The 576,716-nt window shown below is 41.0% G+C and overlaps 1 protein-coding gene and 2 pseudogenes across 1 annotated transcript; 1 reads left to right on the top strand and 2 right to left on the bottom strand.

The window, feature by feature from the left end:
* Window positions 1–97,791: 97,791 nt before the first annotated feature.
* LOC103297424 (60S ribosomal protein L12-like) lies at window positions 97,792–98,784 on the bottom strand (annotated as a pseudogene).
* EXOC2 (exocyst complex component 2) lies at window positions 98,766–361,480 on the bottom strand. The gene is made up of 28 exons (XM_054721573.1): window positions 361,328–361,480; window positions 301,692–301,852; window positions 288,481–288,657; window positions 270,490–270,616; window positions 239,463–239,576; window positions 235,263–235,387; window positions 222,852–222,932; window positions 212,239–212,384; window positions 212,022–212,103; window positions 211,163–211,265; window positions 205,692–205,810; window positions 190,073–190,198; window positions 185,310–185,434; window positions 176,342–176,407; window positions 176,052–176,209; window positions 175,553–175,674; window positions 173,690–173,751; window positions 167,036–167,116; window positions 166,270–166,329; window positions 165,058–165,119; window positions 160,814–160,880; window positions 157,116–157,232; window positions 148,103–148,244; window positions 112,499–112,554; window positions 112,190–112,312; window positions 103,127–103,188; window positions 100,705–100,764; window positions 98,766–98,859 (listed from the first exon to the last, which is right to left on the bottom strand). The coding sequence occupies exons 2-28, from the start codon at window positions 301,807–301,809 to the stop codon at window positions 98,766–98,768; spliced, it is 2,775 nt and encodes a 924-aa protein (XP_054577548.1). The 5' UTR covers window positions 301,810–301,852; window positions 361,328–361,480.
* LOC103304186 (activated RNA polymerase II transcriptional coactivator p15-like) lies at window positions 241,081–241,450 on the top strand (annotated as a pseudogene).
* Window positions 361,481–576,716: the final 215,236 nt, after the last annotated feature.

Below are 576,716 nucleotides of genomic sequence, written 5' to 3'. Positions count from 1 at the left end.
ATTTCCCGCTTGGGTCCCTCTGAGCTGTTGCAATGCCCAGTGGCCCTTTCCTCTCTCCTGAGGACTTCTGCCGCTATCTGATCACCTAGCGAACACCCTCTCCTCCACCAGGTCTTAGCTATGCCTTCTTCCTGGAAGCATTTCTTCACCTCCCATGCTAGGTCAGGGAGCTTTCTCATTTGTACCTTCTGTGTCTGTGAAAGATAATATTGAAAAAGATGTCCCCCACTGTGGACACCCCTCTCTGTTTACTTCCAAGCAGCCAGGACACTAGTGTTCATTGCTGAAGGGCAGAAAGAGCATAGCCTGCTCTCTGCTCCTGTCTGTTGACTTCCGAAGACACTTGTTCTCAAGGGAAAATAGAGGACTCGTGCAATCCAAGAATTTAAAGAAGACAAACCCTTCCACTCCTCTGGCCTCCCAGCCCAGATTGGGGACAGATGCTCAGAGCTGAGGAAAGAGAATGAGAAGAAATGAGTGTGCAGACTTCAGCTGCCCTGGTAAAGGAGAGCTATGCTCTGCTTCCCAGAAAGAGCCTGTGAGTTGCAGGGGATGGAAAACTTGTGGAAAGAACAGTGAGGAAGTAGAGGGCAGCTAGGTAGGACTGAAGGATAGCTTCATGGTAACCTGCATTGGTCAGTGAGTATGAGACGGAGTGGTAGGCCTCCTGGGTTGTATGTGAGTGGAAACCACCTTGAGGACCAGACTCTTCTTCCCTTCCTTCTCCCTCCACCACCCTCCTGGGCACTGCAGAAGCAGCTCCATACTTAGTACCAACTCAAGGAAAGGGGAGAGACCCAAAGTTTATTGAGATTGAGTTCCATCATCCTAGTGGAATAAGAGCTAAAATGAAAATTACGTTGTTAAAGAAAACATGAATTGTATTTTTTTTTAACTTTAGCTATGGACTTAGGTTTGTACTTGCTGTGTCTACAGTACAACACTGCCTATTCTTTATTTCAATTGCCTAAATATTCTTTTTTCTCCCCTAATACAAACTCCTAGAAAATGAGATCTGAGTTTGTAGCTGTATACCAGTACTTGGAGCAGCGCCTGGCCCTTAATGGGCACCACATACATGGACTCAGATGGAGCTGTCCAATACGTCCAGCAGTGTCCAGTAGGGCTTTAGTTAAACAATGGCCATCTATAGAATGAAATGCTATGTAACCACTTAAAATTTTGTATGGTATATAAGGATTTTGTGACATGAAGAAATGTTTGTTATTTTAAGTAAAAAGAAAGCAAGTTTCAAAACAATGATCAATTTTTTGAAAATTTTATGAAATTCATGCATAAATTTTTAAAAAACGTTTTTATTTATTTTAGAGAGAGGAAGGAAGAAGGGGAAAGAGATAGAAACATCAATGATGAGACAGAATAATTGATCGGCTGCCTCCTGCACGCCCCTCACTGGGGATCGAGCCCACAACCCAGGCATGTGCCCTGACCGGGAATAGAACTATGACCTCCTAGTTCGTGGGTTGACACTCAACCACTGAGCCACACCCACAAGGCCATGCATAAATTTTTAAGAAGAATAGTCAAAAGTGCAAATTGTATCACTAGTAATGCAGTGATGGAGTTTTAAATTTCCTTCTTGTTCTTTTGTATTAAGAAACAAAATGTAATCCTATTTTGGTATGCCCCTTTAAGTGTGTGTGTGTTTTTCCTTTCTTAGGTTGCTGTGTGGGGTCCTTGGTTGCCAAGTTGCACACTACAGACAGTGGCCTTTGCCCACTGTGGGAAGTGCTGGCCAGGGAAAACTCCTTTTCTTCCCTGCCCTCTCTGGGATTCAGTTCTTTTCCCTGCCACTTCCCCTTGGATGCCCTTTTCCTCTTGAGAAGACTAAAGGCTAATTCTTCCTATAGCATTATAAGTTGAACTTTCCCAACATTTGGAGCCTTCCCAAAGAAGCAGAACCAAACTATGTTGTCAACCTGAAGCATAATAACCTCTATTTTGTAAACACTGCTGTTTAAAATACTCTGCTATTTTTAGATGGTCCCTTATTCTGTAAATTAACTTTGCTTTTCAGCTGCTTGAATAACAGGGAAGATAAACTTAACTGTCTGACATAAGGTCCAGAAAAACCCTTATTTGGGAGACAAAGGGCTGGAAAGATATAAAAATGGAAAGCTTCCTCCATGTTTTTGCTCAGATTTTCTTGGAGGTGACTGCACTGAGACCACCGGCGTAATAAAGCAGTGTAACTCCATTTCTCTAAGTGTTGCTTCGTTTTTCTCCAGTCTTCTGTAACACTGTGACTCATCTTTTCTCCAAGTGTATGCTCTGGAGCTCTACTCTCTTGTCTTCCCGGCTGTGGCTAATGCCCTTTCTCTGTCATCTCCACTCCCTGGGGGGACCTCCCCTCACCCTTGTCACCTTCCATTCCCTTTACTCCTCCAAGCTCACTCCTTGCCTTTGGCCCACTGTTCAACTTCAAGTGAATGGTTAATACTTGGGGTTGCTTGAAAACAGAAAGGAAAAGAACACTGATATATAGTTTTAATTGCAGCAAAATACACAAAAAGTAAAATGCACATTTTGAAGTTTGAAGTTCAGTGACATACATTCACTGATGCTGTGCAACCATCACCACCATCCATCTCCAGAATGCTTTTCAACACTGAAACTCTTGAATAATTACTTCCCATTGAACAATTGCTTCCCCTCCCCTCCCCTGGCCACTGGCCCTTGGCAACCATAACTGTACCTTCTGCCTCTCTGAATCTGACTACTCTAGGGTCCTTATATAAGTGGAATCCTACAGTATTGTTCTTTTGTGAGTGGCTTAGTTCATCCATCTTTTAGCATGTGTCAGAATGTCCTTTCTTTTTAAGGCTAAATAATATTCCATTGTATGTATGTAGCACATTATATTTACCCATTCATCCTTCTTTGAATAGACATTTTGGTTGATTTACCTTTTGGCTATTGCAAATAATACTCTATGAACATAGGAGTACAAATATCTGTTCAAGATCCTGCTTTTGATTCTTTGGGGTATATGTGGAATTGCTGGATCATATGTAACTCTACATTTAATTTTTTGAGGATCCTCATACTGTTTTCCATAGTGGCTGTACCATTTTATATTTCTACCAACAGTGTACAAAGGTTTGAATTTCCCCACATTCTCTCCAACATTTGTTACTTTCTGAAGAACACTTACTTTTTTAAAAATTACTTGTTCAACAAACATCTCCTGAGATCCACCATGTTCCCACCCCTCTGCTGGTTTCCAGGGATACACTCTTCAGCAGGACAACATCCTGGCCTTAGGGGCTCATGGGATAGTGTGGGAAGTACCACCAACTAAGCAGGGCTGTGGGCAGGTGTCTCCATCAGCCAGGAAGGGTGATCAGGGAGGGATTCCAAGAAGAAGTTATTTTCATCCCCCATTTTTAAGATGAAGAAACTGAGGCTCAGATTTCAAAGCCTCTCCCCTCAATTCTGATGACAGGCTGTAGTTGAGGGACTGAGCCTAGACTTTGTGGGACATTTGGGCTTTTTTTCACCAAGAGGTACCATACAGGTGGGAGTCCATCACTTCTGATGGGGAAAGAGACCAGAAGAAGAGAGAACAGAAAGACTTCTAGAAAGAGGATCACTATGAACTTGGGGCTGTGCATCAAGATCTGGCTAAACCTCATTTAGAATCTCATTAAATTACCACGTATGAGGGGGCTACCTGCAGCAGCTCTTGTGATCCTTAAAGTAATCCCAAGGGACAGGCCTGTATTTCTCACCTTATAGATGGGGAAACGGAGGGCCATGGAGGTAAGTACCTCGTTAAAGTTGCATGGCTAGCAAGTGTCAGGCAAAAGACATACCCCAGGTCATCCTACGCCTGGTGCTCCAGCTCCTGCTGTAAACTGTCCTTTAGTTTCTTCTGTCAAATGGGGCACTTACTTTATAGGCTGTTGTCAGGATTACAAACTAGAGAAGGTATCTTATTCCCATGTTTCCTAAATTTTAGTCACATATATAATACCGTCTTCAACAATTTGTTTATTATTTAAATATCTGATTAAGATTTGTGACAAATCTTATTTATTCAAATGCTATTATCTATTTAAAATGTGACTTCTCAAAATAATTTACAAGTATTGATATTTTCATAGAATCTTTAGGTGGACTCACTTCTCAAATTTAAATGTCACTGTAGCATCACTGTAAGCAATAATAATTTGTACAGAACACAAAGTTGATATATCTATTTTCCAATACCCATTTAAAATAAGTAATGCTGATTGAAATAAAAATGCCCATCACTGCACCTTCTACAACACTCCCCGCACTACCTGTGCACAGGTCCTAAAACAGCTCCCACCTGGTCCTGAGGTGACCTTGCCCCTCAGCCCACCAGAACCTAGGGTGACTGGTAACCCCCACCACCCACCTCTGGTGCTCTCTAAGTGATCTATAAACTAAAAGGTGGTATTTGCTCTTTAGAAACTTTTTCTCTTATCAAGCATGTGTCACAAGCTAATGAGCATATGGTCTTTGAAAGCTGCTGACTAATCCCTTCCTGAAATTCCATGAGGAGAAATGTGCAGCTGTGTCCAGGTGGGCTTCCTCGGTGCAGCCTTCCTCTAGAAAGGGGAACCCTTGGCCAGTCTCCTACACTGACTTGGGTTTTCTCATGTTGCTATAACGTTACTCTTCTCTAAATGATTTTATGTTAGAGCCTTTTCCTGGAAACACACACACACACACACACACACACACACACACACACACACACAACCAAGAGATTCAAATGCTGAAGTTGACACATGAAGTCTGGAGGCCCTCAAACAGTTCAGTCATCGCTGTCCCCCTGCTGGGCTTACTCACCACTGCGTGGTTTTATCAGTTGCTCCTGCTGCCTCAGGGATTCCTGTAACAGCTGAATGGCTGCTTGCAGTCACATTAATAAGTAACCGCAAGACGGAGTTCTAAGTTTTCTGACAATTAGGACCCCAGTAATCACATGCAACATTCAACTTAAAAAATGTTCAGCTGTAGATAAAGATATCTTTTATTCTCTACTTTTGAAGAAAGGGAATGGGGAGGAGGCCGAATGTGTGCGCTGCATGGTCAGCTGTGGGGTCCCTGAGCTGGGCCTTCCAGTCCTGCTTCTCCTCAGTCTCCTCTGAGTTTGGGGACCTCTGCATCCCTTCTAGCTAGAACAAGTTCTAGTTCATGACTCCCAGCCCACCCTGACCACAATGGGTTAAAGGGGGAAAGATTTCTTAGGAGAGCTCTTTCCACGTAAGGAACTTGGAGGAGTGGAGGGAAGGGCATGAGCAGCAGGGAAGGGCACTGGCTTGAGGGCCCCAGGCTGCAGCTGTCCTCACAAGCAGGCCTGGGCAGGGGTGGTGAGGATCGGGGGAGCTTTCATGCCCTCCACACGTCCTAGTTCCAGATTCTTTCTGCAGGCCTGTGAGACTTTGGGGGCCTCAGGTTGCCACCTGCTCTTCAGGAGGAAGATGGAGAGCCTTCCAAATGTCCCTTTGGAACTGCAGGAGAAAAATATGCCTATAGCTCTTTAGAAAATGGAGAGAGGTTTGTGGGACTAGAAAGGTTGAATTGACATTAGTTGGGTCCCAAGCATTCTGGACACAAGTGTCTGTCCAGAAGGCTTTAGGGGAGGAATAGTGAAAAAGGGAGCAGAGTACAGAATGAAGGGGGGCTTCGAGGGCAAGCTTCAGGGTGAGAAACTTGGCCCTGCCCACGATGTTGTGTAGTAAGTTCTAAGGAACCTCCAGCATTTCCCACTGGCAGGAGGTTAGAGAGACTGGGCAATGGGCAGGTAACTGTTGAGACCCTGGCGGTGCAGGCCCGCATGGCAGCCTGTCTGCATGTTGCGGGATCCGGAGGAATCACAGAGTGTTTAATCGTGTTTGTAGAGGGCAGAGCTCACTGTCAGTGTGACTGTGTGGTTTGCTTCGCATTCCCGGGCGTGGGACCAGGCAAGCTCTCCAGGCCCCTCTCGCTCAGGCCTGGCAGGGCAAGCACCTGACCAGGCTGTTCCTGGGAAGCCCAGCAAAAGTCCCCGCCAGTCCAGATGATGAATAACTTCTTCGCAACTAGAACGCAACACCAGCAACAAAAGCAAAACCTCTGGTCAGGGGAAAAACAACCCTTTACTCATCTGACACCTAAGTTCCTGGGGCTCTCCTGGGGCCAGCAGTGCGGGCTTCCACGGCTCTCTACCCCGAGGTCTGCTCTCAGGCTGCAAGAGGCCCGTTGGCAGGCCCCGGGGAGCCCTGGGCCACAAGCTGCCCCCTGCCCTTGCCAGTTGCCTAAAGTGCCCTCCAATTCCAGGGACTCTTGAGTCCTCCTGCTGCTGTCACTGTCGGCTGTGGGTCTCTGCAGGGAGAGTCTGTTCGCGTGTCAGTCTGACCCTGAGGGAGAGAGGCTGGGAAGTCAGCTTTCTCAAGCTATGTGGCTTCTTGTAGCCGTGGTTCTGGCATCTGTTACCTGGATATAAACCCCCACAGCCGAAGGTTGGGTGCTCCCATGGGCAGCAGGGGAGAGGGGGCTGCAGACTGTGGGGGGCGGGGACGGCCCGACTGGACATTCACGAGGCCTGGGGAAAGGGCAAAGGCAGCAGCAGAGAGGGGTGAGAGCCTGAGAGACAGGACTGTTGGACTGCCTGGAGGCTGTTCTGGGCAGAGCTGGGCATTTGGAGGCAGGCTAGAGGAAGCCTAGGCTGAGGTTGGCGTGTCAGGCGTTCAGAGACCAGAGAACTCGCAGGTCTGCACTCTCAGGTGCGCCTTTGCATGTCTCCGAGTGAGGGTCCCTGGAGGCGAATGAGATGACTGCTCAGCAGGGTTTCCTTTGAGTCAGAAGCTTGTGTTCTCTGTGCCATGAGAAGAGCCCTGGGTCTTCAGTGTGTGTGTGTGTGTGTGTGTGTGTGTGTGTGTGTGTGTGTGTGTGTGTGACAGGTGGAGTAATGGAGTAATGTGGCCCTATGTGGGGCCCTGTGTTGCCATGTGGCACCACTCAGACCCCTCTTCCTCCTTCCCTGTCCAGGCCAGGGTGCTGCTGTGCCAGAGCAGGTTCATGTTGGCTTCCAACAGCCAGCAGCCACCCTCCAGGGGTCAAAACAAAGCCAAATATTGAAAATTAAGTTATATAAATGTACAAGAAATTATGTTGAAAACAAAGGTAACATGTCCTCAAATGCTCTTCCTTCCTAATTATTTGACTAAAATTCCCTATGATCTCTGCTGTGGGGATGATCTGGCACATTGCATCTTCACGGTGGGACCATTACAGGACTGTGGGCTACAGCGCATCCCGTCCCCACTTTGCCTTCAGTGTTGGTGGCTCGAAAGTGACTCTGGTGTCCTGGTGGGAGTACTTATGCCACAGGAATCAGCACACACTACAAATCATGGGCTCTCCACCCCTCCCCAGCAGCCATAAGACATTTATCAGCGCATCGCTGGGTGGAGTTTGGTTTGCTCTTTCACTCCCTGTTCCTCCTACTTTGGATTTAGCTGCTTTGAGGGGTATAAGCAGGTAGAGGAAGGATAGCAGAGATACAAGGGAACCAGGAATGTGGGAAAACTCTGGCTGGTTGGGGATGTCCCAAGGTGGCTTTTCTGAGTGAGTCTGAGGAGGGTAAGGGCAGGGGGCTCACCAAGGACCCCAGTTTATAGGGACAAATGGGGAGCTCTTGGAATTCTTAGACCTGCAGGCCTGACCCCAGGCCCTCATCCTGGCCTCTGGCCTGGCTGGTTCTGTTGTGTCCAATCTTTCCCCACACCCAGATGTCTCACTGGCCCTCTCTCTCAGGCCCCTTCCCCCACCCCCCTACTTCTCAGTGACAAGAAGATGAGCGGTGCAGCTCGCCCTCACACAGGTGCCTTTGGTCTCTGTGTGTTTCTTGGGCACCTTTCATTTGGCTGTGATGAAGGAGGAGCAGCTCACCCTCACACTGTCACAGGCCACTCCTTGCTATGAGGGCCCCAGGCCCTCCCCTCCCCACAGACCTCCCTCTAAAACCAGGACAGGGGGTACAGACCCAGGGCAGAGGAACCGCTTGCTCTAAGAAGGGCTCTGACCCCCAGATTGTTTTCCGATTTCTTTCCACTGTGGGCTTACAGGTGCCTCTTTGTCATCGGCCGGGTCAATGTCCATTTCAGCATCCTGGCACCCACAGTGAGAAGTGGGCCCAGGGGAGGAGGGGTGAAATTGATTGTGTGTTCCCAGAGGGCTGGTGTGCTGGCCCTACGCCCCTGAAAGGGCAGAGTCAGCTGACCATCACCTGTGATACCTCCAAGCTCCAGGTGACGGCAGCCAGCAGGAGAGACGCACCATGGTGACCCAGACTCGAACCCTCTGCATGCTAAAGCATCTGCTTGCTTGGTTAAAGGTGAGCCATTGGTGTCCAACGGAGAAGGTCAAGTCCCTTCTCTTCACTGAGCCTTCAAATACTTGGCTCATGTGCTCCTGTTCCAAGTGAGACTTCTCTTCTCCAAACCTAACTTTTGTTTTGATTCCATACTCATAATTTACTTACTTATTTATTTAAAATTGAATTTATTGTAAAACACTTGGTTAATAAAATTATACAGGTTTGAGGTATAAAATTCTGCAACACATCATCTGTATATTGTATTGTATGTTTGCCAGCCCAAGTCAAGTCTCCTTCCATCATCATTTATCCCCATTTCCCTCATTCTACCTCTTCCTAATCCTAGCCATAGCTCTAGCCCTAACCCTGGCCCTACCCTGACCCTAAACCATAGCCCTAACCCTATCCCTAGCCCTACCCTAACCCTATCTCTAGCCCTACCCTAACCCTATCCCTATCCCTACCCTAACCCTATCTCTAGCCCTACCCTAACCCTAGCCCTAGCCCTAGCCCTACCCTAACCCTAACTGAGAGCAGCAGCAGCAGCTTGGGGACTTTGTGTGGATGGCATGGATGAGCTAGGTCCTGCCCTCTCTCCCATGTTGTCTTCCTGAAATGTTGAACATCACACACAATTCTCCAGGTGTTTATCAAGCTCAGGACAAGGAAAAACTATTACTCTGCTGGTTCTAGACCATATTTCTCCTAAAGTGGCTAAAATAATGTGCAAAATGCTGTGTAAATGAAGGGTGTCCATTTCAGAAGATATGTGTCTGGAATCAAATGGAAAATGTTGCAATGGGTATGAGTTGTTTTCTACATTTTTATTCCAATGTTGTTTGTCTCTTAATTCAGATGTCTTAAATTCAACTTCATATCCTCACCACTTTTATGTCATCATCAGTAATTCCAATTTCTTATTTAATTTCCATCCAAGGTAGGGTTTGCCTGTAAAATGCACTGACAGAGGCAGTATTCTATATTTAGTGAGAGAGATGTTATCTATAAATTACAGGGAAATGATTACATCAAGGTCCTCTGTTGAAGAAATAAACCACAAGAAAGAAAGAAAGTATATGAGAGAAATAACATCATAAAGTCACTAAGAACCAGAGCTAGTTGACTATTTGGCATGTGCGATTTCTTTTGCCGACCTGTCCCTCCACGTGAGCGAGCAGCATGGCCTTTTTTGCCCTTTGGGGGGTTAAAGGAACAGCAACAGTGTTATAACAATTTCAGCTGCAGTCTGAGAAAATGGTCTTCTCTGTGCAATAGTTGTGTATCTAAACCACAAACCACCAGAGTAATTGTATGCATTTAAGGAATGATGAGAAGCATGGCACATGTCCCTTTGGCTTGCAGAAAATCTGGACTTGGGAGGAAACTCACTGCCACCTGTCCTCGCCAACCCACCCACTTTATAAATAAGGAAACAGAGAGGGGAACTGCCCTGCCCCAGGGCAGATGCTGACTGAGCTGGGACCATACCAAGTCTTCAGCCTTTCTGTCCTGTCTCCCCATAAAATACAATGAACTCTATCAGCTTCTCGTAGCAATAAGAGCTGTTCAATAGAAGCACAGTGCGCCCAAACCGGTTTGGCTCAGTGGATAGAGCGTCGGCCTGTGGACTGAAAGGTCCCAGGTTTGATTCCGGTTAAGGGCATGTACCTTGGTTGTGGGCACATCCCCAGTGGGGTGTGTGCAAGAGGCAGCTGATCGATGTTTCTAACTCTCTATCCCTCTCTCTTCCTCTCTGTAAAAAATCAATAAAATATATTTTTAAAAAAAAGAAGCACAGTGCAAGCAACATTGAGCTGTCCAGTAAAAATTAACCCAGAAATATGAATCACTTCTGTAATTTTAAATTTCACAGTAGCCACGTTAAAAAAGAGTAAAAAGAAGCAGGAAGAATTAGTGTTCATAATTTTCTATAGAAACATTATCCTTTCAACATGCGCTCACTCTGAAATAGCCACTGAGATAGTCACACTCTTCTTGTGCTAATCTGGGTGTGCGTGTCACGCCTGCGGCACATAGCAGAGCAGACGAGCCACATTTCCAGATCTGGACCGAGTTGCAGACCAGGAGCTGCGGCCACTTCTCATAGGTGCGACTTTCTAGTCTCCTAGTCTCCCAGAGTCCAGGTTTCCTCCCATGAAAATCGGGGTGGGAGTGGACTGCACTGTCGTGAGGTCTGCATGACCACCCCCCACCTCCCCAATGCCCAAGATGTCCAGGGGGCATCTCCCGAAGCTTCAGGCTCAGAGCTGCCTACGTCTGGCACTCTCACTAGGGCTGGTCTGCTCATGAGGTAAAGTTTCTTCTGGGGATTCTGGGAAGTAAATACACATGTTCCCCAGAGCATCACTCAGGTAATCCCAAACCGCACTCTGGTAGAGAGCGCCATTGGTAAGAAACTTGATTCAGTTTTTAAAGAATGTACTGGAAACTTCCTATGGTTCAGACATTGGGCTTGGATTCAGGAGCTTGCTGTTTAAAAAGACACAGTTCCTGTATGGGATGGAGTGGGGAGAGGGCAACATTTGAGAACTCGCTGAACTAATAAATACACATTAATTCATTATGTACATATTTATAAACACAGATGCAGTGATTATGAGGAGAACAGTGCCCCCAGAGCTGTGCAATGTAAACCTGCCCCGCAGTGCACAGCCACCCATTGGGGGAAGCAGACATGCCAATTAGTCACTAGACTAAAAGGAAGAATGAAACAAGTTCAATAACATGGGGACGATATAATCTTTGGAAGGCAGAGAACGAAGAAGGACCTAGTCCTGGGAAGACCGGTAAATGGAAAAGAAGTAGGTGAATGAGGGGAGAGGCACCATCTATGTTAGCCCAGCTGCACCTGCCCTGGCTCACCACAGCTCGTCCGTGGTTCCGTTGTCCCTGTTTCATGGGAGGTGGGTCCTGGGCTTGTCTATAAGGACTGAGAAGGTCCCAGCCCCACCACAAGGCTATGTTAACATAAGACACTGAGTTAAGCCTCATAACTCTCCCAGGGCAATGCTTGCTTGTACTGAGAAATTACTTTTCTCTCCACTGGGGGTGTTGCCACCCCTGCAACAGCCTGCAGACACACAGTGCTCCCACAGAGGCTGAGCCTGACCTACTTCCCCGGGTGTGGAAGTTGTCCTCCGGTGGTGAGGGTGTCTCTGGGCTCCTGCCTCAATGTGTTTTTCCCAGATGTCCATGGAAGCTAATATTTTGGGGGTGGCTGGTTCCTGGTTGGTACCCACTGGTTTCAATGTCCTGGCATTAGCCTTCTTACCCTTGTTCACCACACAAATAAACTAAAACAGCCTTTGCTCCATGGAGAGCTGCCATCACAGTGCATTTCCATGGTCTTTCCCAATGAATTACAAAGCTCATGCTTGAGGCACAGACCTTGCCCATGGCCTGAAGTGTCGGCGCGGAATCCTGACGTTTCCGTCCTGCCGCAGTGCCAAGGAGAAGGTGGTTCCAGGGAACTCTGCCTCTAGTAGTCATGCAGTCAGGGTCAAATCCAGCAGCCGCCTCAGCCACACCTCACAGGGACAGTCATGGCTTTGCAGAGAACCCAGGGAGACCATGTGGTGTGACCACATCCACCAGAGGTCACCCTCTCACCCCAGCCACCACCTTAAGATAGAGAGACTGTAGAACAAAGGTCGGAGTAGCCGAATGGCAGAACCACACAGTCTTGTCAACCTCACGGAGGCCGTTAGAGACCTGGGCTTGAAGAGGTTGATCTTTAAAATTGGTTATCATCTTAATTTCCAGAAATACTCCATATCATTTTACCTCTCCAGCTATATTGTTTATAGATATCTATATTAGTAGTACATGGACAAAAACATTCATGAAAATTATACAATCAACTTCAGGACACTAACTAAATCTTTTAGACATTCATGGTAAGTATATGAGTGTAGGTTATATTACTATCTGTATGTTTGAACTATTTTATTACTGGTTAAACTTTCACCAAAGAAGATATATAGAAAAATGTACCATATCATTAGTCATTAGGGAAATTCAAATTCAAAAGACAACACATTCTATATGTCTATTAGAATGACTAACGTAAGAAAGAAAACACCCCTGACAATAACAAGTTTTAGCAAAGATGCAGAGCAGCCAAAACTTTCACATGTTGTTGGTAAGAGGCAAAATGCTGCAACTGGTTTGGAAAACAGTTTGGTGCTTTCTTATAACGTTACCTCATAACCAAAATATTCAACTACTCGGTATTTAACCCAGAAAAATAAAAACTTATCTTCACATAAACATGAATTAATCTTAAATGCATTTTTTAAGCAAAAGAAGCCAATCTCAAAAGCTACCTTCTGTAAGTTTCCACTTTTGTGACATTCTGGACACAGCGAAACACTTGAGAACATCAGTGGTGCTGGCGGTGAGGCTGGGGGACTTTGGAGGAGGAGGGGGTCTCCAGAGTCCTGACTCTGGTGCTGGTTACCCAATGTCATGCAGTGTCAACTGTGTAGAACTGTACACCCAAAAGAGTGAATTGTACTGTGTATAAATTTTTATTAATCTACATCAAAAGTAGGCCTTCTAGTCTGTTCCGATCTCAGAAAAATCATTTCCCTTTTGAAGAATGTCATGGAATTCTGTATTTCTATTATATAATATTTCTAAAGGAGTCAAACCTAAATTTTAAAAACTTTTAGAGTCTCAACATTTCAGGGTTAAGAAATGATCAGAAAAGAGAAGCGAGCTTCTAGGTAGCCTCAGAAGGTTCCGGTGGAAGGTTCCTCCAAGACCAAACAGTGGTTAGTTTGTTTCTTCATAAAAGTTAATGCCAATGTCACATTTGGTCTTCACAGAGTTGGGCCTGCACGTCAGCTCTTTGGGTCCAGGTGGCGTGCTGTGGGGTGTCATGAGGAAGAGGAAAGCGGGAAGGGAGTGAGTGGCAGGAGCAGGGACCCAAGCTGTGCACCTGGTGCTGTCTCTGAGTCTGTCACCAAATCAGCATGGCCCTTTCTCTTCCAGACATTTCGGTCTTGCTGGACAAGGTTTCAGAATGCCAGGATCCAGGAAATCTGCAGCAGCCCCAGCCAGGCACCCTCAGCACAGAACAGTCACAAAGCCATAGCCACGCCTTTCCTTGGCTGGCCTGACTGCTAGCTTCCCTGAGAGCCTGTGAGAACTCAGGGCTGTGGTTTGAAGGCACAGTGCGGTCCCCAGGCACTCAACCTCTTCTCTCCACTCTCTCACTGGGAGCTGCTGGTGGTGTGGGCTGTGTTCTGCACCCGGAGAGCAACAAACAGCTGGGGATGACACTGATAATTCATAAGCATGGGCTTGAAAAAATTCAGAGCAGGGTGATCAGACTTGGACTGCTGTCCCTGGCTCTGCCACTCAAAGGAAGGGGAGAACATTCCAGAGACATAAAAGATGACATCTTTGGGAGGAAAGGCAACTAATATTAGACGGATTATTTGCACAGCACCTCAGACCACACACACATCAGAATGGATATTTTATAATTGAAATGGGAAACACCTTAGTTGCAGAACCAGCAAGATGATTTCTAAAGGAAGCCAGTTAATTCCCTTTGGCCCAGTAAGCACACACAGGGCCCTTCATGTGCTGCGCTGCCTTTATGCCAGTGGGGTTGCCCGTGAGACCCTCTACAGAGCGGCAAGGCCAGAGCAATGAAGAAGCAGCCCTGGCCGCCAAGATGAATGGTCACAGAGCATGACTCATTTCTCCGCTGCTGCTCATCTTTCATTCTCCACAAGCTTCATCAACTGCCAGCGTTCAGGGGAAAACGCCCAGGTCAAATACAGTTCTTCAGTTATTAGAAACTCGGTGGTTTCCCCCAATCCTTGGCCTGAGTCACTGGCATCAGCTGAAATACAAGAGGCTATTTGCTCGCAAGCAGGCCTCATTTATTTTTTTATTAGGATTAATTTTGTGTTAGAAAGGGAAAGAGACAGATCTTTGCCCATCCTAGACATTACAGCCCATGGTCAGGCTTGCAAAGCTGCAGAGGCCAGGTTTGCAGACTCAGAGCTTGGGGCATGTGGTTGGCACACGCTGCCATGGCTGCAGCCTCCGTGGCATTTGTGGGGAGAGAATGTCGGTGAGTGCAAGTGTTGTCCCTCAGAGTCGTCACCTTGAGAGACACCTCTAGGGAAGGGAAGGGCCATGCCCTTTAACCTCTGGGCCCCAGTCAGGGTTTGGTTAGGCTCCTGGCCCAGGTGAGCCTTGTTTCATGAGCGCTGCTGCTGACACTGTGGTGGTCACATACCTGAGCATCAGCTCTGGGCTCAGTCCCATCAGTCCATTGCCACGCAAACGTCTGCGCTAAAGCTCTGCTCCCTGACTAACATCTGGCTGTTTTCCCAAACCAACTTCATCAGCATCTACTGTGAATATTCTGAAGAACGTGTCATATTCTTCTCTGGAAAGAACTCCAGGAGAGGAGACCAGGCCATGTGACCAGGCCATGAGAGAGGTGCTGGGAATAGAAAGGAGAAGAAAGCTCAGACTTGAATCTTCAATTTTATACACAGAATATAAAATTTACCATCTCAACCAGTTTTAAGGTCAGTGGCATTAAGCACATTCACATTGTTGGGCCACCATCACCACAGAACTCTTTTCATCTTACAAAACTAGAACTTTCCCCATTGAACAGTGACTCTCCATCTACTCTCTGTCTCAATGAGTCTGACTCCTCCAGGAGCCGCGTATAAGTGGGATCCTACAGGGTTTGTCCTGTTGTGCCGGCTTTATTTCACTTAGCATGAAGTCCTCGAGGCTCACCCATGCAGTAGCATGTGTCAGCATGCCCTTTCTTTTTAAGACTGAGTAATATTCCACTGTATGTATAGACCACATTTTGTTTTTCCAGTCATCCTTCGGATAGACTCCGGTTGTTTCCACCTTTTAGCTGTTGTGAATAATGTTGCTATAGACATGAGGGACAAATATTTCTTTGAAACCCTTCTCTCATATCATCTGAGTGTATGCTCAGATGAGGAATTGCGAGGTCACATGGTAATTCTGTTTAATTTTTTGAGGAAACTCCATACTATTTTTCACAGTGGCTGCACGATTTTACATTCCACCCTGTCTTAGACCCTTTAGGGTGCTATAACAAAATACATCGATGGGGTGGCTTGTAAACAACAGTCATTTATTTCTCGCAGTTCTGGGGGCTGGGAAGTCTGAAAGTACGACACGCAGATTGGATTCTCGCGAGGACTTTCTGGCTCACAGTCGTCTTCTCACTGTGTATTCACAAGGGGAACACTTTCTGGGAAATGTTCTGGGTCTCTTTTCTAAGGCATTACCATGAGAGTGAAGCCTCCAGACCTGACCACCTCCCAAAGGCCCCACCTTCGCCTGCCTTCCCCTCGGGGTTAGAATAGCAGCAGGTGAATTTGGGGGTGACACACATTCAGCCTATAGCACACCATGATTTTACTTTCGTAAAGCTAGAGACAGACAGGTGTAGAAATGCGATTCTAACTAAACAGAGCCGGTGGCACACAGAGGAGCGAGGCAAGTGCTGGGCAGCAGGAACCCAGCAGAGCAGCAGCCCTCGGGCATGTTCAGGGAGATGTGTGCTTAGGCGAGCACTTTGGCAGAGGGAGTGGTGGAAACAAGCATGCTCTGCAGACCTCCCAGGGTGTGCACAACGAGGAGCCCTGCTCTGCGGTCCGGAGCCTGACTAGCCAGCAGTCACCCAGTCCTGGACGGGAAGGGAAGCAAAGGTCCATGACATGAAAGCTGCTGCAGTTTTAACCTGGCAAGAGTTGGAGAGTTTAATGTGCCCTTAGGACAGCTTGGCTTTTCTGCTGCTGCTAAGAATGGTAGATCCAGGAAATCAGCGAAAGCACTGACTTATCCACCTGCTGATGTGGATTCAAACTGGTTTAGGATGAGAGTCAAAGTAATGTATCAATAGCTACTATTCACAGGTATTAACGTACTGATTCATGGAAACAGCGTCATGAAGGAGGCACTATAATCATTCCATTTTACAGATGTGGAACAGAGAGGCCAAGTAAATTCCCTGAGGGCACACAGCTTAAAGGAGAAACTCAGGTTCAACTCCTGGCGATCCCATTCCCAAGCTCATAGTCACACACTTTTCTGTTCTCACTGCAGACGAAGTTGTTGAACACTCAGGCACCTGCCCTCAAGATGTTTGCAGCATAGTTGGGGATACAAATAATAACTAACAAAATAAATACATAAATATGACATATATCTCAATATTTACACTAATGAAAAAGAAAGATGCAAATTGACCGTACCTCCGTGACACCCACCAGCCAAATCAGGAGTGACTATGCAAATTAACCTGACAAAGATGGCGGGTTAATTTGCATATGCAGGTGCCCAGCAGCCTGGGTCCCAGGAACATCCTTGGGACCCAGGCCACTCCGAGCCTGTAGGCCCGCACGTGGGCCCTGAGCTGCTGGGGTCCCAGAATGCCCCCAGCTACTCCTGGCCTACGGGCCTTGGCGCCAAGTGGCTGGGGGTGGGGCAGCACAGGCTTGATCAGAGCTGGGGGACCCTGCCCAAACCACAGCAGAGGATTGAGCAGGGCCTGAGTGGAACCGGGGGTGCTCTGCCCAAGCCACGGCGGAGGCTTGATTGGAGCCGGAGGGCCCTGCCCAAGCCATGGCACAGGCTTGGGCAGGGCCTGAGCAGAGCCGGGGGGGCCCTGCCCAAGCCACAGTGGAGGCTTGAGCAGGACCTGAGCGAACCCAGGGTGTCCCTGCCCAAGCTGTGGCAGAGGCTTGAGCAAGGCCGGAGCGGAGCCGGGGGCTACAGAGGAAACACCTTTTCTGACCGCTCATTGGCTAAGCTCCCTGTATGCCACTGGTAATGTTCTTGGTAACTTGGGTAATAAGAATCCAAAAAGGTGGAGAGAAACCAAGATGGTGACATAGGTAAACACCTAAACTGCTGCCTCGCACAACAATTTCAAAACTACAACTAAAAGACAAAACGGACATCATCCAGAACCAAAGGAAAGCTGGCTGAGTGGAAATTCTACAACTAGAAGGAAAGAGAAAAGCACACAGAGACTCAGAGGAGCTGCAAAAGGCTGAAGTACGGAGAGGATGGGCGGCTGAGTGCCTGGCTGGCTTTCTCAAGCGGGAGAGAGACGGAAGCTCTCGGCTGCACTGAACCCCAGTTCTGGGCGAGTCCCTGGGGACCCAGACTCATACGGGGGGAATCTGGACTGTCAGGAAAATAGAAAAGCACACGGAGACTCAGGAGAGCTGTGAAAGGCAGAGGTCCGGAGGCACGAGTGCGAGCGGAGAGGACTGACTGCCGAGTGCGCCACTGGCTTTCTCAAGTGGGAGGGAAATGGGAGCTCCCAACTGTGCTGACCTCCAGTTCCGGGTGAGAATCTGGGAACCTAGACTCATTTGGGGAGAAACTGGACTGTCTGGCAGTGGGCAAAACTCGAGGTGCTTTCAGCGATTACCGAGGGACACTGAGACCCAGGGCCTCATAGGGCAGGGCTGACTGGAAGCCAAGGCTGTCTTCTCCGCCCTGAGACTCCGCCCCATCCAAGTGAGCACAGAGGCTTTTGCAATTTTGCAAGTCTTGTCTCATAAGGGTGTCTCCAGCACAGAAGTTCTCCCAGCGTAGACACAGCTGATCCTCACATCCAATTGGCCTGGAGGTCAATTCCTCCCAGTGATACCAACAACTATCAAGACTTAACTACAACAAGGCTGTGCACACAGTCCACAAAGGGGTGCACCAAGAGTGTCCACCTCAGGTAACTGGGGAGGCTGAGCCACTGGGCCTTATAGGACACTTAGCACACAAAGCTACTCTACCAAGTCAGGGAAGCAGAAAAAATGCGGAGACAAAGAAACAGATCACAAATGAAAGAAATGGAGGAAAGCAAATGACTGGATATAGAGTTCAAAACCACAGTGATAAAGTTTTTCAAGAATTTCCTAGAAAAGGCCGATAAATTTAGTGAGACCCTCGAGGATATGAAAAAGGACCAACTAGAAATTAAACATACACTGACTGAAATAAAAAATATTATACAGAGACCTAACAGCAGACTAGAGGACCGCAAGAATCAAGTCAAAGATTTGAAATACAAAGAAGCAAAAACACTCAGCCAGAAAAGCAAAAAGAAAAAAGAATCCAAAAATTTGAAGATAGTGTAAGGAGTCTCTGGGACAACCTCAAGCATACCAACATCAGAATTATGGGTGTGCCAGAAGAAGAGAGAGAGCAAGATACTGAAAACCTATTTGAAGAAATACTGACTAAAAACTTCCCCACCTGGTGAAAGAAATAGACTTACAAGTCCAGGAAGTGCACAGAACCCCAAACAAAAAAAATCTAAAGAGGACCACACCAAGACACATCATAATTAAAATGCCAAGAGCAAAAGACAAAGAGAGAATATTAAAAGCAGCAAGAGAAAAACAGTTAGTTACCTACAAGGGGGCACCCATACGACTGTCAGCTGATTTCTCAACAGAAACTATGCAGGCCAGACGGGAGTGGCAAGAAATATTCAAAGTGATGAATAGCAAGAACCTACAACCAAGATTCCTCTACCCAGCAAAGCTATCATTCAGAATTGAGGTCAGATAAAAAGCTTCACAAATAAGAAAAAGCTAAAGGAGTTCATCAACACCAAACCAGTATTATATGAAATGCTGAAAGGTATTCTTTAAGAAGAGGAAAAAGAAGAAAAAGGTAAAGATAAAAATTATGAACAACAAATACATATCTAACAAAAAGTGAATCTAAAAATCAAGTGAATTAAAAATCTGATGAACAGAATAAAGTGGTGAATATAATAGAATCAGGGGCATAGAAAGGGAGTGGACTGACAATTCTCAGGGGGAAAGGGGTTTGGGGGGTGTGGGAAGAGACTGAACAAAAATCATACACCTATGGATGAGGACAATAGCCGGGGAGATAAGGGCAGAGGGTGGGGTGGGAACCAGGTGGAGGGGAGCTATGGGGGGAAAAAAGAGGAACAATTGTAATAATCTGAACAATAAAGATTTATTAAATTTAAAAAAAAAATAAAAGGATCTCAAAAAAATAAAAAAAGAATCCAAAAAGGTGATCTAGGGTTTTTCCACCAAACTCCTGGAGGAAAAAACGAAGGTCTGCTGCTGGAGGGCTAAGAAATGTCATATCCTGCCCTAGCATGTTTGGCTCAGTGGATAATGCCTCGGCCTGCCGACCGCAGGGTCCGGGTTTGATTCTGATCAAGGGCATGTACCTAGGTTGCAGGCTCCTCCCTGCTGGGGCCTAGGTCAGGGCTAATGCAGGAGGCAACCAATCAAAGTGTCCCTCTCACGTTGATGTTTCTCTCTGTCTTTTCCTCTCTCTTCCACAATCTCTAAAAATCAATGGAAATATATACTCAGGTGAAGATTAAAAAAAGAAAGAAAGAAAGAAAGAAATATCATATCCTATGAAAGACACATCTTGAAAATGCCTAAAGAAAGTTGTCATTTTTTCATGGTGAAGGGACTGGAGTCTTTGTTGATGAAAACACCTTGGCGGCTGCAGTGACTGGCAGTGGCTGCAGCAGCGGGATAATGGGGTTGGCGCCTTCCCCAGATCAGCCTGGTCGTCTCCTGCAGAGGGAGGCCAGATTGTGGCTTAGGCCCGCTCCCCATGGGAAGCGGGCCTAAGCCGTCAGTAGGACATCCCCTGAGGGCTCCCAGTCTGTGAGAGGGGGCAGGCTGGGCTGAGGGCCTCCCCCCCCACAGTGCATGAATTTCATGAACCGGGCCCCTAGTATACTATATGCACATATGATATACAGCACAGGGGTGGCAGCAAAGCTTTCCTGTAAAGCACCAGGTGGTTAATACTTTAGGTTTTATAGGCCAAAATGAAAAATTGGGGATTTTATGTGGTCCCTGTTTCAACTGCTCACCTGCCCCATCTGTGTGTGAAATCAACCACTGATAATAGAGTGGGCATGACTCCAACTAAACTGTACTTATGGTCATTGAAACTTTACATGTTTGAGGAGACAGTGCCACCAGAATGGGTCTGCTTTGCTGTCTGGAGATGACTCATGTCTTGATTTTTGTCTTAGACTCATCCCTGCCTGATATTTTGGGCGGGGTCTGTAAACTACAGTCCATGGGTCAATCTAGCTCGCTGGATTTGTTGAGGTTTTTTTTAACTATTAAAAAATGTGTGCCTGGTCAGTGTGGCTCGGGGGTTGAGTGTCAACCTATGAACCAGGAGGTCACAGTTTGATTCCCAGCCAGGGCACATACCCGGGTTGTGGGCTTGATCTCCAGTGGGGGGGCGTGCAGGAGGCAGCAGACCAATGATTCTCTCTCATCATTGATGTTTCTATCTCTCTCTTCCTTTCACTTCTCTAAAGTCAATAAAAAAATACTTTTTTAAAAAAAGTGAAAACTATTCTTAGTTCATGGTATTTGACCTCAGTTAAACATTTTCATCATCAACAACAGCACCAGGAATGACTCTGATGCATGAAATGACCTTGTCTGCTTAAAGTGGAAATAAAGTGACTTTAAACCACTTATTATATTTCAACTGAAAACTAACCCAAAGAGGAAGCATGGTGACCCCCATACTCTCATCGCCAGCACTAATAATTCTTAGCTTTTGGCCAGTCTCATTTCATCTGGGACCCAACACCCCACATCCCCAAGATTATTTTGAAATAAATTCTGGGCATTACACCAAGAAATAAATTAATTTTAAAGGTGCATATGCCTTAGAAAACTTTTTACATTTAACATAAATATATCATGCAAATCAATGAAAGATTATATTAAATCTCAATTTGTATTGTTTAGATTTATCTGAAAAACAAAACAAAAAAAACAAAACAAAACAAAAAACCCTCAACATTTCCTGGTATTAATGCACTCAATACATTTTACTGATCTAGTTGTACTGAAACTCAGATTCCAGTGCATATTCATTTCCCCAAAAATGGCTAAAACGAGCATCACGCAATATTAGAAAACACAATAAAGTTTAATTTCCCAGGAGAGCTCTGTTGATCTGCTGATAAGAGTGAAACAAAACCAGTTTCTGCCAAAGTCGCTGTGGAAACTGAAGGAAACCCAAGGAAAGGCTGTTTGCAGCAGGTCTCTGAAAAGACAGTCTGACAAGATGATGTAGCTGACACATGATGTAGCTGGGATCAAAATCTGCGGCAATTAGCATTTTGTAACCTGTAATGTGATCTGGGTAATAATGAAACATTTAACGTTTGTCAGCACATTTTAGCCGGCAAAACTGTCCCTCGCAGTTCACAGAGGAACCTTGAACCGAAACACAGGCTCACATTAGTTCTTTCTGGCCACCCTGTCTGCGAACATCCATTCCCTCTGCTGAAAATGTGCTTTCGTGTCACATCTTGGTGAACCACATTTATTCCAAACAGCCTGGCCAGCCAGAAAGAGGCCATTCTCCTCAGGGGTTTGATGCTGGGGCAGGGCAGGCACCAGGGTCTTGGAGAGGAGCAGACAGGTCCAGCCCAGCAGTGTCACTCCTGGCTGGGAGCTCAATGGAGCTGGCCCCATCACACAGCTGCCTTGAGAACCTGGGCCACATGTGGGGCCTATGGACACCCTGTTATTCATGATTTGGAGGCATTGTCTTTACTCTTTGGCAAGTCCTTCCCATCACTGAGGATAACATCCATTCCCCTCAATGGGAACTATTCAGGCTGTTTGCAAATACTCTGATCCTATACTCTGCCGGCCCAGGTAAGACTGTCCTCCTTGTCTTCTCTGCAGGTAAGCACAGCCATGTGCTCTACTCTGACAGGTGAAATGTGGGAGGAAGTGACACGTCACCGCGGGTGGACATGTTAAGAGTGAGTGTGGGGTTTGCCGCATTCTCTTTTCCCTGGCCATGGAAAGGAACCTCGGAAGCTTGTGTGTGGATGGAGCTTTCTCTGCCTGCTGCTGGCCCCCTGAGGTTCCCGCCTCTCTCCTCTTTCCCTGCAGCCACCCAGCCATCCCTGCTCCTGTCCTTGCACATGGCACAGAGCTCTCTGGCTTAACTCCCAACACGCTTTCCCACCTCACACACACTTAGGGTCGAGAGTAAATGGACAGGGTGCTGAGAAGGAAAGACAGGCTTAAATGGAAACCAGAGTGGAGCTGTCCTTTGGGCTCCAGATGTGGGATGCATCCCTGCAATCCTTACCATGTGTCCCTTGGGCTGATCTGCCCTCCCTGGCAGCACTATGTCTCTACCAGGACATGCCAACACTAGGATTTCCCAAATGAGCAGGATGACCAACCAACCCCCATTGCCTAAGCCTCAGGGGTTCCAGTCCCTCAGAAATCCTTTCTGCAACCCCAGTCTCAAGAGTGGCCTCTTTATCACAGGCATCTGTTGCTTGGTGACAGGGCTGGCCCATCAGTCAGTTGTTTGTGGATGCTTGGGGTGCAGGCAGGATGCAGGTTCCAAGTACACTAAGGAGGCACGGGCTGTGAGTGCTTGGCTGCCTTTGAGGCAGGGGAAGCGAGTGTTTAGCTGGCAGGAGCAGGTGTTGTTAATTCTCCCTTTAGTGACTCACTTAGAGCAGGTTTTTCACAGCTCCTTCCAGATGCCTCCAAAGAGGCAACCTGATGAGGTCCTTTCATGGAGAGGGATGGAAATTACACAGAGAAACTGCCACCACCAGCTGGAAAATACCAGAGAATAGAGATCCTGCCTGTGGCCCAGTGTGCATCTGCCCCAGGCAGGACTCCCAGCTCAGGACTCCACAGGGCAAAGGTAAAGAGAAATTCCCAAAGATGCAGGACTATCCTTTGTGTTGTCATCTTCCAAGCTCAGAGACATCCACCTGAGTCAACTCTTCCAATAGCTGATGCTGTGGAGTCCACCCCATATCCTCCCAGTGCTCTCCAGGGGCTCCTGACCTCAGGTCAGGTGACAGAAAGGGAAGCTCCAGGCAGAACCCTCAGGCAACAGCATGTAGGAGTGGAGGGTAAATGCCCTAGCTTCCTTGTCTTCATGTTGGGGTGCATTCAGAGACCACCAACTTTTTCTAGTGTCCCAGGTGCCCCACAATAACCTCCACTTTCCCTTGCCTCACTCTCCATTCCCCATCCTGTGACCCCTACCAGACACTTGCTCATAACTCCTGTCTCAGCATCAATTGGCATATGGGGACAACCACAGACTCTTCCTAAGTCATTACTGATGAGTCTACTATCAGTAAAGGTATTTAAAGCTTTGGGAACCTATTTGTATATTCATATTTAAAACGCTTGGAGCAAGTAAGGTTCATTACTTCACTACATGGTCTGTAAAATACTCCTTCCTAAATTAGCATCTTCCAGCCTTCATCTCTTCAACCACCTCCATGGCTTCCTCATCACAGGAATGGCCATTTTCAGTCTTCAGTTTCTTGATCAAAGACTTTGGGTTGCTATAATAGGTTCCTGCTGACTGAGTGGCTGAAACAACAAACATTTATTTCTTTGGAGGCTAGAAGTTCAAGATCAAGGTACCCACAGATCTGGTGTGTGTTTTTTCTTCCTGGTTTTGTAGACAGCTGCCTTCTCACTGTGTCCTTACATGTGTCCTTTTAATAGCTTCTTATAAGGGCACTAATTCCATTTATGAGTGCTTGACCTTCATGACCTGACCATCTCCCAAAGGACTCAGCTCTTAATACTATAACATTTTGGGGTTAGACTTCAACATACAAATTTTGGGGGAGGACACACTTGCTCCATAGCAGAGAATATTTCTCTTTTAAAAATTTACTGTGGGGAGAAGGTCCAAGAAAGAGGAGTAGGTAAAAGCTGCCCTCGCCACCTTTCATGACCACATAAGTATTACAACTAAATTTCACAACAGTCAACCTGGAAAGCCAACATAAGGCTAGATGAATAGAAGTCCTATAACTAAGGGGATACAGAAGAAACCACATTGAGACTGGTAGGAAAGGTGGAGACACAAAAAGTCCTGGTTCTGTGTCCACATGCAATGATTAAGAATTGAGAGGGATATCTCAGCTGCAAAGGTCCCCCTGAGTAGCAATGGGTCTTAACTCTATGCTGAGCTCCCCAGTCCAGAACATCAAACTCAGGTAGAGGAGCCCATATAACATCTGGCAGTGAAAACCAGCAGGGATTCCATCCATCTGAGTGAGACTGGAAGCTTCTGAGCTGCATGCATCCCTTCAAAGAGCCAGTGCAAACACTCTTGCTCACAGGCACTCATCATGGGCTGTGGCACAGAGACGGTGACTCATGGGTGCCAGAGTCATTCGAGGAGAGACTGAGTTGTGTGGCTTCAAGGTGATGGCTGGAGGGACAGCCTCCAATGACTCGGTGTTGGGTCCTCCTACTTCATGGCCCATGGGTGCTGTCTTTTCTGGGTGAAGAACTACCCCCACAGGGTATTAGCCTGACATGCTACACTGACTCCACCCAGCACACCCCTGAGGCCCTGCCCTACCCAACTCATGCAAGGGCCAATGCTCTGGCAGGGATGGCCAGCCTGAGTCTGTGCTGCAGTCTCTCTTGAGGAACTTTTGAGAAATTCCAATAGGGCTCAGGGGTACAGGGAGAGACTGAATTGTGTGGCCTTAGGGAAAGGGTTGTCTTCCCACAGGGTCAAAAGGAGCCAACTCTTCTCCCTCCACACAGCCAAATCTTAATCTGCTTTAGCCTGGTGAACTCTACTAGCTCCACCCTAATGACTTCCCAAGACCCAATGCCACCAAAAAGTCGCAGGCTCCAAGGAGGTGGCAGCTGATCTCTGGTGTCCACTAAGACTTGCTGAGTGGCCTCAAACCCAGCACTGGCACTGAGTTTAAACTGTGTTAACCTGGTGAACATCACTTACCCCAACCTGTGACCCCTGAAAAAGTGTCTCCACAACTCCTGTACCTCTCGAGGCTCTTTCAATGGCTGAGCCTTGTGACAGAGGATTTCAGGGTGCCTCAGGCCTTTTGCCAACCTGCCCAAGGAATAATACTCATGGCAGCTGGCCTTGATTCTCAGCATGGCTCCTGTCACATGCACACAGGTCCAGCAGAGGCTCCTACCAATTGTGGATCACTTTGTAGCTCCTAGGAGGTAGCTCAAGGCTGGTCACAGGCAGTGTCTGATATTGGCCTGCACCAGAGTCCCTCCTAAGAGGCCTCAGTACTAACACATCAGGTGGCTTCAGACCACAGCAGAGCACCACCTGATTAGGCCACAAGCAGCATACCCAAAAGGAGGTCTCGACAGGGACCAGACCCTCCTGGAGCAAATCCTACTTTGTGGAATCAACCTGCCCCTGCACAGCAGTTTATACACTGTGGACATGGTCAGTCCTAACAGACAGCAAGTTTGAGGGTCAACCTCACCCATGAATGTGCCAATAGCAATCAAGGCTCAACTACAACAGGAGGGGACACATAACCTGCACTAGAAACATTGAAGCACCAGCACAGATGATAAGGGAGATTGTGTTCCTGGGCCCCACAGGACACCTACTACATAAGGCCACCCTGCCAAGATTAGGAGACACAGCATATCTACCTAATACACAGAAACAAACAGAGAGCAGCCAAAAATAGGGAGATTAAAGAAACATGCCCAAAGTGAAAGAACAGAAAAAATCTCCCAAAACAGAACTAAATGAAATGAAGACAAGCAATCCACCTCATAGAGTTCAAAATAATATTTATAAGGATGCTCTCAAGAAATTTAATGAGGATTTAAACAATATAAAAAAGGACATATAAACAATAAACAGAAATTGAGAATATAATAACTGAATTAAGAAAACACTAGAAGGAGGCAATAGCAGACGAAATAAAGCAGAGGTTCAAATCAACTATTAGAAAGACAAGCAAAATACAAGATACAGAGTTCAAAACAATGGTTATAAGGATGCTCAAGAAACTTAGTGGGAACTTTAACTGCATTAAAAAAAAGACATGGAAATAATAAAAATTAACCAGTCAGAAATTAAGCATACACTAGCTGAAATGAAAAATAAACTACAGGGAATCAACAGTAGAGTAGGTGAAGCAGAGAATCAAATCAGCAATTTGGAATATAAGAAAGTAGAAAAGACCCAAAAAAATTTTAAAGGTTTTTAAATGAGAATACTGTAAGGAGCTTCTGGGACAGCTTCAAGCATACCAACATTAGAATCATGGGGATGTCAGAAGAAGAAGAGAGAGAGCAAGAAATTGAACACGTATTTGAAAAAAGAATGACAAAATACTTTTTTAACCTGATGAAGGAAATAGACATACAAGTCCACAAAGCACAGAGAGCCCCAAACAAGATAAACTCAAAGATTGCCACACAAGGACACATCAGAATTAAAATGCCAAAGGTTAAAGACAAAGAGAGAATCTTAAAAGCAACAAGAGAAAAGCACTTAGTTGCCTATAAGGAAGCCCAAATAAGACTATCAGCTGATTTCTCAAGGAAAATTTGCAGGCCAGAAGGGATTGACATGAAATATTCAAAGTAATGAAAATCAAGGACCTACAACCAAGATTACTCTACCCAGAAAAGCTCTCATTTAGAATCAAAGGATAAATGAAGAGCTTCCCAGACAAGACAAAACTAAAGGAGTTCATCACCACCAAACCAGTACTACAAGAAATGTTAAAGGGTCTTCCTTTAAGAAAAAGAAATAAGATAAAAAATGTGAATAAAAATGACAATAAAGACATCTATTAACAATTACTTTAAATGCAAATAGATTAAATGCTTCCATCAAAAGACATATGGTGACTGAATGGATAACAAAACAAGACTCTTGCATATGCTGTCTACAAGAGACTCACTTGAGATTGAAAGATACAAAAAGACTAAAAGTAGAGGGATGAAAAAAGATATTTCATGAAAATCAAACAAAACAAAAAAACTGGGGTAGCAATTCTTCTCCCAGACAAAATAGACTTTAAAACAAAGTCTTTAAAACAAAGCCTACAAAGAAGGACTCATCAATTCCACTTTTGCTTATTTATCCAAAGAAACCCAAAATACTAAATCAAAAGACATATACATTCATATTTTTATTGCAGCATTATTTACAATAGCTAATATATGGAAGTAACCTAAGTGTCCATCGACAGATAAAGAAGATGTGGTACACATATAAAATGGAATGTGATTCAGCCATAAAAACAAATGAAATCTGCTGCAACATGAATGGACCTAGAGAGTATTACGCTAAGTAAAATAAGTCAGACAGAGAAAGACAAATGTAGGATTATTTTGCTTATATGTAGAATATAGAAAACAAAATAGATAAACAAGCAGAAGAGAGGCAGGCTCATAGATGTGGACAGTATATTGACAGTTGCAGGTGGCAGAAGAGTGGGAGGATGGGTGAAAGAGGTGATGGGATTCAGAAGTACAAATTGGTGGTTGCAGAATGGTCATGGGGATGTAGTGGTCAGCATAGGGAATATCCTACCTAATAAAAGAGTGATATGCAAATTGACCCTAACTCCACTATACCCACAAGCCATGTCCACAGGCCACACCCACCTGCCAATCATGAGCAAATATGAAATAAACCCAACCAAGATGGCTACAGCCACAGAGAGCAGGAGGGAGGCTTGGGTTTCCCTGGTAACAGAGGAAGCCAAGCTTTCTGCCTGCCCTTGCCAGCCTAAGCCTCCACTCAAAGCTACAAAGTTTCAATTATAGAAGGTAAACAAATTCAAACAGAAATGGCAGCAGCTACAGAGCTGGAAAGAGCAGGAGGCAAGGGTTTTCCTGGCAATGGAAGAAGCAAAGCTTTCCACACACCCTGGCCAGCCCAGGCCTCTGCTTAAGGCTACAAAGTTTCAATTATAGAAGATACACAAACCCCAAAAGAGATGGCTGCCAGCCACGGAGCAAGCAGGAGGCTTGGCTCTGCTCCAGGCTACAAAGTTTCAATTTTAGAAGGTAAATAAATTCCAGATACCAGGGCCTCCTCTTGGGTCGCCAGGGGCCATGGCTGGCCTGCAAACCACCATAGGCCCCTCCCTCAGGTCACCCCACACCCCAAGAAAACCCCCACCCTGATCCAGGACACCCTTCAAGGCAAACCAGCTGGCCCCCACCCGTGCACCAGGCCTCTATCTTATCTAATAAAAGAGTAATATGAAGATTGACCATCACTCCAACACACAAGATGGCTGCCCCCATGTGGTCAAAGATCCTGCCCCCATGTGGACACAAGATGGCCAGCAGGGGAGGGCAGTTGAGAGGGACCAGGCCTGCAAGGGAGGGCAGTTGGAGGCAATCAACCCTGCAGGGGAGGGCAGTTATGGGTGACCAGGCCAGCAGAGGAGGGAAGTTGGGGGCAAACAGGCGGGCAGGGGAGCAGTTAGGCATCAATCAGGCTGGCAGCGGAGTGGTTAGGGGGTGATGAGGCTGGCAGGCAGAAGCGGTTAGGGGCAATCAGGAAGGCCGGCAGGCAAGCGGTTGGGAGCCAGCAGTCCTGGATTGTGAGAGGGATGTCCAACTGCCCGTTTAGGCCCAATCCGGATTGGGCCTTAAATGGGCAGTCGGACATCCCTCAAGGGGTCCCAGATTGGAAAGGGTGCAAGCTGGGCTGAGAAACACCGCCCCCTCCATGCATGAATTTCATGCACTGGGCCTCTAGTAATCAATAATATTGTCATGACTATGCATGGTGTCTGATAGGTGCTGGACTTATCTGGGTGATCATTTTGTAGGAATATAAATATCTATTCAAAGGTTGTACACCTAAAACTAATATAATATTGTACATCAACTACAGTTTAAAAATAAAACAATAAATTAAAAAAAAACAAGTGTGTATACATAATGTGGGTTTTGCTTTCCCCGAGGGTAGGTTACTCCTCAATGAGATAGAAAGTTTGCAGATACACACTTCCCCTTCTCTTTGGGGGCCTAAGTTTTTCTTTATAAACGTTTTTCCTCCATTTAAATGGTATTGCATAGCTCTCATTAGTATTTTTATTTATTTATTTTTATTTATTTATTTATTTATTTATATTTTTGAATGGTTTTTCACATGCTTGTCTTCCCTCTTCCCATAATGATGATAATGCAGTAATACTACTATTGCTACTACTTGCAATACATCCTACCTAATAAAAGAGTAATATTCAAATTTACCCTAACTCCACTACACCCACAAGCCACGCCCACCAACCAACCAGGAGCAAATATGCAAATAAACCCAACCAAGATGGCTACAGCCACAGAGAGCAGGAGGGAGGCTTGGGTTTCCCCGGTAACAGAGGAAGCCAAGCTTTCTGCCTGCCTTTGCCGGCCTAAGCCTCCACTCAAGGCTACAAAGTTTCAATTATAGAAGGTAAACAAATCCAAACAGGAGGCAGCAGCCACTGAGCTGGAAAGAGCAGGAGGCAAGTGTTGCCCCCGGCAATGGAGGAAGCAAAGCTTCTGCAGCCCTGGCTGGCCTAGGCCTCCGCTCCAGGCTACAAAGTTTCAATTATAGAAGATACACAAACCCCAAAAGAAATGGCTGCCGGCCACGGAGCAAGCAGGAGGCTTGGCTCCACTCCAGGCTACAAAGTTTCAATTGTTGAAGATACATAAATCCCAGATACCAGGGCCTCTGCTTGGGTCGCGAGGGGGCATGGCCGGCCTGCAAACCACCACAGGCCCTTCACCCAGGCCATCCCACACCCCAAGGGAACCCCCACCCTGATCCAGAATACCCTTCAGGGCAAACCAGCTGGCCCCCACCCATGCACCAGGCCTCTATCCTATCTAATAAAGAGTAATATGCAGATTGACCATCACTCCAACACACAAGATGGCTGCCCCATGTGGTCAAAGATCCTGCCCCCATGTGGACACAAGATGGCCGGCACAGGATGGCCAGCAGGAGAGGGCAGTTGGGAGGGAACAGGCCTGCAAGGGAGGGCAGTTGGGGGCGATCAAGCCTGCAGGGGAGGGCAGTTAGGGGTGACCAGAGGAGGGAAGTTGGGGGCAAACAGGCTGGCAGAGGAGGGAAGTTGGGGGCAAACAGGCTGGCAGGGGGGAGCAATTAGGCATCAATTGACATCCTGTTTGATCACCATAACTCAATCTTCCACACCTGGCCCCATGTTGATTCTAGAAATTGACAAAGCAATGGCGAGATGGTGTACAATGAATGCTCCTGCACAGTTGGGCTTTTCTGTACAGTCCTGGACTTCCTCAGAGTTTGTAATTGACTAATTTAGAGCCCTAACTAACACAGACAAAGTGGAGAAAATAAGAGAAGGGTAGGAAAAAAGGATTTTAAGATGCCAGTCTTATATTATATCCTGTCCTCCCCCATCCCATGTCATCAAGTAACCTCCTCTGAGCATAGAATTTATGTGGGGTTGGTTGTGTGTGAGAGGAGGGCAGATCTTGCCCTTGGCATCCTCTGTGGTCTCAAGACTTGAGAGGTGAGTGAAGTCACATCTCAGATCCACACATTTCCAGAATGCAAAAACCACCACCACAACAACGATAAAAACAAACAAACAAGCAAACAAACAAAACAAAACAGAACAAAACAAAACAGTTGAGAAGCCCACTTTCCAGCACAGAGGAGTTGAATAAATAGTATCCTGACATAGAGGACATAGCTATTTTTCAAATCTATTTGATTCTGTTGAGATAAAACAAATGAAAATTTATTTGTAATTGTTACTGACTTTATTTTTAGCTCCTTACCTTGCATTTTATAAATCAATGCATATTTAAAAATATATTTAAAAGGGGATAAGTAACTGAAATATGGAAAGACTTCCTGAATAATCAACAGAAAACTCACAGGTGAGAACCCTGATACTCGAGGACTGAAGGTGGAGACCACAAAGAGACTGCTAGGAGGGGCAGAGGTGAGAAAGGGCTGGCCAGGCACCCACAGATAGCAACTGAAGTTCCAGAGAGATCTCTCAGCTGTTGGGGAGAGCCACCAGAACTCTGGGATCTAATCCACAAGCTGGGCTCCCCAGCAGAGAGCACCAAATCTGAGGAGGGTACCTACATAACATCTAGCTATGAAAAGCAGCAGGGTGCTATCTGCCAGGAAGTAGCAGCTGAAAGTTCGAGCACCCTCTTAAAGGCCAATGCACAAAATTCCCTGTGGAGCCAACCACCTTGTGCTCTGACAGAGGGAGGGTAAAGTGGACTGGATCTGTGAAAGCAGATGCCAGGCCTGGGAACTCTGGGGATACAGCTCAGAAGGCAGACACCCCAAGTTTCCTGGGTTGAGTTATTCCCTCATGCAGCAGAGGACATCTTTCCCACATAGACATTTGCCTTGTCTGGGGGAAGACAGTCAACACACCCTATAGGAAAGCACCTTGCCCTGAAACCATTATGAGATTAAAAGTAACAATTAGCCTCCAGGCAGAAGCAACTGCCCCACCCTGTTGAAAATAACGCTCACTACACCTGAGGATGATTGCCTGGGAGCAATTTAAATCGTAATCCTATTAGTCTATAGACAGAGGCAGTCTCAGGAGCCTTTGAGTCTTTGCCTGATCCAATTAGTCAGAAACAAACACCCTTTAACACTGTACTGCACTAGAGACTGAGAGGTGTAGAGGATCTACATAAAACATAGTCACAAACCAAAACAGAAAACCAAAATGAGGAGACAAAGAAACAACCCCCAAATGAAAGAACTAGCAAATTCTCCAGAAGAAGAGATAAATGAAGCAGAAATAAGAACTTTATATGAAATAGAGTTCAGAATAATGATGGTAAAAATGCTCAACAGTATGAAAAAAGATATAGTAACTATGAAAAAGAACAGTCTGAAATAATGACATAACACAAATAAAGAACACATTGGAAGGAATACATAACAGATTAGGGCAAGTTGAGGATGGAATCACTGAATTACAAGACAGAGTTGAAAAATATCACTCAATCAGAGAACCAAAAAGAAAAAAAAAAAAAAAACAATTTAAAAACAGAGGATGGCTTAAGGGAGCCATGGGACAATGTGAAACATAATAATATTAGAATAGCAGGCATGCCAGAAGAGGTAGAAAGGGAGAAAGGAATAGAGAAGGAGTTTGAAGAAATAATGGCAGAAAACTTCCCTAACCTGGTAAAGGAAAAAGTTGCACAAGTTCAGGAGGCACAGAGAATCCAAAACAAAAAGAAACCAAACAGACACATGCCCACACACATCATAATTAAAATGCCAAAAATTAAAGACAAAGAGAGAATCTTAAAGGCAGCAAGAGGAAAAAAAAAAACAAAAAAACAACTGTTACCTACATAGGAGTTCCCATAAGGCTGACACCTGTTTATTTATTTTTTATCAGAAATGCTACAGGCCAGAAGGGAATGAAGTACTCAATGTAATGGAAAGCAAGGATCTAAAACCAAGATTACTATATCCAGCAATGCTATTATTCAAAATAAATGGTCAAACAAAGAGCTTCCCAGACAAAAAAAAAAAAGGCTAAAGGAGTTCATCACCACAAGGCAGCATTACAGGAAATGCTAAAGTGATGGCTGTAAGGGATTGTTGAAAAGAAGAAACAGAGAGAGAAACCTAGCCATACAGAATTAAAATGGCTATAAATAAGTACCTCTCAATAATAACCCTAAATGTAAATGGATTAAATGCTCCAATCAAAAGGTGTAGGGTAGCTGAATGGATATAAAAACATGACCCAACTATATGCTGTCTACAAGAGATGCACCTCAAAACACAAGAAACACACAGGATTAAAGTGAAGGGATGGAAACAATTTTTCCATGCAAATGGAAAAAAAAAAAAGCTAGAGTAGCAATACTCATAATTGACAAAATAGACTTTAAAATGAAGTCCATCACAAGAAAAAACAAAGGTCACTATATAATACTGAAGAGATCAATCCAACAAGAGGATATAATTCTGGTAAATATATATGCACCCAATATAGGAGAACCTAAATATATAAAAAGACTTATAGAGTACGTTAATGGAGAGATTGACAACAATATAGTCATAATAGGGGACTTTAACACCCCTCTGACTTCCCTGGACAGATCTTCCAGACAAAAACTTAATAAGGAAACAGAGACTCTAAAGGACACACTGGATCAGATGAATTTAATAGAAATTTATAGAACATTTCACCCCAACACAGCAGAATATACAATCTTCTCAAGTGCACATGGATCATTCACAAAGATAGACCACATGTTAGGACATAAAAAAGGCTCTACAAGTTCAAGAAGATTGAAATCATATCAAGCATCTTCTCAGATCACAGTGGAATGAAATTAGAAATCAACTACAGTAAAAACATCCAAAAAACATTCAGACACATGAAGGCTAAATAGCATGGTATTAAACAATGAATGGGTTATCAATAAGGTCAATAAATAAATAAATAAATAAATCAACAAAGGACAAGTGCTGGCGAGGATGCAGAGAAAAAGGAACCCTCGTGCACTGCTGGTGGGAATGCAGACTGGTGCAGCCACTGTGGAGAACAGTATGGAGTTTCCTCAAAAAACTAAAAATGGAATTCCCATTTGACCCAGTGATCCCACTTCTAAGACTACATCCAAAAAAACTAGCAACACCAATCAGAAAGGATATATGCACCCCTATGTTCATAGCAGCACAATTCACCATAGCTAAGATTTGGAAACAGCTTAAGTGCCCATCAGCAGATGAGTGGATTAAAAAATTGTTGTACATCTACACAATGGAATACTACGCTGTGGTAAAAAAAGGAGTTCTTACCATTTGCAACAGCATGGATGGAACTGGAGAGCATTATGCTAAGTGAAATAAACCAGTCAGAGAAAAATAAATATCACATGATCCCACTCATTTATGGAATATAATGAACAACATAAACTGATGAACAAAAACAGATCCAGAGACAGAGAAACATCAATCAGACCATCAAACCTCAGAGGGAAGGTAGGGGAGGGGGGGAATAAGGAGGAGAGATCAACCAAAGGACTTGTATGCATGCATATAGGCCTAACCAATGGACACAGACAATAGGGGGGTGAGGGCATGAGTCGGGGGGATAGGGGGATAATGAAGGGATAAAGATACATATGTAATAACTTGATCAATAAAGAAATTTTTTAAAAAGCTATATTACAAAGCCATTGTTCTCAAAACTGCCTGGTACTGGCACAAGAACAGACATATACAGTAGACCAATGGAACCAAACAAAGAACCCAGAAATTGATCCAAGCCATTATGTTCAATTAATACTTAACAAAAGAGGCAAGACCATATAATGGAGTCAAGATAGTCTCTTCAATAAATGGTGTTGGAAAAATTGGACAGATACATGCAAAAAATGAAACTAGACCACCAACTTACACCATACACAAAAATAAACTTAAAATGGATAAAGGAGTTAAATGTAAGATGGAAAACCATATAAATCTTAGAAGTATCCATAGGCAGCAAAATATCAGACATATGTCATAGCAATATCTTTACTGATACAGCTCCTAGGGCAATGGAAACTAAAGAGAAAATAAACAAATGGGACTACATAAAAGAAAAAGAAAAAAAGCTTGTGCACAGCAAAAGAAACCATCAACAAAACAAGAAAGCCCACTGCATGTGAGAACATATTTGCAAATGTTATCTCCGATAAAGGTTTAATCTCTAAAATTCACAGGGAACTCACACAACTTAACAAAAGGCCGATAAACAATCCAATCAAAAAAAGGGCAAAGGACTTAAATAGATCTTTTCAAAAGAGGATATAAAGAAGGCCTTGAGAAGTATGAAAACATGCTTAAAGTCACTAATCATCAGAGAGATGCAAATCAAAACAACAATGAGGTACCATCTCACACCTGTCAGAATGGCTATCATCAACAAATCAACAAAGGACAAGTGCTGGCAAGGATGCAGAGAAAAAGGAACCCTCGTGCACTGCTGGTGGGAATGCAGACTGGTGCAGCCACTGTTTCCTCAAAAAATTAAAAATGGAATTCCCATTTGACCCAATAATCCCACTTCTAGGAATATATCCCAAGAAATCAGAAACACCAATCAGAAAGGATATATGTACCCCTATGTTCATAGCAGCACAATTTACCATAGCTAAGATTTGGAGACAGCCTAAATGCCCATCAGCAGATGAGTGGATTAAAAACTGTGGTACATCTACACAATGGAATACTACGCTGCTATAAAAAAAAAGGAATTCTTACCGTTTGTAACAGCATGGATTGACCTGGAGAGCATCATGCTAAGCGAAATAAGCCAACCAGTGAAAGGTAAATATCATATGATCTCACTCATTTGTGGAATATAATGAACAACATAAACTAATGAACAAAAATAGAGAAACTCAACCACAAGAGCGGGAGCACTGAGGGGCACACTGTGGTCAGTCCTGAAAGGCAGTGAGTGCTCAGGGCTTGCTCAGAGTGGTGGCTGAGCTCCGGGGACATGGCCCCAGTGGAACCCTGGCAGCAGTAGTGGTGGTGCGGTAGGTGACAGGGAAGATGGCGGGAGCTGTAAGGCCGGTGACCGTAAGCACTTGTGATGGCATGGAAAGCAGAGGGGATGGGGCATGCAGAATGCAGGGCTGGCAGTGGCACCAGCACCTTGCAGCACACACTCTCCCTGGACACCGGCCTTTCATTAGGTGATTCGGACCGGCAGAGAGGGTGTCCTTTTCTGGAATGGAAACTGTTTTCCCTGTGCTCTCAATGCCCTGGACCAGAGTCATTTCCCTCCAGTATAGAAGCTCCCTGATTGCTTACTCCAGGGCACAGCAGAAACCAAAACTGAACACGCCCCTCGGCACTTGGAGCCCCACCAGGACTGGTGGCCTGTGTGCTTCGCTCATGGTAATGTCTGTGTCATTCGAGGTCTACCCTGACCAGCAGGGTGCTCGGGTGAGTGGGTTACCTCAACGTGGTCCAGTTTCACCATCTATGAAAGGGGTAGCTGCTGAGCACTAAAGGCCTAGGCAGTGATGGGCAACCTTTTGAGCTTGGTGTGTCAGACTTCGCCAAAAAACTGAGCATAATTCGGGTAGTGTGTCACTTTGAGGAAAAAACTAACTCCAAGACTCTAGTCGCAAATGTTTCATCCTCAGGAGCAGCAAATGTTTCATCCTCGGCATGCGGCCGCGTGTCATCAGAAACGGCTACGCGTGTCAGTGCTGACACGCGTGTCATAGGTTTGCCATCACTGGCCTAGAGGGACCGCAGCCTGTAACAGATGCTTACGAAGGCCTCGTCCCAGCAGCAGTAACGGCAGCAGCTTTATTTGCTGGGCCTTTCATGCCTTCAGCCACTGAACACTCACTCAAGCCTACATGTGACATGGCCAGCCTTGTCCTCTGGGCCTGGTCAGGGCACGCTGGGCTGCAGGCTGGCCGTAGGCACAAGGGCCGCGGGAGCTCAGGTAGACACGCACAGCGGGTTTTCAGGAGGGATTAGGTGAATTGATTTGATACATGCTCATCAAATTTTGCTGAATGAATGTTGAATGATTTTGAAATCAAAGACCAAACTACAATACCCGTGAGGAGGAAATGAGAGGATGGTTCTAGAGAGAGTGAGGATTACAAGGCAGAGAAGCAGTGGAAAACGAGCCTCACTCGGCAGGGCTCAGAAACCCCAGACTGAAGTGCGCTTAGAGCTGCTCTTGCTTTTCCTTTTCAGATAACAGCGAGGACTGTTGGTTCTTCTCTCTCTGATTTTCTCAGTTTGAAACAGTAAGTTAGGGGATTCATAAGAATCACTGTAAATAAACAAAATGGAGCACATCTTCCTGTCCCAGTGGTGGCAATTTTGGTTTCTGTGGTTTTTAACTTTGATGTTATGAAATAGTCTCTGGAAGAAAAACAGGTATGGGGGTTAAAGAGCTATGCTTAGGAGCTCAGGTTTGGACCTTTCCCGACGCCATTGTAGGAGCTGTTCAAAGAAATTGTTTAAAGTGCAATGGCAAAAAAAAAGGATTGACAATGACAAACCTATCTTACTCTCATGTAAATCTAAGCACCTATTCAAATTGCAGAGTTTGTCCCTCAAAAGGGTGTGAAACCTGGAAGAAGGACAAGCACAAGCCTCCTGGAGAGCCAGGGGCAGTGCTGCTTCAGGTCTGCAGTCGGAATAGCTGGTCCCCTCCAGCTCTTGGTCCCCTGAATCTGGGTCACAAGCATTACGGAAAGCGTTGGCAGTGGTAGGGAGTCATGCCAATGCCTTCGGCATGTCTGCCCCTCAGGAAGGGAATAATAAGGATTTAAGAAGAAAACAGTAAGAGCAAGGGCTTGAGGGCGAGGTTCATTCATGTGTTGGTGGCATGAAAACACTGGGTCATGTGGGCTTTCAGAAAGGGCTGCAGTTGGTGGGACGGAGGCTGGGGTAGAAGAAGACCGGGTGGGGTGAGGGGTGGGTGGCTGGATTGGAGGCCCTGCTGGGAGAGGGGAGAGAGGCGGCTGGCCCAGGACGCCCTTGGAGCTGCTGCCCCTTGGGGGCCTCCATCCTGGCCCCAGAGCCCCTGCCTGTCTGCTGGGTGGCCTGGCTCAGGGCTACGCCACATTTTTTTTTATGGAAATATTTGGAACCTACCCCTTAGACTCCTATCCCAGTTCCAACTCTTGTTTCTCCAGATACCTGAGCATGCGGCTTCACATTTGCAATCTGGGCTTGGCGTGATTTCCTGGACCTGGCCTCCTGCCTGCTCTCTCCCAGCCCAGCCAGCCCTGGCTCAGGGCCACTCACACCCCAGGTAGATGCCCTTGGGAGAGATGGAGAATGTCAACGCCCTCTGCTGGGGTGGAGAAGAGACACAGGGTGGAGAACTCTGGGCACTATCACCTACTCACAGGCAGGGCTGAGGGAGAGTGCTGAAGGGCTCTGAGTGGGGGCCAACACGGGGGAAATTGTTCCAGCTGCAGCACCTAGAAAGTTCTAGAAGAGATAAGGAGTTCCATCCTCCCCGGCTGCTCCTGCCTCCGTGTCTCTGGACGCCCTGGGCTAGTGCTGAAGTTCCTGACTGGGATGGAGACCTCCGCACCCAGGCGTCCTCAGCAGCGGGCGAGGGTGGACATTTACTGAATCAGGAGTGGGGCAGCGGTCGGCACAATGATCTCGCCTCCTTTAACCTATTTAGTGACTTATGCAATCTTTAAACACACACACACACAAACAACACGACCTGAATGGCTGGTCCCTGGAGAGTGAAAGGTTTTAGTGGAAACAGTGATGCCGCACTCCTGTGTGGCTGGCATGCAGCTGCTGCAGCCGCCGGAGAGCCAGCGGCGCCTGACTCAGTGGAAGGAAGTGGTGTGTTTCCATCGCAGACTCAAAAACAAGGTGGTTTGAGGAACGGCTTGTGTGTCATTGGCATTTCCCTGTTATGTTTATGAATGAAGGTGGGAATAAATCTTCAGAGTTACTCTAATCTCATCTTTTACAAGAAACCAAGAAGCCCCCAGTGGAACATAGGCCGGGGGGGGGGGGGGGTGGCAGCCCCCAGAGGTGCTGGGGAAATCCAAGGGCCACTGTCAGGCAGGGAGGATGCATGCCCAGTTCTGTGATGCCACATCCTAGGAACGGAAGCCTGGGACCGACCCTGCCAGGCCAGCTGCTGTTTCTCCAGATGGGCTGGTGCCCGGATGGGTGGGTATCAAGGCCAGGGAGAGGCATGGGGTTCCACAGAGGCAACTTGCGAGATGGCTTTACAGATAGAAACTGAGATACCAGTGTGAGTGCCCAGAGCTCACCACCCCTCCGCACTGGTGTCATGGGGAGATCTTACTGAAGTTGCAAGTTTTGTTTTTGTTTGTTAATCCTCACTGGAGGATATTTTTTTTCATAGTTTTTTTTTTTTTTGTTTGTTTGTTTGGTGTGTTATTTTAGGAGAGTGGAAGGAAGGGAGAGAGGGAGAAACATCCATGTGTGAGAGAGACATTGATTGGTTGCCTCCCACATGTGCCTGGACCAGGGCTGGGAGGTACGTGCCCTTGACTGGGAATTGAACATGAGATCCTTCCATCCTCAGGCTGATGCTCTAACCACTGAGCCCCACCAGCCAATCCCACATTCCCAAGTTGAGTTCCAATTTCTCCTCCAGGGAGAGAGGGCTGCATGGAGGAGAGCAGCCCAGCGTGCAGCGAGGAGAGCTGACTGTGCCGTGGTGAGCTGATGGTTGCCTCACGGGTGGGAGAGTGGGCAGCTTTCCCAAATAAAGTTTGATGAAGGCCCAGACACAAAGGCCAAGGCCCCTGGGCAGTGAGGTGTCCTCTCCCTGAATGGCAGTCCAGGCAGCCCCAAGAGTAGCTGTCTTGGGAGTAGCACACCAGGGGTTGTTTCTGTAGGAAACGGCAGGAAACGCAGTGAGCCACGCGAAGGAGCACCCTGAAAGCAGCAAGCCTGGAGGAAGCGCGTCTGCTGATGCTGTCAGGGCCGGGCCCCAATGTTCCACTCACCTGTTTGGGTTGTGATCAGGCAGCAAAACAATGGGAGAAAAAAATCCCCACATTTTCACAAGGAGGGTTACTGGAAATTTTTCTAATAAACAGAGTCGGAAGTATAAACTCAGCAATCTTGAGACCGCCTTCTTATCATTCAATGTTGTTTCCAGAATCCTCTCTCCTGGGCACAGCATTCCCTCCAGAGGCCCTGGAGCTGGACCTCAGCTTGTGACAGTATCACCTATTAGGGGCTCAACTGTGCCCCCCGAGTGTGCATGTTGAAACCCTAACCCAGCACTTCAGTGTGGCTGTATTTGCAGACAGGGCCTTACAGAGGAGATTTAGGTTAAAATGAGGTCATTGGGGTGGCCCTAACCCAAGCTGACTGGTGTCCTTCTCAGAAGAGGAGATTGGGACACAGACAGGCACAGAGAGAAGATCATGTGAGGAAAGACAAGGAGAAAGGCCTCCGAGGAACCAACCCTGCGAACACCTTACCTTGGACTTCTGGCCTCCAGGCCTGGGAGAGAATGAACTTCTGTGGTTTAAGCCCCAGGCTATGTGACTTTGCTTAGGTGGTTCTAACAAACTAATGTATCATCTTTCTGAAGACTCTTTTCTTTTTTAAAAAGAAGCTTGAAGTCAGTGAGTCCCCTCACATCATAGATGAGGAAACAGAGGTCCCCAAATCAAAAGTGACTCATCTGAGGTCACATAGTTCAGTAGCAGCGGACAAATACTGAGCATCCAGGGACCAGGCGCTGTGTTAGCTCTGACAGGGTTCTTCCCCTCACAAAGAGTACATTCTCCTGCAGGAACCAGACAATAAATACATAGAAATATGTCTTGTCAGGTGGTGACAAGTGTCCTGGGAAATAAAGCTGGGTGAGTGCGGCTCTGCTAGCTGAGTCCTCAGGGAGCCCCGAGGAGGCTGTGTGGCAGGGATGGGAGGAGTGAGGGGAGAATGCTGGGAGGTCACACGGGGAGGGCTGGGCTCTGCTGCGGGTGGTGAGGAGGTTGGGATTTGTGAGGCCTGACACTCTGTCCCCACTGAAAAGGGGTCAACGGGGCTGAACATGGGGGGCTTTTCAGGGGATAGACGGAGGAAGGCCACTGAGTCCAGAGGAGGATGAGGGTGCTGGCAGCGGGCCAATTCTGAATATATTTTTAAAGTAGAATGAATAACAATTTCTAATAGATTGAATGTGGGTGCAATACAGAAAGTCAGGAAAGATTCTGAGAGTTTGGGTTGAGTGGTGGATGGAATAGGGGGAGTGGTGTGAACAATCCTTTTTCATTCTGGGCACCTTATGCCGAAGCCCTTACGCAGCCTCTACTAGATGTGCCAGGAGAGCAGCTGCGGGCCCTCCAGCCTGGCGCTGAGGCAAGTGGAGGCTGGGACATCAGAACTTGGAGTGGAGAACAGGGGGAGGTATTTAAGATCCTCAGCTTGGACAGGTGACCATGGAGACCATGTGAACAATGAGACCCTCGCGGGGAGAGGGTCAGGGAGAAGGTGAGAGGCCACGCAGAGCCCAGAGGGAGCAAGGGCTGGGAGAGGAGAGCCAGGAGTGCGGTGGGCAGCATCTCAGGAAGCCGCGAGTGCGGACTGAGCCTTCGCTGCAGAGACACTGACACTGGGACTGAGCGTGGCCATTGGCTTTGGCAGGTAGGGGTTTGGTGGCCTTGACGCTGTTTTGGTGGCAATGGGGAGCTGATAGGCTGAGGTAAACCGTGTGTGAGTAGAAAGGATTGTAAGGATCAGCAGTTCAAGGACTTGGGTTCTCAAGAAAGCAAAGCAAAGGTGCAGCAGCTGGAGGTATGCATGGGACCCGGGAGGGTTTGTAAGACAGCAGGGAGCGCAGCCTGCGTGTGTGCTGCCAGTGAGGTCCTTCAGGAGACAGCGGAGGGTGGGAGCCGGTGCACAGCTGGAGGGTCGGGGACAGCACCCAGCACTGACACCCCCCCAGCCATGGCCAAGGTGCAGCTGCCCCCAGGAACCCCATGTCTTCATTGCTAAGGGATAACAGATAATGTTGATCATCTCTGAGAGGCCACTTCCCTCAGGGGAGGTTGTGACCTGGAGGTGAACATCGTTTGGGTCTCAGTCCTCTTGCCAGGACAGAGCCTGGAGCAGACGAATGACGGGCTGTGGGAGGCCTTCCTCACTCACCTACTGGCACCTGAGACCCGCGTCCCCTGCTTCTTTTGACTCTGGACTTCCCTCTGTTGTAGCAGGTGTTTGGGGACCTGGAGGAAGCATGTTAAGAGGAAAAGCTCCATCTTGAGGGTGGCAGTGCCTGGGTCCCTAGTGATGTCCCTGGGTCCCTCAGTCATCGCCAATCTAGAGCCTCCTCTCCCAGGCTCCCACTGAGGGGAATTAACATGTCCCTGTCTTCCTGATGTCGAGGATTTGCTTTGGTCCATCAGACACAGAGGTCAAGCTCAGCTGGGAGAAAACTGCTCTTTCTGTGGTCACTTGGTGGTTGGAGTGACCCCCTCACAGGAGTGTGAACAAGACCAAGACGTGGCCATGCCCTCAAGTGACACAAGCTGCAGGCATCAGCCAGCCTGAACCACAGGACCAGAACATGTCTCAGTGAGTTTTACATCATCCTCTGGGTCCCCTCCGCAGGACTTGGGCAAGTCACTGGCATTCTCCTTGGGTTTTGATCAGGCAGCAAAACAATGGGTTTCCTCAAACGTAAATGTAGGCTGTAGTAGTGCCTGCCTCACAGTATCCTTTCGAGGATTAAATTCTTATTTGAAAAGCAGTTGAAATAGCGCCCTGTCAATACTAAGTGTGATAATGTTACCTATTATCATAATTAGCCCTTGGCCTGTGCCATTTTTTCTTCTGTAAGAAATATTTAAAGATAAAAATAGCTAAAATTTATTTAAACATGTTTTAAGTGCCAGACATCGCACAGCATGCTCTATAAATATCTCATTAACCCAACCTGGTCATTGGTCCTTGAGGCCTGCTATTAACCTTGAATCACTCGGGGTCTCTGTGGGTCAGGGTCAGCAGACACCCAGCACCTCACATCAGTGTGGTCCAGCTCAGCTTTGACAACACAAACCTACAGGCCTATCCCAGGGGCTACTCTCGGGCCATCTGCACACCTGTGGGGCCTACCCATACCTCCCCTGCCCTCGCACCCCTTCACCTTGAAGAAAGGGCTGGGATAACCGACTCTGAGGGAAACGGGCCCAGGGCAGCAACGTCACCCACTGTCTCTGAGGTGCCCCCTCCACCTCACAGGAGTACCCACACTCCTCCCCGTCCTCAGGTGGCCCAGAGGGAAGGACCCAGAACTGCTTCTCTCCACACCCACCCCACCATGACTAAGTGGAGGCCCCTTTCCTGGGACAGTCAAACAAGCCTCTCAGAAGTGCTGAGCAGGATGCCTTTGCCTGCTGAGGTCGGTGGCTCTGGGTGGTTTTGGCTCATCTGAGGACCTGGGACTGTCCCAAATGCAAGGATGCTCTTCCTGGAGCAGCGGACCTTATGAAAGCAGGGTCCTGGCACCCAGCCTCTCCTCCGAGTCACACTGACATCTGTACAATTCACATTTCAACAACTCCAAACGCCTCCCTGGCCATGTCTCTGCCCTGCTCAGCGACCTCCCGGGGCCCACGGCTCACTGATTTATGGCCCCCTCTGGACAGAAGTTTGAACCGGTTGAGGCAGCACCTTGCAAGGGCTAAAGACACACCATGTGCCCCAGAGCCATGAGCGGAGGCTCACCCCTGTGACGCTGCCCCAACACCCCAGCAAGGCAGCCCCTCCTCTCAGAAGCCTGGCTGGGTTAAGGGTGGGGCACTGCTGAGCACCTCGCCTGCTTCCTTCTATGGCTTATGGCTTATGTACTAATCTTGCCACCAGTCGGGAATGTGGCCAAACTGGACTTTGAGAACTTTAGAGACATCCTCACAATCATGCCCCAGCAGCCCTAGGCTGGCAACACTGTACCCACGGCTCACTGATTTATGGCTAAGGACCGGGCTTCTCAAAGATGGCTGGCATTTGGTAAAGGCCATGACTGGTGGGCAGTAAAGATGCATTCGAATGGAGGGTCCAACGCCAGGGTACTTTTTCTGCATCAATTGAAATGATCATACCCTTTCCTTTTTTTGTCTTTTGATAAGATGAATGCCTGATTACTTTGCAAAGGTTGAGCCAAACTTTCATTTCTGGCCCAAAGCCTGCTTGGTCATATTTTATCCTTTTTATTGCTGGATTTGGTAGGCCAATACTGTGTTAAAGATTTTAGGGTCAAAGTTTATGAAGGATACGGGTCAGCAATTTTCTTTTCTTGTAATGTTCTTGTCTGGTTTTGGTATCAGGATAATGCAGGAATTATAAAATGAATTGGGGAGTGTTTTTATCTATATTCTGAAAGAGTTGGCTATTCTATAAGAATTTGATTCTTCTTTAAATGTTTAGTAGAATTTACCAGTGAACGCACTGAGGCCTAGAGGCTTCTTTATATTGAAAGATTTTTAAACTGTAAACTCAGTTTATGTGCATGTGTGTGGGATTTTTCTTTCTTTTTATTAAATTTATTGGGGTGACTCTGGTTACCAAAATTATACAGGTTTCAGGTGCACAATTACACATTATCTGTACATTGTATTGTCTGTTCACCTCTCTATGTCAAGTCTCCTTCTATCATCATTTGAACTCAATTTCTTTACTAGATATAGAACTATTTAGGTTACCCAATTCTTCTTGAGTGAGTTTCGGTAGTTTGTCTTTCAAATAATTTGTCCATTTCACCCATGACATCAAATTTATTGACATAAAGTTGTTCATAATATTCCTTATTATCTTTATGTCCATAAAACCAGGAGTAATGATCCCTCTTTCATCCCTGACATTGGTAATTTGTGTCTTCTCTCTTTTTGCTATATCAATCATTCTGGCTAGAGATTTATCAATTTTATTGATTTTTTTTCAAAGACCTAGATTTTGGTTGTATTGATTTTTTTCTATTGCTTTTCTTGTTTTAAATTTCATCCATTTCTGCTCTCATATTGATTATTTCCTGCCTGGATTAAGGTGGAAGCTTAGAGGACCCACCTGAGGCCATTCCTGGTTTTCTCACCAGCACATAATGCTCTCCGCTTCCCTTTCCGCTCTGCTTTACTGTGTCCCACAGATTCTGATGTACTGGATTTTATTTTCAGTCACTTCCAAATATTTTCTAAGTTACCTTGGGATTTCCTTTTTACCTATAGTACATTGAGAAGTATGTTGTTTAATTCCCAAGTATTTGAGGATTTTCCAGATATCTTTCTGTTTGTGATTTTTTGTTTAGTGCCACTTTGGCCAGAGAACATTTTGGATGTCATAGTGAGTGGAGGCTATTGCTGGCTTTCAGTGAGTGTGCTGGGCCAGGAATGCTGAATCTCCTGTGGGTCCTATGATGCACAGAATAGTGCTATATGGCAAAGGACTGTCAAGCCTATGGTGTGAATAGCACTCCTTTTTAAAATCCTCATTGGGGGATATTTTTTCCATTGATTTTTTTTTTTTTTTTTTTTTTTTTTAGAGAGAGAATGGAAGGGGGAGAGAAACATTGATGTGAGAGAGACACAGCAATTGGTTACCTCACCTTCACACCTGACTGGGGCTGGGGATTGAGCCTGCAACTAAGGTATGTGCCCTTAACTGGGAATCCAACGCAGGGCCCTTCAGTCCATGGGTCAACACTCTAACCACTGAGCAAAACTGTTCAGGGCAACAACCCCCCATTTGAAAGCTCCTGTAGTAAAGTCCCGGAGATGGCAGGAGAAGTTGGAATCAAGGGCACAGTGACAAGGGTAGACCTAAGACAGAAAAGGAGATACATTTTTTGAGGTCAGTAAATAGGAAGTAAAGAAGGGATGAAGGTAATTTTTAGGTAAAGGTTAAAGGTTCCAGAGAATCATGCCTGGAGACCAATCAAGGGAAGAGAAGGTTGTCTGGAAATAAAGAAGATGAAAGTTGAGCAGATGGCCTGAAGACAGAGGTGAAATTGGTTATCTAGTTTCATCTTTTTGCATGTGTCTGTCCAGTTTTCCCAACACCATTTGTTGACAAGGCTGTCTTTACTCCATTGTATGTTCTTGCCTCCTTTGTCAAATATTAATTGACTGTGATGGTGTGGGTCAATTTCTGGGGTTTCTGTTCTGATTCATTGGTCTATATGCCTGTTCTTGTGCCAGTACCAGGATGTTTTTGTTATAATGGCTTTGTAGTATAGTTTGATATCTGGTATTGTGATCCCTCCAACCTCATTTTTCTTTCTCAAGATTGCTGTAGCTATTAGGGTCTTTTATGGTTCCATATAAATATTTGGAGTATTTGTTCTAGTTCTGCAAAGTATGCCACTGGTATTTTAATAGGAATTGCATTGACTCTATAGATTGCTTTGGATAGTATAGACATTTTAATGATGTTAACTCTCCCAATCCATGAACATGATATATGTTTTCATTTGTTTGTATCTTCCTCTATTTCTTTTTTCAATGTCTTATAGTTTTCCAAGTACAGGACTTTTCCCTCCTTGGTTAAGTTTATTACTAGGTATCTTTTTTTTATTATTGTTGCAATGGCAAGTGGGATTGTTTTTTTAGTTTCTATTACTTTTTTTTAGAGTTCATTATTACTGTGTAAAAATGCCATCAATTTCTGGATGTTGATTTTGTATCCTGCTACCTTGCCAAATTCATTTATTAAGTCTAGTAGTTTTCTGGTGGAGTCTTTAGGATTTTCTATGTACAATATCATGTCATCTGCTAATAATGACAATTTTACTTCCTCTTTTCCAATTTGGATGCCTTTTATCTCTTCTTGTTGTCTGATACATGGAGGCTAAATAGTATGTTATTAAACAATGAATGGGTTACCAATGAGATCAAGCAAGAAATTAAAAACTTTCTGGAAACAAATGAAAATGAACACACGACCATGCAAAACCTATGGGACATGGTGAAAGCAGTCCTGAGAGGGAAGTTCATGGCATTATAGGCCTACCTCAAGAAACAAGAAAAAGCACCAATAAACTATCTAACCCTACAACTAAACGAATTGGAAAGAGAACAGCAAGAAAAGCCCAGAGGGAGTAAAAGGAATGAAATTATAAAGATCAGAGTGGAAATAAATGACATATAGACTAAAAAGCAATATAAAAGATCAATGAATCCAAGAGCTGGTTCTTTGAAAAGATAAACAAGATTGATGAACCCCTAGCCAGGCTCATCAGGAAACAAAGAGAGATGATGCAAATAAATAAAATTAGAAATGAACGTGATGATATCACAACAGACACCCCAGAAATACAACTGTGTATAAGCATATACGATGAACAACTAGATGCCAACAAACTGGAAAACCTGTGTGAAATGGACAAATTTCTAGAAACATACAATCTTCCAAAAATCAATTAGGAAGAATCAGAAAACCTGAGTAGGCCAATAACAACTGATGAAAGTGAAGCAGTAATTAAAAAAACTCCCAACAAACAAAAGTCCTGAACTGGATGGATTTACAGGAGAATTTTACCAAAAATTCAAAGAAGAACTAACACCTATCCTCCTCAAACTATTTCAAAAATTTCAAGAGGAAGGAACAAGATCTTTTTTCGAAGCCAGTATTACCTTAATTCAAAAATCAGGCAAAGACACTACAAAGAAAGAAAATTACAGGCCAATATCCTTGATGAACACAGTTGCTAAAATCCTCAACAAAACACTAGCAAATCAGATCCAACTATATATTAAAAAGATCATATACCATGATCAAGTGGGATTTATTCTGGGTATGCAAGACTGGTACAATATTCGCAAATCAATAAATGTGATATATCACATAAACAAATTGAAAGATAAAAACCACATGATCATATCAAGAGATGCAGAAAAAGCATTTGACAAAATCCAGCACCCTTTTTTGTTTGTTTGTTTGTTTTTTTATTGAAAATATTTATTTACATATGTGTAGAATACATATGTAATGAAACTGTGAGTTGGAATGCCATAGGCCTATCACAGTGGGTACAAATATAAATGTCACTGACAATTTTGCAAATAAATCAAAAGGATTACATGGATAGTAAAAAGTCACGGTCAATAATGACCAATCCCCTTAACCCTCCTTTAATATTCTCAAAAATATCAGGCATTTATAACTAATTTTTCTTTTTTTAAATTTCTTTATTGATTAAGGTATCACATGTTTGTCCTCATCCCCCCATTCCCATCCCCCCCCCCTCCCCACACATGCCCCCACCCCCCTGTTGTCCTTAACCGCCGGTTAGGCTCCAGCACCCTTTTTTGATAAAATCTCTCAGGAAAGTGGGAATAGAGGGATCATACCTCAACATAATAAAGGCCATATATGACAAATCTATAGTCAACATAATACTCAGTGGTCAATAACTAAAAGGATTTCCCTTAAGAACAGGAACAAGACAGGGATATGCACTTTCACCGCTCTTATTCAACATAGTATTGGAAGAAGTGCTAGCCAGAGCAATCAGACAAGAAGTAGATATTCCTTTAGAATGCCATTCCTCTCACACCAGGTATGGAGATAGTGATGAGTAGGCAGAATCCAAGAAGCCCTGTGTGGCAAAGATGGGTCGACAGGAGACTGACCAGGGACGGGGAGGAAAATGAAAGTGACAAATTCAAAACTCTTACAAGATAAGTCCAGGGATCTTTGAAGGGCAAGCAACATAGACCACAAAAGGAAAATGTAGAGGAGAGAAGCGAAACAGATCTGGAGTGAAAAGTCCGGCTTTGAAATTCAAAAATGTTAAATTTGGTCAGCAGTGTAGATATCCCAAAGCAGTTGGAGACAGAAGAAAGAGGATCCTTTGTTGTAGGGAGCATCCACACAGTGAGTTCACACAGGGCCACGCTGCCCTGAGTCAGAAGTGCCTGTGGGACAGAAATCAGGAGCACGCAGATGTGCCACTAGTGAGGGCTTGTGATACGGAGCTTCCACCTCCATCATTCTGCATTCACCCTTACTTCTGACCAGCATGACACTTTGCATATTGTAAATACTGAAGAAAAGTTGTTGAAAGCAGTGACTGAAGGAAGGAATGAGAATAAATCCTATGATAAAATTCTGGTTTGGACACAACAGGTGTAAGCAGAAGAGGGTGTGCTTGCCCCGACCCAGTCCCATCTGGAGATCAGCAAGCCAGTGACAAGAAAGCATAGTGAGGACTTTGAGGTGGTTTAGTCAGTTAATAGTGTGAACTTGAGCAGGGCACATTTTTAGTGAAGTTCCTAGAGCTAATTGGAAAGAGTATGAGCAAAAGTTCAGTTCTGACTGCCTTTCCAAACCACTTCCCCTGCTCCTAGGCCTGTTTTAGACAGAAGCCACTCCCTCTTAGTCCTCCAGTGGCAATAGGAAGAGCTGCTTGGCCATTATTCACTTGTACTTCCAGCAGGTTTAGAAAGTGGTCCTCAATTTTTTTTCGCCAACTATTTTGAAATAATTTTAGACTTAATGGAGGAGTTGCAAAGATAGTATAGAGAGTGTCCATTTACCCTTCACCTAGTTTCCCCAAGTTAATATCTTACATAAGGATGAGAATTAACACATTATTACTATAAAAATATAGATTTTTATTCAATCTGACCTGTCAGTGAAAGCCACTATTGTGCCATTTGCAGGAAGATCATGTCACAAATGACGACAGGGCTCCTTTAACACACTTCTCTCCCCAGTGTCCTGCAGTTATCAGTTCTTGAGGTTCTGGCTGAAGCTCAGGGGATGGAGAGGAGCCAGACCTAGCATTTAGCACAGCAAATAAAACCTGAAGGAAGTTCTGAGGAAGGGTAGCTACTGAATGGAGGAGGCAAATGGAAAGAGGATGGGAACCCAGGGGCAGGCGCAGGAAGGTGGGGGAAGGAGTATTCTTGCCCTTGACATCCCTGCTCCCTTGCCTCTGGCTTCCCCAACTGAAGGAGTGAAAGTGCCAGCACACCAGCTCTGAGGGTGTGGGTTACTGGGGGAAGAGACTAGCTATCCGATAGAGAGATAATGGTTGTGAAGTACTTCACAGTTTACAAACTTTTTCACAAAATGACTAAAGCATGTCCAGAGCTAGACTAATTGCAGGGTAGTCTTAGAGCCCCAACGTGCCTCAGAGAGGATGGGGCTCAGGTCCACATGTCTGAGGATGAAGAGAGGATCAGGCTCAGCTCCTCAGGCCAGAGGAAAGGCACTAGGCCAGAGAGGCTCCCGAGCTGCTTCCATGATGCCGCCTGCCTTCTGATTTCCAGTCCCATTTTTGTTCTACTTTATATTTTCACTCACATCTCCAGAATACCTAACTCAGATGTTAAAGCTCACATCTAAGGAAATGAAATGGTATGACCTGCTTTTTTGTTGTTCTTGTTAATCTTCATCTGAGAATATTTTTTCCATGATTGTAGAGAGAGTGGGAGAGAAGGAGGGAGAAAGGGAGAGGGTGAGAGAGAGAGAGAAAGAGAGAGATAGGCATCCTTGATTGCCTCCTGCATGCCCACATGCCCCTACCAGGCAGGGGATGGAACCTGCAACCCAGATAGGCACCCAATGGGGGAATCAAACCACAACCCCTGGGTTCACTAGCTAGGGCTCTAACTTAGCACACTGGCCAGGGCATGACCTGCTCTTGATGGTATCTTTTCAGTTGAGCTTTGGGTCAGTGCACAGAATTGGAGTCTTTATACTGAGGTCATTGGAAGGAAACCATACCAAAAAAAGGAGTTCTGTGTTGAGTCAAGAAGGGAGAGTTAGAAAACACAGGATTTTGAAATGTGGAATTTTAGCTCTTACATCATTGGAAGGCCATGCATGTGCTCAGAGATGATAGCTTAGAATTCTCTAAAACCCTGACCTTCCATAGGAATTTATTTTTGCCTAATAATTTTCAGGTATCTCCTTGTTTTTCCATGTTCTTTAAATGAGTAGCTATATGTTTTTAGAATATCCAAAATTACTAGAGTCTCATTTATGAGGGCAGTTGTCGAATATATTGCCGATTTTTTTTCTTTAAAAAAATATTTATTGTTGAGAGCATTATAGATGTCTCCCTTCTTTCCCCCGTTGCCCCTCTCCACCCATTTACTGCTCCTGCCTCACCCCAGGTCCTCACCACCCTATTGTTTGTGTCCATTGGTAACACATGTACGCATATAAGTTTTTGGTTAATCTCTTCCCGCCCCCTCCCCATTGCTACCCTCTGAGATTTCTCAGTCCGCTCCATGTTTCCATGCCTCGGGTTCTATTTTATTCATCAGTTTATTTTGTTCATTAGATTCCTTATTAGTTTATTTTGATTTTTAGATTCAATTGTTAATAGATATGTATTTATTGCCATTTTATTGTTCATATTTTCTATCCCTCCTCCCCTCTCCCCTTCTCTTCCACTTCTTCCTCCTTCTTCTTCTAAAAGACCCTTCAATATTTCATCTAATACTGATTTGGTGGTGCTGGACTCCTTTAGCTTTTTCTTGTCTGTGAAGCTCTTTTTCTGATCTTCAATTCTAAATGATAGCTTTTCTGGGTAGATTAATCTTGGTGGAGGGCATTGCTTTTCATCACTTTGAATGTTTCTTGCTACTCCCTTCTGGCCTAAAAAGTTTCTGTTGAGAAATCAGCTGACAGTACTATGGGCACTCCCTTGTAGGTAACTAGCAGCTTTTCTCTTGCTGCTTTTAAGATTCTTTCACCCTAGCAAGTTTTACTCAGTGGTTAGAGCATTATCCCATGGACTGAAGGGTCATGGGTTCGATTCTCATCAAGAGCACATACTTCAGTAGCAGGCTTGATCTCCAGCCCAGGTTGAGGTGTGTGCAGGAGGCAACCAATAGATGTGTCTCTCTCACATCGATGTTTATCTCTTTCTCTCTGTCTCTCCCACTCTCTTCCACTCTCTCTGAAAATCAGTGGAGAAAATATCCTCAGTTGAGGATTAACAACAACAAAAAAAAGATTCTCTCTTTGCCTTAAACCCTTGGCATTTTAATTATTAAGTGTCTTGGTATGGACCTCTTTGGGTTCATCTTGTTTAGGACTCTATGTGCTCTCTGGACTTGTAATTCTATTTCTTTCACCAGGCAGGGGAAGTTTTCTGTCATTATTTCTTCAAATAGGTTTTCAATATCTTGACTTCTTTCTTCTCTTTCTGATACCCCCATGATGAGAATGTTGGTACCCTTGAAGTTGTTCCAGTCTCCTTACACTATCTTCATATTTTTAGATTCTTCTTTCTTTTTGCTCTTCTGGTTGGGTGTTTTATGCTTCCTCAAATTCCAAATCACTGATTTGATTCTTGGTATCCTCCACTCTATTGTTGATTCCTGTAAATCATTCTTAATTTTTGTTAGTGTATCATTTATTTCTGACTAGTACCTTTTCACATCTTTTTTTTTTTAATTATAATAGCTACCATTTATTCAGCATAACAGGTTGGTGTGTGTTTCAGGAACTTGCCAGACATTGTTATTAATTCTTTTTTTTCTTTTTATTTCTTCTTTTTTTATTGTTTAAAGTATTACATATAGTAGTACATAATCTCCTTTTTTTCCCCCATTGACCTTCCCCCAGCCTCCCCACCGCCTATCACATGCCCTCATCCCCACCCCCCCCCCCGCCCCAATGTCTTGTGTCCATGGGCCATGCTTATATGCATGCATACAAGACCTTTGGTTAATCTCTTTCCCCCCTTTCCCAACACTCTCTAGCCTTCCCGCTGTAATTTGACAGTCTGTTTGGTGCTTAACGGCCTCTGTATCTATCTTTTTGTTCAGTTTATAATGTTCTTTATTATCCACAAATGAGTGAGATCATGTGGTATTTTTTTTTCATTGACTGGCTTATTTCACTTAGCATAATGCTCTCCAGTTACATCCATGTTGTTTCAAATGGTAAGAATGTCTTCCTTTTTATGGAAGCATAGTATTCTATTATGTAGATGTACCATAGGTTTCTGATCCAGTCATCTGCTGATGGGCACCTAGGCTGTTTCCAAATCTTAGCTATTGTAAATTGTGCTTCTATGAACATAAGGGTGCATATATCCTTTCTGATTGGTGTTTCTGGTTTCTTGGGATATATTCCTAGAAGTGGGATAACTGGGTCAAATGGGAGTTCCATTTTTAGTTTTTTAAGGAAACTTCATACTATTCTCCACAGTGGCTGCACCAGTCTGCATTCCTACCAGCAGTGCACAAGGGTTCCTTTTTCTCCACATTCTCGTCAGCACTTGTCGTTTGTTGATTTGTTGATGATTGCCATTCTGTCAGGTGTGAGATGGTACCACATTGTCGTTTTGATTTGCATCTCTCGGATAATTACTGACTTTGAGCATGTTTTCATATGTCCCTTGGCCTTCCTTCTGTCTTCTTTCAAAAAGATTCTATTTAGGTCCGTTGCCCATTTTTTTATTGGATCATTTACCTTCCTTTTATTAAGTTGTATAAGTTGCCTGTAGATGTTGGAGATTAAACCTTTATCAGTGATAAACATTAAATTAACATGTTTTTAATTTAACATGTTAATAACCATATTTGCAAATATGTTCTCCCATAATGTGGGCTTTCTTGTTGTTTTGTTGATGGTTTCTTTTGCTGTGAAAAAGCTTTTTATTTTGATGTAGTCCCATTTGTTTATTTTCTCTTTAGCTTCCATTGCCCTAGGAGCAGTATCAGTGAAGAAATTGTTCTGGCATATGTCTGAGATTTCTCTGCCTGTGGATTTCTCTAGTATTTTTATGGTTTCCCATCTTATGTTTAAGTCCTGAATCCATTTTGAGTTTATTTTTGTGTATGGTGTAAGTTGGTGGTCTACTTTCATTATTTTGTATGTATCTATCCAATTTTCCCAACACCATTTATTGAAGACTGTCTTGACTCCATTGTATGTTCATGCCTCCTTTGTCAAATATTAATTGAGAATAGTGGTTTGGGTCAATATCTGGGTTCTTTATTCTATTCCATTGGTCTATATGTCTGTTCTTGTGCCAGTACCAGACTGTTTTGAGAACAGTGGTCTTGTAATACAGCTTGAAATCTGATATTGAGATGCCACCTACTTTATTCTTCTTTCTCAGGATTACTGTGGCTATTTGGGGTCTTTTTTTATTCCAGATGAATTTTTGGAGAGTTCTTTCTAGGTCTGTGAAATATTGCATTGGTATTTTAATAGGAAGTACAATGAATCTATAGATTGCTTTGGGTAGTATGGACATTTTAATAATGTTGATTCTACCAATTCATGAACATGGTATCTTCTTCCATCTGTTTACATCTTCCTCTATATCTGTTTTCCTCAGTGTCCTGTAGTTTTCTGCATATAGGTCTTTTACCTCCTTAGTTAAGTTTATTCCTAGGTATCTTAATTTTTTTGGTGCAATGGTAAATGGGATTGCTTTTTTAGTCTCTCTTTCTGTAAGTTCACTATTGGTGTATAGAACTGCCATAGATTTCTTGGTGTTAATTTTGTATCCTGCTACATTGCCAAATTCATTTATTAAGTCTAATAGCTTTTTGATGGAGTATTCCGGGTTTTTTATGTACAAAATCATGTCATCTGCAAATAAGGACAGTTTTACTTCTTCTTTTCCAATTTGGATGCCTTCTATTTCTTTTTCTTGTCTAATTGCATTGGCTAATACTTCCAGTACTATGTCAAACAGGAGTGGTGAGAGTGGGCATCCCTGTCTTGTTTCTGTGCTTAGGGAATATGGTTTTAGTTTTTGCCCATTGAGTATGATGTTGGCTGTGGTTTTGTCATATATGGCTTTTATTATGTTGAGGTATGATCCTTCTATTCCCACTTTGCTGAGAGTTTTTATCAAGAAAGGGTGTTGGATTTTGTCAAATGCTTTTTCTGCAACAATTGATATGACTATGTGATTTTTATCTCTCAATTTGTTTATGTGATGTATCATGTTTATTGATTTGCTGATATTGTACCATCCTTGCATCACCAGGATAAATCCTACTTGGTCATGGTGTATGATCTTTCTGATGTACTGCTGGATCCGATTTGCTAGAATTTTGTTGAGGATTTAGGCATCTATATTCATGAGGGATATTGGCCTGTAATTCTCTTTCATTGTGTTGTCTTTATCTGATTTTGGTATTAGGGTGATGCTGGCTTCATAGAAAGAGCTTGGAAGTGTTCTTTACTCTTGAATTTTTTTGAATAGTCTGAGGAGGATAGGTTTTAGTTCTTCCTTGAATGTTTGGTAAAACTCCCCTGTGAAGCTCTCTGGCCCCGGGCTTTTGTTTGCTGGAAGCTTTTTGATGACTGCTTCAATTTCTTCCAAAGTTATTGGCCTATTAAGATTTTCAGAATCTTCCTGATTGAGTTTTGGAAGGTTATATTTTTCTAGGAATATGTCCATTTCCTCCAGGTTCTCTAGTTTGTTGGAATAGAGTTGTTCATAGTATTTTGAAACAATCCTTTGTATTTCAGCGGGGTCTGTTGTTATTTCTCCTCTTTCATTTCTGATTTTGTTTATTTGGGTCCTCTATCTTTGCTTCTTGGTGAGCCTGGCTAGAGGTTCATAAATCTTGTTTATCCTTTCGAAGAACCAGCTCTTGGTTTTGTTGATCTTTTGTATTGTTTTTTTGGCCTGTTTTTTTGGAAGGATGCCCACTCTCACCTTGTTGTTCAACATCATAATGGAAGTCCTAGAGCAATCAGGCAAGAGAAAGTATTAAAATGCATCCAAACTGGGAATGAAGAAGTAAAGGTATTTCTATTTGCAGATGGCATGAATTTTTATATAGAAAACCCTAAAGACTCCACCAAAATACTGTTATAAACACTTAACATGTTTTTAATGTTTAACATGTTTTTAATTTAACATGTTAATAACCAGATACAGTGTTGGTGCAGGATACAAAATCAACGTACAAAAAACCCATTGCATTCCTATATACTAACAATATAATATGAGAAGAAGAAAACAAACCCATTTGCAACTGTAACAAAAAGAATAAAACACCCAGGAATGAACTTAACACAAGATATCAAGGACCAATACACTGAAAACTGTAAGACATTGTTGAAGGAAATTGAAGACACAAAGGAATGGAAAGATATTCTATGTTCATGGATTGGAAGAATCAACATAGTTAAAATGGCCATATCACCTAAAGCAATTTACAGGTTTAATGCAATCCTCATCAAAATCCCAATGGCATTTTTCAAAGAATCACTTTTCTTTATTTTAAACAGACTCTTCACACCAGTGGGAGAAAGTTCACCCAGCGTGGCTCTGGGCTCCCAGGCTGGGCTCTCATACTGACCATATGTGGGAACCCTAATCAGTCAGTGTATGCCAGATGTTCAAGGCCAATCTGAGCACAGGAATCTTACTCAGGATGTTCAAGGCCAAATTTCCATAGGCAGGTGCAAGGACACAGCAGTTTCACTGTATACACTGCACAGGCATGCCTTTCTGTAACCCAAGTATTGAGGTCACCATTTGGCAAGAAGCCTCTTTTGTCTAAGTTAATATAAAGTATGTTACAAACCAGCCAGTGTGACTGGCTCCTGTATAGTGCCTATGTTGGGGGCTGCATTGTGGGGAAGATGTATTACTGACCAGCTGGTGCTGGCTGTTTTTATTAGGATGGCTCCTGTGTTTGCTACTGTATTAGCAAGGACTGCTTTACTGGACCTCTTTGTCTAATGGCTCCTTAGTAGCAATAGCTACTTGGCTACAATAAAGACTCCCTTAATATGCCTACAACTTCTTATGTCTTCTCCGTCCGATACCCAGTGTCCAAGGGACTCAGACCCAACAGTTAGCATAGTGGAGCAGGATAAAGGAGTGAGTACTCCCACAATTGGTGCAGTGAGCAGAATCAAGGAAGAACTTAGTCCACACCATAGCTGCTTCCATCTGTTGTCTGTGCAAATGACTTTAATTACTGTTTGAGCAGACACTGCTTATATAAAGAAAACTTTAGACAGGATCTCCTCAAAAAGTATAAAAAGGCAAACCAATCTTATATTAGCAAATTCATCCTCCCCTTTTTAAAAAAAGCTGGAAGTCAGGTGGAGTGAGGGAGGACAACTATCCACATCCATGCTCCTTTAGCTAAGTAATTTCAGAATTATCAGGTGCTTTGGTGGTGTTCTTCAGATGCCTCATGCTCCTGTCTCCTTCCAGGCACGTCCTCTTAATGCCTTGCTCACTGCCAGGTGTGCTCTACCTGTGCTGGTTTCCTCTTCTGTGAGACGCACTGTTGCTCTCACACACCCCAACCTGGGGGTTTTGCTCATGGCTCTCCAGGGCCACATGCTTTGTTCCTCATAGTGAACTGGTTGGAGGAGAGGTTGCAATCATCAGACTCTTCATAAATATATGCCAAAAGCCCAGCTAGCGTCGTTCAGTTTCATCAACATGCTAGCCTATGGCGTGGCCACAGCATTTAACAAAATAATTTAAGATCCTTGCACAAAGATACAAAGTAGAAGGAAACTCTTTTAGGGTGATAATTATGTGGAAATAGTGCTAACAAGGGGAAATGAGGGCAGTGAGCCAGTCAGTTCATATTATTTTGGATCCAAATGAGGTGACACTCTAAAGTTGTGTGACTCAATTTCTTTGTGATTCATAAATTGGTTCTGAGAGCATTTCCAAAATTTAAAATAAACAACAACAATGCTTTGACTTTGAGGCAGCAGAACTGCTGTCCACCTAGGCTGTGTCATTATCTCCATAAACTTAACACTGCTGTCCTGTTGAAGCAGAGCCCTCAGCAGCATGATGTCTAACAGCAGGCTATTTCCTCAGGCAGGAATGAAGCTTTGTCTTCTTATCCCTAAACTAGAGTCCCAGTGCATTAAATTCATGCATAGGTAGGGTCCCTAGGCCTGGCCGGTGAGCAGGGCCGATCGGGGCCTTCTGACTGCCAGCTGAGGCCTTCCTTCTTTGGCTACTGGATGCTGACCGGGGCCTTCCTTCCCTGGATGCCTGCTGCCAGCCCGGGCCTTCTTTCATTCCGTGCTGGCCCCTGATGGTCAGCACACATCATAACGAGTGATCAAACTCCCGGTCTCCCGGTCAAACTCCTGAGGGGACACTTTGCATATTAGCCATAGATAGATAGATAGATAGATATATATATACTAGAGGCCCGGTGCACGAAATTCGTGCACTGGGGGGGTGAGGGGATGTGCCCCTTAGCCCAATCTGCACCCTCTTCAATCTGGGACCCCTCAGGGGATGTCCAACTTCCAGCAGTTGGACATCCCTCTCACAATCCGGAACCACTGGCTCCTAACCACTCACCTGCCTGCCTGCCTGATTGTCCCTAACCCCACTGCTTGCCTGCCTGCTCGCCCCTACCTTGATCTCCTGCCAGCCTGATTGCCCCTACCTTGCCCTCCCCTATCAGCCTGATCACCCCAAACTGCCTGTGCCTTGGCCCCCAGTCTGGCCTCCCTCTGGAGGCACCACCCCCATAACCCCAATGCTGCTGCCACTGCAGCTGGTTATGGCTGCCTGAGCCTTGGCCTTTGTAGCCACTGCGGCTTTGTCTGGAAAGATGTCCGGAAGACAACCACTCTAATTAGCATATTACCCTTTTATTAGTATAGATTTGGGGACCATTACAACCACGCAGAACTTGAAGAAAACACATGGCCCTGGTCAGTTTGGCTTAATGGAGAGAGCATTGGCCTGTGGACTGAAGAGTCCAGGTTTGATTCTGATCAGGGGCACACATGCCTGGGTTTCGGGCTCAATCCACAGTAGGGGGCCTGGGGCGGCAGCTGATCAGTGATTCTTTTTTTTTTTTAAATATATTTTATTGATTTTTCACAGAGAGGAAGGGAGAGGGATAGAGAGCTAGAAACATCGATGAGAGAGAAACATCGACCAGCTGCTTCCTGCACACCCCCCACCGGGATATGTGCCAGCAACCAATGTACATGCCCTTAACCAGAATCGAACCTGGGACCTTCCAGTCCGCAGACCGACGCTCTATCCACTGAGCCAAACCGGTTTCGGTTGATCAGTGATTCTTATCATTGATGTTTCTATCTCTCTCTCCCTCTCCCTTTCTGAAATTTTAAAAATATATATTTTTTTAAAGAAAACACATCATCTTCACTTTGGGCTTTGTCATCTTACAATATCCTTTGTGCAGTGTTTTAACTTCCCTCAACTTTCCTTTACCCACCTTTAAAGTGCAATCTATTTTGGGGAAGATGATCAGGAAAGTGATTCCAGTGGGTAGAAGTTTTTTTTGGAGGGGATGGGTCATGAAGATATTTAAAAATTGAGCATGGTGATGGTTGTACCACTCTGAATTTACTTTAAAAAACCAGTTCATTGTACACTTTAGGTGACATGTACAGTATATGGGTTATATCTCAACAAAGCTGTTCTTTTATTTCTTTTTAAATAAAGACCAGTCTTATAATCAGTTGCAGATGTTTTCAGAGGCCCCTCAAGATTTGCTCACCATGTCCCAAATCACGGCTGTGATTCCCAGTTGCCTCCACTCCTGGTGGATCTGGATGGTGTGGTTTGCAAAGGAGAAGGTGGCAAGAGGCTTATGGAATTTCGGCAACCCCATTCCCCCGGTCTCCTCATAGGGCACCAGGGCCATTCCCACTGGGCCAGCTCTGCTCCCTTTAATCTGTTGGGCAAAAGAATCCTGCGTGCTCTGGCCAGAAAGTGCATTCTTTCTTAGGTGGCCCGGATGCTTTTTTTAAGGTCATTTTATGGATTCAAAAGAATAAACAGAGATGTGGAAAGCTTTTGTCAAAATCCTTTCACATGGTTCTTCCAGTCTCATGGGAAATGAGATGTGGCTCTGAATTCATCCCAAAGTGTGTCTTTGGGCAAAAGCACTCAGAATGGTACAACTCCTGCAGAATGCCCCACACACTTTGCTGTCAGGACTCAGGGGGGCTTGAGGGTGAGCGAGGCGGCAGTGCCAGCACAGGACCTGGGAGAAGGTAGCGCTTTCTCACTGCCCAGGCCACGTGGACTACAGCAGTACCTGCCCAGGTGGGCAGGGTGTTTCTGCTGTTTTGTTTTGGTCTGGCCTCCACCCCGTCAGCCACGGACCTGTGCCTGCACTGAGACTGAATGCTTTGATGGCCCTACTTTTTGGTGGACAGTGGATGCACTCCCAGAGACTGGCAGTTAGACTCTGGTGGCTTCTGAGTCCCTTGCGGGGAGAGCCCGGCCCTAGGTCAAGAACAGACTCAGGCGTCCTCGGCCAGGAGGCCTCCTTGGGCTAGGGGCCGCCACAGTTTGAAGGCTGGCCATGACCCCAATCCTGGCAGGGATCTCCTCTGGGATGCTGGCAGGCCTGGTCTAGGGCTGAGGGCGGTTTAGAGGCTGGTCATGCCCCCGATCCTGGTGGGGATCTCCTCTGGGGCGCTGGCAGGCCTGGGTTAGGGTCACTGGCGGTTTGGAGGCCGGTCACGCCCCCGATCCTGTTGGGGGTCTCCTCTGGGGTGCTGGCAGGCCTGGGCTAATGGCCACCCTGGTTTAGAGACCGGTCAAGCCCCCGATCCTGGTGGGGGTCTCCTCTGGGGCGCTGGCAGGCCTGGGCTCTGGCGCCGCAAAGGGAGAGGTTCCTGAACCTGCTTCCCACACACCTAGGCTAGGATCCATCTTGTAGGAGGCGGCTTCAATGCCCGGGGTCGGTGACCAGGTCCTCCTGAGCCTCGCTTTCTGGGCTGCAGTCCCACGTCTCCCAGTGCCCCAGCCACGGATGCGCCCACGCAGTTGCCCCCACCACCAGCCACCTCAGCGCAGGCCACAGCAGCTGAAGCCAGCCTCTTGGAAGCCAGGCCACCACACCCACCACCCCTAGTAGCTCTCTGCTGCTTGCTCTGTGCCCTGTCCACTGGGGTCAGGGAGTGCTCCCAGCCCAGAGGCCCTCCCTCCCTCCGCAGCCTGGCTTGGGAAGCTGGCCTCATGCTGGGGCTACTATGCCAGCATGCCCACTCGGCTACAATGGGTGCGACACGGGCCCCATGGAGGCCAACCTGGAGAACGTGGACCCGAACTCTGCATCCAGCTGCTGCAGATGGCCTCGGTGGTCAACTACCACCTGCTCCTTCCATTGGCCCCATTGATCCCTCTCAGCACCAGCCATTTAGGCGAGGGTGGCGATCGCCGGGGACCCCGCCCCGGGAGGCTGCTGGCCGTGCCCGGCCATGCCCCCCGGGGTCTCGATGCAGCCCTGGACCCCGGGGAGGCTGCTGGCCGTGCCCGGCCACGCCCCCCCGGGTCGCGATGGGTCCCGGGACCCCAGGGAGGCTGCTGGCCGTGCCCGGCCACGCCCCCCCGGGTCGCGATGGGTCCCGGGACCCGCGGGAGGCTGCTGGCCGTGCCCGGCCATGCCCCCCCCCCCCTCTCGATGCAGCCCTGGACCCCGGGGAGGCTGCTGGACGTGCCCGGCCACGCCCCCCCGGGTCTCGATGCAGCCCTGGACCCCGGGGAGGCTGCTGGCCGTGCCCGGCCACGCCCCCCCGTCGCGATGGGTCCCGGGACCCCCGGGAGGCTGCTGGCCGTGCCCGGCCACGCCCACCCGGGTCGCGATGCAGCCCTGGACCCCTGGGAGGCTGTTGGCCGTGCCCGGCCACGCCCCCCCCGGGTCGCGATGGGTCCCGGGACCCGCGGGAGGCTGCTGGCCGTGCCCGGCCACGCCCCCCCGGTCTCGGTGCAGCCCTGGACCCCGGGGAGGCTGCTGGCCGTTCCCGGCCACGCCCCCCCGGTCGCGATGGGTCCCGGGACCCGCGGGAGGCTGCTGGCCGTGCCCGGCCACGCCCCCCTGGGTCGCGATGGGTCCCGGGACCCCCGGGAGGCTGCTGGCCGTGCCCGGCCACGCCCCCCCGGGTCGCGATGGGTCCCGGGACCCGCGGGAGGCTGCTGGCCGTGCCCGGCCACGCCCCCCCGGTCGCGATGGGTCCCCGGACCCACGGGAGGCTGCTGGCCGTGCCCGGCCACGCCCCCCCGGGTCGCGATGCAGCCCTGGACCATGGCGAGGCTGTTGGCCCTGCCCGGCCATGCCCCCGCCCCCCCCCCCCCCCGGGTGCGATGCAGCCCTGGACCCCGGCGAGGCTGTTGTCCGTGCCCGGCCACGCCCCCCCGGGTCGCGATGCAGCCCTGGACCCCGGCGAGGCTGTTGGCCGTGCCCGGCCATGCCCCCGCCCCCCCCCCCCCCCTGGGTGCGATGCAGCCCTGGACCCCGGCGAGGCTGTTGGCCGTGCCCGGCCATGCCCCCGCCCCCCCCCCCCCCCCCCCCGGTGCGATGCAGCCCTGGACCCCGGCGAGGCTGTTGGCCGTGCCCGGCCACGCCCCCCCGGGTCGCGATGCGGCCCTGGACCCCCGGGAGGCAGCTGGCCGTGCCCGGCAACGCCCCCCCGGGTCGCGATGCAGCCCTGGACCCCGGGGAGGCTGCTGGCCGTGCCCGGCCATGCCCCCCGTCTCGATGCAGCCCTGGACCCCGGGGAGGCTGCTGGCCGTGCCCGGCCACGCCCCCCCGGGTCTCGATGCAGCCCTGGACCCCAGGGAGGCTGCTGGCCGTGCCCGGCCACGCCCCCCCGGGTCGCGATGGGTCCCGGACCCGCGGGAGGCTGCTGGCCGTGCCCGGCCACGCCCCCCCGGGTCTCGATGGGTCCCCGGACCCGCGGGAGGCTGCTGGCCGTGCCCGGCCACGCCCCCCCGGGTCGCGATGGGTCCCGGGACCCGCGGGAGGCTGCTGGCCGTGCCCGGCCACGCCCCCCCGGGTCGCGATGGGTCCCCGGACCCACGGGAGGCTGCTGGCCGTGCCCGGCCACGCCCCCCCGGGTCTCGATGCAGCCCTGGACCCCGGCGAGGCTGTTGGCCGTGCCCGGCCATGCCCCCCCCCCCGTGCGATGCAGCCCTGGACCCCGGGGAGGCTGCTGGCCGTGCCCGGCCACGCCCCCCCGGGTCTCGATGCAGCCCTGGACCCCGGGGAGGCTGCTGGCCGTTCCCGGCCACGCCCCCCCCCCGTCGCGATGGGTCCCGGGACCCCGGAAGGCTGCTGGCCGTTCCCGGCCTCGCCCCCCCGGGGCGCGATGGGTCCTGGGACCCCCGGGAGGCTGCTGGCCGTGCCCGGCCACGCCCCCCGGGTCGCGATGGGTCCCCGGACCCGCGGGAGGCTGCTGGCCGTGCCCGGCCACGCCCCCCCGGGTCGCGATGGGTCCCCGGACCCGCGGGAGGCTGCTGGCCGTGCCCGGCCACGCCCCCCCGGGTCGCGATGCAGCCCTGGACCCCGGCGAGGCTGTTGGCCGTGCCCGGCCATGCCCCCCCGGGTGCGATGCAGCCCTGGACCCCGGCGAGGCTGTTGTCCGTGCCCGGCCACGCCCCCCCGGGTCGCGATGCAGCCCTGGACCCCGGGGAGGCTGCTGGCCGTGCCCGGCCATGCCCCTCTGGGTCGCGATGCAGCCCTGGACCCCGGGGAGGCTGCTGGCCGTGCCCGGCCATGCCCCCCCGTCTCGATGCAGCCCTGGACCCCGGGGAGGCTGCTGGACGTGCCCGGCCACGCCCCCCCGGGTCTCGATGCAGCCCTGGACCCCGGGGAGGCTGCTGGCCGTGCCCGGCCACGCCCCCCCCGGGTCGCGATGGGTCCCGGGACCCGCGGGAGGCTGCTGGCCTTGCCCGGCCACGCCCCCCCGGGTCGCGATGGGTCCCGGGACCCCCGGGAGGCTGCTGGCCGTGCCCGGCCACGCCCCCCCGGGTCGCGATGGGTCCCGGGACCCGCGGGAGGCTGCTGGCCGTGCCCGGCCACGCCCCCCCGGGTCGCGATGGGTCCCCGGACCCGCGGGAGGCTGCTGGCCGTGCCCGGCCACGCCCCCCCGGGCGCGATGCAGCCCTGGACCCCGGCGAGGCTGTTGGCCGTGCCCGGCCACGCCCCCCCGGGTCGCGATGCAGCCCTGGACCCCCGGGAGGCTGCTGGCCGTGCCCGGCCATGCCCCCGCCCCCCCCCCCCCCCCCCCCCCCCCCCCCCCCCCCCCCGGTGCGATGCAGCCCTGGACCTCGGCGAGGCTGTTGGCCGTGCCCGGCCACGCCCCCCCCGTCGCGATGCAGCCATGGACCCCGGGGAGGCTGCTGGCCGTGGCCGGCCACGCCCCCCCGGGTCGCGATGCAGCCCTGGACCCCGGGGAGGCTGCTGGCCGTGCCCGGCCATGCCCCCCCGTCTCGATGCAGCCCTGGACCCCGGGGAGGCTGCTGGCCGTGCCCGGCCATGCCCCCCCGGGTCGCGATGCAGCCCTGGACCCCGGGGAGGCTGCTGGCCTTGCCGGCCTCGCCCCCCCATCTCAATCCAGCCGGGGACCCAGGGAGGCTTCTGGCTTTTCCCTACCACGCCCCTCTAGGGTTGCCATCGCTCCCCAGGACCCGGGGAACTAAGAGGATTTGGCGGCCGCCATCTTGGTTTTCTCAACGGCCATATAGGCACCCAGAGTCCCGCCCCCTGCCTCTCGCAGGTCCAATCATGGGCATAGCGGAGGTGCGGTCAATTTGCATGTTACTCTATTATAATGTAAGAAGATATATATATATATATATATATATATATATATGAAGAGAGAGAGAGACATCTTTGTATAATTCATTTACCAACTATTATATTGAAATATCCTATATAATAAAAGGCTAATATGCAAATTGACAAAACAACAGAATGACCAGTTGCTATGACATGCACTGACCACCAGGGGGCAGATGCTCAATGCAGGAGCTGCCCCCAGTGGTTGTGCACCCCCACAGAGGGTGCCCCGCTCAGCCAGAAGCCAGGCTCACAGCTGACGAGCACAGTGGTGGTGGTGGGAGCCTCTCCCACCTCTGCAGCAGAGCTAAGGATGTCCACCAAGGACTCCCAGACTGTGAGAGGGCACAGGCCAAGCTGAGGGACCCCTCAGAGTGCACAAATTTCATGCACTGGACCTCTAGTCCTATATAATAAAAGGCTAATATGCAAATTGACCAAACAGCCGAACGACCAGTCGCTATGATGCATACTGACCACCAGGGGACAGACACTCAACACAGGAGCTGCCTCCTGGTGATCAGTGCATTCCTACAGGGGGAATGCCACTCAGCCAGAAGCCGAGCTCACAGCTGGCGAGTGCCGCAGCAGTGGCGAAAGGTCCCAGACTGCAAGAGGGCACAGGTCAGGCTGAGTGACCCCCCTCCCCACTGCATGAATGTTGTACACCAGGCCTCTAGTTGTGTTATAAGTTGCATGGAAGGCAGAATTTGTTTTAATGTATACATTCTAATGTGGGTTTTAAAACATTCTTTCTAAACACCAGTCTCTAAAAAGCACCCTCTCTTTAGGGAAGGGCCTAGAGCAAGCATGTCAAACTCAAAGGTTAACATGGGCCAAATAAATAAGGTTTAGGTTTATGTGGGCTGCAAAAAAATAAAAGCTTCAATTTTCATAGAAATGTGCATTTATTTCAGTACAGATATGCTGAATACAAAGGGCTAAAATAAATGAGTAATTGTTAACATAAAATAATAGAACATTTTAATAAAAATTAATATTTTTTCTTGAACATTAACTTACCAGACACTGAATAACTGCCCACTTTAATAAGTATAATGCAAATAAACCTATTTTTCTTGTTCTCCAAAAGCGAAAATATTTCCTGTTGTGCACATCAAACAAGTCAGTACAAGACTAATGATGTGGCAATCAGCTGCTAAAATATTTGCTGCTAGTATTAGTGGAGAGAAATGGTGTGCCTGCCTGCAAGGCATGTAAGGGAAATGAATGCAACACATTATAGTAATCAGTCATTAGCAAACGTTGTAGTTCGTTATTAATAACTAGGAGCCCGTTGCACGAAGTTTCGTGCAATAGACTTTTCCTTCACTTGGCTGCCGGCACCAGTTATCCGCCAGCAGCAGTTTTCCTCTGGCCACCTGCCAATCAGAGCGCCTCCCGCCAGCACGATCGGCCACCCCGAGAGGAACTCCGATCCGGAAGCGCTCCCATCGGGCGGGTGGCCAGAGGAAAACTGCTGCTGGCGGAAAACTGGTGCCAGCAGCCACGCAATCGGCCACCCTGAGTTCCACCACCAGCATCTTTCGCAGCGCCGGCCTAAGCAGCGCTGGCCGTTTAAGCCGGCGGGAGGAGCGGGCCAATCGGCCAGCCAGCCAATCGGCCACCCTAAGTCCCGCCCCCCGCGCCTCCAGCCGGCCCAATCGTGGGTGTAGCGGAGTGGTGGTAATTTGCATATTACCATTTTATTAGGTATGATTATGTACAACAGGATATTGTAAAAATTAAGTTATGAAATTTTTATTAAATCATTTCTTACATACCGTTATATTGGCCATAAAAATATTCGTTGTGGGCCATGAGTTTGACTGCTTGGCCTAGAGTTCCAGGAATTCACTTAGTGGTCTGAAGCTAGGAGCTGATCACAAGGAGCTGTTTCTAGAGGAAGGTAGAAGGAGCCCATTGTTTCTGAGGTTCTGTGCTGCTGTCTTCCCCCCATGACCAGAGAGCTCAGAGAGCTCTAAGGGAAAGGGTTTGAACACAGTGGTTTTATTTCAGCCATTTAACCAGCTAGTTTTGTGATCACAGGAAGCACCAATTTCTTCTGGCCTCAGTTTACCCCTTGGTAAAGTCCAGACATAAAAATATTAATTTGGCTTCCTTCACAATGAGTAAAAATTCTTGTATGTCTATGGAAAACAGTATAGAGTTGCCTTGAAAAATTAAAAATGGAACATCTGTTTGACCCAGCGATTCCACTTCTGGGAATATATCCTAAAAACCCCAAAACACCAATCATATAGTATATATGGACCCCTATGTTCATAGCAGCATTATTTATAATAGCTAAGATTTGGAAACAGCCCAAGTGCCCATCAGCAGATTAATGAAATACTATGCAGCTATAAAAAAGAAGGATCTCTGACCCTTTGGGATAGCATGGATGGACCTGGAAAATATTATGCTCAGTGAAATAAGCCAATCTGGGAAAGATAAATATCACATGATCTCACTTATTTGTGGAATCTAATGAACAAAATGAATTGACCAACAAAATAAGACCTGAAGCATGGAGGCATGGAACAGACTGACATACCTCAATGGAGCATTGGGGAGACGAGAAGAGATAAACCAAACAATGTGTATACTTACATGCATAGCGCATGGACATGGGCAATAGGGTGATGACCTGGGGGAGTGGCTAGGGTCTGGGAATGGGAGACATCTGTTAATATTACCAACAATAAAAATATTTAAAAATCTTCTATGTGAAGGTTCTTGGAAAAGTGCAGTGTGCTATGCCTATGAAAAGTGATGTGTGAACAGAAACTAAGGTGAAATATAGGCGCACATGTGCCGGCACGTGGCTCAGGAGCCAACCTTTTATGATATTGCTGTGTATGATGAAGTCTGTTATTTGTACGTATGAATAATTAGCTTGATATATAACAGCAAACAGATCTCACATCACTGTGCCTCACTAACTGCAACAGTATTTCTCCCAGAAATACTAGAAGATAAATTAGTAAAAACTAAAGTGGCATCAGGTGATGAAAGTTGGTTTGTGGCATTTCCCCCTAAAAATTCTAGGACACCGATCACTTTTTTTTTTATTAAGGAATGAACTTTTATATACTTATTATTGATTTAAGAGAGGAAGGAAGAGGGAGAGAGAGATAGAAACATCAATGATGAGAGAGAATCATTGATGGGCTGCCTCCTGCACACCCCCGACTAAGGGATTGAGCCTGCAACCAGGGCATGTGCCCTTGACGGGAATCGAACCTGGAACCCTTCAGTCCATAGGCTGATGCTCTATCCACTGAGCAAAACCAGCTAGGCAGACACTGATCACTTTAAATGGAAAAGTTTGAATACATTTTCTAAAACGTGAACTTTTATGTAATCCTTTTCTTTTGAATTTGCTCCAGAGTTTGAGTCGCTCTGCAGACCTGTCTCTGAGATCTGCCCCTCAGGCCCAGTGCTCCTCATTCTGTCCTGACCCCTACTTGTAGATGATCTCATTCACTCCCTGGCTTCAGTTAATCTACAAGCTGACTGTGATTTCTTCTTGTGCTCACAGCCATGGGAGTGCTGAGTGGTACATCCAATTTCTTTAGATCCAGGGAACTGGGACACACATCTCATTTGTCCAACTAGGTTTGTACTAGTTGAGACAGAGCTAAATGTGATTCATCTCCGTAACTTCATGGAACCTGAGAACCACCAGCCTACCCAGGGTTACCCTTCATTTCTGTCTTTGGAGCCTGACATGTTTGGGTTCATGTTTTTGCTGTGATTTTGTGACGTTGAAGGTGACCCTCATCCCGTAATATTTGCCTGGTATTATGTCAAGAAGTACAGATGGAGGTCAAGTGCACAAGCTTTGGATTGAAATCCTAGCTTTGTTCTAATTAGTTATGTGGCCTTGGGCACGTTAATTGACCTCTGTACCTCAGTTTCCTCATGTGTAAAATGGGGATAAGAGCATAGATCTAAAAAAGCTGCTGTGAGAATAGGAGCTAATGAACTTAGGACAATGTATGACAAACAGTAAAAGCTCAATGTTACCAAGGTACCAAGGCACATAACATGCCTTCGAGGGTGTGTCACAGAATTGGGAAAGCAGATGCTGAAACCTTACACTGATGCTCTAACCTGGGCGCACCTCAGAACCACCAAGGAGTTATGCAGAGCAAAGCTGTTGGGCCCTCCTTCGCCCCTCCGTGATTTCAATGCACACCAACATTTGAGCACCTCTTCTGTAGACAACACTGGATTACTCCCTTTCACAGAACTAGAGTAAGTAACCAGTCTCTTCTTTCCCCTGAAATTCCTTCAACCAGTGGGAGCTGGTTGAGGAGTGTGAAGTGAAGGGCAAGGGTTGATTCTCCCAAAAGCTGTGCAGGAGGCAAACTCAAGAAATGCAGTGCAGGGAACATCATCATTTATGTCACTAACAACAGCTCTATTCTTAGTCACAGTAGCTTTTCTGAAAGGTTCTGATTAGGAACCTACATTTCAAAACCCATTTGTCATTCAAATTGTCACTGCAGATAATATATCACGAATCTCTTATACATAATGGGATTTCATGTTGTGACTTGTTTCTGTCAAACAGAGAATAATAAGCCTTAAAATTTTATATGTGCTAATTTTCTCCTTCTCAAAAGAATCTTTCTTTTTGATGAGGAATTGTTTAAGTTCTGTCTGAAGTGATTGACAGGACTGAAGTGGGTGGGGGAAGGGCTCACCAGCCCTGAGGAGCTGTTTCCTGCTGGTTATGTTCACAGGAGTTCTAGGGAGCTGGTGAGAGGCTTTCTCATGGGAGACCTGCACTTCTCACAGGTTCTCCACTGGCTGTGTTCAGGAATTCAGTTCGATCACAGAATTATTTTATTAAAAAACAGATGTATGTTTCATTGTGTTTCCCTCTTCATTCCTACTGTCTGTGCTCTCTCCTTTTTCATTACTTTGCTCAATCTCACCAGATTTTGTCTCCTATAATCTCCATTTTAAAGTTTACTCAGTGAACCAACTTTTAGCCTGGTTGATTTGATCATCTCTATAGTATCTTTGTTTTCTACCACTTTCATTTATTTTATTATTTCCTTCCCTCAACTTTCTTTGGGCTCATTCATTTAAAAAAAAATTAATTTCATGCTTAGCTATGTTCAATCTCTTCAGCTGCATTTCACATTTTGATGTGAAATTTTTCATTATTGTTCAACTCAACATTTTTTCTAAATTTTGTGATGGTTTCTTTTTGGACCAATGTGTTCTTTAGAAATCTGTTCTAAAATTTCCAAACATAAATGGGTTTTACAAATTATCTTCTTGTTACTGATTTCTAATAAAATTTTATTGTGGTTAGAGAACTTTATGCTGATTCTTGGTTATTTCTTGAAACTTACTTTGTGGCTAGTATGTGGTTAATTCTCTAATTTATGATTGCAGGGCTATACAAATTTCTGCCTTATTAAGTTTTCTAATTGTGCTTTTCAAATTTTCCTTAAATTTTATAATTATTTTGTCTGCTTAATCCATTAATACTGAGAAAATGTGTTTAAAAACTACCAATATAGTTGTGATCATCAACCTACCAATTTTAAAATATCATGAAGTTATCATTATAAAGTGTACCTAAGTTTAGAATATTTTATCTTCTTGGAAAATTATTATGCATATCATTACTGAGTAGCCATTTGTGTTCCTAAATACACTTGCTACCAACAGAGCACCATGAGCTTTCTTTTCATCAACTGTTTCCTGGCTTGTTTATTTACTTTTGACTGGTATGCTTTTGTTTTCAATCTTCATGAGTCTTTATGTTTTAGGACCCAGAAATGACATATATCTTAAAACACCACATAGGTGATATTTTAGCTGAAAATAGTAGTTGACATTGTGTTAATTCACTTAAAAATAGTTTTACCTTCTTGCATTTTCTACTTACTCTTTTGTGCTTCACTGCCCCGGCCCCTCGTAGTTATTTCTATTAGTTTAGTTTTTTAAATTACTCAACAACGTACATTGAACTGAAAGTTTTCTATTTGATATCTTTTTTTAAATTAAAACACAACTTTTCATTAAAAATCGTTTAAGACTTTAAAAAGTTTCAAAAATAGTATAAAGGATTCCCATATTCCTTCTCTTCACCCATCTTCTCTAAATAGCAACATCTCACATAACCACAGTACAATGCTCAAAACCGGAAATTAACATTCATACAATTTATTATTTACGAATCTACAGATCTTATTCAAACTCCACCAACTGCCTCATTGAAGTCTTTTCTGGTTCAGGATTCAATGCAGGATCACACATCGCATTTAACTGGAAACAGTACCTCAGCCTTTGTCTTCCACCATTTGGCACTAGGGAAGCACATCACTTGGGTATTTTGTAGACTGTCCCTCAGTTGTGCTTGTTTATTGTTTGCTTGTGATTAAATTCTAGTTATGAGTACCCCTTCTCTGGCATTGCTTCTCATGCTGCCTTTGGGAATCTGGAGGTGTTCCAGTATCAATGTGCTTCTTCCTTCAGATCTGCTTATCACACCCTATTCTTCGGTCCCATACCTCCTAATTCACACCAGGAGAAGACTCGGATCCAGGCAGCATACTGAACCTCAAGTCCTGGGCCATGATGGTCAGCAGGCTGAAGAGAGGATCCCTTTAATAGCTCCTGTGTATAGCTGAATGTGAGAACTCTTGGGGATCAGTCTGGAGAACATATAATTTGAGAGTATGTCCAATAATACTTAGAAGGAACAGTGATTTATTAATTCCCTCTAAAGTCTAACATTTTAATGATGTGCTTACTTATGGACATTAAAACTATATTCTAAACTGTTATTTTATGTTATTATTTTTTTATTGTGAATTTTTAATTTTTCCCCCCATTTTATTATTAAGGTATTATATGTGTACATACCTTACCATTGCCCCTCCTACACCACTCCCATACATGTCCTCAACTCCCAGTGTTTTGTGTCCATTGGTTATGCTTATATGCATGCATACAAGTCCTTCGGTTGATCTCTTATCTCCCCCACCTCTCCCTAACCTTCCCACTGTACTTTGACAGTCTGTTTGATGCTTTACTGCCTCTGTATCTATCTTTTTGTTCATCAGTTTATAATGTTCTTTATTATCCACAAATGAGTGAGATCATGTGGTATTTTTCTTTCACTTACTGGCTTATTTCACTTAGCATAATGCTCTCCAGTTCAATCCAGGTTGCTGCAAATGGTAAGAATTCCTTCTTTTATATGGCAGCATAGTATTCCATTGTGTAGATGTACCATAGGTTTCTGATCCAGTCATCTGCTGACGGGCACCTAGGCTTTTTCCAAATCTTAGCTATTGTTAATTGTGCTGCTATGAACATAGGGGTGCATATATACTTTCTGATTGGTGTTTCTAATTTCTTAGGATATATTCCTAGGAGTGGGATTACTGGGTCAAATGGGAGTTCCATTTTTAGTTTTTTGAGGACACTCCATACTGTTCTCTGCACCAGTCTGCATTCCCACCAGCAGTGCACAAAGGTTCCTTTTTCTCTGCATCCTCGCCAACACTTGTTGTTTGTTGATTTGTTGATGATAGCCATTCTGACAGGTGTGAGATGATACCTCATTGTCGTTTTGATTTGCATCTCTCAGATAATTAGTGACTTTGAGCATGTTTTCATGTGTCTCTTGGCCTTCCTTCTGTCTTCTTTAGAAAAGATTCTATTTAGGTCCGTTGCCCATTTTTAAATTGGATCATTTATCTTCCTTTTATTAAGTTGTATAAGTTGCCTGTAGATGTTGGAGATTAAACCTTTATCAGTGATAACATTTGCAAATATGTTCTCCCATACAGTGCGCTTTCTTGTTGTTTTGTTGATGGTTTCTTTTGCTGTAAAAAAGCTTTTAATTTTGATGTAGTCCCATTTTTTTATTTTCTCTTTAGCTTCCATTGCCCTAGGAGCAGTATCAGTGAAGAAGTTCTTTCAGCATATGTCTGAGATTTCTCTGCCTGTGGATTCCTCTAGTATTTTTATGGTTTCCCATCTTATGTTTAAGTCCTGAATCCATTTTGAGTTTATTTTTGTGTATGGTGTAAGTTGGTGATTTAGTTTCATTTTTTTTTGCATGTGTCTGTCCAATTTTCCCAAGACCATTTGTTGAAGAGACTGTCTTGACTTTATTGTATGTTCATGCCTCCTTTGTCAAATATTAATTGAGCATAGTGGTTTGGGTCGAAATCGGGATTCTTTGTTCTATTCCATTGATCTATATGTCTGTTCTTGTGCCAGTACCAGGCTGTTTTGAGAACAGTGGCTTTGTAATACAGCTTGATATCTGGTATTGAGATGCCTCCTACTTTATTCTTCTTTCTCAGGATTGCTGTGGCTATTCGGGGTCTTTTTTTATTCCAGATGAATTTTTGGAGAGTTCTTTTTAGGTCTGTGAAATATGCAGGTGGTATTTCAATGGGGAGTGCATTGAATCTATAGATTGCTTTGGGTAGTATGGACATTTTAATAATGTTGATTCTACCAATCCATGGACATGGTTTGTTCTTCCATCTGTTTATGTCTTCCTCTAACTCTTTTTTCAGTGTCTGTAGTTTTCCGCGTATAGGTCTTTTACCTCTTAAGTTTATTCCTAGGTATCTTAATTTTTTTTTTTTTTTTAGTGCGATGGTAAATGGGATTGCTTTTTTAGTCTCTCTTTCTGTAAGTTCATTATTGGTGTATAGAACTGCCATAGATTTCTTGGCATTAATTGTGTATCCTGCTACATTGCCGAATTCATACATTAAGTCTATTAGTTTTTTAATGGAGTCTTTCGGGTATTTTATGTACAATATCATGTCATTTGCAAATAAGGACAGCTTTACTTCTTCTTTTCCAATTTGGATGCATTTTATTTCTTCTTCTTGTCTAATTGCAATGGCTAATACTTCCAGTACTATGTTGAACAGGAGTGGTGAGAGTGGGCATCCCTGTCTTGTTCCTGTTCTTAGGGGAAATGGTTTTAGTTTTTGCTCATTGAGTATGATGTTAGCTGTGGGTTTATCATATATAGCTTTTATTATATTGAGCTATAATCCTTCTATTCCAACTTTGCTGAGAGTTTTTATCAAGAATGGGTGTTGGATTTTGTCAAATGCTTTTTCTGCATCAATTGATATGACTGTGATTTTGATCTCTCATTTTGTTTATGTGATGTATCACGTTTATTAATTTGCAGATATTGTACCATCCTTGCATTCCTGGGATAAATCCTACTTGGTCATGGTGTATGATCTTTCTGATGTACTGCTGGATCTGATTTGCTAGAATTTTGTTGAGGATTTTGGCATTTATGTTTGTACGGAGCGGTTATAGGGTTAAGCCTCGGACTGACCTGCTGGCAAAAATGCAAACAAGTCCCAGCTTAGAGGGCACCGTCCTCTAAGCATAATTAAACTTGATCTTGTGACTGCTCCCTAGATCTTTCCTGGGTAGCTAATGGGCTGTGGGCGGTGCAGCAAGTGTTGCCAAAACAAGTGAAATTTATAAGAACATTGTAAATTACCTCTGACTATAAAATAAACCATGAGCTTGCAGTCTGGATCTGTTCTGTGGCCTCAGCCAGGCACAGAAGATCAACCTAGACCCAGCTCATTCTCTTTGTCTGTCTTTTCTTCATCCTTCACCAGCCCTCTCTCAGGCTCGCCGAACACTTGGCTGTGCTGGTGCAGGTCAATGTTCATGAGGGATGCTGGTCTGTAATTCTTTCATTGTGTTGTCTTTATCTGGTTTTGGTATTAGGGTGATGCTGACTTCATAGAAGGAGCTTGGAAGTGTTCCTTCCTCTTGAATTTTTTGGGAATAGTCTGAAGAGGATAGGTTTTAGTTCTGCCTTGAATGTTTGGTAAAACTCCCCTGTGAAGCCATCTGGCCCTGGGTTTTTGTTTGCCAGTAGCTTTTTGATGACTGCTTCAATTTCTTCCATAGTTATTGGCCTATTGAGATGTTTAGATTCTTCCTGATTAAGTTTTGGAAGGTTATATTTTTCTAGGAATATGTCCATTTCCTCCACGTTGTCCAGTTTGTTGGAATAGAGTTATTCATAGTATTTTTTAACAATCCTTGGTATTTCAGCGGGGTCTGTTGTTATTTCATCTCCTTCATTTCTGATTTTGTTTATTTGGGTCCTCTATCTTTGCTTCTTGGTGAGCCTGGCTAGAGGTTCATCAATCTTGTTTATCCTTTCAAAGAACCAGCTTTTGGTTTTGTTGATCTTTCGTATTGTTTCTTTGGTCTCTATGTTGTTTATTTCTGCTCTGATCTTAATTATTTCCTTTCTTCTGCTTACACTGGGCTTTTCTTGTTGCTCTCTTTCTAACTCTTTGAGTTGTAGGGTTAGGTAATTTACTACCATTGTTTCTTTCTTTTTTTTTTTTTTTTTTTTGCAGTAGGCTTGTAGAGCTATGAACTTCAAGACTGCTTTTGCTGTGTCCGATAGATTTTGGATTGTTGTGTTTTCATTGTCATTTGTTGCCATGATGTTTTTTATTTCTTCCTTGATCTCTCTAGTAACCCATTCATTGTTAATAGCATGCTGTTTAGTCTCCATGTGTTTGATTTTTTTGGATTGTTTTTATTGTAGTTGAAGTCCAGTTTTATGCCACTGTGATCTGAGAAGATGCTTGCTATGATTTCTATCTTCTTGAATTTGAAGAGACTCTGCCTATGACACAACATATGGTCTATCTTTGAAAATGACCCATGTGCACTTGAGAAGTATGTATATTCTGTGGCTTTGGGGTGAAATGTTCTGAAGATGTCGATTATTTCCATCTGGTCTAGTGAGTCATTTAGGATTGATGTTACTTTGCTGATTTTTTGTTTAGAGGATTTGACCAATGGTGATAGTGGGGTATTAAAGTCTCCTACTATGATTGTATTGCTGTCAATCTCTCCCTTGATATACTCCAGGAGTTTTTTTTTTTATGTATTTGGGTGCTCCTGTGTTGGGGGCGTATATGTTTACCAGAGTAATTTCTTCTTGTTGGATTGCTCCCTTTAGTATTATGAAATGACCTTCCTTATCTCTTTTTATGTCCTTCACTTTGAGATCTAATTTGTCAGATATAAGTATTGCTACCCCAGCTTTTTTTTTCATTTCCATTTGCCTGAAAAACCCTTTTCCATCACTTCACCCTCAGTCTGTGCGTCTTTTTTTCTGAGGTGGATTTCTTGTAGACAGCAGATATATGGGTCTTGTTTTCTTATCCAATCTGTTACTCTATGTATTTTGATTGGGGCATTTAATCCATTTACATTTAAAGTTATTATTGATAGGTACTTATTTGTCGCCACTTTTATACTTTACCCTTGTGTTCCTTCTTCGTTTCCTATTTCTTTTTTTTTCCAGCAGACCCTTTAGCATTTCTTGCATTGCTGGTTTGGTGGTAATAAACTCCCTTAGTCCTTTTTTTGTCTGTGAACCTTCTGATTTCACTTTAAATTTTGATTGATAGCCTTGCTGGGTACAGTATTCTTAGATTCAGACCCTTCCTTTGCATGGCTTTGTATATTTCATTCCATTCCCTTCTGGCCTGATGAGTTTCTGTTGAGAAATCAGTTGCTAGTCTGATGGGGGTTCCTTTGTATGCAACTTTCTATCTCTCTATGGCCGCTTTTAAGATTCTTACTTTGTCATTGGTATTTGCCAATTTAATTATAATGTGCTTTGGCATCAGTCTTTTGGGGTTCATTTTGCTTGGGACTCTGTGAGCTTCTTGGATTTATGTGGGGTTTTTCTTCCCTATATCAGGGAAGTTTTCTGTCATTATTTCTTCAAACAGGTTTTCTCTTCCTTGCTCAGTTTCCTCTTTCTGGAACCTCTATTATGTGGATGTTGTTTTGTTTCATGTTGTCCCAAAGTTCCCTTAGGCTCTCCTCCTGCTTTTTTATTTTTTTTTTTTCTATAAGCTTCTCTACTTGGGTATTTTTTCCCACCTTGTCTTCTAGCTCACTGATGCAGTCTTCTTCTTCTTCTTCTAGTCTACTCTTGATGTTTTCTATTGAGTTCTTTACAGCAGTGATGTCATTTTTCATTTCTTCTTGGTTCTTCTTCATTTCCTCTTGGTTGTTACTCATATTGTCAAATTTGTCTTCCATTCTTTTCAGCCACCTTATGACCATTTCTCTGAATTATTTCTCTGACAGGTTACTTTCCTCCATTTCGTTACTTCCTTTTCTGGTGATGCCTGCTTATTTTCATATGTGGGCTGTTTCTTTTTCTCCCCATGGTCTCTCTTCTCCGATGTCTGGTTATGTAGTTCTCTCCTGTGTTGATTTAAAGGCACAAAATACAACGCAACCAGGTACTACACACAAGGCACTGAACAGAAATGTATTCACGATATTAATAACCCCAAATAAAGGTGACCACCAGAGAAAGGCAAATTAGGGGAAAGGAGAGAAAGAAGAAGAGGAAGGAAAAAAAAAGGAGTGCCAAAATGAAATTGGGAAAATGAATAAAAAGGTAAGAGAGAAAAGAAAGAGAATAAGAAAGAAAAGTGGAACAAACTATATATATGGGGAGAAAACTCCAATAGAAGAGCCACAAATCCCTGCAAATCCCAGCAACAAGTACCTGGAGATTAATACAAACTACAAACAACAACTAATATCAAGCGAGGCAAGGGAAAACAGAAACAAAAAACAAACAAAAACAAAGCAAAGAAAAAACAAAACAAAAAAAAATAAGCAAAACAATCTCATGAAAAATCATAAAAAATTGATATAATCCACATTCAAGCAAACAACAACAAAAGGACAGAGAGAAAAAAATTTTTTTGGATAGTTAAGACAGAGATGAGAGAGGTGTGTATGGACTTGGAGCAAGGGATTGGAAATTAGATATATAAGTAGGGTGAAATTTTAACAGGGGGTAAAAAAAACACTAGGGAAAATCTAAAGCAGGAAAAGGGTAAGAGAAACAGGACACCAAAAGGGGAAAAGTTAGGAAGAGAGTGATGGCATAAAGGTAGAGTTGCAATAGAGTAAAATGATGTTAAAGGAAACATGAAAACAGAATGTAGAACACTAATCCCAAAGTAAAATAAAGAGAAAAATAAAATGACACTTTTTTTAAAAAAAAGGTAAAATAGTAATAGTAATAATACTGATTGAAAATAAAAATGTAATAATCAAAAAGGTAAAATCAAGTGAGGAAAAAAATTTTGTTTCTTAAGTAAAAGATGAAAAATATAAAAATAAAAATGTGCAGAAGTGAAGGTCATTCACTTCCTCTACTGTTCTGTTTGGCACGCCTGTTTCCCAGTCAGGACAATATTGCAGTTCCCTGCGTTCCACTGCTCCTCAGTGTTGTAAGCCAGTCCTGATTTTTAAGCAGGCAATGTCTTAATTTCTTATATTCCTTTATTTGTGATTACACAAGAGTCAATTTGTGATTCAGCGCTGGGTGGCAGTGTTTCTGGATTGACCTCCGGGTCTATAGGTCCTATCTAGCCTGTACTTAGATCCTGCTTTCCCTTTGGCACTTAATACCAGTTTGTGGGAATGGGCTGCCCCAGAGTTGGCTCTCCGATGGTCACTCCCCGCTCTGATCCCCAGGTTGAGAAAAACAACTTTCCCCTGCAGTCTCTCAGGGTGTCCCCAACTGGGTGATCATATGTATTGGGCTTAGTAATCAGAAGCAAGGATTTGAAGAGGAAAAAGCACAAGTGTGCGAACAAAGGGGCTGCACTCAAGTCTGCGCAGTCCCCATTTCCCCCTTCGGTCTAAGTAGCCGGCATACTTTTAAAATTTTTAGGCTGTCCTTTTGCGTCAGATCAAAATGGGTTGCTTTTTAGAGATCCCCTCTGTTAGCAGCTCTGAGGACCCCCTTCCACATCCACGGATCACGCCAGCCCCAACAGCCACGGATTTTTCTAGGCGCAAACTTTCCCCGGTCCTCCAGCTCCCACAGTGCGCGTGTTTCTCTCTCCTACCAGGACCAGAGACCTCACCTTATCCCAGGTGAAATCTGACCTTTCCGTGGTGGAGTGTAGACCTCCTCTGCATCTGCATGTTTGCACCAATTGGGGACCAGTGTTCTGGGGTTTGCAGCTGTTTGGTGGGTGCCGCAAGTTGTAGATTTTCAGGCTTCTGGTAACATCCCCTTTCCCCTTCAAGATGGCGCGGTTTCTGCATTCTAGCCGGTGGCTCTGGGAGGGAACCCAGCAGCAGTGGGGGCTGCCCAGTCAGGGGAACCCCGTCCAGCAGTCCCCCACCTTCTCCTGGAGTATAGCTGTCCGTTAACTCGCCAACAAACACTCCCCGTACGACCCTCAGCTGTTCTTTCTTTCTGCTCCGGGACAAGGTTCGGCACACGTCTATCTATTCCGCCGCCATTTTTTCGGTCCCCTAAACTGTTATTTTAAAAATACAGTAAAAATTTAAGGGAGAAACCTTATTTAATTAATAGGAGCTAAGGTGCAAGTCAGGGATGATCCTTTGTAGCAGTCTTACCTGAATTTATTTTGAGTCAGAGAGCACATTTGGCTATGTTGAGTATCTGACTAAATCTTTAAAATAATGCTGACAACTCATAAAGAGAAAAAGATCCATAGAACAAAGATAATGATTTTCCAAGAGCCTCAGGAATCAAGCTTGGGACCTCTAACCTCTGATTTGCAGTCTAACTACTTGAAAACATCCATTTTTAACAAGCAAACAGTCTAGTGCCTGATACAGAATACTGTTTTTTGTGAGTCACATCTAGGTCCATGGTATATTCTCCTTCTGGATGACCTTCCAGAGGAAGCCAGGGCTGCAGCCGCAGGATCGAGGCAGCCGCCGCTGCTGTGAGGGAGGGATCGAGGCAGCCACCATGACTGCGAAGGCCTACTCTTGCATGAATTTCGTGCATCGGGCCTATAGTTCTATATAATAAAAGGCTAATATACAAATCGACCAATCGGCAGAGCGACAGGTCACTATGACATACACTGACCACCAGGGGGCAGACGCTCAATGCAGGAGCTACCTCCTGGTGGTCAGTGTGCTCCCACAGGGAGAGTGCTGCTCAGCCAGAAGCCGGGCTCACGGCTGGCGAGCGCAGTGGCGGGAGCCTCTCCTGCTTCCGTGGCTGTGCTAAGGATGTCCGACTGACGGCTTAGGCACCAACAGTGCACAATGGTTCCCCTTTCTTTCCATCCTCACCAACATGTGTGTTTTGTTGACTTATTGACAATAGCCATTCTGACAGGTGTGAGGTGGTATCTCATTGTGGTTTTAATATGCATTTCTCTAATTAGTGACATTGAGCATCTTTTCATATGTCTATTGGCCATCTTTGAAGAAATGCCTATTCAGGCCCTCTGCCTACTTTTAAAAAAATATATATTTTATTGATTTCAAAGAGGAAAGGAGAGGGAGAGAGAAACATCAATGATGAAAGAGAACCATTGATTGGCTGCCTCCTGCATGCTCCCTACTGGGGATCATGCCTGCAACACGGGCATGTGCCCTGCACCAGAATCAAACCCAGGACCTTTCAGTCCGCAGGCCTGAGCCAAACCAGCTAGGGCCCCCTGCCTACTTTTTAATTGGACTAAGTTGTATGAGTTATTTGGATATTAACCCCTTATCAGATGTACCATTGGTGGATATCTTTTCCCATTCAGATTGTCTGATTTGATAAGTCTCAGGCCTGTTGGTTGAAACAGGATTCCAGGAACTCCTTATAAAGGCTGGCTCAGATGCAGGAACACAGGCTGCAGATAATTGCAGGAGGCAGGCAGTTCAGCTGTAGGCTTCTTCCTAAAGGGTGGTTTGCACGAAAGGCCCATTTAGGAATGGTTGCTAGGCTCCTTTTTTTTATTTTGTTTTTTAACTTTGAGCTTTAGCCACTAGAGGCCCTTCTTGGGGGTATCTCAGGGTCCTCACTTTTCATTCAGTTTTAGATATTTTCTTATTTCCCTGGTGATTTCTTCCTTACTCATGGGTTACTTAGAAGTTTGTAGTTTAACTTCCAAATATTTAGGGTTTTCCTAAATATTTTGTTATTGATTTCTAATTTATTTCCACTGTGGTCAGAGGACAAATTCTGTATGACTTCAGTATTTTTGTGTTTTTGAGATGTTTTATAGCTCAGTGTATGGTTTATCCTGGTGAATGTAATGTGAAACTTATAGAATATGTTTTGTACAGTAGTTTGGTGTTTTATTTTTAAACTAGAGGCCCAGTGCATGAATTCATGCACCGGTGGGATCCAGCCAGCCCACCCCGATGGGGCCTACTGGGGGGCGGGGCCAGCTGGGGCAAGGGGCCACAGTTGTTCCAGTCATTCTGTTTGGTGGCTGGGCTTTTATTATATAGGATATATTTTTATTGATTTCAGAGAGGAAGAAGGAGAGATAGAAACATCAATGATGCGAGAAAAATCACTGATTGGCTGCTTCCTTCATGACCCACACTGTGGATAGAGCCCACAATCCAGGCATGTGCCTTGACTGGGAATTAAACTGCGACCTCCTGGTTCATAGGTTGATGCTCAACCACTGAACCATGTCGGTCAGGCTGTTTAGTGTTTTATAAATATTAATCAGGTCAAGTTAGTTGTATTGTTTAGACTCTGTCTTTGCTGATTTTTTTGTCTAGTTGTTTTATCAATTGCTGAGGTTAAAACTCTCCAAATATGACTTGATGGAATTGCCTATTTCACCTTTTAATTCTGTCAACTTTTGCTTTATGTATTTCAGTACTCTACATTTAATGTTTTGCTATTAGGCCAGACACATGTATGATGGCTATGTCTGACTGACCATTTTATAATTATGCAAAGTCCCTCCTTGTCTCTAACGACATTATTTTTGTCTTCAAATCTACTTTATTTCATATTAATATACTCACTCCAGCCTACTGGTTGCATGGTATGTTTTCCATCCAGTTAGTTTTAACCTATTTATGAATTTACATATAAAGTGCATCTTTTCTGTCCTTATAAATATTCACCTCTTTTATATAGTTGGGTCATGCTTCTTTATCCATTCTGACCACCTTTGCCTTTCACTGAAAAGTTTAAACATTATTGAAATTTTGCTATAGATGTATCTGAGTATGTGATTTGTTTGTCTTCTATTTGTTCTATTTTCTCTTCTTCCTTTCATGCATTTTAAATATTTGAATATTTAAAAAAATTCAGTTATCATCTTAGTAGCTACACTTCTCTACATTACTGTTTTAGTGATTGTTATGGAGTTACAATATATATCAACTTTTCACAGTCCATTTGCAGTTATTATATTATTGCATACAAGTGTAGAAATCTTGTATTTCCCCTCATCATGTTACATCTATATATGCTACAAGCCCACAGGACAATGATGTAATTCTTGCCCTAAACAGTAATGTATTCTATGTCATTTATATTATAAAATTTTTAAGAAAAAAGCAAAAAAGAAATTTGTATTTACCCAGCCATTTACCGTCACTGATGCTTTTCATTGCTTTCTGAGGATCTGCAGTTCCATACCATGTCCTTTCAGTTTGAAAAACATACGTAGTACCTTTTTTGATAATGCACATCTTGCCACAAATAGTTTTATTTGAAAATATCTTTATTTTGCTTGCATTCTGAAAGAATATTTTCACTTGACATAAACTTGTGGGTTGACAGGTTTTTTTTTTTCTATTATTCAAACATGGTTATTTCATTCTCTTCTGCCCTCTAGTTTCTGATGCCAAGTCAGAACAAAGTGAATTCAAATGCTGTTTCCCTATATGTAATATGTTGCTTTTCTCCTGCTGCTTACTAGATGTGATCTTTAGCTTTGTTGTAACAGTTTGCCTCAGTGTGGCATTCTTTGTGTTTACCCTTTTTTGCTGTTTGTTGAGCATCTTGAATATGTAAACTTATATCTTTTTTTCTTTTCTTTTTTTAAAATATATTTTATTAATTTTTTACAGAGAGGAAGAGAGAGGGACAGAGAGTTAGAAACATCGATGAGAAACATCGATCAGCTGCCTCCTGCACAACTCCCACTAAGGATGTGCCTGCAACCAAGGTACATGCCCTTGACCGGAATCGAACCTGGGACCTTTCAGTCCGCAGGCCGACGCTCTATCCACTGAGCCAAACCGGTTAGGGCGTAAACTTATATCTTTCATTAGACTTAGAAAATTGTCAGTCATCCTCCCACCCAAACTTTTTGGCCTAATGCTTTATTTGTTCTCCTAAGACTCCCTCCAATTACATTTAACAGGGGCCTATGAAAGTATATATTCACCTCATCTTATACCAAATATTTTCCTCTCTATACTTCACATTAGATAACACACATTGATCTACTGAGGTTGGTCTCTGTTGTTTTTCTATTCTCTATGTTTCATTTTCCTTGTTATTCATATGTCTGGTAATTTGAGGTTTTATTCTAAACATGAAAAATTGTGAATAATCTGGATCCGGTTGTTTTCTCAGCAAACTCAGTTTCTTAAGTGTTAGCTTTAATCTCAGTTCAAATAATTGTCTTACCTGTACTGTTCTAAGTCTGCTTCATGCAGTTGTTGGTTAGGGTGTCAGTCAGGGATTTAGACCAACAGAATTTGGGGATATCTTTGCTGGTTCTTTCTTTTCTAAAGTTCTTTCTCTTTCTTTAGTAGCTGCAATTTTCTGGGTATAATTCTGAGTCCTGAGAGCAGGAAGACATCAGTTTTCCATTGGTCCCCCTGCCACCCTACTCAATGTGGCAACTGTACCTTATACCTGGCTAAAAGCTACAAAAATAGGAAATCATTCTATTTACCTTTGATAGTGTAAGTGTAGATTCTGCCTGCTTCTGTTCACTCCTTAGTGCATTCAGGTTATAGCTTTATTACTTGTAGCCAAAGTTTATTGTTGTTATATGCAAAGATCAATCTAATAGGAACTTAACCAGCAAGTACAAGAATTAAAACTCAGCACCTTTTGAAATTTAAAGTTTTACTCTTTATAGCTTTATATTACTACTAGAGGCCCAGTGCATGAAATTCGTGCATTGTGGGGTGTGTCCCTCAGCCCAGCCTGCACCCTCTCCAATCTGGGATCCCTCTCACAATTCAGGACTGCTGGCTTCCAACTGCTCGCCTGCCTGCCTGATTGCCCCTAACCACTCCCCTGCCAGCCTGATCAATACCTAACTGCTCCCCTGCCAGTCTGATTGCCCCTAACTGCCCTCCCCTGCCAGCCTGGTCACCCTTAACTGCCCTGTCCTGCAGGCCTGGTCACCCCCAACTGCCCTCCCCTCAGGACTGGTCACCCCCAACTGCCCTCCCCTGCAGGGCTGGTCCCCTCCCAACTGCCCTCCCTTTCAGGCCTGGTCCCTCCCAACTGCCCTCCCCTGCTGGCCTGATCACCCACAACTGCCCTCCACTGCCGGCCATCTTGTGGTGGCCATCTTGTGTCCACATGGGGGCAGCTGTCTTTGACCACATGTGGGTGGCCATCATGTGTGTTGGAGTGATGGTCAATTTGCATATTACCTCTTTTTATGCCTTAAAGTGTTAACAACTCTAGTGTGCATAATTAAAGGGAAATAACTTTTTCTATGTAAAATGATCTCTTTCTATAGAGATCATCTTTTTTTTCCTGAGATTTACTTTCACAATTTATCCACAATACAGAAGGGAATAAAGGTTTAATCTGCTACAATCTATACCTGTTGTCATAGCAACAACCTTTATCTACCCTTAGTTAACACTTGCATCTATGATTTCTCATAAAGTGATCCATGAGCACTCATCCTTAACAAAGATACCTCAGCCCAAAGTCTATAGCTTACATTAGGGTTCACTCTTGGTGTTGTATATTCTACTGGTTTGGACAAATGTATGACATGCATTCACCATTATAATATCATACAGAATAGTTTCATTGCTTTAAAAATTCTCTATGCTCCAGCTATTCATTCCTCCTTCCTCACTAACCCCTGATCTTTTTACCGTTTCCATAGTTTTGCCTTTTCCAAAATGTTACATAGTTGGAATCATACAGTATGTAGCCTTTTTAGATTGGCATCTTTCAGTTAGTAATGTGCATTTAATTTTCCTCCTCCTCCATGTCTTTTCATGGATCTACTAGTAAATCTTTTCATAGATATGGAAAAGCCTTAAATGAACTGAGTAATATTCCATTATGTGATGTACCACAGATTATTTTATTTATCCATTCACCTACTGAAAGGCATCTTGATTGCTTCCAAATTTTGGTAATTATAAAGAAACTAGAGGCCCGGTGCACAAAATTCGAGCACGGGGGGTGGGGGGTGTACCTCAGCCCAGCCTGCACCCTCTCCAATCTGGGATCCCCCGAGGGATGTCTGACTGCCCGTTTAGGCCCAATCCCGATCGGGCCTAAACAGGCAGTCGGACATCCCTTTCACAATTCAGGACTGCTGGCTCTGAAACTGCTCACCTGCCTGCCTTCCTAATTGCCCCTAACTGCTTCTGCCTGCCAGGCTGATCACCCCCTAACCACTCCCCTGCCAGCCTGATTAATGCCTAACTGCTTCCCTGCTAGCCTGTTTGCCCTTAACTGCCCTCCCCTTCAGGCCTGGTCACCCCTAACTACCCTCCCCTGCAGGCCTGGCCACCCCTAACTGCCCTTCCCTGGCAGGCCTGGTCCTCCCCCAACTGCTCTGCCCTGCAGGCCTGGGTCCCCCCCCAAATGTCCTTCCTTGCAGGCCCGATTGCCCCCAACTTCCCTCCTCTGCTGGCTTGGTCACCCATAACTGCCCTCCCCTGCAGGCTTGATCACACCCAACTGCCCTCCCTTGCAGGCCTGGTCCCTCAAAACTGCCCTCCACTGCTGGCCATCTTGTGGTGGCCATCATGTGTCCACATGGGGGCAGCCATCTTATGTGTTGGAGTGATGGTCAATTTGCATATTACTTTTATTAGATAGGATAGAGGCCTGGTGCATGGGTGAGGGCCAGCTGGTTTGCACTGAAGGGTGTCCCGGATCAGGGTGGGGTTCCCCTGGGGTGTGGGGTGGCCTGGGCAAGTGGCCTGTGGTGGTTTGCAGGCCGGTCACTCCCCCCGATGACCCAAGTGGAGGCCCTGGTATCTGGGATTTATTTATATTCTATAATTGAAACTTTATAGCCTTGAGCGGAGGCCCAGGCAGTCTGGGGCTGCAGAAGCTTGGCTTCCTCCATCGCTGGGGGCAATTCAAGCCTCCTGCTCTCTCCAGCTCCATAGCTGCCACCATTTTGTTGGGATTTATTTATCTTCTATAATTGAAACTTTGTAGCCTTGAGTGGAGGCCTGGGCTGGTCAGGGTGTGCGGAAAGCTTGGCTTCCTCCGTTGCCGGGGAAACCCAAGCCTCCTGCTTGCTCCATGGCTGCAGACATCTTAGTTGGGTTAATTTGAATACCCACTCCTGATTGGCTGTTGCGCGTGGCTTGTGGGTGTAGTGGAGTGATGGTTAATTTGCATATTACTCTTTTATTAGATAGGATGTTGTATCTAAAAAGTTATCAATAAACCCAAGATCATCTAGATTTTCTCTTATATTACTAGTTTTATAGTTTTACATTTTACATTTAGGTCTATGATTTATTTTGAGTTAATTTTTGGGAAAGGTGTAAGATCTGTGTCTATACGTATTTTTTGCATGTGGATGTCCAGTTGTTCTAGCACCATTTGTTGAAAAGACTATTTTTTGTCCATTGTATTACCTTTGCTCCTTCAAAGATCAGTTGACTGCATTTGTGTGGGTTTTTGGGTTATGTAATCTTGTTTCATTGATCTATTCATCTATTTTTTTGGCAATACCACTCTTACGGTTACTGTAGCTTTATAGTGACATCTTATATAATGTGTTATTTCATTTACAAAGAGTTAAAAGATAATGACTTTAAAAAGTCATAACCACATATAATAATTCTTTACTGTCAATAATGTTTAAATATTGTTAGAATGGTGTTTACATTTTTACAATTGTTTAATTTACAAAAATAATTGTTGGCTCAATTAAAAAAATATTCATACAATGAACTTAACTGATAAATACCTGAAGTATATTTTATTATAGAGGACACCCTCTGTTCTCTCCCTCTTTCTTTTAAATTTTGTTAGAAATTTCTTTGCTGAAGAAATGGGGCTGTTTGCTTTAGAGTTTTGTGCAATATAGATTTTGCTGACTATCCATTGTTATGTTCTTCTATACCATGTATTTCCTATAAATTACGAAGGTCTAGACATCCAATTTTCACTTTTTCCAGGAAGAATATATCATTGGTGTATTGTATGAGTTGTTTCTAATTGTGGATTAAAAGTTATTTTCTTTATGCTAATCCTCATTTGGTACCTTTAGCATCCAGGACAGGGAGTAGGGTCATCAGAATAGAAGGCCCATGGCTTATCTCCACTTAACATTCACTTCAATCTTTAAAAGTTGCAGCAAACAATCATATCTAAGCAACAAAACGGAAGACCATACACATGTAAACAGTTTGGTATATTATGATAAAATAAAACAAACAAAAGTTAGTCTGAACTTTCTGTTATAGAGGGCAGATTGAAACCACACATTAAGCTTAGGTCTAACCAAAACTATAAAAATGACAGTGTAGTTGTGTGTGTGTGTGTGTGTGTGTGTGTGTGTGTGTGTGTGTGCATGCACATACACACAGCATAGATACAGTACATATACTGTATATATCTATATATGTGCAGCAAATACACTGCATAGAGTTGTATATATAACTACATATAGTATGCATACATATAGTTGTATATGCAGTTAAATATATATATATAACAACCATAACTTCACAAAGAAAAAGGAATAGGAGAGTGAATCGTAGCTAGAAACCAAGTGTATGGGTAAGTGGAAATTGATTTAATTAGCAGATCTAAAAACATCAGAGCCTAAATTGGCAGTACTGTATGTAAAAGAAAGCTGCAATGTACTTTATACTGCAAAAATCCTAAAAGGCTCAAGAATGAGTGGTAAGGAAACTTCTGAAAGTGGGGATAAAGTTAAAACCAAATGATTAGTTTAAAGGCTATTTAAGAAATAGCCAGATGTTCCCAGGTTTCTTCCTTCCCACAGGGCTGGGCAATGCCTTCCATCTTCCCACTCCAGCAGAAGACTAGAGCTTTATTCTCAAAAGAAGGTAAATGCAGGTCATGGGATATCAGATCCAGTTGTGAGCATGGGTAATGCCCTCACAAAAATGATCTTCCAAGCCTTCTGCCTCTTCTTCCTTCCAGAAGGCATAAGATTGAAAGAACCCTCTCTGGGAAATCTTACTAGGCCCCTCAAAATGACCTAAATGTTAGGGATTCACCAATGAAAAGACCCATACATACCACCCTAATTGAAGCTCAATTGGTAAGACCCATCTACTGCATGGAGCATACAATCCTATTCAGCTTTTCAGTGCTCTACTGCTAAATATGATTAGGTATCCAAAACTTGATAGAAATTTGAAGAAAGCTTATGACATTTGTTCTAATATCTAAGACAAAAGAATAAAATAAATTGGAGACTATATGGAAAGAAGAAAACTTCTAAAAGAGTATTCTTATTCTCAGAGGAATGAGAAATAAACAGAACTCTATAAAAAGAATATTCAGCCCGGCCAGCATGGTTCAGTGGTTAAGTGACACAGAGGAAGCATGGGGATTGCAGTCACCGCTGGTTGCCCCTGGCGCTGCTGGCAGTATCCTTTCTTCCTTGTGGAGCATCTAGGGAGAGGAAGTGGCTGCAGTGCCTGAGGCCGAGTTCCAGGAGGCCGGTAGGGCTGCCGGTCTGTTGGTGCCTGGACTGTACTCTCGAGATTGAACCTGCAGGACTACTAAGGGAGTCAGTCCCCAGTTCCGCCTCACCTCCGTCACCAATTGATTGGAATCTGAGGGCCAAGAGGAGGGACCAAGAGGTCTGCCTTCCAGCTGCTCGCCAGTCACCGTTGCCACCGATGGATCAGCTCCCGCTCCCTCAGCTCCCTAGCCTGCTGTTCAGTCTTCTGTCTGGTCGTTTAGGTCGCGATGGCACCTGGCTTTTTATATATCAGGATAACCTAGCCAGGTACAAACAGGCTTTCCAGTGATATGTGCAATAAAACTAAGTGTAAAATGTGGGTGAAGAGAAAATGAGATGGCATCAGTACACAAAAAACATGATGACTCCACTACATAAAAAGATGTAACCCACATTTAAAGCAGCTAAAATAATTAAAATTGGTGTTTTAATTGAAGTATGTGTGTCAAGTATCAGTATATCTTTTCTATTTTCAGAGCAGTTTATAAATCCATATAAAAACTTTTATGATACTACTGCTAGTTAATGTTTAATGACAAAAAATGTATGCAAGCTTCAATCTATAATAAAGCATAATTTTAAAGCATATATTAAATACAATAAAGTTAACTTTATTTATTTTAGAAACCTAACCTTTATTTAAAAGCTGCTGATTTATGATAACTTTCGGAAAACACATTATAATATCCTTATGAAACTCATTATAAAAACATCCCACACCACATAATCCAAACAGAATCACACAAGGCCATCTTTTACCAAGTCTAGAACAGAAATGTAGTCTTTGCTCTCCATCCCTTTTAGGAAACCTGCAGCAAGGCTGACAAACAGGAGGATGCTACAGGGAGGGGCTGCAGCAACTGTGCTGTTTGTGATGCTGGAGTCATTTCCAGAGCATGCCACTCTCATGTACACTTATACAGAAAGTCGTAGTAAAACCAAACTGCTCCTAGTACTTCCTCAGCACTGATGGCGAAGCCCAGTTTGCCAACTGACAGTAGCAAGGTTGACCACATGGATGTGCATGTACTAAACCACAATGTTACCTGGGTGTGAAAGCAAACACCTTTACCTAACTTCAATTTTTTTTCTTGGCTACCTCTATGTAAATTTGCTCCAAATCTCTCAGAATTCTGCTTACATTGTATTCAGCCATTTCCTCTTTACCACTAAATTCTTCTGTAGCTCAAACGCTCTTAAAATTCCCCTTTCTTCCAAGAAGTGCCCTTGACTTGTTGGAACAGTAATCCTTGAACTACCTCATTTGGGTATGGGGATTTTATGTGCCTACCCTCCATTCTCTGAGCCATGAAAGCACTTACTTGTTCCTAATTTGCTTACATTTTATTACCCTCGCATGTTCGAGTGCTTCCCTGAGCTGCAGTCACTAGTGGAGGGCCAGTGGGAAGAGCTGGTAGTGGGGAAGTTAAAGAGCATGAAACCGGACACTCTGAGTGTAGAGAAGCCACAGACCGCTCTCTAAGCTTTGATCACCTCATCTGTGACATAAAATACTGCCAGCGTAGTGTCCTCACAAGCCTGTTGGAAGTGCTGTGAGATGATTTAGCACAGTGCCTAGCATACGGTGAGCCCTAACCAAGGAGATAATTAGCAGGACACCTGACAAAAGCTTCCTGATGATGCTTAGACAAACAGAAGGTAAACTGGAATTTAAATATTTATTCTGAGTGTTAACATTAGACCTATAAAAAGTTATATAGCTGAGAGGAGGAGAAAATGGCGGCAGAGTAGGCAGATGTGTTCCCAGCCTGGTCCTGGAGCAGAAGAAAGAGAGAACAGCTGAGGGTCGCACTGGGAGTGTTAGCAAGCTGAGGGACAACTGAACGCCAGGAGAAGGTGGGGGACTGCTGGACGGGGTTCCCCTGACAGGGCAGCCCCCATAGGTCCCCTCCCAGAGCTACGGGCACGGACGGCGAAATCTCGCCATCTTGAAAGGGAAGGTGGATTTTGTCCGAGGCCTGAAAATCAACAACTGTGGTGACCGCCCAACAACTGTTTGCCCCAGAGCACCGATCCCAGGAGGCGCGAATGCTTGAACTCAAAGGCGCTCTTCACTCCACCACGGAAAGGTCAGATTTCTCCAGGGAAAGGGTGAGGTTCTAGTCCCTGACGGAGAGAGAAACGCCCACGTGCGCACACGGTGGGAGCTGGATGACCAGGGAGGTCTGAGCCGGGAGAGGTCTGTGGCTGTTGGGGCCGGTGTGATCCGTGATTGTGGAAGGGGGCCTCAGAGCTGCAAACGGGGGAATCTCTAAAGAGCAACCGGTTTTGATCTGACTTGGAGGGATAGACTGGGAGATTCAGGGGTGTGCAGTCGGCTTGAACTTGCCCACCAGCCTCTGCAAAACCGGTATTGAGTGCCATAGAGGTGAAAAGGCTAGAGAGGCCTTAGAGTCCTGGAAGTCAATCCAGAAACACTGCCACCCAGAGGCTGAAACACAAATTGACTCTGGTCTAATCCTATCTAATAATAGACAAATATGCAAATTGACCATATCTCCGACACACCCACAAGCCACGCCCACAAGCCACGCCCACCATCCAATCAGAGCGAGTATGCAAAATTAACCCAAATCAAGATGGCTACAGCCACAAAGAGCAAGGTTTCCTAGGTAACAGAGGAAGCCAAGCTTTCTGCCAGCCGTTGCAGGCCTAAGCCTCCACTCAAGCTACAAAGTTTCAATTATAGAAGGTAAAAAAATTCAAACAAATGGCGGCAGAATGGAGCTTGAGAGAGCAGGCCAGGGTTGCCGCCGGCAACAGGGGAAGCAAAGCTTTCCGCACACCCTGGCCGGACCCACCCGCTTAAGGCAACAAAGTTTCAATTATAACCCCAACACAAATGGCTGCGGACCTCAGAGGGAGCCCCAGGCTTGGCTCTGCTCCAGGCTACAAAGTTTCAATTGTAGAAGGAAAATAAATTCCAGATACCAGGGCCTCCGCTTGCGTTGCCAGGGGGCGTGGCCCGCCAGCAAACCACCACAGGCCCCTCGCTCAGGCCGCCCCATGCCCCAAGGGAGCCCCCACCCTAATCCGGGACACCCTTCAGGGCAAACCAGCTGGCCCTCACCCCTGTACCAGGCCTCTATCCTATCTAATAAAAGAGTACTATGCAGATTGATCATCACTTCAACACACAATATAGCTGCCCCCATGTGGTCAAAGATCCTGCCCCCATGTGGACACAAGATGGCCACCACAAGATGGCCAGCAGGAGAGGGCAGTTGGGAGGCACCGGACCTGCCAGGGAGGGCAGTTGAGAAGGACCAGGCCCACAAGGGAGGGCAGTTGGAGGTGATCAACCCTGCAGGAGAGGGCAGTTAGGGGTAACCAGGCCGGCAGAGGAGGGAAGTTGGGGGCAAACAGGCTGGCAGCAGAGTGGTTAGCAGGTGATCAGGCTGGCAGGCAGAAGCGGTTAGGGGCAATCAGGAAGGTAGGCAGGCAAGCAGTTGGGAGCCAGCAGTCCTGGCTTGTGAGAGGGATGTCTGACTGCCCGTTTAGGGATCCCAGGGATCGGGCCTAAACGGGCAGTCATACATCCCTTGAGGGGTCCCAGATTGGAGAGGGTACAGGCTGGGCTGAGGGACAACCCCCCTCCGTGCACGAATTTCGTGCACCGGGCCTCTAGTAAAAAATAAAGGAACAGCAGGAATTAAGACACCCCCTGCTTAAAAATCAAGACTGAATTACAACACTGAGGAGCAGTGAAACGCAGGGAACTGCAACACTGTCTGGACTGGGAAACAGGCGTGCCAAACAGAACAACAGAGGAAGTGAATGACCTTAACTACTGCACATTTTTCTTTATTTTAATAAATTTTTAATTTTTTGCATCATTTACTTAAGAAATTATTATTATTTTCCTCAATTGATTTTACCTTTTTGATTATTACATTTTTATTTGCAATCAACATTATTACTACTACTATTTTACCTTTTTTTTATACTTATTTTTGGGTCTTTTTTTATTATTATTATTTTTTAAAGTGTCATTTTATTTCCTCTTTATTTTACTTTAGGATTAGTGTTCTACAGTCTATTTTCGCCTTTCCTTCACCATCGTTTTATTATACTTCAACTCTACCTTTATGCCATCACTCTCTTCCTAACCTTTCCCGTTTTGGTGTCCTGTTTATCTTAACCCTTTCCTGCTCTAGATTTTCCCTATTCTTTCTATTTACCCCCAGCTAAAATTTCACCCTACCTATATATCTAATCTCCAATCCCCTGCTCCAAGTCCATTCACACCTCTCTCTTCACTGTTTTAAAAAAAATGTTTTTCTCTCTGTCCTTTAGTTGTTGTTTGTTTGAATGTTGATTATATCTAATTTTTATGCTTTTTTGTGAGATTGTTTTGCTTACTCTTTTTTTTGTTTGCTGTGTTTTTGTTTGTTTTTTACTTCTGTTATCCCTTACCTCGCTTGATATTAGTTGGTATTGTAGGTTGTATTAATCACCAGGTACTTGTTGCTGGCATTTGCTGTGATCAGTGGTTGTTCTATTGGAGTTTTCTACCCATATATATAATTTGTTCCTCTTTTCTCTCTTAGTCTCGTTCTAGTCTCTCTTATTCTTTTTTCTCATTTCCCTACTTTCATTTTCGACCCTACATAACCAGACACACGGAGAAGAGAGAACATGGGGAGACAAAGAAACAGCCCCCATAGGAAAGAAAAGCAGGCATCACCAGAAAAGGAAGTAAACGAATTAGAGGCCAGCAACCTATCAGAGAAAAAATTCAGAGAAATGATCATAAGGTAGCTGAAAAGAATGGAAGACAAACTTGACAATATGAGTAACAACCAAGAGGAAATGAAGAAGAACCAAGAACAAATGAAAAATGACATTGCTGCTATAAAGAACTCAATGGAAAGCATCAAGAGCAGACTAGAAGAAGCAGAGGACCGCATCAGTGAGCTAGAAGACAAGATGGAAAAAGATACCCAAGTAGAGTAGCTTCTAGAAAAAAAAAAAATTAAAAAGCAGGAGGAGAGCCTAAGGGAACTTTGGGACAACACAAAACAAAACAAAATCCACATAATAGGGGTTCCAGAAGGAAAGAAAAACTGAGCAAGGAATAGAAAACCTGTTTGAAGAAATAATGACAGAAAACTTCCCTGATATAGGGAAGAAAAACCCCACATAAATCCAAGAAGCTCACAGAGTCCCAAGCAAAATGAACTCCAAAAGCCCGATGCAAGACACATTATAATTAAACTGGCAAACACCAACGACAAAGTAAGAATCTTAAAAGTGGCCAGAGACAGAAAGTTACATACAAAGGAACCCCCATCAGACTAGCAACTGATTTCTCAACAGAAACTCATCAGGCCAGAAGGGAATGGAATGAAATATACAAAGTCATGCAAGGGAAAGGTCTGAATCTAAGACTACTGTACCCAGCAAGGCTATCAATCAAAATTGAAGGTGAAATCAGGAGCTTCACAGACAAAAAAGGGATATGGGAATTTATCACCACCAAACCAGCAATGCAAGAAATGCTAAAGGGTCTGCTGGAAAAAAAAAAACAACAAAAAACTAGAAAGCGAAGAAGAAACACAAGAGTATAGAATAAAAATGGCGACAAAGAAGTACCTATCAATAATAACATTAAATGTAAATGGATTAAATGCCCCAATCAAAAGAAATAGAGTAACGGATTGGATAAGAAAACAAGACCCATAAATCTGCTGTCTGCAAGAAACCCACCTCAGAAAAAAAGACGCACACAGACTGAGGGTGAAGTGATGGAAAAGAGTTTTCCAGGCGTATGGAAATGAAAAAAAAGCTGGGGTAGCAATACTTATATCTGAAAAATTAGATCTCAAAGTGAAGGACATAAAAAGAGATAAGGAAGGTCATTTCATAATACTAAAGGGAGCAATCCAACAAGAAGAAATTACTCTGGTAAACATATATGCACCCAATACAGGAGCACCCAAATACATAAAAAAACTCCTGGAGGATATCAAGGAAGAGATTAACAGCAATACAATCATAGTAGGAGACTTTAATACACCATTATCACCACTGGACAAATCATCTAAACAAAAAATCAGCAAAGCAACATCAATCCTAAATGACTCATTAGACCAGATGGAATTAATTGACACCTTCAGAACATTTCACCCAAAGCCATAGAATATACATTCTTCTCAAGTGCACATGGGTCATTTTCAAAGATAGACCATATGTTAGGACATAGGCAAAGTCTCTCCAAATTCAAGAAGATAGAGATCATATCAAGCATCTTCTCAGATCACTGTGGCATAAAACTGAAAATCAACTACAATAAAAACAATCCAAAAAAATCAAACACATGGAGACTAAACAGCATGCTATTAAACAATGACTGGGTTACCAGGGACATCAAGAAAGAAATAAAAAACTTCATGGTAACAAATGACAATGAAAACACAACAATCCAAAATCCATGGGACACAGCGAAAGCAGTCTTGAGAGGGAAGTTCACAGCTCTGCAAGCCTACTGCAAAAAACAAGAAACAATGGTAATAAAATTACCTAACCCTACAACTCAAAGAGTTAGAAATAGAGCAACAAGAAAAGCCCAGTGTAAGCAGATGGAAGGAAATAATAAATATCATAGCAGAGATAAACGACATAGAGACCGAAGAAACAATACAAAAGATCAACAAAACCAAGAGCTGGTTCTTTGAAAGGATAAACAAGATTGATGAACCTTTAGCCAAAATCACCAAGAAACAAAGAGAGAGGACCCAAATAAACAAAATCAGAAATGAAAGAGACGAAATAACAAGAGACCCCGCTGAAATACAAAGGATTGTTTCAAAATACTATGAACAACTCTATTCCAACAAACTGGACAACCTGGAGGAAATGGACATATTCCTAGAAAAATATTCCAAAACTCAATCAGGAAAAATCAAAACAGCTCAATAGCCCAGTAACTATGGAAGAAATTGAATCAATCATCAAAAAGCTTCCGGCAAACAAAAGCCCGGGGCCAGACGGCTTCACAGGAGAGTTTTACCAAACATTCAAAGAAGAACTAAAACCTATCCTCCTCAGACTATTCCAAAAAATTCAAGAGGAAGGAACACTTCCAAGCTCCTTCTATGAAGACAGCATCACCCTAATACCAAAACCAGATAAAGACAACACAATGAAAGAGAATTACAGGCCAATATCTCTCATGAACATAGATGCCTAAATCCTCAACAAAATTCTAGCAAATTGGCTCCAGCAGTACATCAGAAAGATCATCCACCATTTAGGATTTATTCTGGTGATGTAAGGATGGTACAATATCAACAAATCAATAAACGTGATACATCACATCAACAAACTGAGAGAAAAAAATCACATAGTCATATCAATTGATGCAGAAAAAGCATTTGAAAAAATCCAACACTCTTTCTTGATAAAAACTCTCAACATGGTGGGAATAGAAGGATCATACCTCAACATAATAAAAGCTATATATGATAAACCCACAGCAAACATCATACTCAATGGGCAAAAACTAAAACCATTTCCCCTAAGAACAGGAACAAGACAGGGATGCCCACTCTCACCACTCCTGTTTGACATAGTACTGGAAATATTAGCCATTGCAATCAGACAAGTAGAAGAAATAAAAGGCATCCAAATTGGAAAAGAAGAAGTAAAGCTGTCCTTATTTGCAGATGACATGATACTGTACATAAAAAACCCGAAAGACTCCATCAAAAAATTATTAGACTTAATAAATGAATTCGGCAATGTAGCAGGATACAAAATTAACGCCAAGAAATCTATGGCCTTTCTATACACCAATAGTGAACTTACAGAAAGAGAGACTGAGAAAGCAATGCCATTTACCATCGCACCAAAAAAATTAAGATACCTAGGAATAAACTTAACTAAGGAGGTAAAAGACCTATACGCGGAAAACTACAGGACACTGAAAAAAGAGATAGAGGAAGATGTAAACAGATGGAAAAACATACTATGTTCATGGATTGGTAGAATCAACATAATTAAAATGTCCACACTACCCAAAGCAATCTATAGATTCAATGCACTCCCCATTAAAATACCAACGGCATATTTCACAGATTTAGAATAAACTCTCCAAAAATTCATCTGGAAAAAAAAAAAGACCCGAATAGCCACAGCAATCCTGAGAAAGAAGAATAAAATAGGAGGGATCTCAATACCAGTCCTCAAGCTGTATTACAAAGCCACTGTTCTCAAAACAGCCTAGTACTGGCACAAGAACAGACATATAGATCAATGGAATAAAATAGAGAATCCAGATATTAACCCAAACCACTATGCTCAATTAATATTTGACAAAGGAGGCATGAACATACAGTGGATTCAATACAGTCTCTTCAATAAATGGTGTTGGGAAAATTGGACAGATACATGCAAAAAAATGAAACTAGATCACCAACTTACACCATACACAAAAATAAACTCAAAATGGATTCAGGACTTAAACATAAGATGGGAAACCATAAAAATACTAGAGGAATCCACAGCCAGCAAAATCTCAGACTTATGCCGAAAGAACTTCACTGACACTGCCCCTAGGGCAATGGAAGCTAAAGAGAAAATAAACAAATGGGACTATATCAAAATAAAAAGCTTTTTTATAGCAAAAGAAACTATCAACAAAACAACAAGAAAGCGCACTGTATGGGAGAACATATTTGCAAATGTTATCACAGATAAAGGTTTAATCTCCAACATCTACAGGCAGCTTATACAACTTAATAAAAGATAAATTATCCAATAAAAAAATGGGCAACGGACCTAAATAGAATCTTTTTGAAAGAAGACAGTAGGAAGGCCAAGAGACACATGAAAACATGCTCAAAGTCACTAATTATCTGAGAGATGCAAATCAAAACGACAATGAGGTATCATCTCACACCTGTCAGAATGGCTATCATCAACAAATCAACAAACAACAAGTGTTGGCGAGGATGCAGAGAAAAAGGAACCTTCGTGCACTGCTGGTAGGAATGCAGACTGGTGCAGCCACTGTGGAGAACAGTATGGAGTTTCCTCAAAAAACTGAAAATGGAACTCCCATTTGACCCAGTAATCCCACTCCTAGGAATATATCCTAAGAAACTGGAAAGAACAATAAGAAAGGATATATGCACCCCCATGTTCATAGCAGCACAATTTACAATAGCAAAGATTTGGAAACAGCCTAGGTGCCCGTCAGCAGATGACTGGATCAGAAACCTATGGTACATCTACACAATGGAATACTATGCTGCCATAAAAAAGGAAGAATTCCTATCATTTTCAGCAACCTGGATTGAACTGGAGAGCATTATGCTAAGTGAAATAAGCCAGTCCATGAAAGAAAAATACCACATGATATCACTCATCTATGGATAATAAAAAAAATTATAAGCTGTTGAACAAAAAGATAGATACAGAGACAGTAAAGCATCAAACAGAAGGTCAAATTACAGCGGGAAGGTTAGGGAGAGGTGGGGGATAAGAGATCAACCAAAGGACTTGTATGCAAGCATATAAGCATAACCAATGGACACAAAACTCTGGGGATTGAGGGCATGTATGGGAGTTGGGTGGGGGGGCAATGGTAAGATATGTACACATATAATACCTTAGAAAAAAATTAAAAAAATTATATAGCTAATGAAAATGTTGAGTAAAGATGTTTAGGAAAAAATGTCAACTAAATTACATATTTCATTGAAGACATTCTTTATTAGATGAACGCTCTATACTAGATATTTAAAATAACACAAATATTCAGGATCATAGTCATATTGGCTACAATGGTTAATATGCTTAAGACAGACAATATTCTGTGTATTTCTTTTCTTTCTTTTTTGGTTGTCAAATAATCTTTAATTTAAATATTTTCCTTTGTAGTTCTTAACTAGCCCGACATTCCACTGCAGCGCTGTTGATATCATCTATGATGTCATGAGGGTGGTGGCCATCAACATTGCAGTCCACAGACTGGGCAGTTCCCAGGATCTTTTTAATGGTTCCAGAGTTCTCTAGCTAAAGATGGGTGCTGCATCTGTCGGGCAATGCTGACAATCTCATCAAAAGTGTTATTTCGACTGTGGTTAATGTTTTTTTGCTTCTTTCTGTCTCTTGGCGGTTCTTTGAGGGCTTTGATGATCAGGGCAGAGACAGAAGGCACTACCTCAATCTGGGCGTGTCTGTTCTGAATGGTCAGTTTCACTGTAATTCTCAGACCCTTCCAATCACCGGTTGCTTTGGTGATGTCATCACCAACCTTTTTCGGATACAGGCCCAGGGGGTCGATCTTGGGGGCCAGAGCAGACGTGGCACCCACTTCCTCACAGGTGCACCTTAGGTATACGAGTTTTTTTTGAACTTCGGTGGAATGGTGGAGGTGGCTGATGTCGGATGAACCCGGATTCGGGATGACCAAAGAAAGTTGCATTTGAGCTTCCTCCGAGCCAAAAGCCTAAAGCTGTGAATTTCTTAATAAGCTTGGCATTTCAAACAAGGGTATTTTGGTTGAAATAAAACATATATCAACATCTTTCTAAGCTACTAATTCAGGAGAAGAAGAAAAAAAGGAGAAAAACTGCAAATGTAATGCTTTATATACAAATACCTTTAGGGCACTTAAAGAGAATAACTTCATCACTTGTTATCTTTGGACAACCCTTACTTTGGAGGCATTTATGTTTTCATCAAGGCTGAAGAAGCAGCTTGGAAACAGGTGAGTTGCAGGTGCATGCTGCTCTTGAACTTGTTCAGCAGCTCTTCCAGTAACCTGCAGGAGCAGAGACTATTTACAGCCGACAGAAGGAAGCTTGTCCAGCAATATAAGAAAACACTCGGGAGCCAACTGCATGATTCATCGATGGATTCTACTCAATAACGAAACCAGTCAATCAAAGGAGTAAAAAGGAAGATACATAATTATGTTCATATATAAAAATCTCTCCAGTGCCCTTCCCTAAGATTAGAGTCCTCCCTAAAACAGATTTTTTGCACCTGTACATTTTCTTCATTCACTTTTCAAAAATTAAAATGTAGTCTTATTGGCACACAGTCCTATGAATGCTGCTAAATACTTAGCAGACTAACAACTCCCATAACCGGATGCAGAATAGGTCGATCTTTCTCCAAGTTCTCTCATGCTGCCCCTTTTAGCCTCATTTCCCTTTACCCCCACCCTGGGGCAACAATTTGTCTAGTCTCTGTTCCTCTTATTTTGTATTTTGTCTTTAACAAATATTGGCAAGTGGTGAACTAAAGCCAGAGGAATCAGGTTTACTTCTAAGTCCACCGGGCAAATTGACAACTCAATTTGTTTCCTTAATTGGTCTGATTTGTCCATTTAATTTTAAGTCCAGAAGGGATCTTAGATTCATCTGGTTCAGATGAAGCAACCAATAAGTGGGCTTACTGCTACTGGGATTGAGAGGTTATTTCAGGGGTTGACAATGCTCAGTATTAGGACACTGTCCCAACAGATCTAGAACACAGTCCACCCAGGACTACAACAGAGTACCTGATCTTCTTGACTCCCCCCCAAAAGCACTAGCCTTTTGAGCCATATTCTATATGTTAAAAATAATGGTAACTGTTTTAATCTTTTATCGTATTTATTTTAAATAAATGAACACAATTTGTAATAAATTTATATAGAGCTTGAGAATTAGTGCGAGAAGAAGGAAGTAAAAAAATGGTAGAAAGGGTTATAGGTGTGAACACTGCACAGCCATCCATTTGTCCATTCAGGAATATACACAGGAACATACAAGCAAAAGAACTGGTCTGCTGCCCACTCTTCCCAGCCCAGTCCAAGTGTCCCCATGACACTCCTACCATCAGCCAACCCCATGCAATCTCTCTGCTCTTTTAGTTTGCACAACATCATCTGTGTTAGATGCCAGAGCCTGAGTGTTTCATGTAGTTGACCACCACCATAAATATTTGTTTAGGGGCTGATCAGCCAAATGCAAAGGTGGGTGGACTTCAGTTACCTTGGAGGACCAAAGATCTACAATGTTTCCACTGCCTCAACGGAGGGTAGACTGGGCATTTATGAAATGACCTGGCCTAGATTTTGTCAAAGGTCAGAATTTCCTGTTACATGAGTAGCAAAGTTTAGATTCAGACTGAGACAATCAATATAGTGCTAGTGAAACATATATAACTTCATTATATCATATTTACAAATCTATTCTCTCTTAATACTTATATATGCAGAGTACAAATCACTGGGCCCTGCCTTTTATTTTATTTTTTTTGGGCCCTGCATTTTACTATACTGTCCTCTCTTTTAATTTCTAAGTAGTATCGTCTTCAAAATTTAAGAGAGATATAATTGACTGAGTTGAAATAAACTTTCTTATGATGTTTTCTATAATAGTCACTTAAACCAAGAAAATAACTAATTTCTAAATTGCCGTAAAGCCAGAAGAAGGGTTTTTCCATATTCTGCCATTGGGAGACAAGCAGGCACAGCTAGCATGATGCATACGACCAAGGGCTACTCAATACTGCTCTTCCTTAAATCCAATTCATTGTTCATAGAAAGAGTACTTCCAGGTAGCAGCACTGTGCTCAGCACGTCTACCGGGCTCCCAGGAAAGCACAGAGCACTTACTTCTTGTCTGCTCCGCTGGAAAGCTGGGGCAGTGCTTCCAGAGCCTGCTTAAAACTGGACCTGGAACACAAGCAGCAACACCGAGCTGAAACACTGCAGGTTCTCATGGGGATTAGAGCATCATTAAGAATTCTTAAGCATATATTAAACATAAAGAAACTAGTATAAACAGTGAAGCATGTAGATATGTGAGAAAAAGTACAAATGAAAAACAACAGAAAAAGAAAAAGTGAAGGTTAGTTCCAGAGGCTTTGCAGGAGTAGGGTCAAAAACTCATTTAGGAAATGAAACAGAACTTGAAAAACTAAAGGAAAAATGGAACTTTATAAAAAGGTGCTATTCAATTTGGGTGGTGAAAGTTAAATGAGGGTGTTTACTTTTTTAAAAAAGTCTTTATTTCAAAACAAAACTGAACTCAAGATAAAGAAACTGGTCAGAAAGGAAGGAAAACAAAGTAGAAATATGACCTGTGAAAGATTACACAAATGGGGACATTTATAGTATTGATGTGTCTAGGTCCGATTTACAGTCAACATCTTATAATGACTGAACACAGTTTTTAAAAAAATAGAATTTAGCTATCATTATGTTTAAAATTTTTAGGATAATGGAGAGATGTATATATATTTTTAAAAGTCAGCATTATTTCATTTCATGAAAAAGAAAACAGTGAATTTTATTTATTTATTTATTTGTTAATCCTCACCCAAGGATATTTTTTCCATTGATTTTTAGAGAGAGTGGGAAGGATGAGGGAGGGAGAGGGTGGGAGGGAGAGAGGGAGGGAAGGAGGGAGAGAGAGAGAGACATCCATGTGAGAGAGACACATGGATTCGTTGCCTCCTGCATGAACCCTGACCGGGGCTGGGGTTTGAACCTGCAACCCTTGACCAAATTCGAACCCACGACCCTTCGGTGTGCAGGCCAATGCTCTACCATTCACTAAGAAAAAGGTGAATACATAAATATAATTATTCATGCCTTTAAAGTGGTCTCTGATTTTGTATTATAAAAACATCTTCCTCAACATACCAGGAAAGAACTTTTGAGCAGAATTTCCCAAACTAGGGGTAGGTATTCTAGCAACATATCGAGAGACTGCAGTCCCAACACAGTCATAAAAACTGGCACTTGATCCCTTCAGTTGTTCCTGGTGGGCAGGGCGTGGGTGCGGGGACAGCCTAGCTGTGGGCACACTCAGCAACCTCACAATATGAAACCAGCTCTCATCTCTCCTGACATCAAGGGAGTCTCTGCACATCTCCACAATCATCCTGTTTCCTGTAAGTCTCTTCTCCATTAATCCAAAAATGTGATGCTTCTATTCTTTATTTTTACATTATGACAATAATGATGATGAAGATACAACCTATTATTTGTAGTGCACTGAAAGTTTAGAAGGTGACTTGACATATTGTCTCATTTAATTTCTCCAAAACTTTGCCTATAAAGTATTATTATCTTCCTTTTATAATGAGGAACCTGGGCTATGAAAGGTTGAGTTACATCGGTACTTACACAAGGCATGCATACACATCAAACATAGAAGGGATGCTTTCTATCACCTGTTATTTAGTACTTAGTGTTAAAAAAAAAATGACTGGGAAAAGGTGTGGTTAAATAACTAACATGGGAGCCATCTAGAAATGGCTCTAGTCGGCCATGATAAACAGGAAAAAGAAGCTAACTGTGTCAGGAAAATAATTTCAGAGGTCTTTCTGTTGTAACGATGGCAGTAAGAATGATGGCATAAGCCATGTTATCAAAAGCTGGACATGAAGGAATATGTGCATTGCACAAAGACCCTAAACATTTGTCTACCACTTGGCTTCTCATGCACATTAACAGCATTGCCCAGCATTTCCTGGGTAATGTTGCCAGTGGAGTAAACAATTTTGTAAAAGCAAGTAGTCAGTGCTGTTTCAGGTCACCTACTGATATTTCAATGATAGGAAATCCTGACTTTCATTCAAAACAGCTAAAAATCATCATCAAATTTCCACTACAGAACTTCACAGAGAAACCACAAGGCTTCCTCTTATGCTGAGGATCACAATGTTTGAACTGTCCTGAAAGGCCTGCTATGAATAGACTCAATTCTTATTTTCTCCTTTCTAAAGAAGAATGCAATGCTCTGTTCCATCATTTATGAGACTAAAATTTATCTTATAGAATGAGAAATGTAAAATTATATTATATCTTTTCCCCTTTAAATTATGCTACAAAGAACCAGTCTTAGGAATCCGTGGCTTAGTAGAGATGTACACTTTTTAACTAGAAATCTGAACAATCAAATATAAACATTTTCACATACAAAATCATACGCATTCACTCTGACCAGTTATCTTTTCAAAGGACTTTATATAGTAGTAACACAGCTTTGTTTTTAGCAAATGCTCAGAAAGAACTGTAAGCGTCTCACCTGCTTTCAGGTGTCAGGTGGACAGCCACAGTGTCCCTCAGAGCACAGATTTCAAGCCTCGCCTGAAGAAGAAGAAAGGACAAAGTGACAATCAGGACCTGTGACGATTATCACATATGAGCAGGTGGTGAGGGCGACGTCTCCAGCCTGTTCACCACAGACACAGTGCTGACAGAATATTGCAGGTGCATGGTTACCTCCACCATTAGTTAAGAGCACACTTTCGGAAACAGTCCAAAAAAGTTGGCTATGACAAAATTTCCTTTGACTAAAAATTAACTTACAGTCAAGTATGACTGAGTGAAGGCAGGGAGTGAGATATTTTGCTGTAAAAGGTGCGAACTACACAAGGATTTCCCAGCAATCTGTGTTTACTATCTAAACAGTAATTTTCCTATTAGCCTGCCTGTGAGAGGAAGGAGAGTCTGAAATACTGTCCCTGGCTGTTCCCTCCTGCACAGATTTGAGGACGTGGGCTGGCTTACTTCCTTAAACATGCATTTCCAGGCACACTGCCTTTAACCTCAAAAGCTAAGCTAAAGCTCTACAGATTCAATACAATGCCTATTAAAATCACAGATGGCTTTTTTTTTAAAAAAAAAACAAAAATTGACAAGTTGATTCCAAACATACAAAACAATCTTGAAAAAGAATACAGTTGGAGAAATTTACACCTCCTGATGTCAAAATTCACTACAAAGCTACAATAATCAAGGCAGTGTGACAATGGTATATGGACAGACACGGAGGTAAACAGAATAGGACTGAGTGTCCAGAAATGAACATTTATGATCAAATGATTTTTGACAAGGGTGCTGAGACCATTCAATGGGCAAAGAATAGTCTCTTCAACAAGTGATGTTGGGACAACTGGACATTCTCATGCGAAAGACTGAAATTAGAGCCCTTCCTTAACACAAAAATGAACTCAAAATAGAACTAAATGTAAGCAACAAAATTATAAAATGCTTAGAATAAAACAGGAATCAATCTCTATGATGTTAGGTTGGGCAAGCTTTCTTAGAAATTATATCTAAGTACAAGCAATAAAGGAAAATATATATAAATTGGACCTCACCAAAATTAAAAAAGTCCTGCATTCAAAAGGAAACCATCAAGAAAGTGAAAAGAAAGAACATTTTTCACACACGAGGATGGCTGTCATCTGAAAGATAACAGTGACGTACTGGGAGGATGTAGAAGAACTGGAATCTCATACATTGCTGGCAGGAAAGTAAAATGATACAGTCACTCTGAAAATAGTCTGCAGGTCATTTAAAGATAAAACAGAGTAACCACACGACATAGCAATTCCACTCCTAGGTATATAGCCAAGATATATGAAAACATATGTCCACAAAAAACTTGTAAATGAATGTTCACAGAGGCATTCTTCATATTAGCCAAAAGTGGAAACAATCCAAATATTCATCAGATGATGAATGGGTAAATAAAATGTGGTATGTTTATAAAATGGAATATTATGCAGCCATAAATGAAATGCTGTGCTGATCCATGCTGCAGCATGATGAACCTTGCAAACATTATGCTAAGTGAGGGAGATCAGTCACAAAAAGCTGTACTTATATGATTCTGTTTATATGAAACTTTCAGAATATGCAAACCATACAGATAGAAAACAGACTTGTACTTGTCTCATGCTGTAGGTGGGGGAAAGGAGAGTGACTGTTAATGGGCCTGGGTTTCCTTTCTGGGGTGATGTCATGTTCCAAAATTGATTGTGGTGATTACACAATTCTGTGAACATAGTTAAAAAAATCACTGAGCTGTAGACTCTTTATCCTATAGACATACTGCATGGTATATGAATTAAATCTGCACAAACTTTTATGGCAGAAAAGCTAACCTAATGCTTACACTTGTTTGCAAGCTTGAAGAAGTGTGACTTTACTTACAGGCCAGTTTTCCTCAGAGTTCTACAAGTGCCTCTGGTGAGAAAGCCCACAACCTCCATCTCTGACTCAGGCACCCAGAGTATGGCTGATGCTCAGGAGACCACTGAGAAGAAACAGCCCTATTCTCCAGGAGTGCGTAAAATGTAAAACAATCATAAATGACACGGCTAGCTATTCAAATTAGAGTTAATTACAAAATCTGTAACCAATCTAGATAAAAGCTGATTTATCTAAGATACAGTATATTCAGCGAAACTCTTCTGTTTAGAAAGCAATTGTTTGATTTCATTTTTCAGTGCTTTAGAAGCCTGAAAAATAGTTTATAACTAGAAAGTATATGTATGATAATTTACTTCTACTGTTTATACTGTAGTTTATATAAAAAACATACCTATAAAGAAAATATCAAGGACAAAAATAAGGTAGAACTTGTAGTTGAATATTTTAGAAGGTTTAAGTAAGCCACTGTAAAATTAATCTTCATGTAGAAATTTTATTCAAGCAAGGTGTTTTAATTAACCTATGAATTATGCCAATTGTAAGTTGTTATTATTTATAAAATATACATAAAACAAATGCATGCATAAAAACTTCATGCTAAAATCCTCAGGCTGTCTCTCCATTCCTCTCAACTGGCTCTCTGGAAGGTTTGAAGACTGATGCACTGGCCTTTCATGTAAATGATCATTAAAGATCATTAACCTGTAGTCTTTCTCAGGTATCTGCTCAAGAGAAGGGTGTCAAAAACAGCCATTTCAATAAAAAAGGGTGACGGGGGATAGCCAAGTTCCAAGGAAGTATCAACATGTTAGGAGCCAGACAGTCATGGTGGCTGGTCATCTCCTGGACATACGACTGGTGAGTCCTTACTCAATCGATAGGTTCTTGGAAACTGCAACTTTAAGAGAAACGATATTCAACAAAACCAATTTTACCACAGGCTAATTGCTAGAAACAAGAGTTAACCCTTTGCACTCGCTTGCTTTTTTCTCAATTCCTTTATTCTACTCGGGATTTAATTTTTTAAATATCCCAGATTTTACAAAGCGCGGCAGTAGAATAAAAAACTGGAGTTTCTTTTCATACAAACTTATTTATTTGGATTTTTTTATATTTCAAATTATTAATACATTCAAAGAGTATAAAAAGAGCTGCTACCAATGCTAACCGTGTCGAGTCACACTTGACATCCGAGTGCAAAAGGTTAAGTTCCTATGGCATATTTATGGTCACAAAAACATAATCAAACTTCTAAATAAAGACCCCAAACACTGCTAATATTAAACATTGAAATAACTGGGAGCTATACATATATTTAAGAAAGATTAATAAAAACAAAAAAAATAATTATTTTCCAACCCACTTATTCCATTTCAGGAGCCTGGGTGGCAGAAGCCAAACCTGGCAGCCTAAGGCACAGGCAGGCCCCACCCTGGATAGGATGCCCTTCATCGAGGGGCACATCATGCACCCCACACTCACAGACTGGGACAGTGTAGACAAGTGCACAGCTCTGGGGTGTGGGAGGAAACTGGAGTCCCCAGATAAAACCCTCACAGCAGTGGGGAGAACGTGCACATCCCAAACAGATAGTAGCCCCAGTCAGGAATCAATTTTTTTCTTATCAACGTTATAATAAAACTAGTGGCCAGGTGCACAGATTCAAGGACATTGAAAGGAAATTAATTAGAGGAAACATTTTAATATCGCTATTCACCCTTTCTCTATAATAGAAGTGTCAACCAAATTCACGATCGACAATGACAGATCAAAACACGTGTGCGACTGGTGCCAGCGAGAGCTTTATATGTATCGTGCATGCGCGAGTCAACTTAGCCTTTTATATCCTATATAATCTTATGTAATAAAGAGCTAATATGCAAATGGTCATCACGCCCTCACACCCTCGCATCCTCGGGCTTGGGGACCTGAGGCCACGCCCCCTACCCAGCGCCGGGGGACCTGAGGCTGCCCCCCCGCCCCAACTGGGCCACGCCAGCACAGCCAAGGGTTCGGCGAGCCTGAGCGGGGGCAATGAAGAATGGAGAAATGATAGACAAAGAGAAAAAGCTGGGTCTAGGTGGATCTTCTGTGCCTTGCTGAGGCCACAGAATAGATCCAGACTGCAAAGCTGAGGCTTTATTTATAATCAGGGACAAACAAGGTAATCCACAATGTTGTTGTAAGTTTCACTTGTTTTGGCAGCACTTGCTGCCCCTCCCACAGCCCACTAGCTACCCAGGAAAGATCTAGGGAGCAATTACAAGATCAAGCTTAATTATGCTTAGAGGACTGTGCCCTCCAAGCTGGGACTTGTTTTCGACTTTGCCAGCAGGTCAGTCCAAGGCTTAACCCTATAACTGCTTCCTACACCGACGCTGGGGGACCTAAGGACACACCCCCGACCCTGGTGCTGGGGGACCTGAAGCCATGCCTCCTGCCCCGGTGCCGAGGGACCTGAGGCTGCACCGGGGGACCTGAGGCCATGCCCCCCTGCCTGGAGCCATGTTGGGGGACCTGAGGCTGCGCCCCCCACCCGGCAAGGCTTGACGGGAGACCTGAGGCTGTGCCCCCTGCCTGGCACTGGGGCCGGGGGACCTGAGGCTGCGCCCCCCACCCGGCGGGGCTTGACGGGAGACCTGAGGCTGTGCCCCCCGCCTGGCGCTGGGGCCAGGGGACCTGAGGCCATGCCCCTGCCTGGCACCGGGCCGGGGGACCTGAGGCTGTGCCCCCCACCCTGCGGGGCTTGATGGGGGTGGGGCCAGCCGTGTCTGGGTCTCGCACAATTTTGAGGTGCACATGTGTGGGCGGAGACTTGACTCTGGGTCCCGCAGAGCGCCCCAGACTCTGACAGGAGGGAGATTTTCATATACATTTTACTAATTATTTTTCATCTCTGACACTTCTATTTTAGAGAAAGGGCAAATAGCAATATTAAAATATTACCTCTAATTAATTCCCTTTTAATATGCACGAATTTCATGCACCGGGCCACTAGTATATAGATAAATTGCTTAATTAGACCTGCTTTCTGATTTAGCTAAACTTTCTCCAGCCCAGTGAAGCACCCCAACTTCTCTTTCAGATAACTGTCAGCAACACAGCAGTAAATATCAACATGAAGCAGACTATTATTGTAGATCAGGTAGGGAGAACAAAGGGTAAAATATTTAACTGCAGCAGTGTTTGACTATATTCTGCACAGTGAGAAAAGCTGAAGTAATTTCAAGTTCCACCATTTCTTCTTTTCAGTCGGGTCAAGTTTCTAAACTTTATAAATCTCCATTGTCTAGCTAATGAAAAGAAAATAGGATTGTACCGAGTCTCCTATCTACCTACTCCAGGTCTTCTGTGAGGATCAAATGAGATGAGGCACGTGAAAACGCTTCACAAACATTTGGTTGAACTGTAAAATGTTTGCACCTGGCTATAAAGCAAGCCGAGTTCCTGGGCTGAAAAAATTGCAAGGAGGCTAGTTGCTAGGGAGAAGTCAGGTGTTGCTATGTAAACATCTTTACCTGGCGCCCACAGTGACCATTTCCGGGCTGGGCTGGGCGCCACATTTTATGCCACGGGGTCTTGGCAGCATTGACTGAGATTTGGTGGGGTGTCGCTCCAGGGTGGTGGCGGGGTCTTGTGTCCCACTTGGGGGAAGCTGAGTGTTGGTTTGTTGCCACCAGGTCCGTGGTGCCGTTTATTTTTAAATGGCCAGTGCGCGTCATGGCAGCTCCTGCATTGAGCATCTGCCCCTGGTGGTCAGTGAGTGTCATAGCTACTGGTCGGAGGGAAGGACAGACACTTAGCCTTTTATATATATACTAGAGGCCCAGTGCATGATTGAATCATGCACGTGTAGGATCTGCTACATGCTTTCGCTTTCGATCTCAGGGGAGCTAGGTGCCTGGTGCCGGAGCGGACAGGCACCCAGCTCCCACGCTTTCGCTTTCCATCGCGGGGGAGCTGTGTGCCTGTCCGCTGGTGCACCAGGCCTTTCAGAAGCCTCCGGCTCAGTGGAGGCTTCTGAAAGGCCTGGTGCCAGAGCAGTCAGGCACCCAGCTCCCCCGCTTTTGATGGTCCGCAGCGGGACATGAGCTCGCTGCCCCAGAGGCTCCTTCTGTTCCGCAGCACAGCCATGGCGCAGACGCTGAGCTCGTGCCACCGCTGGCGACACAAGCTCAGCGTCCCGCCTGCCCAATCGGCTACCCCGGCCACCCTGAGTCCCGCCTCCTGCGCCTCCCGCTGGCCCAATCGTGGGCGTAGCGGAGTGATGGTAATTTACATATTACCATTTTATTAGGTAGGATATAGATGACTTTGAACTAAACAATGTTATTTGAGGACCTATTGTACATGGAAAAAGTTGCTGATTCTAATATCTCTTCCTAATTTCTTCCTGCTAGCTTTGACAGGAATTTTACCATCAGGTAAATAGGTTGCAAAAGTAATTAGACTGGAGGGGCGAGTTTTGTTATAATTTCCAAACTGCCTATGTCAGGTCAAACTATAGTTACTACAACTTCCTTTTAATTAATGTTCAGTATCTCAACATTTATGCTACTGCTTTCCTGCAACAGGACTAGTATAATAATCATGATCTTTTAACTATATATTAAAAGACTGTTAAATTTTTAGAGAAAATTGGGTGGCAACTGAAAACACAGCAGAAATTTCCCCCTAATCAGCATGCCAAGGTAACAAATGCTCTCCATTACTTTTGCCTACCAATATTTTTGTACTAAAATTTCCAAATGTATAGACTTTGCAAGGATTTTACAGTGAACACTTGTAGACCCATAGACTCGACCATTAACACTTACTAGCACTACCATTTATCCATGCAACCATCAGCCCACCACAGTGCTTTGATGTAATTCACCATGCATGATTAACTAAGTAGACGGATTCAATTCTTTTTTTATTTTTTGAGTTAAAACTTACATATTACACAATGGGCAAGTCTTACAGTGTACTATTTGATGAGTTTTGACTGATGCATATACCTGAGCAATGGAAACCCATATCAAGGTATATAACCATCACCCTATGAAGCTCCTTCAGGCCCCTTCCCACTTAATCTCAACTACCCAGAGGAAAACATTTTCCTAAGATTTTTTTCTACCATAGATGAGAAACCCATATAATCATATGTGTGCTTTGGTGTAAGGCTTCCTTCACTCAGCTGAATGCTCCTGGGATTCATACAGGTGGTACCTGTAGTTTGTCCTTCTTAATGCTGAATAGTACATGGTTATATGAACATACCACAGTTCTTTTTTTGTTTATTCTGTTGATGGACACCTGGGCTGTTTCCAGCTTTTGACTATTATGAAGGTATATTCTTGTATGCTTTTTTTATGAAGGTATGTTTTTAGTTCTCGTTTAAATACCTAGGATTAGAATAGCTGGGTCATAGAGAATGTATATGTTTACTTTTCAAAGAAAATGCAAGAGTTTTTCCCAAAGTAGTTGTAAGATTTACACTCCCATCAATGTGTGAGAGCTCCAATTGATATGCTGATCACCCTTTCATGTGCTCATTGGCTATTCTGACTCCTCTGGAAATTGAATTATGTGTATGCTAGAACTTTGGACGTTGCCCAAGGGGTTCCTAGAGCTCTGTTAATTTTCTCCTAAGTATTCTTTTCTGTTTTTCATATGGATAATTTCTGTTAATCTATAAATTCACTTTTTTTGTCCTTTCTATTTTGCAGTTATTCTGAACTAGTAGATGGCAAAATAAATCACATTTATGTATTTCATTCTAGAATTTCCATTTAGTTTCTTTTTTAAGGTTTCTCTTTTTCTGCTGAGATTTCCTATCTTTTCATTCATTTGAGCATAGTCTCCTTTACATCACTGAACATAACTGCTTTAAAATCTTTGTCTTTGAATTCCAACAACTGGATCATTTGTTAGTTGATTGTCTTTTCTACTGAAGATAGGTCATGCTTTACTGTTTTGTTCTGTCTATATGTTTCAATGAAATTTGGATTGTATCCTAGAAATTGTGCATGTTGTGTTGTAGAGACTTTGGATTCTGCAATATGCCTCTGAAGAGTGTTGATCTGTTTTTGCTTGTTTTAGTAAGCAATTTACTTATTTGGAGGAAAACTGAAAACTCTTGGCTCTTGGGCAGCATTTTAACTCTTACTTTAGTCCTTTTGGCCTTAATTGGGCTGGCTGTAGTGGAGTCCAGCCTTGCATACATAGTTTAGGGGTCAACTAGAGACTTAAGCAGTGTAAACACAAGTTGTAGCTCTTGCTTTCTGCTTTCTGGGTTACATTCCTTGCTTGCCTGTAGTTGTGGTTTCCCTATCCTTCAAGCCTAAATGACACCCAAGCGTCATTTCTCCTAGAATCACTCACTAATGGTCATTTCTTCACTGTCTTCATGTTTTTGGTTTTCTTCTGAAATTTAAAAATTTTTATATATTACTAAAAATTATAGTTGTTATCTGTAGGGGTTTGGCCTGGTAAGAGCTTCTTTAGCCATTACTGGAAGAAAATTGCTAGGACTTATTAAAAACACACAATGTTCCAGGTCAATCAAAGCTCCCATGCAGGGCATCACTCTCCCATATGCCTTCACACCTTGGCTCCTACCAATTTGGTTATATGCATACCAAGAATCATCTGGTTTATGTAAGTTATATTTGTTATTGTAATTGTGCAACTTAAATAACTACAACATAAACCAATGGAATATAAGTGCAAAGAGACAGTTATTTGTCATTTCTATGCAAAATACATTGAATAGTTTAGAAAAACTTATTAAAAGTTGTTAAAAATTTGTTGTGAAATTAAATGTAGTGAAATAATTATAAAATGAAAAGAAAAATATCATAGAACTTTAGAGGGATCTGCATTCAGATAATTTTATAAGGTCAGTAAAGTCTTGCCCTGCTCTAAGGACACAGGAACTCTGGAACTTGTAGACAAGGCAGGATGGGTAGGGCTTATGCAAGAGAGATGGTGTGCACCACAAATCAGCAGATCCATCAAAACACACACACATACACACACACACACACACACACACACACACGCCCCAACCAAAAAAACCTCTATCATAAGATTGATGACTAAAAACACATGTAACATGTTTAAATTGAATACAGTCAGACATGGACTGGAATGGTTTTGGTACCTGCAATGCTCCATTTTTGCTGAAGGATGACACACACTGCATGAGTCTACTGAGCTCTTCAGACACCGCTTCCACTACCCTGGACAGGACCCGAGGCACCAATTCTTTGGAAATAGTGAACACCTGAAGGAAGGTTTAAAATAAGGAGAAATGGTGAATTATGGTGACTTATCCTGACTTGAATTTGTTAAAAACAAAGGAATGCACAAAAAATTTTGGGGAAAAATCACCATAAGAGTCATCAAATTAGCCTCTTTTTCCTTTTTTCCAGTTACCCGTACCTCTTAGGAACAGCTAATGATAGCTTACCTCTGCATGCACTGCAATTATATTCACCAATGCTTCTTTTAAATAGTTTCTGACACCTGAAATCAACATGGGGGAGGGAAAAGGCATTTAATGGAAACATAAGCTGCCCGTCACCCTGCTGGCATTGCTGTGCACAGTATAGTTTTCTAAGGAGAAACAGAAAGTAACACCACCGTTGTCTATTTCCTTTTGAGAATCAAATGGTGAAAGGACTATTTTTGTACAGGCTTAAAAAAAAGCTTAAATTACTTAAGGGTTTTCTTTCATTATTTTTCCATTCTGTCATTGTTTATGTTCTCTATAAATTTTGGTCAGTCTCCTTCAAAATTGAAACTTTAAAATGTCCTTTCGTTTCTTCATATACATATTCTTCACATATATGCATACACACACTCAAATTAACAGACATAGTCAATAGTAGGATATTTACCAAAACTTATAAAACATCTGCTCAATGTCTTTTATAACATCACTAGAGGCCCGGTGCATGAAATTCGTGCACTGGGGAGGGTGTCCCTCAGCCCAGCTTACACCCTCTCTAATATGGGACCTCTCGGGGGATGTCCAACTGCAGGATTAGGCCCGATTCCTGGAATCGGGCCTAATCCTGCAGTTGGACATCCCTCTCACAATCCGGGACCGCTGGCTCCTAACTGCTCACTTACCTGGCTAATTGCCCCCTAACTGCTTCCTTGCTGGCCTGATTGCCCCCTAACTGCTCCTCTGCAGGCCTGATTGCCCACAAATACCCTCCCCTGCTGGCCTGATCACCCCCAAGGCTTTTATTAGTATAGATATGACTCTGCACAGAAAATTTTACTAACCCTGCTTTACAATAAGGGCTTGACGATTGAATCATTAGGACCAGACACCAAGATTTCCTTTCTTTGAATAGTGGAGGGAATACTTATCTTGTCTTTAAGTAGCCCGGAAATTAAAATGAGATAATGACTTAGAAAAGTATAAAAGCACATTATAAAGACAACTGTCTTTTTAATGAAGTGGCAAAATGAAAAACACTTTTTATTCTCCCCTTCCTTCCTTTATAGCTTTTATTTAAACTTTGAAATTTATAAAAATTTCACTCCAATTTTCATTTCTTTACATTCAACATTATTTTGTATTGGTTTCAGGTTTTATATTAGTTACAGAATAGTGGTTAGACAATCATATACTTTACAAAGTGTTCCCGATATTTCTAGTACCCACCTGGCATCATACCATCATTACAACACTATTGACTATATTCCCTATTTAAGTGACAATGGGTTTACAGGTTCCTTTCAATCTTTCTTTTGTGTTTTTTTGTCCTTCCTCTTCTTTCTCACTTCTTCCCTCATTTTCTTTATTTAGTATCTCAATTGGCCATCAAAGCTCAGTGAAGGCACTGGGACACGCTTCATCCATTTTACAGACCAGGAAACTGAGGCCAATTCCAGTTGGCTGTGGAACTTGACTCAGCACACAGGAAGCCCTCAGAGCCATGCTCTTTGCGCTTCCTAAGGGGCAGCGGGCCCAGCAAACAGAACAAACCTTCCAGTCAGGCTTCCCAGCCTCTTTCTCAAGCACCTCTTCATTGCGGATGCTCCACATTCTTTCCTCTCCCCCATTCTTTACTGCCCCCCCTTCTCCGAAGCAGGTGGAAGGCTTCCCACTCACTGCCTAGGCATGCTCTGCTATGGGGCAGGGTGTCGCGAGCTTACTTTTGGGTCAAGGCAGGAGCAGTAGTCACTGCTCTGAAGTGTGAAGGCCGCCTGAGCGAGGCCCATTAGCACTGGGAGCTTCTCTGAATCATGTCAGTCAGTCCAGTAACCTGCAGTGCAGCACCCCTTCACGGAGGTGGCTCCACCCCTCAACCCCCGCCTCAGGGGTGAGGGTCCTTGCCCCTCTGCCAGGAGTCCTTCCATGCCCCTTGATCCCTGGCTGGGCCCACCCACGTCTTGGGGGCACTGCAGAACCTCTGTCTCTCTGCAGATGAGGGAGATCCCTGCCCTAGGTCTCCACAAAGCTATGAATCTATGGCCAGAGGCCTGGTCTGGGTCTCAGCAACCACATGCCTGAAATGTTCACAGGGACCCTGGGAGGGGCTGGGCGAGTCCTGCCACGCACCCCCCAGGGTGGCGATCGCCCCAGGGACCCCCAGGAGCACCTGGCTCAGCCCGGCCACGCCCCCCTGGGTGGCGATCGCCCCAGGGACCCCCGGGGAGTGGCTGGCTGGGCCCGGTCATGCCCCCCTGGTGGTGATTGCCCCCGGGATCCCCGGGGAGTGGCTGGTTGGGCTGGGCCACGCCCCCGGGACCCCTGGGGAGCAGCTGGCTGGGCCCGGCCATGCCCCCCCAGGGTGGCGATCGCCCCCGGAACCCCCGGGAGCGCCTGGCTCGGCCCGGCCATGCCCCTCAGGGTGGCCATCGCCCCCGGGACCCCAGGGAGCGGCTGGCTCAGCCTGGCCACGCCCCCCCAGGGTGGCGATCGCCCCCGTGACCCCTGGAACTAAGAGGATTGGGCGGCGCCATCTTGGTCTTCTCAACCGCCGGATAGGCCATCCGGAGTCCCGCCCCCAGCCTCTCGCAGGCCCAATCGTGGGCATAGTGGAGGTGCGGTCAATTTGCATGTTTCTCTATTATAAGGTAGGATACTTGTAAAGATAAAAGTCAAATTATTATGCAGAATAACTATTTTGATCTTTAAAAAATTACTTCTGGGAGAAAATTCTGACAAAACCAAACTCAATCTGATCCTATAAGGCAAGTTAAAAACTGGACAAAATACAAGATTTCAGATGACACAGAATTAGTGAACGCACTTCACTCCAAAGCAGGTACACACACGGCAACCATGTAAGAATCTGAAGTCAGATGATCTTGGATCAAACCCCAATTTCATAAGCTATATGCTATAATTTCTGCAAGAAGACTGTGAGCCCAGTTTTCTCTTCTACAATGAGAATAAAAACAGTGCCAATCTTGTAGGTTTATAGTGAGGATTAAAGAAGATAATAATGCATGTGATGGGTCCTGGGAGTTACAGGGTTCAAACACAGCTTTCATTATAATGAAAGCAGTTAAATTTGTAAGAAAAAAACAGAAAAACAAAATTCTGCTTTATTGTAATTCCAAAACAATCACTTTCACTGGAGTGGAATATTTCAGAATGCCTTCTAAATTAATTGCATGTCATGAGAATTCCTTCTCTGCAGAACAGGGAAAACCCTACTATGTGTTAACCATAACAGTGTTAAGAAGAATCTTTCCCCGAATGTCATTCAAGTTATGGCTTATTTAGAAAAGTTGAGACAAAGGCTAAGAACTATAATCAACTTTTTGAATTGATATTTTCCAGTTCTAAATATATAACTAGTTTTTTTTTATTTCTGTCAGATACGACGATGTTTAAATAGGTATACAAAATTTCTTTGGTGGAGCCAATCCTCTCTAATAAAATGGTAATATGCAAATTAACCATCACTCAGCTACACAAGCCACGCCCACCAGCCAATCAGGGCAAGTATGCAAATTAACCCAAACCAAGATGGCTACAGCCACAGAGAGCAAGGTTTCCTAGGTAACAGAGGAAGCCAAGCTTTCCATAGCCATTGCAGGCCTAAGCCTCCACTCAAGCTACAAAGTTTCAATTATAGAAGGTAAACAAATTCAAATAAATGGCGGCAGAATGGAGCTTGAGAGAGCAGGCCAGGGTTGCCGGCGGCAACAGGGGAAGCAGAGCTTTCCACACACCCTGGTCGGGCTCACACGCTTAAGTCTACAAAGTTTCAATTGTAGAAGGTAAATTAACTGCCACAGAAATGGCTGATGCCCCGGAGGGAGCCCTAGGCTTGGCTCCGCTCCAGGCTACAAAGTTTCAATTGTAGAAGGAAAATAAATTCCAGATACCAGGGACTCTCTTGGGTTGCCAGGTGGCGTGGCTGGCCCGCAAACCACCACAGGCCCCTCGCTCAGGCCGCCCCACTCCCCAAGGGAACCCCACCCTGATCCGGGACACCCTTCAGGGCAAACCAGCTGGCCCCCACCCCTGTACCAGGCCTCTATCCTATCTAATAAAAGAGTAATATGCAGATTGATCATCATTGCAACACACAATATAGCTGCCCCCATGTAGTCAAAGATCCTGCCCCCATGTGGACACAAGATGGCCACCACAAGATGGCCAGCAGGAGAGGGCAGTTGGGAGGCACCCTGCCTGCAAGGGAGGGCAGTTGTGAGGGACCAAGCCTGCAAGGGATGGCAGTTGGAGGTGATCAACCCTGCAGGAGAGGGCAGTTAGGGGTGACCAGGCTGGCAGAGGAGGGAAGTTGGGGGCAAACAGGCTGGCAGGGGAGCAGTTAAGCATCAACCAGGCTGGCAGCGGAGTGGTTAGGGGGTGATCAGGCTGGCAGGCAGAAGGGGTTAGGGGCAATCAGGAAGACAGGCAGGCAAGCAGTTGGGAGCCAGCAGTCCTGGATCGGGCAGTCCACCGGGATCGGGCCTAAACGGGCAGTCGGACATCCCTCAAGGAGTCCCACACTGGAGAGGGTACAGGGTGGGCTGAGGGACAACCCCCGCTGTGCACGAATTTCATGCACCGGGCTTCTAGTTTCATATATATTTCTTTAGGATATGACGGTTCAGGTGTTAATAATTTTATTTTGCTTATAAAAAAACAGATAGCTAATTGAAAGTAATTAAATGTAATCCAGAAATCAGTTGATTCTTCCTTGGGGGATAAAATAAGAAGATAATTGCAAGGTAACAAGTCTAATCTGGGAAATAGGAGAGAAGAGTATCAGGATCTATTATAAGTGAAAGTGGAATAAACTAATTGTGCTCAAGACCAGAAAAGCTTTCTTCCTGTAAAAGGAAAGCCACACCACAGAGACACTCCTTGGGCAGTTCACTGCTAGAGTCAGGGCACGAGTTTTGACCTGACTGTGACATCTGTCCCAGGTGATCATGCTTACCAGGTCAATAAGCCCCATCTTGTTCCCTGCTCTTGGGCAGTTCTCCCAATGTGATGGAGGAAGGCAGGAAAGGGCACTTTGGATCAAAGTTCATAATCACTGAACTCAGGTCTAGAATCTTACATTGCAAACCTGTGGAAGTCTAGCTCATAAATGCATATACATATAAATGTACATAGTTATTAAAAATGTAAGTGCAATATTAGGCCAGTGATGATTTAAGCAACTTAAGAGTAAGGGATTCAACAGTTTCTGTCCTCATGAAAACTAGGGTCCTGTGAATGCTACTATATGAAAAAATGTCAGGAGTCTGGATTCTAGCAATATTCTAACAATGATGACTAAAATAGGAGAGCAGTTTTTAAGTTCTAATTTTTTTTTTTAGTGTAAAACAGAAGAGTGGGGCCAGAGTGCTGACTAAAAAGCAAAAAAATTAAACTTAAAATGAAGCAAGACAATGTCACATGCTCAGTATGCTATAAACTAAACTCCTACTCTGACTCTGATAGGAAAAACATTTCCTGGCAAGAACCCATCAGACTAAGCATTACTAATAAAACACCCTGTAAAAGAGATAAATCTAAATTACTCAATACAATTCTAAAGACAAAGCTGTGAATAGTAGAAAAAAGGGACAGGATACTTTCAACCAGTAGAATCATATTTCTTTTGATAGGAAATCTGGAAAAAACCCACACAAAAAAACAACAACAACCAAGCTTCCTGTTTTATGCTGACCACATGCTTCATGAAGATAATGTATTGGAAGGAGCACGGAACCTTAACCTTGGCAAAGTAAAAAAAAAAAAAAAAAAAAAAAATTTCTTTGAGACCTTATTTTTGTGAACAGAAAAAAATGAAATAACTGTCCCCCTCTCCCAAATAACAACACAACAAACTGCTCCAGGGGTAAGTGGTAATGTTGGAAAAAGAGAAGGGAAAAATGTATGGTCCTAGGGATAAACAGAAAAGAGCTCCTAGTCAAGTCCCAGTAAGTCAGTAGGGTTCAGAGAGACAGTATTACATTGACCACATTAAAAAAGGGACACTAGATCAAGGCCAAGCTCGGAGAAATCCTATATAATAAAAGCCTAATGTGCTAAGTGTCTGGTCGTCGGTTCAACCAATCAAAGCGTAATGTGCTAATGATATGCTAAGGCTGCTCAACCGCTTGCTAGGATGTGCACTGACCACCAGGGGGCAGACAGTTGACCAGTCAACCAGTCGCTATGATGTGCACTGACCACTAAGGGGTAGATGCTCTGACTGGTAGGTTAGCTTGCTGCTGGGGTCCAGCCAATCAGGACTGAGCGAGACGAGTTGGACACCCCCTGGAGCCTGCCCACGGTCACTCCCCAGCTGGCCAACCTCCCGCGTCCCTCCTTGGCCCCGACTGTGCACTGGTGGGGTCCCTTGACCTGGCCTGCGCCCTATTGCAATCCGGGACGCCTCCGTGGATGTCAGAGAGCCAGTTTTGGCCTGATCCTGCTCAATGCAGGAGCTGCCACCTGGTGGTCAGTGTGTTCCCACAGGGAGAGCACTGTTCAGCCAGAAGCTGGGCTCATGGCTGGCAAGTGCAGCTGCAGCAGACATCCCCCGAGGGCTCCCGGACTGTGAGAAGGTACAGGCTGGGCTGAGGTCCCCCTGGTCCCCAGTGCATGAAATTCATGCACCAGACCTCTAGTAGTATTATAATCAAAGTGATTCACATGCTGACGTTTTAACAATAAAAATGTTAAAATATATAAACAAATCATTGATTGCCTCTCTCCAAAGCTACCCATTGTGTTAACACAGAGACACTGTCCACAGTATCCCATGGTGGACACTGATAGGCAAACCTCAGCGGTCTTTCCGGTGGAGTATGTAAGTACCCATTATGAGTAGGACCCCAAAGTGCTTAATTATTTTCCCCTTAATTTACTGGTGTTCATATATTTATCTACTTGTATGTAGAAAATAGCACTAAATAGCTATCTGAAAGGGTTTTTAAAAACCTTTGTATTCCATTTTAAATTAATTTGTGAAACATTTATGTACCATTTCTATTTTGTGAAGTTCTTAAAAGGTTAAATAGCATTTGGGGAAAAGTGGTGAAGTCAAGGCAAAAGACCTAAAAACTACACAGTGTCCATGTCTAGAGAGTGAGGTGTGAAGGTTTATAAACAAGAAACAGATATGATCTTTGTGGTCTTCCTAGTTAAGAATTTCAATTCCTTTCTCTCTTCTCTCCATTCTATAGCCATTACCTAATGAGAAACAAAGGTGGTATCATACCATGATCACTCGCCTTCCTTCCCCAGCCTCTACCCTGTACTCACAGAGACTTGAAGATGGGTTTCTAACAAACCAAATGCAGATTAATCCCTCGGTTTTGTCTGTTGAGACTTGTTTGAAAATGTTGCTCCAAATTCAACTGTAGAAGGATTGTCAGCTCTTTCAAAAATCTGCACCCAAAAAAGCCTGTACCAGTGGTAGGCACCAGAGATGCCTCACTTGTTCCATATGATACTGACGTCAAAGAACACTACCAAACCTCAGCTGGCAGCAGGTGGCAATCTCCATGCTAGGAGCCTGACTGGCCAGTTTTCTCTTGTCTGACTGGGAAAAGAAAGTATGGAAACCGTACCAAAAGAATGAAAATGCAAACCTCAGAGTTGGAAGAGAACAGATCTGGGTTTGGGGAAATGTAAAATTGGGTCTTCCTGTGACTTCACTGACAGCTAGCTGGGCTACACTCAGCAGTCTCTTTCTTGAATGGAAGGGGTAACATTTGGAAAGTGAGAAAGAGGCAGTGAGAATGCCAAGAATGATCTGGGAGTTGTCAGGGCAGGGCTGCACATACATTCTGTTGTCAGAGTGCAGGAGGCCCTCAGGCAGATGGCAAAAGGAAGTGAAGAAGGAGTTTAAAGGAACCATGGTCATGGCACTTGGGGCCAGGACCAGGATTGTGAAAATGGTGCAGGATTGTGACAAAGGGACCATTTTGTAGTTAAGTAGGGTGGTATGTGTTCCTTCTCTTCCCACTATACTTTATTCTAATCTAATATTATTAACCTTAAAGGCTGATGGTGACTTTTAAGTGTACTGAGGTAACAGAAAAAACACTCAATGTGAAGTCAGAAGACTTGGGACCCAGGTTCTGGCTTACCTGTATACTACTACTAAGACAACAACCAGTTCAGTTTTTAGACAATTGCCTACTGTGCAAAATGTAGAGATTACAACATCTGTTCTGCTAACAAAGCTGTTATACAAATGTAACATATGTTTATTCCTTGATTCCACAAATATCTGTTGTTTATGTACTATACGCCAGGCATGTCCAGGTGGTCGTGTACATATATTTTAGGTGCTATTATTTTGACAAAGACATAAATAGTTGGGTAAAAGGCATGATGTCTGGAAAAATATGCTAATTTATCTTTCTGAAACACCTGGTGTAGATGTCTGGCCACTCTAACCCATCAAAACTGTATCTTGTCACCTAGATGCAGCACATTCGAAATGTAGGTGAAGTTCCTCTGAGGGCACTGGGAACATCCAAGCTGCTAAAGGAGCAGGGGCTGAGAGAGGCAGCAGCCTGGACACAGGGACACAGATCAATGCTGCTGGGATGCACTGGCTGGAGGATATGTCTGCCATGATGCTGCGACTTTGCCGGTTTACACAGAATTATCTAGAAGGTGGAATTTTAGTGGAACTCTTTTGTCATACTGGTTTTGAAAAGAATGACTAAACACCACTGTCTAGGGAAGGTTAGGAAGGTTGGCTCCTATGGTGACATCTTAGCAATGGCCTGAATTAGAATTATATAGTGTGGGACCAAAGTAGGTTTACAGTTGTATGTGAAACAGTTTATTCTTGTACTAGAGGCCTGGAGCACGGATTCTTGCACTGGTGGGGTCCCTTGGCCTGGCCTGGGGATCGGCTGAAACTGGCTCTCCAACATCCCACAAGGGGTCTCAGATTGCGAGAGGGCGCAGGCGAGGCCGAGGGACCCCACCGGTGCACAGTTGAGGCCCGGGAGGGACCGCGGGAGGGCTCCAGGGTGTGTCTGGCCTGTCTTGCCCAGTCCCGATAGGCCGGACTCCAGCAGCAAGCTAACCTACCAGTTGGAGCGTTGGCCCCCTGGTGGTCATTACGTGTCATAGCAACTGGTCAAACGGTCGGTCAGACCCTTAGCATATTAGGCTTTTATTATATAGGATTATTTATTAACTAGAGGCCCAATGCATGATATTTGTGCACGGGGGGGGGGGGGTGTCCCTCAGCCTGGCCTGCACATTCTCCAATTCGGGACCCCTCGGGGGATGTCTGACTGCCTCTTGCAATCCAGGACCGCTGACTCCAAACTGCTCACCTGCCTGCCTGCCTGATCGTCCCTAACCGCCCCTAACTGCTCCCCTGCTGGCCTGATCGCTCCTAACCACCTCTGCCTCGCCCCACACCTGGGACCCAGGATTCCCTCCTCCGGCTGGTCACGGGCACCTGGGACCCAGGCTTCCCTCCCTCTGCTCGGCCGCAGGCACCCAGGACCCAGCTGCAGGTGCCCAGGACTGCGGGGTGGGCGGCTTGTCCCTCTCCCGGGCCACAGGTGCAGGGGCAGCCATTGGCACCCAGGAACGTGGGGCGGGCAGCTTGTCCCTCTCAAAAGCCAGATTGCAGGTGCAGGTGCAACCGCTGGTGCCTGGGACCATGGGGCATGTGGCTTGTTCCTCTCCTGGGCTGTAGCCTGGCTGGTCCCATTCCTCTCTCTCGAGCTCATTTGTGCCTGGCTAGTCCCCATTCCTCTCTTGTGAGCTCATTTGTGCCTGGCTGGTCCCCACTCCTCTCTCTCGAGCTCATTTGTGCCTGACTGGTCCCCATTCCTCTCTTGTGAGCTCATTTGTGCCTGGCTGGTCCCCATTCCTCTCTCCCCAGTGTTGAGTGTCTGAGCCATTATGGTGTGATGGCATGAGGGCGTGATGACCATTTGCATATTAGTTCTTTATTATATAGGATTATTACATTATTTCCCAAATGGTCAAGGGTAAACCTACATTTTGCCGTATCCTATATATATGTGAACAGGAGGCAGAAGCTGATGCTGAACCTCAAATACCCATGTACTTACTAAGCCCGTGGTCGGCAAACTGCAGTTCACGAGCCACATGCGGCTCTTTGGCCCCTTGAGTGTGGCTCTTCCACAAAATACCACGGCCTGGGCGAGTCTATTTTGAAGAAGTGGCGTTAGAAGAAGTTTAAGTTTAAAAAATTTGGCTCTCAAAAGAAATTTCAATTGTTGTACTGTTGATATTTGGTTCTGTTGACTAATGAGTTTGCCGACCATTGTACTAAGCAGTCACCTTTGGGCACGTTTCTGAATGGCTCTAATTTTTCACTTTCTCCTTATGGAAGGGGCACCATTTATTTAATGAAATATTGCTAAGAAGCTAACGACAGCAGGCGGCCATCAAATGGAGGACAGTGCTACCAGTCACACCTATCACTCCACCTTCTGTTCGGAGGTGCTGCACTTAGCTCACCTCCTGTGTCCTCCTTCCTCCCATTGCAGCAGCTCTCCGTTTGTGTGACTGCCTGACTAATCTCTCTCCCCTGCCAGACTGTCAATCAAAAGCACAAGGATCACCTCACTTACCTCACCTTTGTATGCCACAGTGGCTGGCTTGTAACACTCAAAAATATTTATGAGTTAAGAAATCAAAGAAGGCCAAGACTATACATGTCTTGCTCACTAGTAAATTCCTAGGACTGAACACTCTTAAATAAATTGATAAGTGACTGCATAAGTGAACAAATGCATCAGATAAAAATGTAATATCTGTAGACTTCTATACATAATTCTGATTTGAATCATCCACTAAAATGTAAATTGCTCGGATTTTGTGCAAAGGAGGCATTCTCTGCTAAAGCATGAATCTCTCCCTTCTCACAGGATTTAAGAAAACAGAGTCCTTTTGAAATAATTTTTCAGAATCTACTTAAAAAATGTAATTTGAATTAAAAGAAAGAATAAAATATTGCTGAGGCTAAATACATTTGTTTTCTAAATATTTCTTATTTTTCTAGATATATACTTAAGCAAATAGTTTATTCCAAATACTAAACCAGAAATATTTACTGAAAGCTCACCACATGCTAGATACTTAGGCAGGTGCTCAGATATATTAGAACACAGTGCACACTTGGTAAATGTGTGAGGAAATCTAGGTTTTAATTTCAGCTTCAACAGGAGAGGGCCATAAATGCCAAATTTATGGGACTATTGGGGAAGACACTGTCCATGTGGACAGTATGCACAAGAAAAATAAGGCAAACTGACTACTCCTTGAAACTACAGACAAATGCTACATTAGTAGCATGTAGTAGTAATAAGTATTGCTTTGATAAAGACTCCCCTTAGGCAAACCCCCACAACTTGCCATGTTATTTAATCAAGGGAATGAGAACAGTTCTAAACATTTAGAATATGTTATTTTCTGTACTCTCTGAATATAAAATTAGAATTTGTCATGATATTTGACCAAAAAGTGTCCCCGCCCACACAATATCAATGTAGATTATCACTTAGCAATTAAGCTAGCCGCCCCAGTGGAAATTCCCCATGGAGAAAACAGAGCTCATCTCTGCTCTGAGCAAGAACCTGTAGGCTTCTTTTCACAGGGTGGGCTTCCTGTAAGTGGGCCTATATACCCTATGCATCTTCTCCAACAAAGAAGGTCTTGTTTTTCATACATCAAAGTAGAAAAGGAGTCTTTTTCTTGCTATATTTGTCAGTTCCTTCTTTCAATATAATAGGGAGAGCACTTGATGTTTGGAATAGACACACTGCTAAAAATATTTATTGAGTACTTATTACTATTACACAACCAGAGTCTATTCCACGTGCTGGGCTATAGCAGTGACCCAAAAAAAGCAAACCCACACAAAACAAAGCTCCTCTCCTCACAAGACCTAAATTCTAGTGGGGACACACCCAATTTTAAAGAAAATGTGACCATCTTGTTGCACATGGGAGAACCTTACATCACCTCTAAAACAGCACAAGAAAGCAACCGGTGTGGAATAAAATTGATCCACAAATATTAACACCCACCCTGGCACACAGAGAGCTTCTGTTGGGGAAAAAAATGGTTCCCTGATTTCTTGAAAAAATTTTAGTGTTTCTTTTGTGCCAATCTCATGAAATAATGCCTAGCAATAAACTCTAATAGGTAATGCGTAATAGATAATGTACATGTGTGCATGCAATGACTTGGATTTAAATCTTAACGAAAATTATTGGGGCTTCTGGTTTTCTTTGAAGTCTGAAAAATACTTTATAAATTAAAACTGCTATACCGGCAAATTTGATTCTTACAATTAATAATTTGGACAAATTGCTAGGCAGACATTAAAGAACAGAATAGCGAACATTTTGGATTGATCAATCTTGATTAATTTATTTTGAAAACTAAGTGTTCATTTAAAATAATTAAAACAACATAGAAGTATAAGTTTTCCTAATAAGTGCAAGTCCAATAAACTTCTTCATCTTCTCCCTAGTTTGTTGTGTATTCTTCCAGATCTTTCGTATAAATGTAATTTTTCCTAAAAAATGAGATCACTCTACATATTTGATTCTTGAAACTTTCTTACTTCATTCAATAATACATCACCAACATTCTTCCATGCCAGTGCATATACAGCAACCTCATACTTGCCAATGGCTATCAAATGTACTATAGTATGATGGTACCATAGTTATTTACTCTCCTACTAGTCATTCTATTTATTCTATTTATTCACAATTTATTCTCCTACTGTTAGACAACTATTCTGCCTTTCAATGTATACTACTATAAATAATGCTGCAATGGACATTGATCCTTGGATTCTCCTGGAATAATTTATGTAAGATATCTTCCTAGAAGTGGAATTGCTGAGCCAAACGTTTTGAGATTTGATTGATTCTGCCAACCTATCATTCAAAGGGCCACAGAAAATTATACCCCTGATTCATGCCATTTTATTTTTTAATTTGGATTCTCTAACTACTATAATTAATAATAACCATAATACATGTACCACTTTAGGTATGATGGCAAAACTTTCAATTTAAAACACTAAAAAAAATTAAGCCAAATACAAAGGTCAAATGAATTTACAAGTTACATGAAAACATACTTAATCTGACTATATAAAGATTGTCTGAAAAACAGCTGGAAAGAAAGAACTCTGTAATTACAGAAAACAACTGCTATACCATTTGAACCTATACCAAAGAATACAAACTTTTCCATGAAGCACTTCCTGTCATAACTGGAAGACATTCCTTTAAACAGACTGATTTCAAGGTACACTGCCTAATGTTGTTTTGAAATGTGGTTCTCGTCTGTCAACAGTACAAAAAAAAAAATCAAACTTTGGAAACTCTGGAGATACCACTTACATTATAAACCACATTTCCTGTTTTTAACCCCTGTGCCCTAAATCAGTTATCAGTCCTAGTCTACAGATATAAATAGATTGAAAAATACTATAAATATCCCACAATGTACTTTTTTTGGGTCAAACCGAAACACTACTTGAAAGAACTTTGAAGTATTATTTTTTCAAATAAATTATCTATTCAGTCACACCCGGAAGACACATTATTGAAATTACTGCTTATTAAACACAAGGTAATCAAAAACTGTAAGTAATATTGCCAGAGAGGTAGAAAGGCCTAAATATGCTGCAACAAAAATAGACTTCATTGGAATAAAGCCGTGGTCGGCAAACTGCGGCTCGCGAGCCACATGTGGCTCTTTGGCCCCTTGAGTGTGGCTCTTCCACAAAATACCACGGCCTGGGCGAGTCTATTTTGAAGAAGTGGCATTAGAAGAAGTTTAAGTTAAAAAAATTTGGCTCTCAAAAGAAATTTCAATCGTTGAACTGTTGATATTTGGCTCTGTTGACTAATGAGTTTGCCGACCACTGGAATAAAGAGTTTTAAGTCCTAGGTCTACATAGTTTAGTTCACTCATTCCTAAATTGATGTTTTTCTTAAAGTGATAAAAGTCTTTTGCTACATAGGGGATTTTAAAAATGAATATTCAAGGAAAGGACACCCTTCGAATGAAGTATATGAATGAATCATTTCAGCCTCTGCAGTTTTCTAATTTTCTTTCTGAGGATCTTTTTTATTTGGGGGCGGGGGTGGGGTGGAAGGCTTTAATTAATATGATATCCTAGCTTTTAAACAAATAGAAAAACTTGCTTCTATGAAAGCAGAAAATATTGCTAGCAATGAAAATAACAGTAAAATAATTTCATGGTTTATTTTCTCCATTTGCAAGAAAGGGTTATTGAATTTATTTAGCATTCATAAATTTCATACACAGCTTTCAAGACTAAATATGGGCAAGAGAATGACAAGCTCTCCCATTTCAAAGTTAAAGTCTGAGTCTAAAACAGACTGTAACATAAACCATTACAGAATACTTTACACATTTAGCACAGTCTCAGTTTCATTTCAAACTTGATACACTAAATTTCAGACTTAAAGGTAAAAATTTTTAAAATTTAACTTTAACCGATAAATCAAACTCATTTATTTTAATTTAATATTTTTCATTAGAAGGCAAATTCAATTACAAAAGTGAAAGTGACAAGAAAATAGGATGAATTCTATATATGTAAATGCATATATTTGTTTTACAATATGAGGCATAATATTTATATATAATATTTCATAAACCAGTCTGTAGTAACTGTTCAATTTTCAAAATCTCAATCAATCGTTTTGACTGAGATTTTGAGTTTTTTTCAAAATAAGAATGACTTGCATTAAATCAAGACTAATAAATGCTTACGAGAAGTCAGGCTGAAAAGCATGGCTCTTGGAGCCTGACTGCTTGGGTTAGAAGCCTGGAGCCCCCTCAACTGTGTGGCATCTGTAATAAGGGAGGGAACATACAAAAAGCACTCTGCCACTGTTTGGTCAATGGTATGAAAATGCCCAGTGGTATTATGGAGCTATTTTATGGAACTGCTGTTGCATTCCAGTTGTTGGAATCAATACCATGGAGAATAGCAAAGAAGTAATAAGGTATGGTCCCTATTCTCAATATATGATCCCATATACAATTTAAGAAATAAAATCCAATTGTAATATGTTTCAACCATTAAACTAAAGAAAAGACTCTGAAATGAAATCTGAGTTGTAATAAAATTAAAGGGAAAAATATGAAAAGCCAATAGCTAACTTGGAATTTAAAGTTTCATTTACACAGTAAGAAGCCTTTAAAAAATCTTTTAAATCTCTTAATAAGCATCTTTTATAAGCTGAATTTTGACTACTAAGACCTGCTGGGAATGATAAAACTGAAGTAAGTGGCAGCACGGCCAGCTAGGATGAGTTTGAATGGTGGCTCCGAGTCCCTGACTTGGGTAAGCTGTTTATGTGCATTACCTGCACTTTTTTTTTTTTTTTAATTCTTGATTGTTTAAAGTATTACATATAGTATTACATATGTCTCCTTTTTCCCCCTTGACTTCTCCCCGGCCACCCCCACTGCCCCCCCAGATGCCCTCACCCACCTAGTGTCTATGTCCATTGGTTATGCTTATATGCATGCATACAAGTCCTTTGGGTGAACTCTTATCCACTCCCCTACCCCTGCCTTCTCTCTGAGGTTGGATGGTCTGCTCAGAGTTTCTTTGTCTCTGGATCTATTTTTGTTCATCAGTATATATTGTTCATTATATTCCACCAATGAATGAGATCATGTGATATTTATCTGTCTCCGACTGACTTATTTCGCTTAATGTAATGCTCTCCAGGTCCACCCATGCTGTTGGGAATGGTAAAAGTTCCTTCTTTTTTATAGCAGCACTAGAGGCCCAGTGCATGAAATTTGTGCACGGGGGGAGGGGGTATCCCCTCAGCCGGGCCTTCACCCTCTCCAATCTGGGACCCCTCGGGGGATGTCTGACTGCTGGTTTAGGCCTCATCCCTGTGGAATGGGGCCTATACTGGCAGTTGGACATCCCTCTCACATTCTGAGACTGCTGGCATCTAACCACTTGCCTGCCTACCGGCTTGATTGCTGCCTAACCGCTCCCCTGCCAGACTGATGGCCCCCAACTGCCCTCCCCTGCTGGCCTGATCGCCCCTAACCGCCTCTGCCTCGGCCCCCACCACCATGGCTTTGTCTGGAAGGAAGTCGAATGGGGTCGGAAGATATCCTGTCTTCCGGTCTAATTAGCATATTACCCTTTTATTAGTATAGATAGTATTCCACTGTGTAGATATACCATACTTTCTAATCCACTCATCTGCTTATGGGCACTTAGGCTGTTTCCAAATTTTAGCTATTACCGTATTTTCCGGTGTATAAGACGACTGGGCGTATAAGAATGGAGTGCGGCCAGTTTTGAGCTCCCGTGACTGTATGCGGCGACCGCAGATTCTCCAGTCCGGCTCGGAAGTTTCAGCACCGGCCCTGAAACTTCCGAGCCGGACTGGAGAATCTGTGGTCGCCGCATAAGGAGCGGGGGAGGGGGGGGAGGAGCTCAAAAACGGCCGCACTCCATTCTTATACATCCAGTCGTCTTATACACCGGAAAATACGGTATACATTGTGCTGCTATGAACATAGGGGTGCATATGTCCTTTTTGATTGGTATTTCTGGTTTCTTGGGATATAGTCCCAGAAGTGGGATTACTGGGTCAAATGGGAGTTCCATTTTTAATTTTTGAGGAATCTCCATACTGTTTTCCACAGTGATTGGACCAATCTGCATTCCCACCAGCAGTGCAAGAGGGTTCCTTTTTCTCCACATCCTCGCCAGCACTTGTCATTTGTTGATGATAACCATTCTGACAGGTGTGAGATGGTACCTCATTGTTTTGATTTGCATCTCTCTGATGCTTAGTGACTTTGAGCATGTTTTCATATGTCTCTTGGCCTTCTTTATGTCCTCTTTCAAGAAGTATCTATTTAGGTCCTTTGCCCATTTTTTGATTGGATTGTTTATCTTCCTTTTGTTAAGATGTATGTGTTCCCTATAAATTTTGGAGATTAGGCCCTTGTCAGATATAACATTGTCAAATATGTTCTCCCATGCAGTGGGCTTTCTTGTTGTTTTGCTGATTTATTTATTTATTATTATTATTGGTTTTTGTTTGTTTGTTTGTTTTTGCTGTGCAGAAGCTTTTTATTTTGATGTAGTCCCATTTGTTTACTTTCTCCTTAGTTTCCATTGTCCTAGGAGCTGTATTGGTAAAGATATTGCTACGACATACACTGAGTGGCCAGATTATTATGATCTCTGAAGGCATAATAATCTGGCCACTCAGTGTATATCTTATATAATAAAACGCTAATATGCAAATTGTCCCCTCGACCAGGAGTTTGACCAGCAGACAGGCTGGCCAACCGCCCATGTCCCCTCCCCATGGCCAGGCTGGACGGACCCCACCCATGCTTGAATTCATGCACCGGGCCTCTAATATATGGGAAACCATTCATTCATTACACACACACACACACACACACACACACACACACACACACACACACACACTGACTGAGTGGCCAGATTATGATGCGTTCAGAGATCATAATAATCTGGCCATTCAGTGTATGTCTGCTATTTTGCTGCCTATGGATTCTTTTAAGATTTTTATGGTTTCCTGTCTTATATTTAAGTCCTTTATCCATTTTGAGTTTTTGTATATGGGGTGGAGGTCTAGTTTCATTTTTTGCATGTATCTGTCCAATTTTCCCAACACCATTTATTGGAGAGACTGTCTTGACTCCATTGTATGCTCTTGCCTCCTTTGTCAAATATTAGCTGAGCATGCACTTTTATTTTGTGATACCAGCTTTTACAGTTTATTGTAAGGATTACCAAACACAAAGGCACAGGAGCTCAATGGTAGCAAGGAAAAGGAGCAGGAGTGGTAGTAACAATGATTTGTTTCATTGATAGAATGTTCTTTCCTTGACTCTGAATTCTAAATTACTTTGTCTCTCTTGGAGACTTCATATAAACAATTACTCCCCTGCTTTTCCATCTTTCATATCAATGTTTGCACTGATTACTCTATCCAATGTGTTGCTTAGGGCCCTGCCACAGTTTTGTGCAGATTCTTTATCCAAAAATAAAAGCAACCTTTTTATCCTTACTAATATTCTTACCATTCATTACAATAATCTTTGTAAGTCTGCCATACTTTGAAATGATCCAGCATTAGGCACTATTTCCTGGGGAATACTAAGCCACCACTGGTTTCTTCCACTGGGGGCCTGGTTCAGAAAAGGCAGCAGCTCTGCCTGTTTCCAGTAGTGAGATGTGCCTTGGACAGAGGAAGGCACATAGTAATTTTTTAATCCAACTATTTACAAAACATTAGGATATGCAAAACTACACAGTATTGTTATCTGTCGTCTGATCCATTTTTGATGTCTCATACCCTTCTCTGGTTAGAGTGACAAAGTTAGAATTTGGAGATAGAAGAACTGGGCTGAAGGCCTGGTTCTAGTACCTGGAACAAGTCACAGCCTTTTCTAATTCTCCAACTTTAAAAAATCTGCCAAATGGAGAAAAAATACCTTACCCCAACAGGGTTGTTGGGAGGATAAAATGAAATGATATTTATGAAAATAACAAGTTAAACTGTAAAATATTTTTATTAAAAAATGGACCAAAATAGTATATCTTAACAAATTTATCAAGCTTTCGATCAGAGCCAAACAAATTGATGTTTGGTATTTTATTTTCAGTGCTACAAGCTTTAAAAAAAATGCAAAAATGGGCCAAATTACAACTCCATGTTTCCATTCACACTGTTATGAACTGAATGGTGTGTCACCAGGTTCTCTCTCATTCACTGTTTCTAAAATAACATACAGATGGGCATCACCTACATTCCTACAGGCACCTGAAAACATTAGTACTACTTGTATGAGATGTTTCCTTATTAGGAGAAAAGGTTAAGAGTCAGAATAATTCCCAAATTGGGAAACCCTTCATTCATTATTGCATTCAATTGTTCAAACACGTGCTGAGAATCCACTATATAAAGGAACTTCTTATGGTGGGACCCCAGAGGTGACTGAGGCATGGTGCCTGCCATTAAGTGACATAGTCTAATAATCTTCAAACATTTTTGATTTTTCAAGTAAGGATTTTACACCCTGTCAATACATGTATTTCTTTATGTAAACATATATTTGCCGTACTTGACATATTACTCCTAATTTATAAAAGTATGTGCCATTATATTTACACACTAGAGGCCTCATATACAAAATTCGTACAAGAGTAGGCCTTCCTTACCCCGGCTGCTGGCACTGGCTTCCCTCTGGCACCTGGGACCCAGCTTCCCTCACAGAGAGAGACCCTGCCCACCTGCTGGTTGGTGACCTGGGCCTCCCTCTTTGGGGTGATCGTGGAGTCCCCCAATTGATTGCCCTGCCAGCCGGTGGCTTGGGCCTCCCTCTGTGGGGTGATCATGGGGCGATGGCCGGGCCCCCAACCAATCGCATCGCACCTGCATTGGCTGGCCTGGTGCCAGTGGGTGCCATAGCTTGGTCATCTGGAAGGTCGTCCAGTTTAATTAGCCTATTACGCTATTATTGTAGACTAGAGGCCCAGTGCACGAATTCGTGCGCAGATGGGGTCTGGCTGGCCCCGCCCCAATCAGGGCAGATTGGGGCTGGGCCTGTCAGGAGGAGGAGATGGTGGGAGGTTAGCTGGTAGGCCTGCCCCGATTGGGGACAGATCAGGACCAGGCCAGCTGGGGAAAGGGGCTGTGGGTGATTGGCCGGCAGGCCTTGAGCCCAATTGGGGTTGGGGGGCTGATTGGGGGCAGGGTCGGCCATGGGGAAGGGCTGTGGGCAGTGGGATGTCCAGCCCCGCCCTCGAATTGGGTGAGTGGGGGGTGCCAATTGGGGGCCAGCGGCCTGGGGGAGGGGCCATGGGTGTTTGGCCACCCAGTCCCGCCCCCTATTGGGGTGGGGGAGTGCGACCAGGGGTGGGCCGGCCAGGGGGAGGGGCTGCGGGCCTATTGTGGTGTGGTGGGCTGATTGGGGGTGCAGCTGGTGGGGGGAAAGGAGGGAGCCTTTGGCCGGCCAGCCCCACTCTTGATCGGGGTGGGAGAGTCCAATCAGGGGCAGGCCGGCAGGGGGGAGGGGCCGTGAGGTTAGCCAGCTGGCCCCACCCCTGATCGGACTGGTTTGCTGGCCAGAGTGGGCATCATAGCGACCAGTTGTTATGGTCATTATGGCCGTTACAGTAGCTGGCTTTTTATATATATAGATTATACATATAAGTATAAACTTATATGTAAACTTATAAAATACAAGTTATACATATATGTATATTATGTATTCCATGCATTATAAATAAGAAAAATAAATTAGAAAAGGAAGCAATAAAGAAATAAAATTTATTTCATTAGTTTAAATAAGCTAGGTTAGGCTGAAAATACAAAAACCCTAGCCTAGCTGGTGTGGCTCAGTGATTGTGGACCCATTCACCAAGAGGTTGCTGGTTCAATTCCCAGTAGGGCGCATGCCTGGGTTGTGGGCTTGATTGCTGGTGGGAGCCGAGCAGGAGGCAGCTGAGCAATGTTTCTCTCTCATCAATGTTTCTCGTTCTCTCTCTCTCCCTTCCATATCTCTCTAAAAATCAATGAAAACATATTTTTTTAAAAAACCTTAAAGTGCCAGCAGGTTGAGACAACAGTAAATGTATTCCTTGCTTATGAGATATGTCCAGTGGGGGGTCTAGGGGTCACTGTGATCATTCAGGGATCTCAGCTTCTTTGAAGGTTCCACCTTAACATAAACTCCCCTGCACACAGAGAAGAAAAATCATTGCTTGCACTCAAGGCTCTGGCTGGGATGCCTGCGCTACTTTACAGGGCCATGTCGGACCTCAGAAGGTGGAGCAGTAAAACCCTCCCCCTAGGGAGGAAAATAGGGACTTTGATGAATACTAATAGAATCTACTACAATTTCTTTTTAAGATTTACATTTAACAATATAAAAAGTGTTTCTGAATTGAATTTTGAAGGTCTGAATCTAAGTAAACTTTATTTGGATACTTGGATTTAGTGGCTTTCACAGCTGAAAACACTAGCACTACACAAAGCATTACATAATGATATGCAATTGGAAAAGATATGCATGTAATTGACTGAACTGGCTAGCTCATGATACTCTGTTGCCAAGATTTTTACGTTTGCAGATAGTTTTCCCTCTCAAAATGAAGTATAATTTGCACATAGTACAGTGCATAAATCGTATATGTATATATCTTGTTTTTTTATATTTGTAGACACCATGTACCCACCATCCAGATGAAGACAAAATGCTGATTTCCAGCACCCCAGCAGACTCTCGTGTACTCCTTCTCAGTCAACGCCCCTATCTGAAATCTACCTGAAATGTCCTGACCTGTTTCCACTGACTGTATAAATGGAAGAAGGAGCTTGTACAGAAGCAGGCAGCATGCCTTCTTTTGTATCCAGCTTCTTCCTCACAACATTATGTCTGTGAGAATCATTCACGTGGTTGCATATAGAAGTTTGGTCGTTCTCAGTGCTATATAGAATTTAACTAGACTGTACCACAATTTATATCCTTTTGCACTCGGATGTTGAGTGTGACTCGACACGGTTAGCATCGGTAGCAGCACGAGAAAAAAGCAAGTGAGTGCAAAGGGATATAGCCACTCTATTGCTCATGGACAGTTGACTTGTTTCAAATTTTTAACTATATTTAATAGCTGCTATGAATACTGGTGTCCATGTGTTCTGGTGGACATAAACACTTAATACTCTTAGGTAATACACTGAAATACTAGTAAAGATGGTTCACTGCAAAAATGCATATTTATCTTTAGTGGGCACTGCCTGTTTTCCAACGGGTAGAGAGAAGCAGGAATATGTGCCCCATCAAAAACACTTCATTGTCAACATTACTTTATGTATAGTCTTGCTGAATATGAGTGCACGTGGCCAAAAGTAAAACTTGCTGTAAATAGGGGGAAAAAAAGGATTTGGCATACCTATTTTCTTTAGCCATAAAAAAAAGAAGAAGAAAAAAGAGCTATGACACAAAACTAAAAAGAAGAAGAAAAAAAAGTCCAAGAACATACACCAAATTTTCTTTTCATTAATACAACCCAGCCATAGAGTACAATAATATTCATTTCTTTCACATCCATCACATTTAAAGTCCCTGAAGGTGGATTTATGTGATTTCATAAAACTATTATTAAACTCCTTCAATACACAAACTTGCTGAAAGTGACATTCATTCTACATATAATTATTAGTCCTTGTTACTGTGATCACAGGCTGCCACACATTTGCAATTAGAAATGACAGTAATTTCAAAAAAGAAAAATGGGTTTGCAAATACATCATACTTATGAATTTACTTTGGTTGCCATTCATACATTTTGATTTTTAATATGAGATATTATTTGAAAACTGAATTAAATTTATCTGAAGGAAAATCTATATCCCAAGTAAATATCCTATGAAATATAAAGATTTTATTAACACTATCTTTAGTTGGCTTTGTTGATGTTTATTACTTCAATCACCTAAAATCCAGCTCCAAACTGAGTTTTGGATTCAAATTACACCACTGTTGGACTGTTTATTCAATATAGAATTTACCACATTAATGAACTTGCTGATAAGTGATAAACTGAGGCAGAGGAGAAAAGTCCCAGTTTTGTCAACAACATGATTCTCTGTGACTTTAGATAACCTTGCACTCGGGCCTCAGTTTCCTTAGCTATTAAGGGAAGGATGTGTCTAGGTGGACTTCTAGGAAATGTTCAAGACATTATTGTTTTAAAAACACATACTCAAAAGTTTTCCACTGTGATGTTCAGAACAGTCATCAAAATGGTTAATTATTAAGCTGCACTGTAAATATTTTGGGGATGGCTTTTGCTGCTTATTAAAAGAAGATGGTTAAGAATGTTGGGATGTTATTAACCCAGTAACTACTAAAGGGACTTTTTCTCTCAGGTTCTCCCCTGGTATTGGTATTGGAAGAGGGGCACAAATGGAGAGGACATTTCTGATCTCAATTAATGACAGATTAGAGGAGATGAAACAAACATACAGAGAAGAGAAACATCGATCAGACCATCAAACCTCAGAGGGAAGGTAGGGGAGGGTGGGGGTAAGGGGAAGAGATCAACCAAAGGACTTGTATGGATGCATATAAGCCTAATCAATGGACACAGACAATAGGGGGGTGAGGGCATGAGTAGGGGGAATAGGGGGGTAATGGGGGAATAAGGACACATATGTAACACCTTAATCAATAAAGAAATTTAAAAAAAAGTGGGTGCATGCTGTCAGGGCATGCCCTAAGTCAAAGATCAGACCCTCGAATGCACTCTAAAGCTTACAGACAAACACTTTTAAATTTCAGGGTGAACATTAACCCCAAATGTAGCCAAGATCACATGAAAGTAATAAAATAAATGGGGTGCAGAAAGAACAACAAAATGGTAGAATATAAACAAGTCTCAGTCATCTTGGTGTTTACCATGGTGCACACATTTAATGAAGTGTGTAAATGAGTTTTAGAAAAAGACTCTTAGGTCTATAATTAGACAAAATCAGGTAAGTCAGGAAAACAAACCCCTAATACTTTCCATAGGGCTTAGAAAAAGAAGTTCCACATAAAGAACATACACACAGTTTCTTTTAATGCCTTACTAACCATAAGAGAACTAGAAGCCCGTTGCATGAAGTTTCGTGCAATAGACTTTCACCTGGCTGCTGGCAGCAGTTTTCCTCTGGCCACCCGCCGATCAGAGTGCCTCCCGCCAGCGAGATCGGCTACCCCCAGAGGAACTCCGATGGGAGGTGCTCCCAACAGCGGGTGGCCAGAGGAAAACTGCTGCTGGTGGAAAACTGGTGCCGGGTCCTTCCGCAGCCGGCGGGAGGAGGGGGGGTCGGGGACTCTTGAGTCCCCGGCCCCCCCCCCGCCCCCCCCGCCCCCCCTCTTACCGCCGGCCAATCAGCCACCCTGAGTCCTGCCCCCCGCGCCTCCAGCCGGCCCAATCGTGGGCATAGCGGAGTGATGCAATTTGCATATTACCTTTTTATTATGTAGGATACTGTAGAGGGGATCTGACCTTCCACTACCAGGTTGGCAGGAACTGTAATGTTAAGGAATGGGCTTAACTGGTTGCCTTGAACTGAAGTGATGACATTGCTGGAATGTAAGAAACCACCAGGTAATGTGATTGCTCTTAACACTGCTTGTCCAATAATAGAACAGACTTTTAGATGAGATTTAATGAGAGTTAGAGAGATTACAAAAAAGTCAGGGGGTACATAGGGAGGATGGAGACAAAGTGTGAAAAAAGTTAATAGAAAGTTAAGGGAGAGGAAGTTTTTTCATTTTTCAAATTTGTATTATTTCCTTCCCTTGTGGTGGCCGATTCCATGCCTCGCTCACGCAGGCACACAGTGCACACAGAACACTTCAGCACACCTGAGAGAAGGGGCACATTACAGGCTGCGACTCCAGAAGCCAGGAACCATAGAACAAAATTCCCCCACCAGAGAGGGTACAATGTGATCAGTAAAAAATAACAACTGCTATAATGAATTGAAACTCATTATGTATGTTTAAACCATGAATTAATAAAGATAATACAAAATAAAAAAAATATCTTGTTGATCACCTTTAAAAATATATGAGGCAACCAACTCATTCTGAAAACTCCTAAGAATCAAGCATATATCCTGCCTTTCCTGTAGGAACCAAATAGTTGACGAATTTTTAATTTTTTTTACTTAATGTTCCAGCTAACAATCATTAGTTTGCACTCCCTAAAAAGGAATAGATCATGGCAATAATTACATATAGTACTATGATCATTGGATGAAAAGTTATGATAAACTTTAAAGGGTGAATCAAACTGATGCCATTTATATCCAATTTCAATCTTGACATCAAAAAAGAGAGGCAGCCAAATATTATGTATCTCTGGTGGTAGTAAACAAAATTAAGATAAAATCAAACCCTAAAACTGATAAAGCTTCTTTATTAATCACACATTTATAGGAAACATAAGGGTCAGAGGAACATGTTTAAATGACACCATGAAGCAGCAATCTGAAAAGTCCAGAAAGTGAGGATATCTACAGAACAAACAACCTGATTTAGTCAACAAATAAGCTGGGGAGGGGTTCCTAGAGAGCAAAATAATAAAAATTATAGAGACATATCAACCAAAAGTAACATGTAGACTTTGGTTAAATCCTAATTTGAATAAGCTATATAAAAAGCGTTTATGAGAATTTTGAACATTGATGGGATATTTGATGAAATTAAGGATTTTTTTCCAGATCTGATAAAGGTATTGTGGTTATGTTTTTAAAAAATAAGCCCTTATCTGATCTGTGTATGGATGAAATGATCTAATGTCTGGGATTTATTTCAAAACAATGTAGTAGAGGAGAAGAGATGGGGCACAGATAAAACAAGACTGGTTATGAGCTCATAACTGTTGAAGCTGGCCAATAGGTCAATAAGGATTTGTTTTACTGTTCTATTTTGATATGTCAGAAAATGTCCAAAATAAAAAAGTTTATAATTGACTTCAAATGTTTATTTGCACAATAGTATGTTAAGTTTACCAATGCCAAATAGCATAGTTCACAACTATCAATTTAATACATAATAAAGTAAGTACTTTAACAGATAAGGCATGCAATGAAGAAAATATGTAGGCCACAGGTCATCTCAAAGTTAATAAATTTCACATTGAAGACTATTGGAGCCAAAAATTAACTTTATTGAAAAATGCTTGGCAGACAAAGAAATTATAACCAAATGTCCAAAGCACTGTACAAATTGTTTTACAGCATTAACTCTAATACATTAAACTGCTTATAAAAAAGGAGAAAATGTCTTGGGTGGGGGAGTGAGATGAAATAATAAAACTGTGATTTTAAAAAAGATGACTATACTATTTTAGAAAATGTAAAATTGCTTTATTTTATATATTTATTTAATCCTCACCTGAGGGTATTTTTTTTTCTATTGATTTTTTTTTTTTTTTTTTTAAGAGAGAGAGAGTGTAAGGGAGGGGAAGAGACAGAGAGAAAGAAACATCTACGTGAGAGAGACACATCGACTGGTTGCCTCCCACACTCACCCTGACCAGGACTGGGGACTGAGCCTATAACTGAGATTTGTGTCCTTGACTGGAATTTAACCCACAACCCTTCAGTCTGTGGGCTGATGCTCTAATCACCATACCAAACTAGCTAGGGCTTCACAAAAATTTTTAAATAAAATTAATAAATAGTCCAAGAAATTAATAAAAACTATTTTTTCAGAATTCAGTACAGGAAAAGATTATTGACTGAGACTTCTCTCTCTGGAGATGAAGTTCACTCATTTGGCATCTGTTTTGATCAAAAGCAGAAGTCAAACTACTCCATGACTAGAATGAAGAAAGCCTGTGGAAGATGGGACATAGAGAAAAAGCCACTTCACTGAGTGTTACCATTCATGTTCCAAATTCAGAGAACAGATGTTTAAATGTCCAAGAAATAACACCAGGAATATGATGTTCACAAAATTCTGCCAGGCTCAAACAGTCTTCAGAATAATTTTGGAAAGGTGAAATTACATTTATGAAATATTTGAGTTATATTTATTCTATAATGTTCTAATTATTTATAAACTAGAGGCCTGGTGCTCGACATTCGTGCACTGGTGTGGTGGGGGGGGGGTCCCTCAGCCTGGCCTGCACCCTCTTGCAGTCCGGGACCCCTCGGCGGACATCCCCTGTGGGGTCTTTAGCGCTGCTGTGGAGGCGGGAGAGGCTCCTGCCACCACCACTGCGCTCACCAGCCATGAGCCCGCTGGCAAGCCTGATGCACGAAGATTTGTGCAAAAATGGGCCTTCCTTACCCTGGCTGCCAGCACCGCCTTCGCTCCAGCCAGAGCCGCCTTTCCACCTTCCCATGCTGCCTGCCCCACCCCCGGCCACTCGGTGCCTGTGTATGCAAATTAACCCGCCATCTTTGTTGGGTTAATTTGCATACTCACTCCTGATTGGCTGGTGGGCGTTGCGAAGGTACAGTCGATTTGCATCTTGCTCTTTTATTAGTGTAGATTATATAGGATGGGTAATTCACATGTTATTTTTGGTAACTGCTATCTTATTTAATGGACCAAAGTTCTCTCCTTTGACATTAATAGATTAAAAAAAACCAATTCAACCTGATGTTCTGTTGAAAAGGTATTTTACTTTAAAAAAACCAAACTTTAAATTGGTATTTTAGTTGATGTTTATTTTTCCTTATCATCTCTGGCAGGAGAAACTTATGCAAAGTGTTTCTCTTTAATCAATCAACTAGTTGAATAAATCTATTGCCAAAAGCCAGGTACCATTTAGAAGCTATGGACACAGAGAAACACTGTTAAAGGCCTGGAGAAAGAGAAGAGAGCTGATGGCATGCAGCCTCTAAGAGAGTAGCAGGGATGGGACTGGGAAGCAGGTGCAATCAGCCCTGGCCAGGCCAAGGAAGGAGCAATGGGTATACATGCAGTTAAAAGTCACAGGCAAACTGAGAAGGAACTGGAAGTGAGGGAGGTACTGGCAGTTGGATTCCATCTAGCCAACCGGAAGTTGACTAGAGAGTGAAAAACACTTCAGGGTCAATTTATTATTGTACAAAATGTCTTTATAATTAATCCTTAAACTGTTGGCAGAGATATTTCATTTGTAATAGGTATTAATATGTAGATTCTGAAATATTTCTGCTTCTTTGTATATTAATAAAATGCACAACTATTTTATTTGCTGAAATCAGCTCATATCTTTGCCTGCATGCCTAGAGCTAGCTATATCTTGTATGTCTGGTTTTTAATAAGAACAGTATCTTCCCCCTCTTCTGGTTTCTGTGAGTGGGGTTCTCCCTTTCTCTTCCCTCCTCCCCCAACACTATTGGCTCCTTGTCTCACTCCCTACTCCGCTCCTACAGAGGTGGAACCTCCCAGTGTGTGGAGCATGGACATTAATCCATCCTTTGATTGGGTTGAGCAAATCTATTAAACTCCTGAGCATGGGAGTTTGGTCTCTTTCTTCTTCCCTCTCCACCCAGGAGCCATGTGAGAGAGTAACCCAGGAAGTTATATTTGCTCTGCAGACTCAGCCTTTCCCTTTGGTGGCTTGTTTCAAGGTGGAGGCTGGAGGCTAGGAAGCGCATCTGGTTCTTACATCAAAATTATATTCTCCATACCAGTTTCTTCATCTGCCAACTCTACTGTCTTACTCTTCAATTGGTTTGAAACATGAGAGAGAAGAGAGCTGTTATTCCTCGATTCCCCATTCCAAAAAATTCAAATAGTGTTTTCCTGTCTTTCCTTCTGTTTAGGTTGAGATATTGGTGGGGTGAGAGTCCCTTTTTTCATCCTTCTCTAATACCAAACATGACTACTAATCAATAAGGATGATCCACAAAGCACTATAGCAATATCTTTTCAGAGACCCCATATCAGACCTGGAAATGAACTTAAGTAAACTCCCCAAAAAATTTCAGAAAAAGATTTTCCCTATGAGTAAAGTTTAACAACTGATGAGATGGATGTTTAAATAGGAGGTGCCAATTTAACAATATAAATGGTAAGCAACCCACCCACCACTCCGGAGTTCTTCATGCAGAAATAAGTTAAATAGCTTACTTAAATACAACAATCTAGTTAAAATCACAAAATAGTATTAGGAGAAAAGTGCTGAAAAACATCAACAACCCACATACAATAACTAATCAAGATACTCTTCATGTGGCAGTGGAAATATATTTTTCTTAGGTAAAAGCAAACAAAAAGATATTTAATAGAAAATAATAGGTAATTAGTCAAACAGTACAAAAGTTGTTTTTCACCCATAACTCAGTGGACTTTAATTTTAAAGGGGACCCAAGCAGATACAGCTTTTAAAAATAAATGGATATAAAATCATAAGAGAATATAGATCTATTTTGACATTTAAATTTTGCTTTCCTTTTTTATTTTTAAATATATTTTTATTGATTTTAGAGAGAAAGGGAGAAGCAGAGAGAGATAGAAACATCAATCATGAGAGAGAATCATCGATCGGCTGCCTCCTGCACGCCCCACACTAGGAATTGAGCCCACAACCCGGGCATGTACCCTGACTGGGAATTGAACTGTGACCTCCTAGTTGATAGGTCAACACTCAATCACTGAGCCATCATGCTGGGCTTAACTTTCTTTGCCACTTAATGCTATTTTTCACCAAATACCTGCCTTCACACACACACACACACACACACCACCAAGTATCTAAAAAGAGAAGCATGTGCCACAGATTAAAAAACAGTTTCAGGAGTTCCTCTAGCAAATATTCATTTTAAAGATATTCCTGAGCATGAAGAACATGAGTTGGTACACTCTTGAGTTTACTGCCCTGGTTCTCCATATATTTTTTCAATTCTCAGAGGACGCATGATACTGAAAGAGAATCTGAGTGTTTTCTAACTTAAGAATCACAATAATTTCATCTCATACTCAGTGTGAGTTTCTTGTATACCAGCTTCTCTATTTAGATTTTAAACTCGGAAATCAGAAACAACTTGAAAAACTTGTAGAGTACATTGTATGTAACAGACTACATATTTGCTGAATTTGTGAATGAAAAGAAAAAGTATTTTCTTTTTGTACATTATGAAAACATTTTATAAATTTTTGAGAATAGATTAACACACTCATTTCACTTTTTTATTCTAGTCTCAGTGTTCCAAATACATGTATTTCCATCTTTGGCCAGAGCACAAAGTATAAATATGTCCTTCAAAATGTATTGGTGATAAGCACTAACTTGTATGACTGAAGCACCATTCTAAATTCCTTTAGAAGAATGTATTCTTACTATTCAGAGTCCCTGATAACAGCATATCCAATTGTTGGGTGGACATCCTCAATGTGAAAACTGGCAATTACATTGCTACCTATTTGACTGTAATTCTAATAATCTCTGCACTATACAGAACTAATTTCATTTTTGTTTGTTTTTAAATCAGATATTTGAAGAGAGCTATTAGATCTGTGCCTAATCCTTTCTCCAAGCTAAAACAGCCTGGTTTTAAGACTAGATAATGACTCCAGGACACAGGAATCTGCCCCTCCTATCTCTGGACACAACATTTTTGTAATCTAATCTAATAATAGACAAATATGCAAATTGACCGCACCTTCGCTACACCTAAGCCACACCCGCCAACCAATCAGGACGAGTATGCAAATTACCACAACAAAGATGGCGGCTAATTTGCATATCAAGACAGCGTCAAAAGGGGGGGGAGGAGAAGGGAGGAGCGAAGTCAGGGCTGGGGGCGAACGGAAAAGCAGGCGGGCTGGAGGAGAAGGCGGGGCAGGCGACAAGGGCAGGGCGGAGGCGGGGCCGGGGGCGAACGGAAAAGCAGGCGGGCTGGAGGAGAAGGCGGGGCGGGGGACAAGGGAGGAGGGGAGGCGGGGTAGAGTGCAGCAGGAAATCCTATTGCAGGATTTTTCCTGCAACGGGAAAGCTAGTTGTAACTATAATTTCACTGGCTGCACAGCCACCTAACAGAGCAGTTGGAACTGCAAATATCTAAAACTTTTAGAATGTATGTGTAAGCTCAATAAGCTGTTATCTCTTCCCTCCTATTGTTAATTATGTCATGCTCACAATTGTCCTTATACAATTTACGTATGTGACATTTTAGTTTCTAATTATATCTTTCTATTTTTCTAGTAATTAAATTGTTATTTTACATTTTTTCTAGTCATTGAATTTTTTTTCATAAAATTTACAAACAGTGCATGCATAGATCTTAAGTATACAATCTGATAAAAAGTATGTAACTGTGTACCTACTACCACAATCGTGATACAAAACATTCTGGGGCTCCTCAACAGTCCTCTCATGCCTCCTCTCAGTCAGTCCCCAGCACCCCCACAGGCAGTAACCGTCCTGGTTTCTGTCAGCGCAGATGAGTGAGCCTATGCCTGAAGTTCACTTAAATGGAACCAACTCTTCCTACATGATGTCCTTTTGCAGTTGGCTTCTTCACTTAAACATGATGTTTTTGAGATCTATCCACATTGCTATGTATTATTAACAAGATAAGTAGCACCCCACTGAATGGTACTGTTATACTATATGAATACACTACAACTTCATACATTCTCCTCTTAATGGATATTTAGGTGGTTCCAGTTTTTGGCTATTATGAATAAAGCTGTGATGGCCACACTGTACAAGTCTATTTGTGCACTTATTTTCTGTTCTCTTGGGAAAATGCCTAGAGGTGAAATTGGTGGTTCCCAGGGTAGACTTATGTTTAACTTTGTAGTAAGCTGTTTCCAAAGTGGCTACATCATTTTACAGGCTGATGACAATGTATGAGTTCCAGTTGCTCCATATCCTTGCCAACATGTAACAGTATTGTCAGTCTCTTTAATTTTAGCTATTGTACTAGGTTTGGAGTAGTATCTCATTATGTTTATACTTGCATTCTCCAATGACAATGTTGTATGCCTTTCATTTATTGGCCATTTATGTATCTTCTTTTCTGAAATGATTGTTCATATATATATACTAGAGGCCTGTTGCACGAAATTCGTGTGCAGGGAGGGGGTGTCCCTCAGCCTGGCCTGCACCCTCTCTAATCCGGGACCCCTTGGGGGATGTCCGACTGCACCTCTCACAATCCAGGACTGCTGGCTCCTAACCCCTCTGCCTGCCTGACTGCTCCTAACCACCTCTGCCTGCCTGCCTGACTGACCCTAACTGCTCCCCTGTTGGCCTGATCGCCTCTAACTGCTCCCCTGTGGAACTGATCGCCCCTAACCGCCTCTGCCTTGGCCCCGCATCCAGGACCCAGGATTCCCTCCTCTGGCTGGCCACAGGCACACGGGACCCGGGCCGGCTTTGCCCAGGCCGGACGTAGCCACACCATAGGGAACCGTGGGTGTCCGACTTCACCCGGGCCGCAGGCGCTGGCACCTGGGGCCGCAGGGAGGGCGGCTTTTCTCCCTCTCCCGTGCCGCTGACCCTCAGCCCTCACAGCCACTGTGGCTTTGTCTGGATGGACTTCCAGAAGGCATCTGGTCTAATTAGCATATTACCCTTTTATTAGTATAGGTACTTATTCCAGTATATCTGTTGAAAAGACTTTCTTTCCCCATGGGAATGTCTTGGTGTCTTTGTCAAAAATCAGCTATGCTTGTATGGGTCTATTTTAATATTTTCTATTCTGTTTCATGGATCTATTTGTTTATCCTTATGCTAAAACCATACTATCAATTAATCCAGTAGCTTTAAAGTCTTGAAGTCAATTAATGTTGAGTATGACAACTTTCCTATTCTTTAAGATTGTTTTAGATATATAAATTCCTTAACCTTTTCTGAACAGATTTTACAACCATCTTGCAATTTCTATAAAAAATCTTGTTGAGGTTTTGAGACTGTACTGAATCTATGGATCAATTTGGGAGAAGTGATATTCTTGGAAGTCTTGATATTCTTAACAATATCAAGACTTTCAATAGAAAACCATGGCATATCCCCATTTATTTTGGGTTTTAATTTCATTCAGCAGTAATTTCCAGTGAAGAAATCTTAAATGTCTCTTTATTCCTAATTGTGTATGTTTTAATGCAAATGGGATTTTTATGAGCTTATTTTCCAATTTTTGTTGTTGTATTATAAATACAATTGGTTTTTATATATTGATTCAGAGAGTAGTTTGGTAGATTCTTTAGGACTGTCTACATAAGTAATGTCTTGGAGTGAAAACACTTTTTTGGTATTATTTTATCACGAATGAATGTTGAATTTTGTTAGGTGATGTCTCTGAACCTACTGAGATGACTATAAGGCTGTTAATATAGTGATTGATTTTCAAACGTTTCACTAACTGTGCATGCCTGAGATAAACCCTACTTGGTCATAATGTATTAGTACTCCATAGTACATTATTTGATTCACTAGGCTGTAATTTTCTCTCCTTGTAATGCCCTTATCAGATTTTTGGTTTGAGGCTATGCAGGCTTTATAAAATGAGACTGAATGTATTTCTTTCTCCTAGATTTTCTGATAGTTTGTGTAAAATTGGTATTTCTTCCTTAAATGCTTCATAAAATTTATGAGTAAAACTATCTGAACTTGGAGTGTCCAAAAAAAAAAAAAAAAAGGTTTTCTGATAAAGTTTGTGTAAAACTGGTATTAATTTTCCTTAAACATTTCATAGAATTCACTAATAAAACTATCTGGACTTTGAGTTCTCTACAAAGAAAGGTTTTTCGTGTGAATTTAATTTAGTAAATTTTAGGGATTTTTCTCACATCAAACGATTCTTTTAAAAGAAACTAGAAATCAAAAATAACAAAGTTTACCTTTTATATTTACCCACATATTCACAATTTCAGGTGATTTCATTTCGTCCTTTAGATGTAAGTTTCTCCTACTGTTACTTTCTTCAGCCAGCATTCGTTACAGCACAAGTCTGACTTTCTGCTGGAGTAGTAATTACCAGGTCCTGCAGACTGGAGGGAGCCCTAAGGTGACACCTATATACAGACAGATCTGGCCAGTCCAGGTTCACCTCCTTCAAAGGTTGAAGCATTCCTTCCAGTTTCTGTTTACTTTCTAGGACTCTCTACTGCTTAAAATTTTTAACTATGGAAGGGTTAGCCTGCCTGATACAGGTTCTTCCACCCTTTCTGGAGATCAGAATTCCTCTGAAGATTCTATTTTTGATTCAGTGGTAGTACTAATTAATAAAGAATGCTAAATTTTATCACTAATTTTAGAATATTCCATCACAGGCTTACACAAAAGCATCATATAAACTCTGTAAGTATAATGTAAGTGTAAAATGGGGCTAGATAAGCTAACCTTATTAGATTTATCTTCATAAATTTGGCTACAGTTTTTACTTCTCCATTTTCAAATGGCTAATACTGTTAAAAAAAATCTTGCAATAACTAGAGACTTCCCTATGGACTAACATTAAGATACTCTGGCTGTAGTTATTCTAACAATGTGAATTCCAAAAGCATATCAGGAAAAACAGTCAAATGACTTGCTGAAATCTAGATTATCTGGTATCATTTTTGAACTGTCAAATCAAGTGTGTGTCTATGAAGAAAATAAGTTAGTGTTAAATGCACCTTTTTTTTCATGAGTGTGATGACTCTATGGAATTGTATACATTGTAAATTATATATTCTTTTTTAAAAATGAGAGGATAATAAATGCATTTATCTACCAAATATATAAATAATGTGTGTGTGTGTGTGTGTGTGTGTGTGTGTGTGTGAATCTCATGAATTATTAACTAATGAGCATTTAAGTAGTATTTTAGATTTTGTTTATATAAAACAATGCTTTAATAAATATCACTGCACATATTTCTTTGCTTACTTGTCTGATCTTTTTCTTAAGATAAATTCTTAGAATTTTTAAGTAAATTATATAAGCATATATATGCACGCACATAAACCTACACACCTATGTGTATATATTTGTGTACAGCTGTGCCTATTTACACTCCTAGAAAGATGATGGGATAGTTTATTTCTTGGTGCTTTTGCCAAAAAGCAGCTATTATCAAGATTTTTAACATTTGCCAACTGGAGAGTTTTTAAAAATGACAATGAAATGCAATTTTAGTTTGTGTTTTTTGAGTAGTGTGTTGGCCATTTTAGTTCTTTTGTGAATTTTATGATTTGTAGTTTTTCTTCTACCAGGTTATCTGTCTTTTTCTTAGTAGGTTTTTAATGGAGGTTAATGTGCTCTTTGTCTACCCTGACAACATAGCGCTTTTAGGTAGGGCCTGCTGGATTTGAACTCTGAACCCCAGCACCACCACATCCTAGTTAGAGAAAGGGAGAGAGGGAGTGAAACATCGATGGGTTGCCTCCTGTATGTACCCCAACCAGGCACTGAACCCCACCACCTTATGGAGTACGGGACAATGCTCCAACTAACTGAGCCACACTGGCAAGGAAAACAATAGTTATTTTTAAAGTATATATGGTAAAGGGATGTGACTTTCATTTGAAATAGCAAAGACAATATTGAAACTGTGTCATTCTCTTGTAGTTCAATTTTCTTTGATAATCTCTCTCCTACACATGTTCCTTCTATCCTTCGCCTTTTAGTACTAATAATTAGGTCTTATGTAGAAGTGCCCAGATTTCTTAACTAAATTTTTTTATCATGGTCACAAAATCATTGCATAACTATTGAAGTCTATTATATCTATGTAATAAAGCAGTATCATAAGAAGCAAGTATGCATTACTAAAAATGATCAAATAATATAAGGTTTAATTAATTATTCTCTGGAATTTAAAAGTAACTAAATCATTAAGTATTATTAACTAAAAAGTATAATAAATTCCAAACCATCAAGAAATGGTTTTAAGCTAATAAAAAGTTACAATCATACTATAATCCTTTAGTAAATATTAAGAAATGTGAATTTTAAAAAAAGTATTTTAAGCATATTTTAATTGATAAAAAGCATATCCATATTTATTACTCTAGATAGATTAGACTATTTTTAGAAAACTAGGATAACTTGAAACCATTTACCTGTTGGAGGCAGGCAGTCTTTCCAATCAAAATAGCCTGCATAAATTCCAGGTTCTAAGGAGCCAACAATGGGATCTGCTTTCAACTCAATGTAATTTTCAAACAATCTTTGGTCTAATTCTTTCAATGAGGCCATGCTAACCTAAAAACACATAATACAGAGTAATTATAAGTTGTCCATTTGAGGGTGAAAGAAAAAAAAGGAAGTAATGTAAATTTAAAAACACTTCAGCGTATTTTAAAAGTACTTAGCAACAATCCTAAAAAAACCACATCTTTATTTTATGTTCAGTAATAAAGACCACACTTAGCATGACTATTCAATAAAATAAGAATGAATCCCCATGTGTGGTCTACAGGTCTTTTACAGAATGTCCAGCCCACATGCACTGGGAGGTCCTGATGGTGGTGGGAGTGGAGCAGGGCGAGGTTAGTGAGCATCCGTCTGACCAGTCTGGGCCAGGTCTCACTGGCACCCAAGAGGCCAAGCAGTTACAATGGGTTCATGGAGCATTAAGGGTGGGAAGTGAAGAGTCTGGGCCTAGGCTCCTCTTCAGTGGACTGGCAGTCTAGCTGCTTCCACACCACTGACCCATGGAACACAACCTTCTCTACAACAACACACCTGAACTTCAAGAAGCTAATGTTGAAAAACAAGCACACAGCTAGTGAGTCTAGCAGCTATAAATGAGAATATCTGCCAAGCAGGAAATTCAGCTGTAGGAGAGAAAAGCAACCACTTGATCTTAGAAAAATACTGAAAACCCTTAAGGAGGTTAAAGTATGATATAAAAAAGACTTCATGAAGATAAAACACATGATTTCATCAGCTAACAACTGACTAGATGAATTGATGAAACTGTTGGTCACTACTAAGATTGAAATTAGGTACAATTAAGTACTTCAAAGCACAAAGTAAAAATGTAAAGAGGTGGATATTATGAAGGAAGAGACTTAGAAGATAGTTCCAAAGAGCTCAAATATGCACACACACACACACACACACACACACACACACACACACACACAATTAAGTAGAGAACTATGAGCAGTTAGAGAAGAGGTAATAATTAAACAACCAAGAGCCAAATATCAACAGTACAACGATTGAAATTTCTTTTGAGAGCCGAAAACTGACTTCTGTGCATGGGCCACGAAGTTCCAATCGCACTGTACGTGCGCGCCCGCTGTGGTATTTTGTGAAGAGCCACACTCAAGGGGCCAAAGAGCCGCATGTGGCTCAAAAGCCGCAGTTTGCCAACCACTGGGCTAACAGATTAAGACAAATAATTTACCTACAAGGGGAAAAAACCAGTCTGTAATCAGCTTTTCTCAGATGCAACATTGAAATCTGAAATCACTGGAATAATATCTACAGGAATAAAAGAAATGCAACCCAAGAGTCCTATATTTATCTGAGAGAGTCCATTCACTAACAGAGTCCAACAAACATATTTTTGAATATGTGAAGATTCAAAGAATATATCACCCATGTAACCTAAGAAAGGGCTCTCACCCAAAAGCAAATATATCAGACCCAGGAGGATGAACAATTGAGGAAAACAGTATGGAATGAACCTTGAGCTCCCTTCCAATATCCTTCATCCCTCTTTTTCTCTAATATTTAGAAACATAAACTTAAATGATAATTAGAGATATTCTGGGAATGATACAAGTACTAATTCTTAAAATAGGAGAGGCATCCAAAAAGGAAATATTAATAAGAAGCTACAATGACAATGAAAATACAACATATCAAAATCTGTGTGACAAAGGTAAAGCAATGGGTTTTATCACCAAAAATGTATCCCTTAGAAAGAAAGACTTAAAAGAAGAAAACTCAAAATTAATATTTTTATCTTTTACCTTCAATAGCTAGAAAAAGAAAATTGAACTCAAAGAAAGTAGAAGTAATAATTAAAGATAAGACCAGAAATCTATTAAATTTTTAAAAAGATTAATATGAGAAAACCAACAATGTCAAGAGTAGGCTTTTGAAAGGGACATTATAGTTTTATGTAATCTGTCAACACAGAGGAAATTGACAAACTCCTGAAAAACACAATTTTCTAAAAATGGCACAAGTAGTCCTATATATCCTAATAGAGTCCATTATTTCAAACTAGAGGCCCAGTGCACGAAAATTCGTGCACCCCAGGGGGTCCCTCAGCCTGGCCTGCGTCCGGAGAATTGGGCCTAAGCTGGCAGTCAGACATCCCTCTGGCAGCCTGCGAGTCCTTGGGAGATGTCCACCTGCCAGCTTAGGCCAGCTCCCCAGGGAATGGGGCCTAAGCTGGCAGTCAGACATCACTCTGGCAGCCCAGGAGCCCTTGGGGGATGTCCAACTGACGGCTTAGGTCCACTCCCCATGGGGAGCAGGCCTAAGTTGTCAGTTGGACATCCTTAGAGCTGTTGAGGAGGTGGGATAGGCTTCTGCCACCGCTGCTGTGCTCGCAGTTGTCAGCCCGGCTTATGGCTGAGCAGAGCTACCCCTGTGGGAGTGCACTGACCATCAGGGGGCAGCTCCTGCGTTGAGTGTCTGCCCTCTGGTAGTCAGTGCGCAACACAGCAACTGGTCGTTCCTGGTCGTTCCTGGTCGTTCCGCCCTTAGAGTCAATTTGCATATTACCCTTTTATTATATAGGATGCTCTCATATGAGGAGAACTTCAGGACCAGATGTTTCATTGGTGAATTCTACCAAGCATTTAAGGAAGAAATTATCACACGCAAACTTTACTATAGACCAGAGCCTGAGAATGTTTCCTATTTTGTTTGATGAGGCCAGCAAAACCCTGATATAAAAAACTGTCAAGAATATTGTGAGCAAAGAAAATTACAGACCAGTAAGTCTCATGAACAAAGACATAAACATCCTAACAAACTACTGGAAAATTGAATCTATAAATAAATGATAAGAATACATTATAGAGAATACAAAATAGATATAATTTTGATTCAGTCATACCAGACGTCTATTGTTGTGTTGACTCTTGTAATTTTTTATTTGACAATCTAAGGGAAAAGAGGTCAGACCCTCTGAATACTCAGGTACTGCATATTTTAAAAATTCTGTGGCACACTAGTTTAAAATCGCTGTGCTACTCTGATGTTTGAAATTATATCCTTCCAGAGTAAATTAATAATTTTGTATTACTTAGCAACAAAAATGAGTTCCTGAAAATGAAAAACTGAAATAAAATGTCAAAGGACAGTAAGTTTCAGCAAGCTTAGACTTAACTGAGGAGAAATGAACAAGAAGAGAGAACTTTAGAAATTATTCCTAATCATTTCATAGAATTAAAGATAAGGGGAAGGACATAAAATAAAAATATGAGAGATGGAGAATAGAGTGAGAGATCTAATAAATATCCAATAGGAGATCTTGAAGGAGAAAATATTAAAAGAGGTAATGGCTGAGAATTTATCAGAATTGATTAAAGGTATAAATCAGTCAGGGGAGAAAAGGCAAAAAAAGTAATACTCATATCAAGAGATACATTATGGTGACTACAGAATGTTAGAGACAAAGAAAATATCTAAAAAGTAGCCAAAAAAAATTTCATACATGCTTTCTAGTCATCAACAGATTAAAGACCAAAATACTGTAAACAAAGGAAAGGAATGGATACAGAAGACTCAACAACACAATTCACAAATTTGACTTCATGGACATAAATGGAATGTGGCATTCAAAATTGAAGGACATAATCTTTTTAAGAAGGTAGATTATTTAAGAAAGCTCACCATGTATCCTGCAAAGCACGTTTCAAAAAAGTTATTACAAATCTATTTTCTGACCTCAGAACCATTAAGTTAGAAATCTGTAATAAAGAAAACTAACTCCCAATATGGAAAAGATAGCTCTCCCAATTTGGAAATTTAAAATCACATATGTTGTGTGTGAAAAAAACAAAACAAAAAAACAAACTCACAAAATTAAAATTAGAAACTACAAAACTGAAAAATTAAAATACCATATGTTAACATGTAGAACTTAGCTAGAGAGATAAAGGGAAATTCATAGTCTTAAATGTTAATATTAAAAAGTCAGAAAGGTAAGGAATTACTGAGCTATTAAAAAACACACACAATTAAGCTAAGCACAGCCCTCGGGGGATATTTGAATGATGGCTTACCTCTGTGGGAGGCAACCGGCAAGGTGACCAGCAGGCTGATCGGGGGATAGCACTGGCCAGCGAGTAGCTGGCCCCGCCCCCAATTGCCCCTCCACCGCTGCCGGTCACCACTGCCCACCACCACCGCCCCCCCCCCCCATCACTGTCTCCTCCCTCTGCCCACTGGCACCCACCTTGGCTGGCCTGGTGACGCCCACTTGCCAGCCCTGCTCCCCGCCGCTGACTGGTCATTCCGATGTTCAGTTGATTTGCATATTAGGCTTTTATTATATAGGATATCTACATAAGATCCATTCTTTTGTAAAGATAAAATATTTAATAAAAATTCTTGAAATTTTATAATCTAAAAAAGGAATATATCCTAAGAAACCCAAGGCAGCAATCAGAAAGAATATATGTACTCCTATGTTTATAATATCATTTATTTACAATAGCTAAGATCTGGAAACAGCCCAAGTGCCCATCAGTAGATGAGTGGATAAAAGAGTTGTGATACATTTACACAATGGAATACTATGTGGCGGTAAAAAAGAAGGACCTCTTACCCTTTGCAACAGCATAGATGGACCTGGAGAGTATTATGCTAAGTGAAATAAGCCAGTAAGAGAAAGATAAGATCACATGATCTCAGTCATATGTGAAGTTTAATGAACAAAATAGATCCAGAGACATAGAAGCATGGAACAGACTGACGAATTTCAGAGGGAAGGTGGGGATGGGTGAGGAGAGATTATCCAGGGAACTCATATGCATACTAGAGGCCTGATGCACAAAAATTTGTGCAAGAGTAGGCCTTCCTCCCCACCCCTCTCTGCCCCCCAGCCGCCGACACTGGCTTCCCTCCTGCACCCGGGACCCAGGCTGCTTCCCTTCAGCTGCCACCACCAGGAACCCGGAACTTGGGCTGCTTCCCTCTGGCTGCCACTGCCAGGCACCCGGGACCTGGGCTTCGCTCCGGCCCTGGTTTTGTCCAGAAGGACATCTGGAATGACGCCCAAAAGGATGTTTGGTCTAATTAGCATATTACCCTTTTATTATTATAGATATGCACAGCCCATGGACACAGACAACAGTGTGGTAAAGACCTGGGAGGGGTGGGTGTGGGGTGGAGGGGGTTAATGGGGAAAAAAAGGGGGGCATCTGTAATACTTTCAAGAATACAGATAAATTTAATAGAAAGTATACTGATATTAAACTAATCATAATGTAATGTGTTAAAGCGCTATTCCAGAAGTGTGAATAAAACACCATCGGAAGAAGACGATTTGATTCATTTTGTACCTTGGAAAAACAGATAAGAAGAGGCCATAAGAGGCTCTTTACAGGATGAGACTTTGTATCTGAGTAGGGCTTTGAAGGATGATCAAGATTTTGTCATGTCCAGACTGAGGAAATAGCATTCCTGATAGATAGTAAAAAAAAAAACAAACTATATATAAATGTTCTTAAAATAGAGTCTGGTAAGCTAATGTTCAGTAAATGAATGAGCAGACAAATTGCATGAAATGTTCAAGGAAAGATGAGTGGCTAGATGAAAGGGGATTGGAGTAGGGGAGATGAATGCCATGAGAGAAAGATTAAAACAGTGTTCATATATCAACCTATCTATGTTGCTCTTTCTGTTTAAACTCAGTCCTTTTCCACTACTGGGCTATTATAGGAGCCTCCCTCCCAAATGCTTAGCTTAATCTCTAAATTCTTTCACTCTCCCAACTCACTGTCTGTGGTGTTTCCAGGATGGGGCTTTCAGAAATACAGATCTGATTACGGTGTTCTCCTTCCCACATTTCAGTGTTCTTCATGGCATTCATCTCCCAATTTATAATTTCTGTCCATAGATCTTAAAATCCTAAATGGATTAATTTACAACTAATTTATTTTATTAAAATAGCTTCTAAACAAAATTTAGCTAATTTATATTATTAAGAGATGGTGGAAATAAAACAAATAAAATGAGGTCCCAAGCCATAATCATTCACTTCTGTGAATTCAAATCATTTGATGCAAAATTCAAGGATTATATACAATTAAGCTAAACATAATCAAATACATAAAATATAGCACTTATGGTTCAAGTGACACAAAATCTTTAAAACTGATTGCTGTCAGTATAGAATCTTCCCTGGATATATTAAAGAAAAAAAAAAAAGGAATACTATGAAGCATTGAACAGGGTGATGAATTTCAGAGGGAAGGTGGGGATGGGTGGGGATAGATTATCCAGGGAACTCATATGCATACTAGAGGCCTGATGTACAAAAATTCGTGCAAGAGTAGGCCTTCCTCTCCTCTCCCCTCCCCTCCGCCCCCAGCTGCCGATACTGGCTTCCCTCCTGCACCCAGGACCCTCTCTCAACACCCATGTTGTAGTAAAACCTCAATCAAGAATTTAATGACAGACTTGTTTAATGACTACAGTTCTGAGTAAACTGAAAATCTGCAATTATCATACTGTAAATTGGACATTTGCTTTTTAAAGACTAAGACAGGTTAAAATAGCATTTTATATATGTAAAAAAATTCCTTGGAATTATATAATTACAGTTATCACAATCTTCCTATTCCTTTGGTGTATTTCTAGGGAACAATTTTGTTCTTTAAGATATATGGTTCTGGGCCAGAAAGCATTCTGGATTTAGAATGAGAAAATTTAATGTTAAGTCCTGCTTTACTCTGCTATTTATTAAATAGGTCAAATTATTATCTTCTCTGAGCATCTTCTGTATGAAAAAACTGAGTTAATAATACCTTAATTACTTCACAGGGTTATTTGCAAATTGTATACATGAAATCATTCCAGCTTTAAATGATCATTGGTCACTAAATTTAATAAACTCTTAAAAAGCAGAGTTATTACTGTACTATCCCAATATTAAAATTCTTTCTACTTTTGAAGATGGGGAACAAGATTTAGGGAATTAACAACTGTTTATTTTCACCATTCTATTGGTAGAAGAACCAATAGGGAACAGGAGAAAATATGCCTAGACAAACCCTTGGCAAACTACCAGTTCATACCTGGAAGGAGATCTGAGAGAATGTCTAGTGTCTGGTGACACTAAGTGAGAAGCCCTCAGTGAACCATTATCTCCAAGAGCAGAAACAGGGTGAAAGAATGGATACTAAGTTATTCATGCGACCTATGTGCCCCCTTGATTTCTCAGGAATCGTGGCCCTAGATTAGCTGTCTTTTGAAAACAGAATGTGAAAAACAATAGCAGTTGGCAACCTTTTTTTCCCTTAATGCAAAAATGTACTTTACTTGGTTGGTATCATGTAATTAATGAATTTACTCATTAACAAACAAAATTAACACAAATGTTATAATCTAAATCTAGTTTACTATTTATACAACTGAATAATTTCAAAATATCACTGGTTAATTAAAATTTTCAAATTCTGAATGTGAAAAACAGCTTACCATTTATTCTAAGCTGCACTCACAAACCCTTCATATTACCTTGGTCTCAAAATGATCTGGACAAAGACTAGGGAGGATATCTAAGTCTATTTATATGTCACTTTCATTTTACTTCCTAATTATATAAACTAAAACAATAGATAGTTCCAATTTATAAATTTTTTAAAAACTAAAGAAAACCAAACTTACTGAAATTCCTAGTCATTTCATGTATTTTTAAATTATTAAAAATTATCCAATAAATATATTGATGTCATTATTTTTACTGCATAAAAACAAAGTGTTCTCTGCAAGAGAACACCTTATAGTACTCAGCACAAAAACTTGAGGAAATAAACTCGACTTTTGACCCTACAGCCTAAGTCACAACATTTCTCATCAGAATGATTAATTTTTACAAAAAGACAGGAAAATAAGACAGAGCCACCCACTTTGATATTCTCATTCTCTGAAAAAAAAAAAAATCCCAATCGAGCTCATGAACTGGAACCATCATTTTGCAAAAAGTATGTGATCCATCAAGAGTACATTTTGATTGTAAGATTAACAAGATCATTATCTTTCTTATTCTTTGTACCAAAAAAACTGTACTGACATTAAAAAGTGGTTCTAGCTTAGTTTTACTTAGAAATCTGATAAACTTTTGCCCAGGAACCAACTAACCTTTAGTAACAAGGTTACTTCATTTTTTTTCCTTTTTTGCTTACTTGAAAACATATAAACAACAAAATATGTTTTAAAAAACCTACTCCATTGATACAGGACTCATTTTTGTGCAGCCTTGCTATATCCATGTAGTAGAGTATGTGTTTTTCAGTTAAGATATTAAGCAAGATATTAAGCACCCTACAGCTCTTGTAAGCCAGTCTCGTGTGTGTGTGTGTGTGTGTGTGTGTGTGTGTGTGTGTGTGTGTGTGCGCGCGCGCGCGCACATTTATGTCCATGCTCAAGCACCTGTGTGCCTGCTTAGGTAGTAAAGCAAAAGGATCATTTTAGACACATGGAGAGGGAGAGAGGAAAAAGTGTGAATAAGCAGGAAGTGATTTTTTTTCTGCAGGCTCAGGGAGTCAGCTGTTGGCTATAAGTAAAAGCTTTAATCTAAAAGGAGCCAAAATTTGAGATGATTCTTAAAGATTTGGGTTCTATGCCTTTGTGTCATTATTTTTTCCCTTTACTTTTGAATAACTTAGGTGCAGAGTAAATCAGCTCTAACCTTGAAAAAACTTCGCTCTAAAGGAAATAAGAGAGTATTAAATTAATTATTCAAGGTGAGTTATGAGAAGGACAAGAATCATTCAAAAACAGGGTGGGATGAAAATGGGGAAGGAACATGGGAGGGGAGAGCAAGAAGAGGGAAAAGGACAGGAAAGCAAAAGAAAGAGAGTGCTAGAAAGTAGTTTGGAAACTAAATTGATAAAAAAAAAACAACTTGTCCATTTAACATAATTCACTTACCTGTGTTATTTTTTCTATTCCCTGAAAGTTGTGCTTTTCAAAATGTTCTGCTATATTTAGGAAGGTGTGACATTGTAGGTAGCAGCAATTACTTAGGACTATCAAAAGTTGCTGTTCCTAAAAGTAAAACAAATTTTTATAAAATTACAGTTATATTAACAAATTTAAAGCCTAACAGTTATCATTTACTACTTATTAAATGTAATTATAATCTCTTGGTGTTTAATATCAATATTCAACACTTTGGTTTCCTTGTCTCCTTCTTTCCCAATATTACCATAAAGAAACATTAATACAATTCTATAATTTTAATTGCTCGATATTATATAATACAGATTTAAATAATGTTCCCTTTGAAATTTAACAGCTGTAGAGAGAAATAGGCTGATGAAAAACAGGTAACTAAAGTAGGATCAGCTGTAGTTCAAATGAAAAGGATTCATGTTATCAGTTATTCTACTTAACACTTTGTACACAAAAAAGCTATAAAATTGATATTTTTAAGCGATTACAAAAACTGTAGAAACTCTTAGAAAATAGTTTATAAGAAATTTATAATTCAATCCATATGAGGGCTCTTTCAAAAAACTGGATCTTCACAGAATTTTTTATGTAGGACAGTCTCCCTCTTTTGGGGAATGAAGGCACAGAGGGTAGGAGACTCCTGCAGTGTCAGTAACAGAGAGATAGGTCTAGAGCCCTATATTCTATTCTCACCAGAGTTCTAGCTGTTTAAAGTCATTTCTAATCAAAATTACAGACCCGAAAGCTGAAAAATAAACCATATTTTACCGTTCAGAAGAACTATTTTTGTAAATAAAATTCCAGGAATGGTATTTGTCACTGCTATTGAGGCTCACAGAGAGCACGTTCCCTGTGCTCCCTCAGTTATAAGAGCATTATCTGGACAAATGTGACTAATTTAGGGCCTTATTTAATATCTCTTGACTAAAAACTAAGGCAAAAACCACTTTCCAGGAAAGTTCTCACCCATATTTGTTTCCTATTTCATATGTAATCAGAACAACTTACGTTAAAGTCAATAATGATAAACATGGAAATAAACAGGCCTCTGTCCTTTGAGGTATACAAACCACAGAAACTTTTTTTCCATATTATTTATTTACTAGAGGCTTGGTGCACGAAATTCGTGCATGGGGGGGTGTCCCTCAGCCCAGCCTGCACCATCTCTAATCTGGGACCCCTTGAGGGATGTCCGACTGCCCATTTAGGCCTAAATGGGCAGTCGGACATCCCTCTCACAATCCAGGACTGCTAGCTCCCAACCACTCACCTGCCTGCCTGACTGATTGCCCCTAACCACTTCTGCTTGCCAGCCTGATCACCCCCTAACCACTCCTCTGCCAGCCTGACCGACACCTAACTGTTCCCCTGCTGGCCTGATTGTTCCTAACTGCCCTCCCCTGCTGGCCTGGACACCCCTAATTGCCCTCCCCTGCTGGCCTGGTTATCCCCAACTGCCCTTCCCTGCAGGCCTGGTCCCTCCTAACTGCCCTCCCTTGCAGGCCTGATCACCCACAACTCCCCTCCCCTGCTGGCCATCTTGTGGTGGCCATCTTATGTCCACATGGGGGCAGCCATCTTTGACCACATGGGTGCAGCCATCTTGTGTGTTGGAGTGATGGTCAATTTGCATATCACCTCTTTATTATATAGGATTATTTAAATTTCTTTATTGATTAAGATATTACATATGTGTCCTTAACCCCCCATTACCCCTCATCTCCCCCACTCATGCCCTCACCCCCCTGTTGTCTGTGTCCATTGGTTAGGCTTATATGCATGCATACAAGTCCTTTGGTTGATCTCTCCCTCTTACCCCCACCCTCCCCTACCTTCCCTCTGAAGTTTGATGGTATGTGGGTTTTTTTTGTTTGTTTTTGTCTTTATTGATTAAGGTATTACATATGTGTCCTTATCCCTCCATTGCCACCCCCCCTCATGTCCTCACTCCCCCTGGTGTCTGTGTCCATTGGTTAGGCTTATATGCATTCATACAAGTCCTTTGGTTGATCTCTCCTCCAACCTCCCCTCTTTAAACTCAATTGTCAAGCACAGATTATATCTCCCAATAATTTCATTTGGGCCCATCAAATTTTTAAAAACTTTTAAATTTAAAAATGTTTATTTATTATGTTCATATACTTAATATGTTCCTGTCTATTTCTGGTGGAGTGTAGTCTAGCCAATGCTTTTTTTGGTCATCAACAAATATAATTAAAAGACCAAGGAATAATTATAATTAAGGTACCTTCAAGCAAATGAAACACTATTAATGGCCCTCATAATCTGTAGGTGGGAAATAGAGTACAGAACAAGGTAAAGAGGATTATGGCATATAAGCTCCTCCCCACACTTTGTGTTTAAATGGCAAATAAAAATCAGAAAAAGAGCAATGAGCAGCTCTGGAAAGGTACACAGGTGAGGCTGGAGGCCATATTCCCTATTGCCCAGACTTGGTGTTACCCTAATGTGGTCCTTGTAAATAAAGCACATGAAATAAAGTAAGCATGTCTTTCCAGCCACTCTAAACATGCTGCACTCCTTGAAATCCTCATCTGGACTCCCAGTAATAAAATCAATTCTTAATTGCCTTATCCATCCATCTTCCTTCCGAATATTAGCCTTATCTAGGAGTTCATCTTACCCATAGTAATTAGCTCTCTTTAATTGAAGAAAAATGGTTCTTCCCTCCAAATGGAAAAACTATTTGAGTGATCTAAAGTTTTACCCTTAGTGTTTCCCCACCCCCCTCAAATCTAACCAATCAGAAGATATATATATACACACACACACACTGAGTGGCCAGATTATTATGATCTCTGAATGCATAATAATCTGGCCATTCAGAGTATATCTTATATAATAAAAGGCTAATATGCAAATTGTCCCCTCGACCAGGAGTTTGACCAGCAGGCAGGCTGGCCAACCGCCCATGTCCCCTCCCCCTGGCCAGGCTGGCCGGACCCTACCCATGCACGAATTCATGTACCGGGCCTCTAACACACACACACACACACACACACACACACACACACACACACACGTATTGGTTTTGGTTTTGCCATGGAATTTTGTGTTCAAATAAAATGCTATTATGGAACTGACAGAAATAAAATGGAGAAAAGCAGAGTCTCTCTGGTTAAAAAGAAAACATGTGCAGGGAACAGGCATCTGTCCTTTGCTTCCTCTCCAACTTTCAAGCACCAGGGACCTACTAGGACACCTAGTTCACACAAGAACCTGCAAGATGTGGCAAATAGAAGGAACTAGTTAAGTTGCAACTTCAGCTAAAAAGATTTTAAGTGTAGAACATTATATATATATATATATATATATATATAATTTTTTTTTAACATTTTCACAAAATAAAACAACTCCAAAGTATATAGTACGCTACAGCACTAATGTAGTAGGTAATTTAGATAGATTTATGAAGTAGTCATTAAATAGTTGTTTTGAGAGAGGGGAAGGAGAGGGGAGGAGAGAAACATCAATTGTTTGATCCTGACCAGGGATCAAACTGCAACCCAAGTATGTGCCCTGACCAGGAAATCAACCTTTCAGTGCACAGGATGATGCTCAACCAATTGAGCCACTCTGGTCCGGCTACATAGTTTTTAAATGACATGTTTCACCCTCTATTATTCTTCTTAATTACTTATCATCTTACTTACAGAAGTCAAACTGAAGTCTTCATGAATACTTCCAAACAAATCAGGAGAAGAAACATCAATGGAAAGACTAAATATAAAAGTAAGAAAGAGAACAGTTACAATCAAAGCATTAAAGTTAAAAATGCTAATATAAGTTATATGTCAACTATACCTAAAAAAAAAAAAAAAAAAAGAGTGAACCTTATGTTAATTTGGCTTTAAAATCTTTTGGTCAGTTCTCTGCATAGTAGAATTGAGATGGCAGAGTAGGTAGATTCTGAGCTCACCTCCTCCCATGGATACAACAAAACTACAACTAGTACACAGAAATAAACACAGGGAGACAGGCAAAATGAGGAGATGGAGAAATGTGTTCTAAACAAAAAAAGGACAAAATCCCAGTTAAAAAACCTAAATGAAATGGAGATTAAGCAGTCTAGCAAGTCAAGAGTTCAAAATAAAGGTTATAGAAATGCTCAATGAATCTGGTTGAAGAATGAATGAACTGAGCGAGAACTTCAACAAGGAGAGGGGGGGAAAAACACACAACTGGAACTAAGACTACAATAACTAAAATGAAAAAAATGTATTCTAGGGCAGTGGTCGGCAAACTCATTAGTCAACAGAGCCCAATATCAACAGTACAACGATTGAAATTTCTTTTGAGAGCCAAATTTTTTAAACTTAAACTTCTTCTAACACCACTTCTTCAAAATAGACTCGCCCAGGCTGTGGTATTTTGTGGAAGAGCCACACTCAAGGGGCCAAAGAGCCGCATGTGGCTTGCGAGCCACAGTTTGCTGACCACGGCTCTAGGGAATCAACAGCAGGTTAGCTACTGCAAAAGAACAAATCATAGATTTGGAAGACAAAGTAGTAAAACATCAACTAATAAGAAGAGCAAAAAGAAAAAAGTTTAATGTATCTCTGGGACAACATCAAGCATACCAATATTTGCATTGTGAAGAAAAGGGAACCCTCATGTACTATTGGTGGGATTATAAATTGATGCAGCCACCACAGAAAACAGTATGGCAGTTCCTTAAAAAATTAAAAATAAAACAACCATACTACCCAAACTTCCACTCATGGGTATTAATAAAATAAATAAATACTTCAAAATCAATTTCAGAATACATACATACCCTACCCTATGTTCATTGCAGCATTATTTACATCTAGAGGCCTGGTGCATGAAATTCGTGTACAGGGGTGTGTTTCCCTCAGCCCAGCCTGCACCCTCTCCAATTTGGGACCCCTTGAGGGATGTCCGACTGCCCGTTTAGGCCTGATCCCAGTAGGAGACGGACATCCCTCTCACAATCCAGGATTGCTGGCTCCCAACTGCTTGCCTGCCTGCCTTCCTGATTGCCCCTAACCACTTCTGCCTGCCAGCCTGATCACCCCCCTAACCACTCCCCAGCCAGCCTGATTGATGCCTAACTGCTCCCCTGCCAGCCTGTTTGCCCCTAACTGCCCTCCCCTGCAGGCGTGGTCACCCCTAACTGCCCTCCCTTGCAGGCCCGGTCACCCCTGTCTTCCTCTGCTAGCCTAGTCACCCCTAACTGCTCTCCCTGAAGGCTTGATAGCCCCCAACTGCCCTCCCTTGCGGGTCTGGTCCCTCCCAACTGCCCTCCCCTGCTGGCCATCTTGTGTCTACACGGGGGCAGCCATCTTTGACCACATGGGGGCAGCCATCTTGTGTATTGGAGTGATGGTCAATTTGCATATTTTCCTTTTATTATATAGAATTAGATAGGATAGATGCCTGGTGCATGGGTGGGGGCCAGCTGGTTTGCCCTGAAGGGTGTCCTGAATCAGGGTGGGGGTTCCTTGGGGCATGGGGCAGCCTTGGCGAGGGCCCTGTGGTGGTTTGCAGGCCGGCCACGCCCCCCAGCGACCCAAGCGGAGGCCCTGGTATCTGGGATTTATTTATCTCCTATAATTGAAACTTTGTAGCCTTGAGTGGAGTCAAGCCTCCTGCTTGCTCCATGACCACAGCCATTTTTGTTGGGTTTTATTTATCTTCTATAATTGAAACTTTGTAGCCCTGAGCGGAGGCGAAGGCAGGCCAGGGATACGGAAGCTTGGATTCCTCCATCGCCGGGGGCAACTCAAGCCTCTTGCTCTCTCCAGCTCCGTGGCTGCCGCCATTTTTGTTGGGATTTATTTATCTTCTATAATTGAAACTTTGTAGCCTTGAGTCAATTACCTTCTATAATTGAAACTTTGTAGCCTTTATTTATCTTCTATAATTGAAACTTTGTAGCCTTGGGATTTATTTATCTTCTATAATTGAAACTTTGTAGCCTTTATTTATCTTCTATAATTGAAACTTTGTAGCCTTTATTTATCTTCTATAATTGAAACTTTGTAGCCTTTATTTATCTTCTATAATTGAAACTTTGTAGCCTTCTATAATTGAAACTTTGTAGCCTTCTATGCCTGGGCCGGCCAGGGTGTGCGCAAAGCTTGGCTTCCTCCATTGCTGGGGAAACCCAAGCCTCCTGCTTGCTCCATGGCCGAAGCCATCTTGGTTGGGTTAATTTGCATACTCGCTCCTGATTGGCTGGTGGGCATGGCTTGTGGGTGTAGCAGAGTGATGATTAATTTGTATATTACTCTTCTATTAGATAGGATAGCCAAGAAATGGAAGCAACCTATAGGCATCTATAGATGAATGGATGGATAAAGATGCTATGTCACACACACACACACACACACACACACACACACACACACACACACAGGAATATTACTTGGCCATATAAAACAGTGAAATCTTGCCATTTGCAACAACATGTATGGATGTAGAAGGTACTATGCTAAGTGAAATAAGTCAGACAGAGAAAGACAAATACCATATGGCTTTCTTTATATGTGGGATGTAAAAATGCAAATCAAATGAACAAATAAAACAGACTCATAGATACAGAGAACAAACTGATTGATGTCAGAGGGGAGGGTGGCAAGGGAAAGATTAAAAAAGGTGAAGGGGATCAAGAAGTACAAACTTCTAGTTATACAATAAGTAAGTCACAGAAATGTAATGTACAGCTAAGGGAATATAGTGAATAATATAACTTTGTATGTAACAGATGGTTACTAGAATTATTGTGGTGATCACTTCATAAGGCATATAAATGCTAAATCACTATGTTCTAATACCTGAAACTAATAGAGTATTGTACGTCAACTGTACTTTAAAAAATTGATCCTTTGGTAAAAAAAAAATCAAATAACATTCTGTAAGTTTCTAATATTTAACAATCAATAGCTCAAATTAGCCACTATAAACTATTAATATGGGCCATATAAAATTTGTTTTTGAGTTTCCCAATCCTGACCTAATTAAATTTAAAAACAAATCACCAAGGGAGAAAATAACTCATAATTTAATTTCTAGGTATAGACTTATATAATTGAAATGACTGTGACTATCAGAATCTCCACAAGGCTTTTTCAAGCTCACCTTCATAGTCAACCATTTACAAGTGAGTTGAGTTAGGGAATTACTTAATAGCTCACAAGTAAAGAGATATATAAAATTGAAGGAAAACTAGAAGAATTAAATATTTATTATGTCTCAGAGAAGTGATAGTTTCTATACTGAGAGGCAAAAACCAATACCAGGAAACAGACAAACAGGAAAAAAATTCTCAATTTTTCTATTATGAATTTAACAGGCATTTATTTCAGTATTATGTGTCAGAGCATATAACTTAGGTGCACAAAAGTTAAACATGGCAATGTCATTCAGAAAAACTAGATTTTAAAAAAATCCTATAAAACAATCTGAAAAATATTTTTTAAAAAAAAGCATTATCACACGGATTTGTAAATATCAAGAATAAAGATCTGTCCTCTGCAGTCCAAATAACTAAGCCTGACCCAGAATTAATCTTACTAAAATAATTAGTCTTTAACAAGAGTATTAGTGAAATCTTCTACACCAGAACTGTAAAAGTTAATGAATAAGAGTTATATACTTTAATTTTCTACTTTATTATTTATAAAACTTCTTCGTTTGTATAATTACTGAGCTGATCATGTGTTCAGTTTACTCAACACTTCTCTAGTAATGCTCAGAAGATAAAGAAACTATGGAAAAAACATAGGTCAAATATAGAAAACTATAACTTTCTTATAATAATTTCTCTCTTATTGGAAATCTTAGTATATGATATAAGACCAAATATATAACATCAGTCTGTATTTTCAATCCTCCTAAATGCATGAATGAGATTAATTTTAGTTTTACTTACTGCGTAGTATCTACATCTGCATCAGGCTTGGTGCTCAATTGTTCCAGACAATATATAAAAATCTAAGTTGAAAAATAAGAAGTTTCAGTGACATGAACTCTTAGATTCTAATCTATTTGAATATCCTATATAATAAAAGCCTAATATGCAAATTGTCCCCTCCACCGGGAATTCAACCACGGGGCGGGGCTGGCCAGCAAACTGCCCATGGCCTCTTCCCCTCCCCCTGTCTGGCACTGCTCTGGCCAGCAGCAGTGGCAGGCAGCCAGGGGAAGGGAGGCCCAGGCCAGCAGTGGCAGCAGGAAGTCAGGGGAAGTGAGGCTCCGGCTGGCAGCTACTAGGGTCCCTACTTGTGCACAAATTTTGTACACTAGGCCTCTCATTAAAAATAATTTTATCTATAATAATAAAAGCATAATATGCTAATTAGACCGGACAGCTGAACAACCTTCTGGAAGTCCTTCTGGATGAAGCTGCGGTGGTGGGGGCTGAGGCAGAGGAGGTTAGGGGCGATCAGGCAGGCAGGCGACCAGTTAGGGACGATCAGGCAGGAAGGCAGGCAAGCAGTTAGGGGTGATCAGGCAGTCAGGCAGGTGAGCAGTTAGGGGTGATCAGGCAGGCAGGCGAACAGTTAGGGGCGATCAGGCAGGCAGAGTGGTTAGGGGAGATCTGGCAGGCAGGCAAGGGTTAGGGGCAATCAGGCAGGCAGGTGAGCAGTTAGGGACAATCAGGCAGGCAGGCAAGCAGTTAGGGGCATCAGGCAGGCAGGCAGAGTGTTTAGGGGCAATCCCTCTCGCAATCCTGGACTGCTAGCTCCTAACCACTCACCTGCTTGCCTGATCACCCCTAACCACCTCTGCCTGCCTGCCTGATTTCCCCTAACCACCTCTGACTGCCTGTGTGATCACCCCTAACTGCCTCTGCCTACCCTAACTGCCTCTGTCTGCCTGCCTGATCGCCCAACTGCTCCCCTGATGGCCTGATCACCCCCTAACTGCTCCCCTGCTGGCCTGATAGCCCCTAACCACCTCTGCCTCACCCCACAACTGTGGCTTTGTTTGGAACGATGTCCAGAAGGTCGTTTGGCGGCCTGATCTAATTAGCATATTACGCTTTTATTAGCATAGATGTTATATGTATTCTAAATAACAGAAGGTTGAAAAATAATTTGCATTATTTCAGGCTCAGGGTACCAGTGTTTGTAGTTATTACCTGCATGATATTGATGCTTAGTTGGCAAACCTCCTCCTGTGTTTTAGGTTGTTGAAAGACCTGTAAGGAAGAATTTTGGTGAAAAATTTTGGACTTAGCTCAAACAAAACTTTCGTTTATGAAGTTCAATATAAAATCAAAACAAGGCAAAACAACAACACAAAAGCCAGAAGATATACTAAAACAATAAATCAAGAAAAACCTTTCCACAATAAAAAATGAAAGCACATATAGAAACAGTATACAGTGTACTTGAAAATATCAACTCAGCATAACCAGAAGAGAATGCAAATGTAAGAGCAAAAAAACACTACTACTACTAATAATGATAATAATAAATGAAATTTTAAAGTGGAAAAAAAAAAAGAGTTAACACATGGAAAACTGCTTCTAGTGTGTATAACCTTATTCTGAAAAGGGCCATGAATGAAGAGCTGGACTAGGCAGTGAGTGTTTCTACCTACAGTGATTTTGCCCTGAGAAGACACTGACATGGAGCAGCTTAACAACACCTAAATCACTTGTTTTCTCTTTATACAAAGTGTTAACAATGCACATAGTCTACCTACAACACCTACATTCACATTTTTAACTTCCATCAGCCTCTCTTGGAATAAAGAAATCAATAGCCTCTATATGAAATAAAACAAGCCAAGCAGTCAGAGGGAAAAGCTCTTGTGCTGAAATGACTCAAAACTTTACAATTGATTGCCAACAGGTCATTGGGAAAGTCTGCAACAGGGGTTGACCAGAACAGAAAACTTACACTGGCTTCTCCAGGCTTGCAGTCCAGAACTCCTTTAAGTGATTGCAGAGAATGTACAATGCACTGTTCAAACTGATATGGCTAAAGAAAAAAAAACCACACACACACACCTTAAAATTCAAAGCAAGCATTGGTTGTTAAGACATTTAAAAGACGGGAGTATGAACGAAAATTCTCAAATTTTCAGATTTATAGAAGGGAACAGAATCACAAACTGACAAATAACCTAGTCATCGAGATTTAGCTTTGCTATGTTTTGTACTTGATATTTAAAAACAAGTGAATCTTGAAATTCTAAAGTTCATCAAATTCAATAAAAACAGAATTCAGATATAACTAAAATTTTTCTTAAAAATTCTACTCTTCTGAGATGCAAATGATGTGATAAAAAGCAGATATAATGCCTTTATATTTTAAACCCTGCTTGCAGGGTATAGTCTGAATGAGCTCCATCTCTTAGATATTCCACATCTGTGGTGCTGTTCAAGGAAATTCAATGTTAATAATGATCTGGAAGAGACCAAGATCTTTAACTTAAAAAGCTATTATTGTCATTTTCTACATACATTATATCAGAAAATGAAACTTGAAAAATGCACAACAACTGGTATTTAAGAGAAATTTGAATGAATCCTAACATCTCAGCTTCTAATTGCATTTAAGGTTTTACTTTGTGCCAGGCATTTTCCAGATGATCCTATCTAATAAAAGAGTAATATTCAAATTAACCATCACTCCAACACACAAGATGGCTGCCCCCATGTGGTCAAAGATGGCCACTACAAGATGGCCTGCAGGGGAGGGCAGTTGGGAGGGACCAGGCCTGCAAGGGAGGGCAGTTGGGGGCGATCAAGCCTGCAGGGGAGGGCAGTTAGGAGTGACCAGGCCAGCAGAGGAGGGAAGTTGGGGGCGACCGGGCCAGCAGGGAAAGGCAGTTGGGGGGAACCCAGCCCTGCGGGGGAGGGCAGTTAGGGGTGACCAGGCCTGCAGGGGAGCAGTTAGGCATCAATCAGGCTGGCAGGGGAGTGGTTAGGGGGTGATCAGGCTGGCAGGCAGAAGTGGTTAGGGGCAATCAGGAAGGCAGGCAGGCGAGCAGTTGGGAGCCAGCAGTCCTGGATTGTGAGAGGGATGTCTGACTGCCCGTTTAGGCCAGATCCTAGATCTGGCCTAAACGGGCAGTTGGACATCCCTTGAGGGGTCCCAGCTTGGAGAGGGTGCAGGCTGTGCTGAGGGACAAACACCCCCGTGCATGAATTTCGTGCACCAGGCCTCTAGTAGGAATATAAAAGACAGATAGACAGAGATCTCAGTAAATGTATATTCTAGGGAGACACCATAAAAGTAAGAATCAATAAAACTCTTACTTTTTACTAAAACAAGTCAAAAGTACAGAAGACAAATGCAATCTCAAACTAACTGACATAAAGAAAATAAGTAGAACTCAGAGAAAAATGGTGATGGAGGGGGATCTGATCTAAATAGGATGGCTAAAGAAGGCCCCTCTGAGACAGTGAAAACATTTCAGCTGAGGATTGAAGGACAAGAGGAACCAGCCCCTAAAACGAAAAAGGAAGGATGTGAGTTGGGGAGGAGGACAGCATGTGCCTAGCCACACCCAAGGTGGACAGAACCTGGCGGGGCTGAGGAGCCATAGTATATCACAACCACTGAGCATGAGTTTGGAGGGCAAGAGATGAAGCTAAGGTCCAGATTTCATCCAGGGGTGTGGAACTGTGCAAGGCTCAAAGATCAATTAAATGAGCTCTGTGCAAAAATCAGCAGTCAGAACCTCTCCTCAATAGACATTTCAATCGTTAAAAGAGTTGTGGGCCGGGGGGAGAGAAGAAAGACACACCTGTATATAGTGTGTGTGAGAGGGGCGTGGAAGGGGAGACAAGCTTATTTTCTTATAAAAAGGAACCCAGACTTAATGAAAACTAAAATATTGCCTTTAATGCATTTTAATACTACACTTGGCAACCACCAGAGGGCACCATAAAATACTTAAAAGGAAGAAGTACAAAAAAAAAAAAAAAAAAAAAAGTTAGTGAGAGGTTATAGGATACCAACTGCCCAGAAAGTATTTAAAGAGTCAAAATGTTTATTAGATACATGATCTTATCCATTCAATGTACCGGACTCAAAAGGAATGAAAATCTAAAATATTAAAATAGTAATAGAATTAAATTCAACATTCAACTGTGGACAGTTAAATGTTGAAGTTCATGTGTGGTTGAGATTTCTTGTATTAAAATATGAACTAGGTTTTCTTATTTTTGTTTTATTATCTATACTAGAGGCCCAGTGCACGAATTTGTGCATCAGTGGGGTCCCTCGGCCTGGCCTGTGGGATCGGGCTGAAACCAGTTCTCCAACATCCCCTGAGGGGTCCTGTATTGCAAGAGGACGGAGGCCAGGACGAGGGACCCCATCGATGCATGATCGGGGCCAGGAAGGTTGGCCAGCCAGGGAGGGACCATGGGAGGGCTCCAGGGTGTGCCCGGCTCGTCTCGCTCAGTCCCCATCAGCCAGACCCCAGCAGCAAACTAACCTACCAGTTGGAGCATCTGTCCCTGGTGGTCAGTGCACATTATAGCAAGCGGTTGAGCAGCCTTAGCATATCATTAGTATACTAGAGGCCCAGTGAACAAAATTTGTGTACAGGGGGGGTCCCCTCAGCCCAGCATGCACCTTCTCCAATCCGGGACCCCTTGAGGGACATCCCTCTTACAATTCGGGACCACTGGCTCCTAACTGCTCATCTGCCTGCCTGCCTGATCGTCCCCATCTGCCACCCGCCCCCCCCCCCACCAGCCTGGTCGCCCCTTAGTGCCCCCCTGCCGGCCTGGTCACCCCTTACTGCACCCCCTGCTGGTATGGTTGCCCCCAACCGCCCCCTCCCCCCCGTGAACCTGGTCACCCTTCATTGCCTCTCTCTGCCGGCCTGGTCGCCTCTCACTGACCCCCGCCAGTCTGGTTGTCCCTCACTAACCCCCCTGCTGGCCTGGTTGCCCCATGCAGCCTGCTGCTGGGTCGTTTGGTCGCCCCTCACTAACCCCCCCTGTCAACCTGGTCATCCCACTCAGCCTGTTCGGTTGTTCGATTGGTTGTTTTGGATGCGATGGTTGCTTAGCCTTTTATATAAATAGATTATGCTTTGATTGGTTGAAAAGACAACCAGACACTTAGCATATTAGGCTTTACTATATAGGATGAATACAATAAATGGATAGAGAATACCAAAGATCCCAATGAGTAGTTTCAGTTAAACAGAAAGTAAATGATAAACATCTGCTATTTCTTTTTCTAAAAGGACACAGTACTATATCTGTATATTGTCAGTGAATTACCAATTCAGCTGACCAAAAGGAATTACCACAAATTATTACAGTTCTTGCCAGGCTGGTGTGGCTCAGGAGTTGAGCTTCGACCCAAGAACCCAGAGGTCACAAGTTTGATTCCTGGTCAGGGCATATGACCAGGTTGTGGACTTAATACCCAGTAGGGGTGTGCAGTAGGCAGTCTATCAATGTTTCTCTCTCATCAATGTTTCTCTGTCTCTCTATCCTTCTCCTTTCCCCTCTCTCTAAAATCAATTAAAATATATCACTGTAGAACATAATTGAAAATAATACTCGAGCTGAAAGAACAGTCATAATGAAGCAAAGCTTAATGTTCATTCCTTTAATATGAAAAGGAACATTTTCCTATCCCAGTCATAGGGAAAGAAAAACATAATCTCATTTCAAACAAACAAGGCTGGTATTAGAGAAATGTTAATGAAATATAAATTACAGGTATATAATTTAAGTCACTGTTCCAAGTATAAGAGTTTTAGGTAGTTAAGTAAAAAATACTCAAAGCTGGAACCTAGACTTTCATTCTAAGCACTGATTCACTTTCTCTTAAGTGAGGTCCATGCTGAATAGTTAAAACTGTGCTCAGCAGTTTTAACTATTGTAATAACTTTGTGGAAGTTACTACACATGATAGACTTAATCGTAATGTAAATACCTGTGCTTTCCGATGGTCTTAGGCTCTACAGCAGCAGTTGAGAACCGCTAGCAGGGCTCTACAGCAGCGGTTCTCAACCTGTGGGTCATGGGAACCCACAGGTTGAGAACCGCTGCTGTAGAGCCCTGCTAGCGGTTCCCATGACCCACAGGTTGAGAACCGCTAGCAGGGTCGCCTAAGACCATCGGAAAACACAGATATTTACATTACGATTCATAACAGTAGCAAAATTATAGTTATGAAGTAGCAACGAAAATAATTTTATGGTTGGGGGTCACCACAACATGAGGAGCTGTATTAAAGGGTCGCGGCATTAGGAAGGTTGAGAACCACTGATCTACAAGTTGCGGTGGGTTTAGTTTTCTGGCTTGTGTGTGTGAGATCAAACATGAAGTTAGTTATAAGAGGTTATGGTTTCTTACTATTATACTTAAAATTTAAGTTGACTACAAACCATTTTTATAGTAACCATTTCAAAGCATTTTCAAAGAGGCTTATCTACTCAAACAATCTTAGATGTGGCAGCCATCAGGTAAGCACACATTGGGACCCCAGGTGTGACAGATACCAGGTAAGCGCATTCTGGGCTGACTGTGTGTGCAAGAAACAGTAACCTAAAGAAGGACATAAACCTAATACCTGTTTTATTGCTAAGTTTGGTTTTATTTTTAAATTTACATTTAAAAAATGTAAACAGATGTTCATTTTCTCAAATTAAATATATGTATTATTTTCATTTCCACAAAACTTATCTGAAACACAAATCAAAAAGCAAGCATTAAAGGTAACTTTCTGTCTAATCTGTCCTGGCTTATTTCATCTGCAGTAAGTTTTTCAGTGTATGCTGGTCTAATGACCCACTTTAGCCTATCTTTCGGACTTGCTGCGATAACTAAGCAGGACAGGGTTCTATGAAAGAGCTCTGAAAATACTAAGGCATAACCTAAACTGAAGATACTATTAAAGTGGCCTCAGTATTATAGGTATGAATCTATAAATAAAATTCCTTTATATGTGTAGAAAGCTTTGTTCTACAGTGTCCCATTTAATTTTAACTAGCAACACTGTGAAAAAGCGCTCTGCTTCTTTAACTAGGGCAGAGGTTAAGTGGCTCCTCTAAGGCTGCATGGCTATGATATAGCAGAACTCAGGACTGAACCAGACTAGGATTCTAGATCCACTGCAGTACCTGTTCCGCTACACCAGTGTTGTCCGACAGAAGTAATAATTTGAACCAGAAACACAAGCCATGCATAGAATTTTAGATTTTCCAGTAACCACATTTAGAGAACTAAAAGAAAAAAAAACAATTTTAATATAATTTATGTAATAAAATATATCAAAATATTATTTCAACATGTAATAAATATAAAAAGCTGAGATATTTTACATTCTTTCTTTTTATACTGGGTCCAAGTCTAAGAGTTTTAGTTAGCTAAAAATACTCAGAGCTGGAACCTTTGAGTGTATTTTCAAATCCGATGTGTATTTTACATGAGCAACGTTTCAAGTAGCTGCCTTACTAGATGGTGCAAGGTCTGCCCAGGCCTCTTTCCTCTTTTGTTTTTAAATACAAATCATTATAAAAATAGAATAAACCAAATGAATCAAAACAGATCTTTATAAAAAATAATTCCTTTAAAATATAATCACAATGGAATTATTTTAAATAATAAGTTCCCTTAATTTCAAGCATGATTTAATTTACAAAAATGTGGAAGCACTGCTGTTCTAAATCACATTGTCACATACAAAGGAAGGTGTACTGTAGATATTTATATTAACTTAAGAAGGAACCTTGGCCTTTGGAGAAACAGAAGAAAAATTTAAACTTGTCAAAAATTCCTCAACTCTCAAAGGAAGATTGTCAATAAGAAGTGCAGAAATTTGAGGAAATGTAATATTTCATGGGATTATTGCTTTTCAACAACCTGACTCAAATAAAACATGTTGATATAATGTACAGCACAGGAAATACAGTCAATAACATTGTAATAACTTTGTGGAAAAAATGGTGATAATAGAGGGGGGAAGAAACCTGACTTCACCCCCACTTTATAAATTTGACAAATCAAAACCATTTTATTTTAGTTTCCTTATCTAGTTACTAAGTTGGCAGAAACTGCTCTATGACACAGATATAAAACACAATAAATGATGAAAACTATTTTCAACGGTATTTTGAAAACCTAAAAGTCTCATATGAAAAGACGATGATCCTTCTGAATGAAGATCACAGCTATCTGGCATGTGTATGCATCTGGAGAACTTCGACATTGTTATTTTGGCTAGAAGCCAGTAATAGCATTTTTTTCTATCCTGCTTTTATGAAAAATTCAAGTTGCTGGGTAACTTAGAATTAAGCATAATCTATTAAAAATGCAATGCAAGCAAAAATAGTAAGTGATACAATGAAAAATGGCTATTCTAAAAAATCTTTTTATTAATTTTTAAATATGTGTGGTTAGTGTTCAGCAAAAATGACTCTGAGAAGAAAACTTGAAGAAATTTATTTTTCTCTTTCCAGAAACTATTTAAGTTGCAATACAGAAAGGGTGTGCTCCATATTAATATAACAAATCATTTATTTTGAATATAATATACACTAATGAGTCATCATTTAAAAGAATTTAAACTTACTAGAGAAGTCAACCCTTCATTATCAACAATCCAGTCTTCCTTTTCAGCCAATCTCTTTATTTCTATAGGGAGAACAAACACAAAAGTATTTTTTATTGTGGTTATTTCACTAAACTTTATAGAGATAAAAATCTATGGGTTATGGTTTTTAATTGTTTTTTTACAGGTTTGTAAAAAATTGGTGAAAGTAGGTACAGAATATAATTGTGGTAAACTCAAGGATTTAAATGTGTATTATTCACTGGATTTTTCTAATAAAATATTAATGTAAGTAAAATTTTTGACTACATAACCCAATTTGGAGAATGCAAGGCTAGGTTTAATAATAACTTTAGACAACTTATTATTTATTCAGCACTCTTGATAATCTTAAACATGTACAAAATAACTATGGAATATTTTCCCCCTAAAATTTCTAATGAACCATTTAGATTCTGTTTTAATCCTTTACATTCCTGACAATGGCAGTCTTATTCCCACTTGGCTAAAGGAATGCCTTTACCATTGCGGTCTGTTTCAGGTCCCTGAGAGGAGGAGGTGATGAATTAAGAGGACACTATTCAGTTTTTCACCTAATTCCATTCCCTTTCTGTTTATAGAGTGCATTAGTCACCAATTCTGTACTGAGAGAAATTAATGATGATAGTCCTGATGATAGGTAGTAATAGTTTATGTCATTTGTAATGTTCTTGAATTTTTTAAAAAAATATTTAATACCAAATGAGTAGCTCTGAGCATAACTAATGGACCCAGACAGTAGGGGGATGAGGGCATGTGCTGGATAGTGGGAGCAGCTGGGGAGAGGTCAGTGGGGGAAAAAGGAGACTTATGTAATACTTTATGTAATACTTTAAACAATAAAAAATCTAAAAAAAAGAGTAGCTTTATAAAGATAATCTTGTTTTTTTATAATTGTAGGTAAAAATCCCCCAAATTCTTTAAAGTATAAAGAAAATGATCATTACTTCTAATGTCTACTACTTGAAGAACCACTGTTAACAGTCTTTCTTTTGATTTTACATTGCTATCCTATCTAATAATAGAGTAACATGTAAATTACCATCACTCCACTACGCCCACGATTGGGCAGCGGGAGGTTGGGGGGCGGGACTCGGGGTGGCCTATCTGGCCATTGAGAGGCACGGATCTGCTACCACTGAGGGGGGCTACCCTGTTGTTGAGAGGCGTAGGGGGCGGGACTTCCGCCCCCTGCGCCTCTCAACGACCAGATCCACAGCCGCTGAGGGGGCCTGCCACAGACACCCAGCTGTGCCTCTGAACGCAGGGTAGCCCGGTGTCCACGGCAGCCCCCCTCAGCGGCCGCGGACCATCAAAAGTGGGGGAGCTGGGTGCCTGTCTGCTCCGGCACCAGGCCTTTCAGAAGCCTCTGCCGAGCCGGAGGCTTCTGAAAGGCCTGGTGCACCCGCGGACAGGCACCCAGCTCCACCGGGAAAAGTGAAAGCGTGTAGGGGACCCTACACGTGCATGATTCAATCATGCACTGGGCCTCTAGTTTCTAAATAAAATTTTAAAATACACACATATATATTTTCAATAATGGCATAATACTTTATATACATTTTACATTCTACATTTTCTACTTAATATTTGCCATAGGATGTTTTTATATACTTAAAAATGTTTCAAGTATATCCATCTTTATTTCTGCATGCCTTGGTATCTGAAGTTTTTTAAAAATTACTTTTGAAAGAATTCTATTGAGCAACATTCTTTAGACAGATGGTCTAAAATATTCAAATTTCCATGAAAGTAATTTATTGTTTCAAGGATTTGGAAGCTAGAAAGAGGGGGATATTCAGCTAATCATTGTCTAGTAAATACCATCAATTTTTCTTAACATACCTTCCGCTGTGTGTTGCAATGTGACCATCACACAACGTACTCGGAGATCCAAAATGAGATCCTGGATAGTCTGTAACATGTCATTAGGAATTTCAAGGGCAGTCAGGGATTCATAAGTAAGCCTGTAAAATAAACACAACAAAACAAAAGTGAGTGAATGGAGTGCAATTACAAAGCAGTCCCTTGTCATCATTTTGGCCACCCTATAATAAATGATGCATTTTGGAGCTTAGAAGCTACAATAATATGTTGAAGTAAAAGTAAGACCGTAAGAGGGATTATAATATAACAGTAACACTAAATTAAACAATAATATGCATATCAAATGTAAGACCAGGAAGGTTTAAGAGATTGCTAGATGACACATGGGAAACAGTGGATGCAGAAGGACACTAAGTAAAATTCTTCGTAGAATGTATTAAAAATCATATCACATAATGGGTATATTTTTAACAGTAAAATAGATTTATCCTTTTCAGGAAAATGTGTCCATAATTACCTTATGGTCTGTATGACATGAGCAAGCCACTGTCCAGAGAGCTCAGACTTCACCTCCCAGCCACCATACTGCCTCACTCCACCCTCTGGGATGCTAAGTGGGAGTAGTGCTCCACGGATCAGCTTCACGAGACTCTGCATTATTTCCTGAATCATTTTCTAAACAATGATAAATAAATGAAGGATTCTGCTTGAGTGATGATGAATATCTTGAACATAAATAAAGTCTTCTACTATGACTGAAAAAAACCTTACCTTGTGAAAAAGTCTACATACTTACCCTTAACTTACCTTAAAATCATTTTGTCTTTGCCTGACATTCTTTGATCTTTCAATCTGGCCTGACTTCTCAGCAGTCTTCAAAATTAAAAAACAAACATTTATCTTTAGAAATAATTTACAAAAATAAGAAATGCTTTAGGGTTGTATATAAAAAAGTATGAAATCCTATATAATAAAATCCTAATATGCAAATTGACTAAATGGCAGAATGACCGGTCACTGTGATGCGCACTGACCCTGAGGGGGCAGATGCTCAATGCTGCAGCTGCCCCCTGGTGGTCAGTGCGCTCCCACAGGGGAAGCGCCACTCAGCCAGAAGCCCGGCTCACAGCTGGCGAGAGCAGTGAGTGGCAGTGGCAGTGGCGGCAGCACTAAGGACCCCTTGAGGGATGTCTGCCTACCGGCTTATGCCAGCTCCCCACTGTCCCAGACTGTGAGAGGGCGCAGGGAGCCCCCCTTGGTGCATGAATGTCATGCACTGGGCCTATATTATGATTATAATTTGTTTAAAAGAAATGTATAAGAAATAACATAAATTTCTGATTAAAGGGTGGCTAATCAGAAAGCCTTTTTTATTAAAACCAGAAGTTTTTCATCTTCTTAAAACATTTAAGTACAATTCCCATAAATGAACCTAAATATTAACTGAGACTACCTTTTTTATAGGAAAATTTCATATGTCATTTTCATTAAAAATTTTATATGCTTAGTCTGACCATCATGGCTCTGTGGTTGAGCACCTACCTATGAATCAGGTTAACAGTTCGATTCCCAGTGAGGGCACATGCTCGGATTGTGGGTTCGATCCCAAGTGGAAGTCATGCAGGAGGCAACCAATTGATGATTCTCTCTCATCAATGATGTTTCTCTCTTTCTCCCTCTCACTTCCTTTACTAAATTAATAAAAATATATTTTAAAAAATTTTATATGCTTAAACCTAAAAGTATCATACCTATGATAACATTCTCCAAATCATTTCTCACTGACTAGGATGGAAATAAAAGAAAGAGTAAACTCTGGATTAATATCTAGTAATCTCAGGACATCCATTCCATTCCCTTGACAAATATTTATGAATATAAGTATTATATCTGACACTTTATTTTTTAAAAATTACAAATCATTGCTCTTCTTCAGAGGTTTTACAGTCTACCTTAGTAGAAAATCTATTCTAAAATTAATTTTTTTACCTGTTTACTGACAGCTATTATTTCATCTGATATTTCTCTTCTCTTTAATGTGTAGATGACTACATTGCATTGATTGAAGAGAAATCTATTCAATTGGATTTCAGTTAACTTTTCATTACCGAAGTTTCTAAGAAGTATATATTATCATATAAAATGCCTTTGAAGGTCAAGTGTAGGAAACTTTCCAAATAAAGAAGTAGTAACAAAAAATGATACAATGTAAAAGAAAATTCTGAGATCTCATTAACATAATGCAAAAATTATCCTTTAAAGTTACAGCATTTATGTATTATTGGTTAAAGACAAGTCAAAGAACTTTCATGCTAAGAATCATTGCATTAAAAATTATTATATTGACTTGAAGTTAATTTAAAAATACAAGTAATGTTATATATATTTTATGTGTAAGCTAGAAACATAGTGTATAGAGTTGGTTTATATGATGAACATTACCGACGTGAATACATAAAAGAAGAGTAAGACCTGCAAATGTTTTCAACAAAAATATCAGACATACCTGATAAAAAGTGGTCAACATACACAGATATACAACTCTTCAGACTCTGATTTACACTTTTAAAATTGTATATTAAAATATGCAGCTTTTATCATTTTTCTTTGTAGAAATACACTTTTGCTTTGAAATAACTGAACTTTAGTTTTTGAGAAAAACTAAACCCCAAATTTATTTGTTTTAGTAATAATTCAAGAAGCAAATTCCTAAAGTCATTGGCAAACAACACTCAAAATTTTTCGTATACTGAGATTTAACTCAGAAATTGATGTTTTTGTCACTTTATTTTTAAGGCAAATGAGAAGTAACTGAAGTACCCTATAGCTACAGTGAGAAGTGACCGGAGGGGAGAGTTAGGAGCATGAGCTGCGAGAAGAGTGCTGCGCCAACCCAGGGAAGCAATGACAGTGTCTCAGGCTAGAGGAGGTGCACAAAGGATCCCCCTGTGGATAGCTTAGCTACAGGCTTCTGAGGCAGAAGTGACTGAACCCCGTGATTCCACTTGGTGTTTCAGTGAGAAAGGAGAGATATAAAGAGTGACTTGCATATGAGTCATGACCACTCAGGTAAGTCCAAATGGCCCTGTTGTCTGTTAGCCTACTTTCTGTTTCTGTCAGTGTGATGCTCTGATTCAAAACACTACTTAGTGAAAGAGTGGCCCAGGTGTAGAAAAGCAGACACATGGTCCCTGCCTGCTGAGCTGATAAAGAGCTATTCTCTAAATGCTGAGTTTTTATCAGGTTTTGGTTTTAAGCAGTTACTCTTTTTCCTTTATACTCTCTCACTAATTTATTCTCATAGCTTCAAATATCATTTATATATAATGCCTTCCTATTTTGGGCTTTGTACCCAATTCCAAAATGTGTGTGGGAGGGGGATATGAGGGGTTCCCCACACCAACACACAATTCTCCAGATCCCAGCTGTGTGTCCTGTAATTCAATTCAATTCTGATCCTACCTGGAGTCAGATTCCACAATTAATGGTTCAGTTCTATAAGACTTACCCCTCTCTCCAACACAAACACACACACACACACACACACACACACACACACACACACACACTCACACAACTTCAGATGCCAATCCTAAGTCCCAGTTGTCAACTGACTGGGTACAGACCACAGACTAGAGGTTCCTATGAACCCCTCCTTGGTTCCAATAATTTGTTAGGTTGGCTCAGAGAACTCAGATAAACATGATATTTATTAGATAACCGGTTACTATAAAAGAATGTAACTCGGGGACAGACAGATGGAAATGATGCACAGGGCAAGGTATGGGGAAAGGATGCAGAGCTTCCACGCCCTCTCTGAGCAGGCCACTCTCCCAGAATCTCCATGTGTTCCCCAACCTGAAGCTCTCTGAACCCTTCCTTTTGGGTTTTTATGAAGGCTCTGTTAATCACTGGCCTACTTAGGAGGTCTGGGTTGAAAGTTCCAACCATCTAATCACATGGTTGGTGTCTGGGCAATGAGTCCTTCATCCTCAGGTGGGGACCTAAGCCACCTCATTAACATAACAAAAGATACCTTTATTATTCCTCACTTCAAAGAAATTGCAAGGGTTTTAAGAGCTCTGTGCCAGGACAAAGACCAAATAGATATTTATTATAAACTAGAGGCCCGATGCACAAAATTCGTGCAAGAGTAGGCCTTCCTTCCCCCGGCTGCTGGCACCAGCTTACCTCTGGCATCCGGGACCAGGGCTTCCCTTACAGCCCCGGCTTTGTCCAGTCTAATTAGAATATTATGCTTTTATTATTATAGATTATTATAGACCATATCTCACACTTTCAAATTTATATATATAGCCCAAATCTTTCTTCTGACAAATTGAATTTCAGATTGCCTATTTGAATAAATCACAGGAGTTTCAAATGCAAAACATTAAAATAAAAAACTCCTATTTTCCTCCAGGTATGTTCTTTCTCAAATCTTTCTGACTATACAAATGGCATACCTATTACTTGGGTGCCTGTGGGAACTGTATCTGAATCCCTGTCCTCGTCAACCTCGTGTGATCCATCAGTAAGTCCAGTTAACCCTACTTGCAGAATACAAATAAAATCTATCATTTTCTCTTCAACTTAAAGAACAAAACCATAATACAATCACTGTTTCCTGGCTGGATGGCCTCAAGAGCAGCCCCACCTTGACTTGTGGCCCTGCCTACTCATTCTTGAGCAGGCAACCAGAGTGGTCCTTTTAAAACTGAAAAACTTGGTCAGGTAACTCCATCACTTAGTTTTTCCATGGCTTCCCACAGCACCTGGAATACAAACTCTTTACCCTGCCAGCTCCTCTACCTCAGCTCTTGCTTCTGTTGGTAAACTCGCCCACTGTCCAGTATACTCTGGATGCTGTGACTTTCTTTTGCCAAGCTCCTGTCCTCAGTTTTGTGTGTGCTGCTCTCTCTGTGCATTCTTCCCCTGATCCTTTGCGAGGCTGTTTCCTTCTCATGTTTCAAGTTTCAGTTTCAATATCATCTCCACAGAGACTTTCCCAGACCTCCATCTCATAGGATGTTCTTTGTCTTAAGACTCTATTTGTTTCTATATAGATGTTACCAAAATTTAGGATGAAGGAGAGAGGTCATATTTACATTGGTCACTATTTTGCTCATATAATATGTATATATATTAAAATGGTGTATTATATGTGCACATTTATGTGTGTGTTTCAATACTTGGCACATAGAGGCTATTCAGGGCATTCAATAAATATTTGGTGAATGAAGTATCACCAAAGGTTAGGGTTCTTCAGAACATCCTGGAATACATTTCAGAAAGCAGGATGGCCCTGAATACTACTGGGTTAATCGAAAGGCCTTTAGAATACCTGAAGTCCTGAGTCGCCACTTGGCAGACTGACCCTTTGAAAGTGTGCGGGGCATAAACCTGTGATATGCTCCTGAAATGTCCATCAGACCCAATGGTTCTCCTGGAGACTTAAGATGTCAACAAAAGGGAGGACCAGAGGATTAAGAATTTTGTGTGACTACTGGGGGTTGGGAGGGCTGTTTTAGATGTGGAATTCAGATGTTGCTGAGGAACCCAGCACTTACTGTGATGTCTAGAGGTACAGAACACTGGCATCCTGTACTGGGAAATCTACGTTAAGGATTTGGTGACTGGGCCATGGGGGCCCAGAAATTTGGTTACGAATTACTCTGGGTGTGTCTGTGAGGGTATCTCTGGATGAGATTAATATTTGAATTCCTAGGCTGAAGGAAGCAGCTTGCCTTCCTCAGTGGAAGGCCTGAATAGAACAAAAAGACCAAAGTAAGGGGGGATTCTTACAGCTTGACTGCATGAGCTGGGACACTGGCCTTTTCCAGCCCTCAGACTGGAATGGAAACATGGGCAATTCCCAGGTCTCAAGCCTGCTGGCCCTCGAATGGAAACTACATAGTGGGCTGTCCTGAGTCTCTAGCTTGCTGACTGCAGCAGATTTTGGGACTTGTTAACCTCCATAATCATACGAGCAAATTCCTCATAGTAAATCTCTTTCTCTTGATATATATGGTTGATATAGGATATTGGTTATCTCTGAACCCTAATACTGACCTTAGTTAGTGTGCGGTGGAGGAAGGGATGGAACTCTGAAAGTAAGGTGTCACTTGTCTCAATGAAGGGTCATGCCAGTATAAAACTATTAAGTATCTTGACTGTCAAATGGTGTCTTTTCTAGTTGTATCAGCTATAATACCTAAGACTGAAGTTTTCATACAGTGGGCTTATTCAATGGGAAGATTATTTCATAATAAATGTGAAATAGTTTCAAATCAAAGAAAAAAGTGAGAATCAATTATTAAAATACATCATATCAGAATTAAGGCTAAATTTTGCCCACCAAACATGTGCTAATGAGTGAATGATGCCATCTACTGTACAGAACAATTTTATAAACCTCAAGAACCTGTCTCCAAATATATGGAAAATGGAAGGGATAGGGAAATTAGGTGTAAGGCATACCTTTTGCAACTGTTAATTAAAAAATTAACTTATTGTTTTAATCTAATGAAGAATTAAACACCTCCAATATACTGAATTTTGTACGGTTTGCTCTATTTTTTAATCCAATTTTAGAACATAAAGTGCTATTTACTATAAATTATTAAACTTTTAAAAATTCTGATTCCCACTATTTAAAAATTATTTGGATGCTTTAAAAATTTTCACCCCAAAATACACTGTTTTTAAAATATAGCTAAAGATGAGATCTTAACCTACTATTAACCATTTCGTTAACTAAAAACCTTAACTCTTTCCTGCACACACAGACCAAAACTACTTTGTGGTGAGACCAACGGCTAGATTTCACTGTTTTGATTCACGTATGTTACTTCACATGGGCTTGACTGGTTTGAAGAACGGACTATTTTTTAAACTGTTGAAAACTCCATCTAAATCTTCAACGGATGGGCTCTTAATAAAACGAAATAGTTCTCTAACAAGAAAATAAGAAATTTCAAGTAAAGTGTGTTTTTTCAATATTACAGTGCTTCCTTGTATGAGATTAAATAGCAAATATTAAAAGCCCAGAACTCTTCCCAATTTTAATTTAATTACATTCCTAGATCTCTCTCATAGACTGAAATGGTAGACACACTTTCCTAACTCATCCATCCCTTTTTACTGCCCTTTGGTGTCTTTCTAGCTTTTCAGTAGAGAGTAGTTTAAAAACATGCCCAAATTTGTAGAGAAATTATCTATAATAATAAAAGTGTAATATGCTAATGAGACAAGACGTCTTTTGGACAACCTTCTGGACAAAGCCGGGGCTGCAAGGGCCCAGGCAAGCCGCAGCGGCTGCAAGGGCCGAGTCCCTTGCATGAATTTCGTGCATTGGGCCTCTAGTATTTAATAATTACTATAAATTTTTAAGAACATTTTATAAATATGAATAGGTAGAAATACCATAAGCATATCCAACTCAATACAACCAATTAAAACCATTTTTTCATTACTAATGTTCTTGAGTTCAGAAGTAGCTTACTTATTTTACAACTAGGTATAACCTATAAGGAAGGAAAATGTATTCCCTTCATAAAATATCTCAGGTCAAAAATACATGGGAATTTTACAAACTCTAAAAAGAACCAGAATAAGGCAACTTCTGTGGATGTGTGGTGCCAAACATCTGACCTGAGAAATCATTTGGTCTGGCCCTGCCAAGGCATTAGAGGTGAGTTAATTAAATATTTGACCAAATATAGCAGGCTAACTTTTAAGTTGACAATTTTGTATAACCCGAGAATGATGTGATAAATACCCTTGGCAGACAAATGGCTCTTGGTAGAAAAAAGGTTTCCCACCCCTGACCTATAGGAACTGATCCAATTAGAAGGAAAAAAACACTTGGCTAGGGAAAAAAATACAACTAGGTCTAAAATCCATTTCCTAAGGAAATAATTCTTCAGATGAGTTCACCTATCTTGACATTATTCCACACTAACCTAGTAGTTCATCAGTCCAGTATTTCTTAAATGCTATTAAACTTTGATCACTGAATATCTATTATGTACCAGGACAAAGAGTTTTAGATAAATATTTATTCCAAATAATGAGATCAAATTCTTATTTATTTTCCAGATACTGTAATAAGTACATAATTTATGCTAACTCATTCAATTCTCAAGCTAGCCCTGTGGTTTGGGCACGGAAAAGTAAAGTTATTGCTAAGGTCGCAACTAATATGTGATAAATATTGGGTGTTTCTCATTCAACACTAGTGGTTCCATAAGAAAAAAATGCGAACACTGCTTGCCCATAGCACTGATAGAGCAGCACCTAACCTTTGTAGTCCTTATATAAGCAATCTGAGTTCGTGAGGGAGCAGATTAAGAGAGGAAGCTATGGCACTATGAGAGTGGGGCAGCTACCTCCACTGTGGGAGAGGGAAAGAAACCCAAACCTGTACCCAGCTTAGCAGCCACAGTGGGGGCAAGTGCAAAAGAAGCAGGAAATACCTTTATCATTAGGAAGACCCCTACCTCCCTAGCTCTCAGGGCTATAAAAGAGTTCTCTCTGGAGACATGAAGCCAGAACTGCCTTCTGCATGTGACAAGTGGGGCTTTCCTAGTAGCTGGAGGCAAAGGGCATTACAGTGTATATTCCAGCACCTAGGGCCCGTTCATGGGGCACTTGAAGTGAGACTATAGAGCAGGGGTGGGAAACGTCCAGCCTGCCTGATGCATAAGGCCCATGAAATCATTCGGTCTGGCCCTGCAAGGCGGGACTTGAAATTTAATAAATCTAGGAGCTTTTTCATAGGAACATAAATTTATATTGAGTGAATTGTATTAAACAAATTATGTTATAAATATCCAAATGGCTGTTGGCAGAAAAAAGGTTCTCCACCCCTGCTTTAGAGTGATGAATCTAAGTTCCAGGTGCTATACATAAAAATCATAACTTCTATGCTACCAATTATGTTATGATTAAGAAACTGTATGACTTGTGAAAATATAACAACTTCTGTAGAATGACCATATAGGGGCTAACACAAATCTTTAAATTCTTTCTAACTAGGAAATCAATTATATGAATTATTTCAAACCTGTGTGCAAGCTGTAAAAGCATTTTATCTTTGGTTTATCATATGTTCATAGTCCACTGCACAATAATTTCATCTATAATTTCGCCAAACACTATCCTTATTTCAGAATCCTTGAAAATATTTCAAATTTTCTTTTTTTCTTTAATTGACTATCTCATTTAATCATCATAATCACCTTCTGAAATAGATACACTCAATATTTTCTTTGCACAGTTGAGGACACTGAGTCCCAGAACAATTAACTTGTTCAAAATCATACAGCTATTAAGTATTGGGGCTTTACAGTACTTTTGATTAATCTTAAAATATTTGACAATAGTTATTATAGGTATTGGGCCCTTAAGATTTTAAAAAACATCACTTCAGGCCCTGATTGATGTGCTAAATGGTTAGAGCATCAGTCTGCGCACTGAAGGGTCAAGGGTTCAATTCCAGATCAAGGGCATGTATCTGAGTTTTAGGTTTGATCCCAGTCCTGGTCAGGTAGTGTGTGGGAGGCAACGGATTGATGTGTCTCTCTCACATCAATGTTTCTCTTTGTCTCTCTCTTTCTCTCCCTCCCCCAACCCCCTAATAAGCGATGGAAAAAAATATCCTCTGGTGAGGATTAAAAACAAAACAAAACAAGTCACTTCAGAATCTTAAAATTTTTAAGACTAAAAATTCACAATGACTCACCTACATCAATTGTCATATTTGTATACATACCTCACTGAAAAGGCTTCCATTGACATAAGAAATCCAGAGTTTCCAGAAGTTAGGCAGCTGACTTAAAACAAGCTTGGTCAATTTTTCAACAAATGCTACCCGGTGGGGAGATTTGTATCTCCATGCTAAGGGGGAAAGAATAAAATACCATGACTATACTTTTGAAACAGGAATAAAAATCTGTTTAAACATACCACTCCCCACCTGAAAATGTGCTCCACTTTGGCTGCAGAGCTTTAATATGCTGAAAGACCAATATGTTATTCTTCTGTCATACCACAAACGCCTGCCAGCACAGACAGCACACTCTCCGCAGAGGTCCCTGCTTTCTCCTGGGGCATGGCAGGCAGGGGAAGGGCATGCAGGTCAGGAAGACACAGCAGGGAGGACTTCACTGAGGAAGTTGCTTTGGCTTTTCAACCTTGTTGTCTTTGGGATGTTATATTTCTCTTTAAAAAATTACGCCTTCAAACAGCAAAGTAAGGCAAAGGCAGGGCTGCCCCACAACCAATATTTAAATTTGAAGCTATTATCAACTTACTAGAATGCCACCACACACCCTATGTAGTGAAAATTCAGTAAGAAGTCAAATCATCACAAAGGAGCACATTCAAACACAATCATGTAATTAATAACCCCTCCCATAACAAAGAAATGTAAGCAAATATAAAAATGTTGAAGCCTCTTGGTTTACATATAATTTAATGTGGTTATTGTAGGAAGTGGGAAATAAGGTCTTATAGATTTCTTATGGGAAGGGTAAGTCTGTGGGAATAAAAAGTAAAGTAGTAATTTAGTGAGCATTAATCACTTTGCAGTCTCTCCCATCTTTCTATATCACACTCTTTCCTGTTTCTTCTTCCCTCCACACCCTGCTCCCTGGGCCTCCAACAGGAGCAAGACAGCGGCATCCTCACTGTCCAATTTCGCAACAGTTATGAAGAGAGCTTCTGGAGTCAACTTCTAACTTTTACTCAGCAACTTCAAAGCAGGTTAAGAAAGGGAACTTTCATCCTTCATCAACTACCGACTTGCTTTCAAAATACTCCCAGGCAAAATGTTTTGTGGTTTATTATTATCGTTGCTATTCTAGTAGGAGAAGGGTGGATTTTATTTATTTTCCAATGTTTAACAATTTTCTAAATAGACAATATATGGCGAGAAAAGTTAAAAGGTATACAGTGAAGTCTACCACCCACCCTTGTCCCCCATTATCTAGTTCACAACTCTAGCCATAAGAAATCACTGTTACTAGTTTCTTGTGATTCTTTCTGAAATGTTTTTATGTACAAAGGCAAACAGAAATATGTATTCTCCCCCCACCCAAATGAAAGCATACTAAAAACACAGCTTTTTTTCATTTAATAGTGAATCCTAGATTCTTCTATAGCATCCCCCTGCCCCCGTTACATAGTAGTTCATATTCTGGAAGTATCATAATTTACTAAGTACTACTAGTAAGTCCCCTCCTACTGGACAGGACTATTCCACATCTTTTCCAGTTAACATTAGTGTTTCAACCAGTAAGGTATACCTCATCATTTAGGCATATGTGCAAGCATAGATGCTCCTTAACTTACGATGGGGTTACATCCCCATAAACCCATTTAAGTTGAAAATATCGTAAGTCGAAAATGCATTAAATACACCTAACCTACTAAATGTTATAACTTAGTCTCACGTGAAACGTGCTCAGAAGCCAATATCCAAAAAATCAAATCAAAACGCTGGCAACATGGTATACTGTATAGTGTTCACCTTGTTGCCCAGCATCACAAGACAGTATCAGACTGCACATTGCCAGCCCAGGGGAAAAAAGCCAAAATTCAAAATTAGAAATATGGTTTCTACTGAATGTGTACTGCTCTCATACCATTGTAACATTGAAATATTGTTAAGTTGAACCATCATTAAGTGGGGGACCGTCTGCATAAGTACAGAATACAGTCTCAGAAAAGGAACTGCTGGGTCCAAGGGTACACAGAGTTGTAGTTTTGACAGGTATTATTAAACTGACCACTCTAGGGATTATTGACACACCCACAAGCAACACATGCAAGTTACAGCTTCCTTATAACCTTAGCAATGAACAAACAGAACACATAAAACCCAAAACCATAAACACTGGTGGTTTTTGCTAAGCCAGCATCCCACTGTAGTGTTACAATGCCTTTTCAGTTTTTATTATGACTAAAGTTGAGTACCTATTCAGGTATGCTTAAGAGCCATTCAAACTGCCTTTGTTGTCGCCTGTAGAGTCTCTATTTATTGGGCATGTTAGTCCTTTGTCTATGTTAAGAGTTGGGAAAGCTTTAAATTCAATTGTCACATATGGGAAAGGCATGGTTCCTTGCTTAGGGCACACTGTAAACTTGTACTCGTTCAACCAGCAAACTTTTACTGATTGTCACTGTGTGCTAATTCTGTAGCTGCACTCTGAGTCTGTCCATGATGCTCACCAGGAATACTAAACAGCACAGGCCTCCTACAATTAAATGGACAGTCCTAATGGTAATGTGACATGAGTCCAGTGAGTCCTAAAGGTAATGTGACATGAGTTTAACCTCCAGTCATAAACAACTAGAAAACTGGGGGGAGGGGAGAGTTGGATTTATAAACAACTGTTTTTGAGACACTGAACAGAAAAAGGGAAACGTGTGGTATGTCCACATTTGCCCTGGCTTTCTGCCTGCAAACAATTTCTAGACAACAAGGTAAAGGAAGGAGTAACCTAAACAAAGTTCAGTGGCCTTTCCGAGTTGGAAAGAGGAGTTTCAAAGTGAATGGGAAATGCAGGGAAGAATTATGCAAAGTAGAAAAACCAAGCTCCAGAAATCTGCATAAGAGTCATCTTAAGTCTTTACTGAGTATTAGGTCATGCATTCATGGTGTAAGATCAAGATTCCCAGAGCTCTTAGCCTGAAGGAACAATTCTCATCAATTATTTGGCTAATTCAGTGGCGATACGATCCAAGAGATCATACCTCAGTAGTAGAGTTGAAGTTTCCCTAGAATGAAGGTAACTCTAGACCTGATCTAGCAACTTGCGGCAGGCCTTGAATGGATCAAACTTACTGTAAGCAACTGGTAAAACCATGTTTAGCATTCTTTAAAGCAAGGCAACAAAACCCTGACACTCAACATTGGATAGTCACAGAGTCTGGGAAACAATAATAAAAAACAAAATGATTAGCCATGCCGAAAGGCAAGGAAATGTGAACCACGACCAGAAACCAGAAGAAAAATTACTCAATAATAACAGATCCAGAAATAGTGGAGATGACAGAATTATCCAATAATGGCAATGTTAAAATATTTATATGAAAATAATGAAAGGGAAGATAGTTAAAAGAACCGATTGGAACTTCTAGAGATGAAAAATACAGTATGTAACTTTTAGGTCAAGACACTGCAGATAAAAGATGAAAGAAGTTGAAAGCTTAGCAAGTGACACTATGAAGAAACACAGATGGGGAGTGAGGGACAGAGCCTGAGTGATCTATAGGGTAATCTACTGACCTAACATACATATAACTGGAGTTTCAGAAAAGGAAGCAGACAGAAAAACATTTGAGAAAATTACGAACAAAATTTTTTCAAATTTGACAAAAAATTTCCAGGATTTGATCAACTAGATCCAAGAAGCTTGACAAAATCCAGGCAGGATAAATTTGAACCGTTCAAGGTGATATAATTCATTATAGTCAGTCTCAAGTATAATTTCTAATTTATTTAAGCCTGGTGGTGTGAATGACATTAACAGGGAAGGAGTGAGGTAGAGTGAAGACCTGAAAAGGAAAGATTTTTTTAAAAACTGGTGGGCTGCACTCCAAGGTCAGGCTGTTGGTCTACATGTTTACAGGGCCACATTACAGCACAGCAGGCAGAAGCAACCAGTTCTCTTCTCTAATTGTTTGGTGAGCAGGGTGGAGAATGCATACAGGATAAGAATGAATATCAAATAGAAGCCCTTCATTTAGTGTAACTGAATCATCTAATTTTAAGGTGTTCTTATAATGGCCATTTATTCATATTTATTAATGAAATGTTAAAAAATTCCCTACTTCAATATTTGTAAGAATAACATGAAATATGTCCAAATAAACTTTAGAGGCATTTGAATTTAATATAAAGGAAGGTATTTTTATTACTCTATTTGGATTTTTTATTTCTATTATTGAGGTTAGAAATACCGGTGATTAACAGCATCTAATTGGCACACCACTACATTATAATCAATGTATTTTATAGAAGTAAATAAACCATAGGTAAATATCAACATTACAAAATTTAAAAATGTAACATGGTTACAATTTGAGATACTTTATCTTATGAAAAAAATAATTTATGATTAATAGTAAGTCCTTTCCAAACAAAATTTTAAAATTCATTGAAAAGAAGTCTTTCTCTGTACTGACAACAGAAATTACTTTTGTTGCAAAATTAATCTTTAAGTTCTCACAGAATTTTTTCTGTGGCATATTTTAAAACAATTAAACCACAGAAAATATAAAACTATGTTTTTAACTAAATATGTTGAATAAATACTGACCTGTGGCCAATGACTTACTAAGAAATCAAATGGCATGTATTTAATGTACAATGTAATTACTGGGTAGTTACTTAATAAGTAGAAGAGACAATGGTTGATAATATTTAGCAGTAGTAACAGAACTAGTTATGGAAATTTCCAAGAGAAAAATGTTTTGAATTACACAAGTCCCAATTTAAAAGGCAAAGTGGGCATAAAGAGATATCCTTACTGTCATCTCGACCAGACTGAAAGCTGCTGCCCCGCTTCAGTGATGCTGTTTGACTAAGATGGCCCAACAATGAGGGACGTGCATCGCTATCCAGATCCACCATGGGACTGTGCAGGCCTGCGGTACCTGGAAGGGAGAGGAAACATTCCTGTAGGTTCTATGTGTTCATATTTAGTTGATTTAAAGAACTGCTTCTCTCAGTTATTTCTTGCTCGTTTTTTCACTCTTTTTAAAAAAGGATATACTAAGTAAAATAAAAAAACATTTCTTCTAAGTAGTTTTTAAAAATCATTCTCACCATGATAGATTTGGAGGATCCAATCCATCACTTTGGCTTGACAGAGAAATGTAACAAATCATGGAGTGAAACTTAAATATCATTTTAGAGTGAATGTTCAGTAAAACTGGGGAGAGAGATATTCTAGAAACATTAAAATCAGCATGAGAAATCACTTTTTGAAAAACGACTTGGCACTTGGAAGTCACAGAGGTCTGACTTTTAATGGAGCAGATTTATAGCACAAATCTTTGCCTTCTCCCATAAATTTAAATCCCCTAATCCCACTTCTTTCTTTCCTTTGGATGTGGAATTTGCTTCCTTGTTTATATTCCTGATGGCAGCCAAGCTAATTTGGATCCTTTTCATCCCACACTACTAATATTCCAGAAGCCTAACATGTCACTATTGTCAAGGAATTATCTTTATTGTCCAGGATTAAATATTCCAAAATATTCCCAGAATTCAACCCAAATTATCCTAAAAACCAGGAAACATTTTTTCTAAATTGGGTATAAAGAGCTGTTAGGATTAGAATCCCATGTTGGTAAATATGTTAGTAAGACATTCACTTGAGATGCTAAAATTTGCCTTTCAGTCTGTAAAGGTGCCTATGAGCCCCCTCAACTCTGAGCTCTTCGGCTGAGCATCTTCAAAACAAGCTGAATTCACTAAACACTTACCGAGTATTTACCAAGCACAGGACTCTTAAACATTCTCCCTATCAAAATGCATCCCACATTTTCCTGCCTTATTTTCTATCCTCTCTACCTAAAAGGACTGACTCATTCTTCTTTCTTTAAAATGCTATTGCATGAAGTATTGCCATCTTCCTAGGGATAAGGACTAAATATTATATCTCTGTCCAGTCACTGGACCTTCTGCAATAACTCCCTCAATATATACTGAGTGACTGATACTAAATAAGTCAATAAAAACCCTATGTCAAGTTAATAGAATATTAAAAGCTTCTAGATTTGTTTTCAGGTGTAAAAGATAAAAACACATAAAATAATAATTTTATGCCACTGGTAATCAATAACACTGCGCAGTTATATGTTAGACATCTCCTATGTGCCAGGAACTATACAGACCCGGGGATAAGATGATGAATAAAAAAGATAGGCCTCTGTTCTCAATGTATTTAAATTCTGGTGGTGGAGGCAGAAAAAAAAGCAATAAATAAATAAACAAAATACAGTAAAAAGTGTACTACTTCATGGGCTCCTCCCATCATGAGCCACTTAACGTGATACAATATGAAATTACAATACAATATAATACTATCCTCATAAATTTTACCAGGTAGGTTTTATAGAAATAGAAATTTATTGAAGACCTATTGTGTTTCAACTCTGTGCTAAATGCTTTATTTATATGCAATTTCTACTTTGGTAAACATATCTAACATAAGAACACTTGTATAATTTAATCTTAAGAAAACAAAATTAATGTAATTCAGAGTAAAAAAATACAAACAAGGAAAATATACTTTTTTAATAACTGATAATTTCTACATTAAAGAAGAAGTCATTTAGTCAGCACATAGTAGAATTCAGGAAGTTAATATCAAAATATCAATTTTCTGAAACACCCTCAAAGTATACAGGGGCTTGAACTTAGTATCACATTAAACATTTGTATAAAAATTTATAGAATATAAAAATGCATATTAAAAGGTACAAGAAGAGTGCTTTAGTTTAAAAAGTGACAATGTTACTCTTGAAGGTTTTAGGACTTTAAATTTTTTACTAAAAAGGAAAAGACTTCCTAGTTTCCTAAAAGTACACTATAAACCCATTCTTACAAAAAATACGATAATTGTTCAAGTAAATCCTCAGAAAAGGTTTTCTACATAACTGATGTATTTACAACTTTAATTTAAATGGTTTAAGATTAAGGTATTTATATAGCTTAAATTAAGTAACTAGAATTCTTAAACTGTTAGAGACTTATTTATCTTTCCCTGTATTAAGAATATGCTTTTCTTCTATTAGAAACCATAGCATAATTTTCTATGATATCAGGAAGAGAAAGATACCATGAACTAATTTCTTAATTGGTGATGTTGAATGACCAGCAAGTATGTCGCAGCAGCAGGAAGCCAGAACAGCAGTCTACCCTGAGAACTAAGGAACACCTGGAGCACATCTACACGATGTGTTTCTGCTGAGAGGCCAGAAGGGAGCGCTTCAGCACTGCACACACACACACACATCCAGCACACCAAACAGTGGCCTTAACTCAGAAATGTGTTTGACTCTGTACCATTTTGCATCTTTTTACTGTCAACAATGAAGGTCTTATGATGAGTTGTTTTACAGGAAATAAACAGCATTATCCTTTGAAGAGAAAATTAATGAAAACATTTTAAATTTCAGTAGTCAGAAAGCAAGTACATAAAAAAACTTTGAGGATTCTGAGATTTCTTTTAAATTTCTATCCCACAAAAGAATGAACAAATATGAAGTGGTTTTAATGAGAACAATGCATTACTAAAAAGAACAAAAAAAAAAGATGAAAAAGAAAAAACATTTTCTGTAATAAAATCAGCAAAAGGTTTTAAAATGTCTTACAATAAATCATTTTACTTTCTTTTGACTGTTGAACCTCACAATATGATAGCAATATCTACTGATGTGTTTAAGAGAATATATATATTTATACAAAACATGTGGTTATAAAGGAGATTATGAAGTTTCATATGTCACGCTCTGATTTATGTGCAGATCTTATGCAACTGAAAACATTATTACTCAGTATATTTTCCCTGAAGACCTAAATTATCTGCTCCCTGCAATCAAGCTGAGGACAGTGTTCAACTGTACACACACACTTCAGTTTTTTCATCACAATGTTACCTTGCAATGGGACATTTTGTAGGTAACAGAGACTAAAGTATTTGTAAAACTGCATTTGACTTTGTCTTTTGCAAACTTAATACTCCGTTAATGAGTTACGAGAAGTCATTATTTTCTTGACAGTAAATTTTCTCTAGAAATGAAATGTTCTTATGATGTTTTTCCTAGATGAAACATTTTTAAAAGCCTTTTACCAAATGGGATGACACCCTCTCTGCCTTCATCTGTGCTAATACTAACAACTGTTCCCTATATTTGAAACTTAGGGCAGGGTTTAATCCTGCCCAAGATTCTCATGGCTATGTAACCTGTATGGGGTTTTGCAGCTAGCTTAAGGAGTCATAATAGGCCTATGCTTTATCACCTGTAAAAATTAGGGCTTGAAACCATGCAATTTTTAAAGTATATTTTTAGCTATAAAATTCTGATTCTATTATATGAAGTTTAATTCTGAAACTTTAAATAACCCCTGAGAACAAAATATGCTTATTTTGCTCACTATTACTACAATTTAGGATACTGATTAGTGGTGTCATCTAAATGTATAAAAAATCTGCCTCTACACAGAGGGCATATGGGAAAACTTATTCTTAAAAGAAAAGCACATCAAGAAAATATTAAAGGCGACAAAAAAGTAACAGTGAAATCTTTATCTGAACTTTATAATTTTATTGTGAATCTTACAGCTTAGATATTTCAAAGACACTAAGGAAAGTAACCAATAAATATACTCAGATAAATAAGTGCTTTTAAGATCCAAATTACTTGGCTATAACCTATCAAAAGTTATCTGAGAGGAAAAACTTTAGGGTAAAGACTACTTATAGACAAAACTGCACATAGGAGCACACCCAACAGCATGAAACCATCACTATAGTATTTGTATAAACAAAATTCTGGAACTGAATGTCCTTCAGGTGTAGCTCTATCTTCTAAATTCCACAAACTAGTGTTTGAGTTACAATTTTAGCAATATATCAAAGAAAAGATGCTTGGAAGAAGCATCTTGGAAGAAAAACTACTTTCAACACTTAAAAGTTTTTAAAAGTAAGCTTCTTAATTATTGACAATCAAGAGGTCAATATTTTTATTCTCCAGTTAAATAAAGTTTCTATAACATGCTACTGGCAATCTTAAAAGAAACTCTTTTCCTAATTGTAAATATAAAGGAGTAATTGAAAAGATTAAAAACAAACAAAATTAGAAAAACCATTTTTGGATATAATATTACATTTTGTTTCAATATGAGAAAAACAGAAAATTTCTTTCAGAAGTTATTTTCTTCACAATGCCAATAAAACAATCCACCACTTCACTAAAAGAATAAAAGCTGCAGTGTAGAAATAAAAGTTTAAACTGCTTTATTTTCTAAGAGAAAATAAACTAATAATCTTTTATAATTTGCTACTGACAAACTGAAACATTTTTTCCCTGCAACTGAGAGATTTCTAGTAGATAAAAAAAGTCTTCAGCTTTATGCTAATCTATAGATCTGAAAAGATCTACAAAGCTAAAAAACTTAAGGGGTTACACATTAAAACGCTGATTCTTAACCAAAAACTCCTAACGACTTTAAGATGACTTTATAGAAAATGCTTATCATACCTAGTATTCCCTCAGACTTCCTGGAAACCTTATCATATATCAGTCAAATCCTTTCAACTCAAGATGTGCAAGATTTCCCTATTTTAAATGAAAAGCAGTTAGTATTTGTTTTAACAGACCCTATATAACATAAAGGGCAGAAGAGACCATTCTTCAAGGAAGCCTGCAAATGTGGAGCCAGGTGAATAAATTCACTGTATTTTTCTCATCCTTGGTGCCTCTTGCAAGTTTTCTCACAGTCTACAATAGCGTGGGGAACGCGGATGTACAGCCCTGACTCTCAGAAGGGCAGCCGACTTCCTTACTGCCCTTAAACACCTTTGAACACGTTTTCCTGAGCACAGCGGGCCCTTGTCCCATGTGCAGCACGACCACCCACTGTTGCTTGTTGACCAAACACACAGGGCCAGGAGCCTCCACAGACACAGGCAGGATGGGATTCCTTTCAAGCACAACACAGAAGAATTTCAATGCCAAAGCTGGGGGACAGGGGTGGGTATATTACGGCAGAATTACAAAGTCCTCATGAATTAGACCTGTGTCAACAGATAAAAATGTTCTTTTTGATCTTATGCTTCTATATATATTTAAAGTTCCTATAGGAGCATTTCCTCAATTTAAAGGGGATCATTTAGTCAAATTAAACAAAGGGAGACATATTTAACATACCTTACTTCACTTTCTAGGGTGTCAGAATTGCCCTTAACAGGTTCCAGGCAGCCATTCTGATATAACATTATTCACAACAATAGTTGAGGGGAAAAAAAACAAACTATTTTAAAAGCAAAACTACTTGTGTGAACTTTGAAGAAGTATTTATTCACTAACACTGGCTATCTAAGCAAGAACTGTAAAAGCTGGATGGGTCATTAAAACAAAATTACTTATTTTTTTCAGTACTACATTTTTCTTGTAATTATGTATATAGATTGCTCACAATTTATAAGTAATAGAATTAGTACCAAAATGACAGAATACAAAATTAAAATGTTTGTAATGATGAATATTTTAAATTACCAGTTATATTGCTAGCATTCAATGTGTGCATGGCATTCCTTGTCAAAAACTTTTTTTTCTCATAAGGATAGGGGATGTGGATTAGACACGATGTGGTTCCCAGCCACAAGAAGTCTTCCTCCAGATATACAGTAAGCCAGGACAGCAGAAGGGAACCAGCTGGCAGGATAACAAATTGAGAAGTCTTTTTGACATAAGCCTGTTTGGCCTGTCTGATCTAACAAAGATAAAGATAGATCACACATTGTTAGGTGGATAGACTAGTATAAAATAGAAGAACTAAGTGAAGAGAACTTAATCCAACTCTTTTCTATGATATTCAACAGCTGTTATTTTACTACATAGTATCTAAAAATGAATGCTGTGGTATTAAAAAATACTCAAGTCCTGGGTTATTGCCTTAAAAAACACACACACACACAAAATACTGCTTAAATTACCAGCATTAATTACTAGTTTTAATTTGAAAGCTAAAACTGTCTTTTCAAATTAAATTAAAAAACAAATCCGATATAAGAAAAGGTTAATATGCAAATTGTCCGCTTGGGAGTTCGACCACCTGCTATGATGTGTGCTGACCACCAGGGGGCAGTGCGGAATGAAGGAAGGACCCGGCCAGCAGCCGGCAGCCAGGGAAGGAAGGCCCAGCCGGCCCTGATCGATGGCCAGGTCTAGGGACCCTCCCTGTGCATGAATTTTGTGCACCAGGCCTCTAGTCTATAATCATTATGGTAAAAACCTGCTGATCTGCACTTAATTAAAATTGCTTATATAAACTTATACTCTTTATAAATAACAATGACAATTTCTAATAGTATGCAACAGAAATTCTAATGGTAAACAATTAAGTGCAAATCTAATTCATGGCAAACTGAGTATCACCTGGGTTTTTTCTCTTTGTGAAAAAAAAAGACAAAAGGAAAAGGAAAGTCAGACCACCACTTTGCTGGAAAGAGTTTTTCCACTGTAATCATAAACTGGTACTTTTCTTCTACTTCTCCCTTCTGAATCTACTTTCTCCTATATACACCTCATAGCTTATAAATCTTAAAGCAAATAAATAAAATCCCATTAAAAGCACTTAAAAGCATTTCAACTTCTAAAGCCAATTAAAAAAAATACTCTGTAGTCATAACATGCAAAATAACAAGGGTGCAGATTAACCTGTGGTTGCCAAATCTACATTGGAAGAGATTTAGTTGCAGGGAGAATAAACATGAAATTAATGTCCCATATTGGTTCTTGCTGCAGGTGTGCCTTTCCTGTTTTCTTTTAAAATCAATTCTATTATTCTGCATTCATACTGTTATGATAAACATTCAGGACAGGAACTATTTTTAAATTTCCAGAAAATAAACTTCATTAAAAAAAACCTTCCTAATGTACAACTTCATTATACCAACTTTAAAATAAAAATTATAATTTTATTAAAATTCAAAATGTGCATAACAACACACTTTTACTGTCTTTTTAACCATGAAAATATTTTTTTATGGTCTCATAGAAAATTCAATGAATCTGCTGACAGTTTTCTAATAGAGGTTGACATTTACTCTAGTGAAAAAGTAAAAGTCTACCTAACCAGAATTATATTTATTAATACCCCACTAATTAAAAACAAACTGTAAGTATGTACCTAAAGGTCAAGAAATATCAAGAAAAATTGCAGTGTGGTAACCTGAAGACTTAATCTAATTTTTGTGTACTGTGTAAGTTCACAAAATTATACATAAATTGTAAAACATAATTTATGAATACATTTTATGAGCTTTTGAGTTGAAATATGTATAGTGTTTTTATGTTTTTAGGTCATTGGGTAAACAAACATTTTTATTTCAGCAAGTAATTAATCTAATAATCCACTCAATGTCTGAAATAATTAGAAGAGTAGGTATTTAGCCCAACCTCTAAAATATTCTCATTATTTTTCTTCTACAATAAATCCATATTGGGATAATTCAGAAGAAATCTTTCAGGTGTGACATATCATATGTAAATTTGCAAAGAAAACCGGAGCCACATGTAAATGCATTTCCTTCTATTATGTGACTATTTTAAAAGAATCTCTTGCTACATAAGTTACTGCTCCTACTCTAACTTCAACCATGCACGCCATCCTAATATGTCCTATGGAAAGTCCTAATTAAGTACATATCTTAAAGAAGGAAATAATTGCCAAAACCGGTTTGGCTCAGTGGATAGAGCGTCGGCCTGCGGACTCAAGGGTCCCAGGTTCGATTCCGGTCAAGGGCATGTACCTTGGTTGCGGGCACATCCCCAGTGGGGGTTGTGCAGGAGGCAGCTGATCAATGTTTCTAGCTCTCTTCCTCTCTGTAAAAAATCAATAAAAATATTAAAAAAAAAGAAGGAAATAATTACTCTGTGAGCAGGCTGAAACCTTTTCCCTCCAATTATTACACATAACCAACATATATTTTTAAGAGTTAAACTCATTTTCAGAACAAAGAAACAAAACACCTTTGAAGTCTACCTTTGAAAGTCCTATTTGGGAATGTCAGTAGGGGGTTAACCAAAGGCTTTCCTGGCAAGAAACCTGAAGACTTAGTCTAATTTTTTAATCTATTTCACAGGAATTTTAAGGGACAAATGACACTTTTATAAGGTGGTAAAAGTTTTCCATGTGCAACAAATTCAGGGCACAGGATTGGTCTGAATATAGAGGAAGAGAAGCAAATGGTTACCTGGTTCAGGCTGGAAAAAAAATCAAACTCTTCTATTACTATTTAAGCTTTCAAGATGAGCGTTTAAAATGTCAATTTCTATTTCCTATCTTTGTCTCCCATTAGAAAAAGCAAAAGATCACATTTGGGCTACAGAGAGGTAGGCCCTGGAAGAGTGAGGAGTATTTGGGGATAAATGGCACAGTGAGCTGAAGGTGAAATGGTAATCCCTGTTCTTGTGCCCTAATGTTTTTAATATAGAAGATGCCATCCTCTTAGTTCAGTATACGTTATTACTATAAAAACTGGAATCCAGAAAAAGATCTAATTCGGTGTTCATAAGAATATCAACCTTATGTCCTATCTCAGCTAACAAATGCTCCATGTAAAAGAATCTTCCCTGGAAAAGGTAGCTTTTTTATGTAAGACTGTTGTCTATGAAAATCTATCACCATCTTTGCTCATGAAATTTTCTCTGAAGACCACAAGATTAAATTCAATTAACATTTTCCCTCAAAACCAACAAATAAAGACTTCAAGTCTCAAAAAAAAAAAATTATGTTAATTAAATGTACACGAGGAGATCAGCTTTACCTAAAAAGACAAAAAGAAACCTTTTCCTGCCTGAAATATTTATAGTCTACCTATTTAAATTTGTATTTTATTTCACAAGAGTGTCTCTTCTTAACCATTGTTCTGAAAGTGGTTTTACTTAAAAAATTACAACTATTTTTCTTCTCCAATGTTAAAAGTCCAAGCACATATTATAATACAAGGACTTTTGGTTCCTGAGAATCTATCTATATAATAGAGAAATATGCAAATTAGCTGGGACACCATAATGTCACGACTGAACAGCAGGGACCTGAGGCTGCATGGCACCTGGCCTGAGCGAGGGACCTCAGGCGGCGCCCCCCCCCCCAAGGGGCTTGACAGGGGACCTCAGGCCATGCCCTCACCCGGCAGGGCTTGACGGGGACCTCAGGCCATACCCCCCGCCCAGGAGACCTCAGGCCGCGCCCCCCCGCCCTGGTGCCGGGCCAGGAAAACTCAGGCTGCACACCCCGCCCCATGGAGCTTGACAGGGGACCTCAGGCCCCGCCCCCCACCCCACAGGGCTGCACAAGGACCTCAGGCCACACCCCTCACCCGGCGGGACTTGATGGGGGACCTCAGGCCACGACCCCCACCTCACCCCTGGCGCCGGGCCGAGAGACTTCATGCTGCACCCCCTGCCCCAGCACCGGGCCGGGGGACCTCAGGCTGTGCCGTCCACCCGGTGGGACTTGACAGGCACCTCAGGCCATGACCCTCCCTCCCCCGGTCCCAGTGCTGGGCCGGGGGGACCTCAGGCCACACACCTCCCAGCGGTGCTTGACAGGGGACCTCAGGCCATGGCCCCTGCCCTGGCGCCGAGCTGGGGGGGCCTGAGGCTGCACCCCACACTGGGTCTGGGTCTCACCCAATGGGGGTGGGGCCAGCTGGGTCTGAGTCTCCTGCATTTTCAAAGTATGTGCGGGTGGTGGGCGGGGACTTGATTCTAGGTCCTGTGGCACACCCCAGACTCTTGACAGGAGAGAGATTTTCATATACATTTTACTAATTTTCTTTCATCTCTGACACTTCTATTATAGAGAAAGGGAAAGTAGCAATATTAAAATATTTCCTCTAATTAATTCCCTTTTAATGTGCACTAATTTCATGTACCGGGCCACTAGTAGCTGAATAAAAACAGTGAAGCTTTATAATAAAGCACTAGATGAAATGTAGGCATGGTCACCATCATGTTCATCATGTTCAGAAATCCTGTTTGATGGAAATATTTTTTCCAACAATAGAATACAGAGAGGTCTTGTGGAGCATGCTGTCCTAACCTCACCAAGTGCACTCTGGTGGGATGGGGAGAAATCTGAGCCAGTCACTACTTCTTCCACTTCTCAGGACATGAAAAAGTTGGGTTGTTACCTGGCTTCTCTGAGATACTTTCCTCACGTGAAAAATAGATCTAAAATCATCTAATGAACACCTGTTGGGAATAACTTCCAAGGTTTCATCCACATTTAAAATGTACTAATTATGAGAGGATGTCCAACAGAAAGTCCAAATTATATTTAGGAGCCTTTCCCCCATATTACCTTACATTTATATTATATACAATTAGGACACTCATAAATATAAATTAAGAGTCCATCATGAACAACTAGTTGTAGATTATATAAAAGAAAAACTGTGCTTATTCCCAGCAAACATAACATTAAGGCAAACATTTTATATTTGCGTATACCTCTACACATATACATATACCTATTCTATATAGTGTAATTACATAATCTGGATAAATGTAGATAAGTGTTTATTAAATAGCTAACATGTAACCAATGGCACATATGCATTAATGAAGACAATCAGAAAAGGATCTAAGTGCAAAGTAGCCAAAGTGGACCATGTTTTACAGATGGATAATTTTTCCATTCTAGGAAACACATGTTCTATCTACATCTATGCCAGATTTTATGTCATTTGCCTTTGCACCATCAGTTAAAAAGCCATGGTATTAATGTACTTAAATCCTGAAGATACTAAACTGCTTCTGAATTTGAAAATTAACTGAATATTTGATAATATAAAGAACTCATTGATTTTTTTTTCTTTATTGATTAAGGTATTACATATGTGTCCTTATTCCCTTCTTGGCCCCCCAAACCCCCACTCATGCTCTCACCCCCCTGGTGTCTGTGTCCATTGGTTAGGCTTATATGCATGCATACAAGTCCTTTGGTTGATCTCTTCCCCCTTACTCCCACCCTCCCCTACCTTCCCTCTGAGGTTTGACAGTCTGATCGATGCTTCTCTGTTTCTGGATCTGTTTTTGTTAATAATATTTTAGATAATGATAATGGTGTTTTGGTTAAAGTTTTTCAAAATTACTTACTGAAATAATTATGGATGAAATAACAATTGCTTCAAAACAATTCAGAATGATGGAAGGGGTAAAAACAAATGAGGATATAGATAAGATTGGCTATGAGTTAATCATTGTTGAAACATGGGAGATTATTATATTACCCTTTCTGCTTTTAAGTATGTTTGGAATTCTCCGAAATCAAATAATAAAAAACCCTTCTAATGTAAGCTCAAAAGAGTACACCAATCTTCCAATTAATAAAGCTCCTATGTGTCAGCCATGTTGTTTATATTGGTAATGTTTGCTGACAACAAAAGAGGGCACAGGTAAACATGTTCTTCTGAATGTCAACATCTGACTAACAAATTTAGAAGGTTTACATTGTCTTATCATGAAACTTGTAAAGTAAGTTTTACAGGCTGATTGTTATTTTTTACTTCCTCATCAAAAGACCAACTTATGAAAATAACTTTAGGTAAAGCTTGTCACTAACAAATGGATCCAATTTAATTTACATTATTTTAATTATTTTACAAGTGATGAGCAAATTTTATAACAAGCTTGGTCAGAATGAAATTTAAAAGTAGGGCTCTGTCATTTTTTTCCAGAAATACTAATTTTAGGCAGTTCTGGATGAATATATGTAGTAAAACATAACATTAAGATGATGGAAGGAATCATCAAGTAAAAGTAGCTCTCCATTTATCTTCAAGAAAAATTCAGACCTTTGGCAGTGTAACATTGGTTATCAGATATTTCAAATATGACAATAAAATACATATAATTTCCAATCTGAAATAGTCTCTATGTTGCCCTCATAATATACACACATCCCAGAAATTCAAATATTTTCATAACCAAATTATACAGATGGTTTCTTACAGGCATAAAAGCAAGAAAATTCTTTATTAGATCATGTAACTTGCTTGTAATTTGAAGAATATCATCACTGTATTTAGTGCAGTGGGGAATGAGGTGCCATTTATTGAAACCTACTTCTCCATGCCTCTTTATCTGGATAATTTCTATTTGTCATTTGGGTTCAATGAAAATATCACCTCCTTGAGAAAACTTCCTTTGATCTCCCCCTTACTAGGCAGGAGTAGAATTCTGTACTCCCACTTCATAACACTTTTCAAAATTATATTTATGTAATAAATACTTACATGATTTTAAAAAAGATATGTCTCTCCCACTAGGGAGACTACAAGGACCAAGAGGTCACAGGTCATGTCAGTCTTGCTCTCTACTGTATTTCCAGTCCCTGGCGTTCTAATTATCAAGCCTAGCTGTACCTGGATCATCTGGAAGCTTTAAAAAAGACTGATGCCTGAACTCCACTATTAGAGGTTCTAATATAATTGGTAGAAATGGGGTGGAGGACAAAAATTGATAGTTTGTAAAAACACCAAGGGGATTCTGAGGGGCAGTCAAGGCAAGGATGGGATACCTTTTTTCTGCCAAGAGCCATTTAGATATTTATAACATCATCATTCGAGGGCCATACAAAATTATCAACTTAAAAATTAGCCTGCTATATTTGATAAAACACTTAATTAACCCTAATGCAGGGCCAGATCAAATAATTTTGTGGACATTCCCCATTCCTGGTATAGAGTCTTGGCTAACAGAATAGATTCAATAAAGAAATATGTAAGGTTCTCTAAATACATCCAAAGACTATAGACTATGTATATCATTTGCTGTCATTTCTACTTGCCAAAACTACAAAATAATTAATGACATTAACAGGAATTTCGATGTGGCATCAAAACAGAGATATTTGGGTTTTCCTAAAAATGAAGAATAGAAAAGAACAGAACCAGCTGGAAAGTACTCCAATTCATGTCAAAATTGTGCTATCTATACTAGTAAAAGCCTAGGTGGCCCTCGCATGCAACGTTGTCACAAGGTGGCCGCCACAAGATGGCCATATGCACAGCGAAAGCAGGGCCCGGCGGCTGCTCCATGTGGTGAGGCCTGGGGGTCCCACGGCTCTGTGCGGTGTGGAGGAGGCCAGTCCCAGCGGAGGAGGTGGGTTGAGGCAGGCGAGTGCAGTTGTGGGCAACCAGGCAGCAGGGAAGGACAGTTGGGGGCGATGGGGCCGGCAAGAGAGCAGTTAGGCATCAATCAGGCTGGCAGGCAGAAGCGGTTAGGGGTAATCAGGCAAGCAGGCAGGTGAGCGGTTAGGAGCCAGTAGTCCCAGATTGTGGTCCCACAGGGACTGGGCCTAAACCAGCAGTCGAACATCCCCCGAGGGGTCCCAGATTGGAGAGGATGCAGGCTGGGCTGCGGGACATCGCCCCCCTGCCATGCACGAATTTTGTGCACCGGGCCACTAGTAAAGAAATAATTGTGACCTCTTCATTGTACTTCCTTCTGTGCCAGGACTGTTCTCATGCTACTTCACTTAATCCTGGAAACCTTATGAAGTATCACTATGCCTTCTTTTATATAATCTATTTGTCATCTCAGTCCACTGCCACTGCATTTGCCAAGGTCAACAAAACTGGTGCTAAATCTGAAGGACATCTCTTTATCTTATTCTTCTTTTAAAATTCTTGCTGATCACTCCTTTCCTCTTCACTTTTGCGATATTATGCCCTCATTCCCCTCCTAGCCCCCTGAATACCCCTTCTTCTTCTCCTTTGCAGGTTGCCCTGTAAATATCCCTCCCCAGGATTCTATCTTAAGTTTGCTCCTTTTTTTTAATTTTTGTGGGTTAAAGCATCAACTCCCAGGAACCACCTTTATGAAGACCATATTCAAATACATCACTCTTTAAATATCTATTGAATATCCTCGCTTCATGTCCAAACAAAAGGGAAAATCTTCACTTCATGCCCAAACAAAAGGGGAAAAATCATTTTTCTCCTCTAGGATCCCTAAACTAAATGATGCCATCATCCTAACCAGCTGCCAAGGTCATATTCCAGTTTCTGCAAAGCTCTGGAATCCATCCCTTCTCCATATCCACACCTCCAGGCCAGGCAAAATGCCTGAATTGCCACAGCAGCCTTCTAAGCAGCTTCATTGCTCCAGGCTTACATCCATTCACTATATGGAAGACAGTTGTCTTTTAAAAAGTAAACCTCACTGGGACTTTCCCTTGTTTAGAACCTTTAATGGCTCCTACAACACCTTCTGGATCAAGTTCAAATTCCCTGAAGCAGCTACAAAAGTCCACCCAGGACCCAGTGCCTCATAACTTGAGCCATTCTAATCATGCTCTAAGCTCCAGCCACATAGGATTCAGCAGCCTTCTCTTCCTGAAATGGTTTTTATCTATTTCTTCTTCCCCACCTCTATTTCAATCAGCCAATACAGACACCCCAGAGAGCTCAAAACATGTGGCATTTTCTTTAAATCTTAGAATGTCCCTTTTGTGACTTCAAAATTCTGGATCAAATGCCGTTCCTAAGTGCTATTACAGCACTTGGAACTTCCCAGGCTTAGGAAGTAGCACACTGTCTTCTACTAGTCACTCTGCCTGTCCCTCTCCCTTGCTATTTTGGAAGTCTCATGTGAGCCATGCTCTTGTCTGTTGTACAGACTGCTGTATCCTTAGCACCTAACAGTGGCTGGCACATAGCATGCATTCAGGACATTCAATGCTTGTGAATGGAGCTGTGACTTCTTCCTTCAAACTTACCTCAGAGTCTCTGCAAAAGTTAGTCCTTTTTTCAGGCTGGAATGGGCCCAGCAGGCTACTTCAAATCCTTCCAGCTCTTAGCCAACATGGACCCTTCTCTAAGACATCCTCCCAAACCAGCCATCTAAAGCATTCTCCTCAGTTCTCTTCCCTCATAATACCATTATTTTTCTTTATATCATTTGGTAAACATTTGTATTTGGTTAATTACATGTTTTATTCCAGGGACCATGTCTGTTTTATACTATCTGTACTTAGCATAGAGGCTGGTACATAGCAGGATTTAACATATATTTGGAAAAAATAACAAGTGGACTAATAGCTTTCATCAAGGACTAATATAATTTCGTACATCATATTGCTTCTCACAAAAGTTTAACTGTCCCCTAAACCAAATCTTTGTCAATACTGCCAGTTGACCATAACAATAGGCATAAATTTAAAGAATTTTCTGTTCTGTTACTCAGGTATACAGCTAACCAGAGGTAAACAAATAAACAAACAAACAAAAACCACAGATACACATATCAAGAAAAATAACTAATCATTCTTTTCCTTTAATCATTATGTGTTAAAGTGAAAGTATGAAGTGGCATATGCACTGGAAGAGAGTGGCCTTGCCTTTCAGGTCTTGTATGTAGCCTTCTTTGCAGCTGTGCATGAGCTGAAGGATCCATCTGTGCTGAGCTCCGATACACTGCCAAGCAGGGTCACCCGGTGCATGAAGGTCAGACAGGTACCTGAAAAAGCAAGGTCAAGGCTGACCAAGTAGTCTCCCTCTACACAAGCCATAAATAAGGATAAAAGGAAAGCTAGCATATTTCAAAATCCTATTTTTTAAGAAAACCTAAAATTTTATCAATTAGTAAAGCAGTTGTCAGTATTAGTCTCTAATATTTAGTTCTCTAAAATTAGTCTCTAATATGAAATACATCCAAATTTCTTTTCATGAAGTTAACAAACAATAAAGCTGTATTTTATAAGACTAGGACTTTATAAAAAGACAACGAAGATGACAAAGGCCATTTACGATGATCTAATATACTTAGGGAGAACTTACCTTTATATGTATTTACACTGACTTCCCAGAGTGCTGCTATTTAGTTTTGTCATTATAGAAGCACAGGTGGAAGCCAGCAGAGGAAACCCGGGGAATGTTTTTTTTCAATTTCAGTTGGTTTTTATTCCTTTCTGGCCTGAAACATAGCCACTAGATGGCACAATGACACTGTTTTCTAGACAAGGGTCAACTGAAACTTAAAGCCATTTTATTATATGAAGAGATTTGGTGACAACAAGCACTTACCTCTAAAATCTAAATCTCAATCCATGACTCAGAAAATATTTCTCTAGTAGTATAAATGGGAATTTTTCATAGATTTAATGTAGTTCTTAAAATATTTAAAGTCTTTGTACCTAAAATGTCCAAATCCAGATGGACAACTGAAATATATTTCAGTTGAAAAAAGTCTGCTAAATATCATTTAAGATTTGGCGATCCGCCCTCACAAAATAAATAAATATAATAAGTTAAATCAAATTAAATCAATCCCATAAGCTGAATTTATTGTCTTAAAATTACTCTTAGACTATAAGCTGTCTGTTGTCTTGAGGTTAAAGATTTTTGTTCGATGACAAATTTTAATTAATGGTTACAAGCTGTGACCTCTAGCCAAATCTTAATAACTCAGAGAATCATCTGATGCCTCTCTGCCATTTCCAGGATGGTATTTCCTTACTCACAGACATCTCAATTAGTAGCTAATTAGAGGAAAAACATTTTGTAGTAAGTTAGCAATGAATAAAATGTTGAGAAGAAATCTGACATCACATTTAGGAACTCTTTGCCCTCACCCTGACCTTCCAGACTAATGAAGACAGCCTGTTTTCTGAGAAGAGCTGGGCATTTCTTTGTCCTGCTAAAGAGCCCCTTAAACAGCATGGCTCACACTACAGTGGGCTGCCCCAGAGACAGCCCTGAGAGTTGGCCATTCTCCTTCTCCCTGACTCTATTTACAGTCTACAAAGAAGGTGTGTCTGTAGGAGAAAGTGACAAATCAGTTAATAGCATTACTAGAAGAAAAACCACAATCTAACAAATTACATTTAGCTTGGCATAAATAATTCATTTCAAAGATTTCAAAGCCCAATCAGATTCTTTTTTCATAAGGCTTTCCTCTTTTTTGACTAGAATATAAATATGATACATAGTACGTTGTGTCATTTCTGAGGAGACTGTCTTCGCATTCTCCTTAGGTAGGTTTATTTCCCTTCCAAATACTTCTGCAACACTTTCTCCTGACACTTTCACTCATATAACATCAGATTCATATTAGCTATAAAATACTAGTATAGGAATATCCTTTTAGAAAATAGCTGCTTCCTTTTAATTTTTTTAAAAATTTTTTTTCTTTATTGATTAAGGTATTACATATGTGTCCTTATCCCCTCATTGCCCTCCTCACTCCCCACTCATGCCCTCACCCCCCTGGTGTCTGTGTCCATTGGTTAGGCTTATATGCATGCATACAAGTCCTTTGGTTGATCTCTCCCCCTTACCCCCACCCTCCCCTACCTTCCCTCTGAGGTTTGACAGTCTGATCGATGCTTCTCTGCCTCTGGATCTGTTTTTGTTCATCAGTTTATGTTGTTCATTATATTCCACAAATGAGTGAGATCATGTGATATTTATCTTTCCCTGACTGGCTTATTTCGCTTAGCATAATGCTCTCCAGTTCCATCCATGCTGTTGCAAATGGTAAGAATTCCTTCTTTTTTACCGCAGCCCTTTAATTTTTAAACTTCTAAATAGGAATGCAGATGGTCCATTACAAGAATCTTTCTTGAGCAGAGAGAAATCAATAAGCATTTTTTGTTGAATAACTTTTAAAATTGTAAGTCTCTTTAATATGGTCACTAGGTCCTTGTAAAATTTAATGACAATCCTCTTTCTATTGTCTTATTAATGGGTATTACATTGAAAGTTTTATAAAGAAAGATAAACATGTTCTCTCAGGAATTCCAGTGTTTTAGTTTAAAAGTACAACCTGTGTTAGGTTTTTACTTGGTTAAATGATGTATTCCAGTACGTTTCTTCTTTTCTTTTAGTAATAAGTAGCTTAAAAATAAGTACTACTTTCATTTCAAAAATACTTGTTTAGAATATGACAGTTTATTGCCATTTCTTTTAAAGCTGTGTATTAAAGGACACTTTGTAAAAGACATTTTTAAAGGAAAAAAGTTAAAATATGTTAATGATAATGAGCATAATCTCAATATTTTAAAAATTAAGAAGATTTTAGCCCCATTCTGACATAATTTTTAACAATTACCAGGGGTAGGATCATACTGAGATGGGGAAAAGTATATGCAACTTTGCTTCTTGCTAAAAAAATGAAGATCAAGACAGAATAAGAAAAGTAAAAATAATGAGTAAAAATCTCTATTTTAATTAGGTAAAATAGAGAACAAAAGACAATACAGTAATAATCTGATTTTCACCCATATCATGCATAACTTCAATTATTAAAGCCAATAGAGATGTTTTTTTTTTTTGTTGATGTTAAAGCTGTCTCTATCCCCATGAGGTACTCATAGTACCTGTCATCATAGATTCCAAAGTCCAACAGATATCTGACCTGATTATTTTTATTATTAAAAAGAATAATAGAATTGCTCGATGTCTTCTCAAGGCATCAAAAATAAAACAGTGATTAAAAAATAAACAAACTACTGGACATTGTTATTGACATGCTTTTTCTTTATCCTTTAAAGTAACAGGATGAAAGCATTTAAACAGACAATTTAAAAGAATCATTTTTTTAATACCTACCATCTTTTAAATGCTATCCAGTAGGTTAACCAGTCATAAGACCATTAGTTATCTATATATAGTAATTCACTAGATAAAGAAATCATAATACGGTTTAACACATCACTATCAGCAAACTTAATAGAATAAATGTGAACAATAAAATAAATACAAAGCATAATTAGAGAACACAGACAAAACACTAATCAAATGTATCCTGGACAAAGACAATTAACATTCCTACAACTCTGTTTCTTTATATGTGTTAAAAAAAAAAAAAAGCACCTAGATAACTAATATGTAGTTTATTTCTACAAGCCAGAAAAATCTCCAAATACATTCTTTCTTATGAAGGTAGCCTAGAGAAAAGCAAAGATAGGCTCTGAAAGCAGACATATAGGAGTCCTAGTACTAGCTGTGTGTGCTGAAAAAACACACAACACCATCTGAGGTGCCCTGGCTGGGTGGCTCAGTTGGTTGGAGTGTTGTCCCCATACACCAAAAGGCTTCGGGTTTGATTCCTGGTGGGAGCACATATCTAGGTTGTGGGTTCCATACTCGGTCAGAGGCATATGGGAGGCAATTAATCGATGTTTCTCTCACCTCTCTCTCTCTCTCTCTCTCTCTCTCTCTCTGTCTCTCTGTCGCTCTCGCTCTCACTCTCACTCTCACTCTCACTCTCCCTCTTTCCCTCTCCTCTCTCCCTCTCTTCCTCCCTCTAGAATCAATTTTAAAAACACAGACATATCCTCGGGTGAGGATTAAAAAAACTATCTGAGGCTTAGTCTCCTAACCAGTATACCAGGTATAATACACATGCCCAATGTGGTGGCTGGGAGGATTAGAAATTATAAACAGCACATCCAGCATGGTGCCTGGGCACACTGCAGACGAGGGGTAGTGGCAGCAATCAATTTTACTATTCTCTACTCCAAAAAGTCTCCTTTCCCTTTCCTGTTGGGCAACACGAATGCTGACTATGACAATGGCTCATACTCCTACTGTGCTCCTGCATCACTGGGTACCTCCACAAATGAAAACAAAGAGCAGCTTTCAGACCAGACCATCTTTCCATACTTGGGAATTATTTTCAATGGTCACATACTAACAACAGTCAAATGCATAAAAATATGTAGTCTATAATCATTTTATAACTACCTAATATTCAATAAACTTCACTAAGGGAGAGGGTATTTGGTCTGAAAAATATCTTATTCTGAGAACAAAGGTCACATTCAAAATATGACACCAGACAATAACGTTATAGTTTTAAATTATGGATATAATAGCTTAAATTTATATGCTTTTTCTCCAAATCCTGATATAAACACTATAACACACACACACACACACACACACACACACACACACAATTTATTGACTACTTATTATGTGCCTGGTGCTATATTAAATTATTAAATGTATTCTTGATTATCTTTGCAACTACCTGAGACATAGATTGTGTTAACATGTCCGTTTCAAAGATTAATAAACTGATAAAGAAGACTCAAGTTACCCAAAGTGAACAGCTAGTTCCCATTATGCTACACTGCTTCTTTCTATGGCCTTCTTGTCATACCCTGTGATGTCCATCACTTTCAATATTACTGCTACTTTTTTTTTTTTTTAAGTTTCAGACTTTCTTTTCAAGACTAAAACCTTTCAGAATTTTCTCTACTGCTGAACTATGACCCACTCTTGTAGCATGGAGAATTTCCTAATACAGGGAGCTCCTCCTGCCCGTGGCCTGTGGGTGCCCACCAGGTGCAATCATTCCGCTAGGTTAGGTAAGCCCTTGTTGAGCAGGAGGAAGAGGTGACTAAGCAATGAGACTACTTTCCTTTCCCCAAATACATAGGAAGGATTCTCTTCTCCTTAAAGACTGAGTACTTGCAAATATATTAGTATACAAAAGAGTTTTGGTGTTCTGCAGTAGGTACTCCTAAGTGTTTTCCCTTTAATTATTTCATCAATCTCCTAATTTTCCCCAAATTAGCTTTAAGATAAGGTGACCAGATCGTCCTGCTTTGGGCGGGACAGTCCCGATTTTTAACAATTTGTCCCGCGTCCCGCGGCATTTTAAAAAAGTCCCAATTTTTGGAAAGATTCAGCATTGTTGTAGAAATGCTTAATTTGTCCCGGGACACAGGACAAATGGTTAAAAATCGGGACTGTCCCGCCAAAAGCAGGACGATCTGGTCACCTTACTTTAAGAGTTAGATGACATATCCAGTACTATACAGATATATGTGATTTGTGAAAATTCTTGCAAAAAGTTTACCTTATATAACGTTTTTGGTCATGTAAGGTCGATGGTGTCTCAAGCAATTTGTCCAGAAGTAATTCTCTTAAAGCTTCAATCCGTGTTTCTACTTCAGCATAATCTATTTTTAAAAAGGTACAAATATATAAGAATTACAGGATGGAAACTTAAGATCACATTACAGACAGTAGAACAGTGGCTGCCTTGAGGGTTATAATGGTGGATTGAGAAGAGGCTCAAGGGAACATTCTGGAGAGATGAGAACATTCTATCTGGGGTGTGGGTTACAGCGGTGTGTGCATTTGTCTGTGCATTTCACTACAGATAAATTAACTACAATAAAAATAAAATCAAGTTTTCTGAGTCCTTATGGAGTTGGGATTTACAAAGATAATAAAGCCCTGTGATATTTCTCCTAGTTGATAGGCATTACCATAGGGAATTTTAGGCTTTTCTTATTGTTTTATTTTCTGTACTTAGCATTAGAGATCATTTCAAAAATTGTTTCGTTTACTTTAATGTAGGGTTAGAATTCAGAAATACATCAATCTTTCTGAAGAGGGAAGATTAAAATGTAGGTTCCCATTTCTATAAAATATCTATAATTGACTCTTTCCAATGAAAAATATGTTTAATAATATCATGGTTAATAAGTAGCAAAGAATATCTAAGTCTAACCAATCCTATAGCTGTGGTTGCTCATTTTCACTACATTTTAGTAAGAAAAGCCTTATGTTATTTTTGAGGTAATAGTTTTACATTTAAAAAGATCACCATATCAACAAAAACTAAAAAGGATGTAACATTCTTTGCAGAATACATCCCACATTCTTTCTGTGAAAGGAAAGGAGATCTAAAAGCAATACACAAGCCTTACATTTCTTGAAAACTTGCACCTCTGTTTTTCCAAAGAGTGACTTGGCTTTTTCATAGTCATTAATAACCACATCATAATCACCCTTTAAAATAAAAAAAAATATTTTGTAGACTGTCAGCAAAGTACAATGAAGACATATAGTTAAGATAAAAACATCTTAACAACACTTTAAAATTTATGATATCTATAACCATCGGCATATAAATACATACTCTACCTTTTGAATATTCCTTTCAATATTTAGAGGAAGGTTGAAAAGAAACTTAAATCGCTGGAGGACATTGAGTGCATTTCTAGTGGAATCTGCCTTGTCCTTTCGACCTAATACTTCTTGAAATAATGTATCTGCAGTATTGCTTGCTCCTATTTTAAAAGAAAAAGATCAAACTTAGATAAAAATTGATTTTATTTAGAAAAGTATAACTGGACAAATGAAATAAAATGTCAGATTGTTATTGAAGCTTTACACTAAAACTCCATAGACTTTTTCAAACATTAGCTATAAGGGAGATCTTTCATGGTTTGCTAAAATACAATTTCCATTTTGCCTACTAAGTCTTTTTTTTTTTTATGTTAAGAATGGTATCCAATTAAAAATAAGCATATTTACCAGGCCCACATAAATTCTTCAATGTGAACCTACATTATTTTAGTCACTCTTCTAAGTTTTATAGCAATTATGGGCCAGTTGGATCTTCATTAATTCAGACAATAGGTTAAAACACACGCATATATACATGTGCACACTCAAGTACACTAGTTAAGTTCCATGGAATCAATATCTACATATGTGGTAATACACAAAACAAGAAAAGTATTTTACAGAAAAGCTGTTCAAAAGGAATATTTCAGAACCAATCCTATTTCTTGGTAAAATTACCTCTTTGTATAGCAGGTACAAAAAATTACATAAACCTTAAAATGACAAATTTTAACATATCATTAATCAATATTTCTTAAATCAGCTAATTCTTATATTATACACAAACTAACCTAAAAGACCTCAAACTATATGAATCACTGTAATGAAAGAGTTGCTTTATCTAAAGTGAAATTTACTGTGTTCAAAAATAGTTAAGCTTTTTCAACTTATGAATTATTTTTAATTAGCCACAAGGGGAGAAAAAGAATTAAGTGTTTTCAGCTGTTTGATCATTGCACATAAAAAGTTTCTACATTATCTGGTCTAGTGACTATACTTTAAGCAAGATGAAAAAATTACCTCAGCCTCACTGGGTGGCTTGCATGCCACATTCTCCACTCCACACTGTGGGTGGGCTGATCCTGTTAGTCATCTTTGTAACATAACTGTTTTATCTAAATATTGTTTAAATTCTGTTGAAATTATAAAAGCCTGATATAAAAACTTAGTTTTGTCAAAATAGCGCCTTTCATCACATTCTATTTAATGTCCAATACTAAATTTCTGCTATACGATGAGAAAAACATACTCTCTTCTTGCCACCAAACCACATGCTGGTGGCTAAAAGAACATTTCAAATCTGATTAGAGTTAAAACTTTTTCCTTCAATGAAAATTCTTATTTATTATATAAAAATATAAATTTCATGAGTTGAGGCTAAATGAATGGATACATGAAAGAGATTGTATATTTTTAAAAGGTTGATTACTTATCTGTGAGCTGAGGATACTAAATCCCTAAGCACTTTTTTAATATACAATGAAGAAATTTAGAGCAAAATGTATGAGAGTTCAAAATTAGATTTTGCTCTCTTACTTTAAAGATATTAAAAAATACCAACTAACAATTTTAACTCCTCTAAAAAGTATGAAAAACAAGTACAGGTAGAAAATCCACTAATAATTAAATAAAGTATAAACATTTTATAGAGAAAATTTGTAGGCAGAAATTGTAAATTTAATTTCTATACAGAAATTTTATATATATATGGAGAATTTTAATTTATGCACACAAAGAAATTATAACCTTAATTTATAGATAATTTCTATCCATGAATTATTATGTTATGAATTTTACTGCACTCACAATAAAATATTGGGAGTTCATAATTCTATGATAACTGGACAATCATATCTAGTAATAAAATAAAGGAGAGCAGTGAAACCAAGATTTGTGCAAGCAGATAAAAATTACCAACAGTTCACAAAATGCATTTTATGTCTATATTCTCTAGAGTCACTAATAAGAAAATGAAACTGGGTGGGAAGCACACAATGTTGCATTATAAAGTTATACACCTGAAATTTACATAATGTTATTAATCAACTAGAGGCCCAGTGCATGAAATTCATGCATGGGTAGGGTCCCTAGGCCTGGCTGGCGATCAGGGCCAATCAGGTTCCCTGCCTCCCTGCCTCCCTGCCTCCCCCTTCCCTCACTCCCTCAGCGCTCCGCTGCCGCCACCACTGACACCGCCACCACCACCAGTCACCCACCATGTTCCGTACCGGCCCCTGCTGGTCAGTGCACATCATAGCAAGTGATTAAACTCCTGGTCTCACGGTTGAACTCCCAAGGGGACACTTTGCATATTAACCTTTATATATAGAGATGTTACCTCAACAAATTAACTTTTTTTTTTTTAAAAAAAGGAAGAAAATGAAACTACTAAACTCAGCAGTGACCACATGCAAATGACACCACAAATAAGCCAATTAGTCAGCCATCTTAGAACAATCTCCCACGGTACCAATCCTCCACATCCTCACCTATACATCCAACTTTTAAGGCACCTTGCAGGGGTTTGAACATCCAGGGTGTAACCACAAAACAAATCTAACTGAATGAGATGGCCATAAAAAACCATAACTTGAGTCTTGCAGTTTGCAGAACAAATCCTGGTCTTACAACTACCAGCCCTAGGCAAGTCTAGCTGGAAATTGGTCCTTTCTCAACATAAGCTCCATGGAGAGTGGCTGTCATTGTCTCGGTTATATACGTACCCGGAGCACTAACAGCAATGCTGCTATAATAACACTGTGGCTGCCACCATTACAGTTGGGCTGACTGAACAACAAAATTTTCTTCAGTGTAAGGTGGGACAACATGAATGGACTTTCAAGACATTATGAGAGTGAACTAAGTAAGTCAGATACAGAGAAAGACAAATACTTCATGGTATAACTTAAATATAGACTCTAAAATAGGTGAACTCATAGAAACAGAGAATAGAATGGTGGTTACCAGGGGCTGAGGGTTAGAGGGCGGGGGAAATGGAGAAATGTTGATCAAAGTACAAACATCCAGCAAGAAGATGAATACATTCTGGGGATCTAGTTAATAATATTGTATTATATACTTGAAAGTTGCTATGAGTAAATCTCAAATGTTCTCACCACAAAAAAAGAAATGGAATTCTGTGACATGATGGAGGTGCTAGCTAAAGCTAAGGCAGTAATCATACTGCAATATAAAAGTATAGCAAATCAGCATGGAGTCAATATCTACATATGTGGTAATACACAAAACATGTTGTATACAATATTACATGTCAATTGCAGTTCAATAAAGCTGGGGGAAAAGATGGGAAGAAAAATCACTGCAGCACTGAAAAAAAATTTTTTCCTTTGTGCCAGGAACTCCTATCATATAGAAAAACTAGTCATGTAATTCTAATGCTGTCCTACAATTTCAAGCATGTTTGTTTAAAGCAAATATGCTTTCTCTTATTTTGAAGTGACTTATTGGTTCTTTTCATGGCACTGACACCTGAGACAGTATATCACAGAAGTGATTTTTAACCTATGGTCTCTGCTTGATGTGAGTTGAGGGGATTGTGGGGAGGATGCAAAAAGTACCCTACCCACAAAACACACACACAAACAAACAAACAATTTATCCCAGGAACAGGCAAGTTAAATGAGATTAGGAAACATTTAAGTATCTGGTAATTTAAGGTAACATAAAAATGTAGACTTAAATTCATAGTAACCAGGACCACAATGAGACCTAACAACATACTTATTGTATGTGTCTCAGTTTCTGTAAACAGACAGCAGAAAATGGTAAGACAGGCTTCCATGTATAACATAATGATATTACATGAATATATCATCGCCAATGGTTAATACTTGTTTACAGAGCCATTTTGGACACTGGAATTATATAGCACCACATGGAGTACACAGAATGGAATCTTAGAGATGAGAAAAGAGGGGAAGTTGGCTCATACTACCCATCTCTTTTCAACTCCCTTTCAGTAATGTCAGGTTTGTAGCTTGAAATCAACCATGATGGGAAGATTTACACATTGGGAATGCTAATAGTAGGGTTAGTTTGTTTTTTTCCTTTTTGGCATGTCAGTTGTTAAACAATTACCATTATAACAAGTAAAAAATAGTTCCTTATTCACAAACTTGACTCTGATATTCCTTAGTGTTTCAAGTCCTTAGCTTTCTTCTTTTAATTTTACACATAGTACCTAGGGTGAAATTATTCAGTCCTGTGCATTGAACTACCATCTCTATGCTGCTGAGTCCCAAATCTATATCTTAAGTTATGTCTGTTAGTGTAAAACAAACCTTTACACATATTTTAACTACACATTCAATAATTTTTTTATGAATTTACCCATCACAAAGAAGTCCTTTATTCTGAGCAATTCCAAAGATGAATACCTGTTTACCTGGGGAGACAGTTTAATCATTCAGCCCTCACTAATTTAAAGGGAAACTATGAGAGCATTTCTTGTGACACCCTATGGGACCAACTTAGTCCCTGAAGATTTCCCGTTGAGTGAACCCTGACAGCAGAGCTGAGAAGGACAATATCAGGAGCACATCAGCTTTAGGGGGCTTGGAGCACAGGAATAGGACCCTGAGTCTAGGCAGATGGTTGGTCAGGCTTCATCACAGAGGACAGTGAAGAAAAGATTACTGGGTGGACAATCAACTCTCACACCCTTAGTTTAACTGCCTTTGGGAAGAGCTAAGGAAGTGGAATGAAAAGAATGAAGATCTCATGGAGGGAGAAAAAAACACTTTCGTATCGATGGGTCCCTTATAACCTAAAAGGAGTTTAGAGAAGCCTTTGTGTGTTGATAAACATATACTACACATGTAATATCTAGCACTTACTCTGTGCTAGGTGCTTGTCTTAAAAGTTTATATTAATAATTCTAAATTCTTATTCTGAAAACGTATATTAATTGCTAATTCATCTAAACTTACTCATGTCCCTGTAAGATAAGCACTATATTTATCCCCATTTTATAGTGCAGGCAACTGAAAACACAGAGAGGTTCTTCAACTTGCTCATTGTGACAAAGCTAGGAGGTATTGAGAGAGAAAAAAAGATATTCTTGGGTATAACCCTCAGGAATCTCAAACTCAACATGTTATAAATCAAACTGAATTTTTTCCTCTCTACTTTTCTCCTCATGCCCCAAACCTGCTCCTTCTTCCTCCATTTGTGGCCAAAAATCTGGAAGTAATCACTGATTACTTCCTTTTTCTTCTTTTCAGCTCAACCAGTAACTGAATGCTGCCTTTCTCATCTCGTTAACATCTCCCACCTGCCATTCACTCTACCTTCATCACCTCTGCTTTAATTAAGAGTCCTCAGCACTTCACTCTTACAACTGTACCTTCTACCTGGCCTTCTCTTAGTCTAGCTCCCTTCTAATCCTTTGTCTATACAAAGGGCAGAATGTTCTTTGAAAAGTTCTAACAGCACTCCCTAACTGAAAATCCTTCAATATCTCAGTGTTCAGGATAAAGACAAATCCCAAACCCAGTAGAAAGCTTGTCATGAGCAGACATTCTTCCATCTGGCACCCTCACCTCTCACTTCTGCACACCAGCCACGCTGGATCCTGGGTCTAGGAATGCAGCCCATCTCCTTTCTGAAACCGGTGCTTTCATCACGCCGTTTGCTCTGCCTGGGACAACCTTCATCCACTTAGCTGCCCACCCACCAACCTCTTCTGCCTGGCTACTTCCAAATCCTCTTTTAAAACTCATGTGACCCTTCCCTGATATTGTCTCCACTCCATTTTCAATTAGGTCTCCCTTGTGAAGACTCCAGATGTACCCCAGGATTACCACCAGCAGAGGATGATCACACCAAAATCTATTCGCTGATTTTTGTCTGTATTTTCCACTAGACCAGTGATGGGCAACCTTTTGAGCTTGGTGTGTCAAACTTCGCCAAAAAACTGAGCATAACTCGGGTAGTGTGTCACTTTGAGGAAAAAACTAATTCCAAGACTCTAGTCGCAAATGTTTCATCCTCAGGAGCAGCAAATGTTTCATCCTCGGCATGTGGCCGCGTGTCATCAGAAATGGCTACGCGTGTCAGTGCTGACACACGCGTGTCTAGGTTCACCATCACTGCACTAGACTATACAGTCTGAGAAGTAAAGCCTAAGTTTTACCTTCATATTCCTGGGATAGAACTAATGGATGTTCAATAAATACTTATAGAGAAAGGACTAAAAATCTGCCTCTGAATCAGTGCTCAGTACTCTTTCTACTTAGAGAGATTGTACTGGCCAGTACAAGCCTCACTCTGTATGGTGTGCAGTCCTGCACAAATGTCTGTGCAGCTGAAACTGAATGCTGCCTTTCTCATCTCATTTTTTATTGTAAAACTAGAGGCCTGGTGCACAAAATTCGTGAACGGGGGAGGGGGGTGTCCCTCAGCTCAGCCTGCACCCTCTCTAATCTGGGACATCCCTCTCACAATCCAGGATTGCTCCCAACTGCTCGACTGCATGCCTGCCTGCCTGATTGCCCCTAACCACTCTGCCTGCCAGCCTGATCACCCCCTAACCACTCCCCTGCCAGCCTGATTGATGCCTAACTGCTCCCCTGCCGGCCCGATTGCCCCTAACTGCCCTCCCCTGCCGGCCTGGTCCCCCCCAACTGTCCTCCCCTGCCGGCCTGGTCCCTCCCAACTGCCTTCCCCTGCAGGCCTGGTCCCCCCCAACTGCCCTCCCCTGCCAGCCATCTTGTGGTAGCCATCTTGTGTCCACATGGGGGTGGCCATCTTTGACCACATGGGGGCAGCCATCTTGTGTGTTGGAGTGATGGTCAATTTGCATATTACCTCTTTATTATATAGGATTTGCATGTATCAAGCACATTTTCTATGCATTGACAAATTGTCATACTCCTTTCTAAGTTTATCCTTTGTACTTTCAATGTCATAGATTATCTCTGCGTGTTCCTTTAGGCATCACTTCCTGTGAAACATCTTCATCATCTTTGTGAGCCAACCCCCTCTTTTAATATCCATTTCTGTAAAATGTCATGTGAGTTTATCTCTGGGAGACAAGGAGGCCACACAACTGCCCACTTTGCTATATGTACGTGAACTGACAACACATGTACAGTGACCAGTCACCAATGGACTTGGAAGAGACAAATTGGTCACGGATCACTTGCACATTTGAAGAGCTAGCAACTGAGTTTGTACTTTATGCAATTTTAGCAAATATATTGTAGTAACTGAAATTTGAACTGTGTTTTGGGGGAACAGGTATATTTAATTGGACTGTGGTAACTGAAATTTAAGCAATTCATGCATATCAAAACCATGCACAGCAATGTCAATCTGTAGTTTAAAGTATAAATTTGGAGCCAGATTTCTAGACATAAATCCCAACTCTACCACTTATTACTTATATGAAATTAGGTAACTCATTTGATCTTTCTGGGTTTCAGGTTTTTTTTCATCACTAAAAGGGAGATAATAGTACAAACCTCAGAGTTATTATGAGGACTAAATATACATAGAATGTTTCTGAACACTGCAAATGTTTTAGCTATCACTACCATGGCTTCTACTACAAATACTTATATGACATTGTCTATACTCGCACTGTCCAATAAGGTAGCTACTAGCCACATGGGGCTATTTCAATTTAAATTAGTTAAAGTTAAATAAAAATTAAAAATTAAACTCCTCACTAATACTAGCTACATTTTAAATCCTCAATAGCTACATTTCCATCTTTACAGAAGTTCTATGGGACAGTCCTATTCTATATTCTTGGAATAGGTAAAAAAAAATAAAAATAGAACTCGATATGCAAATTTGATATAAATAATAGTCATCACTTCATCACTTGCTTGAAATCAAGAAGAAATTCTTAAGTTAAAGGCAAATCTGTGAAACACATGTCATTGAAAACAAAAGAATTTCAATGAAAGGCTTCAGCACTGGTAAATTCTTAATAAAATGGACTAAGTTTCTTATAGTTAACATTATACATTAAAAATTAATTTATAGTGAGAAAAGTTGCCCAAATTTTAACAACTTTCATTTAAAATAACTCAAGAAAAATGCATATTAATTAAATATGTGATTATATGCAAAATTAAAGCATTAATAATAATCTAAGTAAACTACACTACAGTTATACTCATCAATCCTTCCTTCCTTTCCAAAGAAAAGAAACTAAACTTTCTGTAGTAGTTCTATAATTGTTCTTTTGATTCCCCAGTTACACAGCTTCTGAAGTCTTGGGTAACTATGGCATACCTCTCTAGGCGGAGAACATGTTTGCAAGGCTGGACCCACACCTCTTTCAGCTGTGTACCCCACATTGGACTGAGCAGGGTTATGTCTACACAACCAGTCTTAAATAAATGTTGGTCAAATTGAATTAGCAAAACTATATCTTAAGATAGTAAACATCAACATCAAGTTGATAAAAATGATTCTAGAAAAAAAGGTAGTTATAAAGAATATATTTTAAGAAAAACTTACAACAGAAAGTCTTGAGGGTCTCATAAAGAAGTAACCATTTATGCTAAGCACAACCTTCATTCAAAAAGAACAAACTACAGTAGAAAGTATGACACATTTCTAGAAAAGGTTTGTGGTTATAAAGGAATAGAAGTAAAATGATTTCCCTTACAAATTTTATACCACAAGTGCGAAGGGAGAATTTCCTAAACTACTCCTTAAAAGAAAAAAAAATTATGGTAACACACTATGCTAAACCTAACACTTAAAACAAATCTTAATTTTTTCAAAATCTTAATAAGAGTCTATTTTCTTTTACTGATAACAATGACATACTTACTATGTCAGCTTGTCCCTACAAATCGCCTTTGAAAAGTTAATGAAATAATCTCACTTTCTTTACAGATATCATGGTTCACTGACAATTTCTATAGTGAAAACAACATTCTTCCATGACCTTAAATATGTTTGACTATGCTAATATAGAAATAGCTCTAGTAAATGTTTATTTGGATTAAATTAAGAATATATTCATTTCAGCCAAGTTGGTGACATGGTTCTCAGATAAAAACAAGGCAAAATCTCAAGGCAAAATAATAACAACAACCAGAGGGGAAAATATTAAAAGCACCGTTAAACTCATAAATTTAGGAGGAAATCTAAGTCCTCAAATTCTACTACCAAGGAAAGCCCATGTCAAATTAAAGCTTCCTTCTAGAACAGTGATGGCGAACCTATGACATGCGTGTCACCACTGACACGCGTAGCCATTTCTGATGACACGCGGCCACATGCCGAGGATGAAACATTTGCTGCTCCTGAGGATGAAACATTTGCGACTAGAGTCTTGGAATTAGTTTTTTCCTCAAAGTGACACACTACCCGAGTTATGCTCAGTTTTTTGGCAAAGTTTGACACACCAAGCTCAAAAGGTTGCCCATCACTGTTCTAGAAAATACTTTCTTATCAGAGATCCACAGATTTATGAACAGATATTTACAAAAAAGCTCATTAAACTGTGATCATGGAAATAAATTAAACTAGAAGTGCAAAAACTAACTTGATATCACAGTTCTGCATTCATAGAATCACTAAAGATTTGATGAGATGGTTCTTAATTTCTTTAGCTATTCTTAACCCTACTATGGGAAAATCATAGGCTATACTTATTTTAACAAACAAGAGGATTTCTTTGGACATTACTGCTCCTTGTCAAATGTTTACTATATGCATGAAAGAGGATAATTTATTTTTAAGTCACCAATATTAAAACAGGAATTGATTCATCTGATGAGTTTCTTCCAAATCAGTATTGTAAGTACCTGGGAGCTAGTATATCAGAAAAAAAGATATAAAGGGAGGTGGATAGATCTCCAAATTCTGCATGTGTCAGTTTTTCCTGGCTTATAGTTTATACAAAATGTCTCAGAGTTAGATACACTCTTAATTATGCAGTTGCCTTAAATTTGTTTTGGAAAAAGGTCAAGTATAAATAAATAAGACATAAGCATCTATAATTATAGTAGCTGGTATTATTTATATTAACATGGTAGATACTTGAAGGTGTTTTTTCAGGTTTTTGATCAATAAAAATCCTGGCTAATGCCAAAACGGTTTGGCTCAGTGGATGGAGCGTCGGCCTGCGGACTGAAGGGTCCCGGGTTCGATTCCGGTCAGGGGCATGTACCTTGGTTGCGGGCACATCCCCGGTGGAGGGTGTGCAGGAGGCAGCTGATCGATGTTTCCCTCTCATCGATGTTTCTAGCTCTCTATCCCTCTCCCTTCCTCTCTGTAAAAAATCAATAAAATATATTAAAAAAAAAAAATCCTGGCTACTGAGTCAGTGCTTTTCTGTCTTTAATTCAAGATGCTATTTTTATAGTCATCTCTTTTATGGTGGCAAATTTTACTTATTAAGAAGTATATTGGCTTGTTTTCAAATTATAATTTCTCATAAGTAAAATGCAAAAAAAAAAAAACCCAGGATATTCACTTTCAATGTTTTTATTCCCCTTTATGTTCATTAAATCATGATTATTTAGAAATAAATACTAAAATGAAACTTATTGCCTTGTTCTGTGAAACCAAATCCAAGAACTATATTAAAGCCTGTTATAAAGTCCATAAATAGTTTTGGGTAGTAGAACAAAACTTACTGTTTAGAACATTCTCCAGTTTTTGCGTCATGGATCCTTCTACTTTTTCCGTTCCATCCGCTTCCAGTTTTTGATGGATGGCTACAACAAAATGTCTAGTTAAAATTTAGGCTATTTAAATGGATGGGAATACAGTACATTGAAATGACATTTTTAAACAGCTTTTCAAAATGGTCACACTATTTTCACTGATGGAAATAAGCACAAATGTGCAAAAACTCTGCATAAACTCAGCACAGTAACCAAGAGACACCAGTTTAAATTATTTATATTTCATGCTACTGAAATAGTACATTATACACATAATCATGTGATCCTGAATGTTGAGCGGTAACAACAGTTTAATTACAAAAGAAAAGTAAGACTTAAGTAAATAATATCTTTGATGTTTGGTCATAGGAAAGTTATACTTATTTCTCAGTTTATTATCTGCATGCTATTTTTATAGTGGTCTCTTTTATGGCAAATTTTATGTACTTAGAAGTATACTGGCTTGTTTTCAAATTATGATTTCTCATAAATAAAATGCAAAAAAAAACCCCTGCAAATTAGAAATACTACTATTTGAATTATATCAAGCTAAAAATATTTAATTTCAGTCTTGGGACATAACATGGCCAAATACATATTATTCATGTACTATCCTATCTAATAATAGAGTAACATGTAAATTACCATCACTCCGCTACGCCCACGATTGGGCGGCGGGAGGCTGGGGGGTGGGACTCGGGGTGGCCTATCTGGCCATTGAGAGGCACGGATCTGCTGCCACTGAGGGGGGCTACCCTGCTGTTGAGAGGTGCAGGGGGTGGGACTCCCGCCCCCTGTGCCTCTCAACGGCCAGATCCGTGGCCGCTGAGGGGGCCTGCCGCGGACACCCAGCTGCGCCTCTCAATGGCAGGGTAGCCAGGTGTCCGCGGCAGCCCCCCTCAGCGGCCGTTGAGAGGCGCAGGGGGCGGGACTCCCGCCCCCTGCGCCTCTCAACGGCAGGGTAGCCCCCCTCAGCGGTCGCGGACCATCAAAAGTGAGGGAGCTGGGTGCCTGTCTGCTCCGGCACCAGCGGACAGGCACCCAGCTCCACCGCGAAAAGCGAAAGCGTGTAGGGGACCCTACATATGCATGATTCAATCATGCACTGGGCCTCTAGTTCATACTATAATTATTTCACTGGAAGTTCCAAAGAAATATCTAGTGACATCTATCAAAACATCAATTTGTGGATGTAGAAATTACATTGGAGTATTTTGCCAATATTCACATATGTACACATAATTCATATAAAGATTATCAGGAAATCACTTATATTTTAAAACTGTATAGCCCAGTGGTCGGCAAACTCATTAGTCAACAGAGCCAAATATCAACAGTACAATGACTGAAATTTCTTTTGAAAGCCAAATTTTATAAACTTAAACCTCTTCTAACACCACTTCTTCAAAATAGACTCGCTCCAGGCCGTGGTATTTTGTGGAAGAGCCACACTCAAGGGGCCAAAGAGCTGCATGTAGCTTGCGAGCCGCAGTTTGCCGACCACTGGTATAACCTATTGAAAAGGGGAGGTTTCAAACAGAGCAAATCAAGCTTAGGTGAAGCACTTAGGAAATTTTCAAAACAAAATGACCAAATATAATTTCAAATTAAAAATTGTGACATAATAAAAAAAAAAGCAAGCCACACATTAATTTAGCCATGATCATAAGTTAAGCCCTATGATATTTCTAATGCATACTGCTCTTGTAAGAGGCCAATGATGCATGTTGTACTATTACTTCTATTTCACAGATGGCTCAGTGAAAATAAATAACTTGGCTGAAGTCTCAAAGCCTATCGCAAAATTTGAACTCAAGCGGTCTGATCCCAGAACAAAAAAAATTCAACTATCTGAATAGCATCAACTAAGTCTCTATTTTCACATCTTTAAAATGAAAATAATAGACTGATTATGTCAGTTGGGAACTGAATTCAGTTGCAAATAAAACGACCTCTCTCAAAAATAATAGCTGCTAAAATTTTATTTAAATCATGATTATTTAGAAATAAATACTAAAATGAAACTTATTGCCTTGTTACACCTAGAATTTTATTCTTTGGCATAATTTGCTCTAGCAAAAACTCAAATGCAAGTCATTGAACTTACTAGTAACATCACTCTTATGTCCGCTATTCTCCAACTCTTTCCTAAAGGAACTTACTGGTTCTGCCTCAACCCTGCCAGTCATGGGTGGCAGGTTTCTAGGGGAAAAAAGTCTAAGAAAAAAAAAAGTGTATTTCTTTTAAAAACTTTAGGAGATAAAAATTCTACTGCCGCACTTTGTAAAATCTGGGGTATTTAAAAAATTAAATCCCGAGTAGAATAAAAAATCGAGAAAAAAGCAAGCAAGTGCAAAGGGTTAAATACAGATGATAGGCAGATGTAGGAAGCGGTTATAGGGTTAAGCCTTGGACTGACCTGCTGGCAGTCGCAAACAAGTCCCAGCTTGGAGGGCTCAGTCCTCTAAGCATAATTAAGCTTGATCTTGTGACTGCTCCCTAGATCTTTCCTGGGTAGCTAGTGGGCTGTGGGAGGGGCAGCAAGTGCTGCCAAAACAAGTGAAACTTACAACAACATTGTAGATTACCTGTTTGTCCCTGATTATAAATAAAGCACCAGATTTGCAGTCTGGATCTGTTCTGTGGCCTCAGCAAGGCACAGAAAGATCCACCCAGCTCTTAGCTTTATGAATCTATTTCTGCGACTTGTTTTCTTTATTTCTAATATTTCTCAATCCCTGGCTGCCTCCATTTAGAACCGGTTCATTCATCTCTCTTTCCGCGCGGGATGCAAAAAAGGGAGATCCCCGCCATGTCTGTCCCCCTCCCCCGCATTTAGGCCCCCTCATTTGGCGACCAACGTGGGCCATGAAAGAGGCAACAAGAGGTAAGAGTCAAGGGATCGCTCCCAAGAATTGCGTGCGCCACAGATTTAAGAAAGTGTAAGGTACGGGGAGTGTATTGTTGTGAATTGATATGAATTAGCCGGGTGTAAAACGTAGGTAATCCTAAAAAATGCTTTAAACTATGCTCTGTTAAGTGTAGTCAAATTCTTGATTTCTTAAGTTTTGTTGATGAAACCTGGGAAAAGGTTAGAAAGCAGTTGTCTGACCAATAGCAAAAAGTCTAGAGAAAATTCCTATTTTAATTGGTGATGGCCTTGATTCAGCACAGGAGAGTTTAAGAATGTCTAAGTGGGTACAGCCATGGCCTTACAGCCTGCAGTGGAAGGGTGCAAGTCTCTCAGAATACCATCCGCACCTCCTCTGCCTCCATGTGTAAACTACTTGTAACCAAGTAGAAAAGGATTAAAGGAATTTCTCAGCAACTGCCAATAATTCTTTATCTTAAAAAATCTTTTTCTTTCCTTAAAAAATAAAAAATGAAAAAATAAATAAAATAAAAACAGTAGATGCCAGACCATTACTGAATCTTCCCCCTAAGATACAAGGAGGTGGGGGAAGGGAGACATGTGGTGATCCAATATGGACGTCACTCCCCAAGAAAGCCACTTCTTCGCCTCATCTTCAATTTTTTTTCCAGCAGATGACTTAAAGCTTTTACAAATTCATGAATGCATCTAGGATTTCTGTGCACATGTAACGGGAAAAGGCCAGTTTAAAAACGAGTGAGCATAGTTTTGTGCTGGGCTTGACCTTTTACTGTGTACAGAATAAAAACCCAAGACTGTTTTGGCCTTAAAAATGGAGATGAACCGGGGAAAGAAATACAGGCTAGTTTCCCAAGGCATCTAAAGTAGCTCTTTTGAAATTTCCCACCCAGTAACCACCAGGAAGTAGAAAGCAAGTTTACATGTGAATTCCTATGGGTTTGTTTATTGACTTCCCCAGCAGGAAAATTCTTTTAAAAATTTAGCAGCTGTGCCAGGCCTATTGGCTGGAAATTTAAAACTTTTAAGTTCAAATTATTTAGATATATTGAAATTTATAATACTGAAATGTTGATCTAAGTATGCCTAGTATGAAGTCTAGATGATATAAGTTAATCTATTAATTGAATATGCCTTATATTTTATTTGAAATGTATCCTTAAAAATGTAAAAGTATTATTTGAGGAATGCTAAGTATTTAATTTGCTACCTAAGATTTCAAGCTCTGAAAGTTTAAGGTCTCTTTTCTCTCCATTAAAAGGTTTTAAAGCTACACCCCTTTTTAGTTATGGAGGGGTGGACACGCCCTTCCCCTAGCATGCAGGTAGGCTGGTTCCCACCAGCAGCCATCTTAAAAGAATGTTAATTTTCATTTAAATGGCTACACCTTTTACTAACTGACCTTCCCAGAAAAGGTCAAGTGGCTAGGCCAAAAGGATTTTCCTGAAAAGGTGGCTCCTTTAAAATCATCTTTCCACCAGTAGTCATTTTTTAATACCTACATGTTTGCTTCTCAGTTTCCCCGGGCAGAAAAAACATGGTTTAAAGTTAATTATTAGATTTTAAAATTTATTCTTAAGAATATAAAGGTGTTATTAATCTAAGAACTGCTAATATTTGACTTGCAAGCTCTGAAAGTTTAAGGTTCAAATTGAATTGGGAGAAATTAATTAAATATCTAAAGTATAATGTGTTTTTGAGAAAATAAAATGTGTTTTCTCTTAAATAATTTGGAATTCAAAAAATGTTACTTGTTTGGTCTGATTTAAAAGAGAAGATTAATTCTGTGATCCAGATTAAATGTAATTGATATTATTTAAGATAATTTAAATATATAATCTTTAAATCATATATATATATAAATATATAAATGTATATATTTGATCTTTCCAAGTGTATTTCAAGGTTTTGTTAGTAGCTTTTAGACATTTCACGGGCCCCGAAATGTTTCAAAAGTCTGTTTCTCTCTTAAAAGAAATATATTTTTAATTAAATCGATTGGTCCTTGAAATCGCATGGAAAGCTTTATCAAATAAAAATAAATTAATATACTTTACTTATATACATATATATTAAATGCTATGAAGGTTTTCACCTGTAAAAAGGGCAAAAACAATATATTTCTTAAATATAGCCAAAATTTTCAACAGCAGTAGAATTTCAAGAAAGACAAGCCCCAAGCAGCCTCCATTTTGAATGGGGTGGAGGTGGGACACTGTTTATGCTTTTAGATCAGACCAATAAAGTATCAGACCTATAAGTTTTACTGAATAAGTTTCTTTGATTTTTTAATTAAAGATACCTACTTAAGCCGAAACCGGTTTGGCTCAGTGGATAGAGCGTCGGCCTGCGGACTCAAGGGTCCCAGGTTCGATTCTGGTTAAGGGCATGTACCTTGGTTGCGGGCACATCCCCAGTAGGGGGTGTGCAAGAGGCAGCTGATCGATGTTTCTCTCTCATCGATGTTTCTAACTCTCTATCCCTCTCTCTTCCTCTCTGTAAAAAAATCAATAAAATATATATAAAAAAAAGATACCTACTTAAGTCACTTTATAAATTAGATTTTTAAAAATATAATCAAGGTCTCATATAAATTAAGTTACATGAGAAGCCAAATTTTAAATAATTGAATTCAAGTAAAATTTAAGAACAGATTAGAAGCCACCATTTACTGCCTGACATGGTAGCAAGCATTCTTAATTAAGCTAGAGGTGGGGCAACATTTGCAGCTTGTGAGACAGCCGCCATCGTGCCTGCCCTCTGGCCACATGGCTTGCTGCCTGCCATCTTGAAATAACAAAGTCCAACCCCCTTCCCTTAAATAAGCCAATGTCTTTATAAGCAATTTAAATAAGTCTTCTATGAAAATTACTGAAGCCTTCCCATGATCCTTCTGTATATTCAAATAAGCCTAAGAGGATACTTTAAAAATATAATTTTAATAAAAAAGGAGAAATTTTAAAATTTTGAAATCTCTTTCACTGGTATTACAGGATAAACTGAGGTTGTTATTAAAATATTAAATCTAATCCATACTAGTTGTCACCATAACCTTAAGATAAATTGTTTCATGTGGCAAAGATTTTTAAATGAAACTTTCTGTAGCCTGAAAATTATTTTGGAAGGAAATAAAGAGAGGTTTCCTTGTAATATCGTAGGGATTGTAATTGATAACCAATGCATTAGGCCTCCGAAGGTGGAGATAATAAAAGATTGTCTTAAAACTTTAAATGACTTTTAGAAATTATTAGGGGACTTTAACTGGTTAAGACCTTGTCTATGCAAAAAGAAATTGACAGCCAGTTTGAAATTGAATTGGATGGCCTAGAGCCAAGAATATCCTTACATGATATTATTCTACAATTTCATTATAATTTTTGATATTTTACAACAGCATATTGTACATTTATCCCAAACAAACTTACAAACTAATTCTTTGATTATTTGGCAGCAATTTTAAAGGACATGAAAGAATTTAATCCCTTCCACTGTGTGGAAGGCCCCCTGGGAAGGCACTTGAGCATTCTATATTGGCCCTTCTTGCCCTTTTGCTAAGAGGGACCCTCTTCTCACAATCCAACTGCCCACAGCTGTTGCCCGAGTTTTCAGTTCATGCTGAGGTTGAAGCCTCATGGCTGGTACCATGGATCTGTCTCTCGTCCAATGGCATGAGCTGGGCCCTCCCTGGAGAAGAAACCTGGGTTCCCCAAGATATGTGATCAATGCTGGGGCCCCGCCAGCAGGTGAGGGGATCCCAAGGCAGGTGCTGGGCATGGAGGCCATAGGGGCATAGGCTACCAAGGAGACAGAACTGAACCTCACATCACCCTGCTTGGCCCCAGAGGATGGCTGTTTAGCCAGAGATGGGTAAGATTCCTCAGGGAAGGAACAATCTAAGACAGTCACAGTCGCAGAGGGGCCATCAGGAGAGAACTTGGGGGTCAACAGAGGTAGGGCACAGATCCTCACCCCCCCAATATTACAGGGGCTTGAACACTTGCCTCTTCTGAGGGAGGTCTCCTGCCCCATGGCTGCTTCATTGCTTCCCATGCCCAGCTCAGATCGGGACCCAGGCAACATACAGAGACTTGGCCCAGATCAGATCTGGACCCAGATAACAGAAAGAGACTTGGCCCGGCTTGGATTGGGACCCAGGTAACAGAGAGTTGGCCAATGGCAGCTGCCCTATATCTAAATCCAGCCTAACACCAGGAATGCTCAGGGCTTTCTCAAGGATACAAATAATCCTTTCCATTAATATTTATAGGGTAAACTAAGATTGTTGTTAGAGTATTAAATTTGATAGTAAAATAGTCAAGTTTTCAGATTAATTTAAATTGGCTAAAATGAAATAAGTGAATATTCAAGAAAATCTAATTGTACAAAAAGCTGTTCCTAAAGTATTAACCAAAATTTCTATTGGTAGTTTATTTTATGGTAAAATGGCTTACACCCAATGAATCCAAAGCAGTCATATTCTTGTGCAAAAATTAAAAATAAAAGTCATCAAGACTGCATTAAATTTTTTTTTACAAAAGTCACATAATAATTAAATAAAAAAAAGAAGGATAGTAGAATAATATCCTGTAAGTAAATTATATCAAGCCTTAATTGCTTTAAAATTTTACTTTAAAAATTATTTTTCATTTATAATGCTGATAAGGCACCCATGAAAAATCTTATGGTGTCAAAATAAGCAAAAGGAAAATCATTTGGACAAAAATCAAAAGGATCCCAAATCTAATTTATAGAAAAGAGTTTTTTATTAGCCTTTGGTCGAGAATATGTTTATATTTCCAGAAAACTCCAAAACCCATGTGGATTCCTGCAACAATGGATCCCAGGGAGGACCTGATAGAACTGTTCCAGCCACAGAATAAGTAGTGGCCCACAAGAACAGAGGAGAAATAGTCCAGAAATAAAAATAGTGAAGATGCCTTGCTATGCTAGCAGTCAGCACCTGTGCACTGCTGCAGGATGACCAAGACCAAGGGCAAGGAAGGTCGGTGTGCACGCTTACAGACCATGTGTGCACAACCTTCTGCATAGAAGTCAAAATGTTTGATGTTTTGTGTTTTTACCAGGACCCTGACTTGGGGTCTTGCCTTATTTCTAACTCAGGGAATGGTATTAACTGCCACATTGAAAGAAATATTATACCTCAGGCATTAACCATTTTTACAGATAGATCCAGTTCTGGAAAGGCTAGATCTACTGCAGCAGGGGAGCAAAGATCCTTCAAACTTTTTATATTTCAGTAGAAATACAAGCTCTTATTTATGCCTTAACAGATTTTGCTACAGAGCCCATCAACCAATAGTAATAGTGCTTATGTGATAAGTATGGCAAAAATTATTAAAACAGCTACTATAGGGCACACTAATTCAGAGGAAACTTTTCATTTAATTTTCAGCCTTTAAAATGTTATTAGAGAAGGACAATGTCCATGTTTTATTGGAAGCAATGTCCTCAGTGTGTTATCCACCTCTCTGTGCCAACTTTAGGGGGTAAATCCCCGAGGACTTAAACATAATCAAATTGACAAAATAGATGTTACTCAATTGTAGAAAGAGCCAATCGTACTCTTAAAATCATTTATTAAAACAAAAAGGGGGAGACAGATGTTATGTGTCACCTCAAGAGAGGCTCAGTCATGCTTTTTATACTTTAAATTTTTTTTTTGAATTGTGATATAGAGGCTGTACAGCAGTCGAAAGGCATCAGGCCTCCTGTACAATAGCCTCCACCGAGTCAGCTACATGGAAGGAAGCACAAACCAGACAAGAGTTTTATCAGATTCAGTAATAATGTGGGGAAGAGGTTGTGTTTTATATCTTTCTAGAAGGAGCAATGCAGCCAATTCGGGTGCGAGAGCATTATGTCCGCCACCACAATGGACTTAGAAAAGCTCCTGTGTCCCTTCACTCAAAAGGACTGAGAGCTGCCCTGATGACAGCAAAGAGGTAGAAGAAGAAGAAAACTGAAAGCTACGCAAGGGACAGAGGTGCCAACATGGGGTCAGCTGAAGAAGTTAACAACTAAGCCCCAGCAGATGGCAGAAAAGCAGGAAGTGGAAGCAACTGCCTCAATCATGCTAGCATTGGTTAGCTGCCAGTCTTCTGCAAACTCTTGCACAGCCAAGTCTGAGGACTCTTGAGGAAATCAGCAAAATAAACTTTCATTTTGTAGGAAAATGTTACTGTAGTTTGATTTCTTTATTGTTGTGTTGCATTGGCATTATTGTTGTGTTGCATTGGCATTGTTTTATAGCCATGACTGGGTTTTTCATTTGCAGATTACCTTGTTTGTCCCTGATTATAAATAAAGCACCAGATTTGCAGTCTGGATCTGTTCTGTGGCCTCAGCAAGGCACAGAAAGATCCACCCAGCTCCCAGCTTTATGAATCTATTTCTGCGTCTTGTTTTCTTTATTTCTAATATTTCTCAATCCCTGGCTGCCTCCATTTAGAACCGGTTCATTCATCTCTCTTTCCGCGTGGGACGTGTAAAAGGGAGATCCCCGCCATGTCTGGCCCCCGCCGCATTCAGGCCCCCGCAGGTAGATGGGGATGACTACCTTCTCCACGTTAAGCATGTTTGAAATCTTACCTTATAATAGACAAATATGCAAATTGACCACACCTTCGCTACGCCAAAGCCACGCCCACCAACCAAGCCACGCTCACCAACCACGCCCACCAGGAAACCGTTGCAGGGACGTTGGGGTGTGGCGGAGCCCAAGGCTGGGAAAGCCGCCCGAGGCTTTCCCGGCCTTGGGCACCAGCGGGGAGCCTGCACCGATCGCAGGAAACCACTGGGGGTCGGCTCCTGCGATCGGTGGCAGGGACGCTGGGTGCTGCCGAGCCCAAGGCCACCGCCCGGGGCCAAGCCCCAATCCTGAAAGAAGGCAGAAGGCGGTGGCCACAGCCAAGGCCTGGGTCCCCGGTGCAGGCAGAAAACTGGTGCAGGCAGCCAGGTGAATGAAGGTCTATTGCACGAATCTTCGTGCAAATGGGCTACTAGTTTATCATAATAAAAAGTAAAATAAATTACCCGAGCAATTTATTAGCTCTTTCAATGTATTAGCTCTTTCAAATTTCCAACACATAATTCTTAATCTATATAACACATTTCAAAGTATATACGTGTACACATAGATTCATATGATTCTGTATAAAAATAAAACCAAAGCCTGCCAATAATTAGCATTTTTTAAATATTATAGATCAATTCCACCTAAGACAATAGTTAAAAATTTTTCTAATGAGTTATTAATAAATCAAATGTTATAGTACATTAAAATATCCAGAGAACCAACCTAAAGAATAAAGATTTCTAACATATACAACTTTATATATATTTCTAATTTTGTAATATGTACTCATCTAAGCTAAGGGGAAAAAAACCCAAAAGGAAATACATCAACATATTAGCATGATTATCTCTACAATGGAATTACAATAGTTCTTGCTTATTATTTACTGTTTTTTATAATATGCATTTCATTTACATCACAGAAATATAAAAGCTAGATATATGTGTTTAAAATTTTCAAATTTACTATTAAAATCATTTTCTATATGGAATAGTCAGTTGCTTATTAGTAGTTGGTCACCATTATCTTTGTTAAACTTTTTTTTTGCTTTTTAATTCTCACCGGAGTATATGTCTTTAAGGATTTTTAGAGATAGAAAAGAAGAGAGTGAGGAGGGAAGAGAGAGAAAAACATTGACGTGGGAAAGAAAATTCAGTAAGTCGCCTCCTGTATGCGTCCCAAATGAGGATTTAACCCGCAACTTGGACATGTGACATGACCAGGAATCGAAACTGCACCTTTTGGTGCATAGGACAATGCTCCAACCAAGTGAGCAACCAGGCCATGGCTCTTTATTAAACTTTGAAGTTACCAATATACTTCTAGGGCAAATGTCTAATAAATGAGACTACATAAATTTAATGCACAAAATAAAACTTCTTGAAATCTGCCAAGATTGAGGCCATTTATAGAAGTAAAACCATAAACAAAGACATACAAGTATATATGTATATACAAATATGTATTTTTTTAAAACGAGTAGACAGAAAAGTCAAACATACTTTTGCTAAGTGAAATAATTATAATATAATAATCTATGAGAATGGCTAATCATATATGGCATATTATCATTTGTATAGATACTAATAACTTAATTCTACTTGATAACACTAAACTGTTCATATATGCTCATGTTTCTATTGTGGACATAACATTGACAACTTAGAATATCAATAAGCACAAAGAAAGAAAAACACACTTATCAAAAACTAAGGGGCACAACCCAGCTGGTGTGGCTCAGTGGTTGAGCATAGACCTATGAACCAGGAGCTCAAAGTTGGATTCCAATCAGGGCTCATGCTTGGGTTGTGGGCTCGGTCCCCAATAGAAGGCATGCAGGAGGCAGCCGATCAATGATTCTTTCTCATCATTAATGTTTCTATATCTCTCCCTCTCCATTCCTCTGTGATTTCATAAAAATATATTTTAAAAAATAGGGGGCACAGAATATTTATTAAAGAAGCCTACCTAACTTCTCTGTTCCATCCTAGGCATTTGCATTTTATCCCATCAAAAACCTCACTTAGACCTACAAGGAAAGATCTATACCAGATGCACATTTCACTTGTCAGAAGTCAACTATGCATGTTTGGCCCAGGAAGAAGGGGCTTTAAAAATAATAAAAGGATGTCTGTACTTTAAGAATACAAATTAATTTTAAAATTTAGTCTTTCTGAATGGAAGAAGGTGTGGCCTCCTTCTCAAGTCAGTACTTAGCTATATGTAGATATCAGGTTATAGGGGTCTTTGTTTTTTAAAAGAACTGGGCTAACTTTTATTAATATATTTTACTTTTCACTAGATAAACAATAAGTTGATTTCTATTAAAGAGAGCTTCAGGGGAGAAAACCTACCCAATATCTTTCCCTGAAATGTCTAAAACTATGTTATTTCTATTTAATACAGTTTCCCTTACATATACAGATGAGGACATGCATGGTGAACAGTTAAATATTGTGTATGGAACTGGTGAGGTGATGGCTAAAAAGGATTACGTTACTATCAGTCTTTTCGAAACCAAACACACAGTGAGTCACATTTACAGAATTAGTCACATATGTAAGATATTGATGGCTAGGGATTTTTAAAATTCTAGAATTTAACCCACTGGGATTTAATTTCTTATCGACCCTGGAGACTGGGCATTGTGGAGAGGCAAAGTGGTCTCCTATTTCACATATGTACCATGGGTCTACAAAAGCCTCAGAAACAAATATTTAAAGTATCAAGCCTTCAAAGAGATTCCAGACTAGTCTGCAACAAATATTTATGGCACATTTTATATCTCTACTTTTATAAACACAGACCGAATGTCACACCCTGTAAACACTCTGCAAACACAGTGTCAGGTTTCTGCTGTGGAAGCCACAGCAGATGGCTCTCAGGGTCACCTTACCTGCAAGAGCATCCTGGGCTTCAAAGAAAGTACTAAGACCCCCTTTCACACAGGCCAGGCTGCCCTCACTCTTCTTGTTAGCCTGCCTCTTCAGGTTGGAAACTGCCATTTTGAGCTGCTCAAAACTGAAATGAAATAAAAGAAACCGAAAGTTTGATACTCCTAACAAACAAAAAGAAATAAGATAATCCATCCTATATAATAAAGAGGCATCCTATAAAATAAAGAGGCAATATGCAAATTGATCATCACACCCTCACACAAGATGGCCGCCCCATGTGGTCACAAGATGGCTGCCCCCATGTGGTCACATGATGGCCGCTCCCATGAGGTCACAAGATGGCCACTCCCATGTGGTCACAAGATGGCTGTGCCCATGTCATCACAAGATGGCTGCCACAAGATGGCCAGCAGGGGAGGGCAGGTGGGGGTGAACAGACCAGAAAGGGAGGGCAGTTGGGGGAGAACAGACCAGCAGGGGAGGGCAATTGGGGGCGATTGGGATGGCAGGGGAGGGCAGTTGGGGGCAACCGGGCCTGCAGGGGAGGGGAGTTGGGGGGAACCGAGCCTGCAGGGGAGGACAGTTGGGGGGCACCGGGCCTGCAGGGGAGGGCAGTGAGGGGTGACCAGGCTGGAAGGGCAGGGCAGTTAGGGGTGACCGGGCCTGCAGGGGAGGGGAGTTGGGGGGGACCAGGCTGGAAGGGGAGGGCAGTTTGGGAAACAAGGACAGCAGGGGAGAGCAGTTGGGGGTGATTGGGCCAGCAGGAGAGAGCAGTTGGGGGCAATCGGGACAGCAGGGGAGGGCAGTTGGGGGCGATCAGGCTGGCAGGGGAGTGGTTAGGGGGTGATCAGGCTGGCAGGCAGAAGCAGTTAGGGGAAATCAGGCAGGCAGGCGGGTGAGTGAGTGGTTGGGAGCCAGCAGGCCCGGATTGTGAGAGGGATGTCCGACTGCCTGTTTAGGCCCGATCTCATTGGAGAGGGTGCAGGCTAGGCTGAGGGACACCCCTCACTTCCAGTGCATGAATTTCATGCACCGGACCTCTAGTTAAGTATAAAATACTAAAGCCTACATTAAGATACAGACTGTTATGTTACCAGATGAAAACAAAGGCTTTCAAATTCTTACCTAGAGCTAAAATTTTTAATGTGTATGCCAAAATTACAGCAGTTAGAAAATAGATTAGTAACCCTCAAATGGTCATTCCAAATATATAAGATCCTCATGATGGAAATATACATGTAGGTATTTTTATGACCAATATATATCATATGTCATATATCATATATACATAAGCCAGGTAAGGAGTTCTGAATATCATTTCCCTGATTTTAAAGCCTAGATTATGCAGTGGTTGGAAGCCCTCTAAAGCAGGATCTTCTCGGTACGTTCACTTCTTTTATTGATTTTTTCTCTCTTTTTTTAGAGAGAGAGAGGAAGTAGATGGATAAAGAGATAGAAACATCGATGAGAAAGATACTAGTACAGCATCCATCGGCTGCCTCCTGCATGACCTCTGAATCCCTCTTACTGGGGATCGAGCCCACAAACTGGGCACATGCCCTGACCGAGAATTGAACTGGTGACCTCTTGGATCATGGGTCAACATTCAACCACTGAACCATACAAGCCAGGTTGTATATTTATTTCTGTATTCCGGACACAAACTGAGCATACTGTTCTCCTTACCAACAACAGCCAATCCTGTCATTAGCAGTGCAATTACAGAAAAAACTGGGGAAGGTTTTCAATTCACAATCTAAATAATGAAAAAGACCACAATATTTTATCTCTACATCTCAAGCAGAGAAAAACATAGGTAGTCCTCAGTATTCAGAAGTTTTATTTCTATCTGGGCTAAGAAATTTGGCTATAAAACTTTGAATATATTGAGTGCCATGATAGCTCTACACAGAAAAGAGATCCATTCTGACTTATCCTACCTAATAAAAGAGTAACATGCAAATTGACAGTACCTTCGCTATACCCACAAGCCACGCCCACCAGGAAAGCATCTGCCGGAGGCTTTTTTGGCCTTGGGCACCAGCGGGGAGCCTGCGATGGATCACAGAGAACTGGGGGTCCGCTCCTGCGATCCATCTCAGGGAGCCTGGGGTCCGGCCAAGCCCAAGGCTGGGAAAGCCTCCGCCAGAGGCTTTTCCAGCCTTGGGCACCAGCAGGGAGCCTGAGATGGATCACAGGGAACTGGGGGTCCGCTCCTGCGAGGGGTTCTGCTCCTGTGGTGGATTGCAGGGAGCTGGGGTCCCCTGCCCAATGGGTGGTGTCTGCGATCACAGGGAGCTGGAGGTCCCCTGCCCAGGCATAAAGCTTTGGCCAGAGGCTTTAGGCCTGGGCAGGGCACAGCCCATGATTGGTGTGAACTATAGAGGAAACACCTTTCTGACTGCACATTGGCTAAGCTTCCTGTATGCCACTGGTAATATTCTTAGTAACTTGGGTAATAAGAATCCAAAAAGGTGATTGATGGTTTTTCCACCACACTTCTGGAGAAAATGAAGGTCTGCTGCTGGAGGGCTAAAAAATGTCATATCCTGCCCTAGCCGGTTTGACTCAGTGGATAGAGCCTCGGCCTGCCGACAGCAGGATCTGGGTTGATTCTGATCAAGGGCAGGTACCTAGGTTGCAGGCTCCTCCCTGGCCGGAGCCCAGATCAGGGCTCATGCAGGAGGCAACCAATCAAAGTGTTCCTCTCACTTTGATGTTTCTCTCTGTCTTTCCCTTTCTCTTCCACATTCTCTAAAAGTCAATGGAAACATATCCTTAGGCGAGGATAAAAAAAAAAAAGAAAGAAAGAAATGCATATCCTATGAAAGACACATCTTGAAAATGCCTAAAGAAAGTTGTTATTTTTTCTTGGTGAAGGGACTGGAGTCCGTGTTGATGAAAACACCTTGGTGGCTGTGGTGGCTGTGGTGACTGGCAGTGGCTGTAGCAGTGGGGTGATGGGGCTGGTGCCTTCCCCTGATCAGCCCGGTTGCCTCCCACAAAGGGAGGCCAGACTGCGGCTTAGGCCCACTACCCGTGGGGATCGGGCCTAAGCCATCAGTAGGACATCCCCTGAGGGCTCCCAGTATGTGAGAGGGGGGCAGGTTGGGCTGAGGGACCCCCCACCCCCCAGTGCACGAATTTCATGCACCGGGCCCCTAGTAGTAATATAAAAAGCACATCCATAATGTAAAATCAGAACCATCTCCTACAATAAAGGATTTCAGACATTTGCTTTAAAAATTTATCAGGCCAAATTTATTGTATGTATATACCAACTTTTCCTCATGTTTTCTACTAATGGTTTTCTTCCTAATAAGAGAATAATTTCTCCTAAGTTATATTTTAACAAGTTGAATTTTCAAGAATATAGATTTTAAGCAATAAAACATTCACTAACCCTTTGCACTCACTTGCTTTTTTCTCGATTCCTTTATTCTACTCGGGATTTAATTTTTTAAATACCCCATATTTTACAAAGCGCGGCAGTAGAATAAAAAACTGGAATTTCTTTTCATACAAACTTATTTATTTGGATTTTTTTATATTTCAAATTATTGATACATTCAAAGAGTATAAAAAGAGCTGCTACCGATGCTAACCATGTCGAGTCACACTCAACATCCGAGTGCAAAAGGTTAAAGCATTTTTACTAAATATAATTGTTTTAAAAGTCTTGCAAAAAAAAGTTAAAAACCTGATCTTAAAAAGAAAGTGGGTAAAATGTAATTAGCAGAAAAAAAGGAGCACCTAATTTAGACATATGACCTTGTCTATTTTTTTGCCTAATTTTACACCAAGTCTTTGCAAAATGATAAACTAAGTCATCTTCCTTTGCTCATCTGGGAAGGAGGTGTGTTTCCTACTTTACACCAGGACTTGAAATTTTTGTTATTTGAGTTGGGACAAGTCACATTCAGACACATCAGTTTCATTATATAGCTGAGACTCCACAAAGTTTTCATGGGTTGCACAAATAATGAAACTGATGGAAACAACATGATAGTAAGAAATAAGGACCCTCTAATTAATAACCACATTTTATAAATAAGGAAATAGGCACCCTGAGAGGTCCACAAGCTCACCCAAAGTTAAAGGGCACTGAGAGAACTAGACCTAAAAACCCACATCAATGAATAATCCTCTTCACTGCATCTGAGTGAACAACTCACAATCAACAGTTCCACATCACTAACCTGGTGGTTGAGTGGTTCTCTATCAGATACCAGGCAGCTGAAAAATTCTCACTTGTAAAATCAGCACTCATTCCAGGAAACAGCATTTCCAGTTCCTTCTGGGGAAATTTACTTCTGTGGGAGAAAAAAAAAGTTTACAATATAGTTCAAGTTCTATGACTTACAAAGATGTAACAGATGTCCAGGAGTACCTAGTATAACAAACATGAATACAAACCATTAAAATAATGCATCTACATAATGAAGCCTATGTTTTTATGTGTATACAAATAAATTTCCTACACCTCAGCTGATTTCTTATATATCAACTAGAGGCCCGGTGCATGAAATTCGTGCACGGGTGCAGTCCCAGGGCCTGGACAGTGATCGAAGCACGAGCATCTGGCGTGAAAGGGCAGGTCCCAGCTGACCTTTGGGCCCTGAGCAACACCTGGGCGCCCAGGCCCCCACCTGCCCCACTCCACTTAAGTCACAGTGCCTGAGACCCCACATGGAGATGCAGTGAGCGCAGCCAGACACTGTGGCCCTGGGTGCAGCATGGGCCTCTGGGCCACCCAGTGGCACTGCACAGAAGCTGGGCAGACAGTCCACTCTCTCCCAGCTGGCCTCACAGACCAGCTCCTGCACGAATCCACAGAGAGCCCAACTGGCCCATGTGGTCCTGGCAGCTGGACCCAGCTCACACAGAAGAGGCCGGGCCAATGCGGAGCAGGCTCCTCGTGGCACCCGGCACCTGAGCACGGGGGCTTCCTTGGCATGTGAGCCCTGGTGTCTCAAGGGAGGGTATCGGGGGAGTGAGAGCGAGCTCAGTGGACACCCCACATTCTCACTGCACCTCCGTCCCCATCACCCCTGCCCCCAGGTAGCTGGCGAGAGGTTGCAGTCCCCCACCCGAGTGCCACAGGAGGTTGGTCACTGCCACCCACCCCCAGTTCCCCATCCCAGCCCAGGGCCTGGACCCAATTGGGCAAACAGAGCCTGCTGGCCACTGGTCGCTGTGTGCGGGGCTATCGGTTGGGGCCGGGCCACCCAACCAGCTCCCTTAGCACCTGGGAGCCGGGCGGCAGCCCTGCCCCCCCTGCTGCAGCCACTGGTCGCTATCAGCAGGGCAATCGATGGTGACCAAGCCCACTGCCTGGCTCCCTCAGCGCCTGGGAGCGAGGCAGCGGCCCCACCCCCCACTGCTGGTTGCCATCTGTAGGGCAATCGGGTCCCCGCTCGCACCCATCTTGGCCTGGTGCCGCCCTCTCACCTGCTCCACCATCCCGCCGCAGTCCTGCTCTGATCGGGGCCCATTGGGGCCAGCAGTGCCTCCACTGCCGCCTGCTACCAGCACTGCGTCACTGAAGCCTGCCATGTTCTGAGCCACCCCTGGTGGTCAGCACATGTCACAGCGAGCGGTCAAACTCCAGGTTAAGCAGACAATTTGCATATTAGGCTTTTATTATATAGGATTTTGAATATATTTAATAGGAAATTAATTAAAATATAGGAAAATCCAGTAGCACTAGAATATAAGATTAAATGTAAGATAACATAAGAACTAAGTTAATACTTTATAAAATCTATTCAGAGCCAGTGAGCGAGCATAGGCCTGTTTGGTAGCAGTAGGGGAGCCATGCCTAAATCAAAGGAACTTGTCTCTTCAGACTCTTCTGGCAGTGATTCTGAGAGTGAAGTTAACAAAAAGTGAAAGAGGAAAGAGCAAGTTACTTCAGAGAAACCTGTAAAGAAGCAAAAGATTGGTGAAACTTCAAGAGTCCTGCCATCTTCCAAGCAGAGCAGCAGCAGCAGAGATAACATGTTTCAGATTGGGAAGATGAGGTACCTCAGCATTCAGGACTTTAAAGGAAAAGTCCTAACTGATACCAGAGAATATTGGATGGATTCAGAGGTGAAATGAAATCAGGAAGAAAAGGTGTTTATTTAAATCCTGCCAGCTGAAGGAACAGATTTCTGACATTGATGATGCAATAAGAATACTGTGAAATCAGAGCCATATAAAACCTGTACTGTTCCAGTTATTTTAATCTGTCATTTTACATAGGCTTTTTGTTTTTTAAACGTTTCCCCAGCTACTGTATATTGGAATTGCAGAACAACTGATAAGAATACTTTTTTTAATGTGCATTATTTAAAATGTTCTCAGTGAAGCTAATTGTCAACTTTATTTAGGGGGATTGCTTTGGGCCCAGCACCTAGTGCAAAATAAAATCAAGTAATACAATCTTTATTGTTGTGGCCTTCTTTGATCCAAAGAATTGGAGCTATTTAAGGCCAAAAGTTAACAGTTTATAGACATTTTAATTTAAACTTGGCTTTTACATTCAAAAGGATTTATACTGCATTGTATTTATAAACTTACCTGTGAAATCCAAAGTTGATCTGTTTTCTTCTAAACAAATGTCTAGGCTTTGATTTCTACCTCAGTAATACTTCAACTTTCTCCTTTTTAACTTTACTTCATTTTCCCTTAATAAATTGTCATGTTCTGTTTCATTTTACTTTTTGCTCTTTTTCTTAAATATATTATGCTAATCTGAAAAATCAGTGGATCTGTCGAAATGTTAATTATCTTAATAAGGAACTTGTAACTAAAATATTATATGAGAACTACAATCACTAATTCAACTGTATTAAATATTAGGAGATATAGTTTGATAGACAACATGGCTTGTATGAAAATTCTGAGCAAGTAAGTGTATGTCATGACCTGTAGTGTTCAGTGTAGTACTAGGTGTACCAGTTAATAATGCAGATTTTTTTCAAAAGATGGAGTTACACATATGTTGATAAATATGTGATTTGATATGTATGTTGTTGTGTTGACAAGCTTCAAAACTTCTTATGTCATATTTTCTGAAGGTGTTAACATCATAGATATTTTTACACATAAAAATGTCGAATTTCGTGCCCCAAAAAAGAGCATTTGTGGGAAGTTTTAATTCATTACTTTATTTTGAAGAAAAGTGCTACTGAATATTTCAATAAGCTTATGGTGAACATACTCCATCTCAAGATACTTGTGAACGCTGGTTTAAATGCTTTAAAAGTGATGATTTCGATGTGAAAGACAAAGACGTCCAGGTCAATGGAAAAGTTAAAGAAGATGAAGAATTGATGAAGACCAACAATTACAAGCATTATTGGATGAAGATGCGTGTCAAACTCAAAAACAACTTGCAGAAAGATTATACGTTGCTCAGCAAATAATTTCCAATCATTTACAAGCAATGGGAAAGATTTCAAAGGAAGGAAAGTGGGTGCCACATCAACTGAGCGAAAGACAAATGGAAAACCGAAAAGTCATCAGTAAAATGTTGCTTCAATGGCACGAAAGAACGTCTTTTTTGCATCAAATTGTGACTGGTGATGTAAAGTGGATTTATTTTGAGAATCCCAAATGCACAAATCATGGGTTGATCCAGGTCAACCATCAAGATCGACTGCAAGGCCAAATCGCTTCGGAAAGAAGACAATGATCTGCGTTTGGTGGGATCAGGAAGGTGTGGTGTATTATGAGCTTCTAAAACCAGGTGAAACCGTTAATACTGATCACTACTGACAACACATTATCAATTTGAACCATGCTTTGATCGTGAAACCACCAGAATGTGCCAGAAGACACGGTAAAATAATTTTTGCTTCATGATGACACACCATCATACACTTCAAAACCAGTTAAAGACACATTAAAAGATCTTGCCTGGGAAGTATTAACCCACCCGCTGTATTCACTAGACCTTGCTCCTTCACATTATCACTTCTTCCAATTGATGGCACACGTACTTTCTGAGCAGCACTTCAAAACATGAAGAAGTGGAAAATTGGGTCTCTGAATGGTTTGCCTCAAAACAAGAAAAGTTCTATTGGGACTGTATCCACAAATTACCTGAAAGATGGAGAAATGTGTAGCTATCGATGGACATTACTTTGAATAAAGCACTTTTGATTATTTCAACTTTTTAATTTCAAGTTTCTCTTGAAATTATAGTGTTTTCTTTGATTACAAAATCCACTATTATTAATGGGTACACGTAGTAGTTATCTTATTGCTTTGTCTGCAGAAAATAATGACTTAGATGTCTGATTTGCTTTCATTTATTTAAACATGTTCACCACAGGATGATATCTATAAAATCAGATATTGTTAAGTTAGATTAGGATTTAACAAAAATTGTGAAAGTTTAAAACAAACAAATAAAAACAAAAAAAATCTACCCAAATATGAAATCAGTTCTTAATCAATGGGTAAAAATAAAAATCTGGACACAAGGACACAATGAAATTTAATAACATTAAATCAGTTTGTTAAAAATTTCTTAAAGACATATATAAAAGCTGTTTTAAGGCATACCAGGTCCACATCTGAAAAGCTTATGATAATGCAGCTCACTTTCCTCCCTACATTTTTTTTTAATCCTCACCTGAGGGACTTTTTTATTGATTCTAGAGAGGAAGCGAGGGGAGAGAAAAACACAATGTGAGAGAAACATCAATCCATTGCCTCCCTATGCACCTGAACCAGGGATGGGACCCACAACCTAAGTATGTGCCCTGACCAGGAATTGAACCTGCCACCTTTTGATGTATGGAAAGACGCTTCAACCAACTGAGCAACACTGGCCAGGGCTCTTCCCTATAATTTTTATGTCAACTTCCATATCAATTCATGTATTTATTAGTTCAAATACTAATTAAATATCACTATAAGTCAGACTCCATGTTAAAGGTCAGATAGTTGTGTCTGAGAGCAACAGTAACATGGGTAGACCTTGCCCAATGAGGGCTTATTAGCTAGCAGTCCTAACTATATCCCTATCCCTTCATCTGTGCAGGATAAAGTCCAAGTTCTGTAGTAAAGTCTCTCCATGATCCAAACCTGCTTATCTCTCAGGACTCATATCTGCCACTCTCATCCTCAAACCTGAAGTTTGAGCAACTTCAAAGGCATTATATTTTCCTGCACATACCATGTTTGTTGGTACTTTATTATTTGAATTGAAATGTGTTCCTCACCCCCATACCCTGAGGAAGCCAATTCACAGAGTATGAACAGGACACATTATTTTATAGCCCAGTGTCTCCTTGTTGGTTTGTTGTTGTTTGGGGGGAGGGGGTTATTTATTTATTTGTTTTCAAAGTATCCATTGGAATGAATGTAGGATCGGGCCTAAACAGGCAGTCGGACATCCCTCTCACAATCCAGGACTGCTGGCTCCCAACTGCTTGCCTGCCTGCCTTCCTGATTGCCCCTAACTGCTTCTGCCTGCCAGCCTGATCACCCCATAACCACTCCCCTGACAGCCTGATTGATGCCTAACTGCTCCCCTGCCAGCTTGTTTGCCCCTAACTGCCCTCCCCTGCAGGCCTGGGTCCCCCCAACTGCTCTCCCCTGCAGGCCTGGGTCCCCTCCCCAACTGCCCTCCCCTGCTGGCCTGATCACCCAAGACTGCCCTCCATTGCAGGCCTGGTCCCTCCCAACTGCCCTCTTCTGCTGGCCATCTTGTGGTGGCCATCTTGTGTCCACATGGGGGCAGCCATCTTGTGAATTGGAGTGATGGTCAATTTGCATATTACTCTTTTATTAGATAGGATGAATGGGTTACCAAAAAGATCAAGAAAGAAATAAAAAAGTTCCTGGAAACAAATGAAAATGAATACACAGCCACCCCAAATCTCTGGGACACAGCAAAAGCAGTCCTCAGAGGTAAGTTCATAGCACTACAGGCATCATATTTCACAAAACAGGAAAAATCAGTAATAAACTATTTAACTCTACAACTTAAAGAACTAGAAAGAAAAAAACAAGGAAAGCCCAAAGTAACCAGAAGGAAGAAAATAATAAAGATTACAACAGAAATAAATAACATAGAGACTATAAAAATGTCCCAAGTATATCCTGGGAAAGGATCTGGGGTGTTTATCTAAGGTGTCCCTTGAGATAAACTTAAATCGTGCAGGTGTGGGACATTCAAGTAGTTGCTAGTGAAGAGGCTACTCTATACAAGTAGGACCAAGGGGCAGGCTTAGGACCAGAAGGACCAGAAGCTTTAATTTAAATTGTAAGCGTACGCAAAATAAATTAACTAACTGCTGGAGGAATTACACCACATGAAACATATGCAATTGCAAATCACACAGCGCTCTATTACTCACACAAGTCCTGGTGCTGCGGGTACAGGCTTATTGGGGATTCCCGGTGGTGCTGTTCTCTGGGGTCCGGCAGCTGGACTAATCCGGTCCAGATGCAGGAGGCCGGTATTCCTTACCCAAGAGCTCGGTCACGTCTCAATAGGGAGTTGCTAGCCATTCTTCTGTTGTCTGGCAGGAAGAGGAGCGTGGAGCGGCGTTGCTAACTAGACTGGCAAAAGGACGTGCCTTTGTGGCTGTCTTGACAGGCAACCACGTTGGCTGGTCTGGACCCCATTTTAAAGCCTGAACCCCATTTTCAGCAGTCCAGGTGGCTATCAATGAATTATGTCAATGCACACATGTTTATCTCAAACAGGGAGAGGGGCTACATGTGGTAATCTAGAGAGAGTACATCACTCACTCAAGTGGTTATCTTGACAAGTCACTCTGAGTTGTTTACTGAAGTTCAAATCCTTATCTATGAGGTACACATGCTTCAGGGCAGTGGGGAATCACATTATAAGTTTCAAGGAAAGTTAATTTAAACATTTTAAAACCTTCTTATACATATATAAGTATATATAAATAAATATATATATATGGGCATTTTTAAACATCGATCTAATAATAGAGTAACATGTAAATTACCATCACTCCGCTACGCCCACGATTGGGCGGCGGGACACGGGGTGGCCTATCTGGCCATTGAGAGGCACGGATCCGCTGCCACTGAGGGGGGCTACCCTGCTGTTGAGAGGCGCAGGGGGTGGGACTCCTGCCCCCTGTGCCTCTCAACAGCCAGATCTGCGGCCTCTGAGGGGGCCTGCCGTGGACACCCAGCTGCGCCTCTCAATGGCAGGGTAGCCCGGTGTCCGCGGCAGCCCCCCTCAGGGGCCGTTGAGAGGTGCAGGGGGCGGGAGTCCTGCCCCCTGCACCTCTCAACAGCAGGGTAGCCCCCCTCAGCGGCCGCGGACCATCAAAAGTTGGGGAGCTAGGTGCCTGTCTGCTCTGGCACCAGGCCTTTCAGAAGCCTCCGGCTCAGCAGGGTGCACCAGCAGACAGGCACCCAGCTCCACCGCGAAAAGCGTAAGTGTGTAGGGGACCCTACACGTGCATGATTCAATCATGCACTGGGCCTCTAGTTTCTATATATTACTATGACAAAAAACAATACAAAAAAAAAATCAATGAAACTAAGAGCTGGTTCTTTTAAAGGATAAACAAGATTGATGAACCATTAGCCAGACTTATCAAGAAACAAAGAGAGGACTAAAATAAATACAATCTGAAATGAAAGTGAAGTAACCACTGACACCACAGAAATACAAAGGATTGTAAGGAAATATATGAACAACTATATGCCAACAAGCTGAACAATGTGAATGAAATAGACAAATTCCAAGAGAAATATAATGTCCCAAAACTAAATCAGGAAGAACAAAAAAGACCTGAATAGACCAATAACAACTGATGAAATAGAAGCTGTAATAAAAAAAAAAACTCGCACCAAACAAAAGCCCAGATCCAGAGGGCTTCACAGGGGAGTTTTAACAAACATTCAAAGAGGAACTAACTCCTCAAACTATTTCAGAAAATCCAAGAGGAACACTTCTAAACACTTTTTATGAGGTCAGCATTATCCTAATTCCAAAACCAGAAAAAGACACTACAGAAGAGAATATCCAGGCTAATATCCCCAGCAGCAATCCTGAGGAGAAAAAAAACAAAGTTGGAGGGATCATAATACCAAATATCAAGCTATACTACAAAGCCACTGTTCTCAAAATTGCCTGGTACTGGAACAAGAACAAACATATAGACCAATGCAACAGAACAGAAAACTCAGAAATCGACCAAAGCAATGATGCTCAATTAATATTTGACAAAGGAGGCAAGAGCATACAATAGAGTCAAGACAGTCTCTTCAATAAATGATGTTGGGAAAACTGGACAGAAACATGCAAAAAAATGAAACTCGACCACCAACTTACACCATAAACAAAAAATAAACTCAAAATGGACAAAGGACTTAAACATAAGATGGGAAACCATAATCTTAGAAGAATCCATAGGCAGTAAAATATCAGACATATGTCCTAGCAATATCTTTACCAATACAGCTCCTAGGACAATGGAAAGTAAGGAGAAAATAAACAAATGGGACAAAATTAAAATAAAAAGCTTCTGCACAGAAAAAGAAACTATCAAGAAAACAACAAAAAGCCCACTGCATGGGAGAACATATTTGCCAATGTTATCTCAGATAAGGGATTAATCTCCAAAATATACATACAAAATCTCATACAATTAACAAAAGGAAGATAACAATCCAATCAAAAAATAGGCAAAGGACCTAAATAAGCACTTTTCAAAAGTGGACATACAGCCCAGATGACATGGCACAGTGGTACAGCATCAACCTATGAACCAGGAGTTCATGGTTCAGGGCACATGCCTGGACTGCAGACCCTATCCCCAGTGTGAGACATGCAGGAGGCAGCCAATCAATGATTCTCTCTCATCGTTGATATTTCTCTCTCTCTCACCCTCTCTCTTACTCTCTGAAATCAATAAAAATATCTATATATATAAAAGCCTAATATGCAAATTGTTCCCACAGGAGTTCAACTGGGAGACCGATCACTCGCTATGATGTACACTGACCACCATGGGGCAGCGCAGAATGAAGGATGGAACGAGGCTGCAGCCGGGGAAGGGAGGCCCCGGCCGGCAGCTGGAAGGAAGACCCCGGCCAGCAGCCAGAAGGCCCTGATCGGCCCCAACTGCCAGCCAGGCCTAAGGACCCTACCCATGCATGAAATTCGTTCACCGGGCCTCTAGTATCCTATATAATAAAAGGTTAATATGCAAATCGACAGAACAGTGGAATGACTGGTCGCTATGACGCACACTGACCACCAGGGGGCAGACACTCAATGCTGGAGCAGCCCTCTGGTTGTCAGTGCGCTCCCATAAGGAGAGCCAGAAGCAGTGATGGCGAGAGCATCTCCCTCCTCTGCGCAGCACTAAGGGGAGCGGGCTTTGGCCGGCATTCGGACATCCCCTGAGGGCTCCTGAAATGCGAGAGGGCACAGGCCTGGTTGAGGAACCCCAGGAGTGCATGAATTTCATGCGCCAGGTCTCTGGTATATACATAAAAAATAAAGTAGAAATACAGAAGGCCAAGAGACATATGAAAACAGGCTCAAAGTCACTAATCATCTGAGAAATACAAATCAAAACAACAATGAGGTACCATCTCACACCTGTCAGAATGGCTATCATCAACAAATCAACAAACGACAAGTGCTGGTGAGGATGTGGAGAAAAAGGAACCCTTATGCACTGCTTAAGACTTGTGCAACCACTGTGGAAAACAGTACGCAGTTTCCTCAAAAAATTAAAAATGGAACTCCCATTTGACCCAGTAATCCCACTTCTAGGAATATATCTCAAAAAATCAGAAACACCAATCAGAAAGGACATATGCACCCCTATTTTCATAGCAGCACAATTTACAATAGCTAAGATTTGGAAACAGCCTAAGTGCCCATCAGCAGATGAGTAGATTAGAAAACTATGGTACACCTATGCAATGGAATACTATGCTGCGGTAAAAAAGAATGAACTCTTACCATTTGCAGCAGCATGGATGGACCTGGAGAGCATTATGCTAAGGAAAATAAGCCAATCAGAGAAAGATAAATATCACATGATCTCACTCATTTATGGAATATAATGGACAGCATAAACTGGCGAACAAAAATAGAGCTTGAGAAAAAAAATATTTTAGAATACAATAGAAGTAATCCTGTTATCTGCAGATTTTTAATATTTCCTAGAACTTTTGTGATATTATACTACGTAAGTACAGTTTTGGTAATACTATTATATTTAAAATATTTTTTCTTGAAATATTAATGTTTATTACATGTAATATTATAATATTTAAAATCATTTAAAAATAATCCTATATAATAAAAGCGCAGTGACCAAAGGGCGAAATGACCAAAATGAATGGTCGACCAGTCACTATGACGCAAACTGACCACCAGGGGGCAGTTGCTCAACGCAGGAGTTGACCCCTGGTGGTCAGTGCGCTCTCACAGGGAGAGCAACCGCTCAGCTGACCAGGATGAGCGGCATTTCAACAGCAGCAGCAACCGCTCAGAGGGTGGGTCCACAGACACTTGGCTGATTCGGATGAGTGGCATTCCCACAGCGGGCCAATCCCCGCAGGCCATGCCCCCCATCAGTGCACGGATACCCTGCACCGGGCCTCTAGTAATAATTAAAAAGAAATAAATGTACCACAGCTTTTTTTATCCACTCATCTACTGATGGGCACTTGGCTGTTTCCAGATCTTGGATATTGTAAATAACACTGTAATGAACATAGGGGTGCATATATTCTTTCTGATTGATGTTTCAGGATTCTTAGGATATATTCCCAAAAGTGGGATGGTTGAGTCAAATGCCAGTTCCATTTCTCATTTTTTGAGGAAACTTCATACTCTTTTCCACATGGCTGCACCAGTCTGCATTGCCATCAAGGGTGCTACTAGGGTTCCCTTTTCTGTACAATCTCACCAGCACATGTTGTTTGCTGATTTATTGATGTTATCCATTCTGTCAGGTGTGAGGTAATAACTCACTGTAGTTTTAATTTGCATCTCTCTGGTGATTAGTGACTTTGAGAATATATTCATATGTCTATTGGCCATTTGTATGACCTCTTAGAGAAGTGCCTATTCAGGTCCTTGGCCATTTTTTGATTGGACTATTTGTCTTCCTGGTGTTGAGTTCTAAAAGCCCTTTATATATTTTGGAAATTAATCACTTTTCAGATGTATCATTGGCAAATATGTTCTCCCATCCAGTGGGTTCCCTTTATTTTGTTGATGGTTTCATGTGCTGTGCAGAAGCTTTTTAGTTTGATGTAGTTCAACTTCATTACATTTATAAATACAAGATTTATACAAAACTCCATCAAAAATATTTTTAAAACTTCTTACAAACATCTACATATATCTCATACCTATAAAACTTTCAAAAGAGCACTCTGTTAAAGGTAGGCCCTAGTGAATTGTTCATTTGCTTTATTTCTTTGTCCACAAAATATCTTGAAAAATTAGCAAGACACATACTTAGAAACTGAGCTTTTAAAAACATCATATTTTAGAAAGGATTTTGATAAGCATATTCCCATAAAATTCAAGTCAGATAAATGATGGAAATAACACTAATTGAAAACAAATACATACTATACAGAGCTGTTAATGCAGGAGTGTGATGACTAAGCAAAGTTGAGAAGTAGGATACAGGAGATGTGGGAAGGAATAAACAGTAACGCATTATATGGGCCCAGTGTCTCTTTAAATTTTATTCAATGGGGGATATCGCTATCCTGGAAGAAAACGTTGGCAGGTCTGATGACTCCTAGTTGACTCTTATCTGACAGAGACTTGATGCTACATTATTATAAACACAGCTTCAGTTCAGAAATTATGCGACCTAGTCCAAGAGCTACAGTCCATCTTCACCCAAAAGTACAGTTTGAGCCCTGGCCTTGCAGGTAACCAGACCCCTTAGGCACAATTTTACAATGGCCTGGAGCCTGCTCTCTCCAGTGAGGTTCTCATTTGGATTCAGAAAACACCCCTTCCAACGTAGACCCATCAACTGTCCACATGCAGTGTTCTAGTGGTCTTGGGTGCCAGTGCCTCTGTCTTACAACTACAAGGACCATTTGTACCTGGGGGTCCCGTGGAAGCCCCACTCACCAGGCATGAGTGAAGAGCACATATTCTCCCCTGTGGAGAGCAGCTACAGCATTTGGATAGGTTCAAGCCTCGGACTAATAAGAGGGCATGGTCCTCTCTTGGCAAAGCCATGTGAAGGTCTCAGCTTGGAGGGCAAAGCCCTACAAGCACAATTATAGCTAAAGGCTATGGTTGTAAGCTTGACCTTATGGTCCGAACCTATGATCCCAAGTAGCTGAGTGATGTAGGCTGCGGGAGGTGCAGCAAGTGCTGCCAAAACAAAGCTTGATAAAGTTCTCAGATGCATGTAATTAAGTAGATTCAAAACTCGCAAGAACATTGTAAACATCTTGACCATGCCCTTGCTTTGCCTCGTGGGATCTAACTATAAAATAAAGACTTGGCTTACAGACTGTGGTACTGTCTCTCCATCCAAGAACAGTGTCCCACCTGGCCCCACCTATATTCTCTTGTCTGTTTTCTTTAATCCTTCACCATCCCCCGCCTCAGGTTCACCACTGTCCATGCTGGATGTGGTTCACTCCCCACTTTCTCTTCACAGCCTCTTAGAGCTCTCAAGAAATCTCACAAATCTTTAATTATCTACTGGTTCTTCTACTTTATCCCTTCCTACTCACTAAACGTGCAAGGAATGCAAGCATCAAAACTGGTTCTCCATGATTTACTTTGCAAACCCCATACTTTAATCTAAAGTCCAATATTTATTATGTTGGTACTTCAGTCAAAAGAGAAAAAAGCCCACAAACTATGATGTTTTCTTTTTTAATGGGAGGCGGGGACTGCCTAACACTATAGTAACAAGAAGATGGGATAAGACTTTAAGACAATCATGGATATGAAGCTGGCACCACCAGAGACTAAGCCAACCTTACATCTTTCTTCACTGGCTTAACAAGTTAAAAGATTACAATCTAAATCTTCTTGGTGTGTGTGTGTGTGTGTGTGTGTATGCGTGCACACACAAGCTGCATAAGCTAGTCGGTCATTTCACTTACAGAATCTGTGAAAGAGAGCTGGAGAACTCTGCATTTTAGAAGTTTATTTTGGTTGGATTCTTCATACTGGTTTGATATTTTACTTAATAATAAAATCCTGTCATCTTTGGAAGTTTTTCTCACTTCATTTATTTGTATATCATGCTTCCAAGTTAGAACTTTTGGAGAATATAATGACTGAATGGAGTCATAGGTTGGGCCCTAGGTAAGTAACTAGAAACTCTTCCTTCTGATAGGCATCAGCTATATCCCATACTTATATATTGATTAGTGAGCAGTGTCTGTCTAGATACTGTTTCAAGGATCCTGTGGCTTTGTCTAAACTGAAAAGAACAGCCTGGTGAATGAGTGTGGTCTGTTATCTATGTGAGGGAGAGGTTCATAGTGGCACGCCTATGAACTTTTTTGTCAGCATTACTTCTCTACAATACTTACACTGAAGTTCTCTGTAATGCTAACAATTCTTTCTCAGAAAATTAAATAATCTTAACAGAATCAAAAAGTAGTAGAGAATCACCTGATATCAACTAAACCTCTACTATAAGTCTATAGAACCTATTCAACTACGTGAAATCTTCATCTAAAAAGGAAAAGTTCCAAACTCAAAGATTAAAGACAGTTGACAAAAAAAGCAAAAAACAAAAACAAAAACCCTGGGAAACCAACCTGAGCTTCTTTTTTTTGGTTGTAAATCCTCACCCGAGTATATTTTTCCAATGATTGTTTTTTCAGAGAGTGAAAGGGAGGGAGGGAGGAGTAGAGGGGGGAGAGAAACACTGATGTGAGACACATAGCTTGGTGGCCTCCCACACGCACCCCAACCAGGGCCGGACATCGAACCTGCAACCCAGGTTACGTGCCCTTGACTGGAAATCGAACCTGTGACCCTTCTGTTCATAGGCCAACACTCTAACCACTGAGCATACTGGCCAGGGCCTACCTGAGCTTCTTTATCCTTCACTCAAGCCCTGTAGTTTTATCTATTTATTATTTTTTGTTAATCCCCCCAAGGATATTTTTCACTGCATTTTAGAGAGAGGTGGGGGCAGGGGAGAAGATAACAAAACATGGATGTGAGAGACACTTTGGTTGCCTCCCACACGTGAACCCTGACCAGGACCAGGGATCAAACCTGCAAAAAAGAGATCCATGCATTTAAACGAGAATTGAACCCATGACCCTTCAGTGTGTGGACTAGCGCTCTAACCACTGAACACAACAGTCAGAGATAGTTTTATTTTGGTTGAGTGGTTCCCTTCCCATATCAAAGCAGCAGTATGAAGAGGAATCCCTAGAGTTAAGAATGATAAAATCAACAAAAAAGATCTATGATACAATGACAGGAAGTAAAGCAAAAAATATAAAATGCAAGCAGGAAACTAAAATATACAGCAGTTGCATGCCATAGTGAAATGGCTAAGACTACACAGTGCCCATACGTCTGACAATTAAGCCATGCTCAACATATTTAGTTAAAAACAATGAAAACTGTATGTCTTTCTCTATCAAGGTCCAGCCATGTTGATGCAAATGACAGGATTTCCTTCTTTCTCATAGCTGAGTAACATTCTGTGTGTATGTTTGAGTGTGTACCACATTTTCTTTATCCACTCATCCATACATGGACACAAGTTGTTTCCTTATCTTTGCTACTGTAAATAATGCTGCAATGAACACTGAAAGCATATACCTTTTCAAGTTAGTGTTTTCATTTTCTTCAGATAAGTACCCAAATGTAGAATTGCTGGGTCATATCACACGTCAATTTTTATTTTTTGAGGAACCTCCAAAGTGTTTTCTACAGTGTCTCTTCCAATGTGCATTCCCACCAATAATGCACAAGGGTTCCCTTTTTCTCCACATCCTCATTAACACTTGTTATCTCTTGTCTTTTTTATAATAGGCATTCTAACAGATATGGTTGTGATTTGCATTTTCCTAATTATTACTGATTTTAAACACCTTTTCATGTACCTGTTGGCCATTTGTATATCTTTTTTGCAAAACTGTCTATAGTTCTACTGCCCATTTTTCAAATGAATTATTTGGGAGATTTTTTTTGGGGGGTGTTCTTGAGTTTTATTTGTTCTTTATATATTTTGGATATTAAACTTTTACCAGATTTTCAAATATATGAGGACTATTTTTAAAAAGTTAAATTCATAAAAACAGAGTAGAAAAGTGGTTGCCAGGGGCTAGAGCATGGGAGAAATAGGAAGAGGTTGGTAAAAGGACAAACTTTCACCTATAAGATGAATAAGTTCTCCAAGGATATAATGTAAAATATTGTGACTATAGTTGATAACACTGTATTATATAATGGAGATCTGCTGAGAGAACTTAAAAGTTCTCACACACACACACACACACACAAAAAAAAAAATTTAGGTGATAGATGTGTAACTTGATAGTTGGAATCCTTTCACAATGTATCATATATCAAATCACCAAGATGAACACTTTAAACATCTTACGAATTTGTCAATTATGCCTCAATAAAACTGAAAAAAGTATTTAAAAAATGGATATACATGGCACATATAAAAAGGTTATATCTTAAACAGTTAAGATGCTTAAACTGGTAATACTGGAAGATGCAAACCTACAGTTACAAAGGACTCCACATGTTTAAAATACATCTGATTCTTAAACCTCAGTAACACCTCATTTATAATGTACTATTGTTTTTACAAATATAAATAGATCTGTTTTATCACAAGATAAAGATAAAGGCCTGATGTCTAATGAGGGCTCTAGGAGATGAGCTGTTAAAAAACTCTACGGGGGGTTGCGGGGGGGCACAGGTAGCAGAGTAGATGGATTGCTCACATTATCTCCCAGAACCAAACTGGAAGTTATAGCTAAATTGGGGAACAATCTCCCTGAATTACTAACTACAGATGATCAGAAGAGGAGACTATTTACCAAGGACTGCAGAAGCTACTTCAAGACTGGTAGAAAGAGCAAAGTCACAAAAGAGGCTGGCCCTGTTCCCACAGGCAGCAAGCCTAGGTTACCAGAGGGATCTCTCAACTGTGGGAGGTTCCCCCTGAGAGGCATGAAGCAAAGACCCCAGATCATTCTTCCCAAACAGGAGCACCAGAGCCAGGAACCAGTGCCCACATAGCCTCCAGCTATGAAAGGCAGCAGGGGTTCTGTCCACCAAGAAGAGGTGGAGCCTGCTAGAGTCAAAGCCACCCATTTAAAGGTCCAATGCACAAAATTTTTGTTTGCAGCCACTCACCCTGGGCTTCAGCAGAGGGAGAGTAGTGAGGACTGAAATCACCCGAAGAGAATCTGAAGTGGTTGGCTTTGGGGAGAGAGGTGGTGGAGCAGCCTCCAATGTCACTGCGCTATGTCATCCTCCAAAACCGTGGCAGCCCTTTTATGTGGGAAGAACAATACCATCTGAGCAGCATCAGCCTAGGGAAACGCATCTACCCCCACCCTTTGGAATCCTGCATGTTAAGCCGCACAGCTCAGCAGCACAGGCTGGGGCTTAGAAAGCTGGATAGTCTTAAGGGACAGTGACTGGCTTAGGGGCAAGGCCATTCCCTCCATTCCCATGGGAGATCCAATACAAGCACCACTCCCCTCACAGCTTCTAGCAAACCTAGCTTCCTAGGCTCCAACAGCCTGACTACTAAGGGTTCTGCTCTGCCAAGGTCAGGGAAAAATATAGGTCAAACTCAGGTATGTGGCAGGCGGCAGAGAAACACATGCACAATCATTCCTGAAATCAGAACGGCACCCATCCCTCATAAGAGATCCAGTGGCCCCATCCTACCAGTTCACCAGAGGCTCTTTCAGAGACTAAGATTTTTTCAGTGTCCAAGCTTGGCAGCCAGACAACAGCTAAAGGCAGGCAGAGATGGATCCTGGGGAGCCTTGGGATGTTTCCTGACTCTCTCCTTGGGGACTGCGTGCGCAGTAAAGCAAGCCACGGATGGCACAGGCCGCAGCACGGAGAGAAGAGGGCCTGCCAGCCATGGTGCACCGGCAGTCCCCCGTCTCTGCGCTTGAGCTGCAGAGGAAACACCTTTTCTAACTGCTCATTGGCTAAGCTCCCAGTATGCCACTCACAGTGTTCTTGGTAACTTGGGTATAAGAATCCAAGAAGGTGATGTAGGGTTTTTCCACTTCACTCCTGGAGGAAAAAATGAAGGTCTGCTGCTGGAGGGGCTAAGAAATGTCATATCCTGTCCTAGCTTGTTTGGCTCAGTGGATAGAGCCTTGGCCTGCGGACCGCAGGGTCTGGGTTCGATTCTGGTCCAGGGTATGTACCTAGGGTGCAGGCTCCTCCCTGGCCGGGGCCCAGGTCAGGGCTCATGCAGGAAGCAACCAATCAAAGTGTCCCTCTCACATTGATGTTTCTCTCTGTCTTTCCCTTTCTCTTCCACATACTCTAAAAATCAATGGAAAAATATCCTCAGGTGAGGATAAAAAAAAAGAAAGGAATGTCATATCCTATGAAAGACACATCTTGAAAATGCCTAAAGAAAGTTGTCATTTTTTCATGGTGAAGGGACTGGAGTCCGTGTTGATGAAAACACCTTGGCGGCTGCGGCGGCTGGCAGTGACAGCAGCAGCGGGGTGATGGGGGCAGCGCCTTCCCCTGATCAGTCCTGTCACCTCCTGCAGAGGGAGGCCAGACTGTGGCTTAGGATGGGGAGCAGACCCCTGAGGGCTCCTGGACTGTGAGAGGGACCCCTCACCCGAGTGCAGGAATTTCATGCACCAGGCCTCTAGTCAATAGATAAAGAAAAAGCATTTTATAAAACCTAGCACCCATTTATGATAAAAACTCTCAGCAAAGTGGGAATAGAGGGATCATAGTTCAACATATAAAGGCCATATATGAAAAACCTACAGCCAACATCATAATCAATGGGCAAAAACTAAAAGCACTAAGTCAGAAACAACACAGGAATGTCTGCTTTCACCACTCTTGTTCAATATAGTACTGGAAGTCCTAGCCACGGTGATAAAATAAGAGAGAAAGTAAAAAGCTTCCAAATTGGAAAGGAGGAATTCAAACTTACTTTTCACACATGACATGATATTGTACATAGGAAACCCTAAAGACTCCAGCAAAATACTACTACATATATTTAAGTGAATTCGACAAAATAGTAGGATATAAAATTAATACCCAGAAATCAGTGGCATTTTATACACCAATAATGAATTATCAGCCAGAGATACTAATACAATAATGCCATTACTATTGCAGCAACAACAAAGAAATAAGGTATTTAGGAATAAACTTAACCAAGGAGGTAAAAGACCTACACTCAGAAAACTATAGGACATTGAAGAAAGAAACAGAAAAGTGGAAGCATATACCATTTTCATGAATTGAAAGAATTTAACATAATTAAAATGTCCACATCACCCAAAGCAATCTATAGATCCAACACAATTCCTTTTAAAATATCAACTGCATATTTCACAGATCTAGAACAAATACTCCAAATATTTATATGGAACTAAGAAAAGACCCTGAATAGCATCATCAATCTTGAGGAAGAAGAACAAAGTTGGAGAGATAACCAACTGTGCTAAGAATCCATTATACTCAAAATAGCCTGGCACTGGCACAAGAGCAGGGACACAGATCAGTAGAACACAACAGAGAACCCAGAAATCAACCCACATCTTTATGGTCAATCAATATTCGACAAAAGAGACGAGAGCATAAAATGGAGTAAGCAAAGTCTTTTTAATAAGTGGAGTTTCAAAAACTGAAAAGGTACATGCAAAAAAATAAACCTAGACAACCAAATAACACTGTACATAAGGATAAACTAAAAATGAATAAAAGACTCAAATGTAAGTCACAAAACCATAAAAATACCAGAAGAAGACATGGGCAGTAAAATCTAATACATCTCTCATAGCAACACTTTTGCTGATATATCTCTTCGGGCAAGGAGAACAAAAGAAAAAATAAACAAATGAACTACATCAAACTAAAAAGCTTCTGTACAGTAAAAGAAAATGTCAACAAAATGAAAAGGGAACCCACTCTATGTGAGAACATATTCACCAATGATACATCTAATAAGGATGAATCACCAAAATATATTAAGAACTTATACAACTCACACCAAGAATACAAACAATACAATTTTAAAAGTGGGCAAAGAACCTAAATAGACATTTTTTCTAAAGAAGATGTACAGATGGCCAATAGACATATGAAAAAAAAAATGCTGAAATGTCACTAACCAGACATAATCAGAGATGCAAATTAAAACTAGATTGAGGAATCACCTGACACTTGCCAGAATGGCAACCATCAATAAGTCGACAAAAAACAAGTGCTGGTGAGAATGTGCAAAAAAGGGAACTGTAGTACACTGCTGCTATGAATGCAGACTAGTGCAGCTACTGTAGAAAAGAGTATGGAGTTTCCTCAAAAAATGAAAAATGGAACTGGCGTTTGACTCAGCAATCCCACTTCTGGAATATAGCCTAAGAATCTTGAAACATCAATCAGAAAGAATATATGTACTCCTATGTTCATTACAGTGTTATTTACAATATCCAAGATCTGAAAACAGCCCAAGTGCCCATCAGTAGATGAGTGGATAAAAAAGCTGTGGTACATTTAAACAATGGAATACAATGTGGCTCTAAAAAGGAAGGAACTCTTACCTTTTGTGACCACATGGATGGACATGGAGAATATAATGCTAAATAAAATAAGCCAGTTAGAGAAAGATAAATACCACATGATCTCACTTATATGTGGAATCTAGTGAACAAAATAAACTGATGAACAAACTAGAATCAGAGGCAGGGATACATGGAATATATTGACAGATGTCAGAGCAGAGGGTAATGTGGAGTACTGGATAAAAGAAGGTGAAAGAGTAGCCACAGAACACATATACAAAGCCCAGAGATCCAGACAACAGAGTAGTGAAGCCCAGGGGAAGGGTGGCCGGAGCTTGGTGGAGGTAGGCAAAGGGAGTGAGAGAAGATGGGGGACATGTGTAACAGTGTCAAAAAAAGAAAAAAAGAAAAAGAACCTCTCCTACCCAGGAGTCCCTCCTTATCTCCCTCTCCTACTCAAGAGGGAGCATATGTGCCTGGCCACATTCAGGGGCATAGCTGGGGCCACATTCAGTAATAGTGGAGTCTTCTGGCAATAAAGAGAAGCACATGGGGCATGGCCACTTCAACAGGCTCTTCATCATGGACACGCCATGCACTAGCAGGGCAAAGGTGGAAGAGGGGAAAGACATGAAAGATCCTAAAATTGAGCTTTACCATTAGTGTGAGTGGTGAGGAAGCTCCTTAGACATTTGGGATAGGCCATGTGCTTCAACCAAAGAACTCTAAACTGAAATCGGAAGCATTAATCCACCTACCAGTAACTCGTTTCCCATGTACTATTAGTTCTCATATATATAGCTCCTTCTTGCACCTAAATGGGTCAAGCAGAGTTTGAAACTTATTGGATCTTACTTATGGTATGTCTTAATGTGATCCTCTTCGGGTTTATCTTGTTTGAGACTCCCTGTACTTCCTGGACCTGTATGTCTATTTCCCTCAGCAGTTTAGGGAAGTTTTCCATCATTATTTTTTCAAATAGGTTTTCAATTTCTTGCTCTTTCTCATCTCCTTCCAAACACTTCTTGCAAATGCTTGAAGTTGTCCCAGAAGCTCCTTACATTATCCTCATTTTTTGAGGATTCTTTTTTCTGTTTGCTGTTCTGATTGGGTGTTTTTTGCTTCCTTATATTACAAACTAGAGGCCCAATGCATGAAAATTCATGCAAGAGTAGGCCTTCCTTCCCCCAGCTGCCAGCACCGGCTTAGCTCTGGCACCCGGGCTGGCTTCCCTCAAGCTGTCCGCAGGCATCCGGGACCGAGATGGCTTCATCAGGAAGGACGTCAGGAATGACGTCCTAAAGGACGTCAGGTCTAATTAGCATATTACCCTTTTATTATTATAGATTGCTGTTTTGATTCTTGGCTTCATCTACTCTACTGTTGATTCCCTGTAAAATAATCTTTGTTTCATTAACTGAATCTTTTATTTCTGACTGGTTCTATTTTATGTTTTCCATGTCCTTTATTATGCTGCTGAAATTCTAAGTTCATCTACTGTTCCACTAAGTTCACTAAACATGCTTATAACCAGTGTTTTGAATTCTGCATCCAGTAGATTGCTTGTCTCCATTTCATTTTGTTTCATTTTTTTTTTTCTGGCGTTTTTTTCTGTTCTTTCACTTGGGACATATTTCTCTATCTCTTCATTTTGGCTGCCTCCCTGTGTTTGTTTCTATGTATTAGGTAGAGCTATTATGTCAGTCAGGTTGGTTAGAGACAAAGAGAGAGTCTTAAAAAGCAACAAGAGAAAAGCAGTTGGTTACCTACAAACGAGTTCCCATAAGACTATCAGCTAACTTCTCAACAGAGACTTTGCAGGTTAGAAGGTATTGTCAAGAAATATTCAAAGTGATGAAAAGCAAGAACCTACAACCAAAATTACTCTACCCAGCAAGGCTATCATTTAGAATTGAAGGACATATATGTAGCTTTCCACACATAAAAGATGCTAACCAAAAAACTAGTATTACATGGAATTTTAAAGTGTCTTCTTTAAGAAGAACAAAATAAGATAGAAAATATGAATAAAATGGCAATAAATACATATCTATCAACAATTGAATTAATAAAAAAACAAAATAAATGAACAAGCAGGATAGGAACAGACTCATAGATACAGAAAACATTTTGATGGTTGCCAGATGAGAGTGGGGGATGGTGGGAGGGGCGGATAAAAAAGGTGAAGGGATTAAGAAGTACAAATTTCCTGCTTTGGCTTAGTGGATAGAGTGTCAGCCTGCGGACTGAAGAGTACTGGGTTCAATTCCGGTCAAGGACATATGTCCAGTAGGGGGTATTCAGGAGACAGCCGATCAATGATTCTCTCTCATCATTGATGTTTCTATCTCTCCCTTTCTCTCTGAAATCCGTAAAAATATATATTTTTTTAAAAGTACAAATTGCTAGTAACAGAATAGTCATGGGGGTGTAAAGTACAGCTTAGGGAATATAGTCAATAATGTTCTAATAACTATGTAGGGAGTCAGATGGGTAAAATATTTATCAGGATGACCACTTAGTAAATAATATGATGTCTAATTACACCTGAAACTAATATAATATTGTACATCAACCATAATTGAAAAAAAATTATAATTATAAAAAAATAAGTGTTGGATCTTTTGGTCAAAATCCTATCTCCTAGCTCCCAATCCCTCATTATCATCCCTAAGACTGAATTTATTTTATGATTTCTTATTGAAGACATTAAACTCATTTCCAATCTTAACCCCCCCCCCCCCCGACACACACACATATATATACTAGAGGCCCGGTGTACAAATTCATGCATGGGTGGGGTCTGGCCAGCCTGCCCCTGATCAGGGTGGGAAGGGGGGTGCTGATTGGGGGCCAGGCTGGCCAGGGGGAAGGGTCGCGGGTGGTTGGCAGGCTAGACCCACCCCTGACCGACCCTTCTGACCAGGGGCCAGCTGGGGGGAAGGGCCTCCCTCCGATCGGGCCAGCTGGCCGGCTGCAGTGTGTGTCATAGCGACTGGCCGTTCTGGTCATTTTGGTGTTCTGGTCACTTGGCTTTTATATACACAGATATATATTCAAATTGGAAAAAGAATATTAAGACTTACAGTAGGAATCAGACTGACAAAATTAAGACAGAGCTTGGCTGCCATGGCTCAGTGATTGAGCACTGACCTATGAATAAGAAAGTCATGGTGGTTCCACTGCTGACCGGGGCACATGCCCAGGTTGCAGGCTTGATTCCCAGTGTGGGGTGTGCAGGAGGCAACTGATCAATGATTCTCTCTTATTGATGTTTCTATCTCTCTCTCTCCTCCTCTCTGAAATCAATACAAATACATTTTTTTAAAAATAAGAATTATATTAAAAATGGCAAAATCTTAACACAGAGATGTCCAATTATTTGCCCCAAATCATACAATTAAGTCCACTGTTGACTAGTGAACCAACATTTATTCTCTAGCCTCTCAAACACAACAATCCCACATAGCTTTCCACTAGTACTTTCACTGAATAAATGCCAACTATCCTATGCCAATCATGCTTTCACATTCCTCTTGCTATTATTGAGAGATCTTGTTCTAACCAATGACATCTGAGAAAAGATCTACTAGAGCCACTTCAAGGAAAAGTCTCCATACTTTTAAGGAGACACAAAAAGACACAGCATCTTCCTGCCTTTAGAAATTACTTTTATTTTTCATTGTATATAATTATTGTTTCAATACTAGAAACTGCTAAAGCCATTTTGCAATTATAAAGGAAATCAGTGTTATACTAAGGGCAGCAGAACAGCAAACCCAGGTTCCTTACACCTTGGTGACATACATTATTGTGTTACTGACTCAACTTTCATGGAGTCTACCATCTCTGGACTTTGCGTATTATGAGAAAATAAATCTTTATGTTTAAGCCAAAATCAATTTTCATTTTTTGTTACTTACAGCTGAAGGCATCCTGAGTCAATATTCTATCTCAAAATATATGCCTAAATATGATCTTTTACACAAACACCTCAAAATAAATGTGAAATAGAAGATCTGGAAAAACAAAAGAAATGACAATGCCAAGAGCAATGAAGCTCTATGAGGAACTTATCTGCAAAAGCAGAGATGACTCATCACAGTATTTATAATGGGCGCAAAAGTAGTAAGTAGTGGTTTAGAGCACAGGCTCTGGGTTCAATCTTGAACTTTGCTAGATTTGTCTGTGTAACCTTGGTAAAGTAATATAACTTCTCTATGGTTTTATTTATCATGAGACTAATGGGATCATAACATCTTCCTCTTAGGAATGTTTAAGGATGATAGTAGATAATGCATGTGGAAGGCTTAGCAATTTCTGATGCAGAACAAATGCTCATAAAAGTTATTTGTTGTTTTTATTCTTTATACTTAGTTTTTTATATTTTATAGACTATTTTCTTAAGTATCATTACATTTGATCCTCATAAAAACATAGTGAGTTATATTATATATTCCCATATTACAGTGAGGAAATAGCCTCAGAGAGGTTGCATGTAAATAGTCAAGATTTGAATCTGGTACTCTTATCTATAATAGTAAAAGTGTAATATGCTAATTAGACCGGACGAAGCTGGGGCTGCGAGGGAAGCCCGGGTCCCGGGTGCCTGCCTGTGGCCGGAGGAAAGTCTGGGTCCTGGGTTCCAGAGAGAAGCCGGTGCTGGCAGCCGGGGGAAGGAAGGCCTACTCTTGCATAACTTCGTACATCAGGCCTCTAGTTGTCAAATAAAGAACCAGAGAATCTTAAGTATAAAATAAAACCATAACTACAAATCTAGACAGTTAGAAATTTAGGAGGAAAGTTGTTTTAGAATGTGGAAAATTGCTAATGGCCTTAAGAACAGTGCTAGTAAGAAAAAGCACTATGTCAATGGAGAGTTAGACAGTAAAAGTTTACTCACAATAACAGGACTTTAGGGTCTAACTCACCAAGTGAAGTGATGGCTTAACAAGTCAATAGGTGAATTCTGAGTAATTCAAACTAAATCTACATTTTAACATGTTAGGCGCCATGTCAGTCACCGGTGACTAACACTATACTTTCCGTCCGGACCAGTCAGTCACTGGTGCTGCCAGCATATCGATGAAATCAAAGACAAAACAGGCTTGGTGCTTAACATGTTAAATGTAATAACATGGAATTGGAGAGTGAAAGCAACATATATTCTATTATAAATTCATGAAATCTTTTCACTAAAGAATCACAAAAATTTCAGTAGCTGATAACTCTTGCCACCCCTAAAATACATGCTTTCTATTACATAGTAGTATTAAGTGCAGACTTAAATCTAAACCTATAAAGGTTTAAGACTATGTCATGGAAAGATCCAGATATACTGAATGGTCAGATAAAACTAACAAGAATGTTTTTAACATATCAGCTTCACTTTCAAGTATGAGAAGAATTTGCAGTAATGACCCATGAGCAAGAAAAATAAAAGTAATTTTGAGAAAAATTCTCACCACCCCACATGGAGTGAGACCTGATTGCAGTTGTATTACTCTGTGTTTTCATGAACAGAATATATTTTCGTGATTTGACAAGTGGAAAGAAGAAAGGCGGGAGAGGCTAACCCCAGTAAAAGAGGGTTTATATAGTTCTTTTGAGAATGTGTATATTATACACAATTATTTTATTAAATTTTTAGCATATTTTTGGTATATTAAATACTATGAACTTGTTTTCGGTTGCTTGTGTGTTGTTGTTTTCTTGTTGTTTTTTCAGTCTGATATAGTTTCTGGACTTAAACACTTTATCATACCCCACAAATTTGTTTTAGTAAAATTTCTAAAAGGTAAATTTATCCAAGGCTCCTCTCTTACAAAGACTTATTTTGCCATCTTACTTTGTTTTCTAAATGTAGCAAGAAAAGTGGTCACTTCTTCTTTTTATTGGAAAGCCAAATTGCAGAGAAGGAAATCAGATTTGTTTTGCTCATAAAGCCCATCCTATATAATAAAATCCTAATATACAAATCCACCAGAGGAACTACCAGTTGCTATGACACGCACTGACCACCAGGGGGGCAGAGGCTCATCGCAGGAGCTGCCTTCTGGTGATCAGTGCGCTCCCAAAGGGGGAGCACTGCTCAGCCAGCAGCCAGGCACACTGCTCCTTAGCACTGCCTGAGAGGCGGGAGAGGCTCCCACCACCCTCGCTGTGTTTGCCAGCCATGAGCCCGACTTCTTATTGCAAGCGGACGGTAAGGAGCAAAGGGTCATGGACTACAAGAGAGCTTAAGCCGGCAGTCGGACATCCCTCAAGTGGTCCCGGACTGTGAGAGGGCACAGGCCAGGCTGAGGGACGCCCCCACCAGTGCACAAAATTGCATGCACCGGGTCTCTAGTTTGGAAATAAAATAGGTAATAGTAGTACATCAATTGACTACTCTAGATAGCCATCCCAGGTAACAGTTTTACAAACCAACTTGGAAATCATACAAAAACAGAGGAAAAGCTCTATTTTTATGCTCTCACTCCCAAATATGTACTATCTTTAAAAACATTATTTAGATATAGCCTCATATTAGGCAAGTGTTATTTTTAAGAGAGGAAAACTACTAAAGGCTTTATTTAATACAAACCTGGTTTTACCTTCTTTTTCAGTTGAAATAGTTTGTCTCCATTACGCTTTAAGCCATGCAAAGAACACATACATTTGTGACAATCAGTATAATAAATAGCCCTGGCTGCATGGCTCAGTTGGTTGGAATGTCATCCCATGCACCAAAAAAGTTGCAGTCTGGGTGCATACAGGAGGCAATCAATCAATGTTTGTCTCTCACATCGATATTTCTGTCTCTCCCTTCCTATCTCTAAAATCGATAAGCATATCCTCAAGTACTTTTTACAAGCAAATCCTAGTCTCAGTTCAAAGTGAAGTTATTTTTTTTTCTAAACAATTAGTAACATTTTTATAAGTATCAAGGCACCATGTGTGCCAAACATCAGTTAAAAATTTAGGAATATGAACAACTTAGCAGTGGAGGCAGACCACTAAATGCCAGTTGTTAAACTTGTGGGCTGAAATAGGACAGTATACATGTTAGGTACACCAACAAAATAGTCATTAAATTCTACTCACATGTAGCAAGAAAAGTGGTCTCTTTTTTTTATTTTTATTGGAAAGCAAAATTGTAACAGGAAAACTATATACTCTTATTCTCACTTGCTTTTTCATATTCAGATGAACTGGTCCAACCCTACAGAACCCCTCATTGTTTCACACTGTACATGACTATCAGCTGAAGATAATTTCCATAAACATTCACAATGCAATTCCCAGGGGCTGATTCATCTTCCAATGGGGGTCTTATCACCACTTTAATCTGATAATCCATTAGGATCACAGTAGAGTATTTTACAACAAGAAGTCGTAATTCTTTAAAACTTCTCTATTAATATATTTCAACAAGCAAAAATATTAAAATTAAAACCTTGTAATCTTTTCTCTAATGACATTTTAAAAGTATTAGAAATAGGTCCTCTGCAGGCTTTTAATTATAAAAGAAACCTTCAAAAGACATTAATAAGCAGAAATAAGAGAGATAGTTTAAAAATGCTCTTAGGGATTCTAATCTAAATGTAACACCATTCTCTACGAAGATTAAAGCTTTTACTAAAATATAATGAATCAGGGAAGTGAAACTTACACCACCAGTGTTTTAATATATGCTTTTTCTTTCTTGTTTTCTTCTTTTTCTAAAATAAGACCTCTCTATCCAAGGTTACTCTAAAAATTTTCCCAAAATACCAAGCACATGGAAAATCCTTTTTTTTTTTTTTCATAAAAACGTAAGTTTATTTCTTTTTCTTTTTTAAATAAATCTTTATTGTTCAGATTATTACAATTGTTTCTCCTTTTTTTCCCCCATATCTCCCCATCACCCGGTTCCCCCCCTCCTCCCCCATTGTCCTTATCCATAGGTGTATGATTTTTGTCCAGTCTCTTCCCATACCCCCCACACAGACACCCCTTTCCCCCTGAGAATTATCAATCCACTCCCATTCTATGCCTCTGATTCTATTATGTTCACCAGTTTATTCTGTTCCTCAGATTTTGAATTCACTTGATTTTTAGAATCACTTGTTAATAGATATCTGTTGTTCATAATTTTTATCTTTACTTTTTTCTTCTTTTTCCTCTTTTTAAAGAATACCTTTCAGCATTTCATATAATACTGGCTTGGTGGTGATGAACTCCTTTAGCTTTTTCTTATCTGTGAAGCTCTTTATCTGCCCTTCAATTCTGAATGATAGCTTTGCTGGGTAGAGTAGTCTTGGTTGTAGGTTCTTACTATTCATCACTTTGAATATTTCTTGCCATTCCCGTCTGGCCTGCATAGTTTCTGTTGAGAAATCAGCTGACAGTCGTATGGGTGCTCCCTTGTAGGTAACTGTTTTTCTCTTGCTGCTTGTAAGATTCTCTCTTTGTCTTTTGCCCTTGGCATTTTAATTATGATGTGTCTTGGTGTGGTCCTCTTTGGATTCCTCTTGTTTGGGGTTCTGTCTGCTTCCTGAACTTGTAAGTCTATTTCTTTCACCAGGTGGGGGAAGTTTTCTGTCATTATTTCTTCAAATAGGTTTTCAGTATCTTGCTCTCTTTCTTCTGGCATCCCAAAAATTCGGATATTGGTACACTTAAAGCCATCCTGGAGGCTCCTTATGCTATCCTCACACTTTTGGATTCTTCTTTCTTTCCGCCTCTCTGGTTGAGTGTTTTTTTCTTCCTCATATTCCAGATCTTTTGTTTGACTCTTCGGGTGCGGTGGTCTACTCTGTATATTCTTTATTTCAGACAGTGTATGCATAATTTCTGACTGGTCCTTTTCCATTTTTTTGGTTTTCTCATTAAGGTCCTTGAAGGTCTCTTCAAGTTTCTCAGCGGTTTTTAGAAGATTATTGAGTAACCTTATAAATATGGTTCTGAACACTGTGTCGTCCATTAGTTTGCTTTCATCTATCTCTCCTACTTGTGACATACTCCGATGTCTCCACATTTTGGCTGCCTCCCTGTATTGATGGAGTGGCTTTGTGTGGTCGGTGACCTATAGGGGCCGGTAGCTCAGCTTCCCCAATCACCCTAGGTGGTCGCTCTTGGTACACCCCTTTGTGGGCTGAGTGGAAAGTCTTGGTGTAGTTAAAAGCCCTGATTGCTGTTGATACACTGGGAGGAATTGACCTCCGGTCCAATTGGTTGTGAGGGCCTGCTGTGTCTATAAACGGAAGAATTGCTGTGCTGGAGACACAGTAGGGCTTTGGTGCTCACTGAGTCTGCCTCTTGAATGTGTCCCTTATGAGAGTGGTTGAAATCTGGTGTCGTCCACACTGACAGAAGAGTCACTCTCACTCTCCGACCGATGGCCGAGAGTCCCGTAGGCATCTGGGTCCCCCACGTGTCCCCAGAAACTGGAGTTCAGAGTGGTTGGGATTGTTGGTATCACTGGCGGGAATTGATCTCCAAGCCAGTTGGCTGTGAGGATCAGCAGTGTCTCCGCTGGGAGAGCTTCTATGCTCAGCTTGGATGGGGCGGAGTCTCAGGGTGGTGCAGACAAGCTTTGGTTTCCCATCTGCTCCGCCCTAAGAGGGGCGGTTTCTCCGTGCCCGAATTAATGGCTGCACGCCTCCGAGAGAAGGCAGCTTTCGAGCCTCTCCCGCTGCCTAACAGACCAGTTTCTCCCCAGCTGGGGCTGGATTTCAGTGCAGACCGGAGGTTTTGTTTTTCTCCCGAATGAGAAATCCAGTCACTGGGAGGGCTGTCCTCAGCTTGGATGGGGCGGAGTCTCAGAATGGAGCAGACAAACTTGGTTTCCGTCCGTGCCGCCCTAAGAGGGTCAGTTTCTCCGTGCCCTAATCAATGGCTGCGCGCCTCTGAGAGAAGGCAGCTTTGGAGCCTCGTCCACTGCCAAATAGACCAGTTTCTCCCGACCACAGCTGGATTTCAGTGCAGTCGGGAGGTTTTGTTTTTCTCCCAAACGAGAAAGCTAGCCACGCAGCGTCTGCTGCCCTCCCTCTCTGCGCGCTGCAAGCAAGCCTGCCACGTATTCAGCCGCCCGCCCTTTCCGCGCTTACGGATCTCCGCACTTCCACGGCTCCTGAGGCTCAGCGTCCCCCTCTCTTTCTTTCTCTAGTTGTAGGTTTTCCACTCTGCCAGCTTTCCGGTGGTTCTGGACAGTGTGCGCTCTGTTTTCCAGTTGTAGTTTCAAAATTGTTGTGGTAGGCAACAGTTAGGTGTTTACCTTATGCCGCCATCTTGGTTTTTGGAAAATCCTTTTTTTATTTCAAGTACCATCTAAATATTTGAACTTACCAACTCCAGAAAATGCATTAATTCTCTTATTATTGAAAGTTCTAGTTATTTAAATGACAAGTGCTATGGAACTGTGCACCTACTATGAAAAATGGTATATGCATCCCTATGTTTATTGCAGCATTATTGACAAAAGCCAAGATATAAAAGTAACCTAAGTGTCCATAAATAGACAGTGGATAAAGGGGATATGGTATATACTAGTATATACATAGACATACACAATAGAGCCCTGGCCAGGTAGCTTAGTTGGTTGAAGCATTGGCCCATACACTACTAGGTAAAAGGCTGAAAGTTCAATCCCAGTTGAGGTGCATATGTGAAGCAAACAATCAATGTTTCTCCCTCACATTAATGTTTCTCTCTCTCTTTCTCTCTCTCTCCCCGACTTGATTTCTCTCTCTAAAATCAGTAAACATATTATCAGGTAAGGATTTAAAAAATGGAATATTACTCAGCCATAAAAACAAATGAGTCTTGCTACTTGTAACAAGTGGTACCTAGAAGGTACTATGCTAAGTGAAAAAGCCAGACCGAGAAAGACAAATAGCATATGATTTCACCTATGTGTGGATTCTAAAAGCAAAATAAACAAAATAGAAATGGACATATTGATACAGAGAACAAACTGATGGTTGCCAGGGGGAAGAAGAGTGGGGGAATATGGGCAGAAAACGTGAAGTGATTAAGAGGTACAAAGTTCCAGTTATAAAATAAATCATAGGATGTAATGTACTGCATAGAGAATACAGAGAATATCATAACAACATTGTATGGTGACAGAAGGTTACTAGACTTGTCATGGTAATCACTTTGTAAGTATGTATAGATATCAAATCACTATGTTGTACACCTAAAACTAATATAATACTGTATGTCAACTATACTTCGATTTCTTAGAGTATTAGTGATTAAAAATAAGTATTAGTGATTAAAATATATTTTTCTTCTTCACAAAATGTAAATTCAAAAAAACTAAATTACAGGTACTATGCTAAGTCAAAAACCAAGACCAAGAAAGAACTCGTTTGTGCCAAAAGTTTTAAATAATGGGAACATTAATTGGCAGCAAAGTTGACCAGGCTTCAGAAATGACCTGATGTTTCCAGAGTTTGACTAAGTATATAAAACTGCTTACCAACTGGGGAAAAAAAAAAAAATTGAAGGGAAAAGAGTACTCACTTTTCAATCTCAATGCCAAGCGGATTAGCAGGACGTAGGGACAAGGGAGGAATTCCTTTATTCCTGTCAGTACGCATATCATAATAATTCATTTCATCAACCCACACAGCAGACTGGTCCAAAATACCTAGCAAAAAGAGGAGTACATCCTTAGTAAAATATAGACACCTCCAGGTACTTGCTAAGTTTTGCAAACTGCTTTAGTTTTTAAGGATCTAAGGTAATTTTTAAGAGAATTGAGGACAAAGAGGCTCTAATTTTTTTTTAATGTCTGGTTGTTTAATTAAAAACACTAAAGTCCAAAAAATAAAATAAAACACTAAAATCTATTTTAAAAATGACAAAAACAATACCTCTTGGCAAATGGTTTTATTTTACATTACTCAATAGAGAAGACAAATTAAGCCTCTGATAAAAAGTTCTGCTAAAATTAATGTATTTTACCAAAAAAAAAAAGTACAATTTGGTAAATTCTACAATATATACAACAATTCCTTATATAAAGAAACCACTCAAAACACCTTCCAGGAATGCATAGCTTGTGTAATGGAACTGACTCAGATTCAGAAACTATGACTGGGCAGTATTTGTGAAAAAAATATGACCTCTGAAAACAGTATTGTATCCTCTTTAGGGTTGTCACTTATCGGCATATAACTTACCAGTTTACCACCTCAGGACCTGGGCTATAAGAGAAAATGGGCAGAGTGCCAGTGAGCAGAGAGGAAGGGCTGGGGGCTGGGAAGGCTTCATTAATGTTTATCTAAAGTTCAGTTAGATAAGCCTTTATTGAGCCTACACTGTGCTAGGCTCTGACGGGAGAGAAATCCCAGCCAATTTCTAGATATATGACCCTTTGTGATCAACTAATTTATCAGCAGCCACATTTCTTCCACAATCCAACAGGAGAATCTGTGAGAGATTATGCTCAAGTCCAAATACTTCGAAGTTCAGTTAGATAAGCCTTTATTGAGCTTACACTGTGCTAGGCTCTGACGGGAAAGAAATCAGAATAAAATTAGTACTTTCAATATGTTTTCTTTGTCTGCTGTATAAACATCACATAAAATGATGCTGGATTCTGTCAAAATGTTTAAAGTTCCTCATTTAACTTCACAGTTCTATTTTTAAAGATGTAATAGAAAAATGAGTAAATAAAAACTGTGGTATTATACGTGTACATACATATGTATGCATGTACATATATAAATTCCATTTTCAATTTCCCTTAAATTTCTATTTATAAAAATTATCTAGGAATTTAAGGAAGATATTACTGCAGAAAAACTCTATACCCTAAGATACAAAACAAAAACAATTTACAAAATTATTTATTACTAGAGGCCTGGTGCACGAAATTCATGCGGGGGGGGGGCATTGGGGGTGTCCCTCAGCCCAACCAGCACCCTCTCCAATCTGGGACCCCATGAGGGATGTCCGACTGCCCGTTTAGGTTCGATCCTGGTGGGATCGGGCCTAAACGGGCAGTAGGACATCCCTCTCACAATCCGGGACTGCTGGCTCCCAACCACTCACCTGCCTGCCTGCCTGATTGCCCCTAACCACTTCTGCCTGCCAGCCTGATCAACCCCTAACCACTCCCCTGCCAGCCTGATCAATGCTTAACCGCTCCCCTGCCAGCCTGATTGCCCCTAACTGCCCTCCCCTGCCGGCCTGTTCACCCCTAACTGCCCTCCCCTGCCAGTCTGGTTGTCCCCAACTGCCCTTCACTGCTGGCCTGGTCACCCCTAAATGTCCTTCCCTTCAGGCCTGGTCATCCTCAACTGCCCTCCCCTGCAGGCCTGGTCACCCCTAACTGTCCTCCCCTACAGACCTGGTCATCCCCAACTATCCTCCCCTGCATGCCTGGTCTACCCTAAGTGCCCTCCCCTGCTGGCCTGGTTGCCCACAACTGCCCTCCCCTGCAGGCCTGGTCCTCCCCCAACTGTCCTCCCCTCCGGCCTGGGTCCCCCCCAACTGTCCTCCTCTGCCAGCCTGGTCACTCCCAACTTCCCTCCTCTTCTGGCCTGGTCACCCCTTACTGCCCTCCCCTGCTGGCCTGATCGCCCACAACTGCCCTCCCCTGCAAGCCATCTTGTGGTGGCCATCTTGTGTCTACATGGGGGCAGCCATCTTGGACCACACAGGGGTGGCCACCTTGTGTGTTGGAGTGACGGTCAATTTGCATATTACTCTTTTATTAGATACAATTCTATACTAAAAGTACAGCCTGGGTTTAATTTAATTGCACCTCTGATATTCCTAAAGTATACAAATACGAATTCGTGCACTGGTGGGGTCCCTCAGCCAGGCCTGCAGGGATCTGCCAAAACCAGCAGTCCTACGTACCCTGAGGGATGTAGTAGTGCATGAAGCGGCAGGCAGCCATGGAGGAGCCTGAGGCAGGCCGGGCGCAGTGCTATTCCTGCTCATCCCAGCCCTGCTGTGCCTGCTGACTCCACTGGCCTGTAGGATCGCTGAGGCTCCACTGTGGTTTCTGCACGCCCAACCGAGGGTGATACTGGCGTGCCTGTGACCAAGAAGTGGCCACGGGCTTGCGCCCAGTCAGTCTCAATCCTGTTCCGGATGGGGGAGGGGCGTGCAGGGGGAGTGTCAGCAGGAGAGCACTGCAGCGGCGCTCACCAGCCATGAACCCGGGGTCTGGTGCCCCATGGTCAGCGAAGCAGAGCTCCTGCTGTGGGAGCGCACTGACCACCAGCGGGCAGCTCCTGCATTATGCGTCTATCCGCTGGTAGTCAGTGTGTGTCATAGTACGGGCTGAGCAGTAGCTTAGGCTTTTATCTATATACTAGTACTAGAGGCCTGAGGCATGAAATTGGTGCAAGAGTAGGCCTTCCTTCCCCTGGCTGCCAGCACCAGCTTCCCTCTGGCACCCGGGACCCGGGCTTCCCTCCGGCCGCCGGCAGGCATCAGGGACCCGGGCTTCCCTCACAGCCCTGGCTTTGTCTGGAAGGTTGTCCAGTCTAATTAGCATATTACGCTTTTATTATCTATACTAATAAAGAGCTAATATGCTAATGTCAATACGCCGTAATGGACGACCAGGTTATTAGCATATTAGCTGGGGCATTGCTCCGGAGACGGGGCGGAAGCGGGGAGGCGCCCGGAGGAGGAGGTACCATCCAAAGCAGGGGAGGGCGGGGTAAGAGCCCATAGCGCCCCCCTCACCAGTCCTTTGCCACCCACCACTCTTACTCTGAGTGCCCTGCAGCCCACCTGCCAGGGGAAGGAGCACAGTGCAGCAGGCAGGACCAGCCCGAGGCCACTTGAGGGACTGAGGGCAGGGCTGAAAGTGGCCAGAAAAGGCCAGAGGGTTTGGGGGCTGGGCCAGGTGCACTGGAGCTCTGCATGGACAGGTTTGGGTGTCAAGGCAGGGCTGCAGGTGGGTGGGCAGTGCTGAGCGATTTCGAATCACGCGCTGGGCTCCTAGTTATAGATATAAAAGGCTAATATGCAAAGTGTTCCCTCAGGAGTTTGACCAGGAGACCGGAAGTTCAATTACTCGCTATGACATGCTCTGAGTACCAGGTGGGCGGCACAGAACAAAGGAAGGCCCTGGCTGGCAGCCAGGAAAGGAAGGCCCCGGACGGCAGCTGGAAGGAAGGTCCCAGATGGCAGCCGGAAGGCCCCGATCAGCCCTGATCATTGGCCAGGCGTACGGACCCTACCCATGCACGAATTTCGTGCACAGGGCCTGTAGTTTATACAGATTAATTAAGTATTGACCAAGTGCAAGATATTATAGAACCAAAAAATGAATAAGACATTATTATTTTAAGAGAGGGGATGGCCATGCTCAGCAATAGCTATGAGAAAAATAAAAAGTTTTGGTTAGCAGCATGGCAGTCAATACATGACCTTCAGGTCTCTCCCCTTAAAATTACAAGTTGTACAGCTATAATTCAACAAAAGATTGATTCCCTGGTAACACAGAAACACATTGTGCATTGAGACATCTAAAGGAGTGTGCATCTCAGTTAACGATGGAGCCAGGAGAGGGAGGGGACAAGACAGAGATGAAAGTTCTGGGCACTACTTGTGGAGGCTTCTTGACAGTGAAGGGGTGAAGTGCAATAACCACTGGACAAAAAGGAAGGGCAGACACAGCAATGGGGCCTCAGTGGCTGACAGACATTGAGGCTGGGCCCAGAGTCAGGGGCAGAGAAATTGTGCAAAAAGTCAAAGAACTCCACAGCCAGCCAGCACCAGACAAAGGATTTCTCATATGTGGGAACCTGCCCACACCTATGGCCTGACAGGCAGAAAATCCTCACTTGGAAAATCTTTAAAGGGCTGAAAAAACTTCCAGCGAAAGTCATCTGTACTCACTGTGGCTAAATACACAAGGAAGAGCAGAACCTTGGATTGATGAAACCACTTCCCCACCAAACCCTCTTCCACTCATCTCTACACAACTAGGTAGAGGCAGCTGGATCCACTCGGAACAGCTTGACTGGCAGCTTCTGTCTACCTGAATGCAGCACTGAGAACATTCAGAAGACCCACAGCCCACCACTCTGAATCCATGGGAGTGGTGCCCCAAGACTCAGGTTGGGCAAGGGTACCCACCTCCTCAGGAAATACCAGGAATATTCCACAGCCCAGGCTATGCTGCTGCACAAAAATCCTAGACTCCCCAGCAGTGAAGAGAAAATAAAAACTTGTGCTTTAGCACCACCTACTGTAAAACAAAAGAAAAAAATCTACTTATCAACACTGAACACTGAAATGTCAAATACATTTTTAAAAAGTTTTCATTCCCACAAATGCACAAGCAGAGAAATAATCCATCAAGTACAATGAACAACCAAGGTAACAAGGGAAGTCAGAAAGAAAATTTAAAAAACTCCAGAAAATAAACTTAAGACACGAAACACTGTGATTTAAATAACAGAGAATTCAAGATTGCAGTTCTAAAAAATCTCAAGGATAAGAACACTTAGAAAAGCAATTCAGTGATCTCAGAAATAAAATCTATGAACAAAAGGAATACTTAACCAAAAAGACTGAAACTAAAAGAACAAAACATAAATTCTGCAGCTAAAGAAATCATAAAAACAAAGAATAATGAACTAGCAAGGTTAGGCAATAGAGCTGACCAGAGGAGTGAATTACTGATATAGAAAACAGTAATCTAGAGACCCACACAGGTGTGGAAAGACACACTTAACACTGAATCTGAGGGGCCCTTTATTTCTTGTGGGAACTCCTGTTGGTGAGCAGAAAGAGGGCTAGACAGTAGGTCCAGCAGGGAGATCGGTCAGTCACTCTTTCCCACCGGCAAAACAGCTACTTCTGACCCAAATTGCAGCAAGGGGGAACAGTCCAGGGAAGGAAATCTGTGCCCCTTCAGTTGACAAACAGGAGGTGCCAGCAAATCAGACAGAGCAGAGGCATTAGAAAGAGAGGAAGTGCCCAGCACCCTGTCCTACAAGGTACTGGTACCACCTTTAACATAAGTCCAGCCAAGACCAGGAAACCCCCACAGAGCCCAGCACCCTGGGGGAAGGGAGTGCAGCTCAGAGCAGGGACAACTAAGGCATATGATTGAAGGCAGACCCAGCCTCTGGGCTAAGGAGTCACTGCCCACTGGACTACTAGGGGCTTCAAACTTCAAACCTCAATCAGGTTGCCCAGGTCTAGAAAGAGACAGTGACCTACACCACAGGGATCAGGTTAGACACACCAAGGGACCAGATTCAACATGACAGCGGTGTGTGAATATGTGTGGTTTTGTTTTTTTGGTTTGTAAGTGGACTTTTTGTTTTTTGTTTGTTTTTTCCTTTTTTTAATTCTTTTTTTCTTGCATATCTCTAATATCTCTCTTCTCTTTAATTCTATTATACTTTTGTCTATTCTTATTATTAACTTTTCTTATTTCATTTTTCTCTCTTTTCTCATTTTTCCCATTTAACTTTTTGGATCTATATCTTATATCCATTATCACTACATTTTAAATTCATTATTATTATTTCACTTATTTTCTGTTTTCTCCTATAACTACTTCTTTAAGCTTTCTCCTTGCTTCCATATATCCATTTTTTTGTCTTCTTTCATCCTCTTCCTTTATATTCCCTCTAAATCTTTGGCGCATGTCTTTTAGTATTCTTTTTATTTTTTCTTTGCTTTGCTTTCTCCTTTTTCTTTTTTAGTCTTCCCTATTGTTGCACTGAGTAATTTAATTTTTGTGGTACTTTTGATTTGTTCCTGTTGTATCTTATTTTGTTCTGTTGTATAACAGCTGGCACAACAATGTTGGGGTTGAATCTCACTGGCAACAAGTCGGAGGGGAGATCCCTCCCACGAATGGGACATCAACAATCAAGTCCCAATTACAACAGGAGAGCACAAATAATGCACACAAGGAGCATTCCTAGAGCATCCAGCTCAGGTGAACAAAGAGATTACACCACTGGATCCCTCAAGACACATTCTACATAAGGCTATCCCACAAACACTAGTTAGCATTAACAGTTCTATCTAATACACAGAAACAAATGCAAAAAGACAGCTAAAAAGGAAAGACAAAGAAGCAACCCCCCAAATGAAGGAAAAGAAGTAATTCCCAGAAAACGAACTAAATGAGATGGAGGCAAGGTACCTATCGGACATAGAGTTAAAAGCAATGTTTATAAAAAAATGCTTAAAGAATTTACTGCAAATTACAAAAGCATGAAAAGGGAAATACAGGCCATGAACAAGAACCAGACAGAAATGAAAAATGATACCAGGTGTACCACTTAATAATGCGGATTTTTTTCAATAGAGGAAGTTACACATATGTTGATATATAAGCGATTTGATATGTATGCTATTTTGTTGTATTGACAGCAAGCTTCAAAACTTCATATATCAATTTTTCTGAGGGTGTTAACATCATAGATATTTTTACACTTAAAAATGTCGAATTTCGTGCCAAGAAAAAGAGCATTTGCAGGAAGTTTTAATTCATTACTTTATTTTGAAGAAAAGTGCTGCTGAAAGTGATTGTATATTTTGGGAAGCTTATGGTGAACATGCTCCACCTTGAGATACTTGTGAACGCTGGTTTAAATGCTTTAAAAGTGATGATTTCTATGTGAAAGTCAAAGAATGTCCAGGTCACCCAAAAAACTTTGAAGACTAATAATTATAAGTATTATTGGATGAAGATGCATGTCAAACTCAAAAACAACTTGCAGAAAAATTAAACATTTCTCAGCAAACAATTTCTGATCATTTACAAGCAATGGGAAAGATTTCAAAGGAAGGAAAGTGGGTGCCACATCAACTGAACAAAAGACAAATGGAAACTGAAAAGTTATCAGTAAAATGCTGCTTCAACAGCACAAAATAAAGTCTTTTTTGCATCGAATTGTGACTGGTGATGAAAAGTGGAATTATTTTGAGAATCCCAAATGCACAAAATCATGGGTTGATCCAGGTCAACCATCAACATCGACTGCAAGGCCAAATCGCTTTGGGAAGAAGACAATGCTCTGCGTTTGGTGGGATCAGGAAGGTGTGGTGTATTATGAGCTTCTAAAACCAGGTGAAATCGTTAATACTGATCGCTACTGACAACAAGTAATCAATCTGAACCACGCTTTGATCGTGAAAGGACCAGAATGTGCCAGAAGACACAGCAAAGTAATTTTGTTTCATGATAACTCACCATCACACACTTCAAAACCAGTTAAAGACATGTTAAAAGATCTTGCCTGGGAAGTATTAACCCACCCACTGTATTCACCAGACCTTGCTCCTTCACATTATCACTTCTTCCAATCGATGGCACATGCACTTTCTGAGGAGCACTTCAAAACATACGAAAAAGTGGAAAATTGGGTCTCTGAATGGTTTGCCTCAAAACAAGAAAAGTTCTATTGGGACAGTATCCACAAATTACCTAAAGATGGGGGAAATGTGCAGCTAGCAATGGACATTACTTTGAATAAAGCACTTTTGATGTTTCTCTCGAAATTGTCGTGTTTTCTTTGATTACAAAATTTGCATTATTAACTGGTACACCTGGTATATCTGACAACAAGAATACACTGAAAGAAATTAAAAGTAGACTGTATTAAGCAAATAATTGAATCAGCAATTTGAAAGACAAGGTAGAAATCAATACACAATTATCTCACAAAATAGAAAAAAAAAATTACAGAGCAGGAAGATAGCTTAAGGGATCTCTGGGACAACATGATATGTAACAACAACCGCATTATAGGAATACCAGAAAGAAAAGAAGAAGAACAAGGTACAGAGAATCTGTTTAAAGAAATAATGAGAGAAATCTTCCCCAATCTGGTGAAGGAAAATGTCACAGGAGTTCAGGAGGCACAGAGTCCCAACCAAGATGAGCCCAAAGAGACCCACACCTAGACACATCATACTTAAAATGACAAATGTTCAAGACAAAGAATCTTAAAGGCAGCAAGGGAGACAGAAAATTACCTACAAAGGAATTCCCATTAGAATGTCAGATGACTTCTCACAAGAAATATTACAGGCCAGAAGGGAGAAGCATGAAGTACTTGAAATAATGAAAAGCAAATGCCTAAATCCAAGACTACTGTATCCAGTAAGGCTATCATTTAAAATTGAAGGTGAAATAAAATGCTTTCCAGACAAAAATAGGTTGAAGGAGTATTACCATCAAACCAACAATGCAAAATATGTTAAAATGGGGGAGGGGAGGAGGAGGAGGAGGAGGAAGAGAAGAAAGGGAGAAAGGAACATAGGCATCCTATCTAATAAAGAGGAAATATGCTAATTGACCATCACAATCTCACAAAGATGGTGGCATCCACAGCCAATAAGGATGGAATATGCTAATTGACTACCATGCCCTCAAAGATGGTGGCGCCAACAGCCACAGATGGCGGTACCCAGCCCCCTCAGCCCCACCGGGGCAGCAGGCACGTTGCACAGCCAGGCGCACCCCAGGCAGGTCTGGCCGCTCTGCGCACCTGCCTCTAGAGTCCCCCAGTCCCGTCAGCCCCCCAGCCACCCAGGGATGGCCCAAGGCGCAGGCAATACTCAGATGGCGACTGCCCAGCCACCCAGGGCCGGCCCGAGGCACAGGCAAGCCTCAGGTGGTGGCTGCCCAGTCAATATCCAAGACGCAGGCAAGCCTCGCATGGCAGCTGCACAGCTGCCCAGGGCCAGCCTGAGGCACAGGCAAGCCTTGGATGGCGGCATCCCAGCCAACATCTGAGGCGCAGGCAAGCCTTAGATGGCAACTGCCCAGCTGACGCCAGAGGCACGAGCAAGCCTCGGATGGCTGCTGCCCAGCAGCCTAGGGCCGCCCTAAGGGCAGGCAAGCCTCAGATGGCAGCTGCCCAGCCGCCCAGGGCCACCTGAGGCTCAGGAAACCAGGGCTGGCCGAGGCTTGTGCTGCCAGCAGTGGCAGCAGCAGAGGTTTGATGGGGGCATCGCCTTCCCCTGATCACCGGGTTGCCTCCTGCACCTGAGGGCTCTCGGACTGTGAGACTGCCAGGATGGGCTGAGGGACCCCCACTCCAGTGCATGAATTTTCATGCACTAGGCCTCTAGTAAAGAAAATAAAAATGGTAATAAATAGCTATCAATAATAACCTTAAATGAAAATGAATTAAATGCTCCAGTCATCTACTATACTACCCAAAGTAATCTACAGATTCAATGCAATCCCTATTAAAATACCAATGGCATACTTCACAGAGCTAAAACAAACACTCCAAAAGTGGATATCCTATCTAATAAAAGAGTAATATGCAAATTGACCATCACTCCAACACACAATATGGCTGCCCCCATGTGGTCAAAATGGCTGCCCCCATGTGGACACAAGATGGCCAGCAGGGGAGGGAAGTTGGGAGGAACCAGGCCTGCAAGGGAGGGCAGTTGGGGGTGATCAAGCCTGCAGGGGAGGGCAGTTAGGGGTGACCAGGCCGGCAGAGGAGGGAAGTTGGGGGCGACCGGGCCTGCAGGGAAGGGCAGTTGGGGGGGACCAGGCCTGCAGGGGAGGGCAGTTAGGGGCAAACAGGCTGGCAGGGAGTAGTTAGGCATCAATCAGGCTGGCAGGGGAGTGGTTAGGGGGTGATCAGGCTGGCAGGTAGAAGCGGTTAGGGGCAATCAGGAAGGCAGGCAGGCGAGCAGTTGGGAGCCAGCAGTCCTGGATTGTGAGAGGGATGTCCGACTGCCCGTTTAGGCCCGATACTACCGGACATCCCTCAAGGGGTCCCAGATTGGAGAGGGTGCATGCTAGGCTGAGGGACACACACCCCTGTGCACGAATTTCATGCACCGGGCCTCTAGTGGAACCATAAAAGACCCCAAATAGCTACAGCAATCTTGAGAAAGAAGAACAAAGTAGGAGGAATCACAATACTGGATATCAAACTATTCTAACAAAGCCATTGTAACCAAAGTACTAACACAACAACAGGCAGATAGACTAATGGATCAGAACAGAAACCCCAGAAAATGACCCACACCATTATGGTCAATTAATATTTGACAAAGGAGCCAAGAACATACAATAAAGTAAAGACAGTCTCTTCAACAAATGGTGCTGGGAAAACTAGAAAGACACATGCAAAAAGGTGAAACTAAACCAACAACTTCCATCATACACAAGAATAAACTAAATGTGGATAAAAGACTTAAATGTAAGGCATGAAACAATAGGAATCTCAGAGGAGAACATAGGTAGTAAAATCTAAGACATCTCAAGTAGCAATATGTCTATGGATACATTTCCTAGGGCAAAGGAAACTAGAAGAAAATAAACAAATGGATCTACATAAAAATAAAAAGCTTCTGCATAGCAAAAGAAACCACCATTAGAATGAAAAGGAAATCCAGTGAATGGGAGAACATATTTGCCAATGATACATCTGGTAAAGGGTTAGTATCCAAAATATATAAAATACTCATACAACTCAATAAAAGGAAGACAAACAATGCAATTAAAAAATGGGCCATAGACCTGAATAAACATTTCTCCAAAGAGGACATACAAAAGGCCAAGAGACATATGAAAAAATGCTCAAAGTCACTGATCATCAGAGAAATGCAAATTAAAGGCACAATGAGATATCAACTCACACCTGTCAGAATGGCTGTCATAAAAAATCAACAAACAACAAGTGCTGGCAAGGATGTGGAGAAAAGGGAACACTAGTTCACTGATGATGAGAATGCAGACTGGTGCAGCCACTATGGAAAGCAGTATGCAGTTCCCTCAAAAAATTGAAATCGGAACTTGGCTTTGACCCAGTGATCCCACTTCTTGGAATATATCTTAATCCCCAAAACAGCAATCAGAAAGAATATATACACCCCTACGTTCATAGCAGCATTATTTACAATAGCTAAGATTTGGAAACAGCCCAAGTGCCCATCAGTGGATGAGTAGATAAAAACTCCATGGGACATTTACACAATAATGGAATACTATACAGCTATACAAAAATGGAACACTATGCAGCTGTACAAAAAAAAGGATCTCTTACCCTTTGGGCCAGCATGGATGGACCTGAAAAATATTATGCTAAGTGAAATGAACCAATCTGAGAAACACAAGTATAACATGATCTCACTTATTTGTGGAATCTAATAAACAGAATGAACTGACCAACAAAATAAGACCTGAAGCATGGAGGCATGGATAAGACTGACATACCTTGATGTGGGGATGGGCAGATGAGAGGAGATAAATCAAACAACTTAAATACTTATATGCATACCCCATGGACACAGGCAACAGGGTAGTGAAGACCTGGGGAGATGGGTAGGGCTGGAAGGAGGGGGGGAAGGGGAGAAAAAGGAACATATCTATAATACTATCACCAATAAAAATGTATTAATGTGTGTGTGTGTGTGTGTGTGTGTATACACACACATGTGTATATATGTATGTACATGTATATATATATATGTATGTATATATTCTAAGAAACATGAAGAATTGAAAAATGTAAATGTAAATAATCAACAGGAAGGAAATTTCAAGTCATTAAAAACCTCCCAAAAAGTAAGAGTCCAGGACCAGATGGATTCAGTGAATTTTACAAAACATTCCCAAGGAAATATAATACCTATCCTTCTCACTCTTCCAAAATATTAACAAAAAAGAGGCAAAAATTCCTAACTCATTTTACAAGGCCAACATTACCTTGATACCAAAAGCAGGTAAGGAAAACATACACACACTCAAATTATAGGCCAATATCTCTAATGAATATAGATGCAAAAATTCTAAACAATTAACTATTAAACTGAATACTACAATACATTGAAAATATATCATAATCAATTGGGGTTCAGTCCAGGGGTGCAAAGATGGTTCATTATATATAAATTGATGAATGTGATATGCCACATTAACAAAATAAGCAATAACTATCATATGGTCATACTAAAAAATACAGAAAAGCTTTTGACAAGATACAACATTAATTTATGATTAATAAAACTCAACAAAACGTGTATAGAAGAAATTATTTAAACATAATTAAGACTATATATGATAAACCCTCAGCTGATATACTCAACGGTAAAAAACTGAAAGCTTTTTCCTCAAAGATCAGGAACAATACAAGGATGTCCACTTTCACCAAATAATACTGGTTGTATCTAGCCAGATCAATCCAGTAAGAGAAAGAAATAAAAGGCATCCAAACTGGGAAGAAGTAAAATAGCCATTTTTTGCAGAGGACATAATCCTATCTAATAAAGAGGGAATATGCTAATTGACCATCACACCCTCACAAAGATGGAAGTACCCATAGCCAATAAGGAGGGAATATGGTAATTGACTGTCACGCCCTCAAAGATGGTGGCACCCATAGCCACAAAATGGCAGCGCCCAGTCCCCTCAGCCCACCCCCCCAGCTGCCCAGGGCCAGCCTAAGGCGCAGTCAAGCCTCGGATGGCGGCTGCACAGCCACCCAGGGTTGCCTGAGGCTCAGGTAACCAGGGCTGGCCAAGGCTTGCACTGCCGGCAGTGGCAGCAGCAGAGGTGTGATGGGGGCGTCGCCTTCCCCTGATCGCCAGGTCACTTCTCGCCCCTGAGGGCTCCCACACTATGAGAGGGGGCAGGCCAGGCTGAGGGATCCCCCCCCTCCAGTGAATGAATTTTCATGCACCGGGCCTCTAGATCTTTATAAACTATTAGAAACAATAAATAAGTACAATAACATTGCAGGACAAAGAATCAGTGTAAAAATTAATTGCATTCCTATATACTAACAATTAAATTTCATGGGAAAGATGGAAACAATTCCATTTTGCAATTTCAACAAAAAGAATAAACTATCTAGGAATAAACTTAAAGGATATGAAGGACCTATACACTGAAAACTAATAGACACTATTGAAATAAATTGAAGAGAACACAAAGAAATGGAAAGATATTCCATGTTCATGAATTAAAAGAATTAACATAGTTAAATGGGCATATTACCTAAAGCAATATACAAATCTAATGCAATCCCCATCAAAATCCCAATGGCATTATTCAAAGAAATAGAACCAAAAAAATCCCTAAATTTGTATAGAACCACAGAACACCCTGAATAGCCAAAGCAATTCTGAGGAAGAAGAACAAAGCTGCATGTATCACATTCCCTGATTTCAAGTGATACTACAAAGCTACAATAATCAAAACAGTATGGTATTTGCAAAACAAACAAACAAAACAAAACAAATACATGAATCAATGCAAAAAATCTGAGAGTCCCGAAATAAACCCTTATGTATAGGCAACTAATTTTCAACAAAGAAGGCATCCTATATAATAAAGAAGTAATATGCAAATTGACCATCACTCCAATACACAAGATGGCCACCCCCATGTGGACACAAGATGGCCACCACAAGATGGCTGGCAGAATAGGGCAGTTGTGGGCGATTAGGCCAACAGGGGTGGGCAGTTGAGGGCAACCCAGCCTACAGAGGAGGGCAGTTGGGGGGGACCAGGCCTGCAGGGGAGGGCAGTTGGGGGGGGGACCAGGCCTGCAGGGGAGGACAGTTGGGGGGAACCAGGCCTGTAGGGGAGGGCAGTTAGGGGAAATCAGACCTGCAGGGGAGGGCAGTTAGGGGGGCTTCATCTCATTTGATCCTCACAGAAGTCCTGGATTAGGTAGATTGGAGACTCAGTGGAATCCTATTTTCTTTTCACTAGCTAGGGAACAGAGATTTAGAAAGCTTAGAAACTTGTCCCCACTGAAAAGAAGAAAGAAATGGTGGACCTTGAAAATGACTTCAGGTTTTCTCATTGTGCAGAATATAGTCAAATACTGCTGCAGTTATATATTTTACACTTTGTTCTCCCTGCATGATCTATAATAATCATCTGCTTTGTGTTGATGTTTACTGCTGTTTTGCTGACAATTACCTGAAAGACAAGTGGGGGTCCTACACTGGGCTGGAAAAAGTTTAGTTACATCAGAAATCAGGTCTAATTCAGCAGGTTTATCTATATACATACAGCTCTTGCTGGTGCTAACTGCACATGTGTGTTTTGATTTATCATAGTCAATCGTGAATTTGGCTGACACTTCACTTATAGAGAAAGGGCTAATAGCAATATTAAAGTATTTCTTCTAATTAATTTCCTTTCAATGTACATGAATTCGTGCACCAGGTCACTAGTTATCAATAAAACAAGAAATAACTAGTGTTATAGAGGTTGTGGAGAAAAGGGGACCCTCATACAGTGCTGGTAGAAATTATTTTTTAACTAGGGGCCCAGTGCATGAAATTTGTGCATGAAGGGGGTGGGGTCCCTCAGTCTGGCCTGCACCCTCTCCAATCTGGATCCCTCTTGCAATCTGGGACTGCTGGCTCCTGACTGCTCACCTGCCTGCCTGCCTGCCTGATCGCCCCTAACTGCCTCTGCCTGCGTGCCTGATGCCTAACTGCTCTCTCCTCCTGGCCTGATCCCCCTAACTACCTAACTGTTCTTCCATCCTGTCCTGATCCCCCTAACTGCTCTCCCCTCCTGACCTGATTGCCCTAACTGCCTAACTGCCACCTTCTCCCTTCTCCCGCGGCACTGGCCTTCTCCCTTCTCCCTTCTGCCTTTTTCCATGGCACCGGCTTTCTCCCTTCTGCCTTTTCTGCTCTGCCTTCTCCCGTGGCCTCTGCAAAAGGGACCGTGGCACTGGACCGGCCCTTGGCCCTTGCTGCTTTGGATTTGTGTGGAAGGACATCCAGAAAGACATCCGGAAGATGTCCAGTCTAATTAGCATATTACCCTTTTATTAGTATAGATTATTTAAGATTAAATTTATTGGAGTGACATTGATAAAATTATATAGGTTCAAGTGTACAAGTCTATAATAAATGACTTACCTGTATATTGCATTGTGTGCTCACAACCCAAAGTAAAATCTTATTCCATCACCATATATTTGATCCCCCTTTATACCATTTACAGTCCCCCAAACCCCAATGTCCTCTGGTAACCACCATACTGTTGTCTGTGTCTATAAGTTTTGTTTGTTCATTTTTCTTTTTTGTTCGTTTGCTGCTTTTAGTTTTATATACCACATATGCATGAAATCTTATCGTTTTTTACTTTTTCTGCCTAATTTATTTCATTTAGCATGATATTCTCAAGATCTATTCATGTTTTCACCACTATGAAAAACAGTATGACAGTTACTCAAAAAATTAAGAACAGAGCTAGCATATGACCCAGCAATCTCTATTCTGGGTATCTACCCTAATAATTTGACAATATTTATGCATGAAAATATATGTACCCCTATGTGCATCAGAGCATTATACTTGAAAACAACCTAAGTGTCCTTTGATGGATGAATGAATATAGATGATGTGGTTTATACATACAATAGAATACTATTCACATTTAGGAGATAAAATAGAAAGCAACAAATGAACAAACAATACAAACTAACTCATAGACACAAACAACAGTATGATGGTTACCTGAGGGGAAAGGGTGTGAGAAGGAGGTTGAAGAGAGTAAAAGATAAAAGAGGTCACATATATGGTGACAAAATGAGAGTAGACTTTGGGTGGTGAGCACAGAGTGCAATATACACATGATGTACTATAGAATTATACACTTGAAAGTTATATAATGTAATTAACTAAAGCCATCCCAATATTTAATTTTTAAATGAAAAAAATTTTAATGTATTGAACACTTACTTTGTATAACGGGGTTATGCTAAGCATTTTATGTGTATCTTTTAACTCATTTATTTTCTTACTAGAGGCCTGGTGCACAAATTCGTGCACCAATGGGGTCCCTCAGCCTGGCTTGTGGGATCAGGTCGAAACCAGCTCTCCGACATCCCTGAGGGGTCTTGGATTGTGAGAGGGCACAGGCCAGGCTGAGGGGCCCCACTGGTTCACGATCAGGAGGAGGGACACGAGAGGTTGGCCAGCAGGGGAGGGATCATGGGAGGGCTCCAGGGCATGTCCAGCCCATCTCACTTAGTCCTGATCTTCCGGAACCCAGCACCAAGCTAACCTACCGGTTGGAGCGTCTGCCCTCTAGTGGTCAGTGCATGTCTTAGCGACTGGTCGACTATCTGCCCCCTGGTGGTCAGTGCATGTCCTAGCGAGCGGTTGAACGGCCTTAGCATATCATTAGCATATTATGCTTTGATTGGTTGAATGGATGACTGGACCAGACACTTAGCATATTAGGCTTTTATTATATAGGATCATCCGATGCAGATAACTTTTATTAATCTTTATTTTTTACAGTATTACATACGTCCTCTTTTTTTCCCCATTGACCCCTACTAGCCTGCACCCAACCCCACACCAGGCCTTCACCACACTATTGTCTGTGTTGATAGGCTCTCTTAACTCATTTAATACTATAAGGTAGATAATACAATTTATCCACTTTTACCCACAAAGGAACTAGGCATCAAAGTACCACAGTTAGTAATATAAAGATGAAATTAATATTCAGAGTCTGGCTCCCAGACTATGTTCTTAATTACTCTAATACAGGGGTGGGGAACGTTTTTACTGCCAAAGGCCATTTGGACATTTATAACATCATTTGCAGGCCATACAAAATTATCAACTTAAAAAATCAGTCTGCTGCCCTGATCAGTTTGGCTCAGTGGATAGAGTGTCAGCCTGCGGACTGAAGGGTCCCAGGTTCGATTCCGATCAAGGGCATGTATCTTAGTTGCGGGCACATCCCCAGTGGGTAGTGTGCAGGAGGCAGCTGATCGATGTTTCCCTCTCATCGATGTTTCTGACTCTCTATCCCTCTCCCTTCCTCTCTGTAAAAAAAAAATCAATAAAATACATATTTTTAAAAAAATTAGTCTGCTATATTTGTTCAAACATTTAACTAACTCACAGATCAAATATATGAGGCCTTGGCAGAGCCAGACCAAATGATTTCATGAGCCTTCTATGGCCTGTGGATTTGGACATTCCCCACCACTGCTTTAAGATGAGAAAGTGGGTGTTAAGTGTATAAAAATGTAACATGTGCTATGGGATAAAATAAAGAGTTATTTTTAGTTTGAGGGGCTAGAGGAACCTCCAGATCAAGCAACATTTTGTTCAGAGCTGAAAGGGGAGAAAATGAAAGAAAAGAGCACATTATTTAAATAATATTATTGCTAACTTGGCTGAATCAGGAAGATATTTCACTTTAAATCTTAACCATATAACAGAAAGAAAAAAGAAATTCAGTAAGAAATGTATTCAAGAACAAGGAATTGCCAACTGTCATATCAAAATGTTAAGTGAACAGATTTTATAAAGAATTTAGTATGACTGACAGTTATGTCAGGATAATTACCCTTAGGTGCATTTTCAAAAGTAATAGATATTTTAACCAATACACCATTCCTGTCAAAATAAACACAAATCTAAGTTAGTGAGATATAATAGTGAGTAAATTTTAGACTAATTTAACAGTTCTAAATTTTAAAAGAGAAAACCCATTTTTATTTTCATCTTCAGAATAACATGACTAAAGGTAGATACCTATTTTTTCAGGCTTGAGTAGCTTGAAAGAGACTGTTGAGGTTCCTTTGCCACCTGACTTGGTTGTGACAATTATGTCTCCTTTGTCATTTTTGGCTTGTCCAACTCGACATACTATTTTACTTGCAGACATCCATTCTGCTGTCAGGAGGCAATTATGTCCACAAATTGCCAAACCTGAAAAAAAAAAAAAAAAAGCATTCAAAGTTCAAAACAACAATAAGAGTTAATCACGTCTATTACATAAAAATACAATTCTACTTTCTCCACTTAGTAATACCAGGCCTTTTGAAGTACTGAAAAATAAATCTAGAAATAATATTTCCTTGTTCCCTTATTTCTATTATTGAAAACTAGAGGCCCAGTGCTCAAATTCGTGCACAGGTGGGGTATGCCCGGCCTGCCCCAATAAGGGCCCATCGGGCCAAGCCAGCAGGGGGGTGAGGGGCCATGGGAGGTTGGGCGCCAGCCCCACCCCCAATCGGGGTTTTGGGGGCTGAGTGGGGGATGGGGCCAGCCGGGAGGAGGGGCCAATTGGGGCCTGGATTAGGCCAGTTGGCTGCTGCAGTGTGGGTCATAGCCACAATTCCTTCCAATCATTCTGGTCATTCTGCCATTCAGGTTACTGAGGTTTTATATATATAGACTAGAGGCCCAGTGCATGAAATTCGTGCATGGGGGGCAGGGGTGTCCCTCAGCCCAGCCTGCACCCTCTCCAATCTGGGACCCCTCGAGGGATGTCCAACTGCCCGTTTAGGCCCAATCCTGTGGGATCGGGCCTAAACGGGCAGTTGGACATCCCTCTCACAATCCAAGACTGCTGGCTCCCAACTGCTCACCTGCCTGACTTCCTGACTCCCCCTAACTGCTTCTGCCTGCCATCCTGATCACCCCCTAACCACTCCCCTGACAGCCTGATTGATGCCTAACTGCTCCCCTGCCAGCCTGATTGCCCCTAACTGCCCTCCCCTGCAGGCCTGGTCACCCCTAACAGCCCTTCCCTGTAGGCCTGGTCCCCCCCAACTGCTCTCCCTGCACACCTGGGTCCCCCCAACTGCCCTTCCCTGCAGACCCGGTCGCCCCCAACATCCCTCCTCTGCTGGCCTGGTCACCCCTAACTGCCCTACCCTGCTGTCCTGATTGCCCACAACTGCCCTCCCTTGCAGACCTGGTCCCTCCCAACTGCCCTCCCCTGCTGGCCATCTTGTGGTGGCCATCTTGTGTCCACATGGGGGCAGTCACCTTTGACCACATGGGGGCAGCCATCTTGTGTGTTGGAGTGACAGTAAATTTGCATATTATTCTTTTATTAGATAGGATTAGATGGATAGAGGCCTGGTGGATGGGTGGGGGCCAGCTGATTTTCCCTGAGGGTTTCCTGGATCAGGGTGCGGGTTCCCTTGGGGCGTGGGGGGTCTGGGCGAGGAGCCTGTGGTGGTGTGCAGGCCCACCACACCCCCGGTGACCCAAGCAGAGGCCTTGGTACCTGGGATTTATTTATTTTCCATAATTGAAACTTTGTAGCCTTGAGTGGAGCCAAACCTCCTGCTCGCTCCATGGCCGGGCCACGGTCATTTTTGTTGGGATTTATTTATCTTCTATCATTGAAACTTTGTAGCATTGAGTAGAGGCCTGGGCCGGCAAGGGCAGGTGGAAAGCTTGGCTTCCTCCATTGCCAGGGAAACCCAAGCCTCCCTCCTGCTCTCCGTGGCTGTAGCCATCTTGGTTGGGTTTATTTGCATATTCGCTCCTGATTGGCTGGTGGGTGTGGCCTGTGGGTGTAGCAGAGGTACAGTCAATTTGCATATTACTCTTTTATTAGATAGGATAGCCAATATTTTTTGCAAGTATAGCAGTCTCTCTTGATTTTTGTCTAACCTTTTTACTCTAATAATATATTTAAGACTTCTTTTAGAATATATTTAAGTTTCTTCAAACATGAATGGAATTAGGTTATATAATGCCCATAATAATAATGTGTAGGTATTCTAGATCAGCAGTCGCCAACCTGTCAGACCTCACAGACCACCAGTAATCCGCCGATGACTAGTTGGCAATCACTGCTCCAACTGTTTCCTTAAACCAGCAGTCACCAACTTTTCGGACCTCAGGGACCACCAGTAGTCCATGGACCACCAGTTGGCGACTGCTGTTCTAGATTACTTAGACTATGAGAATCTTAAATTACTTTCATTTATATTAGAAAGCAAGTTATTGCTATTATTAGAAGTATAAGTTATTGATATAAAATTGTAAAGGATAAATAGATGTATATATCATTCCCTAAAAACGTATTTATATATCTCCCTGAAAATGATATGCACATACTTTTCCTAGTGTTCAATCATACATGGGGTAACAGAATGAACTAAAGTAGATACTTTATTGTAAGCACAGCCTGGAGTCTGGTAAATCCAGTAAATATTCTCAGGCATTACTGGTTTACTATTTCATTATTATTCCTCTAACAACAATTCACGCTGCCTTACTGTTTTCCTAATGATACTATCAATACATTACATTCTGCTTTCACAATAAACTGGCACGCAAAAAAGGTCAACTCATGCCTGCCATCACAGACCCCGATTCCATGTAAATTTAGGCAGTAACCAAACAGGTAGGCACTGAAAGATTTTAGTGTGGAAGACATGGCCCCAGGCAGAACACTGAAATACCACCATGTGTACACACTGCCAGCTAGTGTACTAACTGATTTCCTCTCTATTTTCCATTTCCACAAAGCAGAGACCAATTCTATATATCCTACCTAATAATAGACAAATATGCAAATTGACCATACCTCCAAAACACCCACAAGCCACGCCCACAAGCCATGCCCACCATCCAATCAGAGCGAGCATGCCAATTACCCCAAACCAAGATGGCTATAGCCACAGAGAGCAATGTTTCCTAGGTAACAGAGGAAGCCAAGCTTTCCGCCTGCCCTTGTCAGGCCTAAGCCTCCACTCAAGCTACAAAGTTTCAATTATAGAAGGTAAACAAATTCAAACAAATGGCGGCAGAATGGAGCTTGAGAGAGCAGGCCAAGGTTGCCGCAGGCAACAGGGGAAGCAAAGCTTTTCACACACCCTGGCCGGGCCCACCCGCTTAAGGCAACAAAGTTTCAATTATAACCCCAACACAAATGGCTGCCTGCCTCGGAGGGAGCCCCAGGCTTGGCTCCGCTCTAGGCTACAAAGTTTCATTTGTAGAAGGAAAATAAATTCCAGATACCAGGGCTTCCGCTTGGGTTGCCAGGGGGCGTGGCTGGCCTGAAAACCACCATAGGCCCCTCGCTCAGGCTGCCCCATGCCCCAAGGGAACCCCCACCTGATCCGGGACACCCTTCAGAGCAAACCAGCTGGCCCCCACCCGTGCACCAGGCCTCTATCCTATCTAATAAAAGAGTAATAGGCAGATTGACCATCACTGCAACACACAATATAGCTGCCCCCATGTGGTCAAAGATCCTGTCCCCATGTGGACACAGGATGGCCACCACAAGATGGCCAGCAGGAGAGGGCAGTTGGGAGGCACCTGGCCTGCAAGGGAGGGCAGTTGAGAAGGACCAGGCCTGCAAGGGAGGGCAGTTGAGAAGGACCAGGCCTGCAAGGGAGGGCAGTTGGAGGTGATCAATTCTGCAGGAGAGGGCAGTTAGGGGTGACCAGGCCGGCAGAGGAGGGAAGTTGGGGGCAAACAGGCTGGCAGCAGAGTGGTTAGGGGGGTGATCAGGCTGGCAGGCAGAAGCGGTTAGGGGCAATCAGAAAGGCAGGCAGGCAAGCAGTTGGGAGCCAGCAGTCCTGGATTGTGAGAGGGATGTCCGACTGCCCGTTTAGGCCCGATCCCTAAACGGGCAGTCAGACATCCCTTGAGGGGTCCCAGATTGGAGAGGGTACAGGCTGGGCTGAGGGACAACCCCCCTCCATGCACGAATTTCGTGCACCGGGCCTCTAGTATATATATAAAAGGCTAATATGCAAAGTGTCCCCTCAGGAGTTTTACCGGGTAACTGGGAGTTCCATCGCTCACTATGACGTACGCTGACCACCAGGGGTGGCGCAGAATGAAGGCAGGCCCCAGCTGACAGCCTGAAGGCCCCAATAGGCCCTGATCGCCAGCCAGACCTAGGGACCCTATCCGTGCACAAATTTCATTCACCAGGCCTCTAGTATAATAAATATTTATGGAGAAAATAAACCAATATGTGGCATAGACCCAAACACTTCACATTTTCTTTTCTTATTATGTAAGAGTGTGTACTGTTCCAGTAGTCAAGTTTGATAAGTGTAACTTTTTTTTTTCCAGGAATACATGCCTAATTTGGTTGAAAAAAATATAGGGAGGGATTCATGATCTGTTACAACTTAAAGCACTATTTAGTAAGAATGTTATATTAACAATCCTATCTAATAATAGAGTAACATGTAAATTACCATCACTCCGCTACGCCCACGATTGGGCGGCAGGAGGCTGGGGGGCGGGACTCGGGGTGGCCTATCTGGCCATTGCGAGGCACGGATCTGCTGCCACTGAGGGGGGCTACCCTGCTGTTGAGAGGTGCAGGGGGCGGGACTCCCGCCCCCTGTGCCTCTCAACGGCCAGATCTGCGGCCACTGAGGGGGCCTGCCGTGGACACCCAGCTGCGCCTCTCAATGGCAGGGTAGCCTGATGTCCGGTGGCAGGCCCCCTCAGCGGCTAGCCATTGAGAGGAGCAGGGGGCGGGAGTAGCAGGGTAGCCCCCCTCAGCGGTCGCGGACCATCAAAAGTGGGGGAGCTGGGTGCCTGTCTGCTCTGGCACCAGGCCTTTCAGAAGCCTCCACCAAGCCGGAGGCGTCTGAAAGGCCTGGTGCACCAGCGGACAGGCACCCAGCTCCACCGCGAAAAGCGAAAGCGTGTAGGGGACCCTACACGTGCATGATTCAATCATGCACTGGGCCTCTAGTAAAGGAATAAAAAACAACTACATTTTTAAGACATCTATTGAAATAATGAATTTTAGAGATTCCCCTAAAACATTTATTATTTATTCATGTATGAAATTTTGTCTTACTAATAAAGCACTTATAGAATTAAGGTTTCTGTTGGTTTTTTAAAATAAGTAATGACATTCACACATTTTTAAATGCATTCATAATTCAAAATTATTTTTTTCCAAAAAGGGAATGTCTTAGATATCTTTCCTGTTAATTTTTGTTACAAAAAAAAATTAAGTAATTTTAAAAAACTGAGACTAGATGGTGTTGCTCAGTGGTTGAGCATTGACCCATGAACAAGGAGATCACAATTCAATTCATGTTAAGGCACATGCCCATGTTGCGGGTTTGATCCCTAGTAGGGGCAGGAGGCAGCTGATCAATGATTCTCTCTCATCACTGATCTTCCTTCCTCTATCTGAAATCAATAAAAACATATTTTAAAAAAAGAGATTGAAAGCATCTCTGGAACTCCTTCCCAACTCCAAGATAAGCACTGTGAAACACTTCAATGAATATTTACTCAAATAATTTCTAAGCATACATAAATCAGTGTTTATTTTTTAAATGAATGGGAAGTGCTTAAAATTACAAACTGTTTAATTATAGATAACAGACATTTTGATATCACTCGGGGCAATATGTAAGTTAATATTTTTTAATTTTACTATTTCAAAAAGGTTCTTGTGATTTTAAATACTAACTCACTTCAGAAAGGAGAAAAACTAAACAACAAATGTCAGGGCTTAATGTAAAGTGATTCCTAATGTAAGTTACCTGCTAGAGAACTATCTTATGATTAAAACTAAGGAATGGGAACAACTATCAGCCACAGAGACATGAAGTCTGGAAAACATGTTCAGGTGAGCAAACATGAATAGATATTCATAATGGTACAAGTGAAAAACTACTCCCAAAAAACAATAGTAGATTCATTTGGTCATAGGTACTATCAGTGTTCCTCTGATTTAATATGTATTCTTCATTTTAACTAAAATAAAATTAATAATAAAATAATTTTAAACATAGATTCAAATGAATCATTTAAAATGTCATGAAAATTAAATAGGATCATAAGACCATTTCTTAATTTTGTAAGCACTTTTGCTAAATTACTGAAAGCTAAGAAACCTGTTTCATGAAATATAATAACATCTTTTTTTAAAGTAACTTGTAGAATTCCAAATAAAGTGTTTTTATAGTGTTTTACTTGGCTAGTGTAGATATCATCTGAGTTAAAAACACAAACAATTTAGTAGGTTAAGTTTGCTTTTTTTAAAAATGGTTTCTTGGCAATGCATAGGCAGGTTGAAAGTTGAACTACCAAGTTTTATAAAAGTAATACACATTTAGTCAAATAAGAATAGCATTGCCAGAAACTAAAGCAAGATTAAAATTTACATAATAACCATCATTTTCAGGAGCTCACAATGACTGCCAATTAAAATGTGGGATGTAATCTATGGCCTCTTTTCATACATTCTGGGGCTTTTTCCCCTTGGGATAAAGAAAATTCTGGAATGAGCTATATAAAAAACCAAGACAGGATTAGATAAGACTATCTTCATAAGAATAAATGTGTTTTATTTACTGAAGAATCAACAATTATAACTAGAGAAACAGTATAAAGTGTTACATTTAAATAACACTAGCAAAAAGAATTAGCTGGGAAGTGCAAAATTCAGCTATTAGTCATAGTGTGGAGCTTCAGTTCACTTCCTCTTTTCAAAGGGAGTCTCTGAATGGCCAAAAAACAATCTGTCGATCAGAAGCTATAATGCAAGAAAAACAAGTTCCAACTCATAATCTCCAGTACTTTATCAAATTAATAAATGAATCAAGAGAATGTCTGAATCCAGATAAATATATTTGGGAAACCAGAATATATATTCAGTGGCATATACTAGAGTCTCTCCCTTCCTCATTCTCAATGGATTGGTATACCCTCACAGAGTTCACAGGAAAATAAGCTTAACTGACCATACAAATATATTTCTAATTGCTCTCTTCCCTGGCTGTATCTCACCCACATTTGTATTTAAAAAACAGAAAACCATAATTAGGCTCTTTAGAGACTGAGACTTAGTGGGCCAGAGCATTTTTTTTAAGTTCTAGAAGACGTTAAAAAAAGCTATGAGTGAGAACCACTGACAAACACCAATGCTTAAGTAAGCCAGAGTACAAGGTCTCCACTTCAGGGACAGGGAGAAACACACTATGCTAACCAACATCCTATCTAATAATAGAGTAGTATGCAAATTAACCGTACCTCTGCGACAAAAATGGCAGCCCAGGTGTCCGGCTGGGAGGTGCCGGGGACCCCATGCTACCATCCCCTCCCAGAAGCAGCCCCCAGTGTCAGGCTGGGAGGCGTCTGTACCCCATGCCGCCATCGCCTCCCAGAGGCAGCACGGGGTGGGAGGCAGTCCGGCTGGGAGGCGCCGGCGACCCAATGCCGCCAACCCCTCCCAGAGGCAGCCCAGGGTGTCTGGCTGGGAGGCGTCTGTGCCCCCACACCACCAACCCCTCCCAGAGGCAGCCCCGAGTGTCCAGCTGGGAGGCGTCCGTGCCCCCACGCTGCCAACCCCTCCCAGAGGCAGCCTGGGGTGTCCAGCTGGGAGGCATCCGTGCCCCCACACCGCCAACCCCTCCCAGAGGCCGCAAGGGGTGTCTGGCTGGGAGGCATCCGTGCCCCCACACCGCACGGGGTGTCCGGCTGGGAGGCGTCCGTGCCCCCACACCGCCATCCCCTCCCAGAGGCAGCCTGGGGTGTCTGGCTGGGAGGCATCCGCGCCCCCACGCCGCCAACCCCTCCCAGAGGCCGCACGGGGTGTCCGGATGGGAGGAGTCCGTGCCCCCATGCCGCCAACCCCTCCCAGAGGCAGCCCCGGGAGTCTGGATGGGAGGCGCCCGTGACCCCACGCCGCCATCCCCTCCCAGAGGCAGCCCCGGGTGTCTGGATGGGAGGCGCCCGTGACCCCACGCCGCCATCCCCTCCCAGAGGCAGCACGGGGTGTCTGGATGGGAGGCGCCCGTGACCCCACACCGCCATCCCCTCCCAGAGGCAGCCCCGGGTGTCTGGATAGGAGGCGCCCAGGACCCCACACTGCCATCCCCTCCCAGAGGCCGCCTGGGGTGTCTGGATGGGAGGCGTCCGTGCCCCCATGCCGCCAACCCCTCCCAGAGGCAGCCCAGGGTGTCTGGATGGGAGGCATCCGCGCCCCCACGCCGCCATCCCCTCCCAGAGGCAGCCCCGGGAGTCTGGATAGGAGGCGCCCAGGACCCCACACCGCCATCCCCTCCCGGAGGCAGCACGGGGTGTCTGGATGGGAGGCGCCCAGGACCCCACACTGCCATCTCCTCCCAGAGGCAGCACGGGGTGTCTGGCTGGGAGGCGCTCTCAACCCCATGCTGCCATCCCCTCCCAGAGGCAGCCCGGGGTGTCTGGATAGGAGGTGCCCAGGACCCCACACTGCCATCCCCTCCCAGAGGCAGCCCGGGGTGTCTGGATGGGAGGCGCCCTCAACCCCCCCCCCCCCCCCCGCCAATCCCTCCCAGAGGCAGCCTGGGGTGTCTGGATAGGAGGCGCCCCAGGACCCCACACTGCCATCCCCTCCCAGAGGCAGCATGGGGTGTCTGGATGGGAGGCACCCTCAACCCCACCCCGCCAATCCCTCCCAGAGGCAGCCCTAGGTGTCTGGCTGGGAGGCACCCGCACCCCCAGGGAGCGAGTCAAGTACTGATGATTCTACCAAAGGAAAAGTTTAGAGAAAGAGAGGATAGAAAAGGAATACAAGGAGAAAAGTAAGAAAAGACAAAAGATGAAACATCAAGAAAAAGAAAAAGAAGAAAAAAAGGAAGAAACAACCACAGGATATCACCTTTCCAAGTCTCATGAAATTCCTGTTTAAGGAGTTTATTTTATGACTCTTTTAGTTTGGGTTTACATTTTTACTGTTTTGTCAAGACCACAGCAGGTACACTGTCCAATATGTTTTTTTTAAATAAATTTTATTGATTTTTTACAGAGAGGAAGGGAAAAGGATAGAGGCTAGAAACATCTATGAGAGAGAAACATCGATCAGCTGCCTCCTGCAGTATGTGCCCCCAACCAAGGTACATGCCCTTGACCAGAATCGAACCCGGAACCCTGAGTCTGCAGGCCGACACTCTATCCACTGAGCCAAACCAGTTAGAGCTGTCCAATATGTTAAAGAAAAAACCCTATCTAATAAAGAGAGAATATGCAGGGGAGGGCATTTGGGGGTGACCGGGCTGTCAGGGGAGAACAGTTGGAGATGATCTAGCTGGCAGGGGAGCAGTTAGGCGTCGGTCAGGCTGGCAGGGGAGTGGTTAGGGCAGTGATGGCGAACCTATGACACGCGTGTCAGCACTGACACGCGTAGCCATTTCTGATGACACGTGGCAGCATGCCGAGGATGAAACATTTGCTGCTCCTGAGGATGAAACATTTGCGACTAGAGTCTTGGAGTTAGTTTTTTCCTCAAAGTGACACACTACCCGAGTTATGCTCAGTTTTTTGGCGAAGTTTGACACACTAAGCTCAAAAGGTTGCCCATCACTGGGTTAGGGGGTGATCAGGCTGGCAGGCAGAAGTGGTTAGGGGCAATCAGGCAGGCAGGCGAGCAGTTGGGAGCCAGCAGTCCCGTATTGTGAAAGGGATGTCTGACTGCCTCTTTAGGCCCGATCCCTGTCGGGCCAAAAGAGGCAGTCAGACATCCCCCGAGGGGTCCCAGATTGGAGACTGTGCAGGTTGGGCTGAGGGACACCCTCCCCCAGTGCACGAATTTCGTGCACCGGGCCTCTAGTCTATATATATAAAAGCCCAGCAACTGTTATGGCGGAACAATAGGACCACGGTGCTATGATGCACCAACAAGCCTAATCCGGGCCACCCCACTCTCCAACCTCTGCACTCTCCCCCAAACCCCCATTGGCCCCCAACAGGAGGAGGAGCTGAAGCAGGGAGCAGAGCAGGCAGCAGTTAAGCAGGAGTTGTGGCTGCGGCCAGAGGCCCCGAGTCCAGGGGGAGGGGAAGGCAGCAGCAAGGAGCGCCAGCCTGTCCAGCCACCACACCTCCATCCCCCCAGCCACTTTCACTACACCCAGAGACCACCAGCCATGGCTGTGCCGCCCGATCCCTAGGAAGAGCTGGCCCCAGGTCCCAGTGGTTTGGGGACCAGGAGGAAGGGGAGAACGAATTGGTGATGCCCCGAAAGGGGCGAGGCTGGGGGGTGAGGCCGGCACCGCAGGTGGGAGAGTCAGGCCTGAGACTGGGCACAAGAGCCCAGGAAGCGATGCCCCAGAAACTGGGCTTGAATCCCACCCAGCCGCCACCCATTGTCATGGAAACTGCATCCACAGGTAAGGTGGGTAGGCGGACAGGCGCCACAGCCCCACAAATGGCATAGGGACCGGGATCCCAAGACTGCTCCTCCTCACAGCATGCCTCCACACCTTCCTCGCGCTCCCACCTTGAACACCAATCTCCCCAGACTCCCCCACACACTCCGGGCTTCGCCACAGGCAACTATAAATGTTGGCGGGTGGGTCGAAAACCTGAATTTCATTTTCCCAAAGACTTGGAAGAAACAAAATACTATTAATTCTTTTATTTAATGATCATCATTATTGTGGTTTTTAAAATGGTCCTCAGAGGCAAACCACAGCACCTGGTGCTAGAGTGCCTGTGTACAAGTTTCTTCCTTCTGTCAAGGGGTTGGGGCTTAATTATTAAGGGGTTGTTAGGGGCCTCTTGGCCGGTTGTGATGATTTCAGGGGGTGTGTTTGCACGCAGCATGCGCACCAGTGACCTGGATGCTGACAACAAAGCGACAGGCAGGCCCGCTGCCCCTCAACCAGGCCCTGTCCTGGGCAGAGAGGTGACTTTAACCAGCCCTTACCCATTCCCTCCATGAATCCCACACCCTACTCCCTCAGTGGTTCCCCCTCTCATCCTCCATTTCTCCCTCTCTCTGTGGAGGAAACAGAAATCCCAGGGTGTGTATTTCTAATTCAGGAGGGACAGGGTTGCCAGAGGGGGTTGCCTTTCGTTCCCAGCTGCCAGGATGCAGAGAACACTGACTCTTGCAGGGAACACTGAAACTTGCAACCTCTTCAAGTAGCCAGCCTGGCTGTGGTGTTACAGGACTTGGGTGGTGAGTGGGTGAGGTTCACCTTACCAGCAGTCTGGACTCTCCTGGGCTTTTGAAAATTGCCCTGGGTTCTGACTCCCCCGCTTCCAAACCAGAGCGCTCAGGGGCCCGGAGGGGACCAGGGGGTCTGAGGCATCCTGGCCCGGGGTTGTGAGAGGCTCTTTGGGGGAGAAGCCTCCAGCCTGGTAGTGCTGTTTTTCTAGGGACTGGGGAAGAGGGTGCTATGTTGTGTGCCCTGAGAAAGCTTTGTTGTGGTGGAATGGGAGTGTGCAGTTTTGGAAATGTAGCTTTCCAAGGCCTGGGGTGGTGGGCGCTCCCAGCGGAGGGGAAAGGCAGCGGGATTGGCCTTCACACTCTTGGCAGCTGATTTATGGGAACCCCTTTCTTAAGCCACCACCTCTTACTGGTCATGTGGCGTGGCCTTAGGCAGCTTTAACTCTGCTCCAATACAAGATTTGAGCTGAGAGAAGAAGGCTTGGGGAATGCGTTGAATAAAATGGCAACATTCTGAAGGGAAGAGAAAAAGCGACCATCTTACAAGCAAAAAAAAAGAAAAGAAAGACTTAAATCTGAAAAACCTATTTATCCTATGTTAATTACTATATGAGAGGTTGGGGGTGGGCGGTGAGGGGAGACTAAGATGGCTGCCTGGCCTTTCAACTTCATCTAAGTAAAGTGAAAACAAGACTCTTTATCATTGCACATTAAGGTGGCAAAAGATAATAGGTAAATAAAGGTACCTTTTTCTGTTGGGTTACCATTACCATTCTTTGATGAGGGTAGCTCATGGTTCTGAACCTTTATCCACCTTCATCAAAGAAAATTATTTCTTTATAGGCATGCTCTACCTCCCATTAGTGTCACCAGGGTCTGGTGGATTAGGGAAAGGAAGCCAAGTGCCCAGTGTTCAGTAATACTATCCACTAAAATGAGTTGCTACTTATACAATGTTTACAACAACTCCGGCTGTCACAAAACAGGCCCTTTGCAATTTTCAACATCATCATCGTAATTAATATTGTAGAAATATTATACTTTGTTAACTGTTATAGGGGTTTTCTATCCTAGGCAACAAATATATCTATATAAAAGCCTAATATGCAAAGTGTTCCCTCGGGAGTTCGACTGACCAGAAGTTTGATCACTCACTATGACGTGCACTGACCACCAGGGGGTGGCACTGAATGAAGGAAGGCCCCAGCCAGCAGCCAGAAGGCCCCGACTGGCCCTGATCGCCAGCCAAGCCTAGGGACCCTACCCGTGCATGGATTTCATGCACCAGGCCTCTAGTCTAATAATATTTATGCTTGTCACCTGGATGCATAATATTCTATCACTCATGTCCTTCAGCTTAAAAATATTAAAAAAACATAAAATGAACCTAAAAACCAAAACCTGGCTTGCTCTAAATATGTAAATATTAGGGGATCCTAAATAAAAAAGATAGATTAACATGGGAGAGAATTAGTCTGTAAGAGTCCAGGCTTGGCAGGCAGAGATTGTGTTTCAGAACAGTGGTGGTGCTCTCCAACATGAGGGAGCAGCTATGTGGTAGAGAAAAGGAAACAAATATCTACAGGTCACCTGGTGGGATAGTCTCTTTTAAGTGGAGTAAGAGCCAAGTGGTACTGACATCACCAGGAGATGGAGTTTAGGTTTAATCTAAAAAGCAAGAAGGAACAGAAGAGGCATAATTCCCAGAGCTCTTGAGAAAGAATACTAAGTGTTGTATCATGAAAGAAAAACTAAAGAGAGAAAAAAAGCTAGGAGACTTTTGGCAATCTAAGCAGGAGAGAGAAAAGCTGAGGAAACAGGCAAATTTCCACTTATGGAAAACTTTCTGAAGGAATTTAGTGAAAGACAATATAGATAAGATTTGATAAAATAATGATTTTTAACAGGAAAATCAAATAATTTCCTTATTTTTATTCAGATCATTTTGTACAGACCACAATAATGTTTTTCTATCATCTTCACTATTTCAAAATAATATATCTTGCCTCAACTGTCTTAACATAAAAATGCATTTACCATGGATACACAACATAGTCCTTGCCCTTACCTATGAGGTCAGTTGGGCCAGTTCCCAGGTTTTCTCCTCTAATTGTGACCTTGGTCCATGGTATTCCTTCATTTGGAGAGATGCCTGTCACAAGTGGGGGTTGTCGTGTACGAGACATTGTGATTTGTTGAGCAAACTGGAGATCTAGTTACAGAGATAATCTGTTGAAAAAGAAAAAAAGGATTAAGGCCAACTGAGATCAGCACAGACTCAAATATAAGAATTCTAGACATTAGGTACCAAAACAGAAAAAGTATTCTTAAACAGTGGTTCCGAACTTTTTAGCTGTCTGCTAACATCTACTGAACGTTAAGTTTACTAAGAACACTCTAGATCAAGCATGTCAAACTCACAGCCCACAACAAATATTTTTGTGGCCCAACCAATAACGGTATGAAATTAATGTTTTAATACAAATTTTATAACTTAATTTTTATAGTATCCTGTTACACATAATTATTAATAACGAACTACAACATTGGCTAATGACTGATTACTATAATTGTGTTGCATTCATTTCCCTTTCACGCCTTGCACTCAGGCGCACCATTTCTCTCCACTAGTACTAGCAGTGAATATTTTAGCAGCCCATTGTCAAGTCATTAGTCTTGTACTGACTTGTTTAGTGTGCGCAATAGGAAATATTTCACTTTCAGAGAACAAGAAAAATAGGTTTATTTGCATTACGGTTATTAATTTGTGCAGTTATTCAGTGTCTGGCAAGTTAATGTTCAAGAAAAGTATTAATTTTTATTAAAATGTCTTATTATTTTATGTTAACAACTAGAGGCCCGGTGCACGAAATTCGTGCACTGGGGGTGGGGTGGGGGGGTGTGCCCCTCAGCCCAATCTGCACCCTCTTCAATCTGGGACCCCTCAGGGGATGTCCAACTTCCAGCAGTCGGACATCCCTCTCACAATCCGGAACCGCTGGCTCCTAACCACTCACCTGCCTGCCTGCCTGATTGTCCCTAACCCCACTGCCTGCCTGCCTGTTCGCCCCTACCTTGATCTCCTGCCAGCCTGATTGCCCCTACCTTGCCCTCCCCTATCAGCCTGATCACCCCAAACTGCCTGGAGGCACCACCCCCATAACCCCAATGCTGCTGCCACTGCAGCTGGTTATGGCTGCCTGAGCCTTGGCCTTTGTAGCCACTGTGGCTTTGTCTGGAAAGATGTCCAGAAGACAACCACTCTAATTAGCATATTACCCTTTTAGTAGTATAGATTTGGGGACCATTACAACCACGCAGAACTTGAAGAAAACACATGGCCCTGGTCAGTTTGGCTTAATGGAGAGAGCATCGGCCTGTGGACTGAAGAGTCCAGGTTTGATTCTGATCAGGGGCACACATGCCTGGGTTTCGGGCTCAATCCCCAGTAGGGGGCCTGTGGGCGGCAGCTGATCAGTGATTCTTTTTTTTTAAAAATATATTTTATTGATTTTTCACAGAGAGGAAGGGAGAGGGATAGAGAGCTAGAAACATCGATTAGAGAGAAACATCGACCAGCTTCTTCCTGCACACCCCCCACCGGGATATGTGCCAGCAACCAATGTACATGCCCTTAACCGGAATCGAACCTGGGACCTTCCAGTCCGCAGACCGACGCTCTATCCACTGAGCCAAACCGGTTTCGGCTGATCAGTGATTCTTATCATTGATGTTTCTATCTCTCTCTCCCTCTCCCTTTCTGAAATTTTAAAAATATATATTTTTTAAAGAAAACACATGATCTTCACTTTGGGCTTTGTCATCTTACAATATCCTTTGTGCAGTGTTTTAACTTCCCTCAACTTTCTTTTACCCACCTTTAAAGTGCAATCTATTTTGGGGAAGATGATCAGGAAAGTGATTCCAATGGGTAGAAGTTTTTTTTGGAGGGGATGGGTCATGAAGATATTTAAAAATTGAGCATGGTGATGGTTGTACCACTCTGAATTTACTTTAAAAAACCACTTCATTGTACACTTTACGTGACATGTACAGTATATGGGTTATATCTCAACAAAGCTGTTCTTTTATTTCTTTTTAAATAAAGACCAGTCTTATAATCAATTGCAGATGTTTTCATAGGCCCCTCAAGATTTGCTCACCATGTCCCAAATCACGGCTGTGATTCCCAGTTGCCTCCAGTCCTGGTGGATCTGGATGGTGTGGTTTGCAAAGGAGAAGGTGGCAAGAGGCTTATGGAATTTCGGCAACCCCATTCCCCCGGTCTCCTCATAGGGCACCAGGGCCATTCCCACTGTGCCAGCTCTGCTCCCTTTAACCTGTTGGGCAAAAGAATCCTGCGTGCTCTGGCCAGAAAGTGCATTCTTTCTTAGGTGGCCCGGATGCTTTTTTTAAGGTCGTTTTATGGATTCAAAAGAATAAACAGAGATGTGGAAAGCTTTTGTCAAAATCCTTTTACATGGTTCTTCCAGTCTCATGGGAAATGAGATGTGGCTCTGAATTCATCCCAAAGTGTGTCTTTGGGCAAAAGCACCCAGAACGGCACAACTCCTGCAGAATGCCCCACACACTTTGCTGTCAGGACTCAGAGGGGCTTGAGGGTGAGCGAGGCGGCGGTGCCAGCACAGGACCTGGGAGAAGGTAGCGCTTTCTACACTGCCCAGGCCACGTGGACTACAGCAGTACCCGCCCAGGTGGGCAGGGTGTTTCTGCTGTTTTGTTTTGGTCTGGCCTCCACCCCGTCGGCCACGGACCTGTGCCTGCACTGAGACTGAATGGTTTGATGGCCCTACTTTTTAGTGGACAGTGGGTGCACTCCCAGAGACTGGCAGTTAGACTCTGGCGGCTTCTGAGTCCCTTGCGGGGAGAGCCCGGCCCTAGGTCAAGAACAGACTCAGGCGTCCTCGGCCAGGAGGCCTCCTTGGGCTAGGGGCCGCCACAGTTGGAAGGCTGGCCATGACCCCAATCCTGGCAGGGGTCTCCTCTGGGGTGCTGGCATGCCTGGGCTAGGGCTGTGGGCGGTTTAGAGGCTGGTCACGCCCCCGATCCTGGTGGGGATCTCCTCTGGGGCGCTGGCAGGCCTGGGTTAGGGTCACTGGCGGTTTGGAGGCCGGTCACGCCCCCGATCCTGGTGGGGGTCTCCTCTGGGGTGCTGGCAGGCCTGGGCTAATGGCCACCCTGGTTTAGAGACTGGTCAAGCCCCCGATCCTGGTGGGGGTCTCCTCTGGGGCGCTGGCAGGCCTGGGCTCTGGCGCCGCAAAGGGAGAGGTTCCTGAACCTGCTTCCCACACACCTAGGCTAGGATACATCTTGTAGGAGGCGGCTTCAATGCCGGGGGTCGGTGACCAGGTCCTCCGGAGCCTCGCTTTCTGGGCTGCAGTCCCATGTCTCCCAGTGCCCCAGCCTCGGATGCGCCCACGCAGTTGCCCCCACCACCAGCCACCTCAGCGCAGGCCACAGCAGCTGAAGCCAGCCTCTTGGAAGCCAGGCCACCACACCCACCACCCCTAGTAGCTCTCTGCTGCTCGCTCTCTGTGCCCTGTCCACTGGGGTGGGGGAGTGCTCCCAGCCCAGAGGCCCTCCCTCCCTCCGCAGCCTGGCTTGGGAAGCTGGCCTCATGCTGGGGCTACTATGCCAGCATGCCCACTCGGCTACTATGGGTGCGACACAGGCCCCATGGAGGCCAACCTGGAGAACGTGGACCCCAGCTCTGCATCCGGCTGCTGCAGATGGCCTCGGTGGTCAACTACCACCTGCTCCTTCCACTGGCCCCATTGATCCCTCTCAGCACCAGCCATTTAGGCCAGGGTGGCGATCGCCCGGGGACCCCGCCCCGGAGGCGGCTGGCTGGGCCCGGCCACGCCACCCGGGGTCGCGATCTGCCCCGGGACCCCCGGGAGGCACCTGGCTAGGCCCGGCCTCGCCCCCCGGGGTGGCGATGGGCCCCGGGACCCCCGGGAGGCTTCTGGCTGTGCCCAGTCACGCCCCCCCGGGGTCGCGATCCAGCCCGGGACCCCCGGGAGGCTGCTGGCTGTGCCCGGCCACGCCACCCGGGGTCGCGATCTGCCCCGGGACCCCCGGGAGGCTGCTGGCTGTGCCCGGCCACGCCCCCCCGGGTCGAGATCCAGCCCGGGACCCCCAGGAGGCTTCTGGCTGTGCCCGGCCACGCCCCCCCGGGTCGCGATCCAGCCGGGGACCCCCGGGAGGCTGCTGGCTGTGCCCGGCCACGCCCCCCCGGGTCGCGATCTGCCCCGGGACCCCCCGGGAGGCGCCTGGCTGTGCCCGGCCACACACCCCCGGGTCGCGATCCGCACCGGGGACCCCCGGGAGGCTGCTGGCTGTGCCCGGCCACACACCCCCGGGTCGCGATCCAGCCAGGGACCCCCGGGAGGCTGCTGGCTGTGCCCGGCCACGCCCCCCCGGGTCGCCCGCACCGGGGACCCCTGGGAGGCTGCTGGCTGTGCCCGGCCACGCCCCCCCGGGTCGCGATCCTGCCGGGGACCCCCGGGAGGCTGCTGGCTGAGCCCGGCCACGCCCCCCCGGGTCGCGATCGCCACCTGGATCACCCCGGGAGGCTGCTGGTTGTGCCCGGCCACGCCCCCCGGGTTGCGATCCAGCCGGGGACCCCGGGAGGCTGCTGGCTGTGCCCGGCCACGCCCCCCCGGGTCGAGATCGCCGCCTGGATCACCCTGGGAGGCTGCTGGCTGTGCCCGGCCACGCCCCCCCATCGCGATCCAGCCGGGACCCCCGGGAAGCTGCTGGCTGTGCCCGGCCACGCCCCCCTGGTGGCGATCGCCGCCTGGATCACTCCGGGAGGCTTCTGGCTGGGTCCAGCCACGCCCCCCGGGTGGCGATTGCCACTCGGGACCCCCGGAAATAAGAGGATTGGGCGCCGCCATCTTGGTCTTCTCAACAGCCGGAAAGGCCACCCGGAGTCCCGCCCCCAGCCTCTCCCAGGCCCAATCATGGGCATAGCGGAGGTGCGGTCAATTTGCATGTTTCTCTATTATAAGGTAAGATTACTCATTTATTTCAGTCCTTTGTATTCAGCATGTCTCTATCAAAATAAACCTACATTTCTATGAAAATTGAAGGTTTAGTTTTTTGGGGGCCCACATAAACTTAAAATTTATTAATTTTCCTATGTTAGCCTTTGAGTTTGACATGCTTGCTCTAGCTAGTACTATGAGGAAAATATCAGAAAAGTAACAGAAAATTAAGCCCTTGGTTCTAAGAACTTTCACAACACAATAGACAGAACCTAATGTCACTATTTACCTCCATGCCTACACCTGAATCCCAAATATAAGCTAGAAAGTATTATACTCCCAAAATTGTTTAAGGAAGATATTCTGATTAATTGTATTCATAAAAATTAAATTATATTCCCATATATTATACTTATTATAGCAATTCTTTGTTATTAATATGTTCAAATCAATATATTTACATTTTTACAAAAACTAGAATGTAGACATACAGGCAAAAGTATGAATCAGTAAAAGTACAGTTTCTGAGGTCAAATACATCAGTCTCCAAATTGTGGTGATTCAATTTACTAATTCTGTTCTAAACCTCTGTTTTCATTTGTGTAAAAAGGAGCTAACAGAACTTTTCATGGTTATAATTAAGATTATGTAGGATAATTCTAGCAAAGCACAGTACCTAGCATACAGAAAACCTATATATATACACATATATATGTGTGTGTGTGTGTGTGTGTGTGTGTATATACATATATAAAACCTATACATACAGAAAACCTATATATATATATATATATATATATACACACACACACACACACATACACACACACATATACATATATACATACATATATGTATATGTATATGTATATGTATGTGTGTGTGTGTGTGTGTATATATATATACACATATATATATATATACTAGAGGCCCAGTGCACGAAATTCGTGCATGGCGAGGGGCGGTGTCCCTCAGTCCAGCCTGTACCCTCTCCAATCTGGGACCCCTAAAGGGATGTCTGACTGCCCGTTTAGGACCGATCCCTCTCACAATCTAGGACTGCTGGCTCCCAAGTGCTCGGCTACCTGCCTTCCTGATTGCCCCTAACCACTTCTGCCTGCCAGCCTGATCACCCTCTAACCACTCACCTGCCAGCCTTATTGATGCCTAACTGCTCCCCTGCCAGCCTGATTGCCCCTAACTGCCCTCCCCTACAGGTCTGGCCACCCCTAACTGCCCTGCCCTGCAGGCCTGGTCCCCCACAACAGCCCTCCCCTGCAGGCCTGGTCCTCCACAACTGCTCTCCCCTGCAGGCCTGGTCCCCCAAAACTGCCCTTCCCTGCAGGCCCGGTTCCCCCAACTTCCCTCCTCTGCTGGCCTGATCACCCCTAACTGCCCTCCCCTGCAGGCCTGGTCCCCCCCAAGTGCCCTCCCCTGCAGACTTGATCACCCCCAACTGACCTCCCTTACAGGCCTGGTCCCTCCCAACTGCCCTCCCCTGCTGGCCTGATTGCCCACAACTGCCCTCCTATGCAGGCCTGGTCGCTCCCAACTCCCCTCCCCTGCTGGCCATCTTGTGGTGGCCATCTTGTGTCCACATGGGGGCAGCCATCTTTGAACACATGGGAGCAGCCAACTTGTGTGTTGGAGTGATGATCAATTTGCATATTACTCTTTTATTAGATAGGATACACACACACACACACACACACACACACACACACACACACACAGAGTGGCCAGATTATTATCTCTGAACACATAATAATCTGGCCACTCATATGTATATATTAGAGGCCCGATGCATGAATTCATGCATGGGTGGGGTCCGGCCAGTCTGGCCAGAGGGAGGGGACATGGGCAGTTGACCGGCCTGCCTGCTGGTCGAACTCCTGGTCGAGGGGACAATTTGTATATTACCCTTTTTATTATATAGGATATACACTGAGTGGCCAGATTATTATGCATTCAGAGATCATAATAATCTGGCCACTCAGTGTATATACTAGTGGCCCTGCGCACGAATCTGTGCGCGAGTAGCTCGCTGCCGCTTGCCTCAGCTGGCTGCCCCGCCCACTGCCGCTTGGAGCTCTCCGCCGCACTTAGCTCACTGCCCTGCCCTCCTGTAGCTCTCTGCCACTTGTAGCTCGCTGCCCCATCCTCCTGTAACTTTCCACCACTTGTAGCTCACTGTCCCGCCCTCCTGATCAGTCATTACATGACGGCATCCCAACCAATTTGCATATTACCCTATTTTAAGTATAGATATAAAAAAGCTACATAGGCCCGGGTGAGCCCAAGTGGCCCTGGGTCTGGGAGAGGCCAAGCGTCCCTGGGTCCGGGTGAGACCATGTGTCCCTGGATCCGGGTGAGGCCTCGTGCACCTAGGCCCGGGTGAGCCCAAGTGGCCCTGGGTCTGGGAGTGGCCAAACGTTCCTGGGTCTGGGTGAGACCATGTGTCCCTGGATCCGGGTGAGGCCTCGTGAACCTAGGCCCGGGTGAGGCCACGTGCCCCTGGGTCTGGGAGAGGCCAAGCGTCCCTGGGTCCGGGTGAGACCATGCGTCCCTGGATCTGGATGAGGCCTCGTGCACCTAGGCCCGGGTGAGCCCAAGTGGCCCTGGGTCTGGGAGAGGCCAAGCGTCCCTGGGTCCGGGAGAGACCATGTGTCCCTGGATCCAGGTGAGGCCTTGTGCAACTAAGCCCGGGTGAGGCCACGTGCCCCTGGGTCTGGGAGAGGCCAAGCGTCCCTGGGTACGGGTGAAGCCAGATCCTGGGTCCGGGTGAGGCCGTGCGCCCCTGGATCCATCCGGGTGAGGCTGGGTCCCAGGCCCGGGTGAGACCACGCGCCCCTTGGGTATGGGTGAGGCCACGTACCCCTTAGTCCAGGTGACGCCGTGCCCCTGGGTTCGGCCGAGACCAAACCAGAGGGAGTCGGACCTCCATTACCACCATTTGTCCACCATCCAGAGCTGAGGGGTCAGTGCTGACATGTACACATAAGGAACTACTGGACATCGAAATTGGGTCTCAAAAGAACTGTTGGTCCAGGGGGAAGCTCGCTACAGATTGATTCATTTGCCTGTCAGCATAAATATTATTGCTCGTCTCACATTCAGTTCTTATTAGTATATATCTAGTGACATTTGATCTCGTTCATCTAGAGGAAATGATGAACAACATAGACTGAGGAACAAGAACAGAACCAGAAGCAAGGAGGCATCGATCGGACTATCTGGCCTCAGAGGGAGGATAGGGGAGGGTAGGGGGAGGGTGGGGGGGAGGGGGAGAGTTCAACCAAAGGACCTGTATGCATGCATATAAGCCTATCCAACGGTTAAGTTCAACAGGGGATTGGGGCATGCGTGGGGAGAGGGGTGGGATGGGAATGGGGGGATGAGGACAAATATGTGACACCTTAATCAATAAAGAAATTTAAAAAAAAAAAATATAAAAAAGCCTAAGCAAATGGCCTACCGGCCGATAGCTATGAAGCACACTGACCATCAGGGGTCAGATGCTCAACGCAGGAGCAGAAATGACAGGCAGGGAAACATGAACAGACTGATGAATCTCAGAGGGAAGGGAAGGGGGGAGGGTGGGAAGAGATTAACCAAAGATCTTATATGCATACTAGAGGCCCACACCAGTGGGGTCCCTCGGCCTGGCCTGGGAGGATTGAGCTGAAACTGGCCTGGTGCATGGATTCATGCACCAGTGGGGTCCCTCAGCCTAGCCTGCAGGGATCAGGTCAAAACCAACTTTCCAACATCCCCCGATGGGTCCCATATTGCGATGGCACAGGCCAGGACAAGGGACTCCACCAGTGCAAGAATCTGTGCACCAGGCTTCTAGTCTTACCTAATAATAGACAAATATGTAAACTGACCGTACCTTCGCTATGCCCACAGCCAATCAGAGTGAGTGAGTATGCAAATTATCCCACCAAAGATGGCAGTTAATTTGCATACGAAGGCAGGGCAGGCAGCACCATGGCCTGCTTCCGGGGGTATGGATCCATCGGGAGCGGAGGAGGACCTAAAGGCAGCGCCAGACACCGCCCACAAGGTACCAGTCCATGGCCGGGGAGGCGGTGGGGTGGGCAGCGAGAGACAGCACAGGAGGGGTCCGGGTTCATCAAGACCACCTAGAGACTCCTGGGGGTCCCAAGGAACATCGCTGCTCCGGGGAGGCGAGGCCGGACCCACCTAGCTGCTCCCGGGGAGGCCCTGGGAACATGGCTGCCTCGGGGAGGCGAGGCCGGACCCTCCTAGCCGCTCCCGGGGAGTCCCTGGGAACATGGCCGGCCTGGCGAGGTGAGGCCAGACCCGCCTAGCCACTCCCATGGGGCTTTGGGAGCAACGCCGCCCCGGGGAGGCGAGGCTGGACCCGTCTAGCCGCTCCCGGGGGTCCCTGGGAGCATGCATGGAGCTTTAGGAGCATCGCCACCCCGAGGAGGCGAGGCCGGACCCGCCTAGCAGCTCCCATGGGGCTTTGGGAGCATCAATGCCCCGGGGAGGCGAGGCCAGACCCATCTAGCCGCTCCCGGGGGTCCCTGGGAGCATGCATGGAGCTTTGGGAGCATCGCCGCCCCGGGGAGGCGAGGCCGGACCGCCTAACCGCTCCCGGGGGTCGCCACTCCCGGGGGTCCCTGGGAACATTGCAGTCATGGGGTTGCTGAGACTCAGACCTAGCCTCTGGCCACAGATTCATAGCTTCGCGGAGACCAAGTGGATCTGCCTCATCTGCAGAGAGACAGAGGTTCTGCAGTGCCCCCAAGACGTGGGTGGGCCTAGCCAGGGATCAAGGGGCAAGGACCCTCACCCCTGAGGCGGGGGTTGAGGGGTGGTGCCATCTCAGTGGAGGGGTGCTGCACTGCAGGGTACTGGACTGACTGATGTGATTCAGAGAAGCTCCCAGTGCTAATGGGCCTCGCTCAGGCGGCCTTCACACTTCAGAGGCAGTGACTTCTGCTCCTGCCTTGACCCAAAAGCAAGCCCGCGGTGCCCTACCTCATGGCAGAGCATGCCTATGCAGTGAGTGAGAAGCCTTCCACCTGCTCCGGAGAAGAGGGGGCAGTAAAGAATGGGGGGAGAGGAAAGAATGTGGAGCATCTGCAAAGAAGAGGTGCTCGAGAAAGAGGCTCGGAAGCCTGACTGGAAGATTTATTCTGTTTGCTGGGCGGCTGCCCCTTAGGAAGCGCAAAAAGCATGGCTCTGAGGGCTTCCTGTGTGCTGAGTCAAGTTCCACAGCCAACTGGAATTGGCCTCAGTTTCCTGGTCTATAAAATGGATGAAGCGTGTCCCAGTGCCTTCACTGAGCTTTGATGGCCAATTGAGATACTATATAAAGAAAATGAGGGAAGAATTGAGAATGAAAAGGAAGGATGAGCAACACAAAAGAAAGACTGAAAGGAACCTGTAAACCCATTGTCACTTAAATAGGGAATATAGTCAATAGTGTTGTAATGATGGTATGATGCCAGGTGGGTACTAGAAATATCGGGGAACACTTTGTAAAGTATATGATTGTCTAACCACTATTCTGTAACTAATATAAAACCTGAAACCAATACAAAATAATAATGAATGTAAAGAAATGAAAATTGGAGTGAGATTTTTATAAATTTCAAAGTTTAAATAAAAGCTGTAAAGGAAGGAAGGGGAGAATAAAAATAGTGTTTTTCATTTTAAAGAGTTGTCTTTATATGGTGCTTTTATACTTTTGTACTTTTCTAAGTCATTATCTCATTTTAATTTCCGGGCAACTTAAAGACAAGATAATTATTCCCTCCACTATTCAAAGAAAGGAAATCTTGGTGTCTGGTCCTAATGCTTCAATCGTCAAGCCCTTATTGTAAAGCAGGGTTAGTAAAATTTTCTGTGCAGGGTCATATGTATACTAATAAAAAGCCTTGGGGGTGATCCGGCCAGTAGGTGAGGGTATTTGGGGGCAATTAGGCCCACAGAGAAGCAGTTAGGTGTCAATCAGGCCAGCAAGGGAGCAGTTAGGGGGCAATCAGGCAGGCAGGTGAGTGATTAGGAGCCAGCGGTCCCAGATTGTGAGAGGGATATCCAACTGTAGGTTTAGGCCCGATTCCACAGGGATCGGGCCTAAACCTGCAGTTGGACAGCCCCCGAGGGGTCCCATATTGGAGAGGGTGCAGGCTGGGCTGAGGGACACCCTCCCCAGTGCAAAGCTATCATTTAGAATTGAAGGTCAGATAAAGAGCTTCACAGATAAGAAAAAGCTAAAGGAGTTCATCACCACCAAACCAGTATTATACGAAATGCTGAAGGGTATTCCTTAAGAAGAGGAAGAAGAAGAAGAAAATGGAAAAGATAAAAAATATGAACAACAAAGTGACAACAAATACATATCTATCTACAAGTTAATCTAAAAATCAAGTGAATAAAAAAATCTGATGAACAGAATAATCTGAATAATATTTATTTTAAAAATAAAAAATAAAATACAAATAAATAAGAAAATATAATTATTTTAACAAATGGTGCTGGGACAACTTGATGTCCACATGCAAAAAAATTGGAACCCTTCCCTATAGAATAAAATTGCACTTCAACTGTATTATATACCAAAATGTAGACGAAAAAACTATAAATCTCTTTGAAGAAAACACAGGAGTAAATTCTTGTGACTTTGATTTAGGAAAAGCCTTCTTAGATACACCACCAAAAGCAACAGAAATACAACAGATCAGTCGGACTTGGATTTAATCAAAATTTAAAACTTCTTTATGTTCAAGTCTCTTCTTCCCTCTGATTCACTTCTAGATTTCTATCTTAGATATCACCAATTCTTTACTTCATCTAGTCAGCACTATACCCTAAGTTGGCTAGTTCATCTTCTATCTCATTTATTGAGTTCATCTCCAGAATTCCTACTTGGTTCTTTTTAAAGTTTCAATCTCCTGAGTAAAGTACTCATTTTGGTCATTGATTTTATTTCTGAGTTCACTGAACTGCCTATCTGTGTTTTCTTGTAACTCGTTGTGTCTTATTTCATAACTGCAATCTTGAAAATAGGAAAGCCACATGCAAAAGAATGAAACTAGACTAGTTTTTCCCCATGTACAAAAATTAACTCAAAATGGATCAAAGGCCTAAATACAAGACCTGAAACAATAAATTACATAGAAGTAAAAATAGGTACTAAACTTATAGACCTTGGTCTTAAAGAGGATTTTATTAATTTGATCCCAAAGCCAAGGGAAGTAAAGGCAACAATAAATGGATGGGACTGCATAGCAAAAGAAACCAAAACAAAATAAAAAGTCAACAAATCAAATGGGAGAAAATATTTGCAAGCAACAGCTCCAACAATGGGTCAACATCCAAAATATATAAAGAATCATACAACTCAACAAGAAACAAACAATCCAATTAAAAAATAGGCAGAGAACCTGAACAGACATTTCTTCTAAGAAGATATTACAAATGGCCAAAAGATATATATGAAAAGATGCTCAACTTCACTAGCTATTAGGGAAATGCAAACCAAAACTACAATGAGATACTACCTCATGCTTGCTAGAATAAGCAATTATGAACAAGACAAGTAATAACAAGTGTTGGAGAGGTTGTAGAGAAAAAGGAACCCTTATTCACTATTGATGGGAATGTAAATAGGCACAGCAACTATGGAAAACATTATGGAGGTTCCTCAAAAAATTAAAAATAGAGTTACCATATGACCCAGCAACCTCTCCTCTGGATTACCTACCCAAAAATATTGAAAAGATTTATTTGCAAAGATATATGCACCCCTATGTTCATTGCAACTTATTCACAGTGTCCCAGACATGGAAACAACCAAAGTGCCTTTCAACAGATGACTGGATAAAGAAGATGTGGTACATATATACAATGGAATACTACTTAGCCATAGATGAAGTATTGCCATTTGTGACAACATAGATGGATCTTGAAAACATCATGCTAAGTGAAATAAGTCAGACAGAAAAAAGTTAAGAACCATATGACTTCACTTATATTTGAGATATAAAACTGAAAGCAACAAATGAACAACAAAAACAAACAAACAATGGTTCATACATGGACAACAATATGATGGTTACCAGAGGGGTGGGGGAGTGAGAGGGTTGTAAAGGGTAAAGGGGTTCAAATATATGGTGATAGGAGAAGATCTGACTTTGGTGGTGGGCACACAATACAATATACAGATGATGTATCATAGAGTTGTGAAACCTATATAATTTTATTAACCAGTGTCACCCCAATGAATTTAATTTAAAGAACTTCTGTGCTTCAAAAGACATCATCAAGAAAGTAAAAAGACAACACACAGAACAGGAGAAAATACTGGCAAATAGTATATCTGATAAGAGACTTGTATCTAGAATACATAAAAAAAACCTCAATAGTAAATAAATAAATACAATTTAAAAATATATAATTTATTGGGGAAATGAAAATCAAAACCACAATGAGGTAACATGTTATACCCACTAGGAGGCTATAATAAAAAAGGCAAAAAATAATGTGTTGACAAGGCTGTGGAGAAATTAGAACCATTGTACATTGCTGGTGGGAATGTAAAAGTTACAACTACTTTAGAAAACAGTTTGGCAGTTCCATACAAAGTTAAACAGAAATCACAAACTCTATGATTCATCAATTTCACTCCTAATCATACACTCAAGAGAAATGAAAACTTACATTCACATAAAAACATCCATGAATATTCACAGCATTATTAATGAATAGCCAAAAAAGTGGAATCAACTCAATAGTCTACCAACTGATGAAAGGGTAAATAAAATGTGGTACATCCTTGCAAGTGGAATATTACAGAAAAAGGAAACATGAAATATGAATGAAGTACTAATATCCCACAAAATAGATGATTCTTAAAAAATTATACTAAGTCCAAGAAGCCAGTTACAAAGAACCTAATACTATATAATTTAAATTATATATAGATGTCTGAAATAGGCAAATCTATAGAGTCAAAATAGATTAGTAGTTGCCTAGAGCTCAGAGGAGGGTAGAGGTTGGCAGGAAATGGACAGTGACTGCTAATGCATATGGCTCTTTCTGTAGTGTAAAAGTTCTAAAATTGTGGTGATGGCTGCACAACTATGTGGCTATACTGAAAACCACTAAATGTTACACTTTAAATGGATAAACTGTATAGTATATGAATAAAGCTATTATAAAAAGAAAGTTGAAAAATTCTTCAGATAATAATATAAAGGTTATCCTACCTAATAAAATAGTAATATGCAAATTGACCGCACCTTCGCTACGCCCAAGCCACGCCCACCATCCAAAGCCACGCCCACCAGTCAATCAGGGCGAGTATGCAAATTACACAACAAAGATGGCGGTTAATTTGCATACGCTGAGGGAGGGAGGAGTGAAGACTGAAGACAACTTAGAAGGAAGATGGAGGAAAAGCGGAAAGCAAGATGGCTGCCAGAGGGAAAGCCTGGGCGGGGCGGGGCGGGGCGGAGTGGGGCGGAGCGGGGCGGGTGGCAGCGGCACGGGTGCAGGCACGGAGGCCGCAACAGCAGCGGCAGCGGCCGCGCATGCGGCCGCAGTGGCCGCTTGCAGGATTTTTCCTGCAAAAGGGCTACTAGTTAGAAATATAAAGGTTATCATATATTGGATACTCAGTTTTCATCTGAGAGAACAGCTCTGTATAGCCAGCATAGGACAGCTAAAACATAATCATAAAGCCACAGTCTATGGCTTGAGAAATCAGAAGATGGAGCTTTGTGCTAACAGAGTAGCTAGAAAGAGAGGAACAAAATGCTGGACTGAAGGAAACCACAGAGACAGGAAGAATTTTAATGAAACCTTAGACCCCAGGATGCACAGAAGAGATGCCAAGTAGCACAGTAGAGAACAGCTTGAAGGATGAAAGAGGTCATGATTTCTTTTTTTTTTTTAATCCTCAACAAAGGATATGTTTTTATTGATTTTAGAGAAAGGAAAAGGGAGAGGAAATATTGATCAGTTGTCTCCCAAAAGCACCCTGACTGGGATGGAACCTGGATATGTGCCCTGATGAGGAATCAAACCCATGACCTTTTGGTTTACAGGATGACACTCCAACTAACTGAGCCACAGTAGCCAGGCAGAAGCAGTGATTTCAATTATTGCCCCCCAGAGGGAAAACAAGAGTAATGCCTGTTTAAAAAAAAAAAAAAAGCACAGCTGTCATGACTCAGTGGTTGAGCATCAACCTATGAACCAGGAGGTCACTGTTCTATTTCAATCAGGGAACATGCCCAGGTTGCAGGCCTGATCCCCATTAGGGGATCTGCCTAGCCAATCAATGATTCTTTCTCATCGTTGATGTTTCTATCTCTCTCTCTCTCCCTCTCTGAAATCAAAGTATATTAAATTAAAACACACACACAAAAAAGAAATCAACACTCTTCAGAAGAATAGAACAAAATCCAGTCTTTAAAATGTATTATCCATATGCCTAGGATACTATAAAAAATAAGTGGACCTGTTAAAAAAATATGAAAAATATGTAGCCCCTAGTGAAGAAAGCAGACAATAGAGACACAACCCAAGATGAACCAGATCACAATTAGTAAACAAGAATTTGAAAGTCTGTAACAAGATATTAAAAATATATATAATCATAAGAAATATGTGGCTATTTTAAAGAGCAAAATTGAAATTATAAAAACAGAAAATGAAAATTCTAGAACTGAAAGGTGCAATGTCCAAAATAAAAAAACTAAAGGCCTGGTGCACAAAATTCATGCATGGGGGGCGGGGGGGGAGTCCCCTCAGCCTGGTCTGCACCCTCTCGCAATCCAGGACCCCTTGGGGGACATCCTATGGCCAGTTTAGGCCCGATCCCCCTGAAACCGGTAGTCAGACATCCCTCTTGCAACCCAGGACTGCTGGCTCCTAACCATTCACTTGGCTGCCTGCCTGACTGTCCCTAACCACTCACCTGCCTACCTGATCGCCCCTAACCACTCTGCCAGCCTGCCTGATCTCCCCTAACCACTTGCCTGCCTGCCTGATCACCCCTAACCACTTGCCTGCCTGCCTGATCGCCCCTAACTGCCTCTGCCTGCCTGCCTGATCACCCTTAACTGCTCGCCTGCCTGCCTGATTGCCCCTAAACCACTCGCCTGCCTGCCTGATTGCCCCTAACCACGTCTGCCTCAGCCCCCGCCGCCGCAGCTTCATCGGGAAGGACGTCCAGAAGGTCGTTCGGCTGTCCAGTCTAATTAGCATATTACGCTTTTATTATTATAGATATACTGACTGGGTTGAACTGAAGACAGCTGAAGTCAGTGAACCTGTATGTAGCTCTATAAAAAGTGTCCAATATGAAAAAAACAAAAAATAGAGAAAAGAAAAAAACAGGGATTCAGTGACCGATGGATTCAAGCACTCTGACATAAGAAGACAGTGATAGAGCAGAAAATATTTGGAAAAAAAAAAGTGTGACATTTTTCCAAATTTATTGAAAACTGTTATTCTAGCTACCCAAGTCCAGTAAGCAATCACCATCCTATATAATAAAAGGCTAATATGCAAATCGACCGTACTGTGCAACGACTGGTCGCTATGATGCACACTGACCACCAGGGGGCAGACACTCAGCGCAGGAGCTGCCCCCTCAAGTTCAGTGTGCTCCCACAGGGGGAGCGCCACTCAGCCAGAAGCTGGGCTCATGGCTGGCGAGCGCAGCAGCAGTGGCAGGAGCCTCTCCTACCTCTGTGGCAGCGCTAAGGATGTCTGACTGCCGGCCAGGCCCTAAGCCATCAGCTGGATATCTCCCGAGGGCTCCTGGACAGTGAGAGGGTGCAGGCTGGGTTGAGGCCCCCCACCCCAAGTGCACAAATTTCATGCACCAGGCCTCTAGTATAAGATAAATACAAAGAAAATCACACCTATACATACCAAAGTCAAAGATAAAGAGAAAATCCTAAAACTAATCAGAGAAAAAAACATTATATTAAGAGGAATAGCAATATAGATATGGATGATGATTTCTAATCAGAAAATTGAAAGTTAAAAGATAATGAAACATCCCTAAGTGCAGAAAGAAAAAACAAAACAGAAATGAAAGGGGTTTTTTTGTTTGTTTTTTTATTAAGTTTTATTGGTCAACATGAACATACAGGTCTCATGTGTGGATTTCTAATATACAAAATTTGTATACAGCACCATGTGCCACCACCCAAAATCAAATCTCGTGTTAGGACCCCTTCTCCCCTTCCCTCCTAACCCCCTACCCCTGGCAACCACCACACTGTTTTTTGTATTTATCAGTTTCAGTTTTATATCCCACATATGAGTGAACTCATAGGGATCTTAGCTTTTTCTGTCTGACTTATTTCAATTAGCATAATATTTTCAAGCTCCATCCATGTTGTTGCAAATGATGCTATTTCATCCTTTCTTATGGATGAGTAGTATTCTATTTTGTATATGTACCACATCTTCTTTACCCAGTCCTCTATTGCAGGACACTTTTGCTGTTTCCATGTCTTAGGCACTGTGAATAATGCTGCAATGAACATAGGGGTGCATATAGCTTTGTGAGTAAATGATTTCAAGTTTTTTAGGTATATACCCAGGAGTGGGAGTGCTGAGTCATATGGTAACTCTATTCTTAATTTTTTTAGGAATCGCCAGACTGCTTTCCATAATGGTTGTACCAGTCTACATTCACACCAGCAGTGAATGAGGGTTCCCTTTTTTCCAGAATCTCTCCAACATTTGTTGTTGCATGTCTTGTTGATAATGGCCACTCTAACTGGTGTAAGGTGGTATCTCATTGTAGTTTTAATTTCCCTAATTGCCAGTGAGATTGAACATCTTTTCATAAATCTATTGGTTGTTTGTATGTCTTCTTGGGAGAGGTGTATTTTCAGGTCCTCTGCCCACGTTTTGACTGGATTGTTTATTTGTTTGGTGTTGAGTTTTACAAGTTCTTTATAAATATTTTGGAAATTGCTCCAGTGGCGCAATTGGTTAGCACACGGTACTTATACAGCAGAAATGACAGTTTTTAAAAAGGTATTTTCTAATGTTAGGAAAATTGGGCAGCCACAGACAAAAGAATGAAACTGGATCCTTATTTTACACTACATACAAAAATCAACATAAAATGAATTTAAACGTAAGACCTGATCCTATCTAATAAAAGAGTAATATGCAAATTAACCATCAGTCCACGACAAAAATGGCGGCAGCCATAGACACAAGATGGCAGTGCCTAGTCCTCTCAGGCCCACCGAAGTCCCCCAGTCTCAGGGAGGGCTGCCACTGAGAGAAGGCAGCATGCGGCCCAGGCTGTTGGCCTGGGAGGCTCCCCTATACCCCTGGCTGATCTGCTCCCAGCCACAGCCCTGGCAGTTGGCCTGGGAGGCAGCCGCCACCCCCCACCCCCACGATCTGCTCCCAGCCATAACCCCCCGCGTGATCTGCTGCCAGCTGAGACCTAGGCAGTGGTCTGGGAGAAGGCGCACACCCCCGGCACGATCTGGTCCCAGCCGCGACCAGGGCTGTGGCCTGGGAGGCCGTGCGCACCTCCCCCCGCCTCCCCCGCCAACCCCCACACAATCTGCTCCCAGCCAGGACCTGGGCAGTGGCCTGGGAGAAGGCATGCACACGCGCACACACACACACACACACCCCTGATCTGCTCCCAGCTGCGACCCGGGCTGTGGCCTGGGAGGCCTCGAGCACCTCCCTCCACATCCCCCCCACATTCTGCTCCCAGCCAGGACCTGGGCCTGGGAGGCGCCAGCACTGCCTATCCCCCTCCCACCCAGTGATCAGCTCCCATCCGCGGGTCGGGGTGGGGGGGGGGGTGTAGGCCTGGGAGGCAGCCTGGGGTGTCAGCCTCCAAAGGGCCTGCGCCCACATGGAGTGATCTCCCCCCCACACACCTATAGCCTTGGAAATTCCCTTGCCCCCAGCCCAGTGATTGGAGATTGTGGCGGGGCGGGGGGCAGGGGTAATCTGGGCTATGCTGCCCAGCAAACCTCTCCCATTGGGTAGAAACTTCTGACCAGGTTAGGGAGGTAAATGGGTTTTGTTTAAAATCTTTAGAAACTGCAAAGGAAATGTCTGAGGTAGGGTTTCACATCAGAAGTAACTTACAACTAATTTCTGAAGGCAAACGGGGACATTGCAGTTACATTACTGGAGAGTACCCCGACATCCGGAGGTTGGCTTAGCAAGGACGGTGGTGGGTGCTCCCTGCCCTGGTTCCTCAGCACCTTGGGCAGGGCTTGAGCCCACCCAGGAAGGCCTTTTCCCCTACAGTTTTCACCAAGGCAGGAAGGTTTTGTAGACATGAATAAGAAGTGCCCACGCACAAGTCTGAAGATGGTGGGGCCGGCAGAAATGACAAACAAACCAGGAAAAGAGCAAAACCAGAAACACCACCGATCCCATCATAGATCATCTTTTTCTTCAGATGACCGTGTGTTTCCCTCTTCTTCGTCTTCTGGAAGCAAGACAGATTCAAGTACTGACAATTCTACCAACGGAAAAGTTAAGAGAAAGAGAGGACAGAAAAGAAATAAAAGGAGAAAAGAAAGGACAAAAGATGCAACATCAAGAAAAAGAAAAGGAAAAAAGGAAGAAACAACCACATGATATCACCTTTCCAAGGTCTCAAAAAATTCTTGTTTAAGGAGTTTATTTTATGACACTTTTAGTTTGGGTTTACATTTTTACTGGTTTGTCAAGACACGGCAGGTACACTGTCCAATATGTTAAAGAAAAAACCCTATCTAATAAAGAGGGAATATGCAGGGGAGGGCATTTGGGGGTGACTGGGCTTTCAGGGGAGGGCAGTTGGGGACGATCAGGCTGGCAGGGGAACAGTTAGGCATCGATTAGGCTGGCAGGGGAGTGGTTAGGGGGATGATCAGGCTGGCAGGCAGAATCGGTTAGGGGTAATCAGGCAGGCAGGCGAGCAGTTGGGAACCAGCAGTCCCGGATTGTGAAAGGGATGTCTGGACCCCCGAGGGGTCCCAGATTGGAGAGGGTGCAGGTTGAGCTGAGGGACACCCCCCACCAGTGCACGAATTCATGCACTGGGCCTCTAGTAATACTATAAAACTCCTACAAGAAAACATAGAGGGTAAACTTCTTGACATTGGTCTTGGCAATAATTTTTTGGATTTGACACCAAAAACAAAGGCAACAAAAGCAAAAATAAACAAGTGGGACTACATTAAACTATAAAGCTTTTGTACAGCAAAGGAAACTATTAACAAAATGAAAAGGCAACCTATGGAATGAGATAAAATATTTGTAAACCACATATCCGATAAGGGGTTAATATCCAAAATATACAAGAAGCTCATACAACTCAAAGCAAAAAACAACCCAATTAAAAATAGGTTGAGGATTTAAATATATTTAAATATTTATCCTAAGAAGACATACAAATGGCCAACAAGTACACACACAATTTCACTAATCATCAGGGAATGCAAATCAAAACTATGACATATCACCCTACACCTGTTATGATGTCTATTATCAAAAAGAGAAGAGACAGCAACTGCTGATTGTGAAGAAAAGGAAATCCCTGTACACTATTGGTGACATATGCACTGTGCACTGGTACAGCTACCATGGAAAACAGTATGGAGGTCCCTCAATAAATTAAAAATAGTTTTTGTCAATGGGTTTACCACCAGAACCCAGTTGTCATGAAAACCACTGCTAAGTCTAAGCCAAAATGGATAAGGAAAAACTCATATCAATATCACTGTCACTGGACACATAGATTTGACCTCTACTAGTCATCTAATCTACAAATGAGGTGGGGATTGACAAAGGAACCATTGAAAATTTTGAGGAGTCTGATGAGATGGGAAAAACCTCCTACTTCAAGTATGCATGTATTTTGGATAAACTGAAAGCTGTATGTGAGCATGGTATCACCACTGACATCTCCCTGTGGGAATTCAAGGCCGGCCAGTATTATGTGATCAGCACTGATGTGCCAAAAATCAGAGATTTAAAAAAAAAAAATTATTACAGGCACACCTCATGCTAATTGTGCTGTCCTGATTGTTGCTGCTGGTGTTGGTGAACTTGAAGCAGGTGTCTTTAAGAATGGGCAGACATACCCTTTTAACTTATGCACTGTGTGGAAAACAACTGCTGGTGTTAAAATAGGTGGATTCCACTGAACCAGCTTACAACCAGAAGAGATATGAGGACATTATTAAGGAAGTCACCAGTTACATTAATATAACACTGGTACAGCAGCACTTATGTCAATTCCTGGTTGAAATGATAACAACATATTGGAGTCAAGGGCTAACATGATGTAATTCAAGGGATGGAAAATAACCTATAAAGATGGCAATATTAGTAGTACCACAATGCTTGAAGCTCTGGATTGCATCCTAAAACCAACTCATCCAACTGACAAGCCCTTAGACTGTTTTTCTCAAATCCGGCTTGGTGGTCACCTTTGTATCTTTCAACATTACAATTGAAGCTTTGAGTGAAGCTCTTTCTAGGGACAATGTGGGCTTCAATGTCAAGAATTCTCTGTCAAAGATGTTCACTGAGGCAACATGGCTGTTGACAGCAAAAATGCCCCACCAATGAAAGCAGCTGGCTGCATGGCTCAGGTGATTATCCAAAGCCACCCAGGCAAAATCAGTGCACATGTGTGGCATTGTCACACAGCTCATATTGCTTGCAAATGTGCTAAGCTAAAGGAGATTAATCATTATATGAAAAGAAGCTGGAAGAAAATCCTGAAATCTGGTGATACTGCAATCACTGATATGGTTTCTAGAAAGCCTATGTGTGTTGAAAGCTTCTCTGACTATCCTCTTCTTGGTTGTTTTGCAATATCAGACAGACAGCTGCTGGAGGTGTCATCAAAGCAGTGGACTAGAAGGCAGCTGGAGTTGACAAAGTCACTAAGTTTGCTCAGAAGGCTCAGGAGACTACATGGATATTATCCCTAATATCTGCCATCCCAGTCTTAATCACTGGTGAAAGAACAATATCAGAAGTGTTTGTCTCAACTGGCTCTGATAACAATGCTTGGTTTGTAAAATCTTCAAAGAGAAAGAAGTATGTTTTGTGGACCATTTGTGTGTGTGTGTGTGGCAGTTTTAAGTTAGTAATTTCGAAGATCAGTACTTTTTAATGGAAACCACTTGACCAAAAATTGGTCACAAAATTTTGAGACCAATAAAAACAAAGAGAATTTAATGAGAAAAATAATAAAAATAGAATTTTTATATGATCCAACAATCCCACTTCTGGCTATATATCCAAAGGAAACAAAATGAGTACCTCAAATGTACTCCCATGTTAACTTCAGCATTATTCACAGTAGCCAAGATATGGAAACAACCTAAGTTGGATCATGGATGAATGAAGAATGAAAATGTGAAATATATATATATATATGGAATATTATCCAGCCTTAAAAAACAACAACACAGTGAAATCCTGCCATTTTTGAAGACAAAGATAAATCTATAGGACATTATACTAAGAAATAAGACAAACACAAATATTGTGTGGTATTAAAAAAAAAGAAAATCCCAGAGAACCAAGATGTCAGCATAGGTAAAGGCCTGTACTTGCTGCCTCCCACAACCACATCAAAATTACAACTAAAATACAGAACAACTATCATCCAGAACTGCGGGTAAGTGGGCTGAGTGGAAGTACTACAAATAGAGAGGCAAAGAAGAAAGCACACTGAGACTGGTAGGAGGAATGGAACTGGCTGGTCTGGCAACCAGGTGTGCTGCTTTTTTAATCAGGAGGGAGATTGCCTCTGCAGAGGCTGCCCAGGAGGAGCAAGGGATTCCCAGCCCTATACCAGTCCCCCAGCCCAGGGTCCCAGTGCTGCAAAAAGTAGTCCCTATGGTCAGTAAGAACTACGGACTGTAAAAACCAGTGCAGATTGGGGGTGAGTGACACACAGTCTGCTGGAGACCCAGCTACTCTTCTTAAAAGGCTGGCACCATGAAATGAATTTACAAGTTTCCACATCCTCTGAGCTCCAGTGCCGGGCGAGCCTGTGGGGGACCCAGACACATACGGGGAGAAACTTGGCTGCCTGGCATCAGGGCAGGAACTTAGGGACTGCTTTCTTCCAGACAGGGGTGCTCGCAGTGGTCATTGTTCCCCTGCTGGGACCTCCCCATGCAGGGTTGACTGGTAGCCATTTCTGTTTGCTCCGCCCTGGTGATTCCCTGAGACCCCGCCACCCCCACCCAATTTACAACCCCACCCAAGCTGTGCACAGCGGCTTTTGCATATGAATGGTCTGTCCTTTCTCAGGCTAAAACTCTGTCAAACAAGCTGCAGCTGGGTCAGGGAGCCCAAACCTATCAATAAAAGGCACAAGAAGCAGCACCAGCACCAGCCTGCCTTGCTTCACAGCTGGGTCTCATCTGGGCACTTCCAAACCTGAAACAAAGAGGAGGAATCTGCAAATCTCTCTGTAGCTCCTGCTGGATGACCCCAGGCAGTGGCTGACTCTACACCTCCTTGGAGACCCAAGAGGCAGTGTACCCAGTGGTCAGTGTGAGACCATACCAGATTATAACTCTTCACATCAATAAGTGACACCTCAAGGGACTAACTCAGTGAGCACCAAAGCCCCACTGAAGCAAGTCCTGTTCCATAAGGGTATGTCCCCCACAGCAGCTCTCCCACTGTAGTCACAGCTGGTCCTCACAGCCAATTGGCCTGGAGGTCAATTCCTCCCAGTGACACCAACAGCAATCAAGACTCAACTACAACAAAACTGTGCACACAGGCCACAAAGGGGAGCACCAAGAGTGTGTACCTCAGGTGATTGGGAGGCTGAGCAACTGGGCCCTATAGGACACCTACTACACAAGGCCACTCTATCAACTCAAAGAGACATAGTAGCTACCTGACACATAGAAACAAACACAAGGAAACAGCCAAAATGCAGAGACAAAGAAACAGATCACAAACGAAAGAAATGGAGGAAAGCAAACTACTGGATATAGAGTTCAAAACCACAGTTATAAGGTTACTCAAGAATCTTCTAGAAACCTCCGAGAAATTTAGTGAGACCCTCAAGGATATGAAAAAGGACCAATCAGAAATTAAGTATACACTGACTGAAATAAAGAATAATATACAGAGATCCAACAACAGACTAGAGGATCCCAAGAATCAAGTCAAAGATTTGAAATACGAAGAAGCAAAATACACCCAACCAGAAAAGCAAAAAGAAAAAAGAATCCAAAAGTATGAAGATAGTGTAAGCAGCCTCTGGGACAACTTCAAGCATACCACCATCCGAATTATGGGGGTGCCAGAGAAGAAAGATATCAAGATACAGTAGGTCCTCGGGTTACATCTGAGATCCATTCCTACGGTGTGACATAATGCGATTTTCCCCATAAGTTGGAACCCACCTACCTAAGCACCTACGTCACTCACATGGAGCACATACATAGCAGTAATGAAGTGAAACAGTAAAAAAAAAAAAAAATAAAAAATTAAAAGATAACAATTCCTGATCTATACTTGTGGTAAATAAATAATAAAAAACATAAAGCACATATGTACATACGTCGAAATGACGGAACTTTTCTTTTTTAATAAATGGGAGATGGTGACGTAACCATGAAAGAACGTACGTTGAGTCCAATGTAACCCGAGGACTGCCTGTACTGAAAATCTATTTGAAGGCATAATGATAGGAAACTTCCCCTACCTGGTGAAAGAAATAGACTTACAAGTCCAGGAAGCACAGAGAACCCCAAACAAGAGGAATCCAAAGAGGACCACACCAAGACACATCATAATTAAAATGCCAAGGGCAAAAGACAAGGAGAGAATATTAAAAGCAGCAAGAGAAAAGCAGTGAGTTACCTACAAGGGTGTACCCATACAACTGTCAGCTGATTTCTCAACAGAAACTATGCAGGCCAGAAGGGAGTGGCAAGAAATATTCAAAGTGATGAATAGCAAGAACTGACAATCAAGATTACACTATCCAAGCAAAGCTATCATTTAGAATTGAAGGTCAGATGAAAAGCTTCACAGACAAGAAAAAGCTAAAGGAGTTCATCACCACCAAACAAGTATTATATGAAATGATAAAGGGTATTACTTAAGAAGAGGAAGAAGAAGAAAAAGGTAAAGATAAAAAATATGAACAATTAATACATATCTATCAACAAATGAATGTAAAAACCAAATGAATAAAAAAATCTCATGAACAGAATAAATTGGTGAATGGAATAGAATCAGGGGCATGGAAATGGAACAGACTGATGATTTTCAGAGGGAAGATGGTGTGGGGGAGTGTGGGAAGAGATTCGGCAAAGAACTTATATGCCTGTATACATATACCGGGTGGAGGGGAGCTATGGAAAAAAAAAGGGACATCTGTAATAATATCAACAATAAAGATTAATTTAAAAAAAATCCCTAGCCAGCTCAGCTCTGTGATTGGAGTGCCAACCCATGAACTGAAGGGTCATGGGTTGAATTCCAGTCAAGGCATTTACCATGGTTATAGGCTTGATCCCTGGCCCTGGTGCAGGAGGCAACCAATCGACATGTCTCTCTCACATTGATGTTTCTCTCTCTGTGTCTCTCTCCCTGTCCCTTCCGCTCTTAAAAAAAAAAAAAATCAATGGAAAAAATATCCTCAGGTGAGAAATATCCTCAAGTGAGGATTAACAAAAATAAAATAAAACAAACAAAACAGGCTAACTCATAGAAACAGAGTAGAATGATGGTTGATAGGGGTTGGGAGGTAGGGGAATTAGGGATGGGATGCTAAAAGGGTCAAACTTGCAGTTACAATAAGAGTAATCTAATGGTGTAACATGGTGACTACACTTGATAATACTGTATTGTACAATGAAAATTTGCTAAAAGAATAGAGTTTAAGTATTCTCACCAAAAAAAGGGGGGAGGGAGGAAGAGGGGGAGGTAAGTATGTGAGTTGATGTATGTGTTAATCAACTGAATTGTGGAAATTCTTTCACAATGTCTATGCATATCAAATCATCAGGTTGTATACTTTAAGTATATTACAATTTTGTCAGTTATATCTCAACAAAGCTGCAAAAAAAGTATTCTCAACTAAGTATAAAGTTCATTGAGAACAAATCTATATGACAAGAAATGCTAAAGGAAGTTTTTAATACATAGAGAAATGTCACCACATGGTAACTTGTAAGGAGATTTTATAATGTGAAAGGATGAATTCATCAGAAGAACAAAACAATTTAAATGGTGCATACACCTAATAATAGAGCTTCAAAACATATGAAGCAAAAGCTGAATACAGGAAGAAAGAGATAAATCCCCAATTGTGGTTACAGATTTTAATATGCCCTTTAAGTATGGAGAACAATAAAATTAAACAAATAAAAGTCAATAAGCTATAAAGATATGAACACTATTGATCAGCTTCACTTAACTGACATTTACAAAATTCCTTTTCAAATGTTTATAGAATGTTTACCAAGATAGACTATATGATGGGCTACAAAATAAATCACAATGAATTCCAAAGCCTGAATTTCCAAAGACTACAAAGAAATTAAATTAGAAAGCAATAGCAAAACAATATAAAGAAAAATATCCAACTATTTGAAAATTAAACAACACATTTCTAAATAACCCAATGATCAAAAAGAAATCAAGAGGGGGAAAAATATTTGGAACTGAAATTATAATGGAAATATAATAAAAATGTGTGAGGTGCAGCCAAAGCAGCATGCTTTAAAATCTTATATTAGAAGAGAAATATTTTCAATTAAGGTTCTAGGTGTCTACTTTAATAAACTAGAAAAAAAGAGCTAATTAAACCCAAAATAAAGGGGCATGGAGGAGGAACAAAGAAAGCCGAATGAGGAAAATACAAAAGAGTAGAAATCAATAAAACAGAAAATAAAATGAAGAGAAAGAACAAATGTAAAGCCAAAGTATTTATTTTAAAATTAATAAAATTAATAAAATCTAACAAAGTTCTCTTTCATAAAAGAGGTACAAATTACCAATTTCAGTAATGAATGAGGGGATAATTATAGGTACTAAAGACATTTTTAAAGATAATAAAGGGCTATTATAAAAAACTTTATGCCAATGAATTTGGCAACTCAGATGAAACAAACAAACAAACAAAAATCCTTAAAAGGACAAGTTACCAAACTAACAAAAGATAATAGACAATCTCAAAACTTATATATTTATTAAATAAATTGAATTCACTGTCAAAAACTTTCCTACAAAGAAAACTTCAGACTAGATGGTTTCACTGATGAAATGGACCAAACATTTAAGGAAGAAATAATACCAACCCTCCATGAATTATGACAGAAAACAGAAGCAGAGGGAAGACATCATGACCAAGTGGGGTTTATAGCAGCCACACAAAGGTAGTTTAACTTTTAAAACTCAATCACTGTTAAATCATACTTTCAACCATAAAGATTAAAAAAAGAAAAAAGAAAAAGAAAATCTGTGTTCTACTAAATAGATGTAGAAGTCTTTGACAAAATTCAACAGCCATTCATAATTAAAAACCCGCAACAAACTAGGAATAGATGGGGTCTCCTCAATCAATAAAGGACAATAGGAGGGAGGACACACCTAACATCATACTTAATGGTGAAATATACAATGCTCTCCCCCTAAGACCTAGTAGTAAAGCAAGGATATCTCTCTCATCTTGTCTAATTAACACTGTTCTAAAGGTTCTAGCCAGTGCAGTAAGACAATAATTAGGCTGAATAAATAAATGGCATAAAAGATCACAGAGGAAGAAATAAATATTTTCTATTTGCAAATGACAGGATTGTTTATATAGAAAATCCTAGGGGAACTTCTAAGCAACTAACAGCACTAATAACTGAATTTAGCAAGTATTCATGATCAATAAACAAAAAGTAGTTGTTTTTTATATTCTAGTAGAAAATAATTAGAAACCAAACATTTTTAAATTTTATTTTATTGTATTATAAAACTATATATATTTACTATACAAGACTTCTACAGTGAAAACCTTAAAATATTACAGAAGGGGGGAAAAAAAGACCTAAATATGTGGAGGTATAAACCATGTCTATGGATCAGAAAATTCAATGTTATTAACCCTTTGCACTCGCTTGCTTTTTTCTCGATTCCTGCTACCGATGCTAACCGTGTCGAGTCACACTCGACATCCGAGTGCAAAAGGTTAAAATACTAGTTCTCCCCAAACTGATATATAAATTCATGCAAGCTTATGTAGAGAAATTGGCAAGCTGATTCTAAGATTCCTATAGATAATCAATGAACCTAGAATAGCCAAAATAATTTTAGAAGGGGAAAAAGTTATAACACTTATGGTACACGACTTAAGACATTATAAAATATCTACAATGACCAAAATAGGATGTTGCTGGCATAAGGATAGATCAGCAATCTAATAGATCAGCATAATAAAACAAAGTTCAGAAATGGACTCACATTTATATAACTAGTTGAATTCTGACAAAGGTAGCAAATCAACTCAAGGGAAAGAAAAATATTTTCATCAAATGGTGCTGAAACAACGAGATCACCACACAGGGGTAATTTAACTACAACTCACCCACTTACAAAAATTAATTTAAGACAGATCATAGACCTAAATATAAAAACTAGAATTATCCTATATAATAAAAGGCTAATACGCAAATCGACCGAACAGCAGAACGACCGGTTGCTATGATGTACACTGACCACCAGGGGGCAGATGCTCAATGCAGGAGCTGCCCACTGGTGGTCAGTGTGCTCCCACAGGGGGAGTGCAGAAGCCAGGCTCACAGCTAGCAAGCGCAGAAGCCAGGCTCACAGCTAGCAAGCGCAGAAGCCAGGCTCACAGCTGGCAAGCGCAGCAGCGGTGGGGGGAGCCTCTCCCACCCCCACAGCAGTGCTAAGGATGTCCAACTGATGGCTTAGGCCCGCTCCGTGGGTAGCGGGCCTAAGCCATCAGATGGACATCCCCCGAGGGCTCCTGGACTGTGAGAGGGCACAGACCGGGCTGAGGCACACCCCTCCCCCACAAGTGCACGAATTTCGTGCACTGGGCCTCTAGTAAACTATAAAGAAGATAAAGTAAGAAAATATCTCCATTACCTACATATAAGTAAAGATTTTTTTCAACATGACAAACAATAACCATATATTGAAAATGATGCTACATTTTTACTTCATCAGAACTAAAACCTTCTCATCAAAAGAAAATAGACAACCACAGACTGGCAGAAAATATTCTCAATATATATCTGATGAAGTACTTTATATAAGAAACATAAAAGAACTTTTCAACTTAATAATAGAGAAACACCCAATGTTTTTAAATGAGCAAATGAAGAGACTGTTCATAAAAGATATATGAACTCAGTTTTTAATAGGAATATATAATACATATGATTGATAGATGCACAGTAGGCAGACAGACAGATGTATATATTTGATAGATTAAGTAGGTGTGTGCGTTTCCTAGTTCTGTACACTGAGAGAGGCTACACGCAATAACCAAAAGTAGCAATGAGCATACCTAGATTCTAAATACCATTCCAATAACAGGAACCAGAGGCCTTAGAGAAATGGCTGATTTAAGGGCTAAGGCCTAGAGAGTACAAGGTAAGGCTAAAACATTGTTTTGTGTCAGTAGGGAATTGCTCAAAAAATGATGGAAGGTACAGGAGTCACACTGAAGGAGCTCCCAAATCTGAAACATTTGAGAAAAAAAAAATTGATAGCAATGGATTGTAATCTATTTAGAAAAGAAAATATGTAACTCCACTATAATAACATAAATCAATGAACAAATAAATGTGAAAGAAAAAGCTCTCTCTTACTACAGAGTATGTTAACTAATAAGGAAGTTATGATGGCATCAGAAATTAAAATCACCAATGTTGAGACAAGCATCATGTCCTTCTTGACATAATACATTGCCAAGGATCTAACATAATTTCTATGATGTTCCTGCCAAAAATACGTAGTTCAAATCTAATCAAGAAGATTATCAGACATACCTAAATTGATAGACATTCTACAAAATAATGGGCCTGCACTCTGAAAATATTAAGGTCAAGAAAAACAAAGAATTGTCTTTGTTCTATATTAAAGGATACTAAAGAGACATTAAAACTAAATGTAAAGTGTGATCCTGTATAGATTTTAGAACAAAAAAAATTTTTTTCGATAAAGCACATAATTGGAAAAATTGGTATTCATGTTCAATTTCCTTACTTTGATAAGTGTACTACAGTAATATAAGAAAATGTTCTTTGCTCTTAACTACATACTGAAGACTTAGAAACAAAAGGATTATGCTTACACCACATTTTCAAATTGTTCAAACAAATCTATACAGATAAACTAACAGAAAGATAAAAACAAATGGGGCAGCAGGAGTTGTGGAGGCAGTGGTGGTGACTGGAAGTTTCGCAAAGCAGTCGTGGGGCAGGGGAGATTCAGGGAGCAGTTGCAGGTCGGGGAGCCTCATGGAGCAGTGACGGGGTGGGGGGAGTTAAACAGAGTGTCCAGGGGCGAGCTTCGTGGGACAGCAGCAAGCTTTGCAAAGCAGTCGAGGGGCAGGGGGGGCCTCGCGGAGCAGTCGAGGGGCCACGAGCATCACAGAGCATCCCGGGATGGGGAGCTTCATGTAGCGTCACAGGGCAGCAGAGGCCATGCGATGGAGGCCAGGCTAGGCCCATGGACCCTAACCGCACATGATTTCGTGCACGCTGGGCCTCTAGTAAACACATAAGACCCACTTTTAGTCAGTCAAAAGACATTTATTTTCACATTTAATATTAGCAAAATGCACAAACAATAAACGGATATTAAAAAGCAACCATGCTAACTAATTTTGTAGTTGATACATAAAATTATAGAAGTATCAGAAATAAGTGTTATTTAAAGGTAACATATTATTACTAGAGGCCCGTTGCACGATATTTGTGCAAGAATAGGCCTACCTTCCCCTGGCTTCGCTCCCGGCCACCCGGGAGCCTGCAAGTTCTCACTCGGGGGCAGAGGGAGCTACAGCAGTGGTGCTCTGTAGCTCCCTCTGCCCCCGCCCCTCATAGCAGGCGTCCCACCCCTCCCGGACACTCCACACCTGCATATGCAAATCAACCCATCTTTGTTGGCTTAATTTGCATACTCACTCCTGATTGGCTGTGGGCGTAGCGGAGGTACAGTCAATTTACATGCTTGTCTATTATTAGGTAAGACTATCTCTTTAAATATGTTTTCCAACACTGACAAAAGAATTTGGAAAGCCTTCAAATCTGATCTTGTTCACTTAATAAAGAACCAGATTTTTAGGCAGAAATATTTTACAATCCCTGTTTTCAAATAAACAGTGGGATGAAAACTTAGTAAGTAAAGCTAATTTCATCTTTTGAAATCAGAATGATAGAGACAAGGGGTAAAGTAGCTATTCTTACTCATGTAAGAAAAATTATTAGATACAGAAAAAGCCACTTTTATTAAGCAATGTCCTAGCACAAGTATGCTAATAATAAACAAAGGATTAAATGATACAAATGGGCAAAATGATAAAGGTTGACTGTACTGAATTACCTTCTGGGAATTTTACAATTATACACAGGTATATGTAAAGGAGATTCAAATTATTACATACTAGCTCTTAGCCTAAGAACCAAACTACACACTTATATTCTGTCAATTACCAGAATTATAAGTCTGCTAAAAAAAGAAATATAATACTAATGCGTTTCTAGAGTGTTCATTTACAGGCATTTCTCAGCTACCTGGACCTAAATGGGGTAAACAGAACTAAGAGGACTCTTACAGGTTAACCAGCCAATAGATATTTGTCTGATTACTTTTGATATTGATTGGCACTGATATATATGCTTATTCACTGAATGATTCATATACTTATGAATAACCATATACTTATGAGCAATTGTTTTTAGTAGCTTTTAGCACATATATTTAGTGGAACAATAAAAACTAAATTTAAATACACATTTAGAGATAAGGAGGCAGTTTAATACATTTCATCGATGATTTATTTTCTCTAGATACAATGATACAGAAAGGCATTAGTGTTTTCTTACTTCTCAAAAGCATTTCCGTAAATGAAATAAATGAAGGAAACAAACTCTAAACTTGACGCTTTTTTTAATCTGAGATCTTGGTTTTTCATAGAATTACCATTTGGTGGCAAAAACATTTCTTCCTACCTGCAAGAACAAAGGACATCTTCACAAGGACAATATGACAATGCCATTCAAAAGTTTTGAACTCTTTTTCATTTAAATGTTATATTTTTAGATATGTAACAGATTCACATGGTAAACTAGATATATTTTAATAAGCAAAAGTACATCCAAACTGTAAGTCTCTGAATTAAACCTTGATAGACTTAGCATCTAGGAATAGTTTGTATACCTGGGTTCTAAACTGGATTTTGATATTAACAATTAAAAAGGCTGGACTAAGCTTTTAAATTCAATTACTGATATAAGACTAGAAATTGGAACTTCCTAGTTTTTCACAATTAAACTAACTTACAATAAGATAATGTTATTTTTCATTTTAAATTTTTTGTATTTATCCTAAAACTTTTTTTTTTACTTTATCATTAGGGAAATAAGAACTTTTAAGACCTCATTTTTAAATGTTAGACTTTTAGATTGACTATTTTTTTAAATGGCAACATTTCCCTGCAGGATAAATAGAGAAATAAAGTATCCTCATTTTTAAAAGTTACATTTCAAAAACCCTAGTCTTTCTGTTAATGAAATATTAAAAGTAAACCATTACAGGCCCTGGCCTGGTAGCTCGGGTGGTTAGAGGGTCTGCGGAAACACCCTCTCCTCCTCCTTCCTCTCTCTAACGCCTTTCTCTCACCTCCCTTCCTCTCCTACCACCCTGCCCGCCTCCCCCCCCCCGCCCCCCCCTGGGACCCAGACTGGCCTAGTAGTTCCATAGTATCCTCTCCCACCAGGGAGCACGCAACCATGGACCATGTGGGTCTAGCAGCTACCAAGGCCTGGAGACTACATGGGTTCCAATGGAATATGAAGCAGAAACTCTGGACACTGGCTTTTGTTTTGGCCTTGCTAAAAACAAATGGAGTTTATCCATGGCAGGACTGACAGAGATGAGACACTGGGAAGCCAGGAGGGGAACTACTTTGATTTTGCATCACAAATAAATCATGCCACACTACAATCTCCCATGTGGATCCTTGAAATGCTTTTCTGGTGATCCCCAAGAAGTGCCTGTTTTTCACCAACAACAAATTCACCATACATTCAAATGCAATTATTTGTTTCCAAAACAACCCAAGAATGAGAGAAAGGGAGGGGAGGGGGGAACGTGAAGAAAGAAGAGGGGATGAAACAGATAAAAAGATAGACTTTTACTATAGCTTGAGAATTCTCAATTAATTAATAAACGGGGAAAAATTTGGAAGTTTACTAGAAACAAGCACACAAAAAAACCATTTCGGTATTATGGCACAGAAAAAAAAAATCTGATCTTATTTTCTTACTGTATTAAAACATTTACTTTGCATTTTCATCTTGCATTTAAAGTCTACAAAAATGCCGATGAGGACAGGGGATTTCAAACACATTAAAAATAGCTTTCAAAACAAATCTCCACAGTTTTGTAAATACTTATCAAGCAATTGTGTATAACTCAGAAGATAGAAAGCAAATAGCTTCACAAAGCTTAACCTATAACTCGGAAATGGTTATATATTAACTAGATGCCCGGTGCACAAAATTCGTGCACGGGGGAGTCCCCTCAGCCCAGCCTGCACCCTCTCCAATCCAGGACCACTCGTGGGATGTCCGACTGCTGGTTTAGGCCCGATCCACAAGATCAGGCCTGAACTGGCAGCCGGACATCCCTCTCAAAATCTGGGACCACTGGCTCCTAACAGCTCACCTGCCTACCTGCCTGATCACACCTAACTGCCCCCCTGCTGGCCTGGTCATCCCCAATTGCCCCCCTGCAGGCATAGTCACCCCGAATTGCCCCCACCCCACCGGCCTGGTCACCCTTTAGTGCCCCCCCACCAGCCTGGTCACCCCTTACTGCACCCTCTGCCGGCATAGTCGCCCCCAACGGTCCCCCCCTGCCAACCTGGTCACCACTCACTGCCCCCCTCAGCCAACCTGTTTGCCCATCACTGCCCATCCCGTCTGTCTGGTCGCCCTCAACAGCCCACCCTGGGGGCCTGGTAGCCCCATGCACCCTGCTGCTCAGTCATTTGGTCGGCCTTCACTAACCCCCTGCCAGCCTGGTTGCCCCACACAACCAGCTGCTCAGTCGTTTGGTCACCCCTCACTAACCCCGATGCCAGCCTGGTCGCCCCACACAGCCTGCTGCTCAGTCATGTGGTCACCCCTCACTAACCCCCCTGCCAGCCTGGTCGCCCCACACAGCCTTCTGCTTGGTCCTTTGGTTGCCCCTCACTAACCCCCCATGCCGGTCTGGTCACCCCACGCAGCCTGCTGCTCGGTCGTTTGGTCGCCCTCACTAACACCCCTGCCGGCCTGGTCACCCAATGTAGCCTCCTGCTCAGTGGTTCGGTTGTCCCTCACTAACCCTCCTGCCAGCCTGGTCACCCCACACAGCCTGTTTGGTCATCTGTTCGGTTGTTTCGGATGCGATGGTCACTTAGCCTTTTATAGGTAATTTACCAGCTGAACCAGTTAATAAAGCAGATTTTATAATCAAAGAAAACACGATAATTTCAAGAAAAACATCAAAAGTGCTTTATTGAAAGTGATGCCCATCGCTAGCTACAAATTTCCCCCATCTTTCAGGTAATTTGTGGATACTGTCCAACTGCACTTTGCTTGTTTTGAGGCAAACCGTTCAGAGACCCAATTTTCCACTTCTTCGCATATTTTGAAGTGCTGCTCAGAAAGTGCGTGTGCCATCGATCAGAACAAGTGGTAATCTGAAGGAGCAAGGTCTGGTGAATACAGCGGCAGGTAGGTTAATACTTCCCAGGCAAGATCTTTTAACGTGTCTTTAACTGGTTTTGAAGTGTGTGATGGTGTGTCATCATGAAGCAAAATTACTTTGCTGTGTCTTCTGGCACATTCTGGTCCTTTCACGATCAAAGCGTGGTTCAAATTGATTACTTGTTGTCAGCAGCGATCAGTATTAATGGTTTCACCTCGTTTTAGAAGCTCATAATACACCACACCTTCCTGATCCCACCAAATGCAGAGCATTGTCTTCTTTCTGAAGCGATTTGGCCTTGCAGTCAATGTTGATGGTTGACCTGGATCAACCCATGATTTTGTGCATTTGGGATGCTCAAAATAAATCCGCTTTTCATCACCAGTCACAATTCGATGCAAAAAAGACTTTCTTTTGTGATGTTGAAGCAATATTTTACTGATGACTTTTCGGTTTTTCATTTGTCTTTTGTTCAGTTGATGCGGCACACATTTTCTTTCCTTTAAAATCTTTCCCATTGCTTGTAAAAGATCGGAAATTGCTTGCTGAGCAACATTTAATTTTTCTGCAAGTTGTTTTTGAGTTTGACATGCATCTTCATCCAATAATGCTTGTAATTTTTGGTCTTCAACCTTTTTCAGTTGACTTGGACGTTCTTTGTCTTTCACATCGAAATCATCACTTTTAAAGTGTTTAAACCAGCATTCACAAGTATCTTGAGATGGAGCATGTTCACCATAAGCTTCCTGAAGTATACGATAACTTTTTCTTCAAAATAATGAATTAAAACTTCCTGCAAATGCTCTTTTTTTTGGCACAAAATTCGACATTTTTAAGTGTAAAAATATCTATGATGTTAACACCTTCAGAAAATTTGACATATGAAGTTTTGAAGCTTGCTGTCAATACAACAAAACAGCATACATATCAAATTGCATATATATCAACACATGTGTAACTCCATCTATTGAAAAAAATACGCATTAACCAGTACACCTGGTAAGGATACTTTTGAAGTACTTTGGAAAACAACTCATTAAACTTCTGATATTATAACCCTCAGAGTACAAAATCAGAATCTATTCACACTGAAAGATATCCTAACCAGCCAGAAGTTCAAGAAACTTGCCTAAGTCTCATGTTCCTGTTGTCTTTCTGCAATATTATGAATGGAACTCAGAGATCAGCACATCCTATCTAATAAAGAGGGAATATGCTAATTGATCATCACACACTCACAAATATCAGCACCCACAGCCAATAAGGAGGGAATGTGCTAATTGACTGTCACATCCTCAAAGATGGCGGCACACACAGCCACAAGATGGCGGCACTCAGTTCCCTCAGCCCAGCCAGGAACCTGCCTCTGGAGTCCCCCAGTCCACTCAGCCCCCCAGCTGCCTGAGTCCAGCCCGAGTAACAGGCAAGCCTCGGATGGCGGCTGCCCAGCCACCTAGGGCCGGCCCGAGGCATAGGCAAGCCTCAGATGTTGGCTGCCCAGCCACCCAGGGCCGCCTGAGTAACCAGGGCTGGCTGAGGCTTGTGCTGCCGGCAGTGGCAACACCAGAGGTGTGATGGGTGCGTCGTCTTCCCCTGATAGCCAGGTCACCTCCCATCCTTGAGGGCTCCCGGACTGTGAGAGGGGGCAGGCTGGGCTGAGGGACCCCCCCTTCATTGCATGCATTTTCATGCAATGGGCCTCTAGTAATAATAATAATAATAATAATAATAACAACAAATTTATGTATTTAATCACCAAATCTAGTAGGAAATTATTCATTACCGAAGGAAATGTAGTCATGTGAATTTACTGAGTATGGAAAAATTTAGGCTACAAGTTTAATGGCTTGTCCTTTTGCACAAACCATTAAAAAACTAAAATTAATAAAACCTCCCCTTTCCATGAGATTCTTAATCACTACACCAACTCCTTCTTCCTCTTCTCAAAATAATAAAGCCATTAAGAATTATTTTCTAAATGGAACAACAATACTTTGGGGAGGGGAATGAAAACATGGTTGATAAAAAGAAATTACAAACAAGAAACATCCTGGTCCACATAACCTTGATTTTCCTTGAATTCTAGTAGGAATAAGATACATTATTAGTGAACCCAATAAATAATGAATTAAAACTTAGTAGATGATAATTCTAAATCCCTGAATATTCACTAATATGTACTTTGAAAAAAAGACATTCAACTTAGCAAAGACTATGTTATGCACATAAATGCTAAAAACTTTATATATCTTTCAGATATCATATGGAACTCTCTAAATTAAGAAAGGTTCCTCAGAAAATGTTTACATAGTAGCATTTTATAATAAAACTAGAGCCCGGTGCACGAAATTCGTGCACAGGTAGGTCCCAAGGCCTGGCCAGCAATCAGGGCTGATCTATGGTCAGCGGGGTGATCGGGGAGTAGGGAGGGCGGCACTGGCACTTTCCTTGGATGGCCTGGAGCTTGCACACTGGGAGAAGCTCCTGCATTGAGCATCTGCCCCGTGGTGGTCAGTGTGTGTCATAGCAACTAGTCGTTCCACCTTTCAGTCAATTTGCATATTAGGCTTTTATTATATAGGATACTGATTCAATTATTTCAGGATTCAAAGTTCTTTTTAAATTTATTTTGTTACAATCCTTTTTCCCAAAAAAAGAACTGAAGTAGAAAATCATTTTTTTGTTGGCATCTGAAAAAGTAGGAAAAAAGCTGGCAAGCCAATAAGCATACAAACTATCCAACTCCTTCACAAATGATACTGTAATAAAGCAAAGGCTCCATAGAATGTACACCCTATATAAGTCAGTGAGGGTGCAGACTCTTAACCCAATTAACTCAGGCTGTTTCAGTTCTGAAAATACCATAACCTTAAACACACACAAACAGGCTGGTTGAATTTTCATGAGGCAAGAAAGAAATATTGAAGAGTAACATCTGAAGATGAAGAAGAATATTGCTCAAAATATCGCATAGGTCCATGGTCGGCAAACTGCGGCTCGTGAGCCACAAGCGGCTCTGGCGCCTTGAGTGTGGCTCTTCCACAAAATACCACAGCCTGGGCGAGTCTATTTTGAAGAAGTGGCATTAGAAGAAGTTTAAGTTCAAAAAATTTGGCTCTCAAAAGAAATTTCAATTGTTGTACTGTTGATATTTGGCTCTGTTGACTAATGAGTTTGCCGACCACGGGCATAGGCCATTGTAGGACTTTTTGTCGGTCCTCAAAAACTGCAGAAGTTTCCTATTCTCTACTAGCACTTGCACCATGCTCTCCAGGTTTCTGTTTTGAGGCAAATCCTGAGCAGGCATTGGAGGAATTTCCAAGATTGTTAAAATAACTTTTTATAGACACTACATCAGTTTCTATGAGTTCAATTTGCCATTTAGATTTGCTTCAACCAGCACTTGATTACCCATGTTTGCCATCCTTTCTACAATGTTCTTCAGTCTTCAAAGCTGGCAGATAAATAAAACATCACAGGTATGATCTCTAGGCTCTGGGAAATCTTCCTGGACCCTTTTGGAAAGCACCCTTCCAAGCAGATCCCACCTGTGGGCAATAGCAGCTCCACAGCCACCATGAGGTTGGGACAACAGCCTGCTGATTGGCTGGAGTTTCAGGACAGAAGCATTCGCAGTGCTTCTCATTGCTCTGGACAAATGCTCAGGTACCAGCTCTAGATAAATCTTGTTAAACTCTTTTGAAATACCTTCCATGAGAAACCAGTGGAAGAAGTCTTCCCACCTCACTTCGTGCCTCCTGAATGACCCTGGAGTTAGTGGTCCCAAAGCACAGTTTGTTCTGGTACACACAAAGCACTGACATTTGCCAGCTTTGATATGGTGCAGATGATGTGTACAGAGCGTTCCATAAAGTCCTTGCCGTCAGTCAATCTTGGCATAAAACTTCATGATGCTGTGAAGGTGGCAGCCAGAGCATAGTTAGAGGGGGACCCCAAGTGCCACAGGCCCTTCAGGCCCATGTATCACCCCTCTGCATCGAACCCAGTAGAGGCAACACTGGGTTCTGCCAGTCTGCAGGCCTCCTGACAAAGACTACAGAGATTGTGGGTCTGGGCCTCTAAAAACACTGCCTCCATTTCCATTCTCAACTTCCCTCCACCTCCTTGCCTAAAAAGAACTTCATTGTTTCCACTGATGATAAAAACAATAAGCATTGCATCACAGAAACTTCTAAATATTTTAAACTGTATGAAGAAAAATAAAATCATCACTCAGATAACCACTTTTCACTTCATTGATATATACACAAATACTGTCTTCATCAATCAGGAGGTATATGTACATACAAGAGGCCCGATGCACAAAATTCATGCAAGGGGCTCGGCCCTCACAGCAAAGTCAGCTGCCTCAGCCCTCGCAGCCCTGGCTTCATCCGGAAGGTCGTCCGGAAGGTTGTTCGGCTGTCTGGTCTAATTAGCATATTACACTTTTATTATTATAGATAGTTACACTAGAGACCCAGTGTATGTATTCGTGCACTGGTGGGGTCCCTCAGTCTGGCCTGTACCCTCTCACAATCCAGGACCCCTCAGGGGATGTCAGACTGCCAGTTACCGCTCGATCCCCACAAGCCAGGCTGAGGACACCACTGTTGAACAAATCCGTGCACTGGGCCTCTAGTATGCATATAAGATCTTTGGTTAATCTCTTCTTGACCTCCCCCTTCCCCCCTCCCCTCTATCATCTGTTCCATGTTTCCATGCCTATGCATTCAGTGTCTGCCCCATGGTGGTCAGTGTGCATCATAGCTACCGGTTGAACGAATGGTTGGTCATTTTGGCTTTTATATATATACAGCTGTGCTTTATAAAATTGTTGCATGCAACCTAAGTTTCACACATAAACTGTATCAAGACATTTTTCCATGTTCATATTGGTAAATACAAATCTACATCATTTTCAAGCTGCTTTGTGTTCCACTGCTTAGATGTATAATTGATGACATTAAGTGATTTCCAAAATTTTTACTATTAGGAACATGACATATTTCTAGAAAATACTTTTGCACATTTTCGCAGTTATTTCCTTGCATTACATTCAAAGAGAAATTGCTGGTCAGAGGATGTACATTTACGGTCCTAATAATGTATTACCACACTAGCCTGCATAGTCTCACCAGGTCATAAAATTCAGTTTATAATGTGTAAAGCAGTCTAATAGGCAAAAGAAAATAAATGGTTTCAATTTGAATTGTGTGTGAATTCCATTTTCACTACCTTTGCATCTTTCTATCAAGTTTTTCCCTTGATTTTTAGAACTCTTACCAGAGAACATTAATTCTCTGTCCATTATATACTCTGTCAATAACTTCCCAGTTTATTGTCTTTTCACATTGTTTATGGTTCTCTTTGCCCTTAGGAAATTTGAGTCTCTTTTTTAATTAAGAAAAAAAAAGGCGGGGGGATGTGGCCCTAGCTGGTTTGGCTCACTGGATAGAGCATCAACCTGCAGACTCAAGGGTCCCGGGTTCGATTCTAGTCAAGGTCACATACCTGAGTTGAGGGCTTGATCCCCAGTAGGAGGCATTCAGGAGGCAGCCAATGAATGATTCTCTCTTATCATTGATGTTTCTATCTCTCTTTCCCTCTCCCTTCCTTTCTATAAAGATATATTTTTAAAAGGGGAGAGGGGTTTTATTGATTTCAGAGAGAGAAAGAGGGAGAGGAGGAGATAGAAACATTGATTGGCTATTTCCTGCCTGATCCCTATTGGGGATTGAGCCTGTAAGAAATAAGGCAAGCCCCACATTCAGGGGTCCTGGTAGAACACAAAACATACCCGGGAGCCAGGCAGCAAGGCAAATATCTTTACTCCTGCAGGAGGGTGCGCAGCACATGGTCTGGAAGCATGTGCACACTGAGCAAGCGGTTTGCTTGGCTTTTTAATCCTGAAGCACGTGACCTGCCCCTCACTCTTGATTGGAGCTCAGGTGCATAATCTTTTGTGATTGGCTAATTCAAAGGGAGGGGTTGGCCTTTGCCATTTCAAGATGGTGGCCTCCAGGAGAGCTGCAAGTCATGTGGCCAAAATGGTGGCTGCCTAATCACACAGTCCAAAATGGCGGCTATCTAAACTGTTCTTTGACAGAAAAGATGACTTGTTTATTCTCACAAGCTTACAACCTAGGCATGTGCCCTGACTTGGCATCAAAGCAGCAACCTCCTGGTGCATGGGACGATGCTCAAACAACTGAGCCACACTGGTGGGCAATTTTTAGTCTTTTAACACATTAAGCACCAAGCCGGTTTTATCATCCTTTCTGTTTAGCCCGCAATATCCAATTTCACCAATATGCTGGCAGCACCAGTGACTGACTGGTCTGAACAGAAAGTATAGTGTCAGTCACCCGTGACTGACATGGCATTTAACGTGTTAATGTTAAAAATACTGTCCTTGCCTGGCTGGCGTGGCTCAGTGATTGAGTGTCGACCTATGAACCAGGAGGTCACGGTTCGATTCCCGGTCAGGGCACATGCCAGGTTGTGGGCTCGATCCCCAGTGGGGGACGTGCAGGAGGCAGCCGATCAATGATTCTCTCTCATTGATGTTTCTCTCTCTCCCGCCCCCTTCCTCTCTGAAATCAATAAAAACATATTTTAAAAATATTGGCCTTTCTTCTCTAGTTCTAGAGTCATGCTTTCAAAGTCATGTTCCTGGCACTTTAATGCCGTCTCTTTTATCTATTTAATTAGGGGCCCGGTGCATGAAATTCGTGCATAGGGGGTGGGTCCCTAAGCCCAACCTGCACTCTCTCCAATCTGGGAGCCCTCAGGGGATGTCCTACTGACGGCTTAGGCCTGCTCCCCGTGGTTCTCTGCTCTCTGCAGACCTGCCTGCTTGATGCCACCACAGGCCCTGGTGTCTGCTCTCTGTGGGGGCCCTGCAGGGGACTGCTTGCCCCTCGCTGCCACAGCCAGGGGCAAGCAGGGCCCTGCTGTCTGCTCTCTGTGGGGGCCCTGCGGGGGACTGCTTGCCCCTCGCTGCCATGGCCAGGGGCAAGCAGGGCCCCGCAGTCTGCTGTCTGCTCGCTCGCTGCAGGGGACGTTCCCACCCTGTCCCCAGCCGCTTGCGCACATGCCGGCTCAGAGTGCCTGGGTCCCGGGGATGTTCCTGCCCTGCCCCCAGCCACTCGGTGCCTGCGCGTGTAGGCCTGGAGCAGCTGGGGTCATTCCGGGACCCCGGCTGCTCCAGGCCTACACATGGGCCTACAGGCTCAGAGCGGCCTGGCTCCTGAGTACACCTGTCCCCGGGATGCAGGCTGCTTGGCGCCAGCACGTGCACAAGCGGCCACCCCGCCCCCAGCTGCTCGGCACCTGTGTATGCAAATTAACCTTCCATCTTTGTCAGGTTAATTTGAATACTCACTCCTGATTGGCTGGTGGGTGACAGTGACAGTCAATTTGCATCTTTCTTTTATTAGTGTAGATTATTAAACTGTTTTGAAATCTATTTTGGAGTACTGAATAGCTACTTGACAACAATACCATTTCACTGACCAATCAAATCACTGTTTACTTATCTGTATAGCCACTTATCACTGACAAATATTCTCTGCTTCTGGACAATCTATGTTTTATCCCACTAATCTATTTTGTAACTATAACATAATGATTTAATTTCCATTTTATAACTAAATATCTCATAGTACAATCAATCTTCAACAAGTTCTCTTAGTATAGATGGCACAAATGAACTTTAAAATATTTTTCCAGGTTCTATAATTAATTATACTAGAATTTGGATGGGAATTATTATACCAACCTAACAATACTATACTTACACTTCTTTTTCTACCTCAATTAACTAGACTATAAGTTCCAGGAGAGAGGAGATTTTGTCTGTTCCATACACTGTTGTATAGCTAGCATCTAGAATACTACCTGTATTAATTGCATTGAATTTTCTGATAATTTAAGGACATTTAAAGTATCTACAACTTAGGAGACTTCTAGTCAAGATGGCATAGTAGGTAAACACTGTGCTCACCTCCTCCCACAACCATTTCAAAATTACAACTAAATAATGAAACAACCATAATTGAGAACCACTGGAAGATTAGCTGAACAGAATATAACTAAGGATATAAAGAATAAGCCACATGGAGACTGGTAGGGTGGGCAGAAATGCAAAATAAGCAGGTACCACACCAAATGTGTGGCAATTAAGAATAGGCAGCAGCAGGTACCTTTGAGGAGTGAGGGGTCCCAACCCCACACTGAGCTCCCCAACATGAGGCATCAGTGCTGGGAGGAGTTCCTATAGCATCTGACTATGAAAAACAGAGAGAATTGCATCAGAGTGAGACAAAGAGCTGCTGGAGACTCAGGAATTCCTCTTGAGGGGTTCATACATAGACTTGCCCATTCATAAACTCACTCATTCTAGCCTCAAGTGCAGGAGAAGCAGCTTGAAAAACACCAGGGACATACAGGAAGGAACTAAATTGCGTAGCTTCAAGGTGAGAACTGGAGGCGTAGGAGTAGGGCAGTGCTCTCCTAGACAGAAGTGTTGACAGGCGCCACTGTTCCTCTGTTGAGCTCTCCTTCTACCCAGACAGCCTGATGCAGGTGGGCGCCAAATCAGAACTCACCATTAACCTGGCTAACACCATTTGTCCCACCCTGGTAATTCCCAAACCCTGCTCCACCCAACTTGCATGGCTGGCTGAACTTCTTGTAGCAGCTTTTCCAAACAAGTAGCCTACCTAAGTTCTGGCTGTGGACTTTCCTAAAATCTCTCCAAGGGGCAAAAACCATAAACAAGCAGCCACTAACCTCACCATGCCTGTACATCTTGATAAGAAGCACCAAACCTAGAGAATTCAGCAACCAGTCTCAACTTACATTATCATTCCCATCAGGTATTCCCAAACCACGGCAGTGTTGGCTTGAAATATAGCTTAAACTAAGTGGGCCCAAGCCCAACACAAGTGGTAACTGGCCTCAGGTCACACTGTTGCCCACCAAAAGGTCCCAACCTTGGCAGGCACCCAATCGCAGAATAGCCTCTCCCAAGCATAGGTCAGTAAAAGTGGCAATCAACTGCAAATCACTTTTTACTTCCTATAAGGCAGGTCCTAACTGGGCACAAACAGCGACTGCCAACACACCCAGAGGCCAGCTTCAGGCAACATCAGAGCAACATCTAACCAAGTCCACACAACACACCCAAAGGGAAGACTCACCTGGCACAAGAGCCATGCTAAATCAACTTCCCCTATGTGAGTCAGCCCCCACACAGACTGCCTACTAGTAATGGCCAGCACTCACAGCCAGTCAGCCTGAGGGTCAACCCCATCTACTAATGTGCCAAAAGCAATCAAGGCACAACGACAACATGACACTCACAATCCATACAAGGGAGCACTAGCTCAGGTGACTAGAGAGACTACATCACTGAGCCCCACAGGACACCTTCTACATAAGGCCACTCTGCCAAGATTGGGAGATACAGCAGATCTACCTAACATAGAAACAGTACAGGGAGTCAGCCCAAATGAGGAGACATGCCTCAAATGAAAAAAACTGGGCAAAACTGCAGAAAAATAACTAAATGAAATGAAGAAGAGCAACCAGATACAGAGTAAAACCCCTGGTTAAAAGGAAGTTCAAGAAACTTAGGGGAAGAATAGATAAACTCAGTGAGAACTTCAACAAAGAGATAGAAAACATTAAAAAGGATATAGAAAAAGAAAGAACAAGTCAAGAATACAATAACTAAAATGAAGACTACAATAACTAAAATGAAGAATGCAATAACTAAAATGAAGAATACATTAGAGGGAATCAACAGTAGATTAGATGAATCAGAGGATTCAATCAGCAAAATGAAAGACAAGGTAGCAAAAACACCCAAAATGGCAAAAAGAAAAAAGAATACTAAAAAAGTGAGGGTAGATTAAGGGACGTCTGGAACAACATCAAGCACACCAACATTCATATCATAGGGGGTACCAGAAGGAGAAGAGTAAAGAATTAAAACCTATTTGAAGAAGTAATGTCAGAAAATGTTCCTAATCTGGAAAAGAAAATAGACGTATAAAGCGTCCAAAAAAGACCTACAACCAAAATTACTCTACACAACAAGGTTATCATTAAGAATTAAAAGATAAAAAGCTTCCTAGACAAGAAAAAGATAAAGGAGTTCATCACAACTAAACCAGTATTACAAGAAATGTTAGACACTTCAGTAAGAAGAAAAGAAAAAACTGAAAATGTGAATACAAAAATATAGGAAAGAAAAAAATTTTCACTAACAAAGACAAGCACTTAATAAAAGCTGTGGATCCACCAACTATAAAGCTAGTACAAAAGTTAAAAGGAAAAAGTAGTAGGAAGATCATGTGTAATTACAACTATGAAAGCGTACAAACGCACACACAAAAGAAATAACAAAAACATACACAAGCATAAGTGAGTAAAAATTTTACTAATATTAGAATGTTAGAACTTCAGCAACCATCAACTTAAAATAAATTATTAAAAACATAACTTGGTACATATGAAGCACATGGTAAACACAAACCGAAAATATACAAGAGATATCAAAGAAAAAAAGGAAAAGAAATCCAAACATAACAATACAGAAAGTCATCAACCTAACAAGAGAAGAGAGCAAGAGAATAAGAAAGGAATACAAAACAACTACAAAAACAATCAGAAAACAATAAAATGGCAATAACTACATATCTATCAATAATTACTTTAAATGTAAATGAACCAAATGCTCCAATCAAAATACATAGGGTGGCTGAATATATAAGGAAAAGAAAAAAAACAAGGCCCACATACACTGAGTGGCCAGATTATTATGTTCTCTGAACGCATAATAATCTGGCCATTCAGTGTATTCCTATATAATAAAAGGCTAATATGCAAATTGTCTCTTCAACCAGCAGGCAGGCCGGCCACTGCCCATGTCCCCTCCCCGTGGACAGGCTGGCCGGACCCCACCCATGCACGAATTCATGCACCGGGCCTCATACACACACACACACACACACACACACACACACACACACACTGAGTGGCCAGATTATTATGCGTTCAGAGATCATAATAATCTGGCCACTCAGTGTATATGCTGCCTATAAGAGAGCCAGTTCAGAACAAAAGACACAGTCTAAAGTAAAGGGATGGAAAAGATATCTCATACAAATGAACAAACAAAAAAAGCTGGGTTGGCAATACTTTTGTAGACTTTAAAACAAAAGTATCAAGAAACATAAAAGGGCACTTCACAAAGATAAAAAGATCAATGTAACAAGAGGATATAACTCTTATAAACATTTACATAGCCAAGGAAGAAGCACGAAAATATACAAAGCAAATACTGACATAAAGGGAGAGACTGATAGTACTGAATTAATAGTAGGAGACTTTAACAGCCCACTGACATCAATGAATAGATTATTCAAACAGAAAATCAACAATGAAACAATGGCCTTGAATAACACATTAGAACAGATAAATTTAACTGATATTTTTTAGAGCATCTCACCCCAAAGCAGCACAGAATATATATTATTTTCAAGTGCACCTGGAATATTTACCAGGATAGATCACATGTTAGGACACTAGACAAGTCTCAAAAATTTTTTTAAGAAGATTGATATCATATCAAGCATCTTCTCCAATCAGAATAGCATGACTAGAAATAATTTACAAAAAAAAATCACAAGGAAGCAAAATAACATGCTAGTAGACAATGAATGGGTTAAGAATGAGATCAAAGAAGAAACAAAAGATATCTTAAGACGAAAACAAAAACACAACCACCCAAAATCTTGGGAGAGCCAAAGATGTTTCTAACCTAAAGGAACTAGAAAAAGAACAAAAGCTCAAAGTGAGTAGAAGGAAGGATGAGATAAAGATCAGAACAGAAATAAATGAAATAGAGACTAACAAAACAATAGAAAAGAACAATAAAACCCAGAAACTATTCTTTCAAAGCATAATTGATAAATATTTAGCCAGACACATCACAAAAAAGAGGACCAAAATCATTAAAACCATAAATGAAAGAGAAGTGACAACTGATACCACAGAAATACAAAAGGGTTAGAAGAAAATACCATAGACAATTATATGCCAACAAATTGGACAAACCGGAAGAAGTGAATAAATTCCTAAAAACATACAATCTTCCAGGACTGATGAGGAAGAAACAAAAAATCTGAACAGACTGATAACTACTAATGAAATGGAACCAGTAATAAAAAATTTTTTTTAAACTCCCAACAACAAAAGTCCTAGACCAGATGACTTCATGGGTAAATTTTACCAAACATTCAAAGAAGAATTAATACCTATCCTCAAATAATTGAAGAGGAGAGAAAGACCCCATACTCATTTTAGGAGACCAGTATTACCCTAACACGAAAACCAAGACATTACAAAAAAAGAAAATTACAGGTCAAAACCCCTGGTGGACACAGATACAAAAATCATCAACAAAATATTAGCAAACCAAATTCATCAATATATTAAGAAGATCATATACCATGATCAAGTGGGATTTATTCCTACTTGATGCAAGGCTGGTTGAATGTCCACAAATCAATTAATGTAATACACCACATACAAAAATGAAGGATAAACATTATATGATCATCTCTAAAGATGAAAGGAAACGTGACAAAATCCAACATCTATATACGATAAAAACTCTCAGTAAAGTGAGGATAGAAGAAATATACTTCAACATAACAAAAACCATACGACAAACCCACAGCTAACATTATATTCAATAGTGAAAAGCTGAAACCTTCTTTATAAGCAGGAACAAAACAAGGATGTCCATTTTCACTTTTATTCAACACTAGAGGCCCTGTGCATGAAATTCATGCATGGGGAGGGGTCCCTCAGCCTGGCCTGCACCCTCCCCAATCTGGGATCCCTCTCACAAGCCAGAATCACTGGCTCCTAAGCGCTCATCTGCCTGCCTCCTGCCTGATGCCCCTAACTGCTCTCCCCTCTTGGTCTGATCCCCCTAACTGCCTAACTGCTCTCCCCTGCCGGCCTGGTCCCCCTAACTGCTCTCCCCTCCTTGTCTGATTCCCCTAACTGCCTATCTGCTGTCCCCTCCTGGCCTAAACCCCCTAAATGCCCATCTGTTCTCCCTTCCTCTCCGCGCCTTCAGACCCAGGCGCAGAAATGCTGAGAGCTCTCCGCCGAGGCCCCACCCTCATCCTGACGCCCGCCTCTAGGCCGTGTGGCACCGAGGGCCTGCACACACCTCCGCAGGGGGGCGCCCCCATCCTGATGCCCTATCCAAGCCAGGCGGTGCGGCACACCTGCGCGCGCCTCCACCAGGGGGTCCGCTGCGGCCTGTCCTTACACCCCCCTCCGGGCTGGGCAGCATAGCAGGCCTGTGCGCACCTCCATCGGGGGGCCACCACGGCCCATAGATGTCCCTCTCCGGGCAGGACAGTGCAGTGGGCCTGTGTGTGCCTCCGTCGGGAGTGGCCTCCACCTCCGAGGCAGTGTGACATTAGCACTGGGCAGGCCTATGCGCACCTCTGCGGAGTGAAGTCCCCGCCCGCATCCCGGCCCACTAGCTCCTGTGCATGCGCAGCCTGTTGACCAGTTGTGACTGGGACACCGTTAGGACCAATTAGTATATTACCTCTTTATTATATAGACAGTATTGCAAGTCCTAGCCACAGTAAACAAACAAGAAAACAAAAAAAAAAGGCATCCAAATTGGAGGTAGGGGGGTAAAACTGTATTATTGCAGATGACATGATACTATATAGAGAGAACCCTAAAGATTCTAACAAAAATTATTAAAACTAATAAACAAATTCAGTAAAAAAGGATATAAAATTAATATTTAGAAATGAGTGTCATTTTTAGATACCAATTATGAACTATCAGAAAGAGTAATTAAGAAAACAATCCCATTTACAATTGTATCAAAAAAAATAAAATACCTAGGAATAAATTTATCAAGGTATTAAAAGACCTGTATTTGGAAAACTATAAAACACTAAAGACAGACATTGAAAAATACACAAGTAAATGAAAGAATATACCGTGCTCATGAATAGGAAGAATTAACACTGGTAAAATGTCCATAGTACCCAAAGCAACCTACAGATTCAATACAACCCTATGAAAATTCTAATGGCATTTTCACAGAACTAGAACAAATAATCCTAAAATTTATATGGAACCACAAAAGACCCTGAATAGCCAAAGCAATCTTGAGAAAGATCAAGTTGGTGGTATCACACCACCTGATATCAAACTATATTGTAAAGCTAAAGTTATCAAACAGCATGGAACTGGCATAAAAATCCTATAAAATAAAAGCCTAATATGCTAAGTGTTCGGTTGACCGGTTGGCCATTCAACCAAAGTGTAATATGCTAATGATATGCTAAGGCCGCTCAACCGGTCGCTATGACGTGCACTGACCACCAGGGAGCACAGATCCAACCGGTAGGTTAGCTTGCTGCTGGGGTCCAGCTGACTGGGACTGAGCAAGACACTCCGGACACACCCTGGAGCCCTCCCCAACTGGCCAACCTCCTGCTTCCCTCCCCGGCCCCAATTGTGCACCAGTGGGGTCCCTCGGCCTGGCCTGCACCTTCTTGCAATCCAGAACCCCTCGGGGGATGTCAGAGAGCCGGTTTTGGCCCAATCCCGCAGGCCAGGCCACAGGACCCCAATGGTGCACAAATTCGTGCACCAGGCTTCTAGTAGATACATAAATCCTTTGAACAGAATAGAGAGCCTAGAAATAAATCCACTCTTATATGGTCAATTAATCTATGACAAATAAGTAAAAAATGTATAATGGGGTAAAGGCAATCTCATCAATAAATGGTGTTGGAAAAATTAAACTACTTTCTTATACCATATACAAAAATAAACTGAAAATAGATTCAAGACCTAAAATCATAAAACTCTTACAAGGAAACATAGGTAATAAACTCTTTGACATCCACCTTAGCAATATTTTTCAGGATATGTCCCCTAGGGCAAAGACAACAAAAGCACACATAAATAACTAGGACTACATGAAACTAAAGAATTTTTGCACTGCCAAGAAAACCATCAACAAAACCCAACCTCCGGAATAGTGAACATATTTGCCTCTGATATATCTGATAAGGGATTAATATCCAAAATATATTTAAAAACTCATACAGCTCAGCATCAAAAGAACAAATAATCTGATTTTAAAATGGACAGAGGACATAAATAGACATTTCTCTAAAGAAGACACATTATTTTTCCAGCATACCCATGAAAAGATGCTCAACATCACTAGTCATCAAGGAAATGCAAATTAAAACCACAATGTTAAACCACCTCACACCTGTCAGAATGGCTATCATCAATAAATCAACAAACATGGAGGAATTTGTTTCAATCAATATTTATCCCTTTAGATTTTCATATCAAATTTCAAACAAATTAGCAATGTCACTGGTGAAACTCAAGACAGTTGGTATAGGATCCTACATAACTCACCACTAAAGCAAAGAGCTGGGTGAGTAAAGATAATACACGTTTGTGGCATTTCTAGCAAATATAAGCCTAGAGCATTTCAAAGCTCCTATTAAATATCTGTGAGTTTCCAAAATATTCCTTCAATTCTATTTATAATGATTATTTCATGATAAATGTAATATATGTCCCAAAAAATATATGCATACTTTAACAGCTAATAGCTCAACTTTTAAAATGAAATGTATTTTAATAAACACTACTTTTATAATTATTTAATTTGTGTGTATACATTTTTGGGGACTATATATATACTAGAGGCCCAGTGCACAAAATTTGTGCACGGCAGGGTCCCTAGTGGCTGCTGGCCGGGGGTGCCTCCTTTCCCCTGGAAGGGTCTCCCTTCCCCTGCTGCCACTGCCACCACCACCCCTTGGTGGAACTCCTGGTTGAACTCCCAGTTGAGGGGACAATTTGCATATTAGGCTTTTATTATATAGGATACCTGGCCATCATGGCTCAGTGGTTGTGCATCAACCTATGAACCAGGAGATCACGGTTCAATTCCCAGTCAGGGCACATGCCCAGGTTGTGGGCTCAATTTCCAGTGTGGGGCATGCAGGAGGTAGCTAATCAGTGATTCTCTGTCGTCATTGATTTTCTATCTCTCTCCTCCCCCTCCCTTCCTCTTTGATAACAATTTTAAAAAATTAAAAAAAATTTATGTACACACACACACATAATTTTCACTTGCTAGGTAAAAGGCATAGGGTAATATTACCTTATAATAGACAAATATGCAAATTGACCGCACCTTCGCTACGCCCAAGCCACGCCCACCAACCAAGCCAAGCCCATCAACCACGCCCACCAGGAAACCGTTGCAGGGACGTTGGGGTGTGGCGGAGCCCAAGGCCGGGAAAGCCGCCCGAGGCTTTCCCGGCCTTGGGCGCCAGCGGGGTGCCTTCGACGATCGCAGGAGACCACTGGGGGTTGGCTCCTGCGATCGGTCGCAGGGATGCTGGGTGCGGCTGAGCCCAAGGCCACCGCCCAGGGCCAAGCCCGGACCCTGAAAGAAGGCAGAAGGTGGTGGCCATAGCCAAGGCCTGGGTCCCCGGTGCCGGCAGAAAACTGGTGCAGGCAGCCAGGTGAATGAAGGTCTATTGCACGAATCTTCGTGCAAACAGGCTACTAGTGTAAAAGATATAAACTAATTACCACTATGCACATATTTTTCCATAACTGACACAAAAAATTATATATTGTATGATGTATGAATCCATTTATATGAAATTTAAAGACAGGTAAACCCATAGGGACAGAGGGTAGATTAGTGATGGCTAAAGAGGGGTAATGGGAAAGGATTGATAGTAGGTTCAGAGTTTCCTTGTAGAGTGATAAAAATGCTCTAGAATTAACGAAGTGGTGACACCTGCACAACTTTGTGAACATACCAATTCTGCTTCAGAATTAGAGCATTAGATTATCATTATCACCACAAACCTAGAACCAAAAAAAAAAAATGGATGCAAGAATACAGGATGATAGCATTTTTTAAAAAAGCATTTAAACCCTGGCTGGCCAATTCAAGCATTGGTTTGAGTATCATCCAAAGGTTTCAGGTTTGATGAACCAATGAATGCATAAATAAGAGGAAAAACAAATCGATGTCTCTCTCTCTCTCTTCCCCTTCCTCTTTCTCTAAAATCAATAAAAAAAATTTTTTTAAATAAAAAAGCATTTGACACTACTAAATTCCTGAAGTCTTCTGATTCAAGATCAAATGAGACTAAAGAAACCATGGCCAGGATTGAAAAGGTGAGGGAGCAGAGGAAGGCTTTACAACACCCAGCGATATAAACTGACTTCATTTATAGTCATGTGCGGCATATGACATTCCAGTCAATAGCAAACACATATAAGATGACAGTGGTACCATAAAATTATAATGAAGCTGAAAATTTCCTAGTACCTAGTGATGTTATTAACCTTTGTAATGTCTTAGCACAATGCATTATGGATCATGTGTGTGGTGATGCTGGTGTAAATAAACCGACTGAGCTGCCAGTAGTATAAAAGTATAGCACATACAATTATGTACAGTACATAGTACTTGATAATAATGACTGTTACTGGTTTATGTGTTTATTATATTATAATTTTTTAATTATTTTAGAAGGTATTCTTTCTACTTATTAAAAAAGTTTGCTGAAAAACAGTATGCTGCATTACTCCTGCCGTAATTTTTTACATCCATGTCTCTTGATATTATAATTTTTCCTGTGCTTTGATTTAATCATGTTGTTTTATAAATTTAGTTTAGCCTAAATGTACAGTGTTTCTAAAGCCTACAGTCCTGTACAATAATGTCTGTCCTAGACCTTCACATTCACTCATCACTCACTCACTGACTCACAAGCAACTGCCAGTCCTACAAGCTCTATTCATGCTAAGTGCCTTAATAGGTAAACCATAATTTATCTTTTATAATCATATTTTTACTGTACCTTTTCTATGTTTAGATATGTTTAGAAACACAAATACCACTGTGTTACAATTGCCTACAGCATTCAATACAGTAACATGCTGTACAGGTTTGTAGCCTAGGAGCAATAGGCTACCATACAGAGTAGATGTGTAGTAGGCTGTAACATCTAGGTTTGTGTAACTGCACTCTGTGATGTTTGCACAAATATGAAATTGTCTAATGACTCATTTCTCATATTTTATGCCCATCGTTAAGTGCACAGGACTGTACTGCAACTCGGGGTTAAAAGTAGCGGGAAAAGCACTAGAACAACAATAAGCTGCACATAATAACTCCTTTGGAAAATGCCAATGGCCTAGATTTTGTAGTCCTGGACAACACATCAATAATAGAAACTCCATTCCAACAAGACTGCTAAGAAGACAGGAAAATGAACAAACAATGCAAAATCCCAACCATTAATGAATCTATACATGCTTACTTAAAATATAAACTACTTGACCATCTCAACAAGAATGTTCACAAATGAGAGGAACAAAATCAAGAAGCTATTGCTAAGCCATTTGTAATGAAAAGAATTGGGGAAAATATATTGTTCTAAATGTATATTATTGCATAAAAACAAAATTTCATTTGTCTCAACTTGTTAAATCTTTATGATGAAATAAGCCATTTATTACTGCTGACAAATATAATAACTACAGCAAACAGGCATGCCAAAATCAATGTAGATGCTCAAAAAAGGTGAAGGAATCAACTGTCAGCTTAAATTGGTTAATCTTATTAAAATTGTTAAACATGACAATATGTCATGTAACTCCAGATTTTTTTTCATAAGCAGAGTTGGATTAATGTGACCCAAATTTTGTATAATAGCTTTCCAATTTCTAAAAATACATCAACTTTGTCACTTTATCTTAAATTTCCTGTTTTACTTCTCTAGCTCTACCTCAAATGAAACTTCTTCAAGGCCATATATATGACATAGTGAAAGCAAAATAATCAGAGCACTCAGCAGTGTCATTAACATTTCTGAGCTGAGGGATTAAACAGGCAGATGCTATGTAAAATGACTGTTGGGAGAGACGGGTTGCAGTGCTGAGATTGCACCACAGCTGTAAGGGATTGAAGCTACTAGCTATGGATTCAAGCTTTGAGAAACTCTGGACACAATTCCGGCATCCGAAATAAATTAAAGTAAACAGTCTTGCTCTCTCTCTCATCCACCCTGTTAGCAGCCTCTGGGCTGAGCGGAGACCACACACTCGGACCACACAGCGCCAGCTGAACTCCTTGCACGCAACATCTACAAGCTGTCACTCCGCAGCAGAGAGAAAGGAGAAGGAAAAGGGAGGGCTGGGGGGTAGGAGATTAGAGAGTGAGAAAAGGGAAGGGAGTGAGGGGGAGGGAAGAAGAGAGAGAGCAGAGTCTCCTCTACTTACAGCTGGACAGAATGTGTGGTACGGAGAAAGGAAAAAACCTCCCAGAGAAAACAAGCTGGTCATGGCCTTGTGTAGCCTTGACCTGTACTCCCTCATACCAATTTAGTAGTTGATGAAGGATTAACAAAGCATCCATTTAACATCAATTAACCTCCTATCCATCACAGGTCAGAAGAGAAAATTACCATTATAAAAGCATTTTATTAAAATAAAGACTAAAAATTATTATAATTTATAATAATTACTTTAATAAATGCATTTTCTTTTAGATTTATATTATATTAGTTTTAACTCACCTGCCTCTTTTCCTTTAATGAAGCACAGAGGGTATATTTAAAGTATTTATTCAAAAGAGGTCAGAAAATTTTAATTTTATAACTTTCCCATATTTCATTGTGTCACAATCTTTAATTTTCCAAAGTACTATTTTTACATAACTTCAGACTAAAAATAACTAGTAGCAGTAATATTATGGGAGTTAGGGGAGAACAAAAAATGTAACCACAAAAATAGGTCTAGAATTTGTTTTACTATTAAGAATTTTTTTTTACATAGGAGACAAGAAATCTGAACAAAACGGTGTGCAAGTGTCTTACCCTGGCAGGTCCCCAGAGGTTCAACTCAGGTAAAGCTAGGAGTTGGAAATATAGAAGCTCTGACTCACTGAAGATCAAGGAAAGCCTCCTAATGTTAAAGCACTATTTTCTTAGATGAAGCCATAGTAAACATTTCCCCTCAAAAAACATCAAAAAAATAAAAATTCCCAAACCCTATCTTTCTCCATGCTACTCAAACTTGCATCAGGAGGGAGCAAATCAGAAAGGTGAATCTCAGGACCCCAGTCCAATCCTACTAAGTCAGAATCTACATTTTAGCCATTTGTCTACAGATTAATGTTTGATAAGCACTAGGTAGACTTATCCAGTCCAGAGCCATCTTGGATCTAAAGGACTCCACAAAAACCTGTTTGCAGAGCTGCCTACTGAGTTTTGACCATAAACTTACTGGTATACTCAACTAGTATCTCAGGCTACCCAGCAACATAATCCAACTATTGATTTCAACACATCTTCCTTGAGTCATGTTCAATCTAGCTAAGGATAGAATTGCCCCTTGAGGCTGGGCTGAACTGGCCCCAAAACAGATCTTCCAGAGAAATTGGGGAAAGGGTTTTAAAGAATGGCAATTTACTTCCTTCAGTTTTCTGTAAACTCAGACTCTATTATTCCTCAGCAGCTCTACCACAAGTCGGACAAGTCTTAGCAACAGAGTCATGAACTCTTTGGTCCAATTTTCTATAATAATCGTCTCTCTCCTTCTCCATCTCAAAATTATGGTTAACAAAATTATAACCATGAATCAATCTGAAAGAATCCATGTGCCCTCTCGCAACCTAGGACCCCTAAGGAGATGTTGGAGAGCTGGTTTCAGCCCGATCCCCGCAGGCTGGGCCGAGGAACCCCACTGGTGCACAAATCCGTGCACCAGGCTGGTTTCAGCCTGATCCCTGCAGGCCAGGCCAAGGGACACCACCGGTGCACGAATCTGTGCACAGGGCCTCTAGTATGCATATAAGATCTTTGGTTAATCTTTTCCCGCCCTCCCGCCCTCCCGCCCTCCTACCTACCCCCTCCCTCTGAGATTCATCAGTCTGTTCCATGTTTCCATGCCTGTGGTTTCCACTCCTGTGTTGAGCACCTGCCCCCTGGTAGTCAGTGCACGTCATAGCTACCGGTCAAACAGTCGAAGGGTCGAACAGTTGCTTAGGCTTTTATATATATAGATGGTACAGACTGACAGATGTCAGAGGGGAGATTTGGGGGAGTCGGGGGGTGCTGATGGGATGAAAGAAGGGGAAGAAATAGCCAAAGAACATATATGCATACTCCATGGACACAGACAACAATGTGGTGACAGCCAGAAGGAGAGAAGGGTGGCATCTGGGAAGAGGGGAGGTAAGGCGGGGAGGGAATGAGGGACATCTGTAATAATGTCAACAATAAAAAGAAAATCATAGCCCAGCCAGTGTGGCTCAGTGGCTGAGCGTCAACCTATGAACTAGGAGATCACAGTTCAATTCCCTGCCCCAGTTGCATGCACAGTACCCACTGGGGGGACTGCAGGAGGCAGCTGATCAATGATTCTCTCTCATCACTGACATTTCTATCTCTTTCTCCCTCTCCCTTCCTCTCTCTGAAATCAATATAAAAACATTTTAAAAAAGAAAATCATAAACCATCCAAAACCACAGAACTATGTAAGTGAAAAAGGCCTAAAAAATTCATTTTGATGAAGCTAAGGGCTAAACCTGCCAAAAGCAGCACAACTAGCAAATAGCAAAGGGAGAACTCATTCAGTGTTGCACAATGATTACTAATGCTAACTTTGTGCCAAGTAACAAAGTTATGCTCTGTGCCAGGTGCTTTGTTCCAGGTAACAAAGGCATGCTTGAGTCCACGTTGTGCCATTTATGTTCTAATTAACTAAAATCCAGGATTCCTAAATCCTGGTGCCCACTGTTCTTTCCATTATTGCAGCAAGATTTTCTGTAAGTGGGAAATAATAAGTAGAAGGAATTACTAAAACCAAAATCATAAGTAAAGCAAACTGTAAGGACCCCCCCCCCCCCCGCCCCTATATTAAGTTAACAAGTGTACATCAAGTTTTTGAGCAAACCTAATATAATTTTAAAGGGGTTGGAGGGAGTCTAATCAGTCAGTTTCAAATTATTGTGCCTGACCTTCAAGTCACTCCATAATTCAAAATGCATCACTTACCTACCCGTCAGTGGGCCTTTAGTCCTGGTGTGCTGCCCAGATGTTCACCTTTGAAGGCCACATCCTTCCCATGAAGATCTGACCTCCATGAAGCCTTCCCAATTACTCTACCTCAACAGATTGTTCCCTTCTCTTAATTCCTGCTGTACTTACACGCAATACTATGGTTTAGTTTTTAGCTATTCTTTGAAATGGCAAAAATGCCCCTTCTGAATCTAAGCTAACATTATTTTATTCCCAATGTGTGTCAGGCAAATGCTAAAATTGGTAGATAGAAAAATGACTGAGGCTAATCCTTGTCCAGCAAGAGGTTAGTCTTTTGACAGATATGTAAATATCAGCAATAACTATAGCCCCTAAGACAGGGATAAGACAAATGCTAAGTGATTATAGGATTCACTGAGTTGGAAAACTTCAAAGCAGAAAGAACTCTGAAAAATAATCTAGTTTTATGCATTCTCTAATTATAGGAAAATGGAGACTGAAGCCCAAAGAGGCTAAGCAACAGCCCAGGCTACAAAGCATATCGGTGGTTGCTTTCACTACTAAGCCAAAATACCTTTGACTGTAATTTTCAAACTGAGGACCAAGGATACCTATAAGTATGTCCACACCTTCAAGATTTGTAATTTCTCTACAATTCCTTTGTGTTTGTATCAATAATAATTATTTAAAATTAACATAAACACAGAATCGTGTGATTACAACTGAACACTACTACACCACTGGATTTCACCAGCCACTCCAGGGGACACATGGCCACATTCCCTGAAGTCTAAGAACAATCTACACTCTAGCATTCTCCTTAGCACTGTGATTAATGCTATTTCACATTCTAGTCCATTTCAAAATCCTCTCTACTTAACACTGGCCAAAAATTATCCATTCAGTGAACATTTAAGCTCCTACTATTCAGTCAGTGCTGTACTAGGAATACTGGCTAGATGAAGAGGAGTAAGCTAGAGAATGGGTGAAAAAGTAACTGAGAGACTAATAGTTTAAACAGCATTTCCTCTACCGCCTGATCCTGCCTCTGCCTGGCCCTCGAAATTGTCCGAAGTCCTTTACTAGAAGACTGCCTTTGCAAAGTTTTTCGAGTACCAATTTCTTTTCCCATAAGACTTATACAACACGCTCTCAAATATCTGGAATGTAAATTTAACTTAGCAGGTTAACAGTTGTCTTTTCGAAAGAGAATAGTTAAAAATGATATTCAGTACAGGAAATTAAATGCTTGACAAGGAAAAAATCATTTTGTGAAACTTATGGGGAATCCTCTGCTTCTCTGCTTAAAATTAGTTTCTTCTTAAATCTAAGAGAACATTTAAATAGAAAGCACAAATCCTCTTTCTATTATCCCCCTTGATGCAATACCTTTTTAAAAAAATATATATTTTATTGATTTTTTTTTTTATTTTTTATTTTTTTTTTTTTATTTTTTTTTTTTAAATATTTTTATTGAGGTATTATATGTGTACATATCTTACTATTACAGAGAGGAAGAGAGAGGGATAGAGAGTTAGAAACATCGAGAGAGAAACATCCATCAGCTGCCTCTTGCACACCCCCTACTGGGGATATGCCCGCAACCACGACAGATGCCCTTGACCGGAATGAACCTGGGACCCTTGAGTCCGCAGGCCGAAGCTCTATCCACTGAGCCAAACCGGTTTTGGCGATTCAATACCTTTGAGTACACAAGTGACCCTGGGGAAGTTTCTGGGTTTCAGTTCCTTTGTTATTAGTCTGGTACACGGAGCCTGCCCAGAATATACTAACACAAAGGAAACAGTGTTACTCATTAGGAAATAGGTCCATCCATATTAGCCTGAATTGGTAGCAGCTTTCCAATACAGTGCACCCAATGATTTCATTAACCTGTGGCAGGTTAGAGTGTTTTTTTTTAAGTTTTCCCAGCCTCGAAAAACAATGAAACCAATTTTCTCATACTTATTGGTATGATTAGCCTTCAATGATTAAAACTAGCTTATTTCCTTTCAAGAAGTGTTTGTTGGAATTGAGGAAGCGTCCGTGTACTAAGTCCCTGGAGGGCGGGCCAGGCGCCGCCAGGTCTGTGGGCGAGTCACTGAGCGGGGAGCCGGCTCCGGAGCCCGGCGGCAGGTCCCCAGGGCAGCTCACGGGGAGAGGACCTGACAGGTCACCCGCCGTTCTGGGCTGGTTCTGCAACAGCACCTACCTCCAGTGGAACCGGAGCCGCCAGCTGGCAATGCTACGACTGTGACAGACGCCTGGGAGACGCCCAGGGTAGCCCTAACCTGAGGCACACGGGTGCAAGCCGCGCCTACCGCTCGCCCAGCACCGACACAGCCTCAGACCTAACTCGGTGGCCCTGGCGCCGGGGGCAGGACAGTGTCCCCAGGCCCGGCCCCGCTGGGCGCAGGCGGCTGCCAGACTCCCCTCCCGGTCGGACAGAGGATGACGACCGGCGCGGGCCGACAGCCGCTCCCACCCGCCTCTTCGGAAACTGGCTCGCCGCCGCCAGGGCATCCAGGCTCGACACGTACCTGGGCCTCCCTGACGCCCCTCCAGCTGCTCGGACAGGGTCCCAGCCGCTTCCGGGAAAAGCTGTCGGGCGGCGACCCCCTACCGCCAGCCTCCACTTCCGCCCTCCCGGAGCGCCGAGGGAGTCGATGCGCCGGGCAGCCGAGCGCCGAGTCTGCGATGGGCCCTGGCGAGACGAGGACCGCGGGGGGCGGGGCGAGGACCGCGGGGGCGGGGCGAGGACCGCGGGGGCGGGGCGAGGACCGCGGGGGCGGGGCGAGGACCGCGGGGGCGGGGCAAGGACCGCGGGGCGGGGCGAGGACGACACAAATGCCGCAGGACCCTGGAAGTTGTGGAGGGGAAAGTTAGTCTGCAGCCTGCAAGTCCTGAGCTTTGATGGTTTGAATGCAGCTAACTCGGTGAACACACCCGTGGCACAGGCGCTACATGTAAAAAAGTGATGACATCAGGCAGTCACCTCCGTTCAGGGTCTCACTGGGGTGTGGGTAACCCATGACAGGGCAAGAGGACAAGGAATGTCACTTAGAAAGCTACCGCCGCAATCTAGGCAGGAAATGACGTGAGGATGGCGGAAGGTGGTGCCCAGAAAATGACAAAATACTCTTCTGGTTGCTTCTATTTTATTAGCCAAAGAAGCAGCAGAATCATCCGTGAAAATGGAGGATGAGGGGCCAGGAAGGTTTGAGGAGAAAGAATGAAATCTTTGTCTTGGATATTGTGAAACAAATTACTAAGAAAATGTGCTAAGACTTCTTGGGATGTGTCGTCCTAAGTATTAGGGTCACCGAAGGAGGAATGGAGGAACTCACGAGGCCAAAAGGGGTAAAGAATTATAAATGTATTATTACATCTGCTAGCAGAAGGGCTGAGACCAATATGGTATGGGGGGTGGGGGTGGGGGGGGCGTAGAGTAGGGGGAGTGGGGTATTTATGTCTCTTATAAAGGTCAGTCAAAGTAACCTGTGGGACCAGGTATAGGCGGTCCACTGGAAACTGGGTTAGGTGGTTTACTGGAAAGGGAAGGCCTAATCATGAAACCTACAATCCCCTTGAGGGGCAAGAGCCCCAAGTGGGGCATAATGGAGCTCAAAAATGGGCCTAACATAAGTTTAAAATAGAACCAGTCATCATGCTTTTGTATGTTTTGGCTACTGTGGTGTAGGTAGTTAGTAGAAAACTATTTGTAACTATAGTTGGAGTTTTACAAGGCAGAAGGGGCAAGGAACAAAGGAGTTGAGAGTCTATTCAAAAAAATGACATTATGGAGGATGATGGAGTTTAAGCTTGTGTCACAGGGTTTTCAGAGGGTTTTTATAGTAGTCCTGGAATTGCCCACTGAGATTGGAAAAGGTGGCAGATAACTAGGGTGATCCAACTCTGCATGAGATAACTTTGTATCTTGTTTGTTGTCCTGGTTTAATCATCAAAAGTGCCCCTTTTACTGTCAAAAGTGTCCCTGTTTGGACAATATATGGTCACCCTAAAGTCACTCCACATTACAAAGAGAGCCGGAAACAATTGGGGTCAGACATTTCCTTGAGGTTTGGAAGGTATTCACCCAACTAGCTCTGATACGGGTTAGTATCAGGCATGCAGGAAGAAGCCTGTGCTTACTGCCATCAGAGCGGAGCTGAGAATGGGGGTGAAGTTCTTGGGAGAACTTACCTGCCATTGGGACTTTATGTGATCAAGAGTATGCTACCTGCTTCCAGACCAGAACTTCCCAAAGGTAGGAGACCTATTGCAGTGACCAGTTACAGCTGAGTGGAGGGGAGCATAGCCATGAAGCAGAGACATAACCATGGTGAGGGTGTTGCCACCTCTCACCCCAAGAACTCACACATGCACCACACACAAATTTCATCTTTGCCCACCTGTATGTGTCACATGAATGCCCACCAGAGAGCATCCACAGCAGAGGGGCACCAGTGCCGAGGAAATTTGACCAGCCTCTGTCCTGGGTCATCCCCATATTTGTACAATGGGCCTATGAATGGATTAGCATGGTGGCAGAGATGGCAGATCTAGACAGAATGACCACCCCCGTCAGCTGCAGTGGCCAGTGTGCAGCCAGTGATAATGTACCTTCCCTCGAGAAAACCAGGCAGTCACTTGGCAACAAGTTCATTTCCACAAACCCAGATACATATCCTAGGTTTGGGTTTGTCTTCCTGCCTGCAGGGCCCTGGCAAGCATTGCTATTGGGTTGCACACATAGAATCTGATTTTTCATTGTGGGACTTCCATAATATCACCTGGGACCAGGAACTTCTTTTAGAGTGAAAGAGGTATGAGAAAGGGAACAATACCACAAGATCCACTGCCATACATCACACACTCAGAAGCTGTGAGATAGAGCATAATGATAGAACATTAGAATAGCCTCTAAAGGCACAGCTAAGCCTGTGGATGACATTTTGCAGGGTTGCATTGCTATGCCAAGGGATACAATATATATATATATATATATATATATATATATATATATATATATATATTGTGTATATATATATATATATATATATATATATATATATATATATTATATATATATATATATATATATATATATATATATATATATATAGCATCTCTGATTGAGTCCTGGCTTTTCTATCAGGGGAAGATGCTCTGCCAGGGGTCAGAAAGTGCCACTAAATCTAAAGGCCTCTTTTCATTTGGGCTTCACCATATAGGCAACAAAACTTGACCCTTCTCATTAGGAGGAAATGGGGCAGGGAAGATTATTTCTGGAACTTAGGACACTCACTGGACATCTTTTCCATGCTTGGTGATGAACCTGGCAATAAGGGATTAGACCCTAGCCTGGGACGAAGGGACACAGGGACAAAGATGTAGGCCACTTGATCAAGGAAGCAGTCCAGGCTAGCAGAAGTGTTAGTCCAGGGTGAGGGGGATCTAGAATGGGTAATACAGGGGTACATAATGGGAATCACCATGGCCTTAGGTACAACTATAGCAGGAACCCATAGCTCAACTTATCGGTACCCCTGATGTGGGTACGATGACATCGGTGTGAGGAATCAGTAATAGGGAAAACTGAACACAACACGGCATGTGAGGGATGGATAGTAACAGAGGCCATCAGAGCCAACCCATATTTCTCTGTTGTCCTCCCCTGCTCTCTGAAGTCTGCTTTCTGGGAAAGCCTGCCCCTTTGTACCTCACGGCTTTTTTTCCTGGATCAAGGCAAGCTGGACACACTGACCAGAGTTCACTGGACCAGAAGTAGGCTTCACCCAGTCAGGCTGCCTCCCTCATGGAGTAGCTGGGAGGCATGATATCCAGTATATGCCAGAGTTTCCCTTGAGACTGAGCTCCAGCATCCTCAGGAAGGCCTTCACAGCACATCTTTAATTGGCTTCCTTCCCTTTCCCCACCTGGCTCCCCCATGCACCTCCTGGTGTCTCCTGCTACTCCCTCCCAAGTTAAATACTGTCCCTTGAAACCATATCTCAGGGGTGGATTCTGGGGGGATCCAGCCAAGATAGTCATTATCATAGACCAAAAACAACCTACACTTATATGCCTCAAATATCTTTATGTGTTGAATTTGCACACCTGTAATACATCCTGAGAAAAAGAAGGCGATATTTCATATGGCTGCTTTGAATCCTGGGACTTAACATGACTTCATTTTTCTCTCCTTTACATAGAAAGACATGTCCAAGTTGCTCCAGGGAGCAATAGCTCAATGTCCTGGGATCATCCATTTAAAACACAAGAAACGTGAGTTAGAGGCCTGGCAGCAGAGCTTGAAATGAAATGAACTTTTCTGTGTCCCTGGCAGTGGTACCCTGCTCATGTCTCCCCTCTGTGTCTCAGTGACAGGTCATTTCTTAAGTGAGGAGATCCTACCGTATGAATGGCTCTTGAGGATTCACAGATCTTTCCTGGATTAAAAAAAATAATAATAAAAGACAATACTATATTCCTGAAACAAAAACACTCAAAAGAGGAAAGATAATCGTTTGCTAATATAAAAACTACTGGTGTTGTTTTCTTTTCTCAGAGTCAGATAGCAAATGTTGGTGAAATATATGCAAAAGCTGATGGCAAATAAAATACTTAAGCATGAAATTGCTGAAATAGCTATTGAGGCAATTAAATATCGTTATAACTTTGTGTTTTGATTTCTGCCTTAGGTTTAGTTTGACCTAGAAAATATCATTAGAAATATGAAATGTCTTTGGTTTTAGCCTTAGGAAACACTATGGTAGTCACAGTTTCCTATTCTTCAGATTTTTTTAAAACATTAAGTGAACACCTAATGTGTTTCATACTGCATGGCATATCAGTTTGTAATGGACCATATTACTATAAAATCTAATCTTCAAAACAACTACAATTTGCCATTATCTTAGTGATTCCTTTTACCAAAGACTAACAATTGTTTGGTCTTTTGTTAACTCGGCTTCTAAGGCCCTTGCTGGCAGATTCCTGTCATATTCATCATTGTAGATACCACTGAGCCTTATGCAGCAGGTATTCAAAACACCAGTCACCAGTAATAGCACTAACCACAACTTGTACATATATTATCTATTTGTTTACTTTGTTTTTTTAGTCTCCTTCCATTAGGGTATAAGCTTTTTGAGGAAATAGGCTTTGTATTATTCACTCCTGTCTCACAAATAGTAGATGCTCAATAAATAAATGTTGAATGCAAAACTAAAAATAAGAATACATTATGATAATAGTAGAGTTGGACCTACTTCCAGTTGCCTATTTCAAAATATGCTTAATGATCACTTAAGGGCACAAAAATTTGAGCAAAATTTAATATGTAAATGATAATGTAGGAATGATTGAGATGTCTCACCAAGTACCACCCAGTGTTACCATCCTTCACTGGAATCTTTTATGGTTTAAGATCACAAGGACAATTTAAAATCCTCAAAGGTTGTAACAATTACAACTCTGTTTTAGTAATCCTCAGATTGGGCCTATTAGTTAAGGAAGCCCCTTGCCTCATTTGTTTTTGCCTTAATCTTGCTATTGTGAAACGCTAGCAAATGCCTTTATGTGGCATCAGCATCTACGTTTTTCATCAGCTTCAGAGCTCTGTATATGCACAGTCTTCAAAATAGTCCAATGTCTCCAATCAACTTTACAACAAAACAGAGCTCTGTGGTTTTCTACTTACTTACTATTGCATATTTTATTTAAAAAAAAAACTAAATAAAGCTGAGTCTACATAGGAATATGATGTTTCAACAGTGTTACTCCAACCATATGGCCACCACTGCCACCCAGCACAATGATGCAGCTGTGTTTACCACCTGTGTTTATATCGGGATGTCCCTAGCCCTGGGTTGTGTCTGTAGGTGGTCTGGAAGAAAACAGAGAAATTGAGAAAGTCACTCACTGCTGGAGAGATATGACAGATATGGAACCTGGGGAGAGGGAACTTGGTCAGAATGTGAAAATGACTCATCTTCATGACCAGGGATCTCCTTTCCCTGCCAGGCCTACCCTGTTGCTGCAGAGAGGGTGATGACAACCTAATGCTTAGTTTTCTATAAATAGGAATGTAGACCTATTTATTTTCTAAATGAAGGAGTTATAACTGAATGAAAGATAGCATTTTAATGGATTTTAAAATATTAGGTGTCATTTTTTGTTTGTTTGTTTGGGTTTGTGTGTGTGTGCGTATGTGTGTGTGTGCATTTGTTTTGGTTTTTCTTTTAAAATTTTTCATTTGAAGGTCTTATTTACTTCAGTGGGAACAAGGCCAATTTTCATTTTATCATTAGTGTGTGCAATCCTAGAAAAAGCCAAGGAAAATGGTACCCTATTCCAAGTTTATTCCACTCATGTGATATTTCTCCTAACACATGGGGGCTCAGGGCAGCAGTCTGGCTGGCTTGCCATGCTATACATCTGCTGTCAGGACTGGCATTCTGCTGGGAGCAGAAGCAGCAGTTACAGTTTCACTTGGGCAGAGAGACATATGCTGGCCTCTTGGTTTTTGTAAAGGATTTGACTCCTACTGACACTCCTTTAAGAAGGCTTCCTACTTCCAAAGGTTTCAGAAATGCCGTGCATACAATTTGTCTGCCTGGCTTCATATCTCATTTTTTTGTTGTTGTTCTAATGTGACACAATTTTTATCTGAGTCCTTTGAGTGCTCGGCTAACACCTAGGTTTCTCACAAACCCAATAAAAGATTTTAAACTCCCTTAAGGTCGTTTTCTCATCCTCTGTTTTCAGTATATTTTGCCCAAGTTGTTGACTCAGCTGTGCTCCCCTTGAGGGTATTGAATAGAGTTCCCAGAGGCGAATGGAAGCATCAGTGAGCGGGACACCCCCGCAGTGTGCCCACTGCAGCTGGATCCTGGCTGCTACCAACTGTGCATCTTGAAGGACTCATCCTGCCCGCCTGCACTAGCACCTCCTGTGAGCACCTCTTCCAACAGCTGCTGGTATTCCACTGCTGGCTGGTCCCAGTTCCCAGCAGGGCAGAGCTTTCTGTACCATACTTTCTATGGCACAAGGGATGAAGAATACGTGAAAACCAAGAGCCAACAATAATTTCCAATTTACCCTTTAGACAAAAGCCTGAACCTTTGTTCTTTCTAACTGATCACTGATAACAAAGTGATAACTTAAGAGTGTAGCCAATTGATTTGAATAAGAACTTATTTTTCCACCCCTGTTGGAATTTGAGAAGTGAAAAACTAAAAATAAAGAACAAAAATATCCATGGTTTCTGAAAAACCAAGAGTTGACTATGGTGTTGTTTATTTAAATATAGATAGGTTGACAGATAAATTGATAAGCTAGAGATACAGTATGTTTTTACTGAAGTCACTGATAGGTTCTCAGAAGCTGTGACTTTAAGTGAAATGATGTATAATGAAACCAATTTTACCACAGGCAAATTAATTTATATAAACAGGAGTTAAGTTCCTACAGCATATTTCTGGTCACAAAACATCTGAGTAAATACTCAAACCAGTTCTAATTTTAAACTGAAATAAGTATGAGCTATACATACATTTAAGAAAGATTAAAACAAGTGGGATCATTATTTTCCACCTGCTTATTCCAGTTCAGGGTTGCAAGTGGCTGGAGCCCATCCCAGAAGTTCAAGGCAAAGGCAGGCCCCATCCTGGACAGGACGCCCTTCCATCAAGGGGCACATCACACCCCATACTCACAGACTGGCACAGGAGAAAACCAGAGTGCCCAGAGAAAACCCTCACAGACATGGGGGACAGTGCCCACTTCACAAACAATGATCCCAGCTGGAATCAACTGGGTGTTTTTATTTTTTTCTTATCGAAGTTATAAAGAAATTACATTGAATGAAATTACGTATAGATTAATTACACTGAGAGTTTACACATTCTGGGCCAGGCCTGATAACAACGCTGATCAGAGGCAATTTTTGACTGATTGAGAGTTCCAGTTATCTCATTTTTAAAGAAGCTGGGCAGGAGGGAAAAACTCTAAAGTCACTTTAAGTTTTAAAATTCCATGACCATACTTTTCAACAAACAGCTATTCTGCAGTGAGTTTTGGCTGAACTGCAGGGCCGTCTCTCTGGCAACTTTATCTGGCCAGCCATCTGAATAGGACACGACATATGGGCAGCGTTAGTGGAATTTTTCCTAATAACTTTATAGGACAGTGGTAGTGGATCATACTAAGTTTTGTTTTTTTTTGCTGTTCTATTAAAGGGATTTTTTTTTCTCTTATATACTTTCTTCTTTTAATTTGTTACCTATAAGGCAAGCCATTTTAAAACTGAGAACTTCTTGATTGCTTTTTATGACTTTGAGGCAGATTTTGGTCCTTTTCTGTTTCCATAACTTTTTGCTCCTCCATCCTAGGTCACTCTCACACCTCCTCAGCCCCCTGTCCTGTGTACTAATTGCTTTGTTTCTTAGTCCCTGACTAGAGCACTGTAGTAGAAAACCAAGTTAGCTGTAAAGTAATAAAGAGGAAAACAATATAATGTGAAATCCATGAGTTGCATTTTCAAGTTTTTTAAATTTAATTCCTACTTTTCCATAAATTAATTCCTTCTAATTGTGGCCTCAATTTTTCAGATCCTAGGTGTGTGGGTCTGTGTTGATTTGCATTATTATTATATTGTACATATATTTAGCATGATGGCTATCTATCCTACTAACATAGATTAGAGGCTCCAATAAATGCACACACATGAATGATAGATTTTATTTTAGCACATGAATATGTTTCTTTCTGATAAGAGCTTTTTAGGAATATAGACATGTAAGTAGTATTCCTAACATCGTTTTATTTGAGAATAAATGGAGAAAATCTATGTAATTATAATTTTATCCTAGAAATTTATATACTATGTTTGCTGAATTCAACTTGTGAAAGGAAATTTCAGTGATTGCTGTTAGTCTGTTCACATCATTATGTGTTTCAGATATGCGTAATTATAGTTGTTATCCCTGTTGTGGCCTCCTGTTTGTCAGCATGTATTTGTTAAAACACATGTTTTTATTCTTTAGAAAAATCAGTTTTAAACCAGAATTTATAGCCCATATTTTCCTTCTTTATAATGCTGGGGAAGGGAAATGAAATACATTGTTGTACCAATCCTTGCCCCCCCCCCCCCCACACACACCTCTGCCATGGGTTTGGCAGGTTTTAAAGAGAAATAAAAGATAAATTAATTCTCAAAGAATTTACAATGTTCTTTCTGAATTAGATTGAGTCAGCTTCCCACCGCAAACAGAGAGGAGTTTTTTGCATTTTTAGTTGATCTCTATTTACTGAATTTTCACATTGCTTTTCTTTTTTGATTTATAATAAAGTGCTTCTTTCATTTAAAGATGTCTAAGTTCCAAACTCACCAAATTGTGTACATTAAATATGTGCAATTTTTGTATTTCAATTATAACTCAATAGAGCTGTTAATAAAATTTTAAATGTCTAAGAAGTCTGTGTTTAACATCCTAGAGGCATTGCAATCTAGAAAGCACTTTCAACAAAGTTTATTTTCTGCACAAAACTAATTGCCTATCTACTAATTCAGAGAGACCCTCTGTACATGTATATTACAGCAAGTCAAGCTTATTTTTCAAGTTAATAAATAATGACACAATGCCTTATACTCTAGCTAGGCATTATTCTTTTTTTCTACGTGTCTTCTCTTGATTTCTATAAATGAAGCTAATCTGTCATAATAATTATTATCATTTTTGTACTATTTATTTTCCAAAAGCAAAATAAGAAAACCATATTTTGGATTGTGGAAGATACTGAGGATAATGAAAAAATCTTGTTTTTGTACTTAAAAAAATTTTATTTGACCAGGACTTATTTGATAAATATTTAAAATTAAGTCTAATACAAATCGACTGCCTAAGATAATTTGTTGGGAGAAAAATTTTAACAAATAAGAAAATAACAACTGAAACTCTGAAGAAGCTGTCTTTCCTGTTTGTTTTTCAAATATAGTCTAACATAATTAAATCAACAAATTTTGAGTTGGGGCAAATAAAGGACTGCTCTATTGGTTAGGTTTATTAGAAAATATAATTATGTAAGCAGTATTTGGGGATAGAAATAATCCCAGGCATAAGTTGTTACACAACTCATCCTTTTATAATGCAAGCATGAGTAAACTCATTACTGTAAAGTAAAAGTGACCCATACACCATTAACCTTTATATTTTTAATGTACTTATTTAATAAACTTATACTGAAATAAATATACATATTGTAATTCACATTACATGCACACATTCATACTATTGTGATTTCTGTTGGAAATATGGAAATATAGGCATTTGTAAGTGTTAAATGAGAATAAGTAATTAAATAATTACTACTATTTTTGAAAAAATGATAGTAACAAATTATTCAAATGTGTTTTAATATCATATGCCCATCCCGGCTAGAAGTCTAATAACTATATGTTAAACAGTTTTAAATGACCAGAAATGTTTTACATGTCATGACCTTTAATGAACCTAAGTAATTTAGAATGCTGACCTTCTGCATACAATATAATTATAGAATGCATTCAGTTCTCTTCTGGAATTAAAGCTTTCTTATCCAATGAGAGTTTATATTGTCTAAGCATATAAGCTATTGAAACAGAAAATTAACTTTTATAAACTTGAGAGCCCTTATGTTTCTGAAAGTAGAAATTAGAATATTTCACATTGTAGAAGCATTTTAATGAACTCTTTCAAGAAGCCTGGCTAAGCAAGCAGCTTATTTAAATATGAAATAACTAAATACATATTAAAAATTTTACAACTCTGATATATAACATGCTTACTTTTTCAACATACCTATAGTAATAATTAATAAAATTAATATTGCTAATAATATTTACAACTAATAGTCTTCAACTGCTGAGAAACACTTAGAACAAAAAACCTTATTTAATGTATAAAATCTATGGGAGTCAGAGCTGTTAAAATCTCCATTTAGTTTTTGTTCCTGAAACACCCCAAGTTATTATGTTCATTATAATAAACAATGCACACAGGAATTTTATTTGGCAGTCTACGGAGTGCCCTGCTCCAGGGGTGATCAGTAGATGATGGCCATCAGAACATTCCAGAAGACTGAAGCAAGCATTTCAGTCTGTGGGTGATGGTAGCAACAGATATCAGCTCTTATTCCTTTTGTATACATAATTCATCTTATATTTATAGGAATTGATTATATCCGGTGGCTTTTTATTTCCTGAAAATCACACTTTCATAGTGAGGAAAAAGTTGTTACAAAACCAGAAATGGCTGGCAGCAGGCATGTGAGAACTCTAAGCCAACTAATCAAAATTAAAAAGAAAAAATGAAGTGAAAATGGACAGAGGAGAAAGCTGAGTCTTTTCTTCCTACTTCTCTTCCTCTCTCTCTTCTTCCATTTTAATTTTTGAACAGAACAGACGCTTCTAAGAAATTAGTTCCTTTTTTTTTTTAACAGTAACAGGTAACTTCAGTGACTTGTCATTTTAGCTTTCACTATGGTTTAAGCTAAAGGCAGTGGCAGATTAAGGTAGGCTTCCCCAAACTGCACAAAAATGGCCCCTAGTCAAGGGGTCTCCCTCTCTGCCTTAGGGTAAGCCTCGCCTGACAAGTAGTCCAAAGGCTGGCTATGGTCAGGCCAGCAGTAGATACCATGGATCAGTGCCCACCACTGCCTGCCACGCGCACGCACACACACACACTCTCTCTCTCTCAAAAAAAAAAAAAAAAAAAAAAGTTTGAAAACAGCATTTGGAGGTCAAAACTACTGAAGAGATTTGCGTGGGGTGAGTGAGGATGGTCCCACTGGAAATCACAGGCCAGATGGTGGGTGTGAGGAACTGGGGGGAAGCGGCTGTGGGGACCCGAGGACTTTTGAATGTTTAGATTCTATTTTGTTTTAGCCCTGTTTTAACCCAACTTGCATCATCCTGTCTCATCAATCACAGTTTAAATATTTATTTTCCCCACATCCCTTTCATCTTTAATGTAAATTGAGGTCCTTGGCAGAATTCTATGTAAAAAGAATTCTGAGAGCAGCATTCTAAATTTTAAAAAATTTCTCTGATTTACACATTTCTCTTTTGTGGCTGATCTGCTCATCATAGGAAGATTGTATAGTGGTATTTTGCTTTCAGTAGCTCTTAAGACCATTTGTGGCCTGTGCAGATGGAGAACTGTGTTTGGGAGGTTTGGGGCTTCCTAGCCACAATGCCTCTTCTCTCCAAGACTTAGAGTAGACAGGCAAATCCTTAGGCCTGGAAGTCTGTTAGGTACCTTGTTCTCTTAGTTATAGCACCTCCTTTTCTCTTTGTTCAGAAGAACAAGCTTATTTTCTCCAGAAAAAGAAATCAGGAACCTTATGCTTTGGATAAACTAATTCAAATCAGGTGAGTTGTCAGTTGTTTACAGTTGAATGTCAGATGTAGAAAGCCAATACATAGATCCAATAATTCTGTTATCCAACATTGTACATATACCCACATTTTCTGTCTGTCATTAAGTTTCAAGGGAAAGCAAAAGTGAGAAGATATTTCATACTCAAACCTTTCGTGATTTTTGTTTTTTGCACACTGACTTGGCAACCTTGTCCCTCCTCAGCTTGCTCTACAGATAATGACCCATCCTGTTATATAAATCCTCCAGCCCAGACTTTCCATTTTCATTATGAATAGTTTTGAAATTGTAGGCATTTATTTCTTTGGGGCATTGCCTAAATTCAGCTGTGACTTCTGTCTGTGCCCAAGTTGGAAAATACACCCTGGAGTCACACATCTGAAAGGAAATGGCAGCTCTCCACATATACAGGAAAGGGTAAGTCAAAGAGATAGTTTGTTCTTATTTATTCTGTGAAATACAATTCTATTAAAAATATTTTAATTTTGTTGTTTGACCTCTAGGGTAGAAATCATCATCCATGCTAAAATTTATTATTAATGCTAGCAAAGTGGAAATGATAGTGGGAAATGTTAGAAATATGCAATTTTAATTTTTGAGACTTTGTACAAATAGTTCAACATGCCTTTTCCCATATCTGTTCAGAATTAACTATAATAGGCACACCTTGCCATTTACTTTCTTAAGGAATAATTCAAAATAATGACACATATGTGAAGAAGCTCACTACTAGGAAAAAATTATATGAATCATGTGATTTCCTTTTAATATTTTATTCTGAAAAATTCAAATAAAAAAAAACTAAGTATGTTTGAATTTACCAAGTTAGTGAATGTCTATGAGCTTGCTTTCTAAATTATTCAGTTATATATGTTGAAAATACTTTTGCAGTTTATGAAGAGCTGTATAAACATAAAGTGTTACCATTAATATATGCACAGCATATCTTCAAGTACATAATCAGTATTATGTGAAAAACCATAATTTTATTATTCTGCTTATATCTGTATATATTCAAAATATGTATATCAGCTTATAGGCGATATTTCCATAGCCCAAGCAGAGTTTTTTTTTCCCTTTCACATTTAATTTAGAAACAAAATGTATATGGGAAAGAAATCCTATTTATGAATTATAATAAGGCATTGATAAGTTTGTTCACTGAAGAAGTCAGAAACATTTATGTACTTATTTTTTATGTGAAGATAGGATTTGTGTCATTGTCATTTGTGTCAATTTATAAAAAGTGACTTAGAATAGCTATTTAATATCATTGATTGTTTGATTAAAATGAACAGATGAAAGTTTATTTCCCAAATCAGTTGCCCAAACTAAATAGGACAGATTTTTTTTTAAAGATTTTATTTTCAGCTCATAGCTTTGGCAACCTTTGCTCCACAGAAAGGTCTTATCATTTTCCCATTTTGAGGTAAATTGATGTACAATTAGTGTACCCAACGCTTGCACCAATGGCAGAAATGCATATAAACCAAGGGAAGATTGCTCTCGAGATTAAAAAACACACACACACAAACTAGACTCAGTCTCATTTTAAAGGCACAAAACTGGAACTGTTTTTGCCCCTCAATTGACACTCTCCCAGGAAGTTGAGTTAAAGTAATTGTCTTTGGTAATTAACTCAATTTAACATGTGTGTGCATAAATCTTTTTTTTTCAATATATTTCATGCAAAATGTATGAGATGTTAAAAATTCACTCTCTCTATGTACTCTGAGTTCAGAGATGAAAGATGCACACATCCAAGGTGAAATAAAAAATCAATTTTAAGGTGTAAATTCTATCAGCCATGTGTATAAATTCAATTTTTGCCAAAATTATGTTTTTACACAATTCATTGAAATAGAGTCCTCTTTGAGTGTGAAGCATTACAAGCTTTACAGCAGTGGTAGGTTATTAGAACAACATGGTATAACATCTTGATAAAATTAAACATCTCACTGTTAGCTTTCATAATCCTACAGAAAAATGTGCATGCACACGTGAGGCTGTGATTTGTATTAACTCTCAGGGCTCCAGTTTGGTGAAGTGAACTGTTTAGAAGTCTGAGCCAGTCCATTTTATGAAGATTTAGACATGGGCAGTCAGTTGTTGAATTTTACTAAATAATTTTTAATGTTCCTTCCTATTTATCTTTTTTTTTTTTTATGGCAACTGACCACATCACTGTTTTTCCCTTTTCAAGGAGAAAGTGAACCTGCGTTTTTAGTGTCATGAAAAAAACAGGCACTTCTGATGGCTTACATCTAGTTACAATTGGCAAAGACAGTACTGCAAATTCAAACCGGGGGTGCAGCATGCTGCCGCGGGCTGGCTTTTCTTCTCACTGTCATAGTTTGAAATTGAAACTCTGCACTGCTGAGAAAATGCCATGAAAATATAACCCACTGCATTCCAGGAAAATAAATAAGCAAGGCCACCCAAATTTTCAATTAGTGCTTGTGCAGAATGCAGGAAATGGCAAGAGATCCGTCCAAGGCGCCCTAGGCTGGGTCTCGGACATGGAGCAGTGACAGGGAGGTTGGAAAGGGGAACACAGGCACAATGTGAAGATGGCCGGTCTCCAAGGAAAACTGCATACTAACAGGCTAGTACTGACTGAAACAAACCTGTGGGTATTACAGCCTGACCAGGTCACTGCTAAGCTTCAAGATCCGGGTGTTTAACGGTGAAGTAACACTTGAAAGTTCTGGTGGTATCACATATTTTATATCATAAGCTTACTAAACATTCTCAGTATCGCCCACATACAGGCTTTAAGCTACCAGAGAAAGCAATATGCTGGACAGTGGGTACAAACTATAAAATGATTTGCTTTAAAGGCCCAAGGAATAATTGCTTCTTACTTAGTGGCTTTGCTTGCTAACATACCATAGCTCCTGAGGAAGGGAAGAGTCAGTGATCAGGAGACAAAGAAGACTGTCGGTGTCCTCCTTCCCAAAGTGACAGCCAATCCTCTCCTGAGTCAGCAAGAGATGTATGAATAAGTAAAAAGTTATGGTTTAGAAGCTCCTTTCCTTGAATATGTTTGTCTGAAATGCTCAAATCACTAGTTTGAAGAAAATCTTTGAAAGCCAAAACAGGAAAGATAGAAAACAACGGGTTCCTCAAGGGTCTTATGTACCCAGATTCCTGCTTTTACTTGCTTTCTGTTTCCCATCTCAGATCTTCACTGCAGTATCTGGAGTATTACAGCTCATCATGTCAAAATTAGTTAAGAAGAAAAGGGTTAATTTTTCAGTGGCATCATGTTGGTTGAGCTTAATTATTTTTCATTTCAAACTACACTAAATTCTTTAATCAGTTTCACTCTGCATTGATAAAAAGTAAATCTACACATTTGGTCTATTTGTGCAACCAAAGAGTGAAATAACTGAGGAACTACTATGGACTACACTTGTTAAAATAAGAACTAAAACTCACAGTCATCTCGCCATGCTACAGTGATGTGGGCAAGAACAATATGGGTAAGTAGAAGTCAAATACCTATCACTCCAGCTGAAGATTAAATATGAAATTCAAATTACATTTTGCAATTATTTAAATAACAATGCTTTGTAATTTGCAGTAAGTACAGGAGAGCTTTTTTAAATATGAGAGAGCTTTTCATCACTTCATGAAAATAGAGTAAATGGGAATAAAAGCATAGTCTGCATTTTCTTCTTAGCTGATTTCTTGTAGTTGAGAGCATTTTCTTGGCAAATCAACTATTTTGTTAGGTTTGAAAGGCTATCATTTCCTTTTCACAATAAAAGTAAGAATTTCATTTTTATATAATACTGCAGCATTTCCTATATTTGAATTCTAATGGCTTGGGAATGTGCTCTTTACCTAGGTTTCCTATACAAAATAGGGAACAGAAGAAAAAAATCAAATCTCCATTTGCAATAGTTTCAAAATATATGTCTTTAGATTTAGTAAATTAAGCAATTTCAGCCATAGGGAGACCCAGAACCACTGCCAGACATAATACATGACTTCAGTCACGGGATGGTTTTAAGAGGAGCTACCCAGGGGCTGAGCACTCCTAGCCTGGCTGTTTGGGCTTGCCCTCCTTCCTGCCTTCCTGTGCTGTTTTCATTTATTCTCTGTCCTTCTCTCCCTTCACCACTATGCCTGAGGCGCTCTCAGTACTCTCCATGTTCCAGCCTCGGAGCTTGCCTCCAGGAAATTATCTAATGAATTTGCACTAAAGTGTAAGTTATCCACAGGGTTTAATGTATTCATTCAAAACATGTTTTCAGGTACCATACATGTTGAGGACTCTGAGAAATATAGAAATGATACCGGCACTTGTACTTTGAATAAAATACCAAAACTAATAACCATACTGTAGGCTTTGGGCTCCTTGGCAGAATTGGAAGGGACCTTGATACCATGTAGACAAAATCTCTTATTTTATAGATAAAAAAGTTAAAGCTTAGAACCAGACCATTGACATGACTATATTTCTACTAAGACTCAATAGCAACCTGCTCGTATAGTATTTTTCTGAATTGCTTCAATATCTAAACCTTTCTCACATTTTGTAATAGATGAAATTATTGTTTAAAATATTTACTGCCCCTTCTATAGGCTTTTCCCTCAGAGGAAATTGACATCATCCCATTGACATCAGTCTTAGCCGTAGTTTTTTTTTTTTTTTTTTTTGTTTTGACAGTGGAACAGGAGCAGAGGAGACCTGTGTTTGAAAAGCTATTAAGGAGTCTGTCACCTTCTTTGCCCTCTTTTATGACATCTACATTGTTCCTGATAAGGGCCACCTCTTCAGCCTCAGCCCTGGGAGAAAGAATGAATGGAGCTGAGCCATAGACAAGATGGATATTATTACTGAGAGATTTATAGACTGAGAGAGAACCCTCTGTTTTTATAAATCCTGAGATTTCAGAGTTGTTTGTTATTGCAGCAAAACACAGCATCAGCCGATCTATACATAATATTGCTGCCAAAACAGAGATCACTTGGTCCATGGTTACCCATTCCATTCTGTGCAATTTAACCTTGATCAGGGTCATTATGTGCATCATGATTGCAGGGTTTTTTTGTTTGTTTTTGTTTGTTTGTTTGTTTGTTTGTTTTTTGGTGCTAAGATCAAAAAGTGAATTCATGGAGGGCAAATGCTAACATGCTCTGCTCCAGGGCTTCATGGGACAGTCTTAGCTCCTTGAAGGCCAGGCCGAGGTGGAAAACAGTACCTCTGGAAAGCTATGGATCCTGCTTCCCGGTAGTAGTCTGGTCCATGTACACCCTGACATACTTATATTTGACTGAATTTTTCAGAAGTGTCAGTTTAGCTGCCATGAGAGGAAGAGATTCCCTAGGAAAAAAAGTGAGGAAAGTGAGCTTTCTCTCTTTGGTTGCTTCAGGTGGCCTTGACCTGAGGCATGTGCTCTTGGAAGCAAAAATCAGAGAAAAAAAATCACCATGTATTTATAAGACAGGAGTAAAGCAGGCACAGAGCATATTCAGCCTAGGGAATCAAGAAAAGTCTACTTGGAGGAGGCAACTTTTCTACTGACTTTGAAGAATGAGTAGGAATTCAACATTCAAAGATAGCAGAAAACCCTTTGCCCCACGGGTTCATGCTTATCGAATACACTACCCAAGGAAGGCCTAAAATGTTTCAGAAAGTATGTTGCTTCTTCCAGAGCAAATGTTTAACTCAAAGAATTAATATTTACTAGATTAGGACAACAGTTTTATTTGTTTGTTTTTGTTTAAATGGCAGAAGAAGGTCTGAAATTTGATCTCTTACAACATTTTGCTTAGTTTGATTTTTCTACTTTCATTTGTGTTCTCTTCCCTAAACACCCACTTGCTTGAGGGCAGGGGTAGTGTTTTGCTGAACTGTTACCCTGAAACCTACTACAGTTCTTGACACAAATGAATGAGCCACAAATACTTACTGAAGAATAAATAATAAATAAATAAATAAATAAATTAAAATAAATAAATAAATAAATGTTATAGGCCTTCCCATTTTTGCTTATATGGAGAAAATATGGACAGTTTATGAAGTGAAGGAACACTATGCCTCTCTTTAACATGTAGAAAAAAAAAATCAGAATCATTGTCAAGAATTGCCCAACATTATAATGACCTCTCCTGAGCAGCAGGTCAAATGTCTTCTTTTCTTGAAGGTCACAAAGCACAGCGATGTCATGTCAGTGATGCCATGAATCTTCTTGTTTTATCTGTAACCATGTGTACTTCTGCAGATTCATTTGTGACTACAATGTTTAAAAAGTGGAAACAAGCAACTTCGAACTGCCCCTTGAAATTGACTTTACAAACCACAGCTTTATTTCAGCTCAGTGTTTTAAAATGACATTCACAACCATCTGAATTTCTGGTCCTGCCTCAGCTCATGTACATTTCTGAATCTTAGAATTATGATCCTTAGAAGCCAGGGAAAGCTATCTATTGGAATGGTGTGCCCTTCTGAGAGCATCTCTCTGCTCGCCAATATGCAGCTGTTGGGAATTACCAGGGTCTGGTGACATGAAAAAAAAAAATCACAACAGTTAGGAGGCCTAGGCTGTCTAGTCTAATATAGATTTTTAAGACAAATTTATTAGCATAAAATGACCTAGAATGATTTATATAAGCAAAACAAATAGGTACTGTATCAATGTCTATTGTTGCTCTCGTCTTCGGAGGCAGCGTGGATAAACATTGCTGTGCAGCCTCGGGCAAGTGACCCACTTAGTAAGCTTCAGTTTTCTAATGTGCCCAGTGGAAATAAAGTTTTCTACTCCCCAGAATTGTGGTGCCTGGCACAAAGAAGTGCTCCTTAAGCATTTGTTTCCTTCTCTTTCCCCATCATAAATACGTACAATGATATGATAAATTATTGCTGTTTTGATTATTGCTATTTGGTAAATACAAAAATTGATCAAGTTACTCCTGCATGCAAGGCCATTGGCTCAGTGCTAACTGTGCTCTGGAACAGTGCACAATGGGGGCTTTCCTTTCTCTTCCCCTGCCCTTAAATCTCCTTCCTCCCACCATCCTCCCACTGAAATACAAACCCAAACTATAGCCTATTTAGAGGTTGTGGCACATGGCCATCTTCAATATAGCAGTCCATTTTGAATTTAAATTTGTCACCATTTTCCTTAGAGGGAATGGGAGAGAAAATGAATTTAATTTAGTATAAAATAATAAACATTTCAGGGCTCTGGAAACATCTGTGGTGTTTTAAGAGCTGTTATCATTAATCAGTCAAGCATGTTTACCCAGACCCATGATTGCTTAGAAAACTGAACTGCATGCCCTCAGTCCTTCAATGAGAGATGGCCACCAAAATCTGAGGCAAAGGGGACATGTTCCCAGTAATCATTATATGCCTTGACTGGCTCACGACTGTGGCCTCTTTCATGGCTAAAAGGTGACATAAACCAGTAGTTTCGAATATTGTAAAGCACTACTTATACTGTTGTTACCTTATGGTTCTTGATTTTTGGCCAAAGCATTTTCTTGTGGTTATGCTTTTAAATAGTTTATGCTGCTATAATTTTGTGATGCAACATCTTCTGCATGAACTCTTGTTATCCCAGTTATAAAATAGCCATGGGAATTATTATCATTATCTAATTCTTACCACATAAAAAGAAGTATGACTTTGCTTATGAGTAGAAAGTTTTCAGGACTCAACAAGGTATGGTTGACTTACAGTGTCCACAGTCTAATCTTGGAATGGGTGGGGGTCTGGGGTGGGAGGAGAGCTCAGGAATGTGTCCCTTGAGTGTGCTCCTGCAGTGTACAAAAGACACTCTCCAAATAAACTATGGCAAAAAGGGAAGTCCAATACAGAACATGTAGAACCTCAAAAATAAGCAGATTTCCTATTTAGAACAGAATTTGGCCTCCAATAAACATATATGTAAGTATTATTGTCATCATCATTATTAGTGAATTTAGCAACTAAGTGAATTTGGTGTCATTTACTGCAAGGGAGAAGACTGGAGGTTTTGGGAAAAACTGGAAATTCTATTTTAGAAATATTAAATCTAAGATGTTCATTAGATTTCTGAGGTGTCAGAACTGGACATAAGAATCTTAAGTTGCCGGGGAAAGGTCAGAGCTACAGATTAAATTTGATCTTTAAAGCGAGGGTCTTGAATGAGACAATGAACAAGGAAAGGGTGGGGAAAGGAGGAAGAGTAAGAAGGAGGAGCCAGTGGTGTTGGAGCGAAATAAGAATGCATTGCTTAAGGGAAATAGTGCTACAAGGAAGAGGTGTGGTCAGCTCTGTTAGTTCTTACTAAAATGTCAAGTAGAGTGGGTTTTGAAGCTTGACCATGGAGTGTGGTAAATGGAGGTAACTGGCTACTTGGATAGGAGGGGCTTCAGTGTTATGGTGAGGTCAGAGCCCTCGTGGAGTGAGCCATGAAGAGGGAGGTGAGGAAGTACAGATAGCCTAGCCAAAAAAAAAAAAACCCACACACACACACACACACAACAAAAAAAAACCTGCATCAGGCACAGGCTCCAGACTCTTTGTATCCATCCTGCCTGGGTCCAGGCAAGCTTGAGCTCTTCAAACTCTTAACCTTTAGAATGGCACCTCTGTAAGGAACATGGTGTACTCAGTTCTTTTCCAATCTTTTCAAGAAATATTGAGAAGCTGCAATGATGGTTCTGATGCTTAAACTTAGTGAAGCTGACTGGCACACTCATCTAAATAATACACTAATCGGCACAAAGAAATTTGTGGGTGCAATCTGGAAGTTGAAGGGTTCTGTGTCCTAAAACCAATCTACAAATTATGCTCTTCAAGTAATAGAAAGTTTTCCTGCCCTCTAAAGTGGCTGTAATGTGCAAAATAAATGTCTGTGATAGGAATGAAGGACAATTAGACAAATAGTATAATTTTGGAAGTCATCATTGATGCTTCTTAACCTAAACAGGTTTTCTTTTCTGTTATGGACTGAATTTTGTCCCTCACAAATTCATAAATTGAAGCCAAACATGACTATATTTGCAGATAGGGCCTTTAAGAAGGTAATTAAGGGTAAAGAGGTCATAAGGTTGAGGCTAATCTGATAGGACTAGTATTCTTTAAAAAAAGACACACACAGAGATCAACCAAAGGACTTGTATGCATGCATATAAGCCTAACCAATAGACACAGACACCAGGGGGATGAGGGCATGTGTGTGTGTGTGTGTGTGTGTGTGTGTGTGTGTGTGTGTGTTGGGGGGGTGATTGGGGATAATGGGGGGGGGGGGTAAGGACACATATGTAATACCTTAACCAATAAGGAAAAAAAGAGACAAACACACACACAGGAGAGATGCTGGGAACCAATTCCAACATGTCATAATTATAAGAGTTTCATCAAAAGGTTAGTGAAGCATGAGGGGCTCAACAAGGGCTGAGCCACATATGTAGTTATCTGTTGGAACAGCTAAATGGCACTTTCCCCAAACCTGAATAGGATTGTTTACTGCCAGACAGCTCAGGGCATCTTAAATCTGCATGTTATTGCCTCCTGTTGGCCAAACACCTGAACAGCTGTAGGCTATTCCCCAATCTGACAATGCTTCTATAAACCCTACCTTTGAAACCCTACCCTTTGAAGTGTATTATCTCCACCTTGCCTTAGGACAAATTGTGTTAATAAATAGCATGGGGTCCTGAGTCAAGGGGTAGTCTTTAGCTCCTTTAGCTGAAGCTACTCTGACCCCCAATGCCTTTCAAAACTATCTTTCTTCTCTGGACTCCTTATTGAATCTACAAGCAGCTCCTTTCTCCAGATTGCTGAAACCCTTTGTAATGCTGGGACAAAAACCCCAGCAGAGAGAGAGAGAGAGAGAGAGAGAGAGAGAGAGAGAGAGAGAGAGAATATGGTCATCTACTAGTCTAGAGGAGAGAGGCCTCAGAAGAAATCAACCCTACTGACACCTTGGTCATGGAATTCCAGCTTCCAAAGCTATGAGAAATAAATTTCTGTTGTTTAAAAAGCCTAGTCTATGGTATGTTGTTGATGTTTTGTGCCTTTTTGGTATAGGCAACCTTAGTAAACTGAGATAGCCTCATCCCTATTTGTCTATTCTGCTATAATATCTCTTGAATTTATTTACTGTCCACCAAACCCACTGCTGGGGTTCTATTTCAGGTGCTTATTCTTTCCTTCCTATCAGTCTCATGTCTGCCCTAACCAATTTATCCTTCATTCTCTGTCCAATTAATTTGTCTCAGTGACCAGAGCCAGGAATAGAATTGAAGTAAGAGTTTCCCTTAGAGGCACTTCTGGTGTTGGAGAACTGGAGGAAATCGGAAGAGGATTCTCACTAGGGGCACAGGCTCTGAAGCATCACAGTGTACCAGAGAGGGAGAAGGAAGCCATAAACCCAGAGACATGTTAGGGAAGAAATAATTCATAGCAGCCATGGCATGTCACAGGCTGAGGCATTTATTCCTTCATTCTTTGTTCAGTTTATATGCTATGTAATGAGTACTTGGCATCCAAAATCCAGTGATGAACAAGAAGAGATCAGTGACTTCAATGGGCTTACATTTTGGTGGGTGGACACACAACATATACATAAATAAATGGGATAATTTAAAATAGGAAAAGATGTGATGAAGATTATGAAAAAAGTAATGGATTGGTACAGGGCCAACTTTTGCAGAGCCATCACAGAAGTAGACAGAGGAAGTGGTGATGTACCTGGGTTATGAAAGATGAGAAGGAACTAGCAAAACAGGGGAATTACATGCCAAGCAGAGGAAACTGCTACTGAAAATGTAGATAAGATGCATGAACGCCAAGGACAGGTTTGAGGAAATTTAGATAAAGAAATTTGGCAAGAGTTAGATGATTGTTGGCTGTGGAGTCTGGGGTGGAGGGGTGGTGTATTGTATTTTCTTCTAATTAGAGTGGGCAGCCACTGGAGGGCTGTAAATTGGAAGACAATAAGATTAAATATATATTTTAAAAAGTTTTTGTGGCTGCTGTGGAGATAAACTGTTGAAGGTAAGCCCAGGGGAGGCAAGTTAAAGGATGCTAAAGGGACTCAGGTTAGAGATGGCAATGATTTGCACTAGGGTGCTGGCAGTAGAAATAGTGAGGAGACATAAGGTTCAGAAGGTTGTAAAGTTGCCAGGATTTGATATTGGGTGGGATAAGTTTCTGAGAAAATGAGAGGAGTTGAATGATGGTGGTACAATGAACTGAGAAATATAAGCAGTATTAGGGGAAACAAATTTAGTTATGATTTGCCTCTGTAAAATTTGAGGTACTTTATTAGATATTAAAGAAAGTGTGACTGTTTAAAAACCACTTAGGAAGTAAGAAGAGAACCTAGGAGAAACCACTGGATTTGTCCAGATGAAAATAGTTGGCACTTTTGATAAGCACCAGTTTAGCTAAGTTATCGTGATGGACACTTATTTAAAACAGAGTATGTTTAAGAGATGTGAGATGAGAATGTGGAAAAGTTTGGCTGGAAAGATAAATAGACAAATAAGGATAGGGTATCTAAAGGGGATGTGGGTAAAGGGAGATGTCTTATCAGAAGCAAGAATATGGCTTATTTGTATGCTTTTGGGAATGGTATGTTCAGAAGGATGGGAAGGGGGTAGGCTCCCAAGTAGATTGAACCACAAGGGAGTTAGAGAATAAATAATGATGCTGAAAAAACTAAATTTGAAGAAATGAGGTTTTTCTTCTAATTTAAATATTGTTCTTGTGAAGAACTTGTCTGTTTAAAAAGTTGAATATGTTTTAAACCTTTGCAAAGATATGTTTCTAAGTCTGTAGAAAATCCACTAATTTTTGCAGAACAGAGAATTAATAATTAAAGAATTAGCCTTTGTCTGTTTTTGCTGTGAATATTAAAATATTTAATAGTAACATATATAAATGACATACTATAAATATTAACATTAAAATTATACGCTTAAGAATAATCTAAATAATTTAATTACTATTCAAATACACACTAGAGATGTGCTACAGAGTAAAAACCCTCTCACTATATTTCTAGCAGATTACGGAAAAAGTACATTTTTTGGAGAGGGGCCACTCAATAGTAACAGAGCAATTTTTGGACTTGAAAATGTACATTAAATTCTATTGTACAGACAATTGAAATACCCTCTCCTGCAGCCACCACTAGAGGGTGCTCCTCTAGAGTGAAACGTAGAAGATTTCCATGTTTGTATCATCTCAGCTATTGCTCACTCGTTGTTGCTCATCTCCTAGACAGCAGATTTAATAGTAATGGTCAAAAAGCTAAAGTTAGTGAATTGAAGTTTTCTTCTTACTTCAATATTTCTCTTGTTAAAGCATGTCTGCTAAAAAAATATTCAATATTTTTAAATTTTTACAGAGTCATATAAGTTCCTAATTTCTGAAAAAATTGAAAAATGAAATAAAGATACAAAAAAACCCCCACCTCCAATATGAAATAATGACATATTCTAAAATAACCCTCTTTTTTGTATTCTGTACTTAACCAGCCTTAATGGGGAAAAAAATGTAGGTTTTAACTCCCATTTCTTTGTGGAATTAAAGCCCAGGAGATCCCCTTCACTTTCTTACCACTTTGTTCCCTGAGTTTAAACATTCAATAAATTCCCAGCCAAAAGCATCGCTTTTGATACTTTTCTGTGGTTCCTTATTATCATGTATAGGACATACTGTGGTTCTGTTTACCTCTGCCTGCCGTGTGCAGACCTCTGTGGTTTCCTCTACAGCTATGGGTATTTCTTATGTGAAACCACAGGTCAGTACAGAACCACAGAACTGACAATTAGAATTTTATTCACTGCCCTGTGGGGTTTTAAGGGCCACAACTGATTCCATGCTTTAAATCCAGATCCTTAAATTACTACCAGCTGATGCCCAAAATAATCATGGTTTCTCCAAAGGTCCTAGGTCAGCCTTTTTTAATTTTATTGAAAGTGTGTGTGCCCATCTCTAAATGGAACCATGAGACCCGTGAGAATAAGGCTTGTTCTTTCCTGTGTGTTCTTGCACTTGTCTCCATCACGTTGCCTTTGTAGTGTGAATGCACCTTTCCTTATGGCCTAATTTTGAGCAGTGGGTCTCAAAGTTTAGTAAGCATCAGAATCTTCCAAAGAGCTTGATGAAATGCAGATTTCTGGGCCCCACCCCCAGAGCCTCTGATTCTATATGTCTGGGAGGGGGAGTTGAAGAAAAATTACTCCTGATACTTGTTAAAGACAGTAAGTATTATGAGTAACTTACTGTCTTCAAAGGGGCTACCTTAACAGGGTTTTGTAGTAGGGGAGAAAGATTGGGCTTGACTCTGAATACAATAGGACTAGTGGGGATTTATAGCCAAGGAGCAGCATGGGGGAGGGAGGGTATTGTTACAGAAAACCGGAGAAGAACCAAGCAACGCTTAGAGAGATGGAGTTACATTTATTATTATTATTACACCCAGGCCCAGAGGAAAATGTCTCTCAAATTCTGGACCCCAACATGGAGGAACTTTCCCTATTTATATGTTTTTACCTTCTCTGTCTTACAAATATGGGGTGTTTCCAGCCCCATTTGCAAGTTCTTAAAGAGCCCTATGTGCTGGGGCCTTGAGATCTCAACCAAAGGCCTGGCCTAGTGCCAGCACTGATAACTTCATTCAGGGAAGGTTTAATGGCCTCTCTGAAGTGGGAGTAGTTTTATTTTCCTTATTATTTAAGCAAGCAAGCATTTACAGAAGCCAAATAGCAGGGTTAAAATTTCAAACAGCAGTTTTTATATAAGATGGATGCTTCAGTATGATCAGTGGATGGAAAATTACCAGGAGGAAACATCAAGGGTAGAGGATAGGACTCTTGCTGAAGGCAGGCCAGAGTGATCAGATATCACCAGGGGTGCTGGGGATAAGGAACCTGTGTAGATATTGAGGTGATAAGGTACTAGGGGCGAGGGAATCTGGCTGAACCAAGTTAGCAGGATTCTTAGTAAAATGGGACAATGCAGAGAAGAACATGGAAGCCCAAAAGTCAGGGCCTACCTGAGAAGAGAGTTCAGAGAAGCTTGACTAGAGTTTGGTCAAGGACAGAGTCCTTGTCAGGGGCAAGAGTTTGTATTCCCAGCAGGTTTCTACATGATGCTGATGCTCTGGATCTGGAACCAAATTTTGAGATGCACAGACTAAGAACTTCCTGATTATCCTCAGAAAGAAGATACACACATCGTTGCAGAGTTCAATTCAGACTCCCAGAGCTTCCATTGTTGTTTTACCTTTTGGCTAGTCTACTTGTGGAAAGAAAGCCTTTGTTAGAGTTATCATTGAGCTTGGAGCTGAGTGAGACATGTGATATCTATTAATGTAATGCGACTCATAGACATGGATGGAGGATGGCATGGACACAGATTGTTAGTTTGGAAATGAGTGAACAGTTATTTTTCACTGATCCCTTGTGCTATTGGTAATATGACAGTGTCTAAAATATGAATTATTAACTTCTAATGCTATTTCACAACAGAAGTATTTGCCTCAACAATATGGTCAGGGGAAGTGTTCATTTCCCATTTATTTTTAGGAGGTGTGGGTTTTATCCTGACTTTGAAGTAGCAAGCAGAGACTGCTATAAGAATTAACTCTTCGTCTCCATCATTATGAATCTGTCCCTTGGCAGTAACCTGGCTCTTTCCCTCTGAGTGAAATACACCTGACCCACTCTCTCCCTCAACCTGGACTCCTAAAGAGTGACCTGGACTAAGATTCTATAAATGACCTGGACTTTTTTCAACCTGTTTGTCTGTTTCTTTAATGGCTCCCATAACACAGCTTCTAAATTCATGTTTCTCAAATCCATGTATGTGCTCCCTGCCATGTGCTGGGACACATCAAAAAGCATAGAACCAGGCTTGCTCTTCCAGGAGTCATAATTCTACTGGAGACTTTTGGTTGAATCAGGATGCCTGTACCACAGCACCGCCTCTTATCCCTACTTCTGCTTCAGGACGGCAGACAGTCCCTGTGCATGCTTCCGTCCCCACCCTCACCCCAAACTGCTGTATTTCTCAGCTCCTCTGCCACGGGGCTTTCTCCAAAGCAGAAGTGCTTCTTCAGTCAGCAGTTAGACACCTTGGATATGCCAAAGGAATAAAGGAATTAATGCCCCTGGGAGCAACCCTTAGTCACTTGGGGCAGAAGTCTGTCCACACATTCTCCAGCTTCCAGTCCTTCATAAGGACAGTTCTCTGAGGTATGCACAGTGCCCAATCTATATCAAGGAAGCTGGGCAGGCAGTACACTCTCTCCCGGCTGGCCTTGCAGACCAGCTCCTGCACGAACCCACTGGGAGCCAGACTGGCCCCGGTGGCTGCGGCCTGGCTCACCTGGAAGTTTGAAAAATATATTTTAGCATAATACTGCCAAACAGGCTGCCATTTTCAGGCTAGAAGTGCCTAAAGTTGTCTAGGCATGAAAATACAGATAAGAGGCAATAATCCCAACCTGAAGCTTAAAAAGTTCAATAATTATAACTCCCCCCAAAAAAAATTATAGTTTGAAATGTTATTATTTTATTAGAACTCTTATTTTATTCCAAGTATCTGTTTTAATAATAATTTAAAATTTTTATTTAAAGTAACTAGAAATGTCTCTTCTTCTCTAGCAATAATTTATCTGTCACAGAAAGGGCTTTCTTCATTTTTCAGAAACAAGGTCACTAATTAATTATTTCACACTTTCCTATATTATCTAGTCACCCCTCTCTCCTCTTCTCTGTCCTCCCTTCTTTTTTTTCCTTCCCAATTCCTACTCTCTTTTCCTCTTCTCTTCTTGACACTCAGTGTCAAATATTTATATCAGTTAACTGTACTATGGAGCTCAAGTAGGAACATATCTTCCAAGAAGGATTCCTCATGGTTAACTGGACACAAATTCATACTAGAGTCTGGCAGCCATAGCCGACAAAGTCTTTTCATTTACTCTGCCTTTCAGGGAAAAGTTAAACATTAAACCTTCAGCCTCCTGCACTATGCCCCTGACAACTTATAAAGGAGTTCCTGCTATCATCTTTCCACCAGTGGGTTGAGACCTGCCCCATCCAATTGTAATGGCATAGCTATATCTTCATTTGCACCTATACTGACTAATTCAAGCAGCTATATATGACCAATCAGATCTCAAGAAGCTGACCCATCAGGACAGTGCTATTTGGACCAATCAGTTTGTACAAATTTGTATTCCTCATTTGCATAAAAATGGATCAATTGGGAACCAGTGTGGGAACTTTATAAAAGGCACCCTCCCTGTTGTCTCCATGATCACACTTGCAGTGTCCACAGGGGCTGGATGGTCCCAGTTTGCAAACTGTTCACTCCTATAAAGTTTTTTCTCTCTCTGCTCCTCAGATTGGGGAATTTTGTTGACAGTATTCTTCCTACTTTATAAACATTGTGTTTTTCTTTGTAACTTATAACTGAATTCCTTGTCCAAGTGCTTTATGGAAGTGTAGGGAATAGAAATGTCACATATAAATGGAATGAATTGGGGAAACAGGAATTGCCATTTCTCCCTAGATAGGCAAATTTTTGAATGACCTCTTGGGGAGACATATTCTAATTTTAGAGCACAAGGTTCCAGGTACTGAATGAATACTGTTATGACATGATTGAACATGGAGTGCATTTCAGAAAGTCTTTAAATATACAATGGCGCTAAGATAAATTTTACTATATTCAGGATTATTAATTTTACTATTTCTTTTTCCAGTTATTTACCATAGATATTATGTGAAAACTGTGACAGAATGAAACAAAGCACTATTCCTGTTTTCAAAGAGTTCAGTTAATACATTCAAAGATATTGTCATTTTCCTTGTCAAAGATGGCATTGTTGGAATGAGCATACATGAACTTTCTTTCCTACTGAGTAGACCACGTGGAAATGTTTATTTTATTTTTTTCTTATAAGAATAAAATTGCAATCTTTCAACAGAGCATGTTGATTATGCCATCTGGCACATAATTTCTATGCTTAAATTAAGCTGAGAAATCAATTCAGTGTTGAAAGATATTATCCGTTTAACATTTTTTCACCTCCAAGCAATTCGAGAAAGTAGGGCAAAAATAAGTTTTCTTTTCTAAGTATGTGAATTATATAGGTCTTGAATATTTTCTTGCACACAGAGGAAAATTATAATTTATAAGTGGATAGCTGTGATCTACTGGGATTTCTTGTCCTGTGGTTACACCAAAACTATGGTGATTACCAGAGGGAGAGGGGGACAGGGGTCATAGGAAAGGGGAAACAAAAGGGGGATAAATGGTGATGGAAGGAGACTTGACTTGGGGTGGTGAGCACACAATACAATATACAGATGATGCATTATAGAATTGTATACCTGAAATCTGTATAATTTTATCAACCAATGTCACCCCAATAAATTAAATAAAAGCACTATACAGTATAACTGAAACATATCCTGGAAGATCAGGTGATTGTCAGTTGGAGATTAGTATCAATTAATCGATGGTATAATTAGCTGAGTATAAAGACCTGTCCTAAGTGATGGTGATGAAATGGCACAGGTGTTAGAACGGTGGGGTCAGACTGGGCCTGGGTTCAGCAAACTCAGTACTTGAGTTCTGGCTAAGAAAGAATTCAGAGGTAAGACTCAAACTTTAAGAGCAAGTTTATTTAGAAAGTTACAGAGGTAGAAGAAGTGAGTGGTATAAGAAATAAGCTCAGGAAACAAGTTACAGAGGTGAAAGAAGGGCTCTTGGAGCATAGAAGAAAGAGAGAGGCAAGGGAAGAAAATAGGGAAAGGCATGGGTATGCTCCATAGAGAGAGGAGCCTGCAATGGGTACTCTGTCTTGAGGGTATTTATCTGGAGGTCAGGGGCGGTTCCCAATAGAATATTCATCAGCTTTCTGATGTCATGATCTCTGGTGATTGGTCAGGTCCTAGGCAGGGGGTCATTATTCAATGCAGCGGGTCCTGATGTCAGTCATTGTGTTGCTTGTCTGGTTTTGCTGCTTTTCTGGGCCTGTAGCTGAAACACAACTGAGGTTTAGATGGATTTGATGTGGGTCAGAATCTCATTGTCCTGGGGGCTTAATGCTTAAGGGCTATCCTCTGGCCTCCTTGTTTGTTCCCCTCTAAGGGGGTTTAACCCCCATGATTAGCAACATGCCAGGGGCTGAAAGGTCAAGGAAGGTTCTAAACTACATGACCAGCGATATGAAAGGTGACAGGATCTAAGGGATCTAATCTGCATGACTAGTGATATGCTGGGGGATAAAGGTCATCCTGGGGGTAAGGGCCCTGCTGATCTTCACTACCCATTGTCCTTGCTCTGCTTATGTCTGTCTAACTGTCTACCACATAAGGAGCTCTTTACATTTTGTTCAGACTTTCCTTGTTAAGCAGTATGTGAGTTCAGATTTTAACCAATGGTAAAGGTACAAATAAACCTGTACAATATAAAATTAGGCTGAATAAAATTTCCAAAAGCCTCCCAATATTTAAACCAAAAAAAGGGGGATAGTAGAAGAATATCATGTAAGGAAAAATATCCTGTAAATAAATTACATCTAGAAAATTTTTACTTTAGAAAATTAACTTTCATTTGTAATGCTAACAGCAAGACACCCAGGTAAAACATACATGGTGTCAAAACAAGCCAAAGGAAAATCATTTGGGCAAAAAAATGAAAAAGGATCGCAAGTCAAATTTATAGAAAATATTCCTTTATTAACTTTTGGTCGAGAATATGTTTGTATATTTTCAGAAAACAACTCCGAGACCATGTGGATTCCTGCAACAGAGAGGAATTGACAGGAGTCCTCCAGCCATGAAGACAGAAGAGAAACAGTCCAGAGATGGAAGACGCTGACCATGCCTTGCCATACTAGCAGTCAGCAGATGTGCATCACTGCAGATTGCCCAGGACCAAACCAGAGAGGGTCAGACCTGCATTACCACCATTTGTCCACCATCCAGAACTGAAATATCATTGCTGTTATATACACATAAACAACTGTTGGACATAGAAATCAGGACTCAAAAGAACTGTTGGCCCAGAAAGAAACTCACTATAGACTGATTCATTTGCCTCTCAGCATAACCATTATTTGCTTGTCTCATTTTCGGTTCCTATAAGTGTATTCCTAGTATCACATCAGCTCTCTCATCTAGGGGAAATGACGAACAACATAGACTGAAGAACAAGAACAGCATTGATCAGACTGTCAGACCTCAGAGGGAAGGTAGGGGAGGGTGGGGACAAGGGAGATAGATCAACCAAAGGACTTGTGTGCTTGCATATGAGCCTAGCCAGTGATCACGGACAACAGGGGGATGGGGGCATGCGTATGGGGGGCGTTTGGGATGGGAATGGGGGGGGCGTTGATGACAAATATGTGATACCTTAATCAATAAAGTAATTAAAAAAAACAATAAATAAATAAATAAAATAAAATTAGGCTGAGCCTACAACTACCTAGAAAGTTAAGTAACTAACAGATAGTGAGAACTGAAAAGAAAAATAAAGAAAATGGCTACTTTTTAACGGGAGAGGGAGGATTCCTTCAACAGGATTCCATTGTCAGTTTCTTGGTGCCCCTCTTAAAGGAGGAAATTAATGCTCATTCGCCTAAGAAGCTCTCAGTGAATAGCTTAAGGCATAACTAATCTTTGGTCAGCCATATCTTCTAAAACTGATTGGAAATGAGCAGTGGTATGCTCAAACATTTGTGGAAAATGCCATCAAAAAACAGCTTTAAACTGAAGATACAGATTCATATGGTATAAGAATGGGAGGAAGATAACAATTAGTTTGAATTTCTGCTTTCATTTCTTTGAGTTACTTTAAAAATATCTTTAAGTTAATATTTAAACTTTAGGTTTTACTTTTTAAATAAAGAGTCTTTTTTTAATATAAAGGTTTGTAAGAAAATACTATGAACAACTACATGCAAACAAGCTGGACAATGTGGATGAAAATGATAAATAACTAAAAAATACAATCCACAAAACTGAATCAGGAAGAATCAGAAAATCTGAATAGGCCAATAACAACTGATGAAATAGAAGCAGTAATAAAAAATAAATAAATAAATAAATAAATAAATAAATACTCCCAGCAAACAAAAGCCCAGGCCCAGACAGCTTCACAGGCGCGTATTACCAAACCTTCAAAGAACAACTAACAGCTATCCTCCTCAAACTATTCCAAAAAAATACAAGAGGAAGGAACATTTCCAACCTCTTTTAATGAAGCCAACAGTATCCTAATTTCAAAACCAGATAAAGACACTACAAAGAAAGAGAGCTTGGAAATAAACAATCCAATAAAAAAAAATGGGCAAAGGACCTAAATAGACACTTTTCAAAAGAGGACATACAGAAAGCCAAGAGGCATATGAAAAAATGCTCAGTCACTAATCACCCGAGAGATGCAAATCAAAAGGACAATGAGGTACCATCTCATACTTGTAAGAATGGCTAACATCAACAAATCAACAAACAACAAGTGCTGGTGAAGATGTAGAGGAAAAGGATCCCTCGTACAATGTTAGTGGGAGTGCAGACTGGTGCAGCCACTGTGGAAAACAGTATGGAGTTTCCTCAAAAAATTAAAAATGGAATTCCCATTTGATCCAGTGATCCCACTTCTAGGAATATATCCCGAGAAATCAGAAACACCAATCAGAAAGAATATATGCAGCCCTATGTTCATAGCAGCACAATTTACAATAGCTAAGATTTGGAAACAGCCTAAGCGCCCATCAGCAGATGAATGGATTCAAAAACTGTGATACATCTACACAATGGAATACTACACTGCTGTAAAAAGAAAGGAACTTCACCATTTGCAACAGCATGTGGATGGACCTGGAGAACATTATGTTAATTAAAGAAGCCAGTCAGAGAAAGATAAATATCACATGATCTCACTCATTTGTAGAATATAATGAACAGCAAAAACTGATGAATAAATGTAGATCCAGAGACAGAAACATTGACCAGATTGTCAAACCTCAGAGGGAAGGCAGGGGAGGGTGTGTGTGTGTGGGGGGGTGGGGGGTAGGTGATCAACCAAAGGACTCTTATGCATGCAAAGAAGCATAACCAATGGATTCAGACACTAGGAGGACCAGGGCATGTGCTGGGGGTGGGAGCAGCCAGGGAGAGGTCAATGGGGGAAAAAGGAGATATATGTAATACTTTCAACAATAAAGAATTTAAATTAAAAAAAAAAAGAAAGAGAGCTACAGGCCAATATCCTTGATGAACATAGATGCTAAAATCCTCAACAAAATCTTAGCAAATCGGATCCGGCAATATATTAAAAAGTTCATACACCATGAAAAAGTGGGATTTATTAAGGGGACGCAGGGTTGGTACAATATTCACAAATCAATAAATGTGATACCTCACATAAATAAATTGAAAGATAAAAATCACATGATCCTATCAATAGATGCAGAAAAAGCATTTGACAAAATCTAACACCCACTTTTGATAAAAACTCTCAGCAAAGTGGGAATAGAGGGAGCATATCTCAACATAATAAAAGCTATATATGACAAACCTACTGCCAACATCATACTCAATGGGCAAAAACAAAAACCATTTCCCCTAAGAACAGAAACAAGACAGTGATGTCCACTTGCACTACTCTTATTCAACATAGTACTAGAAGTCCTAGTCACAGCAATCAGACAAGAAGAAGAAATAAAAGGCATCCAATTTGGAAAGGAGGAAGTAAAACTTTCATTACTCACAGATGACATGATATTGTACATAGAAAACCCTAAAGACTCCACCAAAAAACTAATAGATTTAATAAAGGAATTTGACAATGTAGCAGGATAAAAAATTAACACCCAGAAATCTATTGCATTTTTATACATCAATAATGAATTCTCAAAAGAGAAACTAAACAAACAACCCCATTTACCATTGCAACAAAATATTAAGATACTTAGAAATAAACTTAACCGAGGAGGTAAAAGACTTATACTCTGAAAACTACAAGATGTTGAAAAAAAGAGACAGAGGGAGATATAAAAAAGTGGAAGAATATAATGTGTTCACGGATTGGTAGAATCGACATAATTAAATGTCCATATTCTCAAAGCAATCTACAGATTCAGTGCAATCCCTATTAAAATAACAATGGCATATTTTACAGATCTAGAACAAATACTCCAAAAATTTATCTGGAACCCTAAAGGACCCTGATTAGCTGCAGCAATTTTGAGAAAGAAGAACAAAGTTGAAGGAATCACAATACCAGAAATCAAGTTATACTACAAAGCCACTGTAATCAAAACAGCCTGGTACTGGCATAAGGATAGGCACATAGATCAATGGAACAGAATGGAATATTATGCTCAATTAATATTTGACAAAGGAGGCAAGAACATACAATGGAGTCAAGACAGTCTCCTCAATAAATAGCATTGGGAAAATTGAATAGGTACATGCAAAAAAGTGAAACTAGACCACCAACTTACACCATACACAAGAATAAACTCAAAATAGATAAAAAGACTTAAATGTAAGTCATGAAACCATAAAAATTCTAGAAGAAATCATAGGCAGCAAAATCTCAGACATCTCTCATAGCAATAGGTTTACAGATACTTCTGCTAAAGCAAAGAAAACTAAGGGGAAAATAAACAAATGGGACTACAAAAAAACAACAAACAAACAAACAAACAAACAAAACCCTTACGCACAGCAAAAGAAACCATCAACAAAATGAAAAGGGAGCCCAGTGTATGGGAGAACATATTTGGCAATGATACATCTAATAGTGGGTTAATATCCAAAATATATAAGGAACTCAAACAACTGAACAAAAGAAAGACAAACAATCCAATTAAAAAATGGCAAAGGACCTAAATAGACACTTCTCCAAAGAGGGCATACAGATAGCCAAGAGACATATGAAAAAAAAAATGCTCAAAGTCACTGATCATCAGACAGATGCAAATTAAAACAACAATGAGGTATCACCTCACACCTGTCATGATGACTGCCATCAACACATCAACAAAAGACAAGTGCCGGTCAAGATGTGGAGAAAAGGGAACCCTAGTACACTGCTGGTGGGAATGCAGACTGGTGCAGCCACTATGGAAAACAATATGGAGTTTCCTCAAAAAATTAAATATGGAACTGCCATTTGACCCAGTGATCCCACTTCTGGGAATATATCCTAAGAGACCCAAAACACTAATCAGAAAGAATATATGCACCCCTATATTCATAGCAGCGCAATTACAATAGCTAAGATCTGGAAACAGTCCTAGTGCTCATCAGTAGATGAGTGGATAAAAAAAGTTTTACATTTACACCATGGAATATTATGCAGCAGTAAAAAGAAGGATCTCTTACCATTTGAGACAGCATGGAGGGACCTGGAGAGTATTATGCTAAGTGAAATAAGCCAGTCAGAGAAAGACAAGTATCACATGATCTCACTCATATGTGGAATCTAATAAGCCAAATAAGCTGATGAGCAAAATAGATCAAGAGACATAGAAGCATCAAACAGACTATGGAATCTCAGAAGGAAGGCAGGGGAGGGTAGGTGAAGAACTTGTATGCATATATGTATAACCCATGGACACAGATAATAGGGTATTAAAGGCCTGGAATGGGGGGTGAGGGCGGGCTAGAAAGAGTCAATGAGGAAAAAGGGGGCATATGTAATACTTTCAGTAATAAAGATTTAATTTAAAAAAGAGTCATTTTTTAAAAATTAAGAAAGAATGGGAAATTTATTGGGTGGAGGAAGATTCATACAGGATTACCCATCTGGAGTCACACTATCATCAGTCTTTGGTGGCGATCTCCCAGTTGAGACAGTGGCACACCTGGTGAACTGCCTGGAGCACACAGGAGAAAAAGAAAACTTAAGTGTTTTCATGCCAAAGGAAGTTTATGAAGTAACTGTAAGCACTGAAAATGGGATTTTGAAGAATGTCTAAATTCTAGCTCTAGCTCAACAGTAGATTCACAATATGTTTGGAAAGTAGAAACATATTTAATATGTTACAATAATGGGAAATTAAATGTAAGTCATGACTTCCGGAAGATGGCCAGTTGACCCAGTCTAATTAGCATATTACCCTTTTATTAGTATAGATTAGATTAGCTTTCTTCCTTCCCCAAATGGGACTTGTTGACTCACTCTTCAAAGGAATGAAAGCTAAAGCACCAATCAGAGAAATTCTTTCTCAGGTGTATTTATATAATAATCCTTAGGACATATCTCATCAACTGGCATTTTCTAGCATGAAAAAAAGACAGAGGGAGATATAAAAAATGTTGCATGACTTACAATAAATTTCCCATTTTTTCTTAATTTTTTAAAAATGACTCTTTTTTAAATTAAATCTTTAAATCTTTATTAATTTTTGCTACAAGGTCGTTGCATAATAATAATAACAATAGAAATGATAACACTATTACCTTCCATGACACTTAACAGTATTCAAAGCATATTTATGTGAATTATGTGCACAACCCACCACTCATGCTAGAAAATGCCAGTTGATGAGATATGTCCTAAGGATTATTATACAAATACACCTGAGAAAGAATTTCTCTGATTGGTGCTTTAGCTTTCATTCCTTTGAAGAGTGAGTCAACAAGTCCCATTTGGGGAAGAAAGAAAGCTAATCTAATCTATACTAATAAAAGGGTAATATGCTAATTAGACTGGGTCAACTGGCCATCTTCCAGAAGTCCGACTTCCTTCCAGACAAAGCCATGGTGGTGGGGGCCAAGGCAGAGGCAGTTAGGGGCGAGATCAGGCTGGCAGGGGAGTAGAGGCGATCAGGTCGGCAGGGGAGTGCAGTTGGGGGCGACCAGGCCAGCAGGGGAGGGCAGTTGGGGGCGATTAGGCTGGCAGGCAGAGGCAGTTAGAGGCAATTAGGCAGGCAGGCAGGTGAGCGGTTAGGAGCCTGTGGTCTCAGATTGTGAGAGGGATGTCCCAGATTGGAGAGGGTGCAGGATGGGCTGAGGGACACCTCCCTCCTATGCATGAATTTCATGCACTTGGCCTCTAGTGAGTAATAAAAGCACACCTCCAAAAGCACCCACCTCATCACTATAAAGACCCATCTTTCCTGGGCTTGCCCAGAACTTTATCTCCAGCTTTTAGTATCATTGGAGCCACCAGGGGGCTTCTCCAATTTTTCCATTTGTTCAAGAAATTAATTTTAAAAAATGAATTAGAAGACTATTAAGTTCAAACTCAATCTGTTTCACTATTTTGCCAGGGTTTATAGTTCTAGCAATGCTTTCCTGCTCTCCTGACCATTTTAATTAACTACTGCCAAACACTACATGATACAAAAAAATGATAGAAAACGAATTACCCACATTTTCAAGGCTGGGGAAAGGCATAAGCTGAAGGAATTCTAATAAAATTCTGAGCCTCATACAATTTGAACTTCCTACCTTTGCAATATGAAATGTACATTTTATATACAATTTCCATGGCAACTTACAGGTGTTAAATTAGGAACAGGAATAGAGTCAGACAGGGGATAATCTAACATAATACTACAGAGTTCAAACAAAGTTTGTTTCCTTTTTTTATATTATCATCTGGATGTCTGCAAAATTTCATGCAAATCAATCTTAATTTATTATGTGCTTTGGCTCTTTCATAAAATATTCTGACCATGGTATTTCTATATTTTAGCTATAAAATTCTCCATAAACAGGGCACACATAATTTTTAATATTTGGAATAATTCAGCTCATACAAGAGTCCAAAAGAAGAAAAACTTTTTCCAGGTAGAGAAATCTAGTTTTTTACTAGTTTCCAAGAGTTTCTAATACTCATGTGTTTTTCAGACTTAGGGGAACATATTTGGAAGACAGGGTTAGAATGCACTGTTCTTAATATTACCCTAATATTCCATCTATCACAAGTCTAGATTAACTTTGGTCCAGCTCTGTCAAACTAAGTGATCACTGTGCAAGAATTCTCAGGTAAATTTGGGTTGTTAAAAAGATTTTGTTGGTAACCCAATCCTGTGTTTCTAAGAGGCTGGACTTGGCTCTGTTTTGAAATTTAATCCTTCACATTCATTCTGGAGGATGAGTAAGGAGAAGCCATTGAGTGATAAGCACACCTCCCCGGGTATCACAGAATTAAGCTGGGGAGGTTATTCTAGATGGTGGTTGATGATGCCTGTCAAGTAAGCCCAGTATTTGGTGTTATTTAGGGAAAGTTTGAAAACTTAGAGGGCTCTTCAATTTTAACTGGGAGAATTGGCACAGACAGACATTTCTTGGAAGGCCTCCTCAAGAAGTTCTCAGAGGTGTGTATGTACATGCCCCTCTTTTTACAGGACAATCATCCTTCAGACCACCCATCTGTCTCACACAGGCAGAGCATGTCATAGGTGCCATCTCTCAACAGCAAATTTCACATTATTGGAGTTTTGGCTATTGTATTGACTCATGATTAAGAGAGATCATTTTGGGTTATTTGGAATTAGTATGCTCAAACTAATTTCTTTTCCACATTCCAAGAGGATTTTTTTCCCTGAAAAAAAAAAAAAAAAAAAGAAAAAGGGGGGTTGTAAAGCAAGTTCCAGTGTTTTTATTCAAATACAAGCCCTAATATCCTTTCTGAGTGCTCCTCAAAAGGAAAATATCAGTTAAGACATACCATGTCACTAAAAGCACCTTTAAAAAGTCATTTGGCCTTCTAGCAGGACCACACTCAAAGCAGAGATCACAACTATCTCTTTCTTTAAAATCTCCAAAGTGTTTTTGAAATGGTTAATAATAATAAACGAGATAAGGGAATCCAGGTGGCATGGCCGTGCAGCACCAACAGCAGTTCCTCCATGTGTTAGGTGTCAGCCAATCTGCAGAACAAAGCTGACCACATTTCATAAGTAGTATTTTAAGAAGTGAAGTATTATGTACCTTTCAAAACATGTGCTTCTATTTATTCTTTGTCAGCATGCGGCAGCACCTGTGTTAGTTTTATGCCACTGCATCTAGATTCTCTGACAAGCAGAATTCGGGTAAGTTCCAGTTGTTATTTCACCTGTGGAGCAAGAGAGCAAAGACCTCCCAGAACTTTGAATCTGAAGCACTAAAATTATTTGGAAAACACCACCACATTTGCAGCATATTGATTTTGTTAAATAAAATCTGGATATATCCATGAATTATATTGTTTACAAATATACAATAGTCATTATTTGTTATCCACCAAGTACTGTGCTAAGTACTGCACATACATCATCCTATTGAATACTTCTAATAACACTATGAGAAAGCTATTAGCTTCTTCATTATCTAGGAAAGGAAATATAAACTTTAAAAAATAAAGTAACTTGTAAAATGTCTGCCAGGCAATGAGTCAGGTAATGGACTCAAGCCTAAGAGGTCTGACTTCAGAGCCTGGAGCTGAACCACTACGCCAGTGTCTCACAAAGGATGTGACCTAAACATGGTGGGACTTGAAACTTTTTCTATTAGTTGTGCATTTCTTTTTGATGTGCATGAGAGAAAAAAATAAAATAGTCAACCCATCCACTTCCCTCCATGTCCACCACTGCTGCTGCCTGTTCCCCTTCCACCCAGATCACTGCAGGAACTTTTAAAATTAATTAATTAATTTATTTATTTATTTATGTTTTTTATATTGATTAAGGTATTACATATGTGTCCATATCCCCCCATTGCCCCCCATCCCCCGCTCATGCCCCCTAGTGTCTGTGTCCACTGGTTATACTTATATACATGCATATAAGTCCTTTGGTTGATCTCTCCCCCTTACCCCCACCCTCCCCTGCCTTCCCTCTGAGGTTTGACGGTCTGATTTATGCTTCTCTGTCTCTGGATCTGTTTTGTTCATCTGTTTATGTTGTTCATTATATTCCACAAATGAGTGATATATATGATATTTATCTTTCTCTAACTAACTTATTTCGCTTAGCATAATGCTCTCCAGGTCCATCCATGCTGTTGCAAATGGTAGGAGTCTCTTCCTTTTTTATAGCAGCATAATATTCCATTGTGTAGATGTATCACTGTTTTTGAATCCACTCATCTGCTGATGGGCACTTAGGTTGTTTCTAAATCTTAGCTATTGTAAATTGTGCTGCTATGAACATAAGGGTGCATATATCCTTTCTAATTGGTGTTTCTATTTTCTTGGGGTATATTCCTAGAGGTGGGATCACTGGGTCAAATGGAAGTTCCATTTTTAGTTTTTTGAGGAAACTCCATACTGTTCTCCACAGTGGCTGCACCAGTCTGCATTCCACCAGCAGTGCAAGAGGGTCCCTTTTTCTCCACATCCTCACCAGCACTTGTCATTTGTTGATTTGTTGACGATAGCCATTCTGACAGGTGAGAGATGGTACCTCATTGTCGTTTTAATTTGCATCTTTCAGATGATTAGTGACTTTGAGCATGTTTTCATATGTCTCTTGGCCTTCTGTATGTCCTCCTTTGAAAAGTATCTATTTAGGTCCGTTGCCCATTTTTTTTTATTGGGTTGTTTATCTTCCTTTTGTTAAATTGTTTTAGTTTCCTGTAAATGTTGGAGATTAAACCCGTATCAGAGATAACATTGGCAAATATGTTCTTCCATGCAGTGGGCTTTCTTGTTGTTTTGTTGATGGTTTCTTTTGCTGTGCAGAAGTTTTTTATTTTGATGTAGTCCCATTTGTTTATTTTCTCTTTAGTTCCCATTGCCCTAGGAGCTGTATCAGTGAAGATAATGCTTTGGCATATGTCTGAGATTTTGCTGCCTATGGATGAATTCTTCTAAGATTTTTATGGTTTCCCATCTTACATGTAAGTCCTTTATCCATTTTGAGTTTATTTTTGTGTATGGTGTATTTTGGTGGTCTAGTTTCATTTTTTTTTTGCATGTATCTGTCCAATTTTCCCAACACAATTTACTGAAGAGACTGTCTTGGCTCCCTGGTATGCTCTTGCTCCTTCGGTTTTGAATGATAGCCTTGCTGGATAGAGTATTCTTGGATTCAGTCCCTTGCTCTGCATTACTTTGCAAACTTCCTACCATTCATTTCTGGCATGATGTGTTTCTGTTGAGAAATCATTTGATAATCTAATTGGAGATCCCTTGTACCTAAAGTTCTCCCTCTCTCCCTCTCCCCCCCCCCCCCCCCACCCCCAGTCTCTTTCAGCCTTTAAAATTCTCTCTTTGTCCTAGTGTTTGCCATTGTAATTACAAAGTGTCTTGGTGTGGGTCTTTTCAGATTCATCTTGTTTGGGACTCTCTGTACTTGTGTGACTTTTTTCTTCTCCAAATGGAAGTTTTCTGACATTATTTCTTCAAATAGGTTTTCTAACCATTTTTCCTCTTCTTGTCATCCTGGCACCCCTATTATTCGTATATTGCTCCGTTTCATGTTGTCCCAAAGCTCACTTGGGTTCTCTTCCTGTCTTTTAATTTTTTTCTCCTATTGCAGTTCAGATTGTGTGTGTTATGATACTTCCCTGTCTTCTAATTCACTAATTCAGTCCTCTGCTTCTCCTAGTTTACTATTGAAACTTTCCATAGTGTTTTTTATTGTAGCTATATCACTCTTTATTTCCTCTTGATTCTTACATAAGTTGTTGATTTTTTTTTCATCCATCAGGTTTGTTAACTGTATGATCTTTATTCTGAATTCTTTTTCTGACATATTGCATGCCTTCTTTTCACTTAGCTCCTTATCTTGAAATTCCTCCTTTTCTTTCCTGTGGTGTTTTTTTTTTTTTTTTTGTCTCCCCATTTTTGCTCTCACCAAAAAATCTAGGTGTCAACTTGTGCTTAAGCTACCCCTTGGGTGGCAGTGGCTACTCGGGCAGCAGTGGCTCCTTGGGTGGGCACTGCTCATGCCGCTGCTCACAGCAGTGGTGGCTCCTCTGGCTGGTGGGGGTGGGCTGCTCGTGTAGCTGCTGCTCCTTGGACAGGGTGGGCTGCGTGCGGCTGCTGCTTGTTGGATGAGGGCCTGCTGCTCACAGCTGCTGCTCCTTGAATGGGGGCGGGCTGCTTGTGAGGCTGCTGTTACTCAGACGGGGGCAGGCTGTGTGCAGCTGCTGTTCCTCCATAGGAGCAGGCTGCTTGCGAGGTTACTGCTCCTCAGATGGGGAAGGGCTGCTCTCAGGGCTGCTGCTCCTTGGACAGGGACAGGTTGCTCATGGCTGCTGCTTGTCAGATGAGAGACCAGAGTGGGCCACTTGTGTGGCTGCTGCTCCTTGGACCAGTGCAGGCTGCTTGCGTAGCTGCCCTTCCTTGAACGGGGCGGGCTGTGAATGGCTGCTTCTTATCAGACAGGGGTGGGCTACTCATGAGGCTGCTGCTCCTTAGATGGGGGCAGGCTGCATTCAACTTCTGCTCCTCGGCCAGGGTAAGGCTGCTCGCGGGGCTGCTGATCCTTGGACAGGTGCAGGCTGCTCATGGGGCTGCTGTTCTTTGGACCATGGCGGGCTGCCCATGTGGCTGCTGCTCCTCAGATGGGGGCAGGTTGTGCATGGCTGCTGTTCTTCAGATGGGGGCAGGCAGCTCGTGCAACTGCTGCTCCTCGGATGGGAGCAGGCTGCCTGCACAGCTGCTGCTCCTCAGATGGGGGTGGGCTGCATGGGGCCACTGCTCCTTGGATGGGGGCAGGCTGCTCACATGGTTGCTGCTTGTGCCATTGCAGCACCCTAGGCTAAAGTGTCAGGCCAGCCAAAGGGGAGCATGCTTCAGAATTCACAGGAGCCGGTGGCCAGGGTGGCTGGAGTCTCAGTGTCTGTGGGACCACAACTGAGGCAGCAGGTCGTTGGAGGAGATGGCTGTAGAGTCCTGAGTGATGTCTGAGGGCATCCTGGGTAGAGGTGAGGCTGGGCTCCCTGTCACAGCAGCTCTCCCCTCAAGATTTCATGATCTCTGTGGTAGAGCCTGCCTCCCTGGGACTGTTTGCATCGGTAGCAGAGGCTGCCTGGCTAGGCAAGCATGGTCCGCCAGCCCTCAAAAGTCCTGTGGAATCTAACTGTCCCTCAGTCAAGTACACACACACACCCCACATCTCCCCACACTCTCCTTTTGCTCCTTCCCTTCCTCCCTCCCTCACTCACTCACTCACTCACACTCTCTCCCTCACTGCCGCCATCTTCCTGCCTCTGTAGTTGGGTCTGGAGTGTTATTGACCCATTTGTTGATGGAGTATCCTCTCTGGGTGTCTGGTTATGTGGCTCATTCTCTACCACATTGACCGAACAGGACAAAATGCAACTTGACAAGACACAACACAAAGGGGACAAAACATGAATGTACTCACAACACTGATAACCCCAATATAAGTGACCACCAGAGAAAAGAGAATTAAGGGAGAGAAAAGAGAGCACAAATTGTATCGAGGAGGGAAAAAATGGTAAGATAGAAAACAAAAAGAAGAAAAAGGAATAAAAGGGGAAAAAAATATATGGGGAGAAAACACCACAGAAAAAACAGATAAACCAAAAAATGCAAACACCAAACACCTGGAAAAGAGAGTGGGGGCAGAATCTGTAGAGGCCGAGCTTATATACAGAAATTAAGGTTAAGGAATTGGATGAATATGGGGAGGACCTCAGTTCAGTATAGAGGAAGTAGAAAGAGTATGAGTGGATAAGAAGAAAGAGAAAGAGAAAGAAAAGAAAAATAATTAATTTAAAAAGTAGGATAAAATAAAAAATAAAAAGAATGATGAAAAATAATGCATTGAAGTGTTTCTTCCTCTTGAATTTTTTGGAATAGTCTGAGAAAAATAGGCTTTAGTTATTCTTTGAATGTTTGGTAAATCTCTCCTGTGAAGCCATCTTGCCCCAGGCTTTTGTTTGCTGGAAGCTTTTTGATGACTGCTTTTATTTTCTCCTTAATTATCGGCCTGTTGAGATTTTTTGATTCTTCTTGATTGAGTTTTGGAAGGTCATTTTTTTCTAGGAATATGTACATTTCCTCTAGGTTGTTTGGTTTTTTGGAGTAGAGTTGTTCATAGTATTTTTTTACAATCTTTTGTATTTCTGTGGGATCAGTTGTTAGTTCACCTCTTTCATTTCTGATTTTGTTTATTTGGGTCCTTTCTTTTTGATTTTTGGTGAGTCTGGCTAGAGGTTCATCAATCTTGTCTGTTCTTTCAAAGAACCAGCTCTTGGTTTCATTGATGTTTTGTATTTTTTTTTTTTTTTTTGTCTCTCTGTCATTTATTTCTGCTCTGATCTTTATTATGTCCTTCCTTCTGATCACACTGGGCTTTTCTTGTTGCTCTCATTCTAATTCTTTAAGTTGTAGAGATAGATAATTTATTACCAGTTTTTCTTATTTTTTGAGGTAGGCCTGTAGAGCTATAAACTTCCCTCTCAGGACTGCTTTCACTGTGTCCCATAGGTGTTCGATTGTTGTGTTTTCATGGTTATTTTTTTCCAGGATGTTTTAAATTTCTTCTTTGATCTCTTTGGTAACCCAATCATTGTTTGATAGCATGCTATTCAGACTTAAAGTGTTTGATTTTTAAAATTGTAGTTTATTTCTAATATTATGCCATTATTGTCCGAGAAGATGCTTGATATGATTTCAATCTTCTTGAATTTGGAAAGACTTTGTCAATATGTGATCTATCTTTGAAAATGTCCCATGTGCACTTGAGAAGAATGTATATTCCATGGCTTTGGGGTGAAATGTTCTGAAGATGTCAATTAAGTCCATCTGATCTAGTGAGTCATTTAGGATTAATGTTTCTTTGCTGATTTTTTTGTCTAGAGGATTTATCCAGTGATGTCAGTGGGGTATTAAAGTCTCCTACTATAATTGTATTTCTGTGGATCACTCCCTTGATATCTTTAAGGAGTTTTTTATGTATTTGGGTGCTCCTACATTGGGTGCATTTATGTTTACCAGAGTTATATATTCTTGTTGTATCTATTCCTTTAGTATTATGAAGTGGCCTTCCTTATCTCTTGTTATGGCCTTCACTCTGGGGTCTATTTTGTCAGATATAAGTATTGCTACCCCAGCTTTTTTTAATTTTCATTTGCCTGAAAGGTATTTTTTTCCATCTTTTCATTTTCAATCTGTGTGAGTCCCTTGTTCTGAAGTGGGTCTCTTGTAGACAGAATATATATGGGTCATGTTTTCTTACCCATTCAGCCACTTGATGTCTTTTGATTGGAGCATTTAGGCCATTTATGTTTAAAGTTATTATTGATATGTATTTTTTTGTAGCCATTTTTATTTTTTGTGTCTGTTCTCCTTCTCCCCCCCCCTTTTTTTTTTTTACAACAGTTCCAACTAGCATTGCTGGTTTGGTAGTGATAATCTTCCTTAGCCCTTTTTTTGTCTGTGATGCTCCTTATTTCTCCCTCAATTTTGAATGTTAGCCTTGCTGGATAGAGTATTCTTGGATTCAGTCCCTTGCTTTGCATCACTTTATATCCTTCCTTCCATTCCTTTCTGGCCTCATATGTTTCTATTGAGAAATCATTTCATAATCTAATGGAAGCTCCCTTGTAGGTAACGTTTTGTCTCTCTCTTGCAGCCTTTAGGATTCTCTCTCTTTTGTTAACGTTTTGCATTATAATTACAATGTGTCTTGGTGTGAGACTTTTTGTGTTTCTCTTGTTTGGGACTCTCTGTGCTTGTGTGACTTTTTTCTTCCCCAAATTGGGGTAGTTTTTGGACATTATTTTTCAAATAGGTTTTCTAACCCTTGCACTTCTTCTTGTCATTCTGGCAGCCCTATTATATATATGTTGCTTCATTTCATTGTGTCACAAAGCTCCTTCAGGCTCTCCTCCTGTCTTTTTTTTTTCTCCAATTGCAGTTCAGATTGTGTGTGTTTTGCTTCCCTGTCTTCTAATTCGGTAATTCAGTCCTCCACTTCTATTTCGTGTTGAAAGCTCCATATTGTTTTTTTTTTATTATTGTAGCTATATCACTCTTTTTATTTCCTCCTTATTCTTACTTAGGTTGTTGATTTTCTCTTTCATCCAGTTTATGGACTGTATGACCCTTATTGTGAATTCTTTTTCTGACATGTCAGATGCCTCTGTTTCATTTAGTTCCTTTTCTGGTGATTCCTCCTTTTCTTTCCTTTGGGGATTTTTCTTTTGTCTCTGAATTTTTGCTCTCACCAAAGGATCTAGGTGTTGAGTCATGTGGGGCCTGTGGCTACAGTGGTGGGCTTGGTGGCAGGTCATGCAGTCGTGTGTGGCGGTTGTTCCTCATATGGTCACAGGCGGTGTCTGCTCCTTGGGTGGTCGTGGGTGGTGGCTGCTTATCAGGTGGTTGTGGGGCAGCTGCTTCTCACGTGGTCACGTAGCAGCGGTTGCTTATGGCATAGCCACTCATTGTGTAGTCGCCAGCAATGGCTGCTCCTTGGGGGGTTGCAGGGCAGTTGCTCCTTGCGTGGTTGTGGGTGGTGGCTGCTCCTCTGGCAGGCACAGGTGGTGGTTGCTCACGGGGCAGCTCCTCCTCAGATGGTTGCAGGTAGTAGCTGCTCCTCGCATGGTCATGGGGTGGCTGCTCCTAGCAGAACTGCACCTCTGGTGGTCATGGGTGGCGGCTGCTCATGTGGCTCCTGGAGCAGTTGCGGTTCCTGGGGCTGCTACATAAGGCTTGGCTATTTGCACGTGGTTGCTGAGCCTAGGGCTGTTGTGTAAGGCTTGGCTGTTCATGCGCATGCATCGGGTTATTGTGCCTGGGGTTAAGGCGTCTGGCTCGGGGGGGGACGGGAGTGCCCTCCAGAACTTACAGGAGCCCTCAGCTGGGGAGACTGGAGTCCCGGTGTCTATGGATTGGCAGCCGAGGCAGTAGGTCCTTGGCTGGAGTAGCTATAGGATCCCGGGTGGTGTCTGAGAACACCCTGGGTGGAGGTGAGGCTGGGCTCCCAGTCACAATAGCTCTCCCCTTCAAGATGACATGGTCTCTGTGGCAGAGCTGGCCATTCTGGGAGAGATTACAGCAGTAGCAGATGCTGCCTGGCTAGGCAAGCCCGGTCTGCCAGCCCCCGAAGGTCCTGTGAGATCTAGCTGTCACGCATGTGCGCGTGCACACACACACACACACACACACACACACACACATACCACATGTCCATACACTTCCCTTTCACTCCTCACTCACACTCTTCTCCTCACTATTGTCCTTCTGGCCTCCATCTTGGAATCTCTGTTTCATTCTTGTTTTTTGTCTTTTATCTTCGTCTTACAGTTAACTTGGTTCATTAAGTGATTATTTGGAAAAAGTTTTAACCTGATTCACAAAGAACTGTTTTAATATTATATCCTTTTGGCAAATATAATCTACATTCGTATTATCTTGTAGTAGAGATTGCACAAAATAGTCCTAATCAATGTAGAAAAAAACTAAGATAACACAGGTTTGCTTGGTAAGCAGTAGGAATAAAAAAACCTCAGTTTTCTCAAATATATATTTGGACTTTTACCCTTTTCAATGTAAAAGTATTTTACTTTAATAAATTGAAATTTATATAATGTTGGTAAATATTTTACTTGCTTTGAACATGTGTTCAAAGAAAAACTGTCTAGCTTGCAACATTAATTTGAAATGTTTCTAAAGCATACTTCAGCCTCTCACCTATGCCAAATACAGTGGATTCTTACCTATTTGTTTCCATATCACCCTACAGCTGTGCATCTCTTATTTATTGAGGATGTAACTATGTTAACCAAACCTTTTTTGCCTGTATTCATATTTGTTAATCTTTATGACCCTTTCCCACCCTTTCCTTTCACATTCTTATCTAAGCTCAATGTGCAGATGCCACCTACCCTCTCAATTCAGTAGCCTATCTCATGAAGAACGCTTCATATTATATCTTCCACTAAATTCATATTTCCAGATGACCTCATTATTAAGCCTACCTTCTCAAAATGCAGCTGTCCTATATACAAAATCTTTTAGGGGCCTTGTTCTTTGCTCCTGTGGTTCCTCATGACAAATCACTTGGTTCACTTAAAATGTTCAACATTTCACCCATTCAAGACTTTGAGTTGAGGAGACAAATATGTGGAAGTTAAACAACAGGCTGTTAGGGAACTAAAGGCGCTTGTTGGCCTTCCCTTTTCAAAGCCCAATCAAATGTGAATAGGAGCTTGCAACCAAGGTTTATTTTTAAGGAAATGACACTGCCTGGTAGTCAAAGATTTGGCTCTCTGGTGGCTTCCAAGGGATGGGTGATATAGATAAAAAATCACCAATCATGGTGGAGTTAGGGTCATTGTTTCTACTCACTAGTTGGTGCTATGTAAGGAGTAGTCCATCATTGTATGAGGTCTTGATGTCAGCCATTGAGTTGCTTTGACTGGTTTTCCAAGGATGTGGTCTATGGGTCTGTTCCAGTTTTCTGGGTCTGGAGCAGAAACTGATGCCCAGATGTTATCTTTAGTTTGACTGAAACTCTGTCTCCATGGACAATAGACCCCAGGCTTTGTTCTTAAGATTGTTTCATTGTCCTAAGGGTTTAGTGATTAAGGGAGTGGACATAAAGGGAGAAGGAAGCAGGTGAGTTAGAATACTGGAAGAGGCTAGCTTGAATCAAAACAAAAGTAAAGAGAAAAGGTCATATTAAAGAAATGAAGTTTCTACACATCATAGTGCTACCTCCAGGATCACATTTCTGAAGGAAATGGTGCTAGTCTTCTAGTTCATCCTGAGAAGGGGCAGCAAGGAGCAGAGCAAAGGAAAGTAATTAGATATTGACCTTTGCCTGGTGCTTCTGTGGCCCTGTACAACTCTAGCACTGACTTCTAAATGAATTGGCAACTAATAATAAGATTTCTTTAGAGTACCTTGGAGAAATCTGATTACTCCAAGGGAATTTTAGAGAGAGGTTAATCTAATCTCTGTTATGTTGGTGAATGTGTTACTTTTCCCTTCTAGGCCTGAGCAGTAGATCAAATTCAGTTTGATAGAGATAATAGTCTTACCTGACATTTCATCAACAAGATTTATTCATTCATTCTTTATTTTAAAATTATAATTTATAATATTTAATACAAAAGAATATAGGGAACATATATGAAAACTGTGAAGCATATGGCAGCATATATACTCACACTGAAACTGATGGCCCTCCCACTAATTGGTGTTTCACCATGTGTTCCACTTACAAGCCAGAAGTGAGCAGTATCTCAATTTTTATTTTTATTATTTTCTTACCTTAAAAGTAATATTCTCACTTGTCTACATTTGTTAACAACATATTGTTTACATTTTATTGAGTTTCACAATTATATCTTATATTTTATGTAGTCTGGGACTTGTTTTTTTAAATACTCATATGATATTTCTGTAAGTCTTCCTTGTCGTTGTGTGTTAATTCATTATTTTCAACTGCTGAATAATAGTCTATTGTGTAAGTAGAAAAAAATCAATTTATCTATTTCCTGTCATTGGATATTTGGGGTGTTTCTAGCTTTTGTTGTTGTTTTTATGAGCAGTGGTGCTATAAACATTTTGTACATGTCTCATGATACAAATGTTTAAAACTTTGCTAAGGTGTACAGCTATGAAGGGTCATTGGATAAATATTAATTTTATAAGATAATAAGGATTTTTTTTTTCCCCAAGTGGCTATACCATTTTACACTTCAACTGGCACTCTGTAAGAACTCCTCTTGGTCTATTTCTCTCCAAAACATGTGACAACACATATGGCAAAACTATCAACCTGAATAATTGTCACTGATCTGCTAATTATGAGATTTCCACACATGCGCAAATCTGTTACAGGTCCTCTCTCTTTCTTTCTTTCTTTCATTTTTTGCCAATTTTTGTATCTATATACCAATTTAAAAATATATTTATTTGTTCTTGCTATCTAGTGGGTCAATTCCTTTACTTTTTACTTCTTTAAGAGTATTTTATCTATTCTTGATCCTTTGTTCTTTTTTTTTTTTTTAATATATTTTTATTGATTTTTACAGGGAGGAAGGGAGAGGGATAGAGAGCTAGAAACGTCGATGAGAGAGAAACATCGACCAGCTGCCTCCTGCACACCCCCTACTGGGGATGTGCCCGCAACCAAGGTACATGCCCTTGACCGGAATCGAACCTGGGACCTTCCAGTCCGCAGGCCGACGCTCTATCCACTGAGCCAAACCGGTTTCGGCGATCCTTTGTTCTTTTATATAAATTTGAGCATTAGATGATCAAATTCCATGAAAGCTCTGTTGGGCTTTTAGTTGGAATTGCTTATAATCTACACATCAGATCAATTCTTTTTAAGTTAATTACTTACCAATTTGTTTAAGAAACATTTATGGTAGAAAGAGAAAGAAGAAACCACTATGGTAAGTCCTGAGAATAAGAAAGTAAAGAAAGAAGACCTCTGAATTCAATAAATTTGCAGTCTAACAGGGAAATAGGGAACCAGACACAATTACAATACAGTAAGAAAGCAAACCTTTTATGGAGTTATCATGTGCCAGACATTTTTCAAGCACTTTACGTATAGTTATTTATTTAATACATAAAAATTAGATGAGGTAGATATTATTATATTTTACAGATGAGGAAATCAAGACTCAAAAGTAGAAACAGCCCGAATATCCAACAGAAAAATGGATGAATAACTTTTTAAATAAATGTTGACACATTGAACTGTTATACAAAAGTTGAAAATGAATGAAGTATGTACAAGAACACGGAAGACTCATGGAAATATAATGAAGGGGAAACAAATTGTAGTGCAATTTATAAAAGAATTAGATGGGGTTGATTAGATGTTGAAGGGAAGCATGTTGTAGGAGCCTAGTGTGCTGCTCTAATAAATAGGGGTAAAAACGCCATAGCCCTTGGCTGAAATATGGTTGGCTGCCTGCTTTTGTAAATAAAATTTTATTGGAACACAGCCATAGCTATTCATTAATGTGTCATTGATAGTTGCTTTGCACTACAACAAGCGTAGATGAGTAGTTGTGATAGAGACCATCTGTCCTGCAGAGCCTAAAATACTTACTATATGACTTTTTACAGGAAAAACATTTGCCAAGCCCTGGATTTGGTTTAGTTAACTGGATGAATGAAATGCACTGAGCTTTGAAATCCACAAGATAAGTAGTTTATCTTGGGACAAGTTGAAACTGAGGTATTGAAAAATAATTTGTTGATTCTTGAGAGAGAATCCCTGTACCTTATGCACTTACCAAATTCTGATATTGGGTGGGACATTTGATGCCAAACCCAGCATTTTACTTTGACTTTAAATCTTTTTTTTAAATTTAGGGCACCTGGGATTTTCCCTTTGATATCAGCTACATACTTAAAAATTAAAATTATCAAATCTAACATTTCTTTGGTTTTATGTAAGTTGGAGAATCCTTCATCTGTATGTCAGATTGATGAGAAGTTCTGTTTCTGTTTCTTATACAGATTGCTGATAAAAGTTCAATCAGACATTGACTTAGAGTATCTAAAATAATGTAGTAAAGGCAAGTATTTTTAATAATCTAGCTTGAAACAAGGTCTGAGCTTAGTAACCTAGCAGAACAAGAAATGAGCAGGTTTCTAATATTTTCCTGATAGAATATGAATTCTGCCCACAGTAGTATTGAAATAAACTTGTCTAAGTCAAGTAAATCTCTATTAAAATACCAATGGCATATTTCAAAGATCTAGAACAAATATTCCAAAAATTTATATGAAACCAAAAAAGACTCCAAATAGCCACAGCAATCTTAAGAAAGAAGAACAGCCGAAACCGGTTTGGCTCAGTGGATAGAGTGTCAGCCTGCGGACTGAAAGGTCCCGAGTTCGATTCCGGTCAAGGGCATGTACCTTGGTTCCGGGCACATCCCCGGTAGGGGGTGTGCAGGAGGCAGCTGGTCGATGTTTCTCTCTCATTGATGTTTCTAGCTTTCTATCCCTCTCCCTTCCTCTCTGTAAAAAATCAATAAAACATATTTTTTTAAAAAAAGAAAAGAAAGCAGAACAAAGTTGGAGGGATCGCAATGTAGTATCAAACTATACTACAAAGCCATTGTAATCAAAACAGCCTGGTACTGGCACAAGAGCAGGCATATAGATCAATGGAATAGAACAGAGGCCTCAGAAATTAACCCATACCAATATGGTCAGTTAAAATTTACAAAGGAAGTAAGAGCATACAATGGAGTAAAAACAGTGTCTTCAAAAAATAGTGCTAGGAAAATTGGACAGGTACATACAAAGAACATGAAACTAGACCATCAACTTCTACCACACACTAAAATAAACTCAAAATGGATAAAATATTTAAATGTAAGTCATGAAACCATAAAAATCCTAGAAGTAAATCCCACTTGATCATGTTGTATGATTTTTGTAATGTATTGCTTGATCCCATTTGCTAATATTTTGTTGAGGATTTTAGCAACTATGTTCATTAGAGATATTGGCCTGTAATTTTCTTTCTCTGTAATGTCTTTACTTGGTTTAGGAATTAGGAGAATGCTGGCCTCATAAAAAGAGCTTGGAAGTCTTCCCTCCTCTTGAATCTTTTGGAATAGTTTGAGGAACATTGGTGTTCATCCTTCTTTGACTGGTAAAATTTTCTTGTGAAGCTATCTTTTCCAGGGCTTTTGTTTGCTGGGAGTTTTTTCTTTGTTTTTTTCTTCTTTCGTCTTCTTTTTTCTTTTTTTTTTTTTTTTTGCTGCTGCAATTTCATTAGTTGTTTTTGGACTATTCATTCAGGTTTTCTGATTCTTTCTTATTGGTTTTGGTAGGTTGTATATTTCTAGGAATTTGTCCATTTTGCCTAGGTTGTCCAGTTTGCTGGCACATAGATGTTCAAATTGTTTTCTTACAATCCTTTGTATTTCTGTGATGTAAGTTGTTATTTCACCTCTTTCATTTCTGATTTTATTTGTTTTGGTACTCTTTCTTTGTTTCTTGATAAGTCTGGCTAAAGGTTCGTCAATCTTGTTTACATTTTCAAAGAACCAGCTTTTGGTTTCATTGATTTTTTGTATTTTGTGGTTTGTTTGTTTTTTTAGTCTCTTTATATCATTTATTTTCACTCTGATATTTATTTTCTCCTTCCTTCTACTTCTCTAGGTTTTTTTTTTTTTGTTTTTTTGCTGTTTTATTTCTAATTCTTATAGTTGTAGGGTTAGATTTGTTATTTGAGCTTTTTCTTGTTTCTTGAGTTAGACCTGTAATGCTATGAACTTTTCTCTCAGAAGTGCTTTCATTGTGTCCCATAGATTTTGGATTATTTTGTGTTCATTTTCCTTTGTTTCCAGGAAGTTATTTTATTTCTGCCTTCATCACATCGATAATCCATTCATTGCTTAATAACAAGCTATTTAGTCACCATATATTTGATTGTTCTTGAGTTTTTAAATTGTAGTTCATTTTTAGTTTCATGCCATTGTGATCTGAGAAGATTCTTGCTATGATTTCAATCTTTTTGAATTTGTTAAGACTTATTTTGTGTTCTAACATGTGGAGTATTGTTGAGAATGATCTGTGTGCACTTGAGAAGAATGTGTACTCTGCTACTTTGGGATAAAATATTCTTTAAATATAAATGATATCCACCTGATTTAGTGTATCATTTAATGCCACTTTTTCCTTATTTATTTTTTCTATCTGGAAGATATATCTAGTGATGTCAGTTGAGTGTTTAAGTCCCCTACTATGCCTTTATTGCTATCAATTTCTCCCTTAAAGTCTTCCAAGGTATATATATATGCATATCCTGTTGTTGGAATGATCTCTTTAGTATTATGCAGTGTCCCTCCTTGTCTCTTATTACGGCCTTTGTTTTGAAGTCTATTTTGTCAGATATGAGTATTGCTACTCCAGCTTTTTTTTTTTCATTTCCATTTTCATGGAATATTTTTTCCATACCTTCACTTTGTCTGTGTGAATCTTTTGTTCTGAGGTGGATATCTTATAGACACCATATATATGGGTCATTTTTTTTATTCATTGAGCTACCTTATATTTTTCATTGAAGCATTTAGTTCATTTACATTTAAGGTTATTATTGATGCGTATTAATTTATTTATTTATTGCCATTTTTTAATACCTATTTTCCTCTCTCTATTTCTTCTTCTTCTTAAAGTAGTCCCTTTAACATTTCTTGCATTATTGGTTTGGTGGTAATGTACTCCTTTAGACTTTTGTTGTTGTTGTTGGGAAGCTCTTTATATCACTTTCAATTGTAAATGATAGCCTTTCTGGATAGAGTAGTCTTGGGTACAGGTCTTTGCTTTTTATTACTTTGAGTACTTCGTGCCAATTCCTTTGTTGAGATTCTCATGGGTACTCTCTTGTAGGTAACTTTCTGTCTCTCTTTCTGTCTTTAAGATTCTTCTTTTGTCTTTAACATTTGTCATTTTGATTATAATGTGTATTGGAGTGGATCTATTTTGGTTCATCTTGATTGGAAATCTCGGTGCCTCCTGAACTTGTGTCACTTTTTCCTTCACCAGGTTAGGGAAGTTTTCTGTCATTATTATTATTTTTAAATATATTTTTATTGTTTTCAGAGAGGAAGGGAGAGGGAGAGAGAGATAGAAACATCAATAATGAGAGAGAACCATTGATTGCCTGCCTCCTGCATGCCCCCCACTGGGAATCGAGCCCACAACCCTGGCATATGCCCTGACAGGGAATCGAATAGGTGACCTATCAATTCCTAGGTCAATGTTCAACTGCTGAGCCACACCCAGCTGAGCTGTCCTTATTTATTAAACAGATTTTCTATTCTTTGCTCAATTTCTTCTTTTTCTGACACCCCTATGATGTGGATACTGTTACATTTTATGTCTCAAATTTCCCTAAAACTATCTTCCTGCTATTTTTTTGTTATTGTTGTTAATCCTCACCTGAGTATATTTTTCCATTGATTATTTTTAAGAGAGAGAGGGCAGGAGGGAGAGAGAGAGAGAGATTGAGAGAGTGAAGCATCATTGTGAGAGAGACAAATCAATTGGTTGCTTTCCAAATGCACCTTTACTTATGTCAGGGATTATACCTGCCCTTGACTGGAAATTGAATCATTTGGTGAGAGGGCTGATGCTCTAATTACTATGCAACACCAGTCAGAGCTATCCTCCCACTTTTTAATTCCTTTTTACTTTTTTCTGCTCTAATTTGGTGTTTTTTTTTTACCTTGTCTTCCAAATCATTGATTTGATCTTCTGCCTCTTTCAATTTGCTTTTGATTCCTTCTAGTGTGTTCTTGATGTCAGATATATTATTCTTCATTTCCGACTGAATTTTGTTTATAGTTTCTATTTCCTGTTTTATGTTGTTGTAGTTCATACTAAGTTCCCTGAGCACCCTTACATCCATTACTTTGAACTTTATATCTGATGAATTGCTTGCATCCATTCTTTTTTTTTTTTTTTTTTCTGGAGACTCATCCTTTTTTTTTTTTTAATATATTTTATTGATTTTTTACAGAAAGGAAGAGAGAGGGATAGAGAGTTAGAAACATCGATGAGAGAGAAATATCGATCAGCTGCCTCTTGCACACTCCCTACTGGGGATGTGCCCGCAACCAAGGTACATGCCCTTGACGGGAATCAAACCTGGGACCCTTGAGTCTGCAGGCCGATGCTCTATCCACTGAGCCAAATCGGTTTCGGCTCATCCTTTTCTTTCATTTTAAGGTTGTTTCTTTCTATCCTTTTTTTTGCTATACCTTTATATTTGTTTCTATATATTATATCAAACTGTTATGCCTCCTAGTCTTTGTGGGATGGCCTTATGTAGTAAGTGTTCTGTGGGACCCAGTGGTGCAGCCTCTTAGATCTCCTGAGCTTGGTGCTCTAGGGGTGTCCCTTGTGGTGTGTGTGATTTGGGCTCTCCTATTATAATTGGATCTTAATTTTTATTGTCCCATTCATGGGTGGGATCTCTTCTCAGGCTAACTGACTCACCCCTGACTATGTCTTGCAATCTATTGTGCAGGTGCTGACAGAACAACAACAAAAGACAACATAACAAAAACAAACCAAAAACACATAAAAGACCCCTATAACAACAACAAAAGTGACCACAAAAGAAAAGAGAATTAGGAAAGATAAAAGGGAACAAGAATAATAAAATAAAATAATACTAGTAGGAAAAAGGGGAAGAAAAAGAAAAATGAAAATGCCCAGGTGGCTGAAAATGAATAAGAATAAAAAATAGGGGGAGGAAAATTGTATAAAAGAAAAGAGGAAGACAAAAAATTATGAAAATAAAAAAAAAGTAGAAAGCAGAAAGACAAAAAATAAGAAAATGAAAAAATAAGAGAAAGAAGAAAAAATAGAGTGAGAAAAATTAGAGATATGAAGGAAAAAAGAGACTGAAATGATAACAAAGCAATAAGGGGGGAAAAAAAGTATAATGCAAGAAAAAAAAAAAAGAGTTGACATTCATTTCAGCAGAATTTAGTGTCTCCTGGGAGCTCCCTTTGGATCCTGTTATTCTGATTACTGCGACTTGCTGTTTTATCTGCTCTTTCAGGCCTCCTGGGAGGCACTTTGGTACTAACCACTGTCAGAAACTGTCCTCCTTTGGCTTTCAGCAACCTGTTTGAAGCTCCAAGCAATCCACAGTTTGTGTTTCTCTCTAAAGCACTTTGCTGCTCATGGGAGGGACCAAGTTGTACTCTAAGGCTGGTTTGTTAGTGGCATGGGGCCCAGGGTTGGTCAGCAAACTTCCCCCGGTTCCCCAGGCTCTGCCTCTGCCCACCTTCACCTGCTCTCCAGCTGTCACTCTTAATCACTGAAAAGTCTGTTTCTGAAAGGGCTTTAGGCAAATTCGGGTCTCCTGTCAGGGCGAGGTACAGTTCTGATATCAAGGAAAGTGGTGGGTGTGTTTCACTGTCCCTGAACTACTTTGAGAATGTCCCAAAATATTTCCCTGTCCTCAGATGGGCAGAGATCCTTGTGTGCAGACCAGTGGGATCTGCTGGAAACCCCTGAGTTTCTGTCAGCTCTGCCATGGGAGGAAGCAACAGTCAGGTTCCCTGGGACAGTGGAGTGGATGGCCCCACCCCCAAGCCAGTGACCTTTCTGAGACTGTTCAAACCCTAGACTTGGCCTCTGATGCTATCTCCTTTGCAAGGGTGGAGATGCAGGGTGTGGCAGGCAGGGTTTATCAGGGTTAGGCAAACTGTATCCCTTAGGGCGGGGTATTTTCCTTTTCCTGATCTGTGGCTTCTTGGAGGGGCCAGTGCCTCTTAGGAAAAAAGGTCGTTTTGGTTGGGGGCGGGGGTGGTGGATATGACTGAGTGCAGGTCTCCAGGTCACCTCTTTTCCACATCTATGCTTCCCAACCCTGCCTCTCCTCTGGCAACTCCAGTCTGCACCACCTTTCCTCCACTGAAGCCTCAGGTGAATAGCTGCAAATGAAAATCCTGTGCTCTGGGTTTTAAAAAACAAAAACAAAAACAAACAAACTGTGGCTTAATCTCCAACCAGCTCTGGTCTCGCTGGCAGCCAGAAGCCTTGTCTCCTTTTATGGCTGAATTTTACATGGGCCACCATATTTCGTTCTGGTGTACTGGACTGGAGAGCCCAGACTGGGGTTCGGCCTCAATCCTCTCAGGTAACCCCCCCTGCATCCGAGAGCTCTCTTCTCACTCTTGGCCTGATGCCTGTGGAAACTGTGACAGCCCCTCTCTTGATCTCGCCCTTCCTACCAGTCTCCAGGTGGTTTCTTCCCTTTCTCAAGGAAAGGTTTGGATTTTCCCTTGTATTTGGCAATTATTATTTGAGATCTTAGAATTCGATATGGAGAAAATTATAGTGGCAGGTGTTCACAGTTGTTTTAACTGTAGATGAACCTAAGGCTATGTCTCATGTGGACCCTGACTTTCTGTAGTTTCATTTTCTAACCTGCCAAGATGAGCTAGCTGCAAAAATATTCCCATGAAGTTGAAGAGTTAACTTGATTGATAGGAATGTAATTAAGATATTGGCAGTTAATATTGAGCTTTTTCTTCTTGTAGTAATTCAGTTTCTTAAGGTCATTCTTAGTTCACAACAGTTAAAATATGTCATGTATACAGTTTAGTTTTACTTTAAAATGTATTTTATTATATGATAAATCTTTGAAAATGTATGCTCCACACATGAGCTACATGGCAACTATTATTCAGGACATTTAACTATTGAATTTATATATCAAACCCAGCTGCATAGCTTATGTTTTATACTTTTCTGATTTTACTAAATTTTCTAAAACAAACACCTGTTACTTTTTAATCATCATAATAATATATGATATATAATTTATTCTGGTTATATATAATTTATATGTATTATTTAATATTGTATATATTTATTTATTTGCTCCAGTTATCCTTCCTAAATTTTATATTCATCTACTAGGGATTCAGTTGTAATGTTCAATAAGCAACTCTCTAGTTTATCTTATCTCAAGCCAAACTTCTTCTCTTCTTCCCCATATCTAAGAATAGCACATTCCTGGAGATAGTGACCCAAACCACCAACCAGGGTAACATCTCTATCACCTTCCATGTTCTACTGAACAAGGAGGCCTGTCTATCCTGTCTTTTTAGAATTTCTCCCATTTACTTCATCTCTTCAACCTTTCATTATGGTCCCTCCAGCCCATCTCTCTATATAAAAGGCTAAATGACTGACCGTCCAATCATTTGACCATCTCAACGACCTACCGGCCAGTAGCTTTGATGTGTACTGACCACCAGGGGTCAGACACTCAATGTAGGAGCAGAAACTACAGGCATGGAAACATGAAACAGACTGATGAATCTCAGAGGGAAAGGGGGAGAGGAGAGGGCGGGAAGAGGGCCTGCGAGGATTGGGGTGAAAACTGGCTCTCTGACATCACCCAAGTGGTCCTGGATTGTGAGAGGGCACAGGCCAGGCTGAGGGACCCCACTGGTGCACAAATCCATGCACTGGGCCTCTAGTTTAAAAATGAATGTTGACTCACGCATGCACGATACATATAAAGCTCTTGGAGTGGATATTATTGAAATCCCCCATGAAATGATTTGTAACAAATCAATTATTGAAGCTACCTTTGGAAATAATATACCTATAGATAATATTACAAATATATCTAAACGTGCAATTCTTTGTCCTAAAAATGAGCATGTTCATAAATTAGATGAAGAAATTTTGTATATACTCGATGGAGATTTTCACACCTATTTGAGGAATGATTCCATCGATTCAACCAAATGGATGATGCCAAAAAGGAAAATTTCCCATCGAATTTCTTAATAGTATTATTCCTTCAGGTATGCTATGTCATAAATTAAAATTGAAAGTAGGTGCAATCAACATGCTACTGAGAAATCTTAATAGTAAATGGGGTCTTTGTAATGGTACTAGATTTATTATCAAAATATTTTGACCTAACACAATCGAAGCTGAAGTATTAACAGGATCTGTGGAAGGAGAGGTTGTTCTGATTCCAAGAATTGATTTGTGACTGTCTGACACTGGCCTCCCATTTAAATTAATTTGAAGACAGTTTCCTGCAATGCCAGCATTTGCAATGACTATTAATAAGTCACAAGGACAAACTCTAGACAGAGTGGGAATATTCCTACCTGAACCTGTTTTCAGACATGGTCAGTTATATGTTGCTTTCTCTCGAGGTTGAAGAGCATGTGATGTTAAAGTTGTAAATACTTCATCACAAGGTAAATTAGTCAAGCACTCTGAAAGTGTTTTTACTCTTAATGTGGTATACAGGGAGATATTAGAATAAGTTTAATCAATTTTTCAGTCATTGTTTTTATCAATGTTGTTTTTATATCATGTTTTTGTTGTTTTTATGTTTTTGTTGTTGTTATATCATGTCTTTGTTGTTATATCATGTTGTTTTTGTTTATTTATTAATCAACTTATATGTTATTTTCATATACATTTTACTAATTTTCTTTCATCTCTGACACTTCTATTATAAAGGGTGAATAGTGATATTAAAATATTTCTTCTAATTAATTTCTTTTCAATGTGCACAAATCTGTGCACCAGGCCACTAGTCCTTTATAGAGGTGATCTTTTTAAAACACAAAGCTGATCATAGTACATTCTTGTAAAAAATAACATGGCCTCTTGCATTAAATTCAAACATCTTCACATGCCTGGTGACTCAATTACTTGACTCCTGCCCACCTAATTGCACTATGCTAATTAAATATTTCCTCCATCGACACACCCATAATTTATATTCCAGACATGCAAATGCAAACCTTGCAAATATATTCATCTGCCAGGTTTATTTAAGCTGTTGTGCATTTTGTTCTTTTTAATATTTGTCCCTTCTACCTGATACCTCTTACTTTGACTACATAAACCTACTCATTTTTCACCAAATATACCACTATGGTTTTCAACACCATACGTATGCTTTTCCTCAACTTGGATGTCTTTATCAATGCTCTTTACATTTCCAGGCCTACTATATTCAAGGCTATTTTAATAGTTAGTAGAGTCAATTCAGATCAAGGATTTGTTCTGGGACTGTAGAATTTGTATCTTTCCATTTACTTAGGGTCATCCTAGCACACTATAAAAAGCCATTGTGTAGATGAGCAGAAGACCAGGCACCAGATGGTTTGGCTACATTATTTTTTATGCCATGGATGTATGGGAATATGTTTTTAAGTAATTAATGCAAACAGGATGCTGAGAAATTGGCCAACTGGGGACATTCTTGAAAACCAATCTGGATATTTTAGATGAATGAATGCCTTTGGACTTGGGCTTAGATTAAGGGAATTGACTTGTCAGTTGTTGCTTTGCTGTGTAGATACAGCTGGTGTTAGACATTTGCATTTGATTATATTTGACTTACTCTGATGTCTAAATCTATTTTTTGACAAGGAAATCTAAAAGAAAAAAGAATTTGCCTTAAAAATTCCTTGTGAAACACTCAGGGCTATATGACCTTCTTTATTCCATATAAATCAAAATATGCTTTTAAATTAGTAAAGAGTTCTCAGGATACAGGAGAGCCAAGTTTCTGTCATCCTCCATTACACAATGGGAAATGGGAATGAGAAGATAGAAATGTGCTGGGAATACAGTGAGCTAATCACTCTGGTGATCCTCTTCTTGTGGTACAATTCCAGCCACTCTGTGGAGGGGGGTCAGTCATATAACAGATAAAATGAAGAGATTCATTTTTTTAAAAATTTTTAATTGATTTCAGAGAGGAATATAGAGAGAGATAGAGAAAGAGATAGACATATCAATGATGAGAATCATTGGTCAGCTGCATCTTGCATGCCCCCTACTGGGGATCAAGCCCAAAACCCAGGCATGTGCCCCGACTGGTCATTGAACCGTCATCTCCTGGGTCATAGTTCAATACTCAACCACTGAGCCACACCAGTCAGGCTGAAGAGATTCTTAAAATGAAACATTCTGTGTAAAGGAAAAAGCCTATAGTAAACTGACAATATCATCTAGAAATTAATTCCTTTATCTACTTGAGGAGTTTTGGAGTCCCAATAAACTTATCAAAAAGATTAAGCTTCTGAAAATGTTATAATAAATGACCATTATATTCTGTGTATTTTTAATGTATTTTTTTCACTATCACAATGACTCAAAATGAACTAAGCAGCTGCCTCATTGTTTGAAAAACAGTTATTTTATGATTAAATTGATCCCAACTCCAGCAGCCACCAGTTTGCTAGGGATTTACTTTTAACATTTAAGTAAATTCTGATGTGAGTCACATACAGAGAACTTGGGAAAGAGAAAAAAGATAAAAGTACACACTGGTCAAACTTTTTGTTTGTTTGTTTCAATGTTATGCATAAAGTTACTGCCAGATGTTCACATTTCATCTTGACTGAATAAAAATCTTTATTCAAAATGTCAATATCATTTAACAGCAAAAGTAATATAATTACACTATTCAATAAACATTTAATAAGACACAGATATTTTCAGCTAAGAGAGGACTTACTAGAGTGTACCTTTTGGCAATTTAGTAGTTAAATGAGAAAAAAACAAAACAAAAACTTTTTTTCATACAACATCTGGTGAACAGTCTCTAATTTTTAAAGTTTTGGAATGAAAAGACACTGGGCAAATTTATTGCTGTGAACAATTTGCCAGTTGTTTACCTTTATGCCAATCTTATGCCCCTGCCAGACAAATATATATCAAGTGTCTTTTCTGTATTAAAAAACAAAACCAAAAAAATCATCAACTTCAGATTTCTGGAAATGAAATTAATGCTATTCAATTCACCAATTGTTATCCATGTTTTAAGATGTCATCATCCTCTTAACATAGTATAATCAGACACACTGTAAAGAAAAATGATTTAATGGCTACACCTTCACTTCAATTTGTTGCATTATTCAGACAGGCAAAACACTGCAAGGAAGGAGGGCAGAAAAAGACTGGATTACCTACTTTAACTCGGCTGATATTTTCAATCTCTTCCTCTTCCCTGTGCTGTATAGTTTGAGAGAAATTAATATGAATAATGCTATAAATAGATTTAAAAAATCTACCAGCCCACAGGAGTCACTAGTCCTTCCCATGCTTGTCAATGTCCTAACAATAAGACACAGAATTGCAGTGAATAGCATCAACAGCCTGAAATAGGTATTTATGGTGTTCCACATTTTAATCTATTTGCCAAAGCCTCCCTCTTTTAAAAATTTTTAAAAAGTTTTATGGCCAAGTTAATTTACATGCCTGGTTTAGACAATATTGGGCTACATTTTCTTTGAAATGTATGACATCAGTCACTCACATATATCAGAGTTCAAAACTTGGATTTTGTTAGAGCAACACCTTGATGAATTATATACATTTCTTCTAAGAAATACAAAGATGTGCACATTTATAATGTGCATTTTCATAGAAACCACTTGAGTTTTCAAGGGTAAGGTGTAGGTTTAGTTTATGGATAAGAAGATGAAGATTAAGGACCTAATTCAAGTAGAAAGATTGGTTCTTACTGGGAGGTAAAGGTCTTCAGTGGGAAGAAAGTTGGGCTATAAATCAAAGGTCTGGGATTATAGTCTAAATTTTGCCATTAGCTTTGAGAAATTAAACAAATAATCTATTCTTTCAACAGCCTTGTTTCTCCACCTGTAAGTGGAGGCAAACTTCAACTCCTTTTTTTGTTATCTTCAGAACTGTAGATTCAGAGTTGCAATGAGTATCTTGTTATATGATTTCTATAAAAACCATTTGGGGGGAAAAAAGCACAATTGTATAGATATTGAATGGGAAAAAAGTCTTCTAAGAAGGTAGAACTAGGCCTTGTATTTATTGGAGGTACACTTTCATAGGCTACTTGTCCTGGGAGATGATATTCCTAAAGGGGATGCTCAAGGAAAAAATAGATTGTCACCATAAAGCTAACTGTTGTGTTTTTGTACTGCTGAGTAGGTTATGAGCTTAATATATGGGTTCAGTAGGAGTTTTTAACAGGTCTTATAGGAGAATAGAAGAGGAGAGTTGAGTTCGTTGTCAAGGAAGAGGAACTTTGAGGGAAAGAACAAAGCTGCTTAATGAAAATTTTGATTAACTTCTTTTGGGCAAGTATACAAGTTAGCTTTTTATCCATATCTCTATGAATCCTGAGAGAATAATACAGCTTTTATCTATGCCTTGTCCAGTTGGACTACTTTGAAGATAAGGAGAAGTGTTGAGTGTGGCTTTAAGATGATGTGGGGTTTTGGCTAAAGTTATCCATTGTGAGTTTGCTCAGATCTAGGTTATAAATAAGGAGGAAGAAATGTATGCTCAGAGTACTTAAAGATGTATCAAGATTAGCTATAAGTGTTCTGCTGTTGTGGAATGAAAGGTCACTTTAAAATAATTTCATCATATATTTAAGTTCTTCATAACTTAGGTTTCTTCACTAGTAGGTATAAAAATAGACAGTCTTTTATTCAGGTGCATCTTCTTTTATTGTGTGAACAAAATATTTAATTTCTGTTTTCTTGAGATATAATCCTAGAAGTGGGATTATTGGGTCAAATGGGAGTTCCATTTTTAGTTTTTTGAGGAAACTCCATACTGTTCTCCATAATAGCTACACCAGTCCGAATTCCCACCAGCAGTGTATGAGGGTTTCTTTTTCTCTGCATCATCGCCAGCACTTGTTGTTTGTTGATTTCTTGATGATAGCCATTCTGACAGGTGTGAGATGGTACCGCATTGTCGTTTTGATTTGCATCTCTCAAAAAAACTAAAACCATTTCCCCTAAGAACAGGAACAAGACAGGGATGCCCGCTCTCACCACTCCTGTTTAACATAGTATTGGAAGTACTAGCCATTGCGATCAGATAAGAAGAAGAAATAAAAGGCATCCAAATTGGAAAAGAAGAAGTAAAACTGTCCTTATTCACAGATGACATGATACTGTACATAGAAAACCCTAAAGACTCCATCAAAAAATTATTAGACTTAATAAATGAATTTGGCAATGTAGCAGGATACAAAATTAATGCCAAAAAATCTATGGCATTTGTATACACCAATAATGAACTTACAGAAAGACTAAAAAAGAAGTTCCATTTACCATCATGCCAAAAAAATTAAGATACCTAGGAATAAACTTAACTAAGGAAGTAAAATACCTATATGCAGAAAACTACAGGACACTGAAAAAAGAGATAGAGGAAGACATAAACAGATGGAAGAACATATCATGTTCATGGATTGGTAGAATCAACATCATCAAAATGTCCATACTACCCAAAGCAATCTATAGATTCAATGCACTCCCCATTAAAATACCAATGACATATTTCACAGACTTAGAAAGAACTCTCCAAAAATTCATCTGTAATAAAAAAGACACCGAATAGCCACAGCAATCCTGAGAAAGAAGAACAAAGTAGATGGGATCTAAATACCAGATATCAAGCTGTATTACAAAGCCACAGTTCTCAAAACAGCCTGGTATTGCCACAAGAACAGACATATAGATCAATGGAATAGAATAGAGAACCCAGAAATTGACCCAAGCCACTATGCTCAATTAATATTTGACAAAGGAGGCATGAACATACAATGGAGTCCAGACAGCCTCTTCAATAAATGGTGTTGGGGAAATTGGACAGATACATGCAAAAAAGTGAAACTAGACCACCAACTTACACCATACACAAAAATAAACTCAAAATGGATAAAGGACTTAAACATAACATGGGAAACCATAAGAATACTAGAGGAATCCACAGGCAGCAAAATCTCAGACATATGCTGAAGCAATTTCTTGACTGATACTGCTCCTAGGGCAATGGGAACTAAAGAGAAAATAAACAAATGGGACTACATCAAAATAAAAAGTTTTTGCACAACAAAAGAAACCATCAACAAAACAATAAGAAAGCACACTGCATGGGAGAACATATTTGCCAATGTTATCACTGATAAAGGTTTAATCTCCAACATTTATAGGGAACTCATACAACTTAACAAAAGGAAGATAAACAACCCAATCAAAAAATGGGCAATGGACCTAAATAGATACTTTTCAAAAGAAAACAGAAGGAAGGCCAAGAGACATATGAAAACATGCTTATAAAAAAAAAATGGTGGCAGAATAGACAGATGGGTCCCAAGCCTTGTCCTGGAGCAGAAAGAAAGAACAGTTGAGGGTCACATGGGGAGTATTTGTTGGCGAGTTAAGGGACAGCTATACTCCAGGAGAAGGTGGGGGACTGCTGAACGGGGTTCCCCTGACTGGGCAGCTGCCACTGCTGCTGCGTCCCCTCCTGGAGCTACGGGATCGGACGCAGAGACCGCGCCATCTTGAAGGGAAAGTGGATCTTATCAGAAGCCTGAAAATCTACAACTGCGGCAACCACCAAACAACAGCGAGCCCCATAACACCGGTCCCCAATTGGTGCAAACACGCGGATTCAGAGGAGCTCTACACTCTACCACCGAAAGGTCAGATTTCGCCTGGGATAAGGAGAGAGAGAACTACATAACCAGACACCTGGAGAAGAGAGACCATGGGGAGACAAAGAAACAGCCTGCATATGAAAGAAAAGCAGGCATCACCAGAAAAGGAAATAAACGAAATAGAGGCAAGCAACCTGTCAGAGAAAGAATTCAGAGAAATGGTCATAAGGTGGCTGAAAAGAATGGAAGACAAATTCGACAATATAAGTAAGAACCAAGAGGAAATGAAGAAGAATGAAGAAGAAATGAAAAATGACATTGCTGCTGTAAAGAACTCAATAGAAAGCATCAAGTGTAGACTAGAAGAAACAGAGGACTGCATCAGTGAGCTAGAAGACAAGGTGGGGAAAAATACCCAAGTAGAGCAGCTTCTAGAAAAAAAAAAGAAAAAGCAGGAGGAGAGCCTAAGGGAACTTTGGGACAACAAGAAACAAAACAACATCCGCATAATAGGGGTTCCAGAAGGAGAAAAAACTGAGCAAGGAATAGAAAACCTGTTTGAAGAAATAATGACAGAAAACTTCCTTGATATAGGGAAGAAAAAACCCACACAAATCCAAGAAGCTCACAGAGTCCCAAGCAAAATGAACCCCAAAAGACCGACGCCAAGGCACATTATAATTAAATTGGCAAACACCAACGACAAAGTAAGAATCTTAAAAGCGGCCAGAGTGACAGAAAGTTACATACAAAAGGACCCCCATCAGACTAGCAACTGATTTCTCAACAGAAACTCATCAGGCCAGAAGGGAATGAAATGAAATGTACAAAGTCCTGCAAAGAAAGGGTCTGAATCCAATAATACTATACCCAGCAAGGCTATTAATCAAAATTGAAGGTGAAATCAGGAGCTTCACAGAGAAAAAAGGACTAAGGGAATTTATTACCACCAAACCAGCAACGCAAGAAATGCTAAAGGGTCTGCTGTAAAAAAAAGAAATAGGAAGTGAAGAAGGAACACAGGGGTAAAGAATAAAAATGGCGACAAATAAGTACCTATCAATAATAACTTTAAATGTAAATGGATTAAATGCTCCAATCAAAAGACATAGGGTAACGGATTGGATAAGAAAATAAGACCCATATATCTGCTGTCTACAAGGAACCCACCTCAGAAAAAAAGATGCAAACAGACTGAGGGAGAAGAGATGGAAAAAGGTTTTCCAGGCGAATGGAAATGAAAAAAAAAGCTGAGGTAGCAATACTTATATCTGACAAATTAGATCTCAAAGTGAAGGACATAACAAGAGATAAGGAAGGCCACTTCATAATACTAAAGGGAGCAATCCAACAAGAAGAAATAACTCTGGTAAACATATACACACCCAATACAGGAGCACCCAAATACATTAAAAAAAACTCCTGGAGGATATCAAGGGAGAGATTGACAGCAATACAATCATAGTAGGAGACTTTAATATCCCACTATCACCATTGGACAAATCCTCTAAATAAAAAATCAGCAAAGAAACATCAATCCTAAATGACTCACTAGACCAGATGGAATTAATTGACATCGTCAGAACATTTCACCCCAAAGCCACAAAATATACATTCTTCTCAAGTGCACATGGGTCATTTTCAAAGATAGACCATATGCTGGGACATAGGCAAAGTCTCTTCAAATTCAAGAAGATAGAAATCATATCAAGCATCTTCTCAGATCACAGTGGCATAAAACTGGAAATCAACTACAATAAAAACAATCCAAAGAAATCAAACACATGGAGACTAAAGAGAATGCTATTAAACAATGACTGGGTTACCAGAGAGATCAAGGAAGAAATAAAAAAAAAAAAATCACGGCAACAAATGACAATGAAAACACAACAATTCAAAATCTATGGGACACAGAGAAAGCAGTCTTGAGAAGGAAGTTCATAGCTCTACAGGCCTCCTGCAAAAAAAAACAAGAAAAAATGGTAATAAATAACCTAACCCTATAACTCAAAGAGTTAGAAAGAGAGCAACAAGAAAAGCCCAGTGTAAGCAGAAGAAAGAAAATAATAAAGATCAGAGTGGAGATAAACGACATAGAGACCAAAGAAACAATACAAAAGACCAACAAAACCAAGAGCTGGTTCTTTGAAAGGATAAACAAGATTGATGAACCTCTAGCCAGGCTCACCAAGAAGCAAAGAGAGAGGACCCAAATAAACAAAATCAGAAATGAAAAACGTGAAATAACAACAAACCCCACAGAAATACAAAGGATTGTTAAAAAAATACTATGAACAACTTTATTCCAATAAACTGGACAACCTGGAGAAATGGACATATTCCTAGAAAAATATAACCTTTCAAAACTCAATCAGGAAGAATCTAAACAGCTCAATAGGCCAGTAACTATGGATGAAATTGAAGCAATCATCAAAAAGCTTCCATCAAACAAAAGCCCTGGGCCAGACGGCTTCACAGGAGAGTTTTACCAAACATTCAAGGAAGAACTAAAACCTATCCTCCTCAGACTATTCCAAAAAATTCAAGAGGAAGGAACACTTCCAAGCTCCTTTTATGAAGCCAGCATCACCCTAATACCAAAAGCAGATAAAGACAACACAATGAAAGAGAATTACAGGCCAATCTCCCTCATGAATATAGATGCCAAAACCCTCAACAAAATTCTAGCAAATCGGATCCAGCAGTACATCAGAAAGATCATACACCATGAACAAGTAGTATTTATCACAGGAATGCAAGGATGGCACAATATATGCAAATCAATAAATGTTATACATCACATAAACAAATTGAGAGATTAAAATCACATAGTCATATTAATTGATGCAGAAAAAGCATTTGACAAAATCCAACACCCTTTCTTGATAAAAACTCTCAACATGGTGGTAATAGAAGGATTGTACCTCAACATAATAAAAGCCATATATGATAAACCCTCAGCTAACATCATACTCAATGGGGAAAAACTAAAACCATTTTCCCTAAGAACAGGAACAAGACAGGGATGCCCACTCTCACCACTCCTGTTTGACATAGTACTGGAAGTATTAGCCATAGCAATTAGACAAGAAGAAGAATTAAAAGGCATCCAAACTGGAAATGAAGAAGTAAAGCTGTCCTTATTTGAAGATGACATGATATTGTACATAAAAAAACCGAAAGACTCCATCAAAAAAACAATAGACTTAATAAATGAATTTGGCAATGTAGCAGGATACAAAACTAACGCCAAGAAATCTATGGCATTTCTATACACCAATAGTGAACTTACAGAAAGAGAGACTGAAAAAGCAATCCCATTTACCATCACACCAAAAAAAAAATAAAAAAATAATAAGATACCTAGGAATAAACTTAACTAAGGACGTAAAAGACTTTTACGCGAAAAACTACAGGACACTGAAAAAAGAGATAGAGGAAGACGTAAACAGATGGAAGAACATACCATGTTCATGGATTGGTAGAATCAACATCATTAAAATGTCCATACTACCCAAAGCCATCTATAGATTCAATGCACTCCCCATTAAAATACCAATGACATATTTCACAGACCTAGAAAGAACTCTCCAAAAATTCATCTGTAATAAAAAAAGACACCGAATAGCCACAGCAATCCTGAGAAAGAAGAACAAAGTAGACCCAAGCCACTATGGTCAATTAATATTTGACAAAGGAGGCATGAACATACAATGGAGTCAAGACAGCCTCTTCAATAAATGGTGTTGGGAAAATTGGACAGATACATGCAAAAAAATTAAACTAGATCACCAACTGACACCATACACAAAAATAAACTCAAAATGGATAAAGGACTTATACATAAGACAGGAAATCATAAAAATACTAGAGGAATCCATAGGCAGCAAAATCTCAGACATATGCCAAAAGAACTTCTTCACTGATACTGCTCCTAGGGCAATGTTCTTATGCCAGTACCAAGCTGTTTTGATTACAGTGGCTTTGTAGTATAGCTTGATATCTGGTATTGTGATCCTTCCAATTTTGTTCTTTTTTCTCAAGATTGCTATGGCTATTCTGGGTCTTTTTTGGTTCCATGTAAGTTTTTGGAGTATTTGTTCTAGATCTGTGAAATATGCCATTGGTATTTTAATAAGGATTGCATTGAATCTATCGATTGCTTTAGTAAGTATAGACATTTTAATTATATTAATTCTACCAATCCATGAACATGTTATGTTCTTCCAATTGTTTATATCTTCTTCTATTTCTTTTTTCAACATTCTGTATTTTTCTGAGTACAGGTCTTTTACATCCTTGGTTAAGTTTATTCCTAAATATCTTAATTTTTTGTTACAATGGTAAATGGTATAAAAATGCCATCGATTTCTGGGTGTTAATTTTGTATCTTGCTACATTTCTGAATTCATTTATTAAATCTATTAGTTTTTTGGTGGAGTTGTTAGGGTCTTCTATGTACAATATCATGTCATCTGAGCATAATGACAATTTATATCCTCTTTTCCAATTTGGATGCCTTTTAGGTTTTCTTCTTTTTTTATCACTATCGCTAAAACTTCCAGTTGAATAAAACTATGTTGAATAAAAGTGGTGAAAATGGACAACCTTGTCTTGTAGGAACAAGGGGAAATGGTTTTAGTTTTTGCCCATTGAGTATGATGGTTTTAGTTTTTGCCCATTGAGTATGATGTTGGCTGTAGGTTTGTCACATATGGTCTTTATTATGTTGATGTATGATCCCTCCTGTGGGAATCATGCCAGAGTTGTTGGAAAGTCAAGGCAACTCTGTGGAGGCCTTGCTGATAGTATGCTGGATGGTCAAGGCCACTCTGAACATGGGAATCTTAATCAGACTGTTCAAGGCTAAGATACCATAAGCAGATGCAAGGACAACAATCTCATGGTACACTGCACACGCATGCCCTTCTATAAACTAAATGATTGATGTCACTGTTGGAAACTGGCCTCTTTAGTCTAAGTGGTATAATACGTTACTGACCAGCCAGTGTGCTAGGAGTGCAGGAGTGCAGGATAGGCTGGAGAGAGGGAAGAGGCCAGAGAAGCAAGAGCAGAGAGCCTACTATTTGAGGCGGTGACTCTAAGGGCAGTGTGTGGCTACTCAGATAATAGCTGTAGGTACAGAGGCTAATGCTGCTTTTATGAGAAAGGTATATTCATTTATCTGCTCGTGTGCGGCTATCTGTATGGGACTGTTGTGAAGAACTGTTTTGTCTGATGGCTACATGGCCACTGGCTTCTACTATAAAGGCTTTCTTATATACCCACAACTTCTCAGGGCTTCTCTGTCTATCACCCAGCATCCAAGAAGGTCCAGCCCCTGGTCGAAGGTCGCGGCCCTGACAGTTAGTGCAGTGGTCAGGGTTTGAAAAAGAACCTATCTTAGCACTTGGGGTAATTGTTAGTAGAATTCAGAAGAATATATGGACTCAAAGCAGCAGTGATCTGGCTGCTCTGACACTTCTATTCTCATTTTGCTGAGTTTTTATAAAAATGGGTGTTGGATTTTGCCAAGTGCTTTTTGTGATCCAGAGACATTGAAGCTGGCAACAAACTGATGTATTTCAGAGGGAAGGTTGGGAGAGGGGGAGGGTAGAAAGAGGTTAACCAATGAACTTATATGCATATATGCATAGCCCATGGGCAGACAATAGTGTAGGGAAGGCCTGGGGAAGAGACAGGAATGGGATGGAGAGATCAATGGGGAGAAAAAAGAAGATATCTGTAATACTTTCAATAATAAAGGTAAATTAAAAATAAGGCTAAAAGTCATATGTCTTATCAATAGATGTAGAAAAAGCATTTAGTAAGATACAACATCCATTTACAATTAAAACACTAAATAAAATCAGCATAGAAGGGAAGTCCCTCAACATAATAAAGGCCATATGTGATAAATCCTCAGCTAATATGATACTCAATGGTGAAAAACTGAAAGCTTTTCCTCTAAGATCAAGAGGAAGACAAAGATGTCCATTCTCACCACTCTTATTCACCATAGTAATGGAAGTCCTAGCCAGAGCAGTCAGGCAAGAGAAAGAATTAAAAGGCATCCAAATTGGTAATGAAAATGTAAAAATGTCACTTTTTGCAAATGGCATGATTCTTTTATAGAAAACACTAAATAAGCCACAAAAAACTATGAGAAACAATAAACAAATACAATAAAGTTGCAGTATACAAATTAATGTTTAAAAATCCACTGCATTCCTATATACAGACAATACAATTTTAGAAAAAAAAAACACAAAGAAAAAAAATTTCCTTCTACAATTGCAAAACAAAACACACACACATACAAACAAACACACACACACACACACAAACACATACACACACACACACTCACACACACAACCTAGGAAAAAAACTTAACAAAGGATGTGAAGGACCTATATACTGAAAAGTACAAAGCATTATTTTAAAAGATTGAAAAAGGCACATGAAATTGAAAAGATATTCCATGTTCTTGGATTGGAAAAATCAACATTGTTAAAATGTCCATATTACACAAAGCAATGTACAGATTTAATGCAATTCCCATCAAAATCCTAATGACATTTAAAAAGAAATAGAACAAAAAAATATTCAGATTTTATGGAATCACAAAAAACCCTAATAGCTAAAGCAATACTGAGTAAAAAAGCACAAATCAGAGGTATAACACTACCTGATTATACTATAGAGAAACAATAATCAAAACTTCATGTTATTGTCAGAAAAACAGATATACAGATCAGTGGAATAGAATTGAGAGTGCAGAAATAAAACCACATGTATATAGACAAACAATTATTGACAAAGGAACCAAAAACATACAATGGGCAAAGAAAGCCTTTTCCCAAGCAAAAGAGTGAAACTAGACTAATGTTTGTCTCCATATAAAACATTAACTCAAAATGCATCAAAGACCTAACTATAAGACATGAAACAATAAATTACATATAAGAAAACATAGGTACTAAACTTATGGACCTTGGAATTAATGAGGATTTTCTGAATTGATCACAAAGGAAGGAAAGTAAAAGCAAAAATAAATGACGGGACTATATAAAACTAAAAAGCTCTGCACAGTCAAAGAAGCCACCAACAAAACAAAAAACAACAAACCAAAAGATATTTGCAAACAATAGCCTGGCAAGGAGTTAGTATCCAAAATATATAAAGAACTCATACAATTCAACACCAAACAAACGATCCTATTTAAAAATGGGCAGAAGACCTGAACAGACAATTCTCCCAATAAAACATACAAATGGCCAACTGATATATGAAAAGATGCTCAACTTCATTAGCTATTAGGGAAATGCAAATAAAAACTACAATGAAATACCATCTCATACCCGTTAGAATGGCTGTTATCAACAAGACAAGTAATAACAAGTATTGGAGAGGTTGTGGAGAAAAGGAACCTTCATTCACTCCTGATTGGAATGTAAACTGGTACAGCCACTATAGAAAAGTGTATCGAGACTCCTCAAAAAATTAAGCATAGAGGTACTCTATGACCCAGCAAGAGCTGGGTATCCACCTGAAAATTTGAAGACATTTATTCACCAAGATATATGCACTCCTATGTTCATTGCAGCATTATTCATGATGGCCAATACATGGAAACAACTGAAGTGTCTTTTGATAGATGATTGGATATAGATGTGGTATATATGCTCAATGGAATACTACTGAGCCATAAGGAAAGATGAAATACTGCCATTTGCAACAGCATGGATGGACCTTGAGAATATCATGCTTAGTGAAATAAGTCAGTCAGAAAAATATAAGAACCTTATGAATTCACTCATATGTGGGATATAAAACTGCAACTCATAGACATAGACAATAGTATGGTGGCTACTAGAGGGAATGTGTGTGGGGGTAGGAAAGGGTAAAGGGGACCAAATATAGGGTGACAGAAGATGATTTGACTTTCAGTAGCGGGCATACAAGGCAATATGTAGATTATGTATCCTAGGAATGGACACTTGAAACCTATATGATCTTATTAACCACTGTCACCCAAGTACATTTAATAAAAATAGGTAATATAATATATTATGTTAATGTATAATTAATAATATAAATAAACTTATATTTACTTTTTATTCCTGGCATAAGATTTTATTTTATTCCTGGGATAAGGTCTACCTGGGTGTAATAAATTAGTTTTCAATAATCGCTACTCAGTTTCATTTATTTAAAATGATTTTATCTTATTCATCCAAGATTAATGAGTATCTTTGAAGGTGAACATTTTGCAGCCAATTATCAAATATTGTGATTACGTGTTAAAGATGCATTCTTATTTTGTTGAAGATGGAACTTGCCCTTCTATTTTTTCTTATTGCCTTTGAGTAATTTCTATGGACAACTATTATACTAATAAAATTCCTACATTTCATTATTTTTTTTTGCTCTTTCAGCCATTTCTTTTTATTTACAGTTAGTGTTTAATGCAAATCAATTTTATAAGATGAGAAGTCGAAAACCAAGATGGCGGCATAGGTAAACACCTAAACTGCAGCCTCGCACAACAATTTCAAAAATACAACTAAAAGACAAAACGGACATCATCCAGAACCACAGGAAAGCTGGCTGACTGAATCGCCTACAACTAGAAGGAAAGATAAAACCACAAGGAAAATCAGAGGAGCTGTAAAAGCCTGAGGTACGGAGACACAGGCACGCGCGCGTGTGGGGAGGACGGAGCTGGAGAGGACGGGGCGGCTGAGTGCCTGGCCAGGATTCTCTAGCGGGAAGGAGATAAAAGCTCCAGATTGCGCTGAACCCCAGCTCCGACTGCACTGAACCCCAGTTCCGGGCGAGACCCTGGGGACCCAGGCTCATACTGGGGGAATCTGGGCTGTAAGGCAGAAACGCAGGGGAGCAGCGAAAGGCAGAGCTCCGGAGGCGCGCATGTGAATGCGTGCAGAGGACGGACTGTTGACTGTGCTGCTGAATTGCCCTAATGGGAAGGAGACAAAAGCTCCAGACTGCGCTGAGCCCCAGTTCTGACTGCACTGAACCCCAGTTCCAGGCGAGAATCTGGGAATCCAGATTCATTGCGGGGAGACTAGACTGTTTGGCAGCGGATGAAACTCCAGGGCGCCTTTCTCTCAGAGGTGCTTGCAGGGAGTACCGAGGCACACTGAGGGACACTGAGACCCAGGAACCTCATAGGGCAGGGCTGATGGGAAGCCAAGGCTGTAGCCTCCACCCTGAAACTCCGCCCCATCCACGCTGAGCACAGAGGCTTTTACAATTTTGCAAGTCTAGTCGAATAAGGCTGTCTCCTGGTGTAGACACAGCTGATCCTCACAGCCAATTGGCCTGGAGGTCAAATCCTCCCAGTGTACCAACAGCAATCAAGGCTTAACAACACCAAGACTTTGCACTCAGCCCACAAAGGGGTGTACCAAGAGTGACCACCTAGGGTGATTGGGAAGCTGAGCTACTGGCCCCTATAGGTCACTGACCACACAAAGCCACTCCATCAACCCAGGGAGGCAGCCAAAATGTGGAGACACCGAAGTATGTCACGAACAGGAGAGATGGAGGAAAGTAAACTACTGGACGACACAGTGTTCAGAACCACATTTATAAGGTTACTCAAGAATCTTCTAAAAACCGCTGAGAAACTTGAAGAGATCTTCAAGGACCTTAATGAGAATAAAAAAAAAAAAAAAAAAAAAAAAGGAAAAGGATCAGACAGAAATTATGCATACACTGTCTGAAATAAAGAATATACAGAAACTCAACTGTAGATCACCGTACCCGAAGAGTCAAACCAAAGACCTGGAACATGAGGAAGCAAAAAACACCCAACCAGAGAGGCGGAAAGAAAGAAGAATCTAAAAGTGTGAGGATAGTGTAAGGAGCCTCTGGGACGGCTTTAAGCGTACCAACATCCGAATTTTTGGGGTGCCAGAAGAAGAGAGAGAGCAAGATACTGAAAACCTATTGGAAGAAATGACAGAAAACTTCCCCCACCTGGTGAAAGAAATAGACTTACAAGTCCAGGAAGCGCACAGAACCCCAAACAAGAGGAATCCAAAGAGGACCACACCAAGACACATCATAATTAAAATGCCAAGGGCAAAAGACAAAGGGAGAATCTTGAAAGCAGCAAGAGAAAAGCAGTTAGTTACCTACAAGGGAGTACCCATACGACTGTCAGCTGATTTCTCAACAGAAACTATGCAGGTCAGACTGGAGTGGCAAGAAATATTCAAAGTGATGAACAGCAAGAACCTACAACCAAGATTACTCTCCCCAGCAAAGCTATCATTCAGAATTGAAGGGCAGACGAAGAGCTTCACAGACAAGAAAAAGCTAAAGGAGTTCATCACCACCAAACCAGGATTACATGAAATGCTGAAGGGTATTCTTTAAGAAGAGAAAGAAGAAAAAAAAGGTAAAGGTAAAAATTATGAACAACAAAAAGACATCAAATACATACCTACCAACAAGTGAATCTAAAAATCAAGTGAATAAATACTCTGAAGAACAGAATGGACTGGTGAATATAATAGAATCAGGGACATAGAAAGGGAGGCGATGGACAATTCTCAGGGGGAAGGGGATCTGAGGGGTGCAGGAAGAGATTGGACAAAAATCTTACACCTATGGATGAAGACAGTGGCGGGGGGTAAGGGTATGGGGTTGGGTGGGGAATCAGGTGGAGGGGAGCTATGGGTGGAAAAAAAAAGAGGAACACTTGTAATAATCTGAACAAAAAAGATTTATTATAAAAAAAAAGATGAGAAGTCACTATGAATCAAAGCATAAATACACAAACACATATACAATCCAAAATAGATGTACAGCATTCAGGTATGAAACAAAAGGGAATGTTCATTCACACACAGTAGCTTGAGATCTGCTGGGTATGGTGTTCCTGAGTATGTTTCTAAAGATGGAAAACAATGACTTTGGTTATTAGGACTACTGTGGCCATATTTAGATGAAGGAACATCTAAGCAATAGTGTGTGATCTTGTGAAAAAAGACTTTAGGGAGTGTCTATTTTAAAAAAATTTCAGAGCTTTGAGGCAATTGTGAAGAGATTTACTTTCCAGAAATAAGCCCATATTAGGCTTTGGATTAGGTTCTAACTATCTAAAAATATTGACCAATAACAGAAAGTGTTCCAAATGTGGCTATTCTGATTTGTAGTTTAAAAAAAAATGTATGTACAAAAAGAGTATAAATGATTTTCTGAATTTAATGTAAGCTTCCAGTTTTTACTTCCCAAACACCTAGTTTACAGTTTTGGCTCCTTCACATATTTGCCTTTTCAGTTTTAAGATTTGTAAATTTTACCTTCAAAGCCAATCATTTTTTAAATTGTAAAACGTATTAAACATATGCAGAAATAAAAAACATTTTAAAATTAGTTGATGTCAGTGTACTACTCTTCAAATTAGTTTAGCTAAATGAATTTGGTGGTTTTGTTGAATATCAGCAAAATTTACTCATGATACTTGGATTTGAGGTAGATTCCAATCTATCATTACCCTGTCACATATCAATTAATACACAAAAAGTCAAGTGCTATGTCAAATCCAAAGCCTCAGAGGAAAGAGTTCAGCTCCCAAGAGAACAGTAATAGCCTAACAATGTAAAATTTTATTTAAAGTTACATGGGCATTAAATTAGTACTGTGAGCCAATACATTGAGAATTTATAGGAACACCTGGAAGTTCCTTCTAATGTACATATAAATAGAACCATAGCTTTGTGCATTACCTAACTGTTTTATGGCCTTATAACTTTAATGAACCAAATGAAAACTGACTGTGTTCTGAATTTCATCCTTTATCTATAGGTAAAGTCTATTGATTTTTAAGGTAGAATTGTATGTGTCCTCACTTCTTAAGCCACATTTAAGGAAATCACTTCTGAACTAATTTTGGATGTGTCTCTCTTCATCTTGTATATAAAAATCCAGCAGATTTAATGTTGGCATTCATCATCTAGTCAAACCCTGCACATGCTCTTCAAACCAACCAAACTTGAGATCCTCAACATTTTCTATGCCAGTAAAATTAGGTATAGAATTAGAAGATTCAATGAAGACTTGTTTTTTCCTTGTCACACTGGATGTCTAGATGCCATTTGGATTGGGTTTAGAAGATGAAGTATAGACGTTTCTTGGCCCAAGTCTTTTTTTTTTCTTTCTTCTGTAGTATAAGGTTTTCTCATTCATTCATTCTTTTTTTAAAATTTAAATTCTTTATTGTTTAAAGTATTACATATGTCTCCTTTTCCCTCCATTGACCTCTCCCCAGCCATTCCCATCCCCCAGCACATGCCCTCACCACCCTACTATCTGTGTCCATGGGTTATGCTTATATGCATGCATATAAGTTGTTTGGTTGATGTTTTACCCCTCTCCTCCCACCCTCCTCCACTCTCCCTGCCTTCCCTCTGAAGTTAGACAGTCTGTTCAATGCTTCTATGACTTTGGATCTATTTTTGTTCATCAGTTTATGTTGTGAGTGAGATCATGTGATATTTATCTTTCTCTGACTGGCTTATTTCCCTTAGCATAATGCTCTACAGGTCCATCATGCTGTTGCAAATGGTAAGAGTTCCTTCTTTTTTTATGGCAGCATATTATTCCATTGTGTAGATGTGCTATAGTTTTGTTTTTGTTGTTTTTAAAATCTTCATTGTTCAGATTATTACAGATGTTCCTCTTTTTTTCTCCCCATAGCTCCCTTCCGTCCATTTCCCACCCCACTCCAGGCCTTACCTCCCCACCCCAACCTCATCCATAGGTGTAAGCTCTTTGTCCAATCTCTTCCCGCACCCCCCACAACCCCTTCCCCCCAAGAATTGTCAGTCTGCTCCCTTTCCATGCCCTTGATTCTATTACATTCACCAGTCTGTTGTGTTCATCAGGTTTTTTATTCATTTGATTTTTAGGTTCACTTATTGATAGATATGTGTTTGTTGTCACTTTGTTCATAATTTTTATCTTTACCTTTTTCTTCTTCTTCCTCTTCTTAGAGAATACCCTTTAGCATTTCATATAATGCTGGTTTCGTGGTGATGAACTCCTTTAGCTTTTACTTATCTGTGAAGCTCTTTATCTGACCTTCAATTCTAAATGATAGCTTTGCTGGGTAGAGTAATCTTGGTTGTAGGTTCTTGCTATTCATCACTTTGTATATTTCTTGCCACTCCCTTCTGGCCTACATAGTTTCTGTTGAGAAATCTGCTGACAGTCGTATGGGTACTCGCTTGTAGGTAACTAACTGCTTTTCTCTTGCTGCTTTTAAGATTCTCTCTTTGTCTTTTGCCCTTGGCATTTTAATTATGATGTGTCTTGGTGTGGTCCTCTTTGGATTCCTCTTGTTTGGGGTTCTCTGTGCTTCTTGGACTTGTAAGTCTATTTCTTTCACCAGGTGGGGGAAGTTTTCTGTCATTATTTCTTCAAATATGTTTTCAATATCTTGCTCTCTATCTTCTTCTGGCACTCCCATAATTCGGATGTTGGTACACTTAAAGTTGTCCCAGGGGCTCCTTACACTATCTTCATATTTTTGGATTCTTTTTTCTTTTTTGCTTTTCTGGTTGGGTGTATTTTGCTTCTTCATATTTCAAATCTTTGACTTGATTCTTAAGATCCTCTAGTCTGTTGTTGGATCTCTGTATATTATTCTTTATTTCAGTCAATGTATGCTTAATTTCTGATTGTTTTTTTTTTTTTCATATCCTTGAGGGTCTCACTAAATTTCTCAGAGGTTTCTAGAAGATTCCTGAGTAACCTTATAACCGTGGTTTTGAACTCTATATCCAGTATTTTGCTTTCATCCATTTCTTTCATTTGTGTCTTGTTTCTTTGTCTCCACATTTTGGCTGCTTCCCTGTGTTTGTTTCTATGTACTGGGTAGCTGCTAAGTCTCCTTGAGATGATAGAGTGGCTTTGTGTGCTAGGTGTCCTATAAGGCCCAGTGGCTCAGTCTCCCCAGTCACCTCAGGTGGACGCTCTTGGTGCACCCCTTTGTGGGCTGTATGCACAGTCTTGTTGTAGTTAACCCTTGATTGCTGTTGGTATCACTGGGAGGAATTGACCTCCAGGCCAATTGGCTGTGATGACCATCTGTGTCTACACTGGAAGATCTGTTGCACAAGAGACACCCTAATGGGGCAGGACTTGCTTAAGTGGGGCTTTGGTGCTCACTGAGTCTGCCCCTTAAGTGTGTCTCTTATGGATGTGAAGAGGTGTTAATCCGGTATGTTCTCACTCTGACCACTGGGTACACTGGCTCTTGGGTCTCCAAGGAGGTGCAAGGTCATCCACTGTCTGGGGCTGCCCAGCAGGAGCTACAGAGACATCTGCATATTCCTTCTCTTTTTTGGGGTTTGGAAGCGCCCAGATGAGGCCCAGCTGTGAAGCAAGGCAGGCTGCTGCTGCTGGGCCTTGGACCTTCTTTTGGAAGCTCTGGAGTTCTCTTACCCAGCTGCAGTTTGACAAGTTTTAAGCAGCGAAAGGACAGGCCATTCATATGCAAAAGCCAATATGCACAGCTTGGGTGGGGTTGTAAATTGGGTGGGGCAGGGTCTTTGAGAATCACTAGGGCAGAGCAAACAGCAATGGCTGCCAGTCAGTCCTGCACCAGAGAGATCCTTGGGTCTCCATGTCCCGCGCCCCCGTGCAGGAACATTGATCGCTGCAAGCACCTCTGAGAGAAAGCCGCCCTCGCATTCCTGTCCCAGTGCCAGACAGTCCAGTTTCTCCCTGTATGTGTCTGGGTCCCGCAGAGTATTGCCTGGAACTGGAGTTCAGAGCAAGCGGGAGCTTGTATCTCCCTCCCGATTAAAAGAGCAGCACATCCAGGTGCCAGCACTTTCTGCGCCTCCACATTTCTTACCAGTATCGCTTTCTTCACCTCTCTAGTTGTGGAACTTCCACTCAGCCAGCCAGCTTTCTGCCTTTTAGTTGTAATTTTGATGTGGTTGTAAGAGGCAGCAAGTATAGGTGTTTACCTATGCCACCATCTTGGTTCTCTGATATACCATAGTTTTTCAATCCACTCATATGCTGATGGGCATTTAGGCTGTTTTCAAATCTTAGCTATTGTAAATTGTGCTGCTATGAACATAAGGGTGCATATATCCTTTCTGATTGGTGTTTCTGATTTCTTGGGTTATATTCCTAGAAGGGGGATTACTCGATCAAATGGGAGTTTCATTTTTAATATTTTGAGGAAACTCCATATTGTTTTCCACAGTGGCTGCACCAGTCTGCATTCCCACCAGCAGTGCACAAGGGTTCCTTTTTCTCCACATCCTTGCCAGCACTTGTTGTTTGTTGATTTTTTTATGATAGCCATTCTTACAGGTGTGAGATGATACCTCATTGTCGTTTTGATTTGCATCTCTCAAATGATTAGTGACCTTGAGCATGTTTTCATATGTCTCTTGGCCTTCTATATGTCCACTTTCAAAAAGTGTCTATTTAGGTCCTTTGCCCATTTTTTGATTAGATTGTTTATCTTCCTTTTGTTAAGTTGTAGGAGTTCCGTATAAATTTTGAAGATTAAACCCTTATCGGAAATGACATTGGCAAATATGTTCTCCCATGCAGTGGGCTTTCTTGTTGTTTAGTTGATGGTTTCTTTTGCTGTGCAGAAGCTTTTTATTTTGATGTAGTCCCATTTGTTTATTTTCTCCTTAGTTTCCACTGTCCTAGGAGCTGTATTGATAAAGATATTGCTATGACATATGTCTGATATTTTGCTGCCTATGGATTCTTCTAAAATTTTTATGGTTTCCCATCTTATGTTTAATTTCTTTATCTATTTTGAATTTATTTTTGTGTATGGTGTAAGTTGGTGGTCGAGTTTCATTTTTTTTTGCATGTATCTGTCCAATTTTCCCAACACCATTTATTGAAGAGACTGTCTTGACTTCATTGTATGCTCTTGCCTCCTTTGTCAAATATTAATTGAGAATCATGGCTTGGGTTGATTTCTGAGTTCTCTGTTCTGTTCCATTGATCTGTTCTTGTGCCAGTACCAGGCAGTTTTGAGAACAGTGGGTTTGTAATATAGCTTGATATCTGGTATTGTGATCCCTCTTACTTTGTTCTTTCTCAGGATTGCTGCATCTATTTGGGTTCTTTTTTTATTCCATATGAATTTTTGGAGAGTTCCTTCTAGGTCTGTGAAATATGCCATTGCTATTTTAATGGGGATTGCACTGAGTCTTTGAACAGTAAAGATATAGGAGAGCCAATGAGATCATGAAGACACTGGATATTGACTGCAGAGCACCGCCATTTGCCCTGGTGATGACATTCACTGGACTTAGGGTAGTACAGGTATTGTGGGAGGGGTTACTTGCAGGTATGATAGCAGTTGTTTGATTTGAATAAATCTGGGTGAGTAGGAACAGTGGCTGAAGCAGCAGCCCCAGTTGTAGCCTGGCTAACATGGCTCTGCCCATGTCCTCTCCGTCAGTGGGTCTCACTGGATGGTGGGTGGATGGAGAACTGCTGGCTCTGGGCAGGCAAAATCTCATTATTTTCTTTTTTGCGCTATTCTTTTTTTTTAATTTAATTTTATTGTTTAGAGTATTACATATAGTAGTACATATATCTCCTTTTTTTCCCCATTGACTTTCCCCCAGCCTCCCCTATCCCCTGTCACATGCCCTCATCCTTTTGTGCTATTCTTGTCGAGTTTTGATACCAGCTTTACATAGAAGGATAAAATAGTATGAACTTTTTCTTTCATCTCTATGTTCTGTGATAGTTTAAATAGATCTATAAATATGTGCCTTTTGAATATTTGAAATGATTTACTGGTAAATTGGTTTGTACCTATTTCATGTGTAAGGAAATTTCTTTTTTGAGAGCTTTCCCAATTAACGGAGTTTGTTAATTTCCTTTTTTTAAACTTTATTAAAGTGCCTAGCATACATTAGGCACTGGACATAAGCTGTGCTTTATTGACTAGAATGTTTGTGACCCATCTTCAGGCACAGAAACATACTACTCATACTTACTATTCCCTAAAATTTGACAATTATATCACTTTGATCTAAATTTTTATGCAGTCATTGTCATGTGTGAAATGATAACAGTTCTCAAAGTTATAATAACAGTAAGCCTTGTTAGTGATTTTTACCATCAAAAGAATTGCTTACATACATTATTGATTCTTGAAATTAACATTTAAATAGAGTACAAAAGTAATTGGATAGGGCAGCCCAGTTGACTGGAAGAGGAGAAAGAGAAAAGGGAAGAAAGAGGATGATGAGGGAAAGGTGATATGAAGAAGGAAACACAGTATCTATGATGCCAAGGTAGGTTTGCTAGCAAATAGAGAAAGAACACAAATAAAATGATCAAATACTAACTTTGTTCACTTCACAATTATACCAAGAATTGACCCTAATGCTATATGGCTTTTGATTTTCCAATTGAGAAAGGCAAATATTTCTTCCAGGCATATTTCATTTAGCCATTTGATTTTTCTAAACTTCCTGCTTCTTTTTCTAGTTTATAAAAATCTCCATCATTCTGCACTTCTTGGTGACCAAACATTTTTCACGTACTTCTCAACTCTAGTAGAGGCAGACTACTTAACTTCCCAGAATATGACTTTTAAAAAATATCCTCACCCAAGGAGTGAGGATATGTTTTTCATTGATTTTAGAGAGGGGGGTGGGGGAGGGAGAGAGAGAGAGAGAGAGAGAGAGAGAGAGAGAGAGAGAGAGAGAGAGAGAAAGTGTGAGAGGTGAACATTAATGTGACAGCGACACATTGATTGGTTATCTCCCACATGCAGATCAGACCTGCAACCCAGGAATGTGACCTTGACCAGAAATGGAACCCAGGAACCTCCAGTGTGCAGCCCAATACTCTAACCACCTAGCAACACTGGCCAGGACCAAAGTATGACTTTTTATTTATTTTTATTTTTTAAAATATATTTTATTGATTTTTTTACAGAGGGGAAGGGAGAGGGATAGAGAGTTAGAAACATTGATGAGAGAGAAACATTGATCAGCTGCCTCCTGTACACCTCCTACAGGGGATGTGCCTGCAACCAAGATACATGCCCTTGACCAGAATCGAACCTGGGACCTTTCAGTCTGCATGCCAACGCTCTATCCATTGAGCCAAACCGGTTAGGGCCAAAATATGACTTTTTTGCTCAGATATTTTGAAATATTTTTTATTAAATTCTTCTCAGTTACAACATTTAAGTATAACATCTGTACATCTAACAGCATAATTGGTACCAGAAATGGCTCCAGAAAACAAATCCTCAAAATGGAATTCTGGCATTGGATTGCTCATATACTAGAGGGGAATACAATCACTTTGTTGAGGGAATGAGACTGTGGTAAGTTGTAGCATGGAGTACACCATAGTTACTCGAATAGTCTCCAATGGGGGCATGAGATCAAATGTAGATGGAGGACTAGCAATAGGCAGATCGATTGGCTATGGCCCTTTGGCTATGGCTACAACAGTGATAAAAAGGACTCTAAGGTCAGAAAATGTTTAAGGATAAAAGGAGAAATTAAAAATTGTGGTTATTTACTCAGAATATACTCAGATAGTTAGAAAAATTGACAATTTTATGGGAATTTCACACATTCTGTAGTTACACAGCATCATGGGTGAGGTACAAACTCTGAAGCCTGATACATGGGTTCTAGAGTTGCAGCACAATAAATGTACTGCCCTTTGGGTATTACTCTAAGCTGATGGCACTGGTGGGGAATGAGTGGGACCCTGAGATAAGGAATGAAGTCATTTGGGCAGACAAAGAAGAGGCTAAGAAGTTTAAACCTCCAATCGCCCTGAATTCTTCCCATCAGGCATCCCCTTCCTAATGTAGAAATGCCGTCATGAATGCACCTGAGAATTTGCTAATAATAGGATGCTGGTTCTTTTCAGCTGTAAGCCCATACCAGTGCTAACAGCTTCCAGGCCAATAGGAGAATTAAATTCCAGCAGAGCCCAGATGGAGGAACACAAGACCTATTTTTTGGAGGAGATAGGCTATCGGCCAAAAGAGTTGCAAGATCTTGCCAATTTTTATCTGCTGGTGGCTGAGGAGCATATATAGGAATGTATTATAAAGCTGCTAGACCAATAGAAATCCTATATAATAAGAGGTAATATGCAAATTGACCATCACTCCAACACACAAGATGGCCACCCCCATGTGGGCACAAGATGGATGCAACAAGATGGCTGGCAGGGGAGGGCAGTTGTGGGCGACCAGGCCTGCAGGGGAGGGCAGTTAGGGGTGACCAGGCCTGCAGGGGAGGGCAGTTGGAGGCGACCAGGCCTGCAGAGGAGAACAGTTAGGGGTGACCAGGCCTGCAGAGGAGAACAGTTAGGGGTGACCAGGCCTGCAGGGGAGGGCAGTTGGGGGCAACCAGGCAGCAGGAGAGGGCAGTTGGGAGTGACCAGGCTGGCAAGGGAGGGCAGTTAGGGGTGACCAGGCCTGCAGGAGAGGACAGTTAGGAGTGACCAGGCCAGCAGGGGAGGGCAGTTAGGGGCAATTGGGCCAGCAGGGGGGCAGTTAGGTGGCAATCAGGCTGGCAGGGGAGTGGTTAGGGGGTGATTACGCTGGCAGGCAGAAGCAGTTAGGGGCAATCAGGCAGGCAGGCAGGCGAACGGTTGGGAGCCAGCAGTCCTGGATTGTGAGAGGGGTCCAAGATTGGAGAGGGTGCAGGCTGGGCTGAGGAACACACACACACACACACACACACACACACACACACACACACACGTGCATGAATTTCGTGCACCTGGCCTCTAGTTAAATATAAGGGTTGATTTGACTGTTAATATTGCCATTGGTATATACATGATTTTGAATTTGATGTGTTGGCTTGATTTGGAATTTAATGTGTTGGCTTGAGTCTATTATGTTGGCTAATTGAAGCCTGGACTCAATAGTGACCTAAAGTCAGGGAGACTCAAGTATGGGAACCTTCCTAAAGGCCCAAGAAAATGTGAAGTTGAAATGGACTCTATTAGATACAACTTGATTAACTACCTTTTAATCAGGTCCCTTTCCTTTTTCACTCCCTTCCCCAGTAGGGACTGGAGGACACTCCCTTGACCAAGGTATTCAGCTGATAAGGGAGCACGAGCATCTTTGGAAAGCAATATGTGTCTGATATATGGTCAGAGATGATGATAAAAGATTCTTCCACTAAAAGTGGAAGGAACCAGTTGATGGTGCTTAAGTGGTAGAGCCAAGGTGGGCAGAATTACCATAAGAAGCTATAGAGAGAGTGGTAATCATGGATCTGCAGTGATGGCTAATTGATCTAATTGCTGCAAATGAAACACATGGGCAGCTTACCAAGAAGATGCTTGATGTACATCAGAGGAAAAAAATTTAATTTTTGTGGGTAGACACCTAACCTATATTATTGTGGTAGGGGTTCATCCTATCTAATAATAGACAAATATGTAAATTGACCGGACCTTCGCTACGCCCAAGCCATGCCCACCAGCCAAGCCACGCCCACCAAACAATCAGGACGAATATGCAAATTACCCCAACAAAGATGGCGGCTAATTTGCATATCAAGACAGCGTAGAAAGAAGCCAAGAGCTGCAGAAGGGAGCAAAGCTTCGGAGAAGCAAGTAAGCCAGGGGGAGGAGAAGGGAGGAGCGGAGGTGGGGCCAGGGGAGAAGGAAGTTGAGCAGGCGGGCCCGGGGGGAGAAGGGAGGAGCGGAGGCGGGGCTGGGGGACAAGGGAGGACAGCAGGCTGGTGGAGAAGGCGAGGTGGGGGAGAAGGGAGGAGTGGAGGCAGGGCCAGGGGAGAAGGGAAAAGCAGGCGGGCTGCCGGAGAATGCGGGGCGGGGGACAAGGGAGGAGAGCAGGCAGGGCAGGGTAGAGTTCAGCAGGAAACCCTATTGCAGGCAGGGCAGGGTAGAGTTCACAGACCCAGAGTTCCTAGACTGAGGGTAAGGAAAGTCCCTTGTGCAAGGAGGTCACAGCTATATAGAGTCATTTCTTTCCCCACCTCCCCCTTACCCCCGCCACCCCGTCTTCCCTAAAGTGGCCTGTGCATCAGGTTTACTGCACACAGGGGAAAGAAAAATTTCAGATTTCTTGAGGATTATTTTATACTGGCTTTAAACTGTGATGCACAAGTTTGAGTGAAAGCCTAAGGAGTCAGGTTATTTAAGTGCCTTTGCCCAAGTCTGTCCCCAAAGGGGCCAGTAGGACCCATTATTTTCTTGAGCCAAGAATGTATAGACTCTATACTATAGAGGGACAAATATGTCCTTGGTTATAGATAGAATTGGTATCCAGAAGAAACCCTATGGTTGTTTTCTGAGGAAAAGATGAAGTGGAAGGTCCTGGAAACATGTCTCTTCTAATTCGGTCCATAAATGAACAGGGTAAACCAAAAGCAATAATGCATCCTGGGTGAATTTCAGAGATTTCAAAGACTTAAAAGATGTAGGATAGTGTTTTCTACTACTTCATAATTAATTAGCCTCTTTATCTTAATTATGTTGTTGCAAAATCCAAATGGTTTGTGATGAATCACCATAGCAGAGTGATTCTTTAACTTTACTGAGCATCATAATAACCTGGAGGGGAATTGAAGAATAGAGGGCTGGGTCCTATCTCCAGGATTTCTGAGTCATTAAGTCTGGGATGAAATCTAAGCATCTGTATTTTTAACATTTCCAGGTGATTGTAATCTTGCTAGTCTTGGGACAGCTTTTTGAGAATTCTGTTGTAGATATCTAAACTTAATGAGGTGGCTATGATAATTCCAGCTGCTCTTCTAGCTGCATATATTCTCAAGCAAATGAACCTGTAGCCCCTACCATTTGGTATACAGAATTTTGAATGATCTAAAAACATTTTTTAAATCATTAAAAACAAAAGTACTCAAAAGCAAATTGCTTTCATGGGGCAGTATACCTTTTCTCTCCTGCCACAGGGTTATATCTGTTTTGTAGCCAACTGTCCTGATGTAAACTGGAGGGAAACCTGATTATTCTGATCCTATAGACCTTAAGGTGGCCCTTTATATCGATGATATTATGCAATGGCCCTAGTAAGCAGGAAATATCAAGCATTTCAGATGGCTTGGGAACACATACGCATGGCAGAGAGTGGGAGATAAACTCTGCAAAAGTTAAAGGACCTAATAGATCTGTGATGTATATCTACAGGTCTGAGGAGCTGGGATGTGCTGGGGATATAATCACTAAGGGAGAAATTGCTGTATCTTATGCTACCCATCATTAAGAAAGAATTACAGTGCTGGTAGGACTTTGGAAATTGTGTACATCACATTGGGAGTGGTGGTGGTGGTTCTAACCCAGTTACTGGCTGGTCTGTAAATATACCTTTTGTTTTTGTTTTTTAAAGCCCAATTAAAACATAATTTGCACAAAGTAAAATTAGTTAAGTTGATGAGTTTTGACAAATATATTCAATTATATAATAACCACCAAATAACCAAATTCATGGTATAGAAGCTTTCCATCACTCTAACATGTTTCACTCATCAGGTTTTTATCAATATAGTTTTGCCTTTTTTAGACTTTGTATAACAAAATCATATAGTATTTAAGTCTTTTGAATATGGCTTATTTTTTTCAGCATAACAAATTTGAGATTCATCAGTGTTGTAGCATATTCCTTTTCATTGCTGAGTAGTATTCCATTCTTTGGATGTACTGCTGTTTATTTGTTCATCTCTTAGTTGATGAATATTTGTATTATTTACAGCTTTGTATGATTATGAATAAAGATGCTACAAACAATTGTATGAGAGTTGTCAGTGTCTATGAGGGTGATCTTTTTTTTCTTAATCCCGTCACATTTTTCATCCAGGCTCCCAATTCTCCTCCCCTTTAACAGTCTGTTCCCTGTATCTATGAGTCTGTTTCTGTCTTGTTTGTTTTCTTCATTAAATTTTATATATAAATGAAATCATATGGTATTTGTCTTTCTTCAACTGGCTTATTTCACTTAGCATAATATCTCTCTAGGTTCATACATACTGTTGCAATTCCTTCCTTTTTATAGCCACATAGTGTTCTATTGTGTACATGAACCCACAGAATTAATTAATTAATTAATTTTTATTGATTAAGGTATTACATATATGTCCTTATCCCCCCAAAGTCCCCCAACCCCCCACTCATGACCTCACCCCCCTGGTGTCTGTGTTCATTGGTTAGGCTTATATGCATGCATACAAGTCCTTTGGTTGATCTTTTTAACATTTCCAGGTGATTGTAATCTTGCTATTCTTGGGGCAGCACGACTAGCAAGATTACAATCCTCCCTTACCTTCCCTCTGAGGTTTGACAGTCTGATTGATGCTTCTCTGTCTCTGGATCTGTTTTTGTTCATCAGTTTATCTTGTTCATTATATTCCACAAATGAGTGAGATCATGTGATATTTATCTTTCTCTGATTGGCTTATTTCGCTTAACATAATGCTCTCCAGTTCCATCCATGCTGTTGCAAATGGTAAGAATTCTTTCTTTTTTTACCACAGCATAGTATTCCCAAGAAACTAGAAACACCAATCAGAAAGCATATATGCACCCCTATATTCATAGCAGCACAACTTACCATAGCTAAGATTGGTAACAGCCTAAGTGCCCATCAGCAGGTGAGTGGATTAAAAAACTGTGATACATATACCCACAGCTTTTTTATCCACTCATCTACTGATGAGAACTTGGGCTGCTTCCAAATCTTAAAAAAACGCTGCAGTGAACATAAAGGTGCATATCATCTTTCAAATAAGCTTTTCAGTTTTCTTTGGATATAGTCTCAGAAGTGGAATTGCTGATCACAAGGCAGTTCTATTTTTATTTTTTTGAGGAAACTCCATATTATTTTACACAGTGGCTGCACCAATCTGCATTCCCACCAATAGTGAATGAGGGTTCTCTTCTCTCCATATCCTTGCCAATACTTGTCTGTTGATGATTTATTGATGATAGCCATCCTGACAGGTATGAGGTGATATCTCATTGTGGTTTTAATTTGCGTCTTTCTGATGATTAGTGACATTGAGCATCTTTTCTTATGTCTATTGGCCATCTTTATGTCCTCTTTGGAGAAGTGTCTATTCAGGTGCTTTGCCCATTTATTAATTGGATTGTTTTTTTCTAGGTGTTGAGTTGTGTAAGTTCTTTATAAATTTTGAATATTAACCCCATATCAGATGTACCCCCACTCAGTGTTCTATCTTTTATGTCCTCCCATTCAGTGGGTTATCTTTTAATTTTGTTGATGGTTTCCTTTGCTGTGCTGATACTTTTTAGTTTGATGTAGTCCCATTTGTTTATGTTTTCTTGCCTGAGAAGACATATCAGAAAATATATTGCTGCAAGAAATGTTTGAGATTTTACTGCCTATATTTTCTTCTATGAATTTTATGGGCTTGAATATTATATTTAAGTCTTTAATTCATTTTGAGTTCATTCCTGTGTATGGTGAAAGAAGGTGGTTTAATTTAATTTTTTTGCATGTATCTGTCCAATTTTCCCAACACCTTTTATCGACTAGAGTATCTTTATTCCATTGTATGTTCTTGCCTTATGTGTCAAATATCAATTGACCATAAAAGCATAGGTTTATTTCTGCACTCTCTTTTCTGTCCCACTGATCTACATGTCTGTTTATATGCCAATACCATGCTGTCTTGATTACTGTGACCTTGTACTATAGTTTGATATCAGTAGTATAGTGTAATTCCTTTTCACTTTGCTCTTCTTTCTCAAGATTGCTGTTATTATTTGGGGTCTTTTGTTGTTCCATATATGTTTTTGGAATGTTTGTTCTAGTTCTGTGAAATACATCATTGGTGTCTTGATAAGAATTGTGATGAATCTATAGATTGCTTTGGGTAGTTGGACATTTTAATTATGTTAATTCTTATCCATGGACATTATATATGCTTCCACTTATTTGTATCTTCCTCAGTTTCCTTCTTTAATTTTCTGAGTACAGGTCTTTCACATCCTTAATTAAATTTATTCTAGATATTTTCTTTTCTTTTTGATGCAATTGGAAATGGGATTGTTAGTTTCCCTTTCTAATAGTTAATTGTTGGTATATAAAAATTCAGCTGATATCTGGATATTTATATTCTATATTACTGAATTCACTTATCAGTTCCAGTAGTTTTTTTTTTTTTGGTGAAATCTTTATTGTTCTCTATATATTTGCAAATAATGACAATTTTACTGTTTCCTTTCCAATTTAGATGCCTTTTATCTCTTCTACTTGTCTGATTGCTGTGTCTAGGACTTGCAGTACTATGTTGAATAAGAGTGGTAAAATTGACATTCTTGTCTTGTTCCTGATCTTAAGGGAACCACTTTTAGTTATTACCCATTGTTTATGATGTTAACCGTGGGTTTGTCATATATGGCCTTTATTATGTTACATATATTCTCAGTTTGCTATGAGTTTTATCATAAATGGGTGCATTACCAAATGTATTTTCTACATTTTTTATATGACCATGCAATTTTTTTCCTTCTTTATTCTGTTAATGTGCTAGGCTACATTAATTGACTTTCACATGTTGAATAAGCATTGCATTCCTGGGATAAATATCACTTGGTTGTGGTGTATATTTCTTTCTATACATTGTTGAATTCAATTTGATAATACTTTGTTGAGGATTTTTACATTTATGCTCATGAGAAATATTGGTCTATAGTTTTCTTTTCTTGTGATGTCTTTATTTCAGTTTGGTAATAAAATAACGCTGGCTTCAAAGAATGAGTCAGGAAATATTGTCCTTGCTTTTATCTTCTAAAAGAGCTTATAATTAATTCATATAATTTCTACCCCAAAGTTTTCATACAATTCACCAGGGTACCCACCTGGACCTGGTGGTTTCTAGTAGTATTTTGAAAGGTTGTTAATTATTGTTTCAATATCTTTAATGGATATTGGCCAATTCCAACTATCTATTTTTTCTCATGTGAGTTTCGATAGATTGTGTTTTTAAGTAATTGGCCTCTTCCATCCAGATTATAAAAATTTGGAGCTTATACTTCTTGATAATACTTTTTATTATCCTTTAAATGTTCAAAGGATCTGTAGTGATGTCCCCACTTTATTTCTGAGATGAATAACATGTTTTATCTTTTTTTTCTTAGTTAGCCTGACTAGAAATTATCAATTCTATTGTTCTTTTAAAAGAATTAGCTGTTGGGTTTGTTGATTTTTCTCCATTGAGTTCTTATTTTCAATTTCACTGATTTCTGCTCTAGTTTTTATTTCTCCCTCTAGCCCCCACTTACTTTGGAGTTAATTTACTTTTATTTTCCTGGGGAAAGTTTTGTTTACTGATTTTTTAAAGATCTAATGTCTAAATTTTTTGTCTAAGCTCTGCTTTCACTGAGCCCCACAAATTTTGCTAAGTTGTAATTTCCTTTTCATTTAGTTCAAAGTAATTTTGAATTTTCAGATATACAGAAGCTAAGGGTATTTACCACCACAAGTGTTGCATTACAAGAAATGCTGAAAGGTGCCCTGGTTGGTTTTGCTCAGTGGTTAGAGCATTTCACCTGCAGATTGAAATGTCTCAGGTTTGATTCCTGCTCAAGGGCATGTACCTTGGTTGCAGGTTCCATAGCCTTGGTAGGGGTGTGTGTGGGAGGCAACCAACTGATATGTCCCTCTGAAGTTGATGTTTCTCTCCCTCTGTCTCCTCCTCCCCCTCCCTTCCACTCTTTTTGGAAATTACTGTGAAAAATATCCTTGGGTGAGGATTAAAGACAAATGCTGAAAAAACAGCAGTTTGCTTCCCTGCCACAGACACCACCCTGGACCCCAAGCACCTGCAGCTGACACCCGTGGGACAAGCTCCATGGGGAAAAAAGTAAAGATCAGAATAGGGTCAATCAAATTGTGAAACTCAAGGCAGACCCAGACTCTGGGCTAAGGAATTCCAGACCACTGGACAGCTGGCACGATGAAATTGGGGTTGAAGCTGACTGGCAGGAAGTCAGACAGTAGATACATCCCACATATGGGACATCAACAGTCAAGTCCCAGTTACAATAGGAGAGCCCAAACAATGCACAAAAGGGGCATTCATAGAACATCCAGCTCAGGTGAACAAAGATATTGCACCACTGGACCACTCAAAACACTACAAAAGGCCATCCCACAAAGATGGGATGCATAGCAGTTCTATCTCATACATAGAGGCAAATACAAAGAGATAGCTAAAATTGGGGAACAAAGAAACAATCCCCAAATGAGAGGAAAAAGGAATTTTCAGAAAAAGAACTAAATGAGATGGAGAAAAGCAACCTGTCAGACATAGAATTCAAAGCAGTGGTTATAAAGATGCTATGGAATTTAGTGCAAATTACAACAGCATAAAAAGGAAAATAGAGGCCATGAGAAAGAAGCAGACAGAAATGAAGAATGATATATTTGACATGAAGAACACACTGGAAGGGATTAAAAGTAGATTGGATGAAGCAGTATACTGAATCAGCAATTTGGAAGAGAAGATAGAAATAAATACCCAATTAGAGCAGCAAATAGAAAAAAAAGAATTAAAAAGCAGGAAGATAGCTTAAGGGAGCTCTGGGACAACATGAAGTGAAACAACGTTCACATTATAGGAATAACAGAAGGGGAAGAGGATGAGCAAGGAACAGAAAACCTGTTTAAAGAAATAATGCAAAAAACTTCCCCAACCTGATGAAGAAAAATGTCACACAAGTTCAGGAGTCAGAGAGTCCCAATCAAGATGAACCCAAAGAGATCCATACCTAGACATATCATAATTAAAATGGCAAATATTAAAGACAAAGAAAGAATCTTAAAAGCAGCAAGAAAGAGAGAAAATTATATGCAAAAGAATTCCCATTAGAATGTCAACTGACTTCTCAAGAGAAACACTTCAGGCCAGAAGGGCATGGCATGAAGTATTAGAAGTAATGAAAAGCAAGGGCCTAGTTCTAAGACTACTGTATCCAGCAAGGCTATCATTCAAAATTGAAGGTGAAATAGAAAGTTTTTTAGACAAAAAAGGTTAAAGGAATATATTACCACCAAATTAGCAATGCAAGAAATGTTAAAGGAACTGCTTTAAGAAGAAGAAAAGGAGAGAGAGCATCATAGACATAAAGAAAATAAAAATAACAGTAAATAAATAGCTATCAATAATAACCTTGAATGTAAATGGATTGAGTGCTCCAGCCAAAAGACATAGGGTGACTGAATGCATAAGAAAATATGACCCATATATATGCTGTTTATGAGAGACCCACCTCAGAACAAAAGATATACACAGACTGAGAGTGAAGGGATGGAAAAATATATTCCATGCAAATGGAAAAAGAAAAAAAAGCTGTAGTAGCAATACTCATATCACACAAAATAGACTTCAAAATAAAGGCCATAACAAGAGACAAAGAAGGCCATGTCATAATACTAAAGGGAATAATTTAACAAGAAAATATAACCCTTGTAAACATTTATGCAACCAATATAGGAGCACCCAAGAACATTAAAAAACTCTTGATGGACTTTAAGGGAAAGATTGACAGCAATACAGTCATAGTGGGGGACTTTAACATCCCACTGAAATTACTGGATAGATCTTCCAGACAAAAAATTAACAAGAAAACAGAGGCCTTAAATGACACACTAGATCAGGTGAATCTAACTGATATTTACAGAACATTTCACCACAAAGCAACAGATTACACATTCTTTTCAAGTGCACATGGAACATTCTCAAAGATATGTTAGGGCACAAAACAAGTCTATTCAAATCCAAGAAGGTTGATATAATACTAAACATCTTCCCAGATCACAATTGCATGAAGTTAGAAATCAACTACAATAAAAAACCTCAAAAACACTAAAATACATGAAGGCTAAATAGCCTGTTATTAAACAATGAATGGGTTACCAATGAGATAAATCAAGATATTAAAAATTTTCTGGAAACAAATGAAAATGAATACACAATCACCCCAAACCTATGGGACACTGTGAAAATAGTCCTGAGAGGGAAATTCATAGCATTACAGGCCTACCTCAAGAAACAAGAAAAAGGAAATAATAAACTATCTAACAATACAACGAAATTAATTAGAAAGAGAACAGGAAAAAAAAGCCTAGAGGAAGTAGAAGGAAGAAAATAATAAAGATCAGAGAGATAATAAATGACATAGAGACTAAGAAACATTATAAAATATCAATAATTTCAAGAGTTGGTGCTTTGAAAAGATAAATAAGATTGAATAACCCGTAGCCAGACTCATCAAGAAACAAAAGGAGAGGACCCAAATAAATAAAATCAGAAATGAAAGAGGTGATATAACAATGGACACCACAGAAATACAAAGGATTGTAAGCAAACATGATGAACAACTATATGCCAACAAACTGGACAACCTGGGGGAAATGGACAAATTCCTAGAAATATTCAGTCTTCCAAAACTCAATCGAGAAGAATAAAAGAAAAAAACCTGATTGGGCCAATAAAAGCTAATGAAATTGAATCAGTCATTAAAAAAACGATTTACAGATGAATTTTATCAAACATTCAAAGAAGAACTAACACCTATCCTCCTCAAACTATTCCAAGAAATTCAAGAGGAAGGAACACTTCCAAACTCTTTTGGTGTGGCCAGTGTTATCCTAATTCCAAAACCAGATAAAGACACTATAAAGGTAGAAAATGACAGGCCAATATCCCCGATGAATGCAGATGCTAAAATGCTCAACAAAATATTAGCAAGTAGGATCCAGCAATATATCAAAAAGATCATATACCATGATCAAGTGGGATTTATTCCAGGGATGCAAGGCTGCTACAATATTCGCAAATCAATAAATGTGATACATCACATAAACATAAACAAATCTATCTATCTATATATATAAAAAGCCTAAGTGACTGTCCGACCTTTTGACCGGTAGTGATGACATGCACTGACCACCAGGGGGCATATGCTCAACGCAGGAACTGCCGAGCTGCGGTGGCTTGGCAGCTGCAGTTCTCTGGTGACACACCTGGAACCAGAGAGGAGGGAGCCCGATTCCAGGGTGAGTCACCAGAGAACTACCCTCTTGCAATCCAGGACCCCTTGGGGATATCAGAGAGCCAGTTTTAGCCCAAGCCCCACAGGTCAGGCTGAGTACCCCACTGGTGCACAAATCTGCACTGGGCCTCTAGTTGAAAGATAAAAACCACATGATCATATCAATAGGTGCAGAAAAAGCATTCAACAAAATCCAGCACTATTTTTTGATAAAATCTCTCAGTAAAGTGGGAAAAAAGGGACCACATCTCAACATTATAAAGGCCATATATGAGTAACCTACAGCCAACATAATACTCAATGGGTAAAAACTAAAAGCCTCTTAAGAACAGGAATAAGACAAGGATGTCTGCTTTCATCATTCTTAATCAACATAGTACTGGAAGTCCTAGCCACAGCAATCAGACAAGAAGAAGAAATAAAAGTCATCCAAATAGGAAAGGAGGAGTAAAACTGTCATTATTCACAGATGACATGATATTGTACATAGAAAACCCTAAAGACTCCACCAGGAAACTACTAGGCTTAATAAATGAATTTGGCAAGGAAGCAGGACACAAAATTAACAACCACAAATCAATGGCATTTTTATACACCAATAATGAACTCTCAGAAAGAGAAACTAAAAAAGCAATGTCATTTACCATTGTAACAACAACAACAACAACAAAAAGATACCCAGGAATAAACTTAACCAAGAAGGTAAAAGATGTGTACTTGGAAAACTATAGGACATTGAAAAAAGAAATAGAGGAAGATACAAACAAATGGAAGTGTATACCATGCTCATGGATTGAAAGAATTAACATCATTAAAATGTCTATACAACCCAAAGCAATCTACACAATCAATGCAATCCCTATTAAAATACCAATGGCAGCCCTAACCAGTTTGGCTCAGTGGATAGAGTGTCGGCCTGTGGACTGAAGGGTCCCAGGTTTGATTCCAGTCAAGGGCATGTACCTTGGTTGCAGGTACATCCCCAGTAGGGGGTGTGCAGGAGGCAGCTGATTGATGTTTCTCTCTCATCGATGTTTTTAACTCTCTATCCCTTTCCCTTCCTCTCTGTAAAAAAATCAATAAGATATATTTTAAAAAATGCCAATGGCATACTTCACAGAGCTAGAACAAATACTCCAAAAATGAATATGGAACCATAAAAGACCCCTAATAGCTGCAGCAATATTGAGAAAGGAGAACGAAGTAGGAGGGATCACAATACCAGATATGAAACTATACTACAAAGCCATTATAACCAAACAGCCTGGTACGGGCACAAGAACAGGCAGATAGACAAATGGATCAGAACAGAGACCCAAGAAATTGACCCATACCATTACGGTCAATTAATATTTGACTGAGGAGCAAGAACATACAATGGAGTAAAGACAGTCTCTTCACCAAATGGTGCTGGGAAAACTGGACAGACCCATGCAAAAAGATGAAACTAGACCATCAACTTACATCATACACAAGAATAAACTCAAGATGGATAAAAGACTTAAATGTAAGGTATGAAACCATAAAAATCTTAGAGGAGAACATAGGCAGTGAAATTCCAGACATCTCACATGGCAATATGTTTACGGCTACATCTCCTAACAAAGGAAACTAAGGAGAAAATAAACAAATGGGACTACATCATGATAAAAAGCTTCTGCACAGCAAATTAAACCCCATCAAATTGAAAAGGCAACCCACGGAGTGGGAGAACATAGGTACTTGCCAATGATACATTTGATAAGGGGTTAATATCCAAAATATATAAATACTCATACAACTCAACAAAAGGAAGACAAACAATCCAATTAAAAAAATGGGCAGAAGACCAGAATAGACATTTCTCCAAAAAGGATATACAAGTGGCCAATAGACACATGAAAAAATGCTCAAAGTCACTAATAATTAGAGAAATGCAAATTAAAATCACAATGAGGTATCACCTCACACCTGTCAGAATAGCTAACATAAAATAAATCAACAAACAACAATTGCTGGCAAGGATGTGTAGAAGAGGGAACCCTAGTTCACTGCTGCTGGGTATGCAGATTAGTGCAGCCACTGTGGAAAACAGTATGGAATTTCCTCAAAAAATAAATAAATTGAACTTCCATTTGATCCAGTGATCCCACTCCTAGGAATAGATCGTAACGCCCCTCCCCCAATCATTCAGAAAGAATATATGCACCCCTATGTTCATAGCAGCATTATTTACAATAGCTAAGATTTGGAAACAACCCAAGTGACAATCAGTAGATAAATGGATGAAAAAGCTGTGGGACATTTACACTATGGAATACTATTCATCTGTAAAAACGAAGAATCTCTTACCATTTGGGACAGCATGGATGGACCTGGAAAATATAATGCTAAGTGATATAAACCAAACTGAGAAAGACAGATATAACATGATCTCACTCATTTGTGGAATCTAATGAACAAAATAAATTGACCAACAAAATAAGATCCGAAGCAGGGAGGCATGGACCAGATTGACATACCTTGAGGTTGGGGAGATGAGAAGAGATAAACCAAAAAATGTATATACTTACTAGTATATGCATAGCCCATGGACAAGGACAATAGGGTAGTGAAGACCTGTGGGGGTGAGTAGGGGCTGGGAGGAGGGGGGGGGGAGAGGGGAACTTGAAGATATCTGTAATTGTAATGTTATCAACAATAAAAATATTTTAAAATGAAAAAAGTCATAATACTACAAAATTCTGAAAGGTAATATTCTATCTGAAACAAAAATATATAAGGATTCAAAACTATGAGTAACATGATTACTAGATAGAAGCAGGAAATTGCAACTCTTCTTCAGAATAGGGTATTAAACATTTAAATATAATCTAAAGGTTAAAGGTGGTAAATACATTATAAAATCAAGACATTACTGCAACTTGGAAATGAATACACAGCATGAAAATGGATAATTTGTGAGAACAAAAACATAAAAGGGGTTGAGGGCAAAACTAAATTTGCCAAGTGAATAGAGAAAGGACTACTTATATATGAAACTTTGTTTTGTATGAACATAATGATAACCACATAAAAGAAATCTAAAAATGAGACGCATAACATAAAAACATAGAAAATGTAAGGGAAAAAATCATGGAACACCACTAAATAAAAATAACAGAAAGGCAAGGGAACAGCAGCAATGGAGACAGAGCTACCAGAAAACAAAAGATAAAATGGCAATTGGAAATCCTCATGTGTAAAATCACCCTAAATGTAGTGGACTTAACTCACCAATTGAAAAAAAACACACAAAGCAGATGGATCAAAAAACAAAGTCACAACTTTATTCTGCCTTCAGGAGATCTTAGCTGCAAAGCCAAACATAGACACAAAGTGAAGGGGTGAAAAATAATACTGCAAGCAAATGGCATCCAAAGAATAGTGAGTGTAGCTGCACTCATATCAGACAAAATAAATTCAAAGATAAAAATGGGAACAAGAGACAAAGATGGACATTTATAATGATAAAGAGGACAATCCATCAACATGACATAACACATTAATATATATACACCCAACCTGAAAGCACCAAACTATGTAAAGCAATTACTAACAGAACTAAAGGGAGGAACTGACAAGAACACATTTATAGTAGGGTACCTAAGTACCCTATTGACAGTAATGGATAGATAATCTTAAAAAAATCTATAAAGAAATATCAGCCTTCAATTACACATTAGACCAACTGGACATGGTTGATATTTACAGACCTTTTATTCCCAGAACACCAGCATATACAGTACATTCTTCTCTAGTGCACAAGGACTATTTCCAAGAACAGACCATGCACTGGAGCACAAAACTAGCCTCAACAAATTTAAAATTGACAGCATACCAAGCACATTCTCTGACTGTGATGCTTTGAAACTGGAAATAAACTGCAAAAAGAAAGTGGGGAAAATCACATATATATGGAGATTAAACAACATGCTACTAAACAATGTCTGGGTAAAAGAAGAAATGAAAGAAAAGATAAAAAACACCTAGAGACAAAATGATAATAACAATTCAATACAGAAAAAGTGTTAGGATACAGTCAAGGTGATGATCAGAGGGAAGTTTATATCATTATTAGCCTACTTCAAGAAACATGAAAATCTCAAATAAAAAAACCTAACATTTCACCTTAAAGAGCTAGATAAAGAAGAACAATTGAAACCCAAAGTCACTAGATGGAAGGACATAATAAATATTAAAGCAGAATTAAATAAAATAGAAAATAAGAAGGCAATGTAAAAATTAATGCAACAAACAGCTGGTTCTTCAAAAAGATTAATAAAATTGACAAACCTCTGTCTAGACTCATTAAGGAAAAAAGAGAAAATATTTCAACAAATAAAATCAGAAATGAAAGCGGAGAAACTACAACAGACCCCACAGTAATATAAAAGATTACACAAGAATACGATGAAAGTCTATATCCACCAAATTTAATGACTGAGGAGATATGGACAAGTTCTTAGACATTTATAACCCTCCTAATACAAAACATGAAGATTTGGAAAATCTAGGTAGATTGATCAATAGTAAGAAAATTGGGATAACAATCAAAAACCTCTCAAAAATTAAAGTCCAGGATCAGATAGCTTCACTAATGAATTCTACCACTTATTCAAATATTTAATACCTTTCTTTTCAAACTCTTCCAAAAAATTGAAAAAGAGGCAATACTTCCTAACTCATTTTATGAGGTCAACATAAGCCTGATACCAAACCAGGTAAAACACACACACACACACACACACACACACACACACACACACACACACACACAAAAGAAAATTATGGTCTAACATCTCTGTTGAATATAGATTGCGGGGGCCTGATGCGGCGGGGATCTCCCTTTTCCGTGGCCAGCACGGAGAGAGATGAAACTGGTTCTTGATAGAGGCGTCCAGGGATTGAGAAATAAAGAAATAAAGAGAGACACAGAAGTAGATGCAAGCTGGGTCCCGGGTGGGTCGCTGACCTCCTCTGCTGGAGAGACAGACGACTCCCTGAGCCAAGCAGCACATTTATTTATACTCCCATATACAAGGCGGGTTCACTGAAAAACTTAAGATTAAAGGAGCTTGGGAGGGCCCAGGTCTATTTCATTTCCTCTTTTCCTGTGCTAGACTGGTTCCACATCTCAAAGCCCTCTTCCGGAACCTAGACAAAGGTAAGCCAGGAAATGACAACACCTCCGCACTCCTGGGGCGGGGTGCAACTGACATGACTCTCTCAAATATCTTGGGCTTAATCAACAGCAATCTAAAGAATGTCCATGTGTCTTCCCAGGGGGCCCTCTACAATAGATATAAAAATCTGTATTAAAGAATGCATTGAACAGATAATATATCACAATCAAGTGGGGTTTAGTTAAGGGGCACAAGGATAGTTCAACATTTGCAAATTGATCAATGCTACATAGCACATTAACAAAATAAAGAATAAAAATCATGTAATTATATCAATAGATGCAGGAAAAGGATTTGACAATATACAATATCCACTTATGATTAATAAATCACTCTATGAAATGGGTATGAAAGAAACACTGAAAGTTTTTTCTCTAAAACAGGAAGAAGTCAAGGATGTCTACTCTTACCACTTGGTTAATCAACACTGTACTGGAAGTCAATACCAGAAAACAAACAAAAGGCATCCAAACTGGGCATAAAGAAGTAAAATTATTACTTTTTTCAGATAACATGATTCTTTATGTAGGAAACCCTAAAAATGCCACTTAAAATCTATTCAAAACAATAAATAAATGCAGTAAAATTGCAGGATACAGAATCAATGTACAAAAATTCATTACATCCGTATGCAGGGAGGGGCAAAAGTAAGTTTAGAGTTGTTTGTATGGAAAATAATACAATAATTAATAAATAAGAATATAAGAATAAACTTTGTGCTTCACATACTCACAACTTTAAATGTGCTTTTTCCTGACCCTGTATCCTAACAAAAATTTTTCAGCCCAGCCAGGCATGGCTCAGTATTTGAGCATCAACCTATGAACGAGAAGGTTTGATTCCTGGTCAGGACATATGCCTGGGTTGCAGGGTTGATCCCCAGTGTGGGGCATGCAGGAGGCAGCCAATCAATCATTCTCTCTCATAATTGATGTTTCTATCTCTCTCCCTCTCCCTTTCTCTCTGAAATCAATAAAAATATATTTAAAAATTTTTTCAGAGAAAGCAATGAGGAAAGTAATTTCATTTGCAATGCCAACAAAGAAAATAATACACACAGGAGTAAACTTAAAAGATGTAAAATACTTATTCACTGAGAACTATAAGACATTGTTGGAAGAAATTGAAGAAGACACAAAGAAATGGAAATATATTCTATGTTTATGGTTTGAAAGAATAATATAGCTAAAATGGCCATATTGCCTAAAGCAATTTATATATTTAATCCCCATTAAAATCCCAATCACATTTTTATCTTCTTTTTCCTTTTATTGTTTTTAAAATTTATCTTTATTATTGAAACTATTACAAATGTCCCCCCTTCCCCCCCCATTGACCTCTGTCCCACTCCCACTCCCTCCCCAGGCCTTCACTGCACTATTGTCTATGTCATTGGGATGATAAAATCCCAATGCCATTTTTAAAGATATAGAACAACAAATAACTCATCAGATTTGTATGGATCCACAAAAAACCCTGAAGAGCCAAAGCAATCATGAGAAAAAAGAACAAAGTCAGAGGTGTCACATTTCCTGATTTCAAATCTCTATATGTAAAAGCCTAAGCGACCGAACTACCAAATGACCAAATGACTGGTTGACCAGTTGCTATGATGCGCACTGACCACCAGGAGGCAGATGCTCATCGCAGGAGCTGCCCCCTGGTGGTCAGTGCGCTCCCACAGTGGGAGGGCTGCTCAGCTGACCGACGGGCACCAGATACTGGGCTCACGGCTGGCAAGTGCAGCTGCGGTGCATGAGCCTCTCCTGCCTCCATGGCAGTGCTACTGAGCAGTGGAAGTGGTAGGAGCAGTGGGGCTGGAATGAGCAGGAACAGTGCAGCACTTGGCCCAGGCTTGGGCTCTTTCCTGGCACACTATTACATCCCCCCGAAGGGTCCCGGATTGCGAGAGGGTGCAGTCCAGGCTGAGGGACCCCACCGGTGCACAAATCCATGCACTGGGCCTCTAGTTATACTATAAAGCTACAATAATCAAAACAAACATACAGATCAATGGAACAAAATTGAGAGCCCAGAAATAAAACTGCATATCTATTTATCTATCTATCTATCTATCTATCTATCTATCTATCTATCTATTTTTCTATCATCAATCATCTGTTGCTCCTATTGATTGATTCTGTTTCTCTAGAGAATGCTGACTAACAGACTTTGATACTGGAAAATGTGGTTCTACTGTAGCAAATATCTAAAAATGTGAAAGTGGCTTTTGCATTACATAGTGGGTAGAGGCTGGAGGAATTTTGAGATGCATGCTAGAAAAAGACTAGATTGCCTTGAAGAACTTGTTGGTAGAAATATGGACATTAAAGGTGATTCTAATGAAGGAAGTGAATAGGATGATAGAGAAATTATTCATTTTCTTAGAGATTACTTATCCTATATAATAAAAGCCCAGCGACTGAAATGTCAGAACGACCAGAACGACTGCAGCCCCTCTCCCCTGCCAGCCCTGCCCCCCCCCCAGTGGGGACCCCCATCCTAATCAGGTAAGTGGCTGGCCTGCAAACTGCCCGGGGCCCCTCGCCCCACCTGGCCCCACCCACCAGCAGGGACCCCCACCCAGATACGGGGCCCCCATCAGGGCAGGCCAGCCAGCTCCCACCCGTGCACTGGGCTTCTATCCTATATAATAAAAGGATAATATGCAAATTGACCCTAATGGCGGAACGACCAGAATGACCACTCAACCAATCACTATGAGGCACACTGACCACCTCTTGGTCCCTTTCCCTGGCTGGCAGACTCCAATTGCCCGATGGTGAATGGGCAATTGGGGGTGGGTGGTGGGGAACACAGGTGGCACCAGGCCAAGGCCCCCACCCCGCCAGTCGTCCCACACACAGAGGGCAACCTGCGGCAGGGGCAGGGCCAGCAAGCAGGCAGGAATGTCTGACCTCTTGGTCCCTTTCCCCGGCCGTCAGGCTCTGATTGTACATGGGAACGGGGAACTGGAGGTGGGTGGTGGTGGGGGGTGGGGCTGGCTATGGCAGCCGGGGAAGATGGCCCTGATCGAAGGCTAGGCCTAGGGACTGTACCCACACATGAATTTCGTGCTCCGGGCCTCTAGTATTGTCAGAACCAGAATATTGCTAGAGATGTGAACATTGAAGGTGCTTCATGTGAGACCTTAGAAGGAAATGAGGAAAATGTTATGGACATTGGAGGAAAGGTAATCCTTGTTATAAAATGGTAGAAAACTTTTGCTAAATTATCTTCTACAATTCCATGGAAAATAGAGCTTGTAGAGTGATAAATTTAGGTATTTAGTTTAGTAGATTTTCAAGCAAAATGTGGAAGTTGTGGTCTGGTTTCTTCTTTCTGTTTATAGTAAAATATAGGAGAAAAGAGATAAACCGAGGAAGGAACTGGTAAACAAAAATGAACCAGCATTTGATAATTTGGAAAACTCTCAGCTGTCCATATTGCCAAAGATGCCAAAGTGTACTTGGGAGAAAGGGCCAAGAGGGAGGTTGGACAACCTTGGTTGAAGAGATTAGGTATATGACCCATGGATCCATTCTATCATTTCAGCAGAAGCTAGGAATAAGGATAGAGTTATCTAGAAAGATCTATGGAGGATCCTTGTGTCTAATGGCATGAATATCTGTCATATTCATGGAAAACCAACAAGGTTTTTGAGAATGTTATAACAGCAGAAACACTGCCAGTTTGGATTGGAGGAGACAGAGACAAGATAAAAGGAGGGGAGTCTGTCAGGCTACTCAGATGCCATAAAGAGGAAACAGACTGCTCAGAGATCAGGGCTGACTGGATGTTTCCTAAAGCCTCCATGGGAGGGCAGAGCACAGAGACACAGAGGATTATTCCCAGGCCTTGAAACCTAATGAAATTTGCACTGCTGGGTCTCAAACTTGCTTGGGAAGAGTGAGTGTATTTCTTCCATTTCCTTCATGTTGGAATGGGAATGGCTATCCCATACTTGTCCCACCATTGCATTTTAGAAGCAATTAACTTGTTCTTTAGTTTCACACATGGAGAAGTATTTTGACCCAGAATAGCTCATACACAAGGTTTCATCTATATCTTATTTAGATAGGTTAGGTGATGAGGTTTTGGAACATTTTGAATTGATATGTATTTGAGACTTTGGACTCAATGAATTAAGAATTTTGGGAAAGTTGGGATTGGGTGATATCTTTTGTACATAAGATGGATGTGCATTTTTGGGGGCCAGCAGGGAGATTCTGCCGAGTTGTATAGTGTCCACCCCAAATTCATGTCTATCTGGGATCTCAGAATATGATCTTGTTTGAAAATAGGGTCTTCGCAGATGTCACCAAGTAAGATGTGTTCACACTTGAGTAAGGTGGGCCCTGCATCCAAAATAACTGGAGTCATACACACTGGGACAAGAGGCAGACATGATCACAGAGGCAGAAATTGGAGTGATGCATCTATAAGCCAAGCAACAGCAAGATTGCTGGCAAACACCAGACACTAAAAGAGGCAAGGAAGGATCCTTCCCCAGAACCTTTAGAGGAACCACAGCCCTGCTGACACCGTGATGTCAGACTTGTAGCTTCCCGAATTGTGAGGGAATAAATTGCTGTTGTTTGAAATGATCAAGTTTGTGGTTTGTTATGGCAGCCCTGGTACAAAGTGATTATGCATTTTCTCAAGTCCATAACTTGGCGAAGCAGTAAGAAAAAGGAGTAAAGCTCAATTTGCTTTCTCTAGCCTGGATGGTATATTTTCCCAAATATATAACCTGAGCAGGTTGGATTGCTTCTTCTTCAGTCACTGCAGTGCCAATTAAAAGTGAAATGAAATATTAAGAGCGAGAAAATCTAGACAGTAATTGGTAGCTACGAGCTGTACAATTCATGCCCTGAACTTGAGATGCTCTAGATTTTGAGAAACACATCTCCAACCATCTATAGTTTCTGACCCAGAAGAAAAAAAAATCTTTACTGGTTTAAGCCTCTAACTTTCATTTTATTGCTTTATAACTCTAACTGTGTTGGTCAAGTTTTTACTCTTGTGGATTTTTACATGTGAGCTATAGGGTAACACACTTGGACAATCATAGAACCCAGTCATTCTATACTCTGGTTAGAGTGTGTTTACTCTTTGGCAAAATACAACTTTCTGTTTCAGAGAAAAAGGATTTTTAAATGAGATCCCCAGGCTCTGTTGACAGCAAATAGCTTTTAAAACACAACACTTTAATAGGCTATGAGTAACTGCTTAAAAACAAAAGTATTGAATATCCCTTTAAATGTATTTGGGCTTAAAAAACAAGAAGAGAATAGAGTTGTCAAAGTTTTTTATGAATTTTACAGAATTCAAAATACTTGAAATATTTCTACATATGCGCCAGTACTCAACTGCACACATGTATACATGACCTGGAGGGATAACAAGAATGATAGATGCAAATCCAAACAGTATGCAGTTTATGCGTGACTTCACTGATGGAAACAGTTATCACTTCTATAAGCTTCTCTCTGAAAGGAAATCAGAATGATAGGCATGCAGAGTAGGGAGAGAAGGAAGGAAGAAGAGAACATGTATCTGCTCTAAATACTGCTGTTGCTGTATAAATAGAACCATTTGCTATGCATTTTGAATTGCTAACATTTGGGAGAATAGTGGACAATGGAGCTTCATGTAAACAATGAATTTTATAACAGTGACAGAAAATAAGAAAGTTTAGTGCAAATTGATTTTGTGTATAACCTTACTTTTCTACTGCTTAATGAAGTGTGGTGATGGAACCTAAACAAATATTTATGCTTTATAAAGCACAGGAAAATTACTTCTGTTTAATCACCGTGTGGTACCTGCCCAGACCATAGGTTTCTTCAGTGACTACTCCTTAGCAATTTGGATGTTGAACTAAAAAATTACTATACTGACTTTAAGGATTTGAGAATTACAATTTTAATTAGGAGTTATTTCAGAAACCATGGATAGGAAAGTAAAAGAAGTGAGACAGGGAAGGGAAAGAAGACAACTGAAGTAAGAAACTGGTAATTCTCCTAGGATATGGTATAGAACACAACCTGATGTTAGTATACCTGAGAAAGAGAGAGATGGGGTAGTTATCCTCTAATTCCCATCCATCCTTGGCTAAGGGCAGCTCCTGGGAGTATTTACTCCCCAGCACTTCCGGCTTTTTGTGTGAAGATCAAAAGTAAGCCCTCAGTTTGAGAGTTGTATTTTCTTGCATTAGAATGGTCTCAGCAGGTACAAGGGTGAGACATCCAAAGCATCTGGATGTAGGTATAAATGCAAAATGAGTTCAGAGAGGAAGAGAGTATTATGGAATGTAGCAAGGAGGGAGAAATTTATAGAAAGGTGTGAGAATTGATCCAGGCTCTCTGAAAGATGTGAGGGGGTAGGTGAACCAGGATGGCTAATTTCAGGGGCTTTGGAAAGCCTGAGGTGGTAATAATATTGATTGAGTAGAGCCTGCCCAGGAATGCCCTGAATTACAAGCTGAATAGTCCATAATGTACTATATTTATAGGAACATAGATATTCAATGTGAAATTTTGAACAGAACAAAATACAGACTATTCCCAGCCTCTCTGGTAGCTAGGTGTGGCCATGTGAATAAGTTCTGGCTAGGGGGATGTGAACAGAAATGATGAAAGCAACACCCATGCTTTAGCCTTATTAACAGGCTCTCCCCTTCCACTTCCTGCCTTCCTAGGGTTGAAATGTGAGCTGTGTGGAGAGGGTCATGTGGATGAAGGCCGCTCTTTTGGGAGAGCAGAACACCACAGCACATGAAGCCTGAGCCCCTAGAAATTTTATGGAGCAGAAGCACAAACCATTATCTTGTGTGTCTGTCAACAAAGGCTAACTCTATATCCCAACTATAGATTAGGTAATTATTCAGAATGAACTTCGGAGGGAAGGACAGAGGAGGACTACATGTATTTTACGTTTGTCATGACTCTGGTTGGTATTTTCTGTTATGTTGACCTTTTTAATGGTCTGATACCTAATTCTCAGATTGCTACTTCTTTTAAACCTCAATTTTTGTTTTTATAAACTAATATTATGGTGACAAGAGTATCTATAATGTTGGAAGGAGCTTGAGGACTGACAGCCTGGCAAAGTGGAGAGAATGTTAATGCAGTGACGTGAGTAGATTGGTTTGATCAAGGAAAAGACTGAGAAAGCATTCTGGGGAAATGTTGAAGGCGAAAGGTCAATGGGGTGTGACTCTAAGTTAACACATCTCTGCATATGTGTGTGCTTATATTTAAAGGCCAGTTTGAATGTCTAATAAAGGATGGACATCTGGTCTCAGAGGAAATTAATTGGGTTGGGGTATCTTGTTAGGAGTGCAGAAACAATCATAGTAAACAGATACAGTTGATATTTGGTAATGAACAAATTATAATATTGCTCATTTTCAATCTAACCAGATAAAATAGTCCAGATTTGTGTATTATAGTCAATCAGAGATTAAAATTGGATGTGCATTTACTCTTGGTTGCTTTGTGATGGTTATGCTAATGTGAGTTTACAATTTAAGAGTAGGGTACCCAATGTGCTTAAGGCTCACTTCTTGGCCAGAGGCAACAAAATAGCATCTTCTGCCTGTATCCTAAGAATAGTCCCAGGCCAGCGAACAACAGGGGGCGCCCCAAAAGGTACCCTCCAAAGACTCAGGAGTTTCATTACACAGAGGAATTGAAGCTCCTCCAAGGGGTGCACCACATGAATGGCCTGTACCCTTGGGTACATCGCTGTGGTGTTCAGAGAAAAGACATCCATACTGTGAATTAAGCTGCATTTTAGCAAGGCTCGAACCTTTTACAGCTTTGTGCATAAACACAAAAGAGTTTGCCAGGAATTATGATGTCTGGCCCAGGGTGGGTACTCAGACAACGTGTGTTGAATAAGTGAACAAATAATTGACCATAGACTTGGCACTGCCCATCAATACCTATGTGATCAATTGTTGAGCATCGCAGAATAGTAACCATGTGCTTGTTAGAAACTTGGTCCCCCCAGAGGGATGTCAATCCCTAACTTTTGTTCAAGTATTTTTTCTCTCTTGAAGGTTCGGAGAGATTCTATGCCCTGCTCCTTGCCCTAATCAGCTTCTTTCTGTAGATCAATATGTACACTAATATCTTTAGCTTTTATTGGGCAGTAATTTTGCAATCCATATGTAATTCATTAGTATGTAAAATGCTCTGCTATTTGAGCCAAAATAATATACAAGCTGTCTGAAAAGTCTGGCAACAGAGGATAAGCTTACAATATTTCAAATAGTTTATTAGTCAAATTTTCAGTAATATACTTAATACATTTTCCCTCAAACTCCAGACATCTTTTAGGTAAAGTAACTAAATTTAAAGAAATATGTCCAATCTTTAGTCTGAAAAAGTACAATAATTCCTTCCATGTTTTGAGAAAATTTGGACACTGTAGTGTACTTGCAATTTTGTTTCAGATGAACAATACTTTCATTGCCTTAAGTTTAGAGGTACTTCATCTGAAAAGCTATCTGCAGATTGAAGAAAAATATATCAAATATAACTTTTTTAATAGTGTAAATAACATGCTGTTTAAAAGCAGGGTTTTCATGTGTTTGCAGAATTTTTGTACATCCTATAATTGGTGTCTTGGAAAGTTTAAATTTTTTGTTATGGATTGGTTAAAAGAGAACAAGTGCTTCAACATTTCTTTTCAGTGTCTACTTATATGTTCAAAAATAAAATACAAAGATTGAAGTTTTGGCTTGATTCAAACTTCACTCTCTGCAAAAAAATATTTTAAAAGGAGAAAATAATAAATTTGAAGTAGGAAATAGGGAAAAGTGCATAATATTCTCCATCAACAAATCTGTCTTTGCAATATTCCCCAAAGCCAGCAAGTTCCATATGTTCTATAAACCCACTTTACAGGGGAACTTAATGGGTTGGATTTGCAGCAAGTTAAATGAGATTTAAAAAAAACCAAAAACTGATGCAGTTTTCATAGGCTGACGCCCTTCACTCTTTAAGCGAAACCATCTTGGTTTTGAATACTTAGGCCCATTTTACCATCAGCCTTGTGTCAAATGAAGCTGAATTTGAAATGAAAGCACCCTTCATCTCTTAGGTTTGGGGTGGTGTCATATGCAAATCTGAGTTTTGTTCTCATGGCTTATCATAATCTCTTTCAAACCTTTGACGTATTTATGCCCAAACTCAAGGATTAAATGAGAGAAGCTCTGCGCATTTAGTTCTTCATTCCAGTAGTGATGGGCTGGAAGCAGACCTGCCTCCAGCTACTATGCTATTGTCTGTTTCAGTGGTGATGGTTTAGGACAAGAATCTTTGTCTGGGAGCTCCTGTGGGTAAAAACTTTTGTCTTTGTATTCATGAACCTATCATAGGTACTCAAGACTTTCTCATTAGAAACTTGGCCCCTCAGTTCATGGTCATTAGCCATATTCCCCAAAAGTATCTAGTTTGGCAAATCTGAGGTCTCAGCAAAAATGAGGGATTAGAGAAAATCAATAGAAATAGTAACAACCCATTAAAAACTTCTCAAAGAAATTTGCTTCTAAAGTGCACTAGGTTTGTTAATATAAAAACCTGCGTGCAGAATTAATTCTTCTCCTGAACCACCTTCTTCCCATTTTCAAGAGCAGAGCTGGGCACTCTTTTCTCTGGAGACAGACTCGCTTACAAGTTTTAGATGTGCAGCCAGTACCTCTTTAAAAGTTGTTGAACCAGCCCTTACTGGTTTGAAATGTAATATATTTTATACTTGCATTTTCCTCTAGTTTTGTCTCCATATGCCTCAGGAGAAAATGCTTATATATCCCCCTGACCTTTTAATACATTATTGCTGGGCTTAGAGACACATTTTTTCTCTGCATTTGGATTTCCTACCCTAGGTACTGAGATGCGGGGCTGTGAATAAATTTTCTTTGTGGGCAGGTGGGGGTGGTGGGACCATGACAACAATGGTGTTTTTTATTTTAAGAGATTAATCCCCACAGACGAAGAAATATCGGTCTACAAATGCAAAACCTAATCACCTCGAGGTGTGTGGGAATTAACTCCTCATACTGATATAGAGCTTTATCATTGACAAACCAGTGTCAGATCCAGTGTAACATTTGGCATGACTGACCTCGACTCCTCCTTAGCAGCTGGTAGTTAGGATGGCATACCATTCTGACCACTCACATCCTTCCTCTCTCCCCTTCTTTCTTCCTCATAATACAAATATGCTTAATTGTAAATACAAACTATATGTAAAAGTATAGTTTACATTCTCAGTTGCCTTTGAAATTGTTTAGGATGCTATGAAATGTAACAAGCAACAACACCGCCTGATAAGGCTGGTAGGAGTCATAAAGATCCGGTGCTGTTAAGTCCATAAGCACACGGAGGTGGCAAGATCGTTTCCAATGGTGAGGAAAGGAGAGCCACATAAAGAAGGCAGGATTTGAGTGAGGCCTTTGAAAACGAGTAGGTACATTTTTGACAGATGAAATGTGAGAGAGACTCTGTTAAAGGTAGTTGATGCCTGTTAGTTTGACTAGCATCCTGGCAAAAGAAAAGTACAACAGACAGGGAACATTGAGACTCATGGGAAAGCGTGACAGGCACAGGAGTGTGGGAGAAGGGATGCAGGACAGGGTGGCCAAGGGCCTTTCTGACATGTCGGAAGTGAGATGGAAGGTCCGGGAGAGACATCAGCATGCCCTATCATCAAGCCTTCTCTCAAAAATCACTTCTAAGCTAGATGTTATCTACACTGAAATTGTGTAATTATTTGCAGAATCTGAATTCAGAAATTCACATTTTTCTTACTTTTATTTCTAGTAAATTTTATCTATTTGTTTTTGGCTCTTACCTAAGCCTGAGAATCATTGTGGATATAGATTCTGTCACCTAGCATATCAGCTCTCCCCACCAGCTTGATGTTATTAGACTTTCCTCAGGCTAACGTCAATGGATTAGTCAACACCTATTGGGTCACCGTTTTCATCAACTACAAACATATCTTATAACACCTTCACTCAGCCTCTCTTCTCCATCAAGTCCAAATCTTGCAGAAACCACACTGCTATGTTCTTCTAAATGCACTTACCGTACCAAAAAGTAAATAAATTCAATTTGTTGAATGTATTCTCTATTCCTATTCTCTATTGTATGCTCCTCAACTCACAGTGGGGTTACATCCCTATAAACGCATCATAAGTTCAAAATACCATAAGTTGAAAATGCATTTATTACACCTACCCTACCAAATATCACAGCTTAGCCTAGACTATCTTAAATGTGCTCAGAATACTTACATTAGCCTATGGTTGGGCAAAATCACACCATTGCTGCTGCCCAGCTTCATAGGAGAGTAATATACTGCATATTGCTAGGCAGGGAAAGAACAAAATTCAAAATTTGAAGTATGTTTCTACTTAATATGTATAGCTTTTTCACCATCATGGAGTAAAAGAATTTTAAGTCCAACCATCTTAAGTTGGGGACAACTTTGCATAAGTTTTCAGGTATCTGAAGCAAATATACCAGTCTAGAAGCCTAAAATTCATCTCACTGTTCTTTACTATGTAAAATTAGTATATTTGTCTGCCTCCAGTGTTTTGCCACTTCTCTTTATTTAGCATGATTTCTCAGGTATTACTAAAAGTAGTCAATTTAAGATTCCTAAAAGGGGATTATGGCACAACAAAATGTCCCCAGGTAACGGATTTTCAGGTATCCAAAAACATGGAAGAGGGAGGTAGCTACAGCAGTGCCCCTGGGGCTATACCTCTCCATGCTCACCTTCTTTGTAGATGAACTTACATGGCACAGGTGAGACCTAAGGCATTCTGAGAGTCCTATTCCTGGTCTTTCCCTCAGCTTCTGACTCAGGAGATCAGAGAATTGGAGGAATCACACCCTGGTAGGAATTTTTTAATAAGTTCAGTAACTATTTCCATGATGGCTTAAAAGAAAAGGAGTCTGGAATCAATTTGTAACTCTTTCCGTGCCTCCCCCCGCTGACTGACTTTTTGACAGGCAGTGTTATGGTAACTGCTAATGAAAGATTTGCCCTGGTCGGGCAGCTCGCTCTAGATCACTGCTCCCCCCAGGTGTGTGCATCTGAGGAGAAATCAATCAATTAATATCTCTGAGTTTCAGGGGTACTGACTGTAAAATCAGGACCCCTCTGGAACTAACAACTGTAACATTCAGTAAGTAAGTATGCGGTATTTGTAGTAAGAATAGCTTGCCTTGTGCGGTAATCTTGTGTCATGATTAACATCACTTGGGAAAGGTCCAGAGCCATATTAGTTCTCTCCACTCCTTTGCAGTTCATTGTGAACTTCCAGTGTCAATCTCCTAAGGTTTGTAAAAGTTCTTTGGGACTTTTGTCCTTTGTGTACTTTATCTCCAAGTTCTAGTTAAATTTTGAGGAGCTGTGGACCTTATAGCATTATCCCATTACGAGAAAAAGCCCAAGAAATTTATGAAAACACTAGAGGCCCAATGCACAAAATTCGTGCAAGGGGCTTGGCCCTCACAGCCATGGTGGCTTGCCTCGGCCCTGGCAGCCCCAGCTTCATCCAGAAGGTTGTTCGGCTGTCCGGTCTAATTAGCATATTATGCTTTTATTATTATAGATACCTTTATGACAATTCTACTATATACCCAAATAATGACAGTACTTTTTTCTGATTAAGTGCTTATCTGCTTTTGCCCAGCAATTCTGCACATACTTAAAGTGACTTTTCTTGGTGTGTGTCCTGTCCTCTTTATTTCACCACCGGAAATTGAAGTGCTTTAGGCCTTTGCATTCTTGCATGAAACCTTGGCTGCTTTTTCTTCCCAATATTTGGAAAAGTCAAGGTATCATGTGAGCTGCCAACAGACTGGGTGGGAATTGGAAAAGATCCAGGGCCATATTCATTCTCTCCACTCTTTTCCAGCTCATTACAAACTTCTTGTATCAATCTACTAAGGTTTGTAAAAGTTCTCTGGGACTTTCATCCTTTGCACACTTTCATTTTTAACCTCAGAGAGTCTAATTTCAAAATTACCCACTAATATGGATTCAGATTAACAATCAACTGACTGGCAGGGAAGCATTTTGAAATAGCTACTTCCCTAGGAGGGGATTGGACTCAGAAAAACTTGTCCAGACCTTAAACTGATTGGCTGTTAGGTGAATGGTTGAGATCTATTTCCCCCTTTTGATTTAATGGGAACAGGTCAAAGGGCTGCTGAAAAGTACACAACACTTCTAGTTTAAAATAGACCTTGGAAGACATTGAAAGAAGAAGGAAGAATGTGAGAATGCAATGGGACAGGACTCTTTGATCATTGACCCAGTGAGAATTTTAATTAGCTGTGCATATCAAAATAAAAGGAAGAGCCTCCCTTAGCACGGGCTTCTGCAAGTGAAGTGGAAGTTCCAAGAAATATCTGAGTTTTCATATTTCCAACTGAATACATTATGAAATTCTGGGAGATTCTGAATGAGGAATCTTCCCTGTCTCTATGTACTTCGAATGAGTCCAGAAGGTGACTTTACAACAGAGAGAGGATTATTAGCCATGAATTATGTGCTACATGACATATATATATATATGTATATATATGTGTGTGTGTGTGTGTGTGTGTGTGTGTATATGTGTGTGTGTATAATATATTTCCACTCTCTCCCCAATTATCTCATAGAGAGCTCTGGATAAAATCACGGGTGAAGGTTGTGAGGATAAAGAGCAGCTTCAGAAAAGAATCCAGAGACCTTTCAACATTTGGAGGTTGAGTGACAGAAAAAACTGGCCAAGGAACAGAAAAGAAGCAGCCCTGAAGGTAGAAGGAAAGCAGAGTGAGATAGGACCTAAGCCAAGACTTGGAAGCATCTCAGATGGTAATCTGTTGAGAAGTTGAATGAGATTAAGTTATAAAATTAACCACTATGTTTGACAAGAGGTAGGACCTTGAACTTGACAAGAGTAGTTTCTGTGAAACAGAGGAAAGAAAGCTCCATTTGATAGACTTTACATAAGAGTTCAGTTATTCAAGAAATAAGCATATTTGCTCTGGCCAGTGTGGCTTTGTTGGTTGAGTGTCATCCAGTGCACTGAAAGGTCACCGGTTTGATTCCTAGTCAGGGCACGTACCTAGGTTAAGGGTTTGATCCCCCTGGTTGTGCTGCGTATAGGATACAATCCATTGATGTTTCTCTCTCACATTGATGTTTCTCTCTCCCTTCCTCTTTTTCTAAAATAAATAAAAACATTTTTTAAAAGGAAAAAGAAATAGGCATATTCATTGTTTGCAATAGTGATAAATTTAGGGAAAAAATCTGATGAGGCCTCTAAGTGCCCTCCAGACCATGGGTCAGGATCTCTGCCCCCATTTCCACCTATGCCCCCCTGTGGGACTTAGCCATCAAGGAGTATCACCAAGGAGGTCAGAACTCTGAGATGTCTTGGAGACTAGGTGACACAGATTAAGGTAATTGGGGCAGAAAATACTTTCAGGGGAGTGAGATACTATTCCATACATAAAGCTAGTGTTCATGCAAGGATGTGGGCGAGAATTTCCATAACAACACTGCATTAAAATTCCTTTTTGTGATTTGTTCCAACTTATTTCATTACTTCCTTCATTCAAAAACCATTTTGGAGCACCCATAATTGATCCCTATTAGAGATGCTGGGAAGTAAAGCAATACATAAACCTGCCAAGTTTCTGCCTTAGTCAGTCATATTCAATTAAAGGTATGTATACATATCCATGTCTTGATGCAAAAGAAGACCCAGGACAGTAAAGAAGAAGGGAAGTTCAGGCATTAGAGTGGGAATTTCCAACCTTGGTTGCACATGAGAATCATTGAGTGCTCAGTCTTCTCTCTAATAGATTGAATTATTCATTACATCTGGGGGTGAAGTCCAGGCATCAGTGATAACCTTGCCAGTGATTTCAGTGTGCACATAAGTTGGGGACAGCTACATTAGAGCAGTGGCTCTTGAAGTGTGCTCCCTGGACCAGCATCAGCTGAGTCACCGGGGAATTGTTGGATGCAGACATGTCTGTCCCACCACACCCCTGCTCAGTTAGGCTATCAGGGTGTGGGGCCCAGAAATCTGTTACCAAGCCCTCCAGGTGATTATTATGAGCATTAAAGTCAGAGAATGACTGCATTAGAGAATAAACTTGCTAAAAGTCCAAAGGAAGAGTGGTTGCGTAGAGAGGTGTCATATTTACAACTAATCAACACAGTGTGATGTATTGCCTATGGCCCAGTTCTTTGAAGAGTAAAGGAGAAAGGTTCTTACCTTCAAGAAATTTTTATTCCATACTGGAAAACACACAGAACAATGGGAAATAATATAGAACTATCCTATCTAATAAAAGAGTAATATGCAAATTGACCCTAACTCTGCTACACACACAAACCACACCCACAAGCCATGCCCACCAGCCAATCAGGAACAAATATGCAAATAAACACAACCAAGATGGCTGTGGCCACAGAGAGCAGGAGGGAGGCTTGGGTTTCCCCGGCAACAGAGGAAGCCAAGCTTTCCGCATGCCCTTGCCGGCCCAGGCCTCCACTCAATGCTACAAAGTTTCAATTATAGAAGGTAAACAAATCCAAACAGAAATGGTGGCAGCTATGGAGCTGGAAGAGCAGGAGGCAAGGGTTGCCCCTGGCAATGGAGGAAGCAAAGCTTCTGCAGCCCTGGCTGGCCTAGGCCTCCGCTCCAGGCTACAAAGTTTCAATTTAGATATACATAAATTCCAACAGAAATGGCTGCCACCACAGAGCAAGCAGGAGGCTTGGCTCTGCTCCAGGCTACAAAGTTTCAATTGTAGAAGATACATAAATCCCAGATACCAGGGTCTCTGCTTGGGTCGCCAGGGGGCGTGGCTGGCCTGCAAACCACCACAGGTCCTTCACCCAGGCCACCCCACATCTCAAGGGAACCCCCACCCTGATCCAGGGATACCCTTCAGGGCAAACCAGCTGGCCCCCACCCATGCACCAGGCCTCTATCCTATCTAATAAAAGAGTAATATGCAGATTGACCATCACTCCAACACACAAGATGGCTGCTCCCATGTAGTCAAAGATCCTGCCCCCATGTGGACACAAGATGGTCATCACAAGATGGCCAGCAGGGGAGAGCAGTTGGGAGGGACCAGGCCTGCAAGGGAGGGCAGTTGTGGGCGATCAGGCCAGCAGGGGAGGGCAGTTGGGAGGGACCAGGCCTGCAAGGGAGGGCAGTTGGGGGCAATCAAGCCTGCAGGGGAGGGCAGTTAGGGGTGACCAGGCTGGCAGAGGAGGGAAGTTGGGGGTGACCAGACCTGAAGGGGAGGGCAGTTAGGGGCAAACATGCTGGCAGGGGAGCAGTTAGGCATCAATCAGGCTGTCAGGGGAGTGGTTAGGGGGTGATCAGGCTGGCAGGCAGAAGCGGTTAGGGGCAATCAGGAAGGCAGGCTGGCGAGCAGTTGGGAGCCAGCAGTCCTGGATTGTGAGAGGGATGTCCGATTGCCCATTTAGGCCCGATCCCACTGGGATCGGGCCTAAACGGGCAGTCGGACATTCCTTGAGGGGTCCCAGATTGGAGAGGGTGCAGGCTGGCCTGAGGGACACCCCCCCACCCCCACCATGCACAAATTTCATTCACCGGGCCTCTAGTGTATATATAATTACACATTTATGTTTACACATTTATGGATGGTTGTCTGATGACATTACAGAGACTATTTTTTAAACTTCAATGCAGCTCTCAAACTTCAGTTGACCACATACAACATTCTATAGTCACATTTTCTTTTCTATAGGGTTTCATAGAATTTCTGCCATTTCTTCTGGCATTGCTTATTGGAAAACTCTGAAACTAAAAGGAATTTTCCCCTTTGTAGGTGATTTTCTTTTTCCACTTGGGTATTGGGAGAAAATGTTCACAGTCCTTACAATTTAATTGAAATTCAATAACCTAACGAGGATGTGTCTCAGTGATGGATCTATATTTTATTTGTTTAATAAAAGTGTTCTGTTTTCATTTTCAGATTCAGCACTTCACTCATTTCAGAATAATTTTTGTATTTATCTCTGCTTTTGTAAAATAGAACTCAGTATTTCTTAAGTGGACTAATCTGAGCCCTCTATAACTATTAAAGTCACTAAAGGTGTTCAGGGTAGGATATTTTCATAGGATGGAATTGTTTTCTTAGATATGATACCAAAAGCATTAGCAACAAAAGGAAAAACAGATAAATTGGACTTGATCAAAGTTAAAAACCTTTGTGCTTCAAAGGACACCATCATGAAAAAGAATGGAAGAAATATTTGTAAATAGCATATATGATCAGTGTCTAATATTCAGAACATATAAAGAACTCTTACAATTCAACAATAAAAAGTTAACCCAAATGAAAATGGACAAAGGATTTGAATTAACTTTTTTTCAAAGAAGGTATAGGTGGAGACATATTTAACATAGTCATTAGGCTAATGCAAATCAAAACCTCACTGAGATACCATTTCACAGCTACTAGGATATTATGATAAAAAAGATATACAGTTAACAAGTGTTGCAGAGGATCATAGATACTGGGGCCCTCATACACTGCTGGTGGGATGCAAAATGGTGTAGCCATTTCTGAAAACAGTGTGGCAGTTCCTCAAAATTAAATACATAGTTACCCTATGACTTAGCAATTCCACTCCTAGGTATATATCCAACAAAATTGAAAATGTGTGCACACATACACTTTTACATGAATCTTTACAGCAACATTATACATAATGGGCAAAATTGGGAAAACCCCAAATGTCTATCAACGTATGATTAGATAAATAAGATGTGGTATAGCCATACAATGTGGTATAGCCATAAAAGGAAATGTATTTAACCATAAAAAGGAATGACTTAAAAAGCAATGCTACAACATGGATGAAACTTGAAAACATTATGTTACATGAATGGAGCCAGACATAAAAGGCCACATATCATGACTCCATGCAGATCAAATTTCCAGAATAGGCACATCTATAGAGACAGTGAATGGGTCAGTTGCTGCCTAGGACCAAGTTGGGGGAGACAATTGGGAGGAAATGGTAGTTACCAATGGGTACAAGGTTTCCTTCTAAAGTGTCCACAATTGATTGTAGTGATGATTGTACAACTCTGTGAATATACTAAAAGTCATCAAATTGTACACAACTAAATTGGGTGAATTTTATAGTATGTGAATTATACATCAATAAAGCATTACAAACTTAGTAGGTTTCTGACCTAAATGCTTCCAGTTGGTTCTATATGCCATTCATCACACCTAAATGGTATTTCAAGAAAAATTCAAAAGTAGCTTCATTACTTTGCTTTCTTGTTGTCTTGCTCACCCAGCTCCCTCATCCTCACTCTGGCTCATGCTTTTTCTCCCCGTGTCATCCCTGGTGCTCTTTGCAATACTGTGGAGGCCACACCTTCCAGTGTTCTTTGCCCAGCATCATTTACCAAACTGAAAGGCTTTATGCACCTTTGCTTCCAAAGGTGACTCATTAGTCCCATCTTTTGGTGCCTGGGATCTAGAAATACCAACTTCTCCAGTCCTGCCTCCTATGCTAGTACAGGCACCAGCTTCTCCAATGCTGCGCTGTGGGGTGATGGAGCTCTACTCTTCCTGCCTTCACATCAGCTTCCTTGTCACCGGATACGCAAAGCCAAAGACATGTTTTAGAAACATGTCAGGGAACCTCCCCTCAGACTGTGATGAGGTCCCAGTGGGGAGAAAAAAGATTGGAATAAAGGCTTGTTGTTATTGTTATCTAATAATGGTAGAGAGAGGTCACAGATTTACAAGATAGCAGACTACCAAGCCATCAATTAGCCAGGTTGTTTCCATTACTTAGTTCTATTTGTCCGAGCCACTGTTTTCCTGGAACTGACAGTGCAAATGAGATAGCACAGCAGAGACACCCATCAGATGCAGAGGCCACTGTGCTGAAGGGTGGTGGGCGTGGCCCAGGCTTCCCCTTCTGCCCTTTGCCTTTGTCACTTTCACTATGTGATTCAAACAGTTTTAATTGTAAGTATCCAATAAGGAGCTGTAAGGAAACAAGTTAGTGAGAGAAAATGAGAAGAAATGTGGTTGTTGGCCTTTTCTTATCAGAGGAAAATAATGTTGTGACCTCAGGAGATTAAGATGAATAAAGGGTAAGATTTCTTTATGCAGTTTCATCTGACAGTGAGAGAAAGGGAGCAGAAAGAAGCTGCCTGAAGGTTTTCAAGTGGAAGGTGCAGATGTTTGGGTTCAGTGAAAGTGGTAAAATGTTTTTCCTTATTAAAGCAGCGTTTTCCTGCCCATTTCATCATGTTATTGCTTATGTATTGCTTTCCAGCATGACTTTTACATGACCTTGTGTGACTGCACTCCACTGACTGAACCAGCCCCCTTTGTCAGACACTCATTGTTACCAATCTTTCTTGTGAGTTTTGTCTTTCAAACTTTTTTATTTTAAATTAATGCAGAAATATTATAATAAACCTCCATAATTCTAAAACTAGGTTCATAATTTCTTAAACATTTTGCCCTATTTGTTTTATTATAAATTGTGGAATTGTGGGGAAAAAGTTCATAGTAATTTGTGCACCAGGTAACCCCACTGACAATATCAATCTCCCAAGCCATCAATTAGCCAATCCATAGTTAGTTCCAACTTTGTGCTTGAGGTTCTGAGGATACAACAGGGAAATGAAATGTGGCTTCTATTCCCCAGAAACTCATAGTCTAGGTGGAGACCACATGGACTTACATGAAACCAATGTTGAACAGGAAGAGACTGTTAAAGTTCACAGAAAGCTGAAAGAATAAGAAAATGATAGTTACAAGGAAACTTGGAAATCACTTTCTCCAACCTCCCCCTTTCATGAATGAATCCTCTCTACATCATTTCTTACTAGTTATACTATGATCTTTGCTAAAATATGTCCAATGATAAACACCCGCTGCTTAGCAGTGCAGCTCCTATGTCAGCTCTGGGTGCCAGAGTTCTTTCTTACACCCAATTAAAGAGGGCTTTGCTTTAGTCTTCATCTCTTTTCCCAGTTTAGCCTCAGTAAATGATATCTGGCTAATACTATCCCATATTCTTGGGTGGTTGTTTGAATGCAAAAGGTAGAGATAAGCATAGCCTCAGGGCACCAGGAACAATTTGAGATGCTTCCTAATGGCCCCTCACACCCAGCCAGCTGGAAACTCTGTCTCTTCCCAGACCTGGTTTTAGACTCTGAAACTAGAGGAGCAAGCCACGCCTCTCCTGGAGAAAGTTCTGGAGGTTGCTAAAGGCACCCATGCCATAAATTTCTAGATTGAACAGAGCCTGATCTGTTAAGCTAGCCCCATTATCACACTGCATGCCAAGTTGCTGGTCCATCCTCAGCTACCATGGAAAGGACCAAGAGCTCTGTGTGCAGGGTAAGACCATTCTCCTCCTCCGTCTGTACATCTCCTTTGGCAGGAGTCTAGGTGAAGCCATTGGGATCAGCATTTCAGAGTTTAGAATGGAGACCTAACAACCTATAGCTAAGAACTTTCCTCCTCTAGTCCCTGTATCATGGCTGTGGGATGAAGAGGGGGTGGATGCTCAAGGACTCTGGGCCTTCACCACTCCTCTGTTCACGCCCATCCCCCACAGCCAAATTCCATTGATGCCTGCCTCTGACCACCAGGCTCTTCATCCCACTCACACCCCTCTCTGCAAGAAGTCCAGGCCTCTGGGGTCACCAACTCTATCCACACAAGGTTGGGTACATACTATTTTCTGATTCAATTTTCCTTCTCCCCCCAATTCCTAAAACCAGAAGTGGATTTCCTGTGATACTGATGAAGCTTAGCTTTCAGGGACTCTACATCACATGACCCTTCCAAGGCTGGGATTTTTCTCCCCCAGGGTGAGGGAAAGTGAGCAGCAGGGCCACACTGGTGGCCGGTGTGGGAGGCCTAGGTTGCTGCCTGCCTTAGGGTCGCTCTCTATGTCCTAGAGTGGGTCCTGGCCACCCACATCTGGACAACCTGCTTCCATGAACATCTTGAGCATCTACACCATGTGAGAGTAATATGAGTGCTGTATGGCTGATCAGGAGCCTGGCCGAGTGAGCTACAAGTGCTGCAGTTTTCAGAGTGCAGGCCCCTGAGCAAGAGCAACTGGGTAGGCATCTGGAAACAGTTTTAGTTGTGGCATTACCAATAAAAAACTATAGAAATTGAAAGAAAATATTCTAATAATTAAAAAACAAACAATAATAACCCCCCTCAAATTTCTAATAACCATGCTTGAGAAAAGACAATTATTTTGCTATTTCCTCTATAGAAAATATTACAATATCACTATTATGTGACAAGATAATTAAAAAACATTCAGGTGAGTAACTGGCAAATCATGTAGAAACAAGGAGTTATAGAAGTGTGTCAGACAGTTAACACTATTAATAGTATGTTTCCTTAGTTTTATGGTATTGTAATTTAATATCCATTTCTAAAAGAGAGCAGTCCAAAGATACAGGACTTTATCCTGAAATAATCTGAATTAATCCCAGAGTATTCCTTGAAGATTTCAGCTCCTGCCTTTGTATTTTTTAAACTCTACTATGCTCTTAAATTTGACTTTAATATCTATGGATATGATTTCCTAATATCCTGTTCTCTTACTTTCTTGTCATTCTCTTTTTTGAAGACAGTTTCCTCCACTCAACCTCAGTCACTCATTTCCTTGATGACCGCTTCAGACCTTGTCTTCATTGATAGAGGCAAACCCTCCATCATTTCAGTTCAAGATTTCCTCACTCAGACCATGATCTCTCATTTTTGTTGTGCATTTGATTTATTCCAAACTCCTGCAAAGTATGGACCTTACCCAGAGCCCATTGACCCAACAATCTTTCACGGCCTCTTACCATATCATGCACCTTGTCCTTTTTGGCCCAGTGGATAGCCTATGCTCCACCATCATAATCTGTCTCTTTCATACACCCCAACTCCCCTCTTCTTTTTTCTCATCAAAACCTTATAGTTAAAGCCAACTCCAGCCTAACATGGACCATCATGTTAGCTGGAGAATATTCAACCACGTTGATGGTTCTCATTTAGACTTATGACTGCTGGCCTCCAGTGGGGGTCTCATGTTGCTGATCTGTTGATCTACATTCATCTGGTCCACTCAGTCACTAACTTTCCCCAACTCTTTCATATCTTCTCCACTTGCCTCAGCTTCCAATTTTCACTCTCAGCTCCTTTTCATTTCATGAAGAACATAAAAACGTGCAGGAAATATTTTTTATACACTTCTACCAGCAATTTACCTACTTGCCTGAATCTCTTTTCTCGCATCCTTCTTTTGGTGGCTATGGGTAACATTTTCCCTTCACTTAATTGAATAAACAGAATTGCATCCTCTCTTGTTTAGTAGCAGATGTCTCCAGCAATCTCTCCTTCCTCTCTGTATCTTTGATTTCATCTCCCTATTAGATCATTCCTGGCAGTGCACTGACATGCTTTTGTATCTTTCAGCCTAAAAGTCCCTTCTCCAGAGTTCACATTCCTCTGCAGCTACCACTTTCTCTATTCTCCTCTGTAGAAAATCTCCTCAATAACTGTCTATATTTACTTTATCTAATTATTCTCCTCTTATTTTCTATGAATTAACACTTAGTCAATTTTTTTTACATTGTCCCTGTCAAAGTCACCAAAGAACAATGTTGCTAATACAGTGGTCAAATCTAAGTCTTTATCATACTTTTATGGTCAGCGGCATTTGATACAATCATTCTTTCTTTACTGAAACATTTGCTTTGCTAAGCTTCCAGAAGATGATGTTGCCTTAATTTACCCAACTTCACGTGATTCTCCTCCTCAGTCCCCTGTGCTGGTCTTATCTCTGTGACCTCTAAATTAAACTTGCTCCCGAGCTAAGTGTTAGGATCTCGTCTCTCGCCTAAATATACTCACATCTTGGCGATCTCATCAAGTATTATGGTTTTAAATAACATTTAACATCTGAAAAGCTCTCCAAATAAGATCTTTCTCTTGAAATGTAGATTCAGATATCTTGCCATCTCTTAGACATCTCCATTGGATGTCTAATAAGCAGTTAAAATATATCTTCTCTAAAAGCAAACTCCTGGTCCTATCAGTAAGTTGCAACTTCATCCTTCTAAGTTTTTCATAGCAGTATATTGAGTCATTTTGTTATTCTTCTCTTTAACTCATACTCTTCCTCAAGTCCATGAATAAATCGTGTTGGCTTTACATTAAATATATATATCCTGAGTTTGGCTAGGTGTTGTTCAGTGGTTGAGCATCAACCTATGAACCAGGAGGTCATGGTTTGATTCCCAGTCAGGGCACATGCCCGGATTGTGGGCTCTAGCCCCCAATCAATCCCAAGTAGGGGGCATGCAGGAGGCATCTGATCAATGTTTCTCTCTCATCATTGAAGTTTCTATCTCTCTATCCCTCTCCCCTCCTCTCTGAAATCAATAAAACTATGTTTAAAAATATATATCATGAATCATAGCTGCTACCTCTCCACTGTGCTTTTTCATTTGGGGGTTTGGAGTAGCTTCCTAACTTACTTTTTTGCATCTGTTCTTCCAACCCTTGTTCCTCTGCCTTGTACTTCTTACTATATTGTTTCTGCACAGAGCAGCCAGAGTGATTCTTTAAATATGTAAATCTGATCAGGTTTTCCTTTGGCTCAAAACCTTGTAAGACTTCCAATCTCTCAAAAGAAAATGCAAGTGTCTGATAGTGCCCTACACACGTTGCATCACATTGCCTCTCTGATCTTCTTGTACAAGTCCACCACTCACTCTCTTGGCTCCAACTTAGCTTCTCTGTTCTTCTAACATTCTAGGCACAGACCTGCCTTGGAGGCCTTTGCACTTGTGTTCCTTCTGGCTGGAACCCTCTTCCCTCATATAGCTTCATATTTCACTTCTCATTTCCACCAAATCTTTGCTCTGTCACCTGCCTAACCACTCTTTCTAAAATTGTAGTCTTCCTACCATAGAACTTTCTAGTCTTACTGACTTTCCTTTTACTCATAAAAATTTTCACCTCTTACTATTTTTTAATCTTTATTGTTGAGGGTATTACAGATGTTCCCCCTATTATATCCCCCATTACCTCCCTCCACCCAGATCTCATCCTGCCCCAGGCCTTCACCACCCCGTTGTCTATGTCCATGAGTAATGCATGTATGCATATAAGTTCTTTGGTTAATCTCTTCCTGCTCTCCCTATGAGAATCATCAGTTTTTTCCATGTTTCCAGACTTCTGGTTATTTATCAGTTTATTTTGTTCACTAGATTCCTTGTTCATTTATTTTGATTTTTAGATTCAATTGTTGATAGATATATATTTATTGCCATTTTATTGTTCATATTTTTGCTCTTTTTTTTTTTCTTCTTAAAGAAGACCATTTAACATTTCATGTAATACTGTTTTAGTGGTGATGAACTCCTTTAGCTTTTTCTTGTCTGTTAAATTCTTCATCTGAACTTCAATTCTAAATGATAGCTTTGCTGGGTAGAGTAATTCTTGGTTGTAGGTACTTACTTTTCATTACTTTGAATATTTTTTGCTACTTCCTTCTGGCCTGCAAAGTTTTTGTTGAGAAATCAGCTCACAATCTTATGGGTGCTACCTTGTAGGTAACTAACTGCTTTTCTCTTGCTGTTTTTAAGATTCTCTCTTTGTCTTTAATGTTTGGCATTTAACAATATGCTTTTTCATTGATTTTTAGAAAGAGAGGAAGGGAGATGCATAGAGAGATAGAAGCATTGATAAAAGAGGAACATCAATTGGCTGCCTCCTGCATGCTTCCTACTGAGGATTGAGCCCACAACCTGGGCATGTGACCTGACTGGGAATCAAACCAGTGACCTCTTAGTTCATGGGTCAATGCTCAACAATTGAGCCCCAAAACCAGGCTAATTTTTGGCATTTTAATTATGATGTATTTAGGTGTGGGACTCTTTGGGTTCATCTTGTTTGGGACTCTGTGCTTCCTTGACTTGTAAGTCTATTTCTTTCACCAGGTAAGGGAATTTTTCTGTCATTATTTTTTCAAATGGTGTTTCAATTTTATGGTCCCTCTCTTCTCCTCCGGCACCTCCATGATGAGCATGTTGGTATGCTTGTAGTTGTCCCAGAGGCTCCTTACACTATCTTCATATTTTCTTTTTCTGTTCTTATTGGGTATTTTTTTTGCTTCCTCATATTCCAAATGGCTGATTTGATTCTCAGTGTTCTCTACTCTACTATTGATTTCATGTAAATTATTCTTCATTTCAGCTAGTGTAGCCTTCATTTCTGACTGGTTCTTCTTTGTGTCATTGATGTTTGCACTGTTCCTTGAAGTTCTCATTAAGTTCCTTGAGCATCCTTATAAGCATTATTTTGAAATCTATCTGATTGTTTGCTTGCTTCCATTTCATTTAGTTATTTTTCTGGAGATTTCTTCTGTTCTTTCATTTGTGACATATTTCTTTGTCTCTGCATTTTTGGCCATGTCCCTGTGTTTGTTTTTACATATTAGGTAGAGCTGCTATGTCTCCTGGAATTGGTAGAGTGGCCTTGCATAGTAGGTGTCCTGTAGGGCCCAATGGCTCAGCCTCACCAGTCACCTGGGCTAGGCACTTTAGATATGCCCCTGTGTGGGTTGTGTGCACTGGCATGTTGTAGTTGAGCCTTCATTGATGTTGGCATCATTGGGAAGGGTTGACCCTCAGGACAATTGCTGTGAGGACCACTTGTGACTACAATGGAAGAGCTGCTGTGCAAGAGATGCCCCTATGAAGCAGGACTTGCTTTAGTGGGGCTTGAGTGCTCACCTTGTCTGCCCCTTGAATATGTTGCTTGTGAATATGGTAGGGTTGTAATATGGTGTGGTCTGAAGCTGACCACTGGGTGCACTGGCTCTGGGGTCTCCCAGGAGGCACAAAGCCAGCCACTGCCTGTGCCCTTCCTGGGGACTCCTGACATGAGCTACAAAGCAATCTGCAGATAGCTGCTACTTGTGTTGGGCTTGGAGATGCTCAGGAGAGGTCAAGCTGTGAACCTTGGCAGGCTGCTGCTAGTGCCAGGCCTGGGGCCACTTATTGAGGGGTATGGAGCATGCTGAGGACAGCCACTGCTTTTTTGAGAGATTTTAGGAAAGTCTGAAGCCTTAGCCAGTACAGGTCTTTCATATGGAAAAGCCACTCCAAATAGCTTAGGTGAGGCAGAAAATTGGGTGTGGTAGGGTCTCGGGGAATCACTAGGGTAGGGAAAAAAGTGTGGGCCAGGTGGATGGAGACTCAGATATGGCTCCTGCCTATCTACTCTGTGGTGGGGGAGGTCTCACATAGGAACAATGGCCTCTGTCAGCATTCTTATCTGGGAGAAAGTTGCCCCCCACCCCAAGTTCTTGCCCTGATGCCAGATAATTTAGTTCATCCCCATATGAATTTCCCTGGATCCTTTCAAGCTGTTTCCCCTGAGCTGGAACTCAAAGGGAGTGAATCAGAGTAAGTCCATGTGCCGTTAAGAGGAACTGCTTGGGTCTCCAGCAGTCTCCGTGTCACTCAGACATAATCCCTGCTGGTTTTCACAGCCCAAAGTCATGGGAACTTCTCTTAACAGCACTGGAACCCTGGGCTGAGGAAACATGTGGGACTAGAACTCATTGCTCCTCACAGAAACTTCTGCAACTAAGATATCCCTCCAGATTAAAAAGCTGCTACACATGGGTGTTGGACCAGACAGTTTCGTGGCTCTGCCCCTCCTACTAGTCTCACTGTGGCTTCTTCCTTAATTCTCTAGTTGTAGGGCTTTCATTCAGCCAGATTTTCAGTGGTTCTGAATGATGGTTGTTTTGTGGTTTAGTTGTAATTGTGATGTGGTTGTAGGAGGAGGTGAATACCACGTTTATCTACTTTGCCATCTTGACCCAGTTGTTCTCACCTCTTATTTTTTGTACTGTTCTCCATTCTGTTTATAATTCACTTAAATGGGAGCTATAGTTTAGTTAATACTGTATGTCCAGTGCCTAGAGGAGTGCCCACTACATACTAGGTGCTCAAAAAATAATTTTCAAATAAGTGGATTAATGATAATTTGTGCTCATATAAAGAGGCCAGTAGAGATGAGATGGTAAGCAAAAGCGTTGCGGTAGTGTAGGCAGCAGATCTTGTAAATGGGAGCAAAGAGGAGGATAGAGGGAGAAGAGTTGTTTGTGGCAGAAGGAGCAGGAATGCAGACAGGGAGCAGCTGTACCACCTGAATGGCAAATGATGAATGGAGGACAAGTCCTCGCACTTGGGTGAGGGAGATTTCTAGACACATGGGGGAGTCAAGGAAATGTGTTAGACCACAAAGCAATGCTGAATTTTAAATGGCATTTAGTCTCAGTGACTTCTGAGATTTCTTATCTTTTTTATTTTCTCATATATTCTGTACTTGATAATATAAAAGATGCATTATTTCCTCACCAAAGAACTGTAACAGAGAATGACCCTGTATTCAGTGTCTGTATTATGGATAGGATGTTAAAGCTGAAGACATGAAAGAACAGATTGACTTAAAGGCGGAAGGAAGTTCATGTCACCTACTGTCACTACTTAACAGTATACACAGCTAACATCAATATCACTTCTTAAATTATTTACTCTGTTAACTCTAAAAAACACACGTAAAATAAATGAAAACTGCACCTAGAAATGTTAAGAAAATGTTGATAGAAAACTCAGTCCATAAACTTACCATTTCCAAAGGGTGAACAGCAGGACAACAGCCATGCTGTGTTGTCCTGGTGGTGGGAGACTTCACACAGTAACTTAGCCAAGGCCGCAGTTTCCCACCCATTGTTGCCTTTAAAAAAAATAGCAAACTGCTTGCTCATAAGTATAATTTTGCTAATTCCCTTCACCTTTTAGTTTTATATTTGTTGGTACGCTGGCCCATGGCTCAAAAATAGTGAAAGCATTGCTACATATTAATTATTTAGTAAAATAAATTAGGAATGAGGTTGCTGAGTGGCATTTTGCCCACTGAAACCAGAATAAATAATAAGAATTCTAGAAATCTAGAAAAGAAGTAAGAAGTTGGTAGCTATCACAGCACAAGAACAACAAAAAAAACCCATTTCCTACATGGCCAAAATCACAACATTTTATAAATTTAAATATTAGATAAAAGAAACTTAGAGAATTCATTGGCTATTAAAATAAAAATGTATGAACAATGATTGGTAACAATAGACAGATGGATCAACTTTTTTGTTGTTGCTATAGATTATAAGGAGTTTTATAGGTAGCACAAAATATTCTAATTGCATATTAAGTTGAAATCATCAACTTTAACAAATAAATTATGATGTTAGGAAAAAAAGCTAATTTTTGCCTTTTATAGATGGTAAATATAACCAAAACTTCTTTGGTTATATTATAAAGTACAGAATATATAAGAAAGTAAAAAAGATAAGAAATCTCAGAAGTCACCGAGACTAAAATGCCATTTAAAATTCAGCATTGCTTTGTGGTCTAACAAGTTTCCTTGACTCTCCCATGTATCTAGAAGTCTCCCTCACTCAAGTGCGAGTAATTGTGCATCCCAAAAGAAAAAAAAAAAGAGTTGTAATTTGTGCCAATTACAACTTTTGGAAATAAGAAAACACCTATAGAGTTGTGTCATTATGTTGAGCCAATTTCATGAAAGGTCATCGTGTCTAATTACAAGAAATATTGTACCAGAAGAATCCCAAATAAAATTTATGTTTGTTTCCATACAAATGGTGGATAAATGTGGATGGAGTTAAATTGTTAATAGAAGAAGAGAGGTCCTGGCAACCTGTGAAGCTTTTTAAAATCTCAACTCTAGTCTGTGCCAAGTGTTGGGAGGATACACTTGTTTAGCTGTAATCCGGATAGGATAAGGTCAGTGTGAGTTTCAGATGGGACTCTTTGTGGGATTTAAGGATTTGGGAAGAAGGAATGGAACAGGTGGGAGCAAGCCTGGGCTTCTAAAGTGACCCTGACAGGGGAAGGAAGTGGCTCTCTGACAATGCAGGAGTGATTTAAGACTTCATGAAATGCTGACTATCAAAAAGTAGTGGTAAAATCTCTGAAAATGTGGAATTAGCAATGCCTCCAGCATGATGGAGAATGATTTATTGTTTGAAGATAGTACTGGCTTAGTGTTCAGCAGAGAGAATCCAGTGATGATGAAAGAGAATCATCTGGATTCCAGCAGCCAGAATGGATTTCCAACGAGGGGGTAGGGAGGGAAGTTTCCCTGCTTTTGAAGATTGCTGGTTTTCTAGTCTGTGAGGATTAAAGTGGAAACTTTTGATACTTTTTTCTTCACGGTTATTCTGCCTATGTATATGCACAGAATAATATTTTCTGTTTTTGCAGTTCCTGTGAATGGTGTGAGACAATTTTCCAGCAAATATGCCCTGTTTTGTTACCTAGTGTATGCCCATATTAACCACCATATCTTTTATTTTGGCATTGGGGTTTGACACTTTTCTTTCAGAGTTAAGAGATTATACTGCATATCTAGGAATTTAAAATCACCTGTAGCACAGGTTAAATTTTTAAAAAATATTTTGTTGTGAGCTTGATGTGCATCTTATGTACCTGCACATTTTGTACAAAAATAAATATGTTTTAGGGTATCAATTTCCTCACAACCAGAAATTAATACAAGAATAAATATACTGAATTGTGTTTATCTTGTTGGAATTATAATTTTGCTGGAGTTGGTTTGACAATAAAGAGATTGATAATAGAGAATTTGAGGAATTGGGAACATTTTGTATCCATTGTGCCTGATGTAGTAAACCAAAATATTAATTCAGTTACAAACACTACTTTGTGATTTCTGAATTTTTCCATCTTTTTCCCAGGTCAGAAATATTCAATTCATTTAAAAATGTAGGAGTAGAAAAATAAAATACATATCTAATTTCAAATTTTCTAAATTTTTTAATATAATTCAGAAAATCTTAAGTTTTCTCTTAAAATATTTTGTTTAATGTCTCTTGCTGCCTTTTCTATTCAAAATAAATACAATGCTGAAAATAATATAACAAAAATTCAAGTGCTCACCTTTCAAGATTAACACACATTGATGTGTTAAAATATACTTTATTTTATTCTTTATATAAAATAAGTAAAGCATATAGATAAAGTCAAAGTCTCTTTTGTGTCTCTTCCCTAGTAACCTAACACCTGTCCACTTGAGCTTTATGGAGTGTTGCAAAACCAGCAACCAAAAGGGAACAAGTGAGGGCTGAGGCAATCTACAACCCCGAGATGCTTCAAATTTGGTCCAAGTAATTTGGATCCAGACCATTTTGCTGCTAGCTCTCCCTCTTAGGTTTCATTCAGGAACCACAGTCGCATGTGGGTGTCAGAGAGCACTGGGTTTGAATCACAGAATTTGGAAATTCAAGTTCTGGGATTATATATAGCAAACCAGTTTTATCTTAAAGGTGAGGAAACAGGCCAAGGGAGTAGAATTGTTTTCAAGACAGACAGCTAATTCATAAATGATCAAAGGCTACTTCCATCTGTACCCTTTTCTACCATCGCCCTATTAATTCAGCTGTTTTCTAATCAATTTGAACCAGAGCCAGCAATTTTAATATTCAGGAAGTTTCATGATCATATTTCTTATACCAAATTTAGAATGGAAAAAAAAGAAGAAATGCTTTATTCTGCCTGCTGTCTAATAGGACTTGAATTCTAAAAGGAGAAGTTACGTAAAACAGCAGAAAGTTCTTAGATACAAAGTATCTTTTTCAAGTGGGTGTTGTGTGATTAAATGGTTAACAGCAAAAGTTCTCAGATATCATGGATTCCCTTCAAAATACTCTTGGGAATGAAAATAGCATTGGCTGAATACCCAATGATAGAAAAACAGTCTGTGCTATTTGTGAATTCTAGAATGTCCCTGTGCCCATGGAAGAGTCTTTTATGTGGGTCTTCTAAGAGAATCCTATGTGTGTTTTCATGCATTTTTCATCAACTTTTCATATCATTAATGTAGCCTTACATACTGTTGCTCACCCATTGTAGGAGGAGAGGAGTGGCACTGTGTGTGTCAGAAGGTCCACACGAATCATGCTAGTTCATCTGGTTTTCACCATAGCCTGAAGGGGTACTTCGTTTAGTAGATTCATAAGCATTTTACAGACAGCAGTCTAAAGAGAGACTTCCTTCACCATGAAAGAGAACTCTTACTCAACGATAATAGGTTGCATAGTCATGCATATTTTATACCCTCTAGAGTTTTTGTTTCTATGCTACAGATTTAAAAATAGATAACCCTAGTGATCAGTTTGGATACCCCTTCCAATTTTACCATTTGACGGTGAGATGTATGTACAACACATGAGCTCAGAATAAAACAGAGATGACACAGTTACATACAAGCTGGGTGACTTGAGTTCTTTATATCATTTTTCATCTGTAAAATGGGGACAATGACATCGTGATTATTGTGTAAATTAGTGGAAGCTGTTATTGTCATTATGCATGTAGCAAAACAAAGTGGCCATGAAAGGTATACAGCTGTGTACCCAGGGGAAACACATGTTCAGACCATACAAATCCACAGACCCAGAAAGCCTTGGCCTAATTCTTCACAAAATTGTACTTTCTCCTAACTCTCCATTTTCTGCTCAAGTTTTCTATTGAATTGGACCTGTGCATGGAATCTGTTCTTCTTTGGATTTTGCACTATTTCCTTGAGAATTACACTACTGCCAAAAATACTGTAGTGCTACTCTAAGAGTGGGTGTACTGATTGTGTTAACTGGGGGCTGACATGAAAGTTTCAGGTCTTTCTCATAGACACAGAGAGAGGACCGGTGGTTGCCAAAGGGGCATTGGTTTGGGATCTGGGTGAAAGAGGTGAAGAGATTAAGAAGTACAAAATGGCACAGGGATGTAAAGTACAGCATAGGGGATATAGTCAATAATATTGTAATAACTACGTATGTTACTAGTTGGTACTGGGAATCAGGGGGAACACTATGTAAAGTATATGATTGTCTAACCACTAAGCTGGAACCAAAGCAAAATAATATTGAAAGTAAACTATAATTGAAAAATAAAAAACTTTTAAAAAAAGGAAGTTTCAAGTCTTTAAAGCTTCTCTTAACAAATTAGTCTCAACCCAAAAAGCTGAGGTTATGATGGAAATCAATCACAGCCTTACTTAGAGTGACCAGAAATGCTGAAATGTTTGCTTTAACCAATGAGCTTTCTTTGGAAGTGAGACAAATACGTGGACAGAGGCTCAGTAACTGTGACGGGGAGGATGATTTGGGAAGGAAGTGTTTGCTATGTTAATGAGTAACTAGAGGCCCAGTGCATGGAATTCATACATGGCGGGGGTGTGTGTGTGTCCCTCAGCCCAGCCTGCACCCTCTCCAATCTGGGAACCCTCAAGGGATGTCCGACTACCCGGTGGGATTGGGCCTAAACGGGCAGTTGGACATCCCTCTCACAATCCAGGACTGCTGGCTCCCAAATGCTCACCTGCCTGCCTGCCTGCCTGATTGCCCCTAACCGCTTCTGCCTGCCAGCCTGATCATCCCTTAACCACTCCCCTGCCATCCTGATTTCCCCTAACTGCCCTCCCCTGCAGGCCTGGTCTCCCCCAACTACCCTCCTCTGCCGGCCCAGTCACCCCTAATTGCCTTTCCCTGCAGGCCTGATTGCCCCCAACTGTCCTCCCCTGCAGGCCTGGTCCCCCCAACTTCCCTCCCCTTCTGGCCATCTTGTATCCACATGGGGCAGCCATCTTTGACCACATGGGGGTGGCCATCTTGTGTGTTGGAGTGATGGTCAATTTGCATATTATCTCTTTATTATATAGGATGTGCCCACTTATTTCCTTGGATATATGAAAATAAATTATAAGAAAATGTGTACATTTTCTATCATTGTAGCATTTGTCTCTTTATTTCTTAATTAAGGAAAAAAGAAGAAACACAATAACAATCCAAAATAATGACAACCCAAAAATTACTTTTATTTGGCCTTGGTATTTGTTTTGCACTTACATTTTAATATGTGCCTGAAGTTCTGCCTGAAATTTTGGAAGCCTTTCCCCTCTCCCTTCCCCCCATATAAAGCTAGGGAAGAACAGTAAATGCATAGGAAGGGTTAAGAAGCTGATCCACTTCCCTGTCCTGCCTTGGGTCCAGATGCTCCCTGGCCCCTCAGCCAACTCAGAAATAGATAACTTCTTTCAGACTGAATCTAGCCAAGCAGAACTGCCTGCTCCCACTCTCTTCTCTTTCAAATGTTCCAACTTCTGCTTCAGAGGAAATTGTTAAACAGACTGTGAGATGCAAATACCTAAAGTAAACAGAGATGATGCTGTGACTAAAAACTGAAAAGCAAGATTCGGTCCAGGTATTTCATGATCGATGTGGCACAAAATTGTTGTCTATTGGAAACATGCATTGCATTTTCCGACCACTTACTCCATCACTATTTGAACATCCCTATGGGGTATTTTAGCACTCCATGCAGGCTTTAACGAGCTCGAGCACGTGTATAATAAATGTTGACTCTTTGACATTCAATTTCGACTCAGCTTTTAAAATGGCATTAAATATAGCTAATGCAATTTCTTTCTCACCTCAGTTTTTTTTTGTATTTTATTTGTAAGTTTTACTACTAAAATCGAGAATTTTTAGATCATTCAATCTAAAGATTAAAATGCAGTTTAAAAGACTTTTGTGGGTAACATTTACTAAAATAATTATTGTTCATATTTTACTTTTCATTCATATGCTGAGACTTTTTTAATAGAAGAAATTTATTCAACATTTTCCACCAGAATTTAGAGTCTCTCAAGATCCTACTGTCTGGTTATATGTTGCTTAAAAAATTACTTTCTGTTAAAATTATACTTATAAACTATTTTGATACTTTTAACAAAGTTTGAATGAATCAACTATAGTAGTTTTCATATATGTACATAAATACATATATTCAGGTAACTCTTTGTGTGTGCAAAATCAGCGCAAGTTTGTGAAGTGCACCTGTGATCTGGGATGTGTAACAAAAATGTAATATAAAGTGTCTAGTTTAAATCCAAAACTGGACTTTTTCACAAATTAGCAATGGGTTTGTCAGATGCTTACTTACTGCTGGAAACTGCAGCAAGATTTTCATAATGGTGACTTCATTCTACTCCTTGACTTGCCAGCTCTGTTGAATGAGGCGGGGAGCTCTGTGGGGTTTGGGAGTGCTGAGATGGCCCTGGGAGTCCAGTGAGTTTGTTTAGAAGGCTCATGTCTAATTTTAGGCGATGGTGATTCAATCGGAGGGAGGAAAACTGCAGCACCAGCCCTGAGGAGGTCTTTTCTATTTTCCTTCCCATATTATTTATCTGTTAAGGGGAAAGCAGGGGGGAAATGTCCTTGTTCCAGCTGAGCCTTCTCAATGAACCTTATTGTCCTAGATTTCGTCAGGCCCCAGTCCTCTGGTACTAAAGAGAGTGAAGTGTAAGAGAATGAAACTAAGTGTAATAGATTGAAATTTTGCCAGGAAATAAAAACAGGTTTCTCAATAAATATAATGGCATATAGGGCTTTTCATGTAAGTAGATGCATTTAAAATGTTCATGGAACATTTTAAAGAAGGTTTTCATGGAACATCATATTCACACATTTCATTGGTTCACAACAAAATGCAAAAATGAAAGAAATGAAAGAAGAGATCTAATCATGATAACTAATAACTGTTTCAGAATCTCCCCAATTGCCCCTGGGAACGCTGCCTCCCCAGTGCGGAGGTGCCTGTTACTACCATTTGTCTCAGTGTCTCCACCTGATGGAGTTCATCCAAGACATAGAAGCGAGTAACAAACCTGGACAGATAAGAAATGAAGTTATAACCCCAGAAACCCCAGCACAGAAGCCAGAGCCTCCCTAAGTCCGCAGTGTCTGGCCGCTGTTGGCGTGGGGCGCCAGGTGTCCGGTGCAGCGCAGGGTCACCGGGCTGTGTTGGTGCCCGCGGCTGCTCTAGGGAGGGCTGTGCACATTTAGCCAGGTAACTGGGCCCAAGTCTGTCTCCTAGCAATGCGCTTTACCAAAAGCATGTATCCTACCAATTTCTAAAGTCTACCTTGCTCTAAGAAAATATACTTATTTTCTTAGAGCAAGGGAGACTGCTCTTAATTTGTCTGCTTTTGTCACCAACAGGCTTTTGTCTTTTCTCCCTAACCTCTGCCATCTTGGGGACTGATGAGCAGAAAGATCAGATTTCAGCTGAACACGTGTTTCACTGTTTCATAGAGTAAGTACGGATATATCCAAGGACCACGAGGCTGAGTTCACTGGCTTGTATCAAAGTCTGCTGGGGTTGTGCATAGTAACTGGCTATTTTCTGAGGAGAGGTAGAGCTCCTTTAAGACAAGGTCTCCCATTCTCATTAGCCCCTTAAGGCTAACCAGTCATCTAGCATCACCAGGCCTAGAAAATAAATCATTCTCTAATTTTTTATTTCTTCTTATACAGGAAAGATGGCTTGAGCTAGCTTTTTACAAAATGCAACGTAAATAAATAAAAATACTTAGAAAATGTTTTTCCAACATTTTAAGTTTCTCTTTGACTACTTGACAAAGTAAAAATAAAGGATTCAATAGCACAGAAATAAAGGTCACCTACACTTGAGTAAAAAGCACAGGAAATGTGCTAAGATAAACTAATATTCTTTGTAGGTCAGAAATCTGTGAGAGCAGTATCTTGGATCAATCTTGTAGGCAATGATATATAACGACGAAGGGAGAGAAACCCACCCAGCATTATTTTCTGTATTAAAATTTTACCATTTCAAAGAGGTACCTAGAATAGTGAGTATGGAAATACACTTTAACTATGGCATAATGACCAATGTAAACACAATGCCCTCATCAAGTTTTGATTTACACATAAGTCCTGCTGGTAGTCCTAAAAAGGGTATTTCTCCTTTGCAGTGATGGGTGAAGACGGACTTCCTTGCCCTTCCTCTCACTTCCAGCAGATGATGAGGTCCGTTTGTTTGAAGTGTTCAAAGTACTGGGTGGGTTTCCTGAGCCTGATTTGTCTAATTGCATACTCAATGCAAAATCCTTTCTTTTTATTTTGCACTTATATAAAAAGTCTGGATTTTCCAAAGGACATAATTTATTACCCATATCTTATTTATACATTTAAAATATCTTATATAATAAAAGGGTAATATGCAAATAGACTGAACGGCAGAACTACCAAACAACCAATCAAAACATAATATGCTAATGATATGCTAAGGCTGCTAAACCGCTCGCTATGACGTGCACTGACCACCAGGGGGTAGATGCTCTGACCGGTAGGTTAGCTTGCTGCTGGGGTCCAGCCAATCTGGACTGAGCAAGATGGGCAGGACATGCCTTGGAGCCCTCCTGCAGTCTCTCCCGGGCCCGATCGTGCACTGGTAGGGTCCCTCAGCCTGGCCTGCAGCCTCTCACAATTGCAATCTAGGACGTTTTGGGAGATGTCGGAGATCCAGTTTCAGCCTGATCTCACAGGCCACTCCCCTTGGGACAGTGCCAGAGGCAGGGCTCATGGATGGCAAGCGCTGCTGTGGCAGTGTGAGCCTCTTCCAATCAGGACTGATTGGGCATGAGCCTGCGGCAGGCACAGTGGGGCCAGGATGAGCAGGAACAGCAGGTAGGAGCTGCAGGTGGCGTTCGACTGTGGGTTTTGGCCCGATCCCTGCAGGCCACCCAGAGGGACCCCACCCATGCACAAATTTGTGCACCAGACCTCTAGTTTTAATAATAATATTTATTTTTAAGAGTACAGTAACCTAATTTGCACCCTTTAATTCAAAAGCTTTGTTACTTACACATAACTGATTTAAAAATGTATTAGAATTATAAATTAATTTTTAAAATTAATTTTTAAATATTTGTTTAAAAATACAGTGACCCATTTACACCCTTTAACTCAAAAGGTTTATTTAATTATAAGTAAACTGATTTTTTAAAAACTCTTTGGCTTAGATAGTACATGGATATATTTTAAAATCTCTATAAAATAGAATGAAGTACACCCTGTAAACTTACCCAGGACATAGAAATAACATAAAAGTCTAATAAAACACACTCATTCATCTGCTCTGTACTAAAATCATTTTATAGTTCCATGTTATAGAATTTCATTGTTATTCATATTTTGAATTTTTATATATTTTTCCCATTTCAAGTAGTAGTCTCACATTGTTTTATTAAAGTCTTTATCTCTTGTGCATTTTGTTCTTTTGAACATTAATGAAAGTGCTTTCAGATTTCATGTTTTTGTTAAGATTAAAATGATATTATTAAATTAATCATTTTTCTTGAGAAAAATGAAAAAATTTAAGAAGGCAACAGTTTTAGACAGGGTTTTGATAACCGCTTTTGGTCTAACTCAAAACTGTATAACTTCTTTAATAGGATACTTACATTCAGCAACCAAATTTAAATTACATTTTATGCTAATTTAAAGTCATGAGCTCTGATCATTATTTTCTGATTTAAGACAGGAAAAGAGTTCTAAGGGGTTGATTTTGAAATACATTATTATATTCAGCCAGCAGGGGTCACAAAATAATATGTAATGGCTTTGGAACAGTTTAGTTTTCTGGGAGAGTGCCAGTATGGCAAAACATTTATCATGTTCCCAATGATAAAAGTAAAACCACATTTTCAGAAATGGGGAAAATAAAGTTTGAACTCACTTTGCAAAGTCACCCAGATTACTTAAAAAGAGAAGAGAGCAAAGATTTAAAGAAATGTTTCTGAATACAGATTTGCTTTTAGGTCTTTACAAAAATGGCTTTAACTAGTTATAAAGGACCACATATTGTTTGGTTCTAGTTCTATTTTATGTGAAATATCCTAAGTAGGCAAACCTATAGAGACAGAAGGTAGATGGTTGTCCAGGGCTGGGACTGTGGTGGGATGGAGGTTTGAGTATGATGACTAAGGGGAGTAGAAGTTCTTTGAGGAAAGAAAATTCTAAAATTGTGATGAATTTACAACTCTGTGAATATACTCAAAACCATTGAATTATTCACTTTCAATGATTGAATTATATGGTACAGAATTATATCTCAATAAAACGGTTGACTTTTAACATATGGTACTTTAGAAATCTTATTGTGTAAATCTCCAAATTTATTTTCTAATAGGTACTAATGGATTTTGGAAAATCAATTATAATATGCCTTAACAATTTAAATTACTTTTTTAACTTTATTTTTATTGTTAACACTATTACAGATGTTCCCATCCCCTCGCCCCCTTTGCCCACCTTCACTTCTGTCAGGGATTTCATTTCAAACAAATATAGATTAATTTATGTTATTTCAAGTGAACCCAAAAAAGTTGATTAGGAGTCCTGGAAAAGAACAAGTTTGCAAGAGAGAGGAGTGCACAGCTCCAATTTCTGAGCCTGACTTTACCGCGAACCCACTGGGTGTCATTGGCGAATTTGCCTATCTTTCTGGACTCACTTTTCCTATTTGTAAAATGATTGCCTGAGCTTTCTCCCTCAGGTACCATATTAGCTCTACAAATTACAGGGTGTCTTCTCAAGCCATGGCTTATTTGTGATTTAATGAAAACTTAGAAGCCTTTCTGTTCATTTCCAGTTAATACCTACACAGTATTAGTGAGGGTGGAGAAATGATTGTGCTAACATTTGCTAAGCCTGCTTTCGAAGCAGATGTTTGAACCGTTTGCCAAATTACATGGATTTGGATGTCTGAATAGAACATTACTTATATTTTAAAGTTTTAATAAAATTAGATTTTTATTAAAAATACTTAATTAAAATTATAAGAATATCCCAAATTGGAATTTTATGTGTAGCAAATGATTTAGCTGGCAGTCAGATCCATATATATGTTTAATACATATGTAGTCTAACTTGACTTCCTAACTCAGCATATTGAAATTTCGAGAAGTGATATGTATGTTTTAGACATTGGAACATTTTCAGAGAAATGCATTTTGAATCATAAAAAAAATTACGGTTGATTAACTTAACACTCTTCTTTCTTCATGAAGATATTTTGTGGTTCACTCTTGAATTCTCTCATTTCACTGTATCTTTATACAAACAATAATTGTAACATAGGATCTTGTTTTCTGTTGCTCTTCAGAATACTTTAAAGACATTGAAACAAACAGTAATCTCTCTGGGTTTTCCAAATACTGTAAATCTCTAGTAATGTCTAGCTCTTACCGAGTGCTCCAGAAACTGGATGAAGTTTGCCTTGACATTTTTTATGTTGCTTGTTTTAATTCAGCTCCCCAAATCCTTTCCTTTCATTGTCTTATTTCCTACCACCAGTATCCAAATATGCACGAAGAAGGTTGAAAACCTCTTAAGTATCAAACTAGAAAAGCGGCAAAAGCCTGAGGAAACAGCCTTCCTTGATCACATGTTCACATGTGTGTTGGTTTGCTTGTCTTTAGTTCAGCCTGACAGTGATGGTCATTCTCCCCATCTTTGTGGAGGTTTATTTCTTTGGTTAAACATTTCAACTCCTTGAATGTATAGAGCATCTCACATTTATAGGGAGAATCTTAGAACTGGCAAAGTACAGTATTTTGAGGCCATTTGGTCAACCTCTCACCCAATAAGATGACTGCTTTCATCAAACTCATTCTGCATTGAGGATATTTTTTCTGGAACAAGTAACCACAACACTGCTTTAGAATATTGAACTGCTTTCATGTTTTTATAGGGTGGCCTCTCTTTTAACACAGGTGTGCCTCTTTACTTGTTCAAGGCTTCCCATCCAGTGCTTAGCCTTCTAACTCTCTTAGTAAAGTAGCTCACCATCAGAGCCAGACCATATCACCTTACACTGGAGGAGAAGGTTACCACCACAGACCTTTGTTCCCTGGCCAGGTAGAAAACTGCGCTTCTGTGAGCAGTGGTCTTCTATTTACCTATATAACTTATGTTGTAATATCATATATAACTACTTATAAAGTTAATCCTACCCGCATATTAAATATATCTCCTTACTTTAGGATTATAAACATAAATGCATTGTGTACTTGCTGCATGCAACTCTAGTATACTTTTATCAGGCATAGCTGCTTCTTTCATGACCCTAAAGCACTTATTAAGCAGTTAAAATTTCTATGATGTTTACAGTTAAAAACAAAGAATATTGCTTAGATTTGAGTTCTATCCTCTAGTTGCTTACAATTTATATAGTAAAATGACTTGAAATTATGTTAAAATGATGCACAGATGGCAAAATAAAATGTTAAAATTTTGTATGATTAGTTAGATGTTTATGTAAAAATGTTAGTTCTCTCTCTCTCTCTATCTCTCTCTCTCTCTATATATATATATATATATATATATATATATATATATATATATATAGTAATTGCATCCTTTCCCCCTCCTGCCTTTCAGTTTTTAAAAGTGAATGGGATCTAAATCACAAAATGAATGAGTTAATGAGTCAACAAATGAATGAAAGGCACATTGTACACATGCATACAAATGGGCAGATATACATAAACACTTCACTTTTCTTGATGCCCAGGCAGTGAGTTACAGGGACACATTTTCTGACCCTAAAGTATACAAAGAAGCTCAACACATGGAACCTAATGTTGAAAAGTGACTTAGGGTAAACAGAGGATTAAGGCATTAATCTCAGCATTTTGACATTTAAGTTTATCTATTTAAATTTCAACATGAGCATCTGGATGTTGGAGTTTCAATTTTTATTACTTTACATTTATATGTCCTAATTGGCATAGGCAGAATCATTGCTCAAAGAGACAAAAAGAATGAACACATTGTGAGGAGAAAAAATGGCTGCAGTCTAAGGAAGTTCCGTCCACTTCCTCCCAATATGGGACCAAATTTGTGGCTAATCTGCAGAACATTCAACTTGAAAAACCCACTGGAAAGGCTGATAAGAAATTCTTCAAGCGTGGAGAGAGGTCAGGAGAAGACACTGAGTGGGTGAGCCAAGGCACGCAGCTGCGCACCTCAGCTGGGATTACAATACCAGCCTGGGAAGCTGGCCTCGATCAGTCTGTGGGAGAGGCCGCTCAGCAGAACTCTGGACCAGCAGAGGGGCTTGAGCAGACCACCCAGCAGTGAATCTGAGCAATGATTTTTGTCTCTTTGAGCAATTATTCTGCCTATGCCTATAACTTTCCCCAGAGGGCAGGACGGCGTCCAATCTGAGTATCTTGGGAAAGAGCAAGATTCTCCCAATCTTGAGCGAAGAAGAGGCACCCTGCTTCCCACCTGTGGAACAGCTCTGGGCTAGAAATCTGCAAGTGAGCTTGAGCAGCTGGGCCTGGCAGCAGGGGCACTTGGACATGTGGCTGGGTGAGAGCATAGGCAGAAGCCCCGCCCAGTGAGAGTCATCCATGCTGAAAGAATAGAAAGCCAAGTGGGGCTGGGGTTTGTTTTGTTGTTGCTTTTTTTATGTGTTTTGTTTAAATCCCCGACGGCTAGAGGTGCTGACAAGGAGGTGCCAGCAACCCAGGCAAGAGCTGAGGCATTGGAAGGAGAGGAAGCACCCGCCTGCCTCTCCTACAAGATCCAATTCAACAGGAGAACTCTCATAACCCTTCCAAGGGTCATTCCTAGAGCTACCAATTCAGAAGATCAAGGAGACTACACCACTGGGTCCCACAAGAAGGCCACTTCACCAAGACTGGAAGACATAGCAGTCTTTTTTACTTACAGAAATAAACACAAAGCAACAGAAAAAAAAAAATAGGGAAACAAAGAAACAGGCTCCAAATAAAAGAACAGGAGGAATCTCCAGAAAAATAGCTAAATGAAATGGAGGAAAGCAATTTATCAGATAGAGAGTTCAAAATAATAGTGATAAGGATGCATAAAGAAATTAATGAGAACTATAAGGAACTTAGTGTAAAATATACCAGCATGACCCAAATCTATGGGACACAGTGAAAGCAGTCCTGAGAGGGAAGTTCATAGCACTATGGGCCTATCTCAAGAAACAAGAAAAATTGCTAATAAGTTATCTAACCATACAACGTAAAAGACTAGAAAGAGAAGAACATGAAAACCCAGAGTAAGTAGAAGAAAGGAAATAATAATTATCAGAGCAGAAATAAATTATATAGAGACTAAAAAAAAACAATAAAAAAAAAATCAATCAAATCAAGAGCTGATTCTTCCAAAAGATAAACAAGATTGATGAACCTTAAGACCCACATAAATAAAATTAAGAATGAAAGTGAAGAAAATTAAGGTGAAGTAACAACTGACACCAGAGAAATACTAAGGATTGCTTGAAAACACTATGATCAATTACATGCCAAGAATCTGGACAACATTAACAAATTCCTAGAAAAATACAATCTTCCAAAATTGAATCAGGAAGAATTAGAAAACCTGAATAGGCCAATAACAACCAATGAAATTGAAGCAGTAATAAAAACAAAACAAAACTATCAGCAAACAAAAGCCCTGGTCTGGACAGATTTACAGGGGAATTTTACCAAATGTTCAAAGAAGAACTAACACCTATTGTCCTCAAATTATTCCAAGACATCCAAGAAGAAGGAACACTTCCAAGCTCTTTTAAAGAGGCCCTCATTATCTTAATTCCAAAACTAGATGAAGACACTACAAAGAAAGAGAATTACAGGCTAATATTCCTGATGAACATGGATCTAAAATCCTCAACAAAATATTAGCAAATCGGATCCAGGAATATATTAAAAAGATCATACATCATGATCAAGTGGGATTTATTCCAGGGATACAAGGTTGGTACAATATTTGTAAATCAATAAATGTGATACATCACATAAACAAATTGAAAGGTAAAAATCACATGATCATATCAATAGATGCAGAAAAAAAGCATTCAACAAAATCCAATACCCATTTTTGATAAAAACTCTCAGCAAAGTGGTAATAGAGGGATCATACCTCAACATAATAAAGGCCAAATATGACAAACCTACAGCCAACATCTTACTCAAGGGGCAAAAATTAAAACCATTTCCCCTAAGAACAGGAACAAGACAGGAATGTTCACTCTCACCACTCTTATTCAACATAGTACCATATTTTCTGGCGTATAAGACAACTGGGCATATAAGATTTTCCTGGGTTAAAAAGTCGTCTTATACTCCAGAAAATACGGTATTTCCATCTTAGAGGTGAAGTGACTTGTGCTCAAAGCTGCATAGATATTTACCGTATTTTCCGGCGTATAAGACAACTTTTTAACCTAGGAAAATCTTATACTCCCAGTCATCTTATACGCCGGAAAATAGGGTACTTGAAGGCCTAGCCCCAGTGGTCAGACAAGAAGAAAAAGTAAAAGGCATCCAAATTTAAAAGGAGGAAGTAAAACTCTCATTATTTGCAGATGGCATGATATTGTACACAGAACACTCTAAGGACTCTACCAAAAAATACTACTGTATTTTCTGGTGTATAAGATGACTGGGCGTATAAGATTTTCCTGGGTTAAAAAGTCGTCTTATACCCTGGAAAATATGGTATATATATATATATATATACACACACACACACACACACACACACACACACACACACATATATATACTGTATTTTCCGGCGTATAAGACGACTTTTTAACCCAGGGAAAATCTTATACACCCAGTCGTCTTATACGCTGGAAAATATGGTAAATTTAATAAATAAATTCAGCAATGTAGCAGGATACAAAATCAACATCCAGAAATTGATGTTATTTTTATACACCAATAATAAATTCTCAGAAAGAGAAACTAAAAAAAAAAGAAAAATCCCATTTGCCATTGCAGCAAAAAATGAAGATACTTAGGAATAAACTTAACCAAGGAGATAAAAGACATGTACTCTGAAAACCAGAGGATGTAGATAAAAGTGATCGAGGAAGATGTATGCAAGTGGAAGAATATACCATGGTCATGGATTGGTAGAATCCACATCATTAAATGTCCATACTACCTAAATCAATCTACAGATTCAGTGCAATCCCTATTAAAATACCAATGGCATATTTCACAGATCTAGAACAAATACTCCAAAATTTTATCTAGAACCAAAAGAGACCCCAAATAGCTGCAGCAATCTTGAAAAAGAAAACTAAGTTGGAGGTATCAAAATATCCAATATCAAATTATACTATAATCAAAACAGCCTGGTATTGGTGCAAGAACAGGGATATGAAACAGAACCCAGAACCCAAAAATTGACCCACACCAATACGGTGAATTTTGACAAACGAGGTAAGAGCATACAATTGAGTAAAGAGAGTCCCTTTAATAAATGGTATTGGGGGAGATCCAAGATAGCAGCCGATGGAATGGCAGGCTGCAAGATAGTGTGTGAGTGAGAGAGCAAAGGGAGAGTGCATGGACGTGCAGGGAGTATGTGTATTTGTGAGAGAGTGACAGTTATATTCCATAAGACTGTTGGGGACTGGCAGACCAGGCTCCCCTAGCCGGGCAGCCTCTACTACTGCTGAAATCTCTCCTGGAGCAGCTGGCTCTGCTGTAGAGAACACACCTTCTTGAAGTGGAGAGTGGCTGTGATAGGAAGCCCAGCCTTACCTTCACCGGAGGTGATCTCAGATACCTCCCAGGACCCTACAACCACAATGCTCAGAGACCAGCTGCCTCAGCTGCGAACCCACGAACACCGAGACTCCAGCCTTCCCAGTTGCAGGTGCCTAAAAAGTTTGTCTAGGGGAGACAAGGTGGCAGCCAAATACATGGATGAGTCCTGTGCCTTCTCACAGAGCAGATAGAAGGAACAGCTGAATTGAATGACATCTACCCAGAATTGGTGAATTAAACACAGCTGGTGAGGCAATCCATGGATGGAAAGGTCAGAGATCGCCTGGAGAGAGGTGAGAACTGAATCCAGGCTGGAGGGAGAAATGTGCACAGTGGGGATTAGAGTCTCAGAGGGCAACTGTGCTGCACCAAATCCACGGCACTTGGGGTCAGTATAGCCCTCGAACATGGAAGGGGGTCCACAGGGCTGCTGGCAGAGGGGAACTCTAGATCTAAGCACACAACCATGTGAGACTGTGCCCACAAAGGCAGTCTGAAGTTCTATACCAGCCGGCAGTGCTGGGGGGAGAAAGACACAAGGCAACATGGTTGCTTTGTCTTTTTGTCTTCCTTGCTTTTGCTTGCTAAGCCCAGTACATAGGATCTTCCAATTAAAAACACTCACCGAGACTGCAGGGGAAGGTGGTTTTTGTGGAAACTGGGGAGCAGAATAGGGAGAGATGAGCAGGAAACCAGCTCTGGGAAAGTCTGTCCATCCAACCCAGTCTTGAATGCGGCAGGGAAAGGAGGAGTCTAAACACTGGGTTGAGGGGCCATTTAGTCCCGGAAACTAATACTGAAACACTGCCACCCAGGGGCTGTGTCAGAAATAGACACTTGTGTAAATACAACTGAAGGCAGGCAGAGAAACAAAGTGGGCAGAGTGATCCCGCCTGCTTGAAACTAAGGTTGTGGCTATGACATAGAGAAGCAATGGATCACAGGGAACTTCAACACTGTGCTGACTACCTGACAGGAAACAGACGTGCCAGGCAGAACAGTAGAGAGGAGTCTTAAACCAGCCCCCATGGGTCATTGAAGCTCTGCTGATGCAAACGACCTTCACTCCTTCACTTTTTTATTTTTTATCTTTTACTTAAGAAACTAAAATTTTTTTCTCATTTTATTTTAATTTTTTATTATGTTTTAATTTTTAATTGTTATTATTATTACTATTATTTTATCTTTTTAAGTTTTATTTTATTTTTTCTTTATTTTATTTTAGATTAGTTTTCTACATTCTATTTTTCTTTTTCTTTTTGCATTATTTTACTCTATCTCAATTTTTTCTTTACGCCAATACTTTCTTCCTCACTTTTCCCCTTTTTCATCCTTTTTCTCTTACTCTGTTCTTGCTTTAGTTTTCCTCTATCCTGTTAAAAATTTCCTCTATCCTGTTAAATAATTTTACTTCCTGTTAAAAATTGATCTTACTCATATATCTAATTTCCTCTCCCCTGCTCAAAGTCCATGCACACTTCTCTTTTCTCTTTCTTCACTAGCCAATTTTTTCCTTTCTTCCATCTTGTTGTTACTTGTTTGATTGTTTGTTAGTTTGTTTTTTTCTGTTTTGTTTTATTTCTTCTTATTATTATTTTGCTTCTGTTTTTCCTCTCCTCACTTGTTTGCTTCTTCTACTAATATCTTAATTACCATATTTTCCGGCGTATAAGACGACTGGGTGTATAGAAGATTTTCCTGGGTTAAAAAGTCATCTTATACGCCAGAAAATACGGTAGTTTCAATCACCAACTCAGGAATATCTACTCTCTACTCTCCTTTTCCAAAAATAAATGGTATTGGGAAAATTGAACAGGTACAAGCAAAAAATGAAACAAGACCATAAACTTATATCATACATAAGAATAAACTCAAAATGCATAAAAGACTTAAATATAAAACCATAAAACCATAAAAATCTTAGAAGAAACCATAAGCAGCAAAATCTCAGACATCTCTTGTAGCAATATGTTTGCTGATACATCTCCTAGGGCAAGAGAAACAAAGGAAAAAATAAACAAATGGGACTACATAAAAATAAAAACCTTCTACACAGCATAAGAACCTAGAATCAAAATGAAAAGGGAACCCACTGTATGGGAGAACATATTTGCCAATAATACACCTGATAAGAAGTTAATTTCAAAAATATATAAGTACACATACAACTCAACAAAAGGAAGACAAACAACCCAATTAAAAAATAGGCAGAAGACCTGAATAGATACTTCTCCAAAGAGGACAAACCATTGGCCAAGAAACATATGAAATGTCACTGATCATCAGAGAGATGCAAATTAAAATGACAATGAAGTACCACCTCACACCTGCCAGAATAGCTATCATCAATAAATCAACAAACAACAAATGCTGTGAAGATGTGGAGAGAAAGAAACCCAAGTACACTATTGGTGGGAATACAGACTGGTACAACCACTATGGAAACAGTGTGGAAGTTACTAAAAAAATTAAAAATGGAACTGCCATTTGACCCAGTAATTCCACTTCTAGTAATATATCCTAAGAAGCCTGGAATGCCAATTAGAAAGAATATATGCAACCCTATGTTCATAGCAATATTATTTATAATAGCTCAGATCTGGAAACAGCCCAAGTGGATAAAATAGCAGTGGTACATTTACACAATGGAATACTATGCAGCTGTAAAAAAGAAGGATCTGTTACACTTTGAAACAACATCGAGGGCCCTGGAGATTATTATGCTAAATGAACTAAGCCAATCAGAGAAAGACAAATATCACATGAACTCACTTATATGTGGAATCTAATAAACAAAATAAACTGACAAACAAAGTAGGTCCAGAAGCATGGAAGCATGGAACAAACTGGCAAATCTCTGAGGGAAGAGGGGGTGGCAAGAAGAGATTAACCAAAGCATTTATATGCATATATGCATAACTCATGTACACAGGCAATAGTGCGGTGAACGCCTGGGGAGGAGTTGGGAGCAGGGAGGAATGGATCAATGGGGGAAATAAGGAGAATATCTGTAATACGTTCAACAACAAAGATAAACATTAAAAAAAGGCAAAAAAGAAAGATACATCCTAGAAACTTGCAGAAACTATCCTGATACCTTAAATATCACCTGTACAAAAAACAGCCAATACAATGAAAAACATTTTGGTTTTACATTTTCCTGTCACTCTCATTACTCACTAAGATATCCCTTTATTATAAGATGGCTAAAGTAATAAAAATATTTATGTTTCTAAAGAAAATGAACACATTGATATTTCAAAATCAGGATTAGGAGTACCTTTGAGAAATAGAAGTTTTTTAATTATATAATGATCTTTTATATAAATACTAGAGGCCTGGTGCACAAAATTCGTGCACTGGAAGGTCCCTCAGCTCAGCCTTCCCCCTCTCACAGTCCGGGAGCCCTCAGGGGATGTCCTACTGATGGCTTAGGCCTGCTCCCTATGAGGAGCAGTCCTAAGCTGCAGTCTGGCTGCGGCAGCTCGGAGCATGCCCCTGTGTGTGTCCGCTGGGGGCCTGCCCCAGCCACGCCATGGAGGTTCGGAGCAGGCGCCCTTGTATGTTGTTCTCTCAGGCTCCGGGCCGCACCTGTGTATTGTTCTCTCAGGCTCAGGGCTGCGCCCAGCCCCTCCTTCTGAGCTGGCCATGACCCTTATGGCGTAGCAACCTAATTTGCATATTACACACACACACACATACACACACACACACACACACACACACACACACATATATATTTGTAGTAGCTTTTAAAGTTAACATTAGGGACTTCTGGTCAAGATGGTAGAGTAGGTAAATGTTGTGCTCACTTCCTCCCAGACTACATCAAAATTATAAGGAAATTACAGAACAACCATCACTGAGAACCAGCCGGAGAGGGCTGCGCAGAACTCTTATAACTAAGGATATGAAGAAGAAGCCATGTCATGACTGGTAGAAGAGGCAGGTATGAGGTGTGGTGGTTAAGAAATGAGGAATTCCTTGGCTACAAAGGACCACCTGAGGAGTGAGGAGTTCCAGCCCACATGTGCTCCCCCGCTCAGGCTCCAGTGACAGGAAGAGGGCTCTTCATAATATCTGGCTGTGAAAATCAGCAGGGACTGTGGTTGAATGAAAAGAAGGGCTGCTGGAGTCCCAACCATTCCTCTTAAAGAGTCTATGCAAAAATATACTCCTTCATGGACTCACTCACTCTGAACTCCACCACTGGGGAAGTAGCTCAAAAAGCACCAGACATACAGGGACAAATTGAATTGATTAAACTTCAAGGCGGAACTAGAGGGGCAGGGTTCAGGAAAGCTACTCTGAGACCAAAATGCTGGCAGATGCCATTGTTTCTTTGTTGAACCCTCCTTCTGCCCACCTAGCAGGCACAAAATCTGAATGCTCCGTTAACCTGGCTAACACCAGGTGATTCCCTGACACCCTGTTCTACTCAATTTGTGTACCTGGCCAGAATCTCTTTTAGCAGATTATCTACAAATATGGCCTGTCCTAGCTCACCCTGCAGAAGTTCCTAAAATCTCTTAAATATCCAAAAATGTAAACATGCATTCATTTTCTGGCCTTGGGATGCCCTTTACTTCTTGTTAAGTAGTCACAAACTTGACACTAGCAGCAGCCAGCTTTGGTTCATTGCTTAGCCTCCCCCTGGCATCACCAAGCCCAGCACAAGTGTCAACATCTGTAGATAACTTTGTAGCTCCTACCAGATGGCCCCAAGCTAAGCACAGCAGCTGATCTTATCCTACACCAGATCCCTTCCCAAGTGGCCTCAGAACCAATATACCTCGTGGCTACCTCTAGACCATTCCAGAGAATCACCCAACCAGCTCCACAAACAACACACCCAAAGGGTGGCCTTGGCAGGCACCAGAGCCCTGCTAAAGCAAATCTCACTCCATGGGTTCAACCTTCCAAACAAGCTTGTTCATTGTAGTTATGGCCATTCTTCAAAACCAGTCAGCCTGAGGGTGAGTTTTTCCTACTGACATCACAACAGCAATCAAGGGTCAACTACAACAGGAGGGCACACACAACCAAAACAAGGGATACCCCTGGGTCACCAGTGCAGGTTACCAGGGACATTGTGCCACTGGGCCCCACAGGACACATACAACATAATGCAATTCTGCCTAGACTGGGTGACATAGCATATATACCTAATATATAGAAACAAACAGAGGTACATATATACAATGGAATACTAAGCCATAAGAAAAGATGAAATACTGCCATTTGTGATAGCACAGATAGACCTTGAAAATATTATGCTAAGTTAAATAAGTCAGACAGAAAAAGTCAAGAACCACATGATTTCACTCATATGTGGGATATAAAACTGAAAGCAACAAATGAAAAAAAAACACAAGAAAAATAAACAAACAAAAACTATAGACACATTGCGGGGATAAGGACACATATGTAATAACTTAATCAATAAAGGAAAAAAAAAACTATAGACACAGACAACAATATGGTGGTTATCAGAAGGAAGGGGAATGGAGTGGTAGTAAATGGGGTCAAATATATGGTGATGGAAGATGATTTGACTTTGGGTGGTGGGTACACAATGAAATATACAGATCATGTAACATAGAAATGTACCCTTGAAACATAGATAATAATATTAACCCAAATCACCCCAATAAATTGAATAAAGAAAATAATTATACTCTCGAAGAGAAACAAACAAGGAGTCAGCTAAAATGAGAAGGAAGAGAAACATGTCCAAAATGAAAGAACAGGACAAAACTTCAGAAAAAGAACTAAACAAAATGGAGATAAAAAAAAATCAACTAGATGCAGAGTTCAAAACACTAGATATAAGGATACTCAATTAATTTGAATAAAGAGATAGAAAACATGAAAATGAAGATAGAAAAACAAACAAAAAGAAACAGAAATGATGACTACAATAAGAGAAATGGATAATACATTGGAGGAGATCAACAGATTAGATGAAGGAGAGGATTTGATCAGTGCTTTGGGAGACAAAGTATCAGTAAACAACCAATCAGAACAGCAAAAAGAAATAGAAGATAGTTATTTTATTTTATTTTATTTTGATAGTTATTTTTAAATGAATATAGGGGACTTCTGGGACAAAATCAAATGTGCCATCATTTACATCACAGGGGTACCAGGAGAAGAGAGGGGAAGGAATTGAAAAACTATTTGAGGAAATAATGACTGATAACCTAGTGATGGAAAAAGACATGCAAACCCAGAAAGTGCAGAGTCACAAGCAAGAGGAACCCAAAAAGGCCCACACCAAGACACAACATAATTAAAATGCAAAGGGTTAAAGGTAAAAAGAGAATTTAAAAGCAGCAAGAAAAAACAGTTGTTTTATTTCTGCTGAAAAATCATCTTGACAGTCTTATGGGATACCCTTTGTATGAGACTAACTGCTTTTCCATTAGACTGTTCGCTGGTTTCTCAACAGAAACTTTGCAGGCCAGAAGGGATTGACACAAAATTTTCAGTCAAGAAAAGAAAAGACCTACAACCAAGATTACTCTACCCAGCAAGACGATCGTTCAGAGTGGAAGAAGAGATAAAGTGTTTCCCAGACAAGAAAAAACTAAAGGAGTTTATCACCACCAAATGAATATTACAGGAAATTTTAAAGGGTCATTTTTAAGAAGAAAAAGAAATAAAAAATATGAATAATAAAATGGTAACAACTACATACCTACTAATAATTACTTAAAATGAAAATGAATTAAATGCTCCAATCAAAAGAAATAGGGTGGCTGAATGGATAAGAAAACAAAACCCATACACATGCTTCTTGAAAAACACACACAGGCTTATGGAAAAAGATATTTTATGCAAATGGAGATGAAAAGAAAGCTGGGGTAGCAATACTTGTATCAGACAAAATAGACTTTCAAATAAACAAAGAAGGACATTTCATAATGATGAAGGGATGAATCTCACTAAAGTCTAACTCTTATAAACATTTATGTACCAAACATAGAAGCACTTAAATATATAAAACAAATATTGATGGACAAAAAGGGAAAGACAGTATTACAGTAATAGTAGGGGAATTTATGCCCCATTGATATCAATAAATATATCGTCCAGACAGAAAATCAACAAAAAATAGAAGCCTTAAATGACACATTAGACCAATTAGAATGAATTGATATTTTAAGAACATTTTACTCCAAAGCAGCAGAATGTACATTCTTTTCAGGTGTGCATGGAATATTTCCAGGATAGATCTTACGTTAGGCCACAAAACGAGTCTCAATAAATTTGGGAGATTAAAATCATGCTAACCATCTTCTTTGATCATGATAATATGAAACTAGAAATCAATTACAAGAAAAAAAATGGAAAAGCATGCAAACACAAGGAGATTAAATAACATGCTACTAACCAACAAATGGGTTAACAATGAGATCAAGGAAGAAATCAAGACACCTTGAAACAAATGAAAAGAAGAGGACTCAAATAAATAAAGTCAGAAATGAAAGAGAAGTCACAAATGACATCATAGAAATTCAAAGAATTTTAAGAAAATACTAGAAACAATTATATGCCAACTAATTAGACAAACTGGGAGAAATGGATACTTTCTAGAAACTTGCAATCTTCTAAGATTGAATCAAGAAGAAACAGAAAATCTTAAAAGACCAATTACAATCAATAAAATTGATTCAGTAATCAAAAACTCCTAACAAACAAAAGTCTTAGACCAGGTGAATTTTACTAAACATTTAAAGAAGAATTAACATTGGTCCTTCTAAAACTATCCCAAAAAATTGAAGTGGAAAAAGGCTCCCCAGCTCATTTATGAGGCCAGCACTACCTTGATGCTAAAAACTCAGCAAACACATTACAAAAAGAGAAAATTATAGACCAATATCTTGACTATAAATGCAAAAATCCCTGACAAAATATAACAAAACATTGCAAACTGAATTCGGCAATGCATTAAAAAGACTATAAACCACAATCAAGTGGGATTTATTTCTGGGATGCAAGTTGGTTATTATCTGCAAATCAATTAATGCGATGTGTAAATGTACCTCAGTTTTGTTTTTTTTTTTAAATCCACTCATCTACTGATGGGCACTTGAGCTGTTTTCAGATATTAGCTATTGTAAATTGTGCTGCTATGAACATAGGGGTACATACATTCTTTATGCATCACATAAAAATTGAAGCATAAAAATTGTATGATTACATCAATAGATGCAGAAAAAGAAATTGACAAAATCCAACATTCATTTATGATAAAAACTTTCAGCAAAGTGGAAATAGAGGGAAAACACCTCAACATAATAAAGGTCACATGTGACAGACCCACAGCTAACATACTCAACTGTGAAAAGCTAAAAGCATTTTCCTTAAAATCAGGAACAAGACAAGGATGTCAACTTTCACCACTCTTATTCAACATAGTACTGGAAGTCTTAGCCACAGAATCAGACATGAAAAATAAATAAAAGGTATACAAATAAAAAAGAAAGAAGTAAAACTGGCATTATTTGCAGATGACATGATAATATACAGAGACTTCTTTTATAAAACAATAAATAAATATTTATTGTTGAAAGTATTACATCTGTCCCCTTTTCACCCCATTGACCCCTTCTAGCCTGCTCCCACACGCCGCCCCAGGCCTTCACCACCCTATTGTCTGTGTCCATAGGTTATGCCTATTTGCATATAAGTTCTTTGGTTGATGTCCACCCAACCTCCTCCCCCCACCCCCCCATCTGAGATTCCACAGTCTGTTCCAAGCTTCTATGTCTCTGGATCTATTTTGTTCATCAGTTTATTTTGCTCATTAGATTCCACATATGAGTAAGATCATGTGATACTTGGCTTTCTCTGACTATCCTATTTCACTTAGCATAATATTCTCCAGGTCCATCTATGCTGTCTCAAAGGGTAAGAAATCCTTCTTTTCTACTGCTACACAGGATTCCATGATGTAAATGTACCTCAGCTTTTTTTTTTTTTTTTAACCCACTCATCTACTGATGGGCACTTGAGCTGTTTTCAGATATTAGCTATTGTAAATTGTGCTGCTATGAACATAGGGGTGCATACATTCTTTCTGATTGGTATTTCCGGTTTCTTAGGTTATATTCCTAGAAGTGGGATACTGGATCAAATGGCAGTTCCATATTTATTTTTTGGAGGAAACTCCTTACTGTTTTCCATAATGGCTGCACCAGTCTGCATTCCCACCAGCAGTGGATTAGGGTTCCCTTTTCTCCACTTCCTCACCAGCACTTGTCATTTGTTGATAGTAGCCTTTCTGACAGGTGTGAGGTGATACCTTATTGTCATTTTATTTTGCATCTCTCTGATGATCAGTGACTTTGAGCATTGTTTCATATGACTCTTGGCCATCTGTATGTCTGCTTTGGAGAAGTGTCTAGGTCCTTTGCCCGTTTTTTAATTGGATTGTCTTCCTTTTGTTGAGATGCATGAGTACTTTTATATATTTTGGATATTAACCCTTTATCATATGTATCATTGCCAAATATGTTCTCCCATAGAGTGGGCTGCCTTTTAATTTTGTTGATGGTTTCTTTTAATGTGCAGAAGCTTTTTATTTTAATGTAGTCCCATTTGTTTATTTTCTCCTTAGTTTCCTTTGCCCGAGGAGATGTATCTGTAAACACATTGCTATGAGAGATGTCTGAGATTTTGCTGCCTATAGATTCTTCTAGGATTTGTATGGTTTCAAGATTTACATTTAAGTCTTTTATCCATGTTGAGTTTATTCTTGTGTATGGTGGAAGTTGGTGGTCTAGTTTCATTTTTTGCATGTATCTGTCCAACTTTCCCAATACCATTTATTGAAGAGACTGTCTTGACTCCATTATATGTTCTTGCCTCCTTTGTCAAACATTAATTGAGCAAATGGCTTAGGTCAATTTCTGGGGTCTCTGTTCTGTTCCATTGATCTATATGCCTGTTCTTGTGCCAATACTAGGCTGTTTTGATTACAGTGGCTTTGTAGTATAACTTTATATCTAGTATTGTGTGTCCTCCAACTTTGTACGTCTTTCTCAAGATTGCTGCAGATATTTGGGGTCTTGTTTTGGTTTCAGATAAATTTTTGGAGTATTTGTTCTGGATCTGTGAAATATTCCATTGATATTTGAATAGGGATTGCATTCAATCTGTAGGTTGCTTTGGGTAGTATGGACATTTTAGTGATGTTAAGTCTACCAATCCATGAACACAGTATATTCTTCCACTTATTTATATCTTCCTCTATCTTTTTTTTTTCAATGTCCTGTGGTTTTCAGAGTACAAGTCTTTTACCCTCTTGGTTAAGTTTATTTCTAAGTATGTTCATTTTTTTATTGCAATAGTAAATGGGATTGCATTTTTAGTTTCTCTTTCTAAGTGTTCATTATTGGTATATAAAGATGCCATAGATTTCTGGGTGATAATTTTGTATCCTGCTACATTGCCAAATTCATTTATTAAGTAAAAAAGCTTTTTTTGATGGAGTCTTCAGGGTTTTCTATGAACAATATCATGTCATCTGCAAATAATGAGAGTTTTACTTCCTCCTTTCCAATTTGGATGCCTTTTATTTCTTCTTCTTGTCTGATCACTGTAGCTGGGACTTTCAGTACTATCTATAATAATAAAAGCATAATATGCAAATTGACCAAATGGACAAACAGTGGAACGACCGTCTGGACGACCTTCCAGATGAGCCAGGGCTGTGAGGGCCAAGGCAGCCACAGCTGCGAGGACCGACTCTTGCATGAATTTCGTGCATCAGGCCTCTAGTGTTGAATAAGAGTGGTGAAAGCAGACATCCCTGTCTTGTTCCTGTTCTTAGGGGAGATGGTTTTCCCATTGAGTAAGATGTTGGCTGTAGGTTTGTCATATATGGTTTTTATTATGATGAGGTCTGGTCCCTCTATTACCACTTTGTTGAGAGTTTTTATAAAAAATGGGTGTTGGATTTTGTCAAATGTTTTTTCTGTGTCTATTGATATGATCATGTGACTTTTGTCTTTCAATTTGTTTATGTGATGTATCATGTTTATTGATTTGTGAATATTGTACCAACCTTGCTTACCTAGAATAAATCCCACTTGCTCATGGTTTATGATCTTTTCAATATATTGCTGGATCCGATTTGCTAATATTTTGTTGAGGATTTTAGCATCTATGTTCATCAGGGATATTGGCCTATAATTCTATTTCTTTCAAGTGCCTTTATCTGGTTTAGGAATTAGGTTAATGGGGGCCTCATAAAAAAGAGCTTGGAAGTGTTCATTACTCTTGGATTATTTTGAACTAGGGGCCCGGTGCACAAAATTGTGCACTTGGGGGGTCCTTCAGCCCAACCTGCACCCTCTCACAGTCCAGGAGCCCTCGGGGGATGTCCGACTGCTGGCTTAGGCCCGCTCCCTGGGGGGAATGGGCCTAAGCTGGCAGTTGGACATCCTTAGGGCTGCTGTGGAGGCAGGAGAGGCTCCCGCCACTGCTGCTGCGCTCGCCAGCTATGAGCCTGGCTCAGGGCTTCTGGCAGAATGGCACTCCCCCTGTGGGAGCACACTGACCACCAGGGGGCTTCTCTGCATTGAGCGTCTGCCCTCTGGTGGTCAGTGCGCATCATAGCAACCAGTCATTCCTCTGTTCTGTCGATTTGCATATTAGCCTTTTATTATATAGGATAGTTTGAGGAGAATAGGTGTTAGTTCTTTGAATGATTGATAAAACTCTCTTGTGAAGCAATCTGGACCAGGACTTTTGTTTGCTATGAGTTTTTTGTTTACTGCTTCTATTTCATCAGCTATTATTGGCCTATTCAGGTTTACTGATTCTTCCTGAATCAGTTTTGGGAGTTTGTATTTTCCTAGAAATTTGTCCATTTCATCCACATTGTCCAGCTTGTTGGCATATAGTTGTTCATAGAATTTTCTTATAATCCCTTGTATTTCTGAGGTGTCAGTTCTTACTTCTCAGGTTTAGTTTCTGATTTTATATATTTGGGTTCTCTCTCATTGTTTCTTGATGAGTCTGGCTAAGAGGTCATCAATCTTGTTTATCTTTTCAAAGAAGCAGATCTTAGGTTCATTGATTTTTTGTATTTTTTTAGTTTCTATGTCATTTATTTCTGCTCTAATCTTTATTATTTTCTTCCTTCTATTTATTCTGGGCTTTTCTTGTTGTTCTCTTTCTAATTCATGTAGTTGTAGTGTTAAATAGTTTATTATTAATTTTTCTTGTTTTGTGAGGTATGCTTAAAGTGCTATGAACTTCTCTCTCAGGACTGCTTTTGCTATGTCACAGAGATTTTTGTTGCTGTGTGCTCATTTTCATTTTTTTCCAGGAAGTTTTTGATTTTTTTCTTGATCTCATTGGTAACCCATTCATTATTTAGTAACATGCTATTTAGCCTCCATGTGTTTGAATGTTTTTGAGTGTTTTTACTATAGTTGATTTCTAATTTCATTCCCTTGTGATCTGAGAAGGTGCTGGATATGATTTCAATCTTCTTGAACTTGTAGAGACTTGTCTTGTATCCTAATATGTGGTCTAGCTATGAGAATGACCCATGTGCACTTGAGAAGAATGTATATTCTGCAGCTTTGGGGTGAAATGTTCTATAAATGTCAATTACATCCACCAGATCCAATGTGTCATTTAGAGTCACTGTTTCCTTGTTAATTTTTTGTCTGGAAGATCTATCCAGTGAAGTCAGTGGTTGTTCAAGTTTCCTTCTATGACTGTATTGCTGTCAATCTCTCTGTTAAAGTCCTCCAGAAGTGTTTTATATGTTTAAGTGCTTCTATATTTGGTGCATATATGTTTACCAGGGTCATATCCTCTTGTTTGATTGATTCCTTTAGTAGTGTGTAGTGACCTTTGTTGTCTTTTGTGATGGCCTTCATTTTGGAATCTATTTTGTCAGATATGATATTGCTACCCCAGGTTTTTTTTGTTTTGTTTTGTGTGTGTGTGTGTGTGTGTGTGTGTGTGTGTGTGTTTAGTATGTGTGTTGTGTGTTTCCATTTGCATTGAAATTTTTTTTCTATCCCTTCACTTTCATCATGTGTGAGTATTTTATCCGCTGGTGGATCTCTTGTAGGCAGCATATAATTGGGTCATGTTTTTGTATCCATTCAGCTATACTATGTCTTTTGATTGGAGCACTTAATTCATTTACATTAGGTTATTATTGATAGGTACTTATTTATTGCCTTTTACTATAAATTCTGTATGCCTATGTTTCTCTCTCTCTCTCTCTCTCTCTCTCTCTGTCTCTCTTTCTCTCTCTCTCTCTCTGTCTCTCATTTCTTCTTCTCATTACAGCAGTCCCTTTAGCATTTCTTGCTGTGCTAGTTTGTTGGTGATAAACTCTTTTAGTCTTTTTTTTTCTTTTTTTCTTTTTTTTTTGGTCTGGGAAGCTATTTATTTCACTATATATTTTGAATGATAGCCTTGCTGGATATAGTAATCTTGATTTTTAGATCCTTGCTTTTCATTAACTTGAATACTTCATGTCATTTCCTTCTGGCCTGTAGAGTTTCTGATAAGAAATCAGCTGACAGCCTTACGGGAGCTCCTTTGTATGTAACAAATTACTTTTCTCTTGCTGTCTTTAAGATTCTTCCTTTGTCTTTAACTTTGCCATTTTAATTATTATGTGTCTAGCAGTGGGTCTCTTGGGGTTCACCTTTATATGGGCTCTCTTTGCTTCTTGGACTTGCATGACTTTTTCCTTCACCGGGTTAGGGAAGTTTTCTGCCATTATTTCTTCAAACACATTCTCTATTCCTTGCTTACTTTCTTCTCCTTCTGGTACTCCTATTATATGAATACTAGAGGCCCAGTGCGCTCAAAATCATGCGTGAGTAGCTCCCTTCGGCTTGCCTCAGCTGGCTGCCCCTCCCATTGCCGCTTGTAGCTTATTGCCCTACCCTCTGCTGCTCGTAGCTCTCTGCTGCTAGTAGCTTGCGCCCCACCTGACCCACCGTGAGAGCTGCTGCTCATTTGGTCATTCCTTGTTATGGTGTCACAGCCACAGGCCTTTTATTAGTATAGATTGTTACATTTCCTGTTGTCCCACAGCTCCTTTAAGCTTTCCTCCTGTTTTTTAATTGTTTATTTCTTTTTGATTGAGTGATTTTCTTCTACCCTGTCATCTAATTCACTGATCTGATCCTTGGCCTGCCCTTATCTTCTCTGTATTCCTTCCAATGTGTTCTTTATTAGTGCTATATCATTCTTTACTTCCAACTGGTCTTTTTAAATGGTTATTATATATTTTCTCATGGTGTTGAGCATCTTTGCCATCACTATTCTGAAATCTATATCTGATAAATTTCTTATCTTCATTTCACTTAGCTCATTTTCTGGAGAATTATTATTTTTTTCTTTCATTTGGGGTTTTTATTTTGTATCCCCATTGTGGCTGCCTATTTGGGTTTATGTCTATGTATTAGGTAGATCTTCTATGACTCCCAATCTCTAGTGCAGGACAATGTCAGACACTGTTTCTAACTGGCCCTGCATGCCCTGTTTGGAGCTATCAGCAATCCACAGCTTTTGGCTCTGCTGGGACTGAGTGTTTTTGGAAAGAAGCACCAGTATCTGCTTTTTTCAGCCCTGGGCCTAGAAGGAGATAATGCAAAGACTCAAACCTCCACAGACCCACCTCTGCCTGCAGTCTGATTGTATTCAAGCTTGATTACCCTCGGGCTCTTGACCACAGTATGGGGCCAGAGGTCTTCCAATAGGGTAGGGAAACTGCCTTCCCCTCAGGCAAAAACAACCTGGATAGGAAAGGTCTGCTGTGAAACTTGTCTTCCACAGTGTGAGGGAATGACTCAGCACTGGAAACTGGGGTGCCAGCCCTCTGAGCTTCAACCCTAGAGCCCCCAACCCTGGACTCTCCTCGTGTAGCTCTTGTCCACTCTCTTCTTCCTCTGTCAGAGCTCAAGGTGAGTGCTGCACATGAAATTTTGTGTGTTGGCTCTTTGAGAGGGTGCCTGCATTTCCAGCCATCTCTGGATGGCACACAGTACCCCTGCTGATTTTCACAGCCAGGTGTTCTGTGGGTACCTTTCTCAGTTGTTTCTCTGGGCTGGGGAGCCCAGGTTGGGTTTTAGACCCCAGGGTTCTCAGAGTGAACCCCCTACCGCTGAGATATCCTTCTGGACCTTCAGCTGCTGTCTATGGGAGCCCAACCAGGCCTTTCATATCTCAGCACTTCCTACCATTCTCTATGCGGTCTCCACTTTCCATCCTTAGTTATCAGGGTTCTCTCCAGTTAGTCTTAAGTTGATTTTTCAGGGTGGTTTTTTTTCTGTATTTTAGTAGTATTTCCAGTTTGATTCTGGAAGAGTGTCAGTGTAGCCTCCACTTACTCTACCACCATTTTTAAGACCTATAGAGACCTCTTAAGACTTCACCAAAAACCATTAAAACTGACAAATTCGGTAAAGTAGTAGGATACAAAATCAGTTGCATTTTTATACACCCATAATGAACTATCAAAAAGAGAAGTTAAGAAAGCAATCCCATTCACAACTGCATCAAAAAAATAAATTACCTAGGAATAAATTTAATCAAGGAGATAAAAAAAAAACTGTGCTTGGATAATTATAAGGCACTGAAGAAGGAAATTAAAGAAAATACAAATAAATGGAAGTCTATAATGTTCTCATTAATATGAAAAATAACATAATTAAAATGTCCATAGTGCCCAAAGCAATCTACAGTTTAATGGATTCCTGATCATTTGTATTTTTACCAATTGCATTTTTCACAGAACTAGAACAAATAGTTCTAAAATGTCTATGGAACCACAAAAGACCCCAGAGTCAAAGAAATCTTGAAAAAGAAGAACAAAGGCAAAAGCATCACTCTACCTGATAGCAAGCTATATTACAGGGCTATCATAATCAAAACAGCATGGTACTGCCCTAGCCAGTCTGGCTCAGTGGATAGAATATCCGCCTGTGGACCAAAGGGCCCTGGGTTCGATTCTGGTCAAGGGCATGCACCTTGGTTGCAGCTTCTCCCCAGCTTGGTCCCTGGTCGGGGCTTGTGCAGGAGGCAACCAATCAATGTGTTTCTCTCACATCAATGTTTCTCTCTGTCTTTCCCTTTCTCTTCCACTCTCCTTAAAAATCAATGGAAAAATATCCCTGGGCAAGGATTAACAAACAAACAAACAAATACATGGTACTGGAATAAAATCAGACACATAGATCAATGGAACAGAATAGAGAACCTAGAAATAAATATGGTCTATTAATATATGCCAAAGGAGATATGAATATACAATGGAATAAAGACAGTATCTTCAATAAATGATGCTGGAAAAACTCAACAGACACATACAAAGGAATGAAGAATTTTTGCACAGCAAAGGAAACCATCAGCAAAATGAAAAGACAATTTACTGAATGAGAGAAGATATTCACCAATGATACATCTGATAAGGTGTTAATATCTAAAATATGTAAGTAACTCATTCAGCACCAAAAGATGAGCAGAGGACCAGAATAGCTATTTCTCCAAAGAGCACATATAGATGGCCAATGGACATATAAGAATATGCTCACCATCACTAGTCATGAGGGAAATGCCAATTAAAACATAATGAGATATTACCTCAGACCTGCCAGAGTGGCTATCATCAATAAAGTTACAAACAAGTGTTGGTGAAGCTGTGAAGAAAAGGGAACCCTTGTGCACTGTTGGTGATTTTGTAAATTTGTACAGGCACTTTGGAAAACAGTGTGGAAGTTCCGCAAGATATTAAAGATAACATGACCCAGAAATTCCACTTCTTGATATTTATCTAAATAAATCCAAAACATGAATTTGAAGATATATGCACCCCTATGTTCATTGCAGTGTTACTTACAATAGCCAAGATATGGAGGCAACGAGTGGGTAAAGAGGATGAAATGCCACAGAAAGCATGAAATCTGGCCATTGCAACAACACTGATGAATCTAGGGGGTACTGTGTGAGTGAAAAAAGTCAGACAGAGAAAGACAAATGCCATATGATTTCACTTATATTGTGAATATAAAAAGTAAAATAAATGAAAAAGCAAAACAGAAATAAACTCCTAGAAACAGAGAATATATTTATGGTTTCCAAATAGGAGGAGTATTGGGGGTAGATTAAAAAGGGGAAGGACTGAGATGTATAAATTGCCAGTCACAAAAATAGTTATAGAGATATAAAGGACAGCATAGCAAATATAGTCAATAACTTGTCATAACTACAGGGGTGGAGAAGAGTAGGTTTACAGTTGTGAGTACATGAAATAGTTTATTCATTATTGTAATAATTAGAGGCCTGGTGCATGAAAATTCATGCACTGGAGAGGGGGTCCCTCAGCCTGGCATGCTCCTCTCACAGTCTGGGAGCCCTCAGGAGTGGGAGGTGACCTGGCGATCAGGGGAAGGCGACGCTCCCATCACACCTCTGCTGCTGCCACTGCCGGCAGCGCAAGCCTCAGCCAGCCCTGGTTACCTGAACCTCGGGCAGCCCTGGGCAGCTGCCCAGCCGATATCCGAGGCTTGCCTGCACCTTGGGCCAGCCCTGGGCAGCTGGGGGGCTGAGGGGACTTCAGAGGCAGGTGTGTGGCAAGGCCGGGGCTGAGGGGACTGGGCACCACCATCTTATGGCTGTGGGCGCCACCATCTTTGAGGGTGTGGCAGTAAATTAGCATATTTCCTCCTTATTGGCTGTGGGTGCCACCATCTTTGAGGGTGTAGCAGTCAATTAGCATATTTCCTCCTTATTGGCTGTGGGTGCCACCATCTTTGCGACGGCATGAGGGTCAGTCAGCATATTCCCTCTTTATTAGATAGGATTATAACCTGCATGGCTTTTTCCATAGTAATAACTGTAAAGCTACTTTTGCCCACCCCTGTATGTTTGGTGTCAGATGCGTCCTACACTTCTTGTAAATGTCTAATCACTATGTTATACACCTGAAACTAATAACCTATTGTATTTCAAATGTAATATCATATTGTATTTCAACTGTACATATGACAGATGTAAATTTTTCTCACAGGATATTATACAGTATGTTTATGCTACAAATTGTAAAACAATTATAACTTTACAATATCTAGTTGTTGATAATGTTGTTCTTACAGCTCCATTCAGCCATCTATACTAATAAAAGGGTAATATGCAAATTGGTCAGGACGCCCTCAAAGTAACGACCAAACAGCAGGCTGCATGGGGCAACAAGGCTAGCAGGGGGGGTTAGTGAGGGACGACCAAATGACTGAATAGCAGGCTGCGTGGGGCGACCAGGCTGGCAGGGGGGGTAGTGAGGGGTGACCAGGCCATCAGGGGAGCAGTTGGGGGTGACCAGGCTGGTGGGGGGACAGTTGGGGGTGACCAGGCCAGAAGGGGGGCAGTTAGGGGCAATTAGGCCAGCAGGCAGAGGCAGTTGGAGTGATCAGGCTGGCAGCGGGGACAGTTAGGGGAGATCAGGCAGGCAGGCAGGTTAGCAGTTTGGAGCCAGTGGTCCCGGATTGTGAGAGGGATGTCCGACTGCCGGTTTAGGCCCGATCAGGCCTAAACCGGCAGTCGGACATGCCCCGAGGGGTCCCAGATTGGAGAGGGTGCAGGCTGGGCTGAGGGGAACCCCCTCCCTCATGCATGAATTTCATGCACCAGGCCTCTAGTCCTATATAGTAAAAGGGTAATATACAAAATGACCCTAAGGGCGGAACCACCAGAATGACTGGTCGCTATGATTCGCACTGACCACCAAGGGGCAGACGCTCAATGTAGGAGCTGTCCCCAGGTGGTCAGTGCTCTTCCACAGGTGGAGCACTATTCAGCCAGAATCCAGCTCATGGCTGGCGAGCACAGCGGTGGTGACAGGAGCCTCTCCCGCCTCCGCGGCAGCACTAAGGATGTCTGACTAAAGGCTTAGGCCCTCAGGGAGTGGGCCTAAGCCATTAATCGGACATCCCCTGAGGGCTCCCAGGCTGCCAGAGGGATGTCTGACTGCCAGCTTAGGCCTTCCCCCGAGGTGGATATCTCCTGAGGGGTCCAGGACTGCGTGCGAGAAGGCACAGGCTGGGCTGAGGGACTACCTCCACCCCCGCCCCACCGCCCCCAAGAGTATAGTATAATCTGTTATATTTAACTTACCAATTCTCTATGCTACAATTTACTATAATTTAACCCATTTTCAGAAATTATATTTTTCACATCAGTATATAGGTAGATTTTTCTTTGACAAAAAAAAAAAAAAACACCTAAGTTTTTTAGAGTTGTCACATGTCCACTTTTGAGTCAGGCTGTCTGGTATTTGAGCTTTTTCACTGCAAACAAGTGAAGAGAAATCTTCATGTATTTATGGCAAATATGTTTTCATAAAGCAGTCTTCATCATTGCATGGTATAACCCAGTCAGCTCACTCCTCAACTTAAAGTTCTCTGGCAACTGGCTCTAGAGTGTCAGAACTATGGCCCCCTGGCACCTGCACTACGCAGATTAGTAAAACCTAAGTTTAAATTCTTGACACCTCCTTGACAGGATTCAGGCAGTCCTGTGAAAGAGAAATGTGTTCTCATTCTAAAATTGTGATTCATTGTAGACACTTTTCATTTTCTTGTGTATGGCAATAATGTTTTGAGTAAAGAATGTCTAATAGTTTTCTTAAAAAAAAGACTTCTTACCATAAATCAAGTATTTTTTTTCTTTTTTCCATAGTTTAAAGTGTTTTCTTTAATTTAAAAACATAAATGTTCTTTTTAGCATTTTCTTGTAAAAATAAAATGTCTGGCAGTGCTTACTTAAGTTTACACATTTTCATTTAGACAGCAATCCTGCTCCTGGCTTTATGCACCAAAGAAATCATGCCCAGCTTCTCTAGGGGTTATTGAGGAGGCAGGGAGTCATGCTATCTGGATCTCCGTTTCTGTTAGAGTGGGCATGCTGGAGGCATTTCCATGGGACAGTCAGAGCAATGGACTAACTGTACACCAGCTGCAACATGGATAACATTAAAAGCATAGTGGTAGTTTAAAAAGTGAGGACCAGAGCATGTAATACAGTACCATTTAAATAAATTAAAAGTATATTATTACAAAACACATGCAGAGGATGATATATATTAAACACATTAGTGTTGCTGCCTATAGGGAAAGGCAAATGGGAATGAAAAGTGGAAATTAAAAAGGATAAACTCATAAATATGAACATCCATAAAATGAGAGACAATCCATGAATAGATCAATGACAATAGTATGCTGTAAACGAACAGTATTTAAAGCTCTGAACCTCAGGTTGAAAAATGCAAACTATACATAAAGGGATAAGTGCATAAAGTTAAATGTGAACATGTCTCGTGTACCCTGGTCCAATTCCAGTTTCTAGAAGTAGCAACTGTTAGTAGTTTGAAGCAGTTTATAGTATTTTGTTCCAGCCTAACTTCTGTGTGTATACATCTAATTTTGTTTTACAAAAATGAGATCGTGCTATGCCTACTGTTCTGCACTTTGCTTTTTTCACTTAACACACAATTATATACACACACATAATTATAAATATACTTAATTGTTCTACTCCAATGCCTATAGATATGGATCATCTTCCTCTTCCCTACTTTTCTGCCACCCCCCTCATCTTTTTCCTTTTTGGATAATTTTTAATGAAATGGGGAACCACTTCAAAATATGAGATAGTTTAGCCCAATTGCATTTTTTACATTTCCTATCTTGCTTCTAATTTTTTATTGCAACATTATTATTTTTACAATGTCAAAATTTTGTAGCATTTGCTTTCCTTTTCATAGCTGGAACTAATACATCACTGAGCCTCAGTCTTCTCTGTGGATTCAATACGTGCAGTGCACACTTGCAATTGTTTCATAGCATCTGCCTTTCCACATCTTCCAGCTTTGGATGCTGAAATGTTGGGATGGAAATGCAGCTCTGAATCAGCCTGAATTTTCTCCTTTGTGAGGGACTTATTTCTGCCTATGTTGTCATAGACTTTTTTCCCCTTGAAGATAAATAACCAGAAAATGTCTGTGTTAATCAGTCTTTGGTGTTTGTTTTCCTTTATTCCTTTTGTTGTATCTTTTCCAGTTTGTGTATAATATTTATTGATATTTTCTACCACTTTTATTTTTCAATTCCTTTCCATTTTATTTTGTGCACATTTTCTCAAGGCTGTCCCATGCCATTTAGTCTGTTTTCAGCAGTATGCATTCTATGTCCTGTTAGAGTTAATATGGTATTCATTTCTGTGATAATTTGGGAACCACTATTGGCACAGGAAACTTGTTATTGGAATCTGGGGAAATTCTGGGGAAGTTACATGTCAGCAATGACAGAGAAAATTTCTGTTATTATAGGCTGCTAATAAATAATATGGCACAGAGATAGCAAATAGTTGAGGCAAGAAAACACTCAAAGTGAGAGACTGTAGCTCTGATGTCATACTTTGGTGTGGCCCAAAGCCACCAGTTTCTTCATTTTGGGGGCCAAATGCTTCACTATCCTTGAGTGAGTAGACAATAGATGAGAAGTTTCAGCATGTGATTCATAACGCATAACCATTATTATCCTTAGCCTTCAAAATGTATCACCAACAAGAAGGGACATTCTGTTCTAGGTGTTCCAGTTAGCCATTTGCTGGAGGAAGGAGGAACAAGGTTTAGAGAATTAGAAGCTCTTCAAACAGGTTTGCTCTGTAGCCATTTCTAGCTAAGAACTAGTGAATAACCTCAGGGTCAATCTGACTCCAAGTCTGTGTTTTTATTTTCATCTCAACATTAATTGAAACAAAGCTTTTGCCTACTTTTGTGTGGGCATTGGTGGTGGCACCTGGGAGCATGGTTGATTAAAGGAGTTCAGCCCATGATGATACCAGGACAGATGCCAGAATAATGCAGAGTGTGATCCAGTCTTCCAAAATCAGGTCCCCAGCAGATCCCAGTGGTAGCAGATACTACTTGTCTATGCCTTCTTCTTTGTTAACAGAAGCCACATTTTATTAAATGTCAGCATGCCTAGCACTAAGGAATATGCATGACCACTCTATCCTGACAATCCTATTTCTCTTTGCCAGTCAATGCTAGGCATTGGACCCACTCCTGCCCCTGAAATCTATGGAAAGGTTGAGTAAAAGAAATATTGTTCTCCCTGATACAAAGCTGCAGGAGGACAAGGCCATTTGATCCCTTCTATCTATGTGTACTTTGAATGATCCATGACAATTTTGGCTCTGCCATCCTCCATGTGTCAATTTTTTCTTTGGTTAGCTTCCCTCATGATTTCAAGATGACTGCCAGCAACAACTGGGACAACAAATTGTTTTCTTTATATTAAGCAAATAAGATGTGCTTTCTTTCTCCCCAAAGTCCCCAAACAAAATTTTCCTTGTACTAACTGGCCTAAATGGAAGTGTGGGAATGTCATCACTGCAATTGGGTTATACTATCTTGGATAGAAATTATGTCAAGTCAACCACATTGTTCACTGAACACAAAACTGTTGAAGACTTTGGTAGGAGGAGGCTTGCTGAAGGGAAGGATTAGAGATACATTTTTTATCTCTCCTAATCAGAGTCACTGCAGGGTACAAGACTGAATTATTTGATGAATTGTTTGCTTTTAGGAGAGTGCAGAACCTCAGAAGAAAGCATTTAGAAGAAACTTTGACAAAATCAAGGAAAGTCAAACATAGTCTTCCCCAGGGATTTTGGATATTTAAATTTTTCTTTTATATGTTTGAAAGTCATGCATTCTAAATCTTTTTATTTTTAGTGCTTACTTAATACATTTTTGATCTTTTTAAGTTTATTTTTTATCATTTTATTTTCAATTATAGTTTACATTATATATTATTTTACATTAGTTTCAGGTGTATAATATAGTGGTTAGACAATTACATACTTTACAAAATGATCTTCCTGATAATTCAAGTACCCATCTGGCACCATACATAGTTGTTAGAATATTATTGGCTATACTAGTGGCCCAGTGCACAAATTCATGCACATTGAAAGGAAATTAATTAGAAGAAATATTTTAATATCACTATTCACCCTTTCTCTATAATAGAAGTGTCAACCAAATTCACGATCGACAATGACAGATTGAAACATATGCATGTGATTGGCGCCAGTGTGAGTTTTATATGTATCGTGCATATGCGAGTCAACTTAGCCTTTTATATATATAGAATAAACTTGCTTAATTTGATCTGCTTTCTGATGTAGCTAAACTTTTTCCAGCCCAGTGAAGCACCCCAACCTTTCTTTCAGGTAATTGTCAGCAATATAGCAGTAAATATCAACATGAAGCAGATTATTATTGTAGATCATACAGAGAGAACAAAGGGTAAAATATTTAACTGTAGCAGTGTTTGACTGTATTCTGAGCAGTGAGAAAACCTGAAGTCATTCTCAAGGTCCACCATTTCTTACTTCTTTTCAGTCAGGTCAAGTTTCTAAGCTTTCTAAATCTTTGTTTTCCGGCTAATGAAAAGAAAATAGGATTCTACCGAGTCTCCTATCTACCTAATCCAGGACTTCTGTGAGGATCAAATGAGATGAAGCATGGGAAAACGCTTCACAGACATTTGGTTAAAGTGTAAAATGTTTGCACCTGGCTATAAAGCAAGTCGTGTTCCTGGGCTGAAGAAACTGCAAGGAGCCTAGTCACTAGGGAGAGGAAGCCAGGCATTGCTACATGATGTCATTACCTGGCACCCACAGCCACTGTTTCCAAGCTGGGCTGGGCTGTGGGCCGCATTTTGTGCCATGGGGTCTCGGCAGCATAGGCTGCAATTTGGTGGGCTGTTGCTCCGGGGTGGTGGCGGGGCCTGTGTCCCACTTGGGGGAAGCTGAATGTTGCTTTGTGGGTGCCAGGTCTGTGGTGCTGTTTCTCTGTAAATGGCCAGTGTGCATCATGGCAGCTCCTGCATTGAGCGTCTGCCCCTGTGTTAAGTGCGCATCATAGCGATTGGTTGGACGGTCAGACACTTAGCATAATATATATATATATATATATATATATATATATATATATATATATGGATTCCTTATGCTGAACTTTACACCTTGACTAGTAACTACCAAATTGTACTTCTTACTTCCTTCACCTTTTTCATATAGGCCTCTAATCCCCCGCACTTGGGTTGGTCCATATCTTGGCTATTGTAAATAATGCTGCACTGAACATAGGGGTGCACATATATTTTTGAATTATTTTTGGGGGGTTTATTCAGATAAATGCCCAGAAGTGGAATTGCTAAATCCTATGGTAGTTCTATTTTTAATTTTTTGAGGAACCTCCATACTGTTTTCTAGAGTGCCTGCACAAATTTACATCCCCACTAAGAGTGCACAAGGGTTACCTTTTCTCCACAACCTCATCAATACTTATTGTTTGTTGACTTTTTGGTAATAGCCACTCTGACAGGTATAAGGTAATTTGTCATTGCAGTTTTTATTTACATTTTCCTGATTATTAGTGACATTGAGCATCTTTTCATATGCCTGTTGGCCAACTGTATGTCTTCTTTGGAGAAATGTCAATACACATAGTCTGCCCAATTTTCAATCAAGTTGAATTGCTTTTTTTGATGTTGAGTTGTATGAGTTGTTTTTATGTTTTGGACATTAACTCATTATCAGGTATATCATTTGCAAATATCTCCTCCCATTAATTAGGATTCTTTTATATTGTTGATGGTTTCCTTCTCTGTGTAAAAACTTTTCAGTCTGATGCAATTTGAAGTCCGACAGAGAAAGACAAATACCTTGTTATTTCAGTCATATGTGTAATCTAAACAAACAAACAAACAAACAAAAACCCAGAACAAACAAAACAAATCAGAATCAGACTCATAGATACAGAGAACAAACTGATGTTTGCCACAGGGGATAGTAGCAGGAGGATGGATGACAAAGTTGAAGAGGAATAGTGGTACACACTTCCAGTTATAAAATAAATAAGTCATAGAGATATAATGTACAATACAGGGAATATTGCCAATAATAACGTTGTATGCTGACAGATGGCTACTAGACATCATGGTGATCACCTCATAAGGTATATATGTTTTGAATCACTATATTGTACATATAAAACTAATATATATTATATGTAAACTATACTATAAAAAGTATAAGGACTTCAAAAATATGTGGTACATGACTACATTTCATTTGCATTATTTTATTCATAAATTTTGCATCTAGGGTTATGCATTGACTTATAATTTTCTTTCTTATCCTTTCTTCCCTGGTTTTAAATAACTTCTTGGTATATTGTTTCTGGGTTGTAACCATAGGTTAAGTAAGAAATTTTATAAATAAATTGCTTTTGTTTCTGAAAAACAAACAGAAAAATGAAAACAAACCACTAACAATTAGCTGCATTTAAAAAATATATATATTTTATTGATTTTTTACAGAGAGGAAGGAGAGAGATAGAGAGTTAGAAACATCGATGAGAGAGAAACATCGATCAGCTGCCTCCTGCACACCCCCTACTGGGGATGTGCCCGCAACCAAGGTACATTCCCTTGACCAGAATCGAACCCGGGACCCTTCAGTCCGCAGGCTGACGCTCTATCCACTGAGCCAAACCGGTTTCGGCGATTAGCTGTATTTTTAACATCTTAACACATTTGCTTCTAGTCTTTGTTTTTAATATTGTTTTTAAAAAGGAGAAAAAAAAACTTCTATTATTATTTTGAAAAAGTGATTTGTGTTTATTATAAACTAGAGGCCCAGTGCATGAATTTGTGCACCACTGGGGTCCCTCGACCTGGCCTTCTGGATCAGTCAAAACTGGCTCTCTGACATCCCCCAAGGGGTCCTGGATTGTGAGAGGGCACAGGCCAGGCCAAGGGACCCCACCAGTGCATGATTGGGGCCAGGGAGGGACATGGGGAGGGACTGCAGGACGGCTCCAGGGTGTGTCTAGTCCATCTTGCTCAGTCCTGATTGGCCGGACCCCAGCAGCAAGCTAACCTACCAGTTGGAGCGTCTGCCCCCTCGTGGTCAGTGCATGTCATAGCAAGTGATTGAGCGGCCTTAGCATATCATTAGCATATTATGCTTTGATTAGTTGAATGGCTGACTGGTCGACCAGACACTTAGCATATTAGGCTTTTATTATATACTAGAGGCCCGGTGTACAAAATTTGTGCACTTGGGAGGGGGGGTCCCTCAGCCAAGCCTGCACCCTCTCCAATCTGGGACATCCTTCTCACAATCCAGGACTACTGGCTCCCAACCACTCGCTTGCCTGCCAGCCTGATCACCCCCTAACCACTCCCCTGCCAGCCTGATTGATGCCTAACTGCTCCTCTGCTGGCCCGATTGCCCCCAACTGCCCTCCCCTGCTGGTCTGGTCACCCCCAACTGCCCTTCCCTGCTTTCCTGGTCCCCCCCAACTGCCCTCCCTCCCCTGCAGGCCTAGTCACCCCCAACTGCCCTTCCTGCTGGCCTGGTCCCCCCCAACTGCCCTCCCTCCCCTGCAGGCCTAGTCACCCCCAACTGCCCTTCCCTGCTGGCCTGATCACCCCTAACTGCCCTCCCCTGCTGGCCTGATGGCCCACAACTGTTACCCTCCTCTGCTGGCCATCTTGTGGCGGCCATCTTTGACCACATGGGGGTGGTCCTCTTTGACCACATGAAGGCAGCCATCTTGTGTGAGGGTCAATTTGCATATTACATCTTTTTTATATAGGATGATTTTTTCACTATTTTGTTGAATCAGTCACATAATTACATGTATTTTGTATTACATAATGTGATTGTGGAGTTTTCTTCGTTTCTTTTAGTGTATGTGTGTTTCAGGTTAGAATTTTTATCTGTTGATTTATAGTCTTTCTCTTTTAATAATTTTTTTGCTATATATTTCATAATTGTCACATTTGGTAGTTTTGTCCTGGCATTCTGTTCACTCTTACAATAAGGATAACTTTCATCACTGTCTTTCCAGAAAGCTAGTATACTTAGCAAAGAACATGTGACCTCTTGAATTTTCTTTAACATGAGGAAACTGGTCGTGAAAACATTAGCTTGGGAGGATGGGGATAATTCTGCTAAAGACATTTTTGGAAAATGTAGGTCCTAGTCTTTCCTCTGAGGCATTGTTAAATATACATGCTGGGGTTTAACCCATATGCAATTAAAAATTATCTTATTGTGGCAACAACACTTAACATGAGATCTACGCTCTTAACAAAATTGTAAGTGTACATAATCATTGAGTATAGGTACAAAGTTGTATAGCAGATCTCTAGAGTTTATTCATCTTGCTTAACTGAAACTTTAATGACCATTGATTCACAACTCCCCATTTTTTCCTCATGCCAGCTCCAGGAAACCACCATTCTACAATTTGATTCTCTGAATTTGACTATTTTAGATACCTCATATAAGTGGAATCATGAAGTACTTACCTTTCTGTGATTGCTTATCTCACTTAGCATAATATTTTCAAGGTTCATCTACATAGTAACATGTGTCAGAATTTCCTTCCTTTTAAAATCTGAATAGTATTTCATTGTATGCATATACCATGTTTTCTTTATTCATTCCCCCATTGATGGGCATTTAGGTTGTTCCCACATCTTAGGTATTATGAATAGTACTGCAGTAAACATGGGAGTGTTAATATCTCTTTGACATCCTAATCTTACTTCTTTGGGGTAAATATCTAGAAGTGGGATTTAAATATCTAGGTGGTAGAACTATTTTTAATTTTGAGAAACCTCCATACTGTTTTCCATAGTGGCTTTACCATTTTTCATCCCCCCTCCAATGGTGTACAAGAGTTCCAATTTCTCTACATCCATTCCAACACTTGCTCTCTTTTTAAAAATATATATTTTTATTTATTTCAGAAGGGAAGGGAGAGGGAGAGAGAAATAGAAACATCAATGATGAGTATCATGGATTGGCTGCCTCTTGCATGCCACACACTGGGGACTGAAAGTGCAACCTGGGCATATGCCCTGACTGGGAATTGAACTGTGACCTCCTGCATTCATAGGCCAATGTCAACCACTGAACCGTCTTTTCTATAATAGCCTTCCTGACAAATATGAGATGGTATATTTTTATACTTTTAATTTGCATTTCTCTGATAATATAATGTTGAGCATTTTTTTTTCATGTGGGTCATTTGTGTGTTTTCTTTATTCAAGTCCTTAGCTCATTTTTATATAAAGTTATTAGTATTTTTTATTTGTTTTTGTGTTTGTTTTTTTGCTATTGAATTTTAGGAGTTCCTTATATATTTTAGAGATTCATCTTTTATCAAATATATCATTTGTAAATATTTTCTCCTATTTGGGAGGTTGCCTTTAGACCAGAGGTCCTCAAACTTTTTAAACAGGGGGCCAGTTCACTGTCCCTCAGACCGTTGGAGGGCCGGACTATAGTTTAAAAAAAACCACTATGAACAAATTCCTATGCACACTGCACATATCTTATTTTGAAATAAAAAAACAAAACGGCAAAAACACCCGCATGTGGCCCGCGGGCCGTAGTTTGAGGACGCCTGCTTTAGACTCTATTGATTGTTTTATTTGCTGTGCAGAAGTATCTGAGTTTGATGCAGTCTCTCTTATTTATTTTTGTTTTGTTGCCTGTGCTTTATGTCATACCCAATATATCATTTCCAACACCAATGTCATGAGGATTATCTTCTGTTATATTCTAAGAGTTTCAGTTTCAGGTCTTAGGTTCAAGTATTCAATTGATTTTGAGTTGATTTTTATATGGTGTAAGAAAAGAGTCCAATATCATTCTTTTGCATGTGAATATCCAGTTTTTTCAGCACCATTTATCGAAGAGACAATCCTTTTTGTCTGAGTATTCTTAGCACCTTTTCATTTTGTTGTTTTTTTCTTGCATCACAAATCTCATGTTAGACTGTGGCTTGTCTTTTATTTTATAACTAGAGGCCCGGTGCACGAAATTCGTGCACTGGGGGGGTGGGGGGGTGCCCCTCAGCCCAATCTGCACCCTCTTCAATCTGGGACCCCTCAGGGGATGTCCAACTTCCAGCAGTCGGACATCCCTCTCACAATCCGGAACTGCTGGCTCCTAACCACTCACCTGCCTGCCTGCCTGATTGTCCCTAACCCCACTGCCTGCCTGCCTGCTCGCCCCTACCTTGATCTCCTGCCAGCCTGATTGCCCCTATCTTGCCCTCCCCTATCAGCCTGATCAGCCCAAACTGTCTGTGCCTTGGCCCCCAGTCTGCCCTCCCTCTGGAGGCACCACCCCCATAACCCCAATGCTGCTGCCACTGCAGCTGGTTATGGCTGCCTAAGCCTTGGCCTTTGCAGCCACTGCGGCTTTGTCTGGAAAGATGTCCGGAAGACAACCACTCTAATTAGCATATTACCCTTTTATTAGTATTGATTTGGGGACCATTACAACCACGCAGAACTTGAAGAAAACACATGGCCCTGGTCAGTTTGGCTTAATGGAGAGAGCATCGGCCTGTGGACTGAAGAGTCCAGGTTTGATTCTGATCAGGGGCACACATGCCTGGGTTTCGGGCTCAATCCCCAGTAGGGGGCCTGTGGGCGGCAGCTGATCAGTGATTCTTTTTTTTTTTTTTTAATATATTTTATTGATTTTTCACAGAGGAAGGGTGAGGGATAGAGAGCTAGAAACATCGATGAGAGAGAAACATCGACCAGCTGCTTCCTGCACACCCCCCACCGGGATATGTGCCAGCAACCAATGTACATGCCCTTAACCGGAATCGAACCTGGGACCTTCCAGTCCGCAGACCGACGCTCTATCCACTGAGCCAAACCGGTTTCAGCTGATCAGTGATTCTTATCATTGATGTTTCTATCTCTCTCTCCCTCTCCCTTTCTGAAATTTTAAAAATATATATATTTTTAAAGAAAACACATGATCTTCACTTTGGGCTTTGTCATCTTACAATATCCTTTGTGCAGTGTTTTAACTTCCCTCAACTTTCCTTTACCCACCTTTAAAGTGCAATCTATTTTGGGGAAGATGATCAGGAAAGTGATTCCAATGGGTAGAAGTTTTTTTTGGAGGGGATGGGTCATGAAGATATTTAAAAATTGAGCATGGTGATGGTTGTACCACTCTGAATTTACTTTAAAAAACCAGTTCATTGTACACTTTAGGTGACATGTACAGTATATAAGTTATATCTCAACAAAGCTGTTCTTTTATTTCTTTTTAAATAAAGACCAGTCTTATAATCAATTGCAGATGTTTTCAGAGGCCCCTCAAGATTTGCTCACCATGTCCCAAATCACGGCTGTGATTCCCAGTTGCCTCCAGTCCTGGTGGATCTGGATGGTGTGGTTTGCAAAGGAGAAGGTGGCAAGAGGCTTATGGAATTTCGGCAACCCCATTCCCCCGGTCTCCTCATAGGGCACCAGGGCCATTCCCACTGTGCCAGCTCTGCTCCCTTTAACCTGTTGGGCAAAAGAATCCTGCGTGCTCTGGCCAGAAAGTGCATTCTTTCTTAGGTGGCCCGGATGCTTTTTTTAAGGTCGTTTTATGGATTCAAAAGAATAAACAGAGATGTGGAAAGCTTTTGTCAAAATCCTTTTACATGGTTCTTCCAGTCTCATGGGAAATGAGATGTGGCTCTGAATTCATCCCAAAGTGTGTCTTTGGGCAAAAGCACCCAGAATGGCACAACTCCTGCAGAATGCCCCACACACTTTGCTGTCAGGACTCAGGGGGGCTTGAGGGTGAGCGAGGTGGAGGTGCCAGCACAGGACCTGGGAGAAGGTAGCGCTTTCTACACTCCCCAGGCCACGTGGACTACAGCAGTACCCGCCCAGGTGGGCAGGGTGTTTCTGCTGTTTTGTTTTGGTCTGGCCTCCACCCCATCAGCCACGGACCTGTGCCTGCACTGAGACTGAATGCTTTGATGGCCCTACTTTTTGGTGGACAGTGGATGCACTCCCAGAGACTGGCAGTTAGACTCTCGTGGCTTCTGAGTCCCTTGCGGGGAGAGCCCGGCCCTAGGTCAAGAACAGACTCAGGCGTCCTCGGTCAGGAGGCCTCCTTGGGCTAGGGGCCGCCACAGTTTGAAGGCTGGCCATGACCCCAATCCTGGCAGGGGTCTCCTCTGGGGTGCTGGCAGGCCTGGGCTAGGGCTGCGGGCGGTTTAGAGGCTGGTCACGCCCCCGATCCTGGTGGGGATCTCCTCTGGGGCGCTGGCAGGCCTGGGTTAGGGTCACTGGCGGTTTGGAGGCTGGTCACACCCCCGATCCTGGTGGGGGTCTCCTGTGGGGCGCTGGCAGGCCTGGGCTCTGGCGCCGCAAAGGGAGAGGTTCCTGAACCTGCTTCCCACACACCTAGGCTAGGATACATCTTGTAGGAGGCGGCTTCAATGCCCGGGGTCGGTGACCAGGTCCTCCGGAGCCTCGCTTTCTGGGCTGCAGTCCCACGTCTCCCAGTGCCCCAGCCTCGGATGCGCCCACGCAGTTGCCCCCACCACCAGCCACATCAGCGCAGGCCACAGCAGCTGAAGCCAGCCTCTTGGAAGCCAGGCCACCACACCCACCACCTCTAGTCGCTCTCTGCTGCTTGCTCTCTGTGCCCTGTCCACTGGGGTGGGGGAGTGTTCCCAGCCCAGAGGCCCTCCCTCCCTCCGCAGCCTGGCTTGGGAAGCTGGCCTCATGCTGGGGCTACTATGCCAGCATGCCCACTCGGCTACTATGGGTGCGACACGGGCCCCACGGAGGCCAACCTGGAGAACGTGGACCCCAGCTCTGCATTCGGCTGCTGCAGATGGCCTCGGTGGTCAACTACCACCTGCTCCTTCCACTGGCCCCATTGATCCCTCTCAGCACCAGCCATTTAGGCGAGGGTGGCGATAGCCGGGGACCCCGCCCCGGGAGCAGCTGGCTGGGCCCGGCCACTGCCACCCGGGGTCGCGATCCAGCACAGGACCCCCGGGAGGCTGCTGGCTGTGCCCGGCCACGCCCCCCGGGTCGCGATGGGTCCCGGGACCCCCGGGAGGCTGCTGGCCGTGCCCGGCCACGCCCCCCCCCCCCCATCGCGATCCAGCCCGGGACCCCCGGGAGGCTGCTGGCTGTGCCCGGCCCGAGTCGCGATGCGTCCCGGGACCCCGGGGAGGCTGCTGGCTGTGCCCGGCCACGCCCCCCGGGTCGCGATGGGTCCCTGGACCCCCGGGAGGCTGCTGGCTGTGCCCGGCCACGCCCCCCCGGGTCGCGATCCAGCCCGGGACCCCTGGGAGGCTGCTGGCCGTGCCCGGCCACGCCCCCCCGGGTCGCGATGGGTCCCGGGACCCCGGGAGGCTGCTGGCTGTGCCCGACCACGCCCCTCTAGGGTTGCCATCACTCCCCAGGACCCCCGGAACTAAGAGGATTTGGCGCCGCCATCTTGGTTTTCTCAACGGCCAGATAGGCCACCCGCAGTCCCGCCCCCAGCCTCTCGCAGGCCCAATCATGGGCATAGCGGAGGTGCGGTCAATTTGCATATTTCTCTATTATAAGGTAGGATTGGTGTCTTTTGATAAACAGATGTTCTATGTTTTAATGAATAATAATTATTAATTTTTCTGTTTACTTATTGCTTTTCGTGTCTTGTTTAAGAAATATTTGCATGGACCAAAGTTCTTAGCACCTTTGTTGAAGATCAGTTGATTATATATATGTGGAATTATTTCTGTGCTCTCTATTCTGTTTATTGTTCTATATATCTATATTCTAGTACCTTACTATTTTATCACCGTAGCTCTGTAATATATTTTGTAATATATTCAGTTTTGTTTCTTAGGATTAACTTTGCTATTTGAGATTCTTTATTTTTTCACATGAATTGTGCAATTGTATTTTTGTGTTTTTTTTTTTTTTCTATATCTGTAGAAAATGTCCTTGGAATTTTGATAGGGATTGCATTGATTTTGTAGGTATTTTTGAGTAATATGGTCACTTTAACAATATGGAGTCTTTCAATCAATGAACACAGAAAGTTTTTTTTGTTTATGTCTTCTTTAAATTTTTCATCAATGTTTTGTAGGTTTTAATACACAAGTCTTTCACCTCCTTAGTTAAGTTTATTCCTAAGTATTTTATTATTTTTGGTGCTATTGTAAATGGAATTGCTTTACTAATTTACTTTTCAGAGAAAATTTAGTGTATAGATTAGTGTAGAGAGTTCATTGTTAGCATATAGAAACGTAACTAATTTTTGTGTGTTGATATTGTAACCTGCAAATATACTGCATTGGAATGCCTTTTATTCCTTTTTCTTGACTAATTGTTCTGGCTAGGACCTTCAGTACTAGGTTGAGGTAGTGTGGGCATCTTTGTCTTGATCTTGATCTTAGAGGAAAAGCTTTCCGTTTTTCATTATTGAGGATAATATTGTTGTTAGTTTTTCACATGTGGCCTTCATTATGTTGAGGTACTTTTGTTCTATTCCTAGTTTATTGAGAATTTTAATCATCAAATGGTGTTGAATTTCATCAAATGCTTTTTATGCATCTTTTGAGAAGATCATGTGATTTTTATCCTTTATTTTGTTAATGCAGTGTACCATATTAATTGATTTTTGTATGTTTAATCATCCTTGCATCCCACAGATAGATCCCACTTAGTTATGATGTATGATCCTTTTAATGTGTTGTTGAATTCAGCTTACTTTGCAAGTATTCCATCAAGTTTGTTTTTGGTGGGTTTTTTTGCACAAATATTCATTAGGGATTTTGGCCTGTAGTTTTCTTTTCTTGTAATGTTTTTGGCTGACTTAGGTATCAGTTAATGCTAGCCTCATAAAATGAATTTGGAAGTATTCACTCGTTTTTAATTTTTTTGGAGAGTTTGAGAAGAACTGAAATTAATTCTTTTTAAAAATTTATTAAATTGATTGGGGTGACATTGGTCAACATGTACACTTGGTTTCAGGTGTGGATTTCTATGTTATAAGATCTGTATATTGCACCATCAAAGTCAAATCTTCTCCTGTCACTTTATATTAGGACCCACTTCTCCCTCCACCTCCTTCCCTCTGGAAATTACCACACTGCTTTTTGTGTTCATCAGTTTCAGTTTTATATCCCACATGTAAGTGAAATCATACAGTTCTTAGCTTTTTCTGACAGACTTATTTCACTTTGCATAATATTCTCAAGATCAATCTATGTTGTTGCCAATGGCATTAATTATTTTTTAAATGTTCAGTTGAATTCACCAGTGAGAGCATCTAGTTCTGGGCTTGTCTTTACTGGGAGGCTTTTGTTTATTTATTCAATCTCCATACTAGTTACAGGTTTGTTTAGAATTTGTACTTTTTTATAATTTAGTCTTGGTAGGGTGTATTCTTCTAAAAATCCATTCATTTATTCTCACTTATCCAGTTTGTTGGTGTATAATTGTTCACAGACATCTCTTATGACCTTTTCTTTATTTCTGTGACATTAGTTATGATGTCTTTACTTTCATTTCTGATAGCATTTGAGTCTTTTCTCTCTCTTTCTTTTTTTTTTTTTTGTAGTTAGGCTAGCTAAGGGTTTGTAAATTTTGTTTTTCTTTTCAAATAACCAACTCTATTTTTTCTCCCACTTTTATTTCCTTTATTTTATTAACTTTGGGTTTGATTTGTTCTTCTATTCTAGCTCCTTAAAGTGTAAACTATTTTTAGTATTTGTTCAGAAGGGGAAATGATAAGAAGTCCCCTACAGTTTACTTATCTTCTGACTATGGTGGCACTGAACTTTCTAAAAATTTTTGATTCACCTTATGGCTTCTTTGAATAGAGAGGAAAGAGATAAGGTTAAGATTATTTGCTGAGCTTTGCAGCTTAATTCCAGAATTGTATGTTTCTTTTATTGGTTGCCAGATTTTGCAATTTATAGGATTAAGTTATTCTGTGAATAAAGTTTTTTATTGTGGTGAGAACACATAACATGCAATCTAAATCGCTTAATAAAATTTTAATTGTACAGCACAGTATTGTTAGCTATAAGCACAAAAGTGTACAGGAAATTTCTAGAACCTGTTCATACTGTATAACTGAAGGTTTATACTTGCTGAACAGCAATTCTTCATTCCCCTCCTTCAGTCATTGGAAACCACCATTCCACTTTCTGTTCTATGAGTTTGCCTGTTTTAGATACCTCATGTAAGTAGAATGCTGCACAATTTGTTCTTCTCTAACTGACTTATTTCACTTAGCATAATGTCCTTAAGGTTTATCCATATTGTTGATATGACAGGATTTCCTTTCTTAATGGCTGAATAATGTTCCATCATATATACCTACAACATTTTTTTATCCATGGTTTATGGACATTTAGATTGTAGATAAATTTTTGTGTAGGTACTAGAATTTTGAGATTTTGCAATGTAATTTCATGTCAGTAGCTTATCAGACAGAAGTAAATTGCCCACCGATGCCATGAATAGAGACATAGTAGCCATGGCTGGTGGACAGAGATTTGTGTTGACAGCCAGAGAGCTCATTATGGGAATTTCGATTCTGACTTTTGTTTAGGATTGGGACCTGCTATTTTGACTCTTGTTGCTTGAGCAAATGTAAAAATCCTAACTCTTATGATGCCCAGGAGCACTGTAGCTTCCAATTCTACTTCTTGCTATATGTTCTGCGGTTGAATGGAAACATAGCTTAAAAATAATAGATGTTAATTGATATATTATACACTTAGATTATTCATGCATAAAATAAAACAATGAATAAAGAAAATGTATGGATGAAAACACATGAGAGAAAAAGTGAAGAGCTGCATCTCAAGTCTAGCACTGCCATTAAGCCAAAACAGAACCAGAATAATAATGAGAGAAAATATGTCAAAAGAAATAATTTACTATGGAAAAAGGGGAAAACGTTCAGCATTCCAAGAAGATTGTATTTGAACCATCAGAGCACAAAACATCTTAGAGAAATAGAATAACTATCAGTGAAACCATTTAAGTTTTTGCAAAAGCCAGTTTTTAAAATGAAAATATTTACCTTCTATAATGCCTTTGAATTTGTTACTGCTACTTGTTGTATGAAATGATAACTAAGTGTAGTAAATATATATCATACCACATTCTTCTTTGCAAAAATACTTTTATGATTTAGGGAGGAGACTTTAAGAGGACTTTCATAAGCATCTCACAATTTGTTAAATGACATATGCATCTTATTATGGTTTTTGAACTTAGTAAGCTTTTTTTGAGCTTTTATTTGAGCATTGCTTGATAACTGGGAATGTTAAGAAAATTCGTGACTAATACTTTAAAATCTCCTTTAGTTCTGCAGAATAAAGTTATGAAGGAGTCAGAACAGACAGCTACATATATATTGAACACTGTATTTTAAAATCATGACATCAAATTTACAATTCTAGTTTAACAGGCTGTGCATAGACGCTGAGAAGTAGACACGATGGTCAAATGATTATTACATTTAATTAATTCATTTTACAGATGAGAGCCATAGGCCCTGGAGGGGCTTGAAGTTTTCCGTAAGGTTATGTAGTCAATTAAAACATCACTAAACACTTGAGTTCTTCTGTTCATAAATAATTTATTATTTTATATTAATTTATATTCCCCCAGTTTTATTCTTTTACATCATCAATTTATATGATTCTGGATGTAGTGGAACTACATTTTTAAAAGTATGTATGTCAGAGAGTTCTTTGGTTCAGTGTCAATGGTTTTCTTTCTTTTCAGCATTTGAAGGTGCCATTCTTCCTTCCCTAGCTCTCTCTGCCCTTAGAATCTGTGGTACCATGTTTTCCTTTACTTTTTTAAAAAAATATATGTTTTTAACTTTATTTTTATTGTTGGCACTATTACAGGTGTCCCCATTTTCTTTCTCTTTGCCCACCTCCACCCGCCCTCCCTCTGGCCATCATCACACTATTGTATCTGTGGGGTATGCATATACTAGTATGTTCTTTGGCTAATCCCTACACCTTCTTTCATCTAGTCCCACCTCCTTCACTTTCTCTGGCAGCTGTCAGTCTGTTCCATGTGTCCATGACTCTGTTTCTATTTTGTTTGTCAGTTTATTTTGTTCCTTGTACATATAAGTGAGATCATATGGTACTTGTCTTTCTTTGACTGGCTTATTTTATCTAACATAATAATCTCCAGGTTTTGCATGCTGTCACAAAAGGTAAGATTTCCTTCTTTTTTATGGCCACATAGTATTCCATTGTGTAAATGTATCATAGTGTTTGTTTGTTTTTATCCATTCATCTATTGCTGGGCATGTGGGCTGTTTCCAAATCTTAGCTATTGTAAATAACCCTGCAATGACCTTAGGGGTGCATATATCCTTTCTGATCGGTGTTTCAGGATTCTTAGGATATATTCACAGAAGTGGGATCACTGGGTCAAAACGCAATTCCATTTTTAATTTTTTGAGAAAACTCCATACTGTTTTCCTCAGTGACTGCACCAGTCTGCATCCCCACCAGCAGTGCACTAGGGTTCCCTTTTCTCCACATCTTCTCCAGCACTTGTTGTTGGTTGCTTTATTGATGCTAGCCATTCTGGCAGGTGTGTGGTGATATCTCATTGTGGTTTTATTTTTATTTTTTATTAATTGTGTACTGTTTTAAATTGACGAGAGAGAGAGATTTGTTGTTCCTGTTTATGCATTCATTGGTTGATTCTTGTATGAGCACTGACCTTGGTGTATTGAGATGAAGTTCTCACCAATTGAGCTACCTGGACAGGACCTTCTCATTGTGTTTTTAATTTGCATCATCGTTTCTTGATTCTTCTCCATTTCTGACCACTCCTGGTAAGTGCTTCCATTGGTGCCTCTTTCTAAGCTGTTCTGAAATACAAGTATCATCTTGACTGTCTTTGGCTGGAATCTCTTTTTGTAACCCAGTTTCCCCTTGGGGAAGACTTACTGCCATCTCTGCAGGTGGCTCTCAGATCTTCATGTCTAGCCCCAATATTTTTCTGAGCCTAAATATGGCAGTATTGAAGTTTGCCAAAAACTCAATCTCAGTGCATTCACAACTAATTTTACTATCACTAAGACAATTCCCTTATCCTGTCCTCATATCTTACCACCAGAAAGGCTAGAAACTCTTCTGTCATCTTCAATATTTTGCTCTCTGCAGAACTAGCCAATTTCTTGATTTATATCAATACTATTTCTTTTTAAAAGTATTTTTATTGATTTCAGAGAGGAAGGGAGAGAGAGAGATAGAAATATCAATGATGAGAGAGAATCATTGATTGGCTGCCTCCTGCATGCCCCACACTGGGAATTGAGCCTACAACCCAGGCATCGCCCTGACTGGGAATCAAACTGTGACCTCCTAGTTCATAGGTCGACACTAAACCACAGAGCCATTATGGCTGGGCAATATTATTTCTTAAGTACACCTTATACTGGTATAATATCTTTTAAAAAATCTAAATATTGCTTCTTTAATTTGGGTAATTAATGTCTTGGCCTCAATTTTAATAGGCCTGGTATAATTATAATCTTCAGTCTATCCTTTCCAAATCCATATCCTTTATGTCACTGACAATTCTTTTTAAAATTCAGGTTTAAACATGCTTTGCCTTGCTCAAAATGTTTTTATTAGTATTCCATTGCCTACAAAGGGAAGAACAAACACCTTAACATAAATTACAAAGCTCTCTATAATTGGACCACAGACTATAATTCTAACCAATCTTCATTACTCACACATTTTACAACCACTCTATATTAGAACTAAATATTTATTTTCTTGTTTATTAATTTGTGCTTTCATGCATTTTTCAATAAACATTTATTGAGTTCTTCTTTTTGTAATTTGGTAGGTATTACAAATACAAAACTTATACTTCTCTAAATATTCCAAACTTTCTTTTAATATGTATTTTATAATCATGCAAAAACCATTAAAAACCTACATATAATGATAAAAACAGGCAAGAAAACAGATGAACAGGATAAAGTATGTTAAGCATTAAGATAGAATGAATCATAGCAAACTGGAGATGCCAAATGCAGACTGATAACTGGGCAGGTGTCGACAGGTCAATGTAGAAAGAAATGTTTCCTGATGATACTCATATGTAAATGGAAGGTTCCAGTACAGGGAGAGCTGGCAATTGATGGAGAAGCAGCCCTGACATGTAAGAAGGGAGTGGTTCTGCATGTAGAGATAGGAGGCAAGACTCTCCTTTGTGACAGAAATGAAGGAGGAAAGGATGAACATATTATCAGTTAGAAAAGCTCTTGGCTCAAGATAAGCTCAGCTAACTAAGATTTAAGCACTAATAACATTTAGTTGTCTTATATATTGAAAGTTCTAGGGGTAGGTAGTTCAAGGGTTAGGAAAATACTTTAACAATGTCATCAAGAACTCACACTGCTTTTTTATGCATTCATCTATTGATGGGCACTAGGGCTGTTTTCAAATATTAGCTTTTGTAAATAATGCTGCTATGAACATAGGGGTGCATATATTCTTTCTGATTGGTATTTTGGGGGGTTTAGGATATATTCCCAGAAGTGGGATTACTGGATCAAATGGCAGTTCCATTTCTAATTTTTTGAGGAAACTCCATACTGTTCTCCACAGTGGCTGCACCAATCTGCATTCCCACCAGCAGTGAACTAGTGTTTCCTTTTCTCCACATCCTCGCCAGCATTTGTTGTTTGTTGATTTTTTGATGATAGACATTCTGATAGGTGTGAGGTGATGGATAAAAAAAAAGCTGTGTGACATTTACACTATGGAATACTATGCAGCTGTAAAAAAGGGGGATCTCTTACCCTTTGGGACAGCATGGATGGACCTGGAAAATATTATGCTCAGTGAAATAAGCCAAACTGAGAAAGATAAATATCACATGCTCTCACTTATTTGTAGAATCTAATGAACAAACTGAATTGACCAACAAAATAATACCTGAAGCAGGGAGGCAAGGAACAGAATGACATACCTCAATGTGGGTTTGGGGGGATGAGAAGAGATAAACCAAAGAACTTATATACTTACTAGAGGCCTGGTGCACAGATTCGTGCACAGGTGGAGTCCCTCAGCCTGGCCTGCTCCCTCTCGCAATCTGGGACCCCTTGGGGGGATGTAGCAGTGCCAAAGTGGCAGGCAGCCAGTGAGGAGCCCCTCTGTGCCTGCCACTTCTGCCGCTCGGTAGTGCTGCTGCGGAAGCGGGAGATGCTCCTGCCACTCCAGCAGTGAGCCCGGCTTCTGGCTGAGCAGGGGCACACTGACCACTGGGGGGCAGCTCCTGCATGTCATAGCGACCAGTCATTTGGTCATAATGGTCACTTAGGCTTTCATATATATAGACTAGGGGCCCAGTGCACGAATTCGTGCACCTTGAAAGGAACTGTCTGTGGGCCGCGAGGCTGCACTGGGCACAGGGACAGGTCTTGGCTCATCCTCCGGGCCCCTGCCCGGCCCCTCATGTTGCAGCCCCCTGGTCTCCTGTCTGCCAGCAGCCCTGCTCCTGCTGCCGCCACTCCCACATGCTGACGGTGCAGGCCCCGCTTGCACCCACTGATAGCATGGAGTGATTGGGGCTGGCGCCAGCAGCAGCTGCAAATGGTGGTGCTGGCTGTGGGTGCGAGTGGGGCCAGTGCCAGCAGTGGGTGTGAGAGGTGGCTACCAGCCCAGATCACTCCTCAGGAGCAGGGGGAAGTGGATAAGCCCTGAGGGGCGACTGGGGCTGGCAGCCGCTGCTTGCACCTGCTGATGGTGCTGAGAGATCGAGACTGGTGCTGGGTGCCAGCAGTGGGTGCAAGTGGGGCTGTCACTGGCAGCAGGTGCGAGCGCTGGGCAGGACCGTGGTGTGCGGAAGCAAAGAATTTTCAGTAACCACCAGAGGCTCACCCTGATGACAGTGACCGGTGCCCCGCCTTGGTTTGGCACCCTGGCTCACTTGCTCCACCATCCACCATGGCCGATGCCTGCCATGTTCCACACACGCCCCCTGGTGGTCAGTGCATGTCATAGCGACCAGTTGTTCGGTTGCTCGGTTGTTCCACCGTTCGGTCTATTTGCATATTAGGGTTTTATATATATAGATATGCATAGCCCATGGATGTGGGAAATAGGGTAGTGAAGACCTGGGGGGTATGGGTAGGGATTGGGAGGTGGAGGGAAGGGGAAGGGAATGGGAGATGTCTGTAATATTATCAACAATAAAATATATTTTTTAAAAAGAGCCCACACTGCTATCTTTCTGAACTACCATCTTGTTTTGTGGACTTCTCATCTTTAACCTCATTGCCTTGTGCATTCAACCTTTTTTAGTTCATGCTGCAGTTACCAACAATGTCCAAATTTCAGTGACTTAAAACAACAAAGATTTACTTCTCACTCAAATAGTGTCATGTTTAGGTTTTCATTTCATTATAAGTTTGAAGAACAGCCTCCATCTGGAACATGCCATTTTCATTAGAGAGGGGAAAAGAGGCAGAGTTGAATCATACACTGGTTATCAGAGATCACATTGGATATGGCATATGACCTGCTCCATTGTCTAAAGCAAGTCATTGGACACACCCAACCATCAAGAGTGAACAAATATTCTCTTCTCACAGGGAAGCATTGCAAGTTACATGGCAATTAGCAGGGATATGTTATTGTTATTCTTTAATAGGAAGACAATAAATGATTTTGGTGCAAAATGATTGCACAATATTACCTTTGACAACCAGGACTAGAATCTGGATAAAGAGCAAATTTTCTTCCCATACTTTTTATGTCATGAAGCAATATGTGTTTGTAATGAATGGATGAGTAGTATCATAGTTTTATGTTATTTTCATTAATAACTCAACAAATGTTTCTCAAAAAAGGTGTCATAAAATACAATATGATTTCAACTCAACAAATTTCCAAGAAAATACAAAAGACAAATAAATAGTTATTATTTACTATGTAAATTTCTTTATAAGTATTTTTTGTGCCAATTCCCACAGTAGAACAACAGTTGCTTTCTTCCAAGGCCTTTTCAATTTTTAGTGTGCCTTTTTTCCCCCAGTTAGTCACTGTTGAGTTCTCTAGAAAAATACAATTTATTGTAATGAAATCTCAACATGAGATGACTCTTTCTGAAAGTTTGAGCACTGACTTATTTCCAAATTTGACACGGTGGTGCATGTTTTAGAAAATATAAACACTCAACATTCCTCTCCTTTGAGCATTAATTTTCTTATTAATCTACAATAAAGAAATCTACAGAATGGTCTAGCATAAATTAGTAGATTCCCTTTTGGTAGCCAAGAAGTTCATTAATACTTCTTTAGTCCGTCTTTAGAATAAGGACTGGCCTAATTTGTGAATCTTTTTCTATATAATCTGAAGATATCAGATTGTATTGTGTTATTTCCCCTAAAGTTCAGCAACATTCCCAGTAAAATTACACTATCAAGTCCAAGATGCCTTAGATTAGCCTGAATTACTAAAATGGAAGAAGTGCCCATTAGAGAAATTTCATGACTACTTTAACCCTTTGCACTCACTTGCTTTTTTCTGGATTCCTTTATTCTAAAGCTAACTGTGTTGAGTCACACTCGACATCCGAGTGCAAAAGGTTAAGCCATTCCACATGGAAATGTTTTAGTTGAAGATATCTCACTGTTATTTTGGAAAACAATCCTATATAATAAAAGCCTAATATACTAAGTGTTCGATTGGCCATTCAACCAATCAAAGCGTAATATGCTAATGATATGCTAAGGCCTCTCAACTGCTTACTATGAAGTACACTGACCACCAGGGGGCAGATGCGTCAACCAGTAAGTTAGCTTGCTCCTGGGGTCCGGCTGATCGGGACTGAATGAGATGGGCTGGACACACCCTGGAGTCCTCCTGCAGTCCTTCCCCTGCTGGCCAACCACCTGCATCCCTCCCCACCCCCAATCGTGCACCAGTGGGGTCCCTTGGCCTGGCCTGCACTCTCTAGCAATCTGGGACCCCTCAGGGGATATTGGAGAGCTGGTTTTGGCCCGATCCTGCAGGCCAGGCCAAGGGACCCCACTGATGCATGAATTCATGCACTGGGCCTCTAGTTATTATATAATTTTAATTACAACATATGCAGAATATCTTAGAATTGTTAATATGAACATTAAATATAAAACCCTCTTGGAGCCTGTCATGGATTTTGAGTCTGAAAAGTGTGAACTTGGATACAACACATGCTGGCCTATTGGGCACTATTTGCCAAGTGCCCTTCATTCCAACATTGAGCTTTATGACTACTTGAAAGGGAGCACTTGTTTTAGTCTCTGGTTAGCATGGGAAGCCTGTGTTTGACCAGATGTGGATAGAGAATATATGGGGTTAGAGTTTAGATTCAAGGACCTTAATACAGAAGGGTCAGGATACCCAATGGATAAAGTCAATAAAAATGCACAAAAAATTTGTTTATAGAGAAGAAATTACAAAACACCTATGGATGTTATTTGAAGTAAATCAAAACAATGATTTGTATTGAAATCTTTCTCTCCTCCAATTTTGTAGTAACTTGAACAAAATCTAGCATTGAAATGCAGAGAAATAAGATATTTTCAGTTCATATTTCTTCAGTTCTCTAGATTACTCAACAGCACCTTCAATATACCCTGCTACTTCTTAGCATATGAGCCAGAAGAGTTCAATTTTTTTTTCTCCAGAATGAATGCCAAGAGTTTCAAGTAAAGAATATTAGTAATATTTTTTAAAAGATTTTTGTGAAGTGCTTCCAAGTGGGGAAGATTTCAAATCTTATAACCAAACCCAGGTGTTCACTTATACAACCATTTTTTATTGCAATGAAAGGAAATAAGAATCACTGAAATTCATTTCCCTTAATTTTAGTCTATTTAATTATCTTGCTTGTACAATTATTTTACCAGAACTGTTGCATATCAATGAATAAGAACTTGACAAATTTTATATTTTTCTTTTTAAAAAATCATTTTTTTATTTTTAAATTGCAATTGACATTCAATATTATATTAGTTCCAGGTGTACAGAAATGCTTACACATTTATAAAACTTAAAAAGTGATGCCCCTGTTAAGTCTTGCACCTACCTGACACCATGTATAACTATAACAATATTATTGACTATATTGATTCCCTAAGCTGCTTTACATCCCATGACTATTTTTAAACTGCTAATTTGTACTTCTCAATCCATTTCCCCTTTTTACCCAGCCCACCAACACCCCTCCCATCTGACAACCAAAGTTTGTTCCCAGTCTCTATTTGTTTGCTTCTGTCTTGCTTATTCATTTATTTTGTTTTTTAGATCCCACACATAAGTGAAATCATATATTTGTCTTTTTCTGAAAAATCATGTATTTTCCATTTTATCACAAATGTTAAAACTTCATTCATTTTTTTATAGCTGAGTAATACTCCATTGCATATATGTACCATGGCTTCTTTATTCATTCATCTTTTAATTAATCTGTTTACATTTAAAGTAATTATTGATAAGTATGTAGTTACTGTTATTTAATTATTTTCTGATTGTTTTGTAGTTGTTCCCTGTTCACTTCTTATTCTCTTTTTCTCATCTCTTTTCTTTATATAAAGACTAGTGGCCCAGTGCACGAAATTCATGCATGGGATGGGGGGTGTCCCTCAGCTCAGCCTGCACCCTCTCCAATCTGGGACTCCTCAGAGGATAACTGTCAGACATCCCTCTCACAATCCAGAACTGCTGAGGCATTGTTGCTGGTTTGATTCAACTGAGTCACAACAGCCAGGGCTTGCCCTCTTCTTGTGTATGTTGATGACTTTCTGCGGTGTTGTGTTTCTCTCTATTTTTTAAAGATTTTTTTTTAGTTGATATAACAGTCAGACATCCCTCTCACAATCCAGAACTGCTGACTCCTAACTGCTTGCCTGCCTGCGTGATTGCTCCTAACTGCTTCTGCCTGCCAGCCTGATCATCCCTAACTGCTCCCCTACTGGCTTGATTCCCCCTAACCACCTCTGCCTTGGCCCCACACCCGGGACCCAGGATTCCCTCCTCCAGCTGGCAACAGGCACCCAGAATCCGGGCCTCCCTCCTCTGGTCAGCCATAGGCACCCGGGACCCAGGCCGGCTTCGCCTGGGCCGGCTGTAGTCACAGGGGATGGTGGGCAGGTGGCTTCACTTGGGCCGCAGCTCCAAGCACTGGCACCCAGGACCGCGGGGTGGGCGGCTTCTCCGTCTACCAGGCAGTAGCCAGCTGCAGGTGCTAGAGTCTGGTCTGCAGGTGGGCAGCTTTTCCGTCTTCCATGAGATGCAGTGTGGCCATTTCTCCAGCTGGCTGCAGCCTGGGATCATGGGGCAGGAGGCTTCTTGAAATCTTTCTCTCCCGGGCCACAGCCAGCCTCAGGTGCTGGCTCCCGGTTTTTCTGTCTCCCCCAGGACATGGGGCGGGAGGACATGGGGTGGGCAGCTTCAGGGGCTGGCTGCAGCCTGGGATCATGGGGCAGGCTGCTACTTCGTCTCCCGGGCCGCAGTCAGCCTCAGGTGCTGGCACCCGACTTCACCGTCTCCCCCAATTTCTCCTACTCCCACAGGCCAGGAGCAGCTGGGGGGGGTGGAGCCGCCACCATCTTTGTCAGGTTAATTTGTATACTCACCCCTGATTGTCTGGTGGGTGTTGCGGAGGTACGGTCAATTTGCATCTTTCTCTTTTATTAGTGTCGATTTTTTTAAATTGATTTTTAGAGAGAGGGGTAGGGAGAGAGAGAGAGAGAGACATTTATGTGAGAGTGAAATATCCATCAGCTGCCTCCTGCACACCTCCTACTGGGGATCAAGCCCACAACCCAGCATGTGCCCTGACCAAGAATCAAACCAGCAACAATGCCCAACCAACTGAGCCACAACAGCCTGGGCTTGCCCTCTTCTTTTGTATGTTGATGACTTTCTGTGGTGTTGTGTTTCTCTCTTTTTTGAAGATTTTTTTTTTTTTAGTTGATATTTTTAGAGAAAGGGCAAGGGCGAGAGAGAGAATGAAACATTAATTGGTTGCCTTCTGTACACACTCCAACTGGGGATCAAACCTGCAACCTAGGTATGTTCCTTGCTTGTAATCAAACCCAATACCTTTTGGTGTACGGGATGATGCTCCAACCAACTGAGCCACACTGGCCAGATTCCTTTCTCCTTATTTATTAAATAGATCATGCAAATTTTTGGTTTGTGGTTACTATGTGATTCATAAATACAAGCTATGCTTTTGCAGTCCATTTTAAGTTGATGGTTGCTTAAGTTCTAACACTTTCTAGAATCACTGTCATTTTTACTCATATCCTCCAATTTGATGCTTTGGCATTATTCTTTACTTCTTTTGTGTGTATCCCTTAATTTATTGTTAAAATTACACATGCTCTTCTTACTTCTTCTTTTTAACCTTTGTACTAGCTTTAGTGTTGGCTAATCCACTGCTTTTATTAGGTGTTTGCCTTTGTCTATGACAAATTTTTTGCGATATTTTTTTATTTATATTTTTTATTGTTTTCCTTCTTCTTAAAGAAATCACTTTAATGTTTCTTGTAATGTTGGTTTGGTGGTGATGAACTTATTTGGCTTTTTCTAGTCTGGAAATGAATTTTATATTTTTATTTGACCCTACATGCTTATATTATGACATAAGGTGAAATCACCAAATTTCATGGGTCTGAAGAAGGAGGCTCCTAGACCACTGAGAGTCTCTACATTACTGAAATGTCTATCTATTGGTCTAGCCATCAATCTATTCCCTGTCATTCTATCTTTCTTTATGTAGGAAGGCACTGAAGTTCAGAATAGACTTCAAAATTTGTCTTTAGCTTGGGCTTGAGTTCTAGATTTCAGAAGATGAAATAGAAAGTGCCTATCTAGTGTCATTTCTGATATTTCCAACCTCATGTGATTAATGATATAGGTGATATTTTTGTTTTTGTTGTTGTTAATCCTCACTGGAGGATATCTTTTCCCTTGATTTTTTAAAAGAGAATGGAAGGGAGGGGGAAAGAGAGAAATACCCTGGCAAGAGAGACATATCAACTGGTTGTATCCCATGCACCTGACGTAGGCTGGGGAGTAAGCTTGCAACCAAGGTACATGCCCTTGACAAGAATCAAACCCATGAACCTTCAGTCTGAAGGCCAATGCTCTAACCACTGAGAAACCAGCTAGGGTGATTTAGGTGATCTTCATACCTATTAGGCTTGAAAATGTCTGCATCACAAATGAGGTATTCATGTTTTATTGTTAATATCTGAATGCTCCCTTCCACATAAAAGTGCCATTCAAATCTGTAACTTGGAGTAAAACCATATCTTTATGTGCTTTATAATGGTCAGTTAAAGTATAATGGTCATTTAAAGTATAAGCTCATAATTATAATTATAAAAGTGAAATGCTTTAAAATGAATGATTATGGTACAGCAAGTCCATTGCCAATATTTTCTGGCCCAGTTTTTATTGATATGAAAGTAGTTACTTTATTCCTCATCTCTCTCTCAGTGGGTTCTGAACCTGGAGGTGTGTTGAAATTATTGATTAAGTAAAGACTTACAGAGCACATGTATTTGTTGGGCCCTCAATACTTAATTCCATAAATTATTGATGCTGAGATCCTTGTGGGTATCCTGATGTGTTAGGTAAATTTTTGTTTCCATTATATTATGGGATTTATACCCAGCAAATAAACAGACATTTACCTTAGCTCATTTAAGTAGTTTTTTGTTACTGATACCTGAATTTGACACACCAAGTCAAGTACCTTTTAGTTACAAAGCAATGTAGTTCTTCGAGTTCTATAAGTACATTTGGCTCATTGTTGATGATTGAAAAGAGGTAAAAGATGAACTGTTATTCCCAAAGTCCATCCATGTTGTTGCAAATGGCAGTATTTCATCTTTCCTTATGGCTCAGTAGTATTCCATTGAGAATATGTACCACGTCTTTATCCAATCATCTATCAAAGAACACTTCAGTTGTTTCCATGTCTTGGCCACGATGAATAATGCTTCAATAAACATAAGAGTGCATATATCTTGGTGAATAAATGTCTTCAAATTTTCGGGTGGATACCCAGAAGAGGGGTTGCTGGGTCATAGAGTACCTCTATGCTTAATTTTTTGAGGAGTCTCCATACACTTTTCTATAGTGGCTGTACCAGCCTACATTCCTACTAGCAGTGAATGAAGGTTCCTTTTCTCCACAACCTCTCCAACATTTGTTATTACTTGTCTTAATGATAAGAATAGGCATTCTAACGGGTATGAGATATCTCATTGCAGTTTTGATTTGCATTTCCCTAACAGTTAATGAAGTTGAATATCTTTTCTGATATATCAATTGGTCATTTGTATGTCTTCTTGGGAGAATTGTCTGTTCAGGTCCTCTACCCATTTTTAAATTGGATTGTTTATTTGGTGTTGAATTGTATGAGTTCTTTATATATTTTGGATACTAACTCCTTGCCAGAGCTATTGTTTGCAAATATTTTCTCCCATTCGGTTTATTGTCTTTTGTTTTGTTGGTAGTTTATTTGGCTGTGCAGAAGCTTTTTAGTTTGAGATAGTCCCATTCATTTACTGCAAAATAATCAGGTAGAAAAAGTTAAGAACCATATGATTTCACTCATATGTGGGATATAAAACTAAAAGCAACAAATGAACAAACAAGAAAAACAAACAAAAACTCATAGACACAGTGTGGTGGTTACCAGAGGGAAGGAGAGTGGGAAGGGGCTGGTGTAGGGGGAAGGGGGTCAAATATATGGAGACAGAATAAGATTTGACTTTAGATATTGGGCTCACAATGCAACATACAGATCATGTATCATAGAGATGTACAACTAAAACATATATAATCTTATTAACCAATGTCACCCCAATCAATTTAATTAAAAAATAAAATATAAAAAATAAGAATATAGCTGAAATGTGAACTTTCCCAAAGTCACATAAACATCCTGGGACATGAGCCCAGAAAGAGCTCTGAAAAAGAGGCATATTTTTACATCTCTCACTGGCTTTGTGCAAGAAAATTGAAATTTGGCTTCTTCCCAGTGGGCAGAGCCCAAGGCACCACAAGTGCACTTGGCCCCACTGTGGGGTGCCATGGCCACGCATGCAGCTTGGAGCTGGTGGCCCTCAGCTCTCAAAGATTATAGGAAGAGGTTTCAGCAGGGGACTTTTAAGCATAATAACTTAATTTCTTTCCCTTAGCTTTAAAAACCCTAATATATTCTGTATAATTCTTTTAGGAATTTGAAAACAAACAGGGTATTTAATGCTAACTTTATTACTTCAGATATCATTACTTCACTAGTGAACTGTCAAATTCTAAAATTAACTTTTAAAAAAAATTTAAATTAGACCAGTCTAGGATTTCTATTTCCAAGTATTATGCAATAATGTAGCTATTACTATAGCCATTCAGTCTTGTAAAAGTAAATGCTGGGAATCAGGCAGTGACTGTGTTTTTATTGACTTGGTTATAACTGTTAAGGTTTGAGGGGAGGAAAAGGACAAAAATAGCACAATAGCACTTCTTGTTTTCCTCTTCTGTCTTTGGAACCAAACGAGAGATAAGGCGTAAGAGACATTCGGAAATTAAAATGCCAGATATGAAGCTGAAGGAGTGTATTGGAGTCAGGGCTTTAGATGGATGGCCAAATGGACTTGCTGGTTAATGTACCTGTTTACTTCTAGGCATAGCTGGGCAGAAGCAGGCCTCCTCAACTAACCAGATAGCCTTGTGCAGGCAGCAAGATCTGAAAGACATAAAGAACAGCTGAGCTCAGCCTGCTTCAGTTCTTTCTCCCAAACTCTCTAAACTGATAATTTGGCTTCTCTCTCAAATGCAGTTGTAAGTGAGGGTGGGGCCAGGACCCCCCATGCCAATCAGGTACAGCAGGTCTCAATCTAGGCAGCACATTGGAAGGACAGGGCAGCTTTAAAAATCTTGATGCTTAGGCCCACCCTACATGAATTACTGGTACATAGAAAATCATGAGGGTGAGACTTAGTCATCAGTATTTGTAAAAGCTCTCCATGTGAATTAATGGATAGCCAAGTGCTTCAGTGGGAATTGTCCACATGGAAAGTGGAGGCCAGGGAGGTAGAATTTGACCCTCACCTTTGACTGTTACCCAGAGGGAAAAAGTGATCCAGGGTTTCAGGTGTTATTGTGAGTCCTGCTATGAGAGAGTAAAAATAGTTATGTCTTAGTCTTGCGATTTCCAGCCGGTGTGCCATGGCACACTGGTGTGCTGCAAGAATTTTTAAAACATGCAATACCTGACTTTTTAGTCAGGGGCACTGACCTCTTTTCCCTTAGATTGTCAAATTAAAAAAAAAAACAAAACAAAAACGTAACAGCCAACACAATAGTCATCCAGTGTGAATGAATCAAAATTATAACTTTTTTTTTTGTCAGATCAGCAAAAAATATATTTTTTGGTGTGCCACAGAATTTTAGTAATTAGTTTACTGGTATATGTGCCATGAGATGAAAAAGATTGAAAATGCTGTCTTAGTCTATTGAGATTGTGCTGGTTTATTGCTTAGAACTGTGTAAATGTTCCCAAGAGCATTTTTCTGTTGGAAGGAAGGTAATCCAGTGGGAAGGTTGAGTTCATTCCTCACACATGCATTGCTTAAGCCCAGATAATTGAATGTTCTTTTCTAAGACTAAGTCCATTCTGTAAAAGTGAATATTTGAGACAACATTTGAGACAATCAAAGGCCAAGACCCTGCTAGTAATTTTTTCCAGTTGTGTCTGGCTTAAGGACATGTAGGCTTAATGATGCAACTCACCCTCTGTCCATTGCACTATCATGGCATCACTGTTGACACCTGTAGAAGCTAGTATCCAGCAGAGTCCCAAGCAGTCTGTACCCACTGTCTTGGGGAGGATAAGATAAAACAAAAATATGTTGGTGTGCAAATGGGACAATGCTCTCCTCGTTTATCTCTTCTCCCCTCACCTTGGGGCCATTTACTTCTCCCACTAGTTATTATCCTGTTCCCAGTTGCCAAAGATAATCAATAACTCATTGTACTTACATTGATGGATTAATGCAAATTCATTGCTACTTCTGGGGAAAGGAAATGTACTTCAAAGAATCTATCTTAATGGGAGCAGGTTATCAATAATCCTAAAATTAGTTAGTGGGCTATGATTGTGAGTTTAAGACAGATCTAATCATTATAGATAACAAAAGTAACAAAGAGAATTCTGGCCCATGAAATTTAGTAGCTAGTCAGATAGCTAATACATACATACCAATTTAAATGTCCAGATACGACCTTGGTGATAAAAAAGATCAGCAGCTACAAGCTCTACATTCTGTAGAAGTGGTCATTGGGTAACTCAGAAAGTCTTCTTGTTCAAACATTTTCTCCTGCCTGAGTAGTGTTTGAAAGCCAGCTGTAAAAAGAGGTTTGGTTATAAGTGATGGTCAACAATGCTCTGTACTAAGTTGTCTTTTTATTTGGATGCTGACATCTGGGCCTTGATGACTTTGTAGGGACTGCCCTTCCCAAGATTAGCTAATTTTTAGAGATTTTAACTCTCTAGAAGAGTTCCTTTCAAATGCAAACAAACCAGTCCATAGCTTAATACTCCCCCCACCCCCCACCCCCTATCCCATGGGGCTCTTTCACTCAGGGCCACCCACTATCTTCTTGCCCTAATCACCAGGGTCAGATACCAGAGATCTAGGGACAGCTCCTATGCCCTAAAGCCCTCTGAAATCATTCACCCTAGCCAGTCCTAATCCTATGAACCCTGCCTCCTGCTTCCTGCCCTGCAGAAACCACAACAAAGGCTCTTGCCCATGTCTTCCCCTTGCTCTCTTTCTGCTCAGGACTGATCCTAGTGCTTCCTCACTGTCCCTGAATGGTATGTTCCCTCCTCTTGGAAACTGTGAGTTATAAAGTATCATTTCAGTGGCCATTGTCTCTTGGTTTGTTGGCTTTGTCATACCTGAATAATAATAAAACCCTCCTCACACCCCACCTATGGAACAGTCTGTGTGAAGGTTAGTGTTTAAATGTATTTTAGTTACTAGCAAGAAGATTTCTGATTTCTATGTTGAATGTGATGGTTGGGGTATTCTAAAGTATTTTAGAGAGCTTTGATAATTTTATGTCATCAACCTTTCTTTTATAGATGTTCCCACTCACTTTTAACACCTTCTTATATATCTAGTATTTTTTTTTAAATACTTTTTTTTTTTTTTTTAGATAATTGTAAATTCACTTGCAGTTGTAAGAAATAATGCAGAGAGAACTCTTTGCCCAACTTGCCCCAGTGGTAATATTTTGCAAAACAACAGCACAATATCATAACCAGGAAATAGACACTGGTACAATTCATGGGTATTATTCAGATTTCACCATCTTTACCTGCACTCTTCTATGTGTGTGCATTTTGTTCCATCACCCATGCAGGTCCCTGTGGTTACCACAGTCAGGACACATAGAAGAGAGCAGTTCTGTCACAAGAATCCTTTGTGCTGCCTCTTAGAGCCACAGCTAACTTCCGCCCCCCACCTCTCTAACTCTAAGCAACTACTAACCTGATGTCCATCTCTGTAATGTATCATTTCAAGGTGTTATATAAAGGGAATCATTAAATATGTGTGTGAACTTTTGAGACTTTTTTCACTCAACATATTTACCTTGAGATCCATCCAAACTGTTATATCAATATACTTTGTTCCTTTTAATTGCCAAAGAGTATTTCATAGTATACATGTACCATGGTTTGATTAATTATATACCCGTTGAAGGACATCTGAATTGTTTTGGTTTTCTAAAAACACACACGTATATTTAGCATCTATATTAGTCACCAACATTCCACATTTATTGCCTCAAACTTCTTTCTTATCTTCCACGTCTGCCATGTGACATTCTTGTGTTCCTACTAATATCATTGGTCACTTTAAAGAGAAAATCGTTATCTAAAGTCAGAGAACAAACTCTCCTTTAACCTCAGGATAATTGCTCATTTTTATAAGCTTCATTCCTCAGGAAATTACTCACTTCTCTTTGCTTCATTTTCCCCTTCTATACTTGGAGCTAGTGAGTGTTTCTATTTCTAGTGTTGAAAAGGTTAATGTGATCACTTATGTTTACACAGCTTGAGAAGAAAGGGTTATATAAATTGTTCAGATATGCAGGTGTGAGTCTCCCTGAACTAGAGCTGAAGTTATAGGGAATCAAAAGCAGCTCCCTCCACTGCCTGCCACCTCTGCCTGGCCAGGCTTTTACCAGGAACATTTAGTTCCCAAATTCCATCTTTCCATGGGTCCAAGGCTCAGACTTTGTCCAGTACACACCTCTTAGTTAAAGTTGGCAGACACACTAGATTATTTATGATCACTCAAGAAGGAATTTGCTGAACTTGCATAAAATTGGATTCAAAACTCAATTAAGGTATTAATTGGAAAGGTAACTAGGTAAAGTTTGGATAGAAGCCATGTGCATTCTCTTTTCAGGCTAAATATTAGACTCTGGGCTTACTTTTATTCATCCGAGTATCAAAAAGCAATACTTATGCAGTTAGAGCCATCACACTAGAATTTGGGGAAATTAGACTTGTTGGAATTCCAGCCAGGCCCACCTCTGGATAAGGGCAGAGCACCCCAGGCCAAACTATCACTGTCTGAACATTCCAGAATTTCATCAGCCATGGCTTGGAGGCGAATCAAACTCTTCTTCTGGGCTTGCAACTTCTGTGGCCCAGTACGCTCACTCTGGGACCTGGGTTGGACCAGGAACCTGATTTTGAAACTTTCCTCAGTGATTTTGATGATAAACCTTGTTTGGGGAATCTGTCCTAGGGAGCACTGTAGAAAAATTGCTTCCAATTCTTTGCCTCCTCCTTAAACAAATAGGATCAGGAAATGAAGCAGAGGTTGAGATACCATTGACTTGAGGAGCCTGGGAGTAAAGCTGGAGTCTCAAGGTATCTGAAGTTGTGTGGCATGGCTGGTGCACCTAATGTCTGATCACCTGGCTTCAGAGACAGAACAAGCATGAACTTGGCAATGTTTCACCCCTGTCGGCCTCTGTGGGGATGGTTAGGGTAGATGCTCTCTTAGGTCACTTTTAGGTCAAAAGTTCTGCAGTCTGCTTGGGAAACCAAGATTCCTCGTACAGGTCAATAGGACCTAAAGTAAGGATAGTCTGACTCTAGGGTCCTGGGAGACTGAATAGAGGGAAGCACATCCTTACACAAGAAGAACTGAACACATCTTAGATGGTCCATCAGTGTGAGTGAATGAAAGTGTGGCTGAATCATCAAACAGGTAGGATGGGAAACCTCACTGCCCAAGAAGTTTGGAGTGCTGTGACCATGAGTAGGTTCCCTCTCGAAGCCTGTCTCTCTGAGGTCATAACCTGGCTCTACTTCCTATGACTGAAGTCCAGGGTGAGGCATAGGAAGTAGCTTAGATAGGAGCTCTTTGGTGTCATTTCTATGTTTTCAGAAGGGACCTCACTAAATATAATAAACTAGAGGCCCAGTACAAGAAATTCGTGCACAGGGGTGTGTGTCCCTCAGCCCAACCTGCACCCTCTCCAATATGGGACCCTTCGAGGAATGTCCAACTGCCCGTTTAGGCCCGATCTCCTACCTGGATTGGGCCTAAACGGGCAGTCGGACATCCCTCTCACAATCCAAGACTGTTGGCTCCCAATTGCTCACCTGCCTGCCTTCCTGATTGCCCCTAACTGCTTCTGCATGCCAGCCTGGTTGCCCCCTAACCACTCCCCTGCCAGCCTGATTGATGCCTAACTGCTCCCCTGCCAGCCTGTTTGCCCCCAACTTCCCTCCTCTGCCGGCCCGGTCACCCCTAACTGCCCTCCCCTGCAGGCCTGGTACCCCCCAACTGCTCTCGCCTGCATGCCTGGTCCCCCCCACTGCCCTTCCCTGCAGGCCCGGTCACCCCCAACTTCCCTCCTCTGCTGGCCTGGTCACCCCTAACTGCCCTCCCCTGCAGGCTTGATCACCCCCAACTTCCCTCCCCTGCTGGCCTGATCGCCCACAACTGCCCTCCCTTGCAGGCCTGGTCCCTCTCACCTGCCCTCCCCTGCTGGCCATCTTGTGGCGGCCATCTTGTGTCCACATGTGGGCAGTCATTTTTGACCACGTGGGGGCAGCCATCTTGTGTGTTGGAGTGATGGTCAATTTGCATATTATTATTTTATTAGATAGGATAGAGGCCTGGTGGGGGCTGGCTGGTTTGCCCTGAAGGGTGTCCCGGATCAGGGTGTGGGTTCCCTTGGAGCATGGGGCAGCCTGGGTGAGGGGTCTGTGGTGGTTTGCAGGCTGGCCATGCTCCCCGGTGACCCAAGTGGAGGCCCTGGTATCTGGGATTTATTTATCTTCTATAATTGAAACTTCAAGCTTTCAGCAGAGCCAAGCCTCCTGCTCGCTCCGTGGCTGCAGCCATTTTTGTTGGGATTTATTTATCTTCTATAATTGAAACTTTGTAGCCTTAAGCGGAGGCCAAGGCAGGCCAGGGCTGCGGAAACTTGGCTTCCTCCATTGCTGGGGGCAACTCAAGCCTCCTGCTCTCTCCAGCTCCTTGGCTGCTGCCATTTTTGTTGGGATTTATTTATCTTCTATAATTGAAACTTTGTATCCTTAAGTGGAGGCCAAGGCAGGCCAGGGAAGGCAGAAAGCTTGGCTTCCTCCATTGCTGGGGAAACCCAAGCCTCCTGCTCTCTCCGTGGCCACAGCCATCTTGGTTGGGTTAATTTGCATACTCGCTCCTGATTGGCTGGTGGGCGTGGCTTGTGGTGTAGTGGAGGAATGGTCAATTTGCATATTAGTCTTTTATTAGATAGGATAAGTAAGTGAGTTTGTCTTCAGAACTCTGCAATGCCACATTTTAGCTTGCTAATATGGTTTGTGAATAAAACAAGTCCTCTCTAATGTCACCCAGCACATTAATCTAAGATCATAAGGTTTCTTCTTCTTAAGCACTGGTAGTACTGCAAGAAGGAGGTATAACTTTTCTCAAAATCTCATGTAAGCTATACCCTGAATAGTTGAAGCACAGAACATTTGGTTATTTAAAGCAATAATTCATGTATTGATTAAGAAAGAAGAGAATTGTTGTCTATCTTTAAAATCATCAACTTTCAAATTGGAAAGTTGGGTGACTCCTGTCAGAGAGTGTGGCAACAGTTCTCTAGTGCTCTCCATAGGACAATATAAGTATATACACAGCAGGAAGTGTATATTAACTAAGGAACAGAAAATCTTGTAAGCTTGATGTTCTGAAGAGTTAATATTATATTTGTACTAGGCTAGCACAGACCTTACAGCATCAAATATGAAATAATGTACTCAGGCTTAGAGTAGTATAACACATTAAACAAAACAGAAGTTCTGAGTAACCAGCTTGTTTGCCTTCTGGGTACCAAGTAGGAAAGATACTTTGCTAAAAATTAGAACAAGGCATCTGACTTTTAAAATAATTGTTATATCAAATTATCGATTTGAATGACATTGGTAGAATCTGATTCCGGGAAAATTAAAAACAGGCAAAGGGAATATATATATATAGATATATATATATATATGAAGAGCCAGGGTCGTCACGACCAGAACAGATGACCAAACAGGAGGCTGCATGGGACGACCAGGTTGGCGGGGGGGGGGGGGGGGGGGGGGGTGGGTAGTGAGGGATGACCAAACAAGTGGGCCATGGGCCCTGGCCAGGGCTGGCAGCTGAAGGGAGCTCTGGGCCCTGGTCAGGACTCTGAGGAACTGCGATGGGGGTGTGGCCGACCTTCAAACCCAGGGCCCAGAGATCCCTGTCGCAGCTGCCCCCAACCAGGGCTCAAAATTTGCTCCCACAGGGGCACGGCTGCCGAAGGGAGGTCTGGGCCTGGCTGGACTGGCAGAACTCTGGGTCTCCTGTGATGGGGGCGTGGCTGGCCTTCAAACCTGGGGCCAGAGCTCTCTGTAGAAAGTGCTTCTGTTTGTTTAGTCCATTGGTTTTAAATCAGATTACACTCCCACAAATGGGGTAAGAGAAAACTGTTCAACACGCCTTCAGCAAATCACAAACTCTTGCTGAACTTGAGCAAACTCTTCCTGGCATAGCAGTCTTTGCACTTTTCAGGGCACTTTTGAAGGAAGGAAAGGAATCCGGTGCTCCTATGGCTCCCCAGCGGGGACAGAGCTGGAAAAGCAAAGTTTCCCAGGAGGTGGAAGCGCAGTGGGGACCCTCCCTGCTCCCCATCTGTTGGCTCCCTCCCTCTGAAGAGTGCTGTCATCCTCACATGGGTGCAACAGGAATATTGTATCTTGAGAGGATTGCCCCAATGTATGTATCCTTTTAACCGATGGTGAAAAAAAATCCCAAAGAACAAGAATGGAGACAGACTACTGTCCTTTAGGCTTAAAAAAAACAAAAACAGAAGTGTCCTGTGAAGAGCTGAGAATTGGTTCTGTCCACATGCCTCAGAGGCCTGGCTTGGCCCTGACTTTTTCCACTTATGTTACTCTTGAAGGTGTCTTTGCCACAATGTGAATAAACTGCCACCTTTTGGAATAGGGGCTCATACGAAAGTCTGCATTCCCAACTTTTCTTGAAACAGATCTATGTTCTGCAGCTGTGGCCACCATCCTGAGATCAGGTCCTGTCGACCAGGTCCTGTTGCTGGGAATTAGGGGGCACTGAAGTGGAGCTACCCACCCTCCGTGCCCTTTTACATTCAGGGATTGAGCTGAACTCACTTTGGGGCAGGCCTGGCAAGGGTGACAGGTGTCACAGATAGAAGGATGGAGACTGGAAAGGTGGACACCATGCTTGGTCCCTCCCTGGGTGGGGTCAGGCAGATGAAGGCTGGCCAGCCTGCCCCACAATTGGGTGAGATAGCATCCTCTGTGTCCACCTCTCACCCTGTGGGCCCAGCTACTCCCCTCAGCTCTGGGCAGCCCTCTGCATTCAACAACAGCACGCTTTGCCCTCACATGCTGCTCACCCTAAATGAGAAGGAAGAGAGCAGTTGGCCCATAGACAACTACACAGAAAGATGGGGCTCACTGCTGGTGAGCACAGTGGTGGTGGCAGGAGCCTCTCCTGCCTCCATAGCAGTGCTAAGGAGCAATGAGCCTAGTGGTAAGGAGCAGTGAGCAGGTGGGCGGTAAGGAGCAAGGAGTCCCAGACTGGGAGAGGGATTTCCAACTGTTGGCTTAGGCCCATTCCCTATAGGGAAAGAGCCTAAGGTGACAGGCAGACATCCCCTGAGGGGTCCTGTACTGCGAGAGGGTGCAGGCTAGGCTGAGGGACCCCCCCCACTCCAGTGCACAATTTTGTGCACTGAGCCTCTAGTACATATATAATGGCTAACATGCTAAGTGTCCGAGCTGCTGAGCTGCAGTGACTTGGCAGCAGCGGTTCTTGGGTGACACACCCCAAAATCAGAAAGGAGGGACCCCAATTTCTTGCGGGGCTGCGTGATTCTACCTTCGGCCATGGGTTATATTGTTGCTGGGGCATTGTTGGCCCCGAATCTCGTTTATTGCACACTTGCCTGTGCATTCCACACCCTGTATGACAGAAACTTTTCAGAATGCCTCTTGCACTCCAGGACCCTACAGGGGATGTCGGAGAGCCAGTTTTGGCCCAATCCCTCAGGCCAGGCCGAGGGACCCCACTCACTCCACAGACGCCGGGGAGAGACCAAGGGAGGTTGGCTTCAGGGCATGTCCAGCCCATCTCACCCAGTCCTGCCCCACCAGCCACCTTCTAATTAATTTCCTTTCAATGTGCATGAATCCATGTACCAGGTCACTAGTTTTATTATAAAAGAGGAAACATTTATGAACATTGAAAGAAAAAATATCAAATTAACAATCTAACTTTAACCTCAAGGAACTACAAAAGCAAAAGAAGCCCAAAGTCACTAGGTGGAAGGAAAAAACAAAGATTGGAACAGAAGTAAATGAAATAGAGACTAAAAAGAAAGTAGAAAAGATCAATAAAACTGAGAGCTGGTTCTTTGAAAAAATAAAAGAAATATGACAGCCCAGCCAGCGTGGCTCAGTGGTTGAGCATCAACCTATGAACCATGAGGTCCCTGGTTCAATTCCCACATGCCTGGATTGCCGGTTCGATATCTACTGTGGGACATACAGGAGGCAGCTGGTCAATGGTTCATCTCATTGTTGACGTTTCTATCTCTCTCTACCTCTCCCTTCCTCTCTAAAATCAATACAAATATATTTAAAAAACTATGAAAAACTTTTAAGCTATATTAAGAAAGAAAGAGAGGGCTCAAACAAGTTAAAAAATAAAAACGGAGACATTACAACTAATACCGTAGAAACACAAAGAATAATAAAAAAATTACTCTGATTAATTGAAAACCTAGAAGAAATAGCTGTTTATTGCAGTGTTATTTACAATACCCAAGATTTGGAAGTCACTGAAGTTCCCATCAGCAGATGAGTGAACAAAAAAAGCTGTGGTACTTTTACACAATGGAATACTACTTGGCCATAAAAAAAGAAGAAAATGTAACCTTTTACGACAGTATGGATGGACCTGGAGTGTATTACACTAAGTGAAATAAGCCAGTCAGAGAAAGACAAATACCAAATTATTTCACTTATATGTAGAATCTAATGGACAAGAGAAACAGACTCATGGATAGAGCACATACTGACAGAAGGGAGGGGGTTGCAGTGCTGGGTGAAAAAGATAAAGAGATTAAGCAGCACAAATTGGCAGTTGTAGAATAGCTACAGAGTTGTGGATTGCAGCATGGAGAGTATAGTCAATGATGTCAAAATAATGGGATATGGGGCCAGGTGGGTGGTTGGGGCAGCAGGGGGAACACTCTGTAGAGTGTATGGTTTTCCAGCCACTTTGCTGTATATCTGAAATGGGTGCAGAATGGTATTGAATGTAAACTGTGCTTGAAAAATAAAAAAGAAACCTTTTCCAAAGCTATTCATTGAAAATTCACCATGTAGATGTAAATCATTTTAAACAACTGATGTAAAGGTGAGGTACTATTTATAATATGTGAAATCTAAATCCTATATAATAAAAAGGTAATATGCAAATTGAACATCATTCCAACACACAAGATGGCCACCCCCATGAGGACACAAGATGGCCACCACAAGATGGCCAGCAGGTGAGGGCAGTTGTGGGCAATCAGGCCAGCAGGGGAGGGCAGTTGGGAGGGACAAGGCCTGCAAGGAAGGGCAGTTGGGGGCGACCAGGCCTGCAGGGGAGAGCAGTTAGGGGCAACCAGGCTGGCATGGGAGGGCAGTTAGGGGTGACCAGGCCGGCAGGGGAGGGCAGGGGTGACCGGGCCAGCAGGGGAGGGCAGTTAGGGGCAACGAGTCTGGCAGGGGAGGGCAGTTGGTGGTGACTGGGCTGGCAGAGGAGGGCAGTTGTGGGGGACCAGGCCTGCAGGGGAGGGCAGTTGGGGGGAACCAGGCCTGCAGGGGGAGGACAGTTGGGGGTGACCAGGCCAGCAGGGGAGAGCAGTTAGGGGCAACCAGGCTGGCATGGGAAGGCAGTTAGGGGTGACCGGGCCGGCAGGGGAGTGCAGTTAGGGGCAACCAGTCCTGCAGGGGAGGGCAGTTGGTGGTGACTGGACTGGCAGAGGAGGGAAGTTGTGGGGGACCAGGCCTGCAGGGGGAGGGCAGTTGGGGGAAAACCAGGCCTGCGGGAGGAGGACAGTTGGGGGGAATCAGGCTTGCAGGGGAGGCCAGTTAGGAGTGAGCATACCATTGGGGAGGGCAGTTAAGGGCAAACGGGCCAGCAGGGGAGCAGTTAGGCATTGATCAGGCTGGCAGGGGAGTGCTTAGGGGGTGATCAGGCTGGCAGGAAGAAGCGATTAGGGGCAATCTGGCAGGCAGGCAGGCGAGCGGTTGGGAGCCAGCAGTCCTGGATTGTGAGAGGGATGTCCAAGTGCTTGTTTAGGCCCGATCCTCGAGGGGTCCATTTGGAGAGGGTGCAGCCTGGGCTGAGGGACACATACACCTGAATAGATATTTTTCCAAAGAAGGCATACAGATGGCCAACAGGCACATGAAAAAATGCTCAACATTACCAATCTCCAGGCATATGCAAATCAAAACCACAATGAGATATTACCTCACACCTGTCAGAATAGCTATTATATATATTTAAAAAAAGATAAGAATTAATAAGTGTTGGCAAGGATGTGAAGAAAAGGGAATCCTTGGGACATTATTGGTGAGAATGTAAATTGGTACAGCCACCATGGAAAACAATATGGGAGTTTCTCAAAAAATTAATAATAGGACTAACATATGATCCAACAATTCCACTTCTGGATATTTCTCTAAAGAAATAAAAACATTAATTCAAAATATTATATGTCCCCCTCCATGTTTATTTCAGCATTATTTACAATAGCCAAGATATGGAAACAACCTAAGTGTCCATTGGTAGATGAATGGATAAGGAAAATGTGATATATACAGTATCTATACTAATAAAAGGGTAATATGCTAATTAGACCGGACATCTTCTAGACAAAGCCATGGTGGCGGGGGCTGAGGCAGAGGCAGTTAAGGGTGATCAGGCCAGCAGGGGAGCAGTTAGGGGGTAACCAGGCTGGCAGGGGGGCAGTCAGGGGGCAGTCAGGCTGGCAGGGGAGCAGTTAGGGGGTGGCCAGGCTGGCAGGGGGGCAGTTAGGGGGCAGTCAGGCTGGCAAGTAGAGGCAGTTAGGGGTGATGAGGCAGGCAGGCAGGCAAGCTGTTAGGAGCCAGTGGTCCTGGATTGCGAGAGGGTGCAGGCTGGGCTGATGGACCTGCCCCCCCCCCCAATGCACAAATTTCGTGCACTGGGCCTCTAGTCCCATATAATAAAAGCCTAGGTTGCTTCATGCACGACATCATCACAAGATGGCCACCACAAGATGGCCGGCAGGGGAGGGCAGTTGTGGGCGATCAGGCCGGCAGGGGAGGGCAGATGGGGGTGATCAGGCAGGCAGGGGAGGGCAGTTGAGGGCGATCAGGCTGGCAGGGGAGTGGTTAGGGGGTGATCAGGCTGGCAGGCAGAAGTGGTTAGGGGCAATCAGTCAGGCAGGCAGGTGAGCGGTTAGGAGCCAGCAGTCCTGGATTGTGAGAGGGATGTCTGACTGCCAGTTTAGGCCCATTCCCACAGGGATCCGTCAGTCGGACATCCCCCGAGGGGTCCCAGATTGGAGAGGGTGCAGGCCGGGCTGAGGGGCAACCCCCGCTCCCGGCATGAATTTCATGCATCAGGCCTCTAGTTCTATATAATAAAAGAGTAATATGCAAATTGACCCTAATGGCAGAATGACCAGGAACAACTGGTCACTATGATGTGCACAGACACTCAATGCAGGAGCTACCCCTTGGTGGTCAGTGCACTCTCACAGGGGGAGCTCTGCTCAGCCACAAGCCAGGCTGACGGCTATGAGCACAGCGGTGGTGGCGGGAGCCTCTCCCACCTCCTTGGCAGCGCTAAGGGTGTCTTCTGTGGCTTAGCCCTAAGCTGTCAGTTGGACATCCCCCAAGGGCTCCTGGACTGCCAGAGGGATGTCTGACTGCTAGCTTAGGTGTGATCCCCCAGGGAGCGGGCCTAAGCTGGCAGGTGGACATCCCCAAGGGGTCCTGGGCTGCAAGAGGGTGCAGGCCAGGCTGAGGGATATCCCCGAGTGCACAAATTTTTGTGCAATGGGCTTCGAGTATTCAACAAAACATTATTTGGCCTTAAGAAAGAATGGAATCCTGACATTTGTGATCACACAGATAAACCTTGAGGGCATTGTTCTAAGTGAAATAAGTCAGATTGAGAAGGACAAATCCCATATGATTTCATTCATATGTGGGCTCTAAAAACAAAACAAACAAACAAAACAACCCAAGCTCATAGATTCAGAGAATAGATTAGAGGACCCTTTAGCACAGTTTCTGAAACTTCTACCAGAAGAATCATTTGGGGTGCTAGTTAATTAAACAGATTACTATGGTTTTTCCCTGGAAATTCAGATGCAGAGGGCTGGAGGTAGGACCCCAGGCTTTTTTTTTTTTTTTAACACAAATTAAGTGCTCCAGGCAATTGCTATGATAAGGCTAATTTTGGGAATATGCACTTAGAATATTACTGGATATTAGGCACTAAACAAATATTTCCACCTACGTCAGGGAAGGTATTGATGCTGACGATGTTCATTTTACAGGTTAGGAGCCAAGGCTCAAAGAGAAGTGACTTGTGTAAGAGTGCACATTAGTAATGGAAGGACCTGGCCTTGAATTAAAAGCTTTTGGGATCCATCATATTAGGGATTGAATGATAGACATTAACATAATATGCTCTGACTGATTTGTGGTAGGCTTGGGAAATTAACTTTCTTACTGAACTTCATTATTTAGGCTTCACTACTTCACATAGCAAGAGTTTTAAAGTAGTGGTTGAAAAATATGTTCTTCAGAGCAAATCATGCTAAGCTGAGTCTGTTGGAATTTTTAAATTTTTGGATCCAGAGATGGCTGATTCAGTTAAAATAGTTTCCTTTCCAAAGAAGGCTATATGTTGTTTAAAAAGTTCAGATATGTTACAGAAATGTTTGTCTCATTTCAAATAAAACAACCCAAAAAAAGAGTAAAACACAAAATAAGTTAATATAAAATTATACTAGAAAATTATTTATGTCATTAAATAGTTCCTGTCATTAATTATTTCCTAGAAACCAGCTCTTCCTGATATTTTCTAAGTAATACTAAATGGTTGATTTAGGTCACCTTAATTTGTGATGATTTTATCAGGACCTGATTGAAATTTGCCTCTGAATTACTTACTAGAAAAGTATTTGCTCAGCAGATTGGTAGTAACAGGAGCTCTGAAAAAAACAACAACATTGTTTTTAAGATTTTCTATACAAATAGAGTTAATTACAAGTCACTTAGCACAGTCCCAAAGAACCTGTGCTTAGCAACTGATGCTATGCACTCAAATATATTGAAATGATGTTTATAGTAAAAAAATAAATATTTTTTTACTTTATTTTTTATTGTTGACAGTATTATAGGTGTCCCCCTTCTCCCCAATCCCCCCTCCACCCAGCTTCTGCCCCACCCCAGGCCTTCACCCCACTATTGTCTGAGTTCATGGGCTATGCACATATATGCATGTAAGTTCTTTGGTTAACATTTTACTTTACATTCTGTGATGTACTCACTTTAATTCATTATATTTGTTTCTCTGATTAATTCAACAAAAACAGTTTTACTAAACTCTACAGTAGAAGAGATTGCTTCCTATATGTACTATGTTTCAGTCATGTATAAAGCAACATTGGACTTTCTAGATTAATTACGAAAAGATATGATATTCATAGTGATAGCTTCATTTATAAATTTAAGTGAAATGCATTTATTCATTTACTCATTTACTCATTTAGTAACAATTCTTTTCTAGGTTTCTTCCTAGGTCATTAGAATACAGAGATGAGAATGGCACTGTTCTTGCCTTCTAGGAGCTCAGTGTCTTGTAGAGGAGGTGAACAGGACATTCCAGAGTCATTACATGGTATGGCAAACATCCATTAGGGATATGCCCAGGGTGGTCCCAGGTCAGAGAGGCAAAAACCACCTCAGCTTGGCAAGGCTGGGAAAGGCCCTCCAGAGGAAGATGCTTTAAAGACCTCCCATAGGGTCTAAGTGGAGTGTTTGAACCTAGGGAAGGTGAGTGGCTGGGACAAACTCAAGTCCAAATCATGAGTGCCAGCCCTCTCCCCCACCATATGATGTGTTTTGTGTCATTTCTTTATTCATTATTATTGTTGAATAACCTGAACTTTCATTTTCCTTTGTGGAATCTTCTATTTATCTTATGCTGGCATATTGGCTTTAGAATACTTAAAAATCCCTGGATTATGTAATCATCACTGTTCTTTACTCTAGTATTGGTGGAGTATAATTATATGTTCTAATTAATTAATCTTGGGAGTTATTCCTCCTAATTAGAACTTTTCCTTTATTCCAAATCTTTCAAAGTCAGAAATCTAATTTTCAATGTTTCTTCCCCAATGTTTCTCATGCCTTAATCCTATCTAATAAAAGAGTAATATGCAAATTGACCTTCACTCTAAGACACAAGATGGCCACCACCATGTAGTCAAAGATGGCTGCCCCCATGTGGACACAAGATGGCTGCTACAAGATGGCTGGCAGGGGAGGGCAGTTGCGGGGGACCAGGCCTTCAGGGGAGGACAGTTAGGGGTGACCAGACTGGCAGAGGAGGGCAGTTAGGGGTGACCAGACTGGCAGGGGAGGGCAGTTAAGGGCAATTGGGCCAGCAGGAGAGCAGTTAGGCATTGATCAGGCTGGCAGTGGAGTGGTTAGGGGGTGATCAGGCTGGCAGGTGGAATCGGTTAGGGGCAATCAGGCAGAGGCCGGCGAGTGGTTGGGAGCCAGCAGTCCTGGATTGTGAGAGGGATGTCCGACCATCCATTTAAACGGGTGGTCAGACATCCCTCAAGGGGTCCCAGATTGGCGAGGGTGCAGGCTGAGCTGAGGGATACCTCCCCGCCCCCGCCCCCATGCACGAATTTCGTGCACCGGGCCTCTAGTATAGAATAACTTTGGTAATTGTGACCTATTTTCTGTGACAATTTATTTCAGTACTATGAGAAATGTGTTTTGGATCACTGATTATATTCACTGGCAGAGTAATCGTAAGAACTAAATTCTGGTTAAACCATGCTGCTGCAATTCATTTCAATGTTCAAAACTCACTAAGTAATTAGAATAGGAAAATTCTAGTCTATTCTATCTAGGTACCATGCTGTGGTATGTAACTTTTTTTTTTTTAATTTAAAAGATCTAGCTCTAAAGACTTTGGAACTTGACCTAGTTTTATTGCTGTGCAGGAGGTGGGCATGAAGCGTCCCATATAGAGTAATGTTTTGCTTGGGTTAAGTGTAAACTCTCTTTCTGGCCGCCCTGCTTACAGTCTTTAGATGCAAAGGTGGGACTTTACATTCATGAACATATGTTGAGTCATAGATTAAGCCCTTCAACGAACTTTTTTCATGGCCATTGACCTCCAAACCATGCAGGAAATTCCTTTGTAAGCAAATTCCCATCCCCAGTCCCCTGGCTGTTTAGTCTATGCTGGGTTAAGCATGAGCTTGCTTCTTCTTTGATTGGCAAGCCTACAACTAGAAAAAACAAATGTACGGAACAACTCTCATCACGAATGCCCTGCCCTCCACCCTCACAAGCTGTAAACTCTCTCAGCTTTATTTGGACTGAAACTTGATGAGAGCTTCACTAGGCAGGAAGCACCCTCCTCCCTAAAATGCCACCAACAGAAGGACACAATTTCTCACAGATGCCGTTTCCAGCTCAGGGACCTGAGGTGCTCCATGGCTCAAGACTTTTGACTCTTTCCAAAGAAGGAAATAGCTTAACCTGTTTATTTTCACTGAAGGTGAAGTTAATTGTTTAATTAAAAACTGCAGTTCCAATGGCACATGAAATTAGTAAGATGGGCAGAAATATCAAGCAACCCATGACACCCATGATGTACAAGAAAAAAAAATAATAAAAAGATTTGCAGATAAGAAAAATTGTAGAAAAAGGTGAATTTCACCTTTGAAAAGCACAAGCAATGAAAGAAGAAATAAATAAGTTGGACTGCATCAAAATCATAATTTCTGTGCTTGCCAAGACACCTTTATGTAAGTGAACAGACAAGCCAAAAATGGGACAAGATATTTGCAAATCATATATCTGATAAGGGAAATGTATCAAGAATATACAAAGACATCCTAGAGTTCAACAATAGAAAACAAATAACCCAATTAAAAATGGGAAAGAATCTGAAGAGATGTTCTCTAAGAATGATATACAAATGGCCAATAAGCGCAAGAAAAGATGTCCAACATCATAAGCATTAAAAAAAAAAGAAATAAAAAACATAATTTGGAGATACCCTTTCCCACCCACTGAGATGGCCATAATAATAAGTACGGTCAATAATAAGTGGGTGAAGATGTACAGTATATGGAACACTCATAGGTTGCTGGTAGGAATGTAGAATGGTGCAGATAGTTTAAAAAGTGGCTTGTCAGTTTCTCAAAAAGTTAGCATTACCAAAGGAATTAGAAATTCTACTCTTAGGTATATGCCCCAAAGATTTGAAAACATATACCCACACAAACACTTGTACATGAATGTTCATAGCAGCATGAATTGTAATAGCTAAAAAAGTGGAAACAACCCAAGTAATACTCATCGTGGATGACTAGATAAGTAAAATGTGAAATTAGGTACTAATACAACATGGGTGAACCTTGAAAATGTAACTATGCTAAGTGAGGGAAGTCACAAAAGGCCGCATACTGCATGATTCCAGTCTGTGAACTGTTTAGAATGCATAAAATTAGAAAGTACATGAGTGGTTTCCTGGATATGAGGGGAGGGGAAGAGAGGAGTGACTGCTACTATGTAGGGGGGTTGTTTAAAATGATGAAAATGTCCTGGAATTAGATAGTAGTGATGATCATACAATTCTGTAAATATACTAAATTCATTGCAAATTTACACTTTATAAGGATGACTTTTTTTTTAATATATATTTTATTGATTTTTTACAGAGAGGAAGAGAGAGGGATAGAGAGTTAGAAACATCGATGAGAGAGAAACATCGATCAGCTGCCTCTTGCACACCCCCTACTGGGGATGTGCCCGCAACCAAGGTACATGCCCTTGACCGGAATCGAACCTGGGACCCTTGAGTCTGCAGGCCGACACTCTATCCACTGAGCCAAACCGGTTTCGGCTATAAGGATGACTTTTGTGGTATGTGACTTATATTTTCATTTTTAAACCTACATGATTTTTCTTTTTTTCTTTTCTTGGTCAGGCACAATTTTTTATGTGTTTGTTTTGTTTTAAAGCAGTAAAAGAAACTGGGTCCTAGAAACTGCAGTGATCTAAGCAGCAGCGAGTTTCTGCATTCATCTTTGTTTAAAGACATTTAAATTAGCACACTACTTGTACACCTCACTTGCATGAAATTCTGTACCAAATTGTAACAAATTTACCCCCCACCCTATCCCAGGGGGGAAAAGTTACTTTGGAAGATAATTTTCATTGAAATCTAACCAAAATTTATTTAAGTGGACTGTGACAAGATTATAAATGATATGAAAAATAATATTTTAATATTTGGCCATCAACTTAAGAAAATAGTTTGCCTATACAAATTAAAAAATATTTTAATATAGTCTACCCTTATGTGGTCCTCAGAATTAAAGCATAATGAACAGGAAAGAAAAGGAAAATAATGCAGCTGAGTGCTAAGGCTGGACATCTTGCCAGAAGTAATGGAGGTAGAATATCCTATATAATAAAAGGCCAATATGCAAATTGCCCCTCGGCAGTTTGACTGACTGGGAGTTTGACCACTCGCTATGACATGCACTAACCACCAGGGGGCTGTGCTGAATGAAGAAAGCCCCCAGCCAGTGGCTGGCAGCCGGAGGAAGGAAGGCCCCTTTCGGCCCTGATTGCTGGCCAAGCCTAGGGACTCTACCTGTGCACAATTTTGTGCACTGGGCATCTAGTATACTAAATATCAAGTGCAGAATTTCATACAGCCAACAAGGTAACAGTTTATATTTTTCACTTACATGGGAAAAGTGGATTTTGCAATTACCAGTTGCCTTAAATATACCAAACAAAGCTCCTAAATTTGATACTACATGGTACCACCTTAATTTTTCTTTTTCTTTTTTTTTAAATTACTTTATTGATTAAGGTATCACATATTTGTCATCAACCCCCCCCATTCCCATCCCAAACCCCCCCACATGCATGCCCCCATCCCCTGTTGTCCGTGATCACTGGTTAGGCTCATATGCAAGCACACAAGTCCTTTGGTTGATCTATCTCCCTTGTCCCCACCCTCCTGTATCTTCCCTCTGAGGACTGACAATCTGATCAATGCTGTTCTTGTTCTTCAGTCTATGTTGTTCATCATTTCCCCTAGATGAGTGAGCTCATGTGATACTAGGAATAATACACTTATAGGAACCGAAAATGAGATAAGCAATAATGGTTATGCTGAGAGGCAAATGAATCAGTCTATAGTGAGTTTCTTTTTGGGCCAACAGTTCTTTTGAGTCCTGATTTCTATGTCCAACAGTTGTTTATGTGTACATAACAGCAATGATATTTCAGTTCTGGATGGTGGACAAATAAGTTTTCCAGGCTGCAACTGTGCATAATTTTAAAATGGTTTTTAAAATTTATTCATTTATTTTAAACACTAGAAGCCTGATGCACGAAGATTCGTGCAAGAATAGGCCTTCCTTCCCCTGGCTGCCAGCACACGGCGGGCTCGCTCCAGCAGCCTGTGCAGTGGCAGTGGGGGTGGCAAGCCTTGCACACTCTGGCACCACTTCCTCCTCGCCCTCCTTCTCTGGAGAATTCCTCTGTGCAGTGCTGGTGCTCCCAGGGAGGCACAGAGGGGAAGAAGTGGGGGGAGTGAGGCAGGCGGGGAGGACTGGAGAGGTTGGGTGGACTAGTGAGTTTCACTTTCCCATTGTGAAAGTGGGATGCAACTGGCCCCCTTCCTCATCCTCTTCCTCCTCCGCCCTCAGCCTCCTGCCTGCCCGCCCTCCCTCCATGCCCATCCCCCCTCCCTTCTTGGCCAGGGCTCCTGGGGCACGCTAACTGTGCACCGAGCGAGC

The sequence above is a fragment of the Eptesicus fuscus genome, chromosome 9 (assembly GCF_027574615.1).
Source record: "Eptesicus fuscus isolate TK198812 chromosome 9, DD_ASM_mEF_20220401, whole genome shotgun sequence".
In the NCBI taxonomy this organism is placed as follows: domain Eukaryota; kingdom Metazoa; phylum Chordata; class Mammalia; order Chiroptera; family Vespertilionidae; genus Eptesicus; species Eptesicus fuscus.
This window is presented reverse-complemented; position numbering and strand designations above follow the sequence as displayed.

Bases quoted from the DNA above. Each gene is read 5' to 3' on its own strand.
- EXOC2 (XM_054721573.1), bottom strand. From the start codon at position 301,809: ATGTCTCGTACACGACAACCCCCACTTGTGACAGGCATCTCTCCAAAT. The intron at 211,266-212,021 runs GTAAGGCTTGTG...TTTTAAAAATAG, and splicing joins GGTGCAAGTTTTCAAGAAAT to ATTATGCTGAAGTAGAAACA. The intron at 176,210-176,341 runs GTAAGTTAAGGG...ATCATTGTTTAG, and splicing joins AAAGACAAAATGATTTTAAG to AAAATGATTCAGGAAATAAT.